Consider the following 576716-nt stretch of genomic DNA (forward strand, 5'->3'; position numbering starts at 1 on the left):
GCAAATGGAATTGTTTACACCGACGGATTGTGTGGTGGGACCACGACCTATTAGTCTAGATGTGAAGATTCATATAATAACCCCTGAGAATGCTGTATGGTTCTGTACTCCAACTTCTCTAATTTTACATCCTCTGTTGATACCAGATGCTCGAGTTCTTGTATTTCAGGTGTCTTTGACGGATACCTGTGCCTTATCTAGAGGAGATAGATAGTATTGGAACAGTGTTACTGGTGTCGCGAACCCAACATCGAATTGAAGTTCAATCTGAAAAAGCGCAAGCCATAGCTCTTCAATCTGTGTGAGCAATTACCCCACATTAGGTTATCAAATCCAGAGTAATATTAGCTGAAGGAGCTGGAGCAACGGCGTATGTATTACTGGAAGGAGACGACACTCCTGTTTTACTCCCTTATCACAGGTTGGCTCGTCATGCTTTGTAGGCATGCCGCAAACACACGCCCTGGCTATGTTTCTGCGAGATCAACATGTAAATACTTGGATTTGGTCGGCCTCTACTGTAACTAACTCATCTTGCTTTTTGTACTGTATTGATTAACAGCCGCAGATCTTTTGACAACGTGTTTTATTGGCGTGCCAACTCCAGTAGCTGTATTACAGAATTATACTATGCTAAATGCTTTTGATATTAATGTTCCTCATTGTTATTCTTTCGAAGTAGGTAATGGCTGTACACCAAGGAACATTACAAAATCAATTGGTGGTAAACTATCTCCTTCTTTGACACCATAAACATTGCTCTGATTTTGAAGGCATGTGTTGTTTCAATATAACTGATGAATCAGCCATCGTAGACGACATTCAACATCTCCAGGATTTAATGCATCAAATGAAACAATCTACTGGTGCTGCCTGGCTGGCTGAGGGGTTTAATTCCCTGACAGTATGGGTGAGACACCCGACTCAAAGCATTATTGTACAGAGAAGTTTATTCCTTTTTCTGTATGTCTTTATTATGTGCCTCTAAATTACCCTGCCTTACACCCTACAGTGGAAGTGGTCCCTTGAGCGAGGGGGTGAAATGCAGGATAAATACAGAAGATTTGGTGAGGAGGGTTATAAACACACTCAAGTGACTTGCAGCTGGGGTGTAGAAAACCACATATATCATATTAATTGTTGTTTATCCTTGTGTGCTTCACAAGTAGACCGTCTGTGTTTAGGTAACATAGGCCTGTGATAGACTTAGAGGCACCCTATCGAACATGCTTGAGGTTCCTACATTGCTGTGGGAAAGATCAAAGCACAGTGGTAAATTACACCTGCGCGAATCCCTGATCAACAGGCGAAAACAGCAGGGTCGGTGATCCTCCAGCACGGACCGAGCTTCACGGTGCGGGCGTCCCTGCATGCGTGCCTCTGCCCGGGTGCTGCTTTGGGGATCCCCCGGTTGGCGAGGTAACGAAAATAAATTTACTCTTTCCATTTCATCTGTGGTTTTGTGGTTGTTCCTGCGTCCTGCCTGTGCTGACTCACATGGTCATTATAACCACCCCAGCTGGCACTTCGTACACCCCCTGCTCAAGGGAGACACGCCAGCCCTGCAGCCTCGCAGCGAGTCAAGTCCAGCATCGCATCTCTCCGCTCTGGTCACAGCAAATCACTCCTGTGTGGAGCCCAGCGGGGCAACAGCATCTCCTGATTTCAAAGGTTGTATTTCACTTCAGGAAGTCCAAGCATTCAGAGTTACCTGGGTACTAACCACATTTAAGAACCAAGCCGGCAGCCCTCTGGCCTGTCCTTCAAAAGGCACGTGCATTTAATGGCTGGAGTGGATGATCTTAAAGGTTTTTTCCAACCTAAACTACGATTCTATGATTTCTGGAGGCAGCACCGCCCTCCTAGGCGCAGCACAGAGTTTATTCAGGCTCGATTCTTCTGGAGCCTGCCCTGTCACAAAGTGCGCAACGACGCCAGAAGTTGACATACCAGTTTTATTTAATCCTGTAGCGTTAGGCAAGCAAAGTGCGTTTCAGCAGCCAGTGGATTTTTAGCTCCAAGCTAATCGTGTATGTGCGAAAGGGGCTTCCAAAAATCCTTCTTGCAACAGCCCTCTTGTGAATGAATGAGCAAATGGGGGGGGGGGAGGGGGGGGGATTAAAAAAAAATCAGCACATAAAATAGCTACGACACACGGTGCATAAAACCCTTCCCCCTGACGCTCCACACGGAAAGAAGACTCGTCCGAAGGGCGGATTGGCACCCGGGGGCCGCCGGGCTGTTCGGTACCGGTTGTACCGGCGGCAGCCCAGGGCGGCGGTGCCCAGCTAGGCCGGGAAAAGAGAAGGGGGGGGAAAAAAGGGTTTTCCCTTTAAATCGCTACCTGGACGCATTTACGGAAGACACGCATATCACGACTGCAGCGCGTTCCCAGTATTTATAGGAAAACGGAGGGAGGGCATGGGGAGGGGGCGGAGCGGGGGAGCGACGGCTCTGCCATCCGCTCGTCGGGCCTGTTGGGCCGGCCTCCGCCGGAGGCGGCAGCGATTGGTTAGGTCTGGGTCCAACATGGCGGCGAACGCCACCACCAACCCGTCTCAGCTCCTGCCGCTCGGTAACCAGCGCCGCCGCCGCCTCTCCGCGCTCTCCCGCCGTCCGGGCGGGTCGGGGCGGGGGGGGATCCCGTATGGTCACCCGCGGGAGCGGGGGAACCCCGTCTTGCGACCCGCGGGTGGGCGGGGAGGGAGGGAGGGAGAGAGAGGCCTTTCGCGGGCGCCTCTGGGTGGCGCGAGCGGCGCCGCCGCCGCTTGGCGGGAAGCTCGAAGGGGAAATGGCGGGCGGGCGGCTCGCCTCAGGCGAGGGTTTCCTCGCCCAGCCCGGGGGTGTGGGTGGGTGTGCGTGGGTATGCCTGTGCGGGTGCGTGAGTGTGGCTGTGCGTGGAGGCTCGGCCGGCGGGGCCGCGGGAGGACAGGCCCCTCGCCTTCGCAGCCGGGTGAGGAGCGCGGCTCTGGAAAATTCTCCAGCGCCCGGGGCTGAGGCGCTGGGGGCGGCGGGGCCCGGACCTGCCTCCCTCCCCTCCCGGCTCGTCAGTCGCCCGTCTGCCGGAGGCCGCGGGGCCTCCCGCTGTTGCGGAGCCGCGCCCGGGCCGGTGACCGGCGCAGTGCCTGCCCGCGGCGGCGGAGAGGCGCTGGGAGGTGCCGGTCTGCGGGACGGGCAGCGAGCGGGGAGGTGGCTCTGGGCCCCGTTTGGGTGCGGAGCAAAGGCCGGCTGGGGACGAGCGTAGGTGCTCGGCCATGGCACGGTGATGGGCTGCACGCCAGCGACACTCAGGTGCCCTCACTGGAGGGGACAAGTTCCTGCAGCGTGCCAGCCTGTTGCCTCAGGAACTTGTTTACGTACTAGCAGCAGTATAGTGTGTGAAGAAACTTTTTTTAAAAATATTTTTTTGTGTGTGTCTTCCCTCCCCCCGCCCCCTTATTTTTGTGCTTTTTACCAGTGTCCGTGGCAATTACTTTCTGGCCATCACAATGCCAGGGGTTTTGTTCTAAGAAATGTATGTTCTGTAAAATAATCTCTTGTACCTTTCAATTTTTCTTTTTTTTTTTTTTCCTTTTTATTTACAGAACTTGTGGACAAATGCATAGGTTCACGCATTCATATTGTGATGAAGAGCGATAAAGAAATTGTTGGAACACTTCTAGGATTTGATGACTTCGTCAGTATCCTTTGTTGGAAATGTTTAAGGCTGTCCACTTTATGCTTTGGCTCAATTCAGTTTTGCTTTTGAGAGGTTGGAGTTCACTGGATAGAACCTTTTTGTATGGATTAATTGTATTATTCTTATATTTTTACTTTACACATAAATCACAGATAAAATCACAGTTCAGTATAAAATTAAAATACCTTTAAATATTTTTATTTTAAAATTCTGGACCTTATTTTCCTTGAAACTGGATTTTCAGATATGGTGTTAGAAGATGTTACGGAATTGTAAGTATTATTTCTGCCTCTTACTGCCATTTGATTTTTGGTTTCCTGAGGGAAAACATTGTGTAAGATCTGTAAGCAAAGTGTTTATATTTTTTGAATACTTGCCAGCTGAATACTTTATACTTTGGACTTAAACTGTAGAGGGTGATCTGTTCAGGACAGCCATATCATAGAGTAGTAGTTGCATGATTTATACTTGTAATCAGGCTGCTAATTTGTAGCCTTAATTTCGCATGGACTGTGTGTTGAACTTTCTGGTAGTTTGTTTGCTTTTACATTTCCTTAAGGTCTAGGCAAGGATTTTAAAAGTTAGCAGACTTAAGGATAAGTATTTATTACTTTGTCATGCCATGCTGCTGTTTGAAACCCATTTTGAATATTGGTGGTATTCAAGAAATTGCCAAGATTTAGAGGGTAAATCTGTATCTTTACGTACTGAACAGGAAAGTACAATTAATCTTTTTAGTTGTCAGGTAGCTTTCTTTACTCAGGTGGTCAATTTTTCAAGATTATGCTGCAGTGTGCCTAGTTATTTCTTAGTTCCAACAAATGCCATCTTCATACAGAGATCTATGTTAGTTTTGTAATCAAAACTGTAGTCATTGTCCCTGGTTACCTGTTCTTACTTACTTTTTCTAATGCTGCTTCAGTGAGATTACACCTGAGGGCAGAAGAATCACAAAGCTAGACCAGATTTTGCTAAATGGAAATAACATAACAATGGTAAGTCATCGTTGTTAAAAGGCTGCAAGGCTGTGTGCAGTTATTTTCTGTACCTGTAAATTGATCAGTAACTGAGCTCAACTACTTCAAGCTGAGCTTTCCAGACAGTTCCATTACATAAGCTATTTTCAAGTAGCTTCTGGTGCACATGTGAGCATGAGTGATGCTGGAAAAGTGATCTTATTGCCTTACTTGGTACATGTTACAGTTTTAAAAAAACAAACAAACAAACAAAAAAACCACCAAAAAACATGAAAAGAGCATGGCCCTGATTTTATTTCGGTGAATGTACCTTTATGTGCTCTGAAAAAAAAATTTGGAGGTCTCTTGGATTATACCAAAACAGAAGCACCATGTTTTTTAGTTTATCATGTGCTGATATATGTAGATCAGTACTGAAACAGTAATTAAATATTGTGGTTATGCATCCCTAAGCTGAGTTCTGCAACTTCCTAAACACCACACAAGCAGACCCACAGTAGTTTTTTTGCTTGTCTGCATAGATGGCTACAAAATCTGGACTTCTTGCATAAGGGCATTCCTAATTTTGTGGGAAGAGAAGAGGAAGACTGACTTGAGTCTAAGCTCTGTGTGAATGAGGAATAATCTCCATTTTGCTGTCTTGCCTACCTTGCACCTCCTCACTATGTGTCTGAGCAAGTGCCATCTTGACTTAATTTCAAAGCCTTTTTCTGCTTTGGTTATTGTTCTGCATACTTAAAGGATAGTGCATCTTCAGACTTCTTGCATGGGGTAAAAATTACTACCATCCAGTTAAGCTGGTGGTATAGTGCTCTTGAAGCAGAAGCTGGTGATTCTTAGAGTGCAAATTTTCAGCGAGACAGAGACATGTTTCTATATTAGATCTTGTGTCTTTTGGGGGCACGTCTTTCCACATCAGGAAGACTATGCTTTAGAGTTTTTCTTACTTCAGTCCCAAAAGCAGCAAAGCTCTTTTATCTTTAGAAGTGCTCAGCTAATTATTAAGACTATATCAGTAAAAGGAATGGTTATGCTCTTTTTTTTTTTCCCTTATTCACATTTTTCCTTTTGTATTTCTTTTCTATTGTTCATTTCTTTACTTTTTTCACAGGAAAATGCTATGGGGACTTATTCCCTGCTGCCTGCTCTTTATTAATTTTTGGGCTCTGCTTAGCAATAGAAGTTGGAAAGAGGAAACCAACTTCCCAGTATAGCAACAGTTTGGGGAAGAATCAGCGACTGGAGAAATGCTTCATGAAAAGAAGCATTTTCTTTGTCCTTTTAAAAATGAGCTGTAGTGTTTCTAGCAAGAATCATCTCCTTGGAGTGAATAACAAAGACAAAACCCCAGATGTGTGTTATCTAGGAACTCCTTTCTGTTTTGTTAAACATTCTTCATATTTCAGAGATTCTTTTTGGCATGTGCTTCTCTGGCAGTAACTGACTTCCTCTGTTGGGAGAGGAAGATGATATTGAATCTAAAAACCACTTTTGTGGTCTACCATGAAGTCTCCATCTGCTAAAGTGTTGTAAAGCAAGAACTGTCACGTATGGGTTTGTAGAACTCAAATCTATGCTACTAACACAAAATTGTCTTATTCTTTTATAGCTGGTTCCTGGAGGAGAAGGACCTGAAGTATAAATTGATACAGTTGTCATCTATGAAGACTTATTATATATATATATATATATAAAAAATTTAAATAGAGCTTTTGGGCTATGGGTGGGTTTTGGTGTGGGTCGTTTGTTTGGGGTTGGTTTTTTTTGTTTACACGCTCTTGCAGTTGACGTTTGATAGAAGACAAGGATTTCCTCTTGAGGAAAGGTGCGTTGCTAATGATAATGCTGACTTTGTAAGTTGAAATAATGACTTTCTTGTAAAGACGCACTAATCTGTTCTGAATAAAAGTCTTTCTTTTTGTTAGTTGTGTTCTGTTATGTAAGTACACATGTAACCAGTTTTATAACTGGTTCATGGAATGGAAAAATAATAGTTATGTTTCAGTTGTTGTCAGTCTTCAGTTTTCCTACATCTGTTGAATTTGTTTGTGGCCCAAGTCTATATAAAACACAAGTCATGAGCTTATGTTGCTATTCTTTGGAGTACAGGCAGATACTAAGCGGATCATTTGTTTAAACACGGCTTCAGGCAGTGTCACCAGAAACCATGTGTTAGAGTGCTATAGAATTCTGAAAGTTCTTCGAAGTGGATACATCTGTTTGATGCTCAGCAGCCTTTGGTTCTGCTGGCCCTGAGGTTCAGCTCTCTTGGACTTCTTTTGCTTGGTAAATATACTTTCTTATAGTAAAGGCACTGTAATGGTATTTGCTGAGTGAGGACAGACAGACCAGACCTAGTTCATGTTCAGAGGGGGGAAAACAAAAGGCTGGTGTTAAAACTTCTCAGTCATGTCAGTGGTGACTTTGCTTTCACCACTAAGTGGTGCTGTGTATACTTAATTAAAGCAGGAGCTGCCCATGGCTGCTTGCATAGTTCTTTTAGAGTAAACGTTCTTTTGGCTGCATCTGCTCCCCTGTGATATAAAAATTTGACAGATATTGGGGGCAACTACTACTTTAGGAGAATTTCTATAAAGTAAGGAATTGCTGTTTTTATTTTGTCATGATGGACAAAAAAATAACTGATTCTAAATCATGTCCGCTGCAGCTTTTGCCTCCATAATGTACTACTTGGGTGATTTCTATGTGTAAATGTCTTCGGAGAAGAATCACAGGTGCCTGCTGTTGCCATAGACAAGCAGGGTAGAGTATGGGCTCACAGCAACAGGACATGCTTTGCCTTCCTGTCACCAGAAGAAGAAAGAAGAGTTGAAGAAGGGGGCTCAGGAGCAAGAGACTGCAAAGAGGTTGCTGTACTAGATCATTTTGCCTTGCATTATCTGACAGAAAAGCTGCCTTCTGCTAGCTGCATCTTAGCCTGAAATACACTGAGAACTTCTTGCTTTAGCCTCTTACAGAGGAAGGAGACTCTCTCCCCTCTCCCAGGGAGCGTGCTACTTTTGACTTGCTTGCTCTGAATATACAATCTACAATTATAATGTTTAGATTGCATGGTGGCAATCTATACCAGTTATCTATAATCTATACCAGACTCCCTGAATGGTTTTTCATTTCTGTCCCTGTTTCCTTCTCCAGCTTTTTTCAAAGCTTCAATTAAAAAAAAACCAAAAACCAACCAAACATTTTTCTTAACTAACATTTGATTGGAACTTCATGTCGGTTTTGGCCCCACATGCTTTATTTCCCAGAAATAAGTTGAGTCTTTTCATCAGAATACTTCAAAGATTTCTAGCCAATGTAGTACTGTTGTGTTGGGTTTTTCTGAATAAGATTCTATACATGTTCCAGTGTGTGCACTTGATTTCTACTTCACTCAGTATTTTGAAAATAGTCTTAAACCAAGAGAGGTTTCATAATTGGGAGAGAAAAAGAGCAGATCTTGACTCAAAAACAACTTTTCAAAGCAAAAGGTAAACTTTTGTTTCTTTTTGGATTTTTATTCTGACAGCACAAACATCTTGTTCTCTCAGGATTTTATCTCTGGAAAAAAACCTTGGTATTTCCTCACTTCCTCCTTCTCTGGTTGTGGCTTTTTTCACTCCCTCCAGAGGAACTGCTAAGACTTATCTTTTAGGAAGACATTTTAATTCATGACTTAGAGGTCTGCAGACATCACTCTGAAGGCAGTTTCTGTGCATCCAAATGTTATTGATCCTTTATAATATGAAAGGAAAGATTTGTAGCTTTGAGCTGAGAATTCAGAATCATAGAATCGTTTAGGTTGGAAAAGACCTTTAAGATCATCCAGTCTAACCATTAACCTAATGCTACCAAGTCCACCACTAAACCAATTAAGGGTAGAGTAATAATTTCATGTCTTGTGGCTTGGTGGCTGGATAATTTTTTAATGAAAATAAAAACAAGGAATCATTAAGATTGGAAAGGACCTCTAAGATCATCAGTCCAATCATCAACCTAACACCACCATGGCTACTGAACCATGTCCCAAAGTGCCACATCTACATGTTTTTTTAACACCTCTAGGGATGGTGACTCCACCACCTCTCTGAGCAGCCTGTTCCAATGCTTGACCACCCTTTCTGTGAAGAAATTTTTCCTAATATCCAATCTAAACCTCCCCTGGTGCAGCTTGAGCCCATTTCCTCTTGTCCTATCGCTAACTACTTGGGAGAAGAGACCAACACCCACCTCACTACAACCTCCTTTCAGGTAGCTGTAGAGAGCGATAAGGTCTCCCCTCAGCCTCCTCTTCTCCAGGCTAAACAACCCCAGTTCCCTCAGCCGCTCCTCATAAGGCCTGTGCTCCAGACCCTTCACCAGCTTCGTTGCCCGCCTCTGGACACACTCCAGCACCTCAATGTCTTTCTTGTAGTGAGGGGCCCAAAACTGGACACAGTATTCCAGGTGCGGCCTCACCAGCGCCGAGTACAGGGTGACAATCACCTCCCTGCTCCTGCTGGCCACACTATTCCTGATACAAGCCAGGATGCTGTTGGCCTTCTTGGCCACCTGGGCACACTGCTGGCTCATGTTCAGCCAGCTGTCTACCAACACCCCCAGGTCCTTTTTGGCCAGGCAGCTTTCCAGCCACTCCTCCCCAAGCCTGTAGCGCTGCATGGGGTTGTTGTGACCCAAGTGCAGGACCTGGCACTTGGCCTTGTTGAACCTCATCCAGCTGGCCTCGGCCCATCGGTCCAGCCTGTCCAGGTCCCTCTGCAGGGCCATCCTACCCTCCAGCAGATCGACACTCCCACCCAGTTTGGTGTCATCTGCAAACTTACTGAGGGTGCACTCAATCCCCTCATCCAGATCATTGATAAAGATATTAAACAAGAGTGGCCCCAAAACAGAGCCCTGGGGAACACTGCTCGTGACCGGCCGCCAACTGGATTCAACTCCATTCACCACAACTCTCTGGGCTTGGCCACCCAGCCAATTTACCCAGTGAGGAGTATGCCCATCCAAGCCATGAGCTGCCAGCTTCCTTAGGAGAATGCTGTGGGAGACGGTGTCAAAGGCTTTACTGAAGTCCAGGTAGATAACATCCAGAGTATTCCAGATGGGTTTAGTTTGCTTTGCATTCAATATTCTTATAGCCTGTTGCTTTGGAAGTGCAGGTAATAAGCTTTTCAATTGTATAAGTGAGTGGTGATACTTTTTGTTTTTTCCTCCCCTAGATCCAGTGCTTAATCATACTGCGCTGTCCTGTAGAAGTTGTGTCCACTGTGGTGTTTTCCAGAATGCTATTTAGGGTACCACTACAAGTAGGTAATTTAAAATAATAACCTCAGGCTTTAAAAATACATAAAAGTTAATGATTCCTAAAGATTAGAGCAGGGTGGTCATCAGGTTAGAGTAACTTCATGCTTATGACATGCACAGTGGTGGTTCCTTTCAATTGTTTGGGTTTGGGTTTGGGTTTGATTTTTTTTTTTTTTTCTTCTTTAAGATGGCACTGATTGCAGTGATCTTTAGTTTTACTACATGGCTAACTCTCTTAGTATGGACATGGTTCCTTTCTGCCTGCTTCAGTTTACTTGCAAACATACTTAAGATAGCTGTTTGGAGTTGTGGAGTGAATATATATATCTGTGTGAGTGTGTATGAAAATAATAAGACCTAAAGTGCCCTCCTCACATCCTTAGTTTTTGCTGACCTGTATTTCAGTGTTATCAAGATTTTAAACTGACCAAATATTGCTGTTGCAAATGTTTCCATATTTGTCTAATTATAGTATTTGCTTAGTAATTTTTGTGAGTAGCTATAAAAATCTTATTTATCAGTTGCCCCTTTTTAAATTAAAATAAAAATTAATGTTAAGTAAGAAATATATTGGAAGTAAATGTTAGGGTCCTACTACTGCTCAATGTTGAGAGATCGTAGGAAAAACAGAATTTGTATTAATAATTATGGACATTTTTCAAGATATTTTTCCAGGTCTGAGGCACACTGAAAGATTTCTTTCATATGGTGGTGTGCTTGGTTTCATTAACTTCAGCAGCATACATTGACTTAAACTGGCTGAGAATCTGATAATAAAATTTTATATTCTACCTAATGTAGTGTTGTGATGACTCATCTTCTGAAATCAAAATTGTATATGATCATCTTAACATGAGGCTGGATCTTTAATCTGGAAATTATACTGATAGTGACATTACAGAATCCATGCTCATAACTTCACTGGTTTCTTGGAGCCCCTCAAGTCTCCATTAAGGACAGTTCAGACCATTCTTTTTTGTTATGGTGCTATCATCAGTGATGGAAGTATTACATTGTCAGTTGTAAGACTGTTTATTGCTGTTGGATTCTGCTTTTATGCCTGAAAAACCTGTTGATTTAAATGGGTTTGCACAGCTTATGCTAATGATATGGCTGGAATGAAACAGGATCTTGTGTAATCTGATGCAAGGACTGTATATGGTCATGGTTTGTAGCTGGGTGGGAGGGATTGGTTAAAGTTACTCCTTATTTGCACAATTTAATATCTTAAATATGAGTGAACAGTATAATTGGAACAGTTTCATTTTTACAAGAGGAAATTTATAGATCAGTTTTATCCTGTATTAGAATTAAGATACATATTTACTGAAGAGAATGAGTCTAGCCCATACACTGAAACACCTCAGTTGGGGTGCACTATTAGAACTTTTGCAAAATTTTGAGTTCATAACAATCTGTCAGTTTATGCTTGAATCTGAGACATTACATGATGCCCTATGAAAAGGTAAATATTGCTAATAATTGATATTTGGGTTGTAGACTATGCCTTTTGTATGCTCTAAAGTCATGTATAAATAGCTTCTATTGTTTCCTTTTTATTTATAAAAGTTCTGTTCATCAAACCATATAAGCACATACCTAAATTCCACTAAATTCAGTGTTAAAATTCCTGAATGGCTCTAAACTATTGTGTTGCTGTAAACTGTTTTGGCTGATAAACCTAAGCAGTCAGCTTTGTATTCCTACATGTATGTGTGATTAATATGCAATAGCTCAGAACAAGTTACCAGGCAACTGCATGCTCCGGCTACATAGGAGGCACAAAGCACCTGGCCTGTTCCTTTTAATCAGTGGAAAAGTACAGATTCTCCTGTGACCTTGGTCACTCTGTCTAACATACAGGTAAGAGTATTTTTATACTCCCCTCACAGTGGGAGAAACGCTGTGTGTGTTTCTGCAGCATGTGAGAGTCACTTTACGGAGATTCCTTTATTGCTAACACTTGAAAAAAAAAAAAAAACCCAAAACAAAACAGAGTTTTAAAACTAATTTAACCCAAGGCAGACTTCAGGATTCTCATTCCCACAAGTTCTTTCACAATTGTGTAACCTTGTAGACCGTACTGCGAATGAGTATCTTGTATGTGACATATTTAAAAGTTTGACTTTTGGTGTCCTAAACACTTCTGCTGATGGTAATGCCTTTGTTTGCTAATGGCAACTGGCAACAGGCAATGCATATTGGTTTCAAGGCACTGTGGACCAGAGAAGGTAGTTTGCCAATGTTGCACCTCCTGTTGCAGACATTGTTTCACTGGATTGCAAGTAACATGTTCCAAGTACCTTCTCCTACCATTGCTGCTTATTTTGTTTTAATCTGGATGAATGTTGCTGTACTTGCCTTCCCCACAGATGCATGTGGATCTAGGTTGCATGCTATTGCAGGGTCCTGGGTCTACCAGTTAACAGATTACTCCGTTCAGTTCTTGTGCATTTATGAATGTGTATCTACCTATATACCTACTAACCTGTAACATTTATTCAGACTAACACGCAACTGCTACAGAAGTCAGCTATTTTGCTAGCCATGGTGTTTGTCCCTGGTTAATTGTTTTACTATCTAATAAGTACCTGATGACAGAGAAGGGGAATGTCATAAAATAGATGAGTTAGGCTTTACACGAAAAATGTTTTTTGTAAGATATAAGAGAACAAAATTTTGGAATGAGGATTGACATACAGCTTATCTGTTGGGCTAATGTTTTGCAAGAAACTTTCAAATGCTGTTTATGTAAATTGGCTTACCTATGAGTAATAACCTTCAACTGTGTGTGACAAAGAAATAAATTTGCATATGTAGACACATGCATATGCATACATAATTGTAGGTGCACAGCTGGGGATGATGCTTGTGTTTGGTGACAGTAGAAATGCACAGAGGGGCAGCAACGGGGAAAGAACCTTTAAAGATAGTCTAGTGTTGCTCTCATTCTAAAGGTGAATGATCAAATTTCTGTATCATTCTTGGCAAATGCTTGTCTAATTTATTCTTTAAAATTTCCTGTAATTATTACTACTGCTGCATAGATTGCTACATACCATAAGTTTCTGAGGCTGTAATTTAAGCTCCATTATTCTGCGTCCTATGTACAGTGGATGTACACAAAATTTTTTCTTTATAGCTACCTTTTTGATATTTAAACATTGTTATTTCTCTTCAGTATTGCCCTTTCCAGGTTAAGCAGTTGGTTTTCAATTTATACTTTGAAGTCAGACTTCTGTAGATCATTGAGCACCCTCCTGGACCTCCTGTAAACTCTCACCAGTTATACTACACCCTTCTTGAAATGCAGTACGTCATCTGGAGGGTTCAACAGTTAATCTGTGCAAATATAACGCCACAAAAATAATGCATGGATGTACTAATTCCACAAGTGTGATGTGTGACGAGGAATCACTGGGCCTTTTAATTAGTGAGTGTCGTGGTTTAGCCCCAGCCAGCAACTAAGCACCACGCAGCCGCTCGCTCACTCCCCCTACCCCAATGGGATGGGGGAGAGAATTGGAGGAGTAAGAGTGAGAAACACTCCTGGGTTGAGATAAGAACAGTTTAATAATTGAAATAAAATAAAGTCAAATAATAATAATAACAATATCATAATAATAGTAATAATACTATACAAAGCAAGTGATGCACAATGCAATTGCTCACCACCCGACAACCGATACCCAGACAGTTCCCGAGCAGCAATTGCGGCTCCCCAGCCAACCCCCCCCAGTTTATATACTGAGCATGACATCATGTGGTATGGAATAGCCCTTTGGTCAGTTTGGATCAACTATTCTGGCTGTGCCCCCTCCCAGTTTCTTATGCACCCAGCAGAGCATGGGAAGCTGAAAAGTCCTTGAGTAGCATAAGCAGTACTCAGCAACAACTAAAAACATCAGCGTGTTATCAACATTCTTCTCCTATTAAATCCAAAACACAGCACTATGCCTGCTACTAGGAAGAAAATTAACTCTATCCCAGCCGAAACCAGGACAGTGAGGAATAGTACATAAAAACTAGGTGACAGAGACAGGACATGAGGCTGGCAACTGGTCTTCAAGCTTGCCGTGCAGCTCCATGGGCTTTGGATGACTGAAGAAAAGCGTGAGGCACAGGAGAGAACTGCTGTTGGATCTTAGTGAAAGATGGTAAATGATGTGGAGAGAAGTTCTCAAAGTCAGAAATTAAAGTCAGATGCCCAGTTCCAAATTGCCTGTGGAATCACTGTGTGCTTCCCTCGCTTGTGTAACTTTGTATATTGTCTAGCAGCTTTTATTTCAAAGTTAACAAAGTTATACTTGTATGATAGGCCATGTAACGATCTCGTAATAATAGGCATAATCCAAGTCATGGAAAATGTCAGCATTTGAAACAGAGCCGTGATAAATTATTAACGACTTATACAACTGTCACGTACCATGCCTTCCATGTTACAGCTGTCTTAATCGTTGATGCCGTTTCCTCAGACTCTGAGCTGTAATATCTGATTTTTGTTTCAAGTATGTTCTGAAGTTGCTGATGGCACCGCCTTAACCCTTTGGCTAAAAAGAATAGCAAATAATTTGTGGATTATCAGTATGAGCAGCAGTCAAACAGCATTCTTTTCAAATCAATAGAGAAGAAAGTTGCACCAGTTTGTCTGGGCTCCCTCATACCAAAGGTCTTTCTCACATGTATTGACCCTTTTGTATTTTCCTCCTTGTTCAGGGTCAGCTGATGACTGGAGTGAACTGTCACATCTTTGCAAACTGCTTGTAACTATGGAAAAAAGATTTGTTGACTTCCTCGTGCGATAAGTAGACATTGAAGACATTGTATGCTGCTCATCTCTAAGTCAGAGATAGGAATTAGATAGGAATGTGTTACTGGACAATAAAATAGGACTGGGTGCTTTGAGACAGAAATGTGTTGATGAAATCATGTAGTAGTATTAGTCAAGACATAGGGGCTGTTCTATCAGCTAACAAACAGATCCTATGCTAAAATAATATTTGTTCCAGGTAATTCTAGTCAGTCTCTCAAAGCAATGGATCTACTTTGCAAATGACAAAATATGGACCTAAATATTGAAACAGTAAGGGATGTTTTTCTTCCCCACTTTTGGCACAGCAGAGTCTATGTAGTTTTCAAAAGGGTAGCAGCTCCTTCACCTACTTGTCAGCATAGAGGGCAGAATCTGTACATCCTCCTTCTGTATGTCTCTTGAAAGAAACTGGGTTGCACTCGTTTACTTGATAAAAAATGGGATGTTGATCAAGTGCAACTGTAGCAAATACTTACTTTGCTTAAACAATGTTGAATTTTCCTGTGTTGATAGTCATTAGAAAAAATCAAGACTTGAAAAAGTTACTTTAAGGATTAAGCTATACGTCTGGTTTCAGGAAAAAAAATAGAATAATAAATGGAACATAGTTTTAGAGAAAGTAATTTTCATAGCACTTTGAAGTGAGGTAAAATAGCTGTCTGTAAGCACAATGTTTAAGTAAAAAATATGTGGTGTCTCTGTGATTCTTTTTGTGGCCTTCTAAATGAAAAGTCTGACTGTGTGAGCCCTAGTTATCTGTGTTTTAGAAAACTGATCTGCTTTGCAAACCGATATTATTCTGAAGCAGTGCAGAGTATGAGACACATGGTCTTAAAAGTTTTGGTTACTATCTTGTGTAATTTAAACATGCCATATAACAGCCAAATCTTTTTGTGATTTAAAAGCTTCATTTAACTGCGTAAAAGATGAACATGCCCCATGAATAGTTTCTTACGTTCATGCACATTGCCAGTGTTTTACTACTGGGGGAATCCTAGCAATTGTAAACAACTAGATAATTCATCAGAACCTTAAACATAAATATATCTCAAATAATTTTTCTATCACAGCTAGTCTAATGCATTAACTTTTTATGTCATGAGCTCTTCCATAATAATGTATTTATCATTTTATGGGATAGACAATGAAAGAATTTCTTGAAATATCTAAAGGGAAACGTTGGATGAGAAAAGTGGAGAGACAGAATGGGTTTTGAAGTGTTGATGCAATATGATAGATTGCATTCCAGTTCACAGAGGAAAAGAGTGCTTTGGTTATGATACAAAAATATTTCTCTTCCACATCTGTAAGCTACACTAATTATTTCACTCTCAGAAACTTAAAAGATCCTGAGAAGTTAATTTTAACTTCTTAATAAAGGCTATTTGGCTAACATGATATTATTTCATCTATGCAGTCTAGATTAACTCATATCTTTCTCAATGACAACTATTGAGCTGAAAGTTTTATTTTCACATGTCCTGAATATCAGAAATGATAGGACTAAGTAATTTGCCAGAGGTTTGAATTTACAAGTCTGCTGAAGCTCTTAAGCACCTGTTTAATGTTTAAGAGCAGAAGAAACCCTACTGAATTGAAGTGGGACGATGTTTTTGTGAAACAGCACATCTGGTTTCAGTACACTCAACACTAGTTTAGAAATGCTGTAACTATGTGATGCAAAGCAGTGAAATAATGCCAAATTGCTCTTCTGATTTGTTTTGTGAATAAATTTCAAATGAGCAATTTGTCCTAGCAGATTCTGTGATGGGTCATGTACTGTTTCCTCCTCCATAAAGCATAAAAACTGTCATAAATATCAGATTGTAGGTTCTGGCTCAATCAAAAGAAATTTGCTCACACCTCATCAAGAGGAAATTCCAACTTCTGGGTGATCCCGCAGTACACAGATCTAATAATAATGAAAATCGAACTACAGCTTCTACACTTTGTTGGACTGAAGCCAGAATGTACAGTACCTTACAGGTGCAAGCTTAGCTGTAGCCAACTGTTTTTACCATACTGTAAGTAATTTTTTTTATCCTATGTTCAGTTTCAAAGTTATTGTGAATATGTGTAAGCTGTGTGTATTGCATAAAGCACTATGTTTAGTAAGTTGAAATGAATGTTTCATAACAACACAAGAACCAAATGACATATGGCATGCCATTATAATTTACCCCAAAACCATGGCAGGAGAATTTTGCCAGGAAGTCCCCATAACAGAAATACATGATACTGCCAAATCGCCTGTTCTCTTCACAAGTAAAGATGTGAGTTTTCAGTAAGATGTAGGTAAATGAAACATGTAAGCAAGGAAGAATCTATTATTGAACACAAAGGAACTAATATTAAACTGAAGTCAAGTTTTCATATTGAATAATTTCATATTCAAATTCCTTGTGTTTATTCTTGAAGTTTCAGATTGCATAAAAAGGGAAGGTATTTGTCACATTAAGTCAACAGGCATTTTCTAAGGTGTGTACTGAAAGAGCATGTACTTCTTGCTCCAAGGTTAAATTAGCAGTTTATGCAAACAGCAGGGACGTCTTTAAAAGTGAAAGCCGTCACTATTTCCTGCTGAAGTCATCAATACTGTTATGCCTTATAAATGCTTTAACTTTGGTGTAAATTTGAACTTAATAGTTTCCTCTTGCAAAGATTTAACTGTACCTTGGGGAAAACTTGCTTCCCTTTGAGATTAAAAGGGAATTACTCCTACAGAGAATAGCTGTATATAATATAAACTTCTCTGCCTTATATGCTAGCTGTAGGACCCATGCTAACCTAAAGAAAAGCAAACAAATTCAGTGAGTTTTCTCTACAGATCAAAATGATGTGAAAGAGTGGTTTTACAAGAATGACATTTCTCGGCTACACATAACAATGTTTTCTGTCTCATGTTAAACATTTTGCGGAAAGTAAGCTATTGTTCTTTGACAAACTCTGGTTGTCCTCTGCACTTACAGTGGGATCGGGGGTAAAAGCTGTCTGGTTCTGGACCCTTGGTCAGAGCTGGGAATGTGAAGCTCTCAGGGAAGAGCTGTTTTAACTTAATCTATGTTTCTGCTTAACAAAGAAGAGATGACACTGGCTGGTTTTTATGTTTCTTTTTCCCTGCCTTTCTCTTTACTTTTCTGACATGCTGGAGTCTCCCAGAGGATGGGATGGTGTCATGAGCACTCAGGCACAGCATATCCACTTTAGTTCAAATAATTGGCATGTGTTTCTTAGACTGCTGCCTAGAAAAAGCATTTTGCTATGGCAATAGTCCCAAGTGACAAAGTGGATGGGTCTGTTGGTTTAATTAAACCTCTCTTTCATTGCTGCTTTCCCCACCCCAGCCCCCATCAACGTTATACAAAAAATCAAGTAACAAGGCAATCTTGAAACTGAAATGTTAGTGGGTTTTAAGGCAAGGGGAACTGTTATTTAGTCTGCACTCTAGTATGCCATAAAAGAGGTTTGTGCCAAGCAACTGCTAAATCAAACTTAGCATGATTGTTGTTTATTATGGTAATGATTAGGGATGAACGAAAAGTACATCATGGCTGTACAAGCGTAAAGAAGTAGCTGAATTTCTGTGGTCTGTTCAGACTGGATACATATTATTCAATGTATATGTATAGCTAATATGCACATACTTAAGTAGCGAATTGTTCTAGCTTGTGTGTACAGAATTTCAAATTACTCAATTTTGGATGCTGTAAATATTTGGAGAAATTGGTTGTCCTGTTTTCAGCTGGGATAGAGTTGATTTTCTTCCTAGTCGCAGGCACAGTGCTGTGTTTTGGATTTAGTAGAAGAATGTTGATAACACACTGATGTTTTAGTTGTTGCTAAGTACTGCTTATGCTAGTCAAGGACTTTTCACCTTCCCATGCTCTGCCAGGTGCACAAGAAACTGGGAGGGGGCACAGCCAGGATAGTTGATCCAAACTGCCCAAAGGGCTATTCCATACCATATGACATCATGCTCAGTATATAAACTGGGTGGGGGTTGGCCGGGGAGCAGCGATTGCTGCTCGGGAACTGTCTGGGTATTGGTCGGCAGGTGGTGAGCAATTACATTGTGCATCACTTGCTTTGTATATTATTATTGTTATTATCATTATTATATTGTTATTATTATCATTACTATTGTACTTTCTTTCAATTATTAAACTGTTCTTATCTCAACCCAGGAGTGTTTCTCACTCTTACTCCTCCGATTCTCTCCCCCATCCCATCGGGGTAGGGGGAGTGAGCGAGCGGCTGCGTGGTGCTTAGTTGCTGGCTGGGGCTAAACCATGACATTAGTGCTGGAATTCTGAACTTGCAGAAGAGAGTCACCACCTTGAAATAGTGTTTTTCTTCAAAGGAAAGACATCCACCAATACCACCAGTGCTGTTTAATCAGAATGTTATGTTATGGCATTTTCTTTTAATATCATAGCGTGAGAATAGGATGATATTTCAGTTTTTCTGCAGATCTTTCTCAGTTCACAAAGAATGGGAAGCTCAGGACGACAAAAGTACAAGAGCTTTTATAATATGAACATCTATAAGAAAGCAGTAGGAAAACATCCAATGACAAAACTATCTTTGCAATGTGTCTTTGCTCCTCTTTGGTTATTTATTCCTTTTCTGTCAGTTCTCCAAAATCTCCCAAGCATTTTAATTGTCTGCTGTGTGTATCGGTTTGTGTGTTCTCTGTCTAAAATTACATGCACAGAACACAGAGCCGTTTTGTCTTATTTGAGGCTCGTGTAGCTAAATGTATAAAGGGGTATCTCAGGTCTAAGAGCTGCAATATAGACAGTTTACTTTATCAGCAAAGATTTATTATTTAACCTATGCAGCAGTGTTCTTAGGGTTTATGAGTCTCTGATCTCATGAGTATCATATGCGTCTAGATAATAGCTCACAGCTATTTGTGTTAGAGGAAATGATGGTTCATTCTTAACGGTTGAGATCACCGTTGCTTCTGTTTTTAATATAACTGTGGAAAATAGAGTAACAGCGGACATATGGATGAGATATTGCAGGACAACAAATAGGCAGAATACAAAAATCATAGTTCACAACCTGCTGCTTTAGAAACTAAGAGTCAGACTGAAGTATCAGAAGATGCCTTTTTAAAAATCCTGTTAATTACCTAACCCCACTTGTTTACTTAAGTGGCTGAAGACTTGTTTTTTTAAATACCCCAGAACTGCCTCAGTTTATTTTGCATGTCTAAATGTTACTCCTGCAAAGAAAGTAATAAGTGAGTCCTACTGCCTTCTCATAGCATCACAGTGAAGGTATCTGAGCACAAGGGAAATGACGAATGGTTGCCCAGAGAGGGGAACAGGGTCTTGGAATGTGGCCTGCATGATCCTGGAAAAGGTCTCCTTAAACTACCCACACCTAAAAAATTCTTGAGCTCAGCTGGGTTTTACCACTGTTAATAAATTCCAGCTTTGGAGATGGAATTAACTTTTCACTCTGAAACTTGTTTTATAGTAGATGAAAGAAGGCCCACAGCTAGCTAAAAATCAGGTATTTTTTAAAAACACTTCAACAGCAACAAACGTTCTAAATAAACATATTTAAACTGCTTGGTCTGGGAGAGCATAAATGTTTGTTGTCTTCCAAATCATTCAGACCTGACAAAGGAATCCTCTAAAATGCCCACCAAAGGCTAGACATCATGATTTCAATAGCTGTCAGTGTAAATGAAATTAAAAGTTAATCCACGTAAACGGATTCCATTCACTGAAAAACTTAGAAGAGTTCATTGCATAACTTGTGAGTGTTAAAAGGCTGTAAGGTGGGAGTGCTACAAAGATGCACAGCCCAGGGAAATGGTGCGGTGGAGAGGATTTGTTTCTGTTAAATAGCATAGTTGTAGGTTTGCAGCTGAGCCTCAAGGTTGGTAAGGGAGGGGGAAAAAAAGATTAGCCTAAGCGTGGAAGATGTGGTTTGTGCTCTTGAGGAGAGAGAAAAGCAGCAGACGGAGCACAAATGCAAGGGCCCTATCCACCCTGTGCTGCGGACCTGGCTTTGCTGCTTGAAAGCCTGTTTAGTCACACGCAGACACTGTGCTACATATACTGTATATGTTCTAGTACTTAGAATCATAGAATCGTTTAGGTTGGAAAACACCTTTAAGATCATCCAGGCCAACCATTAACCTACACTACCAAGTCCACACTAAACCAATCAAGGGTAGACTAGACTAAACCATGTCCCAAAGTGCCACATCTACCTGTTTTTCGAACTCTTCCAGGGATGGGGACTCCACCACCTCTCTGGGCAGCCTGTTCCAATGCTTGACCACCCTTTCCGTGAAGAAATTTTTCCTAATTTCCAACCTAAACCTCCCCTGGCGCAGCTTGAGCCCATTTCCTCTCATCCTATCACTAACTACTTGGGAGAAGAGACCAACACCCACCTCACTACAACCTCCTTTCAGGTAGTTGTATAGAGCGATAAGGTCTCCCCTCAGCCTCCTCTTCTCCAGACTAAACAACCCCAGTTCCCTCAGCCGCTCCTCATAAGGCCTGTGCTCCAGACCCTTCACCAGCCTTGTTGCCCTTCTCTGAACACGCTCCAGCACCTCAATGTCTTTCTTGTATTGAGGGGCCCAAAACTGGACACAGTATTCCAGGTGCGGCCTCACCAGCGCTTCTCCTGATAGCTGTAATTATAATGGTTGGGCTGCTGGTGAAGCAGAATGAGTGCACTTTCTTCTTCCCGCCCATTAGCCTTCCTTTCCCACACTTGTTCTTTGGTTGCTGAGCAATGCTGCTCTTCCCGTCTGTGTATCAGGGGCAGACTTTGGTGTCATGGATCCGCTGATCCTGCTCTGTCTGCCTCCGCCGTGGGTGAAATGTCATAGCTCCTGACAGAAAGCTTGTCACCGTGCCGAGGGCAAGGGCGCCCGTTCGCCGCTCGCATCCCTCCTGCTCTGCTGGCAAATGTTTGTGCTCACGGGCAGGGCACAGCCCTGGCAGCGGCCTGCAGGGAGGCAGCTATCCCTCATGTTAACCGTTCCGTGAACGCATGGAGCCTCATTTCCTGCCAGTTTGGGACCTGAATTTAGAGGCTGATGCCTGATAAGAAATAAGTTAACGTGGCAGTCTTTCCCACAGTGGGGAGGAGTTTTTGTCACTTATTCCTACAAATCTTTACACAAAACTTGCCTTAGCTTTACGTCTTTGAGTGCTCTAGCCTTTTAGATTCAGACAAATCTGATAGAGTTAAACAATTATGAGGAAGTTAGTGATCCTATAACCCTTATTTTCCTTTAGGCTGAAATACAGCAAGAGACTATCATTTCAGGCAGGGCCCAAAAGGAAACTCAGGTCTTGTATTGTGGCAGACCCCAATTTCATCCACTTCACATTTCAGAAAAATAATTGACTTAGCTCTGTAATAGCTGGTCCTGTCATTACATTGGCATTATGACTGTAAGGGAGCTTTTAGCCGGTGATTCGCCAAAACCAAGTATCTGTCATGTACGCTCTGAAAATCCGAGATGGCCGAACTCAGGAACAAATTGTATGTTATTCTTCAGGCTGTGCATGCAGGGCCTGCGTAGTAGGTGTCTGTAGCTGTCTGAAGGAACTGTGTGGAAATCCTGTATTTAGAGCTTGCTCGTGATGCTATGAAAAAACCCACATGCATAGGATCATACTCCATAGGTTAGATGGAGTTATGATGCCTGTGTACAATTTGGCTTCACGTTGGGCTGGCAAGTTTAATTATTGCATTTCTTAAAATTTTGTGCCTGTATTTCATAATTCTGCAATGCTGTATATCATTAATACTTTTACTCCTTCAACTTAAAGTATTAATCTTTTTTAAAATAAATGTTTTAATAAAATGAACTTTCCCTTACCACACACCAAAACTGAGGAAAATGGGGAGAGGGGATTGTTCTAGAAGATAGGCTAATACTTTTTATTTCCAGTGCCATCTTCTCGTGCTTATGGAAAGTTTTTCCTGATCAAGCGACATCCCCAGGGAGCTAGATGTGTTCTCAACCTGACATGCTCCTTTGTGCTGAAGCTGTGTTCCCTGCAAGGAGAATCAAGAAGAAAATACAGGTAGACACATGGAGACAAAAAAGAATTCAACAATTGCAGAGGGTTAAAATGGACAGGCTGCCTGCACCGTTGCTTTCTTGCTTTCTGACACAGTAGTGGCACTGTTTTCGTCCAGGAAAGGAAGACCGCCCTAGCAAAGGAAATTCCCATTCACAGTTTATTACGTCAGCGTTGAGTTGCTTTGGGATCTCACTGTGAGAGCGTAACGAGAGGAGAGCGAAGCAGCCAGCAGCAGTCAGCTCTGAGGAGCTCAACCCCTTGGGAAAGAGGTGGATTCTTTCCAGGCGCGAAAGAGAAGTGGAATAACAAGCTGCAGTTTTTTGACTTCTGTTCTTGCTAGCGATGCAGCTGGTTGTTACTTTTGTGTTGTTAATTGGTATCGCTGAAGGTTTATGTGAAAAAGCAGAGACAATGTGCTCAGAAAACATAGATATGTTCTATTGTAATTTTAAACACCTAAGGAATTATGTATTGCAGTCCCATGTTACAAGGGTACCGAAGTGCCTTTACAACTTGCAGTGCCCTGGTGAAGTTTTATGATATCTATTTTACAGCTACGGAATCAAAGTCAGCTTTGGAAACCTCCGGCAGCTGAGCGCTGCGTTCAGATTGTACGAGAGCTGTGCCAGTGATGCTGTTACAGCTGGTGACTATATCTATAGTGAGCTCTACAGTTACAAGCCGTCCATAGAGTACGGTCGGTGATGCTGTAGCGGTTAATATCGCAAAATCGTTGAGGTTGGAAGGTGCCTCTGGAGACCATCGAGCCCAACCGTGCTGCTAAAGGCGGGGGCAGCTAGAGCGGGGCGCGCAGTGCATAGAATCATAGAATCGTAGAATCGTTTAGGTTGGAAAAGACCTTTAAGATCATCCAGTCCAGCCATTAACCTACACAACCAAGTCCACACTAAACCAATCAAGGGTAGACTGGACTAAACCATGTCCCCAAGTGCCACATCTACCCGGTTTTTGAACTCTTCCAGGGATGGGGACTCCACCACCTCTCTGGGCATGCCACCATGCTTGCCTTTCCCGCTGCCTCTGGCAAGGTCACCCTTTTTCCCCTCCCAGGAGGTAACACCGAGTGACAAATAAGGACATTAAGAAGCAGTAAAAAAGCGTTAACTTTGCCCCCTTAGGAAGAGGGTGAAGAGCAGCCTGGACGTATCTTTACGAACCAGCCGGGGCTGGGGGCGGCTGCAGGGGGGTGTCCCCAAAGTGGGCGCTCTCCCGGGGCGGCGCAGGTCGGGATGCGCTGGAGTTAGCTCTTCCATTCCTGCCCCTCCGCGCTTTTGGCGGGCGGCGGGGGGGTGGGGGGGACGGGACACACGGACGACGTCCCGTCGAGGCGGGGCCCCCGCGGCGGGCTGGGCCGGCGCCGGGAGCGGGGTTTTTTTTTTCCCCTCCCGGAGGGGAGGTGGGGCCGGGGGAGCGGCGCTCCGGCCGCGGCGGGGCCCGCTGCCCGCGCAGAGGCGGGGCGCGGCCGGCGTGGGGCGGCCATGGGCTCCGTCCCCTCGGCCCTGGGCCGGCCGCGGGTGGGCGCCGGGCCCCCCCCCCCCCCCCGCCGCCGCCCCACGCCGGGCCCCGCCGCCGCTGTCCGCCGTGCTGAAGCTCCGCGGGGCGCAGGAGGAGGAGGAGGAGGAGGAAGAGGCGGGGGGTCCGGCGGAGCCCCCGGCGCCCCGCCGCAGCCCCGGCGCCCGTGAGTGTCTGCGGAGCTGGTGGGGGGGGGGGGGCGCGGAACCGGGTTTTGGGCGAGCGGCGGTGCCGCGGAGGGACGGGCAGCCCCGGCGGGGAGGGCGGGGGGGTGCCGGGGGTGCGCAGGGGGAAGGGCCCCCCGTGGGCATCGCCCGCCTGCGCTGCGAGGAGCGGCGGCGGCGGGGGGGGTGTGTGTGGGGGGGTGGCCCCTTTAAGAGCTGAGCCCCCTTTGCGGTGGGGCGTGGGGAGGGGGCCGGGGTGGCTGCGGGGAAGCGGGGCGCTGGAAGCTGTGTGAAGCCTTCCAGTGTCCTTATGCAGCCGCCCGGGTACAGCCTTAGGATGAGGAAGGAGCTTGGTAAGGGTTAGGAGTTTCTTCCTGGGATGCTGGCTGCTTGAAAGTTGCTCCCTCCTGTATCAAAACTTACTCAGCCAACGTTTCGGGTCTTAGCGTGCGTGCCTGCGCAAAACTTTTGCCACTGCTGGCCTCAAAACAGCGCACCATGCTTTTTGGATGATTTAAAAGGATTAGTGTGTTTTGTTCGGTCAGGAGTCTTAAAAGCTGCCTACCGCATTGGTTAAAAAAATCTTTCATATGTTGCAAAGGAAGGCAGGGATGTAATCTCATATGAGAACAAAGTTACCTACTCAGGGAAGTTAATAACCTGCTCTTTCTGTCGCTTAAGGTCAACTTTCTCTTGTTCGTATACTTCCAGTTACATCAGGTGGTAGGCGAGGGTACTTGTTTAATGAGGCTTGCTTCACAGCTCTCGTTTGTTGTATTTGAAAACTATGCTCTAACAAACCTTAAGGGTACTAATCCAACGAAATGCAAAGTCTGGCTCCTCCAATTTTCAATGCAAGATCAATGATTCTATGATTCTGTGATCTCTCGTGAGAAGGCTTGACCATGGTGACCTTTTGATTCATACCATCCCTCCTTTCTTCCTATTTTAGTATCTCCCGTTTATGACATTATATGACTTGGAGCAACTGGTTTTATATCTCATCAATTTTTTATAAGTTACTGACTCATCAGTCTTTTCACTTCAGGTCCTGTAGTTATGTCTTCAGTGTCATGCACTTGATATATGATCAGCCTTATAATGCCAACATTACAAATTCCTCAAAAATTCAGAATAATATGGTCAGATTCTGAGGTGTTGTCATCGATTGGAACAGACGTAACAATAGTGGTTGATACCAATAATTTGCCATTAGGATTTATCTAGTTATGCTTTCTAACTCTTCACTTTACAGGAGAAAAGAGTACGTACAGTGGAATATGCAATCTACTGGGTCTAAGTTTCTTCTTTACACCTGGTCAAGATGCTATTTACCTGGAATTTGAGTTGAAGGAATTCATTTGGCATTAAAGTAGATTTTAGAGCACTCAGCACTTCTTCCCCCCCGCCCCCCGCCCCGAGTAGTTCATAGGTGGTAGGCTTCAAACACTTTAAAAATCTTGCTAAAGTGCATGACTAGTGTTGTAGTAGTTTCAGTTAAGGGTTATTACTGTGCTAAGCCTCGAAGCAATGGTCTGCTGCTGATACCTCCAAATGAATACTTGTTAACAGGGTGTTTGGTGTTGCTTAGCCACACATTCTCGATCTAAATATTTCTCAGGATTGGTATTCTCAGCAATGATATCACCCTTTCTTCCGTTGCAGCCATCTGAAGTGTTTTTTAAGGTATTCTTCTTGCTTATGTCAGGAACATATACAAATATTAGCTAAGAAGTGTCAAATGTAATTGGAAATAGATTTCCTCACTTATGTTGTAACCTATATAATTAAACTTAGGAACAATGCCTTACAGTGGCTGCGAAATTAAACAATTAGACATGATCACGTGTTTTGAGATGGATTCAGATTCACTGCAGGAGACTATAGTCACGAACTATTTGACTTGACTGGATTTTGCCTGCATCCAACTTAGAGGCTCACTTTTAGCCTGGGCTTGAACTTCTGGCAGGGCAGAGGCGCAGTGCTCTTACTGGCGTTCCTGGAGAGACCATTCCTCAAGGGACTTACCTGGTTGTTTCCTGAGCTCCGGGGAGCATGGGAACAGGGATGGCGGGAAACGAAATCCTCTGTTTTGCTCGGTTCCTATCACATGTGTCAAAGAAAGGGCCTGACACAATTCATTCTGAATTGCCACAAGTACCAGCATGTGGCCTTTCCACTTATGAACATTTTCATCCATTTAAGAGCAAAATATATTTCAGTTACAGTCTGTAAAGTGGCTTCCAATGGCTTTATTGATCTTAAGGCCTCGTCTTTAAGTCACGGTAGCATAATGCAATCATATCATATGATTGCGTATGATTGCATTATGATGCTATGATTGCTGGGAGACTATCTCTTTAGAGTGTGGTATATGAATAAGACAAAAGGCATAAATTAACAAAACCTTAATTTCTCTCTAATGATTTTTTGATCATAAGGCCTCAGACAGTAGAGGAAAAAAGTTTATTCTGATAGAGTGCAGTAGCCTGTCTAAATCACGTGAGTTACCAGCCACTTCTGATCACTGTAGGAAAACAGTCAAGCCCTAATTTATTAATTAGTGCTAAAAAATGATGGATTAACTCCTTCATTCTTCCTCTTTTTCAAGCACAGGATGTTTTTTTTACTGAAAACCTGATTCCTATATCATCATCAAAGACTGCTTGGCCTCCAGCTTTGCCCCGCTGATTTCACTGCTGTTTCTGTTCACTTGAACTCCAGTCATGGGTTTCTCTGACACCGTCAGAGCCCTTTCCTGGCCCTCAATCAAGGACCTGAAAAGTCCGCCCGAGGCAGGAATATTCTTTCCCATGGCTAACATGCAAACAAACATCCCATGTTGTCTCCTAGCAACCTAACCATCCTTTATAGAGCCCTCAGATGTTAAATTGCTCTTTCATGTCCAATCACAAACGTTACACCTCCCACCTCCTCCATAAGACGATGAGAACCTGACGCTGTCCGCAATGAGTGTGAAGGGTGAGAGGACTCGGTGAGCTGCTTTGTTTCTCTGCCCAGGTGCCAAACAGTCCCAGTCCTTCCAGTGGGAGAGCACCGTCGTTAGTGAGGCTCTGGTTAGTCACCTGGTGTTTCCTGCAGTCTGGGAGCGCATCAAGGACAGACCTTTCTGCTAGATTAATGAAAAAGGTTATGTAGAAATATTAGTGTTCTTGGGAGTATGTTATCTGTGGTTAGTCCTTGGCTGAAATGCGATACATTTGTTCTAGATACATTTTTGGATTTTTTTTTTTCATCTGTAAAACATTTCATCTAATCTGTGGGACACATTATTAAGCTAGAGTTGTGCATGCATACATTAGAACAATGGGCAACACTTCCAAGTCCTAAAGGCCTAAAGGGCAGTTATAGGAAGGTAGGAGATATAGTCTTAATGTCATGTTTTCACCCGTTGGACTCCGTGACACTATTTGTTAGCTGCATCGTTACCTCTACCAGCTCAAGGAGTGATTTACATCCAATACCACTGGGAAAACAGGAGGGAAAAGGAGAAATGAGTTGGGGGTGGCAGGGCATTTTGACTTTTGGGGGATTTTAGCTGCAAGCGTAAGCATAAAAACAGTTTCCTAACATCGGCAAAAATACTTAGAGGTTTTAATTTGACTTTTAGGGAAACAGCATTCTTTGAGTTGAGAACTTTGAAGCTCTTCCTCTGTTAAGAGACAACATTTTGCCAGACACCTGCCATTCTTTACATGCTCTGTTCTTTCCATGGATTTTTGTTGATTGTTTCCTATTTTAGTCTATTTCTCTACTGTCTCTATTCATGACAATTTTCTAAGACACCCAGAACTGTATCTCATAATGAATGCAAATCTACAGAAAGTGTCTGACTTCTGGCAATATGTGCATACAAAAACAGTTTAAAAATACATCTATATTAATTACTTACGGTGCCTCAGGGCTCTAGTGCTGGCTGTTTATGGAAAAAGGAATAATTTAGGAGGCTAAATTTGTATTAAACAAGTGAGATACATGTCTCTAAATAGGGCTCTTGGGGACTGTTTCAGGGTAAGAGCATGCAGCACTGATAAAACTTGCTAATTACTGCCTAGCAGTGTGGTTACTGCTATGAAATATGAAAGATCAGAATCCATTCCATCTAAACTAACTGAAAATGAGTAAAACCAGTAAAATACTGATTTGATCTGAAGGTTTTTGCTAGATATGTGGCTGAGGTATTGCTGTGAAAAACTAAATGTCTGACATTATTTCAAGGTGGTGATATCTTGCTCTCAGAGTAGTGGTGGCATGTTGCCAAAATGCTAATAAGGGATTTTCAGAAAACATACGATTTAGTCAATGGTTGCTGTGCCCACAGCCTTCTGGTCTAAAGCACAGACCTCTGATATTTCAGCTAATGGAATAATTAATGCAGCAGTACAAGACTTTGTTACCCTTTTGAGCATATAAGGTGCATACTGCCAGTAGTTTGTTAGATTAAAAATTAATATATAACAACGTATTTGACAAGCTTATAGAAGAGATAACAGTGGTTAGCAGGAAGCTCACATTTTATCTTGATGGTAGAAAAGTTTGTGGTTAGAATCATAGCTTGAGAAAGCACGTCATCTAAAAGGCACAATTTAAATAGATTAGTTTTATGTTTAAATATGAAACTCTTCCAGTTCTTCCCAGGGTCTCATTTAAAAATCGCCTGATACTTATAATCCATGTGCATATAGTTATTTTCCTAGTAGTAAAGACTGGGAATGAGAAAGAAATATTGAACACTTTCCAGTGGAGGAGATGGAAGTCACAGTCCAGGGGTTTTCAGGTCAGTGCTGCTTCTCTTTGGACAAAAAATACTTGCATGAGCGAACTTCTCTCCCTTTCTGAAGACGTCTGGATTGGTCCTCATGCTCTGAGGACCTTTGAGACAGCCCTTACAATTTAGCAATCTCAGTGCACAAACCACTCTACGGCACAACTCAACACCCTAGGCAGCCCAAGTATTGCATCCAACGGCAATTGGACAAACCTGGACAAACCTTGTTTCTTGTATCCCTGGCATGGGGGTCTCACCTGTTCAGGTACTGCTCAGAATCACAGAGTGGTTGAGGATGGAAGGGACCTCTGGAGGTCATCCTGTCCAACCTCCCAGCTCAAGCAGGGCCTCCTAGAGCCAGTTGCCCAGGACCATGTCCAGATGGCTTTTGAATACCTCCAAGGAGGGAGACTCCACAATGTCCTTGTGCAACCTGTGCCAGCGTTTGGTCACCCTCACATTGGAAAAGTGTTTCCTAATGTTCAGAGGAAACCTCCTGTGTTTCAGCGTGTGCACATTGCCTCTTGTCCTGTCACTGGGCACCACTGAAAAGACCCTGCCTCTGTCTTCTTCGCACCCTCCCTTCAGGTATTTATATACACTGGTGAGAGCCTTCTCTTCTCTAGGCTGAACAGTCCCAGCTCGCTCAACCTTTCCTCACACCAAATGCTCCAGTCTCTTAATCATCTTTCTGGCCCTTTGCTGGACACTCTCTGTCCATGTCTCTCTTGTACTGGGGAGCCCAGAACTGGACCCAGCATCCCAGCTGTGGGTCCACCAGTGCTGAACAGAGGGGAAGGATCACCTCCCTCAACCTGCTGGCAACACTCCTCCTAACACAGCCCGGGATGCTATTGGCCTTCTTTGCAGCAAGGGTACATTGCTGGCTCATGTTCACTTGGTGTCCACCAGAACCCCAGGTCCTTTTCTGCAAAGCAGCTTTCCAGCTCGTCAGCCCCCAGTATGTACTGGTGCCTGGGGTTGTTCCTCCCCAGGTGCAGTTATGGTCTGTTAAATCACCTGTGTTTAGTGGAAAGATCAACTTTGCTCCAAGTGAATTAAGGAGATAGTACTGGGTGACCAGGAACATTTTGTAAGATGAATGCAACCATTCTTCTTTTTGTACTTTTCTGAGTAATTTTCAGTCTGTACTTTAAAGATATCCCACATTTTCTGAGCACTCAAAACTGACAGGCAGATTTCTTCCAGTTACTCCTGAAAGCTCTGTGAAAAAATATTCCCCGCTTAAGCTTTTCTTGGACGCTGACTTGCCTGTACTTTCTTTAGGAGTGCCACCTTGCAATGCTGATGGTGAAGTGAGAGGGAATTTGGGTTCTTCGCACAAGTTTGCAGGATTTGGAAATGAGGTTGAGCTGTCTGGGCAAGCAAGGGCTTTGCCATTAGTAGGAGGGAGATTTCATGTTATACATGTGGTTTTCGTTCAGCGTACGGTATCCAGTGCCTCTTCTATAAAGTAGGGTTGCCTTCCTCATGGTTAAGTGGGAATATTTACTCCATCTTTTAAAACACTTTTTCTTCTCTGTGGGGAACTTTCAGTGCCAGGGCCTGAGGGCAGTAACAGCCTTAATTACCCTGATCAGCCTCTCCTGGGGTATCCACCCACCCTGCCCACAGCCCAGGAGCTCCATTTAAGCTCTGTGTGGGCTACTGCTTCTTCCCCCTAAGGAGTGCTATAGGAGTATTGGTCTTCATTGCTCCAGACCCCAGCATGTTGGCTGTTTTTCTGTCTGTCTTGTCACTGTGGACTTACCTGGCCGCTGTGGGACTGTGTCTGACCTTGGCTACTCTCACTGGACATGACCCTGACTTAACTTCCTGGCTTGGTACCAGACTTGGGTTGTCATCATGGGCTTGTCTGGTGATCTGGACTTGTAGTCACCTCTGGTGCTTCCCTGCTGCCTTACTGGAGTGGTGAGATATATGTCCTGCTGGTCTAGAGAGCCCCATCCCTTGAGGAGGAGCCAGCTCTTGCTGTGCCTGGACTGGTAAGCAATCTTTCAGCCTGCTTCTAGATCTGTGGCAAAGTAGTTTACATCAGACCTGGTGTGCCAGTATGATGGCAGGAAGTTTTTGGGTTTGTTGGTTTTTTCTTTTGGGGTTTTCTTGTTTATTTGTTTTTGGGTTTGTGTTTTTGGTTTGGTGTTTTGGTTTTGTTTTGTTTTTTTTTTTGAGGGGGGTTGCTTGTTGTTCTTTGTTGAAATCATGTTTTGGAGAATCAAGTTCTCTAGTTCAGCACAAAAATCTGAAAACAGATGTATTGTGAAATGTATTGAAAGTATTGGCATCACCTCACTTGGATAGGTTGGCTGGAGCCTGGGGATAAATACTGTTTAAGGGAAGTCTGTCTTTTGAGTCTTGGGAGGCTTAAGCTGGCTGTGTATGCAGTAATAATTCCAGAACCACGTGTGCTTGGCTAATTATCTTAGGCTGAAAAGATAATACTGGCTGCTGTGCTACCCAAATGCAACTGCACCCTTTTGGATGGAGGCTGGCAGAGTCAGTACAGTGCACAGTCTCACACCATATGCGTTGCCTGGCTTAGGTCACGTTGCATAGACGTGCCCTCAGTTGGGATGGCCAGATATTCCCAGAGGACAGTGTTCCCAGGGCCCAACAGCAGTTCAGGATGCTGTTTCTGTGTTTAATGGCATCTTTTTCCTTTTTTTCCTGTTCTCAGGATACAGTTTTTGGAAACTGCTTGCTGTGAGGGCAGGCTGGGGTGGAGGGGAAGGTGTTCTCTGTCATAGCCATACACCAGGCCATGCAACCCGGCACAGCAGGCTTATCAGCCTGTCACACCGTCCTGTGCTGCAACTGTGACCTCACTTTGGTCCAAAGTAGTGTTTTAAGGAGCAAAATGCCTTTTCCTGTAGTGTCTATGACAGCACGTATCCTAATATTAAGCAATAACTAGATCTTGGAGTACTTTCCAAGGAGAGTAAAAGTCATTATGCCTGTTTAATGGATGAGGAGGTCAAAGTATAGCACCTAGCTGAAAGGGAATGAGGTACTGTGCCTTGAGGAGCTACCATCTGCAGCTGGGCAGTAGCAGATATGCATGTCCTGGGCCTCAGGACTGAAGCAAGTTGGCCAAGGTTTGTGGCAAATGGGCACAGAAATCAGTTCTCCCTTGTCTTATTCATGTGCTGTGCATAGTCCTTTGCGGAATCTGGGATATTATGGCAGATCTGCATATAGATGGCTTGGTGCCCCTGGCCTGCAATGGAAATGCTCTTGAGGTCATTGCTAAGCACTGAGCGGAAGTAGATAGTGAGGGATGTCTATTGATTGCTCATGAGCAATAATTCCAATGCCTTATTTGTAAAATAAAATACACCATTTTTCCTGATGGTGAATTCAAGCTTGCAGAAGCTACCCAGCCACTCCCAGTGACTATTGGCAGCATGTGATAGTGTGGAATTAAGACTGAGCTGTGAGGGTGGCAGGTACTTTAATTACATATTTTGTGATTTATTTACTTTTTTCCTGAGATCTATTTTTAGCTCTTCTGTACATTCTGAACAGACACAGACACCACAAGGCTCACCCAGCTCTCCACTGGCAAAGTTTGGAGGCATCAAAGTCTAATTAAATGTTTGAATTTATTTCTATAATTTAAAAACCCAGAGGAAAGGAATAACAACATCCCTGCCAATGTAATTGTGACAGTTGTGTGTATTTTTTTTTTCTTGTTGGTGAGCCAAAACAACAAACACAAGAGTATTTCACTCTAGTAAATGTGCAAATAACATTTTGCTCATTATCTGTGCAGCAGTTACGTTCTTGGCTTGTTGGGATTCAAATGCTTCCTCTTCTCAAGGCCCAGGGATCACAAAAAGACCTGGCTGGCTGGATGCATAGCGTAGAGCTATCCAAGTTTCAGCAGCTCGAAACCAATGTACATCAAGTTGCTGTGATAGGAAATTTAGCTTTGTTCTGGCTGAGGTTTTGGAGAGCAGGCAGGTCCATAGACTGTGTGTCTAGTGTAAATATAAAAGTAATGCTTGCATCTCTGCATTTTTGTAAGCAAAAGTTTCAGTGTCCTTCCTCAGTAAGGCCTATCCTATTTTATTTAACTTCCGTGATCTGTTTTCAAATTAGTTTCTGGCAGGCAAGAAAAGCACATTGGATATTGGGAAGCTAATCTGAGGAAATGACAGCTGTGCACCTCTGCTGATATTACCCATTTTGGGAGGGCTTTGCTGCTGTTGCAGGTAGTGTGCTGAGCTGAAGGGGTCTTTGGGCTGATTTACTACAGTGGTCCTTGTGTTGTGGCTCAGGGGAATCTTTCTTTTGGTCTGCTGGGGAGGGGAAGCAGGTGATGAACCTGGCTGCCATCAGCACCGTGTACCAACGCAGTTGCCTGTAACTGCGTGGGCTTTCACTATTGGGAATAAGTGTTAGGGGGTGACAGGGTGAGGATGAAGACTTTCTTTCTATGTTGGATTTACAAGTTTCCTTAAAGTGTTCAAGTGGAATTTGTAAAACTGCATGAGGAAGTCTATGGGCATACTTCTGTGTCTACATTTTCTCATCCATTTCTGTTTCCTCGTCTAAATTATGGAGGTCCTTTTGCTCTGCTTGCCCTTGCCACTGCAGAGAGGAACCTGCTTTTTTGTAGTTGCTGTCAACACTTGTGACTCACATTTGCTTATCAAGGATGTAATTATGTGAAAGCCTGACACTGGTATTTTTGCAACATGAGACATGACTAAAGATTATTGTTCTGAGCTATAATTAAGTGCTCATCTTATTGCAGTGGGTCTTGAAGGGAACTTGATAGTTATTATTAACTGTAAGTGTGCATACATATAGCTGCAACAAACAACTGCAGCTGTTGTATCATTGCTAATGTGACATAAAGCTGAATCCTCCCTCAGATTGCTTCCCTCCTAATCCCTGGATACAACTGCATGCTTCAGTGTATGTTGTTCTCCCGTGCCCTGCATATAATCATCCAGATCTTGGTTTCTGATGTCCCTTTTGGGCTGCTCCAACTACCTCGAGGAGAAGCAAAGCTGCTGGAGATGCTCATTTTGCATAGGCCAAGGGATCTCACCCATATGGAGGCTTTTTTTGCCATGTGACCTCTACAGCCACAGTAGCATCATTGTGCAGTATCTAATTCATCATTCAGGGTTTCCTCCGTGCTGTTCTTTCTCAGGCAAAGTCCCCAGGTACTCTCAGACTATGCCTGTACTGCTAAATGAATGAGCTTGGACACTGCTCATCCATTCTTTTGAGTTGTTCCCTCACGTGCTGCTGGCTTGTATGAGTGTCTGGATGTGGCTGGGTGGTAGCACACGAGGGACTGTTCTCACCAGGTGGTAATGCGAGACTGGCTCAGGTTTGGATCAGGTATCCCTTGGGGCCACTGGGTCCTACGGGATATCAGACAGGCCAGCCTGTGCCGCTTGGCCTCAGGACCAGAAACCCATCTGTGGCCCTGTTCTATTTAGCCCTGTAGATGTAGCCTTGAGGGCTGACCACAATTCCTTAATAGTAGCGGTTTGTAGTAATATCCTGGAATGAAGATGAGAATCTGGCTCCTGTTCCCTCTATGAGAGGGTGAAATTTGCTTGCAGCCATAAGACTCCTTTGATTCTCTGTCCCTACTTCAGGACCAGAGCAGTGCATCAGCTCTGAGCTGGCCAATGGAGAAGTTGAATTTTATTCTTGATAAAAGAAATTAAATGAAACTACCAGCTGAAGACAGGTTTTTTTCAGACTAACAGACTTCCTTTCATGTGCAAATTGTGGATGGAACAAAACTATCATCTGCAGAGCCTAGCAGTCTCTTGTTCCTCATACATGTACCGTGTGCTTACATGTTCACTCTTCTTAAATGCTTCCTTATTTGCGTTCAGGATAAAACTCTGCCTATAAGTTAGCAACCTGCTTTGGTGAAGGGGAATGAAATTCAAGACAAACTTCTGAAAGTCTAGTGCTAATGGAAGATGAGAAGTAAATCTGATGTATGGCACTGCTTTTGTTTTGCATATTAGTACCACTAAGTTCTTCGAACTTGATTTGCATGTTATCACAACAGACTAAAATCTTCTGTCTTAATCTAATTTTATTGACTCTATTTGAAGTATGGTGTAAAAGTTGTTGGCAAAAACTTCAGAACAAAATGCCTTGAGGGACTTGAAAAATGAAGTTATAGTTGCACTGAAAATTTTTGATGCTTATAACCAGCCTTCCAAGAAGAAAATAATTTTTCCGCTTTTTCAGTATTCCTGAAAGAAATGCATATAGAGATAAACTAGGATCCACAGGCTTGACTCCAGTGTCTCTAGACAAAGTTTGTGTGTATCAGGAGGTAACTCATAAATGTCCATTTCCATGCAAAACCAATTTCCCTGGTAATCCCTGCCCCTTCTTCTTCTGAGACCATTTTGTGTGACATCTGCCAGTTGTGTCAGATTCTGTGGTAGTTTTATGATGTCTGTGTCCAGTTATTTGTAGACTTCAACATTCAGACAAAACCAAAGTGTGTCAACCATGATCTAGCAAATAATTCTTTTCTCAGAAGGCACAAAAGGGCACTGGAGCTTCACTGAAGTCAGTAAGCGTGCTTTTATTTTTGTAGGGCTGAACACAACATTGAAGGTGGTGTTTATGTGCGGACCAGGGGTTTCTGAAGAAAAAGGAATTGATCTTACGGCTTCTTTTTTCTCTGCTATCCTGGTCCTTTTGGTTTTGACAGATCCAAGCATATACAGCCTTCAAGTATTTGTGTTTCTATTTTAGCGTCTCAGTGGCTGCTGCCTTCTCTTCCATCTGGCAGGTACCTGTTATGTTGCTCTGAGGAGTCTGTTGGATTCAGCAGCCATGGTAGGTGTTAGTGCCTGTAGCTCTTGTTTCCCTTCTGCTGGAGGTTATCATCACATCAACAGCAGCAAACAAATGCTGGCTCCTCAGCTCCTGCAGCTTGAAGCTGGCTAGCACAATCCAGTGTATTAGCGCTGTGAACTTGGGGTAGCTGAAGAAACGTCGCGCAGTTGCTCTTGTTGCCCGTTTTGCTCCTGGTGTTAGTCTGCAGCAAAATGGAAGAGCTGGAGGCAATAAATCTTGCTCCTCTGCCAGAGCCCATGTGACGGCCCTGAGCTGCAGGACCTGTGTTGGGGTGAGATTCAGGCCGCATTGAAGCGGGCAGGAATTTACCTAATAAATTCAGTGGGGTCAGTGTTTTGAGCCTGATGTCTCCGGAGTGTTAGGTGGGTATCTATTGCCAAGGTCATGGACTGAGGACCAACTTTCACTTCAGACCATAAAAAATAGGCACTTATTAAGGTTCCCGTGAAGTTAAAGCAAGATAATCTGCTGTCAAAACATTGAGTCTATCCAGTAAGCTCGGTAGCATTTGTGTACCAAATAAGGGAATTTTGTAGCATACTAACCTTGTACGCATCACTTGACTTGCGTAGGGTTTTTTGAAAATGTTTTCTTTCATGTCTGTGAGCGCACATATGGATTTCCTGGGGGTTGTAATAGTGGGGGGACAGTGAAGGTGAATTTGCAGTGTTCTGACTGAAGACTTGCCATAAAGCCTACAGATATATTAATTGTGTATGATTCTCTTGGCTGTAAGGAGCCAAGGGGAAACAATTCAGAAATGAGCAATTTTATCAATTCTTTACAAAGTGGTCTGTTAACAAGGAAAACATCACTTCTAATTTTAGACGAATGAGGTCCAAAGGAAGTGGAAAACAGTGAACAGCAGTTGGCAAGTGTTTTGTTCTGAAAGGCTGACTGCATATTAAAAACAGTTTCTTTCAGTTTTAATCAAAAATAAAGAGGAAAAGAAAAGTAATAGCTTCTAACTTGTTGTGCATTATGACTGTATGTCCACAACTGTATTATGACATTGATTTGGAAAGATGTAACAGAAGGGTGCCATCAGCACTTCATCTAAACCATTTAAATATGTGGAAGTATGCCACAGTTTTCACTGTATATAGTGTAGGAGCACTCTGGGCACCTGTATATTTAAATGTGAATCCCAAGGTGGAATCCTGATTTTATTTACTTGAGTTTGTGGCTCCTGCAGTTTTGGAACTCTGATCAATGTAAGTGATAGTCAGGCTCTGGCTGCAGTAGAGCCGAGTCAGCTGTTGTGATACAGCAGTCTGTACTCAGCTTCCCCATTTCTATTTAGAATGGAATGTGAAATGTCCTGTTGGATGTTAAGTTTGGCACTTTAAAACAAAAAAACCCCAAATGATTCCTCTAAAGGCTCACATATGCTTTTTTGCATGCAGCTTATTGCTGACTGAAAAATTGCCTTGTTCATCAAAAATGGTTTAGGGTATTGCAGGCATACACACATAGCAGGAACTCAGCAAGGAGCCATGCCTGTGTTGGGACCTGAGGTAATCTGACAATACTTGGGCTGTCTTAAAACTTCGTGGGGCCCTGGGTACTGGTTGTGGGCCTGAACAAATGACTCTAGATTGTGTACTCGAAGAGAACAAGCATTTTGGAGTCTTCTGCACCTAGGCAGACTCCCCAACATGAGCATTGCACCTCCAGAATGGCACTGACAGGAATGTTTTCTCCGTCTAATGTTTTGCCTTATTCTACCACTAACTGCATCTTACTGTTTCTCATAGTTCTCGTGTTGAGGAACTAGATCCAGCCAAGCTGCTGTTAGCCCTGCCACATCTAGAGGAGGCCCTGGGGGGCCTTCCCAAAATCCAGTCAGGGATCATTCTCACAGGGTACTGGGGGAGAATTGGGATTTCTGCCTGAATCTCAAACCTAAGCATACAGCTCTGTGCATGTTGGAGGTGGTGTGGGTGGGTGTTACAAGTATGGAGGAAAATATTATTGAGAGTCACACTTTTTAACCTTTTCTGACTCTGTTAGCTTTTTGTGTTTGTTGTGGGTTAACCCCAGTAGGCAGCTAGGCACCACACAGCTGCTTGCTTGCTTTCCCTGACCCCCAGTGGGATGGAGGAAGAGGAAAGGAAGAGTAAAAGCAAGAATGCTTGTGGGTTGATATAAAAATTGTTTAATAAGTGAAGGAGAAGTGGAAGAAGAGAGATAGTAAGCAAAAGAAGTGACGCAAAGGCAATTGGTCACCACCTCCCATGGGGAGACCGATGCCTAGCCAGTTCCTGAGCAAAAGATGGCTAACCCCCCCCCCCAAAAAAAAATCCCCTCCTTTCCCTTTTTATTGCTGAACATGATGTTATATGGCAGGGAATATCTCTTTGGTCAGTTTGGGCCATCTGCCTGGCTGTGTCCCCTCCCAACCTCTTGTGCACCCCCAAGCTATTCACTGGGCGGGCAGAGTGAGGAAGAGAAGGCCCTGATGCTCTGCAAACACTGCTCAGCCACAGCTAAAACATTAGTGTGGTATCAGTGGTGTTTTGGTCACTAATCTAAAATACGGCACCATACAAACTGCTATGAAGAAAATTAACTCCATCCCAGCCAGACCCAGTGCAATGTTACAAAACTGATGGGACTGATTGCTCTTTTCTAATGAAGAATAAGAAATTCTTCACCTTCAGATGTAGCCCTGCAGCTGGAGCATTAAAAATCTCTGCTGTCACTTGAAGCTAGAATAATACTTACAAATGATTGCCTAAATTTAAATGAGCTTTTGGTACACCATGATTTCTAGCTAATGGGGACATGGCTAGCATATTAGCTGGAGTACTGCTGTTGTTTAGCCATTAAATTGTTTTATTAATACCATTTTATCTTGTTACCACAGAAACAACAGAAGCAGTGAGTTACAATCTTTAAGGGCACTTGAAATACACAGCTGTTTGTGGGTTTTTGAAAGTGTTAGTAATCAGTCATTCAGGCAGGACTACCGGCAGGATTGTGTTCTCCTGTGATGCCTGCCAGCCTGCCCACCTGGCTACGCAGGTTCTGGTTTGGGCAAGGGTCTAAAGTGTTTGGCCTGACACATCTGCCCTCTAAGTGTAATGAGTGTTGTATTACAAACAAACAGAAAACCCCTTCTTGTGATCTGGAGAAGGACAAATATTGACTGAAGCAACACTTTGTGTATGCAAATAAGATTTACATGGATAAAATCTTCTCACTCTCAAACTGTGGGGGCAGTATCTAAAAGGTTGGAGTAACTTTTCTGGCTATCCAAATACATCTTCTAACAGCAAAAATCAGATGTTTAGACTTGACATTTGGAAACAATCAGTAGCAATATGGAAGAAATGTGCATGTGAATTTTTTTTGCTTCAGTTTCTTTTGTTTCACTGAGCCATGTTCAAAACCAAAATGAACCAAATGCTTAGTGTCAGTGACTCAAAGAAAAACAGTCACTCTTCAAAAGAATGCCCAAGCAGCAAATGATGCTGAATTGCTCTTGTTGTTGCTCCCGGGACTGTTAGCAGCTGGGGTACGTACAGAGGTTGCCAGGAAAGGACAGGTGAATGCAGCACACAGTACGCTGCCAGGTTCTGTTACAGAGGTGTCATAGGGGGGAAAAAAAAAAAAACAAACCCAAAATGTAATATTTTTTTTGCAAAATATCAAATATCTTTTTCTCTGCATGCTGAAAACCTCTCAATAGGGTGGGATTTCTTAATGTCACTTCCCTAGAACCCTGTAGATAAATAACAGCGTCTGCCAGTAGAAACAACGCATAATTTCAACAAAACAAGACTTCCCTTACCCTTTGAAGTTCCTGAAGAAGCATCTCTCCCCCCTTTCCTTGTCCTCGCATCCGAGCTGTAGGCTTTTCTTTCTTTTATCTCCATCTAGTGGCCACTGTGCTCAGCTCAGGACCGGAGTCAAACTTGGTCTCCACATGCGTGGTGCCCAGGTTGGTAGGTGTGCCTACAAACACCTATCAGATCACAGGGAGTGGGATGTGGCGGAGAGAAATCCCTGGTTTCTGGACCAAGGTGGCTTTGGAAGTGCTCTAGGAAACGCCGAGGTGAGCCTGTGTTTATTCTGCAGTGTGGTGACGGGCTTCAGAGATGGAGAGCAGCATGGTGTCAGCCAGCTGTGTTACAAGGCACCCTGTTTCTCACTGCTGTGGCAGCTTACTAGAGAGTTTTGGGAATGCAGTTTTAAGATTTTTGACCCCAAATACTTCTATAAACACTCGAGCCCTTTTTAAACCTGGAAACTGTTTCCTGTCAGACTTGAGAAACAGAATCTCCTTTTCCTTTTTTAATAGAAACTGAAAGCAATAGACTGCTTAGTTATAAATAAATCTGAAAAACATAGTACAGGTGACTCTGCTTCAGTTTAAGACTGCTGCAAGCAGAAACTCTGGGAGATGTGAATGCCTGCAAATTCTTCCATAACATCCTGACAGTGGCTTGCAGTAGAGAGCTTGCCTCACCAGAGGGTTCTGCATATAGATGTGTCTTTATCTACCTTGATGAGGTGCACTTGCCCAAGCAGATGCACTCCAGCTGCTGGGTAAATGAGTGCTCCTCCTCCTGCCACTGCCTGTGGCTTTTTTCCTAGAAAGTGGTGGTGATTTCTTGCTCCACCTGGGAGGAGAAGAAATCTTTTGTTATAGCCACATCAGAGGATGATCCTCAGATGTGGTGAGCACCTAAGGCTCCTCATCAGCTGGGTTAAGTCTTGACCTGAGCTGAGTCATGAATAGGTGTTGTGGTTTAGCTCCAGCCAGCAACTAAGCACCACACAGCTGCTCACTCACTCCTCCTGCCCCCATGGGATGGGGGAGAGGATTGGAGGAGTAAGAGTGAGAAACACTCCTGGGTTGAGATAAGAACAGTTTAATAACTGAAACAAAATCAAGTACAATAGTAGTAGTAATGCTAACAATAATAATAATATACAAAACAAGTGATGCACAATACAGTTGCTCACCACCCGCCAACTGATACCCAGACAGTTCCCGAGCAGTGATCGCTGCCCCCCGGCCAGCTCCCCCCCAGTTTATATACTGAGCATGACATCGTATGGTATGGAATAGCCCTTTGGTCAGTTTGCATCAACTATTCTGGCTGTGACCCCTCCCAGTTTCTTGTGCGCCTGGCAGAGCATGGGAAGCTGAAAAGTCCTTGAGTAGCATAAGCAGTACTTAGCAACAACTAAAACATCAGTGTGTTATCAACATTCTTCTCCTACTAAATCTAAAATGCAGCACTATGCCAGCTACTAGGAAGAAAATTAACTCTATCCCAGCCAAAACCAGGACAATAGGTCAGATAGCTTTACTGGGACATTGCAAACAGGTATGCATCCTTATAGATATATATACTCCAGAAAGCATTTTTAGATTGACACTGAGCTGAGGAGCAGAACAGAAAAAAGCAGAATGCCTAAAAATAGATGCTTATATAGGGGACCCCCTATTTTCTTCTAGAGTTTTGTATTGCATTGACTGTGTAAAGGGCTGGAGAGCCATTAGCAGGGTCTTCCAAGCTTACTTTTCTTTCCTATAGTGTGTGACAGAAGGTGAGGGTGTAGCAGGGCATTATATGCTCTGGTTATTTTCTCCTGCTGTATTGAATCTTTAAGGTCATTGCTAAATCTCTTCATTCCTTTATTGGAGGCTTCCTTTTCCCCTCCAATCTTGCATGCTTTTCTGTTGTTGCTACTGTTTTGTATAAATGATTCTAAGATGAATCTTGTTCAAAATGTTACCTGAACTACTTTTCTTGGCAGACTTCAATCCAGTAACACAGTTTCATAAGGACTTTAAAATCTTAAATAACAAATTCTGTATTGTATATCACTAAGGCAAAACATCAGGAAGGGCATTAGGCAGGCTGAAAAATAAACCTTTGGGCACTTATGTCAAGCAGCTGAGGTATACAGAAGCTTGATGCATACATTAACTGTGAAATAACACATATAAAAGCTGACAGTGAATAAACCCGTCATTCATTGTGTCTTATCCTGGCATATGGAAATAAACAAAAATTGTAGAAGACCCTTGCTGTATAAGACTGACATATTACTTTACTTTTTTTTTTAAGAGGGGCTGAGTGTGGGAGGAAAGGCCACATCTGAGTCATGACTTGGAAAAACAGATGTTTTGGGGAACACAAAATGCCAGAGGTGGTTCTTCACTCAACTACTTTCCTCCTCTTGTTGCTTGACAACAGGACTTCTGAGTCATTTGCTTCCCTATCAAACAGCAGATGATTCCAGAGTTCATTAGTAAATTCATTCCTTGCTCTTGCAGACCTGGTCATGGCAGGATTTTGCACATTTGACTTCTCCCTTGTGCTACCCTGAGGTTGGGAGCATCTGTTGAATCACCAGACTCTTTCTGGCACCCTGGAGGGAGGCGGTGGATGCAGGCACTCAGCAGGGCTGTCAACCTGCCAAGTGGGTCCACTTGTGGTATTAGTTTGGCAGAGGAGGGAGAAGAGAGGTCTGAAGCCATCTACCCAGCCTGACTCTCCAGTGTTTAACACAATGGTTCAAGTCACCAGTTGCAGTTGCCCAATTGCAGGGCAGACTTCAATGCAAATTTATGCATTAAAAAATACGAGGGCAATTTTGGTCAGTGTTTATCTGATATGCTATGCATAGGAATAACAAAGCTTTAAATTGGATGAAAGTGCTTCTGCTCTCTTAAAATTTTTTTTTCCTCCCATTGAGCTTTGCTATACTCTCTCTGCTCTGTCATTGATAATGATGCTGAGTGATAAAATGCCTCTTGCCTTTGAAGTCAGGTCTAATAACATTAATTTTAAAAACAGTTTGAACTCTTTTGTGGAAGAAGATAGGAAAATGATAGGGCAATCATTGGTTTCTTTTTCCCCCTAATCTGGTATAATGTGTCTTATTGTGGCCTTTGATAACTGTAACCATGGCAACAAATAGTGATGGATATATTGCATTAGGGTCTCATCTCAGTAATAATATTCTGCATCCAGATGCCTTACAGGTCACAAAGTAAATTAATATTCAACAGCAATATATCAAGGTGCTGCATGAAATTCCCTCCTCCCTTTCAGAGAGACTATCCAGGTTGTTACAGGCCTTTGAGTAGTAGATGAGTTTTCCAAAGTCCAACAGTATCCCAACTTGACAGTTACTGAGCAGGCTGCTGTGTAAAGGTTAATGAAGTTGTCTGTCCAGATGAGTTGGAGGGGCTGTACAGGAATCAACAGGAGGAATTAAATGCAACAAACGCCAGCAGAAGAGGAAGAGCTGGAAAGCAGCTTAAGGGGATGGCGGTGTATTGAAGCTTTGGTAGTAGGGCACTCCCTGTTGTAGGGTGGAGTTTTTCTTAAACCAAAAGCCTTTTAAAGTCAAAAAGTTTACATTAGTTATATTTCTTTGTTCCCCTCCCCAACATCTTGTAGGAAAGACTGAAAACAGCAGCAGAAATCTTGTACTGAATGCAGTGGAGCACAGCTGTACCTTATGTGAAAAACATACACACTTGATCCTTATTTGAAGGGTTGTTAAATTACTTTTGGTCTCTCCGAAATGAGAAAGGTAAATGTGTCCAGTTAAATTTCACACTTGCTGTGTACATAAACAAATTTACAAAAGTCAATTTTTGCCCAGCCACAGGATGTCCTGAGATCAGTAGAAGTGGTGTAAACTGCTTCTGAGGTGTGTCTGTCACTTCCTAAAGAAGTTGAAAAGGCACATCAACTTCTACATGTCTAAAGTCAGAAGAGATCTCAGCCCTACAGGGAGATTTTTGTAAAGCATTTAAGAGGATGAAATGGAAGAGTGGTTAAACTGATCAGTTGGGTTACCTACTAAAATTGCATTTGGGCGTGTTGTTAAATCTCTTGGGCATTTCAGAAAATAATACCATTCTCAAAAGGTACAAAGCAAAATAGACTTCGAGATACTGATGCCACATAAGGATGTAATACTTATAAAGAGAAACAGAATTTTCTTTTACTCTATGCAACAAATTTGCCTATAGCCTATCTACTATTCCTTTACAATTAAAATGAATTTTTCTGAACAGTTCACAAATATGTCAATTTCATAGTTATGGAAACATAGAAAAAATAAACTGTGCTCACAGATATATTAGAAGAAACCAAAAGCATTACACTCAAACCTTAAAAGGTACATCTTGGACACAGCATCTGTATACAACACCACAGCTATGACTGAAAAGAAATACCTGTGAGATTGGTTATTTACTTGGGAATTGATGTCTTGATGTTTTGCTGTTTGTTGATACTACCCTGACACTCTTAGGAGGATGTGGGGAAAAAATTTAATATTTTTGAAAGTCGTTTGTGTTTCTGAAGTACTGATTGATCATGGTTCAAAATATTTGACTTTAAAGTATTCTGAAGTTATGCAGATAGAAATATCCTAGTTCATCTGGTTTTATGAGGGTTGTATCAATGCTCATAACTAGACCACTCAGTGATGGCCTTATGCTTTGCAGCATATACTTTCTAACTCTTCTATTAAAAAGATATAGCCAGTGTCTAGGGATATTCCTTTTCCTGAAAATAATTGCATTAGAATTCATATTTCTACTGTGCTCTATTATGCGTAGAAATAATTAAAGCCAGTAAATGTTAATTTTTCTACTGAAAGGTCTCAGGAAGAAAATATTCCGAACATGCTTTGTCTTGTTTGAAGACGACCTCTATTCTTTTTAAACCTGAGATTGTTATTTTTACTGATGTAGCTCAGTTTTTGTTATAAGCGTGGACAAATTGATACAGATTTCATGTCTGACTGCAGTGATGCTACAGCTGTCGCTCCCGTTCCTGTTTGTGGCTTATGGTGGAGGATGCTGCAAGGGCAGGTTGATCTCACTGTTTTACGTCTGTGCTCTTGGCCAATCTATGCTGCCCAGTGCAGGGATGATCTCTGCTTGAACTGGAAGAAAATGTTGCAACTGGACCATGGTGGTGGTGAAGGAAATAAAAGTAGGACCACCAAAGTGCTTATGCTGATTCAAGTATTTAAAAAAAAGGCAAAAGTAGAAAAGCAAATCTACTGGCAGCATGTGTGGGTTTTTGGGGGGGGCTTCTATAGCTAATTTAGATGCTTGGCTGTTCCATGGTAGTGATTTTCCCATTACATACTTCTAAAGATTGAGAAGATCTGATTAACAAAATAGTCATTATATATTTTTCCATTACCACTGACAGAAATAGTTCTGCAGATGTGCATGAGCCAGCTTCCCCTGCCTGCCCCCCCCCCCCCCCCCAAAAAAAAAAAAAAAACAACCGACTGGGTGTAGACACCCCATCCCCTGCTAGGAAGGAGTCTGTGCCTCCTGCATGCAAGGGAAGCCCGCAGAGGCAGTGCTGGAGCTGACCCCGGGTTGCTGGTGTTCTGTCTCCCTCGGGTGGGTCTGTGCCCCCACCTGCCGGGGGGCCACACGCTCTTCCTGGTGTTTCGGGGATGTGGGAGCAGCAGCCTTCAGGCAGGAGATGATGGCCCGTGCTGCTCCGTGGCCTTTCCCTAATGCCAGCGGAGAAGAGCGTAAGAGCAGGGCGCCTGCTGAGAGGAGCAACCCAACCCTTGTAGCTTTGGAAGATTGGTAGCTCAGGGTCTATAAAATCAGACTGCTTTTCCTCTGTCTGCTTGTTACTAACTGGATTGGTTTTTTTTTTTCTCTGCATGCATGCAAAATGTCTGTTGGTAGAAAACTGGATTTGGCAAAGCTGTAAGTGGGGCCAAACTGTTTGAATTGGCTTAATTCTTGAATTCACTGTCTAACTGAACCATCACTTAGAATGATGTTAGAACCATGAATCTGAGCAGGCATATCTGAATTTGTCTAGCAGATGTAGGCAACTGTCCTGGTTTTGGCTGGGATAGTTAATTTTCTTCCTAGTAGCAGGCATAGTGCTGTGTTTTGGATTTAGGATGAGAAGAATGTTGATAACACACTGATGGTGTAGTTGTTGCTAAGTACTGCTTATGCTAGTCAAGGACTTTCAGCTTCCCATGCTCTGCTGTGTGCATAAGAAACTGGGAGGGGGCACAGCCAGAATAGTTGACCCAAACTGACCAAAGGGCTATTCCATACCATATGATGTCATGCTCAGTATATAAACTGGGGGGGGGTTGGCCGGGGGGCAGCGATCACTGCTTGGGAGCTGTCTGGGTATCGGTCGGCAGGTGGTGAGCAACTGCATTGTGCATCACTTGTGTTGTATGTTATTATTATATTGTTATTACTACTATTTTACTTCAGTTATTAAACTGTTCTTATCTCAACCCAGGAGTGTTTTTTTCACTCTTACTCCTGCAATTCTCTTCCTGCACCCCACTGGGGCAGGAGGAGTGAGTGAGCGGCTGCATGGTGCTTAGCTGCTGGCTGGGGCTAAACCACGACGGTGACTATTCATGCTGTACTGCGTATCTGTCCTGCATCTGCACAAGACAATCATTCAAAATTGTTACATAATTTTGTATGTAAAATAATAAAAAAATAATCCTGAGTTACAAAAACAAGCAGAAGAGACTTTACCTTTGGAAGGATTAATAATTTTAAAGCAGTGGCTGAATTTTCTGCAGTGAATTGTTTTTGAAGCAAAATAAGCTAAAATGGAAAAAGGCACTGCCTTTCTGGAGTAAGCTTACCCATTACTGAGAATTGTTTTACATGATTATAGGAGTATAATTATATTTGTTATTTCCTGGAGTAAACAAGTTCTCAGTATGAATAAAAAAAAAAAGGTAAAGTTAACATTTATATCACTACAGTCTAGTAATGAGTAATAGCCAGGGTATTCCTTTGCTCTGTTGTTAAATGAGTTAATGCTTAGATTCAGTGTTCATTAAAGCAAGTTCCTTGTTAGGCCCTCTGCTTTTCTGGAGTGTTTTAATTTCTAAGAGGGTACTCCTTGTGGAAACAATCAGCTTAATCACAAGTGGACCTGAGAATGGCAGCCAGTTTCAGAATTATTGTGTACAAACAGTTCATAGCAAATAAATGTCATAGAAATTTAGACTGAAAATGTGCATTGTTTTCCATTCTAATGAAGTTTTGTGACATTTGAGTATTTTTGTGATATTTTTTCTCTTCTCTGTTAGATCCTGCAGCACATCTCAGTAGCTTAAACATTTCTGTGGCATCACTCTAGAATGACTTTGCTGTGTATTTCTTTCCATTTCAGGAAAGTCTAAACAGAAATAAGTTATGATCCTTGTTTTGAACACTTAAATTTTGATATTGTTGGTGTGTTGCTTATCAGCCCAGTGACTCTGGGTGTAGCAGAACAAATACACTCTATTAAAACATTCTGTACTGCTGTTTTACTTCCAAGGCAACAGCTCATCCTGCAAAGATCACCCATCCAGAACTACCAGCTGGAGACTTTTGCATTCTGAATATACTTGATATTATTATCTGTTATTCTGGGAAATGACAATTTTTAGAGTGAAGGATTAATTCTGAACCATGAGCATCCTCTGGTGAACTGAGTTACTGGGCTCATTGTTTGACACGAAGAGAACACTTTGTGTGAGACTTGACCAAGTCTCCGTTCGCCTCGCTGAGCACTTCAGAAAGGTCAAATGGAGGAACCTGTCCCTTTGGAAGCAGCGGCCTCTCCCTCTGTGCAGCTCAGGCGGGCGCAGCAGCAGTGATCACATCGCAGTGTGCTCAGGTGCTCTGGACACAACCCCTCGCTCTGCACCGAGTTTTGGTCTCTGCCTGCTCTCAGACCTCAAAACCATTGAGAATCCAAACACTTTGGTGCAGCTGCAGATGGGACAGGAATGCTTCTGCAATCCTCAGCACTGATATTCCCAGTTCTAAGGACCTTGGCTTTTAAGAGGGACTGTTTGCTACGGGGTGTTTTCATGCTATGAAATACATAGTGTCTGACACATAGTGCCTATGTATCCACTGTAGTGTGGATGATGCCACAGTCGCAAATGTGGGAAATCAAGTCCTGACACATGCTTTTGTCAACGGAGCAGCTCTCCAGGCTCCCTGCTGAACGTCACCAACCTGCACTGGAGCCGTGTCACCGCATTTGCGCTGTCACTGTTACTTCTGTCAAATTAACTTGACCACAGAGGTGTATTTTTCTTGGCTTCAGGTGTCCTGTAGCTTTATCCTTCACTGCACTAACTAATTCTATACCCCCAAGTATTTCAGACTTTAGATATTTTTCAAATAAACTTCTTTGGTTAGAAAGTGCATATATACCTTCCCTCATACTATTTAATTATTTAACTGCTGATGTGTACGTAACCTACAAAATGACATCCCTTGGTGCCATCATCCAAATAACTTTGCATTGCTCTTCACTTATTGAAACCGCTGTTTTTTGTAGTTCACAAAACCAGTGCAGGTAGCTGAATTTTTCTGGATGCTTCCCTGCATGGCTCAGTAGGCTGTTACTACACAGCATCTTAGCAGCTAGTGTAATTTCTCATTTGTTTGCTTTCTTATGTGTGCTCATGGTTCCATATGCATATGGAGAAATTGGTGAATATCTGGAGATGTGACTTTTTTTTTTTTTAGAAATAACAAATTTGAGTGGCAAATATCCAGTGGCTCACACTTGTCTTCATAACAGTGAAAGGCTCAGTGTTTGCCTCCTGGGGAGAGGACGATCTTTAAATCTTGAGCACAAAACCCGCAAAGATAAATAGTGGTCTATTTGAGAAATATTTTGAAAGTTATACTAGGTAGTAATTTTGAATGAAATCTCCTTGCTGCCATAAGAAATTGTTTATAGAATAATTGATGCAAGCAGCCATATAGCAGAAAGTGCTAGGTGTGTTCAAGAAGTGTATCTGAAAGCTCTCTTGAGCAGTCAAATTAGAAGTAGTGTAAATGACTTCAAATTACAGTGGCTGGGGCCATGCTTGATTGATAGCAGATCTGATACTTAAATAAACAGTGTTGTGACACCCTTAGATTAAAAGTATGTATTTTTTTGTGGGGTGGGAAAAGAACATCCTTATTCTCCCTGGAAGAAGCAGGGGGGGAAAGCAGGAAATGGGGATATTCTTCCTGGGAAGCTGATTATGAGCTGGGAGTTTCTCACAGGCAACCTGCAAGGGAGGATGATGAAGAGGAAGCTTAGAGATGAGTGATCCTGGTACACTTTCTTATCCGGTCTGAAAGGATCCTCTCATACCCCATGCAATGCACACTGGTAGCTTTTGCAGAATGTTGAAAATTGTCCCTAAACCTACCAAAGTCAGTGGGATCATGGATTGCAGGGAACACTACAGTTCAATGCTTAAATTAATTAAAAGATGATCAGTAATGACCGGAAATATTATTCAGAGAATGTCCTGGGCATGTCTTATCAGGCAACTGCAAGCATATTCAAAGGTTAACATATCTACCAGAGCAGTGTGCACATGTGTATGCGACTATTTTTAGATTGCCAATTGTTGTCAAATATTGCTTTATGCTTTACAGTGCTCTGGAGTTTGGTGTGTTGGAAGAAGCAGACTTCTGCCCATGGGCTTTAGAGACCAAATCATCTCCAAGTGACCTGTAATTAAACACTCTGTAATGGTTTTATGAAGTATTTTAACCTACCTGACTGCTATAAAAACTTTATTTTGCCATGTTGAATAGCTATGGTATGGAACTTCTTGCTACCATATACCACAATGGTTACATATCTGTATGGATGATGAGATCTTCTGTAGTTACGAATGTAAATAAGTATCTGTGATGAACATAACCCCAGAGCCTGAAAAAACAAACAAACAAAAATTGTGGGATATCAAGATGCAGATGGGGAATCAAGAGTTATCAGGGACAAAAATCATCTGGCCTGCTGTTAATATGGATGCTTGTGAACTTCTGTGCTGTGATAAATGCAAGATGATTCAATAAGTGAAGTGTGCAGAGCATACATCGTTATCAAGTACTATCGCAAATGTGGTATCTCTGTACCCTTTAGGCACTTCTTCAACTGTTTGTGCCATTGACTGAGGCCATCAGAAGCACCGTAATGGAAGAACCTAGGAAGAAATCTTCTGTAGGCTTGTCCGTTTTGCTTTGGTATTTTTTTTATTGGTTTGCTTGATAACCTTTCTTTGATACATGCATAACTGCTTAAAACAGGAGACCATCAGTAGACTCTGAGGAACTATTAAGCAATGAGTATGAACTAATCATTTTACAGTGTGCAGCCAGTAACTGTTCTGAGTGAAAGAAATACTTACAACTTGCCAGAAATAACTGTTAGGCTTCAAGTGTGAAACTGCATGTCCTTACTGGTGGCACCTTGTTGAGAAATGCATACATTAAAAGCCACTGCTGGCTCTGTCTGCTTTGCCTTGTTACAGGAATGTAATGGCATCGTGTCTGCTGCAGCAGGATGCTTTCCTCTCTTCCACTCTGTAGACTCATGTGCTGCCTCTTACAGGGGCTGGTAGTAGAAGCATCAATGGAAGAGCGAAACCCTGCCCTGAAGTAACCTATCCCCAGGAATTGTTTCATTGCATTCAGCAGGGCAGTAGCGGTAGCAAAATCTGGGGTTCATGTTTGAGAGTGCTGGTGGTAGGTTCTCACACTTGATTTGGCTTTGGATGACAAACTCATTCTGTGTTGTACAGATTTCTACCAATCTTTGGCAGGTGATGTGTGCCAGAGTTACCAGGAGATCGTTCTCATTGCCTTAATTGTGCTCTTTAACACAGGAAGCATGATGACACAGATCAAAAGCCTCTGAATACAGAAGTTATCAGGAACACACACACCTCTGGGTGTGTGTTTATAGCCGAGTTTGTGCATTGTGAGCATATCTTTGTCATTGAAATGACATATCCATGAACTTTTGTTTCTTTAAGATGGTGTCTCTTGTTCTGCGTAAAATAAAGTGCTCTTGTAAAACTTACATTTCTGTTCTTAATACTTTATTTTTCCTCCTCTTACTTGCATTGCAAAGTGCAGCAACAAACTAAGCAAACTTTTGTATGAAACTTACACTTCAGAATTTCAAATGGGAGCCCACATCTCCTAATTTGTTTTAATCACAAGAAATAGTGCTTATAACAGTTACTATAAATATGTGATAGATGGTAATGCAGCAGAAAAAATATTGCAGTACTGATCACTCTATAAATATGTTTTGACTACTGTAGCCAAGTTGGGGTTTTTTGCTAACTTTTGCCATGCTATAGTTGTTTTGTTTCTAAAGGTGCTGGGGAGAAAAAAGGGAGTGTGAAAGGGAAAACAGGAGAGAAGATGAGTGTAGAATGTGAAAATTCACATACAGGTTAAAAAATGTTTATCCAAGTGCTTTGCATCAAAAACTCTTTAGAAACTTGCTTTATTTGTAAACATCCCCCAGTAGTTCTACAAATACAAAGGCTTCTCAAGAGAAAAGGTACAATGAGTGTTTTCTTCCACTGCTGTGTAAAAGAATAACCCATGACTAACTTTTCCACAGGAATACAAGTAAAATCTGAGTAACTCTGGACTTCAAAAACTTGTAGCAACACGGTAGAGCTGTGAGATGACAGGCCTACCCTACGCTTTTAACACCTCACCCGCCCACAGCCTGCAGGCAGGCAGAGCCAGAGATGGCTAAAAACTCAAGATGGTCCATATAGTGAGACAACTGGGGCACAGATGGAATGAGGTTTTTTTTTCCCACATGCGTTACCTATTTTGAAAAACATAAACAGTTCCCTCCTCCTTAATACTTTCTTTTAACACTGTTTGCTAGCTAGTCACTTGGCCATGTCAAGACAGCTACAACTGTGCTTTTTGGAACAGTTGGAAAGCTACGTTTTCATAATGGAAGATGCTGTCATTTTTGTAAAAACTTGTTGGGTGAAACATTATGACATGTCTCAAGTATTAAAAAAAAAAAAAAATTATCAAAATTACTCTGAGTTCAACCACAGGATTTTCTCAAGCCTGGGCTGAGAACCCCTCAAGCTGGGCCACAGTCTGCTGTTGTCCCTTCTTGCTCTTCACGCAGCAACGCTAACATTGGGCTATGTTGTCAAGTGCATAGCCAGCAGGCTTGAAGGAAGTGTTTACACACATCTCTCCAGCACTTGTGAGGCTGTATTTGTAGCAATGTGTCCAGCTTTGGGCTCCTCAGTACCAGAAAACTATTGACAAACTGGAGTGAGTCCAGCCACTGCAATGATCAGGGCAGGGGAGGATGGGACATAAGAAGAGGCTCTGAGAGCTGGGTTTGCGCAGTCTGAAGAGCAGAAAACTCAAGTGGGATCTGACAGCTGGTTTCAACTACATAATGGGAGCCTGGCTCTGTGTCATCTGTAACCTCTCCTTAGAGTCATGCAGCGATAGGGTGAGAGGCAATGGACAGAAGCTGCAACATGGGAAATCCCAATTAGGTTGTAAGAAACTCTTGCACCATGAGGGAGGTCAAACACTAGAACCAGGGCCTACAGAATTTGTGGTATCTCCATCCCTGCAGGTATTCAAAACTCATCTGGGTAAGTCCATTGCCAACTTTATCTAAATATGAAGTTGGATCTAACATCAGAATTGGTCCAACTTTGAGCAAGGTGAAAGAGGATATTGAAATTGCCTAACCAAATGACCTCCAGAATTCCTTTCCAACCTCAACTAATTCATTATTCTCTTCCACAGGCATGTCATTGCCTGCTGCTGTTACTGAAAACTAACAAGCCCACAATCTTCCACCTTGACTCGCTTCTGGAATCTAGGAGAACAAGTCCGAGTTTGACATTTCTGCTGTTGGTTGCAGACAATGCTGTGGTAAATCCATCTGTGTCCTAAATAGCTGTGATTGTAACAGGGATGTTGTAGCACCACCTTGCCTGGAAGCAGTGACAGCAGCACCTTTGTTGCTTCAGTCTCTTATATGCTGCTCTGTGCAAGTCCCAATGCTATGGTGTCCTAGTATTCTGGAGCAATAACAAACCTATATTGATATGAAGCCATGGGGTTTTTTTTCTGTGCAAAAGCCACTGTGAGGGAACTCCAGGTCACAGCACTCAGAGTAGCTGTGCTGTCTTGAAGAATGAATATTTTTCTTCATCCCCCCATTTTCCAGATCGGCCAGTTGAATCGTGGTGGTCTCTGGTCATGGTTACACTTAACAACTAGGGAAACTGTGAATGTTGAGGTTGAGCCCTTTAGCTTTTTTATTTTTTTTCCATTTCCAAAATCCTTAATTCCTGAACTGAAATGAAATGTGAGTACTTGCATGCTAAAAGGGATTATTTTAATCCAGGTTTTGTGGAGGAGGAAAGGAAGAGGTTCTGAATAGGGATTAAAATAGCACTCAAATAGCCTTTGCTTGCAGTAGAAGGAATTGGATGCTTCAGTCATTTCAAGCTATAGTAATCACCTTAGCAAGCACCACTGTAGAGTATGAGGTGAAGTTACTCCTGTGTAGAATGCTTTTGTTTTATTCACTCTGCATATATAAATAAAGAATATAAAACTGTTCTTAAACCTTTGGTTTTGGGGGGTTACAGAGAAAGATCTGATATGTAATAACCAAATAGATCAGTCTCCCTGGGGACCATTTGCATTAATGAACCATCTGCTACCCTTTACTCTATGAAGCATCATGGACAGCATCATGCTCTTTCTGTCATGCAGTGATAATGGGATATTCAGGTGCCTTTGTAACAGGAGCATGTTTGACACATTTTTGGTTGTTACTCCTCCCTCCCCAGTGACTGCCTCTTGTCTTGGGCAAGCTGGTCCTGTCGGTCATTATAAACGTGACAAGAGATGGAAATAACCAAGAGGTCTCGGGTCTCCTTGGCAATATGGCGATTAATGCAGGCTGTACAATGCTGTGATTCATTCACAGAGGAGGCGAGTGTGTTGTGAATGCTTTGCTTACGTGTCATTGCAGCATCCAGTCATGTACAGCAGGTTGCTGCTACTTGTATTGCCTTAAGCATCTCACTTAAAAAAAAAAAAAAAACAACAACTTCGTTCTTTACTGGTTCTTATAAGGTCTGAGGCATCTGATCATCATGTCATATCAATAGAGAAATATTTACACTAGCTATGCTTAAAGAGGATTTTCCTAATGAATTTGCCTATCTGCAGTTGTGTTATGCTGTCTTCAAACACTGTTTCCCTTTCTGAGCAGGTGAAACAGAAATGAAGGATTCTTACGTGCATTTAAACAGCAGGGAAATTAATTCTGATTTCCATGCAGCTACTTCGGATTTACACCCTACTACTAAGGAGGGAATCGGTCCTAGTCTCACAGAAGTACAGTCACAAAGGGAGGTTATTGGTTGCATCAGGGAAAACTACTTTGTTTAAACACTGCGCTGAAGCTTAAACTCTGTAGCCCTCCTGTGCTTTGGTTTTGTTGGCAGTAGGAGGTGCTTAGTTATCAAGGGAGGTCCTGGCAGGGGAAAAAGGGCCAACCCTTGCATGTCTTCTCTGCATCTTGGCTTGTATGAGTAGAGGCTATGCCTCCTAGTAGTACCAAGTTCAGTTTTTTGTTTTAGGAAAAGTTTAGTTGGGAAGAATATAGCCTTACACAAGCTTTTTGAAATGCACAAGAATGACAGACCTAGATTTTTACTAAACAGAAAATAATTTTGTCTTAAAAAAATGTCTTCTGCTTAAATACACAACTCCTTATTCTACTGACACTACTCTTTCCTGAGGCTCTCCCTCATCCAATTTCGGTAATCAGAATGTCTTTTCCAGAACACTGCTGTTCTATAGTGTCTTGCATCTTGTGGGTGTGGTGGTCTTCAGTCTTTTAAAGTAAAAGCCAAGTCAATTATTAAATTCTTTCCTTTCCCCAGGGCACAAATCCTCACAGCAGGGATTTTGTTTAGAAACAGCTCGCAGGCCAGGTAATAACTGGTAGAAGTCTCTGATCAGCTTGTCACTCATGTCTCAGATGATTTCAAGGGGAAGCTATGACATGAATGATTTAAACTACCATTTTGCTGTTTTTCTTCCCCCACTCCCATTCATTCACTCTTTTTGAAAATACCGATAATCAGATTTATAAACCAAGATAATTAAATCATGAATTCTTTCCCCCCAAACCAGCTGTTCTACTGTTTTTTCTTCCTATTGGTGCTCATAAACAGACAAGACTTCCTGCTGTATTAAATAACCATATTGTTGGCAAAAAGCAAAAATGTTGCAGTTTGCTTCTACCTGAATATATTAGTCATTAATGAAGAAAGTCTGGTAAGTGTTTACAAGAACGCTGGTGCTCTGAATAGTACTACTTGGTAGCAGTTATCCCTTTTCTCTCTCTTGATATTGTGCAAAATGAAGAAGTAATTAAAAGGTTAAAGAAGATTCCTCAGCACTGAGAAGCAATAACTAACACTGCAGGAAACTGAGAACAGAATGGGATAGAAACTGTAAAGTTTCTCCATGCAGCCTTGTCAATGTCTAATCTCCTCCTCTGCCACCCCCTTCCCTGGTTATGTATTTTCTGGAAATATTTGTGTACATAAAGCCTGTTGGTAGACTCCTGATGCTCTGGGGAGATTTGTGCCTGCTTAATACAAGCAGGGCAAGCGTATGGTTTGGCTGGTTCTTGGGGATGAAGCGGGTGCAGGAGGCAGTGCCTGCGCAGGCATATCAGCAACCGTGAGCTGGGGCTGCCCCCGCTCCGTGGGCACGCAGCCGGCAGCTGCTGAGAGGAGGGATGTCTGCACTGGCACCTCGCTGGGGAAAGGAAAATATGTCGGGAAAGTCAGAAGAGACGAGTTAAGGCCTTTTTCTGAGGAGAGAGAATAGCTAAACCTGTGCAATGTGGATGAGAGAGGTCGGGCATTTAAAGGGTGTTCAGACACCTTGCAAAAATTATTCAAGCTTTTTCAGTTAACCTGGCTGGTCTCGGGGAGGTGTGAGGGGTCAGCAGAGTTGAGCATTCAGGCCATGTCCTCTGTAGCACTGAGCAGGGTCTGGTGATTCCTTGTCTGGCTTCAGACACCAACTTTGAACATCCCCCCATCTGTAAATTAATTAGTAATTCCAGTTTGACCTGTCTAAATTTCTTTCTTATAGTGGGCAGTGGTATTTTGGTGTGTTGCAATTTAACAGCTGAAGAGAGAATGGTAAAACTTGAGTGACCTTTGGCTAATGGTCCTCGAGAGTGTTGGAAAGGATTTGTTTGCTTAGACTGTGACTACTCCCTTGTGAGCAGCTTCAACCTATTGAGTTTGAGTTTAATTGGTCTATAGATGCTATTCTCCAGGCTTGCTTTAGTTTGGAGGGAAGACGGTGAGGGAGGGGAGAAGTTAGACAGGCTACTTCCTATCTTTACATGTTCTTGTTTTTTCCCACATATCAGGGTTTTCTGTGTTCTGCAGGGAACATTGGAGTTTAAGAAATGCAAGGACTGAGTAAGAGAACTCTGAAACCGGATTTGGCAGAGATTAAGAGGGAAAGGAAATATGGCTATTGGTTTGTCTATAAATACCTTTTTTTAAACTTACTTATCTTACCTGCTGGGATTGTAGATTGTATTCCAAATGCTCACAGCATTCCACCCCACCAGGAAAGTGTTGTTATCCTTGTTGTACAGGTAAGGGCTATATGTCAGAGTAGACTCTCCAGTCTGTAGTACCCAAGTTTGAATTTTTGCTCTGTTGAGTTGCAGAGCCCTTTCACTTGTGTTTATTCATTTGAAATGCTCTCAAAAGAACACTAACACTTTCAGAATGTCAATTACATGGTTCAAGGCAGAGAAGAATTGGACCCAGAAAGCTTGTCTGGCCAATTCAAAGGTGATTTAAAGGAGCCAGGAAGAGGAGAGGCTGGAGGCTGGGCAGTGGATATTCCTCATTTGGCTATGAGCATGCAGGTGTGGTATGGGGATTTACCATGCTGGTGTGACAAATATGACAAAGCCCTAATTCCTTCTTCGCTGGCTCTGTGTCCAGCTCAGCTGGGGAGAAAACCCAGGGCTCTTGACACCCCATCTTCATACCTTAATACTCCACCCTAGGTGGGAAACCAGGCCTGTTGCTTGTGAAGGGCGGATAGACAGTGTTCATACTGGAAAACTCAGCACTTGGCACCCCTGAGTTAAATTCCCAGCACTGTCCCAAACTCCTCCAGCTGGTTACTCACTACCTTTTGTACCTGTTGAAGGCCCTGTGCAGAGTGAGGCGCTTCTGCTGGGAAGGGAACATAAGCCCTGGGTTCAAGGAAAGGGGTAATGTGAACACTGGAGAACCTAACCTGCTCGCTCTTCTCCAGAGAGGTATAAGATCTTCTAGTAATAGTCCTCTCCTACTGTGATTTTATTTTTTTTTCCTTCTCTTGTTGCCAAGGTTACACCTTAATTCTGTTTAGCAGAAAAAAGCCCCGTATGTAAACTTGACCTTGGGGACTTCTATGTTGATAACAATGGCTTGTTTGTGTGCGTTGTGTTCAGCTTCCACTGTAAGGGATGGGGTCAAAAAATCTGAAGATGGGGGCATGGGAGAGAGGTTCTGCTTCACATTAAAATCTGCATTTTGAGTCAGATCTTTTTGTTCATAAACTTTGTCAGTAAACTCGACAGTCCTTAATACACCGTGAAACTGAAGACCACAGGTTCACTCTGCTGTTCCTGCCTAAAGCCTTACATTTTTTTGTGGGTCATGAGGTAATCTGATACATGCTTATGTTAGATTATTCACATGTTGTATGCTGTTGGAACCTGAAATAACTTTGATTTTATGCATCAAATAAACAATCATGTATTAAAGTTCCTAATCAGATAAAAATCTCCAGTAAACTAAGCAGCAAATATTTATGCCCCTTTTTTTCCTGTTACAAAAACTTATCAACTAAAATGTACCACATTTATGCAACTCACTTTCATAATGACCATTCTTGCTTGGGGTTTGTTCTTGCAAGGTGTTGAGTGCTCTGGCTGTAATCCAGCAAAATTTAAGCATGTAATTTAACTTTAAGGATGTAAGTTGTCCCACTTTATCGAAACCATTTGAGTGATTAAAGGTACGCAGGTGGATAAGTGCTTTGCTGGATGGAAGCCAGGATGCACAGAATCTTCCAAGATCAAATCCTTAATTATTAAATTGATTTAGAGCAGTTCTTGTATCCAAGGCAACAATGACAATGAGATGGTCGAGTACGAAACTCTCTATACATCTAAGACAAATGTAGTTAGTTAAATTACACTCAAATACAGGTGGACATGGTTTACTGTAGTCTGCTCTTCTCAGAGGCAAAATCTGGCTCAATAATTGTGTGTTGATGAATACAAATGGAGTAAATTAATCACACTATGGGTCCTATATGTAAATGCTTATGGGGTCTTTTTGTTTGCTTACTAACTTAACTCAAAACCAGTCTTCATATTACCTCTTCTTCCCTCAATCACTAGGTAATTTGTCCAGATGATTAGCAGGTCTTTTTCATTAGATAGATGTTGCTGACCCTCATATATTATTTGATAGTATTTGGAATATGTATTTCTTTTGTCTCTCTTTCCTGGATATCATTTAAATGGGGAAGAATATTTTCTAGTTCTTATACTCCAAGATTTCATTTACCTGTAATATGCTAAACTATTAGGTAATCCAAAACTCTTAAAGTATTGGAAGAAAAGTAAAAGACCCTCCCCCTCCTTGTTCTATTTATGTTCAAAGAAGCTCCTGATTCTGGAATCTCTCATGATTTCTTTTTTAATAACTAAATCTAGGATATTGCTAACATCATAGTTCAGACAAACCAGTTCAGACTGAATCAGTTCTTCCGTATTTTCGTCCAAGTACTCAATTGCTTTACAACAGCTGAAACATAGTTCATATCAATGGCCTAGGTAGAGAAGAATCCATCCCAGGGTCTTTCATAGGGAAGGAAAGATGGAGAAAAAATTGAGATCCTCCGTGGTCCTGTCTGGTTTTGCATGGTCTTTCCACCTAACCATCAGTAAAATAAAGAATAATCTTGTTTATGGTGAATACATTGTAAGAATTTACTGTATCTTCTGAGGCTGTTGTAGTGTCAATTAATTGCTGATTTATGTCAGTGAGGTGTCATTTGTAATCATACCCTATGATCTGTGTTTATTTCCAGTTTACCTTGATACTGTTTTGTATCTTGTGTGACTACATATGCTGCAGAAATAACAGACTTTTTTTTAAACTACTAGTGAAGAGAGCAATCTGTTTCCAGTAAGACTGCCTTTTTGTGTTGTTCTGGGCTTTTGGGAAACAGGAAAAATGTGAACTTCAGAGTACCCAAATTGTGATGCCACAGGGGAGTTCATGGTTTGAAAAACCTGGACATGAGTTAAAGCAGTGCAGAGAATATCAGACTGTAGGCTTCTGGAAAACTCCGGGTGGTAAAGGTGTGATGAATTCTTCATCATGTGAAGGATAACCACAAAGGTGTAGCTACTTTTTCATGTTTGTGGTCCTATGTCACCCTAATTTCAAATTCATTTTTCGTTTAATGGAAGATACTCCCACAAAATTTCTACAAACTGTCTTCACTTTTGTAGCATTTATTTTGTGAGTAAACCCTGGAGTCCTCATTCTCAGCTGTGTTGTATATGGAGCAATGATTTCTATCACTACAGAGAAAAGGCACTTAACCCGCACTAGTATCGACTTCACCACAGTGACGCTGTTCGGTGTCATGGACAAGGAGGCTGGTTTCCTGCGTCTTGCTGTCTGCATTGGTTCTGCCTGTTTATTGCAAACTTTTACAAGAATTGCCTCCCACTTTGCACTACTGCAAACTTGATTGCACCCAGGTTTCACCAATGAGAGGGGACTATTAGCAAAATTAAGGAGTAGATGCATATAAAGTAGTTTTGCTTGGGGGCTAGTGCCAATACAGTCGAATTATGTGAAGTTGGTGTGTTGTTCTTTATCTTTAGCTAATGTCTTGATTTGGTCTGTGCTTAAAATGTTATGTTAGATTAGCTGTCAGCTGGAAATATGCTAAAAAACAAAACAACCTCCCACATCATTAATGAAGAGAGTTATGTTGTCCTTTTTAAATGGACACAGTTATATTGGAAAAGGGAGCGAAGAAAGATCCATTTAGTATAATCTGGGGAGCTGGCAAAAGAATTACAGGTGTAAATTACACCTGTATAAATGCCTTCTCCCAGTTTGCCAGTAGATTTGACTGGTAAAGCTCAGATGTTTGTCAGTGTAGGGTCTTTCACCGAGTTCTTATCTGATAGAAAACAGCATGTGATCTTTGCCCAGGGTTTTGCAAGCTAGCAGTTTTAGGACCGTTCTGTCCATAATTGTGTGTCTCACACCACAGATCTGTCCGAGGCACTCCTGATATTGCAGGGTGGCAGGATTTTTCTCTTGAAGCACTGCACAGTGGCCGTGCTGCTGATTCTCTGGGAAAGCTTTGCTGATTCTGGCAGCCACCGCTTAGCATCAACCTCAGCCAGTCAACAGCTAGAAACCAGTAGTCAAAATAACAAGGTTGGTTTAGATATGACATTCAAAACCCAGTGGTTCCTTTTGTCTAACTCTTATTTTTTGAGCTTTTGGAGCTTATTTTTCAAGCCTTTATTCAGGCTGGCTCTTGCTGACGGATGTTGTGGCCCAAGGTAAGATACTCAGACTGTGGAGCTGTTCCCATTGTGCATCACTGGGAAGCTCCAAAAATGGAGACTGGTAACAGGAAAAGGAATTGGCCAAAACCTATCTTCTGCTAAGGAAAGTAGTGGATATAGTGAAAGCTGAAGTTACTTTGCTGGTGGAAGTATTAGATAAGCAGCCATTTTATTCTGTTTTTTTAGGTTTTTACACTGTTTATTACTGATTAATAACTAAGCATATTTTCAGGAGTAAATTGTACATCCTACACTCAGGATCCTTGCATTTTTTGTGCTGTTTTCTCTGTACACTATTATTCAGTGTTTAAAAGTCCTTCAAAATTAATAAAAATTAAATGTTTAAAAGAAGAAACAGAAAATCCTTATTTTAAAGCTTCAGAGCTTATTGGAAGAAGGGGGAGTAAAGCAAAACAATGTCCTCTGAATTTGAATTGCTTTGCATGGAACTCTGGCTAAGCTGATGTAAAATGATAAGCATAGAATCTTTAGCTAAGAAAAATGTTAGAGGAAATAGATGATTTGTGTATATCTATCCTACGAGTTTGACCGATAATACCAAAATGGGTAAAAACAACCTGAGATATCAAGCTGGTGATCTAGAAAATAAGCCAAGGATAAGAAATGTCAGACTTCCTTTTCTTCCTCCTCTACCAGGCAAATGGATTGATCATAGATGTCAGTCCCCACTGCTGAAAAGTCACCTATCTTGATGCCAGTAAAAATGATGTAAAAACCAGTGGTCCTAGAGACCTATATGCAAAAGGTGCAGGAGTAATGTTGCCTTCTTGCACTGCCTTGTCCGACAGTACCACAGTCGCTTGCCTTGTGCTTTGCCTTCCTATTGAGTCTCCTTGCCACCGCTGCACCAGCCTGCCCGCTGCTGTTGCATGTTTGTTAGGAAAAGCCGCTTGTCTCTTCCAGGCACTAAAGATCAGCTGCATTGGACTGCTACAAAACTGCAAGTTGTATTGAAACGTAAAGGAGCGATTTATCAGGGAGGAAAAACTGGCAGCATTTATGTAAAAATTGTCAGAACTGGTGGCTGCTGTGTGATACCAGCACTTGAATGGTAGATAATGGTACGTTCTGCTGAGGGCATGTGGTATGGGGGAAAGCATATAACCAGATGTTAGCATTTCTCTGCCAGTAGGTACTTTGACCAGGGAGCAGAAAGCTACTGAAAATTTGAAATTTGGATGCTAGGCATCTCTGACATGTTGCCAAGAGGCTAAGTAGTCTTTATGCCTGTTACTACCCTAAAGCAAAACTCCAGTTACTGGCTGCCAAAAGGTGTTTTCCAGGGACCGATTTCTGTCTGTTCTGCCCACCAGCCCCATGGAGCTAAGCGCATGCCATCACAGCCCCACTGGGCAGCAGTATGACTTTTGTCAGCTTGTTCAGCTGGTTTTGTGTGGTTCTGTTGTTGTGGGCTGGGGAGTGAACTTAAAAAAAAAAAAAATCATCTTTGAAATGGTCTGAAATAAAAGCCAGGGAATCTTCCTGCCTTTCTCCTTTCCTTCCTATCACAAGCAGCTAAACTGGCACAGCTCAGAGGCTGGTAACCTTCACTGAGGGAACAAGGCGGGAGAGAGATGGGGTGGGCAAAGTGGCTGCGAAAAACCTCCTCATAGAGCCCTGCTTTTGGTAAGCCAGCGATTTCTTTCCTAAGAAGAAAGAAGGGTGAGGACGAGGGTGTGCAGGGTGAAGGAGTGAAAGAGGCTCAGAAGAGGGCAGTGCCCAACAGGGCTCCTGGCACAGTGGAAAACAGACAAAACGAGGGAGCATGGGAAGAAAGTAGGTGCTGAGATCCTTCCTGGTGGGATGGGAATAAGGGAATGACAAACCGCTGGTGGGCTGGAGCAAGTAGGGCTGGATGTCTGAGTTAGGGGAGGCACACAGGGAGACTTTTTGCACTCATGTACTCTTCAGCAAAGCTCCTGACTGGTTAATATTATGGAAAGTTAAAACCATTAAGCTTGCAAATAAACAGTTGTTTGAACTGGGTGTTAAGAAATAAGTCACACAAAGTTCCTAGTTTCAGTGAAGCTTTTTCAGTGAAGCTTCTGAATTTGACGTTTGGTGCTGAAAATTAAGATAGTGATGGGGGACTTCTGCTTACAGATACTTTTAAATCACCTTTTCTATTCCTGGCATTTATACCTATATGAGGATAACTCTATAGAATATTTATCTTGTTTTTGAAATGTGTTGCACAACAGGGATACAATAAAACCAACTATATTCCAGGGGAAGATGTTTCTAGATCTCCTTAGCAGGCTTTCTTTCTTCCTACTCCACAAATTATTCCCTCTCCAGACACTACTGACATCAATATCAGTGTAAGGAAGCCTTTAGGTTCTGAAATAGGCAGTAAAAGATCTCTGTATAAAGAGGAGCCAAACTTGCCTGCCATTTGTGGGAGGCAGTGTTTCATAAAAATTACTTGTATTATTCTGGTATTGTGTTAGAAAATCATGTTGCTAAATGTATGAGAGAGAAATTATTGTAATGGAAAGTGTCTTAACGTAGCTTAAATGTCTGACAAGAGCGTTTCAGAACTAAATCATTCATGCTCCCACTTGCTGCCCACTGTAACCTGCTGCTGTTCTCATGATAACATGATGTCCCTGACTTGCAAATCAAACATTAGCCAGTAATGGCATAGGAAATCAGAAAAAAAAAAAAAAAAAATCCATGGAAACAGAGTTGTGACTTTGTATCAGTCATGCAAAGCAATGCCCATTCTGATGAACTGGAAAGCTCTCAATGAATTTTGCCATGAAATTCTTTTGCAGTGAACATTTTCTCCCAGACTGAAACTGCTGGGGAACCCTGAAATCCTGAAAGTCGGGTTCCCTGAATTAATTCTTTGACATCTTTTATCTAAAACTGCAACCAAGTCATCCCAGAAAACTAGTGGAGTGGGCAAGTGTTAGTGGGTACAGGTCTGCAGGCATTAAAACCAGTGACAGCCTCAGAAGAAACCCTGAGCTGCCTCACTCTGGGTAAATATCGTAGATAAACATTGTGTTGCCCATAATATACACAAATGTGTTTGCTGTTTTGTGCACTGACTAAATAATATTTCTATGATAGTACCTGTGTTGTGGGATTAAGATGACTGCAGAGGACAGAGGAAGGGACACTAGAAAACTCTGCTAGATGAGCATACATATATAAAGCATACAAAATTACTGACAACTTATTATGCTTTGCTACCTCACATCAGTGGTTAGTGTTCCTGCTTGCTGATTCATCAAATCAAACAACTCACTACCTGTCCTCTTTGGTGGGAGCTGCATCTTGAGAGACGGCTCTCGAGAGCTACTTTCCCATAATGTTGCTGCTATACTATATATGGAATAACTGCCCTTTTTTCAAGCATACGTTGGCTAACACAGGACTGGCTTTACCTACACACGTATATTCAGCAGAACAGTGAACTCCTCCTAGTTTTAAGTCATCTTGTCCTTATTTCTTGATAAAGTTGCCTCATGAACACAAGTTCTGTTTCAACAAGCTTATATTTAGAAACTCTATACTTTTGTCGTGGTTTAACCCCAGCCAGCAACTAAGCACCACACAGCTGCTTACTCATTCCCCCTACCCTGATGGGATGGGGGAGAGAATTGGAGGAGTAAGAGTGAAAAACACTCCTGGGTTGAGATAAGAACAGTTTAATAATGGACATAAACTAAAATAGTAGTAGTAATAATAACAATGTAATAATAATATACAAAGCAAGTGATGTACAATGCAATTGCTCACCACCTGCTGACTGATACCCAGACAGTTCCTGAGCAGCTATCACTGACCTCTGGCCGCCCCCCCCCCCCCCCCCCCCCCCAGTTTATATACTGACCATGACATCATGTGGTATGGAATAGCCCTTTGGTCAGTTTGGATCAGCTATTCTGGCTGTGCCCCCTCCCAGTTTCTTGTGTACCTGGCAGGGCATGGGAAGCTGAAAAGTCCTTGAGTAGCGTAAGCAGTACTCAGCAACAACTAAACCATCAGTGTGTTATCAACATTCTTCTCATCCTAAATCCAAAACACAGCCCTATGCCAGCAACTAGGAAGAAAATTAACTCTATCCCAGCCAAAACCAGGACAACTTCATACAGCAAGAGATCATCTACAGCTTCCCCTATCAGCAAAATAGAAGTTTAGAAGTTTTTTTGCATGCAAACAATGAGAAAGTCTATGCGTTGGCTTATGCTTAAGCGGTGGCCATGGCAGGTCTGTGCAGGCTAATGGTAAAGCTTTGGCAGTGATACAGCAACATTGACAGTGCTTATAGTTGGGATATCAGTTCAATGCAGAGAAGCCTGGACAAAGGAATTGGGACTTGAGTCCAGCTTTGACTATGTAAGGGGTTTGGACTGAAGTGTATCCAAGGCTGAATCTCTGTCCTAGAAGTGGTCAAAACAGCGAAAGCATTGAGGGTCTGGCATATTGTGGTCTGTTATTCCCCGCAGAAAGTGAAATGGCCACATTCTTCCACCCTGCCCCTGCACCGACGACTATTCTTTTCTCTTTTGAGAATAATGCTTTTTAAAATTGAAAATCAAGTTCTCTGTACTGTGTTTCAAATCTGTTGCATGGTGTTAACTGGAGCCATTACAGCAGAAACTTTACTTGTGGTCAGCAAGGAACCTAATGAGGCTGTGTATCAGGTTTTGTAGGATAAGGTGAATGACTGTGTGTGTGCTGTGTGTCCCCCCTGATCAGAAAATAAATATGGTAGATCAAAGCTGCCTTCAACCTGTTAAGATCCAAATTTTTGAAGCACATTAAATGTTGTGGAAAATGACATACTACTGTGGCATAATAGACAGAGGTGTGAACAGTAGTAAGCAGGTTGGTATCAGTAGGGCTGCAAGCAGATTCTGTACATGGTCATGTCCACATCCTTTTGTTGCAAGAGGGTGGCATCTTCCTTTAATGAACCTTATGCAATACATTGTTAGCAATCTGAGATGGCTAACTCTTTGGGTGCCAGCATATTCCCTTTTTAGTACTTCCATAACAACTAAGGAAGCCTGGTATGTGGTGGCATCTGTTTGCTGCTTCATACACAAGTGTAGCTGCCATTGATGCTAGTGGGAATGACAAGTCTGAACTGAAGGCAGAAGAGTCCCTATTGTTTTCATCAGTTCAACAGTCTTATATAAAAGCTCTGTGGTCCTCATCTAAGGGTTGTTTGTCAACCTCTGGACCACATTCTTCCCTAGGGTATCTTGACTAAATTTGGCTTTCTGTGGCTTCTATCACACAGGTCTTTGTGTAGTTGAGAGAATTACTGTGTTGTTTGTACCTGACACCATTTGTGGCATGACAGATGCATGGAAGGTTAAGTTAGGAAGTCATTGCTTTATTCTTGTGTCATCTACAACAAAGAATAAAGAGCAAGAGAAAGTGGTTATGTTCCGATTGATTTATTTATTTTCTCTCAGGGAAAACATGAACCTGAGCAACTCTGAGATACTTACTCCTACCAGTAGATATTCTCCTCTGTCAGTCAAAGATAATGTTCAGTCACATTTATAGTGTGCACCAAATCACAAGAAACGTAACATCCTTCTTTAAAGTAGTGAAGTGAACGCTTTCTGTGAGATTGGAAGTATCTTTCATTTTATGATCTTTTCAGTTTCGGAAGTTGTAGTAATTCAGTTGTTTGGGCTGTTGCTAGGAACTTTTTTTCCTTATCTGTGACTAATAGATGTAGCTGTTGTCCTGGTTGTGGCTGGGATAGAGTTAAATTTCTTCCTAGTAGCTGGTATAGTGCTGTGTTTTGGATTTAGGATGAGAATAATGCTGATAACACAGGGATGTTTTCGTTACTGCTGAGCAGTGCTTACACAGAGTCAAGGCCTTTTCTGCTTCTCACACCGTCCCACCAGGGAGGAAGCTGGGAGTGCACAAGAAACTGGGGGGACACACGGCTGTGACAGCTGACCGCAACTGGCCAAAGGCATATTCCATGCCATATGAGGTCACGCTTAGTATATATAATCTAGGGGAAAAGCTGGCCAGTGGTCCACTGCTTGGGAGCTGGCTGGGCACCGGTCAGGGGGTGGTGAGCAATTGCATTGTGCATCACTTGTTTTGTATATTCTTTTACCATTATTATTATTTTCCTTTTCTGTCCTATTAAATTGTCTTTATCCTAACCTATGATTTTTACCTTCTCCCCCTCAATTCTCTCCCCCACCCCACCGCGGGGGAGTGAGTAAATGGCTATGTGGTGTTTAGTTGCCTACCGGGTTAAACCACAACAGCTATGAAAGTCAATTGTATAAAACTAGGCACTGTACTTCCATATGCATTGTGTTGCAGAACTGAATGTGAAAGTGATGTCTCAGTTTTGTCAAGGTAATGGAACTGAAGGTCTGTAAACACGTATAGCTTTGCTGGGTCTTGTTCTACTGTTTCTCATTTATTTGTTGTAAGAAACAATTTAACCAGAATATTTGCATGCGTTTCATACACTTCAAGTATATAGCTGTGAAGAAGGGGCTTTTAAAATCTGCGGTTCTCTTTGCAACCCTTGCAGTCACTGTGTGAATAAATTCTGACATAAAATAGGAAATAAAAGATGTTCTTGTTTAAATCTTTTCTTTAACTTCTGTATTAGAATACCACCGATAGCAAAACAGAAGAATGATAAAACATTCAACCCTTAAGGCAGGTTTCTATGCTTAATTACACTTAAAGAAAGAAGTGAAAAATCATGTCAAAAGAATACAAAGCTAGCAAAATCAAGCAAGTAAAACTTGCATGAAACCTTGATTTGTGCATCACACCTTTGTGCCATGTGTGGTGGGTTATCCTTGGCTGGCTGCCAGATGCCCACCCAGCTGCGCTTTCGCTCCCCCTCCTCAACAGGACAGGGGGAGAAAATAAGATTAAAAAAACCTTGTAGTTTGAGATAGAAGCAAAGGCTGTGTGCAGAAGCAAAGCAGAAAAAAAATATATAATTTTATTTTCTACTTCCCACCAGCAGGCAATGTCCAGCCACATTGTGGGAAGTAGAACCTCAGTTATGTGTAGTGGTTGCTTTGAAAGACCAACCCCTTAACAACAAATGCACTACCACATCCTTCTCCTTTCTCTTAGCTTTTATTGCTGAGCATGATGTTGTATGGTATGGGGTATCCCTTTTGTCAGTTTAGGTCAGCTGTCCTGGCTGTGTCCTCTCCCAAACTCTTGCCCATCCCACCCTACTGGCCTTTGGGGGGGGGTGGGGGCAGGCAGGTTGGAGAGGCAGCCTTGATGCTGTGTGAGCGCTGCTCAGTGGTAGCCAAAGCATTGGTGGGTTTATCAACACTGTTTGAGCTACAAAGATGAAGCACAGCGCTATATGGGCTGCTATGGGGAAGTTAACTCCAGCCCAGTTGGACTTAATACAGCATGAGAGGACAGTGCAAAACTATAGCTTAGTTTTACCTTGAAATGGTCTCTGTTGTGACTGTTTTGATGAAGTATCACAGTGGAGAGAAAGCAGATGTGATTTTGATATCACTGCAGCTAGTTAAGGTCAGCTCTTGTTATCCCCTCAGCCAGGGTTTGTGTGGATTAGCTCCAGGTAAGTAAAACTCCAGAGCTTCATGTCTATATTAAAACATTTTTTAGTATTTATACTGTACTAGCTGAGGTGATTTGGGAGCTGTTGGCTGCATAAAAAGAAGTTTGACCAGCAGGTCAGGGGAGGTGACTCTTTCCCTCTATTCTGCTCTTATGAGACCCCACCTGGAGCACTGCATCCAGCTCTGGGGTCTCCAGCACAAGAAAGACCATGGACCTGTTAGAGTAGGTCCAGAGGAGGACCATGAAAATGATCAGAGGGATGGAACACCTCTCCTGCGGAGAGAGGCTGAGAGAGTTGGGGTGGTTCAGCCTGGAGATGAGAAGGCTCCGGGGAGACCTTTTTGAGGCCCTTTCAATACTTAAAGGGAGCTTGTAAGAAGCCTGAGAAAGAGCCTTAAGAAAGACTGAGACAGACTTTTTACTAAGGCCTGTAGTGACAAGACAAGGGGCAATGGTTTTAAACTGAAAGAGGGTAGATTTAGATTGACATAAGGAGGAAATTTTTTGCAATGAGGGTGGTGAGGCACTGGAACAGGTTGCCCAGAGAAGTTGTGGATACCCCATCCCTGGAAGTGTTCAACAGCCAGGTTGGATGGAGCTTTGAGCAACCTGGTCTAGTGGAAGGTGTCCCTGCTCATTGCAGGGGAGTTGGAATAGATGATCTTTAAAAGTTCCTTCCAACCCAAACCATTCTGTGATTGTGTGATTTTCAGAAATAGTTGTTGTAGCAACTTCTTCTATAGTCCCTACCCTTTTTGAGAGAAAAAGGGGATGAGGAGTGGGTTTTAATTTGGCATTTGTAAAAAATCCTGGTTACTGCTATTGCTTGCTGTTACTGCTTCAGGGTCATTCCCTGCAGCCCTGCTCACCCCCTGTTGTGCGAGACCAGCTCTGGACTCCACAGGCTGCCAAAACAGCCCAGCCACCTGCCCTGATGCGAGTAGCTACAAATCTTTTTCATATTATTGTTCCACAGCAAAATCCAGCACAAACATGCTGTAGATGTAGGCAGCTTCTGCAAAATCTTAAAATAAAACTAACATTTAGGATGGGAAAGTTGACGCAGTTATATTTGCTCATGGTATTTTTTCAATAGTCAGTTTTTAAGAGGAGAGATATCCTTCAGTCTTCCCCGCCTCCCCCCCCCTTCCTCTTTTTCTCTTCTTCAAAAACTACTTTAATGTATTTCAGTGTTGTAAAAGCTGGACACAGACCCATCTTTGGAAGAGTGGTGGGAGGTTGTGTGGACTGGGGTTGGGTCAATTTATTGTTCAGGCTTTTAAGTGGAACTGGAGGAAATTGTGAAATTGAGGTTGCAAGGAGAGGTGAGCAATACATTATTTCCTTTCCTTTTTAGATTACCAGTTCAGCTGCAGGGTATAAAAACATTTTGAACAACAACAACAAAAAAAGAGTAACTTAGTTTTTAATGATTTCAGATAATCCTTGCTCTGTATGTGAAGGTAAAATAAAATGCCAATGACTCCTCTGTGTTTAAAAAAAAAAAATTTCTTTAAACCTTAACATTCTCTTATTTGTTTGTTGTAGTTTCCCAAGGCTATTATGTATTAACAATATCTGCATTGTGCAAGTGTTTGCAAATCGTGTTGTTATGCCACACATTCGTGGGACTGGAAGGCCAGCTCAGGTTGCAGTGAGATGTGTTTTCCGTGTGTTCAAGTGATTCTGGAGATAGGGCTTGAAGAATGGTGGGGGAATGGAGCTGTGAAGTGTTTGAACTGTGAGGATGTGAATTAAGTGACAATGAATGTTTAGAACATCCAAACCCCTTTAGGGTTGCATTGGTTAAAGTAATATTGGGTATTTACTTTCAGACAGCTTATATAACAGATTTTGTCAAGCTCGATGTTCATTATCTTATAATGAGAACAGCTTATGGAGGAGGAAAGAGACGCTGCTATGGACCCTTTGGCTTACAAATCTTGGCATGTAAGCTTAAAGCTTAGAATACTGGTATCAACAAGTTTAAGCGTGTATTCATTGTCTGGAGATTTTGGAAAAAATACTGGAAGTTTTCTGGGGAGTAGAGAAGCTGAGACACTTATTTAAAGAAGAAAAAACCCCCAAAACTCCTCCAACTTGTAGGTATTTTCAGTAGATATTCAGTGATAGGCAGAAGAGGTAAGTGTTCAAGTCCTGGAAAAGTTAATGGGAGCTGGATGCTTCAATCTTTTTTATCTCTCAAATTACTTCTTGGGACCCTGTTACCTATCAAAGTGAATTGCATTTGGATTAGTAGGTCCAAAAAATCCCTGAAGCAGTTCTGAAAATCTTATTTCTCTCCTTTGCCCCCCCACCACCCACCCCCCGGATTTTTTTTTTGGGGGGGGGGGGGGGGGGGGCGGCAAGATCATTACAGCCTGCAGCTGAAGTATAAATATAATTTCTTTGCCAGCTTTAAAATACTGTGCACTTCTGGTGGAAGAAACAGTCAGCAAAGCAGACAGCAAGTGAATTTGAAGCTTTGAAGCTGTAGTCTTAAGTATTTCGTGATCACACTGTGTAGATTATTATTTGGCTGGTTGGCTTCAGAACTGCTGGCTTCAGCAGAAGGTAGTTTTGTGATTGAAGGAGAAATTAATTAAAGCATTATAGGAAAGTCTACTGTTCTACAAGCTTCTGCTCACAAGCTGAACTGTGATTTCAGTGTAGCACACTACTGCTTCCACTAGTGTTTGTGGGAGCAGGATCAAGTACAGGCAATTCACAGCCTCTTGAGATAGACTCCCATGGCCATATCTGATAGACCAGTGGAAGAAGTGACCATCCTTCTGACATCTAAGCAATGGTTCCTGCTGTTGGTTTGGTTTGCCTCCCTATTCTATATGCTGGTAGACCTACTGGTAAAATAGATGAGGGACACAGCCCTGACTGACGACTTCTCCATGAAATTTTCTAGCAGCTGGTTTTAATATGGATCACTTCCCTGTTGTGACAAAGCACAACTGTAGGAGGTAGTAAGCTCTGGTACGGAGGTGGGAAAGACCTGTGGGAGTGGAAATACTTTGTGGCCAGAAACCTCAGCTTTTCAGGTCATTCTTAATGGGCATCTTTAACCGTGTGTGGACACTGGAAAGCAGGAGTATACACAGTTTATGACCACAACAATTATCTTCTCTACTGGCTAAGCTGCAGAGTGGACAGCTGAGACTAACCTGCTGCTAGGCTAAGCATTAATGCATTCACTGGCCCAATGCAGGTATGTGATGAGTCTCCGCTGGCTGGGCAGTTGTCAGCGAGGCAGGAAGGTGCTGCCCACTATTGTCTCTTAGAGTGGGCTGATCCTTGATCTTACCAGGTGTCCATCTTCCAACCCTCTGCTTTTCTTTGAGAATTTTATACATCCTGGTGTTGTTCTTTCTGAGTCCTTGAGTGACAGTTTCTGACTCCACAATTTCTTTTTTTGATTTTTTTTTTTCATTTACTTGTCTTGCTGACTTTAGTTTGTGCTCCATTTACAAAAAGATTTTCTGAATAAAGTCAAGCCAAGGTCACAGCCAAGCCTCAGGTCACATTCAGATGAACCTCAAAGGACTGGGCTGTGAGTTAGTTTCCTTCTTTGATGGTTTGATCTCTTTTGATCATCGATGCCATTGCTTTGTTGATATTAGGGTCTGGCATGGATCTGAGACTCCACTTATACACCTCTGCCTAGTGGCCTGCAGCAGGGTTTGGAGTCTTTATGGTAGTGCTCAAATCAAAATCCAGTACCACAGTGTATGCAAACACCAGCCTAATTAATACCCCAAGAGGCTGCCATTCATCTGGTATTTCAGTGTCAAGCCACTGATGTTGAGGTTAAGTGGACATTGCCACATACGGAAAAAATCCAGGTGCAGCAGGAAAAAAGCACTGAGTCATTGGGATGATGGAGAATTTTTCATCCCACGCCACTTGTGTGGTGTTAACCATTTTATATCTGATTAACCCTCTGTATTTGCTGTGAGCTTTTGGAGTGTCCAGCTGTATGAAACCACTGTTTAATTCCTAAAATTATTTCTTTACTATGCTTTCCTTAGTAGACCCTTTATATCAGGTTCTCGTACCAGGAGAATACACTACTGAACCTTTGAAAAGCTTTCATCTCTACAGAAACACTTTTTGATAGGAAGTGTCTTTTATTCCTTTAGTAAAGTTCTATTATGACCTTAAAATGTTTGCCCCTCTTCTTTGTAGGTAATGGACTAATGAAGTATATTTGGACTCTTGTCCTGGATACATCTTTTTCTATTGGCAAAGAGCTCTGTTTTTAATTCGTGTGTGTGCAATGATTAATGCATGTGACAAACACTTATCTACCAACATTTGAGCGAGTGTCTTCTCCTATCCTTTGCCACCATTCTGCAAGAAATGTGGCAAGATCTATGCCATTTACATCATAATTGCGGTATCAGGATGAAATTCAAGTATCTCCTAATATTGCAGTTCTGGTGTAGCTGGATCTCAGGGCTGTGCCTGTGTGCTTCCCTAGTGTAATTAACGATTGATTCCCTGGGCAGGTCAGGAACTCCCCAGCTGGTCTCTGCACAGATGAGATGGACTGATTTGTGACAGTGAACTGACTCGAGACAAGGTGATTGAACTTCTAACTTCAAACCCCAGAGCTCTTGCAAGACTTTTGAAGGCTCCGTGTTTTCTTCCTGAACACTGCTGTCTGCCCAAAGGTGATACACCAGGGGTCTGGGGAGCTGAGTAGCTCTACTTTGTCACTGCAAGGAGCTGCAGTGACTGGCCTGGATCAGGTATTCCCTCATGTTCATCTGCCAGCTCCTACTGCCTAGTCAATTCAGCCACCTCTTGCATGAGGGTACTGGTGGGCACCCCATCCCAAGCAATCATGTTTTTTTCCTTTGATCATTAACATTTTCCAAACGATATTCTGCACATATCTTTTCCACCACTAGTGAAGTCCATGTCTCAAAGCAGTCCACATATCCTGTCCACTACAATACCCTTCCCAGCCTGCCCTTTCAAAGCCTGACCTCTGGCTCCTGCCTTGGCCTGGAGATGATGGTCTTTCCTTGCTGCCCTGTTCATTCCATATGGGTGTCCCATCTGTGCATATGCATCTTCATGGAGTGGCTCCAGAGGTCCCTCTTTCCCTTTCCTTTAGTTTCACTCTTTTGTGCTGCCCTGAAACATGCCCAGCCTGTGTAACCTTATTCTTAGGTCTGGCCCAGCTCAGACACCTGCATGTCTAATGGTCCAAGAATAACTTTGGGTGTTGCATTCTGCCTGGAGGTGTTGCACCTGAGGTACCAAACACCAGCCTTTTGCAACAGAAGCACATTGGTTGAGTCTGTTATTGCTGACTCTGTTCCTTGAACACCTTATTCTTAAATTTAGACTCCTCATTTGCTTTTTCCAGTGTTGCATTTTGCCCCGTATTCTTCTCTTGCTGACTTTAACAGGCCGGTCATACCTGTACTTCTCTAGAAAGTCCCTGTGGCAGTTGCCTAAGCATCTGCTTTAGATAGTTTTGGTTTAGTACTTGACTGCATTATAAATGCCTTTCCTCCTTCTGTCAGTGTATCTTCCCCTCAGAAGATGTACGTCTTTTACCATGGGCAGACACATTGAAAGCAGGACTATACACAGTTTATGAATATGGGGTAATTTGGGTAATGCACAGAGCAAATAGCTGGGAGCAGCATACTACTAGGCTAAGCATGAATGTACTCACCACTCCGGTGAAGGCACACTGTCAGTCTCTGCTGGCCAAGCAGTCCTCAGTAGGCAAGGAAGTGCTGCCGGCCGTTATCTGATGTTGCCAAGTATCCATCTTCTCAATCCCCTTTTCTTGCTGGTATTTTTTTTTTTTTGAGTCCTGGAGTGACTCCACAATTTCTTTGTTTTTACTCTTCTTATCTTGCTGGCTTTAGTTTGTGCTCTCTCCTTTATAGTGCAGCAAAACTTTTTTTTTTTGGTGGGTTTGTTTTTTGTTTGTTTGTTTTTTCTTCAGTAAAGCTGAGCCAAGGTCATGCCACTGCATTTCACACAGCTGGGCCTTAGGTCAGACAGCTGAGCCTGAGAACCGGAATGAGGGTTGCAAGGCTTCGCTGCTGCACTCAGTACTTCATTAAATGACCTCCACTATGAGTTACCGTGGGTCTGCTAACATACACCTACTTCTTTGACCACAGTAAATTGATCACTTAAGATCATGGGAATTTATCTTTAAATCACAGGAGCAGTCCAGAGAATAGGAAATTGGAGGACTCTTAATTGGCACAAAGTTGAACTGCAAAAGCTGTACTGGAGCAGTAGTGCCTGGGCATGGGAAGCAGGATAATGTAGCCATCAACCTGCCTGTTGCTCCTTCTGTGAGAAGATGTTCATGTATGTTTATGTCCATCAGATACCATCATATACTTTTTCTGACTTACAGTCATTTCCTTCTACCTTAAGCTTGTACTGTGTGTAACACGTGTATATATATTTTGCCTGTTGAATCAAATGCTTTTAGGCAGAATCATCTAGGTGTTCACAGAAGTAAAAAATACCCTTCCTCTCCCAACACGACTGTGGCCCCTTTTGCTCCTATCAAATGGTACGCAAACCCAAAAACCTCATTTAAATGTTTTTATAGTACTGGACAAGGTTTTTTTTTAGTTAATTAACACTTGCCTACTTGAAGATCTTTCTGCTGGAAATGGCTATAGTATTAAAACCAGTTCTGTCTGCCAGTGAAATGATAAGAGGTGTTGGAGAGCCATTCAGATGGCCTGTGTAATGTTCATATTCGGTATGTTTGACTATTGTAGGCCTGATTTAGTAAGGCTGTTAGCCAAGGACATCTTTGTAAGAAAAAAAATTAATCATTCACATTCCTGAAAAGATAGAAGTTGTATTCTTGAAGGATCCTTACAGATGAACCGTGCTAGCTTATTATCAAATACTTTGATTTCTCACCTCTCTCCCTTCTCATACTTTGTGCGGAGTCAGTGACTGAGCATCCCTAAATGGAAGAGTCGGAATCAATTTGCCATTCACCTCTCCCTCTCTCAGTGACTCAAAGACCATTTTTCTTTTTAAATCTTCTTATTTGTGATTGCAGTAGATGAATGATTGCAGAATCATTCAATATTCCCCATTTCAGAGCTCTCTGAGAGCTAAACAAGTTGACTTGGCAACAAGGGAGTGCTTCAGGAGGTGGGAGTGGAAGGCACTGGCTGGCAGGGCGTTAGCAATGAGTAATGTTCATACTTCTACAAATCTGTGGCAAACGAGTGCTGCCTGCTCCTTGTTGCATAATGGAGAACACCCCTAAAATTCAAAAGTCTGTGATTGTTCCCCTGGTTCTGAAAGTTGGGTGAAACAAGGTTACTGCTCACTCACCTGCACTTAATTGAATTGACTTCTTCCACCTTCACTTTCACAAAGATGGAGGTCAGTCAATCACTGTCACTCCTCTTCTGCAGATTCTTTTAACTTCCTGAAATTATTTTTGTGAAAAGTTGATTCTTCATACAAAACTATATTTTTATGACGCTATTCATAGAAGGGGAATATTGGTACTATATGGAAGTGAATGCAGCAACATACAATTCTTAAAAAGCGGCATTAGAAAACATACATGAAAGTAAAATAAGTCCTTTTATTCATGTCCAGATGCTAATGATTCATAGTTAAATATTTAAAGCCTTCCCCACTTTGCTAGACTTGGTGACCTGTTGTACATTGTCCTCTTGAAATGACTGCAGATGTGTACTGAAAAAACAAATATGAAATAAATATGCCCTTTCAAACTGAGAGGTTATAAATGACTTTTCTTGGCCCAAATCACCTGCTTTGGCAAAGGTGTGCAAAGGTGCATGAAACTGAAGGAAACGAATTTCTTCCTGCATTACTTTTCATAGTCTGCTGGCTCTGTGTGAGCACTTGGTATTGGTATTCTGCTATCAGGCCGGGACTATCGAAAGAGATTGCTCAAGAGTCTGTCTTCTAATCGCCGATAATATATTCCAAGCACTTATATCAGCATAACAACATAAAAATCTCTCTCTAGCTGATCACCAAGGCTAATTGCCTCATGTATCGCCTCTCTGAAATGTGTACTTAGTTACTATGAATTCTGCTTTTAAGACATAATTTTGTTTGTGAATACTTGCTGTAAACATAGGTACAATTAAACTAACATAACAGTTTCCTAACAATAGTAGAAAAATCTGCTGATTTGTGTTCTGTGTTAAACCCATACCCAGACCTGGGGGTCAGGAAGAATTTTTCCCTTGGGTGAGATCAGCGAGGACCATTGCTGTGCTTGTTTACTTGCCTGCCTGTTCATTTTTTCACCATCCCTTGAAATGTGGAGAGGGGCCTGCTTGCTTGAATCTTCTGGATATTTTCACTTTTCAAAGCTCCTACAGGTGCAGGGACTTAAAGTATTGCTGCTGGCTTGGGTGTCCTGCCCTTGATCTCTGTCACTGTTCTTCTCTGGCACATTGCACATAGCTTAATTTGGGGTGTGAGATTGTCTAGTGACCTGGGGTGTGCAGAGTTAGAGAGGCAGAAGTCTCATGAACTAAATGTCTTCATTTTTGCTGCGTATGACCGTCAGGTTGTGGATCCGATGATCCTTACCAGTTCTCATACTACTGTGCAATTATGTGGTCTGGGTACTCTTAGCACTGAAATTGATCCTGTGGGCAAGAAAAATGGTAAACCATCATTGTATTAAAGATTGAACTGTGATGGGGTTGCATGAAGGAGACTTCCTTATTACGTTCATGAGCAGAATGAAACCAACTTGATTTTTTTTTTTTAATCCACCTACTTCCTTGCTCCTTTGCCCCAAACTCTAGTAGTACCACTGTGTGTTTTTGCATGTGTAGGTACAATGAAGAAACAGTGCTCCTGACACACTGCTCCCTCCACAGCCCAAGGTGTGATTATTGCTTTGCCCATCCACTAGTCTGATTCTCCTTGTCTCTGCTTCTGAAGTCATTCAGCTTATCAGCATGAGGTGTGTGTGCAGGTTATCTGATGGCTTGGTTGCATGTGGGTAAATGCTGCTCTTCTGTGAAGAGTGTTGTGGCGACAATCTCATGGGTTGCAGTTCTGTTCAGCCAGACCTTGGTATCTGCACGGTACTGTCCACAACTGGGAACCTCTTCTAGTTTTTCTGCCATCAGTATGCCCTAACTCAGAGAACAATTTGTATGGCTGAAAGCATTTTCTAGTTTAGGTGGTTTTCAAGCAATATCTGTTCTGCTCTTGGCCCTTCTGAGTGGGCTGGGAACAAGACACCCATAGGAAGTATGTTTATGGGGGCAGCTGTCCACTGGACTTGACATTGCCAGGCTTTGGATGGGCAAGCTACCGGGGGGAGAGCCCTTGCTATGTGGGCATGGACCACCCAAACTCCTACTTGGTCGCTGGGACAGCAATCCTGAAGGAGCCAGCAGAGCGGTGCTCACTATTTCCATCCTGCAAGTGAGTAAATTACTGTGATCTCTCCTGGCACTTAACAATTCAGGGCAGGATTCAGCTCCTCTATGGCCACAGACCCAATTTTTAGGCAAACACATAAGCTAGTCAGCTAGGCTCTTTCTGTATTCAAACTAAAACTAACTTGGTGTAGAATGACCCCAACTCTGGAGGTATCTGTGCCTCTTCCTTGATTATAGGGAGTGTCTACCTGATTAGTTTAGGCTGGGGGGCTGCTTGTCAAATAGCTGGAATTTAAATGAAATTAATTGCTTTCTAGGCTTCCCACTTTCTGCGAAGGTAGTGTGCTAACAGCTCAAGGTCTCAGGATGAAAGCTGCCAGTTGCAGTACAGACATTTAGCCCAGAGTAGGTTAGTAGGAAGTAAAGGCAGATGATGGCCAAATAGAGTAATATTATGTGCTGAGTCTCTTATACTTAAAATAGTATATGACATATCTGAACTAGTTTTGCTGCTTCGGACTTTTTAGGAAGATGTGGCTTTATATATTAAAAAAAAATCTAGCTGGCAATTCTCAGTACACTCACTTCTCATATAATTTTAAAAACTCAGATTAAAGCAGTAAGATAAATCGAAATCTCATAAACATTAGACTTAGACAACAATGGAATTCTAACCATGAAAAAATGCTTGTTGAATCTCTGACTCCTGATTAACAATAAAATATTAATTTACACTGTATATAAATCAAAGGAAGCTTCTTCTTTTCACGAGCATGAGTATGCTGATGATTAAAGTATTCATTATGGGAACCCAGTTTTTAACAATTCAGCAATTTGATCAGAGCAATAGAATTGGTTATGAACTATAAGTAAATCTGCTACGTACATAGTGACGGTAGGTGTGGTACCTGTTGCTTATTCCCTGTGGCATGGCCTCCATCCTGCTGTTAACTGTAGAGGGAACCCAGAGCTCCTGTGTACTTAAATTCACCACTTACTGTTACATGCCTGATGCTGATAGTGCGGAAACCCCTTCTCCTCCTCCCTTCCCTTTCAGAATAGTATTTGATGATTTAATTCTTGTGGGGACAAGGCAGCTTTGAGCTGCCCTTCTCTCAAGAGATAGGGTAGAACAATCATCAATGCATTGCATGTGGTATAAAAAGGTGTTTGTGTGTGTGGGTGTGTGTTGTGTGTACATTTCAAACCACCCTTCTGAGGCTTAATTTCTATTTATTCAAGTGTATCTGTATCAACAAGGAAAACAGCCAGTTCTGCAAATAGGATATAGGCTATGTTTATTTAGCATCAAGGACGCTTTGATCTGGCCAAAAAAGCTTGGGTCTAGGAAATGTGTGGCTGTAGCAGGCAGTCTGTTTTTGGATACCTGCTAAAAGAAGTTGGAGTTGTTGCCTGTTTTACTTCCTTGTGTTGGTACAATTGAAGAAGCAGCAGCTGGCTCGGGGAGGGAGTGGTTTGGAGCACATGTAGGATGTTAGGTTTTCATTTTTACCTGTATGCTTTTTAATTTTTTTAGGTAACTTGAAGAATGCAGCTCTCATGGTAACTTGAACACTTTAATTCAAATTGTGGTCTGGAAAGGATAAAGTGTAAAATCTAGCCAGAAGTAACATATGCAAGTATATACACAATGGATATAAAAATAGGGAAAAGCAATGCTCTAGACTCCTTTGAGAGGGTATGTAATTAATATACTGTTCCCATGTGGAACAATGGTACATTAAAAGCCAAATACTGATATGAGGAGGCTGGTATTCAGGACACTGGCTGATAAGAAGCTGTTCAAGTAACACAGCCCAGTTTCTCCTCCAGGCTGGAGGGGAAGGAGCAGATCTTGATCTTAAGAGCTAGGTCAGCTTTGCTGAATCTGGTGAAGTTGCACTGGTTTGCACCATCAAAAGATCTACTTCCTTGCTCTGTCTATTGTAGCATGCCCTCAAGATTTTCACATCATAGATAAAGCATGTCTGTGGATTCCTTTAGCACGGCAAAATATCTTTAAAACTAACTTTGCAGAAGAGGGAGGAGGGAAGAAGAGAGAAATCCAAGGGGGGAAAAACCCACTAGTGGTACAATGAGTGACTTGGAAAGCAAAATAATGTCTTTCATGAGCTGACTGGCCACAGCCCAAACCATCAGGGAGAACGATGCCAGGGAATCAAATGGGATACAATGATATGGATACATGCACTAACTGGTTGCTGCTGTTCCTCTATAAGGTGACTTTTCAGGAAGGGTAGCGGGAGGGAACGAAGGCAAATCCACCAACAAAGTAAATTATGGTGCAAGTACCATGAGGATCAGAAATCTCTCTCTGACAAGATGGAAAGGAAAATCTTCAGTATCACTTCAATTGCGGGATAGTCCCAGGAATGCTGTTGGAAGCAGAAGTCTGCTGTCATGACATGTATATGGCAGAATGATGTAGCATTAATTCTTTTGCAACCTGTTTTTAACACTGTTACCCCAAGCTTTATTTTGTTGTGTAATAGTATAATTTTTATTGGTTCTGATTTTGGTTTAGTTGCTTTCAAGAATGGCTGCTGTAATATGGACAATCACATTACACTGCAGAATCATACTTCAGTAGTGTGCAAAATGTGACCAAAAAAATCAAGTTAAAACATAAAGACAAATGAAATCCTATCAGCAGCACTGTTTAGACAAGAGTGGAATTAGAGCATTAAAAATGTTTTGCTGTTGAAATTCTGTTATTTGTTTAAAAAAACCCCAAACAAACAAAGAGAAAAATCTCATTTAAAAAGTGGAACCTACACCCAGAGGCAGGGATGCTTTTGGCTTTCATGGTGCTAGGGACTACAGGTTAGTGTGTGAAGGAAATGCATGGGGATAGGTGTATTTACTGGGATCTTTCACAGCCTTCATGTTCTCCTTTCCTGCTACGGCCTCTTTCTAATCATTTAACTTTGTAAATGTCCAGACCAGATGCTCCTTCACCACTTAGTTTTGCCCAATTACAAGTTGCACTGGAAAGCTATATGGTATGGTAGTTTGTTAATATTGCATTTTTCCTGGACACATCACAAAAGATGGGCCTTGCTGCTGTTAGCAAATTGCATCTTGTTGGAAGAGCATCACTATTTACCATGTTACTGTCTGCAGGCAGTCTGGAGAAAGGGTAAGCTATTGCCAAGGATCCTGCTGCTCAACTTTAGTCTCCTCACTAAGCTGCCTCTTCCAGAGTTTAGATGCCTCAGGCTTTCTCGGTCCTCCAAGGAGAGAAAGAGCTGCTCCAGAGAGCGATCCGGATTTTAGGAGCTCTGACTCATGTTTGGGGTTGCCTGCTCACTGCAGGGGGAGCCTCAGGGTTCCTCATTTAGGCACCTCAGCTAGGTGCCTAAAATTAGATGGAATAGATTCCTCCTGTGTTTCTAAAGAAATCAATGCATTTCCTCTGAGTTGCAGAGCTGCTTGAAATAGTTAAGATGAAGTCCAAGCTCAAAATAATGTTACAGTTTCTTTTTTCCTTTCTTGTACCCGGAATTTTTTGGATACATTTGGATTTTCACCCAAGGTGTGAAGTCACTTTAAATAACACAAAATGAGTGTATATTGGGAAATATAAAATAGCATAAACCAAGACAATACTCCAGCACACTGGAGGCTGTTCCTTTTGTCAGTGTTTGGTGAGGGAGAAAATGGTAAAGCTTGAAGTAAGCAGAAAGCACCAGAACAGCCAAGCATTAAAAAGTCATACTGCCTTCTGGCTGTCACGGCTAAAAATAACTTAAATGTAGTGGATATTCCTGACAGTGACAACATCTGATAAAATCGTCATAACATGCAGATGGAGTACTTCTAGGGAACAGTAAAACAAAGAAGCTTTCAGGGAAGAATGCCATCTCTCCATAAACAACCTGCAGTACATAACTGCATTGTTGCTTGTGAGAAACATACCAAGCACGTCAGGGGATTTCAGTTTAATTTCTTCTCTGAAGCTGGAAGACATTTTCTCAAGAGATTCATCAATTCTTGGTGCATCATGCCCAGTCCTGAAAAGTGCTGAGCTCTTCTTTGGCATGTTAAATGTTTTCAAGTGACACCGACACCAGTGATGAGAGAGTCCTCTAAAACTGCTCTGAAAGATATCTGCTTGTAAAATTGATTCAATTGAGGTTTGTGGAAATAAGGCGTTCCAAACAATGTTTTCAAAGGCAGGACCCGCCTGGTGCTTCTGTGGTTCACTCTCACTGGAACCCACAGTCTCAGGAACCCACTAGGAATCCTAGTGCTGGGGACTCCTCTGCTACCCATGTAACTGCTCCTCACCTTTGGATTCATAGCCAGAAGGCTTCAGAATTGATATTGTTATCGAAGTCAGTATTAGGCTAAAGAGCAACCATGTAGTGAGAAGGAGAAAGGTGCAAAACAAACAAAAGCAAGAAGTCTTCATGCAGCATTTAGTTAAGCTGTGGACCTCCCTGCCAAAGGATGCTGAGGGTGCTGGAGGTTTAAGCTGATTGAACAGAAAACTTTTGGTTGTTTATGAACATACAGAAAACACAGCTGGCTCAGGAGGTACCTGAGCTGGTGGTGGTTGGATATCTAGTATCACCACAGCCTGCCTTGTTCTTGATCATTTTTAACATCTTTATCATTTTTGGACAATGATGGCAATATGATACAGAGCTGGATATAGGACACTGGGTTCAATGGACCTCTGGTCTGACCTAGTAAGGCTGCATTTTTTTTCTTAATATTCAAAGTCAAGTTGTCAGTTGATTTAGGATACCTGAGACATTTCTGAAGAGATAAAAATCCAGAGATCCTAACTCTGCTAACTTCAGTGACAGGTACTACAAAAGCATATGGATGCCTGAGGTCTAAATTCATTACTGCTCCTGTGAAACTTGATCGTGTTAGGAACTGAGTCAACAGGAGTACAAGTATGGAAAACCGGGAGGATAGAGCTCCAGTCCTGCTGAAGTGAGTTTTGTCCTTGACTTCCATGGGGCTAGGATTTTACTTAATGCTTTTATCTTCCCTTTCTCACCCTGTAAGAGCCAGAGGATATAGGACTGAAATAACAAGTCATGCCTTTGAGCTGATACACAGAAGTATTCCTCCATGCAATTGATTTTTCAAAGTTTATGCTTGGGAAAGTATTTGGATGTAAACTGCAATTAAAAAACTTTCAGTCTTGCTGAGACAAATTTACATAAATAATATGGCTTTTTATATTGCAGGGCAGAAACAGACTGCCTAGGGATAGAAAGACGGTGTTGCACAGCTGTTTGTTACAGGTGGCTGTTTTTTCACAACTTCCTCTAGCATCTATGTTGGAAGATGGCAGATTGGATGGATATTTGGTTTAATTTGATATGGTCTTTGGTTAAAATAGACTTCCTGAAAACATGCAAGCTCTTCTACACATTGAAATGTAAAGGGAAAATATTAAAGTAACTGCTGCTTTAGGTGTTGACAAATTAAACGTTACCATGGATACCCTGGTCTGTTTACAGCAGTAATAATAAATATTTTCAATTCACACCGTGCTTTCATCTCAAAGGATCCCCAGGTGGTTTACAAATGACATACATGGATTGCTCTACACGGCACTGAACTGCAGCCACAAGAACTGCCTAGCAATCTATATTGGTACCACCTGGCAGTGGAAGGTAGAAAATGTACTGTACCCTGAGCGAATCTGTAGGGATTGTTTGGGAAAGCAGAATGTAAATGGCAGACCTGAAATCTAGCCAAGAGCTGAACAGCAAAATGCAAAGAATTAGATAGGATCAGGTATCGAGTTACTGATACAATTTGGTAATTCTTTGAGCAGCTGGATTAAATTTTCACCAGAGCTGGGAAGAAACTGTTTCTGTCTTGAAAAATTTGCTGATCAAACCCTTTCCCTTTTCACCCTGAGATGAGTACCTCTGCAGTTTTGAAGGGAGAGAACATCCCGCTGCAAACAGCCAGTTTAGGGCCCTCTCCAGGGATGTAGGAGATCTGGCTTCTAGCCTTATTTGATCACTTTGCCCTGCTGAGTGACTGTCTTTACTCTTCTTGGGGGAATTGTTCACTTTCACTTAAATAAGCTTATCAAATTATTACAATTGTTTGAAGTAGTATTAGTTGGGGTTTCAACAAGGTATTGTTGCAAGGTAACTCAGGTGTGCACAGCCGCTGAATGGCTGGGTCATTTTCTCTCTGGTGATCTGTACAAAGTGGCCGAAGCTCCAGTGAAGGAGACCAGAAATGAGCAGCATGGCAGTAGCTTGATGACCTGGATATTCTCCTGAGAAGAGAAATACTAATACAACTCTCCTGCTTGCTACATGAGTACATGGTCTGAGCCCGGGAGCAAGCGAGGCTGTGTCTGCCTGTCTTTTTTTTGGAAGAAAGTTTCTCCTGGAACTAAGAAACTTGACTGAAACTTCATGATCATCACTGCTATCTTCCCACAATTTTTATTTGTGAATCAATGCTTTATGGCTTCAGGAAAAAAATGGTGTCATCAAATAAAATAAACCCGCCCCCAAACCCTGACAGTTTCAATATTTACCTTTCCTTTAGATAACATTTAACTTTGTGCTTTCTAGATATAGCGTGAGTAATTCTCTATGCTTTTGCTTTCTCAGGTAGAGCATTAGTGCTTATATGACCTATATAACCAGTGACAGAGAAAATTATTCCTTAGAAACACTTTATGCTCAGACTGGTTTTGTACATTATTTACGAGAGGCAGCTACATGATGGAGTCCAGTAAACTGCTTGAGAATTCTTCATTGCAGCAGCTGCCTTTATAGCAGCAACTCTTAAATTCCTGAGCTGTGCCTACCCTTCTGAGGTCAAAAATAATTGCAGGTGCAAATGATGGAAATGTTATATCTAAATAGTTATTATTATTTCACACTTCAGTCTTGAAATGGAAAGAAACCTGGAAGACCAGGTCCTTCTTCCTGTAAAAAACCCCCAAACACTCATTACTAACATCTTTTCCTTAATGAACTTGCCTTGTATTATTGAGCATCCAAATAATTTTAAAAATTGTTAACAAAAATGGTCTGCTTGGCTGCGGCTCTTGACTGGGCTAGAACTAAGTGGAATTTAAATTAACTACTGGAGTTCAGTAGTGACTCCCTTCCATCCTTTGAAAAGAGGGGATTTAAAAAGTGCAATATTTCAATCTGACTTAAGCTTTTGTTGAGAAACCAAGGTAGGGTTGAAGTTTATACCTTAAACACAGACCAAGTTTGCTGATATTTTGTAAACCTTTTGGTGTGCGTTGGGCAAGCTTCTAGCAAACTGTGTCTCAGCTATTGTTTTGATGGCAGTCTTCCTGAAACTCAGTGTTTCCATGTGGTTTCTACCTAGAACAATGCAAAACCTGATGAATTTACCTGGAATTTACTTTTATGCTTGGGAACCTGAAAAAATGGAACGCTTTAGTAGCATGTTTCTATATTAGCACACATTACAGAAAAAAGAAAAGGATTGCACAGATTTATGTGAGCTGGGATCATTAAGATATTGAAAGTGTTTTCTTGGATACCTATTTATAAAAGCTTGGCTTGCTGCTAGCCTGCTGTGAAAACTTTGCCAGCCTTGACTCTAAGTTTTGTCTGTTCATAGGACAGGGACGATTTGCCTGCCTTTTTCAGCGGATTGCTGCAAGCGCTCTGAATCACAGTTTTAAACATTGTTGGGTAAAAAAACTGCAGAGAGTTTCCAAACCATGTGATGAACCACTAGGAGGAGGAAGAGCTCAGGAGACTTTTTTTTTGTGTGTGTATGTGTACATTTTGCTCAGTTTATCATCATTACTGCTAAATTACTTTTGTTGTTTTCCCACAGTCACTTACGTTCTTTCTTACTGATAATCTCGTGCATTCTGCTGCCAGTTGCGTTCCTAGAGACTTGCCGATAGTATAAGTAGTAGATGATTGATGGTGTACTGTAATCTTGGGTTGATTCATTATATCTCGAATGATTAAAACACGCTGCTTGTATTTGAAGGGCTGAAACCTGAGCACAATTTGCTGCAAGTCAGAAATCCCCATGAGCACGGGGAGCCACAGAAGCAGGGGCTGCAGCATAGCAGGGAATACAAGGAGCGTCAGTGGGTAGACCACAGCAAAATCTAACCCTTCATCTTTTTTTAATTGTGTGCTGACTCCTACACAGAGATTTGACAGATACAGCTGGCTTATTGCCTCAGTAGGCTTGCACTAATTGACTGCCGGTTTAGATACTGAAGCCTCTAACCAGTTGTTAAACTCTGAGTAGGCATGTCGGTAACATGCCAGCGAGAGTGTTTGGGGGAGGAGAAAGCTTCTGGGTGCATGCCTCTCGGATTCGGCTCCCCGCGCCGGGAGATGTGTGAGGTTGGGTGTGCGTGCTGTCACAGACAGATATTCAAGGGCAGCTAAGAGCAAGCTCGAGCGCTCTGCTTCCACGGGGGGAGAGAAAGGCTGCTGCTGAAAGTACAAGCTGGCAGGATCATGACAGAGCCAAGCAGCAGAAAGGAAGGATTTAAAAAATGCCGGAGTGCTACTTTCAGCATCGATGGCTATAGCTTTACAATTGGTGAGCCTGATTTAATTCCTCTTCTTTCCTTCATTGTCTCTCTTCTCCTTCTTTCTTCTCTTTCTTTGCAGCTCCAGTAAGTGCAGGTAAAAGACAGTTGTTGACAGCTGCCTTTTGTCAATATATGCCTTTAAACTGTATAGATGCCCTGCAACTTTTGTCTGCATTGTTTTTCCATTCCGTCTCCTATATTTTCTTCTGCCCAAGAAACTCGCCTTGATATGCACCCGCTCTAAACCCTTTCTCTGGGTTTTGGCACGAGTTCACCGAGACGTTTGCAGAACTTTTGTTTTGGAACCTTATCTCAGGAAAGCCTGGGCTTCAGGATTGCAGGTTTCCAACTTGCTAGCTGTGTTTCCTTCCAATGAGCCCAGAACATAACCCTTGGGAGCCTTGGCTTTGTTTCCAATATTTCTTTGTTCACTTAGCCAGTGTTTCCAAATTCTGTAACCTTTTGCCATTTCTCCATTTGCACAAAGATATATGTAACAGTTCTTGTTGCCTCTCAAACACAAAAAGCAAAATTGCTGGGGCAGGGAAAGATGTGAGGAGAGATTAGGAATTTTAGGACTGGTTATTGTAGCTGTTTGAAGAGTGCAGTTTATTTTTTGTGTTCACCATCTTAGGGAAAAGTGAGCTTTCGCAAAGCGACAGGTGTCTACGTGTTTTTTCCAAGAGACTTGCTGTGCAAAAGTTAAAATCTGAGGATTCCCTGAGCAGGCTGCTCTGCTAAAACTGCACATCTCACTAGGCTATGTTATATAAATCCCTATAGATCTTGGAAACAAAGCAAGCTTACATCCCATTGTAATTTTTAGATGAAATCCAAGTTAAAATATATGGATAATTTAGTTGTAATAATAAATCGATACAAATGCCATTCCCCTTGAATACCTTTAAGATGACAGAGACTCTGCTTCCTTGCAGTTGTGAAATCAGGAAAGTTTTGCCTGATTTGTACTAGTGTAATTGGGTCACAATTTCATCTAATAATGATGGATACAAGCTTTTTACTGGTGTGGGAGGAGGTACCTGTTTATTCCTCTGTTTTATGGAAAACTTGTTTTGCAATCATTAACATCATGCAAACATTAAACTTGCTGAAAAAATTGGAGATGGAAATGTATGTTTCATTAAAAACATTAAAATTAAACTAACGTCACGTAGTCATTTCTTACTGTGCATACAGCATTTTAAAGGTGAAACTGCTAGTCAAATGCTATTTTTTGAATTGCTTTTTCTAATGGGAAGGTGGTAGGCCCTCCACAGGTTAAGCTGCAACATGCTCACTTTTGAACTCCCTATCTTAAACTCTCCCCCTGTCGGCATCATTACTAACAGTGTTATTTCATCATTTTGTGTCAGTCTGGAGGATAAACATTTCCTTTTTTGAGGCTAGGCACGTTATCTGAAGACACTGAATGTTTATGAGTGTGCCTAATTAATTTTTTTTTGTTCATGACCAAACCAACAGGATTGCTGTATTTGGTGCTCTTCTGTCTTTATTGCTACTTGTGCTCACAAAACTACTAGACTAAATTTTGGATCAAATGACTCAGGTTTAGAATTGCAGCTTCTTCTGCTTCTTAGGACAGTTGTTGCATAGGAGTTCCTGTGCTATTTTCTTCTATTTGGTGCACATAACCAGTGTATTGATTCTGTGATCTGTACATTATATAACATTTATTTTTATGTCTGGGCGAGTGTGCATTGGATTGACTCACATAACTGTGAAAACTTTGTAAACATGCTATCTAGTATTACCAGTGCTGTGTGGTAGACAGACCTGAATGATTCATGTATTTGTTAATCTTTGTACTGAGGAAAATTAATGTATCCAAAAGATCCCACAGCAACATTAGTGTGTCAGGGATGGGCTTAAACTTCTTTTTTCCATCAGATGAGAATTCTTTGTAGGTATCTAGTTTTGGGTACTGCAAATTTTTAAGTTGTTCTTGGGAAATGCTAAGCTGCTGCATCTGCTGTTGAAGTGTCAGCTGGGAGAGAAGGCTGATACTCTTGAGGAACAGAGTAATACCAGGTTGAGAGAAATGAGTTTCCATTTGGGTGCAAAAAAAAATATTTTGCATTGGTTCAACCTTATACTAACTTCTAAAAAAGGATGATCTTCACAGTGTTTTGAAAAATGATCACTTATGATGAGACTTAATGAAAATTTTAATGAAAGACCTGGGCCTAACATCAAACACAAAAGTATGTGGGCATGGGAGAAGGCTGGTGCAAGAAGAGCTCCTTGCTGATAGCTTGCAGTTAGACAGCCTTGTGTCTCTGGAGATGGTCAGCATCCGTTCACAGAGCAGCGCGACCCCAAGCAGCTTCTCCACTGCTGTAATTTTCTCCTTGGTTGCTTACAGCACTGGTGGTGGGACAGGAGAGCTGTGGAAACTCTGTACTTCCCAAGAACTTCACAGATCCCTGCAGAAGAAAGGGATGTGCTGTACCAGAAAGGCAAATGTATGCCAATACTCAATAGCTTTCTTCTGTACAAAGAAACAAGGTAGTTGTAAGTCCCTTTCCTCCAGATACCACCCTTTTGACAGAGACCCTGAGGAGGACTGAGGTGTGCTGCTCTACTCACACTGAGGATTTCTGTGTGGTTTTGGATATTCTGCTTTTATGGACTTTCTACACTGGTAGTGGGATGTAAAGGAGCCATAGTGGAACCACAGCGTGAGCCATTTAGTGGGACCATTCAAGACAGGATTCATGCAATTTAGTAGCTCTAGAAAGTTCGATGTATCTCAGATGAAGGCTTCAAAATCTTTATTTGCCATGGTCTATGTCAGCAAATTTCAGGGTCCATGAAGTTTTGTATACACAAGTTATTGTATTTGAGCTCTTGTTTAACTTTGGCTAAATTTTCCTCCACTAAAAATGAAACAGAATGGCAGCTGAGTTTAAAGGAAAAGAAATTAAGAGTTAAGGTGTTTCTTTTTTTTTTGGTCCTGCGCCTTGTCTCATCACTCCTGTGCAAATGCAAGGCTATTGAATCAGAATGCCAGTGTGTTACTTACTTTGCTGCTGTAATTGACTTACTACAGGTACAAGGCAGAGAAACATCCACTGTCTTTAAACCTGGGAAAATGGTAAACACAGATATTAACAAGAGGATATTTTCTTCTGCATTTATCACCTTCCTATGACCAAGAGCTAACTTCATTAAAGCTCCCACTCTCTGCTTTTCATATCTAGAAGCACCTGGCAACACTGTTTTGTCCCATCCAATGTATCTAATAAATTTATTTTTATAGATTAGAATGAAATGAAGTCATGGGATGTTCTGCCGTAACTCAGGTGTTACTGGAGAGTCGGGATGTGGCACTGAAACACTTAGTCTAGCTCACAGCAGTTGTTTCTAAATCTTGCAGGGAAGTTTATTTAGGAGGACACTGTCTCTATGTCACGTGCAAAAGCTCTCCCTCCAATTATTATGGAAGATCTGAGTTTTGCTTGGTGGTGCTTTTGGGCTCTATTTTGAAATAATTCTTCAAAAATGTAGTCGTCTTAATGTTGCTGGAGTTTCTCATGTTGCAGTTCACTACTTGAAACCCATTTGAACATCCCTTTCAACGTCACAGGTAGAACAGCCAAAGTAGTTCTTGCTGGTCCCTCTGACAGATCACTTCAGAAACGCCTTCTGTGTTTCGGTCAAAGAAAATGTTGCTTGAGGAGGTGCATGCGCTGTGTTGGTCTGAGTTGAGGTGGGGGAAATTGGAAGCAAACTAAATATTGAACTCAGCTTTATTGGGATAAGGAAAAAGACCTTCAGCTGTGTGTCGTGTGCTTAACTTTTAAAGAAAATCCTGCTGTGGATTTTCTGTTACTCTCTCTTGAAAGATTGTCCATTAGGAGTGGAATAGACAGGAATGGGTTTTAAAAATTATTCTAGAAAGAAACCAGAGAAATAAGAGCAATTTAATTTTTTGTACTGTATTTTGGCCAGAGAACGTGTACATCAACTGTTTTGTGTATTGATTTTCAGCCTTATTGGAGTTTGTCATTCATCTGAGGGCAAAGAGGCAGGTTTCAGCAGAAGACACCTGTAGGCCCATACACAGTGCATTTTCATGGAGATTTACTTTAATTCTGCCCTCAGTTGCTTATAATAAAAAATGTCATTCTGACTGAAAGCACACTGCAATTATAAGGTGCTGACAAATCTCTCGCTAATTCTGCATGTGCGTCACTCGTAGCCTTCCTTCAAAGGAGGTCTGGGAGAAATGTCTGTCTGTGGGGTCTGTCCGCTTTCAGGGAGGGGGAAGGTATCTCTGCCTGCACACGAACAGTGTCCCTGGCAAAAAGCTGAAGGGGGAATGCATAGCCACTACTTCTGCTGTGGATTCTAGCCTCTCCTTGTCTTTGCACCTAAACTCTATCATTTTCTTTGTTATGACATAACACAAAAGATTTAAAAACCAAAAATGAAACTGCCCAAACTTTGCTTTTTTTCCCTCCCCCTCTCTCTCCCCTGATAGACTTATGAGAGGATATTTTCTCAGTAAGAGCTGATAGGAAGCACTGATGATTTCTGTGTAAACAATGGAACACTGTCGTCTGAAATCTAGGAACTGGGAAATCTAAGTTTATTAATATACTATAAATACTAAGCTTGCAATAGGACATGAAATTTTTTAAGTCATTTAAGGAAGTCTGATGTAGTTATAATAGACTATAAAGAGTTAAAATCTCTTCCAACATAGTCCTACCCCCAACAAATTCACCTAAAGAAAGCTGTCAGGAAATAGCTTGTGAAATAAAGCTCTAAATTTATGAGAGTTTTTTTCTGCTCCCTTCATTACAAAGTTGTGTTTCAGCTTCAAACCAGTCTGGTCTTTGTCTGCTCTGCCTGAAAACACACCTGAAAGGAATCTGCATAGTTGGCATGCAGTTGGGTGAGATACCCAACTGGCCCTTTGTGTGGGGTGGGTGGTCTCTGCCACAGTAATGGGCAATAGGAATTCCTGCTGTTGGTACTTAACCTGTAGCTGCTTCTATAAAGAGGTGGAGATGGTGATTTCTATGGCATCTACAGGGTCTTGATATTGCACTGACATCTTTGATGTTGCAGGGGTGGACTGCTGTAAGCTAAGTAAATGGTCTTTGAAAAGACTGCAGTGATAGTTCTTGTGTGGCAAAAAGCCTGGCAATGTTTTCATGGAGCTCACCTATTTGCCTCTCTGGATGGTCTACCTTATCACTGCTACCTGCTGTTTACAGCTGTGCTCTGCTGCCTGTATCTTGGCATCCAGAAACACAGGGAGTGTTTGGGGTTGTCCCCTGCTCTGTCAGAGTTGTTTTGAGTGAGAGGTTACCATGCAGGGTTGCACACCGGGTTCATCAGCAGCTCACAAAGGATCAGATTCAGACTGCAGGTCCCTGTGGCAGTGTCGCGTCAAAAGTGCTATTTTCCTCCCTCCTCTTGATTTCATTTCTCAGGGAAGCTGCCAACAGTAAAACCTTTGCATCATGTTTTGGTGTCAGTGAATGGGCATCCCTGTTCTCTGCAGCTGTGTTCCATGCATGGGAAAATAACCTCCAGAGCCCTGGGTGAGGAGAGATGTTAATGGATAAAACCATTGTCATCACTGTCAGGAAGTGTTCCTTTAATTACTTCATGTGATTTCTTTTTTTTTTTTTTTTTAAGGTTGGTTAATTACATATGTCCAGGTCTTGGTGCTTGGTCACCTCTGAATCTAGCTTCAGGACTAATGTCATCAAATGGTCTAAACCCCTCAATGTGTTGGGAATAAGATTCACAAATGGGGAAGTAGCTATGAAAACTGGGCTTGTGGGGCAACAGAGCCCCAAACACAAGGTGCAAATAGGGCAGAAGGTGGAGACACCTGGCTGGAGATGGGGACTCCTGTTCCCTTTGTGCCAGATCCCAGACCCACCTTGCTGTTTGTCCCTCTGCTCATCTTCTGTGAGGGAAGGAAGCACAGTCAGTCCTCTTCTAGAGACAACAAATGATTGTTGCTCCCTACCAGGAGGTGCCCCATCTTGTCATGGTGAGGAGTAGCATTGCCCCTGCTTTTGTTTTCTCTCTGGTCTTTGGCCAGCTACTCCTGCTCCCAATGCTTTCTGAATTGATGCAGTGAGATTAATTACAAATTTCAGTTTTGCTAGAACACCCAAAGTTCAAAACAAATAAACAGGCATGAATGCTTCTGTGCCTTTTGAGCTTGTTTTAGGCCAGCAGGCAGGCTCTGACTGGGAGCAGCCTTCTCTCATTCACATCCCCAGCCAGCTCCCTCTCCCATGTCGAAAGCCAGAGGTCTGCATCCTCCTCTTCATACTACTGCTGTGAAGACCAGAGTCTAGGAGTTTCAAACCTAATTGCCTTTGGAGACTTGCATTTCTGCTGCAGATCCTCTATTTTAAACCTTTCCGTACTAATTAGTCTTTTCTGTAATTAGTCTTTCCAGTAATTTCTGTACTAATTAGTCTATTTTCCTGATGTAGTGTAAATGTGAGCTCATTTTTCCAAGTTCTGTAGCTCTGCATGAGTAAGAAAGCAAAAGGCTCCTGGATGTATCCTGCACTTATTTGTGTACTAGTGCAAATCAAGTCAAGAGGCAGGATCCTGGCCAGTGGTAAATCTGCATCACTCCACTGCAGCTGGGAGAACTGCAAAGATTTAAATGAGCAAAGAATCTGTCCTGGACAGTCCTTTCCAGTTAAAGCGAACACTGCTGTAGGTTAGAGAAGGAGCTGCCCTATGTACAAGGAAGGCAAATCACACAGCTTTTCCACGGCTCGCTTCCAAGACTTCATCAAGATTATGCTGATATGATTTTGCTCCCCACTTCTCCCTGCCTGGTGACAGAGCTTGTATCTAACAACCCTGCTGAAACTTGATCGCAGATTTCTAATAGCTACAGGCTCGAAATTTTCAGGACTGGGAACTTAACCCTCATGACTATATCAGTAGCCTCACGCTACGGCTGTGTGCGAAGTTGGAAGCGTGGTGCAGGGCAAGTTGTAGTAATTACTGAACAGATGCACTTAATGAGGTCTCTACTGGCTTCCCAGCTGGCGAATCAAGCTGTGAGTGGGGACAATGTGACAGCAGTTGCTCGGGTTGTTGTGTGACATCACATCCTCTCCCTTGTTGTCATAGCAGCTGCAATCAGCCCCCTGAACATTTCCCTCAGGAAGACTGCTGCAAACATCATCTCTCCCCATTAAATGGCAGTGCATGGCTCTCAGTCTCTTGCTGCTGCTGCTGCACGACGCTACATCTTATTTCTGTTGATTTAGTGCCTTTTCCGACTCCCCCCCCTTCTCACAGTGATGCAGAGCGATGAGACCTGTTAAATGGTGTGTTACCGGGAAAGGGGAGAGGGTAGACAACATGCTCAGCCTGTACCACTTAACTCAGTTTCTACTCCAAGTGCCTCTTCTACGTTCAGTAGATTTACAGCCAGTTTATGCTTATCGGAGGTGAGGATAAGGAACACTGTTTGGATTCAGGTTGCCTATCCTTTTCTCTTTTAGTATTGACAATGAATGCCTATTAGGAGTGAAAGCTTTCCAAAACCAAATTTTACTAGTTTCTTCCCCATGTGCGCAGGTAGCTGAAGTCCTTGCAGTTCCCCCATGTGGCATGACGAATGCTTTTTATGGACTCACGTTTTCACATTCTTTTTTTTTTTTTCTTTTCCATTTCTGGGTCTCATACTCTTGAACTGCAGTAATGGATCTAGTCCCCAAAATTTCTACTAGTGTTTTCCTCTTTATGCTTTATTCTTTTCCCTCTTCTATTTTGTGCTTCATGAATGCCAGTGTGATTTAGTTTGAATCACGTCAGCTGAAAACTAAGCTTTCTCACCCTAGTCCCACCACACAGCTAAGTACATACAGAAATTTTCTGGGGGTTCCTTTCTATTGCTAGTTCAAGTAGAGCAAGTTATTAAACCACTTTGGAAATAAGCTTGAAGTAAAAATTATCAATATGTTGACTTTCTCTGAAACTACTTACAGCAAAATGTTCCTTTGCTTGGAATACTAAGTTTGAGTTTTGTTTCTTTTATGATCCCTATAGATAAAGATGAATGATTTACACATACCAGGCAGATACCCTTAAGAAAACCTAAAAGGAGATTTTCATTCAGGCCGTGATTCTGCTGTTGGATGTGCACACGAAACCTCACTGAAGTTGCAGAATTTTTCAAACAAGTGATCCTCAGTTAGTTGCAGGCTGAGGAGCTCTGTTGGACAGTGATAAAAGTGCGCTCCATGATTAAATGAGAGCAATTGGTATTTTCACCAAATACCAAGTGGGGACAATCGCAACTGTAACACTCTAGGAATTGAGCAAAGAATAAAAATGCATGGAGAAAAAGGACTCTTTGAAATTTATAGGTGCTACTGTCAGCTGTGCTCCAAATGCAAAGTGTTGTTTTCCTCTCCCATTAAGCCTGGTGTTTCCCAGGATAGGATGTTTATACGCTGCTGTGCGTGACGTGAATAGCAGAATACTAAGCCCATTTAGTTTATATTGATTTCCTCCCCGACTCCCAAAGCTGTGATTATTACCAGAGATATATACTGTTAATAATCACTATTTCCCTTGAAACATACTCTGAAAATGAGATCTTTAGGATGTTCAGACTTCTTTATTTGCCCTTATTTGATGGCACTGTACCACATTTTATTAGTCTACAGGAGGGAGATGGTCTTTTCTTCCAACTGCCGGCCCTTGATTTAAAGACAATCTATGTTCTTTTTGCCTTGAACATTATCATAATTCAGAATGACAAATCTTGCAGGCCAAATTATGTTCTGACTCTTATGCAACCCTGGGAACTCAAAACATAATTTGGCCTGCAGTGTGTATCATTTTTCTTAAAACTGCCGTATGAGCAAATCTAAGAAATCTTTGGCAAAGCTGTGGTTTTCTTCCTTGTCAAAATCCAGAATATTAACATAGAACTTCATAATCAAAGCTTATTTCAATCTGAGTCATAGGGAAGGTGATCTATATTTTACAGTATATGTGGTGTACACTAAAAAAAAAGTGCTGAATGCGTATATAACTGTTATGGAGCACAAGGGACCGTGGTAGATTCTACTGCTGCCCCTAGGAATGTAAATAATTTTTCAGCATTAAGTTACAGAATCTCATTTGATGGCTCCTCAAATAACAAAAGCAGTGGGATTTTCCAGAGCCCCAGCTGTTGGCTAACTCTGCTGTTACAAAAATTGATGGATATCTTTAGAAAGTCCAGAACAGGACACCCTGTGCTACTTTTGAAAGTTCCTTTGCAGATAAAGAGTTAATTTCTTTCTAGTAACCTCAACACTTAAATAGAATTCCAGCAGGAAATACCTAAGACCGAATGACTGCTGCTAACCTTAGCTTTTAGTTGATTGTGTGCTTTTCACAAATTATGCAGCATATATAGATCAACTGATAATAAGCATCTTGTTTCACTTCAATGGAACGAGTTCTGAGTTTTCACAAGCATAATTAAGGGTAGATTTGAGCTGAAAGTGTTTAATGACATTTGGGTGCATGTTTCTCCTGCAAAAATGATTGATTTTTCCACACTGTGAATTTTCGGTTGTGAAAGAGGTGGATATTAAGGAAGTCGTTTTACCTCTTCTCCCTATTAAACATAGATAGAAACAAGTACATGGAAACCTCCTGCCTCACAGTGCAAAGCCACGGCATGCTGATGTGTGTTGGTACCGGAGCCTGGTATACTTGAATGATGATTATCCCAGCACCTGGTTGAACAGGAGCTGTAGCAGCTCCTCTGTGACCACAGTTTGCAGCCCACTTTGCTGCAGAGAGCAGACACTGATTGCTGGTAACTTCATCTGGCTGAATTCATCTGGCTATAAAGTTGAGTCCTTTCCTCTTGGCTGGCCCTGCTGCAGGAGCAACCTCTGGGAGGGACACAGGACAAACAGCTGGAGGAACCCTGACCAAAACACTGCTGTTTAAAATGTCACCTGGGAGTCATCACAGCAGCTGGGGAAATCAGGGGATCCTGGCTGTTAGGCTGTTATTAGTGTGTTGTACATGAGTTTCACTTGGACAGGCTAAAGCTGTGACTTGAATATGGATCCATGTCAGCTGGTGTTAGACCCTGTAACTAAGCAAATGCCTCAACTATCAGTCCAGTCTGCTAACGCTTCCCAGCATTCCTCCATTCCCAAAGTATCAACAGGTTATTATTATTACAGTTGCTATGTCGCTTCATGATATTATTCTTGTCTCCACGGCTAATGCTTAAGGCTTAATTGTTCTTGAGTCAAGGTAAGTGTAAGTACTGAGAATGGCAATTACAGCACTGCCAATAACTTGGATCCACTTGCTCCTGGAAGATGCTCCTGTCAGCTTGACAACATGATCAGAGTAAATTTTCCTTCATGGGATATGTTTATTCTTTAGTGATGTTTGCTGCCTTATGTTCCAGTCTAATGCTTCCTATTAATAAGACTTCATTGTGCCATTTAAGTGAAGTGGCATTTTTGAAGTGAAATTCTGCACGATGACTTGTCATTTACTCTCTGATTGTGATTGCCTACTTGCCCTCTGAAGCAGCAACAGTAATTTGAGCCTTCTGTTTTATTAGCTGTCATTTACAGTAACACTTTACGTGCACAATTATTTTTCTCTAGCTCTGCACTGATACTTAAATGAAACCTCTGGGATGTGTTCCCAGCTGGTTGTGTGTTTATGTGTTGTATTCAGTCACTTGCATTTGATCTCTTATGTTGTTTGTGGCAAGCAAGTTTTGCGTCCTTTTGGGAAGTTTTTAGCTTTGATTATTTCAGTGTTTATTAAGCACTGCTCTGTTCAGATGCTTTGGATAAGCCTTCTCAGAGAATGCCTGTATCTTTAGGTCCCTAAGCCACGAGGCAAAGGAAATTTGGCACTTTGGGAAATTTTGCCTGTGGTCCATAGGTGCAACATAGGTGCTGCTGTAACAGCAGATGTTACAAACATCCTTTTGAACTGGGAAGAAGAGGATGTTTCCATGTTGGTGAAATGAGTGTTATGCTGGAAGGAGGGTGGGAAGATTTTAGACTTGGAGTTGCACATCTTTCCCCAGCCCCATAGTCCTCTCCGCCCTTTGGCAGTAAGGTGCCTGAGCCCTGCCACTTACTGGCACTGCTGCTAACCAAGAAGAGGGACTGGATTTTTTTGGCATTGAGAGTCTTTCAAAGGAAGCTGGGGGAAGAAAGAAGGGAAGACAGGACATGCTTTGCGTGCCAAAATCTCTCTCAATGGCTTTGCTAAGACTAATTTGTGTTTCTAAGGAAAATGATACTGTACCTTATGGACCTTGAACTCCTAAATCCAAATGATGCAAGTTGGAAAATGTATTGGGAATTTGTGAAAAGGAAGGAGAAAATATCCTAATACTTTTGTAATTGCGAAATAGGCTTCTAGGCAAGCTTACTACTCCAGAATGAAGCACAGGGACAACTCTGGACACACAGAAATGAGTCTTACGCCACACAATTATTTTTTAATTTCATTCAACATATTCCTTTTCAATTTCAGGATTAGCTTGCTGTATTTAGTGGATTTATCACATCTAGTAAACTGCCTATGCAGACGGCACATGCCGTGTTTGTCATCATCACTACAAAATAGTTAATTGTTCTCATTTGCAATAAGCTGATTGTTGAAGTCACTGAGCAGTATTCAAATGGATAAGACATTTGTGATTGCTACATGAAGTCACATTTGGTACCTTTTGGGCACTCAAAAAGGAACAAAGAACAGAATCTTTTGAAATAGTGTGTCATTACTGTCACATAATATATGATAGCTAAAAAGAAATAATTTTTGTAATATTTTGAATTTTCTTTTGTCCCACATTGCCTTTCAGCCTATATAAGGTCTGTACTTTAATACATAATTTCATATTTCTGAACCGCTATAAACTGCAGGAGGGATCAGCATTGGAAAATGAAGGCATCTTTTAGTATGGCTGCTGAAGAACAAAACAGCAGCAGTTCCAAAACTTGTTAAAGAAAAATAGCAGTGAGGAGCAGGAATAGTTAAAGAAGATAGGATTAAGGATTTAGCCTATATTTCTTACTCAGTCCAAATCCCTAACGGTATTGGTGATAACAGAAAGGAATGAAAAATGAGGCCCAAGTTATTTAATGTTTGAAAATGAAGCTGGTACTTTGCATAACAATAATGCTTTTTATGAAAGGAGTATTTGCTTTACAGTTCATTGTGGCTGGAGGGCCATATGCCACAATACTTACAGGTGAAGTGTCTCATCTGATAATTTTGCTCCCCCTTGGAATTCGGTGATCTAAAGTGGGCAACAATTGTTGCTGTTATTCTTTCTCTGATCTTGTGCTGATGTAATTCATGCCAATTGAAGGCGTTCTTTGATCACTGAAATTCTGGAACATGGATGAACAAAGTAGTAATTGGAAAATAAATTAGACATAGTTGCAGAAGGTGGCAGATATTCACAGAAGCGTAAGGATAAAGCAGTCAGGATGTGGCATGGGCATTATATGCCACTTAGGTTACAAAACATGCAGTTGGACTTCCGCAGTGAAAGACTTTGTTTAAAAAACAAAAACCAACAAACCCCCCAAAACAAACAAAGAAAAAACCCAAAACAAAACAAAAAAACAACCTGAAAGAGAAAAGTTAGAGATGATACTGCTGAATATTTTTAAAAAGACAGCATGTGGGAAGATTCTTGAAAGCCGCATGGCAGAACCAAAGAAAATCAGTGAAGGCAATAACTAAATGAGAATTATTTTGAGCTCAGTCATGCATTTCTATGTGATCAGTCCCATTACAATAAATGAGAGTACTTACTACTGCAAGAGCTGCCAAATTAGGCTTGTAATGATAACTTTCAAAATATAGAAGATAATTTGCTTCAGGAGCTCAGTCATACAGCTCTTAAGTGCTACGCGCAATGTGTTTACCAAGTAGTGTTTTCCTGTGTTTTGAAAGCACTCTGCTCCCAGTACCTTTCAGTAACAAGGGCAGACGCTTCCATTGAGATATCCACATATTCGTCATGCCTCCTGCCTCTTCCTGGGATACACCCGAGAAAATAAGAAAGCAGTTGTCTCAAAGCTACTCTGTAAAATATAGTCAAACTCCTTCCTGTGAAGATAGCTACTTTTTAAGTAGCTAAGACCTTTTAAAGGAGCAAGGGTTTTACCTCCTCTGTGTTGCATCCACAGCATCACGTGTATTGAGGCAGAAGGCCTTATACTGTTGCCACATAGCTCCTTGAAGGTACTTATACACTTATACCTTCTGCTGTGCACTTGTAGGGCCAGCAGATAGCTCCTGCTGCGCAGACAGACCACAGCTGGTTTGTCCTGATGAGCAGATGACCACTTCCTGACTTCTGAGCACAAAGCCCTGAAGTATATCCCATTTTCAGCCAGAAAACAGCACTTGCTGTGTTGCACAGACAGCGTTCACTGTGGTCTCCTTCCCGCTGGAGCTGCTGAAGTAGCACTGTCTCTATAAAGCGAAGGGATTTTTTTCTATGCAGAATCAGGGATGTGCCTTAAAAACCAAGGTGCCTGTCAGGAGATGTGGGGGAGACGCAGCATGTATTATTGCCTAGTTCAGTCTGCATGGCACCTGCAATGAGGTCACTTACAGTATTAATGATGAAAAAATGAATCACTTTTCACAGGCGTTTCATTTAGCAGCTTTCGGAAGAACAAAACAAACAGAAGTATTTTTCCTTGGCTAATGTTTCAATTTAAAGAGCCATATGTAAATTTTAAACTAGGACTGACATAATAATATATAGTAGCCAGTGTCAGTGTTTTGCTCAGGGCCTTCACCAAGGGTATTTCAAGCACAGTGCGATAAATGGTCTGACTCAGGCCTTGGACCTTTCCTCCTTTTATCACAGGTTGACAGTAACTGGCTGTGAAGTGTGGTAAATATCTTTTAAAGATATTAATTTAAAATTTATGTAGTATTAAGATAAAGCTGTCCTCTTTATAGTGGGAAGACAGCTTTCGGGGAAGAATATATGTTATACTCGTCACTGCTTCTATGGGTATTGGTAGCATATGTGAAGTAATAATGACAATGCTGGCAAACACTCCCAGTAGCATTTTTCCTGTCAGAAGTGCTTAATGGTTTGGCTGTACTTGCTTCGAAGTGGAGATTTAAAAAAAAAGTTTAAAAAAAGTTTTTATTTTAAAACGCACAGCATCTTTGTGTGAGCAAATCCTTTCATGTCATGACTGGAGACTGGTTGCTGCAAAGGCAACTCGGAGAAGAGCCGTCTGCAGGTACTCACCAGCAGATTGCCAATGACAGGGAACTGGGAAGCAGCACGTGGTTTCTATATGCACCAGAAGCTTTAGTTATTGACCTGAATTTCAATTGCTTGAAACAATTATATCGGATGGGATCATGTCACCTGCCCACCTCTGATGCGAGCTGGTAGAAAGCAGACAAGCTGGAAAGGAGAGAGACACATGATGATGCTCCTAACATTTGCACCGGCGGCTCATGAAGTGGTGTAGTGTTACTGTATGGTTGACTTGCTGTGTCGCTTGTTAATGAGAAGTGTATTTACCAGGATTATCTTTCTTAGCTTTTTGCACATGCCGTTCTCTATTTGCGAGGAACCCTTCCTGGCCGTGCCACCTGGCAGGTAGGCCAGAGCAGCGTTAGGTTTTGCTAATTAAAGATCTGGCTTGATTTCACGAGTTGAAGGAGACAAATCCTGCCCTGCTCTTGGCCTGCTCTCTGAAGCACAGGCACATAATAAGCACAGGGTCTTTTCGTACTGTGGGTTTAAGATTATGCAGTGCAGGGTGCTTTATTGTTGCAGGGCAGTATTTCTTAGCCAGCCACTCAGGATGGAGTCCTTAAATAGGTCTAATAGATCCCATGCTGCTTGTAAAGTAAATAAATAAAAAGCGTGTGCACTGGTGCCAAAGTGTACATGGGGGAACCCTGTGGCACCTCAGCAACACCTGCAAAGTGACCACGAATGAAGGAAGCTAGAAACATAGTGCACTTCCATTAGTGGACCACTTTTGCAATATTTCTAGAGCCATTCTGCACAGTGTTGTAACTGAAATAAAACTTTAAATATTTATTTTCGTCTTGTAACTCACAAGTAATGTACTTTAAATTAGGCTTGCTTTGAGCAAGGATTGGACCTCATGACCCTTGAAGGTTGTTCCCAACCAAAGTTGTTCAGTGATTCTATATGTGAATTAAAAGTTTCTCTAGATTAAGATAAGGTAAAAAAGAAAATCATACTTTTAAAAATTATTTTTTCTTTCAGTTTCTACTTCCTTTCTTATTTTTTGCTGTCCTGGTTTTGGCTGAGATAGAGATAATTTTCTTCCTAGTAGCTGGCATAGTGCTGTGTTTTGGATTTAGTAGGAGAAGAATGTTGATAACACACTGACGTTTTTAGTTGTTGCTGAGTACTGCTTATGCTACTCAAGGACTTTTCAGCTTCCCATGCTCTGCCAGGCGCACAAGAAACTGGGAGGGGGCACAGCCAGAATAGTTGACCCAAACTGACCAAAGGGCTATTCCATACCATATGACGTCATGCTCAGTATATAAACTGGGGGAGTTGGCCGGGGAGCAGCGATTGCTGCTTGGGAACTGTCTGGGTATCGGTTGGCGGGTGGTGAGCAATTGCATTGTGCATCACTTGCTTTGAATATTATTATTACTATTATTATTATATTGTTATTATTATTATTATTTTACTTTATTTTATTTCAATTATTAAACTGTTCTTTTCTCAACCCAGGATTGTTTCTTGCTCTTACTCCTCCGATTCTCTCCTCCATCCCATCGGGGTAGGGGGAGTGAGCGAGCGGCTGCGTGGTGCTTAGTTGCTGGCTGGGGCTAAACCACGACATTTGCATATCATATAAGGATTTTATTCTCCCATTGAAAAGAATGGCAAAAAAGTTCTGCTAATTTCAGTTGGATCGAGGCTTAGATTTGCAGACAGAAATTCTGTCTGAAGAATATAGAATTCTATAATGCTTCCCCTTAACTGTTCAGCAACTCAGTTTTAGTCATCGAAGAGGCCTCCCTTCTTCTTCTGTGTACTGTCTCAGGAGCAGGAGGCTGAATGCAAACAGCAGACCGCTCAGGCTGCCCTGGTGCCATGCAGCTATTGTCACTTGTCCTTTGTCACAGCCTTCCTGCTACTTGTAGGGAAGAGACGTACGCTGCACAAACTTTGCCCATTGCTCACGATACTTTCCAAAGGCTCTGTAAGAGAAGCTTCAAAGCCTTTTCAAAAAAGGGCATGTAATGCTCCTCTCGTATGCAGGATGGGCAGACAAGGATGAGTCTTTCATGGCCTGCTGCCTGTGCAAACTGGCTAGTGTTAGTAGACAAAAAAGCAGTAAAGTGCAGGGCGTTTCCAGTCAGAACTGCCACTGTTGTACTTGAGCTGTGAATCCACTCTGCTGTGTGGCACATGCAGTGGTCATCTGTCCAGTGATTAAAAGAGCTAGCAGTTCTCTCTGCCTCTGCTTGTCTTTCTGTCAGCATGCAGCTGAAGTGCTGATGTTTTGGGGTAAGAAAGGAATTTCCAACGCCTCATTTTAAATAGGCATCTGTGTATTTGTGTGAATTTATGGAAGCAGGGATGGGTAAAGGAACTGCGCAGCAATTGTACACAAATTTAGCAGAGGTGTAAAAGGCCAAAGGTATAAAGCAGTGAGGACCTGGGATTTGAGGAAGCTCCAAATAGAAGAGAGGGTTACTTGAAAAGGCGTCATTTACACTTAGTTGCCTTCCTTACTACACTCGTTTGGCCCCTTGGCTTTTTGGGTTTCATGGGGAAACATTAGAAGTAACATGTAGGGAAAGAGGAATGGGGCAAATTACGTGTTAGTAAGTAGATGTAAGTCTCCAAGGGAAAGGTGGGACAAGGTGTGGGCTTCCTAGCATATGCTTCATTGAGTGCTGTCTAGGTATGCTCTGGATCACCTCTGGGCTTGGATGATGCCTGAGGTCCCTGCCTGTCAGGGGAGGGAAGGAGAGCAGGTGTCCAAGGAGCTTCCTCAGGAGTCCCACTCACAGCCAGAGGGCTAAACCTGGATCCCCCTGGGATTACAGACTGAAATAGAAGGGTGAAGGAAATGGTGTATAATTAGTCCCTTTTGAAAACAATGGGATTGTTGCCTTGTAAAACCAAATATTTTGTGAATGAAGCTTCCAGACACTGCAAGTTTTCGAGTTCCTTTAAAGTGAACTCTCCTAGGAGCTGGTAACCAAGCCAGAATCCACAGCATGTTTCTATTCTCTGCTGACTATGACCTGTCCATGCAGGATATCTGATGGAACCTGAGTGGACGGAGTGATGATCCCAGGGGTGCATACAGCTTAAAATGAAAATAGGATGCTGGAAAGGAAAAGATGCAAAACACAGAAAATAGTGAGCTCATCTCTTGAGAAAGAAAAATGAGAAATGTCTATTTGCTCTCCCAGCCATCTCTTGGTTTGTCTCATATAAGCTCAACTGAAATCAGAGTCAATGGGTCCTCTTTTCTATTTGGCTTTTGGAATAGAGCCAGTGAGAGAAAATGTGAGCTGAGCCTACTGCTAAAAATGCTGGTTTGACCTACAATTAACTATCTCAGCCATGCTTCCATGCTTCCCAGTACCCAAAAGTCCTTTATGTGTGGTCCAAGCTAATGACTGTCATTTTTAGCCCTAATTAATAGGAATAGTAGCTCAGCATTTACTCACTGTGTTCATTATAGCACAGAATGCTTTTATTGACTCCATCTTTAATTATATCTGGCTAAAGGCATAAAAAATATTCAGCTATGTCAGCCATTTTTGTTATTGCATAGCATCTTTGTTAGTAAACAGACTAGCCTGAAATGTTTTTTTACTTTAGGGACTGCCACAGAAAGCAGTCCAGTCTGTGGAGTATTGCAATCTTTGCACAGGGTGAGGATGAAACATGATATATGTCGCAAAATTATGTCCTAACCACCTCCTATATCTAGAAGAAACACAAGAGGAAGATCACAAAAGCCTTCTATGCTCTGAGCTCCCAGGAAGGCCTGTCTGCTCAGTGCAGGTTGCAGATGTGTCAAAAGGTGAAAGCACATAGAATCACAGAGTGGTTGGTGTTGGAAGGGACCTCTGGAGGTCATCCTGTCCAATCCCCCTGTTCAAACATGGCCACCTACACCCAGGATTGCCTAGGACCATGTCCAGATGGCTTTTGAATATCTCTAAGGATGGAGGCTCCACAACCTGCCTGAGCAGCCTGTGCCAGTGCCTGGTCACCCTCACACTAAAAAAGTGTTTCCTGATGTTCAGAGGGAACCTCCTGTGCATGTCCTGTCACTGGGCACCACTGAAAAGATCCTGGCTCTGTCCTCTTTGCACCCCTTCAGGTATTTCTACACACTTACAAGATCCCCCTGAGCCTTCTCTTCTCCAGGCTGCACAGTCCCAACTCTCTCAGCCTTTCCATATATATGAGATGCTCCAATCCCTTAATCATCCTTCTTGGCTTTTGCTGGACTCTCTCCAGTATGTCCATGTTTCTCTTGTACTGGGAAGCCCAGGACTAGACCCAGCACTCCAGGTGTGGCCTGACCAGTGCTGTATAGAGGGGAAGGATCACCTCACTTTACCTGCTGGCAACACTCCTCCTGATGAAGCCCAGGATACCGTTAGCTGCCTTCAAGTTGCTGGCTCTCACCCATCTGCGAGGCCAGGTCTTGCACTTGGGCATGATGCTGCTGTGACATCTCCCCTCCTTCATGAACCTCTGTGCCAGGGAACAGCCAGGACCACGAACCACAAGAGAGAAATCATGGCACTGCGCAGTGTACTAGCCCACCTCACTCCAAGCATCGTAGCTGGAAAATGTATTTTTAGGCTGTGCTCCAGTGCTGTAGCTCCTCTCCAGCCATGAAACCTACCATTAGCATTGGGTACGCATTGGAAACGGGGTTGCTGGACAGAAGGTGTGCACATGTGGGCTATAATTGCTGTTGAGGAAATCAATCTAACACTGCATGACCTCTTATGTTCTGTCTTGTGGCATATATTGGGCAGTATCTGTACAGGGGTTTATTATGGGGCAGTTGAAAACAATACGGGGCAATGAGGAGTAAAAGGCAAATGCAAAGTACTGTGGTTCTTGTTTTTTTTTTTCCTTTGAATGTTCCTGTCACTACCACAGTAGCCTAAGATACTATGGATATTTGCTATGGATACAAAGGCTCTAGCTCTCTTAATTCTTCAGGAGCAACTTGTTTACTGCCTGACTGCATTAAGACCCTAAAGAGGTGTGCTGTTGTTGATAGCTATCAGAAAAGTACCTCTCTGTCTTTGTAAGGAATGACATTTGCAAAAGCTCCTAACGATGTGGGAGCTGAGGCTCTGCTTTCAGGTGTGACACACTTAAGGACCTACATCTCAGTGATCTTCAAAAGTAGGACTTGCGCTCCCAAAGCGTTACTTGCTTTTGTATCTTGGTACTGATGTAGAGCAATGGCTGCATCAATCTTGTGCTTCCAGGTAACAGAAGTGCCTGTCTGGCTGAGCGCGGATGCCATTGTATCACCATAAATTTAAGTACCTGTTGATAAAGTGCTCTGGAGCTTCTGCATTTCCCCCATGCTAGAGAATCATTTGATTTGCTGCATCACACAGTTTTATGACCAAGCTGTCGTATCAGAGCTGGCAGGTACATGTGGCTGAGACGGTTTGTTGCTCTGTGATCATTATGGATTCAGTTATTTTTAAAGCCAGTTCCTTTGGTGAACAGGAAAACACAAACCTCACCTGTATCAGAGGCTGAACTTATGGTCTGGCATTCCTTTAGCTGTGCACAGCTCAGTGATTTTCTTTTTGATTTTTTTTTTTTTAAGATCATTCTATTTCATCCCTGTGTGGAACAGCAGCATACATTCTTTCCTTTTTTTGGTGTTCAGCAAGGGAATAAAGGTGCCTGTGAGAAATTTGCAGGAGGCCTCATTTACTAGTATTACAAAATTCAAATCCAAAGGGTCACACCCACAAGAGCTAATTGTCAAACTGTGCTCTACCAATGGAAAAAAAATGTTTCCATGGTAACTTTCCAATGAGTCTGCTTGAAAACCTTTCTGAGAAGAACTTTTTTCCAGCGGATTAGACATTTGTGAGGTCAAGTGGCTCCTATGCCGTAGGTATAACCTCACACAATATTACTGGTGGTTTTTACACAGCCCAATTATTTTCAAGGAGAGAGCCTCAAACACAATCTGTACAAGCAGCACATGAAACTAGGTCAGGGCAGGATTTCACCTAATTTAAGGCATCCTTATCTCAGGTAATCATGTTGGCTTCCTATATAATCAATGTAGAGAAATAGATTCTTGTTAGGGTGTTGTTCATCTGACCTATTTTAGACATCAATCTCAGCCTGAGCTGAATCATACCCTAGAAGTGATATTTTCTTTCTATTGACTATAAAGGGAGCCTGGATGACTATATCATTGCACTTGTCAATATCTAGATTTGAGGATATGCCCCCCTCACTCCCCAGATGCTTTTGCGATCTAGAGGTCTAGAAAATATGCTTTTAGGAAAAAAGGCAGAATAGGTAATTATATAGTCTGGGAAAGGTAGAATGGGGGAGATGCATGTAACATTTTTCAAATACATAAGTCATTTGAAAAGAAAGGAAAAGTGATTGAACTACAAAAAAGGAGTGGGTTAAAAACTTGTAATGATAAGGATAGTAAGATACTGATGTTTGACTGAGAAGTACCGATTATCTAATTTTTGTGGAAGCATTCCACAATTCGTTTCACTTCCCAGCACTCCGCAAGTTCCAGCCTTCTACTTTAACAGAAAGGTACTTACTGACACACTTTTTTCCTGTTGTCAAGACAACACATAGTTGTATATCCTCCTTTTGTTTCTCAAGGATGTATTAAAAAAAAAAAAAGGCAAACAGTTTGTTCTTTTTCTTTTCTTTTTTTTTTTTCTTCCTTGTAAAGGGATTTTTTTGAGCAAGTTTTTTTATGGCTTTGGGTAGGGGGGATGCCAAAGAGTGTTGGCTGCCTAGAGTACAAGAAGTGTCATACAGTATTTGAATGGAAATAAAATCTGAAGAATATAGTCAAAATATCAGAAAAGCAATAAAAATTTCATACTTAATATCTATAAACTAAGTGCTTCATGGGACATCAGGGGGAGATTTCATATAGTTCAAAACAATAAGCAATGGTGCTTTAAAAAAAAAAAAAAGGTTAAAAACTTCTCTCTCATTCCTCTAGTTTACCTATTGTAGTAACAGCAATATTTGGCAGTGAGATCCTTCGGAATGTGACAGTGGATGTTCTTGCTATGTGTATTGCTTTTCTTCCCCTCTCTACTGGTAGAAGTCAGCCAGTCAGACCAAATCTTCCTGAGCTGTTCAAGGCATTTCAAGCCACTGGTACCACTGAAAGAAGTAGTTCTGCCATTTCCCTCCAACTAGCTACATGTTTCTGCATCCTCATCACCTTCAGCCACTGCAGGTGGTGCTGCATCTGGGCAAAGCACCAGAGCTAGGAATAGACCCTGGGTAAAATCAGTGTCTTTTCTTTTCTCCCAGTGTCAGGAAGAGCTTGGTGCAGGTTTGGAAATAAATGGAAGATGAAAGAACTGCTTCTTTTGATCACAGTGCTAACTTAAAGTGTTGGTGAAAGCAGGAATCCAGCTGTGTGGTGTTTCCTTGTTTTGACTGCTTTGTGATACTTCCTTGGTCAGTAGTTGGCATCTTTTAGGAACTTTGCTAAGGGTGAAGTTTAAATACCATTCTTCCAATTAGAAAGTATAATCTAGGGAGCAAATGGTGCTATAACAAGAAAGTGCATTTTGATCTTGCTTTGTTTTCATTAAGGTATCACGTGGAAACCAAGGACATTTGTCATTCTTTTAACTATTTTAGAGTGTGGTGGGGAGTCTGGACCCAATTCCTGTGAAATCGTTGAAAATAATCCAACTAATTTGTGTGGGATTGATGTCTCTTTTCTTCCATGCACTCATAGATGAAATGGTTAGTATTTAGATTCATTGCAGTGACCACCTGTTATTTGCAGAGCAAGCTATTTGCTAGTGGACTCACTGAAAGGAAATTTAGCAACTGGGATGACAAACATGGATGCTATCACTCTGCTGTGTAAGGAGCTACTTCAACCTGTAGTTTTTAGCCTTGCAAATACAGCTGATTTTCATCTAGGAAGAAAAGAAAAAAAATGTTTTCCTATTTAGAAAAGTGTAAGTTATAAATCCTACCAGAACTACTGTTTTTGACAGCTGAGTTCAGACATTGTGTCTCTAAAGCTTTATTTTCCAGTATGCTTTCCTAAATGGAAGTAGCTATGTTCAAAACTGTGAAAATGTCATTTCAGGTTTGGTCATTGTCCTCTGTAATTTTTCTGTTTGACCCAGAATTCAGTTGCACAACTTGGTCACGATGATGACATGCGTAACAGATTTCTGCCCATTTCTGCAATACTTAAGTTTGCTCAGAGGTTAATGTCTCTGCCTTCTGGATTGCTAGCTCAAAACATATTGTGAGTTGGCGTAAGTTTTGGTCAATGTGACATAGGTTTTTTTTCTTAAAGTGTTTAAGCCCTTAAACTCCTTTTTCTATTCAGGAGTGTTCAGAGCCCAAGTTGAGAGCAGAAGAGGGCAAGTACAAAATCCAGTAGCATATGTTCTGAAATATTTTGAAATTTAAACTACATAATTTGAGACTTCCTGGGCTTCACCCTTCCTGGGTACTTTTCTTGCCTCACAAGTTTTATATTCTCTAAAACTTCACAGCTACTATGCATCAGCATTTAGAACATCAGACCGAGCAAAGCTTTACACTCTGGATCCTCCTTGCAGAGGAAACAAAGTGGGAAAGGAAGGGAACCACTGAAATCACTACCACGTTTTAAAACCTCAGAACAGTGAACGCATGGGAACTTTGAAACTGCTTCCTCAAACAGGGGCCCAGAAACTTCTTGTTCTTTACCAGTGAATGACGAGATGCTAGTGAAATTTGAGGAAAAACGGATCTGTGCGGTAGATTTGCTTCTGGGACTGTAGCACAGCTTGGTGCGTTGCAAACAGAAATGCTTTATGTGCTAAAGGCTGGAATGCTGACTATGGATGCTGCAGATTAGCGGCAGGCTGGGAGTTTTGGAGAGGACTAGTGGAGTTATACAGGCACCTTCTGTGGGTGGCCGGTAGACTTAGTGAATGTCTATAAAGTTGCATGCACACTTACTCAAGCTGGCTCTGAAGTGGATGGACCGCAGCGGGCTTCAAGCGGGAAGGTATCTTCTAGTTATGTTACCACCCTGTTGTACCCAGACTAATAAAGCCTTCTGAAAGCTTGCTAGTTTTATAAATGTATTTCTTACAGTAGGATTTTTTAAACTTTAATTAAATGGTGCTGTTTTGAAAGTGACAAAAGCACTCTAAAGACTAATACTGTGGGGTTTAGCTATTTTGATTCCAAGCTAAACCTGTTCAATGTGTACGTTAGTGTTCATATACATGCACAGACCAAAGTAAATCCAGGTTGCAGCATGCTTCAATGAGGTTCATGATTTCTAATGACTTTGCTTGTACAAATGTCACCATCTGGAACTAGCTCATGTGACTTTTTATATTGAAGGAACAGACTGATTATATTTAGAAATCTGAGACTCTAGATTTTCTTGTGATATTATGTTATGCTGTCATGTCAAATTTCAATAAGGGGGGATTTGTGCAGTTTCCATCTAAAACAAACAGCTACAAAATACACAATGATTACCCAATAAGGTTGTGTCACTTGTTTCTTTCACAAGAAATCAAAAGAAAGAAAAAAATTATTTGCTTCTGTTGTACAGATTAAGTTCTTCAGCTTTTCTTATTCAGCTCTGCTGAAACCTCTGCATCTTAAGGTGCATTTGAAAAGGTACTTATTAAAGCTGAGTACATTAGAAACTTCTCACTTGAGACTGAAAGGACACTGCAAGTTCATGTATTCAGATAATAATCAACTATACCTGCAGTTCTAGTCTGGCAGACTGAATCCTACTGTGGCTGATTATATCTGCAGCCAAAACTGGTGATAGTTCAAGAAATCGTGATACGGACAGTTAGAAATTGCTCTCTGAAAGTTCATAAGGGTTTAATATTTTAAGACTTTAGATTTCCTTCTGAATTATTGTGCCTATGTCCTGGCCTGAATATAGGGATACTGCTTATGCCACAAATACGTTTCTTCAGAAAAGCCTCAAGAGATTAAAAGTCAAACCTTCTTTTACAGACTTGAAAAATGGTTATTCTTATCCTCCCCTTAACCGTTTTCTTGGGAAGAATGTGACCTGAGGAAACACAGAGGGTTAGGTGGGTGGGAAAGGCCTGCCACTTCCTGGGCTGTGTTGTGGGTGCAGTGAGGCTGTTGCTGCAGGCATAGTGGGTTTTATATTTTTTTTTCAGCCCAGGATGCGAGAGACCTTGAAAGATCATCTGGTCCAACCTTTTGTGGGAAAGGGAGCCTAGATGAGATTATCGAGCACCTCGTTCAATCGCACCTTGAACACCTCCAGTGATGGGGACTATACCATGTCCCTGGGGAGGTTGTTCCAGTGATTGATTGTTCTTACTGTAAAAAATTTCTTATATCGAGATGAAACCTCTCCTGGTGCAACTTGTACGTGTTGTCCCTTGTCTGCCCCATGTGGCTCCTTGTGAAAAGAGAGCCTCCATCCTCTTTGTAGCTGCCCTTTAAGCACTGGAATACTGTGATGAGGTCCCCCTGAGCCTTCTCTTCTCCAGGGAGAAAAGACCTAACTCCTTCAGTCTTTCCTCATACAGCAGATTCTCCAGCCCTTTAATCATCTTCATAGCCCTCCTCTGGACCCTCTCCAGTCTGTCTGCATTTCTGAATTGCAGGGACCAGAGCTGGACATGGTACTCCAGGTGCAGCCTGATGAGCACTGAGTGAGATGATTTTGTCCCTATCTCTGCTAGTAATGTCCCTGCAGATGCAGCCCAGGATCAGATTTGCCTTTGTTGCTGCAGCAGCGCACTGCTGACTCATGTTCAGCTTGTCCACCAGAACCCCCAGGTCCCTTTCAGCAAGGCTGCTCCCCAGCCACACAGATCCTAGCCTGTACCAGGCTCTTTGGTTATGACGGCCCAGGTGCAGGACTTTGCTAAATTTCATACAGTTCTTGCTAGCCCACTTTTCCAGCCTGTCCATGTCTCTCTGTAAGATGGCTCTTCCTTCAAACGTGTCCACCTCGCCACCCGGTTTAGTGTCATCAGCAAACTTGGTGTGGGTGCTTTCAATCCCATCATACAGATCATTTATGAAGATGTTGAACAGCGTGCGGCCTGGTATTGATGCCTGGGGGACCTCACTTGTGACGGGCTGCTAGCCTGAGTAAAAACCATTGATCACCACCCTCTGAGTGTGGCCTGTGAGCCCATTTCCTTCGTGTCTCGCAGACCACCCATCCAGTCTGTATCTTGCCAGTTTGGCCAGGAAGAAGGCTGTGGGAAACAGCATTGAACACTCTGCTGAAGACCAGGTGAACAACACGCGCTGCTCCCATCATGTAACACAAAATATGATTTTGTTGTAGAAGGTGATCAGGTTAGTCTGGCATGATTTGTCTTTGCCAAACCTGTGCTCACTTTTCCCAATCACCTGATTCATTTGGTTTGTAATAGTTTCTAGGAGGACTTGTAATAGTTTCTAGGAGGACTTGTTCCATTACTTTCCCAGGGAGTGAATTAAGACTAATGGGCCAGTAGTTTCCTTGGGCCTCTTTTGGGCCCTTCTTGTAGATGGGTATGACCCTCTTCCAGGCATCAAGGATATTCCCCGATCTCCACAATTTTTCAAATATTCTAGATGGTGTCCTTGCAACAGCGACGGCCACTTGTCTTACCACCCTGGGGTGGATTCCCTCCTGGCCCATAGATTTTGGCTACTGGGGAGCCAACACCTGTTGTTGTAGCTACTTGATCCTGTGATCTGTGGTCTACCTAAGCTGGTAAAGACAGAGGCAAAGAAGGTATGGAGATCCTCTGCCTTGTCAACATTATTAGTAACTAGTTACCTTGCCCTGTTTAGCAAAGGGCCTATGTCTTCCCTGTGCTTCTGCTTACCGTTCATGTATCTGAAGACCTCTTCAGCCTCCACCCCTATCTCTGACTGGCAAGACAGAGGGGAAGATCACTTGGGTACCTGTCCCTTTCACTTGTGCCCCCACGGCTCTGAAGTCCTGCTTGATCTTGCCCAGGTTTTGCTTTACCATATCATGGTGCCCACATGGAAAAGGAGCAGGGGATAGCAGTCTGTGCTTTTAACCAGCATGGCAGCCTCCCTGTAGCATCCCAGAGCAGTCCTGGAAGGTCAGCGCTATGGAGCCCTGGTATTTCTTCTTGCAAAGTCTCAAATGCTACACTATTGCTTGTTCCTCCTCCCACATATAGCGTAGCCTGCTGGCTGCTGCCTTCTTCCTCCTGCAGCTCCTCCACCCGCTGCATGGGTGACTCTACCAGAGCATACCTTGGGCAGGTGCAGACTCAGGAGGGGAGGCGCGGGCTTTGCAGCCTTGCACCTGGGCAGCAGCGTCCCGGGTAGGAAGATCCGTCAGGGTGCTCGCCCCCAGCTAGCCTGGTCAGGTAGCTGCAGAGCACAGCCCTTGCCTGCTCCCTGCCGCCACGCTTCTGCCAACGCCAAAGCGCTGTCTAACAAGCCCTCCTAATTCTCTGGAGACCTGGGGCTACCGGGCAGGCTTGCATGGCCACCAGCTAGCTTGGGGTGGGCCATCGGGGCTGCAGCCAGAGGCGGCGGGCGAGCAGAGGGGCTGGCATGGCGTGCTGCCCTTCCCGCCCCAAGTGGCCGACGCTCCTCAGGGCCCGCTTCTTCGCGCCTCCACGCCCCATGTGAGCGACTGTCGGGGAACGCCGGCACCCCCCGGCTCTCGCCTGCCCCTTTTGTGGGACCTGACGCCCGCCGGCCTGTCCCCCCACACGCACAGACAGCCCGGGGGGCCCCAAACCCCCCCGGGCAGCCGGTGGGGACCTCACAAGCCCTCGCCCTCCTCCCGCCGGCGGCGGCTGCCATCTGCAGAGGTAGGGGACACTGCTGCCTCTCGCCTGCTCGGCTGAGGGGTGGATTGGGGCCTCCCTGCACCCCCGTGCCTGGGCAGGAGCTGCAGGCAGCGCTGCCTGTGGGGGGGCACCTGGGGCCGGAGTGTCAGGGCCAAGTGCCTGGAAATAGGGGGGAATAGGACGGTTGTCCCCAGGCTTTTTTCCAGAGGGAACACAGTTCTCCTAGGTCAGCTTCTCTGGTCAGTTACAACATTTATTTCCCCTGTTGTGCGTGTTTTTGTTTTTTTTTTTTTCTTGTCCTTCCTTGTTTTTCCTCTGTTGTACGTGAAACTTTTTGCATTGCTCTACGCATTGCCAAGCGACAGCAGGGGTAAAGAGAGGGGTAAAAGGCGTCCCCGAAGCCATGGAGGGAGGGGGCTGAGCCCTGCGTGGGAGCAGCTGTCGGTCAGAGAGCACCAGGTTGCTGCTGGGGAGGTTTCTCCAAGTGAGGAAATGAGGGGTTTTGCCAGTTGATTCATGCCCTTTAAATTTTTTCCTGGTACAAAAGCCCCATGAATTGTTGCGAAAGTGCTAAGTGTTGTCTCCCAGTATGAAAAGCAGTGATTTCTTTCCTCGTGGTTATTACCACAGCGGATGGCCAGATGTGCAAGTGTAACAAAATCCAGGAATTGCATTTTGAAAACTATGCCCCAGAATGCAAAAAACCACATTGTTTGTATTTAGTTCTTGCTGGAGACATATGCCGTGACAGACAATGTGAAAAACCCCTTTGATTTGTAGAAGGAGCATTATAAAACAGTATTCAAAGGGCTACACAAATTATTTCACACGGGGCTTGCAAATGTTTCTGTGATGACTCTGGTGGCCTTTCCTGGCATCTGCTATGCTGTTACCAACCATGAACTCCAGGAAATCCACAGACATTTTGAAATCTATCTTGGGAATGTAGGAGTCAGGGCATGAAATACCCAGATGTGAATATTCTTGAACTTTAGAGGAGTTAAGGTCTGGAGGCCCACGATGTGACGCCATCCCTTTCCTTAATGACCTGACAACCCACATCTGCACACTCCTGGTACATGTCAAGCTGTGGGCATACATTTCAGTGGGGGATCCTCATGAGTTTGTGGTATTGCAGGAGGTACTTTTGAATCTGGATACACCTAGAATATATTTTTGTGTGTTCAAAGAAACAAACAAAACCTCATGGGCTGGTAGTGGAGTGATGAAACTGAACAGGTTCTCTCTCTTCTTCTTGAGGGTTTGGGTTTTTTTCCCCCTATATGATGGAATACAGAAAAGTGGGCTCGAGCCGTGACCTGAGCTCTCAGCAATGATGCCACTCTTCCCTCTGAATAGAACTGGCTTATTGATGCCCAGAAAATTAGCAAAGCAGTGGGACTGCAATTAAGAAGCAGCAGTGCTAAAGGTGTGTGTGACTTCTGTGGTAGAAAAGATGCTCCTTTTCTAGGTGATGTAAAGCAAATTCTGCTTTCCCTGACTCCCACGTGGCCCCTTTGTTTTCAGCAGGCTTCCCACCAGCACCTCTGAAAGCCTGTTCTTAGGTGCAACCGAAAGCAGAATTTTCTTTTTATTATTCCCACACCTAAGAGGCAATTCTGCTTTCACTGAACTGAATGGAAGTTCGTGGGTAAGGATGATGTTTAGATTCCTCTTCAGTGCCATGGTAGGGTTCATGCGGCCCTGCCCATCTTCAATAAATGTCAGCTTTGTGGTGTGGTTTTCACTAAAGGGATATCTACTGAATTGGAGAAGACCCGTGGAAGAAAATAAACTGATGACAGAAATTTTGAACAATGGGCTTGGGAACAATAGACGTGCATCTTTATAGAGTACGTCTCTTTCAATCTCCTAAGAGGATTTTTTCCTTTCATAGCTTGAGTAGGATGGAAATCTTTTCTGTCTGGTGGATTTGATATTTTTAACTTCACTTTTTATTGTGTTGTGGAAAAAAAATGAACACAATGTTCTCATTTACGTCCCACAGTGTTATGAGCTGGTCCAAAATGTCTGAGGCTTTCAGATCTATTCCACACCTCCGCTAACATTGTGCCAAGCCTTGACCTGGCTGAATGAGTGCTGCTACCATGAATAATGTTATCGACTTCCCCATCTCCTCACTCTGGCTTTCCTCTGTTTCTCAGGGGTGCTTTCTAGAGACTGCATATAAGGGAGACAGATTACTAGACTCCTTTCTTATTCCTAAAGGCATCTGAAAATACTGTTAGGAGTGACTTGCTGTAAAATTATCTCCTGAAGTCATCACAGAAATATTTAAGGTTTTGTAGAAATTCTTTTGAGGCTCAGAAAGGTACAATCCTTTTCTTATGCTCAGTTTAACAAAAGTCTCTGTAGCCTTCATCTCACCTTCTTTAACGTTACATTTGAGGATTACTGGTTCTCCCAAGCAGGCTGCCCTGCTGTTGAATTAGCCAGGCTCAACACAGAGCCCTTGGTCTGGCCATGGTGAATACATTTTTGGATAGACTCGGACTGGCGTGGTGAGTTTATGTTATTTCAAGGATTTGCCACAATGTCTGTGGCATTTTTGACCCAATACTGCAAACCTTTTAAAGCCATGTACTTCTCCCTGGCCCAGTGAACCAGTCTGAGACTCTATAGAGCACAGGATTGTTGCATTATAACATAAGGTATTAACATAGCAGCAAAGCAGTCTTCCTTGCTGCTTTCCTCCTACCACAATAACATCGTTTCATAACGTGTGTACTGGAATGAAAATGCTAATAAATGCAACATGAATATTTGTTAACTGCAGGTATTTTTACAGTGCTGATCCCTTTAATATCAGATGTGATGATAGTCATCTGTGTACTTCTGTGAGTCTGTGCTATGCTTAGTTTGTTAATGGAGTGGAGAGTGATTTCTGATTATGATTCATGCATTATTAGAAAGGGAAAAAGTGGATGCGGAAATGACAGGAGAGACTGGGAGCTTAAGTTTATAAATAATCATAGCATCTGACAGTTGATCCAGTCTCAGTGGAAACTCTTTGGGAACAGTGCTAAGCACTGGATCTTGGTGAATGGTCAGAGTAAGGTGGGAGAAGGAACTATGGCTTTAATCAGATCTTCCCTCCACTTGACTTAAGTAAAGTGGGCGAAAACCCTCTTGTAAAGAAACACTTTTGAATCTTCTTCCAGAGTTTGGGGGTTTTTGCCTTTTTATTTATACTAATGTACACTCTTTAAAATATTTTCCCCTGAAAAAGTATATCGACCTATGTGTTTCTTACCTATTGAAGTGTGTTAACTATTACATAAAGAAGGTCTATTATATTAGAACCGCTAGACGAATATTGTTACAGAACTGTATGTAAGTGGTGGTATAATTTAACTATGATTGCTCAGACATCACAGCAGGTTATTTTTATCAAAAAAATTGGTACTGACTTGGAATTGGTAACACTTATGCCAGTTCATTTTATGAAGCATAAGAGCATGGGTAAAACAGGTGTCTTAAAGGTGATGGTAGGATGGGATTCAATCTGACCCTTACAAGCCAGGTGAGATTTCTTAAATCAGACAACCAAGTAGATAGCTTCCTTGTGAACTGGTATTCTTATGGGATTAACGTAGGGACTAATGCCATTGCACAGTTATGGCCTGATTGTACATTTTCCTTAAAGGCATTTTTAAATAGGAAGCTGAGTTTTCAGCTTAATTTGTACAAGTCCCTGTTTCCTCTGAGAAATACTAAGTTTTCATTGTAAAACTGAAAGGTGCCTGACCTGAAAGAGCCTTAGCTTTCAAACAAAAATCAGTACTTTCCATGGGAAACATCCATAGACTCTTTAAAAAATATTTTTGTAGAGCCCTTCACACATCCTCCTCAAAACCCCTCCTTTTTTCTAAACAGCTCTGTTGGCAGTGCAATTTCTGTGACTGCCAAAACACCCTTTTGAAATACACTTGCTAAACTGCTGTGCAACTTTGGTCAAGGCATCTTTAATTTACTTTCTGTCAAATTCCAACAAAGTGGGAAAAACTGCTTCTTTTTCTCTGTTCACATTCTTAATTAGAATAGCATAATTCAGCTGGAAGGGACCTACAACGACAGTCTAGTCAAACTGCCTGACCAATTCAGGGCTGACCAAAAGTTCAAGCATGGCATTAAGGGCATTGCCAAAAGCCTCTTAAACACTGACAGGCTTGGGGCATCAACCACCTCTCCAGGAAACCTGTCCCAGGGTTTGACCACCCTCTCAGTAAAGAAATGTTTCCTGATGTCAAGTCTGAACCTCCCCTGATGGACGCAGCTTTGAGCCATTTCCACGTGTCCTGGCACTGGGTACCAGGGAGCAGAGATCAGCACCTCCCTCTCCACGTCCCCTCCTCAGGAAGCTGGGGAGAGCAGTAAGGTCACCCCTCAGCCTCCTTCTCTCCAACCTAGACAAACCCCGTGTCCTCAGTCCCTCCTCAGAGGACATGCCTTCCAGCCCCTTCACCACCTTTGGTGCCCTCCTCTGGACACATTCAAGTACTTTTAACATCCTTTTTAAATGGTGGGGCCCAATTGATGGGATTGCATCTCCCACAGCATGGGAATGCAATTAGTACAGCTTTAGCTAGATATTTCAGGATGTGCTATGTCAGCACGCATTTGTCTTGTGTGGCCCTTAGCAGAGAGGAAAGCATGGTCTTAAAATGCACTGGCTACCCATTTGTTTTCAAGTGTAGCTCAAAGAATAGGTTTTAGCTCATCAATCCCATGTTGTTTGAAATCCTTGCTACTTAAAGACTGTCTTTTTCCTCAAAGCCCTCTAGACAGGGGACTGTCATGGTAAGGGGATTGATCTCTAGCCTTGCTCTGCCTGCTGATCTCTCAGACCCACTTTTGGACACATGCAAGGGCCTGTCTCATCACACTGAGCTTGCATCAAAATGTTGAGTTTCTTTGACTGAACAGACATAGTCTGGCAGGTTTCTGCACTCAGTGCACCAGTTTTGCAAACTCATTACCATGTGTGTGCTAGAAGATTGTTTTTCGTAGTTTCTTTAATTAATTAAAAAGGAAGTTCCTTTGTATCTGAATAACGTCATCAGTAATTTCATCACACTAACATTGGCAGGTGGCTTCAGGTGAGCGTATAAAAAGCAAAATCTTCAGTCTTTCTTTGCAGCTATCATCCAGGTGCATAGGGCCTCTTAAAGAGAGGCAGTTGCCTTCTAGTGTTGGATGGCCACCTGGCCAGGCACCTCCTTACCCATATCAGCATTACCAGCAACAACCTTCCTCTTCACTAAATGCCTGCAGAATTCATTTAAAAAAATCATCAGCAACCTTTACTCACACTCCTGGAGAGCAAAGCGTATCCCCACAGACAGCACTGCCACGAACTGCATCGCACTGACCCACCAGTGTTTCGTCTCTTGTAGCTTTTTCAGCATCTGGGCTGATTTGGCACTTTCTCCCATCAAACTTTCAGAATGGAAGCTCAGTTAATGCCAGCTGTGGATATTTTCTTCCCTAGGAGGCAGACATCCATTTTGAAAGTGACTGGCCTGACACCACTAGCTTCATGTTCAGAGCCCAGCCCTTGCCCAGCCGGCCACTGGAGGGCTGAATCTGCTGGTCGTGACTGTGTGGAGCTGGACTCCATCAGGCTACTGGCGGGTGAGCGTCCCTTTAACACGTCTTTCAGGCTCCGCCCTTCATGCTTTCCTGTCATCAGATGTATGAAACAGTGAAGTTCATGGTGTGGTCTTTTGAATTTAGATTGCAGAAAAGCATCGTTCAAGAAATGTAGGTTTCCTTGTCCACATCATATTCTGGATTTCATGGCATCCATGAGGCAGAAAAAGCTCTACAGCTCCCTACCAGCTGAAGCTGTGACAGAAGAGAAATCCCCTACGTCAATAAACCCTGCGTGAAGAACTGCAGGGTGGAAATATGTAACACAACATCAGGTGGAGCACCATGAGTTTCTGCTACAGTTTGGAAACACTGGAATAGGCAGATGTTCTTGGACGCATGAGTAGATCACGGGGTGACTGTGAGCCACAAATGTGATACAGGCAAATGCATTCTTGTGCGTCAGGCAAGATATTGCCGTAGGAAAGGCAAGCATTGTGCAAAGCCCTGGTGAGAACTCACCTGTACCGCTATGGACATTTCTCTTTCCTCAGGTTCAGGAAAGACAAATCCCATCTGGGATGAAGGCAGACAAAGACTAAGCAGCTGATTAGGAGCATGGAAAGCCTACAGGAGAAGATGACGACTAGAAGGAGGAAGACAAAGGCTGAGAGAGCTGCTGTCACTTTCAAGAAAGGTATTAAGGTTGAAGGCCAAAGAAGGAAAAGAGCTATCGAAATGCGAAGAAAACTATGGCAAAACAATTCAGGAATTCTTTCCAAGAAGAAGACCTCACCTTGAACAGTGTAGTAGCAAATGTCCCTTGGGGCATTGGTAAGGAATGGTGAGGAAATCATGCATGCTTTCTACATCTCTGCAAAGTTCATGCAGAGGGAACCAAACCTCTTTCTTTCGCCTCTGGCATCACCACAACTAAATTTATGTCTATGGTATAAATGCCCTTATTTATGTAGTCTGAAGCAATTTTGGCACCAATGTACAAAATTACAAGAATAGTACTGTCCTTTCTTTCTCAGTACTCCAAATACTAAATCCTAAAGGAAAAGGAGACTTGCCAGGGTTTTAGATGAGATCTGAACATCTTCCTACAAATCGAGGTAGGCAAATAACTCTTGGAAAGGTTAAAGTCACAAATGAGCTCTGAAAGTTTTACCCCATGGCTGAAGTGTGTTCTGTATCCCATATAAACATGGACAAAGGGTGTGTTTAACAGAGGAGCAGTGCAGCTGGGTTTCAGTAGGACAAGGGGATGTGATGGCGATAGCAGCACTGGGCTATTCTTGACGTTTGGAAGAGTTGGAGTTTGCCTGGCTGTGCTTTGGGCATGGATCCAAACGTTCTAGGTATGCAAATGACCAGCCTTTCCACCACACCAGTGTCACCTCTTGTCACTTGTTTGTCAAAGCCTGTCTTATTTCCACGGCAGTCTGTGGGCACCATCCATCCCAATGTATGGCTCTGGTTACACTTTGGCTTTCCTCTAGGCTGTGGCTGCCAAAATCACCCCCTGCTATATGCAGGAAAAGGGTTTGTGCCCAGCCAGATCAAGTCCTCAGTCCTCCTCACTGCAGGGCCTCACAGACGTTAGTTCTGGCGCAGAGAGGGGATGGCTATAGGGGTGGTCTCTGGGCTGCAGGGCTGGCTTCTGCCATGGCCTGAGGGAAGAGTAACAGCACGAGGTTTGTCCCTGGGAGCCGTGGCAGAGGACATGTCCAGGATGCCCAGCAGCTGTGCCCAGTGCACGGCCACCAAGGGCAGGGACAGCCCCCTGGGCCTCCTGGGCACAGGGACTGCCTCGGGGCCAGCACCCCAAAGGCCTTCCTCCAAAGGATGTTGGGTGAGGGGTGGAGGGCGGGGCTGTGCATGGGGGGCCCTGTCACCCCCATGTCACAAGGCCACCACCCGGCAACGCAGCAGTCACAATGCCCCGGGGCAGGATAAAAGGCAGCATCCTCCTGTGTCCCACTGCCAGAGATGGCCCGGGGGCAGCCTGAAGACATCTGAGAGGAAGTCCTTGAGGAGTCGGTGGAATTACTTGGTGGGGGCTGAAGAAGGAAGACCGGAGTCTTGGATGAAGCTGCTGGAGATGAGAAGAACCACCAGCCCCTGGAGGTGCCTGAAGCTATCAAGCTTTTTCAGCTGGATAGCAGTGGCCAGACCAAGGGAATGCCTTCTTGAGGAGCACTGCAGAGCTCGCCATCATCATCCCCTGCAGAGCCAGGGGCAGCAGCCGTAAGAAATGGGATGCAGAGATGTTGCAAGGGGTCCCAGCGCTTTGGAGCACCCACTGGTGCCCTGCCAGGCACAGGAAGGATTCTTGGCCCCAAGGTCGATCAGGCCAGGGGCACTGGGCCACTCTCACCAGCCCCTGAGATGGCTCCAGGTTAAGGGAGAATAGGGTTTGGGCATCTCTTGGGAGGCGTGACCAGCCTGTGGGACGAGGAGGCAGGTCTTGCTCACATGCTCAGGGAACAGCCGATCGCCAGCACTGGGGTCAGGAAGGAATTTTCCCCCGGGGCAGATTGGCCCTGGTCCCCGGGGGTTTTTTGCCTTCCTCTGCAGCATTGAGCATGACCACTTGTCAGGGCTCCTCTCGTCCATTTTGGCTAGGTTACTGCCTGCTGCTCATGCACCACGAAGATGGCCTCTCGTGCCCTGCAGCTGGGGGGAGGAAGGCTTTTTTTTCCCCCCACAGTGGGCTAGCAAATGTCTCTGGGGGTTTTTTGCCTTCCTCTGCAGCACTGAGCACACGGCCCCTTGCCAGGGCTCCTTTGGGCCATTTTGGCAAGGTGCCTGCTGCTCCTGCTCCACGAAGGTGGCCCTCGTGCCCCGCATCCGGGGGGAGGAAGCTTTCTAGACTCCCCAGGTGGGCCCCCAGGGTGGCCTCCGGGGCTGCTTCTTGTCCTCTGTAGCATTGAGCACAGCCCCTTGTCAGGGCTCCTCTGAGCCCTTTGGGCTCGGTTCTTGCCTGCTGCTCTTGCACCTCCAAGGCAGCACTCGTGCCCTGGCTCTTTCTGGCTCTCTTGCCCATTGCAAGTTTGGAGCAGAAGTGAGCTCTGCTCTTCCCTTGGCTCCATTTCCCCAGGGGTTCTTGCTTGTGCAAAGCAGCCTGGGCTTGGAAGAGCTCGAGGCTTGCTGCACCACCAGGATCTGCCACTTTCCAGCTCTCCCTGTGTGCAATACAAGCGCAGGGCAGGCATGAGAGCGCTTTTCATGCATCACTGGCCAAGAAGCACAGCGGTGGAGCAAGTTTTGGAATGCAACAATTATGCTTATCATCAATACGTGTCATAGTTTGGAAAATACGCCACGGTACCACACACCTCCTCTTCTTCTTTTGTGTGTGGTTGGTTGTGATCCTCATTCTTCACGTTCTCACTCTTCAGGAGACAGGGACTGCTTGGCTTGTATTTCTGCTGCTACTTGCTGTAGCTCTGTGACTTGCCTTTGCGAGACTGCAAGGGATGTTTTTTCAAGCTAAACTGAAGAATGCATCAGCCTGTTCTGGCTACACATGGCTATTGTGTTAATGCTTGTGAGCATCGGCTCTGAAATGGATTCAGAAAAGTAACATAAAATAACATAAAAGAACATGAAATAGCATAAAATAAAATCCTGTTTCCACTTTTAACCTTTGTGTTATGTGTCCTTGAAAGTGTTTTTTGAGCTGAAAACCCCCTGGCATTTCAGGCGAGTAACGGTCCCGTGATTTGACTCATGGTGAGCGCAGGGGACAGGAATAGAATAGACTAGAACAGAACAGCAGAGTTGTGCTATGCTATGCCTAGCGTTATGCCTGACAAGCCATGACCTAGGCCTGAGGGCTCCACCCAGGAGAGCAGCTCTCTGCAGTGCCGGTCCCAGGCCCAGCCAGCAGACAGGGGCAGAGACGGGCACACCTACAACGTGGCTCGGGCAGGGACTGAAGGCCCCAGGCTGAGCTGAGACATGTCCCCTAGAAGAACAGCGTAGAATAGAACATGCTAGAAGAATAGCATAGCATAGCATAGCATAGTGCAGCTGGAAGGGCCCTACAGCGATCATCTACTCTAACTGCCTCACCACTTCAGGGCTGACCAAAAGTTCAAGCATGTTAAGGACATTGTCCAAATAAATGCCTCTTAAACACTGACAGGCTTGGGGCACTGACCTCCTCTCCAAGAAGCTTGTCCCAGGGTTTGAGCACCCTCTTGGTAAAGAAGTATTTCCTCATGTCAAGTCTGAATGTCCCCTGATGCAGCTTTGAACCTTTAATTAAATAGCTCTACTGTGAGTCACTTGAAATTTGTCCTTTTGTTTAGACATCATCCTATTATCTAGAGCTATGAAACGGATAGTGACTTGGCGGTGTCACAGGGGTGTACAGGCAGCTGTCTCTGTTCTGTTACTTGATCAGTGTTTGAAGTCAACGCCTCAAGTTGTGAGCTTGGTTCAGTAAAGTGTATGCTGCTTCCTCAGGACTTGAGACGGTGTCCATGAGGAAAATAGATCATTTCTGCTGACTTGCAAAGGACTTGAAATGAGGACTGTTATGCTTTTAGGGTCCAGCTGCATAAGTGAGCTAGTTTTAGAGTGGTATGACTTGATGTGTAACCACATCACAATGGGTGACTATATATAAGGGCTATACCTGAGTGACAAGCCAGTATTTAAAAAACACAAGAGCTGCTGAACTGAGCCAGACTAAGGCATGTACAGTCCAGTGGTCTGCCTCAGGTGGTGGCCAGAAGTACAGGGTGATCAGCTTATTTTTTAGAGCTTTACGATGGGGGCTGTGCCTCTTCGATTAGATGATCAAGGCCAGGGCCAGATGTTTCCCATTCTTCTGCTGGGAAGAGATAACTTTTCCAGGCTCAAAAAGAACAGAGAGTGGAGAGAAAAAGATACTGGTGTCTCAAGAAAAGTACTGAAGTAAGAAGCTATTGCAGATTTTCGCTTGGATTTCCTCCATATTCCAATCTGCTCTAGTCAGACTGGGGTATCTGGGCATCCTATGACAGCAGTTGCTTATGGAGTAATACAGGAAATGGCACAAACACTCAATTTTTGTTCTGCATCTTTGTTTCTAGATGGGGAGAGTGGCCTCTCAGCTATGCAGGAATGTGCCTGGGTCTTTGTACAGGGGAAATATAATTAAAAAACAGCTTGCGGTGGAAAAGTCTTACATGTGTATATAGTTCCTCTTCTATCGTATTCTGGTTCACAACTTTTCTGGTAGCCATTTTCAGGCTCTTAGCAAGCCTTTATGGGTCCATCACACACTGTTGGTGACTGGGTGTGCCAGGGGCATATGTATGTCTGTATGGCCAGTGAGGCAAAGTGGCTGTGCTCTCTGTACTCTGATGTCTGGCATGGTAGAGGTTGGGAATGAGAGCAGCCTGGAGCTTGTGTGACCAGAGCCATTTGTTCAGTGAACTTGGAGAGCTGGGGATATTCAGTCGACAGAACATATGTTAATAGTTTGAACAGACCACACAAGATTCTGTCTTGGTTTTGAGGTTAGGAAAATGTTTAACATAAGCCCTGGTGCAAGGAAGGTGGTTTTTGTCCAGGCAGTTGCTGGTGTTTGCTCTTAGTTTCCTTCATCTCCAGAACCCAACATCAGGGCCCCTCCAGTCTTTAGGTGCCAATAGGGCCAGAGTTTGCAAGTTCTGTGTGTATCTGCCTCTAAATAAAATTTGGCTGATGTTCAGTAGAGTGTTGAATTGTTTTGCTTCTTTTCACACAGATATTTTGCACCTATTTCTCTGTTACAGTTCCCCTGGGTACACCTTGCCCTTCTGAAAGCATTTCTGTGGCTGGCAATAAGACACAGAAGCTCTGAAATCTGTGCATGGAGTCAGAGTCCCTTCAGAGTGAGGCAGCAACTGTCTTCAGTTGTCTGAGGGAACAAAGTGTTTTCCACTGCAGAAGCAGCTTTCCCATCAGAGATGAAAATAACCTACAGTGTAAGGATCCTTTCATAAGGAAAATGAATCATCAGTTGTGTATGGCGTTCCTCTCCCAGTTAATGAAGAAGGACAATGTTTGGTGTACAGTGTTGTTGCCAGGCAAACAGCAGCAACAAAAATCCATTAGGAGTTATTTCAGGAAATGCCTGGTGGCGTATGCCTCTTGGTTATTACTTGTAAGTGAAGATTGCCATTTCCTGCTTTCCAGAAGTATTTTGAAACATAGCTCTTGTTTCGAATGTGTTTTGTGATCTTCAGATTATATCCAAGAGACACATATTGTGCCTTTTCCATGCGTGTAGTTGATTTATTACTTAATTGTAGTAACTAATTAGAATCTTGAGTCCAGAGATACAGGCAGGCCATCCAATATTTTTTTTATCAGCAAAAGGTTGCTGCATTATTCGTGTAACTTTGTGACCCTACCGATTTGTTTTGTAGTGTGTGTTTATATTGCCTGTACTGTTGATGTTTACAGCACGAGCATTTCAGATCGTATTAAGTTGCTGGCGTTTCCTGCGTGGTACTGCAATTCAACACTCTAGAAAACTCTTTGGGTGACTGACTCTGGAGGGGCCTGAATAATCTCTGGCTCGGTAATGAGTGCACTGGCTGCACGGTTCCTGTGCTTGCAATTTACGTAGTGCTGGATAAAAACTCTCAGAAGCAGAACTTGCCTTGTTATGAGGCATTATTTGCAGAGTCTGAGACTTTTCTGATCTCCGTTGTTGGACTCAAAATTCGCCAAGAATAGGTTTTCTTAAGAGAAACCTTAGCTTCTAAATGGGTCAGAAAGCCACCAGGAAAGCCTTCCTTTGGTACTATTGTGCTTCAGATCCCTGTGTGGGATTGATCTCATGTAGGATTTTTGTTAATGACTGTGACACAGAAAAAAGGAAAGTGCTGATAATTGCTGCTGACGACACAAAGAGTTGCCAGTACAGGGGAGGATCTGAATATCTCACAGGAAGATCTATGTGACCTAGAGGATGAGGCTAACAACAAGGGCTGAAATTAAGTTGTATGGAGTGAAAGATCATGCAGATGAGGACTTAATAACAAAAATTTCTGCTGTGATCTGAGAGTCTGTTAATTGTATGAGGAGGGTATCACAGCACACAACTAATGTGTGACCAGGCAAGAATAAGGCCTCTTAATGTTTGCGTATGGTACCTGTGAGAAAATGAATTGACACTGAAGATGTTCGATAAAGACAGGGAGGGGATATGAAGATACCTATTCTGTAAGGCAAAACTAGATGATCATGGTGTGTTTAGTCCAAAAAATGATGGTGGAATGGGGAATTTAGTCTTTCTGTGCCCAAGTCAGAAGAGCATTAAGCACCAGAAAAAAGAAATACTTCAGCTTAAGGAGATTGCTGCTGCAAGAGCAAATTGATATAAATTGACACAAATTAAATGGTAGGTCATAACTGACACTGCAGTCAGGTTCTGGCAAAGTCTCATAATATAAGATGGGTAAGCATATAAAACAAGCTACTTTTAAGATGGAGCTTGATAAGTTTATGAAACGTCTAATGGCATTATAGTCTTTGAGAGCAGAAACCGCTGGAGTTTCCAGAGATGATTTTACTTTGATTTGCCTGTAAAAAATAGACAGACACAGTTGTCTCGGCAGTCGCAGTACTGTCTTTTATTCTCCTGAGTTTTAAAGGAAAAGATTACCAGGAGATGATACGTTAGGGCAATCCAAAGATTTTTTTTTACAGGCATGCTGTTCAAAATATGTGGCATTGAAGGGGAAAAGAAAAGAAAAAGAAAAATCCTGGAGAAGTGTTTATTCAGATTGTGTGTTCAATGCAAATTTATCTACATATCTCTATTCTCACTGTTATCTAATCTACTTTTCCTTTTCCTAACACTGACAGATTTACTAGCAGCGTGAAATATATAGTTAAGCTCATCTGCCCTTTGACTGATTAAAAAAAGATGTGTACTTGAAAGAATGTGTTTACTGGTGGGTAAAAAATACCTGACTTTCCTTTTTCAGCCTCTCAGCTGCTTAATGGCAAAATACAGATGATGCGCTCTTGTCTGTCAGTCTTGATGAGTCAATACTATGAAGTGGTGTGTTTTTCTTTGCATTGTACTACAAGTTTGACAAAGGATCTTTGAAAGCTAAATTGGCTGAGGGGGCGTACTGGTGAAATTGATACCTTCTGTAGAAAAAGGTGGTAAGCTGTAGGGAATAGTTTAACAGGGCAGACGTTAAAGAATGAAGCCTGCCCATGAAGTGGGCACGCAGTGAACTTGTGTATGAGTGATCCACGTTAATCAAAGAACCGATCATGCCTCTGAAGATATTTTTATAATTGCAGTGAGAGGCTCTTGAGATTTCTAGGCAGTTATGATACAACCTAATACTTTTGAAATGGAAGAAATTTGGTTAGGTCTGGTATTTTGTTGTGTACTTGACAAGAGAGCGCAGACAGCATGTGAATGTTTTGCTCTAACGGGGTGATTACAGGACGATGTCTCCTGCCTGTCACAGCTGTCTTTCTGAAGGAACAGATGTTACTTACAAGCTCTCTGCACGTTGCTATACCTTTCATCAAGATTTATTTGCTTCTAGGTTAGAATGGAAAATAACTTCAAATGTGCATGGTTTAGTATAAAAAAAAATCAAAAATGGTGGGATGGAAACTGAAGAAGGTGCCAGCCACTTAGGAGAATGAAGTAAGTATCTGCAGTTTTCATGCTTATAGTGTCATCTAATCAGAGATGAAAATCAGCCTAGACTTCTGCATACAAGGGTAGTGTGGCTGGAGAATAAGCATATCTGAAGAGACAGCAGCACAGAAAATGTTTGGAAATACCAGAAATGATCCTTGCTGTGGGTTGTGACTTGGTCTCTCAAAGATTCAGCTTCTTTCTCCAGCTTCATTAATTCATGCCTGCTTTCTCCCAAAAGCTTATTACTATTAATAAACTTGAATAAACATAGGGTGAAGAAGATTTCAGGCCATCTGGAGAAAAAGTCTTTTCTCATTTACATGTATCACATACATAGGTCTGTTAGTTCTTCATGTCTCCAAAGACTCCTGTAAGACAATCGTAGGCTATAGATGCAGAATTTCCACAGTAAAAACTGCATCAAGGACAAACTGCATCAAGTAAGATCTTAGACGATTTTCGCACAGACCAAATGCAGAAATGCTCTTTGCCTCTGAAGCCTTCCCCTTTTGATTGCAGGGCTAAACAAACCTGAGGTCTCACCTGCACACACACCTTATTGGTCCCAGACAATTCCCAGCTCCCTTGTACCAGGAATCTTGCTAGTAATGCAGGTTCAGCATCCACAGTGCTTTCTGTCCTGCTCATTGCTTTGCTGTTCTACCTGTACCTTTGCTCCACATGGCTCTATGCCAGATGGAAGGGCATTACTCTATGTATGACACCGTCTGATGTTTGGAAACACTGACAACTGAAAACAAACCGATGCAGCCTGGAATTGGAAAATGCTTATTTTTGAGGGGGTTAACGACACCTGTTGTGTTGGATGCTGTGAGTCTGGGAGCTGAGCTGCCGAAACACAGGTGCTGCGTGGAGTGCTCTGAAACTCTTGTTGCAACAGCCAGCTGGAGGGTGGCACAAGAGACCTTGTGTGCACCTGAAGCCCCTGGTGACCAGGGAGTGCCATCTGCCACCAGTGGGGGAAATACTCTAAAGCAGATAACAGTGCAGTTAAAAGGCCCTCAGCAGGCTCTTTCCTCATTGACCTAATAGTTCTCTTGATGTTCCAACTTAGACATCAGTGCATGTTATGAATTTGCACGGGCTTTGCTGCGAGATGGAGAGATACCTAGGACCCGAGAAGGGACCAGTCTGGCAGGCGATCTCTCAGCCTTCCTGGTGCAAGCCATCGTCACTGAGTTAAAGACAAAGCCTGGTTGCTTGACCTTTGCATACTGGCTATAGCAGTGTTTTCTGGCACGGTTTTTGATCTCACTGGGTCCAACTGTTTTGATCTCTGCCCCATGGAGGATGCTGCTGCCTCTCCTTCACCATGCCATCACCTCAAGCAGAGCCAGATTTGACTCTGAAACTACGAACTGCTCTGGACCTGCCTAACTCTGTGCAGTCACTCCAGTGTCTCTGCACGCAATGTCTCGGGAGGGCTTATTTGGTTGGGGTTTGTGCTGCGGCTACCTGTGATGGACTCAAGCTAAGGAAGGGTGTCTTGTAGGACCTGGCAGACCTCAGGCCCCCCCGCTCCTGTTAGCCTGGCCGGTTCCCCAGGCTGATAGAGAGGCACCAGTGTTTTAAGGGCACCATCTACTGGCTAATGGGAGCAAAATGAGGCAGTGATTTGTTAAAAGAGTCCTTCTGTTCACTACAATGAGTGCTGGCGCCACCTTAATCAACTGGTAAAGATTGGAGAGCAAGTAGGGAAAGCTGGGGTGATACTGGATATGGGTCTTAGATAAAACCAAACTTAAACTGACAACCTTAAACACGTCAGAAGAATTAAATTTCACCAAAAGTCTTTTCTGGCTTCAAAAAATCCATTCCAGTTTAGTTGACATCTGGCTAGGAACCTGTGAGTCTCAGTTCTGGTCATATTTTGCATCCTTTTGTGGGGTTTCTTAGCTTGGTTGGTCTTGTCTCTAGAAAACAACATTTTTAAAGAAAGCAAAGAATTGACAAGGTTTCTGTGTGCCCATTAGTGCTGTTCCTCATGATTATTCTAGGTACCAAAAAAAAAAAAAAAGTAATGGGTGATAATTCCTCTCAACAACTCTCCTCTTTTTTCAACTGTAGTTTAATATTGTGAGAACCCCAAAGAGTCATTTATGCTCTTGACTAACTTCCTACCAGCTGGGCCACAGAAATGTTGAGAGCTATGCCAGTATGAATCTGAGGCAGAAAAAAGTAGGATTTGTATGGGGTTGTTTTTATCCTATCTATATGCAGTTCCAAATGTCAGCAGATTCCTTTGCACAGATCCTTAAATTTAATTTAATTTGCTATTAAATGATCCTCTGGGCTTCCAAAATTGCTAATGCATTTCCTTATACAGGTGGAATAATCTTACTTTTTTCTTACCATACTCATTAATGCAAACGGGGAAAATGACATTTTGTTTAGGACTTGGAAAAATGTCCAATATAAAACAGAGTTTTGTCGTGGTTTAACCCTGGCCGGCAACTAAGCGCTACACAGCCGCTCGCTCACTCCCCCCAAGTAGGATGGGGAAAAGAATCAGAAGAGTCAGTTGATCAGCTGGGGTCAGCTGTCCCTGCTGTGTTGCCTCCTAACTTCTTGTGCACCCCCCAGCCTACTCGCTGGTGGGGCGGTGTGAGAAGCAGCAAAGGCCTGGAAGCTGTGTAAGCACTGCTCGACAATAACGAAAACATCCCTTTGTTATCAACACTGTTTTCAGCACAAATCCAAAACATAGCCCCATACTAGCTACCATGAAGAAAATGAACTCTATTCCCAGCCAAAACCGGCACAAATTTGTAAAAAAAGTATTTTGTAAAAAAGTATTATATATCTATGTGTATATAACCAACTGCTGTTTCTGTGAACCGTCTTCTCTCCCTTATATGCATGAGAATTGCTATTATCATTAATTTTAATGTAACGTTTAAATTTGAATGCTTTTTATTTCTCTGTTTTCTCCTTTCAGTTGCAAATGAGACAGGTGACAAAAATGCACGACCACTTTCACGATTTGCCCGTAAGTAGCCTTTTTTATTTTAACTGGTTGATATCTATATCTACTTGTTGTGGTTTAACCCCAGCCAGCAATTAAGCACCATGCAGCCACTCACTCATTCCCCCTGCCCCGGTGGGATGGGGAAGAGAATCGGAAGAGTAAGAGTGAGAAAAACTCCTGGGTTGAGATAAGAACAGTTTAATAATGGAAATAAAATAAAGTACAATAGTAGTAGTAATAATAACAATATAATAATAATAGTAATAATAATATACAGAGCAAGTGATGCACAATGCAATTGCTCACCACCTGCTGACCAATACCCAGAGAGTTTCTGAGCAGTGATCACTGCCCCCGGCCAACTCCCCGCAGCTTATATACTGAGCATGATGTCATATGGTATGGAATAGCCCTTTGGTCAGTTTGGATCAACCATTCTGGCTGTGCCCCCTCCCAGTTTCTTCTGCACCTGGCAGAGCATGGGAAGCTGAAAAGTCCTTGAGTAGCATAAGCAGTACCTAGCATCAGTGTGTTATCAGCATTCTTCTCATACTAAATTTAAAACACAGCCCTATGCCAGCTACTAGGAAGAAAATTAACTCTATCCCAGCCAAAACCAGGACACTACTGTAGAAATAAACACATTTAGTAAGCCTTTTAATCTCATATTATGTCCACCCTGTTATTGCAGTTCATTTAAAGTACTAAACTGAGGAACCATAGTACTTAGCTGGAAAAGTCACTCACAGAAATTCAGTCTCGTTGAACAGAATTGATTCAATTTTAAAAGAATGGAAGGCTTTGTGGCCTTACTATTGTTTCAAGCATAAAAGGTTATAACAATATAAGTGTCACAAAGCCAGCTGAAGTTGACTACAGAGACTACAAAGAGATTTGGGTTAAGCCTTAAAAATAGCGTACGAAAAATGTAATTAAATCTTATTGATAGCTCCTCCATCACCTTTTGCTTCACACAGCAAGGTTAGGAAGTAAAGGTATGGCTTGGGATTTGAAATAAGTGACCCAAGTTTGAACAGAACAAAGGGATGCATCTAGTAATGTAGCACCAACTGACCATGACTTTGACCATATGAATTATTAAAAACATATGTGACAAAGTATGTAGGAATGAGGAGGAAGATAGGAAATCCTGTTCATAATGCATGCAGTTTCATGATGATTTGTGATCACTTTGCAGGGAAAAATCACCCTCTCATCATTAAAAGGGGGCATTTGCCATCATCATGGGTGGTGCAGATCAAAACATCAAAAGAATTTACATCTATGGTGCAGTATTTCACACAGTCACAGGATGGCACTCTGAGCATGCCATACCTCACATAGGTAGCTAAGGTGCATAATGTAGAAGGAACTGCTGTGGCTATGAAATCTGTTGCGTGTAGTGGCTTAGAAGATGATGGACCAGATTGAACAGGACTGAGAGAACATTGTACTGGCATTTCCTTCACACTGTAGACAGTAAAGCTTAAAAAAGGGTTCTGTTAATCAGTCCTGGCTGGTTCAACCCTGAAAATGCATGTGGTAAAGGAAGTTACGAAGGAGAGAAATGTAAATGTAAATGAAAATATTTTCAAGTTCTTTATCACTCTGCTTTTTGTCCATTATGGTTCCTGAATACTAAGTACAGAGTTGGAAGATGCAGCCCAACTACTGTTTATTCCTGGATATTTGGGTTATGAGGACTTCATGCTGCAATATTGCCCGACAAGTAGGTAAAGCATAATGTCATGACATTTGGAATGGAGCTGGCATTTCAGTTCTGATTCTGACATTCACAAGAACTTGATTTTTGGTAATGTGTATAGGGTGTGGGTCTGAGAAGCAGGTTCTGTTGCTTTAATCTTGTCTCTCAACCAGGCAGCCAAGCCTTATTTGCAGAGTTAGGGGTGAGTGGCTTTACATGGAAGAGAACAGACCAGTGGATGGCTATCAGCTGAATGAAAGCACAGGGTACCCCCTTATAAGGCCTCACTGTATGATCTGGTGCTGCATGGGATTAAGTGTGGAGGTGAGATCAAGGCCATAGGCTATTTGACACTAACAGAAATGCAATGCAGAGAGGAACACTTAGATAAGTCTGGTTGAGAAATAGTCACAGAGGTATAATACAGGGACAAAGGGAGATAATTCAAAGTGTAAATCAGACCTTCACTGTTAGGAGTTAAATTTAGTGATCTGGGAGTCAGGCTGAGGATTTAATGATCCAGCTAGCTTCTCGTAGGGTATCATTAATGATGACTGTGTGGCCATGAGCAGTGTAAGGTCACAAGTCTATGGGACTGGGAAGGAAAATTAGAATGGGAACTGTGTTACGGAAAGGGGGGCAATGTCTGAGGCATGTGCTGTGCTAACATGAGTTAAATGGGTGATGCACAAATTTATGCTGAGAGTACTATAACCTATTCTGCCATACCATGTTTCATTGAACAAACAGTGGAGTGCAGATCAAACATTCAAAAACATCCTGACTGAATGGCAGAAAAAGCTGCAGCATTTGAGGACAAGGATTCAAGCAATAACTGAAGTCATAGAGGATTATCATTGTTATCCTTGTGTCTGAGTCATAAACCAGAGACTGGGTATCTTCCTGGACTGTGCCTTTCACATTCACTTGAATGATGAATTCAAAGTCTATTACTGACTTCACAACAGAGAACAGGATGTCTATTAACAGCTGCCCATTTGAGGTCAACAGTAAAACCTTCAGAGATTTCACTGGGATCACAGTTGAGCTGTCATTGAACATTTAACAAACCATACCCATTTTGGCTGACCTTATTTACCTGATCTAACTTTCTGTGCACAAAACCAAACACGAGGTGACCTACAGAAACCCAGATGAGCCTTGTCCATCTTGACTGTTGTCCGCAGCTCTCTGGAGTATGTAGCTGTTTCCCCTTTAGTTCAGGAACAAAGAAGAGGGAAAGGCTGCTGGTGTTGTTAAGTGAGGCAATGGGAATGATAGTTGTGTGGTTATTGGTGATCCAGGTAGCTAGACTTGCAGTGTAACAATATTTTCAGGCTATATTAAAGTATTTGAACACCCACCCACAGATTCTTTAAGCAGAGTTCTACTTTTTATATTATAACATCTAAATCTAGTTTGCTTTTGCCTCTAGCTCAGCTCTAATCATCTTTGACAGGGTACAATAAAATGAGGGAGAAGCATTTTGCAAATGTTTACACTTATTCACAAGGATTTGAAATTAAAATTAAGTGTTACTCATTCCAATGCTAGGGCTACCCAATCTCCTGTACTCTTAAATGTCAAATTCCAGTCAATTTAGGAGACTTTGAATTTAAGAAGTTACTACTTCCTTTAGCAGCAGTTAATATGCCTGGTATCTCACTATGCCATCTTGCTACAAGTACCACTGTGCCATCAGTCTTTGAACAGTTGTGGCTGTGGGAATTTCAGTTCATCAGGCTTCCAGCATTTCAGGCAGCTGGAAGCTCCTGGCTGGTGTCTGTTCAGGCAGGTCTGTTAAATAAAAAAATAATTTGCCAAATGCCCTTCACCTGAGTAAAGCTGTGGGCAGGCTGGACACTGATTAGGACAGGTGGACATTTAATTGCTGTAGTGAAGGTGGTTACTTCACATCAGGTGGCTGATTTGCCAATATTGATCTTCAGAAGAGCCAAGTAGATCTGGGTCTGCAGCCTAGATCTAATCATAGGGGAAAGCTGCATGGGATGGGTATCCACACTGGAGGAAAAGGTATAAGTGTATGTGCAGAGAACAGAAGGGGGGAAAAAAAATATACTGAAACAAGTACTTGGGGTTTTTTTTTTCACTGTTTTTGTTTAAAGAAAAGGAGAGAAAGAAAAAAAAATGGTTTGATTTGAGTGATTATATGGTTTTCAGTGACAGTTAGTTAACCTGTCACCGTTGGCTTTCATTGGTAGCATAACCAACAAGCTACCTGTAAGTGCAGAGAAAGGCTAATATGTCCTTTTCCTGGACCATGGAGTTGTCCTGCTCCTGACAAGCTGGAGGGCTTGTGGAATAAAAGAAAGGGTAGAGCTGAGGAAATAGGGAGAAAATGGTGGTTTGGGAAATTCAGCAGATTCCTTGGAGTAATTGCAGGGGGAAAACCTCAAAATTATAAAAGTGGCTTCAGAGAGCCTCTTTTCTAACTCAAGAAGAGTACAGGGATCTTGTTAGGTCATGCACAGAAAAAATTAGAAAGGCAAAAGCCCAGCTAGAACTCAATCTGGCCACTGTTATAAGAGATAATAAAAATGTTTTTATAAATACATTAACAACAAAAAGAGAGTGAAGGAGAATCTCCATCCTTTGTTGGATGTGGGGGGGAACATTGCCACCAAGGATGAGGAAAAGGCTGAGGTACTTAACGCCTTCTTTGCCTCTGTCTTTAATAGCCAGACCGGTCATGCCCAGGGTATTCAGCCCCCTGAGCTGGAAGACAGCGATGGGGAGCAGAATGGAGCCCCCATAATCCAGGGGGAAGCAGTTAATGGCCTGCCACGCCACCTGGACACTCACAAGTCTATGGGGCTGGATGGGATCCACCCAAGAGTACTGAGGGAGCTGGCAGAGGAGGCTGCCAAGCCACTCTCCATCGTTTATCAGCAGCCCTGGTTAACAGGGGAGGTCCCTGATGACTGGAGGCTTGCCAATGTGACGCCCATCTACAAGAAGGGCCAGAGGGAGGACCCAGGGAACTACAGGCCTGTCAGCCTGACCTCGGTACTGGGGAAGTTTATGGAGCGGTTCACCTTGAGTATGCTCGATAGGCATGTGCAGGTCAACCAGGGGATCAGGCCCAGCCAGCATGGGTTCTTGAAAGGCAGGTCTTGCTTGACTAACCTGATCTCCTAGGACCACGTGACCTGCCAAGTGGATGATGGAAAGGTTGTGGGTGTCATCTACATGGGCTTTAGTAAAACCTTTGACACTGTTTTCCACAGCATTCTCCTAGAGAAGCTGGCAGCTCATGGTTTAGGCAGGTGTACTCTTTGCTAGGTAAAAAACTGGCTGGGTAGCCGAGCCCAGAGAGTTGTGGTGAATGGAGTTAAATCCAACTGGCGACCAATCATGAGCGGTGTTCCCCAGGGCTCTGTTTTGGGGCCAGTCTTGTTTAATATCTTTATCAACAATCTGGATGAAAGGATTGAGTGCACCCTCAGTAAGTTTGCAGATGACACCAAATTGAGCAGGAGTGTCAATCTGCTCAAGGGCAGGAAGGCCCTGCAGAGGGATCTGGACAGGCTAAATTGATGGGCCAAGGTCAGTTCTATGAGGTTTAACAAGGCCGAATGCTGGGTCCTACACTTCAGTCACAACAACCCCATGCAACGTTACAGGCTTGGGGAAGAGCAGCTGGAAAGCTGCCTGGCCAAAAAGGACCTGGGGGTGTTGGTTGACAGCCGGCTGAACATGAGCCAGCAGTGTGCCCAGGTGGCCAAGAAGGCCAACAGCATCCTGGCTTGTATCAGGAATAGTGTGGCCAGCAGGAGCAGGGAGGTGATTGTCCCACTGTACTCGGCACTGGTGAGGCCGCACCTGGAATACTGTGTCCAGTTTTGGGCCCCTCAATACAAGAAAGACATTGAGGTGCTGGAGCATGTCCAGAGAAGGGCAACAAGGCTGGTGAAGGGTCTGGAGCACAGGCCTTATGAGGAGCGGCTGAGGGAACTGGGGTTGTTTAGTGTGGAGAAGAGGAAGCTGAGGGGAGACCTTATTGCTCTCTACAGCTACCTGAAAGGTTGTAGCAGGGTGGGTGTTGGTCTCTTCTCCCAAGTAGTTAGCAATAGGACGAGAGGAAATGGTCTCAAGTTGTGTTAGGAAAGGTTTGGATTGGATATTAGGAAAAATTTCTTCACAGAAAGGGTGGTCAAGCATTGGAATAGGCTGCCCGGAGAGGTTGTGGAATTACCATCCCTGGAGGTGTTAAAAAAACATGTAGATGTGGCACTTTGGGACATGGTTTAGTAGCCATGGTGGTGTTGGGTTGACAGTTTGACTGGATGATCTTAAAGGTCTTTTCCAACCTTAATGATTTTATTCTATTCCACAAAATATGATATTAATAGTGCACAGCAGCTTTTTCTGCAAGTGTTGATGTCCTGCTCTCCTTAGTGTGCAGCATGTGTGGCTGGATGGCAACTTATTTTTCTTTGTTTATTGTATCTTAACAGAGATTTAAACTTCTGGTTCCAGCTGTGCTGAGTATGCCATACTTTTGCAAAAGAAATTGTCCTCTCAATGTACCACAGGGAGTCACAATATTTTTGGCTCTATCACAGGTGGTCGGTATGGTCAGATAATTTAAAACTCTTACATCCTTTATATTACCCCTTACAGAATGGGAAAACAAATCCTTACTTATTCAAGTAAAATTAAGACATTTTTGGAAATTTGCATGGCAGTCTAAAGAACGGAAACAGTGGTATTAGCATAACATTGCAAGTCCTTGAATGATAAAGATGTATGGATGTTGCATTTATTTCTGCATCTGTTGTGTAGACATTAGTTTGGACCACCTGGTGTGAGGAGTAATTTTTCTAGCTATTGTAGCACAGAACTCAGCACAGGATGACAAGGCTACCTCTAAATCTGGGTAAATATGGCCCTTGCACATTAAATAGCTGCTGACAGTTAAGAGCAGAGAAGCCTGCAAGTATGAAGCTTTCCTAATTAGCTGGGAAATACTTGGAAAATTACTTTGGAATGGGGAAGATAGTAGAGGATTCTTGCAGATCTGTCTTTGCACCATTTAGGCAGTGTGAAAACAAGACACTGAATAAAACCAACAAAATAAGGCTGCCATCACCTGTCTGTAGCGGCAGATATTGCTGTTTCTGACAGGGTAGCTTCTCATGATATATTCCCAGGAGACATGAGATAACAGCTCTTCTATTTGGTTTCCTCTTATGTACTTAGTGCGTACTGCAACAAAAAGTCAACCTTAATCTATGTGTGTGAGGTCCACTATTTGTTTCTTAATTGTCTCTGCTGGACAATTAAGTCTGAATGCCAGGAAAACATTCGAAAATACCTATACAGTCTCTTACAAAAATCAGTTCCTGACTTTAGAAATATCCCATTTGTCAGAATATATTTGTTTTCATTTTGCATATTGATAAAAAGCCCATGGAGAATGACTACCAGCAGAGGTGGTACATCTTATTACTTTGGAATCCAGTAAGATTGATGCTTGCTGCACCTCTGTTGTGGGAAGTCTCTTAACTGAAATAATTAGTATTTCAGTACTTAACTGCTCTTCTTGGGATCTGCTAACTCACTCATGTATATTCTATAATAATTGAAAGTTAGAACGTGACACAGGTATTCAGTATAGGAGTATCACTGGGATTTTCAGAAATGCCTAATTTATTCAGAAGCCATTTGGAAATTTTTGAAAATATGAAACACGTACTTAAACTTTATGAAATGTAAATCACGTATTCTCTTCTCCAGAGGCAGGGAGGAGATCTGACTGAAGGATGTTAATTGTTCTTTGTCAGTGGAACTAGACTTACAGATGAGGATGGGTTCTCTGAATGACAAGCAAGAGGCACCTGGTGACACTTCTAAATAAATGTAAAAAGATCATCCATATAAATATTTTGGCATTTGAAAGTCTACTGAGAAAAGCTGAAGTTTCAACAGAAAAGAAGTATGTTTTCTGATACTAGTCCTTCAGCAATATCTTTAATCTATAATTTAACCACTATTAACTTTAGTCCAAGAAAGTCAATGCTTAATATTGTATTGATTTGGTACTTTGTTTTTTGGTTAGCTCTTTGGCTTAAAATACAGCCACATCAATACATGCTAAGCTATAATCTAAGTATAATGTGGAGAGGATGGTTTTTATCGAGATGTGGAAACTCCATGTTCTGTAATCGAATCTTTTATGGGAAGCATTGCAGTCTTGGATTTGGAATGACCTGAACATTAGTGCTTATTTCCTCTTTGAGCTTTATTTTAGGTTTTCAGGCTTAATCCCAAACTGTGGTGATGCAAAGGTAAAAAGATAACAGACCATCTTCATTTTCCAGACCTCCGAGAGACTGGATGATAGACCTATGAGTTTATTTTCCTTCTCACTCTCTGTTTTTGCAGGGTCTAAATCACAAAACTGCTTGTGGAACACCATTATCGGCGGGCTGACCGGCAACCTCAAGGAAAGGCCAAAGCCAACCATCATCAGTGACCCTAGACCTCCTGAAGAAATCTTAGCAGATGAACTACCACCAGTGGACAGTCCTGAGGCGCTGGTGAAAACATCTTTCAGGTCTGACAGATATGCGTTTACTTTGTTTATCCTTGAAAGGATATCTTTTTAAGACTAAGTCTGCAGTGTGGGTTTGGTGGGAGAATCGATACTGAAGGATTCAGCAATGCTGCGTACCTTTGTACTGAACAGGAGTGAAAAGAGGTCCATAAATAATACTGACTGGACTCGTCTTTCACTTCTCAGCCTTATTAGCCTTCTTAAAAGATTATGGACTAGACAGATACAAATTCTATAACTAGTCAAAATGGTCAACAAAGCTCATTATATGAGGATGTCTTTGAAGGTCGGTATTGTTTTATTGGGAAGTGGTTTAGTGATCAAGACTTGCACTTTAGGTCAGATGATGTGCTTTATTGATGCAAGGGAGAGCTAAACCTTTTTCTGTTGATGTAATGTCTTGAGAACTGTCTAGCATTAATTTATTTTGTCAAGGAGAAGGATTCTGGCCAGGGGCTTGCAAGCAAGCAATTGCTGCTGTTGTAAAGTGTGTGATCTATCTATTGTTGGGTTTTCCCCACTTTTATTTAATCATGTGGATGTACAGTTGTCAAATGTTTCTTGGAGGCATTGTTTCTGAAAATAATTTTCTCAAAATGAGGTAAAATAGAGAAGCCGTGTGCATGCAGTGGATCTTTGACCAAAATGTGAATATTGGTGTGCCCAGCAAAAGTGAAGTGAGTGTCAGAATTGATTTTTCAAAGTGTGTTTTAAGCTTTTTTTTTTTTTCATTGTTGTTGAAAAACTATGGTCTACTTTTATATTAAATGCACATGTGTGCAAGCATAAAATGGTTTTTTGCTTTGGACAAATTTCTCTGCCTACAGTGATTTTGCTTATACCTTGGTCTGTCAAACTTATTTCAGTCTTCATATATTCATTATTTTGAAGGTACTTATTTAAGTCATTATATTAGGTAGTAATTTCAGATATCTTGTTTATACTGCTTGACATTTAAAAACTTATTACCATAAAGTGAGTTTATGTCAGTCTATATAAATAAATCCTGTAATTCCATAGCACATTTTCATTCTTTAATATTTTCATTGAAATGATTCAGGACAAGTGTTCCAGAACGTGGATCCTCCTTTTATGATGACCTGTGGCATTTAGTGGCTTTTAAACACTTTGTGCCTCTGATATTTAAAGTCTATAATTTCAAGAGATCTAACTCTTTTTCAGCTTTCACTTCTCATAACAAATTCTGGGTAGCAGCAATCCTTACATTGCCATCGTCAAGATAATTTCAACCATTTTATATGACAAAATAATGTCACAGCATTTCAAATGGCATGATTTGATTATGAGAGTAGAGGTGACTCTTGGAAGAAGTGAGCTTGTATATAGCATAATAAGGACTGATGAGTTGGAAAATGTAATTTAGCAAAAAAAGCTAATGCAGGTTAAATGGCTTTATAAACATTACAGAACCTTTGTATTTCATCAGTATAGAAATTACTGTAGAATGTGGCATTTTGGAGGGCTTTTATAGATGGAAATCCAAACAAATTGTTGTTACAAAATAAATTGTAACTGTCTAATTTTATAAAGAAAGGAAGACCCATGTGTGTTTAAGAGCTATGCTCTTAAGACGAATGGAAGATAAGAGAGTACGTTGCGATTACTGTCTAAAAACATGAGAAAATAAAAACACTATGGTGTTTTTATTAATTTTGGGATCTTGTTGATATTATGGTGCAAACTGGGGCTTAGGAGGCAGTAGCATCTTTTGTATGATGGGTTGCAAGTTTGATTCATTAGGTTCTTCTGTGGGTAGTGATCTTCAAGTGCTTCCTTGACAGAGTTTCACTGGTGTGTCTGAGTGCCAGTGATTGCCTGCCAAGTATGGGCTTTCCTTGTTTTGTGTTTACTAGACACTAGTGGAAGATCTTGCTATCCTGTTGCCTTTTGGGGAATGAAATGGTCCAGTCCAGCATGTCTGAATTAGGAATCTGGTGGCTGAATCTCAGGGTGTGTGGGGGGCAATGTCGGGCTTGTAAGAACTGATTTTACAGAGAGAAGAACCAGGCCTTGCTTTCAAACGTGACTGTTGCAAACCGTAAAATGCAGCGACTCCCTTACTACTTCTGATTCACTGCTGTTAGAGCAGTGTATGGCAATCCCTTTCATGCATAGTTAAAAAGAAAATGTCTCTCCAGTGTCAAATGAGTCACACTTCCTTGTGATTCCATATCTTTTTATGTGAATACATATAAGCAGCATGAAATCCCAGTTGCCACCTCTTGTATTAGATCTTGTTTTCTACTGTGCAGTACTCACTGTTCTGTAGCTTGGAAAATTAGGAAGAGATCTATATTTGATTTTGTTCAACATCTAGATATGAGCTTGAAACACATTTAAACATAAAAGGAGGAATGTGATTATTTCAATCATTTCAGTGATACTTTTCCTGGAGTAATAATCTATCCTTAGATGTAAAGCAAAAGACAAATGAAACCAACCCCCTCTCTATACCACAAATAAGTGTAGTACCTGATCTCTCCATAATTAAAAAGTGTTCTGATTGTCTTGATTTTCTTACACAATTTTTTTACTATCTCTTTTCTGAAGATACCTAGAACAAGCACCAGATTGGTCTAAACAAGGTTGAATACTAAATTTCTAGAGAGAATTGAAAGAGTTTGTAGTATCTTCTTGTTTGCAGTATTGCACCGAGTGAGCAGGTATAAGTAATTTTGTCTTGTCTAGTTATACTACTGCAGTGCTTAAAATATAGATTAAAAATCCATTTTCCCTGGCATTTAATCTATTTGCATAGTAAAGGCAGGAGAGGCCCCAATTTGAATTACATTTGAAAATACAGTGGAATATGGAGAATGGCGGATTATCCCCTTTTGACAAGGAAAAAAAATATAATTGGACAGACATTTGCTTCTTGGCCCACACTTTATGCAACAAAACTGATACATCCACTATCTTTCTTTGCACAAATATGTAAGGTCACAATTACAGGAGCTGCAATCACTGTCATTTTTAATAGCTGTGCATGTGTCAGCATCCATGCATGTACAATCACTGGCAGTCACTGGGAATTGATGCCCTTGAATATTAGATTATGGGTGTATGGCCTCATCAGGGCTACGTGATCTGGACGTTGGCTGGAGATGTCAGTGGTTGCTGACACTGAAGTCTGTAACTCAAACTCTCTTCCTAGATCTGCTTTTTGATCTGCTAGGTCCCTGTAATGAGCAGTGGTGCTATCAGTATTGGTAAGAATTAACAGTGGTAATTAATGAGCTCTTAAGGAGACTGTGTAACAACTTTACAGCCTGCTTTAGCTTCTGTGTGCTGCTCCCTGGCAGCACTTACCCAAGCAGGCATTTTGATAATGCCGGGCTGGCACCCACCAGGGGGAGCAGAGACACAAGGGACAGGTTTGGGTGCTGTTCTCCAAACACCACCTGGAAGTTTGTGGAAGCGCTTTACGTTGGAGGGTACAAGAGAAACTGCTGCATTTGTCTCCAGACTGCCGCCTGGAGTGAACCAAATCACCAGCGTGGTGCTGCTCCCGCTGAAAATATTATGTGTCCAAGATGTCATGATTTCTCCCAGACTCATTTTGGTTTTTGATGTATGGGAGAGATGGAGCATTATTTTGAGTCCAGAGACCTGGAACACTCTACTGGGGTATATGACTGTGGTGGTGCTTATGGGACCTAGTGGTGGTGCTGGATCTTGTGGCAGGAGAGATGCCATGGTACAAGGTGACTGAGACATCCAGGGAAGAAGCAGATGAGCATCTCCAGACAAAACATTCAGTGCAACCTCCCACCCTGGTCCAGCACCTGTGTGACAGCTAAAGTTGGTCTGGAATCACGGAGTAGTCCAGCTGGCTCTATCTGGTGTGTGGGGGCTTGGGGTGGGAGTGTTTCCAAAGTGAGAAGTCAGGGTAGCATGCAGCTGAACAGTCAGCAGATGAGGCAAAGACCCTCCGTCCTGTACCAGACAAGCCTTACTGGATACCTGTGTAGCTATGGTGAACTAGGAAGTGATACATATCATCCTGGGAACCAGAAAGGCAGATTCAGTTCCTTCGAGGTCAGAGTGTTTTTAAGCTCAAAGCTTGCATGGGTTCTTGATTTCTGTCACCTTTCAAAATATTTCCAGCTTTTAGCTTGAGGCTAGTAACATCCCTGCTTACCTTAATAGCTGCTTTTCCTATCTCAGCTGCAAAGTTTCTTTATCTTCCCAAGGACAGTTTGCTTTGCTTTCTTTATCTGCTTCTGGTCTGCTTTGGGAATCTTAAATCACACTGGCAGCTAATCTTCTTGTATTTCTGGTTTGGTCATGGGTGATGTAAACTCTTGCTCATGCCAGCTACTGGCCACTTGCTCTGCAGGATAAAGGTGATACTGCAGTGCTCCAAATGCAAAAACTTCAGTCACAGCACCATGTGCTGGGAGTCAGCCCACAAGCCTCAATTGTGTGGGTCAAGGTGGCATTAATGGGGATATGGGGTAGGAGGCTTCCTTCCCTCTGCCTTGCCCGAGTCCTAGCAAGAGCCTATCTCCAGTCACATGGTGGAGAGGGACCTGCAGGACTCCTCCTTTACCACCTCTCATGTTTTGACACTCTCTGGGCAGCGCCAAAGCTCAGCTGTAGCTACCTAAGCTAGTATGCGAGGTCTGAAAATCAGAGAGGGAGGTGGTGCTGTGCAGGAGTGCTGTGATCATGACTGCAGAAGAACAGGAGTTGAGGGCTAGTCGTGGGGTAGAATAAAGCCCTCCCTCCCTCCCAGGTCTCAGTATTTGTTTATTGCCTTTTTTATTTGGATTTTCTTCTTGTTTTTTAAAAAACACCAACCACAAAAATGAGAGATGGGTCTCACTTGCCCTAACTTGTTTAAAAAAAAAAAAAAAAAAAAAGACTGCACAAGGCTGGAAACATGAAAGACACTTTCTCATTGGTTTTTATACCCATCTACAGCACATCCAGGTCTCACTAAGCATTAAAATGTAAGCAGTGTCTCTGAAAAACACCCCTCTCAACATCGTTCTTAATCCAGACTTATTATAAGGCACTTTACTTGCATTAAACTTAAATCCATCTATGTTCTATTCAAACCCGTTGCTTATTCCTGTTATTTATTGATACTCATTACGATGAATAAGAAGTGTTCTGTTCATTAAGGAAATGGCTCCTATATCATTTGTCTCTCTTCTTTTAATTGTGCCTCCTTTCTAGGTGCATGTTATGCTTTGTGAGAGCTATGCACTCATTTCTTGGTCGATTGAGATTTATGAGTCAGAGGGGGAATGATCAGAGGAGAAAGATTTATACCAGTTACTGCTCAAAGGCTGCATTCTCTCTCTCTCTTTGTGTATATCCACACAGGTCCAAGAGGAAGGTGTTTTTTCAGGCAGTTGAAAGAGAAATGGACTTATGTCTTTTTTTTTTTTTTTTTTATATCACAGTCTTTTTGTTCTTCACAGGATAGATGTATTATTGATGACAAGCAAAGCCAGCGATTCTGTCCCTGTAAATATCAGACACATCAAAAGACCGAAGTTGAGAAATTCACATAGACTATGGGTGTCCTAACAGATCTGTGGCTCTGAAAGGCAGGGAACAAATCCACTTCCAAAAAGGGAACGAGAGTTTGAGCTGAAGCTACATGGATAAACAAAGTCCTAGTGGTAAAGAAGTCCTGCTTTGAGGACTGACCAATGCCTGTCCTTGACCACACTTCTCTGCCTGATGTACATCACCTGAATCTTGTGCCGTAATAAACTCTGGGCATTTGTTTTGCAGCTGTGTAAGGCTTCCAGTTCTGGCTTTGTAAGCATACAGATCACCCCCAGTCCTTGACATGGACTACACTAGCCTCCACCACACACAGAGGACGGATGTATTTTTAAATCTCGATGTGGTATACCTGTACAATGTGAGCCTCAAATGTCTGTGCGGCACTCATGTGGGTATACAAGGCTGTTCCAGGGGCTGTGATTAATTGCTTGGCTTACTGAACTTGCCAGTCCAGTCTTCCTTGCAGATTTACAGAAGAAACTGTATATGGGCAGGGAGTTGTATATAGGAAAATACATGAATTTAAAGATAGTGTTTATCCTGATAAGTAAGTGTTTAATAATGCACTGTTTAGTTATCTCCACCATGAGAGACTAATACCAGACTCAGATGCCTTGCAATTTCCATTGACATAATTTTTAGCCTGGTTTCCTAAGGAAAACTGGCTATCCTTTTCCTAAGCAAATTACTGTATGTCTCTCAGTCAACCTTCCCATTAACTTCTTAAACATTGCTGAACTCGATCAGTAGCTTAACAGGATGGTAGACAACTCAAATGTACTTAGTTCCTACCTATTTTATGAAAACTGATGGTAGGATAAAAAAGGGTCCCACTGAAGGAATGGATAGGAGAGAGAAAAGCTGACTTCTGAGAGTTGCTCTCTGGCTGACCAGCCCTAACATGCTCTCTAGCCAGTCAGCACATGTGTAGCTGTGAACCAGGCGCCACGTGTGACCACGCAGGCAGGGCGACACTTGGAGGAGAGCAGAGCAGCAGGAGACACAGCAGGTCACAGAATGTGTTGCTATGGGGAAGGTAGGAAAGATGTAAAGCGCAAGTGCGTAAGAAACCAGCCATAGCTTGTGCTGCAGCTTTGAGTACTATAATTGACGCTAATGAAAAGTGTTATTGCCACTGCTATTATGCTATAAATGATGCCTAATCATGCTGCTGGAGTGGACCACATACCTTATTCTGGTAGATTAAGTGAATTATATACCATGACCCCCTTCCCCCCTGCAATGTGGTTACACCCAGCGTGGTCTTTCTGTGCATGTGCAGAGGTCCAGGGCTTCCTGACTCTCATGGAGTGTCACCTAATGGGGAGGAGCAGCTGGGCTTTCAGGCAAAATAGCACTGGAAAGGGGCTGGTGGCCACCTGGCCTATTCCTCCAGCCTGCAGTTTGCACTTGACAGGCACTTGAGAGGAAGGGATGCGGGCTCTGGAACAGATTTATTGTCCTGGCAGTCTGTGCATGTCCTGTGGGCTGTCAGTTGCTCACCCTGTTATTAAATTAATTAAGACTGTCATGGTATATATTTCATTCCCAATCAGAAAACGGGACAGTGGCTTTCTTACTCTTGGCAGTCAGAGAGAGTGTGATGATCTGGGGTAAAAGTCTTTGACTAATGAATTGCTGAAGCTTTGTCTCGAGTTCTTTACTTTGAAATACTAAAGAAATACTAAAAAGGGGCTCAAAGGAAATTCCTATGCAGTTTCATCTGCTTTTAAATGGCTGGCTGATGGCAATGAAGTTAAGTAGTATGTTATACTGTGCTGTTTTCCTAAAGGTTGTGGTAAAACATCCTCCAGACAGATCCAATCCAATCAGGGACAGATTTGGTTTGGTTTTGAGACCACAAAACCTGCAAGCAAGAGTTCAGAAAGTGAATAACAATAGCAATCATGAAATCACCCAAAATAATCTTAAGGCTGATGGATAAGAGCTTAATCTTCACTAATGTCCTGCATTTCTTCTTAATGTGAAGAGCTTTGAAGGAGGAGGGAAAAGGGATACTTAGCTCCAGTTAATTGAGTATGACAGTCAGATCTGGAGAGAAAACTGTATTCTGTCTTGGGAAAATACTAACCATTTATGCATTGAAATACAAATTTGAGATTTATGGGTTTTTTCATGAAACCCAAGAGAGAACCTACACTAAACATTTACTTGGAACATACTGGAAATCCCCATACCTGTTGTAGATGTCACCCATCCAATGGATCGAATTGTTGATTCCCACTGGAATGCTATTAATACCAGGCTACGGGTTGCTAGGAGTCACCGGTTTGCACCCCCTGCTCTGTGTGTCTCTGTTTTAACTCTGTGGTTTCTGACGAAGGTTTTGTCCGGTTTGCCTCCCCATGCAAAATGATTTTTGGTAACTGCCATATTTTGCTGGAAATTCTTTTGCCAGAAATTCGCAGACCAGCCTACCAGTGACTTTACAGACATATAGCAGCATCTAGGTAAGCAAAGCTGCTGTGAACTGTCAACACCCCTTACCCACATAACTTGCTAATGGCTGTTCTTTATCTGGTTTTTGCATGTTAAGCTGCCTGCTGCCAATTTCTAGAAACTATTTTATGTAATAGAAAGGTCTCATTTGGAAATTATCACACTATCCATCTGAGTACTCAGCACTTGCTGATGTCAGAGCCACGGTGCTGTAGTTTGCAGATTGGGACATTTATTTTTAGTTCCAGTAATTTTTGGATCTGAATCTACTGAAGTGTTCACAGCAAGACTGCTAAAACTATCATGTGTTACTTGGTTTCCATCTGAACTTTGTAAATTGATCTAAACTTTATAAATTGACTCAGGTTGTTTTGAAACCAGGCCTATAGTCTGAATTTGCTGTCAGTGCTGCTCTTACTCTGGCAAAAAGCAATCTTGTATCTTCTTTTGGTGGAAAGGCCTTCATTTTGAGGTGTGGAAATTGACCCAGGAATAAGGGCTTTGGGTTCCCATTTGTGCCCAGTGATTCCTTCTGTTATGTATCTACCTTTGATCTGTCTCCTCTTTTATGTGAGCACTTACAGTTCCTTGTCAGAGCAAATTTTCTCTCAGCTCAGCTGAAAAAAGACCAGACCTGAAATTCTGTTTCTTTTAAATAACAGTTACTGAAGAGCATTTATTGTAAAAAGGAAAACCATCAGCAGCTTATTTTCCTTCCTCCTAAATGATGTGCGTGAGCATCATTCACATCAGTGTGGGCATCTGTAGTTGCAGTCTCTAAGATGAAGATAACATTTCTATTCCTAGTACTTAGAACCTCAAGATTGATTTTTGTCGTATAATTGTCACTGATAGTATCTGCTCCTGATCAAAAATATGCTTGTTGTCCTACCAGCTTCCTGTAGCAGTTATAATTAAGTCTGCCCTAATTCCGAACAGTGTTATTCGTAATAAAGTAATATTCAGATTCATTCTGAAGATGAGATGTTGAGAAAATTCGATTCCTCTTATGGCACTGTACCTCCTTTTGAGGGCTTCTTCACTTCCTAAATTGTTTTAAAGTTGCTCATAATATAATTATACGCAATGTCAGCAGTACTTGAGTGAAAGAATTACAGAGTGTAGTAGTGTAAATACAGTGGGCCAAATTGCGTGTAAATTGGCATAAAACTTAGTTGACATCCATGGACTTATACTGATTTACTGCAGCCGAGTATGTGGCTTAATATTTTGAAACAGGGCATGTACATGGAGATTTGCATATTTGTTGATTAATGTTATAAATCTGATAAACTTGGCAGAGTGTTTTTGCTGAATCATGAGTGATGCTGTTGAATAATATGTTAATCAAGTGGCCTGGGCTGGATACAGCAAATTCCCATCTGAAGAATGCCCTCTGGCTTTCACAAAAACTCTGTGAAGTTTGCAGACTTTGAATCAGTACAGCCTTTAACTGTTTACCTTTTTTTCTCCACTGCTTTAATGCTGATTCTAATGTAGCCAAGGCACTTTCTGGGCATCTGAGGATGGTGTTGGCAAGCCGTGACCTGAAATGTAGGTTTTCTTTGTGTTGCTTGGGCTTTACGTATTTGCTCATTGCGTTGGTTCTCAGAAAAAAAATATACTCGGCACTTTTTTGCTTTATAATTTATTATATAATATAAATAATTGTGTTACCCTGACATATCAGCTGTTGTGCTAGCAAAACTGCCCTAATTTCTTACAAAAATTACTTATTGGTATCAACAGAATACAGGCTCCTTAGCTTTGTGCTGCAGCAGAATATCAGCCGTATTACTGCCTTTTTTTAAACTCATTTCATTTTTTTCTGAATTGAAGTGAGGTTAAACTCAGATTTGTCATACTCTATATGTCATTGTTTTTGAAGCAGTTGGACAATAATTAATGGAAAAGTTTATAATGACACAAATTAATTCAATATATTTTACAAAGATTGATTTCTCCCCCCACACCCCCCAGCATGGCTGTGTTATGGCTTATACAACAGTGATTTATGCTGTTTAACGTTAATGACCTGGATGATGGGGCACGGTGCATCCTCAGCAAGTTTGTAGATTAAAAAAACCCACCAAAACAGGGGGAGTGGTTGGTAGACCAGGTGGGTGCGCTGCCATCCAGAGGGACTTCCGCAGGCTGGAGAATTGGGCTGACAAGAACATCATGCGGTTCAACAAGGGAAGTACAAAGTCCTGCACCGTGGCGGGGAGCAATGCTATGCACCAGTACACACTGGGTGCTGACTGGCTGGAAAGCAGCTTTGCTCAGAAGAACCTTGGGGTCCTGGTGGACAACAACTTAGACCATGAGCCAGCAACGTGACTTTGCAGCAAAGGCGGCCAACAGCATCCTGGTTGGCGTTAGGAAGAGCGTCATCAGCAGGTCAAGCTTCCCCTCTGCTCAGCACTGGTGAGGCCACATGTGAAGTGTTAGGTCCAGTTCTGGGTTCCCTGGTACAAGGGAGGCAGGGGCATCCTGGAAAGAGTCCAGCAAAGGACCATGAAGATGATTAAGAGGCTGGAGCATCTGACATAGAAGTGGAGGCCAGGAGAGCTGGGACTGTTCAGCCTGGAGGAGAGAAGGCCTGGGGGGAGCTTATCAGTATAAATACCTGATGGGAGGGAACACACAGGATGGGGCCAGACTCTTCTCAGTAGTGCCCAGTGACAGGACAAGAGGCAGAGGGCAAAACCTGAAATACAGGAAATACTATTCAAGCATAAGAAAAAGCTTCCCCCACTCGCCGCCCCCGTAGGGGGTTGGACACTGGCACAGGTCAACCAGAGAAGCTGCAGAGTCTCCATCCTTGGAGATATTCAAAACACGACTGGACACAGTCTTAGGCAACCTGCTGTACCTAACACTGCTTTAAGCAAGGGGGTTGGACTAGATGATCTCCAGAAGCCCCCTTCTTCAGCCTCAGCATTTCTGTGACTCTGTGGTGGGAATGGTGAAGCTGAATTATCACCCTGTGAGTAAAATCCTAGTGTCTGATCTGCATTGCGGATCTGTTATCTGCATTGCAGATTTTTATTGCATCGTCTGCACACATCTGCTGCATGGAACTCCCTCTGACGTCAGTATGAAGCAGAGATCTGCAGTGCAGATTCACGACTGGGATTTTTCTCTGGAGAGTTTCCTCATCTGTGTTTGAGACAAACCAGAATAACATGTTTTAACTTTTTTCCTGTGTAAACTGAGTATTTTGTGAATTGAGTCTCCCATAGAGAAGTTTATTAAAATGCAAGCTTCATCTCCCAGTCATCAAAAGAAAGTGGCACTGAGTTCACAGCTCACATAGATGATAGGAAAGAAGAAACTCATGTAATGAGATACTAATACAGATCCTCAAATGTAATTTAAGTTTGTCTGAACAAGTTTTTTCTAAGAGGGGAGGGGAAGTGCAAATGACAGAGGCAACTTCCATAAAGAACTGGTGAAAACTTTTTCATCAGTTCATCATGAGTTAGCTAATGGTCTTAGTGAAATGGTTTGCCACCTTAGAAATCATTAGTTCATTACCAGGGTCAGCCTAACACTTTGATCTGTCTTGAATCGAAGCCTAGTAACAGAGGTTACTGCTTGTTGCTTCTCCAGAAGCATTTCTGGGGGTCCTGCTGAGCTTTCTCCAGGTCTTGAAAAATATTGGTTAAATATTTATCTTCACAGACATACTAGACTAAGGTGTCATCTATTTTTAACCAGTACTCTTTATTAATGTTGATTTCAATAGAGAACTTGGCCTAAAATACTACATGGGAAATTTTCTAATGTATTTCCTCTGGCACTGAGATAAGATGTAGTGATAGAAAAGCAAAAAAACATATTCTCTCATTAACCTTTCAGTTGCTGAATTTGTGTGTCTATTGATGGGCAAAATGTCATTATACTTTTTTTTGGTCTTGTCAAAGGTAAAGTCATCTTAATCACACTCATCTCTTCCCAGACACTGTAGCAGGAACTACCTGTTAAATGCTTTCAGTAGCTGGCTTCTAAAATTCTCTCTTTGTTTTGTTTTGCTGGCCCAGGCATGGCCTCAAATGTGAGACCAGATTCTCTGCCAGTTTTATCCATGCAGTTTTATTAGAGTACCTGACTTTAGGAGAGCTGTACCAGTGTATGCCTAAGGCAACTAAGGCTTCGCAAGCTGAATGACATTAACTAATTGAATGCAATTCAGATGGAGAGAAAGGTAATCAATCAACCATTCCTCTGTACTCTTCTGAGTGTCTTCATACTTCTGTGGGAATTTCAGGGAATCTGGTGATAGAAACAAAGCACCAAAAGCTAACTTCACTCAAAATTTCAGACAGGTAGCATGAACAATGACTATCACTGTCTTTTTTTGGAACAAGAGATTTTCTGGGGAGAGAGTGAAAGAAACAGGCTTGCTGTGTGACCACATATAAACACTGGCTTTGCTGAACAATTTTTTTGAGACAAAATGCTGGCTTTTAAGGGCCAAGTATGTGCAGGGTTTTGGGGTTTTTTTTTGAGACAAAATGCTGGCTTTTAAGGGCCAAGTATGCACTGCCTTGCTGCAGCCTAGGCAGTGTGGACATATGGCCAACTTAGTCTGCAAAGTGGCTTTGACAAGATAGTCTCAATATAACCAATGGAGAGGTTAGAGAGGATCGCTGAGTTCATTTTATATACATTTCCTGAAATTTCTTCTTCTCAGCTTTACTCTTCTTGGTCATATATTCTTAAAATAAAACTCTTCTTTAAGAAAAAATAAAAAATTCGGGCTCTATAGTTTCCAGGCAGCATGGACTATAAAATGAAGTAACCCAACTGTATATTTAGAAGCATGAAAGTAAATGTCTCGTAGCTAAACTTATTATAAAGGTACAGCTAATTGAAAGTAATAAGTTAACACTGAGAATAATGCTGTACTTGTTTCCCATTTCAAAATGTAGAAAATATACTTCAGTTAAATGAAATTACAATGCAAATCATTATTATTTTGTTGCATTTCTGAGGAAGAAATTAAATATTGGAAATTTCTTAGATTATTTTGGAGCTTTTTTCTACAGTGAGTGTTCTTTCAAATTTAAAACATTTTCATCAGAGTTTTTTGATGCCTCTAAATATAATACTGTAGGAGATCAGCAACATTAGATAAACAATTGCCAATTAAATCAATCTATTAGAACAAGATATGAAAATGCATACTGCAAAGCAGCATGAAAAATATGCATAGAAAAATAGTAATGCATGACTTCCAGAATAATTTGCTTTGTGGTTTTTACATCCCTGTTTAGTGGTTTGTCATAATCCTTACCAAACAGTAATGTAAGGAACCAGCTTTGCAAAGGACCTTCTTTTCAACAGTCTTCTCGGGACACCTGGTTTGTGACAGCAGAAATGGGGATACTGTGGAAAGGAAAATGGAGAATGAGAGCAGATGGGTAGTATTCTGTGGGTGTGCATGCATAGGCAGGGAGAGCCCTGGGCCGTTTCATGAATGTCAGACCAGGATCCTGATCAGAGATGCCAGTGGTCCTCCAGGATAACTCACCCCCAGATTGTCCTCCCTCTTCAAGTGCTCTCTCTGTGAGAAACCTTAAAAAAGGTGGCATATCTTGGAAAAGTAGGGGGTGTGGTACCAAGTACCTGATTTTTTCACTCTGATAGGAGAAGAGGAATTCTGACCTGTCACAGACTGAAACCTGCTTTCCTCTCTGGTGTCAGCAAGTGGAAATTTTGCTCCTTTCAGGGCAACATCATAGGTTGACATGAACACAGTGCAGCAACTCAGCCAGGTGGGAAGCCTGGAAACGTACTGAGGGACATAACTTAGCTGCTAAAAGAAGCATTAGAATTTGTCATGAACAGGTCCAGTGAGGGACCAGATATGTTGTGCTCAACTCTGAGAAGATGCAAAATACACAGCTGAATATTAAGCTAAAAGGGGAGGGGGAGGGGAATGAAGCATAGTTTGGAGGAAGGCATGTATTTTTCACTCTCATGTAGAGTACAGGAACTTGGTTTCAAATGTTTTGTTGTTGTCATTACCATTTTGGTACGAGTGTATTCATGCCACTACAGGAGAAACACGATTAAAACTGATGATGGTGTCAGGGTAGTGTCCACGGTAGGAGGCAGTGCATTCCCATATCTCTGTGTTGGCTTGCAGAGCCTCACGCCTCACTGAGGGAGGTGGGCTGCCACACTGCTTTGAGCAGGGAGGCGGGTGATTTTGACGCTGAAGGTCATGCCCAGCTCCTCTTTCATGTGCCACATGTCTGTGACTAGCTGATGAGTGTAGCTGCACATTATGTATATGCAACGGGAGATAAGAGGACTGTTCTGCTGTGGCTCTACAAAAGCTGTGGACAAGAGGACCCGATGACAGAGCAGTGATAGCTCTGATAAGCCAGACCTTTACGCGGTGTCTAATTTTAGTGTTTATCTGACCAGTGGGTAACTGGAAGTGTTGTCAAATGACAGATAAAACCCTAAAAACATGCACTCTGACCATCCTTTTATCATTAGTGGCAAGTAACCATGGGGATGGGGATCTAAGAGGTCTGTTTTTTTTCCCTGTTGTTCAAGAGTGAAATCAGGAAAAACTTTAAGTGAGAATCAAATGGACTGCAGGCCTGTAGATGAAAATAAGTTCAGGGACAGAGACTCTGACCTTGTCTATCCACAAAAATAGCAGTGATTTAGAGATCAGTTTATTAACTTAGTACTTGCATTTATTTAATTGAATTCAGTAACTGATGCATGCAGTGTTCCCTTTCTAGCACACCTGCATGGAGAAAGATGTTATCATGCCAATTCAGGTACTCATGCAGCAGCAGGAAGTCATGAATACAATGTCTGTTGTTTTCTTCCTTCACTTCCTGTAGACGAACACGTGAAATAAGGCAGAGGAGCATCTTTCCACACTGTCATTCTCTGTATTTCCCTTTCTTCAGCCTGTTTCTGTTGCACTTTAATTTTGTGCAGAAGTGATGGCTTGCCCACAACACCTGACTGATAGTTGTTCTCTTATTTGGCCCTTGTCATCGCAGGAGCAGGCTTACTGTGATTGCTTTAGTCGCCACGTTAGGCTATCAGCTAGCATTTGTTGATCATTTATGTGCTTGCAGATTTGCAGTTGTCATTCTTTCCATTTGCCCCAGTTCTCCTTTTTAAAGCTTCTGGCACAGGACACAGCACTCACTATACTTTAAGTAATCATTTCTGAACCCTTCCCTAAATTCGTCATGGCTATTATTCAAGAAAGCAAAGAAAGGGTCAATGAACAACACTGAGACAGAAAGAATTAAGTCCTGTCAGTTTATATTTAATGGATGGCATTTGTTTTGATTCAGAATGAAATACCCAAGCCTTTTCTAATTTCAGTTCTTGGAAATAGTTTTGCTGCAGCCCAGACAATCTGAATTTATTGTTCTCAGGCAAGAGAGGAGCCCTGTTGGTGGGAGAATTGTGTGGGTGGTGTAACACATCCAGCCTCCAGCTCACCTTCCCGTTATTTATATGGCAGAATCTGTGATCAGTTGTGAAACACAAAGAGAGGCAACTTTGCTGTATACATTTTTGTGGCACTTCAAAGGTACTTATTGCTATGTATTACTCTCTTAAATTTTGCCACCCATGTGAGATTGCTACTGAGCTGATTTGTCCTTGTGGAGAGTGAAGTCAGATATGTACAAAGTTAATTATTTGGCATGTGCTTGACTTACTACATTAACTTTTTATGATGTTGTGAGTCAAATTCAGTGTGTTTGTCCTTATCTTCAGTGATCTGGACTTGGATGTAGTTCAAGCTGCAAATGAAGGCTGTGGTCAACAGTCTTCTGAACAGTGGAGCTTTTTCTACAAATCTATTCAGAAAATGGAAATACTTCTAGCTTTCAAGATTTTTCTGCATTTTCATGGAAGTTTACAATTTGGAACAAAAATATGTGTGCAAGCATAACTCAGTTGAAATCTAAGAGTGACTCCTAGGCAAACAATAACACGGAGAAGTTTGACAGAAACTGGTCCAAATTCATGCAAACATTTGGATCAGTTAGCACCTTTCTTTTTTTTTTTTAAACAAACTTCTGGAAATTTTCTTGGCCTTGTTAAGGTATCTTTCAAGGTTTTCTGTTCCTGCAGCAGAAAGTTTCTGTAGTCATCCTGAGACCTTTTAAGCATGGGATGCTTGGCTGAGCAATATTTATTGAGGAGTGAGGAGTTTTCGGATTCTACTAGTACTAGACGTGTACTAATAAGGTGATTCAGGAGAATTTAATATTATATGAAGTTTGGGGGGGAAAAAGGTGCAAGAGGGGGAGATATTCCTCAGATGGATAATTTTGATTTAGATAAATTGTTCTCATTCTGCCTACCAAAATGCATAGTGTGCAGATTAAATATTCGGAACGAGTAACTGCAAAGTAATGGACAAAACATGACATCCACCTGCTGTGTCGTTTCTACCTCTTAATGAACAGTAAATGATGCAGCTGCTTTGCCATGCTGGGTGTATTTAGCTACAGAAATGGGGAGATGGCAATAGAGAGCTGTGATGAGGCTGTGGTAGGTTCTCATTTTTAACAAAGGCTGCCAAATGTCAGTGTATAATTTGTGATCATTTCAATAAAGGCTGCTTTTAGATTGAATACAGAGGGGAAACAGGTATGTCATGAGTGGCAGATTTATGCCTAAAATCCTCTGCTTTAAAGAATATAAGTGAAATTTGAGAACAAGTAATTCTTAAACCATATTTTACTCTGTCCACTCTAAGTTAGGAATAAGTAGGTGTGTGTCAGACTGATAAAAGAGAAGTCCGATCCTGCTACCTGATTTTACTGAATGGTAAAATGAACCTAATCTATAGTACCTCCCTTGGTTCTCCTAGAGACAATATACCTCTCCCTTTTCTTCTCTGCATCAAGATGTTGCATTTTTTTTTTCCCTGATGGCAATTGTATTGCTGAATTGACAGCTTAAGAAAATTTCTTCTCTAAGAGAATTACCTGCAGTTTGCCAAGAGCAGGACTGAGGTTTGTGTGGGAAACCATCTTAATAGTTGTTCATTGTTGATTTTTTTTGGTGTTAGGGATCTTTGCTGTGCTGGAGGTCTCAGTTTCAGGACAGAGTGGCATGGCAATTAGAGTAGTCAAAAATTCTCTCCTTCTTTTGAGGTTCTCTGCATGTTGATGCAGCTCCCCAAACCTTTTCCAGAGGCAGCCAGCTACATAATTTGCCAGAAAAGCAATAAGGTAGCCGTCAATGTACTTTCTGCATTGCTTGTCTTCTCATATCTCTGAAAAGGGATTTGATTGTGCGGAAAAGAAAGTGGACTAGAAGCAGAGAGTATGTGTAATTTTTGTATAGCTTATCTCAATACCACAGTTCTATAACAGGACAGGATGGTGTGTCAAAGCCAGGGCAGATAAAATGTTAGTACACAAACTTTTCTTTACTTCCTATACAAATAAGCCAGTAGTTTATAATGCAATAACACAGTTAATATTGATGAATGATAAAACCTTGTAGTATGGAGGCAGCAGTGTTTTGTGATTACTGTATTCCCCAGTGGATATCTGCAAGTGCTGCAAAAGGAAAAATCAACACAGAGAAAATGTAGGATGTGACTGGTGTGCGGTTACCCCAATGTGCTGCAGAGCAGGGGCAGACTGTGTCCAGAGGGACTCCTTATTAAGGAGATACTGTATGATTTTTTTGTGCATCCTTCACGTGTCTCGGATTACATGGCTTTGCATGCTCACAGCAGTGTAATTCCTCTGGGAATGTCCACCGGAGCAGAAGCGATGTGGATGTGTAGAGCTCTGAGGTGTCCTGGGAGTTGTGGAGTGGTAGGGCTGCAAGGCAGCAGGAGCATTTCTTTCTTCCAGCATAATGCAGAGGCTGCATGCAGTCATTTCAGAAACTTAATACCAAATTATAGATCTTCATGGGTAATGGGGCGTCTGTCCCAAGCAGTATGCAAAATCTGCCCCTTGTCCTTTTAGACATGGTGGGGCGGGAGGAACAGATCTCCATAACTGTACCTGCTCTGTGGGTTTTCCTTGTGGGCAATGAAAGGATGTGCCTTGCATTTTTTAAATCAGCATTTTCTACTTGTGTGTTTTTCCATCCACCCTGAATTTTCAGTCATGTTAAAGCATCTTTTTAACTTCCCTGGCAACATAAAGGATTTTACATGGGTGCATATTGCTTTGTACCCACCTCAGGAACATTGAGCTTGGTGTAAGAGTGAAAGACCTGTGATGTAAACGAACATCAGACTGGCAGATTTACAGGTGAGGGATGTTTTGGAGTTGCACATACAACTGGACTGCGATAAAACTTAGAGATGTTTTAAAACTGAAAAAAAAGTTTTTAAAATCTGAAATTAGTGGTTTGATTTGACCAGGCCCACGTTTAGAGATGGAAAGAGTGAGTACAGTGTAAAACAGTTGGAATTACAGAAATGAAGGATCTCACCCAACTGGCTTACCAGTGGTAGAGATGTAAGGATAAAAATAAAACAAGTTGCAAATTAACCTATTAGCACTTTGTTGTATGTGTGAAGAAGACAAATCACTGATCTACCCATGCTGATTCACATTTCTCTCCTATTCATGTACAAAATCTCACACTCTCCAGAGTGTGTAAAAGATGGTCAGCCTTTCAAGCCATATCACAGTATAATCTTTGCATTAATCACAGAGCAATAACTTGAAATAACATTCTGGGTAGGTGAAAGCAGCATTAGAATCTAATATTTCTGTTGTCATCTTTCCCTCTGGAAATAAACTAAAAATACAAGGTGTGTTGCGGTGAAACTTAACACGCAGTTGAGTGAGTAGGTGTATGCTTGTTTTCTCACATTTAGATATGTTTCTTCAGTTATGAAATAAATAACTGATCATTTGAGATGAAGACATGTATATGTATTATACAATCTGAGATACATAGTTGCATGTTTTGGTGGATAGTAGTATAATGATAGTATACAGCAAGTTTTTCCAATAGCTTAGCTAACTGTGACTAGAAAACTTGCTTCCAACAATTATAATCTGAGATTCAGAAGGAAGAAAGCCATCAGTACAGTGTGAAGTATTTTCAACACTAAATTGTGTGCATGCCTTTTTCCTTGGAGGCAGGGCTACAAACAATACAAAAACATGCAAACAAACTTTGAAGAGCTGTTGGCATTTACTACCTTCTGATAACTTCTTCTGGAAAAACAAACAAACAAACAAAACCTCAACCAAGCCAAAACACACCCTAAAGGGCAATACACTTGTGCTGTATTTGTCAAATATGTACAAGTGGAGAAGGGCTGTTAAGTACTTGGCTAAAAAGAAGAGTCAGTCCTCTTAGCTGCAGATTTGAAAACAGTTAATAAAAGTAGCAGTTCTTGCTCTTGAAAAGAGTACTGTCCAGTTTCAGAAGGCAAATCCTCTTCCCTTTTCTCCCTTCTCATGCAGTAAATCCACTGTATCACATAAATCTTACTCCCATGTTTGTCTGCGCTGTGGATAGAGGATGCAGCATCCATCTTGGATGCACCAAATGAGACTGATGTTTTACCCACCTCATTAGCCTTTGCACAGGCATTGTCTCACAAATGCCAGATTCTGTATATGCAGGTACCTATGGGAATCATGTGCATACGTACGGGTTGACCAGTTGATGTTGGCAATGAGACAGTATTCAAAGAAAGCTGTAATGAAAATAGCTCTAATAAGATAAGTTGCTTCAAATGAGCATGCATATATGAACAAGTGAGTGAATATTGATAAGCAATGCAGGTAATTAAGAAAGTGTATAACAAAGGTCTATACGTATAGAATTTCTTGCACATGATGCACGTTAGGCATCTATACATCGGGTAATGTTAGCAGAGCTTGAGTTAAGCAGACTTCTTTTTTTTTAAACCACAAAGATTTATTTTTGTTAATACATCTGCCAAGATTTTGATTAATTTTAGAAGTTATGATCTCTAAATTGCATAGTTTTTCAAGCTAAAGAGAACAAGCTAATCTATGACTATTTACCTTCAGCAACCTGGTAATACTTTCTACATCAGGTTTTATGGTATCCAATTTGATTATGGAACAGCTGTGATGTAGGCTGCATAACATCTTGACTTAAAATCAGTTTTACATAAACAGGACAACTTTAGGAATACTGATGCTGATATGTAGAGCATATCAATGATGTTTTTGCTAACTGAAGGGGACATGCAAGAGATGCTGTGAAATACATTCACAAAGATATTTCTTAAGTGTACTATGGCGAAGTAGTACTGTACTCTGTGAGCAACCTCAAGTAGTACCCATGGGTCTGGTCAGAGGCAGAGGGGCAAAAATGTATGATATGTGTGAAAGTGATAAAATCTTACCCCAGGTAGTTATAAATAATAGGGCTGTTTGGTTAGTTGGTGTAAACAGTGAATATTGGCAAACATAACTGCAATACTGTTTCTTGGGAAATGGAGAATAAAAATGGCTCTGCTGTTATTTCATTGCAAGTTTCTTTGACCTGTGAATCAGCCTCTTGAACCACAAGACAGCTCTGGAGTAAATTGTTGGAATTAAGCTTTTTTGGTTTTTCCCTGGTCCTGTTTAGAGCAGAAGGGATGATATATATATATATATGTTACAGTTTTTATGAAATGTGTTTAACTCTTGAGTCTGTTGAAAGATTTGGTCTTGTGGGGAGCAAAGCTTGGGTCAGTTAATGGGTTCTTGTGTCAGACAATGTCTGTCTGGCACTTGATAACATTACTTGAAAACAAAATGCATGATTTATTTACCCACTTTAGAGGAAGAGACATATAGGAACATAGGAAGGCCAAGAATTACATGGACTCTGAAGCATTTTATTTGGGCTTTTGTCCAAAAAAAAAAAAAAAAAAAAAAAAAGCCTTTTCAGTAAATTGATAAGATGTAAGGGCTCACAAATCATCCGCAGAGTAAGTCAACCAGACTGAGTGGAATTACACCAAAGATGCATTCTGTGGTAATTCTAGTAATACAAGAGGTAGTTGTATCCATTCAGCAGTGCTATTTTTATTTCTTTAAAAAGATGCTGTTGCCTCATAATGGGTGAAATCCAAGTCCCATAATGGCCCAACATTTTGAAACTCATGTGGGAAAGATCTGCTAGTGCAAATAATTAATCTACAAGCAGTACCTGGTGAGAACATGTTGGTACAGCTGGTGGAGAGTGCTCTCTGTGTGCAGTGCATGGTTTCAGCAGTACCCGCTTCTTTGGAGGCAGAGAATTACGCTGTCAGTCTTGGCATCTGTTTTGTCCAGGACATTTTTAGAGAAAACATGTTTCAAAGTGTACCGCTGTGCTTGCATACGCTGGAGAGGTGGCTTATGGCTCTTCCTTCCTTTGTAAGGAGGAAGAGGAGGCAGCAGCACAGGTCACAGGGCTGTGCGTGGGGTGGGTGGGTAAGCACGGGGTGAGCTGGCGGTGGGGCCCCTGCTTGCATACTCCACCCCAAAGTGGAGCCCTGGCCACGGGTGTCCAGATGCAAGTGTGGGGGTGCAGGATGGAGGGAGAGCCCTCACCCCCATTGCCGCGAGATGCTGACATACTACTGCTCCACTGCTTGCTCAGAGCCCCTCTGCAAACCCCACATCTCCCCAGCATTCTCTCCCAGACTGCTTCCCACAGGGGAAATCTTCCCGCTCCGCTCCTCCCAGAAGGCGGAAGGGGAGTGAGTTACAGGAGCTAATATAGACTGGCCCAGTGAGTCATCATTGCATGCATCTTCGCGCCTCCCCCTGTTTGGCACCCCCTCGCCACAGAGCCCCTCGCCTTGCTGCAGAGCCCCTCTTCTGCCCCCTCCCAGGCTCCCACGCCTTCCAGCTCAAAACTCCCATCTTCTCTCCCAGCCCTAGTTCCTGGCACAGTTTTTCCAACGCTCGTCTACCAGCTGTGTACTTACAAAAATTTCATTCAGAAAAGAGCCCCGGCAGCTTAAAAAACAGACGACAAAGCTGAGAAAGACTGACCCCTTGTAGGCTTTCTCAGGTCCTTTATTTATCCTGTGGTTAAGGTTGGGGTGATAGAGGTGTGAAACTCTGCAGAGGAACATTGCTGCTGTGGAAGAAGGTGCTTCGGAGACGATATGTAGGAGGCAGCTGGACCCTGCATACAGAGCTTTTGGAGGGGCCTGAGGGGAAAGCTGCTGGAGGAAGGAGGATCTGTTTCTGCACATGGTTACCTCTCTGAGGTTGTGTTTGTTATCACAGGGTCGTTTACTGTTTTGTTTCCAGAATGGGGTCTTCATGCTTTTAGTAGGTTAGGAAACCAGTGGTACCTTAGCTTACATTTCACCTCTTGTTTTTCCTTTTATACCACCTGAACAAAGAAGGTGCAGTCTGGATCTAAACTGGGGCTGTTGTTTTCTCCTCGAGATTGGTGAAACTCTCCTTGAATAGAGAGCAAAAGGAATTTGTTGCAGCTTTTGCAATAGCGGTGATGTGTCAAGATTAGAAAAAGAGTAACCATGCACCTGGTTCCAGGGTCTGACAGTATGGGAGAAAAGGTTTGACTGAAAATCAAGATTCCTCTCTACAGTGCAGGAGTCCATTTGCCTTTTGACTGTTGTGGGTAATGCAAAACCAGGAACTGGCCTGGCAGTAAACTGATTTTGGGCTTCATTTCTTCACCCTTACACTGAGCACACTATTTCAGAGGGCCTGTTTGTGAAGCCAGCAGTACTGCTCGCGGAGGAGGATGCTGTTCTGTTCAGTAGAGGGGGCAGAGCCATCCCCTCTGGGGCTCCTTGAGTTGTTGCTTCATTTGTAAAGAAGCACAGCAACCTTAATTCCCATCTGCTATTTTCTTTGTGGGATTTATTTATTAAAAGTGAACCGAAGGATGTGCTGTGAAAACCAGATTCACACAGATATGCAAACGAAGGCCCCTGGTATTTGATAATTTACTGAGTGAGTGTGATTGCCTGGTCACCAGCTGTTAGAGTGAATCCTGGCTCAGAACAGGCAAAGGGGAAAGTCATCACTAGATTAAATAAGAAAAAAGCAAATAAAAACATCAATAACTCCCTAACAAAATATTTAGCTTCCTGTCATCCTCAGGAATCCATTTCGTGTAGTAGTGCAATTCATCATTTTCTCTGGCTGAAGAAATGGTATCATTATATGTAAAAAAAAAAAAAAAATGCTGAAAGAATATATCCATTAAATAAAATTTACATAGAATATCTTCAGATGTCATGTTTTTTACCCAGGAATATCAAAGCTACCTTCTTAAAACAGCATGGTTGTAGTTTACTTCATTTATTCCTAAATACAGCTAAGTAAGCTTTCAACTTAAAGATTTGTCTACGTTAATAGCATTTCTGTTAAATATAACCTTTAATGTTAGCATAAATGAACATAAAGAGATAAAGAACACTGTGCTCAATTGAAATTATAGGGTTGTTTTTCACATAGGTGGGCTGAATTTGCTAAAATTAGAAATATGCCTGCATACCTGAGTTAGCATCTTCCTTTTTACTTCTGTGTCACTTGCTACACTAACTATAAGTGTTTTCTGCCTTTGGGATATGAATGCTGGAAGAATCCTAAGGCTTCTGGATCCATTCCTGAGATTACTGTACAAAAAGCACTTGCCTAAATTTATGCTTTTAAACCCAAAGAGTCTGGGTTTTGAAGAATACCTTGTGGTACAGTCTGAGAAGTGTAATAGTGGTTAAAATGCAAGAAAGGAAAACTTTACTTCCTTAAGCACTGTTTAATGACATTTTGTTACTTTGTAAGAAATGAACTCAGAACGTAGTTCTAGTATAGCTGGTCAAAGCTATACCAAGAGTCACAGGTACCCCCTTTTCTGTGTCTTTTCTGTGCCTTTCTGTGAGTTCATGATGGTATAATATAACACAGAGCTGTTCTATGTCAGTGGAATCATCCCTAGCCAAGATGCCCAAATAACACAGCAAACACGTGGTCTGAGGCATCACATGTTTGCTTGAGATTCCTCCAGTACTTACACAAGCCAGGAGGACATTTGAAGGACACGCTGATGTTTCTAACTCTGAATTTTTGGCTTGGCATTATTTACAATTCAATATAAAAAAATGCCTAGAGGCTGCCATGCATAAAAAAAATGTTTGTACAATTTCAAAATACAGGGAATGACCAGAGGGCAGAGCAGAAATTTCAGTTCACCGGTATGACTTCCTTGATGACTTCCTTTAATGAAGTTCAAAGCACCTAAAAGGCTGGGATGAACAAATAATCTGCTGAACCTCTTCCTGTGCATTAAATTCTAAAGGTCTGAGGACACTGTATGAGATGCAAACTACTTGTTAGCTCTTGTCCCAAGCCTCAGCTGCTTTTCACTGAAAGAACCTGCAGCAAGGCTGCATGAGACTGCAGCACTGGCAACATTAGGTGAATTCCTGTGGAGGATGCACAAACCCAGCAGAAACATCTGCAGGATGAAGGGGGCTAAAAACCTCCTGGAGTTCTGCCTCATTCTCAGTGGTAAGGGATACGTAAGCAAGTCCAGCCTTCTCCCACCACTTTTTTTGTGTCACACACTCATTGTAGGCATCTGCTTAGGGTCTTCAGTTAGGTACCTACCTCAGAGACTAGTTATTCCTTCCCTTGTGATGAGGTACCTTGTGTCTTACCTTTTCCATCTTTTGTAATGAAATTATAGCTTGCCTTATTGCTTCCTGCCCTGGTGACAGTGCTTTGGCAGTGGAGGGACTGTTGTGAAAAGGGCACCCAGATACCGCAATAGGGAGCCTCATGTAAACACCTCAGGAGATTAGACGGGAATGCCATGCGTGACCGTGGTGTTCGCTCCGCCTGACCAGAGCCTCGGGCAGGCCAGTACATCTGCACGAGGCTGGCAGGCTCTGCAGGGACGCTGTGTCCCTTTCCACTGGATGAGCCCTACAGCAGCTGTAATTGAAGAGCCCCTCCCCTGTTTCTAGAAAATGACTGGAGTTATGTCTGTTTGGCATAAATAGTTACAAATGGGAAAATGTAGTGAGACTGTCTTAGAGTAGAGATGCCACAGTCAGCATGCAGCAGAGCTGATGTTAGTCCCTCACCTGTAATAGGCATGTATAAGCTTATGAGAAGTCCAACTTCAAAATACCATGCTTTAGAAAAGAGTATGCATTAAGTGTAAGGAATAGGGAGACAGCAGGAGAGGCTTATACTGGAGAAAGGTTGAACATTATAAGTTTCTGCAGGGAAAAAAGGATGAAAACCAAAGACAGAGCCTGGTTTACATTTCCTTTGTACCTGAAACAATGGCAGATGTTCCAGGTTAGCATGGTCTGGTTGTATTACACTGGTTTGCTTTGCCTCCTTATTGGATGCAGCTACCCAGGGATGCTGTAGGACTGTTGCTGTTCAGAGGAAACAGGCTTGTTTTCACAATTTTAATACATTTACCAACCACTATGGTTACTGGGGGGCAAGGGACTGGTGCAGCACTAACACCCAGACCCCCATGGCAAATCATCTGCTACCCCATCTGTCTGCCCAAGACTTAGTGACACATTACAGTCCTGGGGCCTTGTGGCTGCATTTCAGACTTCAAAGCTTATTAACGTGGCAATTAATGGAAAATGGTTTGGTAACTAGCAGCACCTGCCTGGTATATTCTGGGCTGGGATTTGGGGTTTGTTTTCAAAGGAGTCTACCTGAGGATTAGGCAACTATGTCTCCACTTGGATACCGCGGTTAACTAGCTTTGTTTTCAGTTGAGATCAGTTGCACAATCTATATGAAATTTGTAGTACCATTGACAATATCGTCTCTCACTTTGAAAAGTGACACAAGTCTTGCAAGGAAGGATATGTGGTGATGGCAATTGGGGGAGAAGAGAGAGGGGAAAAAATGCTCAGGCTCAAGATACTGATAGGCTGGATATTGAGGTGACCAGTTCAATTTCAAGCTCCTGTTCTGCCTGCCTTTCACACTGCATGTAAGCACCAGGCTACTCTGATTTAAGGTACTGTTGCAGAAAAAATATTAGATCACCTTCTGAGGCATCTCTAAATTTTGTTTCCACCTGTTACTTTCAGGAACGTAAACAGGCGAAAACAATAGTCTGCAAATTTGTACATGGCTTTGTCTTGTGTCCTTTTTTGTTGCTGCTTAGAGTCAGTATGCAAGGGGTGATCTTCCCCCCCCCCCAAATGTTTAATTTCTGCTATATAATATCTATTACATTATACATAGTTTAATATTTTCCTGGTTTTACAGAATGCATTTTTTTCCCTTTCTGTCTCCTTACCATGTAACAGATTAGAAGACATTTAGGACTGGCAAATCATATCTCATATAACTATAAAGTGACACAGAACTGAAAGCATCTCAAAATTCATGAGAAAATGATTGCTTCAAGAAGTGCATCAAATCCAAGATTACTGGTACAATACATTTGCGGGAAAGCTACATTTCTGATAAAGAGAGAAATTTAACCTTACCAAGGTGTCAGTTATAAACTCATTGGTAAAGTGGCGAGAGCAATCTGTGCTTTGCTTTATACTACTGGGAAGTACAGTTTGGCTTACTTGACAGGTAAGGAAACTGAGGAAAAATGATAAAATCCATTGAAGTGAATGCAGTGTTATTTTACTACCACTTGTGGAATTGTCCATCTGCTCTTTTTTCCTCAAAGATGCCTGTATGATTAAAAAAGGCCATATAGGAACTTTATGTCAGAGTTGGGATTAAATTTCAGGATGAAGACTGAACAGATTTTTTGGGGTGAACAACCTGCCCTTAGATGCAGACTTTGTTAGTCTGGTTTTGAATCTCATCAAACTGTTTGGGAAAATATGTACAAGGAAAAGCAAAGAGGAAGCAAGCATTTAATAAATGTTGATATCACCTGATTCTTCCCCATTTCCTTACCCAGCTCCACCCTCTCAACCTCCCTAATTTCATTCTATGCATCCAGATTAGCCAAACCAGCCAGGCAGATGTAACAGTCTGCAGTAAGACGAGGGAGAATGTGTCTTCGTGCTGGTGGTTGGGGCACATCCCTGGGATGGAGCCACCTGGCTTTTGGGCCCTGCTCCAAGGATTATTCAAGTATTTCTCACAAAGCAGTGTAACTGCAATGGGAGAGGCTGAGGGAAAAGATACTTGCAGTATCAACTACAGTGGTAGTCACTGAAGGCATGAGAGCTCTCTCGAGGTGCTAGGCTTTCTTCGAGTCCCTCTTGGGAGTGAGGAAGGACAAATAGCAAATAGATCTTCCACATCACACGAAATAAGCATCTGCCCCCGCCCAGCAGCAAGGTTGAAAGGCAAGGAGAGAGCATAGGGTAATAGCACCCCTTCCTTCCTTGTTTTGCAGTCTTCACATTCGCTTCAATTACAAATTCCCCTGATTGGTTTTCCAACTGAGCAAAACTTCTATAACCTTAGACAAGTGATCTTGATCTTCAGGGGGGATAAAAATCCACCAAAATATCAAGGCCATCTGCTTCATCTGCTAATAATGCTTTCTTTTTGAAAGTCACCTCCTTCCTCTGAGTTTTTATGTTTACTTCTTCTTGACAGTAGATGCAGAGTGTTTCACATACTCTTGAAAAATACAGGTGTCACCCAAATTTTTTTTCTCTTAATATTATTGCAGATAGAGGATATAAGCTTCTCAGTTTTCCAAATTTTAACACCCCGACATAGCAAAAGGATGAAATATGAGTACTCCTGATTTGAACTGAAACTTGGAAAGAAACAAACAAAATCCTCTCCATGATTGTAGAGGTCCTTTTGCTAGCCCTGGTTTAGATGAGGCAGAGGTAACTTGCAGCAATATCTGATTACTGCAGGAAATACAGGTCATTTTATTTAATGATCTGGAGCTGGACATGTATTGCAGCTTCCATCTGTCACTTGCGATTAGTACAGAGCACTGAACTGGACTGGAAATGAAGTTAAAGAATGATAGGATCGTGGAGAGCCAGGCTGGGGGGAAGGACATCTGGGGCAAGGGAGGTATCGGGAGGAGCTGCTGCCGCCCACCATGGTCACTGTGAATGCGGCAGGATAGCTTGGCACTGCTTCCTCAGCAGGCTGGGTTGGAGTTATGTTGAAGTGTAGCACTAAAACAGCCTTCTACTCCAGCTCCTGGAAACAAAATGTGGATGTAAGCGAGTGCACTCCCTCATCTGCCATGCCTCACATGGGTTCCCTGGCCTCAGGACCCCAGTAGGCTGTTTTCAAGAGTTCAGTTTTATTTCTTAAAACAAGACTGATTAATGCAAGTTTGATATACCATTCATGTTGTTCTCCCTTATTCTGGTTTCTAAACCAGCCTATTTATACTGTGAATTTACACTCCCACCTAGTTTTCTATTTGCAAGATTAGACTCCACAAGCCACCTCCCTGAGAACTGGAAGTTAATTATGATCCAGGAATTCCAGTAGGAGCTGTGCTGTTTCCTAAAGCTCTTACTACCCACTAAGGTCTGGATACTTAAAGATATTTAGGTACCTATTTGTCCCTTGAAACGTCTAGATCTTCTACCTTGGTACACTGACATGCTCAAGACCACTTTTCAGTAGCTGTGCATTAATTGAGGGAGCTGAAGAGTGGCAGGAGAGTGCTAGAGGTCATTTCATTCCAGGAACATTGCTGTATTGGAACAGAAACTAGAGATTTGTGGCACTGCAATGAAACCTCCCTGTACCAGTCATCACTGGAAGCCAGCATTTACCCACTGTGTCATGCTAGGGTTAGATACATTTTCAGTGTTTTTGGCTTAGCTGTGTTTTTCATGTCTGTCCAGAACTTGTACCATAAGGGCCTGATGCCAGGGGCCAGTGTTTTTTCACAGTAATGTTGCAATTTTTAGTAGGAATTCTAGAAGATATTCAACAGATAGTGATACTTTAGTTTGATTCTTACAGATTTTTGGCAACTCCTGCATCTCTTCAGACCTTGGAGGTGTTGAGCAGGCATCAGCAGAAGGGGCCTTTCTTTGTCATGCTAGAGTAGCAAAAACAACTGAAAATGAACAGGAAATTTTGAAACTTTTAAAATGTTGTTGCCCTTACATTGCATTTTGTTTTAATGCTTTGTATTCCTCTTATGTTATTTCTTTTGCTTACACAGGAAAAATTAATCCCTATTTGTAAATTTCCACTTTGTGTCACAGCTGATCATATTTCTTAAGGATGAGTCCTGAGAATATCTAATGCAAGTGGGGTCAAAGACAGAGGCTAGAGGCAGGGCTCTTGAGAGAGACTTGCTCCATAGACAAACGCATATAACCTTAAAGCATTTGAAGGTGGTATGAAAATGCTAACTCATTCTATACATCTTTCTGACACCTGTGATGGGCTGTACCAGAGGTGAAATCATTACATGCAATCCTTTTTTCCAATAAGTAAAGAAACTGTATCTCAGTGCATCTTGTATAATGTAATTTTTATGCCCACAAGGGCTAAAAATAACTGCCTCTAAAAATCTACAAAAGGGAAAAGATAAGTCTGGGCTTAGCTCTGAGTCTCTTAAATATTTTTGTTGCCGGTGTCTTCAGTCTAAAATGCTTTGCTAAGGAAGTTTTGCTGGAAGTAAAATATTTATCTATGTCCAACTTGTAGCAGGCTGCAACCCAGCCCTGGATAGGGTGAAGAATAAGACAGCAGTAGGCTACTCAAGCCCCATTCATGTCTTGGTATTGAGTTATGGCTGTGACGCTTAGGTTTGCGACATAAGAAGCTAACAGATCACTATGACGCCTTTAAGACCTATTCATAAAGTGCTGTTTATGTTCCATTGTCCTTTGGCCTTCTTCCCCTTTGCACCTGGTGGTCCTCTATCACACAAACAGCTCCACTAAGTTCATCACAAGGGGCTTTTCTCTTGTAAGCTCCTTGAAGGCAGGGCTTGCCTTAGCTCACCAGAGTACACAGAGGACTACCTGACCAAGCAACCTGATGATGGTGAGAGCTCTATACTGGGCTACTCTCTCCCCAGTTTGTGAACACAATGCTTAATGTTAATAACAGCAGAAAGTTAAAACAGCTATGCAAGATGAAAAAGACAGCTGCAACCCCCCTGGTGTTACAGATACCTGCAGAAATACAGTCTTCCTTCTTGCTTCTTCCATCCTGGAGAATAATTGTCAAGGCAGCTGGATTGAAGTCCTTCTGACCACTGTCTGGTTACTAGTGGTATAATTCTGTAGAACACAGAGGAGGCAAGTCAACTGCTATAAGCAAATCTGACAGAGCAATGCTTGGAGCAGGAGATGAAAAAGCTCTTAGTAAACTGCTAGACTTAGTGAGCTATGACACTGATGTAGCACAAGAGACAAAAGAAAATGTGTTACTGAATTTATGGTTTGGGATTTGGGCTGTGTTTTTAAAGGTGCATTAGTTTGCACTGATTGACAACTGAATTCCTTTTTGAAATGCATGTGGCAGGCACATGAAGGCAAAATTAATGGCAATAAGCATTTCTGTTGTGAATATGAATCCAGTTAATAAAAATTAATTCTGTTGCATGTCTCAAGGTGATGGACAGGACTGGGCATTTTACAAACAGGCACACTGCCCCACTCAAGTGGATGAGAGATGCTTTCCAGCTCGTAGTCTAGTAACCGCTTTGCTGGGCCATCCCTGAGACAGCTCTTAGATTAGGCTTGGAGATGCAGCATCACACGACTCTTGATTAACCACAAGCTGTGGACTCTTCAGATCTTCCTGTTAAAAAAAAAAAAAATTCTAAACCTTCAGCAAAACAGATTTGACATCAGTTTGTACAGTGCTTGGTGCATAATATGTTGCATTCCCTTTGCTACTTTGCAACAAAAAGAAAAATAGTCATCTTTCAGCAATCAGTGTTCTTACTTCCCTCTTTTGCCATGACAACTAAGTAACATGGATTACAGTCCCGCCCTACCATTCCCACCAAAATCTGGGAAGGAATAAAAACCCCAATATCCTTCTGAAGTTTAAATAAAGCAGGTTCCACCATACAATATTCATCAAGACAATGAATTATGACTCCCTGTAAAAATCATGGGAGAAAGTGTTCATCCCAACAGCATCCTGGCTTGTATCAGGAATAGTGTGACCAGCAGGAGCAGGGAGGTGATTGTTCCCCTGTACTTGGCACTGGTGAGGCCGCACCTGGAATACTGTGTCCAGTTTTGGGCCCCTCAATACAAGAAAGACATTGAGGTGCTGGAGCGTGTCCAGAGAAGGGCAACAAAGCTGCTGAAGGGTATGGAGCATAAGTCTTATGAGGAGCGGCTGAGGGAACTGGGATTGTTTAGTGTGGAGAAGAGGAGGCTGAGGGGAGACCTTATCGCTCTCTACAACTACCTGAAAGGAGGTTGTAGTGAGGTGGGTGTTGGTCTCTGCTCCCAAGTAGTTAGCAATAGGATGAGAGGAAATGGACTCAGACTGCACCAGGGGAGGTTTAGATTGGATATTAGGAAAAATTTCTTCACAGAAAGGGTGGTCAAGCATTGGAACAGGCTGCTCAGAGAGGTGGTGGAGTCACCATCCCTAGAGGTGTTCAGAAAACATGTGGATGTGGCACTCTGGGACATGGTTTAGTAGCCATGGTGGTGTTGGGTTGATGGTTGGACTGATGATCTTAGAGGTCCTTTCCAACCTTAGTGATTCCTAGTTTTACTTTCATTAACAAATAATCCAGCTACCAAGCCAGGAAACATGAAATTAATTATTATTCTACCCTTAATTGGTTTAGTGGTGGACTTGACAGTGTTAGGTTAACGGTGTTGATGGGAGATGTCACCAGCCTCAGGCGTGTTTTGTTGAAGTATTTGTGTGGTGAGGCACAGGGGGTGGGTGCTGTCTGTGAGCAAGCATGGTTGCGCTGGAGGAAAAGAGCTTAGGTGTTTGAAAGTGTGGGGTCTGCTCTCATCTGTATCAGCAAGCCACACACAAGGAGGAATATCCTACCATGGAGGACCATGTTATCCTGAAGTGTCTAAATTCCTTTGTTCTGCACTTGCACAGCAGATAAGTGTCCTGGGCTATCAGTGACATTCCTGGATGCTATGTTAAAAGAAATAGTAATAAAAATAATATGGCTGTTACTGTCAGGGTTGTGTGGGCAACTTGTTTTATTCTAAATACACAGTCTATTCTCTTTAAGATTTGTCATCAGTTCAAACAATGGAAGCAAGCTGCTCTAGAAAGTCGTTCCTGAAATCTGGAAACAGTGAATGGAAAGCTGCACAGTATTTTTCACTGTGATTCTGTTCTACGAGACCATCTACATGCCCCAAAAAAACATGAATGCAGGTGCTGAAAGGATATACATCAAAGGCACTTACATTTTAACACATTTCATTTTACAGGCTTATTTAGGTGACCGAGGCTTATCTGTCAGCTATTGGAATGCATTTTTTCTGCTTCACATATTCTAAACCACTCTAATTTTGTATCACTTAAACTTTTGAGAACTCATCCAATTTTGCCATGGGGTCAGGAGGAATTAAGTATCTTTTCAGTATGAAAGAAAATTTTGCTTGAATTTCTGAATTTTCTGCTAAGAAACTGGATGTGTTGTAACAGAATTCTCTGTGAAAATGAGTCAAAAGTCATATTCAAGATGACAGAACTTGTGTTCTTGATTTCTGAAATACCATTTGCCCTCTGAAGTAAAGCTGGTGTTGAATCCCTTTTCATCCTTTACGTTCTCATAGCTTTACTTTCCTCTTCTACTACAAAAATAATGTTATGCCAGTATATTGTTTGACAAAATGATAAACTAAACCCAAGAAGAAGCCCTGTCTCAAACGGCACCCTAGTTTTAACAATGAACGGTAACACTAAAAATCCAGCTTTATGAACTTGGATCACTTTTTTCCCTAAGCCTCTAGCGTTCTGCAAGGTGAAAGCTGAGCCATTCTCACAGAAAAGCCATTTTGTGTATTATTCTAGTCATTAAGGAGACTCACCAGTGAGTAATTCTTCATTTTATTGAAAAATTTCCTAACCTTTGTTGCCAGGATCCTTTTCTGTTAGCTGTCACTTCAAATTTGGCAAAGAGTAAGCATTGTGAAAATAGCCATTCTGTAGTCAGCTGTAACTCTGAACTTGCTGCTAGCAGGGTTAAAATACTTAGCTTTTATTCTGTTTCTTCTGGATTTTCTTCTTTTTTTTTTTTTTTTTTTTTTCCCCTTGTAAGAATATTCAAATTTTTCACCTTTTTATCAGTTTCCTTTGTCACTGCAAATAAAAATATCCAGGACATCTTCTCTGTCTGCTGTATGAGAACACCTGATAGGCCTGACATTTCAAATACGAAATTAATACTCTATACTGTTATCTGTATCTGTAAACATACATACATGTATGCATGCAGTACTACACAATTCAATGGTGGAATGAAGAGGTAAGAAGGGAACGGGATGGTGAAGTATTCTTAAAACATCAGAGGAGAAGCCTTTGTTGTAAACACTTGCAAAGAGGGTGCAGAAAGCTCTTTTCTCTGACACCGCTTAAGTCTTGTCCAGATACAGAGCAAAAGGAGAGACATTTTGTGCATGTTCCCAGCTTGCTGATAAAAGCCCTTGGAAAACAATTTTGCTTTATAGATAAAATAGTCCAAAATTATGGATGACCTAACTCTCTGGAAGCAAGTAGGACAAGTTATAGCAGTGCTGGTTCTTGGGGCTCTGTGGAAGAGGACAGGCTCATGCAGGATAGAGTTTGAACCAGTCTCTTTAATGTGAAGCTGTGGGAAGGGGGGAGTTTTGGCTGCGTGGGATTGTTGATCAACACTGATGCATTCCTGTCTAATTGGTTACCATTAATAGTGTTACAGAGCTTGTGGTGCTTTCTGCTCTGAGCACATTTCAGTTGTAAAACTCTGAGGTGCCTTCCCTGCCCCATGAAGGGCAGGAGAAGGTGGGTAATTACATGTCTTTGTCTAAAAAGAGAGGGGAAGAGCTGGGAGGGCCTGGAGACAAGGCGTCATGCACAGTGGTATGGAATCTGACTGCTGAGACCAGCACAGTCCTCCAACATGCTCAGTAAGAGAGCCAAGTATTTATCAATATTTGTTTTCTGAGATTAATTCTATTTTTGCATATAAAATAAATGAAGGTCTTAGCTGCATAATAAGCAGCATATTTCATTTGGTTTAATTAATGAATGTGGAGCAGATCCTCAGCTAACAGAAACTGGCATAGTTGCATGTGAGTATGTGGCCAGATTTGCAGCTTTATTCCTTCCAGTGGATCTTCTAGTACACAATGAACTTTTGCTTTGCTTTATTTGAGGAAACTGTCCTTCAGCATTTAAAAAGACATAAAGCTGAAAGCCTGCAACGTTAATTCACATTCAGGTTATAAATATGTGGATTCATACTTTCTTGTTTAAAAAAAATTGGAGTGACAGGAGAATAAAGTGACATCAATTAATTCAGAAGTACTGCAATGAGAGGAATGATCTCTAGTGGTTATCTGAGACAGACAACTCAGCCTTAAAGAACATCATCTGTCAGCAGGCAGATACAGATGAAGACAAGACTGTGCAGAGGTCTAAAGGTACTTGTACTGCTAGAGTGTCAGTGTCTTAGCAGAATGAAAACATAAATCTGTTCAGCTAACTGGAGTATTGATGCTTGGCAAGACTCAAAGTGAAAGATTTTAAGCTAAGGGGAACCCTTTGCCCCTTTTTCTGCAACACTCCTCTGATTTTACTGAGCCCAGCACTTTGCAGGCCAGCAAACATTCAGAAACCTACTCATGTCAAATCTTGCAATATTTTTGCAAACCAGTTTTATTTTTTGCATTTCTAATATTGTTAGTTCTAGACAGTTTTAGCAGCAGACATTTACTCCTTTCTTTTATTCTTTGTTCTTATTGTGCTATCTGACAATAGCTAATCTTTTTTTTGCTGAAAAATTGTCAACCAAGCTCTTCTTTGGAGGAGGCAGATATCTGTTCAAGACCAACCAGCAGTATGGAATTGCGTTATTGCATTGAATATTACAGTAAAGTATATTATTTTGGACAGGTTAAATTAAAGAAGAAAACTTTTGTATTTATCCATTGTTCTACTGTACCTCTGCAAAGAAGTCTGAGTCCACCTGTCCAAAGTAAAATAAAAGTTTCCCTGCTGAATTTAATGGAAACAGGATCCTGTTCCATTTTCATGCCATTCTACATCTATCACTTGAATCACCCACAGTTTGTGCCATTTTGTTAGTATATTGACTTACAGCCCCACAGAGAAAATACATTTCTTTGTTTTTCCACCAAAATCCATCTCAATTTCTCAACTGATTTCACTGAAATTAGAAACAGAATGAGTTCGCATCGAGATATGGCATGAGGGAGAACATGAGTGCACTTTACACAGTTGTGTTGGTGAGAGAAGAAATGGCTGGACAGGAATCCAAGATTGTAAATTCAAGAGGCGAGGGGGAGAGGCTACAAAGAGAAACCATCTCAGCCTAGAAGAACAGTTTGAAGGAGCCTGGCACATGCTTAAATGTAAAACTTATGGAAAATGAGTCACTGTACCAACTAAGGTGCTTTCTCTTTTGCTCCCAACTTTCTGAAACACAGGATTATTGTTAAATAGACCAAGACCACATCCACTCAGTAATGTCACACAATTATCAAAGTGTTCTTATGAATGAAGAAATAATACTGGTAACTCAGTGACCTGTCATGGTGAAAAAAAAAAAATCCTTTAAAAAGAGTATTAGGTCCATTATATGAATTCGATTCATTTACATTAATTCAAGGCCTTGAGCAGGCGGTGCACAGTCAAATCTCAAAGTCTGCAGATGATGCTGGTAGTCGAGTGCCACCCCAAGAGCAATGCGCTCCAGAAGCACCTCACTAAACTGAGTGCATGGGCAAAAAAGTGGCAGGTGAGCTTCAGTGCAAGCAACCGTAAAGTTGTGCACGCAGGGAAAAGCAGTCTAAGACATGTTTGTATAATGTTGAGTGTGACACTGATGGTTACAGCTCAGGAGAGCCATCTTGGAGTAATTGTTGACAGGTGTCTGCAATTATTAGCTTAAAGTGCAGAGGCAGCCAAAAAAGCCACGAAAATCTTGGGCATCATCAGGAAGGGTTACTGGGGACAAGACCAGAGGACACCATTTTGCCACTGTTTAAAACTTTGGTACACCCACATCTTGAGCCCTTTGTGCAGTTCTGGTCCCTGTATCTCAAGAAAGGTGTAGTGGAGTTAAATATATTTGTGTGTGTTTATATATAAACCAAAAATGATCTAAGGGCTGGAGCATCTGCTCTACAAGGACAGATTAAAAGGCAAGGACTCTTAACTTTGGAGAGCAGAAAGCTGTGAAGGGATATGAGCAAAGGTGTACCATATCGTTAAGGGAATAGTGTAAATGCAGAGCTGATATTCACCAAGTTCAGCAATACCAGAATGAGGGAGTGCTCACTGAAACTAGTAGGAGACCAGTTTAAAATAGACAAAGTATTTTTGACCACAGTAGGTAATAAACTTCTCAACTTTATTTCTACAGGAGGTTGCGGAGACAAGTAATATGAGTGAGTACAAAAGGGGTTAGATGAATTCTTGGGCAACAGGTCTGTGAAGAGGAATGAAAGGAAAAAGGCAGGGCTGTAGGCTCCACATCCCTAACACAACAGTGTGGGTGCTGGGGAATTACAAGAAGAGTGGCCTGTAAGGGAATACCCAGATTCATGTGCTGTCCCAAAATGTCATCTCTTATTGCTGCTGGTAGACATCACTGTTTTGTCGGAGATGGACCATTTGTCTGACCCAGAATGGCATTTCTTATGTTCACAAGATTTCTCCCATTTCTTCAAAGAAACTCTCAGTATTTTCATGTTTGCTAAGCAGTTGAAAACAATCTTCTAAACACCTATTTTTCTGTAAATAAGTATCCTCTAAAACTAAGGAGAAGCCTGAAAAATATAAACGAAAGTAGATTTAGATGCCTTGTCTTGTTTTGCTTCATAAGAGTGAATGCCTGGGGGCACATTTAGTGCAGACCTCCCAAAGGTCTGTGACTCACCCAGAGCACTGCCCACGCAGATTACGTTGGACTGAAATGCTACTGACCCTCTGACAAGTTATGAAGTATCCTGAGTTTCACACGTTGTGAGTGGATGCTCTGATTGCTAAGGTGTTGGATAAAAGGCAGGGAGACCCGGATGGTGATACTGCTACTCCTGTTAAAACCCATTTTACCATACAAAAGTGCACGGTGAACATAGGCCATGTGTGTGCCCAGGATCAGGATGATTGTAACTTAATTTTTTGGCAGGCATATCATTCGGTCAAAACCTTTAAGTTACCTCTAAGTGGAATTCTTAATATATATGATTTATCTCACTGGACAAACAGGAAGGAAACATGACTAGTCTCTCCCTACGTTTAACTCTGTAAATAAAGCCACAGGCTCAGAGATCTGGATTCAGATTAATCTTCAGTTATTGTTTTGCTCCCTCTCAAGGGAAGCAGCTGCATAGCTCAAGGGAAAATTGAGCCCACCTCAAGATCTTCCACTGACAACTATCCAGGCAGCATAGGATGATTAAGTCCTAACTTTGGCACTGCAGTGCCTGAAGTCAGTTGGGATTAATTCAGGTTCTTGCCCTTTTTCCAGGTTCTTTTTGTTGGAAAAGTCACTGGAATTTTTTTTAGCTGAAAGTACTTGAACTGCAGTCAGTCTTCGGAGGCGATTGCTGGACATGTAAAGGGATCATTTAAGATGAGTCTTGTTTTAGGCTCCATGTTTGATGTGTGGTGGAGTAGGGAACTATGTTCTCTAGCATTTATTTATTTTGCCAGCAATTCTCCACTTTATGATTCCTGTTGATTTGTTAGTGTGACAAACTGGCATGCAGTGGTAGCTGCAATGTCCTGGGGATGCACATTCTCCCTTCAATGCATACATGCAACTCTCCTTCACAATATAAAATTTTAGAGAGATATAAAAGTTATTCTCATTCCTCTTCTATATTTTTGAGACCTGATGCACACTGTTACTTACATTGTACATATAAAAGGATCCATAGTTGAAATGCTGCATTGAAAGCACTTCTGTTAGCTGGGTTCCCTTTAAATGAGCTGGCAACAGTGCTCAGGAAGAAGAAATAAATTTTCTGTAGCTACAAATTTTAGTGGAAGCTCACACAGATAGGACCGCTCTCCTTTTATTTTAAGAGTACAAACCATGATACCATTTTGACAGTAGCAAAAAATGATGAAGATGGGAACTTCTAGATCATTAGTTCTGCTGGACATGCAGGGTTGCAGAGGACCCTGAAATTCTTCAAAGGTCCATGAACTTTATATTAAGGTAAATCCTTTACTTAGTGTATATTAATCTCCCATATGGAGGCAATACAAGGCTGTTCTGTATCTTATATTTCAGTATCTCTGTGCAATGACCATTAGTATGTCTTTCCCTTCACATTACATTTATCAGTAGCTTCCCAGCCAGTGATTCTTCACCTTTGTTAAGGTTCATTATTTGTCTTCATATTATCCTCTGTGGTCACTGTACATGATAGGAGCCTTTGGTTGATGAGGACCATGTGGTACCTGCACGTACCAAAGCCCTGGAGCCTTCTGGACAGAATTGTGCTCAGTTCTGGGATGAGCAACTCTCTTCTAAATGCTGTGCTTCTGCCACCCCATCAACAATGTTGGTCAGTCATGCAAAGCATGAGGTGGGTTTTTTGCGTAATGTGCACTTCTTGCAGAAAAAACAAACTTATATTTGGCTGTAGTGAGAGGTAGGAAGGCAGCAACAAATTGCAGGCATCTGGACAGACGTTATTTCCTACAAGAAACCTTTGCCTGACTTATGCCTGTTGCTTGCAAAGCACAGTAACACGTGGGTGTAACAGGTGATAATGGTGGAGTAAATAAATGTGAAGTAGGAAATATGGTTTGTGACGTTATTGGGACCCGCCAGAACGGTGCTGAGTGATGCTCACAACTCTTTTAAATGAAAGTATAAAAGATTTGCTCTTCATTTTCTTTATGTTTGTATGCTATTGAGAATACTACTAGTAAAACTGGTTCTTCCTGAATATCATTTGCCTGTGAAGAACCATTTCCTATCTAAAGATCACATCTCCATCCGCCTCTACTGCTCTGCCTCCAAACACTGCATGATGTCAAAATCATTATATAGATTATTCCTCTAACTGTTTAATTTAATGTAAGTGATGTTATGCAGTGCTGTGCTGGTTTTGGCTGGGGTAGAGTTAATTTTCTTCATGGTAGCTAGTATGGGGCTATGTTTTGGATTTGTGCTGAAAACAGTGTGGATAACACAGGGATGTTTTCGTTATTGCTGAGCAGTGCTTACACAGCTTTGAGACCTTGGCTGCTCTCACGCCAGCCCACCAGCGAGTAGGCTGGGGGTGCACAAGAAGCTGGGAGGGGAGACAGCAGGGACAGCTGACTCCAGCTGACCAAAGGGATATTCCACACCATATGACGTCATGCTCAGCGTATAAAGCTGGGGGAAGTAGAAGGAATGGGGTGACATTCGGAGTGATGGCGTTTGTCTTCCCAAGTAACCGTTGCATGTGATGGAGCCCTGCTTTCCTGTGGATGGCTGAACACCTGCCTGCTGATGGGAAGTAGTGAATGAATACCCTGTTTTGCTTTGCTTGTGTGCACAGCTTTTGCTTTACCTATTAAACTGTCTTTATCTCAACCCATGAGTTTTCTCACTTTTACTTTTCTGATTCTCTTCCCCATCCCGCCGGGGGGGAGTGAGCGAGTGTCTGTGTACTTCTTAGTTGCCAGTGGGGGTTAAACCATGACAAGTGGGAATACATGTTCCAGAAGATAGCTTGTGATCTGGAAAAAATATTGCCACCCTAAAGAAAAGAAATCCACGTATCTCTGAACAAAAGCGTTTAGTGTTCCTCTTTACCATCCCTGTGCACTGTAGATCCTTTAATCTTTTCATGCTTGGACCATTCCAGCTCCTCTCGGTGTAATATCAAGATCCAGCTGTTCGCACTCTGGGATACACAGGCTGTTCACAGGAATGTTACTGTAGCATCCATTTTTAAAATTTACTCCGTCTTATGTGCTTCAGGATCAAGTATAAATTTTCCTGTGTGCTTTCTGCTTCTCCCTGCTTGAGGTCCCCATTAGTCGTGGGTGATGTACCAATATCACCCCAACAATGGGACTTTAAACTCAAGGCTTGACGTGATACCAAAACTCCCAAGGGTGAATGCTAAGCTTTGTGTCCTATTCCCTGTACTATCTCGTGTACCCAATTTGTTCTGCACCCACTGTTTTTGGCATGCATCTACCTCACCTCTGCCTTGCAGCCCTTTGCTCATCTGGAAGCAGGGAGGGGAAAAGTTGGGGAGAGTTTGGGCTTCACTTTCCCACCCACCTCTGTTCCTTGTCTCCTCCCTGGGGATGTGCTAGGGGAGAGAGCTGCTGTGCCACAGCCTGCGATCCTTCATCTGGGATTGTGCTAGGCGGGTCAGGGACAAGATGGGGGGTCTTGGTGCTGCTCTGCATTCATAAGCTGGCCTCCCCATGGAGGGACTGCTCCCTTCCTCTCCAGTGAGACCAGACGAGTCCTTGCCCACAGATTGCAAAGCCCCGGTGAGCTATTCCCAGGCTTTTGGTAATAGTGTACACAGTGGCACTGTGATACTTTTTTTGACAGAAAAGTGTGAGAGGCCAATATTACTGCTCTTCACAGGTCTTTGTCCATTTGCTGGAACAAGTGGGAGCATTGCATGTAATATTAACATTTCCTCCCTTAAAAAAAAAAAAAAGCAGTAAAGAAAATACTACAGATTTACAGAGGAAGAGATGGGGACTTGTTAATTTAATTGTTTTCCATTTTGTCTCTAAATTGTTTAGTTCTTTTTTCTTCTGACCAAGTTGATATGGTTCTGCATTTGCCTGAGTGCCTCAAGGGATTTAGGTTGCTTCATTGCTCTGCTCTTTCCCCACACCACACTCCATGATTGGACTACTTATTCCCCTGATGGAGTATGTCAATGCTTGTCAGTGTAACGGTGGAGTTGAGAGTCCTATAGTTTTGATCCTCCAAACACTTGAAATACTTGAATTAATGAACGTAGGCATGGCTAAAGTTAGTGGTGAACATTGTTATCAGGATTAGGGGCTATATCGGAAATAAATGTATTGATTAATTCATAATTTCACCCTCAAATCTTGCTATGATTTTGCTTTGTTAATGGCAATGTGTTTTCACCTGGAGTTGTAACTGATGTTTGAGGTTTATAAATTTTGCAACTTTCTTGCTTGAAGCAAAGGTTAGAAATTCTTTAAGGACAACTCTGAATTTCAACTCCTGCACCTGGTTTCTTTATGTTTCCCCTTAGAATTAAATTGACATAGAGAAATCTCTGCTGTGTGTCTACTCACTGAATTTAGGAAAGTCCTGACATTTAGCCCATCTATTAGACCATGTGATAACTGTAAAAATTCATGGAATAGGGGTCTACTAGTAAGGTTACCAGTGTGAACGCCAGCCTTCAGCTTGCTGGGGACTTCAAATGACTCTTTGTGGATGAAAAATCATACATTTTGACTTCATTTCTGTAGCTGGCCTTTTAAGTTTGCTACACTTGACTTAGGAGTGGAGTAGTTTTTGAAATAAGAAAGGAATCCTCTAGGAACACATCTGATGTGACCTTGAAAGCTGGAGACCTGTTGATTGCTTTCATATCCAGTTGCTTTCAACAATGTGCTGTCTCAAATGACTGATTTTTGACCAAAAGCATGTAACAATACTCTTCTTGAAAGCACTGTGGTCAGATGGGATGACATGGAATTATTTGTGGTAACTGAAGAGGAACGCTTAAAAACCACCTGTTTATGTCTTGGTGTTTTGTGCAAGACAGTAGATGACGACTAGCAGCAGGTGTGATCATTTTTCTCTAAAGGCTCTACTGATATTTGTGACACATTTCTGATATCTTAAAAGGTAAAATTAATATCCTTAATGCCATTTTTCTTGCTTTAGCAAATTTTATGTGTAACACCTGTCCCAAACTCTAAAGGCATCTATTTAATCAATTTTGTAGTAGGCTTGCTTCTTGCTGAGCTGAGCTTTCAGTTGGGTGATTTTAATTTCCTGTATTAAAGCTTGCGTGCATGGTTCACTCTACTGCTGTTTTTTCATTAACCTGTTTAAAGTATGTGTCTATTATAAGTGCTTTGCTGAAGGGCATACAAATATAAGATGATGAGTTTGAGTGCCTCATCCTACCAGATATAGAAGTATATGAGCATCTGGACTTACTTGACTACCTCCAGTTAAGTAAATGAATAGGTGAGTTAGTGCATGGACGCAGACAGTTTTCTCAGCCAGAATTCTTTGCAAAGAACAGTGCATTTTTCAAGGTATGTAGAAGCTCATGTTGTGAAATTGTAGTTGCACACTGCAAAAGTGAGAACAAAAGCCAAATGCTCATGTCAGAAACTGCTTGATAGACTCAGGGTAGCTGTTGTTATCATTGAAAGCTCTAAAGTTAATTTTGTTTAAATTAGCATTTTTAACACATTCATACTAGTAGCAAGCAAGTCACACCTTTAGGGGATTATACAGCACTGTCCCTTGGAGAGGAGTTTGTGGCCCTCTCAGCTGGGCTTTGTAGCCTCCTTTCAAGGTATCACAAGTGATGGCCAGCTACACTTCTGCACTGGCAGTTTTGCTAGGAGGGGTTCGGAACCACACCTTGAAATGAACTTTAACTCCTTCCATCTTCAATTAAAGAAAAGAATAGAAAAGGAATTTATGTTTTAAAAGAGTTCCAGTCCACATGTCCAAGTATTTGCTTCTTGAGCTGGGCTTGCAGCTAGTTTTATTTTTCCTTTCCTTTATTAACAATTTATTTATCCCTTACTAGTCTGTAGTCTGCATGTATCACTTTTCTGTTGTTCCTGCTTGTTGGTGGGTTATTTTTATTAACCTTTGTTCAAAGCATGCCTATGTATTGCAGATGCATCACAGATGCTTGAGGTTTTATTATGTTACCTCATTTTATGTCACATACTTTGGGTATAGATATGATTCTGCTGGCAGTCTGCACACGTCAGTGGTTCACAAGTGAAATCTTCCTGCATAGGAAGATTATTAGAGTCAGGAAGCCTTAAGTATTATTTCACTACTATGGTGACATGGGTGATTTTTTTTTAAATATTCCTATTTTATTTGGTTCAGAATAAGAATTCTTTAATATTTTTTTCTGTGCCTTTTTAAGTTCCTACGGAAAGTGGCATTTTATAATTTAATACCTGAGGGCTCCATATTAATACTGCTGAGGAGAAAATATTCAAGAGAAGCCAGCACCAAAAGAACGGTACACGCTAGACAACTGGCTGGAGATGCAGGCACGTGACTTCTTCCAACTGAATCCCAGAGTCTTGTCTTCCTGCCATGGTGGTGGTTCATTCCTTTTTTGGAAGAGAAATGCTTCATGCTTCTAAGGAGACACTGCACATCCAGCAACACTGGGCTCAAATAGACAGCTGTTCAGGTTAAAACAGTATTTACAACAGCTTTACCCAGCATTGCTACTGCTGAGAACAACTCTGAATCAAGTTCCTGTAGGGTACTGCAAGTATCTTTCGAGTAACAAGTTTAGATAGTTTCTGAGCAGACTTGTCTGTTTGGACAGTGTATGGATCTCAAGTGTGTGCTTAGTTATCTGACATCAGGAGGAACCTTTCTATGAACTGAGCCAACTGTGTCAGCTACTGGTGTTTGGAAATGAAACACACACAGTGGACACTTACTTGAAGCTTAAGCTTTAAGACTAATTCCAGGATGCTCATTGAATAAGTGTTTCCAGAGAAAGGCTTTCTGATACAGTTAGTACCTGCTGCTGTGTGCCTTTGTATGAAACCACTAACGCACTGCACTAGCTCCTAAATATTAAACAGTTTTGCATATTCTACTTCAGATAGACTTCAGGGAGATGGAAACTTGTTTACAGATACATGCAGGCAGGCTTGCTTTTCCTTTGAACTCCTAGGTATTATTTTCAGGTTTTTCAGTATATAATTAGAGACTGTCGTCCTGTTAAAATAAGACTTTGTAGAGTATTACAAGATGTGCCCAGAAAGCCAGCTGTATCCTGGGCTGCATCAAAAGAAGCATGGCCAGAAGGTCAAGGGAGGTGATTCCGCCCCTCTGCTCTGCTCTGGTGAGACCCCACCTGAAGTACTGTGTTCAGCTCTGGAGCCCTCAGCACAGGAAAGACATGGACCTGTTGGAGTGGGTCCAGAGGAGGGCCATGAAAATGATTCAGAAGGATGGAGCACCTCTCCTATGAAGAAAGGCTGAAAGAGTTGGTGTTGTTCAGCCTGGAGAAGAGAAGGCTCCGGGGAGACCTTATTGTGGCCTTTCAGTACTTAAGGGGGGCTTATAAGGAAGATGGGGACAGACTTCTCAGTAGGGCCTGTTGCGATAGGACAAGGGGTAATGGTTCTAAACTAAAAGACGGTAGATTTAGACTGGAAATAAGGAAGAAATTTTTTACAATGAGGGTGGTGAAACACTGGCACAGGTTGCCCAGAGAGGTGGTAGATGCCCCATCCCCGGAAACATTCAAGGTCAGGTTGGACAGGGCTCTGAGCAGCCTGATCTAGTTGAAGATGTTCCTGCTCAGTGCAGGGGAACGGGCTAGATGACCTTCAAAGGTCCCTTCCAACCCAAACTATTCTGTGATTCTATCATTTCATAAGAGAGAATTGGGGGAGCTGAGGAGGGTTAAAACTGGGGAAACAGCACTTCTGATCTGCTTCTGTGTGGTTCATTTGAAGAGTCAGCTTGTGCACTACAGTTTCTCAGCTCTAGTCTGGAATGCATTAAAAATACAATACAAGGAGTAGTCAGCTTTGGCGCTGTAAACAAGGCTTTAATGGACTAAGATGTGGCTTGTAGGAGTCAGGTTATATTCCAACCGAGCAGCAAGTAAAATGTCCTGCATGCCTTGTTGATCACACCGTTATTTTCAACCCCAAGAGATTTTGCTTTGCTGCCACTGAATTTTCACACCTGCCATCAGCATGCCCATTTAAAAAAAAAAAAAAACAGTAAACAACAATAGACCTAAAGTACTTCAGGGGTGAAATTTAAATATCTCACAGATGTAAGGCAGTCCAGTATACTAGTATAGGAGGTCTGCATGGTTTTGTCTTCAAAACTTGCCTCTGGAGGGTTGTCCGGGGCAGGGGGGGCACATCTGCCCTCTTTCCCAAGGAGCAGGACCTCTGCAAGTTATTGCCTCTGAACCTCAGGAGCATCGTTGGAGGCTTCCCCATTCCCTCTCCTTTTGAGGCAAGAGTACTGGCAAAGATTTTCCCTGTTGCAAGCCAGCTGCTGAGGCTGTTAGTTATGCAAGTCAGCTGAATCCCCATGTTGTAAGCAAAGTTTTCTGTCATAGTGGTGGTGGAATTGACCCAGCAGAGGAGTGGGAGCTGTGATTTGAGCAAGCAGCTGTGGCTTTTCCTGGCCATGTGCTGAAGTTCTTCAGCAGATGAAAGTCAATAGGCCTCTTGAGTTCATGTTTAAATGACGTTGTTTTTTATTGCTCTCCAATACAAGTAAGTAGAATGGAATCCCTCCAAGAGCTCTCTGTGTCCAAAGATGATCAATCTTAGCTGAAAAGTAGGATTAAAACTAATAGGCAAAAAAATGCAAAGGGTAAACCAAAGATTAAGTTAAATAATTTTGTTGCCTTCTTTTGTATTAACATAGTTGTATAATTAAAATCAGAGGGACTTTACAGCTTACAAAACTGGGCTCCCTGGTACAATTTCAAGCCCATTAATACACAGAAAAAATGCCTATTTGTTTGGCCCAACATAAGTAAATAACCAGCCCAATCCTACTAGAAATGCTCGCTTTGGTAGCAGTCTTACACTGGCATGTGAAAATGCAGTCAAATATATATTGGGAAATGACACCTGCAAATTTTATTGTTTAAGACTTAACTGAAATGTAGTACATTACATTTCTTGAACTAATCACTGGAATATTTGCAAATAAACCAAAAATGTATTAACTCTCTCATGTTTCTGCAGAAACTGGGAGGGTTTTTTGGTGCGAGGTGTGGCATGTCCTACCATTTATTATTTTGGGTTCACAAAGTGCTTTGTGCTTCCTTCCCTTCTTTCCTTCCCTCCTTCCCTGCCTCTAAGCCATAACTTTTGATCTCTACAGTTTATTCAGACACTAATCTCGGAATAAATCAGAACAGCAGATACCATAAATTCTAATAATTTTTTGTACACAATTCGTTCTCTGCGAGCTTAGGTAACCTATTTCCAGTTGAAAGCAGAAAAGGCCTTCCCCTTCCTCTGTTCTTCTTAACACGCTTGCAAGATGAAATGTTGCAGCAAAATGTTGTTTCTTGGCTCTGATTAAAAGCATGAGTCACAATTTGTCAGGTCGCTTGGGTTAGAATTGCTCAGACTCTCTTGCTGCATCCATTTCAGGACACATTATAATGGAGTGTGGAGCTGCTAGAATGAAGGCAGTGCTGGCGAAAAGAGGGAATTTCCTCTTCTTTCTGGCCAAACATATAGACAATAAATGACATTTAGGAGCCTTTGGATAGCTATAAGTCAATGTCATGAGTCACTGGAGAAGGTACTGCTTTGAAATGAGTGACAACAACTGATACCAACTGTATGTCTGAGCCACTTCATGGGTTTGCAGTGCATTCATTGGGCTTTCAGTAGATTAGGGCAATCTAATTGTGAATAAAGGTTTTTAAATACTTCACGGAATTTGTTCAACACTTACATATAGACTGAGATTTCATGCAACATGAAATTATGTTGAAGCCAGTTTCTGCCAAGATCCACAAGGAGGTTTATTAATATTTCGTGTTTTTACAGTAGATACATTACAGACAGCCAAATCTAAGCACTGTTTTATTGGCACAACAGACCCCAAATCATACTTGCATACTGAGGGGTGGCAGTTCCCTTATAGCAGCATATTTATCACTTATCATTAAAATGCAACATTTGCAGAGTCTGTGTGTAATATGCTCCCAATACCCTGTTCAGAACACACATAGCTAAAAAATATCAACACAAAGACAATTTGAGCAAAATACAGGAGAATAATACTGCTTCATACCAGTGCTGGAGACAGAAGTGCCTCATGGTAGAGGGAACAATAATGAAAATGGGATGCCGCATGAAAAAGAAATGCCATTTCCAACTTCCCTCCTTCCTGATATCAGTATCACGTGTGCAAGACTGAATGTGTGGAAATTAAACCAAATCATTATTTTAAGACTTCATTTCCAGGCCTTGTACCACTATAGACCTTATCTGCTCTGGTTGCTAAGCTGAGCGGTCCAGTGTGAAAAGAGATGAACATCCCTGGAGAGTCCATAGGGAAACACTTCAGTGTGCAGTGCAGGGTCTGTATGGTGCAGTACGGAAATGGATATAATCACATAGCTAAGAGTTTTCTCAAATTGTTGGCATGTAACAGAGTTGCTTAGGGCTGTCTGCACTCTTTATACTGGCTCTTTTTAAACTTTTAGTGCTTGCCTTTTTTACCTTAACATTCTTGTGTCTAGTCTCACGCTTGTACTCACACACACATATGCATGCACACAGATATAATTTTAGCTTCTGTGCAGATGGTCACAACTGACATATAGAAAAATGATAATTCGAGACTGGATAAACATTTAAAGCCATGGGAATCCAAAAGCAATAATAATCCTTTTAGGAAGTGCTGAGGACTGAGTTATTATGGTGGCAGATGCTTCATACATATAAATCAAATATTTACTGACGAATGAACTGATTGCTGCTGAGCATATCTTTTAAAAATCAAGGTAGCAGGTGAGAAGAAAGCACATTAAAGCATGAATGAAAGTAGCAGATACTTCCTTGGTCTGCGCAGGTTGTATTAAGATGCAGTTTGATGGATTTATGACACTGCATTATATTTATCTGAAGAAGGGCATATCACCCACTGCTCTGGCAAAGGCAAATCTGTTCCTAAAGGACAATAGTGTGATAGCTTCTTGATTCCAAAGTGACTTAATTGTAGTCATCTCTATTATTAAAATGCCTCTCCAGGGTAATTTGTTTTATGCTGTGGCATGTATAATACGCTGTTTAAATTTCTCTCAGGTGTGACCTAGGTAAGTAATTCCACAAGCCACTTGTGGAAAGTTCCAAAATCATTTTGTATCAGAGACGTAGTAATTGAGAGCCTTTCAAAACATGGCCTGCCATTTTTTCCCTTTATATAAGTTCACCCCTTCCTGCTACCTCGCAGACATAACTCTTCATCAATATGTGAAAGTACACTGATTTTCATGAGGTGGACCAGTGTGATGAAGCTGAAGCTGACACATCTGTAGAGGACATTCATAGTTGCTGTTTTGGAGTTTCTTGCATAGGATTTGGCTGAGATGTTTCTATATATTTTCTACTGCTTTGGACATGCAGGTGAAGAGTGGCACAGATACTGAAAGTGAGCAAAAATGGCTGAGCCCAGGCCTGTAAGGAAGGAGTCTGGGCAGTACCCTTTGCCAAATCAAAATTTACCAACAAGCCATGAGAGGGAGATGAGTGATGGTGATTCCCTTGGGGGTTTGCTCCCTCATCCTTCCCAGGCACCAGTCAAATGCCGTATGTGGGAGCCATTATGGCAATCATTTCACTGACTTCCTGCACTGCTGTTGTCTGCCTTCAGTACTTCAGTTTATTCTTTAAATCCATCCACTGGTGGCCAAGGTTGCGGTAATGTGCAGTGGAAATGCGGAACAGGTTAGATGAGAGTGTGAACAAGATGTTGCTGAAGTCTGATCAATGGATCTAATTTAAATGAGAATTGCAGGAATTAGCTTAAATGAGGATTTTAGGAATATCACTTGTTCTTCTAGTGCAGGATTTATCTTGGAATATCGCTTAGCAGATTTTTAGCTATTGATAACTTTTGGTGTTGCCAGTGAAATGCCACAAGGCAGTGGTGAACGCTAAGGGCAAAGTGTAGGTTGAAAACTCTTTGTGATCTTCTAGCCGTGCTTTGGAAAGTCAGTTTGAAAAACAGTCCTTGTAGATGCAGGAGGAACACTACGTTATTAGTGGATTTTTAGCTAAAATGCTGCACACTTTAAAACATCTGTTGAAAGTGTAGCAGTGTAAGGATTCGATCTTCAAGTCACTGGGTTTCTTTTCAGAATGCGGACTGCAAGATTGAGAGGATGGCAAATGAAAGGGAAAAAGGATACTGTAAATCCCTTGCTAACAAGAAAGTTTTTTTCTTTTTCTTTCCTGTTATTGTAATTTGCAGTGTTCAGGGTTTCATATGTATTCATATGTTCTTTGCAATACCTGTGTTAGTTGGTCTGTTTCAGGATAGTTTTCTGTACAACATGGTAACGAAGAGAGGCAACAGCAGTACCAAACCCTGTGCAACCTTTCTGAGTACACTCTGGCAGGGATGATCAAATTCTACCTGAATGGGCACATGACTGTGAAACCTGGTCAAAGGAGCCACCATCCCCTGCTCTTCCAGCAGACAAGGAGGATTTAGTTTTGCAGCTGCAGGAGAGAGGGTATGAGCTGCCTTTGACCCTTCTACCCTGTGCATCCTGAGGTGTGGATGCCTGTTACCTGCCTAGGGAAGGGGGCCACCTCAAACCTTCCTTGTGACAAGCCATTCTGCAATACTGTTTCCCTGTTGTGGTGAACCTCTTTATTTGGGAAGACTCTGGTGTCTGCAGAGCTACATCCATATAGATACGTTTTCTTGCTATGACATTTTTCTGTAATTGTTGTGTTTATTATAAACATTACTGGCTTTAAGCATGGTAAGAATCAATCATGGCAGAAAGGCTAATTGCAGCTACAGAGGATGGGGAGCATGTCATTGCAGTGAATCATAGAATCGTTTAGGTTGGAAAAGACCTTTAAGATCATCAAGTCCAACCACTAACCTAACACTACCAAGTGCACCACTAAACCAATTAAGGGTAGAATAATAATTAATTTCATGTTTCCTGGCTTGTTCGTTGGATTATTTGTTAATGAAAGTAAAACTAAAAGTAAAACTAGAATAGAATCATTAAGGTTGGAAAAGACCTCTAAGATCATCAGTCCAACCATCAACCCAACACCACCAGGCCCACTAAACCATGTTCCAGAGTGCCACGTCTACATGTTTTTTGAACACCTCCAGGGATGGTGACTCCACCACCTCTCTGGGCAGCCTGTTCCAATGCTTGACCAAAAGTGAGGTGCCTGAACCTACCTGCAGGCTCACAAAACTCTTATTTTTGTCACAGGGTATTTCAGGTTTTGAGGGCAGGCCTTTCCTCTTTCTAGCAGAAGACAACTTATGAGAAGGGAGGAAGCCCCAAAGCCCTTAAGCTGTTCAATGGAGCTCAGCTGTTGGAGCTGAGAAAAAGAGTGGTCTTTGAGGAACACCTTTTAAACCTTTGGAGCCGCCTCTCTTGTGAAGTAGAGCGCCATTTGTACTGAGTAACAATATACTGATTTCTTGCCTCTCCTCCTCCCAGAGGAAACCCCTGTTACCTTTTTTTTTTCCTCTCTGGAGAGTGGGTTGCCCTGAGCTGGTTGTCCTCCCCTGTGGGTGTCAGCCCAAGATCTCTCTGTGCAGAAGCAGGAACATCTGTAAGGCACAGGACTCAGCATAGGTCGCTGGGTCCAGCCTGCTGTGTTGCATATAACCCCTGCATAAGCTGGGGAACCTTCATCTTCAAATCAGTGAGGTGGGATTTTTCATTCGTGCTGCACCATTTGGGAGGCTTTTCCAGAGGCTCAGTGCTCTGGTGGTTAGAAATCTTCCAGCTTCCAAGTTGTATTCGGGGCCAATTTATTTCCATTTGCTCTTGCAGCAAGATTGTTCCTTTAAAAGTTTGTTGGGTTTTTTTTCCTGGTGTTTACCTCTGATAACTACAGAGAACTATTTCAATCTTTTTCAGCCTTCCTTTTGCTCTATTGAAGCAGCTGATCCCTTAGGGTTTGCATGAGCAAGGACAACTAGGGAAGAAAGGCCAACTGTGGCAGTGGAGAGTCTTGTGAAGGCTAATTTACCCCACATCCTTGGCTTGCTTTTAGTCATGTCCCTGCTCACATTGCGATTCTCTGTTCCAGTGCCTGTTTTTTTCATAACATTGAAACTGAGGCCTTTGTAAACTCCAAATATGTTAGATCTACCACATTTGTGTGATCGCAGGAAGTGGATTCAGAGAGAGACCAGGTTAATCACCCATGGTCCAATGTGATAAATAGATGTTGCTTTTTATTCTGCTTCCCTTTTCTTTAATTATTCTTTCCTCTGAGCTCTGATGCTGGGCACACTGCTGAGATCAGACTAACAAGCTTCTACTTGGTGAATCACTTCAGCAAAAGGTCCCTGTACGTTGTACATCCCTGCTACCAGGCAGGCATTTCTCTGATGATGATGGACTCCCTGTTTTCAGAGCAGTGTGGTTTTGCATTTTGCTTCCACTTTCTGCTTGCACCTGTGTCCGATGCGTGTTATCCGTGGAAAAATGTGGGAAATATTAATATAATTGGGGGATTTGGGGTGGAAAGGGATCTATATAAGGTCCCAAAGCTAACATTTGTCACTTGGACTGCAGTCTGCCAGAGTTGGTTAGTTAGATAGCCCTGACTTGGCTATGTCTGCTGGCAAAGGCAAGTGGAGCAATCAGAGGTGCCTCCCCCAGGAGACAGCAGATGAGGAGAAGGGAAGGAATAGCACTTGGGCTCCCTGGCATCAAAAAGCAGTGGTAGTCCTAAAAAGCAACTGGGCATCTTCCCTCTGTACAGCAGCTGGGCAGATTTTAATCTAAAAAAGGGGGGAAAAGTGGAGCTCTGGTGTATAAATGACTTCCATACTCTTTTAAGTCAATAAAATTCAATGGTATATACACAGATATTCCATGATAGTCATAGATTTGTTTCCTGACTCCGGAAGGGATAATACATGATGCACAATAATTTCTGTCCTCATTCTTTGTAATTTGTATATATTGAATATAGGATAAAATGTAGCACTTTAACGGTACAGGGGGCAGCATTGGCCTGTGTAAAAAAATGTACTTTGTGTATGAGAGAGAGACAAACGAAAAACCTCCCACTTCTGCCTCTCAAACATATAAGTAGTGATTGAAAAACCCTTTGAGACAACTTTATTCTTGTTTTGAATAAACTTCAGTATTTATTCAATCCTTTTGCACCTGCAGATGTGAAGGATGACCTGAAGCAGGAAACTCTGCAAAGTTATATAGAGGCTTCAGGTCCTCAAAATGGTCCACTTTGACCTCATTGGATGTTTACTGGTGAAAAAGGAAAAGACTAGAAAGCCAATTCTTGTTTAATACTCTAATTAGATATTGCTTTTAAGTAATTAATTGCTTGGACTACTCACATCTTACCTGCTTTTGCCAAGACTTTTCATTGCTGAGTTTTCAAGCTCTCCTCATTCTTTTTTGCAAAGCATTTTATAAAGTTCCTCTTCCCTTAACCATCACTCCTCTCTCATGCCTCCTTCCTAAACTGTCGTGTATAGTAATATAGGTTTTAAGGCTTCCTAGGGCTGTCGAGGTCATTAAAGAAAAACAGACTTTTAAAAATGCCCTTCAAGAGTGACAGTGCTTTTGTCAAAGTTGCAGTGCCCTGAGTGAGCGCAATAGGGATTTTTATGGAGCAATTGAAATGCTGTGTTTTAAATAACTTCACGTGTCATCAGCATGGAAATTTTCTCATTTTGGTAAACGTCCCAAGATGAAGAAGGTTTCTGTAAGTTTTCTTAAATCTGTTTCTGTAAGTTTTCTTAAATTCCACAGAAACTGAGCAACTCTGGGTCAAAAAGGACAGACCGCAAAAGAGGTATGCACTTATCTTAGTGGCAATATTCGTTGATAGTTTTTGACAGAAAAATTCTTACCAGTCACTAGAGCTTTTAATCAAAACTGTCAGCTTGATTCAGTTGACTCAAGAAAAGTTTAAATGAACAGCACCTTTTTGACCAACTTCATCAGTTGCATTTTTTTTGTGCTGATGATTTTACTGTCACTTTTGTAAACTTTTTTGGTTTATTTTCTTAGATGGAAAGCTAAAATTTGCCTTCCCTAAAACTCCTACTTGAAATTCTCTGTAGTATGCCTAGTCCTGGTGGCAGTCTGAGATTGAACACACCGTTAGGATGCAGGGAGTGCAGCAGTGGGCTTCATATAGAGATTAGATAGTTCACTGTTTTTGAAACTTTTTGAAAGTGCAGCATTCGCTTGGCCAGCTGCATCAGTGCTCCTTCCCGACTGAGAAGCTAAAACTATCCCTAACTACTGGATGCAGCAGAAATCACAATTCCCCACCCCTGAGGGAACTAGGTGATTGCTTGCAATTAAAGGCAGTTAGTGGTTCCTTAGATTGCTACACCTTGGTTAGCTTTAACCCTTGCAGCCTTGTCTTACAGCCCTCACTTAAGGTGGTATTAATGGCTCCACAACTATGGCATGAGTCAGGTACGATCAAGCCCTAAAATCTAATCTTAGGCAGAAAAAAGAGATTAAATTTCACTTGCAAACTACAGTTTGAGAAGTACTTGATCTAGTTTAATAAAACTAGAAAGTGGAATTGCAACAAAAATCTGAAACCAATGTACCTCATTCATATCAGTGTAATTCCAGATGCTAACAGATACATTGCTTGTTCACGCTGGAATAATATATGGTTGAATTATGACTCTCTAGAGCAGATTCACTAGGCTTAGGACCTTATAATGTTCTTAACTAAACGGGACGGAGGCATCTACACTTTGATGACAGTTTCTTGCTATGAAAAATGCTTAATATTTAGGTGAATATTAATGCTTTTTCAGCAGCCAAAAGCTGAATAGGTACAAGTAATTCTGTTCGCTACCATCTATTTTGTAGTGAAGTGTGACAGAGTTAATTATGCTATTAGGTGAATTGTCTGATTTATTCGCTTTCTGAGTCTCATGATTTTTTTATTAACTCTTCATACATTTAGCACAGTGGTTACTTTTCTCAGAGTTCAACCTTCTGAAGTTATGTTTTGCTCAGGACAGAGTGCTGTAATTCTGATTTTTTTCAAAAATGCATACAAGTCAGCTGCAATGTCTAAATTTTTCCCAATCATTCTCTTATATTTCAACATGAAGAATAAATAGGATAAATGCAATTCAGTGGTACAGCTGATCCCCTCTCCCTCCTCCTAAGCCTCTCCCAAACAACAACAAAAAATTGCTCTTAACTGAAAACAAGCAAGAAACTTTTTTCCTGCTAGGATAAAGGCTGAGCAAAATCTGCCCAGTTTACTTTGGCATTAGCAGAATTAGCAGAAATGTCAGTGTTTTACAAACTGTTTGAATATAGTATTAGCATAATATTTTGGAATATGGTACTGGCAGACTCATCGCAGTGTTTGCCATAACTGAAGTTCAGAGATCCAGACTCAGACATGCAGTAATGAAAGCAAAGAGAAATATTCTGCTGCAGTTTTGGTTGGAGGCATTAGTGGTAAGAGAATAAAATATATTCTGGATTATTTATACATGGACAGACATGAATACATTGTAATCGTACTAATTATAGACCTTGTTATAATGCTTGAAGCTTTCATTCTGTCAAATCAGATTAATTGATGGGAGAAAATGCGTGTTCACACAGGAGATACGTAGGAATAGCAATAGGCAACATTTCAGCATGCCTCCAGCGTCCCGCGCTACCCCTTCAGCACGGGGTAGCTTAGCTGTTTTTGGTGCAGTCCAGCAAAGACTTAGAAATCTTGCTGTTTGAAATCATCATTCCAGTTTGCTTGTGCCCACTGAAGTGCTGTTTCCGTCAGACACGCTGCTGCCTTGGAAGGATTTTTGGATGCATTTCAGTGGGCCTTTTAAATGTTATTGCTATCCCAGCTTAGCTCTGGTGAAGTCTACAGGGAGGGCTCTGAACTTTCCCATTCATTTTCTAGTCTTTATTTAAAAAAGGAAAGAAAGGAACTGTAGATGCCTTTAAGGGAAGTTTTTTTGGGGGAGTTTTATCCAAGGACAGAGCCTAGTTTACAGCCACATGGTATGTCAGAGGTGGCTCTGACCATTCTGCCTTGGACTTGTTGTTTTGTGTATGAAATACCTGTACCACCATCCTGAGAAAGGCAGACCTACTCCTGCATGCCCAGGTATTTTGTCTGTTTTGCAGAGATGCCTGCCCTCACGGAGATGCACTGTGGACGCTAGTCTCCTCAGCTGCCTTTTAACACCTCTCTGCTGGATGTTGGCAGCATCTTCCTGCATCAGCAGTCCTACAGAATAGTGCATTTAATTACAGCTACTTCTTCTTCCTTATTAAGATCCTTCCTGCACAGGGCTCAATCAGGAGATATTTAACATGAATGCAAGTATGGTCCTGCACTGAGGAAGGGGAGGCAAAGAGGGTGAAGCTCCCATTTGCCCAAATCTATGTGCTGTGATCAAGGAGGAGACTGGTATAGTGCTTGTTTGGCCTGGGACTGCCGCATTGCTCTTCATAGTTCGCTGTCACTGACAGAGCTGATGTAGTGCCCTAGGAAGGGAACAGGTGAATGCTGTCCGGGACGGGTGTCCCGGCTCCTCTCCCACAGATGAGTGGAGGAGGCAAGGCAGCTGCTTCCAGGGCTCAAGAAGGAGTCCTCTTGCCCTGGACCCCATGCCAGGTAACAGAGCAGCAGGGGGAAATCCAGTCTTTCCCGTGGGCTAGACCTTGTTTGAAGGCAGCAGTGGTGTCCTGGATCCCTCTCGCATCTCCTGAGGGACAGCTTGGGGAGGTGCTTGGATGCAGCACAGTGCGTTAAAGTTTGTGCAGTGCTGCTCCGGCTGTAGGGGCGTGCAGCGCTGCATACACAGCCCTGCCTGTGCTCCCAGCACGGCCTTCACCCGCTGGAGGCCGGGCAGTGGATGCCTCTGACAGGCACGTGGGGTTTTGCGTACCTGAGCTCTCCTCTGCTTTGAAGATGTGGCTAATCCATCGGGAGGTAGCTTACTGATGCATCTGTCAAATGACAGTCATGATAGTCAAGCACTTTAAATGGAGTGAACCACGTGGTGCAATTCCTGCCTTTTGGAGCTGGAGCCTGAGACCTGTCGCCTCTATGCAGCAATGTCAGTACGAGAGCTGAAGCAGTGCTGTTTGCTCAGCCTATAAGCTTCATCCTTTTGGAAGCTACCCTCGCTCACCATGAGGTGAGCCATCAGGTTAAGGACAAGGCAAGCAAGATTACATGTATTCATGGTAGATACCTATGGGACAAGTTCATAACATTTTACAGCCACAGCCATTGTCCTGGTGTTTGCTATCTTGCTGGCACCTGTCACAAAATCAGATCAACAGGAGAGCAACTTTCTTAAGCAAGCGAAGGAATCCCAAACTTGAGCTCAAACATGGTGATATCAATACCCTGCATTTCTGTTTTGCCCTGTGTTACTCCCAATGTACCTTAAAATCAAATGGGCATGAAGAGAGACATCGTGTTTTGTAATGGCTTTACTCACCACTGAAAGGCAGTGACATGTGCAACATGCTAGCTGTTCAGCGGTGGGCATCAGAGTAATGGGAAGCAATACAGGCAGTGAAGAATAACTTTATATTCCATCGACACTTGCACGAGGAGTGTAAGCAGACAGCATGCTCCAAGCTGGTACGGGCATCTTTGCTCTTGTCAGAAAACTGATTACTTACTATGGCTGCTTGCACAGTTTTTTGTCATTCAAAAGGGGTTCCTAGAGTAAACATACTGGGTTGTCCTTAGTAATGCACAAGAGGAAAGAGGACCATCTGGGGAATTATTCATGCTTTTACCCCTCATAACTTGTCTCTTTTCCTTGAATGTGTCCCAGCCTGACTCAGCTGCTTGCTGGGTATATTTGAGGATTTCGCTTGATAGCAGAGAACTGAAGACGGTTCAGCATATATATATATGGGTAACTCCTTAACAACTGCTCCTAGGAAAGGATTCAAACTGCTTGGAGCTGATGGCTGATACAATTTAGCACCTAGCAATGGGAAGGATAACATTCATTAAACAACCAGCTTTCTGAAAATCAATGTCAAGTACCTCAGAGACCCTCCCTGGACCTAGTGTTGCAGGCATGTGGTTGAACGTCATCGCAAGGATGAGGTGACCTTCTCCAGGGCACAAGTGACTGGACTGCCTGAGGTGCTAAGTGTCTGTGATGCAACAGACCCAGGTAGGTAGGTAGGATCCTCCTGCTGCTTCGGCTGCTAGGAATTTCTCATTGCTTCTAATTAATTTTTGGAGTTTCTGTTATCATGGGAGGAAAAAAAGAGTTACTGTACTGTACTGTAAAATTTTGTTAATGAAGGAAGGAAATTTTATTGATAGGAAGTCTCAAATGACTTTTTTCCTAGTCATCTTCTATACAAAATCAAATGGAGAGGTAACAGAGGCTGAAGGGGAGAGACTCTTGCTAATAGCTTCTTTTATTTTGTTACTACGGTGGTGCTGTTGTGTGGGATCTCATTAGGGACCTCCCTCCTACCAGCCCCAAACTGCATCACAACATGAAATCAAATGGGGCTGGAAGCCACCTTGTGTCTTCAGTGACTCGTCAGTGCCATCTCCACCTGCATTGAGCGGATAAACTGGCGTCTTTGTCTCAACTTCCTTCAGCTAAGTGTCACAACTGTAAAAATGTTTGCCTTTGGCAGAAGCAGCATCCTCAGACATGTTCCCAATTCCTCTGTTGCTGCCTTTAGACTTTCCATTTGCTTCCACAGGCTCCAACACTGGTGTCACTCTTGCCGGTGCTTTCTTCTCCCAGTTCATGTTTTGCATATCATCTTGTTTCCTGCAAAGACTGCAAGCCCTCTCTCTGCCCACAATTCCTGTGAATATCATTGCTGCGACATCATATCGGTCCAGCCCTCAGTTTCCTCAACAGTTGAGTGCAATGGCATTTTTGTCTGCATACTCCTGATTTGGCCCCTGTCTCAACTTCCCAGTTTTATTTGTTTTTACAATTGGCTATCAGAATGCACAGTCCTTGTATTCGGTAGCTTATGATCTCAAAAGCTCTTGGAGGTCAAAATACAATGAAACAAAAGGCTGTGCACCACTCAAGGCCGGGAGGATATCTAGCTTCTCCTGTATCCCCTTTTTAACAGGATTCACTCAATGTTAGTTTAGTTCTTCAGATCTGTGGAGGTGTCCTAGCCTGGCACAGAATCTCATCGTTCTCTTTTTTCTTCTCTCCACCCTGCTATCTTTGTCTGCCCAATATCTCTTCCTTGCATGTCTGTCTTCATAGCTATGACACTAGTTCATAATTGTTCTGATATTTCTGCAGTGTATAGTAACTTTCCTTTAATTCTTAGCTCATGCCTCTCTATTTGCTTTTAGATATCAGCTGAAAATAATTTTTTTTCTTTACTTCATAACTTTTTCTTGTGTGTCATTATGTATGTATTCTTTCTGGCATTATCTGGTATTTTAAATGCAGAATTTGCATAGTAAATAATAACATGGTGAAGGTGAAAAATACCTGGGTTCTGGTACTGGTTTGAGTGGCTGATTATTGCTGAGGAAAAGAATGAGTTACTGGTTAAACAGAATAACATATGGGTAAGGTACAGACATACAGGTTACACCAGCATCAGGTTGCTGTTGACTTATATTTTAGTCTTGAGCTGGAGCTGATATGTTTATTGTTTCAAGGGAAAATGTTATTTAAAAAGTGTATGGGCTGTGGTATTTTGGTAATACATCTCTGTTCCAATGATGATTCCTGATAACAAATGAAACTTCATGGAAAATGCTCCTGACTAAAGCTGAGCAAGAAAAATGCAATTCTGTGCATCCAGCAATACAACTGAAAGAGGTATACAGGAAAAAATGAAATGTAAATGGGGATTTAAAGAGGTATACAGGAAAAAATGAAATGTAAATGGGGATTTTTGTTATGCTGGCCACTTTATGTAACTGTGGTAGGCAACGCGTCCGTGGGGTTGAATACCTGCCTCTGTTTTTCACGTGAGGTGGGGTTTTTTTAAACATCCGAAACCCGTAGGAGCTAAGGGTGAGAGAGCTTTGCCTCCTACAGCAAAATAGAAATCTCAGCATCTTTGCGTTGATCTGTGTGAACACTAAAAGCTACAAAGGGTTTCCTTAAATGGGATGGGTTGCATTTGGAAAGTCTAATATCAAATGCATATTGTATGCATGTTGGCAAAATGATGCAGAAATAATGAAGGATGATAATGTATTGCTCTTACAGTCCTCTCCTCATCAGTGGAACTCGGTGTCCTTCCCGTAGGTAGGTGGTAACGCTGTGCTGGTTCTCAGACAGAGACACTGAGATAAGGAGTAAGGAAATGATTACCTGTCACCTATGAAACATGTGGCTGAGCTTCTGGGTCTTACTGATGAATCAGTAAGACTGGGTTGTCTTACTGACAAGGTCAAAAGTGCCACAAAGTTGGTAAAACTCTAATAATGTAAGCTTTAATTCAGTATAGGCTGTTCTCTTTCTGTCAATATGATACAACTTTTTATGGAGCTATGTCTAATCTCACTAGAATTAAAATGAACCCTGGCACTTTTTCTACTTTGGAAGAAAAGTTTAAAGATTTGCAGTTTTACCTCGAAACTTTTTTTAACTCTTCTCCCTCCCCGGTGAAAACTGCCTTTTACATTAATGGATGCAAGGCTTCTAGCTTTCCTGTGTATGAAAAGCACTCTTGAAAATGCAGAAACAAGAGAGTGAATTGGCAAATTGTTGCACAAACTCAGCAGCACAATTTCAGAGCCTGAGCCCAGTTACATGCTCTCTTGCACACAACAGATCCCAAAGCAGAAACCCCACTGATTTTGTACAGATGTATAAGTCTGCATTTTTTTTTTTTTTTTTTTCCCATGGGGTAGGAGAACCTCTGTGCTGGCAGGATGGTATGTTTTCACTTTGCCTGGCTAGATTTTGAAGTAGTCAAGTTACATGACTAAGAACTGATTTAAGTCCTTTAAACAGGGGCTTGCTTGATTAGGCTGTATTTATTAGGATGTATTCTTCACATTTGCACAAGCTACTCAGATTGTCAGTGTGTGGACTTGCACAAATGAAGTTGGAAGTCATCACCAGCGAGCATATTTTCACCGGAGCCTGTCTTCCCTCACATGGCAAACTCCTCTGTTGCAGGTGCTGCTTCTCAAGAGGCAACTTTTGCAATACGTGACAAAACGTGTTAAGGCTAGGACAGCGTTGGGACAGTTATTTTTCCTCTGCTCTAGTGGCTTCAGCTGAAAGCACCACATCAATAACTTTAATTAAAGAGATGTGTGCAAGGGATCTTGGCAGAGTTTGAGAGGTGATTGGTTGGCTTGGTGCAATGAAGGAAATCCCTGTCCTTCCTCTTGCCCAGAGCAGGAACCCCGCAGGTGTAGAGAGGGATGCCCTGTATCTTTGTCACTGCTGTGCCTGGGGTCAGTACGTGGGTGCCTCAGGGGACCCGGAGGCAGGAGTCCTATTGCAGAACTGGCTTTTAAGCTTCCCTGTGTAAACCTCTTGAGTTTGATCCATAGGTTCTGCTTCAAGCCTCATGCATTATGAATAACGTGTTCTCTTTAAACGTATTGTTTGTGGTTCTTGTTGAAAGGCATCTATATATCCGTGACTAACGTGTTGGGCTTGATCTCTCTTCAATGTACGGACTAACCCTGCTGTGTTTTGGGGTGCTTTAGGCAATGGTGCTTTACTGATTTATTTACTTTAGAAGTGGGTTTTGCCCCAGTTGAAGCCTTACAGCCCATGCTGCGCGTCGCGCTCTCAGGAAAGCAGGCTGACTGCAATGAAGCAGATGGCTGTTTGCCAGGAGTGAGTCGCTCACTTTCTGTAATTTACCCTTCCTTTTTTTTTTTTTTTTTAAAATGGTTTGGCTTGGTTGGGTTTTTAATCAGAGCCAGCCTTTCTCCAATAGCCTGTTCTCTCACGCGCGCCTGTGTTTGTGTGTGTGCGGGAGAGAGGGAGGCAGAGAGAGAAGCTGTGCCTGGGCTATGCTGACAGACGACTTTTTCCTCAGTTGTCGGGTTTCGAGCCTGTCGGCAGTGCTGCTGGTAAGTGGAGAAAAAATAATGCCATGGCGGGGGGAGCAAGCCCGGGGGGACCGCGGGCTGCCACTTGCATGGCGGTGGCAGTGGGCAGCCTCGTAGGCAGCGCGCAGCCCTGGGACCCGTGCAGCCGCCTGACTCCCCAGCTGCCCGTGCAGACAGCTCAGTTGTCAGCAAGGGATTTTCCTCCCCTCCTCCCTTGATAAAGATCCCTCAGCTGGTATTACTGATTGTAGTCTTGGCTTATTGTAGGGGGGGGTGTGTGGAAAAAAACCAACCCAACAAAAAAGGGGGAAAAAGAAAAAAATCCGTGTGGGTTTGCAATCTGGAGATGAGCCTCTAATCCCCTTGGTCAGCCTGAGGATGGTGGCATGCTGGCGCAGCTGCCCCCCGTGTACACCTGAGCGCTCAAGGGCTGCCCACGCAGCCCCGCTGGCAGGGAGGGGGGAGAAGTGGCTGCCAAAAATGTTGGCTGCTCCCAGGCAGCGTTAAAGGTGGAGCGTGTGTATGTGTGGGGGGCAGCATCCGTCCTCGCCGAGCGTTAACCAAAGCGGTAACCTGCAGCTATGGAGTCACCGACTAAGGAAATCGAAGAATTTGAGAGCAACTCTCTGAAATACCTACAGCCAGAGCAAATAGAGAAAATCTGGCTTCGTCTCCGAGGCTTGTAAGTAGCACTTTTTTTCATATCCTTCTCCCGTTTCCTCCTATTGTCAAAATTATTGTAGCACTTTCTTTTTCCTTTCTTGCTGGTACCTTCAGAATCTCCCAGGAGTTTCCACACCTGTTCTCCATAAATACAGTGACTTAACCTTACCAAAAGACCCATGTGCTTCCTTAAATTGAACTGCTTGTTACATTGAACAAACATTTTCCAGTGGGAATGTAGAAATGTCATTAATGAGGCATTGCAAGATATAAGCAGTTACTGAGATGCTAATCACTTTAGCTGCTATACTAGAAAAGTTTTGTTATAGCCTGAATGGTACTTAATTGGATCCTCTGTTTTCAGTAATCTTACCCTTGGATGCAACATACAGAAGACTTTTTTTTCCCCTGTAAATGTACACCATTTCTGTCGCTGACATGGTTAATAAGGACAAAATAGGCAGAGAAGGCACACTTGGAAAACATTTCTAACAGCATTTGTAATGGCAGCAAATTCATGTTCCACGGATCGGATTGTACTTACTAATTTATACATTAAGCCTGACTTGCCATGAAATGATGGGACACTGCCTCCAGAGTAGAAAAACAAGTACCTGTGCTTAAAGAAGAACTTGGCACTGCAGAAAAGTAAAAGTTCATAGGCTGTAGAGTTTGCGTAGCTTATTTAGAGTCAATGTCTGGCGTCTTGTTCAGATTCTCAGTATGTAAAATACTGTCTACCAGCAATAAGATCCTTTACTGGCAGCAAAGCATTTATTTGCCCATCAGTTTTTGGCCAAGGCAAAGAGGAGCATTACCATGCTAAGCTGCATCCCTCCCTCTGTTCAGAACTGTTTGTTTTTTTTTTTCTTTCTTCAGCCTCACATGTTAGAGTTATTAAAATTTCAGCCCTCAAGGGAAAGGGGGGAGGGAAGGGAGCAAGGAGGCTAGGAAACAGCAAAAGCAAGAAAAACGTAGAAAGAGTGGGCTAATAACTGAAAACAAATGGGTCCAAGTTAAGCTTGAGTTGATCTTTGAGGGTTATTTTGTGTGAGCAGCGATGGCATATTTTGTAAAGCATATCCAAAACTCCTGTAGGACTCCAAGCAGTCTAAGAGATGTGCATGAATATGTATTTCTTTCAAGGCGTCACTCCAGGAAGCCTGTTTTGTGAAGGAACTTAATCAAAGTAGATGACAGCTGTCTTGTAAGCCTTCCAAATAGAACAGCCATACAAAACAAACCCTCTTATTTTCAAGTCTGTGCCATGCTGTAGTATTAGGAGTCCTTGAATTTCTGTCTAATACGGAGTTTAGGAGCATGCTGATTCGGATTCCACTTGAAGTTCATAGATAATTCTTCAGCAGCATTGTAGTTCAGGATCTTTCCAGCTGTTAGTACAAGGCAGTGTCTGCATATTATACATCAAGCTCTGGTCTCTTGTACCTTTTGGAAATTTGGCAAAACTATAAGACTTATCCTAGATGTGTAATAACTAAACCTCAGGCTGTTTTTCAGTATAGCCCTCTCTGTTGGCAGTATGTGTGAGCGTAACAAACACATCCTTTCTCCTTCTGAGTTTCAGGATTTCTTTGCCTAAGGAGGAGATAGATTTTCTCTAGAATTCTTGATCACAAGATGAAAAGTGAAATGTGTTCTGCTCTAATTAAAGACCGTAGAAGATTTTCCATTCCCAGTCATTTTACGGAGGCTTTTAGTGCATGCATACACACACACACACTCACACACACACACACACAAACTGGTTGCAAACTGAGGTTTGGTGTCATGTTTCATGGTTTTTCTTGTCCATTTTTATGCATGGCTATATGTGTAAGAAGAATGATTAGATGTGCACAGCCGTCTTTATTAACTCTTAAATAAGATGCTTCATCCTGGAGAGATCAAATACTACTTAAGAAGATGCCTCTCTCCCCTGCCCATGGTACACCGACAGCTGTCTCACACAGGCATTAGTTACAAGGCACAACAGTGCTACCCGAACAATGTTATACAGGTAGCAAGAGAGAGCACACAGTGCTGACTGAAGCTGCCCAGGGAGTTGTGGTCTGGAGCAGGCAGATACCCAGTAGGTAGTTTGATCCTGAGATCGCTTCTTAGACGAGCAGGGCTGTGATGATTTAAACAGTCTCAGGTGCTCAGTTTTGAGTTGGACATCTCCTTGGTGGGACTTCACCCATGGCAACTCTGGTACCTTCCTCCCCCTCTTCTCACACCCAGTGCCAGCTGGTGTGTTTACTCATCGTGACGCAGTGGACAAACCAATATGCATCACCTCTTGCAATACCTGGCTTTTCCAGGGGGTGGGGAAGGGGGTTCTTTTAATTTTTACCCCATCTCAGCCTGCTTGGTTTGAAGGGAATGGAAACCCGAAGGCTGCAAAGGGGTCGTTAAGCTGAGGCTTTCTTCAGACTCCCCTAATGTACTGTGTTTTCTGGTGAGGACTTTTTTTGCCATGTGCCTGGTACAGTTCCATCCCACAGGGTGGTTGGCCTTTGGAGGTTTAGGCACGGGGTGTGTATTTTCAAGGAATAGGGAGGTCTTTTGGACAGCGTGCAAAGGGCAGGTTTTTGTGAGGCTGAAGCCAAGTGTCTGTTGCAACATGAGTCATATGTTGCTGTAAGAGCCAGACAAGATATTGAATTTGCCTGTGGAGTGGAAGGATTTCCTTCTCCTTTCCCTTACGTATCTCTCCAAGACGTGGTTTCTTGGTCAGGACAGCCTGGTTGCTTTGTAAGCATAGCAGTATGAAGCGATGGTCCTTAGGCCATATACAGCTTCCTTTTGCTTTTACTGTTTAAGAATGAGCTAAAATACCAATGCAGTAACATTACTGAAATGTTTTTACTTGACATATACATATTCATGGCTTAATGATTCTGTGCAGCAATTTATAAGTGAATCAGGTCAGTGGACCTATAGTGTTTTCTCAGGTTTAAGGGAGCGTGATAAATTGCCTCACTGGACAGTAAGTCATCTGTGGCAAAATATTTGGGTGTCTTGAACAGGGGATCTATGAAATAAACATCTTTTATACATGAGTTATTAGGGATTAATTTAGGTTTAATCACAGCTTAGAAAAGAATCTTTTAGTGGTTTATTATTAATAAACTTTCAGGAAAGGTTTCTGAATAAGCTGTTTCCTGTGCAAAGGTACCATTAGAGGTATATGAAACTCTCTGGGGAAAATCTTGGAAGTTGAGAACTGACAATTTTGCCCTTTTTCCTTATGTTGTGCTAGAATGTCAGGGAGAGGTTTACTCCACATTTCTCCTTGTAGGAGCTCACTCCAGCAAAACTGCTGCATGCACCGGACATGCAGCCATCAGGGTCCTGTCTTCCCTGGAAAGGAACACACCAGCTTTCCCGGCAGCAGGGACCTCCCAGAAACAGATCCGCTTCTGAGTTTCATCGTCATCATAAATGAATCAGACTGGAGCAGCTTTACATCCCTTCAGGGATATCTCAAATCAGGCTTTCTGTCTTGGCTGCTGGAGGGCTGCCTGCCTCCCAGGGGTGCTGCTGGGTGCAAGTGGTGTCTCCCCACCACCCCGTGCCTCCCCATCCCCAAAAGCACACATGCGCTCTCACTCCCTGGCTGCTGGTGAGCTGCCAGCTACCTCTGCCCACCACTGGTGTATACATGCACTCCTGCTGAGTGTGTGTTTAATTCAGGAGCAGATCTCCTCTGTTCCTCGGCTGCTGCTGGGCTGCGGGGATGTCCATTTGTTTCCTCATGTGGGGCTTGCCTTTGAACAGTTGCCTCATTCCCAAGCAGTGCTCACCCATGAAGGCTGACAAGCTCAGCCTGCAAGAAACTGTTTCTTAAGGATGTGTTGATTGTTTGGTTATGGCTCTCAATAACTGCTGCTTCCAGAAAAAGGGTCTTGAGTCTCTTGCTCTGTTCTGCCTTCCTTGTCCCACGGTTCCTGTCCAGAAGGCAGTCTTTTATTCAGACTTGCCTTATTCAGCTCTGGGCGTGGACAGTGTATACACAAGAGTTACATATAAGTCTGCCCTTCACTCTCCTACGATTGCTAATAGCTCACTCTGTTCAGCTTGGGACCTTCTGCTCTGCAAAACATACTGGTTAAGATTGGGTGGGATCCATTACAGCGCACTGTTAGCAGCAGAGCTTGGAGACCTGATTTCAAAATATGACTGCACGGTTGCTTTTCAAGCTGACGGTTTCTCTAGGGAGGTATGAGCAGTGGTGGCTGTGTTGGGGTATTCTTGTTTTAGCACTTCGACCCCTTAGCTGTGGGACTGTGAAGTCCCATCTGCTAGTTAGGACTTGTAAAGCTTCCTGAAGTGGCTTCAGTTACCTCCTGATTTCTCAAGAACAGAGAAAGCACTGAAGCCCTTTTCAACACTAGAATTAGGTGTTATGTCTGATGGCATTGAAGAATGCAGAGGCATATATACAAAGAGCTTTGCTAGTTTCAGTAGAGATGTGCTAGTTTATGGTAGCTGAAGACCCAGCCTGGAGATATTTTCGGTTTGATTTTGGTTGCTTTTATGCAGAAAAATAAAACCTTGGTGTCCAGCTATTACTAGCATTATCACTAGCATCTGCTGGTGCCCCTGCAATGCTTTAAGCATTGCAGAAGGAGAGGATAGAAAATGGACTTTAACCTTCTTCCCCATAGATGGGATTATAGTGTTAAATTGCTAAATATGTAATAAATCCCTTCTTTGTCAATGTAGTACTTCCTCATGCTGCCGAAGATGACATTACAAACAGCAGCAATCTCTTGAACTGTGACTCAAATGGATACTTGACTCTGAAATAATTTTTTGGACTCTCCTGCTCAAACCTGTCAGTGTGGAATTGGTCTAAGAAATCTGATGGAGAAAGAAGATTGAAACACATGTAAATCAGTGTCTTTGAAAACTTCATGGTTTTGCTGAAGGTCTGGAACAGTATTTCAGTACTTAGGGCATACCCTCACCTTCCTCTGCAAAGCACTGTGCATCCTATTGACAGTGAAGAGGTCCCAATGCAAACATTTGTGTAAGATCCAGATTGGTTCTTGAAGTAAATGGTGAAGCAGCAACTGATTTCAGTGGGAAAACATGGAGCCTTGGTGACTGAAGATGATCTGGCAAGTGTTAGAGTGTCACCGCTCAGTTATCTGTTTCCCTGTCTTATCTGTATGTGCTCCACGATATTTTTAGGTTTACTTAGTTGAAAAATGTCACATACAGAACAGCTGGTTCTGCCAGTGACAGTATCCTGATCTGCTTCATTTTCATTTATGTGGCCATCGTAAACAGGAAAACAGAGAGCTCCCTTCAATTCCAGAGGCACGCTCTACACAGTGGGCTTTGTCCCCAAATATTTTAGCTGGCAGCAGATGGTAGAGGTTAAAAAAGCCCCTCAGAAAGCACCACTTTGTTAGGAAAGGTGTAAATTAGTCAGTTTTCAAGTGGAAAATATGAATATTCTAATTCATTTCCGGAGGTGAGAGAGGCACTCCGGCTGTCTTTGGTCTTGGTTTCAATCTTCCTGAAGCTGCTGAGGGTCTAGGTTTAAACTGAAGCCCTGTTCGCCCTGGGAGCAGAACTGAGTACCTTCTACTGTGTTTAAATACAGCTGCTGCCACCCTGTTTCTTGTTTGGCTTTCCTAGTGAGCATAGACAGGGATTATATGTCAGAGAATCACGTCAAGAAACCTCTCTGTAGTCCTCTTAGTTCTGAATTTCACTTTTCCTGTGGTTGTCACGATTCCTAGAAGGATTAAGAAGGTCTCATTGGTTAGCGAGTGGGTGCTGGGTACGTGCTGGAGGTGGCAACACTCCAGCATGGCCTAGAGATTCTTAGTTTGGGTGAGCTGCTGTGTGGGTATGAATGACTCAACTAGTTTTCAGATTTGTCGGGGTCTGGTTGATCCATAATGTTGTTCTCCCTGTAGTGTGAAGAAGGGCTGAATTTTACCATTAGACTAACCCGTAACACCTTGTTTTATACTGCCTGCAGTACAGACTTTGAAGCAGCAAGGGGAAATGGAGAAGTGCTGCCAGCTGCTAATCTCATGCCTGACAAATGGACAGAGGAGAAAATATGTTCTAATAAATAGCAAAACAGCAAATTCAGAAAAAGTTAATTACAAAGTACAGTGTTTGGAGGTGTAGTAATTCAGTAAACTGATACTTTTTGCCATAGTCCTTCGTTACTTTGTTCCACGCAGTGACTTTTATTTGAATCTTAAATCAATAGATGAATCCTGTAGGTAACAAAAGAGAGAAGACTTCATGTTTAATACTAAAATGTTGACTAAGAAATAATATACACTCTCTGGTTTTTGCCATAATCATAAAAAAGCTTTTATTCTTCTGGAGGTAGTATAAATGAATCATACCTGCAGCCCAAAAAGCAATTATTTATTTCAGCAGTCATAAAAAGAAGACCACAGTCTGTCGTAGAAGAAAGGGGCTCCCTTTGTAATATTAAATTCACTGTTTTTCAAATATCACTGCTATAAAGCTTTCAATCCTGCATAGGAAACAAAGATATGAAAAAAAGTTATTTGGGGAAGATGAATTTAAACCTTGGGTCAAAGGGAAATTAAGAGTCTCTTTCTAGAATTCTTTTTTAAAACTGTCTTGGTGGGATAGGAGTCCATACAGAAAGAAATACAACCTGATGGAAGACAGCACTGAAAAATCCTCTGTGTGTGTGTGTGTGCGTGTTTTAAAGGCTGTGAGGCCAGCTCATCTCCTAATCTGCCAGCTTTTGGTGGATTCAAACACTATATTAAACCCAACTCAGCCCTTGAAAGGATTTTTATTTAGTATGTTTCTTTTTCTTCCTGCAATTGATGTGAGATTTTTTTGTTCCATTCTCTCTTGTCTTGTTCCATCAAAAAAATCACTTCAGCCCCTTCAAAATACCAGAAATGGTCTGACCCTGATCCTGACTGGTAGATGAGGGAAGATTGAGGTTCACATATTAGGGCTGACCCATTAAAACACTATAGCAGCTGTGAAACATACCTCTACAGATGCAAATTGCTCTCAAAACACTGGGGATTTGGATAAAGCGGAGGTTTTCTAGCAGGGTGTGTTTGGATTCATAAGGCTGGTTTTGATCTCCTGAACTGTGCTGTAAATACTGGAAAGAATGACCTCATTGATACCAATGTGTTTGTGGGGGTGAAATTAGAATCCAGTTCCTGGTCTTTGGAGCGTTTATTTGTTTGTTTTTCTTTAAAAAGCTAGGTTTTCCAGGTAATTGATGGCTTAAGAAAAGTTATTTAGCCCTGTGATGGTGCAAAATTTTCTCTGACAGTGTCAAGCCCAACTTTGTGCTTAAATTTGAATTGTAGCTGAGCAATAGTCCTTCCTCCAGCAGACTCAGTACTGCTCCAGGCCTCTGCCAAAATTTGTCTGCAGTTGTCTTGGATATTTGAAAAGCAGATTCATTTTGAAGGTGTGATTATAAATAGAAAGAAACCAGAATTAAAATTTTGCAGTAGAGTGCAGCTCAAACTCTGGTGAAACTGGTTGCAATAAACTCAGCTGGTTGACTTCAGTGGAATCAGGATTCCTCTATAAAACTGGTGATGTCCATGTTGGGGATTTTTGAATTTTCCTGGCCAAGAAGGGGGGTGCAGAGCTCTCAGAGAGCCAAGAAGAGGTTTGAAAGGTTGTGTCTCTGCCAAGGAGTCCAGTTCATGTCACAGCAGACTTCCTTGCCTTCTTTGAGAGGACCTCCACACCTAGCAATTGGTGACGACATTGTGTGGAGAAGTCCATGTGAGCTCAGGCATGCAGCAGGAGAGGATTGTCATAATCTTTCTCGGAGAGAGAGATGTAGGAGACAATTTAGTTCTTAAGATGCATATAGACATGTATGAGAAGTTCCATGCTTTTCTTCCATATCTGTCAAGCTGTGGAGTCATTTTGTTATTAATGTGACACTTTGAATGGCTATTAGTAGGTCTGCGTCATCACTTTAGGAGTGATTTCTTACACTCCTAGGGACAGATACTATTCATGCACAAAACTCCTAGCCAAGACAGAAATTTGCACAATATCCATCTGTAGCACGAATCCCAGCTTGGCGCAAATCTCATTTCAACACCAAGACTAGCACAAGTTAAACACAAGATCTGTGCAATTTTTAACAGCTAGGACTGTACAGAGCCCTTGAGCTACAGCTGTGGCATGCAGGGAGTCCCTGCAGAGTGCATGGCATAAGCTACAGCAAGCATCCAAGGGCAAAGGAGCAGAAGTAGAGCATAACCCCCCTTGCAAGGCTGAGCAGTTCAGATGGTTGCTGTAAGTGATGCTCAGATCACACTTCCTCCCATGCCTCCTGTGGAGCAGCTGGTTTCTGGGTTTCACTAGCAGTAAGCAGTTACTGGTGTCTGCTAAGCAAAGAGTCTGAATACACAATTTAAATATGCTCCTGTACACATATTGATGCAGCAGGGACAGCTACAGTCAGATGGGAGATCTCTCTTTTTTCAGACTGGCTTGCAAAGTGAAAGGAGAGGAAGCTGTGGGGGTTGAGGCTGAGAGGGGAGAATTGGGAGATCACCTACAAAAGAGCATACTGACTCATAAAAAGGGTGGAGAGGAGAACCAGAGAGAGCTTTTTTTTAAAAAAAAAAATGGTGGTGGGGAAAGAGATAGTCCTGTGAAATCCCTACATGTAAACATTTCTTAGATTTGTTTACTTCCAGATTAAAATAGCTCATAGCACAACACATATGTAAGTCATTTAGGAGGTTGAGTTTTGCTGAAAATCACAGGGACAAGGGCTGCCTTTAAGGGCATCTGAAAATGCTGCCCAATCTGTAGTGCAGTATTTTTTGCTTCACTCAGATTCTAATGGGGAGACCTTGAAGGAAAGCCTGGATGCTGCAAGAACACCCCTGGTAATAAATGCCGCACAAAACACTGCTTCTGTGTCACCTTCTGAGCATATCTTTGTTCAGGTAAATGAGGGTCTTTTCTTCAGGAGGCCATTGCTTTGCTGCTTTAGAGGTGAGAGAACTTTCTTTGGTATCTTGGTCACATTCTTCTTGTAACACCAGTCAAAATTCTCCCTCCCAGTGTTCCCATTAGCGTTGTCTGGGCAATCATCTTTCCTTTCCCTCTTTGCACTAGTGTTCCAGGTGCAGAGAGCCTACGGATTTGGATGCAGTTTGACTGGATGTGTAGATGAAGTCATTCCTGTCGTACAGAGAGCTTCTCGAAAGTTCTTTGCAGAGAAAGGCTTTTGTGTACATGCTCAGCGATCTCTAGAAGACCCGTTTCTAATAAGCTAGACTGCAGTGAAGATATCTTCTTGCAAACGGAGAAGAATGAAATTCCTGAGTTATGCAAATTTGCTGAATAACTTGGAGTGAATTATCATAATGATCCCACCTGGCCTCACAGTCTATGAAACATCTAATTGCATTTTGAATTACCTATTTACCTTATGGAGTAAGGATCTGCTCCTCTTCTGGGCCAGAGGCAGGGCACTTGGCTCCTCCCTTACAGCAACCAAACTTCTAAGAACTAGAGCCGCTGTCACAACCGCGGCACCTGGTATGTGGAAAGGACAGGACCTGCTTATTTAAATACATCTTTATATCTGAGGCTTCTGAAGACACCCTCCCCCCTCATGGTTGCTGCGGCATCTAGATGCTTGTGAGACAGCTGGCGACAGCATGGAGTAGGGCCTTAAGGAACAGAAATCTCGCACAGCCTCCTCCATTCTCTGTATGCATGCTCAACGCCTGTTCCCGTCCACCCACCTGTCCACTCCAGTTCCCTCTCCCGAAGTTTCCCCCTGTGTGGTGAGGAATTCCCACGCCAAGACTGCAGGGCAGCATTTCCAAGCTGCAGACGGTGGCGGATGCCACCTCTCTCCCTCTCCTCCTTCCTCTCTTCCTTCGCTCTGCCCTCATGCCTAAGTCGGTGGAGCCAGCTGTGAGGCATCACACCTGTGTCATTCATGCCTGGCAGGGTGGAGGAAGGAAAGATGGGCAACCTTCTTTACCCTCTGCAGAGACTAATGTTGTAGTGATACAGAAACAGTGTTGACAAGCGTAGCAGGCAGTCTGCTGAAGGTGCCGAGCCCTGCTACAACCAGCAATTTTGAGGATAGGAGCCTCCATAAAACCACTTTTCCTCTGCAAACAGGCTTGCACGGGCTATCCCAGAGGCCAGTTGTTGTTCAGATGACTTTCCTCTGTTACGTCCCTGCTCCTGGAGAAACACAGAGTGCTGGGAAGCCCAGAAAAAGAGCACTGGCTCTTCACAAGAAGTTTAAACGTTGCCTTTTTCTAGAGTGACATTTAATAATTGGTTTGTTAATGAGGAGGCACTGTCAGGACAATAGCAGTCCTGACTTGCTACACAAAGTAGCGTCACTAAAAGGCTTGAATAATTTTTAAAAACTATCAGCGTGCTGAAGGAAGGGGTGGTTGGGAGGTGGGGATGGGGAAATGAACCTTCTTTTGGAAAGGGAACACTGCATCTTTGTGCAGCAATTTTTTCGCCCCATGTTTAGGCTTGTTCAACAGTAATCTGAGTGTTTCAGCCTGTAACCCAGAGACAGGAGAGGGCCTGGCACGAAACCATGAGATTTAAAATTCTGCGTCACACCAGCTGTCTACTAGCAGACAGAGGGGGTGGGTTGTGTGCGGGGGGAGGAAGTTTGGAGGGGGAAACAATAACAAACAACAGTCTGATAGATTTGCTAGATCTTAGGGCAAGATGCAGATTTGTTTAGTAAGTTCACACATGTGGCTTGGCTGGTCTGGTCTGATATAATTCCAGTCCATGTTTCCTGTCTTGATATTTCATCCAGGGTGTGAAGAATGATTCCCCCCCTCTCCATCATCATGGATGCTGTAACTAATCATAGAGCCACCCTGCATGAAACAAACTGGGCAGCTGCCTGTTTGGCTCCTGCAGAATCTGAATATGTTCGTTTTACATAGTAGCAGTGATTAAGATAAGTTTGTAATCTGTGTGTGCTTGCTTCTTCCAGGGTCTAACAGCTTTTTGCCACTGGGGGAATGGAATTCCAGCTTAGCAGTATTATGTGCTTCCAATGTACACGGTACATCAATATTGCCCCTCGGTGTTCTCTGCAAAATTCTGCTTTACCTTATTCCAAGAGGAACTGTTTTTCCCTTTTACACTCCTTGTTGATATGCCTCATTTTCACAAGCTCTTTTCTTAGGGAAATGAACAGGATACAACTAAAGAACGCACAGGAAAGGTTGCGTATGTGCTCCCTTTTTTGAGACATTGTAATAGCAAGGAAGTGGCATCCCATTTACAGAGGTCGGTGTTACCGTGTAAACACACTGTGAAGCACATCTATGCTCAGAGCAGCGGGGAGTTACTCTTCCCTCCCGGCCCCTCTGATCCCATTGTGCAGTAAGTGCCACAACCTCTTCCAGTGGGAGAGGCTACAGAACAGACTTGTTGAAGTACCACCCATCCTGTACTTTGCAGGTCATCACCTTTATTAATTTCAGAGCCAAATATTCCATAACTCATCTGGAGTGGCCAGCTAGAAAGCAACTCGGTCAGACTAAGTATATGTGTATTTTTCAAATAGTAAATATGCAAAGGTCATACACTATGGTAATTTGAAAATCTTTTTTTTTTTTTTTTTAAGCATGAATACTGAGAACTGCACTGTATTCTTTTCAGACTTCCATTTTCCTGAAATGTACTTTCCTGTAACTGGATTTTTATGAGCATGCACTTTTCTTGAGAATGTGATGTGTGTAAAGCACAAGACAATTTGCTTGTTGTGTACTAAGAAAAAGCAGAACAAGCAGTAGACCGTATTCTTTGCAAAGGGTTAGATTTTCAGAAACAGACCCATTTTACTTTTTACTTCATATTTTTCCTTAGCTAAATTCACACCAACTGCAATGGCAGGGTTTTTTTGTTGCTGTTTTTGTTTATGGTTTTGGTTGGTTTATTTTTTTACATGAGGAGTGATGGAAAATGGGTAAATATAGAGGAAGAACCTGAAGATTTCAGTAATTGTACTGGCTCTGTACAAAATCTACATGAATGAAATCATATTTTTAGAAATTTTTAGAACAACATTTGCTGACATTTTTTGTAGTTAACGTGCCAACACATTAAAATCCCAGTCCAGTCTATTGCCCAGTACAGCGCAGTTCCAGTACTGAATTTGAGTTTGCCTTTCTGATTTGGCCTTACTGAAAACGTCTTTGGTGATGAAGCTGTCCCCACAGGGTTTCCAGTGCTCCCTGCAGATCTGTCTTGCTCAAAACCTTCCTGTACATACAGTATTCAATGGAGACCAATTAAGTAAACTTTTTCTGTGCTGCTTTTTCTCCTCATTTGCTATACACACTGTGCCGTGGAAAGACACACAGCAGTTACCTTGCCTCTTCTGATAGCCAGTGGTGTTTATCAAAGTTTGAGCAAGCCATGGTTGCCATTTGTTGAAATGGAGCTAAACAAAATCATGACAATTGATCATAGATCATCTTTATGCCAGTGGAAAATAAAATACCTTTAACTAATACACTTCTCATGCTACTGCTTGATAGGGTCCTGCCTAACCCTCCTGCCCAAGAGCAACAGGTGGCTGCATTTACACTAGCCTTGGGAGATGAGATCAAGCCATGGATCGAGTTTGTAGTGCCAAGTAGGTCAAGTCAGTTGTATCCTCATTATCTGCAGGAGCAAATCTCGAGAACAACTCCCTTGTTACAACCTCCTTTTCCCTGTTCCTCCTTCCCCCTCCCCATACTTGAATCCCTGCTTTGCTAGGGAATTGGTGCCCAGCACTCTGGCTGTGTGAACAATGAAGGAAGTTGGATTCGAGTGCAATTTAAGGTCATCAGCTCTCATGAGAGCATATAGTATAATAGCGTGTTAACATCAGTCCGCTCAGATCATATCCATAACACCCATTCTGTAACACCTCCAGGCTCTGTCCACTCTTTACTAAATGGGTGGAGAAGGGATTGCAGCTACCTTGAGCTGTACTGCAGAAGAAATTCCTCACTGCCTGTGCTGTCACAGAGGCTTTTCTGTAAGGAGAATTTGAACACATTGCCTCTCCAGCTATGCTTCACGTGGACTCGGTAAATGCATTAGACCCCAAATGACCAAGCAGGAAACTGGTTGTTAAGCCACAGGTAAGAGCCCTATCATGGCAAAAGGTCACAGCAAAGCAGAGGCAACACAAGAGACATTAATTGATCGTTCATATGTCCTAATGAGAGCAATTAATTTTGGAGGTGAAGCTGTAAGCTTCTTTTTTACCCAGTTGTTTAGAAAACTCAGTACCTAGACTGGTGAAATCAAATGGTCAGCTAGATCAGCTAAACTTTATCAAAATACCATTTTCCTTGAGCAAAATCAGTGAGGATGTTTTCTGACCTTGAATTATTTACATACATGATTTACTGCTTGCGAGTTGAGCGCAAGCTTCATTTCAACTTTGTAGCAGTACTTCTTGTTTCCAAGGTGCGAATGTTTTCCCCTCCTTTTCTGGCTGTAAATCTGTTGTGCCTCTCAACTGTCTTGTCTCCGTTTCTACTGAAATCATTGTACCTGTTTCAAGTTGTGAACATTTCTTGTCTTTGTATGCCTGCGCCACACATGCCAATGCTTCAGAGCACACAGACTCTTCTAATCTACTTAAAATGAGACAAGTGACTGCCTCATCCTCTCATGATTTCACTATGTCCCCATGTAGTTCAGGGTCCAATTTAAAATGACTCCTTTTTGTTTTTAAAAATCCCACATGAACCCTCCATCAAATTCCAAGTACCAGCTGAAACCTTTTCTTCTTTCCTCACCCACTTCTTAGCATTTCTTCTCCTCTGCTGTCCCTAGTCTCTGTGATTGTATTGTTTTTAACTTACCACACTATTCTGGTAAATAGCCCATGTGTAAGAAAAAATAAATAACTTTCTTTTTTTTTAATTGACTAGAGAGTGAGTAAAGCAAGGAAGCTGGTCTTTCTGTTTCTGTTAAGGAATTAAAAACCCAGCAGGAGTTGATGGCATCATACACTTTGAAGTCTGGTGATCTCAATATATTTCTGAGTTCTGGTCAGGGCTCCCATGGGATCCTGAGCTTTGACAGATGCTGGTCCGCAGTCTGTGCTGTGAGATTGGGTTTTGTGAATTGATTTATACATGGTTATTAATATAGGCTTTGGTAACGTAACATAAATGCATCACTAATCCTGTGATGAAGATGATTAACTGGTAATGCACTGCATGATTCAGAATATCGAGCTGCTGGGAGAGATTTTCTATTTATTTAAGTGATCCCATCAGTCAGAAAATCTAGCTTGATCTGAGCCCCCAGCCGCCTCTCCCTGGGAGTGATGCACAGGGGGACAGCATCTACCCCCACTACGAACCCTACGCCACCTTGATATGGCCAGAGAGGGCACCTGGGCTCGGGAGGAGGGAAATGCTCTTGATCCTTCTGCTAGACATGGCCATAGAGGAGAAATCTTGGGGATTCTGCACCGATGAGCTGGAAGGATTTGGTGACAAAAGCAGTAAACGTGAATTGTGGTTGGCTCTTAGACAAAAAGGAAGGGGAGGGATATCATTCAGTAAAACCATAGATTCACTGATGGGTAACAAAAGAGCAGGAAGAATCTTCCAGATTTGACCTGTAGACAGACTTGTGTCTCTTTTGCCAGATGTCATTGTTTGTCTCACTGTTTGTTTGCTAAACTATGAAACAGGCTTTTAGTAGTGTTATCTTAACACCTATTGTAACGCCAGAAGCCCAGCTCTGGCTGGAAAGGAAAGAAAAAAAAAGAAAAGAAAAGGACCTGCAAGAATGTGCATGTTATGAAGTGGATGTTTCATCACGGTAAAGTGGCTTTGTCTCTCTGTGCCTTCCGAATGAGCTGGTGACAGGAGCCCTGCAGGGAAGCAGAGATGAATAGCCCTGGCTTGCGTGAGCTAGGGATGTGGTGGATCTCCAGTACTGAAGGACAGACGTTGTTGGGTGCTTTTGTTCACGGATGATTAAGCTCCCACTCACATCTTAAACGTGCTAATTATAAAGCTTCTAAATATAGAAGAGGAAAAGTCCCTCTTTCCCCTCAAGCCTATGAATAACTCATTTTAAATATTTGCTTGCGGCAACTGTTTTCTTTAACAATTGTGGTTCCTCTGAAGGAGCAGCTTTTGTAAAATGTTCCTCTTCAGGCGGGAGTTTCCTTTCTCTGCGGATAGCTCTGATCATGTTTACCAATGTCAGCAACAAAAATAAGGGTATGGCAGGCAAGCTCTGGTGAGGCTTCCTGCATCAGCTGGAGCAGTTAACATCCTAGTAGTTTCTTTTGCCTCTCTGCCTCTACCATGGAGCAGGCAGTAAGGAGCATGCCTCGGCTGCAGCGGTACGAAACCCAGTGTCTTTGCTTAAAGCCACCGTTGTTGGTTTAAGACAAAAGGGTGAACTTTGCACTGACGCAGCTGATGCCCAGGGATGCACTCGCGTCCGCCAGCCGTGCTGCGAGGGTGCTGACCCGTGGCAGGGTGCTGCACATGAGGAGGCTGGGGGCAATATCTTTTTAAGCTGCTGCAGCAGATTCACTTTAGCTAGTCTCTCAGTGCCCTAAAAAGTCGTTGACCTTTCTCACGACGAAGCGTGGATCCATCCTGAAAGCAGACACTGCATTAGATCCAGGCTTGTATCCTGTCAGCTGACGAAGGGGAGAGCACAGGCCACCAAGTTTTAAGGACTTCAAAAGATCTATCTGGCTTGCTAAACTGCTTTAATCAGCTGTGTGTGCCCTCCAAACCCATTGCAATGGCAGAGCAAAACAAAACACATTAGATTAAGCCACTGTGAGTGCCTATTCTGAGCTTCAGCCCGAAAATTGAGTCACTTGACCATCTCAGCAGGCTAAGGACATGCTTGTGGCACTTGGCATTCCTGAGCTGGGAAGCACTAACTCACTGAAAAGTGTCACCTGCACTCACCTGTGTGTACCTCAGGTCATCGTCCGTCAGCTGGTGGCCTAAGGCTGATCACCACACTGAAGTTACGAGCCTGCAGAGTCCTTACCAAGGGCAGATGTAACCCTTAGTCTCTAGCAGCAGTGTGTGAGGAGAGTGTGATGCTCATTAACTTTCAGCTTTTAGTATAAATTTCCAGGGATGAAGTTAGGCAAAGATCCTCCTATTTCTTCTGCAGCACCCACAGTTTTACTCCATATACTGAAAAGATGACATTAATACCAAACCCTGTGGAATAAATGTGGAATAACACCATGTTAACCAAGCCACTATTATGAGTGAAAGAATTTAAGTGGTTTAGGTAATTCGTCGGAGGCTGTGTAGGAGTGAAAGAGCAATTAATCTAGCTAGTTGATATTCTGAGTTGTATGATTATGGGGCAAAAACAGAGCAGTTGGCAGAGTTACTTAATTCCCCCAACCCCTCCGCCCTCATTCCTCTCCATACCTACTCAGTCGCATTAACTCACTCACCTCTCTCTCAAAAAAAAGGCCTGAGAACATCATTAGACACAGTTTCAGACACAGTTTTTGTGTGTTCCTATTAAATTCTCTTAATCTCTATGTTTCTAGGTGCACAGGAAGGGTGGGAGCTTTTTGCAACAACTCAAAAGTAGTGTTATCTGGGCTCCAGTTATGCCTTGCTGTCATAAATGGATGTGCAAAACCCCATATAGCTAAAGTCACAACCTTGAAGAGCTAACAAACTAATGGAAAGGGTCTGAAAGGGAAATATAGGAAGAAAACAATTTGCCTGAGGGGGCACTGAAATTAAATGGCAGAGGTAGAAACATAACCCTGGGAACAGATACTTAGCCTTAAAGAAATTGGCAGGCATTGAAGCACAGAGTGAAATTTTGCATGTCTATTTATTTCAATGGGAGTTGAGTGCCCGTATAGCTGTAGCTAGCTACATCTTATTGGCGCTTAAATACCTTCAAAAGTCTGTCCTAATTTTATGTTGGGCCAGTATATTGTGGTGTTCCTCTGGCCACACGAAGAATTCATTCATCCCTGAAAGAGCAGATACTGAAATAGTGGGCTCAACTCTCTTGTTGACTTCATCTCATTTGAGTCAGAAATTTTCTCCTACCCACCACTTTGTTTAGTTTTGATTGTTACAAAATACCTATTTTTAAAACTCTTACAGGGTTTATTTTCATTAGGCTCCAACAGCCTTCTTGTACTAGGTCTGACTCACTTCATACTACACTCGTGCAGGTGTAATTGCATTAAGTTGAGTGAAGTTATTTCTAGGTTACACTAGTAATATAGGGCCTACCTAGTGTGAGTCACCTGCTAATTCTTTTCAGCATGAAAAAAAATCTATCTTGTTCTAATTTATTTTTTTAATGTAAGCTAAATATAGACCTATGAGTAATAAATTCCACAGCAGGTAACAGGAGTTGAATGGATGTGGCAGTTCTTCTGGCATGGCACATGTGCAGCAGGAAAAAGAAACTGAACTTACACAGATTTGGTAATATCAATAAGCCTCTTGCAGATATGAACACAGGACAGCCCACAGGCATGGGAAGCTGTAACACCACTTCATTTAGGTGTGTCTCATTCTTTTGCTCCTGGCAAAGAGGGGTAGCTTGGGTTTGTTCAGAAAATCACATGTCCCTTGAGCCTGCCTGGAAGACGTGTCTGTTTCCAGGTTTATCCCAGGGCATCTGCTAAAGGCAATTCAGCAGCCAGTTCCTCTCTACCTAGACTTCTCCTGGGGAGATAAACCAGGATAGCTTGTCCCACATCTTTTTTTAAAATAACCAACCAACCTAGAAAAAACACCCTGAACAAAAACCCACAAAAAAACCACCAACCAAGCAAAACCAAATCCCCACCCTCCAGTTTCCTCTTGTTAATTCACATGTGGTTGCTGATTATAGCTAACCACTGATGCTGCCAGTGGTATTAAAAGAGGCACCTTCTGATTTCCTCATTTGTAATGATCTCATTTAATGGAAGGCAGGTGTAAATGGTGGTTTGTAAGCATAAAGCAGGTAGATGTTAACTTTGTCTGTGTTTCCAAAAGTATGCTGAAGGCTATGCTTGGAAATAGCTTTTTCTTACTAACACCATCTTTTTATAATGTTCGTGAGTAGCATTCTCAGACCTTGTTTTTGAAATGCTGGAAGTTCAGGCATGTGGGAACTTTTTTTGCTGGATATTGGAAGCTGCTAGTGGTGTTTCCTTGAAGGCAAGTGCCTGTAGTAGTGATACTGAATCTATAAACAAGGGTTCCTTTAGTTATAGTCTCTTCAACTGTAACATGCAAATTCAGTGCCAGTAAATGCAGTCTCTAACTTGGTACATGTAAACCTTGACTGTAATTGGACTGCAGGTGTGGAAACAATAAACAACAACAAAAAAAGTATATGTGTTTTTTAAAACTCCTGTAACTAGAAAAATTCTCTTTTCCTAGTACTGTTATCTGTGATAGTACATGGTTTTCTAACGCAGTAAAAATATTCTTGAGTAAAAGCATTAAAGGTGTAACTGGTCAGCAAAGTGATGTTATTACTCAAATGCAAAGAGCACCCTAAGGCTGGGTTACCTCTTTAAAATATACAATGAAATTTTAGCTAATCATGAGTTAATGAATGGTATCTTTGCTCAAATGTGAAACTTGGCTGAAAGAGACACACTTTATAAAATGATATGAAAGTCACTAACTAATAAAGGGAAAAATAGTTCTGACAGTCCTGGAATGCACCATCAGACACTTTCAGGGAAAAGAATTAACTTGAAAATAACTTCACTTGAAAATTTAAAAAGGTATATAACCAAAATAAAAAAATAATCAAATCTGGATTTCTTGGGAATAAGATATTTTAATCAACCTGGGTTGGAATGGCCAGTTAGGGGGGGGTGGGTGTGTGTTCAGCATTTTCTTTTTGCAAGAAAACTTAGTGAAGTTCTGTATTTGTCGGAATACAAACTTCCAAATCTAAACTCTTCAAAATGAAATATCTGCTTTTCACCCTTCTGAAATTAAAATGAAAAATTCCCTTAGAATCAGATGTGTCCAAGTGGGTTTCTGCTTGTATGTGTCAGCATCCTGAATGCCAGTAAGCTAGAATCTTGATACTGCTATGAATGTTTGCTTTTTTACTCCTTTGCATCTGTTCAAGCTTAAATAAGTAATTCTTCACACAGTGAAGTGTAAATGAAATATTTTTAAATCCTTTTAAAGTAAATATCTGGGATTTTTATGATTCTAGCATGGTCAGAATACAGAAGCAGGTACAAGCACAAGTATGCTTTCTAAAAGTAATATTGGATGAAACATTTGACAGCCAGGAGATGTTATTCAAGTACAAAATAGCACTACATTCCTTTTTTGCCGTGTTTCTTCTCATTTTTAAGAAACAGTGCCCATTGTTTGGGTGTTCTGGGCCTGACTTAGCAATATTTTTCCATGTGCAGTAGTATCAGAGACGAAAAAGCAGAACTTGATGCTTACAGCAGTACACCTGTACTGTATATTACCTATATATTGAAAAGGTGTTGTGTCTGTTAGTGTATGTCTGAACAACAGGGTGTTGATCTTGCATTCCTCATCACAGTCCACACTAAGACTTGTTCCCATCGCTACTTGTTAAGTTTAGAGATTACTAGGTTTACTTTAAAACACAAAAGTAGAGCTGAGCTCAAGTGCGATCGATGCCCTGTTTTGCCAGGCACTGTGCAAAGCTATTGGAAAAGGCTGTTGTAGGATCACAAGTTCACAGACAACATACAGTGCCAATACACCTCTGCAGATAGCTGTATAGCCACATAGGTAACTGTGCAGGAGGGCTCATGATTATTGCCTTACTCTGAGCATTGGCAGCTTGTGCCATTGCCTGCTGTAGAAGACAAAATCCACCATGCTAAGAAGAGTAAGCGGTTTACAGCCTTTGTTGCAGTTGATGTGGTGTAAGGGTTGGGGATGAGAAGAGGTGCTGTCAGTATGCTTATCTGCTCTTCCATTCCTAGTCCTGGCCTCAGGTCAATTAAGTCCCAAGATACGTGCAATAAAGTGAAGTTCTGTGGTGTGGTATCTGGGATTTGGTGGAGTAGAGAACTTCCTAGGGTCTAGACTTTCTTTTTAGAGCAAGGCTGCTGTAAAACCGCTGGGGTTTTCCACTGAGTGACCACAGCCAATGTGGTTGGTTGCATCACATCACCACCACTACATCTTAGTGGGCTCTCCACAGATAAGGCCATACTTATCTGCTGGATAGAGACGTAAAAACCTACTTTACTGCTAGTAAGTAGAAGTAAGTTTCTGCCACTTGGACTTCCTCTTAAGTCATTTAGAGTAGTAACTCATACTTTCCTAGCTGTAGCAATGCTGTCTTACAAGAAAAGGGCACGATGTACATACAGGCAGGTATATGCCTTTTTCAGTTGAGGTTAGCAGCAATTGCCACTGAGGTTAGCAGAAGGGAATGGCTACGCCAGGTTTGGGTCAATCTCATGGCAGAAGTGGCTTCACCTAATTGCTCCTGATTTCTGACCCTCTCCTTTTCTCCTTCTCACCAGTGGAGCCTTCTTATCTCAGTTGTATTTTGTTCTTTTCCTGCAGGAGAAAATACAAGAAAACATCACAGAGGTAAGAGTAAATCGCAGAGGACTGGAAGGTATTTGTGAATCGTCTGTCTCTTTCTGTTAGGGGTTTTGTAGGAGGATTTTCCTGTTACCAGGTTGGTTTTGTTCTCAGGGAAATGCCATTCTACTGATTGTTTCCCCCTTTGAAGGTCCCTCTTGCACTGCTGCTGTTCCAAATCCCCTGTACTGCTAGTGATAGTCCTCCCTTCTGATGTTAGTGGTAGTTCTCCCTGAGTGAGGACAGAAATATTTATCCTTGAAGGTCAAACCCTAATAAATGCCACTCTGTTCCTTCTGCAAGATCTGCTGGTTCTAACTCCTATCACTTACTCATGCTGTAATAACAAAATGGATTGTGGGCTTGTAGTGTTGCTAATGATCTGTGCCTTTGCAGGAGACTGAAGGAAAATGGGGATCCTGTTGATTAACAGGCCCTATTACAGCTACCTGATCTAGTTATCTTACTGCCTCCTTGCAGGAGGGAGGCCCGGTGGGGGTCTTTGACAGATTCATTTTTTTTTCTTTGGAGCCCTTGCGCTTGGTTGCTTCAGATCACCCGCTTTGCAGTACAAAGTTTTTTGGTGCTGAGCTGACTCCCCTTCCCCTGCACATGGAGTATTAATTGGTGACGTAATCTCATGGCGTGCTGAGCATCTTTAGTTCATGTTGACTTTAACTGGATTTGAGACTCCTGCAGAGTGCTTCCTAAAGACTAAACCCTGCAGCTCTGATGAATGTGCCCTTTAATGTTGTGTGATGATGGAGGGAGCTGACAGATAAGCCAACATGATGATGTGATGGGCTAAGACATCACAGCCACCCCTCCTGTTTGCTATCTCCCTGTGCCGAAGATGATCACTCCAATGCAGCATTGGCAGGACAGGCTACCTGTGTGCTTGTGTGTCACATCCACAAGAGACTGAAGTGTGGTGAACTGAGTTAAGAATGAGGTGGGTTTGAGCTATGACAGTTTAATGGAAAATACTGATTTGGAGATTTCTGTGTTGAACTGTGCAGGTGGGCATTGCATAGTGTGAGACACAAGAACAGGGAGAACGTAAATATGCTCCCAGTTGTTTTCCTAAATACGGAGCTGACAATGTAGTTCTGTTTGCAACTCTATTTTTCCCCCCATTTCCCTTGCTGCTGCCATGATTGTTAATTACTTATGAACATGTCTCTGGCCAGAGGTCTTGAGTTGCTGCAAGAGGATTTGTTTTGGGATTGCAATGGTTTCCAGAGTGAATGATCGCTGTGTGTGTGTGTGTGTGTGTGTGTGTCTCCCCTGCATGGCTCATGTTGTCCTGAGTACTGTGTCTTTTTTGGGTGTGTTTTCTGTGTACATAACCATGGCATCAGAGAGGTTTGTGTTCAGCATCTCTTCTGGACAGGAGAGTTTCTGTATGGGAGAGTTTCTCTAAGCCTCAGAAGAGAGATGAAATAAGTTAAAGCTCCTACAAGCCCAATACACAGTTGTATCAGTGACATACAGAGAATTGAATATGTCAGTCAGAAAGTTACCATTACAGGGTTAGGTTTTGTGCCCCATGGCATTTTGACCTTTCTTTTTTTTTTTTCTCTTGCCGTTACCTGTGCCTGCTGCCTGACTGATGGTGTGTGCCCTTGCAGCAGTTGGGTAGACAGGCTTCGTTGCCCTCTCATGCCTAAGAACTGGTATGAGCTTTGCGGAGGCAAGAGGCTGCTCCAGGGACTGGCACAGAGCAATTGCCGAGCAGCTACTCCTGATAACCTTGCTTAGCGGGTGTTGGCCACCGGCCGGCAGGCTGTGTAGTGCAGCAGGGTAGCTGCTGTGGCTGGGAACCATGCTTTGCCAGCGCCTAGGGCAAATTAGCTGGCTAGTAAGCTTCTGACTTGAATTTGCCACATGCTGTGTGCTTAAGGTATGATGCTAAATGGGAAATTGCACATACTGTCACCTGATACAGAAGTGTAACATCCAGCAAAAGGAATTGATAGGACAGCAGTTCATTTGAAGGCTGGTTTTAAATAGCATCTCTCTGTTGAGTTGGTAATTCTAACAATGAACATAAACTGATGACTTGGCTCAGATCTCCACCTTAGCTTCCCACATTTATCTGTTGTGGGGTTTTCTTCTTTTTCCTTTGTTACATTTTTTTCCAAAATATCTCGGCAGTTCCTGTGTTACCGGGCTCTGGAGGGTGACTGGCAGGTAAACTGAAACAATCTCTTGCTTGATTTTGCATCTTCTTCCTTTTGTTTCTCTTTGGGGAGTGTTATCACGTAAGAATGGCTAGGTGATAGTAAGCAGCACTTAGCTATGTAGGAGAAACACCGCTGTCCTCCGTACCTTGCAGTGTAAAGAAACAGTTTCCCCTGAGTGGCAGACCTGTTGGGAAGGAAGATGAGGTAAGTGCAAGAAAACTTGAGAAAGCATCGGGGTAAAATCTGAGCCATTCTAAAATTCTAATTGGAAATGACAGACACTGACTCTTGCATTGATCATTCTGTTAACTGAGTTGACTCAAATACTTTTGTAACAATAATATATTGATACGATTTTCCTCACAAATTTGGAAGTTTCACAGCTGTCTAGACAACCCTAATTTCATTAGTCCCAACCTAGTAATTGCATCTGAACCGCTGAACTGTGATGTAGATTAATCACAGCAATACCAGAGAAACGGGATATTTAATCAGAACATGGGTCATCTATCATTCTCCCATCTAGCTCCCCTTGGGTAAGTGAATAGTAGATAGTTTATTAAATAGTGACTGGAGAGTTAGTCAGCAAGAGGGAGAACCAGACAGGAAGCCAAAGCTCTGTTGAACTTCCAGGTCCTGAGTTGTTTTTGCTTTTTCTGGAGCACCTGACACCTCAGTCATGTTTGATTTTACTGTTGAGACTCCCATTTATCATGAAGACACCCAGCTGTGGGCTGCCCATGTTTTCCTGAGAGATACTGGGCACCTTCAGCTCCCTGGGAGATTAAAAGGGAAATGAAGTGTTCAAGTAGCCTTTGGCAATCCCCTCCTAGATTAGGTTCATCTGCTTGGGTGACATTCAGCTGGTGCAGTCAGTTTTGCACTTCTAAGGACTCACTAAAGTTCTATTTATCTTCTCAGAATTTGTCAGATGAATAATCTGTGTTAGCTTACATGACATACATTTTCCTCCGTTATGATCCACAGTCATGCATTTTTACTCCGCTGGTAACACAGAATTGCGTGTGTTGCTGTTTTAGTTTAGCTACATATTTGTTAATTGTACAGTTTAATTTTCTATTAGAATGGAAATGCTTCTTTTACAGTGATCTCATTTTAGATAAAGGTCAAGTAAAAAGGGTCTCGATATTTTATCCATCCATTGTGGATGGTTGGATTTTTTTCCCCTAAGTACCTGTTAATGCTATACAGGAAGTACAAAGTAGAAAAGGAAATGTAACCAAAGTGACTTTGAAATATGGCTGTGACCCTGAAAGAAGCATCCTGACGGGCCCTGGAAAATACTAACGTGATTTCTTTAAAAAATATTGTACTCTAATTAAAAAAGGTTGACATCTGATACAAACCACATGGGTGGAAAAATCAAGCCTTCCCTAATTTTCGTAACGGTTTTGTTGTTTCTACTTCAGATGATCAGGCAGGAAACTCATAAGCAGAGATATTCTTTTCTACCCCTTTCCCACACTTTCTTATTCTTTCTCATAGTCTGTGCTTCTGAATTCCAGTTTGGTCCAGCATTTAGTTAATGTACTCCTGGAGGAAAATGTGAATGTGAACACATTTTTCCTTAAAAAACTCCAGTGATGTATTTATATTAGTGTGTGGCACAAGAGGTGAAACCATACATGCACAAATGGTGTTACATACAGAATAAGTGGAGAAGTGGGGGTTTTTATACAACTTTAGATGATAGTCATCTTCAGGGTTACTCAGCTGATACCTCTTTAGATTAAAATAATCCACTGTCTCTTTGGGATTATTTAAAATGCATGTAAATTTATAGCCTTGCAAGTCTCATTCTAGGTAATCTTTAAGTTGTACAGATAGTTACTCAGGACCAGATCCTGTGAGGAGAACTCTGTGCTGGCATTAATCTTGTCCTTTAGTACTGTTAGGACACACTAAAGAGATCGTTGTTGGAATGAAGCATCAGCGCTCTCTCAAAGCTGATTCTCTGAGTAAGGGCATTATATATGGTGGTAGCTGTCACTGCCATTGATAGAATAATGTAGACTGAAAGGGACCTCTGGAGGTTGTCTCTTCCAGCTCTTGGTTCTTGAGAACATCACTATGGCCCTGATTAACTCTTGGCATTCATCAACTTACTTAATTTGACAATCTGCTTAGTCCTTAGTTCTGATACCATTTCATTTCCACAGCTTAACTATTGACCTTGCAAGGTTATCTTAATTAGAAATAATAAAAATACCCCTAATTCCTTAAGCTGTGGAAGTAATTATAATACAGTTTAGCTCAAGTTTTTCTTTATGTAGTATCCAAGCAACTCCAGCAATATAGGATACATTAAAGGTTGATATCCTATTCAGTAGCATGCATACACAATACATTATTTGATGTGTCAAAATTCTTTGTAAAGTGTGGTCTTTTGGGTGCTGAGACCTCCTCGGCTCCCCGCAACTTCAATAGGACTTCTTGAAATTCTGTGTTTCAGGGAAACTGATGTTAAATTTTCAGTTCAAGGCTGCTGGGCATTGTGCAAAAAGAGATCTGCTGACTTATTTCCATAATATTACAAGTGGAGCTGGTTCTTTTAAATGTAATGAACACTTAATTTCAGTAAAAAGGGTATTGATTTGCTGAGTCGTCTGTATTCATTGCACTGCAGAATCATAGGTGCTTTGGGAAAAAATTGAACATGGTCATGTAAGTAAAACTTATAATTAATCTGTATGTGAAAGGGGCAAATTAAAGTGACATTGGCAACCATTATTTGGTATTTCCTAGCTTTCTGGGTGCTTGACTTTGCAACCTGAGTGATCTTCTAATGTAGTTTAAGTGCAATCAGATACTGGCAGCATTACACAGCCCTGAAAAAGAGGCTGCGGTTCAAGTTAACAAAGCTAAGTGGAGTCTGTGCTTTAATTCACAGACGAAGTTTATATTACTTGGCTATGTGTAGGGAAACTTCATGTTGAGAGGAGAGGAGGAAACCTACCTCCTAAAAAATCCCAGTTTATGTTCTTCTAACACTTTCTATAAGAGGAAAACATTGGAAATGACAGAGGCTTTTACATACCATCCTGCTTTCTGTCCTTCTCCTATTTCCCTCTGTTTATGAGAGCTGGAAGATGCAGTGAGATTGGACTCCATGCAAATACACACGTTATTTTTTTCCTGCTTTTGAAACCTTGCTCAGTTTTTCTACCCCAAAAGGAGGCAGACGTTTCTTAATATCATGGCTCCATAGTGAAAGGTAGAAATTTTGGATTCCTGACGTGAGTAATGGGACTTATCTTCTTTATCCAGAGCAGGAGTAAGTTCAAACTAATTAGGAAACATGATTAAATAGTGACCAAATCTTTCTTACTGATGCATATTCCTATTATTTTACTAAAATTAATTATATTCCATATACTATATAGTGCTGAATAATTATCAATAAATTCAAGTCCTTAATGGTTAAGGACTATTAAAATATCAAATATATTGAGCATCATTTTTCAGCTGATTTACAATACCTAATACATTACTGGTTGCGCAGAATTCATTCTAACATCTTTCTTGATAAGGAATGGACTTTGACAGATTTGAAAATGGAAAAAGTGGTTTGTGCTACTCAAATACTGTGACAAGTGTCCTTACCTATCAAAAGAAAGTTATGGTTAGGTTTTTCCTAAATGTGTTCATGTTTAGGTGAAATTCAGCCATAAACTTCATATCATTTCAGCAGAACTGATAACACACTCCTGCTTTTGCATTGGTCCTTCATCTGTACATGACACTGGTTTTCAAACTGTAATCGTGATATCATCTAGATTCAGATTTTACCAATACTGTTTGTATCAATTTGTTAGAAGTTATTTGTAGCTCTTAGATTTCATTCCCTGTTTACTCAAGAAAGATTGGTGTGAAATGAAAATTAAGTTCAAAAGTCATAGACTTTAAGGAAGATAAACTGGTATCAAACATTGTTTGGTATCAGACTTTAAAACTAAAATGACTTTGCGAAATATAGATGCTTTCTTTTTTAAAATTCTTACTGCCTAACAAGTTTTCCTGATCCCAGTCTTGGGGAAAGGGCAGAGCAGAAGGAGTCTTGTGCCTTCTACTACTTTTCTAGGCTTTGTTGTGAAAAGTTGTCTGGAAAAAAGCTGCTGGAGAATAGTTTTTTCACTAACTATGCACCCAGGTGATTAACACTCTAAAAACAGGTGATACCAACTAGATACACTATAGCTTTGTGATATTTTGGCACTTCTGTTTCCACCTGGAACCAAACAAAATAGTGCACATATGAATCTGGAAAGCTGCATGGAGAATAAACTCAGTCTCCAGACACCTTCCCATTGGGTTAGTTGGGCTTCTTTCAGTGACATCCAATGCTCTTACTGACTTATTTTTAACTGAATTGAAGTGGCTTGCTTTTTTCAATGGCATTTTACAGTTTTCATTCCTTACATGTATGGAATATAACTCTGCTTGTGGGTGCACAGGTACTAGTAAGTGTTCATTTCCATTTTAGTTAATCTCAGATACTTTACTGAAGCATGTTTGGAGAATTAGATTAGGATTTGGTAGGGGCATGTAACAGGGAGTTCTTCTCCCATGATTTACACATCATTTGTATAAGAAGGATAATAAAACTTAATGAAGAATACAGTTAAGCCCTATATTACTGCCTATTAGACATGATCTTCCTGTAAAATACTATTGATTTTTTAAATTTTTTTTTGTTTTGCCCCTGAGAAGTGAATTACTGGGATTCAATGCATGCAACCTAGTGAAACTTTGTAAGTGAAAATGACATTAACTTTGATGGTCATGTTGGTAGAGAGAGGAAGCTAAGATGGTTGCTACTCATGCAATCTCTCTATGGGCAATCAGGCTGCTCATTTCCCAAGTCTGGATGAAAACAGCTTACGTTGCTCGCAAGGGGCCTTCTTTTCTTGGAGCTTAATGTAACTGTTAGCAAAGACAAAGGCTGCTCTATAGAACTTCTTTTTTTTGTCCTTTTCCTCTTATTTGCACTGCAATTTCTTTATAATCTCTTAATGTTCACAGAAGATCTGCATAAGTATAGAATCATAGAATCGTTTAGGTTGGAAAAGACCTTTAAGATCATCCAGTCCAACCATTAACCTAACATTAGCAAGTCCACACTAAACCAATTAAGGGTAGACTAGACTAAACCATGTCCCAAAGTGCCACATCTACCCATTTTTTGAACACTTCCAGGGATGGTAATTCCACAACCTGTCTGGGCAGCCTGTTCCAATGCTTGACCACCCTTTCCATGAAGAAATTTTTCCTAATATCCAATCTAAACCTCCCCTGGTGCAGCTTGGGCCCATTTCCTCTCATCCTATCACTAACTACATGGGAGAAGAGACCAACACCCACCTCACTACAACCTCCTTTCAGGTAGGTGTAGAGAGCGATAAGGTCTCCCCTCAGCCTCCTCTTCTCTAGGCTAAACAACCCCAGATCCCTCAGCTGCTCCTCATAAGACCTGTGCTCCAGACCCTTCACCAGCCTTGTTGCCCTTCTCTGAACACGCTCCAGCACCTCAATGTCTTTCTTGTATTGAGGGGCCCAAAACTGGACACAGTATTCCAGGTGCGGCCTCACCAGCGCCAAGTACAGGAGGACAATCACCTCCCTGCTCCTGCTGGCCACACTATTCCTGATACAAGCCAGGATGCTGTTGGCCTTCTTGGCCACCTGGGCACACTGCTGGCTCATGTTCAGCCGGCTGTCAACCAACACCCCCAGGTCCTTTTTGGCCAGGCAGCTTTCCAGTCGCTCTTCCCCAAGCCTGTAACGCTGCATGGGATAGTTGTGACCGAAGTGTAGGACCTGGCACTTGGCCTTGTTAAACCTCATCCAGTTGGCCTTGGCCCATCGATCCAGCCTGTCCAGGTCCCTCTGCAGGGCCACCCTACCCTCGAGCAGATTGACACTCCCACCTAGTTTGGTGTCATCTGCAAACTTACTGAGGGTGCACTCAATCCCCTCATCTAAATCACTGATAAAGATATTAAACAAAGCTGGCCCCAGTACTGAGCCCTGGGGAACACCGCTCATGACCGGCCGCCAAGTGGACTTAACTCCATTCACCACAACTCTATGGGCTCGGCCACCCAGCCAGATTTTTACCTAGCAAAGAGTACGCCCGTCCAAGCCGTGAAAAATCTGAAAAAAATTCTGGTTTTATTTCCTGAAAATAAGTGGTAACACAAATGTTGACATCTGTCTCCAGTCCTTCCTTCCCCAGCTCACATTTCCCATTTGCTTGTTCCTCCTCATCCCTCTTTCCTAACTGTATGTGAATTTTTCTAACCCACAGCATAATGAAGAGAAGTGTTAGTCTTGACTTTCTGTATCCCATCGGTCTTCCACTGACACACGCAACACAGAAGCACAGAGTCTTGTCTGTTGAAAAGCTTTCCCTCCAAGGGAAAGCTCAAGAAACAAGTGGGAAACCGTAAGATTTGGGATTCCACTGCCACTTGCTGCTCCTAGGCTGTATCACTCTACCCGTCAGCTGAGCATCCAGAAGCTCCTGGGGAATAAAATGCCAAAAGAAGGAAGAAAACAAAATAACTTAAATGGATTTCTATATTTTTTTTAACTGAATGCTAAATTGTATCTGGTCAAACCAATAATGCCAACAGCTGCTAATGAGTTGACCCCTCTGAACCGGTGCTTCAAGTAGTGGGTAGGTAGTCCATTGATTTTTCCCATCAAGCATTTATAATGTATGAGCTATAGCAACTTCTAGGCAATTTTCAGTACACTGGGTAATTACAAAAAGCTGGTCATTTAAATTACCCTAAGATGCAGCATTTCCATGACTAATGCAGAACTCCTATGTCTTAGCTGTGTCTCAAATTCAATTTGAATTGATAATGAGTTGTTTTAATCCCTCTCTTTGATTTAGCAAGTCAGACCAAAGGACAACATTTTTTAGGGGGGTAAGAAGGAGAGAGGGAGAAAGAAAAAAAATTGTTAGTAATTGATATTATTTTGGCAGTTAATGCGGGAATGAGTTTTTACTTGGGGGATCTCCTCTGGGGGAGGGCAATATAATTGAAGTCCTATATAAGCTTCCAGCCTTCAAAATCTCTCACTTTCTAAATGTGTGTCTCCCTTGCAAATGATGAAAAGGAAATCCTAAGGCATTTTGTTAAAAATCTATCAAATGCAAGGGATGAGGCATCCTTGCTGAGATAATTTGCCCAAGGAGAGAATCAGCTATCTCCTGGCAGTGTGACTTTTTCTCAAGAGAAATTTCTCACTTTTAATGTGGATTACACTGGAGTCACTAACAAGTCTTATCAAATTTGGGAAGGCTATGAACCCTCTTTCCTCACTGCCACATCAGAGAGTCCCTTTTTTGATTTCTACTGATTAAGTTCTGTGTTTGCTTTAGCACATTCTCAATAGACTATCCAAGTATTACGAATAATTTTTTCCCCCAACAAATGCATTTTGTTTGCCCTGTTGTCCTGCCTATTTTGAGATGATAACTTGGGGATGGCATTTAACTTTAATTAGATGACAGGTGAAGAAGTCCTCGAGATCTTTATGCCACATCTACATGGACACTGCACTCTCTCTGGGCCAAAGGATTTATTGCCCATTAAGGTGAAAACATCTACAAGAGTCTCTTGTGAAAACATTGGCAGCTCCTTGCTGACTGCCATGCCGTCTCCACAGGCACAGGGGAGCGTGGCTAGTAATGTATTTTAACAGGCTGGCTTCCAAATGTTAACACCAAAAATGGAAAATAAGCCTTAAGTAGAAGCAAAGGACTTGGGCTTCCTTTGTGTGTGCATTAGTTTAAAAAGGAATCATACATTAATATGTTTTAATACATGTTTCCATGAGCACTGAGAAGATTAAGAAGAAATTTACTGTAGTTCTTGGCTGGTGTATCTCCTTCCCTCAATCCCATCCATATACTGATTATTTGGAAGAGATGCAGACCCTGTTACAAAATTTCATGTGTACTTTTCCAGGGTTTGAGGTAATGTTATGCTCCGTGGATGATGATGTTAGATTGTCATCATGCAGAAGAACAGTTATTCTCCTGCTGAGGAGGAGGTTCTCAAGTAGAAACATCCAGTTGTTATGAACTTAGCCTGCACATACTATGCTTCACAAGGGCTTCCTAAAAATTTCTGAGGTATTTATATTCTGGATTTTTTGTTTGACCATACTTGGACATACTAACATGCCTGGCTGCACAGATGTATGAGCCAGTGCGTGCACAATAGGCACATTTGATTATAAGATCCATCCCAAGCTCTCAAGAGTAATGTTTAGCACGATCATTTCCAAAGATGTGTTCTGGGTTTGTTGTGTTGTGTTGATTTTGGTTTTGTGGTTTGTTGTTTTTTTTCTTAGCCAGATTTTGGCAACAATTATAATCAAAGTGCTCTGTTTCCTCACAAGATGTATGGGCAGGACTTGGGACATCTGGGCCTCCAATGCCTGGTCAGAAAACCTTTTTTAAGTTTATGGGTTTTTTCAGTGTATCTGCTTATTCCTAATCATCATTCTGATTCATAGAGTACTTAAACCCACGTTCCCTCTCACCTAGCTACAACCATACCTTCAGAGAGAAGAAATAACAATTGTCTGAACATAATAGAAGTGCTATAGTTAAATCATGATTTCTTTCTGAGGTTATTACTTTTAGCATGCACAAGTATCTTATTTCTGTGCTCCTGTGCAACACATTCAGATTTAGTGGTGCGTGTAATTAAGGTTCATAGCTTTGGAACCTTTCTTGACTAATATTTACATAAAACATGTTTTCAGCTTATGTTTAATTACTTTCTTGTTTAGGACCATCTATTTTGAAAAAGGGGAAAAAAGAAATTCTGTTCTCTTATGTTTGTTGTCAGAAACAATACTTGATGCAGTGCAGAAAGTGCTCTCTGCACTTGCTGATCAGTGATACGCAGTTATTCTAGGCTTGTAGACCATTGTCTCATTGGGTTGCTTTTCAGAGTCTGGGACGTTAATAGTAATGAGTGGATAGGATGGAAGTGGTTCTTGGGTTCTTCCTTGTTCTTTCTGGGAAAACTTGCAGCAGATAGCACTTTTTTTTGTTTGTGTTTTGTTTTGTTTTGATCAAAAAAGTAGCATTTTAAAAAAGTAAGAGATGCTGACAACATTTCAAGTGAACGAGTTCTGTACATGGAATCCATTTATTCTGATTTCTTTGTCTGCTAAAAGATGGTTTTAAATTCTAGCATTTTTTTCTGCTGTTTCTGTCAAAACAGATACTACTATAACTGAGTTATACGTGAACTGGTAACTTCCCTATTGGAGGGCTTTTTCACCTAATAACATTTTGACAAATTCCACCAGTGAATTCCACTTAGTGAATACGGACTAAGGACTACTTCTTCAGTTTTGTCTTGTAGTCAAGACAGAAATATTTATCCACTATCCACTGCAGGAGCTGGTGGGATCCACGCTCCAGAACGTCATGAGTTTGCATCTCATGGTTTTGTGAAATAAGTTATTGGCATTGGAGTGTCTGGTTAAGTCCCTACAAAGTGAAACAACATGTTGATTCTCATGAGAATGTTCAAGGAATGAGCAGGGAGAGAGACTAAGGTACTGTCCAACTGCTGCTGATCCGTGCTCGTGTAGGTCAGGATTAAAGCACAGCGATGAAATAAAAATTTGGCCTATGAATGCTAACTGTGTTGCGTATGGATAAATAAGTGAGTGTGATCTTCTAGGCAGTCAGTCCAGCCTTTTGCCAGCAGAAGAGAAAACCAAGACTATTGTAACAGTATGTGGTTCACCCTCTGAAAAGGAATCATCTTGTTCCTACTTTTTCTTTAGACTGGCTAAGCTGTAGGAATGGTTGTACTTCAGCTTTCTTCACAGATTGCAGTTGTGATTTTTTTTTTAGTTTTTGGTTTTTCTTCCCCTGGCAATAATGTGAATGTTTTCAGATTGTGATGACAAACGCTCCTTCTGGGAGTTTCTGCACTAATAAACAATGGTGACAACAACTTGCTGTATTTCATGTTATAGCTTCAATTTTGATGGCTCATGAGGCACAACGAACTTAAGCACCGATCTGTTTATTGACAGAGCTTAAAGACACCAACGACTGAAGTGACAGTAGGTATCATTAATCAGCAACCTTGTTGCTATCTCAAGCAACACTGTGTTTTGATGTCTGTTTTAAAGAAAAGTGTAAAAGCTGGACCAGATGAATTCATCTCCAGTCTTGTCCTAAAGCTTGCCAAGGTGAGGGGCTGGAAGGCTGACAAGCACTGCAGGTTCCAGAGGTGAGAGTTTTATCTCCAGAGCCTGAAGGACTCTGCCCTCAGCACGCACAGCAGTTGCCTAGAGGAGGGCAGTGCTGGAGATCGTTCAAGGTCAGGGTCTGCAAGGATTGTCACAGCTACCTCACATTGCACACCTGGAAACAGTGAATATCGGTGTGGAGATACAAGGATACATGGAATAGATGTGGCTGTCCTGTTTTTAAAGTGAGATGTGAATTAGCTGGAGGCCCCAACAGTTTCTAGCAGAGCATTCATGTGAGGAAAATCCTAAATACCTGAAGGTTTTGACTCTTTTGGGACCAAACCCGAAGAAGTTTGGTGATGGCAGAAACAACCTCTCCCAAATCTCTCAGGATCTTTCTGAATGACCATTCCCAATGCATGGGATTTAGTTCAGCTTCATTTCACCCCAGTTCTCAGCTGGATGGTCTGAACAGTGGGAGTGCAGCGTCCCAGTTATTCTGTCTATGGGACCCTATGGGCAGGCTGTTGTTATGCTTTTTGTCAGTGTCCTTGAGAAACAGGGAGAGACCAGTGGCAATCAACATCAACTCTCACCTTTTTTATCTCTAGAAAGCAATGTTCAGCCTTTACTTATCTGCATAGCCTTGGCACTGTGCTCTCATCTGAATTCAGAACTGAAACATCTTGGAAGGAAAATATCATTAAAGCTCAATTTGCTTCATCATCACTTGTCCAGTAACCTTCGCTTGGGAGGAATTTAAAAAGTAGATGTAAAGATATTTCTGAATTGCAGCTTTATTATCCTTTAATGCTTCAGTTAATACTAACACCTTTTAATAAGAGTTGTGGAGTGGTTGGACTTGGAGTTGGGGCTCCTGTCTCAGGTGGTTTGGGGCTAATTCAGGACAGTTAAAAAAAATTACAGAAGGTGGTACAGAATCTCACAGATGTTTGAAACCTGCAGGGAGTTTGTCACATCACTAGCAAAAGCAATTTTGTCTGCCATGTGCAGCTGGAAGGCTGTGGGTTGCTCATTAATCCAGTGGTGGAAACATGGATGGTTCTGAGAAACCTTGCACACTGTCTACAGACATGCACATAGAGGAGTTGTGGCTGCAAAAGGTGTAGGTGGAAGAAAAGTTGACAAATTTCTTCAGTCCCCTCATCTGAAAGGAGGTCTTAGAAGTTGAGAGAGAAGCAGAATTAGAAATAACATAAACTAAACCTTATTAAACTGTCTTGTCCTCTAGCATAACACCTCAATAGGGCTGTGATTAACATCTGGATTGCTCTATATTGAGAGTGGATGGGGGACTGACTTTGTGAATCAACTGGGAAAGTTTGATGTGCTGAAGAAAATGGAGCAAACAGGGTAAACAAAGACGTGGCTGGCTTTTTCTGATGCAGACCTTGTGATGTTTGCATATATGTAACTGTCCATTGTCAATTTGGAAAACTGTTTTGTCGTAATAAGGGCAGACTTTACAGCATTCACCTTATTCTTCCAGCTGTTTGTTTAAAGGATATAATTAGAAGAGCATGTTTCTTCAAAGCATTATATGCACGCGGACTCAGCAAAAGCTTTCAATCTGAATTAAGAATGTGCTACCCAGGCATCAGGTTTTATGAGCATATGACAGGTTTGTCTCTGTGGAAGGATCTCAGCTTGAGGGACAGACATAGAACATTAAGGAAAGCATGAACTCAATGGGAAACACAAAAATGCAATATTTTTGCTTTGAACTGAAATAATTAATGTTTAGAAATGACATGCGTTTTCATTGGGTTAATAAATGACATCCATATTTTGGTCAGGAATACACAGAGGAGTCTTTCAATTGCTGCTAGATTTGTATCCAGGCAAAACAAAGACACCAAATGAAGTTAAACTACACTGTTAGGCATTACTCTTCTGTAAGAAAGATGTCTAACAAACCTTTTAAATAAGAAGGCACTTGAACAGCCATAACTATGTAATACAGCTTTTAATAAATTTGTATTTCAGTTCAGCAGTGTTTCCCCATCCAAGGAGTATTTCTCTTGAATGAATATAGGTTACTAGTGTTCTTCTGAAATTGAGTTTGAGCTCAGCTCACTGAAAAGTAGAAAGCTTGTTATTTGATTGGAAAAATTAGGTGTTACAGTCATTAAGTGTTAGCTGTCTCTCAGATCTGAAGAAGAATTTGTACATCTGGAAGCATGTCTTCTAGGTCTATCAGTTAAACTCCCACAGATTTAATCTCAGGAGGACTTAACTGCTGACACATAGACATGCTATGTTGTTTCACAAAACCGCGTGGCCTCTGGCTTCAAAAGGGCGTGGGTCTTCCATATGTCTTGTGTGCCAACCCACTGCAGATGCTTTGGATGCTGAGGACACTTCAAATGTCCTGACATAGGTTTGTTTATCATCACCCTTGTCACTGTGTAAACTCAGGCTGAAATACAGTTGCAAACTGGGTTTTGCTGAACAATCAAACTTCTTCTAGGTGCTATGTTTTAGAGATGTCTTAGGTCAGTATCAGGACAAAGGTATTGTTTAAATGTTTTCCTGTTACTGTAGTATCAGAATAATACATAATATTGGAAAAGTAATAGTAATAGGAAATGTGATGTGTGTGTGAGCACGTATTTGTAGGCAAAGAAGGGAAGGAGGAAATGAGTGGGCAGTAATGGGAAAGAAAGAGTGGATTATAGGGCTGTTCTGCTTTGTTGCATGATACGAAAACCAGTGCAGGTTGCAGGCAAGGCTGCTAAGTGGTTTATAGGTAATCAGTTTGATGACTTAAGTGGTTTTCCTGAACATACCCATATCCCACAAGCAGTACCAAGCTATGATGCCTAGTCTAGATGAGAAAAAGATGGGTTTAATGCATCATATACCTCATCTTAGCGGGTGTGTTTAAAAGTCTTTAAGAGGACTCTTCAATGCAAGGAGGAGAAACACACAGTTCTCTTGGCTGGCTAACTCGTGGACACTCAGTGTGCTCTGTCTGCTCCAGTGGTTTAAAATTTGTTAGCTAATATATATGTAACTTCATTCTGTTATTTGAAACCTGTTTTATCCCAAATTATATATAGCATTACTGTCTGGTTTTAGGCTATGTTGGACATAGATTTCAACACAGGCTCTTCCAAGATAGCACGAGGAGACACTGGCACAAAATTTTCTGGGAAAGGCAAGAAACTTTCATCTCCAGGAATACCTCTTAGGCAATTATAATGACCACCACCTCCTCACAAAGTGAAAGAATTCAATAAGTGAATGCTGATTTAACACTATTCTGGCTGGGAGTGATTAATTTTTAAAAGCTGATGTTTTTGAAGCAGAGCTTTTAGGAGGAGAATTGTACAGTAGATAATTGCTCAGATCTAAATGCAGCTTTCTGACTGTATTGATGCACAGAGATCACGCGGCAGTTTCCTCACACACCAAGCATGTGCACGGTGAGAAAGCTTCCGGGAGATCATCTTCTCAGAAACGTTCTCATTACACATTTACGGTCATGAGTAAAACTAATGGTTGTGACTGAAGATACCATAAAGCTGTTTTGCCTCTTTCCCTTTGAAAAAGTTAACTGTCTGCCTTCATACTGGCTGTTTCTAAGACACGCTAAAGCACGCTTTGTAGACAGCACACAGCTTGTTTTGTACTATGTGGATACAGCTCGGTGACTACTCAAAACCTGTAACTGATTAAAATTATCCGTGGTGAGAAGTGGAAAGAACCCATGCAAAGACTCTGTCCTATGCAGCATTTTTCCCCTCCCTGTGAACTACTTACTCTTGCATGGGACTGCAGCACCTCGTTCTGTCACTTACTGAGAACAGTGGTGACGTATTATTTTTCGCAGTACGGAGAGATAAAATAATCTCATTGTGGTGAGTTAGCTTGAATTGTCACTTCATGTTGCCATTCCTGAGACATTTGTTCAGCGTCTGTTTACTGCCTCAGTCTTATCAACACTTCCCAAGCTGTACTGTTTGGAAACCTTATGCTTGAAACTTTGCCAGCACTGCTGAATAGTTCCAATAATATCTTTTATTACCTGCTTTTTGACTTAATGTATGCCACAGGCCACGTGGAGAGTCTTATAAGGGTTCAGTAGTATGAGCCAGTATCCTAGCCAAAGGATACAGTTGTAATAAAGGGGAAAAACAACCTAGGCAGCTGGGTAGATTATCAAATAGAGCAACTGTATAGGTCCTCAAAGGATCAAACAGCTCATTGGCTTACCTCATCAACTTAGTGTCCTGAATGGAAACATGTACTTGTCTTAAAGTTGCACTGGTTCTGTTTTTCAAATAGGAATGTTACTGTGCAGTGTGAATCATCGCAGAGAATAATAAGCTACAGACCTTGCAGAAGGGAAGTTATGTTTGCCCTTTCTGGAAAAATTTGCATGCAAGTATTGCGGTTTAGGTAGCATGACCTTGCATAAAAGTCATGTTTCCCCTTTGCTTTGTGTGATATGTTTAACATTCCAGTCCTCTTATTTGTTAGTTTGGGGATAATCAGCAGCGAGTTTGCAGACCTGTGGGAGCTTTTTCAAATGACCTGAGGTTCACTTTTAGTGTTAGCTCAGAGTATCTCTAAACCTTAGCTAAGCGGTTTATTAAATTTGATAGGTCACTTTTTACCACTAACTTTTATTTATTTTTAATCATTAAAATTATTTAATTAATCTTTCCTCATCTGATATTGAAAAAACATTTTTTTAAAATCCCCTGTATCTACTGCTAATCTAGTAAAATGTCCTAAGAATTGGTCTGCCGGATGTTTTCCACTTACTCACCTGTTACATTATAAACTAATGTTACATAACAGAAATAAATTAGAGAAGAAATATTTTGTCGTTTGGCACTCCTCAGATTATAAAACAATGTTTACTTCACTTAAAATACTGAATCCATTCCAGGCATGAATAAAAGTTTGAAAGGTATTACTTATGGAAAGAAATAGTAGTCTTCCTTCATATTTTAAAGAAGGGTTTTGCAAATGTTAAGGGTCATCAGTCAAACCCTCAGTGAAACTTCACGAGGGGCTTAAAAGACTTTGTTCATTTCTTCCCCTGTACAAATGCACAAGGACATGAAACAGTCAGCATTCAACTTGTTAAGTGTTACATCTTGTATCTTGAAAAGTACAACATATGCTGTTCTAGCCTTTATAAAAGCATTCAGAGTTCAGGCTCTTTTCTCACTCTACAGAAAGGTACCATGATAAATACTGGAGAGCTGACGGACTTTCTTTATTTCAGGAGCTTGTTATGGGAAACAGTCATCACATTTGAGCGACTCCACAGTCTGATAATTCACATACGGTCAGTCACTGTGTGCGTGTGTGGGTGTGGAGTGTAGTGGGCCAGGCAAAGGCAGGATGGCAAAACTTTTGCTTAGGTTTTTGAGAAGAGCCTGTTTATGTGCCTTTGCAGAGAAGGAAATAGACAGGGTGAAACTGGATCTTAAAAAAATTTCTATTTATTTCAGTTTGAGCAACATTTCCTGTTTCGGCTTTTGAGCTGATTGCTAAATGCCTAATTCACATTAAATGTGTGCAATCAGCCCTCTTAGGCTAGGCTTTCGGAGACTGGAGGTCTCTTCTCATCTCTTTCCTTCTGTCCTCCCCCTGGCCCCCACCTCCCATAGGCCATAATTAGGACTGGATGGGATGACTGTAACAACATCTTAAGCTCCCATACCATGTACCTGACAACTCAAATGCTAAGACGCTCAGTGAGAAAAATTGTGTCTTAGGCCCTCATTCTGGCCTCATGCTGGATCCTGGTTGCAAAATAAACCTCCAGATAAAAGGATGGTTTACATCTGGATCACAAAACAGAGGTGGAAATGAAGGCTGGGGAACTGAGGTGTGGGGATGGAGCCAAGGCTGGAGTTGGGGTTGAGCTGGGAGACTAACACCAAAGCCTGCCTGTCTTAGAAATACTGCCTTTGGTTATTCTCACAGTCTCAATGCTTCTGCGCACAGCCTGTCTCACACTTCAGATGTCTTCTCTCTCTGTTTTCTGTTAACTTGGTATATGCACCAAGTTAATTATCTCACAGAGATAATTGCTGAAAGGTAGAGTGGCTTTCAGGGTGGAGTTATACGCAACTAATACAGGTGTTTGAGATTAAACGGTGGCACAAGTGCTGGGTTAGGTAAGTAATATGAACAGTCCCCAGCCCTGAAGAGAATTAACAGTGTAAACAAGACAGGTCTAAACCAGCAAGTCACACTGGGAAACCCTGAGGAATAAATGAGAGGAATTGGAAGAATTACTGCTTGCTATGCACTTGCTATGAGTTCAGTAACAGCCTGTTTAATATTATTAGGGACAGTTGTTTTCACCACAGTGTTTGGCTTTAAGTGCTTAGTTGATTTTGTTAACAGCTCTTGTTAAGTGTGGAATTCATCTTGCCTAATTGTTTTTGTCTGCCAAGGGGAGATTTATTGGAAGGTGACTTCTGCAAGTGACTGTAGTGGGAGCTTAAGGAGAAAACCTTGGAGAAAAGAGTAAATATCTATTTAGATGGCCAGTGTTAGGTGATGTGACTCCAGCCCTGCTTTGCCCTGCTCAGTCTACAGGCATATATATATGTAAAAGAAAAGAAAGTAACACAGGCTGTTGGGTCAGGACTATGAACCTGAGCCTTATATCTCATAAGGCATGTTGTACAATTACTAGGGAACTTTTTAGTGGAGGAACTTAAGTGTAGGAGTGTTATCCTAGTTTAGTTGATGGTAGATTATCTGGAGTTTACTTTTGTGCTTATTTGTCTTAAATACAAGCCTCTTTAACACCTCTGTCTCATGTAAATGCATATAATTTTTACTAAAAAGGAAAACCATATGTAATTGCATGCACATGGACAAATTTTTCTACCTCTGACTACCACCTTTTGCTTGTAGAAAGATCTGTGAGTGCCACTGGATTAGAGGATTTTTTCCCAGAGTCCCTCAGGTTGGAAGGGACCTGAGGAGGTCCTTGCTCCAGTCTCCTGCTCAAGACAGGCTCAGCAGTGAGCTCAGACCAGGTTGCCTGGGGATGTGTCCAGATGGGTCTGGAAAATCTCCAAGGATGGATCCTGCACAAACCCCCTGTTTTGCTGCCTCTGGCTGTCCTCAGGGAGAAAAAGTTCTTCACCCCTGGTTGGCCCATTAGTGCTCAAATCAGGAAGTTATCCTTGACACCACCCAGAAATATCCTGGATGGCCTGAGTCCAGCCATGTTGCCATTTGACCTGTTTCTTCAAATAAAAGGCCAACCTTGCCTGCCTTTCCTGAAAAGTGCATACACCTGTCCATCACAGTATGCCAGTTGTGCAAGCCATCCCACCATGTCTGTTATTCCAACCATCCTGCAGTTCTGTGACTGCATGTGGAGCTTTAGTTCTTCCTGTTTGTTTATGATGGATGAGCAGTGGGGGGTAATAGTCTGAGGACTGGAAAAGACTCAACAATTCCTTCATCATATCCCAGACAAGCAGCAAACCTGAGACAACAGGTCAGACCAAGAGAAGGATTCCTCTCTCCCTTGCAGGAAGGAGTCTCCAACAGCTATCACTCCCATTTTCTTCTTTATGCAGACACTTGGTTGAGGCTTAGCTGGCTTTGATGACTTCCCTGATGCAAGGTGACCTTTCTCCCCTGTTTCCAGAACTAGAAGTGGAAAAGAAGCCCCAGTTGTGTTGCTAGAAATGACAAGTTTCAGTCTTCCCCAGTCTTGGGAGTTTTGATCCATTGAGGGTAGTCTCTAGATTTCCCTTCTGCCTTGCAATGCAGGTTTTGGATTCTTAGCTCTGCAGGGTCTCTACAAAGACCATATTGATCTCCTGTTCATCATCCCTGATGGTGTGCATGCTCACCTCTTGTCACAGGTCCTTCACCTGGCAATCGAGTGCCACAACCACAGCATACTTCCCACAAGAGAAGCCACTCTTCCCAAACTCAGGGAGGGGCTCCAGGCACTTCTTGCAGCCTCATACCCGAACAGTGGCATCCTTGCTCAGTAGTGCTGTTTGGGTCAAGGCCCCCAATGTGCCAAGGCCACTTGCTCCAGCCGGTGTTGGAGACCACATGGCACATCACCACTGGTAGTGCACAGTCCTCAGCAGAGGTTCTGGGCCCCTTTGCAATCCTGCTGCAACAACTGCTGGGACACCGTTAGCAGCACTTTGCCTATTGGTCATACAGCTCCTGCCAGGCAGGGGTTGCAATAGGTGCGTGGGCAGTCCTTGATCAGCATCAGTTGTAGACAAAAGCTATGGGTACTCCCAAGTCAGAAAGCAGCCAACAAAGGCTGACTGTTGGAACAGTTAGAGGCAAAAAGCATATAGCAGACTGCAGAAGTTAACCGTCAACAACAGCAACAAGTCACCAGATGTTTCCTGAAGAGTTTTGCTGAAGAAGTAGCCTGGAAATTGCTACAGGTCTGTTAGCTGCCTCTCTGCACGTTTGCAAATATTCTGTTCTCTTCTATCTTGAAAACTATCTTGAATGCAAAAATAAGTAGCTAAGTAGGTGTAAAAAGTAGAATCTCCTAAAAAAAATCCCCCTAGTCTTGATGCTTATGTCAAAAGCTATTTATAATGAGCCCTACTGTATTATCACTGGTAAGTAGTGAAGAGATGATACAGTTTTGTGATTAGTGTATTTCAAGATGATGGATACAAAGAGGAAGTGTGCATATAGTACTCATGGTGGGGTATTTCCATATTTCATATCAGAGACCTTGATTTTCTCACTGCATTGAGCAATGAAGTCTCTTACTGCCTTTGGCTTGACCAATTGGGACTTTCAGCTTTGGTCCATTATAATTTTTGCTGCGGTTAATCTGCTTTAATGTTATTTAACTGTGGTTGCTCCTGTGGTGTTACAAAAGTGAACAGATATTGCAGCGTGCAGCACTTCTCACTGTATGCCTTTGGCAGGAAGGAGTGGATCTGATGTATTGTGTATTAATAGATCTTCCTCCAAAAGTTAGCAAATCAAGGAGAGGCAGACTGCCCATGCTCTTTAGAATTAACATCCCTATACGGCTTTTATAGTACAGGAGATTTATAGTATTTTTTGAGTTTCAAGTTCATCCCGTTCTAGGATAGTATAGATTCTTCCCTACTCCTGAATTCTTGCAAATGTCATTATTAATACCTTTGAAGTAAGCTGTGGTATGTGTGAATGCATATTTATCATTTTTGCAGTACTCCACCACCATTCAGAACAACCTTGCAGCAGCAGAAACGACGCAGAATGTTGTTTTCAAAAGTTTCCTCCCACTTCAGCTACAGCCTGTTTCTAGCTTACTGCCTCTGACTAGACTGATTGAGTACTTGAAAATTTCTCTTAAATGATACAGAATTGTTTTCTAGAATCATATTGGTTAAAATGGAACTTCTGTCAGTAAAAAAAAAAACAAACCCAAACCTGGTTTGGGACAGCCCTGTGAAGGGGATAGAGGAAAGGTAAGTTGGAGGATACTGACTGGGTGGTTAAGTTACTCAGCTGACATACAAGAAACTCAGGTTCAAGCATCTGCACTAGGTTGACATTTTTCTTTCACAACACGTTGAAGAGAGCTTGATTTCATTCCTTGTTGGCATTAGAAGTAAACTTCTGAAGCCTCAATTTTCTTTTTTGTTTTTCTTTCATGAGTCAGTAGTCTTGTTTTCCAAAAAGCTCGGTCCATGATAAGCTACTAGATAAGCTACTAGATGAGCTTTTCTAGTTTGGTACAAAATGGTTGCATCATGTATGTATCAGTCTGAGATACGGACTATTCTTCAGAACATTCTTCAGAAGTGTGCAGGGTAATTTATTCTAGAGCGCAGTGGCAGTAACAGGCATATAATGGAGGCAATAAGTATCAAAACCACCTGGATATCCACTTGCACTGGCAGAAACAATGGAGTCACTTTTGCAAGGACTTTTTCAAATCACTAGCCAGTAAATTCTTTTTAATGATTGCTCTAGGCTTTCCCAGGCACCTAGTATCAAGGATACATTGTGGCGGTGCCTGGCCAGGCTTTTGCCAGGTACCGATGCCAATAAATGAGGTGAAATAGCCTCTTTGGATTGGCATTAGACCTGTATATATCTTGCAAGTAGTTCATAGGTTAAAGGCCTCTTAACTGGTGCCTTGCCTTTTGTCCCCTTTTGCATGGGGATGCTGACTGGACAGAATTCCTGGAAAAACAAGCTCTACTTAGTGTGCAAAGGTAGTCAGAAAGCAAATGGATGATGGGACATAATATTCAAAAGATTGAAGAACACTTTTGGGAAATGATGGGCCTCCTGGCCTGTGAACATTTCATTTCATAGTAACTCTCTGTGATACAAAAAGTAGAGCAGACAGAAGAAGATTCTACAGCCTGGTTGCAAAAATGATGAAGCGTCCACGTGATGAAAGATTAGGAAGATGGAGACAGTTTTATTTAAAGATGAGATAAATCAGAATGGCTATTTTCATGTTCTAGAAACAGCTACTGAGATAAAGCAGGCATTAGCTCTGTCCTGTAGTATAACAACCAGAGGAGAGGAAAGTAATTGAGGCAATTCTTTCAATTTGATAAATATAACTGCGTCCTATCAAGCTGTGTATTTGTAAGGCAAAAAGTTCATTAGGATTCACAGTGGTGCTTGTTGCTTCTACAAAGAATATTTGCAGCTAGTTTATATATAAGCAGTCTTTTCAGAAGGCCATAAAGTCTGTCCATACTGATGAGCTCTGCACTTTGCTTTATGAGCAGTTTTTGCCACGGTTTGTAGATATGCTCCTATCTGAAGGGCAAGATGTGCCAAGTGAGAGACACAACTAAGTAGTTCAGCAGTCGAATGTTCTTCTTAAATCTGTGTCTGAAAGTGCAATGAGAAAGCCAAGTTAGTAGTGAAGTGAATGAGGAACAACAAGATTATATTGTACCAGTGTTAATTTTACATTAAGGTATCCAGAACTGCAGCGTGAGAATTCAACCCTAGGGATTGTTAAAACCTTTTAAGATGATGATGGAAACTCCATTAATATTCTGCACAATTTTTTCAGAGCATATTTCTTTTATTTTCTTTTTTAAATCTGTCTGTTAGAGTAAAAGACATTTTTCGTATTTTTTTTTTTTTCCTTTTCAGTATACAGGATGATTAGAGAAAATGAACTCCTCTTCAATAACTGTGTAATTGTTCGTTGTCATTCAGATATGAATTTGATTCAGCCGAGTGATTTTTAAAGAACACATGTGTGAATTCCAAAGTGAAATTTATTTCTGCAGACTGAACTAAAAAATACTCTTATTTTTTTAATTGGAGAAAGGGAGAAAAAGTGATGAGAAAAAAGGCTGGCAGCTTGCCGAAAATCACAAGTGATCCTACACTATTTTGATTTAATTGTAGTGCCTGCAAACTTATTTCATTAAAACTTTTTTGAAATAAAGTAGCAGTCTCAAAGAGTTGAATGCCTTGTGTATCTCATTAGCTAATACTGGATGGCAGAAGGATGAAATGAAAAGAGAGCAAACTGAGACCAAGGGAAGAAGAGGTTTTAGGCAACAAGAAAAGGAAAAGTGCATGTGTTTGAATGTTTAGCTCTTTTATTTTCTGATGGGCAGTAGATTTCTGGACACTTAGATGAATTACTCAATTTAAGGTTGATTGGATTGTATTGCAAAATGCTCTGAAATTTCAAAGCTAGTCACTCTTTCCAGAAAATGATCATGGAAATCACTTGTTATGTTTCTAATACATTTTGGCTTTGAGTCAGACTGACTTCCTCTCATTCAGGCTCCGGGGCACCTTACTACTTGTGTAGTCCTAATGCTAGAAAGGGAGCTTCACGTGAAGTGGGGCACTATGCATCTACAGCAGAATGGCAGAACCTGGCCCTTGCCTTTTACTAAAACATGCACTGACTTCTGTATAGGGTTTTGGTATGTAATTTCCTAACGGGCTCTTTGCCTCCAATCTGAATTATGTCATGGCACAGGCCTGGGGAAGAGAAGGGCAATTGTTGTTCAACCTACTTTTGGGATAAACTGTCATTAGATGCTTGTAATCAGATTGCATTAGCTTTGAAAGGAGGCTTATGAAGAGGAATTTTGCACAGTGAATGGATGATGGGTATGCAGATGGTCTATTAATTTCCTGCTTTGGGATGTATCAAATGAAATATTTACGTGACAGACAGTCCCAATGTGTTGAAGAGAGGTTACTGCTAAACTAGAAGTCAAGTCTTTAAGTGATACTTCATTGTACTGATCTAGACAGAATACCATATGTGATTGCAATATTAATGGCCCGTGCAGTAACAGGCCGAGTCTGGGGGGAGGGGTAGTATATTTTATTGGACCAAAATGTGACAGAAAACTAAGAAGCCTTTAGACAAACAAGCCTGCCTTCAGGCACGTATCTCTACACGGCTCTACCTCTTCCTCCATCTATCACAGCTGCAAAAACATTACTTCCAATGTAGAGTAATAAGGTAATATAGAGGGGTAGACCACTTCTTTTTGGCATGGAAATAGTTACTGGCTAGAGCAGCAGAGGTCGGAGCAGCTGATTAATCTCTCCAGCTCACGTTATTAATGTTGCAAATGTCACTCCTTATTCGCGTCACCCACTTGAGTCTGTCACGTCCTTTTGTGCCGACGGTTCTGAGATCAAGTTTGACATACAGCGTGCGATAACAGATGGACAGCTGAAGGAGCAGGCTGGGAAAACATTTCAGCCTTCTTCGAGGGACACGGATTCTTTATCTCCAAACATTGTTTTCTTTTTCCATGGTTGCCCACATGTTATAAGGAACCCATCTAAATTAAGCTGTCTAGGGAAGGGCTGCGCATGTTTGAGAGGATTGGATGCAGGGCTGGGATTTTCAGCTTGTAACTCTATGAAAAGCTCATCTGTCACCTATGAACTGAACCCATTCTGCTGTGCTTGTCTCCTTCTGAAAATTGGAGATGAGTTGTTGCTAATTAAACTCAATGTTTGCTTGTTGGGAATGACCTATTGGGACCCATGTGGGGCACAGACCTGTATGTGCAATTTTCACTCTTCCACTCAAGAACTTGTCAGGCTAAGTCTGATTTTTTTTTTTTCCCCCTCAAATGCTGAAATTTTTTAATAAGTTAACTTTTAAATGTTTCAAAAGAAAAAAAGTTTAAAATGTCTGTTTTCATGTATGTACTCTACAAGATGAATTTTTTTAACTCCCATAAATTTTATGGGGAGAAAATAAGAGCATGTTGGGGAGAGAAAGGGATAAGGAAATAAATAAGTTTTCCTCTCTTAAGTCAGTTTTACAAAACGTGCATGGGACTCATTTTAGGGTTGACTGAAGCCTCTATGCTCAGCTTCCAGATTGTGCTCTGTTGTGCTAGAGGCTGTTTCAAAATGGTGTTCTAAAGCCTGTCCAGCTTGTCCAGCAATGCCATGGCTGGGCAAGACAAATGAGAGAGTGGCTGAGGAAAAGGAGAGGAAAAGAGTGGCTCCCTGTATGCAGTTTTCAGGCTGCTCAGTGAGCCTGCCATGTATACATGTGTTGCAATTTCATGTTAATGCTCAGTGAGGTGAAATCTGGAGACAGTCATTGTTCTTCAGAGTTTGATGTCTTGACTGGACATAAATTGATTTGTGAGGGCTGAAGAGTAGTGTTTTATGGCATAAATATCCATTAAGGGAGTTTTATACGTGCGGACATCTGCTATTGACTACCTTTGAAGAGAGATTTTGGGTAGATTTGGACGTTGACCTGTATTAGGATGGCAGTTCTTATTTTTCTTTGTAGCAACTGGAGAGAGGCAATTCTGGTGCAATACAAAAGCAAACTGGGTGAGTGAGGACTTCTTTTATACCAACAAGAAACTGTAGTTTATAATGAGTTGTAAAGGGAAAGTTTAAGTCTTCTCATGCAATAAAATAGTTCTTATTTGCTTAGGATCAGTTAGGAGATAAAAGGTGATGCTTAGAATAGATGTTTTTATCAAAAGGCCCAGCATTACTTTGGTAGTGAGAAACCCTGTGAATTAATATCACACGGATCCACACAACATATTATTTTTTTCATATTTATAGAAAATCTCTTAGTGCTGTTATCTTGCACTTGACTTTCCCTCTTTTTAGATGCTTGACTAGTCAATTGGCCAAGCAAACGCTCAACTTGGAAATAACCATTTACATTGAAAACAAATCTCCCAAATGGCAAAGGTTAACTAAAAAAAAAAAAAAAATTATAATTACTTTTTTTAAAAAAAAAAAAAAAAGTGTTTCCTCTCCATGGAGAATTTGATTTGAAACAGAGTAATAAAAAGGTAGAGTGTGCATTTAAAAACTTTTCTCTTCCCATGGATGTACCAATTCTCTCTTGCAGTTAGCTACGTTAAGGGTTTAAGCTACTGCTTATGGCCAGTATAGAGAAGTGTAAGGACAGATCAAAGCTACTTATGATGACATATCCATAGTCCTATGTATCTTGTGAAGTTTGCACATTTTGCAAATTGCCACCAATACATATTTAAGTTGCCTCCATTATTTTAAAGGTGGTTTATAGACACATCTTTTAGTCTTACAACTTCTGTTGAGATGTCAGTCTTCTACTTTTAATATTCTTCCTTTGTTATCAATAGTAATGTAAGGGTAGGGCTAGCTGAATTTCATGTTTTAATCTATTTTTCAATAGAAATCTGGATTTGGGGCTAGACATATTTTCACAAAAATGTCAATTTACTGCGGAAATTAAAAACCAAAAAACCCCCCAAAAAACAAACAACAAAGGAAAAGAACAAGTGCCTAAAGATTTAGGCCAAAATATTCTTTCAAGTTGATAACAGAGATTTCCAGATTTGGATTATTTTTCAATATTGCTAGAGCTGGTCTTTGTTGTTTTTAACTTAGAAGTGCCTGCGGGTCTCAATTAAAATCAGGGATTTGCAGTGCCAAAACTGCAGTAATGTGTACCAATGTGTACTTTTCCTTTCCTGATGAGTTTACAATGCAGTCTCATCATACAAAACCAGCTTTCCAGCTTTCCTCCTCTCTCCTTTGTCAGCATTGTACCTCATGAAAAAAAAAAAATCATTTTTGAAAGCCTGTATGCCATAAATGTTGAACATACTTGTCCTAGGCGGAGCTTAAAAAAACCCCAAATAAACAAACTTTATAAAGTTTTATTTAGAACACAACACTTAATTTCTGTGAATTCCCTTTACTCCTACTTCTACCTTACTCTTACTTCCTACTTGAAGATAGACTTCCACAAGTGTTATTTGATAAGCAATCCAGCTATAATAAAGTTGCAGAGCCATCAATTCATTGCATTATCAAAAGGCCAATTGCTTAATGTACTTGAATTGGAACTTGCTGCAAGCATAGCAAGGAAGCAACTAACTCTGTGATGAATGGCACTTAGAGTTAAAATTGAATAGACTGCTCTGGAAAGGTATATTGGCATTTGCTTTTTGCTTTAACTGCAGAATTGTTTCATTTAAAAAGAAAAGATTGAGAGGCTAATAACAATTGGCTTTGCTTTGCATAATATTGTCTTATACTTGCTATAAATCTTTGCCAATATCAGATTCACAGGACAAAAAGCTCACAAACTCCTCAAAGCTCATTTGTGAAAATACCAAGCTTTGAGCTTCTGAAATGAGGCTGGCATTAAAAGGTGCTAAATAAGCTGCTTCATTTTTGATATTGTTGCAGCATACTTTCCTGTCTCTACCCACTCTCTTTAGGGATCATGCATACAGAAGGTATAGTTGCAAGATGTATTGGAAAATGAATATAGTTTATTTTCAGGCGTTTCTTCACAGATGAATAAAATATGTTATTTTCTTGGGGGCAAGGTGGCCAGGTGAATAAGGTATAGAGCTAAGAGCCACAACATCTGGGTTTCACTGCTCTACCCTCAAATCTGTTCTTGGTTTGTGGCAAGACCCTAAAGATCGATACTAACAGAACCCTAATATTTGTCATCTAAATATTTATATATATAAATGAACTTCCTTTAATTATTATTTTTTATTGATTTGAGCAATAGAGCATATACTCATGTGAGCACTGTGTTTTAAGGCCCTACAGTTGAAAAACATTGAGGGCAGCACCTTTCACCTAGGAACCTCAAAGAACACCATATGCCCCATCTGACTGAGCCCCAGAATCCTCTTTATGGGACACTGGTGGAGGAGCGTCATTGTGAAGGCAAGGAGACTGCTCTACGGGAGAGCCACATGACTTTGTTGCATTCACCTAATGAGTTAGTATAGGAGACTCGAGAATGCACAAGTCCTGGTTACTAGTCAACTAGTCTAACTATTAAGCACATGCTGTCAGTCCAACTTTGGAGTTTATAGGAACCACCATAAACCCAGCAGAACTTATTTTTATGAACTGACAGGCTCATGCTGCCCACTCTGTGTGAATTCACATTGCTGCTTGTGAAATTTGCCTACAGAAAATCACAGGGCTTGCTAGTAGTAAAATTAACAAAGGCTTCACTCACAGAAAACTGGGGAATAATTTTTTCTACCTTCAATAAAATGAAAATGCCTTACTTAATAACAGAACAAAACCCCACAATCTTTCCTATCCACCTATATTGAAAAAATATTCATTATTGCTTATTGTGTAACAAGAAGAAATAAAATCAGTAATATTATTAATCGTTTGAGTTAATTATGTAATACTGTGTTTAAGACCAAAGTGCCTTATCCATGCACTGAAACTGATTTGTTTTTTATGTTAAAACTGTATATACTGCTAATGTAGCTAAAGTCCTGATACAGCTTCTATCAGGATTTTTTTATGGTCCTGAATTGTAACACATCCAAATGTGCCATCTTTGTTGAATTTCTGAACTTTTGTTTTCTATTTTAAAAAAAACAAAACAAAACCCCCAAACCTACAAAAGCAGGTGATTTGCTTTTTTATGTCTGGCTTCATTCTGGAATAGTAAAATTTTGTGGGGTTTTTTTTTTTTTTTCTTGATAGTTTTGTATTCAGACAGGCACATTCTTGATAGTTCTTTATATAAAGGCCATGTTGACCCTCAGGGGCTTGAGAATGCTCTCTGCCTCCTAGATTTGGATGTGCACTGCAGCTGAGTCCTGTTCCATGTAAAGATCAGACTTGCATGCCATCCTTCCCCTCGTGCCTGGGATTCCATGCAAAGGGCACTCTGGTGTGGACCACAAGGTGTTTTCTAGCAGCTATGGTATGCATCAGTCTGGCAGTATGTGAGAACTCGTAACTCTTCTAGTCTGAGGTTCTCCTGCTGATTAGATCCACATGGTCTGTGTTATTTCTCTTCATCCTGCTCTTGACTTTTGGGGCATGGGCTGTTGCACACATTATTAAAACCAAGACCAGCAAAAAGGTACTGAAACAGGTCAGTAGTAACTTCATAATTTATTTCACTCCTTCAAATATTAGCTGTCACATGCACCACAAGAAAAGCATGTCTTCAGATCTAGGAACACTTCTGTAACTTTTCAGTCATCTAGTTTAACTACCATTTATGGATAGTGTTTGGTATGCTTACATGTATATGTAGGCAAATTTCTGCTTTCCAATGTTGGAGAAGTAACTCCTGTAAGATATGTAGTGAGTATGTGTGATGAGTAGCTTGTTCACTGCAGCTCAGAGCCCTTCTTACTAATAACTGCTGATGAGCAGTTTGATTTGTTTAGAATCGCTGGCTGTGTAAAATCATTCTTGAAGTATATATGCATAACTCTTTGTGAGGTAAATGTTCATAGACTGTATAATACGTACATTTGATATCATCATTGATTATACACTCATGTTTCTTGTTGGAACTTTCAAAAGAATTGTTTGTCCCAAAATTCCAGCCACCTTGGTGATGTGGTTATGAGAGAAATCTCTGAGAAAGACAGAGATTTTAGCACCTGTTTGTGGGGGAAAAAAGAAAAAAACCAACAAAACAAAAAAAACCAATAAAATGCAAGTCTCAAAAAGCTTAAAACCTAAAGCAAAGGTTTGAAAAAGCAGTCAGAATTTTAATGATAAAAAGCAATGGCTGGTGCCATAAAGCACACTCATGATTTCTGGAGGGTGGAAAGGCTTCCAGACAGTTGGTCTCATTTGGATCCTGGCCATATAAGGGTGATTTTGGGTGGAAAGGGCTTTAGGCATGGTTAGCATGGAGGTCCCTGGCTGCAGGTTTAGAAAAGCCTCTATGTCAGAGAGGGGCAAGTGGGAGGCTGTCTGCTCCCTTGTGTCTCGCATTTCCATGGGAGGGTCTCTGAGCTGCTGGCCCACCGGACTGCTTTGTCCTGCAGAGGTGCTAGAGGGGCAGCTTTCTTCATTGGTGACCCTTTTTTCCTCCTATGTCTTTCAAGCTGGCTGGCTGGTGTTACCAGTCTTCTCCGCACCTGTACAGAGAATTATGTCCTCTCTGGAAAAAGGGCAGAGTGAGTTTCTACCTTTCATCACCTTTGACAGGGTGTGCAGAGCAATCCTTTAAGGATGCAGTGTGAGCTTGGTTGCTGCTTGTTTCACTGCAGGATTACAGGAGCAAAGGGTCCAGGTATAAAAACTACACCTCATTTTTTGTTTTCGTGCAGCTGGCTGACAAATCAAATTTCCACCTCTATTAATGATGCCTTCCCTCCCCCACACCCTGGCCAGCAGGCTTGGAGGTGAACAGAAAGGAAAGTAGGTACTAAGAACAGCTACAAATGATCCTCATGGTTTATTTAAGAGCCCTGTCCTGAAGGAGTGACACAGTCACCTTGGCTGTGACCTTCCTCGTTGCTGCTGGCTGTTACACAGAGCATTTCTAGAATTAATCTGGTGCTCTGACTCAGCGGTGCTGACGTGGTAGACCTTGCTTTAATCAGTGGAGGAAATTCGCACTCACTTGCAAGCTGGTGTGTAGGTTTTCCTTTTTTAATAATGTGTTCTGAAATGTGTCTCTTCTTAGCTTCTTCCCTAGTAGAAGAAAAAAGCTCGAGGATTTTCCCCGCTAGGACCACTCAGCAGACCCTAAATACAGAGGAGTCTAATACTGTTAATTATACCCAGTTGTAGTGGCATCATTTAAATCAAAGAAACTGCTCTGCGTTTAGTAGTTACATGTGTAAGCACTGGCAGGACTGTGGCAGGTGAGTCTGGAGGTACACCTGGGTTCCTTTTATTTTAGTCCTCCAGGATTACTGCACAGTTCACTCGCATGACAACAGTATGCAGAACTGTGCATGTAAATATTGGTAAATATGGCACATTTGCACATCAACTGCATCTTGATTGCAGAGTGGCTATGAGCTAAATATGACATCATTTTTCTTAGGTTCATTTGGCAGATGTGGTTTGCCTGGGCAACACCAAAAGAAAAGTGGAATGCTACTTGGCATTCCCATGAAGTCCTGCTTTTAGGTGTTTAGTCCTGATATACAGTTTATGGCTTCTCACCTTCCAGCACAGACCGTGTCTTGAAGAAGAATCAGGAGTGAAAAAATGAATGGTTATTTTTCTAAAGCTTATGAAGGGCTGTTAGGGAACCATCAAAACAACCTCCTCCATGTGAACTGAACCAGATTTAAGTTGGCAGAAACCAAATGACAATCCATAATTTACTCAGCTCCCTCACCCATCCTTTCCTCCGCACTTACAAAAACCTTAATCAAAATATTTGAAGGTAGTTGACAGAGCTGAAAGTGAGTAGCTTCAGTCAAACAAGAAGAAATTGGTGTGATGTTCCAGATCCTTTGCTTCTATAAATGGACAAAATATCTCAGTAAACTCCAATGGAGTTTAGCCATTTTAGATTGGCTGAGAATTTAGTCTCAGACATTTTACATTGTACTAATTATGCATTAGGCACTGCCTTATGGCTATTCCAGCTTTTTGATGGAAATAGGTTTAGAATTTTGGTTTTGAGAGTGCAAAACACTGCAGATAAAACTGCCACTAAACTCAGGCACTGTTTGCTAGGAAAAGGGAATTGGCTGCTACTAGGAATAGCTGCATACCACCTAAAGGCTTGAAATATTGGAAGGAGTTGTGTCTACCAGAGGAGTTTACGTTTAGAGGCTGATCTGCATGTTCTAATAAGACACATGAAGGACCCTTCTGGCCACACCTCTAACTTGTGAACCCAGCCAGAGCCCAGGCCTGAGAACGACCTTTTTTTCACTCAGTAAATATCAGTATGACTTATGTCTGCTAGTTTTAATTAAGTTGAAGAAATTATTATTAATCTAGTAGAATGGTTACAGTTTGTCTGATTTACACAAGCTATAGTGGTAAACTTTTTCATTCATAGCTGTGAAGCTGCTTGGCTTTTTTCTACCTTGTGCCATTTGTTTCTTATTTTACTGTTACGCTTTTATTCTAGTTACCCATTTCAGATGGCAAACGTTGAGTCGGGGGTGACGTGTTTATGATTTATTTCATGGATATAAAACCAATGCTAATGCAATAATCATCAGATGTAACAAATATTTATCAAAGTCATATCACTATACCTTTTCAGTTAAGGTAAAAGTCAAGCATGCTCACTGACAGAAGTATGGCTTTTTAATTTCTCCCTCAAAACATGTAATCATTACAATTAGGTGACAGAAAAATCTCATGTGATCCCTAAAACAGTATCTACCAAATAAAGAAGAAAAAAATCAGTTCCTTCCCCTTAAAAATGTTCAACAAAAACCCATCAAGTTTCTCATAGATCTTCTGTCCTACCGCTTCTGATGGGAAATATCTTCAGTTATGGATGTCAAAATAGAGATGCAACCAGTGCTACTGGGTATGCTCTGAAGGCACAATAATGGTATGTTACTGAGATGACAGATTCATGATTATTTTTCACCGTCCTTTGTAATATGATGTGTGCGTTTTTAATGGACACATATGGTTTATTTTCATCCTCGCTTTCTATCCAAGTGCATCAAACATTTGGTCTGAAAATTTCCTGTATTCATGACATATTTTTCCTTGGGCAGCAGGTAATATCTAGTGAATGACAAATGACCACATCATGGACAAAGCAGGCAGGTGGCTTTTTCTTATATGAAGCTGTTCTTTTTATATCCCCTCTATCTTTCCACTGACAAAACATAAATATGTATGTGCAGAACTAATGCAGGCTCAAGCTACCTGAGTCAGGGGGTGAGGTGCACCGACGTCTGTGGATACGCAGTTCCTGGACAGAACGGTTTTCTCTCTTGAAGGATTCTTTGTCACAGTGAAGCACTGAAGCTTTTGGCTTGTCATTGGCAGGGAGACAAGGATCCCTCTTGCCAAAAATGGTCAACGTGCAGGCAATACTGTTTGTCCGGTCCCAAATATGGTAGGAGTGAATAGGTTTTTTTCTTGTGTGAAATCCTTGAAACTCTTGTCTGATTTGTATTTACCAAAGTCCTGTTTCTGAATGCAGCTGCAAAAAGCTCTGTACTGAGCAGAGGAAGTCCTTTCATCAGGTAAGAGCAAGGGAAAGCTAGTTGGGGAGGGGTGGATGTCCTCAGAGAGAGCTTGAGTTCCTTCTGTCCCCACTGGGTGAGGGACGGCCCATATATAAAAAAGGCTGAACTCCAGAATCTCTCACCAAATCCTAGAAAATATATTTCACCTTTATCTAGAGATTTAAAATAAGCATCCAAAAGGTCTGGAGGAAGGCAGATGTGTTGGTTTTGGCTCTCATGGGTTTTAGGAAGATATCTGGTGGTATGGGGAAAATAAAGTGACATCCTAAGATCAGAAAGCTGGTCAGGAGACCCCAGGCCTCTCTTGACTTCATGCCAGCACCCCATGCATTGGCTGTGCATGTGCCAGTAGGTGCACGGTATAAAGTATAAGTAGACATATGGCACTGCAGATCTGGTGCAGAGCAGGAGCGTTGTGCAGAGCAGACGTCACTGGGAAGGTTAGGACCGCAGCCCACTGTTCCCTCCTTGGCATTGGCCTTATGTGCCCAGAATCCTCCTGTCATGCCTGATGGTAGCATGGCCTTCTGACAGATGGGCGTAAATGCATGCAGCTTGGAAACCTAGCTGAGCATCAGTCACATTTATTCAAGAGTAGCCCTGCTGACTGGGAAGCGGGGGGAAAGTTGCTCTGTCACGAAGGTCTCTTTTGCCTACAGTTTACCTAAATGGTTGTCATCTTGGTGCGTCTTCACCCCCTGGTCTCTAGTATTGCACAAAGCACTTGAGGTAGTTGGCTGTCATTTGGGTAGCTTAACCATGGATAATAGAAGTTGTTGCAGCTGGGGAAATAACTACAACAGGGCTTGTAGCCAGAAGTAGCACTGCAGACTTGCTAGGTGCTTTCCAGTGCGGATCCTGCCCTAGAGACCCGAAGAGAGGAGGGAAAGGGACCGCCTTGGATCAGAGTGGTGGCAGGCTCACATCACCTTAGGTACACAATTTTCCTTCCATAATTTAATCCTCTACCTTTCTCAGTTTTGCTTTCAGACAAGAATGCATATTCATTATTCATGCAATGAATTAGCAATACTGGTAAGCAGAGGGCTTAATAGATAGTGTTTTCTGGGGTTGTAAAAATAATGCTTCCTGAAGAAAAAAGATAATAGTTTTGAAGATGGGCTTAGTCCTTCTGCATTCTGAATCATCATGCAAAGCAATATATGCTGTTGTTCTAAACTTGCTTGCCTGTCTATATTGTTTTGTGAAAAAATAGGATGTTGAAGAGCCTCTGCATACGCTTAGCATGTATTCTGCATTACACATTCAAATGGCATATTTCTATTGTAGCAGGGTTGAATCCATGCTTTTTCCTCTTTTCTCTTTCTTTTCTCTTAGCTCCTGGAACGTGATCTAGCAAATGAAACAGATTTTTTTTGACAAATTGTTTGTAAATTGTACAGTACAGTATATCCTGCAAATTAACATGTATTTACTTTAGGTGGTTTGTTTATATAATGCTTTGTCAACGCTGTGTCACATTCTTCTGTGCTGTATTCAGACTAGATGATTTTACATTAGTCTCTTAGCATATTTCACTACAGCAATCGTTTCTCTTAAATTTATTTCTTATTATTTTCTGAGCAACAAATATGCTCTGGGAGGATGCACTGCAGCATAGAACTCCAACAGATCAACAATGCTTTCGCTGAGTTACATTTATTACATTTCTTGAACCCTCCTTTCTCCCAGTAAAACAGTATTTTGACTACAGATCTGTTTCTCCACCTTCACAGGCTGTGTTGCTGTTGCTCACCTCTTCTTAACTATCCGTACCAAATAGTCTAACAGCGGCTGCGAAAGATTAAAGTGTTCCTACTGAATAAATGTTGTGCAGCTGTGGACAATTCATGCCCAGAAGAGTCCTAAGGCTTGCTATTTAGACAAATGATATTCTGAAAGCTATCACTGCTACTCTTTGCCAACACCCAGTTCTGGGAGGTAACAAATAGCACTTTGATGCTGCCGGGATCGGCCTTTATGGTGCCATATGCCAGCCAATTATCTCAGTGTCATTAGGCACAGAACTAGTGTTTCCCACATGCCCAGATCATGCAATTAGTGTACTTATGTGAAATGGGATTGCACCATAGCAAAGAAGAGTCAGAGGGTAGACATAGCTTGTCCAGCCAACTTTCAGTTTGCCAGGAAAAAAGCAGCTATGCTGATGGTGGCTACCACAACCAGAAGCAGAGGCTCTTAACTCTGTGTTGGTCTATGTGTCCTAGAATCATAGAAAAATTTAGGTTGAAAGGGACATCTGCAAACCATGTATTCCAAGCCTCTGCTGTATCTCCTGGTCCCCCAAATTTGATGTAATCCACAAACTTAGAAAGGATGCATTGCATCTAATCTTCCAAGTCACTGATGATGATCTTCACTAGCATCACCACCACCACGCTCTTGGTGCCTTGGGTCTAGCCATGTCTATGCAGCACTCAGAGTGGTCTAATTTCTCCTACCTTTTGAGTGAATTTATAGCCTGTTTTGGGAGAAGTGTATTGTTGCAGCTGGACTCTTACCAGTACCCAAATTTAAAGGCAGTTCAGGTAGATCTGCAGCAGTATGAACACAGCCAGAGGGAGTTGAGGGCTGATGCACAGCAACTAGAAAAACATGGTGCTTTCCTGAGACATGCTGGTATTTTTCTGAGCCATTCCTGTTTGTATTCATTCTCCTTCTGAGTTACTTTTTCCTCATCCCCCCTTGGATACCACCTGGTTTTAAGGAGATGAAGTTATTTGTATTTGTATTTGTATTCATAGGAGGAGGGAGAGGATCTAGGGGAAGTCTGGGGATTTCTGGCTGCTCTAATGTTACAGGGGAGGAATCCAGGTTAGGTGAAAGCTGTAGCTGAATGACTGAGGTGCAGGAAGAGAAAAATGGAAACATTGGTTAGGGATGCAATCTGTGAAATGCAATATCCATTAGTGGACCCTAGGTCTCACCTAACCCAGCAGACTCAGCCTTATGATCGCAGAGTTTTGTGCTGAAAAGGGTTTCTGGCAGAAGAAATTGCTGAACTTGTTTTGATCTTCGCTTGCCTCCATGTTCAGAGTGTGGTTATTGAGGAACTTTTTCTGTGATTCACTTAAAAGTTGCGGCAAAATTTAGTCTGAAATGAAATAAAAATCTGAAGCTATTATGAACTGCTTGGTGAATTATGAAGGACAGGCAAGTCTTTCTGGTCTCCATCTAAAATCAGCGGGGGGAAAAGAGAGAGGGGAGGTCTTATAGAGGATGCTTTGAAGAGCTACATTAAGTTTCTCCTCCTGCTCTGATATGCCCTCCAGAAGAACCTTCTCCTTCCCGCTGATTATGGGTGATTATGCTCATTACACCAAAGCTATCCTTTGTGAGTCCTCCCCCAGCCTTCGTGAAGGACAATTACCGCAGTTCTGTTATCGGACCAGCTGGGTTGCAGCAAGAGAAGGCATGGGCTCCTTGGTCCTCCAGTGGATCTGCTGTTTGTCAGGCCATGTTGATTTTTGCTTTTCTCTGAGCTGTTTGCTTCTTACTTAAATGTTTGATAATTGAAGGCTGTTGTGTATAAATGAGCGGTTGTATTATGATTATTTATTGCGTAAAGCCCCATTTATTCCCACGTTCCCAAAGAACATCTTAATTTCCTGTTACGCTTCTGCATCTGTTGCTCATTATAGTGTTTTCTAGTCAGATGTTTCTGTTCTTGGAAATGTGCGCCCTGAGTACATCTATCTCTTTGTGCATGGGCAAGGTGCACAAACAAAATCCTCTGGGGTTTTGAAGATGTAGTACGTCAAGTTGGGTGTTCCTGTGAGCATTTCTAACACCATGTAACTACTGACCTTTCTGACCATCTCTTTCAATGATAGCTGTCAGACACAACAGCCTTTTAATGGGGCCAGTACAAATGTCTTCTCTGCAATGTTTGAAAGTAACCTTTTCTGAAAGTGGTGATATTTTAGGAGTTGCTTGACAGAGATGATTTTTTCAGGAGCTTACTCATGCAAGTAACCTGAGTGCTGTCAATAAAGGTAGGTCTCTGAGACAGCTTTGGCCTGTGGAGCTGCTACTACTACTCTAATGACTGCAAACAAAAATGAGGCTTTCCTAGAAGCTGAAGCTTACATGAGTGATCTCATAGTGTTTGAGAAGTTAGATGCAGCCCTGTAACAATGGAAGATGTTATTCCCCTCCCCTTTACATAGTTCATTCTCTCCATTTACATATTTCTAGGGAATGGTTATTATTTAAATATCTTTCTGCTCTTCTAATCGTGCCTTACTAGGAAAATAGCACTCATTAGCGCTTGTTCACTTGTTGTAAGGATTGGACTTGAGATCATTACAGAATTACTCCTCTACTTTACCAGAGATGTCAAACGAGTATTTCTCTCACCATTACACAGTGAGAAGCTTTTGAAAGCTGGTCTTGTCAAGCTGTGAGAACAATTTTAAAACTAACAGGAATGTAAATTATGTAAAACATTTCTCATTTGTCCTGTCCACGAAAAGCCAGCATGCATTCATATGTGCTGTGGACCTGTTTTCGAATCTCTTGTTCCGTCACCTAGGCAATATAATTATTTCCTTTTGAGCATAATCTTTTGAATAACTTAGTGTAAATAAGAATATTTAAGTCTGAATGATAGGCTTTCATGTCTTTAGTAAATAATTTGGTCATTATGTGCTACACATACAGGGGAGACCACTAAATGTCACAGACTCTAACCTGACAACAAGTACAAAGCAGAAGTAAACAAAGTATTGGCAAAGGAATATGACTTTCTAATAAGATGATGTGAATTATGGCAAAGCTAGCTCTTCACATTAATTCCACATCTCCGCCCCTCCTTATTGCTTTGAATTCATTGCTCTCATCTTCTGCTGCTGACACATTTGCAATCCTTTCTTTCTGGTTAAAAGTTGTGTGAATAATTAGGTTATTTTTGTTTTGCTTTTTTAATTCCATTGCTGAAGAGAAATATTTTTTGGGAAAATTATTTGTGGTGCCAAATGAAACATTTTGCTTAACTTGAAAACAAACACTTTGCTTCTGGACCTGTTTTGCTTTTCCAAAAATAGAGTGGATTTTTTTTTTTTAACGGACATGAAAATGTTTTGCTTTAGAAATCAGATGGTTTTGACTTGTCAGAAATTTTTGCTTATATTTTGGCATGTGTCAAATTGACTGGAATTTCATATCAGTTTTCTTGCTCTGGAGCAGCAATTTTTAAGTGAATTAATTCTCTGTTCAAAGGGGTTTCCCTGCTCTTCTAATAGTTAACCCACAGACTTCTTATAAAGCCTTCTCCTCACCTGTTTCCCCTACTCGGTTGCTTTCTTCACAATGTCTCCTTACAAGGAGCTACTCAGACCACTCTTGGTCCATCCTTTTATTTTTTTTTTGTAGCGTGAAGATGAAAAGCTTGACAGATGCAGAAAGTCTCCTCTCTCTCACCAACAGGCTGAGTAGAGATGTGTGGTGATGGTGCAAGGCTTCCCACACGGCACCATCCCTGGTTCAGGCTGACCTGGGGTGGGCAGTCATCCCCAGTGGGGAGAGGGCGTTCGGCTCCATCCTGGACCAGCCTGCGCTTTGCTGCACCTAACTTCACTGCACCTAACTTCTTGAGCTTCTGTCCTCTGGAGCCTGGGCTGAGGTCCTTGGACCTGTTTCACCTGAAGGTGAATAAGGAAAGCATTCTCCAGTGAAGCACTGATGACTCCTGGCAAACTAAGACCTGTTTCTGCAAGCTGTTAACAGAGAATTCCCACTGGAGTCATTACATGTGCTGCACCAGGGTTTGCTCTCATGTCCTGATATTTTTCCTTATTGAGGCATGCAATTCTCCAAAGTAGTTTTCTCCTTTTAACATCTTCCTTTCTTTCTTCTAGCTTCCTTCTTTTTATGTTACTGAGCAGTCTTTCTAACTAGACCCATTTTAATATATTGGTGTATTTAACTGAGAAAGCAAATTTATAGATCTTTCTAATGTTATGGTAACCTGTCATTTCAGCTCTTAGTCGGGTATTGATTTAGTGACCTCTTTCTTTTTTATTAACCAAGCCATAATCTAGCTTTTTCCATCACTTTAGTCATAAATCTTATTGTTTGGAACTAAATAGAAAAATTTCTTCCTTTCTCATCTTGTGTTAGCTCCCTAATAGTTTCTGGGCATTTATTACTTACTTATTCCATTTTCTAATTTAATTACTTTGCTTTCTAATTTTCCATGATGTGCTCCCTCTTTTTAATTTGGCTGAGTAAATTATACAGTGCTCTGTGAGGACAATGCGTAATAAGAGCTTATGATCAGGAAAGGGACTCTCTGAAATGACATAAGATTTTCCTTATTTGTTCCCTCTCAGTGTCTTCGCTAGCAAAACCATTCCATGTATATGCTAGAAGATTTTCTGTAAATCAAACGGTGTTGTTTTGGCCTTCTGCTGTCTGTCTTACTGTCCCCAGAGTAAGCTGGTGCAAAGACTTAGCTGTTGAGATTTTAGGCACACAAATATACAAGATAGTTTGTTGTTGGACACCTTCAGTTTTCCTGTACCTCTGGGGGCCAGCAAGTAACTCTGTAAGCGAGCAAGAGGAAAGTGGATGGATTCATGAAAAGTCAGCAAATAATAACAGGCTTTGAAGAATAAGCATGTTCTTACATCCATCCACATTCAAGTGAACACTTAGGCATAGATCAGTGAGATGCAAATCGAAAAAATGAGTGTGAGGAACATCGGCTTTAACACCTTGCTGAATTATTGCCTTTAGTACCCCAGGTGTATCTGGATTTAAGCCAGCTGCCTAAGAATGGAGAGGAGAGTCACAGCAAGATGTAGTTCATGCCAAACGTAGGGACTGTTGGAAGCCTTAAAAGTGGGAGCTGGGAACATTTCAGCCCCTGTTTCCATGACTGGGCTTTTTCCATGTTAAGCCCTGATCTAAAGCAGGCGCCTCTGCTCGTGGCAGAGGTGGGGCTGCTCCCAGGATGCCCAAAGTGGGGCATACTGCTGTGCACAGTGCAAGGGCCTGAAAGCCAGGGCAGTGAGGCAGATGAGGCTGGCGTCTGAAAAACTGCCAGCTGCAGGTCATGTCTTCTCAACATGCTTGCCTGACTTTTGAGGACATTCAGCCAACCCATAAGGCTTTGATGGGGGTTGTCTCATGTGACAAAATGTCTTGCTTTGATTCTGATGAAAGGTACCACCCTAGCCCCATGATAGGTATGCATAGTCGCTGGTTATTCTGCCATTCCTTATGTACATAAGTACATCTGCCTTCTCAGAAATATGGGGTGTTAACAAAACCAGAAAGGTGGTAGCTATCGCTTCAAGTCTGTTTTATCTACCACTTCAAAAAGCAGTTAGCTAAAATGGCACATACTTGATGCTAGAAAATTCTCAAATAGTTGTAGCTTCTGATGTGGAGAGGGTAAGTGCAGAAATGAGGTGTGTCTTCCACTCCAAGTCTTTCCAATATCTTTTCAAGTAAAAGGCATCTGAAGGCTAGGAATGGAGGAGAAGATGGATTAACCTCAGTGTGTTTAATGTGGTAAAGATCTGATGTAAATGTAAAAGTAAAAAACACCATTGTGTGTATTTCTGGCAGAGTATGCTGAATTCCTGCCACAAAATACCTGTTAACTTTGCATACCTCCATAAGGAGGTATCTCAGCTCTGCTATTCCCTTTGTGACTGTCATTTGTAATGTTACATTATTGTACTGTCTAACGAAGTGTTTGTGGAATCTCTTACTGGGGAAAGATCAGAAGCAGAATCATGACACTTCTATTGAAGTCTGCTTCCTCAAATATCACACTAAAAAAGGAACAGACTTTCTTTAGATAGGTGAGCGATGTGGGAGAGCTGAGAGAGATGTTAACCATGCATGTGCTGGAATGGGGACCAGTGCAGGGCACCTGCTAAAGACTTGCCATGCTCTGTGGTGCTCCTATGGCTTTTAGAGGCATCTCTAACTTCACCAAACCTCACTTGGCTCCTCAGAGAGTCGTGTCTATAACTCATGAATAAGCAGAGTGATCCCTTCATTTAGGGGTGTGTTGTGCTGCTAAACTTTCTGCAAGGAATGATGGTTCTGTCTTGCTGTTCATGTAAATTTGTCTCACCAGGAGCTCTTTGGTTTCTAGGAGGTGTGTTAGTGGTGTAATAAAACCCAGGAGATGACTAGAACTGGAAGTGGGAATTGCCGATTTGAAGTTAAATATGTGTTGCAGGACTCCTGAAAGCTCTGCAGGAGCTTGGGATGGAGGTGGGGCTGGACGGGCAACCACATAACCATCCCAGGGGATGGTGGAAGCTCTGCTTGGTTGGCATCAAAAAGCATGCCTCCACTCACCTTTCTTGTGTGGTATCTTCCTGTCGTTTATCTTTTCAGCACAGATAAGGCTGAGTTAGGTTTTAAGGCTATTTTATTTCAGCTTCTCCATTATATACAAATGAACTGACAAAACCACTACTTTTGAACTATAATTTACTGCATAATTCTAAAAAGGTACAAATGGTTTTGCATTTCTGATTAACTTATTTTTGTTTGCTTCAAGAATATATTGAGATAAAAAGAGAAGGAATTCTACACACAATTTTTTTTTTTTTTTTAATGAGACATCCTCCATTTATAATTTGACAGTAATCCATTGTACCCCTTAACTGTATTTTAAACATTTGGTATTTTGTACAATATAAAGCTTGGTATCTAGATCAATAGCTTTGTCCATTTTATAGAGTAACCAAACTGACTTACTGAAATCAAACTAGGTATTGGTCTTATTCTATCTTGCCTCTTTTTTAGGTTCGCTGAAGGAAAGAATACTAGGCTAGAGGCAAACAGGAGAGAGAATAAGACAAGACAGCAGGCCAAAAAAGAACATAAAGAATGGAGAGGAAAAGAGTTGAGAAGGTCTGCTTGAGGCAGTCAGGGTTAGCGGAAACATCTGTCCTTTCTCCAGATGTTTATGGGCATTTTTCCAAGACCTCTGGGCATTTATATCACAACGTGCAGCTCCTGCAGGGCTGGCGAGTCTATACTCCACCGACTTCTCCAGGACTGGGCTTTTTTTTTTGGGGGGGGGGTGGGGGGGGGGGGTGGGTGGGGCAGGGTGGGGTGGGGTGGGGTGGGGGGGGTCTCACTTCCGTAACACCAGTGTTGAACAACTGCTCTCCTGAACTCAACAGTGCTTTTTTTCCCCTTCCCTATATTTATCCCATTCTGATTTAGCACCCATCAAGCTTAAAAATAGATGGCTAGTTTTGAGTAGAGCTCCATTTGATAAAAAAAAGTGCTTTCTGCCTGCAAGTTCTGTCAGAACAACTGAACGTGGGGACGTACACAGAGAATAAATTATATCGAGAGCTTCTGTCATTGCAGAATTTTATTAGGAGTGTTGCTGGAGACTGGAGTTACCTTAGATTTCGTTAAATTCTCTGTACTTCCTTGAAGTGTTTCTGCGTTTAAATTACTCACCAACAAGTAAAAAACAAGAACAACAGAAGTCTAAAACCATTGTCTTCGTCAGATAGATGGCTTAGTCTTGTGTTTGTCTAATATCCCAGGTCGGATCTCCTCTGTCTGTGCAGCTGAACAGAGTCAAGATGTTACCTCAGTCCTTGGGCTTGCAGGGCTCAACATGGAGAGGAAAACCCAGAACCCTCTCCACCACAGCAAACCAGCAGGGCATGTCTACAGCTGCATGCTTGCTGTTTGCTTATTATCAACATGACATGAATCAACTCTGAAAAGGAAGGTGCATAGCTTAGCATAGTCCTACATGTCACTGGTAGATTATATCATCAAGCCTGTATGGCTTCCAGTCTGCTCAGAGGGGCTGATCTCTGAGCAGTAGGGCTGCTTCGTGCATCGTTTCCTTGAGTTAGGCATAACTCTATTGGTAGAAGGGCCCGTTACAATCTGTGGGACAATGTCCTCTGGTTCTTGATGTGAGTTGTTTCTTGGGGTTCTTGCCCCAGAGTTTGCATGTTTCAGATGCTGTTACTGAGGAGGACCCTGCCATCCCTTTCTGAATTGTGAGAGTCCCTCAGGGTACACGCCTTTGCCCAAAAGGAGCACACATTTTCCTTAGGAACATTATTCTGTTCTTTCAGAAATCAAAGATATAGCATAAAAACATTTTCTGAAAAGAATCCTGGCAGTCAATTGTGCTGTTAACTCTGCAAGACTATTTTGTGAAAGTATCGATTCATATAATTAATGGGGTGAATATTTAAATGTATTTGTTTTCTCTCTGTATTTCCATTGCAATTGCAGTGAAGCCATCAATAAATTTGTTTGCTGTAATAGAAAATATTATTCAGCCCTTTATGCCATCCATTATTTAGCAGCCATCATTAAAAAAATCCTGTAGTCATTAATAATCTTGAAAGGGCTTGTTATGCTGAAATGTACGGCATTAGAATACACATTACAGTTACCTTGAAGTCCCCGGCACCAATATCAATCACTCGGTATCCTGTCATTACTCAGCAATGGCATAATTTTGTATGTTGACTTGTCATTCCTGCCAGAGAGTGGGTGCATGTGGAAAAATATTTTAATTGCATTTCCAGCATGTGGCAGAGTTGAAATGACGACTGATCAGATGAAGAAAGGAGGAACCTTTGTCTACGCTGCAATTAAAACCAGCCTTTGTTTGTACTTTATATAAAGAAAGCTTAGTCTTGGAGAGGCTCCAAGTATTCAAAGGGTTTTTGACTGACAGTGTTTCTACCTCAGTCCCAGGAACACTTAAAGAAAAGCAAATTAATAAAATATGTGATTTAGAAACATTTTACTGAAGTCGAACGCAAACATTCAAGACTCTCTTTATGCGATCGTAACTGCATCCCAATGCTTAGGCCCTGCTTTTCCTGTGACTTTGCTGTTGGCACTATAAATGATGAGCCCTAGTGCTGCAAACACACAAACGTGTCCAGAGTTTTGCTCACCTGCAAGACCTAGCATTTGCTTGTTGGGAATCCCAAGTTCAGTGCTGTGTGCTGGAGAAGGAGTGTTGCCCTTCTCTTCTGATCCTTCCAGCCCTGGTGGTGTGCTCACATACACAAGCTCTAGCATGTGTGCCCCTTTTCTTCTAAACTTTTGCCACTTTTGGCAAATGTTAAAGCCACAGAAAATAGTTATTCAGTTATACTTGTTGTTCATGGTCTAGCTTATCATAGTTTTGATTCCAAAGGTTTAGCCTGATTCTGTTAATTCAAAGCAGGATGAACTCTGTTGATATGTAATGCAAAATTATCTTTATATCAGGGTAAGGATATTTGTACAGTTTTGTACCATTTTACAGGTTGTAGAGATAGTCTGCACCTTAAACACAGAGATGAGAAGTAACAGTAGTTTTGTTATTGACTTCTCCCCAAACCTCTGAATTGCCCAAATAAACTTCTTTATTTAGCTGGCGAAGCCAATGCTATGGCAGAAGAACAAGGTGTGAGTGCTCACACAAATGGAATTTTAATGCTTTCATCTAAACAGCAGCGTGCCCTAAGGTCAAGCATAGTTAGGCTTTGCTTAGAGATTTAAAAAAAAAATACAAAACCGTTCTTTATCTGTATAAATAAAAGAGGATTGGGACTGCTGTACAGTGAAGAGGGCGTTGCAGAAAATCTGAGCCTGGCCCCTAGATTATGTTGAGACTTTACCTTACATTTCATAAGGGTTATGGTGTAGGTGAACAATAAACTTTATTTTCTACGGTAGCAAGCCACTGCTCTGGTGGGTCAAATGATTGTGCATGCATGTGAAGCATTGGTTATTTCAGTGTGCACATAACTGGCAATGTCTGGGGCCGACAAGATTTACTGACCTAGCCCATGCAGTGTTTTCTTTCCCTCGCCATTTGAGGAGCCAGAGAGAAGCACAGCTGGAAGACATTTTCTTTGTCGTCTGGCCCACAGTTTTTCCTTTTCCATGGCTGTGAAGCCCTCTGGGGAAGGATGGCCAGGAGAGGTTCATGAACTTCAGGTTCATGTCCATGTAAGTTAAAGCTTGAACATAGGCTGTGGGTTTTAGGTTGGAGGGCAGAGTGAAAAAGCAGAACTAGGAAAGAAGGTATGAAATGGGAAATTATCTCTACCAGTGAGATACCAAAATGAATTTAATCTGCTCAGTTTGAACTTAATCCACTTGGTTCGCAGAGACTGGATATTTTCCATATCAAAATACTTGGAAAATTGAAATTCTGACTCTGTTTTCAGAAAGCTGAAATTCCAAATTCAATGACAGATTTATGATCGTGCTGCTGTATTAGGGCAGAATTCTGCAGTTGGGTTATTTATAGTGTACAGTGTATCTGTATTTGAAAAAAGGGTAAAAATAACCTACAGAAATGAATACTTATTTGGTTTTGGAAATGTACAGGCTTTAGAATTACTTTTGGAAGAAAGAATAGTTGAAGACACAGAGGTAAATGACAGAAACGGATGGAATTCAGTATGCATTTACCAGTGGTGGACTCAATCAGACTACGTGGCAGTTTTCTTGGCTACATAACTAATATTTTAGAAGAATAAAGAATGGAAGTTTTAATCCAGTTAGACTTCATGAAATCATGGTGTTATGTAAGAGATTATTTTTTTAACCTGGAGGAGATGGGAACCAAAAGTAGAAAAGGAAGATGGCTAATGGAGATGCAACAACAGGATGTGAGGAAGGTTGAGTTATGGAGGGTTTCTACAGGAGTTCCTCATGTTCGTGGGGCTGATATTATTGGTGAATTTGGCAGATAGAGTAGGAAGAACAAAAAAATAATAATTACAAACATTCAGAAATTCCTATCAGTGCAGAGGAGTGTAGGACAATATAGGAAAAACTCTTAAAGATTGAGGGATGGAGTAACTACAGAGGGATGAAATTTAGCAATGTAAGTGCAAAGTTGGATATCTGTATGCTTAATAACAAGAAAATATTTTATAATGTGGCAGTGACAGACAAAGAGAAAGTCTTAGACCTGCAGTTTATTCACATGAAATGAGTAGTAGTGAAAAAGTGTCATTACCATCCTAGGATGTGTCAGGCAAGACATTTTAGAGGCAAGATTTTGAAGAAGGCATTGCTCAAGTCCCCATGTAGAGTACTACACCATTCGTATTCAAGAAATTTGAACAAAGGCAGAGAAGAATAGGTAGATTGAGTGGTAACTAGAAGATCTAGGCTCACTATCCCAAAATGAAAGCTTAGAGTGAATGTGATTGCTGCCAGTAAATATATCAGAGAAGTAAATGCAAGAGAAGAGCCATTTGAGGTGATGAACAGTGTTGCTGAAATAAAAGGTTTTACCTGGCCAGTTTTGACTGGAGAAAAGATGGTTGTTCAGGAAATGATTTCTCAGAAGGTAATGGAGGGACAGTTTTCAGATGGGCTTGACATGTTTGAGAGAGGTGATCTGGTGTCTGGTTTGATATTTGAGAAGTGATACGATTGCTTTTGCCAGTGGCTGACTGTTTTCAGCTCAGTGACTTCTTTCTGTTCTATGTATACACTGATGTATCTGATTTAGAAAGTGGTTAAGAAGTGGGAAAGCACTCTCACATCCACTGATGCTACTTCACTGCTGTAAAAATATTTTTACAACCTAATGATGATTTCATAATTCCCCAGTTGGGGGATGAAGTGGAGACAGAGTGGTTTTGTGTACTGTCATCTCCTCATTTTGGGAATACAATAGTAATGACTAAGGCGAAGGAAAATGTGTTTGACGTTCTTCATTATGGCCACAACATTTTCAGTGATGGGAGATAAATGAATGATTTACACCTGCTGGAATATGTGTGGGCAGAGATAGTTTCGAAATCATGTCTGTCATGCATTTATAGTGTCAGTATCCTTGGGTATATCATACAGGCTTTCGCCCTCTGAAGTGGATGCTGTTGCTTCCAGCATGCTTTCCCACTGTTAGGAAGAAGTGCCATTCTCAGCTTAATCTTTAAGTTTTTGTACAAGAGCATTATACTATAAAATCCTTTCTTTGCTGTAGCGGCTGTCATCTTGCAATTTAAAACTTCAGAAGACAATGAAATAGGGCTATTTCAATAAACTTCATAATCTCTGAGGCATCACAGTCAGAAATTAATGACTCATTTGAGAGAACTTCAACAGAACACGTCATCACTAACCAATTTCCAGTTAAATACCATTTGAATTGGTGCTGTGACTTCAGCTACACAAAATTTCTGTTCCCATGAGAAAACTCATGTTTTTTACTGGGTTCTGTGTTTAAGCATCTGTCTGTACAGCCAGATTACAAATTCTCTGACAGGCTTAACAGGTAACTGTGTGTTCTTTGACCATAGCTGTGTTTGCATAATCCTATTATGAGTACAGTGGAGTTAAGCCTACGTATCAAGAAGAGAATGTATCCCTTACTGCATCATATTAAAAATACAATAAATGAGAGCAAATTGTGTGCTGTCTATAGGTCTTGTTCTAATGCATGTTCTTGGTTTGAAATTGGCCTCACTTGGTAACATGCTCCCTTTGTGTTTTATGTTGCTGGTAATGTTTAAAGATGGGAGTACAGAACCAAGGGTTTTCCTGCACAAATGCTACCATCTCTCTGAGGTTACAGATTGTGATTTCACACCAGCTGGCGAAATAAATAGCAGCCACTTGAGGCATTATATTTCCTTACAAAAATACTTTGACTAGAGAACATTAAAACCTAGTTTTTCAAAATTGGAGTACTTCCATTCAGTAATCCCTGTGTAATCTCTCTATCTGGAAGCCACAGGATTGCTCTGAGTCTGAGGGCAGGCAGCTTTGTCCGTACAGTGAAATGGAAGAACGTAGGTTCTCTTAAAAACCCGTACTATTTACAGGAGAGTTGCATGTGCAGCATCCCTCCTAGTGCTCTCATTAGTTTTTTATTGTGAGGCGTGATTGTTTGATTAGTCATTTCTATTGGAGTTGCCAAGTTCCTTGCAGTTTCTTGGGTGGTTATGAGAGCTCTGTGACAAATTGACTTTTGTGATTCAATGGATGGACCAAAGGAAAGAGGAGGAAGGTAAAATGTGTTCACCTGAAAGGAAAATTTTGTTACAATTAACGATTTCATTCTGAGAAAGTTGAAAGGAAATTTTTCCCCCATTATTTCTCCCTCCCCATTTTTTTTTGACTGCAAGTATAATTTGACAGAAATCCATGGAAGATCGAGAAGAATGAATTGAAGTTGGTGAAGAAAAAGGCCATAGGACAGCAGAGGGTGGAGCATCTGTCATGTAAGAGGAGAAGAGAAGACTGACATTTTTAAGTGTAAAGAATGAAGATTGAGATCAGATGCAACCGAAGGCTATTAGGGATGTAAAACCAAGTGAGAGTAAAACAATTAAGCTAAAAAAGAGCTGGCATAAGTACAAATAAGAATAAGGAAACCATGAATAGATTTAGGCTGGAATTTAGAGAGTGGTCTGTAACTCCCAAAAGAATGAATGTCAGAATCGGCTTTTCCGATCAGAGCAATAGAGACAAAATAAAAAATAAGATAAATTTTAAGATGAATGCTATAAATTTCTATGCAGGATTATATGATGAACTTGCCTACGATAGCAGAGGAGTAAGCTATGTGACTGAACCTTCCTTGCTAGTCCCATCTTGCCATAAACAATTTTGATTTGAATGGCCATTTTGGAAAAAGAATCTATCTGAAAAATCTACCTAGTTCTAGTGGTGACTGTCACAGATGATGTAGTGCTGAGTGATTAGGTAAGTCAGTGACAAAGTGCCCACAGGGTTGGGATGTGAAGATCGGAAAACTTAACTGTGTGGTGTAACGTAAGGAATCTGGAGAATTTAAATCTTTGGGCTAAATAGATGGTACTTGGCACACTTGGTTATGGGATGCTGAAGAGGAACTGGGATACAGGAATTTATTATCTGAGCAGCAAATGAATGATGACTGGGGAGAGGCTGCCTGCCTTATGGTTGAAGGTGGTTGATTAGTTGGGAAGGATGAGCCTGCATTACTACATTGTGATAGACAATAATTTGCTGATAAGGCTCTATGGTGGGACTAGAGGACAGTTCTAGGCAGGTCCTCAATATGGTAAATCATTTAATCTTCAACGCAAAATAATGTAGTCACAGAGCCAAATGGAGGAGTGGGCAAGCTTTTTGGCTTGTACGGTAGTGGTTTCAGGTGCAGAAGAGGCTAACGTATGTTTGCAGTGAGAAGGTTCAGGAAGAGGAGGGGAAGGGAATGGAGAGAAGAAAGTGGGTCTGCAGGAGACTGAAAGGAGGAATGTTGAGGAACTGGGCAAGCAGAGGAGCCAGAGGAAGATAGCAGAGGTCAACTGTTACCTTATGTGGCCGGGTAGAATGATGGGAGAGTTGGGGGGAGGGAGATGGATGCCAATGAAGGGACAGATCATTTTGAACGTATTCTTTCTGGGGAAGCCGCTGAAATCTGTGGAAATGCTACTGGAGCAAGAGGAGAAGATGACTGAAAGAGAGAGGTAGTGAAAAGCGTAGCTGAGGTTACGGGCCTGGAGTTCAATTACACTGGTGAAATGGAGTTATTTACTGTAGAAGATGGCAGGCCAGAAGGAGGAGATGGCCAGTGTTCGCTGGAAGAAGTTGTTCTGCTCTGAGATTTCCCTGAAGGATGCTGGGTATATCCAAGAGCTGAAGTGGAGGACATGGATGTGGGGGGAATAAGTAAGGACCAGTGACTGGTGGGATGGGCACTGTAGAAGGATAGAGACATCCTATCTGGTGTGAAGAGACTTTGCAGAGCTTTGTTTTCCAGGATATAATCATTCTAGATGGATGTATCCTGGTGACAGATAGTGTCTGCACATACTGCAGGTACCGGTGTCACACACTGTCACTCTTGTTTACCATGAGTAAATTAACATTATTTTCTGAGTTTTTTTTTTTTATTGCCAGTTACCATGAGAAAGAATAGCTGAATTTCACCATTTTACCTTGCATGTTGTTAAGTTACGATTAATGTTATACTTGAGATATCTTCTCTAAACCTTTAATTTCATGAATGGCACTTCTCTTTCCTTTATTCTGAAGCATGAAAGGGAATCATAAACCCTCTGATCACTCCCTAGCCTACAAAATGCAAGTGGAACTTTATGAGATCTCTTCAGAGCATTGATTTGATCTTCTCTGTGGACCCATTGGCATCTGACTTGCCAAAAAGAGATTCTTTTGCTATTTAACTTTCTCCAAGGAATATTTTTAACCTTATTTTCTGCAATGCCTTTACATGCACTCTTTTTGCAAAGTGACTTTTACTCTCCAAAGGAGATGGGCTGTTGCCAGTTTTCACAATTTTTTTCATGAGTTTCTTTTTCTATTTTAAGAAAGAAGCAAAAATTTGAGATTTTTAGTCCTCATAGATATAGAAGACTTGATTATCTGGGGATCTCAGGAGTCAAAAGGCAATTAAAATGAATTACACATTTTATTTTCTGTTTTTTTAGTTTCCTGAATGTATTTTGGTCATGCACATGGCTATTTTTTTGGTGGGAGGAAGCCGAGTGGTCCTTATTTTCAAATACTTTGAGTAATCAATACTTGAATCAGTTCAGAAAGCACCATCTGTGCACATAGAGCAGCTATGCAAGTAAATGTTAGCTTCACATGTTGTGAGACCACAAGTAAAACACTAAGGAAAATAAATCTCTAAATCCCATTCTTCAGTATGTTTATGCAGAATGAGGAGATTTGTCCTGACAAGAAATCCAAAAAATTCTTGTCAGGGTTCTGGAAAATAGTCAGAGTTGACAGATGGTGTACCTAGCTTCAGATGTGGATATAGACAAAGGGAATCCACTTTATCATAGGGAGGGGGAAGCAAATGAGATTAAAGAGCTACTCAGAAACAAAATCTGTTTTTCGTGAAATGGAGTGATTCATTTTCTTTAATATACTTTTTTATTTGTGTGTTCTTCAAATGTCTGCTCAAGCAGAAGCAGAAAATCAAAAGGCCCTGAGACAGACAGTTCTGCCTGGGTTGTCTTGGCTCAATTAAAACCAGAAACTCTGAAGAAAAACTCTCCAGTCCAGAGCTGCAGCATTCGTGGTTGCCAGCTATCCTTATCTGGGCCATTTTCTCCTTTCTCAGTGCCCCTCTCAACTTTCCACTCCACACTTTTTCTGCTCCAGTGTTGCTTATTGTTAGCCAGTCTTGAAAACAGTTTTAGTTGACTACTTTTTTTAAAGCATGATGCTGCTCACTAATGAGGGATTGTGATAAAAAGGGAAATGGTGTATCTTCTGGAAATGAATCAAAGTAACTGACCCACATAATGTTGATGAAATATTAGCTGGTCACTCTGATGTTAATGACATTGCAAGACGAGTCCTGACGTCTCTGACATCTTCGTGTTTGTCAAAATATTTTAGTTGTTATTCCATCTGCATTGCTATACTGTCTAATTTCTTCTTATTAATGAAAAGTTAAATAGAAACCTGTATTTCTCACATTCGCTTCTGTCCCTATGGAGATTTCTTTTGAATGTCACTCAGAAAAAAGCATCAGCATCGAAGTTTAATGAAAATGAATAAGCAAAAAAAAAAAATACTCATTACTTTTGTGATACTTAATAACACAGATGTCTTCTCTTTATCACATTTATTTAGTATAATTACATTGACTACTTGAGATTTCAAGCTTCTGTTACAGTTTTATTCATAAGAATACAAAGATTTGATACTTGCAGGTCCTAATACCCATGATGTGACTATACGGTGGAGACTACAATTTTCCCTTGTTCTGACAAAAGAGCACTTGGCTTATGTACTGGATTTAAATGAACTGAAGATTTATCCATATAGCACATTTATGTGACAAATACTTGAAGACTTGACTCCCCCCGTTGGTACCTGTTTAGGAAAAGCTTTTCTCAAACAAGATCCTCTTCAGATCTGAAGACATACATTCCTTGTGTATTTATTTATTTATTGCAGGGGTGAAAGAGATAGAGAATGGAAATTGTTTCTGTTTCAGATTTTCATAATGATTACACCATGCACTCCCTTTTGGGTATATAATAAAAGAGATGAGGCTTTGAGAGGCACTCAGTGTTTTTAGCTCCTGCTGTACTCCACAGAAACAGCAATAGTTTCTGTCGTGTATAGGGCCATTTCATCTGGGTCCTCTGAAGAGGACTCCCAGTCTTCAGAAGTATGTGATAATGAAAGTATATGTTTTAATATAACAGATTTGAGAAATAAAGGCATCTCTTGTCATTTCTGTTCTAGTCACTTCGTGCTTCCATGCTTCCCCCTCCCCTTTTTTTTTTTGTGCTGAATGTGATGTGGTGTTTACTTCCTTGCATTGTTACTGCCACTGCTTGTTTTCTATACTTTACTAGCATTGCAGAATATCAAGGTTGGGGGAAGGGGAAGAGAGTTTTTTTCTATGGCCATTAAATACACCCTTGGCATTCCTCCTGGGAAAATTCACTTTACTCATTCTGGTTTCATTTCACTATTTTTCTCATAAGTCTTTTGATATTTTTTTTTAGTTTTCTTCAGGTTTCCTATATAGTCAGTCCCATCCTTATTTTTTACTATTCTGCCCAATTCTTCCTCTCAAAATTGTACTATAATGGTATATTTGCTTCACTCTCGACTTGCTTTGTTTATTTCTTTTTATTAATGATTTTCTACAGATCCTTGCAACGTGTTCATTTGTAAACCGCAGGTTTAAAACCTGGAGTCTTCTTGAGATATTATATCTGGATCACTGGATGGGTGGGGAACTTCCTTTGCTTTCCTTCAGCTGACTCTTTCTTCCTGTTTCCTTGCCACTGTGACTGGGAGACAATTTGGGATCCAAACCAGCCAGACTCTGGAGTACCTTAAAATAAACAACTTGGTTAGCAAAATGAAAAAAAGGGCAAGAGATACACAATGATACTTGTGCTTCTCGATAAAATTTCGTATTTCAGCCCATGTGTTTGAATGGTTACTCTTCCATAATGCTCTGAAAAAAATCTGTAATTGAAATTAAAATGCAAGACCTGAGAAAGAGCTTCTAAAATTGTATGGGTCTCTTTCTACTTATTTGATTTCCACTACTGTGATATCCAGGCTCTCTGCAGTCTTGTCTTTGGTGCATATTCCAGAGAAGCAGGTGTTATTGCTAGGAGGTAGGTGTTTTCATTCCTATTTTACACATAGTTACTGAGAATAAAGCAATTTAGGTGGCAGAAGCTGCAAAAATATTTAAATGACCTTCAAATTCTAGCCTACAGTGACACAGAAAAAAATGTGTCAGAACAAGGATTAAATCTCAGGTTTTGTGTGTTTGGGTTAAAGACTAAGGTGTTGGATTATCTTTTTTGTTGTGATGAAATAGCACCATTATATTTGTGCTGTTACTTTCACTTTACTCAGATGATGTATTAGAGAGGAAGGTGGGATATGAAAGTAACATGGTAATGGGTAGACTCAATGTGAACCAGAAAAAAAACCAACCAACCAAACAACCCAGCGCTTAATTTCCAGTCAGGGTTGTTAAAACAATATGAGATTACTTTTTACTCACAAAAAATTTGGTCTTGAAGTTATGTGAATTTGATCTGAGCCAACTTTGTTGAACGATGTGCTGGAAAGGACATTGAAGCCTTGACCTGAGAATTTGGGCACTTCCTTCTGGTTGTCAGGCTGAAAACACCACATGAAGAGCTGTCCTTACAACCCTCTGTCCATTTTCTTTAAATGCAAAACTAAGGGGGAAAGGGTGAAAAGTTAGCAGTTGTTCATTTTGGGTTTTGTTTTGTTTTGGTTTGGTTTGTTTTTAAACTTGGTTAGGCTTTGTGTAATCATTTAGGTCAAAATTTAAATGGTTCGTATGCTTTGCGTGATCTCTGCTTTGTGTCAGTGATATTCCATCTGATCCTGATCTTATTCCCATAGAAGAAGCTGTCTGCTTGCTCTTTGTGCTCCTGGCTCGAGCCACCTTGATCAATTGTACTGGAAATTACTTCTGGGGGAATAGGGGAAAGGGTCTACTTGTAAAAGTCTGTTGTGCTTCTGTTGTATTTTGCTATTTTATTACTGTGCTTAACCTTATATAGGTCCCTTTATAGTCAATACAATTACATTTATTCTAGCTTTAACAAGATTATAGATTCAGAGATATTTCCTCTATTTAGAACAAGGGAAGCCTCTAGAATCAGACTTAGATTTTTTGAGTGGGTCTGTTGTACCTGCCAGTAAAAGTAAAGGCTGACCCACCGTAGATGTCTTAGCAATGGTATATATGCAAGTACAAGCATGTCTACTGTTGAACACAGCATAGATACTTTTGCAAGACTGAGCTAGTTTTTTCACAAAATGGAACAATTGTGGTGAGAAATACGGAGAAAGGAAAATATTACAACACTTCAAAAATGCAGACAGTAAGAGAGTTTTTTCTTTTCCTTGCTAAATAAATTTTTAAGCTGAGTTTATGCTGCCTCTTGCTTGTCAGCACAAGGTCATGTCAAGATGAAGAGATGTATCAATGAATTGAGCATAGGTACAGAGATGGGTATTCATCTAGTCTCCAGCCTGTGACAAGACACATACATTTGCAAGAAACCGTGATTCCTAAATCAGATAGGAGTGGGACTGTATGTACTCTGTCTTCCAAGTTACTGAATTACAGAACTTTGTACATGAGTGGCTCTAGGGGCTAAGTTGGGGTTGTTGGCTAGAATAATTAAAAGGCCAGACAAGTTGAAATGAAGCAAACTGAAAGCTTGTCTAGAGGCAGTAACAGTGAGAAGAACTTAGGAAAGTTGTCAGAACCCAGGTTGTGCAATTTTGTTGGCTATCATAATTAATAAAATAGTGAAAAGATAAATTTTGAGGAAGAAGGTGGGCTCATCTTAGCAATGATTCTGTGAAGAGTGAATTAAAAATACTATTTTATCTTGTGTTCACTTACATGTCTGACTTCTGATGTGATGGACATCTGTAAGTCTAGATGGAGGGTTCAGGAGTGAAATTCAGCTTATTCAGCTTAATACAGGCATCCTCTCTAGTCTGTTTTCAGAAGGTTAATGTTCTAGTGGTTAGATTAGGTGGGAAAAATGCTCTCTTGGACAACATGTGCTGGCCTTCTTTACATTGCTGTATAACAGGTCGACTCGGATATGTAGGCGTGGGGGAATCACCTCCCTCCCCTTTTTAGGGCTCTTATTTATGACAGTCAGGGGTCTTAAAATGCCACTCAGTTGATGGACCACAGGGAGGGGCCATGCTGCCCCTGAGGGGGTCACACTGCTGGTCTCCTGCTGTCCTTGGTCCAACTGGAGGTAGGACCTAGCCATGGAGTTGAAGTGCACCATACTCTATGTGTGGACGTGTAGTCTATTTTCCATTCAGGTTGCTCCAAGGCAGGCCCCAGTGGAGGTGGAGAGGGGAGGACACAGCAATACCAAAACACTAGCCGTGGGGGCCCCAGTGTGTTTCCAGCCCCATGTTGCTGCTGTGACAAGAACAGGGAGAAGCAAGCAGCATCTGCTGTTGCGGAGGTGGAAATAAAGCAGAGGACAACAGTTCTTAGGAGATAATTTATTAGATGTCTTTGACCCTTTTTCTCCTGGTTCTTGAATGGTTAGTGAACAGAGTGTGATTAATGCCTGTTTGTTCATTATTTATAATAATTAGTTGAATGGTTTGTATGAGGATACCAGTCTGGGGATTTGCTTCTGAATGACTCACCAGAATTACTGCTTGGAGAGGTGTTCACTGCTAATAACATGCTATTTCTTCTGGCTCACCAAGGCCATGGTGGTGTTTTTCATTCCTGGACTGGAGGATTTCCGCATTGCTCCAGGTGATGCTCTTCTCTTCTCAGCATCTCATATTCAAATACTCATGTGCCCATACTGTCACATCAGTGCTTTTCCCTTTATTTCCCTTTTTTTTCCCCAAATATCCTACTGAACAAGCACTTTTTTCCTCATAGACATGTATCAGAACAGAAAAGAGTTCAGAAAAGTTATCTGTTTCAGCAACGGTTCAGGATTTCTTTAAAAAAAACCTTCTTTGCTTTTGCAGTGCTTGCCTTGTGCTAGTAAGTTATTACCAAACAGCATTTCATGCAAGGAGTAAATGGTACTTCACAGATAGCTCCTCTGGGGGTGGAGGATGGGAGGCTATTTTGATCCATTTATCAAATAGCTTGTAGCTTTCATTTCAAGGCAAAGACAAATTACTGGGAAAAGAAAGCACATTCTCACATAGAGATCTATTTAGCAAATAAAAATGGGGGGGGGGGGGGAATTCTACAGGCTTGATGCTTCTGCCTGCTCTTGTTGACAAGGATTACTTTCCTGTTACCAAGCAATTATTAGATAGATAAACATATTCTTTTGCTGTTTGAGAAGATCTGTCAAAGTCTATTCCTTTATTCTTATATTCACAGGAATATTTCTGTGGATTTTTCTGATAAACTTCCTTTCTATTTCTTCTGTCACTAGAAACAACAGCAAATAGCACTTTTTACATCTTCCTTAGATACTAATTGTCTGTTTCTTTCCTCAAATTAGTTTTACGTACTTCATTGACATCTGCAAAAGTATTTCTGATTTACACAATTATGAGGGAGATGTGAATTAGAGCCTAAGGAAATACATTTTTGAAGCTGGCGAGAGTTGTGATACAGCAATTAAATTCAGTAATTTAAAATTTTAATTAAAATGTTGACTTTTATATTATTCATTGTCTTGGCTACTTCACAAGTCACTTAATTTCCATGTGTCATCACCCCCCCCATTTTTATAATCATAGGAATGTTCCTAATATGTCCACTTACCTTATAGAAACATTGTCAAGATTAATTTTTCTAGAGCAATTATATTAATTAATTTCTAAGTCCTTTTTTTAAGAGGTTGTCCTGGTTTTGGCTGGGATAAAGTTAATTTTCTTCCTAGTAGCTGGCATAGTGCTGTGTTTTGGATTTAGGATGAGAGGAATATTGATAACACACTGATGCTTTAGTTGTTGCTAAGTACTGCTTATGCTACTCAAGGACTTTTCAGCTTCCCATGCTCTGCCAGGTGCACAAGAAACTGGGAGGGGGCACAGCCAGAATAGTTGATCCAAACTGACCAAAGGGTTATTCCATACCATATGACGTCACGCTCAGTATATAAACTGGGGGGGGTTGGCTGGGGGCAGCGATCGCTGCTCGGGAACTGTCTGGGTATTGTTTGGCGGGTGGTGAGCAATTGCATTGTGCATCGCTTGCTTTGTATATTATTATTGTTATTATCATTATTATATTGTTATTATTATCATTACTATTGTACTTTCTTTCAATTATTAAACTGTTCTTATCTCAACCCAGGAGTTCTTCTCACTCTTACTCCTCTGATTCTCTCCGCCATCCCATCAGGGTAGGGGGAGTGAGCGAGCGGCTGCGTGGTGCTTAGTTGCTGGCTGGGGCTAAGCCACAACAGAGGCACTATGCCTCCTTCCCTTTATTTCATTTTTCTTGGGGTTATCATTGGAAATAGAGTGTCAGAAACAGGTTACCGTTGAGCAAAAGGCACTACATTTTCATCACTGTAATATATCTGCTTCTATTAGGCCACTACTCACAGGTTACCAATGCATCACTTCTCACTGTGCCATGGGTCAGGTAGTTTTAGTGATTTCTCTGGCCCTTTTGTTGAGCATTCCTGGGGATTTCTCTTTAGGCCGTCCTTTACAGCTGGTGCTGTGAAATCTCAGAGATTGCTCTAGTATCCTGAAGGATGGACCTGTGGGATTATAATTAGATTTTACTTGGTGATTTTGTTTCACTGAATATATAAATAAAAAAGCACAAGCAATTGCTTTGCTAAAAGCCCAAAGGCATTGACCAATATGCAATGGTATAGCTGACTGCTCATTAGCTGATGTGTATGCTTCATGCAGTGCCAGTCATCATGCTATTAAGCGAGCTTTGAAAATGAAAGTGTCTTTTATTTCCACTAGTCCCTGCAAGCTGCAATTAATCAGGGGCTGTTCTGAAAATGCTAAAAGCTTTGCTCTTGCAGTTTTACTTTTGCACTTCCCACTTCTCCCTCTCCCTTCTTCCCTGGCTCCCAGCAGCTCCACAGGGAATGAGGTCTGCTGAGAAGTGGTGAGTCATTTCTCTCAGCAAGTTAAATATGCCTCCCATTTCTCCCAGTCTTCTGCTGAAGGATTTATTTTCTGTTTCAACAGGCATCTGCTGAACTTGAGAGCCTTTGGTTTCCAACTGATGCAGGGGTCTAGAAAGGCTCACCACAGTGTAAACTCGAGTATGGCAGGGCTTTAAAAAGTGATCTCGAAGGAGGCTGCTGAAGTTAAAATGATAAAATTTCCTTTTTTACAGGCAGGGAAAACTGCAAATCCAAAACCTGCCTTTGGCTGCAGCTTTAATCTAGTAAATATCACTCAAAGCAGCATTTCCTATTTTGCATCAGAGGGAGACTCAGGTGAAAAAGAATGAACTTTTTCCATGCCAACTTTCATGCCACCAGAGGAAGGCTCTTCCTCAGTCTCAGTGGTCCCAGCTAGCTGGGGGAAGAGGACAGGGAGTAGCCAAGGGAAGTGGCACAGGTCTGAACAGCTGCTGGTCTCTCACCCTTCCTGCCCGCGGGTGGTGGGAATGGCAGTCTTGTGTCTTTGGGGACAGAGAGTCCAAGAGGTCTCAGCTCCTGATGCTTTTAGGGAAAAAGATAAACCTAGGCAGAGTGTAAAACTTCACTGCTCTATTTCACTCTTTAGTGGTGTGCAAGAGCCTTGAATTTGTGTGAGTGAGGGGTCTTGTGAGGAGTCAATTGACTGTGAGGAAGAGGGATTTGGGCAGGGTGGTGTTTTATGCACCAGTGGCCAGTGAACTTCAATGGTATGAACTAGAGGAGAACTGGCTGAAAAATGTGGGATTTTGATAACTGTGGTGACTGTCAGAGATACTTGAAGCCGTAGATTTCTTTCTGTCATATGACATTCGCATGGTGTTACGCAGTAGCCATGCCTCTCCTCCACCTGGGGATCTGAGTGATACAAGGAGTTCAAGAAGGAAACCTTGAAGTTTCAAGCACAATGCCAAACCTGCCATCCTTGTACTGACATGATCAATGATCCAGGTGTTTTACTAGTAGGAGTTCTAGGGGAACAGGCACATATAGCCGACTGTGAAAACAGTGGGCGGTGTAGATCCCAGTGTAGAAATTGCACTAGCTCTGCATCTAATTATATAAAGGGAGAGATTTTTGAGCTCCAATCAGTTGCTTACGAAACACATTAGTTACACCTTTTGTAATCAGTTCTTGTGTATTTTCATAATTAATTCTTACTCGTTGCTGAAGAGCTTGTTAGGTTGGTTTGTTCTGATTTCCCTTCGAGAAGGATCAAAGTTGTGGAATGTGTTGTATTTCTGAAAATAAAAGGGGCATGAAGATATTTCCAAATGTCCAAAACTCAGAGCCTGCTCTTCCTCTCTGGCTGCTTTTTTGAAGACTTTTAGACAAGCTTGTTGTTCCCTCTGCACTGTCAGGTTGGTCCATCAGGTATCATCCTCTAAGTTGCCAGTCAACAGAAAACATGCTGACTTGTCCATGGACTGGACCATCAACTGACTGGAGCTACAGGTATTGGAGGGGTTTCAACTCTCAATAACTGACCAGCTTTATTCTATACAGCTCACAAAGTTCAAGGCAAGGAACCCTCGGGTTAGTAATATCAGTGTTTTACATCTCACTGCAGTCATCTCTGTGTAATAAATCTTTTTGGAAGTAAAGACAGAGTCATGGTGTCAAACAGAGTCAGTGTTCAATATCACAGTGGAGGGAAATCATTCTTCCAAGAGCTAATGAACTTGGCATCAGTGATGATGGCTTTTGTATTACAACTGCCTTGTCACTGGGGATTGCAGTTTGAGCCACATATATCCTACTGTTCACCTGATGTGAAATTTATGTCCAGTAATTTTCGAGAAAGCATAGGTTACTGGAGTGTATAGTAAGAGTTAGGTAGTATGAGCTACGTAAGTAAGGATTTACACTTAATGGTTGCTGGTGCTGTCACAGGCTAGATTACCACTCAACTTCAGCTCAAGCACTTTTTTTATTAAAAAGCCCAACGAAGCAAAACCAACACAAACCTCAAGCATAGCAAGGAGTTAATACCATCACCCTGAGACAGCTAATTCTTAGTAATGCTCATAAAGTCTGGTCTCTCTGCAGCTGAGGGGATGAGGACCTGGATCCCCATTCTGTATTTCTAAGATGATTAAAATCACCTTTGTACTGCATTTTTCTGTCATGTTCCCTGCTTAGGGAGGTGCAGAGATTTCTTTTAAAATACAAGAGCTTCATAGTTTTTTTGCTTGTTTTCATTAATATATTTCCTAATTTCTTTGCTAAAAAGTCTCTGAAAGAGGTGAAAAGATTTATTTTGGGGTTTGTTTTTAATCCTGGGACCTGCTCCTTGACCCAGGAAAGCCACTTGCATACCCTCCACTCTATGGAAGACTGACTCACCAGTACCATCTCATTGAGGTCAATGGCTGCATCATGTTTCCATGCTGATGCACCCTCCTGGATCGGGATCAGCAGGGGACCAAGTAGCCTTGCAAGGTGGAAGGATTCATTCATCAGCCAAGGGAATTGCAACAGGAAGCAACTGGGGGCCAGTTAGTTGTAAGTCTGCTCTATTGCATGATCAAAAGTACTAAGCTATTGGCTTGACATAAAACACATCTAACAGCAGTGTCTATGGAGAAGACTTTTTTCCACCTTTCTTTTACTTTTCCCTTTTTTTTAAATGAATTGTTGATTTTTGTCCAACACTTCAAAACTGAATGGGAAATATGAAAACAGGTATCTCTCTAAAGGAGATATGTCTATGGAATTTAGAGAAAGAAAAAGAAATGTTAGGTTAAATCTGTGCTCACACTTGCCTTAATCCGGTGATTTCAGTGGTGTCCTTCTGTTCTCTGATGATTTGTGGAATAAACAGTGTTTCATGTTGTGGATAACTCGAGCTCAAAGCTGGGACATGCTGGTTTTAATAAAATGCATCTAATCCTTAGAGCCATTTAACATCTGGAAAGCAAGTTGTTAAAAACATAAAGCACATCTAATCCTGTGAGCTGCTCAGAGCCTAGAAGAGGAGCTTTTTCTTTATGGAGTGCTTTAAAGCCACAGCTAGGACATGAACTGCTGAGACATTTAGTCTGGTGTGCTATTCAGGCTGTCAGGGTTGTCTACCAGGTGTTGGCTGAAAAATTATGATAGCATTGCCTATCATGTTCTTCATCTAACATATGCATAACTAATATATATTTAGAGACAGAGAGCAACAATGAGAGCAAGAATATGTAAGCATTCTGTTTAAGAATACATAAATATAAAATGCAAGAATATGTGAATATGTACAATAAAGATTTTCCCTGTATGTATATTATTTCCCTGCTTAATGAAAAGGACCTTGGTCTTCTCAGCCAGATATTGGTAATTTGTGGATTCAAGAAAACTGACCCATTAGTTGGGTAGCATGACATTTTTTATTCTTACTCTAGCAAAGCACTAAAAATACAAAGCCCTTTGATTTGGCTTTATTAAGCTGCAAAACCAATAGATTGTTGGGGTTTTTTCTTCCTTAAATAACATTAAGTAGAAGTGAAATAACATTTTGTTATATCACTAGCCTGTACGTATACATATGTTGTTGTATTGGGCTGGTATTTCTCTGAAATGTATGTATGAGAACCAGAATGACGTGAAATACTTGCTTTTAGAAAGCTGTATTAGTGAAACCAAAATGTTTTCGTGAACTCAAACTCCTTCAAGCTACTTACAGACCAATTGGTAAGCTTGAATACATAAGTCCTATCCCTAGCTTTTGCAAGGTGTCTGTGGGTTTGTATTATCACCTCATTAAATCTTTACAACAGAAGCTGCCATATTCAGACTTCTGAGTATGTTCACACAGAACTAGCTGGTGTGATTTTAATGCAGTACAGAGATATTTGAACCATTTCTCACCAGGCTTCAAATCCAAAGAAACTGAACAAATGTTTGGGCAGGTTTTCCAGTACCTTTTAAAAGAGGAGCTCTCTGTCACTGTGGTTAAAGGGACACGGATGTCAGGACTAGATTGTGCAGGCATCACCCTACCTTATTGTAGCCACAGCAGCAATGCCAGCGTGGCTGATCTGAGTTTTGTTGTCTACCCAATGGCAGAGGGTCGAGGATGTCTTGACAGCTAATGAAGAGAGGCACTTGTAGTGGTGACTTCTCAGTCCTATTTCAGCTACACAAAATGCTCCATGGGCTTAAAATCTTTCTCCATTGCTTAGAGAAGGAGTGTTAAAGTAACCAGGCCACAATTTAGGAGACTCTGCAATGTCCCTGAAGTTAGGTGGAAGGAATACAGCCCATAGAGATGAGTGAAGTGGCATCAGCCACATCAAATGCAGCAGGCTTAACTTACTTAGAGACCACTGGATAATTACAAATAACTCCTCTTTCCCGTGCTCTTTCTATTTTCTTCTTTCCAGTGGGAATTTTTCCTTACTTCTTTGGGACCTTGAATTTACCATGTTTTCATCTCTGCTGGCAGTGGTATTGATGGGATTAGAAAGTACATTAAGGGTTGTTTCATTAGGCTGTGCAAATAAGAGATTTAATAATGTGCTCTATACAGCCTAGTTATTAGCAAAAGCTTGCTGTAGTTACTAATTTAATAAAATCTGTTAGGAATCCGTGTTCTTGTTTGTCTAAACAGTCTCAGACAATCTGGCCAGAAAGTCAATTAATGAGCATTTGCTCCATTATAAGAGAGCCTTTCTTCACTTTCAAAAATCAAAATCAATTTGTGTCAGATTTGTTTCTGAAATGTGATAGTGATAATGGAGTTTTTTAGAATGGGAAACTAGAGGAGGGAATATCCAGAGCTTGATGTCAGTTTTGCCATTGATTTGCTAGGTGAACCTTAAGCAAGTTGCTTTTCTCTGGGAAGTATCTTTAAAAACAGTGCTGTCAAATCTATGGTTGCCTCAAAGATTTAGGTACCATATGTCCTATCAAATAGAGAAAGTAGTTTATCTGCCAATCCTGGAAAGTCAACCTTGGTTCGGAAATTCAAGCGGGGTCTGAGTTGTTGCTGGTAGTTAAGCTTCTGCAAGATGATTTAAACCCTTATTTGCACCACTGCGACCACACCATTTGCAGAGTTTTGTGTACAGGGAATGACTGTAAGTGTCAAACATAACAGAGAGGAGAGAAGGACTGGATGTCTTTTCTCCTTCACTTTTCTCTGTCACTTTTTTGACTCTGTAGAAATTACAGGAAAACTGTAACTACATGTGTATGTGGAAAACTATGGGTTGCATTCTGCCCTGACCAAAGTCAATGCAAGTGTTGCTGTTGCTGTTATTCATATCCTAGATCTGTGAAGACACACTATCATGGAGATGGTTCAGAGGGAAGATGATTTTTATCCCATCCAACTTCAGTGCTGAAGCACATCTTCAATTTACCTGCTCCTTAGCTTTGTCAGTGGTGAGATGATTCTAAGACTATCTGAGAGTGTTTTAAGCTCAGTATTTGGAAATGTGTTATGTGTTTAAAGGTTGTGTGAAGTTTTAAGCTTAATATTTGGAAATATGTTTTGTGTTTGAAGGTTGTGTGAAGTTTTGTGTGGTGCTGAAGAGCACAAGCTTGAGACATGTCAGTGGGCAACAAAGTGCACAGCAAGGTGTATGGAGCTGATGAAACCTCTCTGGAAAGGTGCAGTTTTGCAGATACACTGAAACCAAGACGCCTGAAATTTCCTGTGTCTTTATAAAATAAAGGGACCCCTTATTAGTTAGAATTGTAGTTAAAGCTTTTTATCCAAATTTAAATGTATGGTGACTTCATTGTGGGTAAGTGTTAGTTGTTAATTGTATGTAAGAACTGATTGTTAATGCTATTGTGAGGTTAAGAAATCAAGAAGCCATAAGCTTGATGCTATCCAAAAAAAATGATTATCCACTTATCTCAATAACGAAAACATCCACAGTTGTATTAGGGAGGATTAAAAGATGCAGAAGACATAAAACTCTTGGTGAATGGAGTTAAGAAGCAACTTCTCTCACATGCACTTTATTCTCTAATTCTCAGTGAAAGCATTGATTATACATGTTTCTATATTATAACTGTCTTGGTTAGTATGGAAGTAGTTATATAGTCTTAAAAGCTTGTTCACCTTCTGCACTTGCACAAGTGGACATGTTTGCTTTCCAGAGAGTCACAGAATGGTTGAGGTTTGAAGGGACTTCTGGAGATCATCTGGTCCAACCCCCTGCTCAAGCAGAGCCATCTAGAGCAGGCTGCCCAGGACTATGTCCATACAGCTTTTGAATATCTTCAAGGATGGAGATTTTTTTAATTAATTTTACAAGTACCAGTGAAATTACAGCATGAAAGGCATGAGAACTACTTGTGTTAGCTGTGAAACATCTAGCTACAGCCAAAGATGGTGGCCAGAGCACAGATTTATTATGGCAGTCCCTCTGTTGCTGCAAAAATCAGGGCGTTCAGAAGTAGAAATTTCTATAATACTGTTAAATAGACCCTTCTGATCTTTGCTTTCTAGGAAACATTTAAAAACACACACCAAACTAGAGGAGTGATATAACTTCGCATGGCAGTGGATAAAAAGTTGTTATTACATTGAAAATAGAAGGCATGGATATATCCATAAGAAGGTGAACACTGAATATAACACCATAGCTTATACTGCTGTCTACAACATGATTTGCAAAATCTCCTTGTATAGCAATTTAGCCATAGAGTTCACAAAATGCTCCACACAAAGGATGCTTCTCTCTGTTAAATGACTGGAGAAGCTTTATAGCCATGTCCAGACACCTTGGGAATATTCAATGTGCTGTGTAGTCCTCTCTCACTCCTAAGTGGAGCAGGAATAACTTCATGGCAGTCACTGAAATGACACAAATAAAGCTCGTGATGGAAAGAGGAGAACCAGGCCTATTTTAGTGTGATTTTATGCATCTCATTAAAAACAGTAATGCTGTAATGCTGGCATCAAAAGTTGTTACCTTTTCTAATATTTCATGTAGGAGGCAAGGGAATTTATCAGTGAATCCCAAAGCTTTCGTACTGAAGGATCCTTCCAGGTTGAGAGTAACGTTTCTGGTTATGTTTTCAATACAGACCTGGTTTAGGCCTCTACACTTGAAAGTAATCTAAGATTTTGTGTCATAGAACAATTCTGTGATCATTTATTATAATCACTGGAGAAGCTGACACTTTTCTGGTTTGTGGAAAAACTTTGTTATCAACTATGGATTGTTCCTGAGATCCAGAAATGGCCTTTTCTTTGTCACAGAAAAGTCTGACCTGCTTCTGTGCCCGGAAAAAAAAAGTATTCTACTTCTCTCTCACTTGTGTTTTTCAAGAAAAAATGCTGGAATAATATGAAGACCCATAAATTCTCCTGAGAGGTCATCCCTGGCCATCAGATATACAGAATTGGGATCATCTAGGGGGTCTGACCACAGAGAATGTAAAATAAAGGAATAAAAGGAGGCTTCATACTTGGTCTCATCAGCATATGTCAGAATCAGCACTTCACTAAATCTTCTCTTCACCCTTCTCAAGGAAACATGTAGGCTGGAGTTCTCCAAAATTGTTTCAGAAGAGAAGGGAGAGAAAAGATATTGCACGGAAGAGAGTTTGTTTTCAGCTTTGGTATTTTAAGGCAAAAAAAGTCTAGGACAATCCATAGAACCATATTACTGAAAGTCTTGTTGTAGAGCCAAGCACTGAGAAGTTAGGAATGCCAGCTACATTTTCTATGCAATTTTATTTTTTGCATTCTTGTATGTGCCCATTATTATTTTCAACTGCATGCTGACAAGAACTTAAAATCTTTTTGTCATAGTCCTCCCTTATTCTGTAAACAGGTGGTATAGCTGAATTTGAAATGAAAACTTTCAATTATTCTATCATTTCCTTTTTGTGGGTAGGATAAAATTAGGAGTTTATATAAAACTATATCCTAAACATAAAAAAGAAAAGGAATTCCTCTGATATTAAGGCCTAATTTCCACTTATTATTAAAAGATAAATATTGAATTAGCATAGAAAGAAGCTGCTGTGTACTGGAAAACCAGAAAGAATTAATGAGATTTTTGGCTTTGTTTTGGCTAAATTTCTTTATCCTATCCTTAGCCTGACATCTTTCATCTGAATATCTGCAAGCATATGTAGGTGTTGTGGTTTAACCCCAGCCAGCAACTAAGCACCACGCAGCTGCTCGCTCACTCCCCCTGCCCTGGCAGGGTGGGGGAGAGAATCAGAGGAGTAAGAGTGAGAAAACTCCTGGGTTGAGATAAGAACAGTTTAATAATTGAAATAAAGTAAAATAGTAATGACAATAATAATAATATAATAACAGTAAGAATAATATACAAAGCAAGTGATGCACAATGCAATTGCTTACCACACGCCAACCGATACCCAGACAGTTCCTGAGCAGCGATCGCTGCCCCCCAGCCAACACCCCCCCCCCGCCCCCAGTTTATATACTGAGCATGATGTCATACGGTATGGAATAGCCCTTTGGCCAGTTTGGATCAACTATTCTGGCTGTGCCCCCTCCCAGTTTCTTGTGCACCTGGCAGAGCATGGGAAGCTGAAAACTCCTTGACTAATGGAAGCAGTACTTAGCAACAACTGAAACATCCCTGTGTTATCAACATTCTTCTCCTACTAAATCCAAAACAGAGCACTATGCCAGCTACTAGGAAGAAAATTAACTCTGTCCCACCAGAAACCAGGACAGCAGGTTTTATGATAGGACTCCTACCTTATCCTGATTTCAGCTGGGTCTTAGATAAAAATGTTCTCACTTCTTCAATTAGTCTCACCATGCACTATGAATTGGCGATTAAATGACTGATCTTATGAGAGGAAGGATCACAAATTTACTTCCAGAGACAGTCTTTTATTAGTGTATGGCATACTAGCTGCCTGCAAGTCAGTTTAATTCTTTCTGCTCATACTGTACATGTTCTATGTATAAACATGAACTGCCAGTTTCCAGGTCTTCCTGCATAGTAACTTTGGCTTTGATCTAAACTCAAATGTAACAAAAGCAAGGAGGGCATAATGGCACTCACATGGCCATTTTTAATATATATTGCTCTAAGTCGGGAATTTCCTTGAAGGAATAACTTACCCTGCTTCCTCTGGCAAATGCTGATATATTGCATGCCTGCAGTGAAATATTGTGCTCAATTACCCAGCCTAGAGGCATCTGGAAATTGCACTAGAAAAAGTGATAGGCAGAATCAAACTGAAATGCGTTTTCTTTGGGTGGTGTAAGCATGTCCTTTAGCAGCTGCATTGATGAGAATTCTACTCTGCAAAAACACTGACTCTCTGCTACAGCAGTGATTAAATTGAGTAGATTTTTTTAGCCCAGATGAAGAGTATTATTTCTTCCTCTAGAAGTGATTAGCCTCAGGTTTTGTGCCAGAGGGCTTAAAGGGATCTCCCAATTAGAACGTTCAGCACCCTGTCCTTTCAAAGCCCGAGCACTTTATTGGTTAAACCCTCCAAAAAGTGGAGGCACTCAAAATCCTAATCCCTTTCTGACAATGAGATTATCTTTTGTTTTATATACTGGGATTTTTAAAAATGTGGGCAACTTGCTTAGAAGGAACAAAGCTTTTGTATGGAAGTTTTTAGGGAGTCCTGGAAAACTGGAAATAAACAAGCAACCCAACAGTTGGCTTCAGTGGATTAATTCCAGAAGTGAAGTTTTGAAAGAAGATGTACACATTCTTTTTTCATCTTCTTCAGTCAACACTGGTTTGTTATTTGTTTTTTTCCACCCCTCTCCCACACTTACAGGTGCAGTGGAAGTGCTGTAGAGGAAGATGAGCAAAAATCCTAAAAGGGATGAAGTATTTCAGTGTAGCAAAAACATATTAACCTGTTTTCCTGAGAAACCAGGAATTACATGGTAATTCTCTAAGCCTCCCTTTACATCTGTCAGTCAGTTGATGAGTCAGTCCCACCAAGCAAATGTTTGAATTTGAAAGAAAATTCCAGTCACATTTAATATATTTGGTTGCTACAACACGTGGCCTGGGGAGTGTGCAAAGGCCCCAGCACCATTTCCTTGAGCTGCCATCAGGCATTTGGCCAGAAGCTAACAGCCAAGCCCCGGTGAGGCAGTTTCCTCTGCGTGTATTCTGCCATAGCAGAATAAATCCCTTCCCTGGCTAGCGTGCCAAACTGAAGGAGGCATAGTACATGGTCAAACAAAGGGTATTTACAGTGGACTTGCCTTCAACAGGCAACATAGGCAAAACAAAATTAGTAGATATGACTTTATAAGAGCCAGCACTTGGGTTTACTGGATTTCCTTGCGGGGTGTAGAGGAGACTGATTAAAGTGTGTGCTTCTGGAGGTGTTACATCTTACCGTCATTGCAGAAGAGAGGCCAATATGATAAGTGTTGAGTGGTTTCCGGTGGCCATGTTTTGTGGACATTATCAGGAATGGGTGACAGAATAACGTGAGTTTTGTATGAGGAGAGGCTACAACATTATGGCAGTGCAAACCAGTGTTTCAAATAAAAAAATCTCTTTCTTTTCTTTTTTCAATTTTGGAATCACAGGGGTGTGTCACAAACTTACTTGTTCTCTAAAGAGAGTAACTTTCCACAGGTTTCTAGTTGCTCTTCCTCAAGGTACTCCAAAACCATCTGAAATGGCTTGGTGTGCACTACTCACAGTGAAGGCTAAAAGCAAGCTAAGACGTGATTTTGGTTTCAAACTGGAGGAATTCTGTTTCAAAGAGGCTGGAGGAGCAAGAGTGTGCTGGGAAGAGGGAGGCAAAGGTCTTCATATAATTTTTTCATTGTATTGAAGCTTTTATGGAATGAGAGACAACACCTGTTCCCTGGGCCTTGTAAAGGAGTTAGAGTTTACGTGTGCATACCGTAAGGGAACAGTTTATAACAGTTTTCCCTGTGTGATGATGTCCCTAAGGGAACCGTGTGATATGAAAAGCAGGCAGGAGTTTCTTTCTCCCAGTTTTTAATTTTATTCAGCAGGGTCAGTCCTCAGAGGACCATGACAATCGTGGGGATTAAGAGCAGATTTCCCCTGGCCCACAGTCACATTAGATTTCTGTACCCACAGAATTACTTTTTCCATGTCCATGCTGACATGCTTTGCTCTCAGTGCTTCAGCGTGTGTTCAGCTTCATAAGACAGCTTCTGGCAAAAATTTCTGAACAACCAATTTGTTCTCCTGGCGGGGACATAGGGAAATCTTAAGGACATCAGGTGAAAAATGTAAACAATAATAATGTGGCATGGTAAATATGTGATCTAGTATTCAAACCCAAATCAGCAACTTATAACCCTAGACCATTTAGAAGTAGGTATGTTAGAGAGGGGTGTGTGCACTGCTTCAGTTTTGACAACCAGTAGTTTGGAAGTGTGATCAGCCTAATGAATAAGGCCTGGAGTGATGACAACTCTGTTCAATTCCCATTTCATCCAGGGTTTTCCTCCTTCGTGCAGACCAAGACAGTCAGTCTGGTCTTGAATCTCAGCTCTCTGTATTTAAAATGAGTTTAATGACCTTATCATAGCATAGAAATAAAAAAATCCTGCAATATTTGTTTGAGGTGCTCATATCTAATGGCCATGAAGGCTTTTGAAGGGCTTGGATAAAAGAAAGTTTGTATAAGCTGTGCATTTTAATACCTCTAGGTAGTGTATTTTTTGGGGGCAGAATGTCTGTAATCAGTTTATGTTCCAGTCAAGGCAAAATACCTCATAGGTTTTTGTAGTTGCCCTCTTAAACTGGTTACTCATGGCTGAATTTTTCAAACTTATGCCAACGCTGTAGATAACTTCAGTGTTAGAAAAGCCACAGGCACAAATGTGTTTAACTCTGTTCCTTCTTCCCACCTCGGATAGACACATACCCATTTTAGTCAGAAATTTCTTTTCATGTAGTGCGGCTGATTGCATTTAGGTGGATAAACAATGTTTTGTCTGCCAAAAATTATGTGTGGATTTTCTTGAACAATCATTTTCTCTTGTGCTCTGGAAAATAAAATGTTTCCATTGTTAGATCAAGTTGAGAGTTACCGCCAGTTCCTATAAACGCTGCCAGACACTGAGTCTAGAGTGTCATGTGACTGAACCATGGCTCCACCAGAAACAAAAATTCTCCCTCCCATCATTGGACCAGCTTCTAGCATTTTTATGTAGACCAATTTCTGATGTTGTAGGCCAACCCAAACAGTAAATGAAAAGTCTTTAATTCATAGTCTGTTTGGGTAAAAACTAGACTGAGAGCAACCCTGTTTCATCGTCTCTTGGCCTAAAACCAGCTTCTTGTTCTGAACTGTTATCACTGATGGCAGGCAGATTTACTAGTCCCCTCCAACCCCATTTGACAAAATTAATAATCAAACAACTTCAAGTGCTTTCTTGATCTAAAGAATGATGAGTATATAGTAAGTAAAAATCCTTTTCACCAAATTGTTTTGATTGAGTATTTATACAAATATGTCAGGCTTAGGAAAAAAAAAAAGTTCATTAATATAACCATAATGATGAGCTCATTTGCATTAAGCAATCAAGACTGGCTCTAATGGATCATATTTTGTTGTTTTTTCTTTTTCCAAACCCTCTTGCTTTCCATGAAATCATTGTGATTATTTTTAAAACAATGCAATTAGGCCTTTAGATATGGTATTTGAATATTTATTCTGTTGATCTGAATTATTAAAAGCATCCTTTCTCTGAAGCATAATTTTTAATTATCTTCAGTGGTGGTGTATCTTTAATAAGTGCTCTAGCTGAGACATGCAATTATCCCATACAATAGTTGCAATGAAGGTTTGGTTGTTAGAGATGCCTTGTTAAAACTGTTTGGCTGACTGTTACATTGCATCTGCAGGCTGCTTTGTCTTAAGATTCAGAAAAATAATTCGTGCTAGGCTAAAATGTACACAGATAAACTGGTAAACTGAGCCAAAATGTTTATTTTGGGACTGAAGGCTAGAGTGTTCAGCCAAATGTGTGGTTAGTTAGGGTGGGCCATAAGTAGTAGCTCTGGAAAAGGGAGAGAGCAGAGGTGAGATGTTTCACTCCATGCTACCTTTTGGCCTGGAGTTTACATGCTTAGTTGTCTAATTGCAGCACAGTTGGGGTGGTCCGACCATAAAATCCCTTTGTGGCGATTCTGCACAGTTCTGATCTGATTGTATCGACATTTGGATGTTATGAGATCAGGGCAGACACATCTGAAAATGCTGATTATTTTAACAACTTGTTCTAGCAGTGTGGTAAATTTATTCTCAGAAATGCAGTACATGGTGATTCATTAGTTTATTGTAAAAACTTGGCCTAATCAATACAGTGTGAAGTTTCCCCCAAGCATCCCATCTCTTGTTTACCAATTTATCATCATGCACCGGTGTCAAGCATTTCGGGCCCTCAGTCCTACCTCTGCTCCCTGTCAGCTGAAACGGCTCCTTGCATGGCCTCGTGCCTTCAGCTCGCTTCCTTGAGTGACGACTCCTGATGAGTTTTCAGGAGAGCTGCAAAGGAACCTGTTGAGCAGAGCAGTGACTTCTCTTCCCAGGCTCATCGGTATTTGCCCTGTTGCATGTGGTGGACATGAATCAGATCTCATAAAGTTTATGCATCGACAGGCTTATGGCGTCATTGTGTAAGCTTCCAGATTAAATGCCTAAATCCCTCACATAAAATGCAGTAATCTAAGGTAATATTACTTACATTTTTTTTTCTTGTCTTGATTTACCAATCATTTGATTTTCCTTCAGATTTTGAGATGGTATATTGGGTTCTTATAACAGTGATTTAGGTTTAATGGTCTTTTTGATTTAGCTGCAGTACGCTTTGATTCTGGAGCATTCAGCTATTGAAGTCTTCCTAGGTGGAGTTAAATGTGATGCGTTTGATGCGGAGATGCCCAAATATGCACATGGGTGCGTGCGCGCGCGCACACACACTCTAACACTTCTGGAAATGAGAGGCAAGATGTAATTTCCCAGTGATGAAACTGATATGGTTCTGTAAAACTTGTTCTATGAAAATTAAAACGTATGTGATTAACTAGTTCGTAACTTTTTACTATTAGCTGTAGCACAGCTGTGTGATTATCTATTGTACACCAACAAGCTACCATCAAGAAGCTGTCAGTTCCTGCTCAGTTCTGATAAAAAAGGATAATCGTGTAATGAAAAAATAATTCAGTCTGGAAGGGACCTCCGGGGTCAGTTTGTCCATCGTCCTGCTGAGCACAGGGCTAACTTCAGAGTTAGGCCAGCTTGCTCAGGGTCCTGCGCTGCTGGCTTTCACAAGTCTCCAAAAAATGACATTCCACAACTGATCAAGGGCTTAATCACTGTCACTGTAAACAGTTTGCCCGTTGGTTGGAACAAGAACAGTGCATATAAACTGGTCATGAATAAATTTAGATAGAAAATCAGATGACTTCAGTGATATTCTGGAACAATGCTCTGATAGGATTTGTGGTAGGAGAAAGCATCCCCTTGAGCCCATGATGCATAATTTGCTTGATTGTAAAAGTGATGATATGATGTAACTGTCTCTGATAGCAAAGGACTTGACTCAGTGACCCATTTCAGATTTGAAACCTTGATGCTTTTACCCGTGATGGGTATTGAACTTGTTGCTTGCACTTGAAATGGTCACTTTTCTGCTGCTTCCTTCTGTTTATATAGAATTGTAAATGTCATACATTTCTTTATTGTGCTCTCCTCTTGTCAGAGACTGAAAGAGTTAATGTCTCAAACATTGTGGTGAGGCAAGTTAAGGTCTGCACAGAGACAAGTTAAGGTCTCCACATCGATAAATTAGGGCCTGCATGGCACCGATTGGTCAGAGGTTATGCAGTTCCACCTTCTGATGGCCAGAGGTCATGTGGAGTTCATTTGAGGAAGGGCCCCATGACCACGCGAAAGACCCCTCGCAACCACCCCTCACCCCCAAAACACACAGTCGCGCCTGTGAAGAAGATGAAGAACATTCTGGAAGAACATTCTGGAACAAGGGTCAAGGGGGGCGAGACTAGAGGCAGGGACTGGCCTATCAAAGACACAACTTCGAGGAGCCATGTGCACACCCCCACCCCCGGGGGACCCCATGCCGCTGCTGCCAGCGCACCCGCCGCCAGAGGACTGCTGCATTTACCATCGACATCAACCAAGGGTGGTGATATCTCTGTCTCTCTCTCCTCTTTCTTCCTTTCCCTGTCCTCTTATAAGTTTTTGAATTAGAACCCACTTTGCCTATCGTTGTGCTTTCCTGGTTCAGGTTGCCTATCGTTATGCTTTCCAAGTTTAGGCTGGTGTTTACCATCGATAAAATGTTTAATTGATCATTTGGTGTCGTTTCATCGTAATTTAGCCCAAGGGAATCGCAGAACAGCCACGATCCTCTCTGGGCAGCCTAGTTTGGGTTATGACACCACTGGTTATATTTCTGTAGGGAATAGGAGCAATCTTTCTCCTTGAATTAATGAAGATAAGTCTCTCCTGAGAAATTCAAGAACAGACTGGGCACAGTAATAGAGCTTATTATCTAATTTACCAGAGGAGCAATATTATGCACAGTTACTCATTTTGTCCTTTCTTTGGGTAGAGAGGACACCTCATACTCCAGGTCTGTTAGTGCAATAGCTTTTTCAGCCAATTAATTCTCAGGCACACATACATAATGAAGTCAATATTTTACTTCAGTCACCATTTTTTTTCTGTATTTATCAAACGATCTTTCTTTTCTGCTACCTTGCACCATTGCATGAATGAAAAAGTCACTACTGAAGTCCACCTGTGGCTTTTTTTCTGAACGCTGATCTAAGGTGGAAGTGTAAGAAGGCATTTGGATCATGAAAGGTTTTTCTCTTGTCCTCTAGCAGTGACAAGACCAGGTGGGCTGTGAGGGAGTGGACTGAAGCACCATGTCCATTCTGTGAAGCTTGCGGAATTGTGTGAATTTATGGAGATGTTTACTGGGGGAGAGGAGCAGAGTGGAAAGGGCAGCAGCCCCTGTGTTAACATCGCTCTCAGTCTGTTCCGCTGCGGCACCTTGCCCATGTCTGCACCCGTTGCAGAGTGTCTGGCTCTGCAGTTATGCATATGTGTATGCATAGTATAAAATTACCTTTTACTCAAAGGCCCATTCTCTGAAGGGAAGACAGTGAATTACTGCTTTAGGTCCCAGGTAATATGTAGTGATTTAATGACCTTGTAAGAAACACTAGCTCTAGTATGAAGCAGAAATGTCTGTTCTCTCCATTATGATCAAACATGCATTATATTTTAAATAGAGTTGTTAGAGGGAAAGGATTATTTGCTTGTGTTGTCGGAAATGTAAAATTGCATCTAATGAGCTTGCTTGCAATTTTTAGTAATGTGTATTGCCATCAAAATCAATGATTTTAAATATTAAACATAGTAATTACACTTCGGATTGCATTTCATTTAACATTTGTATGATGGAATAATTTTTCTTGCAGAGTGTCAAATTGCCATCAATTCACTTTCTAAATAGGTTATTGAGTTTTAGGAGACATATATGCCTGAATAAAGTTATGAGCTGTTTATAATACGAGTATACTACTACAAACTATTCCTCAGAAATTAGTTTAAAAATTATGTGATATGTAGTCAATTTGCTTTTTACTGCATCTTTAAAAGGGTAGTGTATTTGAGAATATACTTTACCAGAAGAGCTGCTTTGGTTGTGTAAGAAGTTAGGGAGCAAGACAGATGATATGTCTTGAAAATTAGATGATAAACTTAGGCTTTCTAACCAAGTTGTCCAAGCACTGAGGATTCAGCTGTTCTCAGGGAATTTAAAAATTCATAGTAGGTGCTAATACTTTGGAAAAGTAAGTCACTTAAGGGTTTCAGAGCCTTAGTTAGACACTTCCTGAAACTATTCTTGTCTTTATAGACTCTTATAAAGCCCTTCAACAAAAATATCTAAATGCTTTCCAGCAGCATATTAAATGACATCACTAACATTTTGAAAAGTTCCAAATAATTATACCAGAACTATAATGACCTCTAATCCTTTTTATGTAATGCAAAGGCAACAATGAACCAACATTGTAGCAGTGGTTGAATCTGAGCCAGAAATAATGTTTTTTGGTATGGACTTTAAAGCAGTTACAAATGTGTAGAAGTGTGTTCAACCAAGTTGCTCATCGGGAGAGTTTCATGACATGTAGGTCTGACCTGGCAGGGTAGGAAAATTTATTATTTTTTCTGAATCTTTGACTCTGGAAATATGCTAGAGAAAATAAAGGAAAGATTACTTAGAAGAAATATTGGTTTGGTCAGTTTACTATGGAAAATACCTTTTGAGTTCTCTTCTATTTTGCTCTTGTCTTTTCTGTTCAAGGAAACAAGAAATCTTTTTTCTCAGTCACTGATAATGAAATATATCTTGGGACGGGGTTTTCTTCAACCTATACAAAATGGGTCTTTTCTAACTCAAAGTCATCAGTCTTTCTATATGTAATAGAAAAGAAAATTTATGTCCACTGGGAAAAGTCAAACATTAGTTCAGGGAAGGTTAACTATTAGCTATGGGTGTGTTACTGTTTTAACTTGCAGGCTTTGTCAGCAGGAGGGGAGGCTGGAGACAAAGTGCAATTGTAAATATCCCACGTCAGGGGTGCCAGCTGAGTGATGGCTCAGTTTACTCCTGTCTCTAACCCCCGCTTCTCTTTAGTGACAATTAACCATAACCTTGGGCTTCAGATGTTACAAAGGCATAAAAGGCATTGTAACGACTGCCTGTCATTGTCTTCTTTGTCAGTCCCAGTGTCTGTACCATATGCTCAGCCCCAGGGATTTAAGTAGAAACTGGGTGCTAAAGGGAACTTCAATGGCTTTTAGACTCATTTCAGTAGAAAGAGAAGTGTTTGACATTTGGAGTTTTTTCTGCCAAGCATTCATATTTCATGGCTAAAACTATTCAGAATTTTTATTTTGGCTTTTCATGAGGAGTTTATCCTGGTTTTGACCAACTCTACTACTTGCCTTCTCAAATCATAAAAACAGGCTGTTAAAATGGCTGAAAGAAAGAGATCTGCTCACAGGATGAAAGAACAAGTGTAGTGTTAGGAATGATGCTGGGAAGATGCAGTGATAAAGGCCTCATGTTTGGGAGTACAACAACAACCCGATACCCACTCTTAGTGGCACAGTACAAAGGAGAACATAATTTTTTAAAAACTGTGTGAAGGTAACTGGGTAAAAATGCCAACAGAAAGAGCATATGTAAAGAACACATAATGCAACTGGATTGGGAAGCTTCTATCCCTTTTTGCTAATGTAATTCCTGAGTCAACTGAATGCCCCTTTGCCACCAAGGGATGTCTTTGAGATTGCAGCAGGTTACTGCTGTTGCCTTTCCAGTAGTAAACGGGTATGATGATGAATGTTACACCCAATAAAGACTGGTTTCATGTGGTTTTGTGGCCTGTTATTAGACAGATATGGCATCCAAAAACATGCAAGCTTTTTTATGTCTTTGGAGCATGCACAGTGTAACCCCTACTTGGAATCCCTGAGGTCTAGTAAAGGTCGTGCTTGTACGGACACCTCTCTCTCAGTCTCTCTCTCTCTATACAGCTACTACTCAAAACTTAGTATAATAAAGATTCCAACTTGGTTAAATTGTCTAATTGTTTGAAAAGTTATTCAGGGGGATGATCATATATCACCTGTGTATGAGCACCCATGTTTTAAAAGGAAAAGATCTTTAATAGGCCATTTGGAGAAAAGGCAGAACATTTGAGAACTGAGTCTTTTTTAAGGTTAACAGCATACCTTTCTTTTTCTTCAGCTCTTCTAGGTGATCCAATAAAATATGCTTCCTCTCACTATGAGCTTTGTGTTTTGTAGCCTTAAAGCCTCATGTCTGCAGCAGCAGTGATTACACTCGGATTGGTGTAGGAAAATGAATAAATAACATAAAACCATTTTCCAGGACAAAAAGGAGTAAAATTGTTTGCTGGTGAGTGTCCTTCCCTCTGCTTACAGAGGCCTTCTTGGCATCTAATTGCTCTGCTAACCAGTATGTGAGGCATTCCCTGTGTGGCTCGGAAGAAATACATCCCTTCAATAGGTACATTTCTTTGTTCTGCCTCTCCAATCTGTCATTACGCTAGCTTACCTTCTTCCTTGATCTTTCTCATGCTGATTCTTCTACACAAAATTTGTATCAGTTTTGATGATTAAACCTCATAGCTATCTGTAATGACAGTTTCTGTCAACATTGCCCTTCAGATTCCTTGACTGTGCATTAATAAGTTAAGAACATGTTTAAAATTAGACACACGCTCTGCTCACACGTAGCTGATTATCTTTGTCTATTGCATTCATCCTTCTTGATGACTCTAGCAGTAACTTAATGTTTTGTCCATACTGACTTCTACTTTTTCAATGTGTATCATGCCCTAAAGTATGAACAATATTTGCTATGCGTTCTTATTCTTCTGGGAGGAAAGTCAGAGTGTTGAATTTCAGAAGAAATTGGCATCACCAAGTGGAAAATGTTAACCTTGAGAGGGGACTAGAGAGTCCTGCTACTGCTGTCCTTCACAGAAGTGCCCTGCCTTTTGCTTGTGTTAGGTTTCACTAGCAGAGTAATTTCTGCTCACTGATGTTAATGCCTTATGTTAATGCGTATGTTCTTAGACCATGTGACAACCCGTGTGATAGTGAAAGAGGCTTGCGCTTGTGATGCTGAAATAGAAAGCCAGATGGATCAAAGGGACGTTCTTCCCAAAAGCTGACCATTTTAAAGATTGTTTTCTTAATCATACAGGTATCGCTTAGACTTTCTTAGCATTGTTTTTACACTGTAGCACAGAAAATTACAGTTGTGTTTTATGTCTATTCACTTACACTAGTAATCTAGAGTGTAGGCCGTGTAGGCACTGCTAATCTCTAGGCAGAGAAATGGGCTCTTTGTTAGTATTTGCAGAATACATGCTTATTCTTTTCTTTCTCTGGTATTATTTGAAGGCCTAATTTGTGTAGCTACATCTTTTACACCTGGCATTAAATGGTTAGGATAGATTCACTGCTTTTGAACATGTACCCTTTAGTATTGAAAGAAAAGGAACCAATGGCAAACAAGAATCCATCCAGCTAAGTCTCAGTTTGAACCTGACCCTTTTTGACTTGTTTTACAAAATTAAGTCCAACTTCTACCTTGAGTCAGCACTAGTAGCAGAAGTCTGAGAGTAGGTAGGGGTCAGGCATGTTGCAGCTTTCATGCTAGGCTGATGGGCTGGGCTCTAATACACTATCTATATTTTTCTGAAGTCAGAGAAAAGTTGTCTTCCCTGGTGGCAGAATTAGGCCAGCTCTGAGCATGGCAAAAATGTTTTTCCCTTTTTGGGGAAGGTAGAACTAAGACTCAGAATATCACGTGGGAGATGACACTCAGGTTTGCCTGGTGCTCTGAGCAGTCTAGCAGTGTGCTTTTGCATCTTTGGCCAATTCCAAAACTTTTGTTTCTTCTTCCTGAAACAAATCATAATTTTTATTATACAAAGCAAATAGCCTTCTAGCTGAAGTCTCAAGTATTTTAATGAACCATAACACTATCTAATGTAACTGCATGATCAATTAATTTTTCACGTAATTGTTCCTATATCACACTGCTTATAAAATGTTAATAGCATGGTTGAAAAATGTTCAGTGAACAAGGCAGGGTTGGAGATTCTTTTCTGAAGACATATGAAAGGGTTTTTTTGCAGTTTGCTGATACATTGAAATGTGCTGGAGCTATCAAATCAAAATCGTGCAGATTCCTTCAGGATGTGCACACAACATATTGTAATACAGAGAGGCCTGTGGCCCCTCCAGGAATGCATTAGGTATAGATGGGGTAGTACATGGTCCAGAACCATGTCGCTTATCCAGGGTAAATGGTCAAATCCCTTGCTTCTAGCTATTCCGTATTTGAGAGGGTGGAGCACAAAGTTTGCCACATCTTCTCTCAAATCCCTCCCAAATTTCAGAAACTTTGCAAGAATAAGTGGGGTCTATTGTTTTATTTTAAATTGTTCACACAGTTTAAAGTCAATGAGAGCAAAAGTGTCTCATATTTAAATGCAATTTAAATCAGAGTTATTGTGCACAAGTTTTTTAGTAGGCTTGTTTATGGAGCCAGAACATTGCCATGTATTCTGTGAAGTTGTCTATTATCATTTGATTTGAAACATTATGCTTATGGACTCATAAGTCTGATTAATTTACTTTTATATTGACGTTAATTTGTTTTAAAGAGAATAAAACCATCTGCAGTCATAACTGTGATCAAAGGTTGCAGAAGTATCCTGAATTGCTTAAGAAAAAAAATGAATGCCTGCCTCCAGAAGGACTATCACTTATGTCTGGAGGAAGAGATTTGCCCGTAATAGTAACATAAGGAATGTATATGTTGGTTTTAATCCACTGACCTTTAGCAGGAGTGACCTAACTCTCATATAGTTTACAGAAGACCTAAAAAACCTAACAAAAAAATTCGAATGAAAGATATGCAGGTTTGGTTGAAATTGGTGGAGCATATGCCCCAAGGTAAAATACAGCAGCTCAAAATCACTGGAGTGAATCCCAATTTAATTCTCAGCTGTGCTTGGGGAATGAGCAGAGAAAGGAGCGCACATAGCCGCTGCAGTGGCAAAGTGAGTAAGACTGTAAGGTTGGGTCACCACATTTCTCCTCGTTCAGGAACCCCAGGAGGTTAGGTTTGTGGAGAGCTTACCTAGTGACATCAAGCTGCCGTGCCTCCTACAAGTTGGTGGGATAGGTGTGCGGGAAAACATAAGACACACACCTTCATCAAACCTATGGTTCAGATTGCTTACGGGAATAAATGTTGCAGGGTTTGACCAATGCAATGCAGTACATCCCTACAGGCAGTTAATCTCTGAGACACTGATTATCATGAGTGAGCATCTCTGAAATATAGTCACCCCTGCTGCGAGATTTCTGTACGATCAATGCTTAGGTATTGGTCTTTGCCCTATATTTGGGCCCTGGCCCAAGTCAAGGCCCTTCAGCTGGCAACCAGGTTTGTCTCTCATAAAGGTAATAAAATGGGAAAAGTTAGTAAAGTAATTAGAAGCTGCGTGTGAGAGTGCGGTTAATTCCTTCAAATTGGGCTGTTTTGTTGAGCTGTATGACAGTTTGGAGGTTGTTTTGAAGGACTTAGGAGACATATGACAGCAGTTTAAAGATCTAGATCTACACCTTTCCTTTGCTGGTATTTGTGTACATCCAATACATTTTTATATGAGGGTGTGCAGAAGGAAAGCAGGTGGGTTATATCATCTGGGGCTGTTATGCAGGAAGTAGGTCAAATTTTAAGAAGATGTCACTAACTGCTCTGATATTTATTAAAAAAGGGTTACGGTGCTGATATGCCTTCAGAAATCTATATGCAGAGAAACATTAATACTTTCAACTGTGTATAAATATAGCCCTCCGTCTTCCTTTTTATTCTTTTAAATCCAGTACTACCTGAACAGTAGCTTCCAATTAAACTAACTGTTCTACAGTCCTAGTGATGTTCCCCCTAAGGGAATGTGTTTTAGTGTGCTTGCCTAGGTATTGATTTTCTTACCATTTCATTTTATTCTAAAGAATAAGGAAACTCAGTGCTTGATTTAATTTTTAAAAAATATTAAATACTAGCTGCCAGAGATACATCAGTTTTTTCAAACCTATATAGATATATAATATTCATCCTGTTCTTTAAGATTTGCTGCCAACAACTATAACATTTCTGTTAAAAAACATACATTTCCTTAAAATAATTCCATGAAGTCATACATTTTTAAGTATGAAATGGGGCAGAAGGCTGTCTTTTTCAGTCCTCTTGTGTCTTTGAGCCATATAAAACTGGTTTATCAGGCTGCAGAGATGTTTAATGTCAAGATTATTTACATTGCTGAATATTATAATTGGAGTGCTTAAAAGTCATTAAAGCATGAAAATGCTTGGTGAACTGTTGTCAGTGTTTTAAAGTGTGTCAGTCATTATTTTATGCAGTTCTAGCTCAACAGTGCAGAACACAAGTTCTTATGTTTCAGGGATGTAAAAGAAGAGTAAAAAGCAACTTTATATGAATGAATCAATGTATGGAAATTTAAAATACAAAATAAGATTAAAAAGAAGGAACAGTATCCCAGACGCAACAATGAATACACATGGGTCCAGATCTCTAAATCTGTGCATAAGCATTGCTTGGAAGACTGTTTTTTCTCTTTTAAGTTTTTCTTCCCAAAGTTACCAGTCACCAAGCACAGGAAGAATAAGCTTTATCCTTCATGGAAAAAAGAACTAAAGCACTAAAGCCAGTTCATCATGGCCCTATGCAGTTAAAAATGTGACATTTTTTTCACTCACTGAAGAGATGGTCACTTTATTAGTGCTTATGCTAATTACCAACCCTAAAAGGGCTTGAGTTATTGGACTATGACAGTGTGGTATTTTTAGATGTGGACAAGTTATTTTTAGGAATTTTAATAGCTCCTTCTGCTCTGCAAAATTAATCTCAAGGCACTTTTACAGAACATCTACTAGAAATCATCCCAATAAATTAATTTAAAGCTCCTGTAGCTGAAGCAGCTTCTCTGTTTTCTCATGGCATAGCCAGCACATTTCATCATACAGTGTATTAAGGCTGTAGGAACCAGCAAGTCAGGCACCACAGTGCCTAGCTGCCAGAAGCCTGGCTCCTAGCTGGTGACCAGCATATGGAGGTAAGTCCATGGGGTGTCATTACTCTTGAGGCTTTTTTAGAGGGAAAGTTCCTGTAACATCCAAAGAACTCAGCACTCTACTTTTAAAAAAAAAAAATAAATTTGCTTCCTATTTACATTGTGACCTAGTAGTTAGAGCACTGGCATAGGCAATGCAAGACTTTGGCTGCAAGGCCCTCCTCCTCAAAAGGGGATTTACATCAAGTTGCCAGGAGAGTGCATTGACCTCCACTTCCCAGGCTAACTGAGGTGGCAGGGTTGGGAGGTCTCCAACCCAAAGAAATGTCAGATTTGTGAGGCCATATGGAAGGAAAGCAAGAGGAAATCCTAGTGGTTAGTGTTGAAAGGAGGACTTCTGGATGCCAAGTCCCAGCTTCACACTTACCATATACATTTTACCCACCTCTTCAGGAAAACAGTAATCTTTTGCAACAAGGCTGGACAAAGCTGTACTTTTGCAGCTGTGTCAACCAACAGATAGTTCTGCACTTCATTTTTTAACCTGTAATCTAAAGTTGCCAGTCAAAATATCCAGTCTAGTTTCAGGGACACTTAAAAGCAGGAATTTGAGGAACTAAGTGTGAATTGGCTCTTCTGGGGAATGAAGTAATCCACAATGGATGAAGTTATCATATTGCATTGGCTTAGAAGTGGGATGGAAAGCAAGCAGAGAGATCTTGACTGTGGCATTCCAGTCAAGTCACCTGCCTGGCAGGGCACTGATCTTAAACTTCTCATCACTGTCTAGGACCTCAGGGAGGATTAGGCTTCCAGGTTTGGAAACATGGGGTCAAAGGGATTAGTGCTGAGTTAATAAAAACTTGAATTCAATATGTGAATTCTCTTGGGGTGCCTGATCCTGTGAAATACTGCAGCTTCCCTTAAATTAATGTGTACTAAAGGTCATCTTGATTTGGGGGATCAACACAAAACTTGTCTTTCTTTTGTCCAACCTCTATTCATCTTAAAAAACTCGTATTACAAGGTAGGGTTACAGGAAAAGGGAGGGAAAGGGACCAGAATGAGACATTTTAACTATAATTGATTTTCAAATCAAACTCTATGCCCATGAACACAGCAAGCTCTAGCTAAAGTGTGTGCCTGTGCTGTTGATAGACTCAGTGTAGTCAGAGCCCACCCGATTCAGATGGGTCTTGTGCAAGGAGGATTGATGTGAACTTATACAGCTGAATTCCATAATATCATTCATCACAGCATTGTGAAGAAGGACAGAAAAAGTCTTGGAAAAGATACTTATTCACAAAGAATCAGTCAGATTTTTCCCAGCTCTTCCCTGTTAAAAAAAAAAAAAAAGGAAGAAACAGTTTTCAGTGGATGTGTTTTAAGAATATTATTGCTTACATTTGGACTCTGGAAGCAGATACAAATGAGGCCATGTATTTCTATGATTCAGAAATAATTTTTGTCCTATGAAAATAATAGTTGAAATCTGCCTCTGCACTGTCAGATTCTGGAAAATGGTCGATCAAAGCTGTGGGGTCCCTCTTTGTGCTTTTTTCCTTCACAAATACACTGCAATCTAAAGATGGGAAGGGATTGCCCTGAAGCGGTCAGGCAGTTGGACTAGATGACTGTTGTAAGTCCCTTCCAACTGAAGTATTCTATTCTGTTCTAAAAAAAAAAACCAAGATGGAAGCCCATGTAAACAGCAGAAATGAGGTACTTGTTCGTGTTGAACAAGTAAAATGGGGTATACTTGTTATTAATATTCATTAAGGAATTAATATTGCCTGCAGCCTTCCACTGAGGCTAATAGAATCATGTACCCATTGTACCGGTCTCTCTCCAAACAGAAGGCATTTGCAGTTTTGTGGCTCCCTCTTCTCATCACGCACACACACTACAGATGTGGCTGTCTGCTTTTAGGACATTTGGAAACCATATTCAAAGAGTTCCAGACCTCTGACATGGGTCAAACATCTATTCAGTCTCTGTTTTGTTCTTAATGGGAAGGATTTAATTCAATTGTATTGTGCAAATTTGGGGAAGACCACTTCATTTAAATCTAACTTTTTGTGAGATTGTTTGACTGAGGCAATCTAAACTTTGAGAGTATATTTGTCTTTAAAACCTCTTAAATAATTTCTAGTGGTTGCTTGTGGTTGTTTACTTAGTTGTGCCCAGAGTTGTATAAACACTGCGTAGAAATTCAGTTTAGACTCTTTGACCCAGATAAATAGATATAAATGATTTAAAAAATAACCTTTCCTCATATATCTAACATTCAGAAATGTCTGACTGGTTTTGTAGATATTTATCAGTATATGCTTTTACCTTTAATAAACCACAGTGCTATTGCGTCACTGAAAATACCTCAGACTGGTTGACTATTGATACACCTCAAGCCTTTAGAGTCGTTGTACTAATTTAAGCCTTATAGGCTCTGTGTAGGCAGACTTATTCAACCTTAACTCTCCTCTAGTTTAGGAAATAGTATGCATATAGAAAAGCAAAAACGGGAATGAAGTTGTGTTGCAGGAGACATTATATTTTCAGTACTTTATTCACTGAGCTGTTTTGGTTGATGAGTGTTTTCTATAATATGCATATACTCCACTGTACCACCTCACACTTCCTTTATTTATGGGTGAATAAGATCTACAGTTTGTGTTGTGATATGAAGGAGAACTCCTGAAAGATCAAGCCTGTTTTCAGAACGAGCTAGGGGACATCTGCAACCAGGAGAAGTGGTAAGATCTCTGAACGTGCTTTCCGTATAGTGGTGATCTCAGCAGCACTGAGGTGGAGGACGCACCTTATGCAGCCCACTGATGATCATTTCTAGCTTCCAGAAATCAGTGTGTTGTGGTGTTTTGAAAAAAAGCTGTATGTAACCTCATTTAGGGTAGGATTGCCATCTGTCTTTCAGATCAGTGGAAAAGTGGAAGTATCTAGTGACACTCAGTTTGGAGAACACCTGGGTCCTGCCTTCATTAGAAGTGCTACAGTGCTAATGAGCATGCTGTAACGGTCTGTGGAGGCATTTTAACATGGTAAAGTAGGTGTAAAATAAGCCAGGGTTTCCCAGCGGTAGCTAGCTAAATTGAGGTAATAAGTATCACAGTGCACAAGGTGAGGAGAAAGGTGCAGGTCAGATGATTTGTGTTAGCTATTTTCCTTAGACATATTCACTGTAATTGAATACATGGAAGTACATTCTAGATTAAGCTACACAACAATGTAGCTAGACTACTGAATTTTCACTAGAAAGTATTACACTGTGAATTGTTACTAAATTAGTTGTACTTACATCTAAGGTATCCAATAACTAGAATATTTTGTCATCTCTCCCATTTTTTGGCTTCCTTAAGTGCACTTTCCCCCTCAATACTGTAGACTACTTTTCACCTTTGAAACAATTGGGTTGGTTGTGCATATGATACCCACTTAACAACTACAGGGAGTTCTTTTTTGGCCCAGATAAAAAGTGCTCAGGTTTGAAATTGAACACTTTCTTTTTAGATTGATTGTACCACATAGGACCTTTCCTTGCTTTGACTGTTTAAACCAGGAAAAACAAAAACAGTTTGTTGGTAGATGGAAATGCTGCCTACCCTGTTCTTGCTGGGATGTCAGCCTACACAGTATCTTTTTAAGGTAATGTCCTGGTTTCGGCTGGGATAGAGTTAGTTCTCTTCCTAGTAGCTGGCATAGTGCTGTGTTTTGGATTTAGTAGGAGAAGAATGTTGATAACACACTGATGGTTTAGTTGTTGCTAAGTACTGCTTATGCTACTCAAGGGCTTTTCAGCTTCCCATGCTCTGCCAGGTGCACAAGAAACTGGGAGGGGGCACAGCCAGAATAGCTGATCCAAACTGACCAAAGGGCTATTCCATACCATATGATGTCATGCTCAGTATATAAACTGGGGAAGGGGGGGGGTTGGCCAGGGGGCAGCGATCGCTGCTTGGGACCTGTCTGGGTATTGTTTGGCGGGTGGTGAGCAATTGCATTGTGCATCACTTGCTTTGTATATTATTATTATTATCATCATTATTATATTGTTATTATTATTGTTACTACTGTACTTTCTTTCAATTATTAAACTGTTCTTATCTCAACCCAGGAGTTCTTCTCACTCTTACTCCTCTGATTCTCTCCGCCATCCCATCAGGGTAGGGGGAGTGAGCGAGCGGCTGCGTGGTGCTTAGTTGCTGGCTGGGGCTAAACCATGACAGGTAGCTAAATAAGATCCAGACACTTTGCAGCATATAGAAATTGGTACATGAACACGAACAATGGATGAATACCATGACCTGGAAATTCCCAAACTGTGCAAACTTCCCTAAGTCTAGACTTAAGTGTATAGAGATGTTTCTGCTTCTCATTGTACATTCAGTGATTATTGAAGAAAGAGAATTTGAGACATTATTACACTTCCTTTGTAAAGATGATGGGAAAATATATCAACTATTTTTATTGCCACAATAATTGCAAAATCAATCACATTACGTATTACTGTTATCTCTTCAGCTTTTACATTTGTAAGACAGAGCAACACCACAAAGTTAATACGGCAAACATTCATCAATGCAAGCTTTCATTCTTATGACAGTTTATTTCCTGGAAATGAGAAGGGGAAAACAAACAACTCACAAGCCCTAGAAAAGCTGGAGAAAAGATCACCCACAAGTTCCACAGCTGTATCAGAAGCTTCTTGCCTTAATGCCCCTTTTTTTCCCTCCTTATAGTCAATACTTTCAGTGGTACTTTTCTCTTTCCTTTTCAACCTGGTATTTTCTCAGTTCTGTGCATTGCTGTGTCCCAGTATTCCTAAGTGTCTGGTGTACGTATGTTTGGATGAGGAATTTGGAGAAGTGAAACTTGCACCTTGCCAACTGCCAAAGGTGGAAGACAATGACTCAAAATACTGAACCAGCAAAAATACTTCATGACCACAGGCCACAGATTCAGAGGGTTGGCATTGGCAGTGGGGAAGAATTGAGTCCAGGTAGCTGCTCATGCCCACCTTTGCCTTTGTCCTCTCTTTGTAGACTAGTGTTGGGACTTTTTTGGCCTGTAGACCCAAGTACAGTTGTGTTGAGGCACTGCTGACTTGAGTCATACAGCCAGTCCCCAGGCTATGTTGTAGATCTCTCTTTAAGCACAGGAACACTCAGCATTTGGAAGAAATGTTTGGCCCTGTCCTGAGGCATTTTGGTCTACTGGCAGAATGTGCTGGCACACTGAAACAGTGACAGCACCAGGAAGCTCCCACAGGATGGTGCATGCACTCTGGTTTTCACGTTTCTCTCCATCAAAGGCCCCTTGGCCTCATGTTTGGCTCATACTTCTTAAGTGTACGCTGTAGGAGACAAACAGGGCATATGGACTATTGGACTTCTGGTCATTTCTGCTGCACTGACTATATAAAGCAGATGATATGGAGGGAGAGGTAAACAACAGCGGAACTAGAGAGGAGGTGAAGTCTGAGAAGAGAAATTACAGCATCCCAGTCTAGGTGCAGTGCCTCAAGGCTATTGATTCAGGTGGCAACAACTAGTGGAAAAGACCAGCAGGAAGCTCACTTATCCTCAAGCTGAAGACAATGCACTTGTAATGAATCAATTGGAGAAAAGAGGCATTTGTACTTCTTTAGGCAGTGCAGTGTTTTGAAATTACATCTTTACATCAAGATGTAAAGCTTTATGCTTAAAGCTTTGCCAGATTGCTGCCTATCCCCTCCTAGGTTTACCATACAGAATATGTATCTTCATGGTTCTTTACCTTCTGCAGTGTCCCTTCAGCTACATTGAACCTCATATCTGAAGCAATTTTATGTTGCCTGAACTCCCAGAAGAGGCAGCTACCCTGCAGCTTCCATCTCTGCCTATTTTGTTTGTGGCATTCCCTGAATCAATACCTCTGACCTCTGTTTAAAAACCCGTGCTTCTTCCCAGAATTTGTGCATTTCAAAAATGACCTCTAACATTGCTTTTACCAACCCACCTTTGAGGAAGCAGATGGTGTGCTCTGAGGGCTCAACAGAGTCCATGTACAGCTGAACCCATCTGGCACTGGAGAATGTTATCCTGTATTGTTTACTATGGGTAGTTAGCAAGCAGACTTTCTGGGTGTATCACCAACAAATGTTTCCCCTCTTTCTTAATTTTCTTTATGTTTCCAGTGCATTCAAACTCTATACAATCAATGCAGCAAGATGATGTTCAAAACAAATTCCCTGCCCAGTGATGCATAGAAAGGAAGCATGCCCTGATGAAAAAGTCAGTATTGCAGTAGGGCCCACAGTGGCACAAAAATACAAAAGAAAGCATCCTGGAATATAATTTCGCAAAGGTTCTGTTCATAATTCAGAATTCGGAACATTACCTTACCATGCTTCATGCTGCTCCCTACTGGACTGCACACGATTAACTTAAATATTTATTAGCAGCTGGTGATTCTCTGAGCCTGTAGCCATTAGGCTGAGATGAGATACATAATCTGCCTGTGCTAGTACCTACACAGGAGCCTCTATTTTGTGTTTTTCAGTACCATTGCAGTCCTGGCAAGAAAAAAGGGAGTTTTTCACTAAAGATGATCAGGTTACACTAACTTAACATGGGAAATAAAGGCAAGGGTTGCATCCCTGTGCATTTTGGAAAAGTAAGTCCTGGTTTTGCTGAGCAGAACCCAACACTTTCTCCCTTGAAAATTCTTGGTTTATGTCCAGGGAAAAAGTTATCCTGAGTATAATTCGTAAGTCAATGGGACAACACTGACAGTGAGCCTGAATCCCAAGGAAGCTGTGTTGCAAGTATCACAGGTGCTTATGTAACAATGTCAGCTAATGCCCTATGCAAATTCAGCAGTCCCACAAGGGCCTTTGGAAAATTGAAGTAAAATATTGTAGCTGGACTTTTCCACGTGTAAGAACCAGTTATGAAACAGCTCGTCCAAAGGGATGCCAGAGCTAGGGGAGAAAAGTCTTTCCAGAGTGCTTTTTGTAAGTAAAGGAACTGGGATTTGTGTCTAGCTTGTAATTTCATCAATTAATTCTGGGCTTCCACACATAGTTTTGCTGCCCCTTTTCAAATTGTTCTGGGAAGAGCACAAATATGGTTTTAGCCTCTTCCTTCGCAACAACACCTGAGAGAGGCCTCTTCAGGCCTCTTCCTTTGAATCTAATGTGAAGTTTTCTCATGTGCTCACTTTTCACACACCCCTGATGCTGACAACAGTGTAAGGCTAAGTATTTACAAAGAAGAGCTTTTTCTTGACTAGTTATCATCTGTTGTGTTTTAACCCCAGCTGGCAACTAAGCACCACACAGCTGCTCACTCACTCTCTCCCGCCCCGACTGGGATGGGGGAATCAGAAGGGTAAAAGTAAGGAAACTCATGGGTTGAGATAAGAAGAGTTTAATAATTGAAATAAAATAAAATAATAAAAATAGTAGTAATAATAATAAAAAGAAAAATAAAAAAAAATGGTGAAAAGGAAAACAACAAGAAGAGGAATAAAACCCAGGAAAAACAAGTGATGCAACTGTTCACCACCCACCAATCGATACCCAGCCAGTCCCTGAGCAGTGACTGCTGACCTCTGGCCAACTCCCCGCAGCTTATATACTGAGCATGACGTCATATGGTATGGAATAGCCCTTTGGTCAGTTTGGATCAATTATCCTGGCTGTGCCCCCTCCCAGTTTCTTGTGCACCTGGCAGAGCACGGGAGGCTGAAAAGTCCTTGAGTAGCATAAGCAGTACTTAGCAACAACTAAACCATCAGTGTGTTATCAACATTCTTCTCATCCTAAATCCAAAACACAGCACTATGCCAGCTACTAGGAAGAAAATTAACTCTATCCAAGTTGAAACCAGAACACTCCTAAAACTTTAACAGTTGTTTATTTTACACAAGTTGTTCAACATTGCAAAGGGTAAAGAAATATTACAAGTCTGTTTAAATTTGCTAAAGTTTGTTTCTTTGTTTTTATTCACTTTTTTCCTTTTTTTTCTCCTCAACAGTTATCTAATGTAAATGATTATGAGAATAGCTCTCTTTCTGCTTCAGTGTTTGAATTCCTCTGTGTCTCTTCTTATGCAATTTGAGACGAAGTGTCAAAGACAGGAAAACATTGCAAAAGTAACTTTGTACTTTTATAAGTTGACAAATGAGCAATGTTTACATAGGAAAGAAACTACAGGAGCTTGTACTGTTCATTTAGTGTTGGTTGAAGCTGAGGAATACCATACGAAATTGAATATTTTTGGTGTACTTTTCAGAGCATCAGTGATGACTAGACCTGTGTAAATCCCAAATCAAAACAACACAATATTCAAAATCAGATTTCACACACACACCACTTCACTTCTAATCCATGAACCTGAATTTTGTAGGCAATTTTTCTGACAGGGGAACTTTTGTTGGCATCTTATGAGTTTTTCCACCTTTTCTGCTTGTCAATGGCAATTTTAGAGGTAGCTTTTCAAAGCAAATTTCCAAATATGGGGGAAAGTTATTTGCCGTTCCTTTTTTTTCTTTTTTCAAATGGTTGAATCTGTCATATACGTTCACCTGGGTAGTCTAGTTTTACTCAGTTGCAGAGAGGGGAGGAGGGGCTGACTATACTATACTCTCACTGAACCTTTTAACATTGCAAGTGTGCACTCATGAAGCCTGGTTTCTTCTGTGTCAGAGCTGAGGCTCTCTTTAGATTCTGTGTTGTCTAATACCAGTGGAGAGGTTACGCTGCTGTGATTTGCTCAGTGGGTGTTCAGTCACGTACATTGGCCATTTATTGTCATGCGATGTGTACAAACAATGTTTTAGAAAACTCTTTGACATAATTTGAAATTGACTGGTAGTTTCATTGGTCTCTAGACGTGGACAGACAGTTTGAATTGGCCTCATTTTCCTAAACAACAATGTTTAAAAGGTATCATTTAGGCTAAAATTAATAATGTTTTTTGCTTTATTGTTATTCTTCCCTCGAAAGGTCTTTGATTATTGTGTGAATTCACTATTTAGTCAGAATTTCTGTCTCAAGGGGAGATCAAACAAGAATGGGGTTTTGGGGTCCTTTTGGATCCAGTTAATTCCATATAAGAATTATTACTCTGCTGTTAAGGTTAACGATTTTTGAGGGATGAGTGAAGTCTGCTGGGAAACATGAGGGTTTTCATACCCCAAACCTACAAAGTCTTCCTGTTCTGGTCAGAGACCAGCATCTTCTCCTGACAGTACTGCTACAGTCTAGAATCCAGCTCATGTTAACTCATGGTTGCAAAAATGCCTTTGTAGGCTGAAAGCCATGTGATAATGATGTGTGTTTCCCCCACTTGCCATTCCAGGTTCAAAATGCATATTTAAGTTCTTAAAACTTGAGTTTTAACTTTTCTTAAGTTCTTTTCTTGGCATCTTAGAGTAACTCTTCACTTGCAGTGATTCATATCAGTATCACTGCATTTAACCAGTACTTGACTAAACTATTTCATCCTCACTGAGATAAATGGTGGCTTGATTACAGTGTGGTGCATTATATTTTGCCACAAATGTAGATGAGATTTTCAGTGTTCACATTAAATTGGATGAGTTTGTTGTGTAAAACAAAAACAGACGGACTCTACGTAGCTTGAGCTCTAGCTTTGTTTATGGGTTTTACAGTGGGACAGGATGTGTAAACATCATTCTAGATGCTCATCCAAACCTTACTGAAAAACCATAAGAGCATGGATCCTGTTCAGATCTGCCATTGCCACCTCTAGCTTGAGGCATTTATGAGTTGGTGTGCTTAGCATGTGGTGTGGCAGGGGAGGTTGGAATGATGACCACTGGCAGCATATATTGGACAAAACTGGGAAAAGGCAGGCTGGTCACGCCTTCAAAATTTCTGGTCTATTAGATGAAGATTAAAATGATCTTTGATAGTTCAGCAACTTGCACAAATTTGTTATTCACCGTAATGCTCAGCATGATTGTTTGGAAACAACTGGCTGTCACAATACACATCCCTTACCTTTCTTCTGATGCTACCACTCTGTTGCCATTTGACACAGTATTTGTGAAGCATTCCCTCTTCATTATTGGACGGAAGGTCCTCAGAAGCTTTTTCGCTAGAGTGGACCTCCCAGTGTCCATGTTGTGGCAATCTAAGTCCTATATCATCTAAGAAAGTGGATGGCAAGATACACCAGCTTTGGACAGCTTCAGTATCTGTTTGTCCCATTTTGCATTATTGATGTTGTTGTGCAATTTTATTGACATAATGCACAAATAGGCTTCAGGAAGGTCAAGCAAAGCAAATCACTGATATGCTGCTAGTGAATTTTCAACTAGTCATTGTGGAGCCGAAACTGAGGGTAAAGGAGGAAAATAGGAAGAAAAGGGAAGGATAGGCAGAAACAAGATAGTATTGGTGCCAAGACTTCAAGCTAATCCATATTTATTGTGCCTGGTTAGCAATATTTGAGGAATGAAAATTTACCAAGAAAAATATGAAAACATTTCTCTGCAAAAGGATCATTGGGGATCTAATACTACTTTCAGTCAGAGCTTGAGGCAGGAGGGTATTTGGGTATTGCAGTACTGAGTACAGCTGAAGTGTTCAGTGCTTCTACAGCAGGAAAGCAACGCTAATTGGTCTGCAGATGTCTGCAAACCAATGACACTCCTGCATGGCACATGGAATCCAACAGTGCATGCAGGGAATGGAGATGGGAGATATATGCCCTTGTAAACACGATAACAATATGCATAAGAAGTTTATTTTAATAAACGATCTTTAAACGTTTCCTGTTGTTCTTCGTTGCATCTTTTTCTTATTATCACTATTCAAAGACATTTTTAGTGCTGCTCCTCTTTCTAACCTTGGGTTATTTCAAACAGATGTTTTTGAAGTGCTTTGTTTGTGTTCCATTGAATGCGTGCAGGAAATCTCAGTCGATTTTTTTTTTTCCCCTTCTTACATGACCAGTCATGAATGAAAAGTGTTTCCTACAATTTACTATTTTGTCAGCTGCACACAATTTTCTTTTCACAATTTTTAGTGCAAACTTTTCATTGTTTCATTTCTAACTGCTAATCTATTTCATAGTACAATGAACAAGCCATCGATTTCAGAAGTTTCTTTTGCCCCAAGAGGTCATTTCTCAATCATGCTCTCCAAATTTGGCTAATTGCTCTTTTGACCCATCAGGTTGCTGAATATGTGTTTCATGGAATCTTGAGGTTTTTCCGTAACATTTGCGGTTGGTAATTTGTACCAGCTGTAGCAGCCATTCTAACTCTTTTTTTATGGCTCAGTAAAGGAGAGGTGAGTTACTGCAATTAAAACAAGGAGGTAAGATTCTACCAAGCAAAAGTGCATGATATATTCATAGGATGGACTTCTTGTGATGCTTGCATAGCCTTTTCGAGTTCATCTCTAAATAAGACATGTAGTCTTGGAGAAATGAGCATGGCTCAGAAATTTGCTTTCACCTGAACATAATTTAACCATCAGTGCTGCAGTGGCCAGACTGTGGATTTGGGATAACTCTAGTTCCTGTGCATATTAGCAAACATACAGGTTTGAAAGGCTAGTAGTGGTTAGCCACAGTACACCTGGATCTATTAGCCAGGCTGCTAATTGAAGTAGACAAGGAAGCAGTCTGCAGTGCAAAGACCAAACTACTGGGTTATCAATAAAGACCACTGTGTGGAGAACTATTGTGAATCATTTGCATTCCAAAAAAACATGGCTAGGACCCTATCTCAACTATTTTTTATTACAATTTGTGGCTTGACAACGTCCAGCTTTCATTTTGTAATTGCCTCCTCTTGCCATTTCTCTCCAAAGACTACGGTTCTTCTGATAGTGCCCAGGTTGTTAAAAATTCCTGGCATGGCAAATATCCAGCTCAACACCTTCCTTATGTGCAGCTGAAAGTTGGCAATGGCCTTGGTTTTCCAGCTTTTAGCAAAAGACAAGGGAATGTTTACTGCTCACTTTAGGAATGCTTCCCTCTAAATAAAGATAATTAAGGGTAGCAAGAATGGGCTTGCTTTGTAGAAGTATAGACTGGCCAACTTGCAGCCACTAAGAGGGGAAATGACTTTGCAGTTTAATGCAAACTTTGTGGGCTTTAGGAGAACAACAGCTTGCTTTTAACAATATTTGTTAAAAGGGTAAAGTGTATATTGAGGAAAGGCATATTAAGTATCTGAGCAAACAAATGCACATGCTAGTGTTACCAGAGAAGTGTGGTGAACTCCTAAACTTTCAGAGTGATTTCTTCAGGCTACAAAAAGTGCATAGCAGAGCTTTAATATGGTGATAAGTAAAACTTCAGTACTGACTCCGCTAATTTTTCTGATTTTTAGACCAGCAAATCAGCTGGGTAAATAACGTCAATCAATTAGCTCTGTAATATTCCTGGTAAGTATGTTGTCTGGAATGGAAATCAGAGGCAGAAAAGTGAGGATCCACATCTTAAATGTGTCTAAAAGCCTCAGTGCCTGGGTATCCAAAATCTACTAAGGAAGGCTGTAAGCCTTTAAATATAATGGCAATGGTTGAAGTTTTTAACCAGAAATCTGAATGTTTGCCATTTATGCCAATTTAGAATAAAACAAAATCTAAAATGTTTTATCAATGAGTTACTTCTGATCACAGCAAAAATTAAAGTTAGCAGCTGTGTAAAATATATTGTTCATGAGAAAATGCTTTATAAATCCAGATTTATAAATAGCACAAAACCTTTGGCTAATATCAGCTGGCCTGTGTCTAATGGGGTCAGTAATGATGACTTCAAGAGCATGCAGCTGCCTTGGGAATCTAGAGGAGCTTAGGGGTCCATCAGAGTAAGAAGTTTGCCAAACCCAGCAAAGAGCATTGAGGTCATACGGGAATTTGCCATTGATCTGTGCCTGTCTCTTGCCATAGCTGATGGGATATCAATGAGATGTAGTCTTCTTCTGAGTCTTGGGAAGTGCTGATGGCTGAAAGGAAGCAGCCTGGGAACCAATTCTCCTGCCTTTGCTTACTGGGCATTTCTGAAGACCGGGTAGGGTCATATTCCTGCCTGAACTTCACACTGCATGTGGACTCTGATCTGCACTTGCCTAACTGCCCTATGGGTTCCTAAAAGCTGCTCTGGAAAGTAACTGATTTTAGGAATTGGAAAGAATGAGATAATCACGGACTTTCTGCCCATGGACATTTTAATGGTAACAGATGGGGAAGAACTATGGTTACCATGAAATATTTTGAAATTATCTGTTGAACTTCTCTCTGATCTCTGCAGTGAGCATTAAGTAGAGAGTCAGTGTGGAGTGCTGACATTCAGATCTTCGCAAAGCAATCTGCTTGCATCATGTGGAAGAATGACCTTGTTCAAGGACCCAGAAATGTGATAATTGTGGTTTCAAAGAAAAAGATTCCATCTGTATAAAACAAAGGAGAACGCATCATTGGATGCATCAACACTAAACTGACAATATGTGTCAGTTGCCTCAAATGCAAATTTAGGTGGTTCATTTCAGGTACCTATTTTTAAAGATTCAAATTAAAAATTGTTAGATTTGTGGCTGACGTTATAACTGAGGTTGCTTTTTATAAAAGGCACCAGTGATTTGGAATGGCTTAATTCTGGGAGACTTCACTTGCTGTCTTTGGATCTTATTTTCAACAAATTCAGTGATCCTACCGTTTCCCAAAAAAACTAATTCATGCTGGCGTCCCAAAAAGTAGTCTGCCAAAAGGAAAGCTTACTTTGGGAAACACCAGTTAGAAGATGGCTAGTTGTGAAAACAGAATATAGCAGCCTTTCTTTCTCTCCCACATCTGAAATTTACCCTTGCTCAGCTCCCAATTTATTCAGTGGAAAGAGTCATCTCACCTCATCTCAGCTGTCTGAAACGACAATGACTGCCTAAGCTCATCTTTTAGCTTATTTCTGTCATTAGTGGGGGAAGGAACACACATCAAAAAAGCAGTGCACCCTTTCCTGAGGCAATGTATGACAGGCAGCTTTTGAAGGTGACTCCTCCTGGTTATCCATCTCCAGTGACTTCCATGAGCATCTGTGTGCCTGATTTCTCTAAAAGGTTAGTGCTAGGTGAGGTGATTGACTTGAATGAAAAAGGACTCATGAGCAAGACTTCTAATGACCTCACCGCCAAAGACTCTGACATTAAAATTTTACCCACATTAAAGCTTTTTACTACTTAGATATTCTAACTCAGTTCCCAAAGTTCAGAACCTGAGAATGGCGAGGGTGTTTGCACATAAGAAAAGAGTACGCCCTTTAGAAGTTTTCAGTAGCAGGAGATGGAGACAAGTAATTCAAAGGACTTGGTGCTGAGGAACTGCTTAGGCTGTTGTTTTATTGAAAATCCTCCAGTAAGACAAAGTTTGCTAATGTTTTGGGCACAGGAGTTCTCTTCCTGTAATAGGCATGAAGGAATTCATGACTGTGAAATGAAATTATAAACTGTATACAATTTCACTTATAGTTGGCTAATGTGGTCAAAAGTTTATTTGAGTTAAAGTGAGGTGAAAAAAGCTGTTCACCATCCTGCTAAGGCCACTGAACTTATTGTTGCATTTTTGTGCTTCTAAATAATACAAAATTAATTGATTACTTCATTTTTAAAATTTTTTTGTTGTTGTTCAAAGGAAGAAGGATATTTCAGGAAACATGAGGAAGGCAAAACAATTAGTCAGGAAATTGCTTGTAATTTCTTCTGATGAAAAATGCCAGTGTAGCAATGCTCTGTGTTTCAGTGATTGCTCCTCACAAATACATGTTTTTTCTTCCTCTGGATGTTGTCATTTGCGTTTTTCTATACAAAAGCAGTGACAGAAGGTAACTGTCCAGCCTAATACAAATCCAGTGGGTCACAGGCTACCAGCTAGTCTATCTTTGGTTGTGTTTTGAGGGTTACTGCTGGAGCTGACTTTCTGGGTTGTGTCTTTTCCTCAGTGGTTCACACATGCTATATATGCAGAGCCTTAGACTAAGATGTGGCAGACTGTGGAATGAATCATACCTGCTGACTGTTGTGAAAAGACATGGTGAGCTCCTGGATTGCTTTCTGTGTGTGCTGTCCCCCTCCCACCAACCCACTATTTGAATGGAGCATCAAAGGGTCTGCTATGCAAACTGTGGAGGCATCTGTCCACCCAGCTGACTTAAACTACTGCACACGTGCATTATGCCGCATAACCGTGTGCAGTCTGCTCTGGATACTTTGGGGCACAGTTAAATATGCTGTGCGTTTGCTTTGCAGTTTCTTTATGCCCTAGCAGGCAGTCGGATACTGTCATGGGGCATCTGACAGACCTTCTATGTGCTCGCTGCTTAGCTGGTCTGCACATGCTCTCTAACTCTGATATGTCCTCAGAATATCAGATTTATTGAGTTTGTACATTATAGAGAGATAGCAGATGCACACCTATTTCTGTGTTGAAATTGAAATAGTTCACTGCACAGTGAACATCTGTTTCTCAAACTTATTAATGAATTTCCTACCAGTAATTATGGTGGTTTTTCAGAGAAGGGTAAGGAATGTACTGTAGATCAGAAGGCAGGGTTTTGTCTTTCAGTTCAGCAGATGTTTGTCTTTCCAGCCTGTAGAAGTGACCCTTGGTCGTCTTCTGTGTGTAAACTGAAGCTGGCATTTATGCAGTCAGGTCTACTTCTGATTATTATTTTGTTAATTTCTAATGCATGTGGTTGATTTTTATTTTTTTTTTTTTAAAAAAAAAAGCAATTCGAGCTGGCTATCAAATGTTATCACAAATGACTTGTCTTTGAAATCATTCTCTTGGGTTTTCACTACATAAGGGTAATTTGACTAACAGAAGCCACATAAACACAGATTGATAGCAGAAGGTGCCTCTTATTCATGCCCCCAGAGTCAGAGTGACAAGGATTTGCTGAAGCTGAAAGTGTTCCTCACTAAGTGTGTAATTGTAATGACATTCTTTTTGTCTGCAAAAGGCTCATGAAGGACCTTATTGTAACTGTTGTGTGCCAGTTTTTGCTCATGAACCTCTGTGATGAACAGGACTGTGACTAGAGTGTCCTGTACTGAAGTTAATGGTGACAATATTTTGGGCAAAATTTTGTGTATCTAAGCATTAATCATGTCAAGATTATTAGAAATGGTTTCTTATATGGATGTAGTAGCTTGCATTCTTATCCAATATGCAATTGCAACACCTTTTACAAGTACACCCAGTTCCATTGAAAGTTGGTGAAATTTGAGACTGAAGGAAATGCCTGAACAGCACAAAGTACCTTCACAGGAATAGGGAGAGGCCATGAAAGCAGAGCTGATTTCTTACAGAATGTGTTCCAGGATCCTTTTTGTTTACAGAGAACCCCCAAACTGTTTGCTCATGGAGTGCAGTGTCAGAATTACACTGAATGTAATGGGCTATTGTCTGCTTAAGGAAACTTTGATGTAAATTTTGGAAGGTAATTCCAAAGCTTTGTAAACTTGAGGAATAGCAAGAACAGATTCTCTCCTGGGATGTGAAACCAGCATTCAGGATATGAAACCTGATGTTTCATTGCTACAAACACCTGTTTTCATCAGGTGTCCATAAAATTTGGTTCTCTGTACAAAACTTTCTTGTACCATATGCTCTTGGTCCATCAGTAAAACCTGGTACATCAGTAAAACTCTCACAAAAGAGTTCAGAAGGGGCATTCTCATGTACAGCTGTAGCTGTGGAATGATTCAGTGTTATGAAAAGATTTTCTCTATTTGTGTGTATGAACTACGTACATCTTTGAAAAGAAGTAAGAATGACACATCTTTTCTGGGGTTATTGCAGTAGGAAGCCAGTAACTCATTTTAGCTAGTTGTGTCACTATTAGCGAGGGTGGGAGGAGTTCTAATGTTGCTCAAATCTCTTAAGTTTTCCAGAACATTTTCATATTTTGCAGAAAGATAAATCAAAAGCCTTTTTGTGGTGTGGTGTGGATGATATCTACCTTCCACTCCTCCTCCTCAGACAGGAGACAGGAAGCTGAATAATTTCTTCCAACCCGTATCTGGAGCAAACTTTCAAAATCACAACCCAGGCATATAATCCACTCATGAGGATTTTCTGGTCTAGGGTATAAGTCCTTTCTCCCACCAAGCTGTCTTTAGGACTGAGCTATCAAAGATGATTCCCTCAGTCTATCACCTGAGCTCTGGGATCTCCAATTTCAGTATCTGTTAAAAAGGACCAAGTGGCAATCACTTCAGCCCAGGGTTCCCCTCTCTGGTGAGGGCCTTTTGCTACGTGGACAGGGCTTAGTTTTGATAAGAAATTCCACTGCAGGCTTTCTTAATGAAACTTGTATCAGACTTAGCAGAGGCTTTTGATTAGCTTTTGATCTTAGATAATTAGTGACAATTGATGAAAGAACATTGTCTCAAGAGAGTGCTTAACCAGCTCTAGCAATGCTGTGTTCAATAGCTTGCCCTCTTCCCAGCTATAATAAAAAATCTCTCTGCTTTCTACAAACCTCACCTGTCAGGTAGTAGGCTATCATGGTTGAAACAACATGCTAATCAGGTTCAGCTGTCCATGTCAAACTGTTTAGCCATTACTATCAAGAGTAAACCAGGGATAAATATTCCATCCTTGGTAATCTGTAAAGATACTAGAATTTTTTTTTTAATTTATTTTTAATGTGCATTCCAAGTAGTTTTTTCCTCAGCCAGCCCAATGGTATGAGAATGGTCCTCGGAGGAAAAGAGTTGTACTGTTGAAAACGTGTGGTGAATCACAGTCAATAAAGCTTTGAAAATAAATGCGGAGACTAACCACGCAGCTTTGCAGACTTTACACTGGTTGGAAGAGCTTGCCCCAAGTATTCAGACGATACGTGTGCTTTGCATGTTGATTGAAGCTGACTGGTATCCAGACTGCAGTGGTGTTAATCTTCTCTGCAGTGATATGTAATGCTATTTTTAAAAAAAATCGACAGCATAAAAGAAAGCCCTCTAGCTAGGAGATAAATATTTGTACACAGATACTGTTTTATTTATAACAGAGAGGAGAATGCTTGGAGCAGTTACTCAGAAATTTTACATTTCAAGAACACGCTGAAAACAGCTTCACTTTTTCCTGTTATTCAGTTTGCATCTTGAGTGGCTTTGGGTCTTTGAGCTGTGTAACTTTCATGGACTGAGTTCACTTGGCAGTTTCTAGTCATTTGCTTTCTATCTCCCTAAATCTTATGATAGCCACTACTTCAGGGAAACTTTAAAAGGAGTGGAAGTGGGGCTGTGGAACAGCGTACGCTCTGGGTGACCTCTCACCTTCACTGAGAACTCAGCCCACCTGTTTTACACAAATGTATTGCTCTGCTGAATTCAGTGGGATTATTTGCAGATACTCTCAGGGGTTTTTATGGGGGTTGCATACACATATTTTTCTTGGAAGGGCAGTGTGGGGGGCCACATTCTGGAATTGGCCCTTTCCAAGACTTTACACCTACTTGAGCTCCCTGTGTGGTCAGTGGAAGTTAAAATGCATAGCATTGCTCAGGACTAAGCTTTTCCTTTGGGCAGTTAAGGGATTATTCCGAGGACTAAAACGTGAAATAACTGTGCGTAGAACAAAGGTTCTCAGACTTTTTCCATAATATTTGGCACGCTCACAGAGAATTTGCAGACTGGAGGAATAGCTTCCCTTGGAAATCTCATGAAGAAAAGCATTAGCTGTATCTTAATATAATTAAACAACTAGATTTAGAGCTAATAATGTGTGACCAATCAGTTCTTTGTAACTGCTGTGCTGATGACCACAATCTGAAAAACTTCTGGCTGACATAGGTCAGCCTGGCTCACCTGTGGCATATGCCATGGTCTTAAGATAGCTTAATATTAGAAATGGTTAACACTTCCCTTCTGGCCTGCGATCTCCTTACGCACAGGAGTTGGCTGCTTCTACAGCTGGCTCCATGGGCTTCAGTGGAACTAGGTCTGGTAGACCTGTGCAAAGTTTTACTTCTGAACTTGAAAGGAAAAGGAAGGAGAAAAAAGAAACAGTGAAAATTTAGGTTTTGATCAGTCTATAATGAGCTTTTAAAAACAGAACAGAACCAAACATGCTTTGGTTGAAAAAAGCATTTTGTTCAGACAAAACAGACAGTTACAATAAAAGCAAAGTAAATGATGAACTGGGTTCCTTAAATAGATTGTGGTAATTATATCAGTATGTTTCTTTCAGTCAGTAGCCTGACAGACTCAGCATTTTCCTGTGAAACAGTAATGTGACTGAACCCTACTCACTTGCTGCAATGACTATTCTGAGGGGTAAAGATAGGAAGTCAGCATCTTGCCCTCTGCTTCCATTGCTTTAATACAAGCTCCTAAAAATAAAACATGTTAAAAGTTTGAGGTAATGTTCTTTATTTCAGTCAAAATGGTTTGGTGAATTTGATTGAATTCTGGAATTACTTCAGCCACGGTGAAACAGAATTTTTCAGCTAATAAATTTGCCTGGATGCCCTTCAGTGGGACAGCCTGGCCTTAACTTTATGATTGCATTTAGCACTATTTCAAAAAAATACATGGAATGCAATAAAGACAAACTATCACTGGGCTCTTATTTAGTAAAGGTAACCGGCAGCAGCTGCTGTGACTCAATGAATCAGAAATAGTTATAGATAATGGATGGTAAGACAAAGACAATGTAATTTTTTTTCACGAGAGCGCCTGATCGTGTGACAAGGTTTTATTATAACAACTGTACTTCTGTTTTTCCAAATGATTGATGCACGTGGTACTCTGCATAATCTTCTTTGATGATGAATGTTGGTGCCATGAAGCAACCATTATTCACTGCGCTATTATTGAACATGAATTTTGAATGACTTGTGGCATAGAGCTGCCGGGTACTTAAATCAATAAAATAAAAGTCAGGAAGAGCCAAAGATAATGTTCCTCCTGCAATATTAACTCCTGTGGCTTGTGTACAAACAATGTTTCTGGTAACTAGTTAAGAGCTCACATTCTGGATTCCCCATACATGGGATGAAGGAAGGAGGTGGCATATGAACCAATGCTTACTGTTTGGACATGGAAGTTGCTTTGTTTTTTTCTCTTCCTCCCCTCCTGCATTGGCAAGAAAAGCTGGGAATGGGTAGGAGCGATCAATGGTTTGGCTCTAGGGAGGAGGCGAATTCATCTTCCATGTGTGCTGCCCAAGGCTGGAATTGACCTGAAAGGTGGGTGAGCACCTTTCCTGGCTCTGTTCATCAAACACAACGTGTTGCTGCTCACACCTGGTGATGCAGTTACACAGAAGAGGGGTATGGGAGCACCGAGCAGTGTTTCTTCTTCCATGGGGCTGAGGTTGCTCCATGGATTCCCTGAGCTGGGTTCTAGGATTGGAAGGAAATGTGCTGGCACAGTTGAATGCTCTCCACCTGGCTTATGGAGAAGAGTTGTGTTCAGTGTATTTGTACATTACTGACCTTCCCATCTCCATTCTCACGGCAGGAATGAAGTATTGAACAATACTTTTGTTTTTCGACCACCGACAAGCGGATGAGTTAATCCTCCTGGAGATGGAGGGTCCACCTCTTGCTCAAGGTTCTTTGTAATGCTAAATATGTAGCTGTGTGTCAGCAGTACCACTGTCAGTAGGAGTGGTATTTATGTGACCTAGCCAGAGGAACAATATTTTTTATTATTTTTATTCTCCAGAGCCTCACTGTTTATGTGGGGAAAGGCGGGGGGAAGGAAAGCCATCTGAAAAGATCTGTTTGTGCAGTGCACATAGGCAGACTGACTGCTCCTCAGCTCTGCCATGAAATACAGCCCCATGGAGACTTGATTTCTCCTGAAAGCACTGATGCCACAGGGGCATTATGATAGCAAGGGAATACAGATACTCACTTAATTTTAAGAACTTCATGTACATGCCTACTGTAGGAGGTTGGGCTCCCACTACAGTTAAAGTGAGAGCAGGCACCTATATGGGGCTCTAGCTCTGAATTACCTTGTGGAAAAGGTTATTTTTCTCCATGGACTATAGAAAAAGCTGAGGAAGAGTAGTCCCCTGAGTAGAAGACAGATTTTAGATTACGTGACTACTCTTCTATATTTTTGCATCTTGAACAGGACAAATTAACAACTTGTGATTTCTGCTACACTGTTAAATGTATATTGAATGTTTATTTTAATGCTGTTTAACAAGGATGAAGATATTCACAAAAATGTTTTCACATGTCAAATCTTTATCCCATTGTCCTTTTAAAGGAATGATAATTTTCTTCTTATAATTGTAAGCATGTATATTCTTGGATTGTTTAAAATATTTACTTTTTACTCTTGACTTCTACATTTTCTTCTCCACTTTCTTCCCTTTTTTGTTTTTCTAATTTGCCACAGAAAGTAGAGTGAAGGAGAGGAAAAGACAAAAGAAAATTGCACAAATACATTAAGTGTCTTTGACACAGGAGACCTTTTCTGCACAAAGTTTTGTTTTCAGAAAGTCTGTCCCATCCCCCAATAATAATAATAACTGATAAAAAAACTTCCATGAGTTCTGTTTAATATAGATAGGATAGTCTAAGGGTGACCTCTTGATCTAATGAAAATCATAGCATTTCCTAACCTTGTATAGTATTTCTGTAATAGTATTTCTACATATACTCTAATACAATTTTGCATAAGTGTACACCAATCATCATAAATGGCTGACATTTGTCGATAGAGACCACTCACTTCCTTTCTTACGGCCAGAATGAAATTGCACTCTCTTAGATCCGGTGTTAAATTCCAAGTGATTTCTATTTTAACTTATTTCAGGATGAGTAGGGGACAGTCATAACTGTCTGACTTCCTTGAGCCTAAATATGGTGTGATGGTTGCCTGGCATCATTGTGACGGATCTCTGAAAAGTGTTTTTTGTTAATTTCTTGTATTTGGCTTAAGGAACCTTGTAGACTTCCAAAAGTTTTCACCTGACATTCATGTATGCTAGGTCTCATGCTGGATCCAGTTTTAAACTTACACTCTCAAACCTGTTTCTCCTTGTACTAATTAAATTTCTGTTTTCCTTTTCTCTAGGTTGAGGTCTTTGGTAAAGCAGTTAGAGAGAGGGGAAGCTTCAGTTGTAGACCTAAAGAAGAATTTGGAATATGCTGCGACTGTTCTTGAGTCAGTATATATTGACGAAACTAGGTGAGTTAACTACAGACATCAGCACTCTTCTTATATCTAGTACCGATGACACAAAATTGTAATTTACACGTCAGTTGGGAAATTTGTTCTAGCCAAGATTTATTACTCACAGACAATATGTCTTTAATCATTAAAATATTGTAGTCTGTGTAGAGCAGATCTTCAGTCCTTGGTCAAAATGCTGCTTTAAGTTTCCTGGGGCAGGGGAGGAGATCAAAAGCAATCATAAATTTAATATATATTCTCTTGGAGAAGTTTTTTCATAATAATTGTGTCCCACTTTTTCTGAAAGTTTCTAAATTCCTTCTCCTCTATTCTTTTTGAATAGTGTTAAATCTTCTCACTTGTATCAAGTCTTTGAAATTAAAAAAATTTTTACTCTGGGTCATGATAGAGGTAGACTGGTAAGACATTGCAGAAGAGTTTCCCGCCCTGTTATATGCCATTTCTCCAGTGCTAAATGTACTTGTAGAGTCACCTCAGATGACCAGAATAGGAGAAGACTGTATGATACTAACTGGGAAGTTAGACATGACCATAAATAAGCTCTGAAGGGCAGAAAGGTCAGGAATATCGATGAGCTGAAGATGATAAGTCAGTGGATGATTAAGTAGTTGTGCTTCAGAAGGCTGATACTTCTTGTTTGTTGGCCTAGTAGTGAGTTTCACAATCTGACATTTAACTATACAAGAGAATAAACAATCTGTTGAAGACTTGTTCAATTATGTTCCATTAGGGCTGATGAACCAAAGACTTTTAACAACTGCTTTAACTAGAATATATGTGAGTTTCTTTTTTGTTAATAATGTTGCAGTGCTTCTCCATGGAAGTCTGTGTACCCATCTTTTTCCTCCCACTTCTAGGCGTCTACTGGACACAGAAGATGAACTCAGTGACATCCAGTCTGACTCTGTGCCCTCGGAGGTCCGGGACTGGTTGGCTTCTACCTTCACGCGACAAATGGGGATGATGCTCAAAAGGACGGAGGAAAAACCCCGGTTCAGGAGCATAGTCCATGCAGTACAAGCTGGGATATTTGTGGAAAGGTAAAGGCGCATGTAATTGCTTTGTTCTAGCAGCTACCCAGGTACCGCAAATTGCACCTGCAGTATTGAATGAAGAATACTTAAATTATGCTTCTAATGATGTTTATACACAGATCTGGAAAGCACCTCGAAAGCTGAGATTAAGTAATAGATTGCAACCTGAAACAGCACATATTGATCTTTTCTTAGCTTAATACAGATGTATCAGCACAGTGGGAATAATTTTGAAAGAGAATATGTACCTCTGCATAACCCTAGGTCAAGAGTCACAGCTTTTAAAATTCAGTCAGCCCAGACCAAGCCCTGCCTTGCCTCTGTTTATCCCTGTTGTCTAGTATTTTTTATGAAGAACTGCTAAGAAACAGAAGAAAATCCTGTATGATAGAATTACAGCAATGAACTATAGACCAAGACTGATGTGAAAACTTTGGAGCTCAGGGAGGATTTTAAAAAAACCCCATTGAGTCCCCTCAGCCTTCTCTGTTGTGTTTTGCATCAGAACTTACTTCTAAAACTGATTTCACTCTCTGAACCCTGTAAAATGTTTAGTCATTTCAATTTGGACTCACTTCCAATCTTACCTTTTCTTACTGAGTACGCACTCTTCACTGACATTCTTTCTTCAAGCTAGAAGGAAGGCTGGCACATGTGAAACCATCAACAGACTTTAGGCAACATGAAAGTCAGCAGGTTCCAGGTCTCTACAGTAAAACTCAAGTCAGGAATGGAAGAGCAGAGTGCCTTTCACTGTTCATCATAATCACAGTGACAGCCTACTAGCCCTCTGTGCAGGAGGTTGGGCGTATCAGACAGTGGACCACAAGCCACACAGACACTTCCTCCAGCATGTCTATAGCCGATTTTTTTATCTGTATACCAAAGTTACTGTATGAGTGGCAGCAAATTGTGGTAAGACTAAACCTGTAATTTCTTCTTGGAACAGGTTTCTCCTAAGTTTGACAGGCTATTTGTGAATTAACCCTCACTCTCAGTGAGGAATTTGCTCAGCAAGGAGGTTAAATGAACTGCAGAGAGCTGGCTGCAGGAGACTGTTTTCCAGCTGATCTGAATCACTGTGGCCCAAAGGAGGAAGTATTCAAATATGATATGGCACCAGAGGAGGGTTGTGGCTCTCCTGAGCTGAGGGAGAGGGACTCTGCCTGAATTGTCACTTACGAGAAGACTATGGGGCTTCTGACTGGAGGGAGGAGGGGGTAAGAAATTCTGTAATTTGGGGCATGAGTGAATTTAGTTCTCCAAAGGGAGCTGACTTTTTTCAGTCTGAGTGCAGAACATGAAAAAGAAAAAGGAAAGTGAAAGAAGACTTCACATGGGATCATTTCAGATGGGAGACGAGAGCTTTCCATCATATCCTTTTAGTCCTACATTACTTAAGTGCAAAAAAAGGTGACCTGCAGAAACACATTTTAGCTGTGACAGTGTTTCTACATTCACCACGCCTGTTAAACACAGTGTGGCCTGGAAACAAGTTTAAAATCTAGTACATACTTCAGTGCTTTGTTTAGTATGGTTGTACATGTTGGTTATTGCCTTAGTCTTTCTCTCTCTCCTTCAAACACACACAGAGCTAACACCCAAAAGATTTTATACCAATCCTAAAAAAATGCAGACAAAAGTAACAGCTGTACTGAACTGGAGTTGATTCATTGCAGACAACAAATGATTTCTGTAGTATGTTCAAAATTAGCTTGCATGTGGACCAGCAAGGACTAAGGGAACTGAAAGAGCAATATGGTCATCTGCAGTGGAAAATGAGGAACATCTTGTTTATTTGAGTGTAGCCTTTCCCTCTGATGAAGACCTGATATTGGCAGATTCTCTGTGATGTCCTGCCAGGTAACCAAGCTATGAGATACTGGGGAATGTATAGTTTCAAGTTAGGCTGTGCAATAGCAATGGTATAGAGAATATTGTGCAAGTTAGGAACAAGAAGGAAGAAAAAAAACAAACTTCAGTTCGGGTTTCCTGGACTATATAAGGTCTCCTGTAATGGTCTGTTGCTTTATGGTTTTTGTTTGTTTGTTTTGTTTTAATTCTATTTATGTGTTGCCTATTTTATCTTGGTAGAATGTACAGACGGACTTCAAATATGGTTGGCTTGAGCTACCCACCAGCTGTAATTGGAGTGCTAAAGGTAATACCAATAAAAAGGTGTTGGGGGGGTTCTGTACAAAGCATCAAGATAACCCTGCAATATTTGACTTGGTAAGGGGGTCTTAGTACTTGCCCTTTCCTTCTCTCTGACATTTAGTTTAGTTCACATACATTAATCATTTACTGGCCTAGGGGAATATCCTTTCAATAAAGGAAAGAACAGTTCAAGGCTGTGGCCATTTTCAGGTTGTGAAAGTTACAGCTCTGTTCTAGATTACGGTGATTAAACTGAGGACTTAGTGGCATGCTGGAATCAATCACAGCCTCCCACAGGGAAGAATGAAAACACAGATGGAGAGAGGTGGAGAAGGAAAAGGATCCATTGCTGTGAGAGAAGGGAATTTCTTGCATTGCTCAGCTTCTGGTCTTCAAGGTGACAATCAGTTTAGGAATAATGACCCTTTTAGGAGTTTTGAGGTTTCAGAGGAAAACTGGTTAGTCAGAAGTAGTCTGAAAAAAATAAGGTTCAATTCATGGGACAATTGCAAGATTCTTGACTTAGGCAGGAATTATCAAGACTACAAACACAAGTTAGCAACAAACTGCCTATACAGCAGCTTTGCAGGTTACGTTGCATGTGGTTCAATCATGCCATGCAATGGTGAGAAAATGTGATACAGTGGGGCAATACACAGAGACATTATGTGTAAAGCTTCTTTATCTGCTCTGCTCTTCCTTCTGCTCTGCTCCACACTGGAAAGACCTACAGTTAGAGTACTGAATCCTTTTTGGTTTGGATAGTACAACTCATCAAAAGATGTGAAGGAATTGCAGAAGGTCCATTGAATGCAAGAAGAATGATCAAACATGCCTTTCATGTACAGAATCAAAGCATCCATCCACACCTTTTTCCAACAGCAGGTTGATAAGTGTTAGCTTCACTCCTGCAAATGGGATCTAAAGTCTTTGTTCTTTTAGAACTACACCCCATAGCCAGCTTATGAGGGAACACATCTGTAATGGTACCTCTTCTCCCGAGTTCCTCAGCAGTAACAAGACAATCCAAGACCCATCAGCTACTCTCAACTGACTTAAACCTTACAGAATCCCTTTCCTCTTTCTATGTTTTTAAATGATTAAGGGTCATTAAGAGAACTGGTCATGCTAGAGTAAGTTAAAACACATCAGTAACAACAAAGGCATTGACTAATTTTGCTCAGGGTGAAGTAACGCCCGCTTGCCCACCGTGCACTCTAGGATGTATTTTTTTCCAAAACTATTTAGAGAACATGTCTTTGTCTGGATGGCCTTGGGGTTGGTAGTGGATGTGATTGAAATGGGAGTTACTTGTTTTGAAGAAGTCTTCTGTCTTTGAAATAATACTTCATCTTAAATTTCTCAGTCCCATCTCTTTAATGGAAAATGGTACATTTTGTTTCTTGCTTCAGTCCAGTAAAGCCAAGTAAAAAAAACTTACAACTACCTGACTGCTTGGTGTGCTCTATAAAATGAGCTGATGCTTTAAGCATGCAAAAGAGCGTAGGACTGTACCACACATCTCTTTAGCTGTTCTGGTTTACATAATCAACATTCCCCTCAGAGTCATGGTAATAGGGACAAGGATTGAGATGACACAGAGTTAAAACTAGCTTATTTTTCAACTGTGTGCTCTCCTTTTTGCTGCCATGGCCAACAGGACATCTGCATGGAGTAATCCAAAGTTGTGGAATCAGCTTGGCAAAATGAGGTTGGTTTTAATAAAACAATGAAATACTGCAGCTTCTGCAAAAAATGCAGATGGAGTGTCAGCAGTGCAAGTCCTAGGTGTATAATCTCTCTCACTTTTTCAATGGATGAGAAGTTAGGCAATTTTTTTAATTGATTGCGCAGCATCTCTCTATATATATTGGATACTGATTTTTCTGCTGTAGTAGCCTGTTGCCTTTCTGCATGACATGGGCATGATGATGTAAGACCTGTTGCCACAAAAGGGATAATCAGCCTTGTCTCTCATTCGAATAGTGGCCATACATGCCACTCATACAGACATGTTTGGATAAGTATGTTAACTTACCCAGTAAGTTGTGGTGATCTGCGGTTCAGCAGTGTAGTGCTAGAGACAGAACTTCACATTTAGGTGCTGAAGTAGTTACCCTGCTTTAGAAGTGAATTTTTCAGCCTTTTCTAATGCCCATGCTGTCACAACGATATTTTCTGAGCTAGCTAATATACAGGTAATGAACACAGAATCTGTAGTCACAATGTCTGCAGTATGGACTTCTGCTTGTCTGTGGCTACAGAAATGTCAGGCCTTCCAGTAACGCTGAGCAGAATAACATATATCCCTGAATCTGCTTGTTGGCTTATAAAACAAATCAAGTCTCTGAGGTTAAGGACAGACAGAAAGGCAGGAAACTGAACATTTAGGAAGAACTAGCTTTTCACTTCATCTCTAGGTTCCCTCAAGCAGTGGAGCAATGACCAAGTAATGAGGACACAGGACTGAGAAGTAAGACACCTTAGATGTATTTGCAGTTACACCACAGTGGGTATATGTGACATTAGAGCAGCTTATGACACTTCAGCTGAGGCTACAGGGCCAGTGACTTAGAGACATGTGTAGCACTGAAAGTTTCCCATCCCTTGCTTCGACTGCTCTCCTTAGGGAGAAGAAACACTTTTTCTCCTCCATCTCAAACACTCTGTGAAGTTCTGCCTCCCTTTAGATCTCTCCCCAATATAGGGGTCACTTCTGTGTTAAATTTTTTTTAAGGTCATAAAATCCACTAATTTTCATAAGCGTAACTGGTGTTGCTGCAAACCTCTAAGCCATCTGCGACACTTTCATGCTTCTGTTAAGAGGATTTTTCCCCCTAGTTATTCAGCGTAAAATGCTGCTGTCATTATTGTCAATAGCAAAACTTCTGTTGACTTGACAAGAGCAAGGATTTCTCCCTCAGTAAAATCTAAATAGCTCTACTGTGAAGCTTATCATCTATATGGTTAACCATTATTTTGTGCAAAAAAACAATTCTGATGTACTGTTCTGCAGTTTCACAATTTGGTAAATTTTATCTGCTGCAAGAACACAACTTTAACTACAGGAAAAATATAGAAAGGAACAAACCCCTTTTATTTCTACAGGCTAAGATTGCCTTACAGCAAATTAAATTTCAGCATAGTTGAGACGTTATTTTCAATGCCATAGGACCCAAAAGTAAACCATTATATATATGCAAGTGTTAAATTAATTTGCTTCATTGACTGAGATAAGTGATTACAAAATAAAAACACTAAAAAAAAACAGGAAAATACTTAAAATTGACTGAGTGGATGCTTTGGGCATTATTTTTCTTGCCTATTTTCTAGGTTTGTTCAAGGTCTTCAAAACATGTTTTCTTGGTGGTACTTTTTCTTCTCATGGTTGTTTTTCCTCTCCAACGCCTACTGAAAGTGTTGAAAAGCTGCAATTTATGATTACTCTTCTGTGACTTGGGCCACAAATCATCTCTGGAGAAGCTTGACCCTACCTTCAATGTGTGGGCCCCGCACAGCTTGTAAAATCAACTGCTTGGCAAAGCAAGTTATTTACTGGGATGGGTGAAAGCAGAGCTGAATCTTCAGTGTCTCTTCACTCACTAATTAGCCTCTACGTGGACTGTACTTCCACAAGAGGCACACTCAGCTCTGTGTAATCAACACTATGCAAGTAGCAGGGTTGTCAGGATCAGCCCATGCTGGAGAGAGCCGATACCAAAATACGTTGGTCTCGTTTAGAACATAAGAAGTCCTGTAGATATGCTGATGTATGGGTGGCCGACCACAAGGTGGTTAAAGGTCACTGTCCTTTGCATTTGACTTGAAGTTAGGACCTTACCTGCAACATGACCATGACAACAAACAACAAAGGTGGACTGAGCTTTAAGAGCTTGGTAGATAATTGTAATTTAGCATTTTTACTATTGCTAAAAAAGATGGCAGATTTTTAGACGGACTCTAATCCTTAACAGTACTCAACATTATGTCTAGCCACCCTCATTTCTTGCTCTGAGAGCAGATGTGCACGTGCATGTGTGAAACGTAGTCATCTTTCTTGCTGAAAGTGCCACAAGGAAATGGGAGTTTGAAAGTGGAGGGAAACTTCAGTGTACAGATGTCTATCTTTAATATGTGACTTAAGGAGAGTCATTTGGATAAATCCCTGTGGAAAGTACATCAAAGTTCTCAGCAGGCAAGAGAGATTGAGAGCTGGTCCTGTGCCAGACGCAGCTGCGTGGCTGATATGTATATCATTCTTCTAGCTATAACTCCTTCCTCACCTGTCGTCTTTGTTGCTACGAGGAGGAGAGAAAGGTTCATAGGTTTTTCAGGAACATCCAATTCTGAGATCAAGGAGCTTTATCTTGCTAGATAATGAGCGCTGTCAGCTCCAACAGCCTTTCCTGAGAGTTGAGATTTGAACTCAACCTTCTGCAAGAAGGTTTATACCTTATACTTTAGCTTTATGATCTGGGAAGTGAACTTTCCCTCCTCAGTCTCTTGAAGGACCACCCTGCAGCATTAATATATCATTTACAGCTGACTGGAACTTTCCCAACTGGAATTAGATATTTACTCTTCTGATACTTACTCTTCTGTTTTAAAGGTTGTTTTTTATATCCTTGTTAGCACTTAGTGTAACAATACTGTGATTTTCTCCTGGTCTGTAGTTTCCTGAACATTGAGTCCCAGTGGACTCACTTATCTTAAAGAAAAAAAATATAGGGTCATGCTGTCTTTGGCCAATTTAAGCTGCAATAATCATAATTCAGGATTAATACTAAAATCAGAAGGAAGGAAGTTGTTCTTTGGGTCTAGCAAGATAGTTCTTCTAGTTAGTTATTATTTTGGTTGATTGAACGGTAAGTGGTAAAAATATGACCACAGGTGCCTGTATTTTTTTTACCATGAAAAACATATCACCTTATTCTGTTTTAAGCATGAGTGAAGCACTGGAGCGCTTTGCTCACAGTACAAAGTCATAAGAACTCTGTAGGGACAGCAAAATCCAGAGGCTTTAATATCATTAAGAAGCGTATCTTTGTTATTGCTGTTTCCTTCAAAGTTAGTATTATTTTTCATAGACATAGCACATGGCTAGGGGACAGAGAAGGGTAAATACAGCCACAATAGGGCCATCCCAACGTTTCAGGTACTAAAGCAAACCAGGATTCTCATCTTTTTGGATTCAGTCTTTGCTGATTAAATTCTGGTGTGGAGAATTGAAATGTTTAGAATAAACAAACATCATGCGTGTTTGTAATGGAAGTTTCTTAAAAGCGAGTCATACAATACTGATGAGTAAATAAGATTCTGCATTGGTTAAATGGAATTGAAAAAGTTAAAAAAAACTCCAACTTATACACTTACATTGCCACTTTAATTCTCCATTTGTACATGTAAAGTGATAGAAATTGAACTATCATTGTAAAAGGGATGACCATATTAACTGTCTTTTCTACTCACTCTTGCAGAATGTAGACAAGTGGTCCTTCGATGTATTTGCACTAAATGATGCCAGTGGGGATCATGCACTGAAATTTATTTTCTATGAACTTCTCACACGCTATGATCTGATCAACCGTTTCAAGGTCAGTAGTTAGAAGATGGGTCTCTTCTTCCATCTTGGGTTTTGTTGAACTTCCCTCTCATCCTGCTTTGTTCCATTCAAAATGCAATTTTAGTGCTATTTGAAGTGCTGCACTTTCCCTAGTAAGCAAGACCGAATGTTATTTAAGTAGTACTTTAAATTGTGATGGGACACCATGAAATAGGTGGGTTTCCAAACAGGCTTCCCCATGAAATCCATGGGAAATATTAAATTTGATCCTGTGGGAATGATGGTGTCATTCTCCTGAGATTCATAGGACTCTCAAGCATGCAGGTAAAAAAGGAGAGCTTGAATTCAAATTCATCAAAAGAAGCATGGCCAGCACCTCCCAGTTGAGGGAGGTGATTCTCCCCTTCTACTCCACTCTGGTGAGACCCCACCTGGAGTACTGCATCGAGCTCTGGAGCCCGCAACACAGGAAATACATGGACCTGTGGGAGCTGGTCCAGAGGAGGGCCACGAAAATTATTGAAGGGCTGGAGCACCTCTCCTATGAAGAAAGGCTGAGAGCATTGGGGTTGTTCAGCCTGGAGAAGAGAAGGCTCCAGGGAGACCTTATTGTGGCCTTTCAGTACTTAAAGGGGCCTTGTAAGAAAGATGGGGACAAATTTTTTAGTAGGGCCTGTTGCGATAGGACAAGAGGTAATAGTTTGTCCTGGTTTTGGCTGGGATGGAGTTAATTTTCTTCCTAGTAGCTGGCATAGTGCTGTGTTTTGGATTTAGTAGGAGAAGAATGCTGATAACGTTGATGTTTTAGTTGTTGCTAAGTACTGCTTATGCTAGGTCAAGGACTTTTTCAGCTTCTCATGCTCTGCCAGGTGCACAAAAAGACTGGGAGGGGGCACAGGCAGGACAGCTGATCCAAACTGACCAAAGGGCTATTCCATAGTATATGACGTCATGCTCAGTATATAAACTGGGGGGAGTTGGCCGGGGAGCAGTGATCGCTGCTCGGGAACTGGCTGGGTATCCGTTGGTGCGTGGTAAGCAGTTGCATTGTGCATCGCTTGCTTTGTATATTCCTTTATCATTATTATTAGTAGTATTTTATCTTCCTCTGCTGTCCTATTAAACTGCCTTTATCTCAACCCATAGGTTTTACTTTTGTCTTTTCCTGATTCTCTCCCCCATCCCACCAGGGCAGGAGAGAGTGAGTGAGCAGCTGTGTGGTGCTTAGTTGCCAACTGGAGTTAAACCACGACATGGTTTTAAACTAAAAGACTGTAGATTTAGACTAGATGTAAGGAAGAAATTTTTCACGATGAGGGTGCTGAAACACTGGAACAGGTTGCCCAGAGAGCTGGTAGATGCCCCATCCCTGGAAATATTCAAGGTCAGGTTGGATGGGGCTCTGAGCAACCTGATCTAGTTGAAGCTGTCCCTGCTCATTGCAGGGGGGTTGGGCTTGATGACCTCTAAAGGTGCCTTCCAACCCAGACTATTCTGTGATTCTATGATTGTTACAGAGGTTTGCAGATGCAAATGCTACGTATCTTTCCTCCAGCTTTGAACAGACTTAAATTTGGATGGCAGAAACGTTGCTGTCAGATCCTGACCATTCTTCCCACCCAAATACTCCTCTGTCCCTTCCTCCATTGACACTTCCACTCCCTGGGGGTCCCCACTCACTTTGGCTGGAAAGCGTTTACAGATCTCTGGCTCCTGTACTTCAGGACCTGCTCATGCCCAATGAGAAAAGTTTGAAGAAGGTAACTGGTCAGAACTACATCCTCCCCTGATGTGTACCCAAGAGGAGAACAACAGTGCTCCTCTAACTGTGGAAATACAAGTGTTTAGGGTATTTGCTGTTTGAGCAGATGAAACTGGAGAACCCGTGTTGCCAGTTGCATATGTTGCAGCTGACACCACCTGCGTAATTTCCTCTCTATAAAATCCCCTGAGCTGCATTTTCTCAAGTGTGCACAGTTCTACTCTTGGAGTCAGAAAAGCATGGCAAGCCCATAGGATGGTCAGGCTGGATTTCGTCATGAAAAGCCAGACATCTGATAAATGATACTCCTCTTAGAGTATCTCAGACTTACTATATGATGTGTTTAATTAGAAAATCTTGAATGTGAATAGTAAAGCAGAGATACATTCCAGTGGGTTGTGAGGGGTACAGAGAGAGGCTTGTGGCCTAATTAGAAGTATATCTCCAGGGGCAATCAGTGAAGTGCTCTCTCTTACTTTTCATACTGCATGTGTCTTCCAGATGGCATTCTGTAGTATGCTTACTTGTGTGTGTTTATCTGTGGGAATGATTTATCCATAATGTAATCAGGGATGGGAAAGGCAGTTTGAGGAAGTAACCTGGATTCACTCTCTCTTGAGTGCCTGTTTCAGATATTTTAGCATGTTATTTATTTGTGAAGTACAAACTGCTCTTCAGGACCTCTTATCAAAATGCTCCCCTCCAAACGCTAGCCAGTAAAGGTGATTATTTTTTTTGTAATTCTGTGCTGTTTTCCTCAGATCCCCATTTCTGCCCTGGTGTCCTTTGTGGAAGCTCTGGAGGTTGGCTACAGTAAACACAAAAATCCTTATCACAACCTAATGCACGCCGCAGATGTGACACAGACGGTCCATTACCTCCTTTTCAAGACAGGCGTAGCGGTAAGTACAGGAGCTGGCATCCTGAATACATAATGAGATTACAACAATTTTGGCTTATTAAGCAGATTATGATTATCCACAGTAGAACCCATTTGCACTGTAGACAAACTTCATTTGATATGGCTGTAGTAATGAAAGTACAGATTAGGGATTATTTAGAAATAGAAGGTAGGTGAAGATATGGATAACTCTTTTAACAGTGATCTAGAAGAGGATGAATGAGAAACCCAAGCTCAGTTTTTCACTCTGCCACAGATCCCCTGGGTGATTCTGCTAACTCACTTTTCTGGGAATTCATTTCACCTAATGTGAAGAAGCAAATTGTCTAAGCTTTCTTCTTCCTTAAGGGAGCAAGGCAGTACGTCCAAAGGACAATTCATTCCACTTATCTGAGAATCACAAGAGCCATGCTCTGGAGATGCTGATCTCCATCCAGTCTCTCCAGCAAACTGGATGAACTGGCTTACATAGAAAGCTACAGACAGCTAAAGTCTGAGAGTAGTGACAGGAATGGATAGAAGGCTTGAACAAAAATACTTGGCATACTATATGTTCCCACAGTGGTTGTCAGAACAAACAACAGAAATATCTTTGAAAATGGGCTGGAGAAATTGAAGGCAGACAGATTCCAGGGTGGTGATCAGCCATTGCAGTCTGGGTTCAGCTGGGGCTTCAGAACATTGCTGGCCCCCTCAATGAGGAGAATAAATGGAAGGGAATATCTCATTCTCTTCCTCTTCTTACTCCTGGTTACTGCCACAGACAGAAAATGGAATGAAATTACTTTTAGTCCAATCCTGTGTGGCACCACTGTTCCACCTATTGTTCACTTCACCTTTTCCCAGCATCTAATTTGCCCTTGGCCCTTGCATCAGCAGAAGCATAGAGGCAAAGGTATCAGTGAAAGGGAGGTTCATCTGTTCAAGATTTTGCAGTATTCTCTCTTGTTACACCATGGCCATTCACTGGTTGCTCTCTTTGTCACTGGTACTTGAATACATGCAATGCTATTATATTGTGCTTCATTTCACTGAGTCCCTTCACTGACAGCCGTGCAGAAGCAGCCAAGGTAAGGACTTCCAGGTGCAGGGGGTCTTTGCAGTGCAGAGCACACACATGAACCCAGATCAGCAGAGGCTGAGGCTCTTAGTGCAGCTCCTGCCTTCTTGAACGCTCCCAGATCGTTCCAAGCTCCGTAACTGGGAGCTGTTAGAGAAAAGGATGAGGGAAACGCGTGGCTGCATGTGAGTCAGCCCAGCCAAATTCCACCACTGTTTCCGATGCCACGAGTACCTTAGATGGGCTGTACAAAATCACCGAAAAGTTGGCAGTCAACATGACTCATGGCAATGCTTGTGTCTCGGGCTGTATGTTGATGCTGCCTTTTTCTGTGCAGCTCAGTGGGAAACGTGCAGAAATGCAGCCGCCAGCATGTAGTGTGTGACGGAGCGTAGGACAGAGAGGTGCAAGCTACCAAGGCGTAGCGCAGCTCCTGCTATGCCTTTTAGGCCAGTTTCAACAACTGTAGAGCTGTTTACGCTGGGGAACAACCTTTTGTGCCTAGGGTCTGCTGTTCTGCAGTCCCCTAATTGCCAGAGTAATGTTGCTTTCAATTCTGAGGCCAGGCCTGGATGCTCTTCCCTGAGGAGTAACATGCTCCAGTGCCTCCTGGGAAGAAGCCCCGAGTCTGCTGTGTTGCATGTAGAGTGCACCTGTGAAACTGCCATGTAAAGACATATTTGGAAGGAGTCAGGCCCTGTGTGTCTCAAGACCTGATGCAGCCTGCGTGATTCTGGTGGAAGTTGTGTCGGTTGCTCCCGATTGTGTCTGAAGTGAACAGAAATTAGGTCAGATTTGCAACTAACACAGATGCATACTCAGCGCCTCCCGTGAGACCCTAAGTTGGTCAGTGCTGCTTTGAGGGCCATTAGTGAATGCAAAAGCACTGGAGGCTGTAGTGAGTAGGACTAGTACAACGTTGAGTAATGTGCATTGCGTTACAGTGGTGAGCAAATAGCTCCCCCTTTTCTCCTCAAGCCGTTGAAGGAGGGCAGTTTTCACTTGGGACTGCTGTGCTCGGAGAAGTGACTGGATGGAAATGGCTGCCCAAGTGCAGCAGCCCTCCTGGCCATGTCGGTTCAGAAGGGCCTTTTTCCAGCTTGCTGCTTCTCGGTCTGTTAGCAGTTTAGCTGCAAATCATCTGTGAATGAACGAGTGCTATTTCCTTCTAGCCCAAGTTGCCACGGTGCTGCATGGGGTTTCCTATTCTGTCTGTGAGCACCATAAAGCTAGGCAGGCGTTAAAAAAAGGGAGAACTGGAAGGACATGAAAATGCATGAGTAAGCGATGGGATAGTTTGGATTTTTTTTCTCTAAGAGGGAGAGGGATGATGTAGGGGGTAAAAAGGAAGAAACCACCCAAAATAAAGCCCCATAAACCAACCGAAACCAAAAAGCCCCAGTGTTTTTACTTACGTACAGAGCAAACTTGCTATGAAGTGCGTGAGGGGCACCAAGACTGTCAGTTGAGTGTGTTCCCTGGTTTGTTGCCAGCCCTGGGCTCCAGTAACCTGTGCTGGAAACGTGCCAGCGCGCTCCGTGGCTCCACGTGGGAGCAAAGGGAGTAGTGCTGTTGGTTAGAAACCAAGGTGTAAAAAGAGAGTTGCCACCATGGCCCGCTCCCTCCTGGCTGTGGGGTTCAAGACCTTAAATCCAGAGGAGCTCAGGGGCTCAGAGAAGTATTTTTTTCTGTAGAACCAGTTTGCAAGGCTCCGCTTCCATGTTTTATTCCTACCATTAAGATGAAGCTTTTTTCTCACACATCTCATGAACTAGAGATGCGATGCTGCTTCCGTGCACATTGGCAAAGAACACTCACGTTTGAATGCTCTCACACTTTGTCTTTGATCGGTAAGAGCCAGGAAGCAGGTAGGAGAGATGAGCCCATGGCTTGTATCCTCCCAAAAGGACTAGGGATGCAAGCTGGGGGAACTGACGCTCGCTCTCTCTTTTTTTTTTTTTCCCCTATAAGGCCATTGGTGTTCTGGATACCAGAAGTAGCACTAGTGAAGTGCGTGTGGGAGATAAAGAGGATGATTTTGTGCATGGTATTGGGTCAGGAAACCCATTTCCGTGTTCTGGAAGAGCAGCAGTGAGATCGAGCCCTGCGCCTTCTCTTCTGCCAGCTGCACGGGAGCAGTTCCCTCAGCCTGCCCGTGGGTGCCATGTGCCCCGGCCCCTCACCATCTGGAAGGCGCTGGTCTGGGCCCGCACCGCGTATGTCGGTGTTTCTCCTGTCCCGGGAGAGCAGAATGGGATGCAGGAGTCCGCACGCAACCTCAAAAGTACCAAATGAGAGAGGAGAGCAGTTTTTGTGTTTTAAATGGGGTTTCCATATTTTTATTGTTTTTTTCTTGTTTTTTGAATTGGTTTTTTATTGGTTTTTTGCATTGTTTCTTGGCCAATGTTGCCAAACTTCTTCCTGTCAGAACTGGAGTCTTGTGCTTGTGCAAAGGAAGAGCTGTCTGTCCATCTTGAATGTTTCCGGGGATGCTGCATCTGCCTTCTTTGCCGATCTCTTGCTTTTCTCCTGGATCGCCAGGCACTGTGTGAATGCTGCTTCATCCTTTACTAATTAGAGACTAAGAGCAGCTTTTTTTCTCCACTTTTACCTGAAATGATAAGGGTGTTTCCATACTCTTTGAGCAAGGAGAGACTTTTGAAAAGAGTTCCAAGAAGAAGTTGCAACAAAATGGTGTTAACTCAGCCAATGAACTTGCATTAAGCGTGCTTGCGCAGGGGTTTGTGTGTCCAGATCCTCAAAAGTGCATGGTACCAGACGGTATCGTGGCCAAAGCCAGTGGGTTCTGTAAATTGTAAAACCAAGTATGTAAGTGGTCTTGAGATTGCATTTAAGAAATCGAGAGTTGTAAGACGGGGTCCTTCTCGTGCTCGTGGCCGAGAGGCGCCTTTCTTGCTGGCAATAAGAAGGGGGTTTAGCTAGCGCGTACTTGTGCTACCTTTTCATTCCCGGTACCAGCGCACAAAGGAGAATCAAAACACAAGGCAATCCATTTTGGTAACACCAGGATGGCTAAATAAGCTTGCCGTTTCCCTTCCCTTCCGTTGCCTTCTGTTTGTTGCAGGAGAAGAGTCAAAGACCGCTGCGATAGAGCTGTGATCTAGAAGTTAGTTTCTTGAGTTTTAACGAGTAAATTTAGGAATGTTAAATAATAAGCACAGATGGATTGGTGGTCAATCCTCTACTATTTACTCCACTGAAAGCTCGTATGGGACACAAAGATTATGGCTTAAGCTTCCTATATGTATCTTAAATGTTACATGCATGCAGGAAATGTCACTTACCGACCCGTCGATGTCTGGTGTCAGGTACAGGATCTCTCAGGCTCAGGCAATAGCATTAACTTTGTTTAGGCCTACTTGCAGAGCATCTGCCTGGACCAAAGTGCAGTTAGTTCAAACAGCAGGAGTGCATCCCTCACACCCTTCCCCTTCCCTTCCCTCCCTTGCCCTTGCCCTTGCCCTTCCCCTTGCCCTTGTCCTTGCCCTTGCCCTTCCGCTTCCCTGTCCCTTTCCCTTCCCCATTTCCTTCCCCATTTCCTTCCCCTTTTCCTTCCCCTTCCTCTGTCCCTTTTCCCCTTTCCCCTGCCTCTTTCCCCCTGCCCTTTCCCTTTCCCTTCCCCTTCCCCTTTCCCTTCCCTTCTCCCTCCCTTCCCCTTCCCTTTCTCCTTTCTCCTTTCCCCTTTCCCCTTCCCCTTCCCCTTCCCCTTCCCCTTCCCCTTCCCCTTTTCCCCTTCCCCTTCTCCTTCCCCTTCCTCTTCCCCTTCTCTTTCCCCTTCCCCTTCGCCAGCCTTCCCCCCTTCACAGGAGTCTGCATGCAGCCTCAAATGTGCCAAATGAGAGAGGAGAGCAGGTTTTGCATTTTAAGCTGGTTTTTCTTGGTTTATTGATTGGGTTTTACTGGCGTTTGAATTGGGGTGTATTGTTTTTCTTTTTTTGTTGCATTGTTTCTTGGCCGATCTTGCCCAAGCTTCCTCCTGTCAGAACTGGAGTCCTGTGCTTCTCCAAAGGAAGAGCTGTCTGTCCATCGTGAATGTTGCCAGGGATGGAGCATGCACCTTCTTTGATGATGCGTTGCTATTCTGTGCTTGCACCCGAGGCAGGTCTGGCTTCATCTTTATGCAGCCATTGGGTAGCTGAGGCGAGAGCTAGCTGAGGAGAGCCACCCCCCCACACTGGCTTTCTCACCCTCAGACTGAAAAGATGTAACCTCCCAGCCCCACTAACCTCGGTGGCAATCCAGGGGAGTGCAATAGGCTCTGGTGGTGTCCGGTGGTCTCCATCATTCTCCGGTGGTCTCCAGCGATGTCCGGTGGTCTGTGATGGTCTGCGGCGGTGTCCAGTGATGTCCGGTGGTCTCCAGCGATGTCCGGTGGTCTGTGATGGTCTGCGGCGGTGTCCAGCGATGTCCGGTGGTGTCCGGTGGTCTCCAGCGATGTCCGGTGGTCTCCAGCGATGTCCAGCAGTGTCCAGCGGTGTGCAGCGGTCTCCGATGGTGTCCATCGGGCTCCAGGGGACTCTTCCTGGTGCTGTGGTGCTGCCAGGCAGATGATGGCAGCCCCTCTCCTCGGCCCTTCCCCCGGTCTGAGGAGAGGAGAGGAGAGGAGATGCCCCCCTTCATGAGGGGCGGGGGGTGGGGAGCGGGAAAGCAGGGCTCACGTGCAGCTTGACAGCTGGGTGATCTTCCTGCTGAGCCTGCCGGCTGTAGGTGTGGATGGTTCCCTGAGGGCTAGCGCTGGCTGCGGGGGTGTCACCGCTTGTTGGAAGCTGGCTGGGTGGAGGGTCCATGAGAGCCCCCGGGGGTCCCGCGTCGCTTTGTGCACCACGGTGTTGGAGGCAGCTGGGCCGTGGTGGGGTGGTGCCCCATGAGCGCTGTGGGAGCTGGGTCCACCTCCATGGGCTCGTCGGCCTCTGCAGGTGGATCCACGTCCATGGGCTCGTCGGCCTGTGGCGGTGGATCCACCTCCATGGGCTCGTCGGCCCCTGCAGGTGGATCCACCTCCATGGGCTCGTCGGCCTGTGGCAGTGGATCCACCTCCATGGGCTCGTCGGCCCCTGCAGGTGGATCCACCTCCATGGGCTCGTGGCTGTTGTGGGCCGGGTGAGGCTGCATGGGCTGGCCTGGCCTGCCAGAGGTGCTGCTCCTCCTGTCGGGCTGCTTGTGTTTGCCGGGCTGCGGAGGCATCCTCAGCGGTCGCAAGGCGCTCTTGTCGCTCGCCCCAGTCAGTGTGGGCCCTCTGCTCGCTTCTGCGGCTCCTCGTGTAGCAAGCACGCCTGTTGTCAGAGTGTGGGGCTGCTCAGGGAGCCGTGGGCCAGCCGCAGGGGTGGCTGCTTGCCTAACGGCAGGCTGGTGACGTCACCAACGGCCGCTGCACTGGCTGGGACGGTGGCCCACGAGGCCATGCAGGCCCCATGGCGGGGGGCCATTTTGCTCGCCAGAGAGAAAGGCTGCCCCTTGGGCAGCGGGCCTGCCCTCCAGCTGCCCTTGTGTGCCCTGGGCTGCGGCCCCCTGCTCGTGCCGGGCTGGGGTCCCCTCAAGGGTCCGGCGGCCGCAGTGTCCCGGGAGGGTGGGGGAGCCTGCGTGAGCCTCGAGCCGCTGGGCTCCCTGCAAGTGGCATGGTCCCCACAGGCGGGGGTGGCAGAGAGGGGCCGAGGGGAGGAGAGGGCCTGGCGTCCTGCGGGCTGCTGCGCAGGGGCGACGGAGGGGAGGAGTCCATTGTAGGGCCACAGAGGTCCTTGGGGCCTGGAGGTGGGGTTTCCTGAGGAGTGTGAGGAGGGGCAGGCCCGTGGGGGCTTGCTGTCCCCGGCTAGGTCTTGCCTCAGCTACCGAAGGAGTGGTTGAAGGCGAAGCCAGACGCGGCGTGGCCTTGCACCGAGAATGGCTGCGGGTCGGCCGTGAGTCTAGGCAAGCACGCAGGCCCGATTTGATCTTGGCTCCAGGCTCTGGAGGGGAGTGCTCAGGGTGGAGGGTGTGCAGGTACTTCTACTTAATGGTCAGAGGGCAGATTGTCTCTAGGATGTTTCCTTGGCCTGAGTTGATAGGTGAGTTCTCTGTATTGGAGAACGTTGTGATGTGAGCCTGCTTGTGAATACTTAGCCCGGTGCAACCGTGAGTCTCTGGGGGAGATTGACAGAAGGGCATGTCTGCCTCTCTCAGCTTGATATAGCTGATAGATTGTAGAGGTATGATCGTCCTTCCTTTTTCATCAGATTGCATTATTTCTTCTTTTGTTGGGTACCATTTTAGGTTTTCAAGACTTGGCTAATTTTTCTGGAGTCAAGTTACTTAATAAATCATTCGGGACAGTTGCTATTGGAGTGAATTCACTGTGGTTCTTCAAGAACTTCTTCCTGAATATAAAACTGGGTTTGAGTCATTGGGAATACAGGAGAAGAAGAAGATATTGCACAAGTACCAGGGGGATCTCTGACTTTCTAATCCCACTGGTAACCCTGGAAGTGAGAGCTGAATTTGCCTGCCTCTTCACCATATGTCAATAATAATATTAATATTTATAAAGCCTATGTATTCAGTGCTATGCTTTAGCACAGTTTCACAGCAACGTGTAGACGTTTGAAAGCAGCGCAGCCTCTTCTCTTACCTCATTTCTTCTTTGAGATTGTAAGCTGTATTTTCTTAGATGTAAAGAAGAGGAAACTATTTCAGTTGATTTGCTTTTCCTCTGCTTTTATATACCCTGTGTCTTTGATAGAAAGGTGTTAGCCCATATGAAAGATAGTTCGCTCTGAAGGTGTGTCATGTAAAGCCTTAACAGGTTTTTGTGCAGTATTAGCAGCATTAAATATAGTCCAGTGATCCCTCAGTGGAAACTCTTCTTGCCAACAGTTTCTGGGGACTACTTAGCCAGGTGTGCTGGTTTTGGCTGGGATAGAATTAATTTTCTTCACAGTAGCTAGCGTGGGGCTACGTTTTGGATTTCTGCTGAAATCGGTGCTATGCAGCATGCAGACCGCAGCACCATAACACGTTGTGTAGACTTCGAAGCCAACTGCAGAAACAAAGTGCGAAAACTGGTCAGAGCAAAAAGTAACAGATGTGTGTATCCCAGGCTCCAATCTGCCTGAGAAGCAAAACCCAGAAATGGATAAGTATCTATCTTCAGTTCTGTCTGTAACGTGTTTCAGCCTTGTCTCAACCTGGCAGCGAATACACATACCTGCCATCCTCTAGCGTAATGTCTTCTGAGATTTTCTCTCGTGCATTACGTATGTCCAGTCCTATTGTCTCTGTCCGTGCGCCTTTCCAAGTCACCTGCTAATCGCGCTGCCTGATGTTTGAAGTGACACACAAGAACTCTCCAGTATTAAAATGCTTTCTTTTTTAATGTCTCTGAAGTATTTTTCGTCTCTGTTTCAGAGGCAAGAATGTTCTGAAACATGTGCAGAGGTCAGAGAATGTGCATATTCCAGATTCACATCTATAAAGGGAAGGTAGAATTTGTGTGCTTGTGAGCGCACTTATGTGCTGGCACTGAAGTCAGCGACTCATTCGCCTGAGCTGAGCCCTTTGCTTTTGTATTCCTACTGTAATAAGCCACGCAGAAAGTATCCCGTACAGATCGTTATGATGGAGTTGCACTCCAGAGGATGTAGTGAAGTGTCTGCTGTTTCCCAGGAATAGTCCCAAACACTAATTGTTTCCACAGGCAAATGGTATGTGGCATTTGGTTTAGGATCTAATGTAGCACAATAAGAAACCACTGTTGTGCTACCAGGAAGAAGGGAGTCGTAACACTGTGTGCCAACAGTGGCATTTCAGCTTTCCTTCCCTTATTAGAATGCTTTTTTTGACTTTGTTTTTTCTTTTTTTTCAAATTTTTCTGTTTCCACCCTGCCTCCCCTGAAAGATACAGTGCATCTCAATGTGCATAGATTAATGTAGTTTGAAAATGAGCTCTAGAGGTCATCGATTGTAACCTCCTGCTCGCAGCAGGGATAGCTTCTAATATGCATAGTATGTTCACAAATGGTAAAGAAAGGTAGGGGACATTTTCCTGTTTCCAGAATTTGCTCCCATCAATATCTGATCCTTACTCTAGCATGCATAGTTGTTCAGTTCATCACTTTCACAATATTTATGCGAGGAACTTGGACATGCTGGAAGGTAAGACTTTGGTTTCAGAAGGCACGTTGGGGCCATTGGTTTAATTATTTACTGGGATGAAGACAAAGACTTGTGAAAAAATCATACAATAAAATAGAAAAAAACCCTAAATTATCTTGTTAACTAGTTATTTGCAATGTGGAAAAAGTACTTGTTTTCAAATTCACGTAGTCTGTTTAGTGGTAATTTGTTCTAGCCTCAAAGGGAAGAAACAACTCTCTGATTTATCATTACATGGTTCATTTGCCTTTGTCATGCTCCCTGTTATTTACAAGCTCTCTCAACAGTTTTGTTCCAGGCTTATTTTTTCTTCTATTTTCTTTTCAATTAAAAAAATGTTCTTTCCCTCTAATCATACTCAGTGCCTGAAATCTCTTTAGTTTTCCTGTTACTTTCTTCCTCAGGATCATGCCTGGGAATGAATTCATTATACTTTACGGTATGAACTAGAATATTTTGGGTTCTGTCATAGACATAACGTTGAAGGAGAATTTGGAATTACTCTGATGTTTATCTCTTAGAGGATTGGTATACAAGCATGATGTGTAGGAACAACATCCAAAAGCTGACACGCTTCTTGCTCATTTCATTCTTTCCTTTATTTAACTGTGTTGTTCAGCTGTGATTATTGCTTTATTCGGTATCATTTTTTGGTGTGATTTGTTTGTGAATCCAGACAATACGGTGCAAAAGGTAAAGCTTAAGAGTTCTTTCTCTGATAGTGTCAAGAAGTACAGGAGAATATGTTCTACAGCAGACCTGTAAAACTGCAGAAGTGCAGGACTTGTGTCACATTTATTTGTACCAAAGGGAAGTCAGATCCTCCTCTCCTCTAGACTATTGTGACTGATAAGCAGATCATCCTGAGTTCTGAAAATGATAACTACTATAGAATAAAAGACCCTAAACTCTAGGGAAGGAAACAAGCTAATTATTGCTGTCTTTGCTTTGTAGCATTTTCTTGGAAATGCATCCATTTGTTGTGTTAGCTTTGGAAACACTGCTCTTTCCTCTTCCTTTTCCTTTCTGTATGCATCAGTCCTTTTGTTTACATGCCAATGACTTGCCTTAGTAGCTAATTCTTCATATTTCTTGTATGTTTGTAAGAGGCAATCATGCCTCCTTACCCTTTTTTTGTTTCTGCTCTGGAAGCCAATACTTGTTCTTTCATGCCTTCTTCCCTGGCCATCCCCCACCCCCTATCACTGCAGAAAGTTTGGAGGTTTTGTTCTGGATTGTTTTTGTCAACCCTTTAGTAATGAAAAACATTCACATTTCCTCGCTCTTTTCACCTGCAACAGTGTCCTGCTGGTTTCTCAATAGTTCTTGATGGCTTTGTTCTTTAAAACTAGCTCTCTGCTCCCAAGATGAAGTCCATCACTGACTAGTGAAAGGTAATACCACCGCTTAGATGGAGATTGCATCCATTCTCTGCAGGCTCTTTGCCATCCTGTTTGCTTTTCCTTGCAAGGTTGTAGCCGAAAAAAGGGACTAAAAGGTTCCAATTACTTACCTGCTATTTCCCTCCTGTTACTCACAAGCCTATTTTGACTTTGTGCTACTTACACTGATTTATTTATTACCCACAGTGCACAACTGTAATCCAGTCTGTATTCTGAGTGGTCTTCCTCAAATGCTGTTAGGTTATTTAATACCTCTCCTCAGGTGTATTACCTACATTACTCAAACTTGTTGAACAAGTGATAGTTTGATAGGGCATGCAAGTTTGCACTTTTCCAGTATGTGTCTTAAGAGATGAGGTAGGAGACCTCAAGCACAGAGCTCATTGCCTTAGTGATGTTTTATGACTTGGGTCATAAGATCCTGTTGGAGCGGCACTTGTTGGATGATGCCCAGAAGGTCTGAAGTGGATGCATTAGACTAACTGGGCATGTCCCACAGTAGTTCTGCATGCATAATGTAGGCTTGCTCTGCCTGTTCTTGAGTGCTCGTGCCTGATTTTTTTCTATCCTTTGCAATCTCTTCTTTTGGGGAATGGCAAAACATGATTGAGGAATTGAAGTCCAGATCTAGACATGTAGCCTGGAAACCGTAGTTCCTTTTTTCCCCATTGCAGTTGCCAGAAGTTGTTGCTTGAAAGTTGAAATCATGTTCTTCATCAGCTGTACAGCATTCCTTATTCACAAGTCACACCTGGAAACAGAAACGTCACAGATTTCTCCACCATCAGTGCTGTCCATTCCTGTCCTGGACCAATTGTGTAGAAATGAGAAAATAGTTTAGTTTCTGTGTCTGCTCATTTCTTGATCTCTTCCCCCTCCTCTCTCTCTCTCTCTCCCCCCAACAAAAACAACAAAAAATGAAGAGCTACCTTGATTATGGTCAGTGGCATCGTGCAAAATGTCTTTAGCCACTATTTTCATACTGCATCTTTAATGTAAGGAGATGTTTAATACTGAGACTTGCTTCATTCTTCATTGGTTATGCAGAGATGGCTGTGAAAGACAGGAGAAGAACTGGACAGGTCACTGTGTGCAGAGCCTCACAGGTATCCATGCTTCCCCTGCACGTGGTTAACAGACCAGCGGTGGCCCCTGAGCTATAGTAGATGTCTAGAATAGCTTTATGAAACCATACTGCCTTTACTGGGCTTTGAATTAAAAGGCAGTTCATACATGAACGTCTGTCAAAACATTTGCAGGTTGACTGTGAGCTGTTACAAAAATATTTGGCGACCACTGCGGTAAAGGTTTTCTCTAAATGTAATACATTTAAGCATTTCATACCAATATTTACAGCATCTAGAGCCTTTGTCTCTGATGCTCTTGATGTTAACAGCGCTCCTTGTGTGCTACCAGTGGAAAACCAGACATAAAGTGATTGATTGACTCGGAGGAAAATTATTAGAAGCATCTGAGTCATTTGGAAATTTAAGTCAAAAGTGACTTAAGCATTGAAAAAAATAAGGCTTCGACTAGGCAATTAGGAAAAAAAAAACCAACCTCAGAGCTTTCTTAAATGTTTCTACAAATAATAAATAAACAACAAGACGTACATCTTGTGAGGTTGTGTTCCCTGTTCTCATGGTTCAGTGATTGACAAAGACTTTTAGTTACTGGAAATGAGTGACATTCTTCTGTATTTGAGGCTCTGGTACCCAGGTCAGCTGAGCTGAAAATACATACCCTGGTGGTATGTGCATGCCTGCACATGTGTCATCAAATTTGACTTGAAGAACCTTGATTTTCTTGAGGTTTCCCTCTCTCTCTTCCTCACACATTGCTCTTTAAGGAGGGCACGTTTCCCCTTGCTCTGCCTTAAGCCTTATTAGCTCCTGAAACTATTTTGCTGAAGTTCAATTTATTTAGATGAAGCTTCAGGAAAAACACTGGTTCAGCTTTTGTGTATCACCCAAAGAAGTTTGCTTTAAAACAGCTGGCAGGCTGCAGTGGAAAGGCAATGATGTGCAGTGCTGACTGTCAGCAGGGGATAACTTGCCTTAAAAGACAAAAGCCTTAATGCCTGGGAAAATGGCAGCTTATCTGATTACTCTGTAATCTCTTTTCAGCACTGGCTGACAGAGCTGGAGATCTTCGCTATGATCTTCGCAGCTGCCATCCATGACTATGAACACACTGGAACCACCAACAACTTTCACATCCAGACACGGTGAGGCCACTGTAGATCATGATGAAGGGCTGGGAAATTGAGGGGGAAACCTTTGGAGAATAACAGCACAGCCACCTAGAAAAGTGCAGGAGCTTTTGCTTTCCTCCTTTCAAGGAGGAAAGTTCACTTCCTTAGGTTGCATTTAATTTTCTCTTGCTCAACCGTTTACAAAGAAATGCATGTATTCTAGCTTCCTAAGCATTGTTTCATATTAATAATCAGGAAAAAGGAAGGTCCCAAAATATTTCTTTGTAAAGTTGCCAAAGACAAACTGCTGTACAGAGTGATGTATTTTGATGAAGCTATAGGTTTGGAGGAGATACTATAATTAAACAGTATTTTTCTCCTTGTTAAATTTGAAGAATCAAACATTAACTGCCTGAATCAAGACTTGAACAATATCTGTATTCATCAGTGAACACCAACACTACACCTACTATTTTTACTTTAGTGCAAAACCACACCTGCAGCAAGGGGATATGGTTACTATTACCTGTTCAGTGATATCATTTTTAAAAGCTTTGTAAATTGCTAGACAGTAATTAGCCAAACTGGACTGGACCGGCATATTTTTTGAACTCAGAATCTTCTCTAAGACTTTTGGGTTGGTGGAAGAGAGAAGGAGAAGGTGATGATGATGTCAGCAAAATTCAGAAGCATGCAAAGATTGTGAAGTCTCTAGTTAGAGTGCTAACTGGGCATCTAACGCCTGTGTATTATTTTGATCATGGGAGGGTACTGGTAGCAATGCCAAAGTGTCGAGATGTCCTCGACTGACACTGCACACTTGGGCATTTCTAAAATGCATTGCATCTTACCCTAAATTAGATGTCTGGAGTACGTTAGGTGAATCATGCTGTGTATCACAGATATATAAAGGTTGCTAGTATAAATCACACACATGCTCAGGAAAGCTTGGGAACGTAGATGGAAGTTTCTGTCTCTGTTCTGGGCCAAGCCACACTCCACTTCTTACCGCTTCATGCATGCAAGAATTAGGGATCTGGTGTATTTCTCAAATACTTGCAGAAGAATTCAAGGAAGGACAGTTGTAGTTTCATTTCTGTAACACTGAACATCAGAGGGTGTAAAGTGTCAGGGGAGAAAAATATATACTGCTCTCTGGGAAGCAGAACTGAGTGGGGACTGTAAGAAATCATACTCACTCTCTGTTACCATCGACTTCCAGCAAGAACTTTGTCTTCAGAGCAGTTTAGCAATTCATGAATCTCAGATCTATGCCCTGGAGCTTTTAATAAGGCGTGAAGTACCTTTGATCTTACTCTACTGGCAATTGCCCTTCTGGACAGCATAGTCTAGCGCACAGATGACAGAAAGCAGTTCAGTTATATCTTGCTTACAGCCAGTTTGCTGTTCTGGAAACAATATTGGGACACATCTTGCATTTGCCTACTTGGGTACAGTCAGGCTTTAGTATGAGAGCAACATACACAAGAGCTGGAAAAGAGCCTCATGATTCAACTCTAAATTTATGTGTATCTCAGAGCTCTCAGCATTTTTTTTAAGTGTGTAACAAAAAGACTAGGTGAGTCTCGGCTGATGAAATAGATTTTGTGGTGAATTTTGATCTTTAGTTTTATTTTCCTGAATAACAGCAATGAACAAAGTCTTGCAAGTGCTCTTCAAATGCTCGTATCTGTGCTATAGAGCTAATCTCTGTAGCTGATCAAAGGAAAACTTCTGAATGTGAGACTCTTCAGACAGGGAAGAAACATAACCTTTCCTATGTTTTCTTTTAAATGCTAGGTCAGACTCAGCCATTCTGTATAATGACCGGTCTGTGCTTGAAAATCACCACGTTAGTGCGGCGTATCGTCTTTTGCAAGATGATGAAGAGATGAATATTTTATCTAATCTCTCAAAGGATGACTGGAGGTAAAAATGAACATGGTGGCTGCCTAGGAACATTGCAGCATCACCATAGACTGTCATTACCTTGTTTGAATGGCAATATACATTACTGTATATTGCATATGAGTATTTCTATTGCTACTAGAAAAAGATCTTTTAAAGGTGTTTGTCTTGTTTATTTCTGCTTTTGGTTCTCACCTCTGGTAGTGAGACTAGACTTCATGACAATGGATTAGAATATACAGATTGGCTTCCATCTAATTTCTAAGTCTTACAGATACACCCTTTATACACATCCATTTGTAATTGAGTGCGGAGGTAACCTGCTATTTCTTCATCCTAAAGCATAAACATAACCTTTATCTTCTTTGACACTGCCTGCCTAGAAATTATAAATGAGACTTAATGCAAAAAAGAATCCAGTCCAAGGAGCATAAATCAGTGTACTACATATTCCAAGGTGATGTAAGAAGCTGTAATTTAAAATAAGCTTCATGAAACATATGATTTGTGTGCCAAAATCAACCCATGATTTGCTTTCTAATAGCAGACAGTTCACAATGATGAGGGCTGTCTGGTTTTATGGGGTTTTTTGAACTCCAAGGGGTGGTACTTTAGAAATAGCCCAGTGTGCTAGATAGAGAGAATCCTGCTCCATGGTCTTTCTCATGGGATGGGACACAACTTGTAGGATCTTACAGGATGCACAGTGCCTCCTGCGTACACTTAAATGTGGTATAGTGCTGAGCAGTCATTTCATCTTATTTTAATATAAACGTGGGGAAATGAGCCCTTCTCTGGGGCCTGGCTTCTAGCAAGCTGGTGAGTAAAGGCTTTGCTTGCTAATCTGTTTAGCCTGAATTTCTGATTTATTTCAAGTTGTGGACAGTGATGTGATCCTATAGCTGAACACCAGGAATAAAACTCAGGAACTTAAAGTGGCTGATTCCAATCAATGTGAGTGTTGTGGAGGAGTGGCCTGAGAAATCCTATCCCCCAATACAGAAAATAGTCTCATGGTGGGCAGCAAGCAGGAACTTAAAAAAAAAAAAACTGCATTGAGGTGTCAAAAATCTAATTTTTTTTTTTTTTTAGCTACAGCTGGTAATGCCTTGTCAAATATTGGCAGCAAATTACTGCTTCCTTTTATGTTGCTGGGGGAAACACAAGAAACTAACTCACTAGAAACAGCAGCCTTAGAGCCACTGTCTGCAAGGAACAGTGGAGCAGCTAGCTAAGTATGCTTCATTGCATAGATACTGTCTTTAGGAAAATGGTCTGCTTTGGAGCTTTAAACTGGTTTTGCTTGAATCAAAGCTAGCTTCAGATACCTCTCATTGATTCTGTAGTGTCAACATGTGTGTTCTGTTGAGGCAATATGTTTAGACCCAAAGTTTCAAAGATTAACCCATCTCTTAAGAAATACTGTAACTGCCTGGGCAAAAATATTGAGTGGTTTGGATTGCTTATTTGTCCTCTCTCAAGTGGGGCTTTATTATTTTGTAGCTGCTGATCAAGCAGCAGCTGCAGAATAAAGGCCATTATCTGGATGTGCTCTAATACCAAAACATTGTGATTTGTGTGTGCTTTTGCTTTTGACTGCCAGTTTGAAATCTCATAGGCAAACATTTGGGAAGCACTGGAAACATCATCTGACTTCACCAGGATCTGAGGTGTTGAGAAAAAAAGCAGGAAGCTCAGAGTTCCCCAAGCTGGCACGCAAAAATAGGCCCCTCAGTATTGAAGGATGTTTTAGGAAACTATTCAAGTGTGTCCAAATTTAACTTTATTTTTGTAGACAGACCTGATAAATCTCTCTCAGCAAAAGGCCCAAGTGATGGTTTTTGGAAAGCAAATTCTTAAGTGTCTTTCTGAGCTGAGCTCTCACTCCTTTTTTCACATTACTAGTAAGAGAAAATCTGATGGTCAGTGGATTTTGCAACCCTAGATGTCTATGTGGATTTTATCACTTTTGTGGTATTCAGTCATCTAGTTAGGGAATGTATTTTCAAGAAAGAAATGTAGAAAACTAGAGCTACATTTTACTGTTGGAAAATTAATGAGCACAGGTTTTGTATGGATGAGGCTGAAAGAGATCTTTTGGGCTATGGTCAAGGAGAAAACAGTTGAATGCTCCCTAGGACTTAAACTACACTTTTTTTTCCTCCATTTAAAAAAACCTCTGGTGCTTGTTAAATATTTGAAAATCAGTTGAGTTGCCTCATTTCATGAATCCCATTTGTGCAAGTCATCAACAAGTAAATGAAGAAAGTACAACAAAACCAGATCACAGTGAATTGAGAAAATAAACTGCAAAGTGAAGAGATGCTTTCCAAGATACTGTTATAGATGTCTTTTCTGGCACTGTATTTCATTGTTAATAATTTCCATGTGCTTTATTGAAACAGAGTATGTTTAGCGCAAGCCCTTTACTGTCAAGTACAGGATTAAAAAGGCATCTGGAAAATGTTTAGCTCCTTAACTCTGTATTGGAGTACAGCTTTGGGAAGTAACCTTTAAGCAGCAATACTGACTTTGTCAGTAAAGCTGCTTGGGGTTTTGTCCCTCAGATAATTCTGAGCCCTCCTTGTCAATCTGTGTTATTCTTTTTGAGATTGCAGTGAGAAACCTTGAATGTTTTTTGACTGAAGACAACTTTGGTCAGAGCCTTCTTTTGTACATAATAGCGTGCTCATGGTTGCATAATCACACTCTTCTCTTGTAAAAGTTTGTTTCTATGCATTCAGGATGGGCACATGCATATTCTGAGTGTTATAGCCTTAGTGAGAATCAGCCATTGAAAATGTTGCCTTGAATGTAGGGGATTTCCTATTCATTTCCATGAGAATAAAGGACTGAGACTTCAGCTGGACAAAATGAGCAAAATACCTCACTTGAGGAGATCTTACTGTTGGTTTCTAGCATAGGGATTAAGTGACCTAAAATGGCCTTTTTTCTGTCCCTTTCCCATGAGTGCAAGGGAATGTGAGTCCTTCACTAGGATACAGCTCTAAGGTGGACACTGATATGGAACAAAGACACATCCAACAAAGTATCCAACAAAATGATGTAATGTTCTGTGAGGCAGGAAAGGTAAAACGATGAAGTAGGTATTCTAAAGAGGAAATGAAGCTATTTGCCAGATGGATCAATGCAAGGCTTGGAAGTATTGAGACGTAAAGTCAGCCAGAGTCTCTCTGGGCACTGAGTAGTAAGGATGCTGTAAACCTGTGCTTGCTCATGGGACTGTGCCAGGTACCATGTTTACACGGGAATCATCTGCAGGACATGAGTTAGCAAACAAAAAATCCAAGCTGTGACATTGGCCACAGGATGAAATATTATTCAGCATATGACAGCAGTAAAGCAGGAAATTAACTTGAGGTTTCCCTCTTCTCCAATTGCTTTTCCTGACGCTGTTCCCTGACAGCCTGCTCTCTCGACCAAATTGTTCCTTTCCCTAATTGTGCAGGGGTTATTCAAAGGCGAGTTCTCTTAGAATTTGTTTTCAAATTTGGTAACTTGTAACTTTTTCTCCGTGGTAGGTGATCGGTGGGAGAATGGGACGTCTGCCTGGCTCCTGGCGTCTGGCCTTAGGGAAACGTAGCATGAGAGAAGACACCTGCAAGTGTAATGGGAAATCTTAAAATCGCTAGTTAGTCAGCCAAGCAGCACAGCCAGGTCTATGAAAAGACTCTGAGGCCACAAGGGATCTTCAGTTGAGGGGACCTGCAAGAGAAACCATTCCCAAGTCCTAGCAGAGCTGTGACACTCTCGGTAGCGACCACTTTCACGTGACTAGGTTTTTGTTGTCACAAAGAGTGATCTGAAAGAGCATGAATGAGAAACCCAGGCTGAGTTTTTCACTCTGCCGCAGATCTCCTGGGTGATTCTGCTACCTCACTTTTCTGGGAATTCATTTCACCTAATGCGAAGCAGCAAATTGTCTAAGCTTTCTTCTTCCTTAAGGGAGCAAGGCAGTACTTCCAAAGGACAATTCCTTCCACTTCTCTGAGGATCCCAAGAGCCACCTGGAGCCTCAGATGGAGATGCTCCTGTGGATCAGCCTCTGGAGATGCTGATCTCCATGCGGTCTCTAGAGCGAGCCAGGTGAAGTGGCCTACCTAGAAAGCTACAGACAGCTAAAGTCTGAGAGTAGTGACAGGAATGGATAGAAGGCTTAAACAAAACTACTTAGCAGGCAGCATGTTCCCACAGTGGCTGTCAGAAGAAACAACAGAAAGGTCTTTGAAGATGGACTGGAGCAATTGAAGGCAGACAGATTCCAGGGTGGTGATCAGCCTTTGCATTTTGGGTTCAGCTGGGGCTTCAGAAAGTTGTTTGAGGCTCTTAGTGCGGCTCCTGCCTTCTTGAACACCCCCTGACCATTCCAAGCTCTGTAACTGGGAGCTGTTAGAGAAAAGGATGAGGGAAACGCGTGGTTGCATGTGAGTCAGCCCAGCCAAATTCCACCACTGTTTCCGATGCCATGAGCACCTTAGATGGGCTGTACAAAATCACCGAAAAGTTGGCAGTCAACATGACTCATGGCAATGCTTGTGTCTCCCGCTGTATGTTGATGCTGCCTTTTTCTGTGCAGCTCAGTGGGAAACGTGCAGAAATGCAGCCGCCAGCATGTAGTGTGTGACGGAGCGTAGGACAGAGAGGTGCAAGCTACCAAGGCGTAGCGCAGCTCCTGCTATGCCTTTTAGGCCAGTTTCAACAACTGTAGAGCTGTTTACGCTGGGGAACAACCTTTTGTGCCTAGGGTCTGCTGTTCTGCAGTCCCCTAATTGCCAGAGTAATGTTGCTTTCAATTCTGAGGCCAGGCCTGGATGCTCTTCCCTGAGGAGTAACATGCTCCAGTGCCTCCTGGGAAGACGCCCCGAGTCTGCTGTGTTGCATGTAGAGTGCACCTGTGAAACTGCCATGTAAAGACATATTTGGAAGGAGTCAGGCCCTGTGTGTCTCAAGACCTGATGCAGCCTGCGTGATTCTGGTGGAAGTTGTGTCGGTTGCTCCCGATTGTGTCTGAAGTGAACAGGAATTAGGTCAGATTTGCAACTAACACAGATGCATACTCAGCGCCTCCCGTGAGACCCTAAGTTGGTCAGTGCTGCTTTGAGGGCCATTAGTGAATGCAAAAGCACTGGAGGCTGTAGTGAGTAGGACTAGTACAACGTTGAGTAATGTGCATTGCGTTACAGTGGTGAGCAAATAGCTCCCCCTTTTCTCCTCAAGCCGTTGAAGGAGGGCAGTTTTCACTTGGGACTGCTGTGCTCGGAGAAGTGACTGGATGGAAATGGCTGCCCAAGTGCAGCAGCCCTCCTGGCCATGTCGGTTCAGAAGGGCCTTTTTCCAGCTTGCTGCTTCTCGGTCTGTTAGCAGTTTAGCTGCAAATCATCTGTGAATGAACGAGTGCTATTTCCTTCTAGCCCAAGTTGCCACGGTGCTGCATGGGGTTTCCTATTCTGTCTGTGAGCACCATAAAGCTAGGCAGGCGTTAAAAAAAGGGAGAACTGGAAGGACATGAAAATGCATGAGTAAGCGATGGGATAGTTTGGATTTTTTTTCTCTAAGAGGGAGAGGGATGATGTAGGGGGTAAAAAGGAAGAAACCACCCAAAATAAAGCCCCATAAACCAACCGAAACCAAAAAGCCCCAGTGTTTTTACTTACGTACAGAGCAAACTTGCTATGAAGTGCGTGAGGGGCACCAAGACTGTCAGTTGAGTGTGTTCCCTGGTTTGTTGCCAGCCCTGGGCTCCAGTAACCTGTGCTGGAAACGTGCCAGCGCGCTCCGTGGCTCCACGTGGGAGCAAAGGGAGTAGTGCTGTTGGTTAGAAACCAAGGTGTAAAAAGAGAGTTGCCACCATGGCCCGCTCCCTCCTGGCTGTGGGGTTCAAGACCTTAAATCCAGAGGAGCTCAGGGGCTCAGAGAAGTATTTTTTTCTGTAGAACCAGTTTGCAAGGCTCCGCTTCCATGTTTTATTCCTACCATTAAGATGAAGCTTTTTTCTCACACATCTCATGAACTAGAGATGCGATGCTGCTTCCGTGCACATTGGCAAAGAACACTCACGTTTGAATGCTCTCACACTTTGTCTTTGATCGGTAAGAGCCAGGAAGCAGGTAGGAGAGATGAGCCCATGGCTTGTATCCTCCCAAAAGGACTAGGGATGCAAGCTGGGGGAACTGACGCTCGCTCTCTCTTTTTTTTTTTTTCCCCTATAAGGCCATTGGTGTTCTGGATACCAGAAGTAGCACTAGTGAAGTGCGTGTGGGAGATAAAGAGGATGATTTTGTGCATGGTATTGGGTCAGGAAACCCATTTCCGTGTTCTGGAAGAGCAGCAGTGAGATCGAGCCCTGCGCCTTCTCTTCTGCCAGCTGCACGGGAGCAGTTCCCTCAGCCTGCCCGTGGGTGCCATGTGCCCCGGCCCCTCACCATGTGGAAGGCGCTGGTCTGGGCCCGCACCGCGTATGTCGGTGTTTCTCCTGTCCCGGGGAGAGCAGAATGGGACGCAGGAGTCCGCACGCAACCTCAAAAGTACCAAATGAGAGAGGAGAGCAGTTTTTGTGTTTTAAATGGGGTTTCCATATTTTTATTGTTTTTTTCTTGTTTTTTGAATTGGTTTTTTATTGGTTTTTTGCATTGTTTCTTGGCCAATGTTGCCAAACTTCTTCCTGTCAGAACTGGAGTCTTGTGCTTGTGCAAAGGAAGAGCTGTCTGTCCATCTTGAATGTTTCCGGGGATGCTGCATCTGCCTTCTTTGCCGATCTCTTGCTTTTCTCCTGGATCGCCAGGCACTGTGTGAATGCTGCTTCATCCTTTACTAATTAGAGACTAAGAGCAGCTTTTTTTCTCCACTTTTACCTGAAATGATAAGGGTGTTTCCATACTCTTTGAGCAAGGAGAGACTTTTGAAAAGAGTTCCAAGAAGAAGTTGCAACAAAATGGTGTTAACTCAGCCAATGAACTTGCATTAAGCGTGCTTGCGCAGGGGTTTGTGTGTCCAGATCCTCAAAAGTGCATGGTACCAGACGGTATCGTGGCCAAAGCCAGTGGGTTCTGTAAATTGTAAAACCAAGTATGTAAGTGGTCTTGAGATTGCATTTAAGAAATCGAGAGTTGTAAGACGGGGTCCTTCTCGTGCTCGTGGCCGAGAGGCGCCTTTCTTGCTGGCAATAAGAAGGGGGTTTAGCTAGCGCGTACTTGTGCTACCTTTTCATTCCCGGTACCAGCGCACAAAGGAGAATCAAAACACAAGGCAATCCATTTTGGTAACACCAGGATGGCTAAATAAGCTTGCCGTTTCCCTTCCCTTCCGTTGCCTTCTGTTTGTTGCAGGAGAAGAGTCAAAGACCGCTGCGATAGAGCTGTGATCTAGAAGTTAGTTTCTTGAGTTTTAACGAGTAAATTTAGGAATGTTAAATAATAAGCACAGATGGATTGGTGGTCAATCCTCTACTATTTACTCCACTGAAAGCTCGTATGGGACACAAAGATTATGGCTTAAGCTTCCTATATGTATCTTAAATGTTACATGCATGCAGGAAATGTCACTTACCGACCCGTCGATGTCTGGTGTCAGGTACAGGATCTCTCAGGCTCAGGCAATAGCATTAACTTTGTTTAGGCCTACTTGCAGAGCATCTGCCTGGACCAAAGTGCAGTTAGTTCAAACAGCAGGAGTGCATCCCTCACACCCTTCCCCTTCCCTTCCCTCCCTTGCCCTTGCCCTTGCCCTTCCCCTTGCCCTTGTCCTTGCCCTTGCCCTTCCGCTTCCCTGTCCCTTTCCCTTCCCCATTTCCTTCCCCATTTCCTTCCCCTTTTCCTTCCCCTTCCTCTGTCCCTTTTCCCCTTTCCCCTGCCTCTTTCCCCCTGCCCTTTCCCTTTCCCTTCCCCTTCCCCTTTCCCTTCCCTTCTCCCTCCCTTCCCCTTCCCTTTCTCCTTTCCCCTTCCCCTTCCCCTTCCGCTTTTCCCCTTCCCCTTCCCGTTCCCCTTTTCCCCTTCCCCTTCTCCTTCCCCTTCCTCTTCCCCTTCCCTTTCCCCTTCCCCTTCGCCAGCCTTCCCCCCTTCACAGGGGTCTGCATGCAGCCTCAAATGTGCCAAATGAGAGAGGAGAGCAGGTTTTGCATTTTAAGCTGGTTTTTCTTGGTTTATTGATTGGGTTTTACTGGCGTTTGAATTGGGGTGTATTGTTTTTCTTTTTTTGTTGCATTGTTTCTTGGCCGATCTTGCCCAAGCTTCCTCCTGTCAGAACTGGAGTCCTGTGCTTCTCCAAAGGAAGAGCTGTCTGTCCATCGTGAATGTTGCCAGGGATGGAGCATGCACCTTCTTTGATGATGCGTTGCTATTCTGTGCTTGCACCCGAGGCAGGTCTGGCTTCATCTTTATGCAGCCATTGGGTAGCTGAGGCGAGAGCTAGCTGAGGAGAGCCACCCCCCCACACTGGCTTTCTCACCCTCAGACTGAAAAGATGTAACCCCCCAGCCCCACTAACCTCGGTGGCGATCCAGGGGAGTGCAATAGGCTCTGGTGGTGTCCGGTGGTCTCCATCATTCTCCGGTGGTCTCCAGCGATGTCCGGTGGTCTGTGATGGTCTGCGGCGGTGTCCAGCGATGTCCGGTGGTCTCCAGCGATGTCCGGTGGTGTCCAGTGGTGTCCAGCGATGTCCGGTGGTCTCCAGCGATGTCCAGCAGTGTCCAGCGGTGTGCAGCGGTCTCTGATGGTGTCCATCGGGCTCCAGGGGACTCTTCCTGGTGCTGTGGTGCTGCCAGGCAGATGATGGCAGCCCCTTTCCTCGGCCCTTCCCCCGGTCTGAGGAGAGGAGAGGAGAGGAGATGCCCCCCTTCATGAGGGGCGGAGGGTGGGGAGCGGGAAAGCAGGGCTCACGTGCAGCTTGACAGCTGGGTGATCTTCCTGCTGAGCCTGCCGGCTGTAGGTGTGGATGGTTCCCTGAGGGCTAGCGCTGGCTGCGGGGGTGTCACCGCTTGTTGGAAGCTGGCTGGGTGGAGGGTCCGTGAGAGCCCCTGGGGGTCCCGCGTCGCTTTGTGCACCACGGTGTTGGAGGCAGCTGGGCCGTGGTGGGGTGGTGCCCCATGAGCGCTGTGGGAGCTGGGTCCACCTCCATGGGCTCGTCGGCCTCTGCAGGTGGATCCACGTCCATGGGCTCGTCGGCCTGTGGCGGTGGATCCACCTCCATGGGCTCGTCGGCCCCTGCAGGTGGATCCACCTCCATGGGCTCGTGGCTGTTGTGGGCCGGGTGAGGCTGCATGGGCTGGCCTGGCCTGCCAGAGGTGCTGCTCCTCCCGTCGGGCTGCTTGCGTTTGCCGGGCTGCGGAGGCATCCTCAGCAGTCGCAAGGCGCTCTTGTCGCTCGCCCCAGTCAGTGTGGGCCCTCTGCTCGCTTCTGCGGCTCCTCGTGTAGCAAGCACGCCTGTTGTCAGAGCGTGGGGCTGCTCAGGGAGCCGTGGGCCAGCCGCAGGGGTGGCTGCTTGCCTAACGGCAGGCTGGTGACGTCACCAACGGCCGCTGCACTGGCTGGGACGGTGGCCCACGAGGCCATGCAGGCCCCATGGCGGGGGGCCATTTTGCTCGCCCTTGTGTGCCCTGGGCTGCAGCCCCCTGCTCATGCCGGGCTGGGGTCCCCTCAAGGGTCTGGCGGCCGCAGTGTCCCGGGAGGGTGGGGGAGCCTGCGTGAGCCTCGAGCCGCTGGGCTCCCTGCAAGTGGCATGGTCCCCACAGGCGGGGGTGGCAGAGAGGGGCCGAGGGGAGGAGAGGGCCTGGCGTCCTGCGGGCTGCTGCGCAGGGGTGACGGAGGGGAGGAGTCCATTGTAGGGCCGCAGAGGTCCTTGGGGCCTGGAGGTGGGGTTTCCTGAGGAGTGTGAGGAGGGGCAGGCCCGTGGGGGCTTGCTGTCCCCGGCTAGGTCTTGCCTCAGCTACCGAAGGAGTGGTTGAAGGCGAAGCCAGACGCGGCGTGGCCTTGCACCGAGAATGGCTGCAGGTGGGTCGTGAGTCTAGGCAAGCACGCAGGCCCGGTTTGATCTTGGCTCCAGGCTCTGGAGGGGAGTGCTCAGGGTGGAGGGTGTGCAGGTACTTCTACTTAATGGTCAGAGGGCAGATTGTCTCTAGGATGTTTCCTTGGCCTGAGTTGATAGGTGAGTTCTCTGTATTGGAGAACGTTGTGATGTGAGCCTGCTTGTGAATACTTAGCCCGGTGCAACCGTGAGTCTCTGGGGGAGATTGACAGAAGGGCATGTCTGCCTCTCTCAGCTTGATATAGCTGATAGATTGTAGAGGTATGATCGTCCTTCCTTTTTCATCAGATTGCATTATTTCTTCTTTTGTTGGGTACCATTTTAGGTTTTCAAGACTTGGCTAATTTTTCTGGAGTCAAGTTACTTAATAAATCATTCGGGACAGTTGCTATTGGAGTGAATTCACTGTGGTTCTTCAAGAACTTCTTCCTGAATATAAAACTGGGTTTGAGTCATTGGGAATACAGGAGAAGAAGAAGATATTGCACAAGTACCAGGGGGATCTCTGACTTTCTAATCCCACTGGTAACCCTGGAAGTGAGAGCTGAATTTGCCTGCCTCTTCACCATATGTCAATAATAATATTAATATTTATAAAGCCTATGTATTCAGTGCTATGCTTTAGCACAGTTTCACAGCAACGTGTAGACGTTTGAAAGCAGCGCAGCCTCTTCTCTTACCTCATTTCTTCTTTGAGATTGTAAGCTGTATTTTCTTAGATGTAAAGAAGAGGAAACTATTTCAGTTGATTTGCTTTTCCTCTGCTTTTATAGACTCTGCGTCTCTTCAGTTCTGTCTGTAATGTGTTTCAGCCTTATCTCAACCTGGCAACGAATACACATACCTGCCATCCTCTAGCGTAATGTCTTCTGAGATTTTCTCTCGTGCATTACCTATGTCCAGTAAATTGTCTATGTCCGTGCGCCTTTCCAAGTCACCTGCTAATCGCGCTGCCTGATGTTTGAAGTGACACACAAGAACTCTCCAGTATTAAAATGCTTTCTTTTTTAATGTCTCTGAAGTATTTTTCGTCTCTGTTTCAGAGGCAAGAATGTTCTGAAACATGTGCAGAGGTCAGAGAATGTGCATATTCCAGATTCACATCTATAAAGGGAAGGTAGAATTTGTGTGCTTGTGAGCGCACTTATGTGCTGGCACTGAAGTCAGCGACTCATTCACCTGAGCTGAGCCCTTTGCTTTTGTATTCCTACTGTAATAAGCCACACAGAAAGTATCCCGTGCAGACCGTTATGATGGAGTTGCACTCCAGAGGATGTAGTGAAGTGTCTGCTGTTTCCCAGGAATAGTCCCAAACACTAATTGTTCCCACAGCATAATCACATCCTTTTCTGTAAAAGTTTGTTTCTATGCATTCAGATTCTCCTTCCCTGCTTCTCTTGCTTGTATTGTGAGAGGTGTTTGTGCTGCTGGGAATGAACCAGACAAAGGAACTGACCAGGAGTGGTGAAAAAGAGAGATCCAAAATAATTAAAAATAAGTTTGTTTTCAGCCACCATGTCAGCATTTTGAATGCTGTTTGCTGTGCAACCAATTGTACATGAGTGTGGGGAGGAGGAGGTGGTTATACTGGGGGAAGAGTAAGGCCAGCTGATGCCATCTTTACATGCCACCCATGGGATGGGTAAGCACAGCAGGCTTGGGTCTCTACACAGCGGTGGCCTGGGGCTGGAACTTGAGCACAGCCAGCAGAGGCAAAAGAGACATGCTCAAAATAGACCATGTCCTTCATGAAACATTCATGAAAAGAAGAATGGTAACTTTTATTTTTAAATGAAAGCTGACCCATTTCTGAATCTCTGGTACTAGCTGTTATGCTAACCTTGGACTGTTCTTCCTCTGTTAACCTGTGGATAGCTGAACTGAGAGAAACAGAAAAAAATTTGTATTGTGTGCTAGATCAGAATGTTCTGATATTTTAAAATCCCTAGGATATCCATATTATCGTCCAAGGAGTTTCAGCTGGATCCTACACAAGTTTGCTTAAATGAAAATTCATAGAGGAATAGTTTGAATGAATAATATCATGGAAGTAATTCAGGTTCTCAAAGGTCTTGACTGCGTATATGCATCATATATACTAGGAGGTTTTTTTAACATGCTGTTTTTCCTTTAATAATATGACTAAACTTTCAACATAGATATCGACCAGTTTTAGTCAGCTGGATAGAGGTTCAGGTTCAAAAGTTTACCTGATTCATGCCAAGGCTTTAAACAGTCTTTTTACTTCCTTCTAAGAATGGCCTATAAAAGAAATCCATTTAAGAAGTTTGTGCTTAATTGAAAAAGGAGTACTAATACTAACACGCTCTTCAAAAAACATCTAAGATTTCTCGTAGCAAGGATTAGCCACCTGGCTTAATTTGCAGCCCTCCCACTCCTGTGTTTGTGTAGAAAATCACTCAACCTCTTCCCCGTCCCTCAAAGAGGGATAATGGAAAAAGTGACATACAAAGGCAGAAGTACTGTTAATAATTTGCAAATAGACAACAAAAGAAACTGGAGGGTGTCTGATGCTGATTTTTTGTGTTTCTCTTTCCTTGCTCCTCTCATCGTGATGCCATCCAAAAGAGAATTCAGAGCTCTAGTGATTGAAATGGTGTTGGCCACTGATATGTCCTGTCACTTCCAGCAAATCAAAGCCATGAAGAATGCTTTGCAGCAGCCAGAAGGGTGAGTCACTTCACAACACTGTGCAGTGAGGGGCTGCATTTCAGCTGGTGCTTTGCCATTGTGTTTGACTTCAAAAGCACCTCTCCAGAGGCCCTCACTCTCTTTGATGTCCACATTGATTCTCTTTCTGCTGTTGAATTTTGAGTGAATTCACTTAGGAGTAGACTGGCACCCCCCTATACGCACATCTCTATTCTGTGCTGGTGGACAAAAGCTTGCAAAGGTCACCATGTTGGGATAAGGCTCCCTTGGCATTTCCCTTCACATATCAGGGTAACATCAAGGACATGATCCAGCTGAGTGACCTCTACAGCTTGAGCATGACTCAAGGTTATAAGATCTGCAGAACACAACTTACGCATTGCCCTTCTGCAGATGGTATCAGCTGCCACCTCTACAAGGGGCCTACTCCATAACCAGAGGACAGATGAAAACAACTTGAGATCCACTGAGGGAAGGACTAGAAGACAACAGATGGAGCAGTATGGGGAAGGCCCTTTCTTCTTCCCAGTACACCACTGGGAGCTGTAATATTTTGTCCATGGCTCTTCCCCATAAAATTCCTTTTATACTGCAGAAAGCTCTGGGTGATGGTCATTTTTTTCACCCTGGACACAGGTCTGTCCAGATCCTCCCAGTATTATACCTGAATCAGACCAGAGCGTGGCAAGCCGCTTGGTCTTCTCAGAAGCTACAACTCTTCCAGCTATTTCAGACAGTCAAAAGCTGGAATTAAAAAACAAGGCTACCCATCCCAAGAAAGCATTATTTACTGGGGTTTTGGGCTAGCCTCTCAGGTTATGGTTTTAAGAAATTGCCAGCATTTTTTGTTCTGTGGAACTCAATGCGAGGATCACCTTCTGACCTCACACTAGTTTTCTAACAGTGAAACTTTTATCAGTTACTGTAGACTCATCAGTGCCCCTGAGATTGTATCCTAACTGTATACTCTACAGCAAGATGGTAGGGACCAGCTTCTCTTTTGAGAAGCATAAAATGCAGCCCAGCTGAAATGGGGAACACAGCAGCTCATCAAGCCTGCTTGTGCAGACAAGCAAGCCTGGAAAGGAGCTCAGCAAGGCTGACCAAAGTTTCTTTTTCCACTTCCTAATGTCCCTGTTACAGCAGGAATAGTGTATATTGGAGAAATTAGACAATCTTTCATAGTTGTCTGATTTTATGAACACAGAAATCATTCCTTTAGTATCCTGGCCAAAGATTCTAATGACTGCATTTCGCTGCTTAGGTGAGATTTTTGTCATTCTCCACTGCAAGAGCAGACAATTAATTTGTTTGATCCTTTGGGTTTTCAGAATTGACAAGCCGAAAGCCTTATCACTGTTGTTGCATACAGCAGATATCAGTCATCCAGCCAAGGCGTGGGATCTCCATCATCGGTGGACCATGTCTCTGCTAGAGGAGTTCTTCAGACAGGTAAAGCTAGGGAACTTCCTCTGCATTTCTGCAGCACAGCGGGAGTGTGTAGGATTGGGCAAGGAAGTAGGAATATATGAACATAGATCTTTTCCTTCTTCTCTGATTTTTCTCAGGAACCTTCTAAATGTTATGAAGCTTTCTCATCTGGCACCAGTAGCACTGGCTATTATGACTCTTAGGAAATTAGTGTCTGATACACTGCCTATAGATGTTATCTACATAGTAGAAATTCTAATTTCTGAAGCTAATACATGTTTCAAATTAGCAAAATGTAGAATATGTGATGTTCTCCTTAGGTGTAGAATAACAGAAAACAGATTTTGGTAGCTGTACTTTATAGAACTGTACTTATATTGTTGGGGTAGATGTGGAAAATGCATTACCCTTACTTTAGATGAAGTGAACTGATCTAGTTTATAGCTCACAGTGGACTGCCTGTTGACAGACCAACAAATCTAGACAAATCATTAAGCTCTGTGTGGTAACTATAAGCTCCCCAAGTGACTAATTAAAAGCATTTAAAGAGCTGCCTTAAAAAAAAAAAAAAGTTAAAGTAAACAGAGCACTTCGGATTGTTTAGGATACTTTTCACCAATATGAATTACTAAACTAAGCAGAAAACTAAGTGCTTAATTTCCCTCCAAAGTTCAATATCTTGATGTTTTATAGTAAATCTGAATACAAAAGAAGAAAAATATATGACAATTTTTAAAATGTTCTAACATTTTTTTTAAATGGCATTTGTTTTTAGAGGCATTGTGGGAATCCCTTCTTAATAAGGACATTACAAGAATTTGCTTTGAAATAAATTCTTTAATTTGTTTTTCAAACCAAGAATGGGTTTACTAGGTGGAAGCAGGTCGATCATATCTGGAGCTTTCTCTGTGTTGCCACACAGGAGGCTCATGCAAGTAGGATGATTTTCACGTACATTTTAGGGAAAACTGTGCATGTTTATGCTTCTCTAGCTCAAAATTATACTAGATGTGTTAAAATACACCACTGCAGAGTACCCTAAAGAATGGTGAGGGAGTTAAGATTAGCTAGATATGAAACCACAAAAAGCCCAAGTTTTGATCTCTTTTACACATGCAATGAAAACAACTTTATTATTTTATGTTTGCATAAGAATATTCATTTCAGCCAACAAATCCTCCTTTAGTTTTGAATGACAAATGCCTCCACTTCTAGATAAAGCTTTATATAAAACTTGTATTCTTGTTCCAAATTCAGATGCATTATTAATTCCCTCTTCAGGAAAACCCTTAAACTTACCAGGAAGTATAGACTTGTGTTCATTGAAGTTATTTAGTACTAGATCAATAAATACATCTGTACCTGACAGCAGAACAACACCACACTCTTCTCACAAGCTGAGAAGTACCATGAGCCAGAGGGGACCATTGTGATAAGAAACTGGGCTGGCCTCAGAATAGGTGTTTATTTCCTTATGCTCTTCACCTGCAGACCCTCTCCTGCCCTTTCTGTTAAGTGCTCTGCAGAAACATAAAGCCTGATTTAACTTATATCAGTAGAGGTCTCCAGCCCTATTGGTTTCCAAGTATTTTGTGATGTGACGCAGGTCTTCCTACACCAAGTAACCATGCTGTAGGTGTGAATGATGGTTCTGAGTACAATACTGGGGTTTTTTTTACATTTGGCAGCTATGGTGAGCATCTCTTAAAGCATGAATTAATTTATTTTACTAATGCACTTTAGCTAGACATGAAGGAGCTGCCCAAACAGCTTAGAAGTTGTCAACTATCTTTCTGAGCAGTCAGAAAGGCAGTTAGGGGTTCTTTCCTAGAGAGAATTAGGTACTGGGGTTTTTAAGAGGCATAAAGAGTAAGAGAAGAATGATGATTAAGTAAGAGCTGGCATCAAGAGATGTTTTTCCTGAGAGATACAGCAGACGCAGTAAAGGAACGTTACTCTGAAATATTTCTGTGTTTGGTTTCTGTTTTACCCTGATATTCGTATGTCAGACTCCGAACATAGAGCAGAATTGTTCTGCAATGGAAGAATACTATTGCTTGTTGTTCCACTCAACACTCTAACAGGACTTCTGCCCCAATTTCATGTATGTTAGAAGAAGAATTCAGCTCTTCTTATGTCTACAGAAGTTTTTCTCTGATTAGTTTGCTGGCTATTTCAGCTTCCATTTGACATCAGTCAGAACACTGGCAAGAAGTTCAGCACAGTTAAAGTGAGCTGCTGATTTAAGGAATTGATCCTATAGTATAGTTAACAGGCTATTTAAATTTGAATGCTCAGTGGGGAGTATTGTAACTATTATATTATCCTATATATCTTCTCAGCATAAGGCAATATGTTATAGAATGACTGAATCAAGTTAAAGGGCTTTTTGAGAATATGCAGCTTGAAAGACTGGAAAAAGTGGGGCTATAACACTTGATCTTCTGTACCATCTTGTGATGTTAGAAAAGGACTTGCAGTTCTGAGGGCTGGAAAGCATGTTTGGACTTTTGTACTTAAGCACTTATGTAAAATGTTGACAATGTCAGTGTTTCCTTTTGGAAGAAAAAAGTAATCTGCATCTGGCCACCCGTGACCTATGAATTCCTTACCTGAAAGACTAAAAAAAACATGCAAAGAAGTGCAAGCCCTGAAAATCAGTCCTGACACTGATGTTTTCTCTTCAAAGGTTTGCTCTGAGAACTGAGTTCTGCTGGGTTCCCTGGAGAACTTCAGCGAGAAGCATTCTTGTGCTCAAGTGGGTTTTCAGTTGGTGCATAGAAGTACCAAGCAGGCAGGGAAAGCTCTGAGGAAAGATTCACTGCAGTCAAGATGCTTAATTTACCAACTTCTGCTTGGACTGCAACTTTTGCAGCCACACTCAAATTCTCCACAATTTGTGTTAAAAAAACCCAAACCAAACAAAAAAAAAAAAAAACCCCAAATCAAAACTTAATTAAAGAAAGTAAAATGAGAAGCCTTTACAGTCATGACCTAAGATATCGAAGTGCAGTGTGTCTTGTCTTTTTCTAATTTCTTCTCAATTTTGTTTCTCCAGGGTGACAAAGAAGCAGAACTAGGGCTTCCCTTCTCTCCCCTGTGTGATCGCAAGTCTACTATGGTTGCTCAGTCTCAAATAGGTATGTCCCTTTTGGTACATGTGAAGTAGCATCTTAAAAGCAAAACATACTCCCCCCTGTGGGTCAAGATCATGGTGATCTCTCATCATTTGGAACTATGTTAAAGAGAGGAAATAAAGCACAATGGCGTTATTATCCCCAGATCAACAAATCAAAGCAAAGGAGCCATTAAATTTATGGTGGTGGTTCCATGCAGTAACCTCTGATAGTTACCACTGTTGTGTCTGCAGAGATGACTACAGTGCCTGGTTATGACACTACTCCATGGTGTTCTGAGCTGTGGAGATGAGACACACATGGCAACGTGTTGTGATATGAGTATCATGGGTGGATATGAAAATGTAATGTCAGTCCCTTCAATGACCTGGGCAAAACCTATTGTGTATTTTTCCATTTATTCTTCCCATCCTTTCCCTTCCAGTGCTTCAAGCCAACCAATATTTTTCACTGAAGCCAAGCAAATTGCAACCCTTTTTCTGCTCCATCCATTCAGAAACACAGATCTTTTTACAGACTCACCAACAGCGCTTTCTCTACCTCTCCTCCACTTATTGAGTGAAAAAGTAGGAGAAGGGTAAGGCAACAAGCCTGGTATTTGGTGAGAAAACAAGAGGGGCTAAGTGAAGTAAAACTGTTCAGGAGGCTGGGAGCAAAAAAGGACAATGAGAAAGGTGGATTTGTGGGTGGATTTTTATACCTAGAAAGCAAGTGAAGTAGACGGAATAATGTGATCTAACCTCAAGTGGAGAATAGGGTGCCAAAAGGAATAACAAAGAAAGATAACTTGGACCCTAAAAATGAGGGAATTGAGTCCAGAAGCAGAAAGAGAGAGAAGGCATTAAAGGAAATCAAACAAAATTTTGAAGTATGAAATTTGTCTCGAAGAACAAGACAAAGATAACCCTGAATGTAGGAAAGTTCAGATTCATATCTGTTGTTAATAGCAGTTTCTGTTTAAAATTATTTCATTGTTCCTGTTAGGCAAGCCATTCTCTGAGGGACCCCATCCCAGATTTTTCTGGCCTTGGAAGTTTAGACAATTCAGCCAAGAATCTGAACTTAAGAAGGTCTGTGCAAGCCTGACCTGGTTGCCAGACTTGTAGCATTTACTGTTCTGCAGTGGTAACCCAGAAGAGTGGGAATGTGTGTAGAGCACAGTGCAACTCCAGAGGACATTTGTGTTCTGCCAGTAGCTCAGTGGAGGGAAGTAGCAGCAAACTTGAAGTGCTGCACTCTCAGCTAAAACCCATGTTGAGGACTCCTGGGCAGACTACACCTACCGCTGTGCAAGAAGATAAACTCACTCTCTCTCTGGCTGGTGTGGAGGAGAGCGCATGTAGAGACTTCTCTTTCACATCCCTTCTATCAGCTTCCAGTTATGTCCCTCACTTCTTACCAGGAAGAGGAGTTGTGCTTCCCATGGGATCCCTCTATGTAGTGTTGTGTGTGCTTGGAAACCGATTTTCCTTGCCCTCCTCTTTTGTGCTCCTTTGCTCAGAAAAGCCAGGAGAGCCAAGAGACTTCTGCACCGATGCCCCTTGTATCAAGCCACTGCAAAATTAATCATGAGTTAAACCATCACCAACACAATTCCACCTCATAAAAGAGGCACTTGTCAGTATGCAAAGGCAGCCTTATTTAGTCATATAGTATTTGTCATTACATTCAATTTGTGCAGTTTAGTAATCCATTAACATTAATAAGATACTCGCTATAAATCTTACCTTCTAACACTGTAAAATTTTCATTTCTCAGTCTGCTGCACATATTGGCAGTGTCTTTCTGTAACATCTCCTTTGTTAAATCAAAACCTCTTTTATCTTCTGGCTATCTGCTGAGGTAAGGCTTTCAAAGTTGTAGGCTAGATTCTCAGACAAATAATCTGTTCCCATTCATTTATTTATGTGATTAATAGCCTTAACAAACTGTGCCCTGGAATAGTAATTACTACATTTATTTGCAAAAGGAAGTTCTTATTGAATTCCAAATTGTGCTATTATCTGCAGCAAGCAGCCATCGGGTCCCACAAATGAAAAACCTCTGTCCTTTGTGAAATAAAATTGTGCTCTTGGTTCTGTCAGGGACAGAGCCTAGAAATCCTGTTCTGGTGACTCAACTTGTTTGTAGTTCTTGGTTTGCTGCTCTAAGGTCACCGCAGATGCAATAGCAGTGGCCAAGCATTTTTACAAATGAAAGATTTTCACAAATGCAGACTGCATTTTTTGCAGTGCAGACTTTTTCCATGGAAATGAAGCAATCTAACAGCAACACTTCCTCAAAAGAGAGAATGTGTCTCTCTCCTGTTGCTTCAGTTTGTGAAGAAATTGTTCAAGGTTTAAATTAATAATTAAAAAAGCCTGAATATCAAATAATAAACCTGGGTTTTAAAACCTATTCATGTTAATCCTAATGACCAGTTTATCATCCTTTTTCTTCTTCAACTGAATGAGTGTGGTAAATATTTCTGTACAGAAATCAGGAGAGATTCATGTCCAGAAATCAAGTTGCTTATCAGAGTGGGGGATACAAACAAACTGCAAAGAAAACCAGGCCAAGACTTGTATTTCCCAACAAGAATATCAGGAGTTAAAGCTTCTCTGTCTGTCTCAGACTGTAGGAAGCTTGTTTGACCAGAGATCAGCCTTTGTTGTCATTGTCATCTTTTGCAGCTAATAAATGTAGCAGCATCCTTTTATTTTTGTCCTTTGGCTGGCAAGAAAGAAAATTACAGCTTCAGAAATCATTGGATAAAGTCTGATGGGTGCATGCGAATGATTCTTTGATTCTTTTTTCTTTTTTTTTTTTTTTTTTTTTTTTAGTGGGCTTTAGGGAAACTGACCTCTAGCCAGTGTTTGCTGTGGTGACATTCTCAGGTGGAATGAATGAACACTAGGAATATGCCTGGAACCCACCCTCAGCATGCAGTGTTAATCAGTAAAATCATCTTAGTCACTGGGCTATAGAAATATTTCCCACACTCATTCTATTGAAGCAGAAAAAGGATGAGAAAATGGTCATTAGCATTAATAGGTTTTAAAACCCAGGTTCATTATTTGATATTTGGGGTTTTTATTTAGCAACCGAAATCACCATATTTAAATCACAGTGTCTTTAGGTAAGAAGAGAGAGAACACAGGAGGGGGGAGGCACTTGTGAATATGGCATAAGTTACATAATTATTAGTAAAGTCCTAAGTTTTGGTTCTACGATAGAAGGTTATGTTTCCCAACATTATTATAACATTTTATATATATATATAACCATTATATATATATATATATAACCATTTTAACATAACATAGTTGAATAACTTATTCACGTTATATGGAATAGAGGAAAAAATACCACTTATCAAAGAAAAGTTATCCTAGGTCTTTGAGTTTGTTTACCTGTTGTCCCTTGTGCCACCTCTGCTTGTCTTTTTTGATGAGATGCAAGACTTCTCCCAGGGAAAACTTGTTTCTTAGGTGCTTATGACTGGACCTTGTCTTTATGTGCAAATGTTGAGTATCTCAGGAAGTGGATCCCACCACTGCAGTGCTGAGTTTAGTGACACAGTCATGCATCTGATATCAGATATTTACATGTCTCAGGGTTGTTAGTGGTGATAGAGCATATGGCAGTGGTATTACTTGCTGTGTTGGTTTTGGTTGGGGTGGACTTTATTTTTTTATAGTAGCTAGTGTACCTATGTTTTGGATTTGTGCTGAAAACAGTGTCGATAACACAGGGATGTTTTAGGTATTGCTGAGCAGTGCTTACATGGAGTCAAGGCCTTTGCTGCTTCTCACCCCACCCCACCAGAGAGTAGGCTGGGGGTGCACAAGAAGTTGGGAGGGGTCACAGCTGGGACAGCTGACCCCAACTGACCAAAGGGATATTCTGTACCATATGACATCATGCTCAGCAATAAAACTAAGGGGAATGGTGGGGGGGCTGCTGCTCGGGGACTGGCTGGGCATCAGTCAGTTGATGGTGAGCAATTGTTTTCATTTTCATCACTTGTCCGTCTTGGGGTTTCTTTCTCTCTCTTTGTTATTTTCCTTTTCATTACAATTTATTAATTTTTTTTTTCAATTATTAAACTGTTCTTATCTCAACCCACGAGTTTTCTCACTTTTACCCTCCCAATTCTCTTCTGCCCATCCTGCTGCGGGGGGGAGTGAGCGAGTGGCTGCGTGGTGCTTAGTTGCTGGCTGGGGTTAAACAATGACAGTTCTTTTTGGCGCCCAACAGGGGGCACGAAGGGTTTGAGATAATAAGAGATTGACCAGAGCGTATTAGAAGGGATTTATATCTGTTAACAGTTGTGGGTCATGATATTGATTCATCTGTTCTCAGTTTATCTGATCTGCGCCATGCTCTTTTTTTGCTGTACATGTTAAAGAATGGTGTTGGCTTTTGCAGTTTGCTGTGCTCTGTAGTGATTAGTGATGTTTTGCCTGGGAGATTTGTTATTAAAACACTGACCTTGAGCTTAATCTGGTATTTGGGCTCTGTACTGAAGCCATTACTGTACTTTGGGTACCACCTCACAGAGAAAATTAACAATTAAACCTCTTCCTCTGAGAGGTTTTTTTGTGGTGGAAATACAGAATGGTACCTTCACTACCTTCTTCTGTGATGTTTTCTCCCTCGTTACAAAAACTTCTCGGTATCTTGAACATCCTTGGGTAGTTATAATACTTCTATTGGTATTTCTTAGGAATATTGCTTCGGTTTTGTCTAAGGTTAACCAGCAATTTAGGAATATGACCCAGGCTCTGTGAGAGTATGGTCATGTGGGAGAATGTGGGCAGGTATCTAGAGAACTTCTCACTTCCAATGGTCTGGAACTTCACTCCTGAACAACTGCAGGATCCTGATGAAGTGATTGAGTGCTTGAAAAAAAATGCCATGGCTCTTCCAAAGAAGTGCAACTTACCACACTGTGCTGAGCCCTGGCCAGATCTACCAAACACTGCTTGATATTATGCAGCGCCATCAGGGAGAAGAGAAGGAAAACATACCAACAGACGCTATGGCTAAACCAGACACTACATCAGTCACCCCAATAACTAAAAAGAAACAATGGAAGCGGAAGTCAGCTTGTTTAGTAAGGGATGAAGAAGCTTCTCCTAAGAGGGAGCAGGAGAAAGCATCAGAAGAGGCAGCCTGCTCTGCAGCAGAGTGGTCACAAGAACAGGAAGAGGAAGAGCCTGAAATCATAAATGAGACACCACTCCGTCCCTATGCCTAAGTGAGCTTTGAGATATGTGAAAAGATTTTAGCCGTCAACCAGGTGAGCTAATTCTCAGCTGGTTGCTCCGATGCTGGGATATTGGGGCCAGTAGTCAGGAATTAGAGGGTAAGGAAGCCCAGCAGCAAGGATCACTTGCTAAGGCCATTGACAAAGGGATTGGAAAAAAAGGCAGGAGTCCGCAGTCTTTGGCAGCAACTCCTGTCAAGTGGGGTTAAACCACAACACTTCGCAAGCAGAATTGACAAGGTACCATGGCTTGGGTTTCTTTGGTCATTACGAGGTAAAAATTTTTTTGAGTGAAGGGGAACAGAAGAGACTATAATAGACAGACAGACACATACACATATATAAATCAAGTTCTCATTATCCTCAGGATTCCTGTGGCGCACTTAACAGTGTTCTCAGTCAGTACAATTTCCAGCATTTTAAAAAATTGTCTAAAGTTTGCTGGGATTATCTGGGTTATGATCTAGCACACGATTTCCTGTCATGGCTTTGTACTGCATACATTTCTGCTTAACTCCCTGGGAGGAAGGGAGTTCTTTTTTCCCTAAATTTGAATAGATAAGACTGTCTCAGTGTTATGGAGGCACATGATTCAGATGTTCAGATAAGGCTGAATGCATATTTTTTCTAGATTTACAGAATGTTAGTATGAAATTCTGAGAACTTGCAAGTAATGTTTTTAATTTGGCTAGGCATGAAAATACACTTAATTACCCATCCTTTCAGAAATCTAGCAAAAATCAGGGGAGCAAAATGGAACTAGAAGGATGCTTAACTGCTTTGCACTCAAGATGTGGATCAAAGCATCTGTAAATTCAGGTGCCTGGCCCGTGTAACCTCTCCTCCTTTTATTGTTTTGTTATCATCTAGAATCGCCAGGGTCTGTTATAGAAACATATCATAACCCAGTCAGAGAAATTATAATATTATGAATATATAATTAATAGTTGATAATTACCAAATCTTTAACAATTGTAACAGTAGGGAAAGACCTGAATCCCAATGTCCCTTAGGACATCATTGTTTTCTTGGCTAACTGCAACACTAAGACATTTGCTAAGTGAAGTGCCAAAATGAACATAAGAAATAGCGCTTGCCCCAGGTGAGAATTTAGGACAAGGTGTCAGGTACTGTAAGCTCCTGACTCTCACATTTTTTCCATGCAACTTGGATTTTCCTTCATCTCATGAGCTCATGGCCACAGGGCCCTTCAGTTTGCCCTTCCCAACACTCAGATCGATCAGAGTCATATTCATCTCTGCCAAGCTGTATACTGAAGTAGAAATAATTGGCCCTTCATTTTTCCCTTTCCTTATAATTAAAGAAATGGGGGGAAAAGCATCTAAATCTGTTTTATTATCAACAAGAACAAGCTGGCTGAGCACTGAGGAGAGAATATTTACAGCAACCCACTGATATGCAGTAAGGGGGTTTGCATGTAACTCCACACCAGCAAAGCTTACCAGTATTATTACTGTTATATTAATTTTCTGCTTTTAGAGAGTTCATCTTTGAAACTGGGTTTTATCCAAATCCGCTAGGAATTTGGCTTAAATATCACGCTCCTCTTATAAAACAAGTTCTGATGCATCTGTTTATGTTCTGATTTGCCACAGTTTCTTTCCAGTGTTTAAGTAGGTACCTTTTATTGCATGCTATATCCAGGCTCTTGGGTCAGGGATTAATGTGTAACTCCATTTTCCCTTTCTAGTATATGCTGATCCCTCTTTCAAGGTATAATTTTTTTACTCTGTCTTTTACAGTGTAGTTGTCTGTGATCACTGAAGCAGTGACTCTGCATCAATCCTCCTCTTGCCTGCTTGACTCTGCTTGTGTTTCTGCTCAGGTTTCATTGATTTCATCGTGGAACCCACTTTTACTGTGCTGACCGACATGACTGAGAAGATTGTGACTCCACTCATCGATGAAGCTTCCCGCTCTGGCATGTCCGGGTTCAGGCGTTCCAGGTGAATAACCATGTGCCCTTTCCCTTCACTCTGCACATGCTGCCATTGCACTCAACTCCCCCTGTTTCCCCCACACAGTATATGTCTTCTGTGTGGCTTAAAGCCCCATACCTGCATTGCCAACACCGCAGCTCAGGTTGTGACCTGACTTTGTTGCAAGGAAACTCCAGCCTGGGGAGGGCAAAGAGGGAGGCTGGCATGAACCTGAGCCATCCCTCCAAAGGCAGTGAGCACAAATGGTTGTAGCCATGCAATCAGGTGAACTTTAGTGCTTTCTCAGTCACTAATGTCAAAGACAAGGTAGCGGGAGTTGTTGGGAGGCACTCATTTCTTCATGTCTAGAAGTATAAATGGGATTGAAATACAAAAGAGGACTGGGAAGCATAAGCAAGCTTTAGTGACAATATTTAGGGTTACGCAAATGTGTGAAATACCAACAGAATTCACCTGGAGTTCGGATGTAAGGAGTCTTCGCCCATTCAACCTGCTCTGCTGTTGTAGGGAAACTATTCTCTTAACAGTTTCATGGACAGGGCACATCTTGGGATTCAATGCCATGTGGCTAGCGGTCCCTAGAAAGGGCTACCAAGTCAGGATTCCCTCTCCCAAGTGACTTAATTACTCTTGGGCTGTTATGCAAAGAGCAAGCCCTAATATCTTTCTGTCAGTTACCTTACTGCCTTTATTAAAATGTGCACAATGAAGTGTCCATCCTTGAAAGACAACTGTAGGGTCTGTAACTCAAATGAGTGCCTGATTTCAACCTCAGCTGAGGTCACCAAGGCCTGGACAAAGGTTGGCCTCCTGTTCTGTGCCTGATGGCTCCCACTGGTGAATTTTAGGAGGCTCCTCCTTTGACATACTTGATTTCTAGAATTGTCTGACTCTCCAATGAATATCTAGGGAGTGAAGATGCACAACAAAGGTAATGGCAACACTTCGAGTGATTCTGTTTCTTAGGGACTGTGGATACTGAAAAATAAGCAGGGAAAAGCTGCCCTTTATTTCTAATACTGGCTCAGGTTGTGCTGTTTGCTTTAACATTGGTTGCCCTGGTGTGGGAGGGAAGGAGAGGAGGATGAGGGATTCAAGCTTAGTTTTTGTTTTTCCTGGTTGACTCTCTTAAATTATCTCATTATTTCTTCTTAGCTGTATTTGGGTGTATGGGATACTGATTTCTTCTGTATTTTGTGATCTTGTGTCCCAGTCTGAATAGCATTAGTCCCTCCGAAGTTAAAAGATCAAGTGTCAAGAGCACTGGGTCCGAAGGAAGTGCCTCACTCAACTGCTCCATACTCACTGTGGACTTCAAATGTTTTAAAGCCACCTGGACTGAGGTGGTGCAGCAGAACCGGGAGAAATGGAAAGCGCAAGCCACCAAAGGTAACAGCCAGGCTTCTTGGTGAAAGAATAAAAACTCTATTGACCTCTTCTTCTTCAAGCTCTTCCTCAATCAAATTATTCTTCAAGTAAGCGCTATTAGTTTGAAAGAATCTGCTTTTCAAGGTCAACAACCTACACTGAATTTGGAAAGATAGGGATATTGTGACTCATCTGGGCCTTATATCTTCATAAGTGGTGTAAGTGTACGTAATGAAGAGGATGTGGACAATGGAAGGAAAAAAAATAATTGTAAGGGAGGTCCCCTAAGGTTACGAGTCAGACTCAGGGTGGGTTCCAGAAATAGCTGGAACAATATTTGTAGAGATAGGTTATCAGTTGTTCACTGTTAAGATTGAAAGAGTTATGGATGATAGTTCAGGGGAGAAGGACAGGTTATTCTGGTTTCACAGCTGTTTTCATATTTCAGTGATGACTTGGATAATGAATTGGGAACTATGCTGCAAATGGTCATGATGTCATCAGTCTGGGAGGGACTGCAAATATTTCAGAAGAATATGAGGGCTGTGTTGGTTGCAAGTTGACCAGAGTTCAATATTGTCATGTTATTGAGAAAAAAAACAAACCCCAAACCTAAAAAAACCCCCCAAACAGACCTTGCTTCTAAGACCCCTCTGGTATTCTTCCTGTCTTGCCAGCAGTAACAAGGCCACCACAGCAGTGCTATGTCCAGTTTTGGCCACTGCAGTTCAGGAAACATATGGACCAGTTGCAGACAATACAGAGTACAGCAATGCAAATTATGATAACTGTTATTTATAGCCGAGAAGGTTTATAGCTGAAAGCAGTTTTCTGAAGAGTACTGCAGCTTGAAAATAAGGGAGCTATTTTTTTATTCAAATACCCTGGGTTGTTAGGAGGAGAAAAAATTGACAGGTGATTATAACCTGATTGATTTCTGAAATCCAACAAATTTCTGTTGTTGGAGATCTTTGGGAACTAATGAGAGCCATCTGTTGAGAGCAACTTAAGTATAACTGCCCTTGCCTCCAGGGGCTGGATGATTGCCCAAGGTCTCCTTGAGCCGTGGGGTGATTTAGACAAGCTCTGAAACAAAAAAAGGAGGAATGTATCACTGATTAATTTTTTTCCTTCATGAAACTGTTTGTGATACAATTTCTTCCCTGAGCTGGATGCTTGTTACTCAAACACTTATTTGATGGAGTAGTTGTATTTAAGGTAAATGTAAGGAGTTCAATTTTAATGTATTATGTGGCCTTGGCTTCAGGGTTGATGGAAGATTTGGCATAGTTCTCCTACGTGCCAGAGGAGATTGTTCCTTTCCAACTAAAAGGCCTATCTGAAGGTGCAGGAAAGGATGCATTATTATTCAAATTAAATTTTCCTTTGTGATTAAAACTTGCCATTCAAGAAAAGCCTTTCTAGGCATTCCAAGAAAATGAAAACGAAAACATAATTCAAAATCTGCTTATTTGCCAGGGGCTTTTTTTAGCTTTTTTTTTTTTTTTTTAATTGGTATTTACTATTTTATGGTTCTTTGTGGACCAAACAAATTAAAGCTAACCAAACAAGCAAAGAATTTAATAAGGTCAGTGTCTCACAGTATAGGAATGTTGAGTGAATGAAGCTAATACATTTAACTAGTTTTAAGGATTTCATTTCAACATGTACTATACACATCTGCTTGTCTACTAGGGATCTACTAGATAAAAATCCTACATGCAAGAGAGACCTGTGGGGAAATAAACAAAACATCTTACATTTCACCTAAAACAAACATATAGAGTAGATCAGAATAGATTCTGGCTATTTAACTTTTAAATATGCTTTGTACCCACTTGCAGTGACTGGTTTGCATAAAAACTTTTTTCTAAATGTGCACACGTAAATGTCAAGTTATGATTCAAGTGGATGTGCACACATTGCTTAACTAGTGCTGCTACTGGTAGTATGTATTGATGCAGTATTTCATAGAATCATATAGAATCGTTTCGGTTGGAAAAGACCTTTAAGATCATCCAGTCCAACCATTAACCCAACACCACCAAGTCCACACCAAACCAATTAAGGGTAAACTAGGCTTAACCATGTCCCAAAGTGCTGCATCTACCTGTTTTTTGAACGCCTCCAGGGATGGTGACTCCACTACCTCTCTGGGCAGCCTGTTCCAATTCTTGACCACTCTTTCCGTGAAGAAATTTTTCCTAATGTCCAATCTAAACCTCCCCTGGTGCAGCTTGAGCCCATTTCCTCTTGTCCTACCGCTAACTACTTGGGAGCAGAGACCAACACCCACCTCACTACAACCTCCTTTCAGGTAGGTGTAGAGAGCGATAAGGTCTCCCCTCAGCCTCCTCTTCTCCACACTAAACAACCCCAGTTCCCTCAGCCGCTCCTCATAAGGCCTGTGCTCCAGACCCTTCACCAGCTTCGTTGCCCTTCTCTGAACACGCTCCAGCACCTCAATGTCTTTCTTGTATTGAGGGGCCCAAAACTGGACACAGTATTCCAGGTGCGGCCTCACCAGTGCCGAGTACAGGGGGACAATCACTTCCCTGCTCCTGCTGGCCACACTATTCCTGATACAAGCCAGGATGCTGTTGGCCTTCTTGGCCACCTGGGCACACTGCTGGCTCATGTTCAGCCAGCTGTCAACCAGGACCCCCAGGTCCTTTTCTGCCAGGCAGCTTTCCAGCCACTCTTCCCCAAGCCTGTAGCGCTGCATGGTGGTGTTGTGACCCAAGACCCAGCACTTGGCCTTGTTAAACCTCATACAGTTGGCCTCAGCCCATCAGTCCATCATATCCATTCTTTACAGAGTATCCTGATGATAAGTGTTTGATTATTAATACTTTAGCTGGATAGGAAAATGTTTTATTTTTAATTGCCTCATAAAAATATTCTTCTAGCAGCTCCTGAGGGTAATGTATGGAAGATTTAGGTGATCACTTGAAAGCAGAGAGCTCACCAGTCTGCATTATTAGACATGGGAGCCCGTGAGTAGGTCATTTTATCTTTAGCTTTCTGACAATCTTTAGCCCTGAATAGTTGATTTACTTTATGTTTTTGCCAAACTTCATCACCGATAACTTGGATCAGGGCCCCTGTTTAAGGGTCAAAGATTCAGAAAGCAGTCTCAGCTTCTGTTCATCTGAATTCATTAACTTTCACATAATTTCTGTGTTTCTGGGTACATTTAGCAGTACAAGCATGCATATTTTTTTATCCTGAAAGATTTATACAAACGTATGGCTCATCATACCTTTGTATGGGTTGGGGACTAAGGAACTTTCTTGGACTCCAGAGCCCTCGCATCAAAACCTTTGCTCAGCTGCTGTCTTGCAGCAAGTCTCTGCACCTCCCTCCATCTGCCTTGCCTGTCTTAGCCATATGCAGCACGGCCTGCTGCACAGCAGGAGTTTAAATTGCCCTCCCCTGTCAAACCAGTGTCTTGCAATGCATTAAGATCCTCTGCCAATAAAAATAAGAATTATTAAGAGAAGACAGATAAAGCATTTCACTGTTGATTGACAACAAATAACAACTGGGGATCAGAAGGGAAGGAAACCCATCTATTATTATGATTACTATTACCATTATTATTATTATTAAATGATGTGTAGAATACTATATACCTTTTGGCATTGTCCCTAGAAGTATCAGTGAGCTGTTTTTATCCCGAGTGTGGTATTTATAGAAAATTTCTCGGACTGTGTGGTCAAAGGTCTCTTTTTGCTTAAAGGATCATCATTAAATAGCTACAAATGAAAAAACAGAATAAACAAACACCCTGATGTGCAAAACACCATTTAGGTAAAGTATTTTCTGACACTAATTTTGACAAGAGGCACTCGTCCAACGGTGCTGTAGCAAGCCCGAGTCTCCTGAGCCGAATCTCTCTCCTGTGGTTCAGGTGCAAAATGCAGCATTTTTTTTCAGATGCCCAAATGAGAGGAATCCTTCTGTATACCACGAGACTCCAGGGAAGATATCAACATGCACAGCTGAGCTATCTATGGAAGCTACCATAGATTTCAGGAATGATTAATAAAGTGAGGGAGGCTCATATCTAATTTAATTATATTTTCGTGTGAGCCATAATTTATTCATTTATAAATTAATTAACTTTACTTAGCTGCTGGCAAGGAAATATAGATTGGCATTTCTTATAAAGACGGCTTTCCGCCTTTCTCTCTTGTATCCCATTGGTACATTTTTCTCAAAACTGGTTCTGAGTCACTCATAAGAAGTATTTGACGAGACACTTAGGAATTCTTTTGTAATTTTTTCTCACTGGCAAAGACCCTGCTCCTGTAAGGAGCAAAATATCTTCCCTATAGGTGTCAAGAATGCTTCCATAGGACCAAGGTAGACTTTATTCAGTGTTTTGTAGGATCTCTTTGTCTGCTTATCAGCTTACACAGTCTCTCAGAAACCAGGAGATACATCTATTTGTGATTTCTATCACAATTAAAGTGCAATTGGTTGTCCGTGATGGGGTGATGGGTGGGCTGGAATATTGCAGACCTGGAAATCTTGAATACAGGCATAGGGCAGTCACATCTGAATGCTTAGACTCAGTATGGATATATACATGCTCTGAAGCTGAGTAAGCTTACAGGTTCCAAACTGAGTGTGTGATGAGCTACTCAGCTGCTTTTGCAGATTAATTCTCTATTGATCATGGGAAAGGGGAGGAAATTATGGAGTCTCTGCCTATAGTCTGTGTGCACCCAGCTGAGTTTATTAGCTTGAGGACCACACTGAGGGGCTGTGATTGTGTTATGCTTTCCAGTGTGATGCAGGAAGCCACAAAGAGCCTTTGCAGTGAGTCTGTGGGGGTGTGCTGTACCCGACCTGGGCTAGAAATGTGGTGGTCTCAACACCTGGAGCCAAAGTAATTTGCAGCCTGTGTTATAAGTGTTGCATCAGGACCCAAGGTTTGGATAAAAACAAGAGCAGTATCTTGAATGGGGGAAACTGGCTTCTCTGTGATTTTTTTTTTTTTTTTAATTGAATGACAATATTTTGGGATGCTGCTGTTGTTCAACACTCACTTTTGAATGCATACCTTTGCATACTTGTGATTGACTGTAAGACTTTTTGGGATGGACGGGCAAGTACTAGTAGCAATATATTAGTCTGCCAAGAAAGGACAGAGCCATAAAGAAAGGATACCAGTAAGTGGAAAGGAAGAGATTAGGAAGCTGGCATTGGAAGCAACCTGGAACAAGAGGGGAAAAAAGTAGATATCAAAGAACCAGGACTTTTTATGTGCTTAGAGTTACATGGTATGGTAGAAGATAAACTGAATGTCATTTGACTGATTGTTGTGTGTGAAAATTGAAATTAACCTTGGCACCCCTAGAGCCTTCAACAGCTAATATCTCTTTTTAATTTGCCTTTTAAGAATTTTGAGGAACTGCATTTTCAAAGGTGAACCTTATACGGTAAAAAAAGGACATGCACACAATATATACATTTAGGCCAACATGGGGTGGTTTTTTCAGAATGCTTTCTTAAATGTTCTCCTGTGCTCTTTTTGCCTTGTCAATTCAATTCCTACATTTATCTAAGTAAAATCTGTTTGCATGTAAAAAGCTGAAGTAGATTTAGATGTGTGAGTTGTATCATTCTTGTCAAATTGACTGATAATCGTGATTTCTTTCCTCATTTTGCTTCTCTCTTTGCTGAGGATGCAGAAGAAAAAGCTAAGAAAGAAGCAGAGGAAAATGCTCATCAGGGAACAGATGAAAAGAAAACAGATGAAAAGGATGAGAAGAAGCCAGTTGAAGATGCCACAGCAGCAAAGACAGAGAACAGCAAAGAACCAAATCCTGGGGAGAACAAAAGCACAGATTCCAGTAAGAATCATGTAAATGGGACTCAGCAAACTGTGATGAACAAACATGAAGCCTCTCAAGGGAAAAACACACCTAGGACAGATAAGGGAACAGACTCTCATCATGCAGTGGGAGAAGAGAAACAGCACGTCCAGAATGGTGAGTTCTCTCCTTCCACTGAAAACTGAATCCAACCTTAAACCCAGTATCTTATGTCAGTGATGGGGGCACCTGATGTCCTGAAAAAGGATGTCCTAGGCCCAGAGTCTCTTCTTGGTCATTGGCATAGTCACCTGCATATGGAAATTGGAATCTGTACATTAACTCCCAAGTCGTGTTCTTCCATAAAAGATGGGGTTGATAATACCTGCTTGAGCACTTTTGGAGGAAAGGAAAAAATTACTTTTCTCATGGAAATGAAGCAGCCTGTTACAATACACACTTAAAAGCTGAAAAAAGTATTCTTGGTTCAATGAACAGCTTCATTGCTTGGGTAACTGACAGAGGAGAAGCTAAAGTTGGCTTATAAACTCTTTTTTAAGGCCAATTAAAGGTATTTTTGAACTGAGTCTCAGATATAAATGTATTTTGGGACAGAGGATTTTTCCCCCTTTCTGTTTTTAAGAGTTATTTTATTTATGGTTCTTTTGCTCAGTTTTTTATCAGGGCAGTCACAAGATTTTTTTTGGAGATATTTTTTTTGGTCAGAAATTTTATTCCAGTGTTTTAACTTGCTATAGAACTGAGTTAAAGTAAGAATCACATTTTGCACTCAAAAAAAGCTGGAAAAATGTTTGAAATTTGTATTAAACATTAAAAAAAAGTTACAGACCCATGAGAACAGATCAGTGGTCTCTTGGCCACTTCACTGTCTTTCCCTCTCCAGCTCCTGCTCCCTGAAGCCATTATCAAAAAATGGCAGTACAGCCACATGTGACTTGTCACAAAGTTGGCTAGTATCAGCCAGTCCAAAACCAGCAAAAAAATTCAGACTCAGAAGCATCCTCTTAGAAAAAGCCTGAGTGAGCATACAGGTTTTGAAAGTCCCAGGCTCAGGCAGTGAGTTTAGATGGCAGTAGAGGCAGAAATTCTGTTTAAAACATTCCTGATATGATTCTTATGTATTTGACTTGGCTGCTGGCCTTTCCCAGCAATCCGTTCATCATTAGTTTTTTTTATAGATTGGAAGGACTATGGGGATCCAAGCTGTCATGCTCTGTTACATGTAGGATTTTTCTTCAGACAGTGTTACGTGGTTTAATAGGAATGGGCCGCCCAAGGAGACAAAAAGGTTGGGGACATATGAAATCCCAGTTAGACTGCACCAGTCTTTTCTTCTGAAATCCTTTGTTTTACATGCTTCTAACAATACAGGGGTTAAGTGTGCTCTAGTGATTTTGACAGTACCTTTTTCTGCAATGTCTCTCTGCTGCAGGTGTCAAAAATGCTTTGAAAGGAATTATAATGATTTCTGAAAATTAGTGTCTTCCTCAGGAAAAATTGTGCTCCTTAATTTATGGGAAAAGGCCTTTATGAGGTACAATCACTGCAGAGTCTTTGGAGACTGATGAAATCTTAACATTCATATCTCTGGGATCACCACAGCTTCCTTTACGCCTATATGTTAATACCTCATCGTAAAGTATTTGCCTTATTATTTCTATGCCTTTGTAATCCCTTTCAAAAAGATCATTATGATCATCGTTCTGCTCTGCTGCTGGCAGTATGGCAGGGTAGATATTACAATACTCAAAAGTCCCCTATTCATAATAAGTTATATTCAATGAAAGTTCAGAAATTATGTTGTTAGATGAGTTGGAAGTCTCTCTCAGTCACTCGCTGCCCGTGTGCTTTCTCAGAGAGATCAGACTGTGAAATAACGTGTGTGTGGGTGTTCATCATCTTTTCCTGTGTGCACTTAGGGTCAAGTAACTGCTTTATGCAATGGTCAAATAAAGCATTATTAGCTCATCATTACCATCAGCCGTATGATGGCAGAGGAAATGCGAGAAGACTTCTGTGCTTTGCTAAATACATTTTCATTTAATTTCCTGAAGACAGTGTCCTTCTTTTAGAGGCTGCCTTCATCAAGCAGACATCTCAGCCCTGCTTGAAGCTGCTCATACCTCTCTGTTCAAGGAGCCCAAGTCAGTGGCAGTGTGGTCAGTTGAGGAGGTTGCTGCTTGTCCTGTATCATCTTGCTTTCATTTTTCTCTCACCCACACAGTGAGCCTAGGAAGAAAAACATGAAAAGTTTTGGCTCTGAATGAGAACTGAACAGGACATGTTTTTCCCATCTTGTTAAATATTTTAAGATTTGAAAACCATTCCTCTTTTATACTATGATGAAACTTAATTGGAGAGAGAGATCAATCCGCTGTCATCCAAGAATAACAAATATTCTAGTGGTTAGGGCACGATGTGGAAGAGGGAGACTTTGCTTCTCTACAATTTTCTTTTTTTTGAGCTGTTCCAAAAATAAGTATCCACTGGCCATGACTATTTTGAAGGCAGATCAGATCCTTTTTAACACATAATACCTATAATGTTGATCCAGAGGCTGTGAAATCGTTATAGTAACAAAAATAGTAATACAAATGGAATAAACATTACTTTAATACAGCCCTGTAACATACTTAACATTTACAAAATTCTGAAGTGAGACTTTTACAGGTTTTTGTGTTGAGGTGTGAGTCACAAATTCACTGCTACTCCTCCAGGGGGAAAGGACAAGCTGCCTGCTCCCATCTGGGCAGGCCGCTGTTGCTTCTCTGGACATCTGAAGGAAGAACACCTTCTTTGCTGCTGTTTGGACACTGCAGCTGAAAGAGCCCTGTTCTGCTAGAGCTCTCCCTATTTTATTTTTTCATTTGATCTTGCTTTTGGCATTCTCATCCAATGAAGGGATGGTCTGGGAAGGTCTGATGTGCTCTGCTGTATGACTAATAAAGGACAGAAGGGATGGTCTGGGAAGGTCTGATGTGCTCTGCTGTATGACTAATAAAGGACAGAAAATGGAAATGACTCTGGTTAACCTTCCTGGCTTCATAAAATACACCCCAGCTCAAGTTGCCGTTTTCATTCTGCATCAACCATTGCTCTGCCAAAGGCCTTGCTTTCCTGGTTTGCTATAAAGACTCTCAAGCCAGTGATCAATGCTAGGATGATTGTTTGTTCCCTGATACCGTCATCAAAGGACCAACCCAAATGAATCTGTGGATAAAGGAAACTGGTAAGAGAAAGTAAGACAAAATTATATAGGACTGTTTGGGATATCTAAGGTGGTTCTTTAATGCAGATGCTTATGATGAACTCTTGCAGGATCTTAGTTCTTTAAAAGCATAAATGTTTCAGAGTCCTGATTTTGAAACGAAGGCCGTGCTGAGGTTTTTAATGGCCAACATACAACCAGAGGGAGTATGAGTTTGCATGTGCACTTAAAAAGGTGTTAACAAATAGAATAAATTTAAAAGTAGATTGTAAAGCTTGATTATCTGTTGGAGTTGGATAAATTTTGTCTGGTGCTGTATTTTATGAAAATGTGTTAATCCAGTTCCTTGTGAATTCAGACCTTTTCTCCTAAGGAACATCTCCTTTGGATGTTGCAATTTGATTGAGTTACAGGCATTAATAAACTGCAGTCTGCATTAAAATGCTTATAGTGTTTCTTATTGCTTCTTTCTAGGTGAATTAAAGGAAGACAATAAGTTGGACAAAAAAGATCAGTCTAGTGTGGGGGATGAATCAAAGAAAACAGATGGTAAGGACAACATTTTATTACATTTTGTCATCCATTTTTATATGCAATCTATTGTTTCTAAACATCCGCAGTTTATTCTAAAACCAAAAAATTGTGTGGTAACCAGTAACAGACTTAACAGAAACAGTCATTAGACTTGACAAAAGCCATTGGGGCATTCTGGGGGGAAAATCACCCCTTTCACATAATGCCTAGCACCACTTAGTTGTTCTGTTTGTAAGCCTTATCCATCAATTTTTGTGCAGTGCCTGCAAGAAAAATCCTGGATTATTAGAGTTGCTTAGCAGGAAACGTGGATTTGCGAGTTACTATCCTTCTGGCTTTCTTTGGGCCATATTTTGCCCTCTGTTAGGACAGGCTGCATGGGAGATGCAAAAAACAGAGCTAAGAAAAAACCTGCACAAGGTGTCCCTGTTTTTCATGATTGCATGTTATACTACGCCAATACAAACACAAAGCTATCTTGACTTAATTGTCTGAGGGGGAATTTACCAAGCACTCTTGAACCACAGGTGTGGGAAGGGAGCAGGAGTGAGCACATCGGCATAGAGGTCCCATTAAGGATTCTGTATGAAAGGGATGTTGCTGAAACATTGTTGAACAGAAGCAATCCTAAGCCATAGGATGGTTTCTTGGCCATCTGGGAATAATCTCAAACAAGTCTGAGCCTAGTGTAGGGGTCCACAGATGTTTTAGTAGCCTCAGCAAAGTGGAAAAACAGCTGTAAGGTCTATGGCATGTTTACTCTTTTGCACCTCCTCAGCTGTGTACTACAGGGCTCTGAGATAGTATATGAACCCATGTTGCTCCAAAAGCAATTGCTAAAGTATTAGGTAGCAAAATAAATGGAAACAAATGTTAGAGCTCACATTTTCTTTGTGTATGTCTCAGTGAAATCCACTGACACACAGCTATTCCTAAATGTAAATAATACAGTACTTTGTTTTGATGGTCAGGAAAGACAACCTCATAGTAAGCACTGCAGTTTAGAATGATACTGTTTTCTTTTACTGATTCTTTTTAAATTCCTATTGCTCTAGCAAAGTGATAAATAAGAAGAAAACATGATACCTCAACCAAAAATGTAGAAAAATTCATCTAGAAGCAAGAGTTGATCTCAGACACATAAATATGTACTTTTTTAAAAGAGGCCCCTTAACAGCAATTGTTTAGGAAAATTCAATTATTTTGTTAAGAGGTCATATTATTTACACACTTGAGTTAAGTGTCTGTCAGGAAAACAGTCTTGAACAAGTACCATTGACAACTTTTTCTGCAGTCATGCAGAAATTAAGCACAAATACATAAATAACATGTGACTCTTCAGATGTTCATGAATATGTGCAGTGCTGTATGTAACTATCAAGGCCCCAGAAGAATTAATGGGCAGAATGGCTACTGCCCCCACTGCAGTGGGTGATGGCTGAGGAGCAGCTGTGCTGGAAGGCTGCAGCCCTGGCAGGACCAGATGGATGCAGAAAGACTGGGGCTTTTTTACAAGGACTCAGGAGCATCAGCCCAGCCAAGAGAATAGACCTGGGAATCCCTAACTTTGAGGATCAGGTTACATTTGAAGGCCTGCACTCTCAAGGTCTCAGGAAGATTAGGGGCACCTAGTTGGGCTGGCAGACCAAGGAGTGAATATTTCATGCTGATTTGAAGAGTGAGGGTGTGAATTTAGTTCCCTGCAAGTTGCTAGTCTTTGTGTGGTGTTAGTTATTTAATGTCTGTTTGTTGTCCTGTAAGAAAATGTTCTGCTCATACCCTTAGGGAAAAGACCAATACCGTGGGACCAGTTAATTATAGTGAATAAGCAATGTAACCATGCAAGGACAATTTGTAGACTGAATGTTTTTCATTCAGATGCTGTAGCGGCAGATTATAGCTAATGATCTCATTGGTAGAAATCAGGAGAAAAATTGTGAATGATGCGCCTTAGAAAGGAAAGTGTTAGGGTGGCACTTCTGTTTTGACAAATACTGTGCAACCTGTTCTGTCCATTGCTCACTCCAGAGCACATCTCCTTACCAACCATGTGAGGGATGTGAAGAAAGGAACATTATCCATGGATAATACATAGGTGTTTCTAGACTACTGAAATGTTTACCCAAACATACGCTTTCTCACATGCCACTACATGGTCATTCACATACTGGGAAAAAAGATTAAGTGGGGGAGTTTGAAAGATTGATGTTACAGCTGTAATGCACTCACCACATGTAGTTTGCTGGCGAGTGAAAGTCAGCCTGGACTTTTTGCAGGGTCAAGGGTCCTTTTGTACAGCCTCTGTTCAGTCTGTAGCTGGGCTGTATTTGTATTAAACAGGTGCCCATTCATATAGATTTACCATGAGGGCTTTGGCTTTCTCGGCACCACCCATTTTAGAATCATAGAATCGTCTAGGTTGGAAAAGACCTTTAAGATCATCCAGTCCAACCATTAACCTAACATTACCAAGTCCACCTAAACCAATCAAGGGCAGACTAGACTAAATCATATCCCAAAGTGCCACATCTACCCGTTTTTTGAACACTTCCAGGGATGGGGACTCCACCACCTCTCTGGGCAGCCTGTTCCAATGCTTGACCACCCTTTCCGTAAAGAAATTTTTCCTAATTTCCAGTCTAAACCTCCCCTGGTGCAGCTTGAGCCCATTTCCTCTCAGGTAGAGCCCTGCACCCAGCTGAGGTCAGTCTGCTACCCTGTCCTACTGCGCAGGCATCCTGCACCCGGAGAAGAAAGCCGCAGAGTATATGTTGCATAAATCTTTGCAGGATCTGTGTCCAAGTTGCTTTTTAAGCATATACAGAGGAAGTTATTGTATTATCTTGTTATTGGAATGCATACATGCCAAAATGTTTCTAGTACATTTGTCCTACTAAATTGGGAACCCAGTGGCCAGGGGCACACGGAATAACTATCCCACGTGGACATGAAGACATTGAAGCTGCATGTCTACACTGTAGTCACAGGTGTGAAATGTAGCTTCTGTGTCAGAGTTACCTTGAAGCTACCCAAAAATAATTACGTGGGCATGCCTCCAGAAACAGGGATCAGGCTCACTGAGACAGTGAGGAACTATGTATGCATCTAGCCAGAGCTTCATACAACTGAGTCTATCTGTACCAAAGCCAACTACTTTAAAGCTAGCTTGAGGATGGCTATGTAAGCTGCAGTCATGCCTTAGATTTTGGTTTTCACTGCTTCAAAATCCTGTGCAAGTCTCTCAATCGTAGGCTAGTCTCCTTCTCATGTTAATCTAATCTTTGTGTTATTGGCTGTTTTCTGTTGGAGATACTGCTTGTTACTCAGTACCTCCCTTTTTTTCAGTTCCAAGAAAAGAGATATGGTGCTGCCGTTTCCCATGTAGACACAGCCCTATCAGAGACATCATCATCACAAGTACTTCATCAGATATTTCCTATGGGATAGAACATTATTAAATCATTTTGGAAAAACTGATTTTCCCATGTGAAATAGTTGCTTTTCAACACTTTGAATGGGAAATTGTAAGCAGTCATATGGAAATAATTTTTATGTATATTCACAAACTTTCTTTTCTGCAATTTTTTTCTGCTCACAAAACTGACAACAAATGAGAAAATTATTCCTCCCCATTACCACTTTCATAGATTATCTCTACCACCTCCTTATTTTTTTCCTACTGGGAGAAGGTTCTGCAGTGTTAATACAAAGTTTTCAACTCTTTGTTCCAGGGACCAGAACACAGTTTATTCAAATATTCTTTTCTCAGCTAGCAATTACAGACAAGTAAAAGGTTATTTTTTGTGTTTGTCTTGGGAACTTATTATTCTACTGGTAACATGCACGTTTGCAGGTTATAGCATAGAAATATATGAGACATTTGTGTTTTGAACAGCTAGTACATATAGACAAAGTCTAATGTGCCCTGGGTATGTGTGATGAGCAATGCTCCCACCTCGTGGTCAAATCATAACCCTGCGTTTTGACAGGTCATAGTTTCAACGATACATTCCTCTATGCAGTGCAACAGCATATAATATAATTTAATACGATATGTAGCCTTTTAAATATACAGACTCTGTGAAGAGTTCATAACAGGCTTACCAGAAATTTAGTTTTTAGCTTGCTTTATTTTGATTTTGTTAAGCTATACTGTTGCTTAATAGTAGTTAAAAGCCTTTCCTATATGTTCTATACATCGCCCATGCCAACATGTAAAATTGGCTTTTGGTCTTAATTTTTCTTGCCAATCATTCCTTGATCAGCAAGTGGAAAAGTCCCTTATTATAAAGTACAGGGGCTTAATTTATTTCCGTCCCAGTTGTCCCCAAAAATCAAGTGGCAGAGTAGCTGGCATGGAATGTTGTTATCTGAGAATGCCTTTGGTATAGAAACATGGTTGTGTGAAGGAGCCATGATGATGGCTCCACAATTACCCCAGAGATAGTTGAATTAATAAGATTCTTCCCAGCTTCATTTAAGGAGAATGCATCTTTTTGCAAAGCTGTTCAACCATTTAAGCCACCTGCAGATATGGTTTTCATTTGTGTCGATCTAGCCAAGACCACTACATAGCAATGAACACTAAGTAGACTTCTTCTGACAAAACCCAGCTCATGTAATCTGCATAATGCCAATGTTGCTTTAAAAGAGGTTACTCAAGCGTATAAATGAAAAGCATTTGTCTGTCTCTTCTTGAGACAGGTAAAAAGGTAAATTTCAGGTCATATAAATAATGGTGCCATTTCCATTTCTATTCCAAAGGATAGGCTGATTTCACCATTATTGTCGGAAGCAAAAAGCCCATTTCAGTTTGTAAGTCAAACACATTGGATTCCTCCTTGCTTCTTGATAGTGCTCTTGATATCATATGTCAGAATCCAGCAGCAGTGGTAAATTGGAATTACAATAGTCTAAGACTACTTCTCAAGAAAATTTCCTTCCTTTTCTTACTTGTTTTTATGGCCTGTTATTTGAATTACATTAGAGGTTATTGCCCCAAGTTAGAAATTGGAAAGCGCTGTACTGATACCTTTTGGAAAAGCTTGCTTGAAAGCGTGAGGGTATTTTGCTATCCAAAAAGACATATTTTACCATAACTCACCTCCACTGAACAATTGCTCCATAGTAGTGCAATATAGAATAACTGGAGGGGGAAAAAGCTTCTGTGCTTTTAAAAATCCTTTCTGTGCTCTTTTTAAAAAAATGAGTGTGTCTACTTTAGCAAGTGGCACCTGAGGCAAGCTGGAATTTGCATAGAGGGATGTACTCTGAAGAAGGTTTTATGCAGTTTTAATATCAAATAGAAGATGAACATGATGTGATGTGATCTTTAGAGCTAAATGCAAAATACATTGTTATCATCCTGACCTCGGGAACATTGCATCACCATGGCATACATGCTTGATGAGAATATGGGGAATACGTAGAAAGGTACCTTGTATAATTATGCAGATGATTTTGCAGCTTGTCTGTTTTGTGAGTGTGTGTGTGTAAATCTTATGGAAAGCACCTGGTTTTCCTTTAAGACTTTCATGTATCTCTTTTTTAGCCTGCTTTCTGTCGTTCAGGCCATGCCAGGTAGTTAGAAAGTCCTCAGGATGCCTGACTGCTTTTTGCTTCTGCTTTACATGAAGTCACAGATGTATGTGACAAGTTTGAAAATTGGGAATAGCATTTGGCTTGATTTCAGATTTAAGTGAATATTTGGAATAATCATTCCAGATGCATGGTGAAAAAACATTCACTGTAGGTACTTAAGTGGGTTTTTTGAGTAGTTAACTTTATAGAGAACATTTTTTCAGGTTATCTTTGGTCCTGTAAATATAGTTCGGCTCAGAGATAGCATATGGCTGCATTGCTCCTCGGAGGTAACGTCCATGGTCCTAAAGGCATGGAGGAATGTATAACTTACACAGTACATTGCAGAAATTCCTGCTTGATTTTGCACCATCAGCCACTTTATAGCACCAGTCAGGGAGTGGAGCTGTGACCTTGCTTCTGTTACAGTCCTCCTTACCCCATTTAGGATAATTTGCCTGTGCAAAGATGTATAGAAATTCTCTGCTTCAGCAAAAGTCTTCCTTGCTCTCCCCCCTCCATGAATTTATGTTCAATCCAGTGACAGTCAGGCCTCCATTTCCCTGTGCAACACTTAGCCCTGAAAGAGAAACAAGATCATGTCCGAAGGGAATGACTGAAAGGGAGGAAGAATATGAAATGGCTCCTCAAAAGAGGTCAGTGACCTTTAGCTTTCGTCTTGTCCCTTCCCCATGGAACAACTAGCTTCCAATTTGAGCATACCGGCTGTAGGTATCTTACTAGATGGGGACTCTGACAAGGTAGTTTAAGTAGAAGTGTTAAGAAGGAAGAAATATAAGAGTCAGCTGTATGGGAATGCAAATGTAAAGAGTGCACTCTACAAACTGCCAGCTGGGTGCTTGGTGGGTACCTTTATGCCCTTTGCTTTGTGTGCTGGACCTGCTGCCTAGTCTCTCCCTGGGGCAGAGGCAAATGGACATCAGTCCCCTCAGGCTGCTCAGTCTGCAATTCTGTACCATTCAGTCCACAGAAGCTGGACAAAGAGAAGAGGGAGTCAATTTACAGGTTAGTTTCCTGAAACTCATACCCTAATAGTAATCTTTACCACTTACTACCATTAATCGGTCCATCACTAGGCAGTTCATTCTTTTCTCTGCTTCTGAACTGCTGCTTTGCTATTCTTAATGTCAAAACCTGGGACTTGGAGGCAATAATAAATGTAGAAGAAAACCAGTAAGTGATATTAGTTGAAAAGTACTATTTTGAATCAGGCTAAAGTATTTAGGAATTTAAGTCTAATTCAAAACAAGTCATTGTCAAAAACTGAAAAAAATCCAAATGAGAATTTTTGGTTTGAAGTAATGTCTCGCATTTTTAGCCAGCTTTAAGTAAATGGTAAAAAAAAGAAGTTTTGTTTGAGTTAGATGAAAAGTTCAGCTTGATCTTTCATTTCCTCTCCAACCCCCTCCCACCAAAAAACCCACTCCTCAACAATCATTTTTGCCATGAGACAAAGAAAGCAATTACTTGTGTCTGACCCAGAGCTAAGTATTATCCTAATTTTTCAGTTTAGTCACTCAATCAAAGAAGCAATTATTGCCCAGTGCTAATTACAAAATTCTGATTCATATATTTGGCTGAAAACTTTGTTGGCTTCAATTCTTCTGCCTATGGCAGCTCGTCCCTTTTGTGCCTTGAAAAGCACTGGGGTTTTCGTTTCCATCCACGACAGAACAGCTCTTTATGAAAACTATGATCTAGCTTTTACCTCAAACATGTTCAGAGCTTTGAATTACATTTGATTATCAAATATAGAATAAGCTTTCGCACTTACTCCTGTAGGTCGCTTTGCATAATAAGTATCTAATTTCTTTCGTACATGCTTTGTTCAGGAAACTCAAACGATATTTGGCGTAACCAAACTTTTGCCAATGTATTCATTGTGTTTTTCTCTGCTGTTATGTATTTCCATAATGTGCTGGTAAGCAAACAATATATATTAAAACAAAACTGATCTCTTTCTTCCATCACTGATGTGATCTCAGGTCAAGTGTAATACAAGCTGTCAAGCAAACATAAAACTCAACATCAGTGTGAACAGGACTAGAAATTGTTTGACATCATGAAAGATTTAGGGATAATTATGTGCCAAAGCTCAAAAATCAGAGTACCTTCTATGCTAATGTCATTTCTCCTCCTAGCAAAATGAATGGTAAGCACTTGGGTCATCTGCTAAATTAGAATGATGGTATTTAAATTAAATTACAAAACAAGTATTCAAAACTTTTTCCCAACAGCATTTATTCTTGGTTTCCCTTGCTCTAAACAGGACGCAGGCACCTTCGAGTAACATTCTGTTTTCTTTGGAAAAAATAATCACTCTAAAATTTCTCATCCATTAAAAAGACAGATAATGGAGATGAATTAACTTATAACACATATTTCTTCTTTATTTCACTGATCATCTGAACTTTGTTTCTTAGGCCTCATTCATCTCTGGTGCAACAGAAGCAAGAGAATAGCGTAAATGTGCAGAATTTATTTCTTCATGGTCCTAATTTTCTTTGAAAAAGGTTTCCAGATGGCTTTAATAGGAGACAGGATCATCCAGTGCTCAGTTCTGAGCACTGAGATTTTTGACATCTTCATTTCATTCTGAGCACTGGGAGCAGCTTTAACAGTGCTTTTCAGGTGGGGACATGTTACAACTGAGCACACTTTAGCACTTAGGGGAGACAAGAAATACACAGGCTTTTGGGAATAAGCTTACAAAATTAAGGAGTCACTCCTGCAAGATGCTGAGTGAGTTCCCAAAAGGAATTAAAAGTGGCAGTTTCAGTGATCTGCCCCACCAGCTGCAAATGCTTCCATGTAGTAGGAAGGATGACTACCTTTTGGATTATGGGGTGTCTGAGACACATTTACTCAGACTATTATTTCCCCTCACTGTGCACTGCATCAGTAGTAATCATTTCATGATATCAATTACCATACAACAATTTGTCATTTCTGTTGTCATTTCACCTGGTGCCTGGATGGAGCAGGGTGCTGGGGGAGAGCAGAGTTTGGAATAGTCTTATCCTAAAAAGCCTAGACTTTTAATAAATGAGGGTAGAGACTGCTTTCAAACACCATGTCAACTTTCCTAGGAACGTTTAAACAACTACACTGGGTCAGACCAAAAGTCCTTTTAGCTCTCCATCACCTACCTGACATTTCATAGCAGAGATCTTAATGAACAAAGAACAAAACCAGAGCAATGCCTCCCCCCTACACCTTTCTGTCTTCCAGGGAGCTAAGGCAGAGGTCAAATCTCTGACTTGAATAGCCTCTGATGTTTTTTTCTTCCATTACTTTGTCTAATTATCTTTAGAGCCCTGATACTCTTTTGTGTACTGAGAACCGAAGCAACACAATTCAAAATCTACTTAGACATTATGTGAAAAATCACATCTTTTTATTGGTTTCAAATTTACTGCTTGATAATTTCATTTTGGTAACCCCTTTCTTGGACTGTGAGAAACAGTGAGTAATTGTTCCCTATTCACATTCTTAGCAACACTCATTATTTCATTTACCTTTTATTAGATTCTCCACACAACTCTTCCTTTTCAGGCTAAAGAGTCATAGCATGCATAAACTTTGTGTATTCAACTTCCCTTCAAGTGCAACCCTTTTGATATCTGCTGTTTATGTTAGTACATAACACTGACAGTCTGTGTTACACACATGGTTACTGGGATGTGACAAGAGAATCTGATTTTAATAGAAATGAGAAAACCTGTAGGATTCATTTTTTTCCCCTAAATTTTCAATAATAAAATATAAAAATGTTCATTTTAATGTAATTGTATGCTGGTTTTTTTGGTTGATATCTTTATGATGTTACATCATAAAAGCATGAAAAGGTATCACCGTAGGGAGCTCAATAAGGGAGGTAATGAATGAATATGGTTAACTGAGGCTCTCTTCTTTTGCTTTTTCTGTGTATTAAAACTCTAACTCAAAAATATCTTGGGTTAGTTGTACCTCAAGGACAACGTTACTTGGTGGTGTGGTGGAGTTGTCCCATCCTGTAGAAGTGCTCATGCAGAACACTAAGATGATGAGATTTGTTCATGCTAAGTGCTACTTTTGCACAAGTCAACTGCAAGGTTACCACAGCCTGCTTAGAAAGGTGTGTAATCCTGGATAATTGTGGTGTCATCTTGCACTTCCTTCATAATGAAGTATGGTTATACGCTGATGGAATGCATATTTGAGCAAAGGAAACAGGGACCATGCAATAACCTCACAAACACTTCGATCAACAGGGACTGCCAAGCAAGCTAAGTAGTTCATGAAAAAAACCCTGCCCATGAAATCCTGATTGTGCACCACACTGTTTGGCAGCCTGCATTCAGCATTTACTTTTTAGGAGAGAAAATAGCAGAGTTTTCTTTTAAATGCAATTTGAAAACCATAGGGCTCGGTCTTGTCCTGACAGCCTGGCCCGGCACTGGAGGCCGTGGGGAGGTGTCCTGAGCCCTCTCCAGTTGGTGGCTGGGGAGGAAGGGATGCAGGGAAAGGGCAGGCATTTGGCTGGAGCCGCAAAGCTGGCCACATTCAGAAGTGGTGCTGGGAGAGGTCAGCTCCCCACTTCCAGCTGGTACAACCAGCATTGTGCCTGTGATTTATGCTCAGTGAGGAGCATGAGTCATTACAGAACAGGTGTAGTTTTTGAGTCAGTCTAAACTCTCACCTCAGTCTAAATGCCTCTGGGGCTCTGTTCCTGTTCTCCAACTGGGTAGCAGATTGAGAAAGTTTGCATTAGACAGGCATAATAAATGCCAACTGTTAAAACGGGTAGTTCTTGTAAGACCTTGGACTCCAAAGCATTTGTTTTATCACAAAAAGGGAGGCAAATGTGTGAGATTAATCACTGATTGTGCAAAACTGACAGCCAGCTTCCTTGCTGTATGGATACAGTCGTACGCTAAGTAATTCGATGTGAAGGAAAAGACAAACCACAGTGCATTTTCACTTCAGTATGTCAGACATAGTACATATATATATTCATATGACATAGTAAATATATTCAGTAACATAGTAAATTAATATATTCATAGTCCAGCGAGCATAAGTTAAAAATACCTTAATATAAACTGCAAGCTGATAGCAGAAATGAACTTAATCTCCTCACAGTGGGTGCTGGTATCACATGAAGAGCTGTAGAATTCACTGGTATTTGCATCAGTGATCAAGGGGAGGGCCAATACTCGACCTTGACAAACAATATAAGCTCATCAGCGACACTGAAGGACTTAGATGTGCATTCAGACGAGGCTATTTCAGCTAATGAAATTCAGTATATGCCAGGTGAACTACTTGAAGTCTTCCTGTGTACTGAGCGCTGTATATTCATTCTTTTTCCTCTTTCAGTTACCTCTGTTGATATGTACTAATAATTGCACTGGATCTATTGTGCTGAAATGCGAAAGAGGCTCAATCACATCCAAGGTTAAGGTAGTTGTAGGGAAGCTGTATTGTATCCAAAGGGAAATTCACTAGGAAACCAACACATCTGCTCCACCAAGTAGAAAAACAATTTAAAGCAAATGCTGTACTGGAATGTTCTCATTGGAGCTGATGATGTGGCTAACAGAAGCAAAAAGCAATACATGACTCAGTTCTCTGCAGGGAACTTCCAGAGTCTGGGAAAAAACATTGCATTTTCCCTTGTTTCACTAACAGGGATGGGAGGAGTTAAAAGTCCTGTGAGAATGGATGGCATAGGAAGGGGAGATCATGTTGGGGGATACTTCGAGCTCTGTTTCAGATTCCCGGTGTGCTTCAGCATATCATTTAAGAGATTCAGAAATAATGACTGCTGAAAGATGTCATTTAGTCCAGTTAATGGATGTGTCCCAAATGATTACCTTTCCTTCTGGGTCAGTATTTTCTCTTTAAAATGTGGCTGGCTAATGATACATCTCACAGGATTGTTATGATCCTGCTAATGACAATAAATCAGGCTGAACTTTTTAGATAGGAGACATCAAGGAAGTGTAGTACTATTGTTAATGCCTCTTACTATTGCCCATTGTAGATTATGCTGTCAGTAGTTCTGGGAATGTGACAATTCAGTCTAAATAAATCCAATGAAATGCTGAAAGCCTAATTCTTTACAACAGCATCTTAGAATTGCATCAGTGAACAAGATATTGTAGCAATTTACAGGGGACCATCCTGAAAGGAAAAGTCCCCCTGCTAACTACACAGTAGAAGAAAATGATGCCAAGTCACTAACAGATCTGTGCAGCCACTGCTATGCATTCATCAGAGATAATGCAATCCAGTAGCAAAGCCTTAGATCTTTGTTTTGCCAGTCCTTTTTTTAACTTTTCCCAAAAACTACTTTAAAAAAAAAAAAAAGGCAATATATTGCTGAAGGCAAAAGAAACTGGTTTTCTGAAGGGACCCAAAGAGATTCTGATGTAATCACCCCTTCTGAGGCATGCCCAGCCTTACAGGTAAATTCATCTCTTCTTGGGCTGCATCTCCTTGGTTGAGAGATCCTTTCAAATGCACTTTCAAACTCTGCTGACATAAGCTTTGTCAGAATAACAGTAGTTAAGCAGAATGCCAAGTGTATTCAGATAACTGGTTGGGATGGACAATATAGAGTAAAATATTCATGTTCCTGTTTGAATCTTTTCCAGAGGGTTTCTGGAGGAGGGTCTGAGGAGGGTTGGATAGAGTGTCCTCTTTCACTAGAAATAAAGAAAAAGGTTTTGTGCCTACATTTCTTCCTCAAGGAGATCTGTTCATTCTGAAGATTCACTTGTAGTATAACTACATAGAAAACAGTTATGTTTGTACATTCAGGGTAATGTTAGTCAAAAGTAGCCTAATTTTGAGGCCAAGGGATTATAAATATTTGACAGAGGAGTCAAGCAGATTGGAAAATGCACATATTTTGTTAGATCTCAGGCACCTATCCATACGTAAGTCTGTGCTTTTCATTGCAAGCTCTTTGGGAGAGAGGAGCTTTTAAAAGGTGGCGCTCTTTTGTGTTTGGAGCATTTTCTCTTCTTCACCTCAAATCACATGTACAATATTGTTGCTTGCATGAGCAAAAAGGTACTGGAAGAGCTAGTGAGCAAGGGTGATCAGAGAGCCCTACTGCAAAGAAACCTAATGGGATCTCTTGATCTAAGCTTGCTGGATTCTCTTACATGATCCCATTGATGCCAAAGGTTGAATTCCCACTGGATTAGCCAGAGAGCAATTGATTTCACTTTGTGTAGGCAGAATGATATTTCCAGTTGAGCCAATAAGAGGTATTGCTTTGGTGCATCTCACCTTGCAGCCTTTCAACAGTTAAGCAAAGCTGCACTGCTTGGAGGAAATGAGGCTGTCTAAACTGATACCCTTCTTTTTCTTTCCCAGATTACCTGCTCCTTGGACAAAGGGGAGAAAGGCAGCTTTTGACACTTTTCTTTCTCTTTTTTTTTTTCCAGATGTGGAAGAGTAAAAATATATAAAAAAAGAGACTGCAAATTTCTTTCATCATTTTAGCTGAGCTTCTTCATTCCTGTTCTCCTCCTCCTTCCGCAAAGAGCAGTTTCTGGGGAAGGTGTTAAACAACTTTCAAAACACTCCTCCTCCCACTGGCTACTTCACAGCTAATGACTCTGGGTTCTAGGGTGGGGGTCTTGGCTTTTTGGGTCAGTTTTATTTTTGTTTGTTCGTTCATGTATGTGTGCATTTTTTGTTGTTTTGGGAAGTTTTTTGTTAAAATAAGTGGTGATTTCCTGATGCAAATGGTTCCATTTTTCTGGACAGGTTGAGCAAATAGACGAGAGTCATCTTCAAAAGCCGGTATTGCTGAGGAGCTTGTGAAACCAACATTAGGATGATGCAAAAGAATATAACAACAACAACAAAAAAAACAACTTGATAATACTTCACTTTTACTCTTTTTCTTTTCCCTGAGAGTCTTTTCCACTTGCTGGTAGACAGAATTTGACATCAGTTTTTCCCTCGCCGTAGAAGATTTTATTAATAAGAATGGTTAATTTTTAGAGTCATTTGACCATTTGTTAGGATTTGATGTCTTTGTCAGATGATGCAATGATAGCAAAATGTTTTTGTTTCTAAACAGCAGGCAGACTCACTCGACCCTTGATTTTGTTCTGGTTTTGCAGTTAGTAATAGGAAAGGAATAATCAATGAAAGCGATATTCTCTTGGGGCAAATTTTGTTGTCAGACTATGAGAGCATGCACTAATGTACTGCTTGACGTGCCTGCCTTAACTTGCGATTACAGATAATGAGCGGTTTCCCACATTTGTTCACGAGCTACTAGTAACCTCTCGTTGTCTGACCTGAAGATCTAAGAGAAGAAGGGCAGCAGGGAATCACATGGATCAATTCTTACTTTCATCTCAGTGTGGTCTTTCTTTCATTAATGACTGAAAGGACAGGCCAAAGAAAAGGAAAAATGTTGCTGCAGAAGTACAGACAGACAAAACCAAAATGAAAAAGTGTGTCCTAAATACACTGCTGGAGTTGGTGGATAAAACCATCTCATCCAGTGGAGTTAGACACATGGAAAGTAGCCATCATTTTGGCCCATTTTAAAGAAGAAATGTTAAAAAACTAACTTGCTCAGGCCTTGATTCAGAAAGGTATCTTTGTATGAGAAAAGTCAAACATGTATGTAAGTGCTTTTCTGCATTATCTACAAGATCCAGTGGTAGGGATCCAGTAATTTTACCTGTCTGTGTGGAAATCAAGACACATACATACACACACGACTGTTTTCTTGCCTCACTCCTCTTTGTTCGGATGAGGTCTTGCTGTGTTAGTCGTATATGTATTTTACAAGGAATCAGACTGCTGTTATGTCTTTTTGCTATGTAGAGAACATACAAAACATTGGCTTAGGAGGGTAAATCTTTGATGTTTCCTTTTCATGTTCAAAAGCACAGGACTTTACCGCCAGCCTATATTAGAGCTTGGGTCTCTGTTCCTGCTTAAACTGTGCATGTACAGGGATGAGCTTCCCACAACACTAGCAAAAATCACAGCAGTGAGCTTAGCCTAAATCTGCATTTAAACATGAATACCTTCTCACTCAGGAGTGTTTGTATCTGGGATTTTGATTATCGAGGCTAGAGACATTTTGAGTTCTTTTTTTGGACACCAGAGTTTGAGTTTGTTCAAAGCCAGACATTTAGATTAGGTTCATGCTGTGAAAAGGTTGTGCTTCAGTCACATGTTTTCAGAAGGAAGTAGTAAAAAATAACTCTTGCAGTTCTTAGAACTTGCAGTTGGCTTTACTGAACCAGCTCATTTAAATAAAATAAATATAAGGGCACGTAGTGTTCCCATTTGTGAGCTCTGGTTCAGTGGTAGCTCTGGGGTAGATTTTCTGAGGAAGGCGGGGTGCTGGGAGGACAGTGGCCCCACAGTCAGTGCTGAGCACACTCCACGTCGTGTGACAGGCAGAGGGCTGTGTTGCCACGTAGCACTTCCCGACTTTCCCACCTCCCCTTTTCCCCTCTCCATCAGCATTCAGCCCTGATAGGAGTGGTAGAATATGACTTTCAGCCCTGACCAGGCTCTTTGAAGGCACATTGATGAAATATCAGTAATGCAGAACTAAATACTGCAGCAGTGACTCAGTCCCTGCTTAGTCAGACTTCTCCCTGAAGTCAGGGGGAACATACCCTCACCAAGTGTTTGGTCAGAGGTACAGGATGATTTAATCAATATTTTCTAAGTTACCCTTACCTAATGTACAGTGACTAAAGATGCCTTAGATTATGCACAGTAGAATAATAATAATAATTAAAAAACCTAAATATTTTTCTTCATCTGCTTCTGATATATATTTTCTTTCTTTCTGGGAGTGACCTCTTTCAGACAGTGAAGCCAGACTGCGTAATTCATGGCTGGTCAGTTCTTGTTTCTCATGCACTGGCACAAAGGTGTGAAATCAGGCTGGAAAATGTTTTTCCTTGATTGTTAGGGTTATTCACCACCAGCAGGAGCTCATAAGGGAAGTGGTGGACTTGCCATCTCTTGGGGACTACAGATCAGAGCTGCAATTCTAGAAGAGATGCCATAGTCAAAGTTACTGATCTCAGCACACAGGTATGCAGCAAAATGTTTTGCAATACACAGGCAGTCAGGGATAGCTCTAACATTCTCCTGCTCTTTTAAAATCATTTGAATAAGCTACAGTGGATTATTAGCATTTTATAGATTTTTTTTTGTTGTCATGTAAAAAAAATCCCCATGAAATCTATTAGCTTGGAATTATATAAAGTGAAGTCTAGAAATTGAAATCCTACAAAGAGACTAGGCCAGATGACAGCATCTGTCATGGGGTCCCCTCCCAGGATCACACCTACATTCCCCTACTCTGCATCCCCCACCTCCCTGGAACACTCTGCAGCATTGTGCTAGTGCATTGTGAGCCAAGGAATGGTATGTTTAGATACCTCCCAGTTAAACTAGAGATGAGCCACTGTGCAATTGTGTAAAAAAATAATAAAAATTTAAAAAAAAATACAGAACTGCTTTCTCTTATTTTATTCCACAAAAGGAAACAAAAAAGAAAAGTGGAAAAGGATTAGGTGTTCATCAGCTAATGGCCTATGTTTATAAAGAGTGAGAAAGGATTTCTGTTTTTACATCCTTACCTAACTTTCCCCAGATGTATAGAAATTATGTTTTCAGATGCCTTCCTTTTCCATCCTCAGTAAGACTATACAAGCAAAGAATAAGCCAGAAATTCCAGAAATATAGGGCCCATACCATTGGCCTCACACTGAAATTCTACAGAATTATTTGGGAGCACCCACCAGTAGGCACAAAGGGGTCGTCTGGTGCCAGAGTGCTTCTTACGGAGGGCGGCACAGGCTGGGAAGCTGTGTGATAAAAACGGCACTCTTCTGCCTCTGCGCAGGGACCGAAGGTGCTCTCAGAAAGCTCTGCCTTGCTGGAAAAGCACCAGGCGTCTTCTGCTTCCCAGAAACTCTTGTGTAACTTGAGATGGAGAATCCCGGCACTTTACCCCCTTAAAATAGGGAGGGAGGGATACCGTTGCAAGTATCCCTGTCAGTGTTTTTTCCTTTAGCTGGGACTGGTGTTTGGGGAATTAGCAGACCTTTTGATTCATGGTGACATAGTGCTTGAACTCCTGGACACACTATAATTTTAAAAAAAGAGAAAAGCAAGCAATATGTTTTTAATCTCTTCATTATTTAAATGGCTCAAAGGGTGACAGTTCTCTGGGCTGCACTCAATCAGTGATTTGAACCCTGCGTTTCTGTGACAACATGCAAGTGTTCACACATGAAAGAAGGGATTTGTTTATTTTTTAAATGTAAAAACCTGTGATGCACCCTCTCAAAATGCTGAAGTCAACCAGCTTTCCTTACAAACTACACAATATTTTTTTTCAGTTATATGGTCAGATTTCTATGCTTAATTATAAAAAGATGATGGATGTCACTAATGTTTTCCATGTTTGAGAAAAAAGATAGATGCCAGAAGCCAACTTTTTTTTTTTGCTGATGATAAAATAGGTGGTGGATTTAAAAAAAGAAATTTTGCAATTTTTGACTGAAAACGTATTTCAGAGTAGTCAATCTAGGCAGACTGATGCTTATCTAAAAGTGCAGCCTTTTGTATAGCTCCAGCTGGTGTAAACACACTGTGAATTAATACAGAGGATGTTTAGCATCAGAATGAATCTGGAATTTGGGAGCCTGGTTCCTGATGGGTGAATGGAGGCAAATTCCTTTTTCTCGATGTTTCTTTCTTCATGCATAAATTTTTTTGGTTGGAGAGAAACTTTCCAAAATTTTAGCTGGTTATGCCAGAGAAGAATGGTATATGGTGGTGTTTTTGCAAACTACTCTTTGAATATGCAAATGTTTGCATATGTATTCCAAAGTCTTACAAGCTCAGTCTGGAAGCAAAAATGTTTCAAACTAGACAGCTGATAGTGCTGTGCTGCTTGTAATCAGAAGGTCTGTGAGCTCACCTAGCTAAAGGCAAATACTTCTGCTGTTGGTCCTTGCAAATTTTACAGTGGGTCCCAAATGTGATTTTTAATTAAAAAGCACAATAATCTATTCAAATTAGAAATGATGGAACCTGAAAAGGACAGTACCTTTTTTGCTTCAACCAGAATAAACTAGTCTATCTCCACGAACTGGTGAGATGATCTTAAATATTTCTTATTGGCTCCTTTTTCCTCACATTTCATTTTATAATAATGAAACTCATGATCCTCTCATGATCTATACCATATGTTAGCCATTTATACTCAGCAAATGACAGCATAATCCAGTCCTTTTCTCTTACTCTTTTTTAATCCATCACCTCACCCAATAATTAAAAACAACAGAACAATCCTGTGCTTTCACATGTGTTGAACTGGTGCTGATCTCAGAGCTGTGCTGGCACAGTGTCTGAACATCAGCATTCAAAAGCAGGAACGCGCTGGCCGAGGATGAGAAGGAGCCCTTGCAGCACGGACTCCATGCAAATTGCTCCGGGGAGCAGGCATCAGTGCTGGCCAGGTAGAAAGGAGGGAAAAAAACATGCTTTCACATTTTAAAGGCATAAATTCAGCTCCCTCTGAAGTGGGTATAGAGGTTTTTCGACTTGTGTTACCCACAACATGAGCAGGTCTGCTCCAGTCTCGGTTTAGTGTCAGGTGTGCATCCTAGTGTGGTGCTCCCCCTGCTTCCACAGGCAGGCAAGTTTTGTGATCCCAGACAACACTTTCCCTATCTGATTACTGTGATCAAAGCAGGAGCAGGGCAGGTGACCACTGCCAATGCCATTATTTTCTGTTAAAATGAAATGCTGGCCATGCATTTCCACTTGCTGAGACTGCCCTCTCGTTGCTGCAATGTCCCTTTTGGTCCCCAGCAAGCGCAGAGTGTTCTGATCTGTACCCACGTAGGACTGGGACACATGCCTGTCTTCGAGGCATCAGCTCTCCCTGCTCTGGTGATTTGACCACCAGGTAGAAGAAAATGGAGCTAATTCCAGGCAAGCTGGCTGAGGACCTGAAGCTTGGTTTTAGTGAATTTATTTACCCTCATACCTTAGCGCACCACAGCACTCACTCACAAGCCTCACAGCACACTCAGCATTTTGTATTTTTTCGATTTCTTCTAAGTGCGTATGTATCGACTGCTGTGTACTCATAACACCCTGGTTTTAGAAGCTATCCAGTGGTAGGAGGAATATATGTAATCCCGTTGTCTCTGCCAGTGGTCATAGGAGTGCATCTATCAAACTGAATTACTTATGGCCATTGGGTTTTCTAGTGACAAAACCTAGCAGTGGAATGACAGAGTGAGCGTTTTCCTTTTCTTCTTGCTTGGATGATATTTTTATACACTTTTATATGCAATTTTTTTAGATATTTGCTATTTTTATTGTAGGGTTCTGGTTAGGTTTTTACCAGACCTTCTGGTTGTCTACAGGCCCAGATTCTCACAGGAATATTTCCCTTCCCTTTTCTCCTCCCCCCATCCTTCCCTGATAGACAAAAGCCATTGCATTTGCAACATCAGCTTAGAGCGAAATTAACACCTAGGGCCTGAACACTCTTTTAGTTGCACTGAAATCAAAGGAAGTTGCATGCACAGTCCTGCTGGTCCCACCACAGCGCCTGGGGCCAAAGATTAAATAACCGAAACACATAGAGCTAATTACGCGCAGGGCGGTCTGTGTAAAGCCGATGCATCAGAGAGGCGCTGTCTTCCTTTGCTGTGGTAGGAGCTACCTCCTCCGCGTGTGTTTAAATAAGACTGTATGTCTCGTTGTTCTGATGATTCTACTTCTCGTAGGCACTTCAATCAAAGTCATACCCTAGTGCACTGACTACCTTCAGCAGGGAGGACGGGTGGACTTTGTGGCTTATCTGTGGCAGTAGATTTCACTGCCTTTGTGGTCAACCCTACAGTGACAGGTCCTAAATAAAGTTAAGAAACATTAAACCTATTGGTAGGAAGGATAAGGGGAAATTAACCAAATTCAAGGATCTCGGTCTTGTAAAATAACCTTTTCTCAGCTGGCATTCTGCAGGGAATTCTATGTATGAAGTTGAACATAAACTTTAGAGTATGTTTATATTAGCAGAACTGATAATGGAGATGTCTTTCTTGAACTGAACTGAAATAAATAACAGACACCTGTTCTCTAACATTTTTCAAGGAAGAAAGAGGCAGGTCGTTATGCTATTTTGCACCAGGGAGTAGAAAACAAGTTAAAATACATGCTGAAAGCAAAACTCAATGCAAGTTTGCTCCTGGGACTGGGTGGGTAGGGTAATGAAAAAAACCCTATTTGGTTTGTTAAGACTCATAAGGAAAAAAAATGCAAAACAGAAATGAATGATGCCATGTAATGCCAAGTATTCTCAACTGTTCTGAGAATAATTTTAAACAATATGTATTTATTGTTAGCTCCTTATTTGAAAGAAGAGGCTTTGTGGTCTCTAAATGTATAAAACATTTTTCAACATTCCAGTTTTTCTGTAACTGAGTCCATGTATGTTCATCCTATTACCAAATAAAAACAATAAGGTCTCCGCTCCATTTGAATTAAAGTTGTAGAAGGGTTCATTTCGTTCTGGTGCTTTCTACATCTGATCCAGGCATGGCACTTGCCATTTGCTTTCCAGTGCCCAGCTCCCCACAGAATACTAGTAAGAATCAGCTTCTTTTTTAAGCGTAGTGGGAACGTTGCTTGGACAGCAGTCATTGCTCACCGCTTGCCCCTGTGAGCAGGCATTAGTGGCATTACCTAATTTCTAAAGACAGGGAAATTGAGGTAGAGAATTCAAATAGCTTATCTAAGGACCTTGAGGTAAATCTCTACCTGTTTGGGGATTAGACATGTCAGCCTCACCTTTCCCCTTTTCTGTTTTGACTGAAGACACAGCCCATAAGAGCATCTAAACCAACAACAGCACACCACACTCACGCCCACTGAAACACTTGCTCGTGTGATTTTTTTTTCCTGTGCCACTTGGAGCATGAATATTGATCCCACAGGGCTAGTGTCCCATGCTGCAGTATTGCTTATAGACCTCCTTTCACAGCCTTTCATCTACATCTCTACATGCCACCTTCTACAAAGTGTCTCATTCCACAGGTAGATTCAGATGGTGTCTGTGCAGTAGTCATCACACCACACAAGTAATGACCAGAATTTTCCCGTACCGCTACTGTTTTTCTATTTGATCTTTTCCTTAAAGAAGCTAAAAAATGTGATAAAGAGTGGCAGAGACCAAACCATTCTGTCTAAGGAGGATGTAAAGTTCAGAGATGAAAGGCTTTGTGCATTGCTTTTTGCCTGAAATTCCAATTTTAATTCATTCCTTTCCTCTCTGGGAGGTTCACTGGTATTGATTTCCGGAAGAACATGCAATGTGCTGACCACTGTACCTGCTTGTATTCTTATACCTTACTGGCTTGGTTTGCATGTACCTCCAGTCCAGTACAAGTAGAGATGAAGCCAAGCTGCCAATTTCTGTTAGACATCGAGGGTGTTGATGTAGTTGACTGCGATCTTCAAATCAAAAATACTGACTGCCACATAAGCAAGAAAGGAGAAAAGATGGTTTGGAAAAGGCATCTAATGATTTGGGTGATTCACCTCCACTTGCAAATACAGTATCAGAGTCCTTTCTCTGGTGCATGTAGCCAATGATATAAATGTCCGGAGCCGTTACCAACCAGTGGTTCCCAATGTGATGCCAGCTGCTTGCTGAACCGCCACAGATGCAAGGTAAGTGCTGTGTAACTGCCTTCAGAGCCGGGCAATAAAACTAGCAGTTGCCAGTTCTGTGAGGACACGGAGATAGCTGAAGGGAAAGTTGTCTGAGATCTGGCAACAGTTCATAGGTCCAAAACTTAAGAATGTGAAACTTCCAGAATCAGTAACTCGGGTATCTCCACCCAAATCCAGTAAGTGATAAAAAAAAGAAAGATTTGTTTGATATTGACTCCTTTAGATGGAAAGGTCCCCAGAAGTGAGGTGACTTTCCCAGTTAGCCTCATCTAAAACCGTGGATAAGAAATGGCAGAAAGAAGACAACAAACACCTTGTCGTGGTAGCAGCACTACAAAAAACATTTTGATGGCTGGTGGGACTACCATTCATCCGTTTCTGCTGAAACTACTCTTTCTTTTTAAAGGTCCAGTGCAACTTTCAGCTGACTTACCAGGCTCAGGTTCCTCGGCAAACCACCTTACATTGCCAGGTCAGTCAGTACCACCTCACTTTTATTTCCTTGTATGTGCAGCTTTAGAAATAGGCACTCACAGTGCCTAATGTTTGGGAGATGGACATAAACAGATGACTTCTCCAGATATGGCATGACTTTTACACATCACATTAACAAACTTAAACCCATTCACTGGGGTTGAACAAATGAACTGTTGTTTTTAATGGTCTTTACCACATTTCAGCTTTTAAAAAAAATACCTTATGTTTTGTGGCTTGCAGTGCAGGCTTCTTCACAGGCTATTTTAATTCAATTGGCAAATCAATTTGGGCCTTTTATCACATGGACATAGATGCTGAAGAGAAAAAATAAGGCTGTTTTGTGGACCCAAGCGTAGGGGGGTTTTGTGCCCTTCCCATCTACCAAATCCTGCTGTCTCTATTTCACCACAATAACCATTTTCTTAATCCCTTCATCTTTGTCCCACACGACTGTCAGAAGAAGGAAGGGTAATATGAAGCAGTTACACAAAATAATGGCTTATTGTGAACAAGATACTATCTTGCATGTGCATATGCAACGCAACGGCATTCACAGTAGGTGAAAGAAAAGAGTAAGTCTGCAGGAAGACAACAAGAAATCACCAAGAAAACCCCCCCAACTTCAAGCAAAGTAGTTAAAAAGTTTCACTACAGATGTTTTCATCAGTGGTTGCCGTGCCAGCAGATGTGGTATGGTGTGGCTCCACATAGAGATGCCAATGTGCAGTAGCATGTTTCTGTGCCGTTTCGGTTCTCCAAGCTGTTCATGGCGTGGTGCTCTTTCACAGCTGCCACCTTAGCAGATTGTTTCCCCAGGCACAGCTGCAGCCACCACTTGGGTGTAAGTAAGAAAAAGAACAAACAGGAATGTGAAAGAGTTCAAAACACTGTATTCCCTTAGTAAAACAATGTGCTCCATGGGTTACTGTCCTGCTCGAGAACAAGAATGGACAATCACTGGAAGTAAAATTTAAACCTCTGAGCAGCATGCTCACATGAGGACTCCCAAGTATCTAACCCAAGACATTTTTTAGATAGAAAGCATGGAACAGGAAATATCGTAAATACATACATCCTCTTAACTTCTGAAGTTTTCTTTCCTCATCATTGGCAGTGACAATAAGTATTACCTGTATATATTGCCTGTTTCTCATAGGGTCCCACCAGTTGTTGAATTCTTATCTTTATATTCATAGGGCAGGCTACTACTTGGATGATTTCACCCAGGATTTTCTTGCAGGTGGCATTTAGAGGTCTTGCTCTTTGGAGAGATTTTGGAAAGGTCTCGCTTTTTGGAGAAAAAAAAAAAAGTTTTGTTTTAAGGAAGAACTGTGGAATGAAACATTCATATCACACTACAGCCGTAACTCTCATCAAATATAAATAGATCTAATTTCAAAACTAGCTTACTTTCTATGCATTTTGGCATGTTTGCATTGGTCCCTGATTTATTTTTAACAAGCAATGCTTACACAGGGTTTTTCATCCATTTCTCCAATCCTATACCACTTTTAACCCATCGATCCATTAATGAGTATCTGCAAACAACAAATCCCACATCCCTTCTTATCCTTGTTCTGAGCCTGCAGACCATCATTATGATAAGAAGGTAGAGAATATAAATGTGGAAGAGAAGGTTTTGGCATAAGCTGCCAGGTACAGTTCTTTTACTATTGCTGACTTGCTAAATGACCTTGCTCAAATCCTTCTTGTTTCCCCAGTTTCCTCATCTGTTTGGGAATGATAAAATTTACTCCGCTTTAAAACTACCCAATCTAGGGATCTGTTAACTGTTATGATTAGAAAAAGAGCAGTAAGGAGGATCACCTTCAAGAGAGGGAGCGATCAACCTAATAGTCTCCCTTTTTGCAAAAAGACACTGTGGATTTGTTGCCAGTCCAGCCTTACTTCCAGTAGCAATACTCACTGTGATGATCTCTCATTGAATTACAGGAAGGTGCCTTCTGTCTGGCACTTACAGAAATGACTAGCTGTGTTTTGACTCTCTCTTCATTAGACACCTCCTACCTCAGTGTATGTTTTGGCACCAACTGGTTTAGGGACCCAGTGGGTTTTCTCTATTTGGCTGTTTAACACTGGTACCTTCCTACCCGTGCCCCGTTACCGTGGCTTACACAGCAAACTGTTTGCTCTGGTACGGTTTGCAAATCAGCCCTTCCTATGCAGCTATTTACTGTATGTGATGAGGAGTAAATAACAGTGCAATATTTTCCATGTATATAGTCCAGTGACACATTTTGTTTACAGCCATTATGGTGTTGTTTCTTTATGCTCTATATAGATCATGTTTCAGGGGGGTTGCTTTTGCTGGAAGCAGCCACTAATTAACGTGTGGTTACGAAACAGTCTGCTGTAAACACACACACAATTTTCTAATTGAGAAAATGTTATTGTCTTGCTGTTTTTTCTGTGAATCGCATGTGGCATCTTGAATAAAAAGGGGAAGCTTTGTCACGTGGGGTCTAGTCTCACTTCTGAAGGAGCGAGGCTGATGAGAACAAGCACATGTGCGCGTGATCCCATCCGTCTCTTGGCTGGCAGGTTGGGCAGTCCTCCTCATTGCTAACTTTTGAATCCGTGCCTTGTTAATGTAAAGTGCACGAGAGGAAGAAACACCCAAGAAGTCACAAAGCTGGGGAAGTTTTACGAGGTTAGGCGGCTGCGCGCAGGAGAGAGCCCTGGCAGTGCTCCCAGCTGGGCTTGACCATTGGTGAAAATGGAGTCCCCCAGCAGCTCAGCCACATCTCGCAGTGCCTCAGGGTTGCTCTCACAGTGCCGGCTGCTGTGGGCATGTCTGCTGCCTCCTGGAATGACTCCTTTTTCTCAGTGCAAGTAGGATGAACCAACCATTTCTCCAAGGAGACTGCACTTTGTATGGTGAGGAAGCACAGCCTACTGATGTACCCGGAAGTGTTATTTACAATCACTGAGTGACCACATTTTTCTTTACGTGGCTTGGAAGCATTTGGAAGGCTACTTCTGCCAGGGTCCTGGGGGTGCTCATAGGCCTCAGTGGCTGGGACCGGCCTCTCCCCTGGGACCGCCACCCCCACCGCCTCCTGCCAAGGGCCCCGGGGGACGTGTCTCAGCTCAGCCCGGGGCCTTCAGTCCCTGCCCGAGCCACGTTGTAGGTGTGCCCGTCTCTGCCCCTGTCTGCTGGCTGGGCCTGGGACCGGCACTGCAGAGAGCTGCTCTCCTGGGTGGAGCCCTCAGGCCTAGGTCACGGCTTGTCAGGCAGAACTCAAGGCATAACATAGCATAACTATTCTATTCTATTCTATTCTATTCGATTCGATTCGATTCGATTCGATTCGATTCAATTCAATTCAATTCAATTCAGTACACTCACAATGAGTTGAATAACGATGATACTATTTGCCTGAAATGCCAGGGGTTTTTCAGCTCTAAAAATGCTTTCAAGGACACATAACACAAAGGTTACAAGTGGAAACAGGATTTTATTTTATGCTATTTCATGTCTTTTATGTTATGGTACTTTTCTGAATCCATTTCAGAGCTCACAAGCATTAACACAATAGCCATGTGTAGCCAGGAACAGGCTGATGCATTCTTCAGTTTAGCTTGAAAAAACATTGCTTGTAGTCCGGCAAACAGAGCTACAGCAAGTAGCAGCAGGAATACAGGCCAAGCAGTCCCTGTCTCCTGAAGAGTGAGAACGTGAAGAATGAGGATCACAACCAACCACACACAAAAGAAGAAGAGGAGGTGTGTGGTACTGTAGGGTATTTTCCAAAGTATGACATGTATTGATGATATGCATAATTGTTGCATTCCAAAACTTGCTCTTTCGCTGTGCTTCTTGGCCAGTGATGCATGAAAAGCGCTCTCATGCCTGCCCTGCGCTTGTATTGCACACAGGGAGAGCTGGAAAGTGGCAGATCCTGGTGGTGCAGCAAGCCTGGAGCCCTTCCAAGCCCAGGCTGCTTTGCACGAGCAAGAACCCCTGGGGAAATGGAGCCAAGGGAAGAGCAGAGCTCGCTCCTGCTCCAAACTTGCAATGGGCAAGAGAGCCAGAAAGAGCCAGGGCACGAGTGCTGCCTTGGAGGTGCAAGAGCAGCAGGCAAGAACCGAGCCCAAAGGGCTCAGAGGAGCCCTGACAAGGGGCTGTGCTCAATGCTACAGAGGACAAGAAGCAGCCCCGGGGGCCACCCTGGGGGCCCACCTGGGGAGTCTAGAAAGCTTCCTCCCCCCGGATGCGGGGCACGAGGGCCACCTTCGTGGAGCAGGAGCAGCAGGCACCTTGCCAAAATGGCCCAAAGGAGCCCTGGCAAGGGGCCGTGTGCTCAGTGCTGCAAAGGAAGGCAAAAAACCCCCAGAGACACTTGCTAGCCCACTGTGGGGGGAAAAAAAAGCCTTCCTCCCCCCAGCTGCAGGGCACGAGAGGCCATCTTCGTGGTGCATGAGCAGCAGGCAGTAACCTAGCCAAAATGGATGAGAGGAGCCCTGACAAGTGGTCATGCTCAATGCTGCAGAGGAAGGCAAAAAACCCCCGGGGACCAGGGCCAATCTGCCCCGGGGGAAAATTCCTTCCTGACCCCAGTGCTGGCGATCGGCTGTTCCCTGAGCATGTGAGCAAGACCTGCCTCCTCGTCCCACAGGCTGGTCACGCCTCCCAAGAGATGCCCAAACCCTATTCTCCCTTAACCTGGAGCCATCTCAGGGGCTGGTGAGAGTGGCCCAGTGCCCCTGGCCTGATCGACCTTGGGGCCAAGAATCCTTCCTGTGCCTGGCAGGGCACCAGTGGGTGCTCCAAAGCGCTGGGACCCCTTGCAACATCTCTGCATCCCATTTCTTACGGCTGCTGCCCCTGGCTCCATGGAGGATGAGGACAGCGAGCTCTGCAGTGCTCCTCAAGAAGGCATTCCCTTGGTCTGGCCACTGCTATCCAGCTGAAAAAGCTTGATAGCTTCAGGCACCTCCAGGGGCTGGTGGTTCTTCTCATCTCCAGCAGCTTCATCTGAGACTTCTGACTTCCTTCTTCAGCCCCCACCAAGTAATTCCACCGACTCCTCAAGGACTTCCTCTCAGATGTCTTCAGGCTGCCCCTGGGCCAACTCTGGCAGCGGGGCACAGGAGACGCTGCCTTTTATCCTGCCCCGGGGCATTGTGACTGCTGCGTTGCCGGGTGGTGGCACTGTGACATGGGGGTGACAGGGCCCCCATGCACAGCCCCGCCCTCCACCCCTCACCTAACATCCTTTGGAGGAAGGCCTTTGGGGTGCTGGCCCCGAGGCAGTCCCTGTGCCCAGGAGGCCCAGGGGGCTGTCCCTGCCCTTGGTGGCCGTGCACTGGGCACAGCTGCTGGGCGTCCTGGACATGTCCTCTGCCACTCGGCTCCCAAGGACAAACCTCGTGCTGTTACTCTTCCCTCAGGCCATGGCAGAAGCCAGCCCTGCAGCCCAGAGACCACCCCTATAGCCATCCCCTCTCTGCGCCAGAGCTAACGTCTGTGAGGCCCTGCAGTGAGGAGGACTGGGGACTTGATCTGGCTGGGTACAAACCCTTTTCCTGCATATAGCAGGGGTGGATTTCGGCAGCTGCAGCCTGGAGGAAAGCCAGTGGAACCCGAGCTATACATTGGGATGGATGTTGCCCACAGATTGCCATGGAAATAAGACAGGCTTTGACAAACAAGTGACAAGAGGTGACACTGGTGTGGTGGAAAGGCTGGTCATTTGCATACCTAGAACGTTTGGATCCATGCCCAAAGCACAGCCAGGCAAACTCCAACTCTTCTGAACATCAAGAATAGCCCAGTGCTGCTATCGCCATCACATCCCCTTTTCCCACTGAAACCCAGCTGCACTGCTCCTCTGTTAAACACACCCTTTGTCCATGTTTATATGGGATACAGAACACGCTTCAGCCACAGGGTAAAACTTTCAGAGCTCATTTGTGATTTTAATCTTTCCAAGACTTATTTGCCTACCTCGATTTGTAGGAAGATGTTCAGATCTCATCTAAAACCCTGGCAAGTCTCCTTTTCCTTTAGGATTCATTTATTTGGAGTATTGAAAGAGTAAGGAAAGTACTGTTCTTGTCATTTTGTACACTGGTGCTAGAATTAGTATGTACCTTCAGACTACATAAATAAGGGCATTTATATCATAGACATTCATTTGGTTGTGGTGATGCCAGAGGCGAAAGAAAGAGGTTTGGTTCCCTCTGCATGAACTTTGCAGAGATGTAGAAAACATGCATGATTTCCTCACCATTCCTTACCAATGCCCCAAGGGACATTTGCTACTACACTGTCAGGGGAAGTTCGGACTTGACATGAGGAAACATTTCTTTACTGAGAGGGTGGTCAGATTCTGGGACAGGCTTCCTGGAGAGGTGGTCAATAGCCCAAGACTGTCAGTGTTTAAGAGGCATTTGGACAATGCCCTTAATACCATGCTTTTAACTTTTGGTCAGCCCTGAAGTGGTCAGGTAGTTGGACTAGATGATCATTGTAGGTTCCTTCCAGTTCAACTATTCTATTCTATTCTATTCTATTCTATTCTATTCTATTCTATTCTATTCTATTCTATTCTATTCTATTCTATTCTATTCTATTCTATTCTATATCTAATCTAATCTAATCTAATCTAATCTAATCTAAATATTCCTGGTGATATCCATGAACACAGTTTGCTACAAGCTGTAGTACATCTTCATATTCCTGAAAGTTGGATCTTGTGCAATGTTATGGAGCAGGGACTTGCAGAGTTCAGGTTGTCACATAGGGCTAGATCTAATGATTCTCCCCAAGTTTAGAACAAATGAGTGTCTCTAGTGAAACACAGTCTTGGTTCTCCTGCTCCTTTGTCCTGCAGATCTTCCTGATAATTACAGTAGAAAACCTCCTTTGTTGGCAAAGGCGGCAAAAGGGAGAAAGAAGAATCCCTCCTGGATATGCTCCCTTGATTTAACAGCAGAATACTGAATTAGGAGCACGAGTATCCCTAGCTTTCCTGTGTCATCTCCCAGTAAAAATGCCCAATGAAATAGTTCCCTTACCTCACTGGTGAATTTTTTACTTAGATCAGGAGATCAACTTTACTGATCATAAAAACCTTTCATCTTTCCTGTTGTCCTTCTCCTAGGATTTTCTTTATCCTGCCTGCATAGTAGTTGAAGGTAAAAGTTGCGTAGCTCTGCAGGGGCCGAGGGGCGAGGAGAGGTGGCAGAAGGTCTGTCTTCAGGATGTCCCCACAGGCCACTAGCCACAGCTGGTTTGGCAAGGGAACACATTAATGCCTTGTCCATGGCATGCCAGGGGCGCTTAGTGCTTGCATGAGTGTCTGGAGAGGGGTAAGAAGTACTTCTGTCTGGACCAAGCTGTGTCCCAGACACTATTTCCACCCTGGTGCCTCTGCAAAGTGACAGCATCCCCTTGCAAGGAAAGGACAGCTGGGAGAGACAGCAGTCTTCATCCTCATCCACACTCACCTCCATTGCCTTGTAGTGCTGAGGCCAAACTGGCCTCCTCCAGCGCCAGTGCTGCCCCGTTAACCAGGCGTGTTTCACTGCTGGACCTCCCTCTGTGCAACGGTTGTGGGGAGCCATGGCTGGGTCCCATGCTGGGTGGCAGCAGCACGGCAGGGGACTGCCACCAGCTTGGGGCAGATGTGAAACCTGAGCCGCCTGTATGGTGTTTCCCCCTTCCAGTTTCCTGCATTCTTTCCTCGCGCCTTTTTCTTTCCCTCCAGTACTAAGTGCCAGCAGTGACCACTCAAATCCCATCTGCAGATGTGGCTGCTCATCTGACTGTGTTCTTAATTTCTATCAGAGGCACATTGTTTCCCAACAGGTGTTCATGAGTAAAAACTGTGCTATTCACTCAGTGACTGTAGTGATGACATTAAAGAAAATGACATTTCAGTGGCTTTTTTGAAGGGATGTGGCTTTTGAATGAATAGAAATGTTTATATCTATCTGCTTTAAAATGCTTGAAAAAGAAAAGGTTATCAGTGTTTTGCCTTGTCTTGTTCTGTTTTCTGATCAGAGTGGAATTGCTACGTAACAAGAGTGTTTGTTGCTATAACAACTTCTAGTAGTTTGAAATACTCAAGGTGACTATATAGTATTTTTGTCAGTAAGCATCGTTAGCAGTAATTTCCTTCTTATTGCAATGGGCAAAAAATTACTGCAAATCAGTATATGTCTAGGGAAGACAGTGGAACCAGGAAAATTCCAGCTAAAATTTTGACTATAGTGTACAATAATTCTTGTGGACTGTGGTGATGCATCCCCTGGCTTCAAGCTCATGTGAAATGTCCATCATGCTCAACTAACTGAGGGCAGACTCCTCAGTAAACATATTTGTCCTGTTCAGATTATCCATGAGATTGAAGCTCTTGGTATTGTCTGGACTGTGATCAGCGATCTTCTGCAAAATAATTGGGTTTTGGTGGGCTGTCTTGTTGACCTCACCCAGTGGATGCATGGCACATCTTGGGATCAGTGTAAAGGGCAGAACTTGTGGCAGTATTTGATACTCCTGTAGTTTCTTGACTCATGGATGAATGGTTTAAACTGTGGCAAATCCATCATGTTTGTTCACCTGCCCTTCTGTATATGTGTCTCCACTTCCAAACCAGTCTCTCGTGCATTATCTATGTCTGCTTATAGGAGCATCCATCACTGCTAATACAAAATAATAGCTTCTGGTGTAGTGCCTCAAGCTATTAATCTAGTTGGAGTTGCCTGGAGTGTAGTAGGCTGCTTTTGCGTTACACATGGCAGGGGCAAGAGAGATGGGGAAATGAACAATTCTTGTTCCTTCATATAAGCATTGTACAAGTTGCATTGTTCTCTGTTAGTTGGTCTGCTGTAAATGTGTTTGCAGATATCCTCAAATACTGCCCCACTTTGACACAATATCTGTACTTTAACCAAAAACCTAGAAGCAGATTACAAGCTTTACACTCCCTTCTGCTTAGCAGAACTCTTTGAAAATACAGACATCAGTTAAAGGTGTGTGTCCCTCAGGAAGGGCATAGGTTGGTATGGGGTTGGCAGCCCTTAACTGTGGTGCTGCAAGCAAAACCTGAGGACTAGTGCTGGGTGAGACCTTCTTGGCAGTCTACACTCATTTTTCACTTGCAGTTGTCTACTAATCAGCAGCTCTAGCATTCATTCTTTCACCTGTGATGACCATTATATCTTAAGCAAATCAAGGCATAATGTTGATGTAGGGCATGTATTTATACCAAGCAGCTAGAGGGAGTCCTGACCTCTCTCAAGAATCAAAAGAAGAGTTGTATCAAAGAAAGGATAAGAGAGAAACTGGGTGGATGCTGTCGTAGCCAAATCTGAGGTTTGCACAGCTGCTGTTCTGTAAGATGCTGGGTTGCACATCCTGCTGGCCAGAGCAAACAGAGCGGCTAATGCACTCTTAGCCTCCTTGCTAAATCAGTGTCTGAATGACACACAGTCTCTCTGCATGATGCTACTTGTGTAACTATTCTAGTCTATGCTGGCACTGTCCAAATACCTGTTCTTTGTTTTCATTGCCTTGATGATAGCCATGATCTTAAAAAAGAATTATTTATTTTCCCTAAATTAAAAAAAAAGAAGAAATTCATGCCTTAGCGGCATCAAGATTAGAAACTTGTAATACTTATATCACTCCATGCATGAAGCTCCTGAGAATCATAACCTACTGAAGCCCACAAAAACCCTGTGAGGTAAGTATTCTCATTTTTATTCCCATGTTTGTAATGAGAGTGTTACCATGGGGTGAATGTTATAGTCCAGGTCACACAAGAAGTCAGTGAGAAATCTGGGAACAGAACTCTAGAGTCTTGAGAGAGAGTCTTCTCCCCATTACTCTGAGTCACTAAAGTGTGAAGAAATTAAATGTCATGGATCCCCTTTATCAACTCCTGTATGAGGATGATAAACAACACTGTCAGTGTTCTGGATAAACCCCCTTAAACCTATTAGCCAAGTCATCTCTGCTGGCAACAACTCCAGTAAAATTCCAGTTAACAATAAACATTACCCCATGCTGAGCAATGGAAAATCCAATAACAGTTTGGCTGAATCCATGCTGAGTACAGAAAATGGAATTAATCTGAAAAGTGAATGTGCCTCAAAGAACAGTAAGTCACCTGGATATTTTTCAAGCTTTTAATGAATGTCAATCTAGTCTAGTTGAGAACAGGAAATACTATGACAATGCAGAAATCTGGATGTGTATTTGTAAAGTTAATGTTATCCCTAGTTTTTTTGTTTCCCAAGACATTTTAGAGTACAATTAATCATTCAAGGAGTTTAACAAGATGAGAGTGTGACTGTTCTAGCATTTGATGTTAGCTAGCTCACACAGGGGAATCTTTTTCGCTTAAGATTCATGCTGGGAGCAGTGACTTTTCTTTTAAAGTGCTTATCATGCTAATTATTGACTTATTACTTGGTTATTTTGCAAGTCATAACTAAGCATAAGATGAATACATCTTCATCAAAGCCATGTTTAATATTTTATTCTACCTATGTAAAGATGTAAGAAAGCAAGACATAGATTCAAATAAACAGAGTCAAGAAGTTGAGAGTAGTCAGATTCATATGTAGCCCACTTGTGACTTTCATGATTGACCTGCATTTTACTGGAAAACCATACAAAACCCCTCAGATCCACCTATTCCTGAATTCTGGAAAACACAATCTCAATCTGGATTTATTGCCTTAAAATGACCTTGTCCAATGATATTTTGAAAACAGTGAGGTGTTTAGCTATCTACATGTTGATAGGTAAGTATAAAGTTGCTTTCTTCATTTAGACTTCTGGCACTTTCATCTACTGTCTGAACAGTTGTTTCCTAACCTTGAGAATGTTCCTTGGGCTTCACTTGTGTTGGTGTAGTCTTCTGGGGTGTCCGAATAGGGGCATGATTTCAAGATCAAGTATTCCTAAGTGCTTAATTGCCCAAATTTCAATTTTTAGGATGTCTGTGTTTCATTCTAGAGTTTTGCATCTATGTTTATGATTTATATTTTCACATCTTTTTTTCCTGAACCTTTTCCTAACCCTCTGTAACTATGCATTAACCCAAAGGCGTCCTGGCTTTCAGGCTGAGAAACACTCCTTTGCACAGACAGGCTGTGCTGAGTGGGATGGATGCAGCTTCTGAGGAATTCTTGTCCACCAGCGAGTGAATGCTAGGCATGGTAACTGTCCTTGTTCTTCCTTTGTCACCGCCAGCCATCAAACCTCAGCTGCATCACCTCAGGAGGCCCACTCACAGCTCAGGAGACCATTTCCCAGCCTTCCATAAGAAATCACAGGAACATCTGGAGAGATGTAAGCTGCTTGACCAGAGGGGAAGGATGAAGAAGATCCAACATATTTCCCAGAGTTGGAATAGGAAATAGCAGAAGAGATAAAGAGGCATGTTCTAGAATGATGCTCCTCACAGGCAGATGGTGGACATTGTGTAACCTTTTCACAGGCCATACTGTGTTGGACAGCAGCTGCAATTCTAGATAAAAGAAAGTGTATGATTTAGCTAAGCAATGTAATGGACATCTTGTTAGAAATGTTCTCAGTAGCCTTATTATTATTGCAGCATATGCCTACTTCGTACTAAAATATTGGGCTGTTACCTTAAAAGAAGTAATTGTATACCACTATCTCCTGTCAAATTAAAGAAGCCAATGCTTTCCTAGATTGTTGGGCTCCTTATGGTGTTCTCAATGTGACCTTCTGCCTACCACAGGTAAGACAACAATTCCTATTTCAGACAGCACAGGAAAGTTTTTTCTTGCCTAGCTGTACTGAGAATAAATGTCCTCCTGTCGTAGTGCAATAGGTATTCAGGAGGAGGAAGGCTGGAATACAAAGAGTCCTCTCACTCCACCCATTGGAAAAAGAAGACATAGCACAGCATTAAAATTGTTCTTTGCACGAACTCTGATGAATGTTAAATAACACTGATTGTCTTTTGTGGCATTAATTTAGTTGAGTTTGATCCCATGTGTTCTTTTGGTGCACAGAGTGTCCCATGGGCCTGAGTTTCACAGCTGAACATGCCCCGTCTGAAAAAGTTCCTCTTGCTGCCAGATTTTACACTGTGACAAACAGTGGCAAATAACTCTCTGGCCTCTTTCTCCAGGCCCCTGGTGATTTACGTACCACCTCAGCTCTCCCTTTCCTGGCCAGTGAACTCTGTCCTGTTTGTACTCTCCTCACAAGCAAACCTACTCTACTTTTTATCTTCCTTGCTGCTCTTCTCTATATCTTTTTTTTTTTAAAATCTCTTTTTTGAAAGGAGAGGATGAGAACTGCACACAGTACTCAAGATGCAGGTATACCAGAAATTTACAAAATACTGTAATGACACTTTCTGTTTCATCTTCCATGCCTTTCTGAATAGTTTTTAAAGTTGTACTTTCCTTTTCAAACCTCCTTGAGCACTGAATAGTAGTTTCTGTAGAATTATCTATAATAAATCCTAATTAATTTATAGCCCAAACACATATATGGAGTTGGGGAGTTGGGGTTGCCTCTCCCTATATGCATTGTTCTGCACTTACCAACACTGAATTGGTGGTTTTGCCAATTACACTGAAGTAAGCTGCTGCTGCTGCTTCTTCTCCTCCTTCTTCTTTTTCTTCTCCTCCTCCTCCTTCTCCTCCTTCTTCTTCTTGGTAGTGGGTTTTTCTGTTTGGTTGTTTTGTTTTGGTTTTTTTTTTTAACCTTATATCCTTCATTGCTGTTCCCTGCTTGTTTTCTTCTTCCATCAACACCTTTTCCAAATCACATCTTCTGGATAAGCATGTTGAATAGCAGAGAGGACAGTCCTTTACTATGAATGCTGACAATTGCATCCCACTTTTTCTCTTTTTTTTTTCCTTTCCCCCATTGTTAACCAGTTATTTACCCATCTTAAGATCTTCTTTCAATCCATGACAGATCAGCAGCTTTGACAACTTTTGGAGCAGGACCCTGTCAAAATGGAGAACTGCAAACCATTATTGGTTCCTCCAAGGAAGTCTCAAGGATTTGTGAGGCAAAATTACTTGTATAAAAATTAGGCTGACCCCTCGCTGTTATAAGTATCCCTGCTACCTACTAATTCTATTATTTATATTCTCTAAAAGTTCACTCACTGTGAATTCGCATTCTGTTATACACTACAGGTTTGTAACTATGTCCAACAACAAAACTGCACCAGCCAGCGTATATAGCACTGCTATGTGAGTCACATTAAAGTCATGGCTGGTTGTTGCATGAAAAGAGCCAGGGTGTTTTTCCAGTGTTATAGATGCCCCTCGCTCCCTTAGAGAGGATCATTGCAATTCTGGGCACACTCGCCCTAAGGTCTGACACCTTTCCACAGTGTTTTGCTAGACATCTCCACTGCCTGAGTGCTCTGATGTCACCTTGTTTCAGTTATTTTCATTTGATTTATCCTGTGCTTCATGTTTGTGGTGTTGACCTCAACCACCACCAGAACTTGTGACTCCAGCAGCTGGGCTGGGTCACTGCCTAAACCAAATGCAAAGAGGAATGCACTTTAAAGCCTCCTGCTTATGAAAAGTGATTTATCTCTAGGAATTCCCCGAGAACTGTATTTTGCTTATAGAATACTCTGAAATGTTTTACACGAATATGCTGTATAGAAATGCAAAATTGTACTATCCTTCCAAACACGTTTTCTGCCTGTGTTCCTTCCCTTTAGAATAACTTTGGTTAACACTTTACCTAACAGAGTCCTACCTGACTGTTCTCTGGACAAGTGGACAGCACTGGGTCACTTGCAGAAGTTAAAAGGAGACCCTCTTTTTTTTTTTTTTTCCTTTCATTGTTACCGACAGTTTATTGGGGTTATTGTTTTTGTGTCACTAGCATCTCAAAAAGGGAGTGATTTTTGTCTTTGCTCTCCTGGTCCACACTCTCTCCTTTGCCATGAAGCAGAGATAAGTTGCCTTCTTGAATTTACTGCTGTGTAGTCAAGGCACAGTGAATTGAAATGACCTACCTGAGGTGTCATGGGGAGAGTATATGGCTCCTACAAATTTATTGTAGTTCTGATCAAGTTCCTTTTTGCTCTCACTTTTCTCCAGCCAAGTCCATGCTGTGCCAAGTTGCTGTCTAATTATTAGAGTCCCCTCTAGAAAGTGTCTGGTCACCCTAGTGGTTTAGAGGAGTTTTATTTTTCCTGGAGCTGAGGAAGGTGAAGAATGCCGGCAGATACTCATTGGTATTGGAAAGTTCTCTCACAATGTCTCTTCTCTCGTCCAAAGCCTGGGACTTTTGGCCTAAATGAAATACTGTGAAGTCGGGGAGAGAGGATGTTTGTGCAGGCTGATCCTTGTAAATATTGGGTGCTTCACAAAAATAATTGCTGAGCAAAACTAGTTGCACTGATGGCATCCAGACTGATGTGCAGAGCTGTGTGGTAGAGTGGATGGGCTCATCCTCTCAGTCCAACCCTGACATCTAGTGTACATCAAAGGGAAATTTTCCGAGTGTGAAGTTCAAAAATGAAATCTGTGTTATTTGGGGGAGGTCTGGCTTTGCAATGCACTCAACCTTTTTCTGCATTGATGATTTCTGAGATAACCGCTTGCTGCCAGCATAAAAATAAGTCTGAGTAATCTGTCCTTCTTGGAAAGTCTTCTGATCTCAGACTTATGATGCCATTTATATTTGTTATGAATTACTTGTTGCAACTATCAATGCTTGCAAATTTAGCCTTTTTTCTGTTTAGCTCATTTGTGAACTGAGTAATCACTGGATCACTTTGCTATGGCAAGAAAGTTTTGTGTTCTGTTTTTTGAGAGGGAGTAGTTTATTTTTTTAGAAAATTATTAAAGTCTGAATTAAAATCTGAATGTTAAAATCCACATTGAGTGAGGCATAGAGAGATTCTTGAGTGTTCATTCCTTATATTTTGTGTATTTCTATGTCTACACAAACAGGGATTGCAAAGGAAGATTGGCTCCAATGTCCTCAAGGGCAATTGCAGCAGCCAGAGCAAAGACAGAGGAGGAAGGGGAGTAGGAGGCAGAAAGAGTTGTGGCTCAGCAGCTTAAATGGGCCTTTCCAATTCTTTAGGTCATGAGGCAGACAGTTGGGTTTGTAGGGCAAATTTGGTTCTGGACTGGTCATGTCCCCATCTCCTTTCTCCTTGTTGAGGTCTGTTCTTCACTTCTGTTGCTCAGGTATCTGGCCAGCACAAGTCCTGGCCAATCCCTCACTATCCTTTTCCATGTACTCCTCCCCTTACCCCAGACTTCTCTCCTGATCTCTCACAGACCTGCTAAGCATCACCAAGCAGCTCCCTTGGTATGGGTCCTGGGCTACAGTCACAAAATCACTGAGGCTGCATGGCACATCTGAAGTTGGCCAGTCCAAATATGGTCCACTGGAGCAGGCTAGTCAGGGCTGTGTCCAGTTTGGTTTTGAAAAATCTTCAAGGATGAAGACTCCACAACCTTGCTGTGGTCAGTTTTACTACTGAGCCACTGCTCAGTAGTAAAAACATGTTTTCTTACTTGTAAGTGGTGTTTCATGTATCTCAGTTTGTGCCCACTGCCTCTTGTCCTGTCAGTGGGTACCACTGGTAAGAGCCTGGCTCCCTCTTCTTTGCTCCCTCCCATCAGACATTTATATACATTGATAAGATCCTTTTAAGCTTTCTCTTCTCCAAGCTAAACAGAATATGGAAAAACAAACCTGGGTTTGGTATAACTTTGTCTCAGACCCTAAGACCACTGGGGGGCCTAAAACCTACATTGAAGGTTGGAAAAGACTTGACAGCTTGGAAAAATCCAAAACTCATGGCAATGTGTCTCACAGTTATAAATACACAGCTTGCATTTTAGAGGATCATTGCACCTGTAAGAATATGCACAAATGGTCCATCAAAAGTAGTTCTTCTGGCATATGCTACCTAATTTTGCTGCTGCTTGTCTGTCTGTCCAGTCCATGTCTTTTCAGGATTCTTCAGGATGTGAGGTATAAGGATGGATTAAGCTTCCCTTCACAGCTCCTGGGTCCAACAGACTGACATGGGTTCCTCCCACAGGACCAGGAGCCAGTATCATGCAGTGGAAACTGGCTTTTAAAGTTCACTCTTTCTATTTGTAGAACTACATTTCCAGAATACTGCTACTTCTGTTTGCACTACCTCACTCTAAGAGGCCCATGGGTTTTGGGGGGATGTAAGGAACAGAATAATATGTGTTTATGAACTTATGTAAATACAAGTGAGAAGCCAAAATTTCTAATCTGCTTCACTGACAGGCACTTTTGATTTTTGCTTGTAGATGCAATTGCTGGGCAGTCTCTCTGCGTACAAGAATACTGTAAGGTCATGTGTACAAAATGTAATCTCAAAAGGTAGGAATGGCATAGGACATGCAGGAAGATAATCTGTTATGATCACTAAACACATCTATTAATTTAAGTGGTCAAAGCATTGTACAATTATCAATTTATTAACCAGTAAGACAAAATTTCAACCAGAGGAAATTTCAGTGTAAGTGTTGCTCAACTCAATGCACGCAAATACTGCTTTATCTGTGGATACACTGTGAGTTAGTGATAACACCATGAATGTTGCTTTGGATTTGTTTCTGCTGCAGGTTAGCTGGGCAAATCACTTAACCTATGGACCTCATGTTTAGCACTACAAAAATCCTCATTGCATCCACTTCAGATGGGTGATGGGCCTTCTGCAATCCTTAGCTGCTAAAGCGCAAGGCTGTTAAATCCCTTTGTCCTAGGTCTATTGTAAATGGAGACCTGTGCCTTAGTTTCTAGGTAGAGGTTAATTCAGAATTCTCTCAAAAAATATTAGCCATAACACCCTCCCGACTGCAGTCAGTCTTTTATTCACTGTCTGAAGCACTTCATTCCCCCTGAGGCCTCGGACTGGTTGTTCTGCCCAGTGCAAGATTCTGGGATGAGATGCAGTTCCAGCTAAATATCTGAATGCAAGCCAGCTACTAAGGCCCTAAAGCAGTCAATGCCTATGTGCAGACAGTGTAAGCAACTTCAGTCTGGAGCATCCCAGTCCTAACAGTGTTACGGAAAGGCTTAGCCTGTTTCTGTGCTTTCCATTTCCTTCCATTTTTGCTGTAATGGCCATGGGGGACCTTGGGGGACACCGGGTACAAAAGCATTTCCGCCCCAGAGCTCACCAACTCCAGCCATTTGCCTAGGAGAGCAATCTGTGCAGTTTTAGCACTATCTGGTCTTAAAGGGAGAGTTCAGAGCCTGAAGGATGATAAATAAACCAAATAAACCACATTCATGCCGTTGTACAATCCACACAGGATTCTGAAACACCTAACAGCTTTGTTTTGGGGGGAGGTGCAGTGTTTATCTGCTTTGAAAAAAATTCCTATCTTATTCCCAAATAAAGTAACATTTAACACTTTGGCTGAGTGCAATGAGGCAGGTGAAAGCTTTAAGAAACGATTCATCGCACTGCTTCCCAGGAACATTGCAACAACTCCTATTTACTTAATTGATCAAGTGAAAAATTACTTTTTAGTTGCTCACGTTGCTCCTGGGTGGAAAAATGGTAAATGCTGAATTACCAGGCTATGAATATGCAATTTTAAATGAACTGCAGCAGATGATGTATGTTGCGGCATTTTTATGGCTGGTCTTCAAGTTGATCTATACAGGGATGGTAAATTAGGCTGCTGTGCTGTCAGAGATGTCACTGGGACTGTAACTCCTCTTTGGCGAAGAATGTATAGTGCTAGGTTTAAAGGATGCTCTTTTTGGTTTTTTTCATATTAAACTGTGTCAGCATTCCCCAGGCTTGGAAACAAATCCTTTTCAGAGCAGTGAAGCCAGTCACATCCTATTTGTGCTCCTGCCTTGTGTTGTTAGGGGCCTTCATGTCTAAACATGTACATTTTCAGAGCTGATGCATTGCTGATGTCCATTTGAATCTTTTCATGACTCCCCGCTCTCACTCTGGCTGTATTGTGCGCTGAAAATATTCACCAACTTCACTGGTAAAGCTAGACTCGAATCACACGTATTTCTTGTCCCGTACTTGCTGTGACATGCTTTACTGTGTACCTTACATGAATGTTGTTATATGAACTATTGATTGATTATATTTTACATATCTCATCTCACTGATAGATTAAGAGGATAAAAAAAGTACACCTTCTAGGTATCAGGCATCCCATTAATAATATAGCTGGCCGCTTGTACACTTTAATACACGATTATTTATTATAAGCTTGTTGATTACATCTTGAAGCTGAATATCTGCGAATGGAGTGGATTCTCATGAACGATGCTGGGTCAGTCACTGTGGCAAATGAAGTCTAAACTAGTGTGTTCCTCAGCTGTCTGCCTAAGGGTGTTAAAAAGATAACTGAATTCAGTCTGCCAGGCTAGATAATCTTTAACCGCTGGCAGTGCTGTTCCATCTAGCGCACGGAGCTATTAAGGTAAGCACAAAACTACCCAGTTCTACCTATTTCGTATAATATTCTACCAAGTACCCGTCTCTGTTTGTACAAATGCTGAAGGCTGTAGCTGGCTGTGAAAACAATTCTTGATTGAATCAATGAGGTAAACTATCAAAAAAAAAGCATGGTGCTGTTCCACCTTGCAGTATGTGTATGCCACTGAGTAACACTATTCTTTTTACTCCATTTTTGCTCTCCCACTGTGATTTTTAGTCTTTACAGCCCCTCCTAACTGACAACCTAGGACTCAGTTTCAAAAACAGATGTCAAAAGAAAAAATATGGAGCAAAAGGATCAACTATCAAACTAGTTTATCTTTCACCAAACCAGGAATAAAACCTTTGAAAGAAAAGAAAAATCAACAGTCTACCCTGGTGTAACAAGCAGGCGCTGCACTTCCCGTATGTTTCTCTTCCGAGAGCTCTGCCCTCCATCCTGTTTGATGTGTCAGTGTTGACAGCCCTTAGCTGTAAGTTTTCATACTACAGTAAATCTGCCTTTCTCTCCTCACAAATACAAGTCATGAGCCAATACAGGCAGTGGAAGCGTCGCATTTCAGGGACTCGAGAGTTGATTCCTGCCCTCCCACTCTCTCCATCTATCCCATCAGCTCTGCACATGGGAATTTGCACTGTGGTCAGTGTTATTCCAGCAGAGGAAATCTGGACAAATGAGGTGAAATGTCAGGAGAAAAATGCAATTTGAATCATTAGCTGATGTTTTACAGCCCTGTGCTACCAGCCACTCTGGTATTTAGTGCCACATACAGTGTATTGGTGGTGTCCTTTGTGGTAACCCTTATCACCACGCTGCACAAAGCTAAATCTGATCTGAGGTGGATTCCTCATTGACAAAAATCCTGGGAAGCTGCTTTCTCTTTTTCAAAGAGAATCCTTCCAACCCCATGTGTAAGTGAAATTTCTGTCATCATCTCCTATGATGCTTGCTGGGATTTCATGAGATGCAGATAAGCACTTGAAGATAATTTAAATTCAAGTGCATGCTTGAGAAAATTATTATTTATAAAAATGAAAGGACTGTTTTTTTCTATGTGCTGCCACTTCGAATGACCCAGAATTATTTACACTGCATTATTGGAAATATCACTGTAATCTTAACTGGGGATTGTGTCTCCATCCTTTTCTTCATCTTCCATAATCGCTGTTTGCTTTTCTTCTGTAAACAGCTTAGTGCCTTAAAAACAGAAGGAGACACACACAGACACACACAGACACACACAGACACACACAGACAAAAAAAAAAAAAAAAAGGAGTCAGAGAAAAAGAAAGGAGTTGATTTAAAATATTACTTCTTTAGAAAATAGCAGGATAAGAAGACTTTTTCAGTCCTCTCTCATTTCTCGATCCTAACATTGTTTTCCAACATCATGGGAGTTACTCATTTATTTTTGGTACATCAGTCTCCTGGTATTTAGTGAACTAGAACTGGATCACTTCATTTTTAGCTAAATTTATCAGGCACTCTTAAATCCAATGTATTTCTGCTACCTGTGAAAAAAGACACTGAACCTTCATCTGGGAACCTGTTTGTTAAAAGGGTTTGAGAAGCTAAAACAGGGAAAGAGCTTGCATGATGAAATAAATACTGTGACTGATCTTTTTGACTGAGTCAGTTCATATGAACATGTGTATGCATGCTTGTTTTCTATATGTGTACAGCAATATTGCTTAGATTCTGCAAATGCAGATGCCAAAAGACACAAATGTTAGAATACCCACACATGCCAAGTGCCATCCCCAGTGAAGTTATATAGTATCAATAAATTGCAGAAGCAACCGGATTAAGATCAATGTTAAAACACTCAGGTATGTTACTGAAGACTTTGAGCCAGTATATGACTTACTGAGGTTTGGGATCTTAACAAGCTTTGAAGTCTAGCCATCCTAGAAGAAAAATAAAGCTTCATCCCTATCATGAAAGCATCGAAGAACAATATCGCATGATATTGAAAGGAATTTGATTTCACAGTTTGAGCACACCATGGGGATTCCAGAAACCTTTTCATCAGCTGTAGATATGCTATGTGAAGTATGTTTCTATGTATAAGTGTTTCCTTCCTCCAAAGTCCTTCCTTCTTATATAGATAGTTTGTGGATCATAGCTTCCACAAATATCTGCCTCTCCCCCCTTCTCTGTCTCTCTCTTTCTCTCTCTCAAACTTAAAACGGTAAGTCCACCCCTTATGGGTCTTGGGGCTTTTTTGTGATATCAAGATACTACAATTACTGTAACTGTTCTCTTTATTAGAAATTAAATTAATTGAGTGAGGAGAGGACAATGTGTTAGATAGAAAATGTTCTTGATCCCTATTTTAACAGATTGTGTTGGGTTTGCCTGTTCCCAGTAAAAAGCAAGTGACCTGTAAGATACATTTTATGCCCACATTCCTTGGTGTGGACGTTAACATAGTCTAAAAACAGGATGAGGGTTACCATTGTGTCAAGACCAATGAAATCTCTCCCTAATTCAGTCTCCCGCTGTTTGCTCTCAGTCTGTGCTAACCAGCTGAGTTGTTCTGTCAAACCAACCTGTTTTGCTTCTTTCTGCGTCGAAAGCCCTCTCACAGAGAAGGCTTTCAGTCTTGATGAGCTCTGAAAATAGAGCAGTACCACACAGGAAGATTTTCTTCAACTTTGGAGTCTTTTTAAGAGGTGATGAATTAATGAAAATATTAACCTATACTGCCCTTCATTTAAGGTAGCTCCTGCTTCATTTATATGCAGTTCTTGTGAACTAGCTTGTTTCAGCAGGACCATAAGATAAACTGAAAGGCATGAATGAATATTATTTCAAAACACAAAGGACTTAATTTGTTCAAGCAGCAGTTGAGTCACCACAATTGTTAACTGCAAAGATTTATGCCATTTTATGGAGATGAATGTAAATGTTCCCCACCCAGACTTCTATTCATATAGACAACTTAGACAAGTACAGGCATTTTTTTTTTTCTGTTGTCTTTATGGTTTGGGTTGTGGGTTTTTTTAGGGGAGGGTGGGGTTTTGCTGTTGTTTTCTCTTCATGGAGCATTTGAGGAATGAGGAAAACATAACTAAAATACACTTAAAATGTGAAGCTACAATGGATCATTTGATGACAGCTAACCTATATTTTGGGTAAACTCAGGAGTAAGAGATCAGGAATGTAAGCTAAATAAAGCTGTGCTGTGCTTTATGATCATGTCCACTCTCTTATTTGAATTACGAAGTGAGGAAGGAAAAGTATGTTTATGTAATTCTGATGGCCTGGTTATAGCGCATGAACTAGCTTTTTTAGAGCAGATGCTAGAGACAGCAGGAAAGTAGGAGCCAAGCAGAGGTCCCCAGCTCTCAGCTGGACCCACATCAGTAGCGTACCAGACGCTTACCACAATCAATAGCAAGATGATGCATCATGATCATGGAATGGTGAGTGATGAACTCCAAAAGTTTCCAGTAGAGTTCAGGATTCAAGGCTCAGAGGAGGATGTAGCCTAGAGCTGCAGGTTATTAACTTTCAAGACCGTGGGCCACCAGCAACTTCAAGGTCTAACTATGTGCCTTTACAATCAGCCTTTTAATGCAAAACAGAAGAAAGAGGATACAAATGGGGTGTCTTAGCTAGAATTATTTCTATAACACAGGGAAAGGATTTTTGTCTTTGGTATGATGCCACTGATCACTTGTGTATAAAGTGTGCTTTACTGAATGTGGTTTAAAGGAGTGAGCAGGATGTCGGAGTTGGGGAACATTCGTAAGTCAGTGTTTCTCTGTTTACTGTTTAAGTAAATCACTTAGCCTCCCTGTCTCTGTTTTCCCAGCTGTGTGTACTATGAAACACAGCTCATCCTGTAGATCTGTTTTAAGGATTGGTAGGTTGTTCTGTTAATATCTGCCAAGGGATCTGACTAAAGAAAACAGCATAGAAATACAATGTAGCCATATTTTCCTGACAGAACTTGGAACTACTTGCAATTTTTAGCTAGAGACTAGGACCTCAAAGGCTCACAGAGACATGCGAGCTTCTGTTTAGGAAGCTCAAACATAGGCAGAAGAAGTTGGCTTACATCAATCATTTGCCAGGTGCCACCGAGATCTAAACCACTCCTTCTGGGTTGTAAATCAGAAAACCACCAAGATGGCACCAGTTCCACTTGACTGCCTACGGACAACTCCTGCAGCTGGGTTGGAAGAGTATTGGAGAGCTCCAGTCACATTCCTTGCACTGGAAAAGGGCAAGAGGTGACATTAAACTGCTGTACTTCTCCTGCATCACTCAGAGATTTTTTCACTGGGATGTTGATGTTATCATAAAGGAGCTACCTTAACTAGTTTAGGGCATGAGGGAGAATGAGGGTTTGAAACTGTGGTTTTACTAGTTATCTCTGATCTGATTAAGAAACCCTAAGTAGCCACATTTCAGGAACCATGTTCCCATATTTACACATGTATTTGCATTCTTGCTCAAACCCACAGGCCTGAAGAGTTCTCAGAAATCCTTCAGTTAACTGAATATATTGCTAAGTGGGGATGGCAATAGAGTGTCCAGAGCTGAGCACGGGCTTTGGATCAGATTCAAATCATTTATTATCACGTGAGAAGAAAAAAAAAAAAAACCAAACATTAGATTTGTGATTATATTTTGTCTTCTGGTGTAATGCCTTCAGAAAACCAAAGTGTTGGGTGACTGAAGTAGAGCTGGCCACTGGAGGAGACCTCTGCTCATGGCTCATTTGTACACAGGTAGCACAACACTATTTGTGCCATTTCAGTAGGAGTTTGAAGGCTGAATAGCTTTAGAAGTCAGACCCTTGTAGGGGAGGGTTTTATGATGCCCAGACTTAGACATTTAAGCTGGCTATGGACTGATTTCCTTCGTCTCCCTCTGCAGACAACGGGTAGCCATGGGTTCCTGCAGACGGTAACATTCAGATCCTAATTTAGCAGCCCCCTTGGGTGTTTGCAAGGCATAAAACTGATTCTACTTCTCACTTGAATCACATGCCATCCAGTAGATACATTGATTTTCATCACTTTGTATGGTCTGTTTGACTTGCTTTTATTTGCAATAGAAAATCTCTCTGGCCACCCAAGAAGGAGAGGGACAGTCCTAGAGTGCTCATAACCAGCTGGTCAAAATGGAGAGAGATAACACTGCTGCCATTTTTATCTACATTTACAATGAAGCTGTTTGTGTGGACAGCTGCTTAAAAAGGTAATCTAGTAATTAAACTCTGTTACTACAAACAATTAAGTGGAGTTTTTTTTTTAATTGGCATCTGGAAGTGGCGTTTGGGAGGGATCTGAAGGGGAAATGTTAGAAATGGGGACAGTCCTCATTAACAGGTCGCAAGGGATACATGCGGCACTGAGTGTGCTGCTTAGTGCAGCAATGCCAATAACAGGGAGATAGGGACAGAAAGGCCTGTCTATATTTATTTAGTGCACGTAGCCCTGCCAGGGCTTCTCAGGTCTCCGAGTCTATAATTCAGGCTCTATTTTACACAGCAGTTCCGCAAGAGCTCCATTTGTTTGTGCTCTGTCTGCTACCTGATGGAATAACCCTGAAAGTAAACAAGTAGTAAATATTGGACCAGCCCTCAGCCACAATGAGTCACTTTTTCATAGCCAGTCATGGAGCCACCACCGGCAAATTTCAACCAGCCGAATGCGGTATGTTGGTAAGTATCTTGAAAAGAAAATATACATCCTTAGAGTAGAGAGGGAATGAAATTCAGGCATTCAAACACATAGGCTGCTTTGCCCCTGATACAGGCACAAGTCTGCCACAGGTGGTCAATCACTAGAAAATGGACCCAGAATACAGGATCTGTAAAAGCTGTCTGCAGGGAGAGGCAGCATCTAGCAGGCTGCTTTGAATCCATGCTGAGTGCTGGATGGTGGCTTCACCAGTAGGCGAGAAAGTGTCATTGGACGTATATTGAAAACAACTGAAAAATGCATTAATTTCTATCGTTTACCCAAAAGCAAATGCACACAGTTTGAATTTTGTCACACATTTGAAGGTTACTGCACTTTTCTTTTTTGTGTTCTTCCCTTTGGAGTTTTTTGATTACTAAATCATTTTGGGATTATAACATGTTTTTGTTACCATATAACTTGTATTAGCTTCTTTTCACTTTGAAAATTGTTAAAAGTTAAAGTCTTCATGGGAGACAGGACGTTAAGACCCTCACAATGATTCTTACTTCTCTTTTAAGTGCCTACTTGAGCTAGTTAAAGCTAGGATAGACACATGAAGTAATTAGTGACTAGATGTTATCCAACAGGAGCCTTGTTGAGACAGGTGAAGTAAAAAATGCACCCTTGCTGCATCATCTTAGCTAGCAATTACATTTAAACCAAATAAGAGTCAAACCTCTAGGCTTCACTGTCACACATTTCGTCTTTGATTTCTATCAAATGTGTTTCACTTTCAGATTCTCCTTCTCTGCGTATACCCTGAAGTGCAAAGGACATGCAGCATCTTCAGAGGTGCTACAAATGGCCAAAGGCAACTTTTCTTGGGAGCGTTTTTGAACTGACAAAAACAATGTCTCATGTCTCCTCCAAGGTCCACGGGAAGGGTAGGCTTCAAGTATAATACGCAGGACTAATATTTATTACAAATGGTTTGATAAATTTTGCCTCTGCTTCTGTTTCTGAATCAATCCCTGGAAGACTATGATTTTTTCCCATCTAATTTATTTGTCATGTGGAATTCCAGGTAATTTGCTGGGTAATTTCCTCCAGCAATTACATGAGCAGTTCATTATCAGTGCTCTATATTCAATATTTCAAAGTGGAGCATTTGCATTTGGGCTCAGAAGTTGTATGATAGATTTCATTTCCCCCAGCATAGGATTGGACCGGGTTTCCAGTGACTCACTCACAGCTTCTCTGAAGCTGCAAGACATTGGGATGCTTGAGTTCAATGAACAAATAAAAAATGTATTTTCCTTAGGCAGATCAATATGCAAGGCACTAGTATTCACCATGCTGGCTGCCATGATCCTGCAAACCTAGTCACACTGCTCTCTGCTTTTGGGATCCTCATATTGACTGAATGAAAATAATCCTTACATGTGTTTAAGCCAGTTACAAAGGCTCAGATTCACAGGGAAAGGAGATGTCTACCAATACAGGTGCCTATGTGGCTTGATGAAGCCATTTGCACATGTCATAATTATTAGGTGTACAGGAGATTCCATTCAAAGTGGACCTGAAACTCAGGTGCTTGATGTACTGAGCTGTTGCTTAGTCACTCAGGGCTAAAGTAACTGTCTCAGGACCTCTTCATTCAGTGTGTCTCACTGTTCAGTAGTGCCAGCCCGCAGCAGAACTGGTTCATACAAGAGTTTCCTAAGAGAACAGTGTTTTCCAGTTTTGGCACTAATTTTGTTTGGTTGGTTTTTGCTCATTCATTTGTTGATTAGTGCATTCATTTTTTTGCTCCATCCTGTGATTTGGAAAGGGCTAGTGCATAGCATACAAACTTGCACTGCTTCCTGCATCCCTAGCTAGCACTAGTAATTAACATTTACACAGTGATTTACATCTTCAAAGACCTTCAGAAATATTGATGAATTGAGGCTCCTCTGATAGAGGAATATGGGAAATGCAACCAACAAAGGATCTTAGGACCAAAACGTGGCTGGCTGACTTCATACGGTCACCAAGCAAATTAGCTGCTGCACTGTGTATTATGCTAGAAGCACAGAACTGTCTTTAAGGTACTGTTAATGAGAAGTTCATCATAGCTTGGTTTCCTCAGTGCATGTTAGGGACTGTGGAGTTAAGAGGAGGTTAATCAGGACAGTTTTGCTCTAGGTTGTTTGAGGCAGTTAGCACTGGTGACCTAAAAATTTGCATGTGCTCAATTTGAAAAGCAGGGCAGTAGTTGGCCTTTCGCAAAAGTAGGATTATGTTTGCAAGAGATAATCAAGTGACCTAACATCTTCTCTGACTCTCCTTCCTTTCTATCCCAAAAGCAATGAGCAGGGAATACAGAAAAGACTTTCCATGAGCCACCACTGCTATTGCTACTTTGACCAAATAGGTCCAGTTCGGCAGGAACTGCTAAGTACACAACAACCTCCTTCCAGCCTCCTCCCAAGCGTACCTCTGACAATAGCCACTTCCCCTTTGGAGCACCTTTACCTAAGTACATTTCTTACCTATTATCAAGGGTGGGATGTGTATTGCAGGTGTATCTTTTCTCCTGGGCTTTTTCTGCTCCAGTTCGGTGATCTGAGAGCCTGGACTCACTCTCTCTCTCTGTGGCTTCTCTGTGATACCGTATCTTTTCAGGAGATTATCAGAAAAGTCTGAAAGTATGCCTGCAGGCAAGGAAAAAAAAAAAAGAAAATGCGACTTCAGCCTTGTTCACATTGAAGAAATTTGCACCTGTGTAACTTTCCCAATGACTGCTCTGAAGTAAGGCTGCGTGAGTGGATGATCTGTTCTGCATGGTGTACCTACTCTTCAGGTTTTGCAGTGGTATACATTTCCTCCAAGTCAATTATATCCCATAGGCTATAGACAGGGATACTCTCAGGCCACCTGATTTCTGGTTGTGCTTAATGGACTAACCTGCAGCCCACCAGAAATCATGGTAAAGATGAGTGCAGTCTTCTGTTCCAGAAGCTTAGACATCTTACCAAAGTAGTTTAACCATACAGATGTTCAAGCCTCTGCTTGGGGGCAATGTGACCACACAGAAATGGCCTATTTTAACTGGTGAAGCTCTGTTTTCTTTATGATATGGCTACTGTGGGCAGAAAATGGACCTCTCCATCCTCTGAGCCACTCTTCCCTAAAAGAGAATTGCTGAGGGGCAGATACATGTGAGAGCTGAACAGTCAAACATGCTGAGTTCAATATCTGGATTACAAATACTGGAAAATCCTAGCTGCGTGGTTTTGACTTGGTGAATTGTTGCGGGTACACAGGGGACCGTGCAAGTAGTTACTGGCTAACTCCTCTGTGTATGTGCAGCATGGGAAGAAGAACTCAATACAGTGGATAAAAGAGCACAACTCTCTCCCCGGAGAGCACAAGGAGTGCTTGTTAGCAGGGAGAAGCGACAAACATTTATTCCCTCTGCAGGTCTTGGAAGATCGTCAGGTTTCAGTGGCAGTCTCCTGCTCATTCTTCCCTGCCCCAGGTTGGTGGCATTTGGCTCTTGAACTTCAGAAGTCTGTAGATGCACAGCAGCAGGGAGCATCCTACAAAGAGCCCCTTTGTTGCTGCGGTGGTTTCTGGCTTCCCAAAAAAACCCACCCTTTGCCAGAGTCCTATAAGCACAAGAGCCCTGCGATTTCCAGGAGGAGCAACCAGCAGCCGGCTTGTGTGCCTCCCCCGTCTCCCCCCAGCCTTACTCCCGTTTAGCCTCCCCTTGAGGGAGTGCTAGGTATGAGTTGCACAAGAAAGTGCAGGGGCTAAACTGGATCATTTTTGATTTTGGACCGGATCAAATCTGGGCACCTAGCATGGCTCAGCAGCTAGAGATAAGCATGCATAATTTATCATGTAAAGGCAGTAAGACTATGAGCTCCAAGGGAGTGTGTTTTTCAGGAGCATGCACCCACTCACCTTGGTATTCCCAGACCCTGTGAGAAAACCTTTCACCTTACAGGGAATGCCTTTGAGAAAGCCAGCCTCTCTGTTTGCCTGCCTTCCCAGGTGCACATGGCATGGAGCTGCATTCTTGCCTACCTCCAAGGGGGCATAAGTGAACGAGGGGGTCTCTGGACCTTTGCCCAGATTCAGGCCCCTCAGCTGAATTGGGATTTCAAAGTCAAGAGATGTATTGCTCACCTGTTAGGGGTGGTGGGGTGTGTAAAGCTGGTGTATCTTTTCTCCTTGGCTTTTTTTGCTCCTGTTCAGTGTTTTGGGAAGCCTGGATGGTTTTACCTTTTCTTGGTTTCTTTTTGAGGTCACAGCTCTTAATCAGCTGCTCTGAAAGATCCTCTGTTGGGGGGGGAAAAAAAAAGATGAATAGAAATTGAAACTGAGGGGAAATAATAAACCAGATGGTGGAAAGAAAGGCTTTAATAATACTGCTTTCATGCAAGTAGATTAAAATGCCTGTGGAGAAATATCTCTTAAATAGAAAGTCAGTACAAGAGGCCTCTGTGCCATACTATGTGGGAGTCAAGTGACTTAGGTGGTCCTTCTGCTTTGTAGATGGTAGACATAAAGCAGAGGGAGAGAGTTGTGGGCAGCTGTGTGTTGCATGGCAGGGGGAAGGCTGCACCATTGTGTGCAGAGGTTCCATGGCCATCCCTGTTTCGTCCAGCACTAGCTGTGCGGGCTGTCTTCTGGAGTTACAAGGGCACTTTTGTGAAGGAAAGATTTATGTGTGTGGGGTCAGCCTGAGGTATTGGTAAACCGAGCCGGTATATTGTTCCCTTCAAGAGCTCGCTTTATTTCCAGAGCCGCTGAGCAGTTAGTATTCGCTTTTGATTTACATAACATTACACTGGATTTTTGGTTTTCTTTTAAAGCAAGCCTTGACTCAGATGACTCAGATGGTCAGCACAGTTCTTCTGCAAGGATCTGCATTTCTGTGCGCTTATGCAAGCTGAAAATATTGAATCTAGCCTGTCATTAGTATCATCACACAAACCAATGCTTTGATTTCTTAAATGTTGCTTGTTTGGTTTCAGCAGGGTCCCCTACCCCCCACCCAACCCCTGACTGCAGGCTTGGGTGCAACAGGACTTTTTTCCAGGCTCTCTCACACTAGCTGAGGCAGCCATATGTTTGCGAGCCTGCGGGTAGACATGGGAAGGATGGCAAGTCCCTGGAAGATGTGGGGTCTTTTTCTGGCCCTCAAAGACTTCCTGGATGGTCATAATGAGCTCATTTAACCTCCCACTGCCTCAGTTTCCTGACAGTAGAATGGGACTTGTTCTGTACTTTTATTTAAATAAGTAATTTTATGGAACAATTATGTTTGGTATGCCAGCAGTTGTAAAAGTGGTGCCTTTGGCTAGAAATGCTGTGTGGCAGAGGCAGAACAAGGATACCTTCCTTGCAGGCCAGATAAACAAAGTTTATAAAAATTGCGCTTGCCTGCAGTGAGACACCTTTTTTTGACAAGCAAGTGAAATTGCATTTGAGTTTCGTTATTGTCATCACGAGGGTAACAACGAGCAAATAGACTTTTGTTTCTGGGTTGCTAAATCTTCATGACAATTTTGCAAAGCAGGAGTGAAGTAATAGCATTTGAAGCAGAGGCAAAGACCATGAATATGCAAAAAGCACATCTATCAAGTATGAAGTATGGTATTTAGGAGTGTGGTGGAGCAAAGATGCCTCTGGTACTCTCAGTGCAAAAGTTATGTATGAAATAGGTTCAAGAGAGGAAACAGATTGACTGTGAAGGAGAAAAAGTATTTAGAAAACCACACCAGTAGAGGCAGAAGGGGTGTCTGGAATCTTTTACCAAAATTGCATATGAAAAATGTGTTCAGGGAAGGCTCAGCAATATCCTAGCCTTCAGTTTATTGTGGTACAAATGAAGAAACTGCTCTACTTTTTCTACCAGGGGAAAAAACAATGACTCCTTTTCCTTTCTTCTCTTTAATTAACTTTGCTCTAGAGCTTCAGCTAATATTTATATGCAGGAAAAACACTTTTTGCCTTTCCATCTGGCATCAGAAGTGTCAGCAGAAGGTGTAATCTATCGGGTTTCATGAGGGCTCAGTTGTGTTGCTGGAGGGGAAATATGGGCACTGGACAGGACCTAATGATGTGAAGACAACACCTCTCTAATTACTGCAATGACATCATCTAATAACACTTACCTAAATGGTTACAGTGTGAATCTCTCTTGTCCAGTCTGTCTTCTGGGATATCAAGTGGCTGAACACATTCTGTTGACATCATTGAAATGGGCTTTTTTCTCCTGTTTTGAAGCTACCACACCAAAAAAAAAAAAAAAAAAAAAAGCAGCATGACATAGAACAAAAGTATCAGTGTTACATATCCACTTGCTAGCCAGATCGTGAGAAGTTCTTGTCTTCCAGCTGCTCTCTGTCATGCAGTCTGCTGGCCTGATTTTGCTCACGTGTGCTGAGATGCATTTATTCACTGCCTTGGTAACACAGGCAATATCCCACTTTTCCACCTATCTTGCTGTAAGCAACCCACACTAGCATGGGAAATCCGTTGGCTCTACAGAAAAATACTGACTTTGATCGTATAGAAGGTGCTATCACATACACAAAGTAAATGCTAGGAAAAAGGATGTTTTGTTCTGGTTTTCTTCATTTTTTCTCAACTGTAAACGAAGGATCATATTTGGTGTTTATCATACAATCTAACTTTAATTACAATTGCTGTTGAGTTAATCTTACAAGTCCAGCTCCTCTAAGAGAGCTTGGATACCCCTGAAGACCCAGGTGTGAGTGCTGCCTCTGAAAGATGGCCAGTGCCCACAGACCTCAAAGCCAGCATGAAGTAGACTTACTCATCACCTTGGTAAGAGCATGGGAACCCATTTCACAAAGCTGTTTAAGCACCCATGCTCTGTAGATCTCACTGGATTGCTGTTTTGGCTGTTTTATCCCCCTTTACTCAAAATTGCAGGGGTTCCTGGAGCCCAGCCTCCTACCTGAGCTCCCCCAGCATCCCTCAAGCTGAGATTTGATCCTGAACTCGCTCACTCTGGGATTGCCCCAGATGTCATCACAGGAAGAAGGAAATCAGATCATTTTTTTACTGCTCATCATTTCTATGGTTTCTTAGCAGAAACCTGTCAGAATAACAGAGCGATGTTAAAGGAAAAAACTTTGACCTGAAGGTGCAGTCTGAGTGATCTGGGTATCTCCCTTCAGCCAGCAACAGCTGTGGTATTTTCTTACTTACCACCTCTGTTCTCCATTTTCGGGGAATAAGAGCAGACTGAGACTTCCTTGTAGGGAGGAGGGAGGCAACAAAGAGGAAAAAACAGGAGACAACATGAATAGTAGAAGAAAGACAGAAGAAATTTGGAAAAAAAAAACGGAGGAAGGAAGGGGAGGTGGAGAAGGAAAGGTAAATAAAAGATAAAGGTGAAAGAAAAGGCAGTTGGAGACAAATGGTGAAAAGGAGGATGGGAAAATAGGAAACTGTACTATGGGAGTTTGTTTTTATCTTGCTGAAGGTAAAGAAATTGCCTATATTATTTCTCTGTAAATTGCAGTGTTTGTCAACAAGAAACAGAACAGTAGGGGAGTTAACCTCATTTCTGTGACTAAACTTGTGTCTATATAAAGAACAATTAATCCTTAAGCAAAATCCAGTCACATAAATATTTGCCAAACAAAACATGAAAGGTCGCACTGAGAATTGTGCACTGAGCTAATTCTTCAGGGGATGGAAAAACATGTCCTAAGCTCCAGTGACTTCAAAGTAAGTGGAGCAACACTGGCTGACAGTAATAAAGGTCAGGAACATTGACTCATAATGTACGTATGGGATTAAGTCCCATACCCTTCAGTATTCAAAAGTCACAAAAATTTGTAAAATTCTACAAATTCTTAAATATCCTACTGAACCAGGCCTGGATAAGGGGTTCGACCTCTGGCTGTTCACTGCAGAACTGTCCCAGTCCAGCCTCACATCTGTACTAATGGATTATACTGCCTGGAGACTTCATTTGCATTTACAGAAAAAATAATCTTCCACTTGGGAAGACCCTGCATAAAGAAATCTTTGAATGCACCTTAGCATGGCATGGTTGCTCTGTTTATCCACTGTATAAATAAGCTACAGCTATGGCTTAAAATGAAGCAGTCATAATTTTATTTAAAACAAAAACTTCTTATCTGGCCATATGAAGGCTCAAACTTCATTTTGTGATTTGAAGGAAGTTTTTTTTCTTCAATGCCATTTGACTTTATTTGGATTTTATTAGGGCACACTGGCTAAATATTATGATTGTAGGGAAAAATGTTCTTTTCTGAAGGGTACTCTGTTTAGAAAGTTTTCAGTAAAATCAGGGATAGCATTTCAGACAATATGGACTTTTTTTGAACAGGATAGATAGTAAAATTTAAATGTAAAGTTGGTAGTAAATTATACTGACTGGAAATGCCTTATAAAATATGATTAACTTTGGTTTGATTTCACTAAGTTGTTTTATTGAATTGTTTCACCTAATAAAAACCAGGCTTTGTAAAGAGACTTAATGTAGGATTTGGTATATGCAGATTATGAGAGACTACCTTAATTATTTTTTCTTAATACAGTAGTTTGAAAAACAGTATTCTAAAATAAATCTCTTAGATCTGTCTTCACAATTTCATCGTCACAGATGGCAAGCCCTTGGCATTTTCAGTGCTTCAAAATATGGTTTTACAGCCTAACTTCTGACACCCCCCTTTTTTTTTGTTGAAGTTTGCCCTGCAGCCAACATTTCCTTGCTTATAAAAGTGTTTCCACACTGCACATTGTGACGGTCTGTGTGACAAAAGAATAAAAAGAGAAAGATTACCAAAATGTATCATGAGTTTTGGAATCTTGGGTGTATATTATGTACCTCACATATGACATGCAAATCTGTGAGTGCTGTTACAGCCTGCCACTGTGCATTACACACAGAGCTGTCATTCAGAGGAGGGGTGATGTATACGAGCATTGTAATGGTGCTTTCCCAAACCACTAAAATCAATTCTTGCCGCTGAAGAAACAGATTCCCCAGTAACGTTTCGCGTGGGAAGGAAGACTGCTATGGGGACTGCATAAAGTCATTAATCTGCCTTTGCAAATGGAAGCACTTTCTTGGATTTTTCGTGTAAGTGCAAATCTTTTCCTAGCAGCCTTCATGCTAGCCCGGTTGGCACTCTCTGCTGCCGTCAGTCACCTGGGTAGGTAACGCTTGCTATTTATGTGATGGACTAACGTTGGGTTTTTTTCTTGCACTCTGTTATCTCTCTTGACATAATGATCCACATTCACCCTTTGTGCAACTGTAATGGTTACAGTGGAGCTCTAAATCACACTCAGCAGGAGACACTTCCTGAAATGCGTATAGATTTTTCCATATGAATTAGGATTCAATAGTCATTTACCCTGAGACTTTGGTACAATGCAGCTAGGCTGTACCATCCCGCTGCAGAGATATGTGCCTAAAGGAGTCATCTCGAGTCTCTTACTTTTGGGAAAAGACAGAGCTGATAGAGACACCTTAAATACTTCCCTAAAGGTTGAGACAAGTCCTAGCTTTGCCTACACAGTTTTGCTCCTTGTAAAAGCATTTGGCATTCAATAGGACTGGCTCTACTTACAGGTGGAGAAGAGCAGGGGATGATAAGGCAGAATGAAGAGTGCAGGTGTGAGTAAAAGCTACTTCAGCCTCATGTGGACAAGCTCTCATGCTGAGTCACTGCCATATAACACCAGGACTCCTTTGGGCATACACATTTGCAAGAGATGGTGGTTCAGATGACAAATACCTGAACTTTTCGCTTTCTAGATATCAGCTTTGGATTTCCAGGTAGCTTGTAGCACACTCTAAAATTTTTTTCAGAGTCCTCAGTTGCTGTATATGCTTGATTAAAGTGCCGAAATAAAGCTATCCAGAGAAAGGAGATGTACAGCTCCTACCACTCACTAAGTCTTAAAACACAAAAATGCATGCAAATAATAGGATTCCTTTCTTTGCTTAAACTGTGGGTCTCCATCAAAAAGTCCACCAAGGCAATCAGTTCCAGCCTCCAATTAGGTAAAAATATTTTTCCTAGAGACAGACAAAGAAACCAGTTTTGGTTTACTGTTTTAATGCACAGTTGGTTTAACATAGATATTTGTTGCAAGTAATCAGGCTAGAGCTTAGGGAATACTCAGAAAACCTACTCTCACATATTTCTACCAAAATGATGTAAATCTTTTGAGGGCATCTGACCATATGACATTCAAACCAATTTGAAATGAAATCTCAGGAGAAAAACCTACCTTGTAAGACAGAAAACTAAAGCTTTGTGACAAACCTAAAAAGTTGGACTTCTTTTCATTTGATCCTGAACTAGGCACAGAAATGGCTTTCGATAGGGGAAAGTTGAATATCCATTTCTTGTCTTCTCCTAGGATTTGAATGGTTGTAGGTGCTATGCAGCTACATGGAAATTAGGTACCTATGGATATTTGTATCCAGTCTCAAGGGACAATGCAATTCTCAAATGAGTCATCAGTAGGTGATCATTCTTAAGATGGAGAAATTAGTTTCTGATCTGCAATTCTTATCAAAGTTTACAGGGGCTAAATAGGCGTTGATGTCAATAGTCCTCACCATTGTACATTAAGGGCATAACTTGTTATGCCTGCATGTCATTTTCTTGTATGTTGAATACTTAGAATTTCTGAACTGACCCTTTGTAAGTTCTTCACTAACTGTGCTTCTGAGGACTTCAGTAGACCACATGGTGTTGTCCACAGGTATGTGGATTTTTCTTTTTTCTTTTTTTTTTTTTTTTTTTTTGTTCAGGGGAATGTTTTGTTTCCAGAATTGACAAGATCCCCAAGAAAAAACATGCAGTAGTTTTCAGGACATGCATAATCTTTAAATAAACTATTGGCATGTTGACATGGATGCTACACAAATAAAAATAGTCTTCATGGCATCCTTGTTGGGTGGCAGCAGGCAATCTGAATTTACTGAGTATTTATTTTGGTAAGTTGATAATAATGTTGCCACAGAAGCCTGTATGACACTAGGTAGCTATCTTGTCCTGGACCCAGAGCACTTCATAAGAACATATTTTTGCCATGAGCTGAGAGAAGGCGAGTTCAAGAGCAGAAATGGAGGCAACTGGGGCCCAGGGGTGGGACAGCATGCACACAAACTTGTCCACTTTCCTGTAGGCAGGGCCTGGCCTTGCTGCCACTGATGCACTCAACAGTTGGAAATGGGAACAAGTGGGAATATCTTACAGTGAGCTCCCCCATGCAGACACGAGGCAGAGGCTGGACTGCAACAGCTACAGTCCAGCCTGCACCAAGGGCAGCGTTTCGCTACACTGCCCGAAGAGCTGCTCAGCCATCAGGGTTTGCCCTTTAAGACTGGTGCGTCTCTTCCCACCATGCACACACTTATGGTCTCCTGACAGGTTTTGATTATTACATTATTTTTAATGGCTTCGCCCCTCTGTCTGGTTGCAAAGAGCATGTGAGTAAGGAGGGACAGGGAGGCTGCCAGCCTCCTTACCTGCTCTTCTCTTCCCTCCCTAAACCTACATAGGAGGCAAAGACAAACCTGTCCTTCCTCCTGTCGCATGTCCTCTGCAGGGTCCTATAGTGTGAGTAGGCTCCTTATTTGCACAAAGTCATATGTAAAGAAGAAATAAGATACTATCACCTGGATGTAGTCATCTTGCACCCACCTTCCCAACACACAGCTCAGGGGCCAAGGGGAACGGTCCCACGCTTGGCTGCATTTGGCTCCTTCCGCCTGCAGTCAGCAGGCAGCCTTGGCTTCTTTACCAGCAAACATGTACCTTCACCCATCTGAGCCCCGTTACAACTGCTTCCCAGGCAAATCTTGTGAATAAAGCAAGGCAACCAGTCTACTGCAGCCAGAGTAGAAAATAGATGCCCTAAAAGTAGAAAGTCTGGGTGTTCCTGCTTTGTGTTCCGAACTTTTCATTACGAGTTTTACTGTATGTTTAATGTTACTCTATTGGAGCGATGTCTTCCTGGGCTCAGAAGACAGCCTCATGCTACTGCACAGAGTTTCTTCTTCAGTTATTTGGGCACTAGGCATTCTTGTCAGATTAGTCTGATTTTGATTTTTCTAAAGCATATTTAAAACTTCTTAGGAAACACTTAAGTATTTGAAAGCCTGATCCTGGTGTCTCCCTCCACCCAATACTTTTGCTACTAATAATTGCATGGACACAGAAATCCCACAGAATTGTCTGGGAGCAGTTTCCTCTCACAGACAGTGCACTTCTGGGGGCTAGTTCAAAAACCAAGTTGGGCTGTGGACTGGCTCCTACTACCTCCCATAAACTTGTAAAAAAAGAAAGAATGCCAGTAGTTAAAGTTTGGTCAATTAAAAAAAAAAAAAAAAATCCCCACAAGATACTTTTGCACAGGTTCTGATCAGGAAGTTTTTGTCTTTGGAGATAAGAAAAAACACAAAGTCTTCCTTAATTATTTCCTTGAGGTACAAAATAAGCCTTGCACATGCTGATCCTTTGTAGTTGGATAAGAAGTCCCGATACTGGTTCCCACTCTGCTGGCTTGCATTACCCACTTGTGAACTGTCCCAGTAATTAGTTGAAGCTGTTGTCTCTAAAGCCCTCTCCTCCCCATGACTCCATCCCACCCATTCCAGCCTCAGTGAGGTCTCACCCCAGCTTTTCCCACATGGGCCCATCCCTAGCCTGCTCCTGGCAGAGTGGGGATCCTGGGCTTTCCTGCTAGTCCCCATGGATGACACGGGTGATTTGCCTTGCTGGTGGTGGCTGCTAAAGGGGAAAAAAAAAAAAAAAAATGGAAAAGAAAAGAGCAAAGCAAGAAGCCACCCAGGTGGGAGGGAAGCATGTGGATGAAGTACTTACGAAGCGGTGCAAGGCGGTGAGGAGGGTGCGATTGGGTGTCGGGGCTCGCTGGAGCAGGACTTTCCTGGGCTGGGGCTGCAGCTGATGCTCCTGCCCGCCTTATCTAGGGAGCAGCGGGAGCCGTCACTATGGCAACGCCGGGCTCAGGCGTCCTCCGGGAGGCTGGGGAACAGCATCACCGCTCCCCTGCCCCGCCAGCCGATTTTAGCCGTGTTGCCTTCTTCTTCGGTGAGTTGCTGAGGCCAAAGGAGAGGGAACAGGATGGGGGACACAGGCAGCGCCTCAAGGAGAAGGCATCTTTCCTGCCAGACAGCCAAGAGCCGCAGGCGCTGCTGCTATCAGGGAAGCAAGGGAGGATGCAGAAGCTTCAGCAAAGAGAGCCAAAAGGCGAGCTGCAGCCGCCGAGTCAAGAGGCGCAAGGAAAATGGCAAGGGGAGGGAGCGAGGCTGATGCCGTCTGGGACCCAGGGGAGAGCTGAGGATAGAAGTGGAACAAGGAAGCAGGGCACGTGTCTAGGAGCAGCACCATAAGCACTAAAAGTGATGGACACCGTCTCCAGTGCTGAGGCTCAGCAATGACTGTGGTGTTTGTGCATGTATTTGCCCACAACGAGTTATACAAGCGTGGCATTTATGGGGCCAGGCAGGGAGTCTTCTGCGGCTGCCAGTTGTTTGCCTGTAGAGACTGGTCTCTCCTGTTTTAGCCCATGCCTTTGGATGGAGCTGTTATTTCAACTGAGGGAAAAATATATAAACATGCCTGACATTGGAAAAGCTCTGGGAGGAACACTCTGCTCAGTGGCGGGACTGTGAACTGCCCCACTCTTAGTATTCATTTGCAACAAAAATGCCTTTGTCTATGCCCTTTTATTAAAACATCTTTAAAAGCTGTGACTGCTCACAGCTGCAGCTATCTCCTCCTTCTCTTTTCCCTGACTCAACGACTGCAATTCAACAGCACCAGCGTGCGCTGCATACTTTAAATTAGTCAGGGTTTCTTTTGTAAATAGTATATTGTACCGAAGGCCCAAAGGGGCAAAGTGCTAATTCCCAGCCCTGCAGACTGTGCAGCACCCTCAGATTCTGCATGTTTCAGGTGCGGTTCTGCAAGGTGCCAAGCATGTTAAATGCTCTAAAGGCACCACCTGGAAGCACTGTGAGCTTTCCCCATCCATGTCTGGGAGAGACAAGCACATTCATTATCTCACAGAGTGCAAGTCTTGTGTGTTTAGGTGTCTCAGAGAACCCTTTTTAAAAGCAAGCCCGTAAATGCTTAAATCGCTCCTGAAAAAATAGAGCATAGGCTCCTAAGTAAAGTACAGTACAAAGTTTTTGGCAAGATTAAGATTTCTAACTGAAAAGAAAAAAAAAAAAAAAAACCTAACCCAAAACTCCTCCAAACCACACAAGCCCCAAACTGCTCATAAAAAAAATTGTTTTTTATGAGCTGCCCATTTCCACATAACTTTGATTTTACTTTCCACATTGTCAAGACCTCCCTGTTGCAGTGAGTTTTAAATTAAAAAAACCTCTATTTTTACACTGAAATGCCTTTTACTTAGAAACACAAGTTATTTCATATTTTCCTATGAACTCAGAATAATCAGAATGAGATCACTGAAAAATAGGTTCATGAAACAAAATGCTCAAATCAGAAATGTATTGTGAAACTCAGCTCAAGATTGTCTTTTTACATTTTCATTAGCCTGATTGAAAAAGTCAGTCAGTCAATTATAGCACTGGAAGAATTCCCCAAGGATGAGAAAATCATTTCCTGTTCTAGCCAACAGATCCCAAGGATGCTTTGGGAATATTACAGGATAGCTTTAATCATGAGGGAAGTAGCTTATCACACTCAGCAAGATCACACATCCAGCCCCAGTCACCTCTTACATTTGTCAGGTACTGCATGATGCCACGAAGCATTTTACTGCTGCAGAACATTTATCCCAGTCTTTCCAGAGGGGCTGTCACGTTACCAGTGTGGTGGAGGATTTACTCCCAAATCTGATCTTTTAAATGTTTACAGTTGTTGTCCTGCTTGTAAGAGGGTTGGGACTCCTGCCAGTTTTCTAATCCTTCCTGTTCAGTTATTTCACAAACACAGCCTGGAAAATAGGCTGAGTCTGTAATAAATCTGCACTTTAACCCTCTTCCCCGTACGCGAGTATTCCCATCAGCACTTGGGGAACTACTCATGTAATTAAAGATAAGCACATGTCTAAAAGTTTCCAGGCTAGTGCTTTAGAAGACAGGCGATGCAGCTTTGACAGATGGGAAAGGAGGAGACGATCTAATAGAAACCAGATAAATACACAAACACATATACACACACACACGAGTACATATATGCATATATAACTATTACCTACCTATGGATTTGTTATTTTTATATTTGCTTCTGGCTTGGTTTGTAATTCAAGGATCAAATTTACAAATGTACAAAGGACAGTGAGAATTTGGCCTTCCTTTGATACTTTTTTCCTCTTAGAACTTTCCTTTTCTATACCGAAAAGTTGGCTTACTGAAGCTTTTCAGCACAGCATGAGAAAGTGATTTCCTGAAAGATGCATGGTGCCCCTGGATGTTATGCTTGCTGGTCAATAGTAGGTCTACGGTTGGTTTTGCAATGCATGCACAGCTGGCTTTTCAACACTGCGGTAACTAGTAAAGATTATTTTCCAGCTGTAATTTTGCTCGCAGTGAACTTGCTTTGAATCTGTCCAAACTGAAGACCAAAATCAGACCTCTCTCATGGCAATGCAAGTCCAGTATGAACCAGTTAAAACAGCGGATTTATAGAAGGGGAAGCCAGATAAAGCTCTGTTCTTTACAGATTACTGGTGCCATGCTCATTCTGGCATAAGTGAGCCTACAGTTTTGGCCAGATCATATGTGATACATGAAACAGGACTGGTGTGATGGTTTTGGAGGGTTGGTTTTTGAGGAAGCCCTCATAGAACAAGACTAGCATTATGCCTTGATTCAAAATACATGGGGGGGTTGGTTGTTTGTTTAGAAGTCTTACATTAAATAAAAATCCCACTTTTGGGATGGGAGGGGAATTACTCCAGGTAAATCGCTCAGCTTGGCTGAGCACTGAGGCTAGCAAACCTCAGACTCCATGGAGCTTTCTCCTTTTATGCTCTCTTGTGTACCATCATTAAAATAGTTCTACTGTGATGGATTTCTATGCCTGTCCTCTTTAAAAACCACTGTCTTTTTAATAAATATTATAGTCTGGAAAAAATGCCAAATAAGCAAAGGAGGCTGCCTACAAGGCATGGGTGTGGAGCAGAGCAGCTGATGCTGCCTGGAGAGGCAAGGATGAGTCTGCTGGGAAGGAGGTGAGTGCTGCATAGGAGAGAAACAAGACACTGGAGAGCATCAGGTGAGTAATATCACAGTACATTCCCATGCAAAACCCTCTCTCTAAAGAGGTGAGGGTAAACAGGATTATCAGTACCAGGAGGCCCATTGTCCTAAAGATGACATAGTTGTCACCTCTGCATATTCCATATCTACTGCAGAAGACCATGAAAGGCATTAAACACTGGTATACAGTACATGTGGAGATGTTTCACTGTGGTTCTGTGGGGTTTTGTATTCAACTGCTTGCATTATGGTTTGTTCAGATATGACTTTCAACCCCTGGCACTATTTTCAGATGAAATAAGAAGTGCTGATAAGGTGGAAGTGAAGGGTGATTTCATTTTAACAGGTCTTAGACATCTGAAAGCTGTTAATGATCCAGCCTCAAGCGGCTTCTCTATGCAGTAATATGTGGTTACATCCAAGATATTACTCCCTCCAGATAAGCAAACTCAGGGCTCACACTATCCTGATGTGCTTAAGCCCAGCTTCAGCCTGTGCTGCTTATTTCTGTGGAAAGTGTACTGCACCGTACAGAAAGTTTGGTCCAGGTTTATGCTAACTCTTAAGCCACTGCATGCATGTGCATGCCCAAAATAACTTTATACATGGAGAATCAAGGAACTGTATCTTGTAAGGACCAATTTATTCATTTAGTCACTTTATAAATGTTGTCATAGGTATAAAACAGACTATGGTTGATTAAATAAGTTACTTTGCAGTTGGAGCTGTTTGATCAATAGATCAATGTGCAGTGTTGTTTCTTTATCAAACAGATTGCTTGATGTACAGTCAACACTTGTCTTTGGTGGTTTCCCTTTAAGTTGTGGAGGTTAAAAGTGCAATAGATTGAAACCTGCACCCAATGAGCCTAGCTTTTCTGACAAATGATTATAGACATTTACGTTTCCCTTATATATAAAAGAATATGTTTAAAGGGGCATAAGTTGCATTTATCACAGACCCAAACATATATGTAGCCTACATTTTTTTTAAACAGAAGGCTTACTTGAAGAAAATCACTGCCACGTCCTGAAAGGCAGCACATTTGTCCCGGGTCCAAGAGGGAAACCATCTGTGTTTGTTGTACTGCTGAGTGAAGCCTTCGAGGCTGGAGCAGTCTCTAAGGCTCAGAGGAGTCTGGGATTTGTATCTACCCTGACAGATGGCTCTCATGCAAACGTCCTTCCTGCTGCCCCTGCAAAGGTTAGGGGATTATGAAGGAGACCTAAAAGGCTGGAAGAGAATAATCCCATTTAGGGTGGCAAAGGGAGTTTCCATGTCAAAAGTCAGAGTGTCACACCAGGGCTCTTTGTGTAAACCCAAGGGAAAAAATTTTCATGCTTAGTTGACATGAAAATGCTTGTACACTAACCTGTGTTTTCACATTTAGAGAGATAATTCAGCATTTTCTGATGTATCTAGTCTGTAACCAAGTCTTCCTGCTTACTTCAGGAGTAAGCCAGGAGAAAACAAGGAAAGAAAAAGATGTCACTTTAAATGAGGGAGAAGTTTTCAAGTTTGGTGCTCCTAAAGACTCAGATCCACGGTTCTCATCAATCCTTATGTCAAGGGGCTTTTGGGAGGTTACTTTTAGGGAAAGACAGATGTAAAAATCCAGCAAATGGCAGATGGTAGTGGAAAACTATATTCCAGGGAGACTTGGGACAAAGCGGTAGCAGATGACCTCTTGCCCATGTAACTTGTGCTTCTCCTTAAATGCATTGCTCTTACGCAGCATGGAGCAAGGTGGGAGCTGGGGTGGGGTGAAAGCTGCCATTTATCTCTGAGAGAAGTCTCTCTCGTTCCCTTTCCAGGGGCATTAGATCTGCCATGTTGCTCCTTTTTCTAGAGCACCTGCTGCCATTCCTCACCGTACCCTCTAACTTCTTGCTCTAGTTAATTAGGTGCTGAACCAGTGTCTTCCCTTGCATTGACACACAGGGTCTTTCTGCTAAAACACTATGGACTTGACAAGATTACAGCATTTCAAACTATGCATCCAAGCATTATATTTTCACATTTAGATGATATCACAGCCCTCCTGCACTTATAGCTTAAAATATTAAACAGCTTCTAAAACACCACCGTGTTTGCTCTTCTCTCTAACACCCTCCACGCTGGTTGCTTTGTTTTACTAGGCTGCAAACCTGGGAAGAAGACTTCTCTGACTGGAAATTACATGCATGGGTCTGAGAAATGCCAGTGTCTGCAACATGTGCTTATCTCTCAGACTAGAGACAGAAACTCATTAGCAAACTCAGGCTGTCCCTGGGCCTGTCTGTGCCTCGCAGCAGGATGGCAAAGAGTTGTAGATATCTGAGATGATGTCTGTGAACTTTCATGACAAAGGATATTTCAGCATGTGTTATCCAGTAAATGCTTTATTAAAAGAGGAATAAACTAGGCTTGATTGAAACCAGACCAAAAGTCTTTCAACCCAGGGCATGAAACAAAGAAGTAAGGAGCAGACCGATCCGCATGGGAGGGTTTTCAAAGAAATTCAGGGAAGGTGAATACTGCCTCCTCTCAACTTCCCTGAGAATTCCCAGTTTGCTGCAAGCATCTTGAAAAATCCTGCTCATCGTTTATTCTTCGCGTTATAGCAGCACCACAAGCTCTTGGCTAGTCACTGTTCTGCTGTGCAATGAGAGCGCATTGCTCTGCTGATGAACTTCCAGTTTGTGGCTGGCTTGGGTCTTGAGAGGGGACCCAGGCAGAGATGGTGACTTGTCCAGCATTGCTCAAGCAGTGGCAAGCTGTGAGTTGTATCTCTGGCACTGCATTTCTCAGCACCTCCCCTCTGTAGGAAGAGATAAGAACATATCTTTCCATATCGTTAGTGTTTTGGGTTTTTTTTTTTCTATTTTGAATTTACAAAGGAAAATAAACCTAATTTTCAGTACTTACAGTCCTGAAGAATTCAGTAGATGAGAAACCATAATGGATTAATTGATGCTGGCTAGAGAACACAGAAGATGAGAGCTCAAGGAAGCCATTTTCTACATGCCATGTCTTTGCTACTTCATTCTGGGTGTCATCATTGACTAATGTCTAATGTAAGTCCTTAGCTGGTTAACTGGATGGCCCAGTCAGAGCCCTGATGGCCACCATTTGATGATGGCAGGCTGAGGACTGCAGTTTTCTTATCAGGGTATGCTTTTGAAGAAAGCAGTTAGTTTTGTGGGTGTATATATATATATACACACACACAGAGAATATATATACGTTGTGAATATTATAATTTGTAATTCTGGGGATTCTGAGAAAACATTTTTACTTGCACAATTAAGGAGCTATAATAAAGATGCTAAAGAGCCCCATATTGTGTTGGCCAATGAAGCAAATCAAAAGATCTCCCAGTCCACTTATGGGCAGCTTATTTGAACGCCTCTGTCCTTAACAGGTTGCTCAAAAGATCCCGACAAAGCATTTCTGTGCTGTGTTGCTGAGAGAAGGTGTCAGAGTGAGAACACTCCAGCCTCCTGCAGTGTACAAGGATCTTTTGCAGACCACTGACAGCTGCCTAGTTTGTAGCCCTGCCTCCTGCGGAGTGAAGCTGTGCTAAGGACTGAGGGGAAACAAGGGGATGTTGCATCCTGTGGTGGATCCTGAGAAATCCCAGATTGCCCAGAGGATAGCAGTAGTGCTGCACCAGTGGCAGCAGTTGTGCAGGGCTTTCACCATTGTCTTCATCCCACATCCCTCAACTTTCAGATTGCCAATCCATCCCATACAGCAAAATGAAGGGAAGGAGGAAAGAAGTGTGCTGATGGTCCTTGTTTGGTTCCTATCGCTAAGCAGCTTACTGCCTGATATTCAGAGCAGGATGGTGTCCTCTGTCTGGGACGATCTCTTCCATTACAGCTGATGGTACAAAGGAGATAGCACAAAATATTTCAAAGGGAGAAAAGAAAGAAAAATCCCCTCTCCCCCATGCTGGGTGGAATTTGTATAAGCAGGTCTGCTTCTGTTGAAACCAAGTCTAAAATTCCCCTTAATTTCAGTGCCTGCATTTCAAGCTTGCAATTCTAATACCAAAAAGGTGTGTTAGTCGTTAGCATTTTATCCGTTCTTCCTATAACATCAATAGAGCTGAGCCCGGCTGAAGGTTTGGCAGCAAGCTGCTGAACACTGAGCTCAGCATGGGCACATTACATTGCATTCATTAGAGACATATAAGCTTTACTTCATGTGGGATTTGTGTAAATACTTGCACAGATTCCTTATCTGCAGAAGCTTGCTCCTAGCAAGTTGTTAAGCTCATTAATAGGGCAGAAGGAAGATTGTGCTCCTATAATTTCCAGTTCAATTATTATAGAGTGCACAACATCCTAATTCTACTGCAGTCCAAGGCAAAACTCCCACTGGTTTAATGGGGCCAAGATGGCACAAAGTTAATTTCCCAACACAACATAAAAACTGGAAACTCTCCCAGAAGAGTGACTTCAATGGAGTCTGGACCTCAGGAGATGAAACTCTCCGTTGTCTCAGAAAGGCAAATTTTGTACCTTACCAGAAAGATGTTTCTAATGAGGCAGCCATTAGAATAAGGAACATTGCCATGGTACACAGAAAATGTGCTCAATTAATCAGCTAATGCAATATAATTTCTGTTGTGCACATAGAGTTTTGACATCACCAGAATGAACTGGGCAACATTTCTTCCCCTGAGGGCAATCACACACATATTCACTTTCAGCATTATTATTTCGGCCCACAAGGCATTGGGGAAGCATCTTTTCAGAAGTAATATCACAGTGAAAAGAGACCATTTGGGTTATGTGAAGAGAACAATGCCAGGGTAATGTCATAGAGAGGAACATTTGTGAAGCTGATATGCAGTGGTCAGTATCTATTTCAGTTACATTAATAAAGACTGCTTCAATTCAAGCAGTGTCCAACCATCAAGTGCCTCTTTGCCTGTAGTTTAATTAAATTCCCATTCTTTGGTAGGTTTCCTACTTATCAGTGATGAAACATCAGAACAATAATTGCTAATACCAGGAAAGTTTTCAGAGGCAGGTGAGAGCTGCCTCTCTTTTTTAATGGTCCAGTGAGACCACAGAGGGCTTATTTTTGTTCAGGAGGGCCAGGAAATTATTTATCATAAAACATGACAGAAGAGGCGGACAGATCTTCCAGCAAGCAGGTTTTGCAAAACCGGTTGAACTGAATCCTCTTTTCATTACATCAACTCTCATCCACCAAAGGTATGACGCATGTTTAAACCAAACACCATGAGTTTCCAGCCACAAGCAAACCTCCATGAGGATCTTGTGGAAGAATAATAGCGGGGTGCCCACTTTCTACAGCCACTGTCACAAATGCTCCCATACATGTGGAAGACGGACCAAACAGAGACCTTGTGAAAGCAGCGCTGTGAGTCCCTGCTGAAGGTGCTCCGGTGATAGTAAGTCCAGCCTTCCACTTGAACCTCTGGATGCACTTACAACCCAAAATAAAAGCCGCAGATTCATGCCTGAAAAGCCAGGAAAGAGGAGAAGAGCCTCCTCTTCTCCCTGCTCCCTCTCCAAGTCACCTTCCTCAGGAACAGTATTTTTATGGCTTCCTTGTTAGAGCAGCAGGGAGAGGAGATGATGGTGGTAGGAAGATCCAGGGAGGGAAGGGTGGGCATAGTCCAGTCTGCGTTCCAATTAATTTCTCATTATTTACGTCAAGAGGAACAGCTCCATCCATCCAGACAGCTTGCATCCATCCAGACCCTGTGATACACCACACTTCTGTCCATAAAATATACCCAAACTTGGTTCAGGATTAACTGGAAATGGTGTGCATGGGATGGAGATTGAACCTTGTTTTACTAACCTTTCCAGGGGCCCCCAGGCACAAAAAGAGATGACTGCATCTCTCTTCTCTCCACATTTTTTAAAAAAATTATTATTTTTAATGATCTACCACAGACCTCAGAGCCAGGCTTTGTGAATGCAAATGCTAAGCAGGCAGGGCTGACCACCAGTTTCTGAGCAGCAGGACCTGTTCCCCCTCCTCAGCCAGCACAGGCATTGCTCCACTGGATAACCCCTTCCTTAACCAGCATGGGGGGACCTGGTAAATCAACCCCATGAGGCAAGTTGTCTGCTGTGGATCTTCTGCATCCAACGTCAGCCTTTTGTTGCCACTTGGGCCAGCATACAGGTAGCTACTAGGAGCTTTGTAAATAGCTGTGCACAGGATTGGACAAAACAGACTGGGAAGTAGCTTCTTGCTCTAACTTAGCTGTGTTGACTTCTGCTAGCAGTAGTAGAAAAAGCCACCAAACTGATTTTAGTTGAAAAAGCCAAGAGCCTGTCTGTGCTTCTGCAGGGAGCACATCTATGGACTAAGAAGGTCAATGCTAATGGGGACCCTATAAAGGCAGAAATTAATACTGAGGCCTTTGGAGAATTTTGCAAATCAATTTCTCCCCTTACTAAGTCTTTTTTATTCATATACACACAAAATTTACAGTAGTCTTGCATGATATTTCAGCACTGGAAAGGTACTAGCCATCCCTTATTTTATATAGAAGGACTTAATTTTAGCCAGAAAAGGAATGGGGGATTATTTTTGCTAATTAATTCTGAAAATGATTCATTTTAGACAAGTCACTCTCTCTTTTGGGAATCAATGGGCAGTGTGAAAGTGGTGCTACATCATGCTTCTTGGGCCCCTACAGGATTCAGAAGGGCCCAGATAAGAAAATTCAGCCGGCTGCATCCATGTCATGGCTGGCCTGGTTATGGGCACCTCTTATTTATACTTCAGCAAGGTATAAATAACAATGTAATGATTGAAAACATCAGGGCTTCCCCATCTCATAAAATCGGGAAGAGGGAATAGTTTTGTATAGTTATTGATATCCAGCTGCTTAATTAGTGTTTACAATATCTCTCCTTGAAAATAGCCATGTGCATTTCATTCCCTACTTGCTTGTTTAATTTAATCTAATCAATTGTTACACACCTGTTTCCACTTACTTAAAACAAGCATTATCTGAGCATAACAAATATGTAGCAACATTAAAAGTAATTAATCTTTATCCTTGAAATGTTTCTCTTGGAGTGGTGTAATTAAGAATCCAAGCTATAAAAATAATCAGATACCAAGTTTATACCTTAAAACACCAAGAGACACATAACTTTCTTTTGAACAGTACAGGCAGATTTGAACATACATGCACAGAAAGGAGAAGTAAGAAAACCCCTAGAACATGTCATAGGAGCCGAAACGTGATGTTCTATTCATGAATGCTGGTCAGAGACAGCTTCAGAGGACAGCAAGCAGGTATTTCTTAAGCTATACCAATGAGAGATAGATACATTCCTCTTTGATTTTACCATGGACCTTATGCCCAAGCACATATAATACTGTATGCTGCTTACTTTCCTAATAAGATACAGAGTGATACACCCAGCTAAGTTCCTAGACCTCCTGCTTATCGGGAAAGTCTTGAATGAGGCTCAAAACCATAAGGCAATTAAAAAAATACCACACACATGCCTCTTTTGTGGTTTTGGTTTTTTTTTTTTCTTTCATGAGGTCTTGCTGGTGCCAAGCATGCCATCCAGAAGTCAGGCAGAGCCAAGGTGCTGGCCCCAACCACCATCTACCTTCTGCTGCCCTGGGCTGTAGCACAGCTCTCCCACAACCCTCTCAGAGGGGATGGTGGGCTCATCCCCCAGCATCTTTAAAAACCAACTTATAGACTCTCCTTTCCCCTCTGGAAAGCTTAACCTCTAACAAACATTAAGAAGCAACATTAGCCAGTTTCACATACATGCTGTTAGCTGATAAACTAAATCAGCAGTATGGGATTAGTGCCTGAGAAGCCCTGTGTTTCACATAGCCTCTGAGTCTCTCCAGCTGTCTTAGACTTTTGGGGTTCCTACCTGTCTTCCTCTGAGACCTTTATCTTCTTTCCTTGTATGATCTAAAGAGAGTAATTAATTTATTCCTCCAAAGTGCTTCATTGACTGAGACACCAATTTCACATGGTTCATATGAGTACCCTGCTTGATCATCACTTCCCCCTGTGGACCCAGAGAACAAAAGGATAAAGTCCTAAAGACCCCAAATTAAGGTGAGGATTTAAAAAAAAAAGTTATTTTCTTTTTCTTCCAAATTTGCTCTCCTTATTTCTTTCTTTCAATGTCTGGAAATCCCCAGTGAGTCTGACATAAGTCCCTAACTCGTCTGGTTTCTGCAGAACAGAGCGTTGCCAGATGACGGCTCACGCTTCACTGACGATGTTCTGTCATCTATCGGTGCTAACTATGGATCAGTGTCTGTCTCTACAGCCTTTTTAATAGGTACTTTATTATTTTGACACATTTCCTTCCCTCTTGTTAATCTAGGGATTAGCAGTGACATGTCTAAATTCATGCTTAACTGTGTTAACATTATCCCTCTTGTATTGAATTTGCTGTGATCTCACAGTGCTAGCTGCCTAGCAGAAGACCAACACATCCTCATGCTTAAGTATTCCCACCGAGACTCTCTGAGGTTGTCTTTGTGGACTCTAAAGCTTTACCTGACAGGTTGGCTGCAATACAGAGCACAACAAAAGACTGAATCTGAGAGGATATGATTAAAAAAAAAAAAAAAATCAGCAGAGCTCCCATAGCAGAAGTAAAGAATAAAGAAAAAGAGTAAAGAAGGAGTAAAACTATAAACTAAGGGGAAAATAGTAACAGAAAAGTGTCTGCACAGTCATAGAGCACATGGGGAGAATAATTTATCCACCTGCCAGTCCTAGCCAGGATCTGCAAACTCCTTCTGACCAGATGTTTTGCTGATTTCTGTCCCTGGTTTTTCTTCACCATGGAAAAGTACCTACTGTCCAGGAACTGCATCAGGTGGACAAGTAGTGTCTGTGACCATCCCTGCCTTCCTTGTGGGTTTCCAGGAAAGACAGAACACCCTTTCCCAACAGCCATTCTGGCACACAAGCAGAACCCCTAGCACAGGGACACAGGCTTCCCACTTTTCCTGTTTGCAGCCACCTGTAACTTAGACTCTGTGTTCCTCTTTCTGCTTTTCTCCTCAGTCCTTTCTCTTCCCCCGTCTTCATTCTAGTCCCATATCTTCTGTCAACCCTATGTCTCCTCCTTCTTCCATGTATTTATTTTTTGATTTTGATAAGGAAAAGAGACTGTACATTTTCCATAACACTTCCAGTGATGATAGAGGAATACTTACAATTGAGTAAAGGCTTGGATTTGGCAAGGTTTGAACTTTGACAAAAGACTCAGAAGAGAGAAAAGAGCTTGAGGCAGAGCATTTGTTTGCAGGCTATGATGATTCTGCTCAAAATTCATAAGGACTCTTGCCTCTCTTATAGGATATTTCTGATTGAAGAGGGCAACAGCTTCAGACAGTGCTTTCCAGTGAGATTGCAGAATGGCAGCAGAAATGAATAGCTATAATAAAGCTGACTTTGTAAATTGGACCAGAGGAGAAAATTCCCTGGAATTTCTAGCAACTTCAGAAAGAAATATACAAAGTTGAAAATCTGGAAAACTCTTGTTGGCATCCAGCTAGATTTGGGTGGAAAAGATTAAGGGGATGGAGGAACTGCCTGGAGAAAAAAGACAAAAGGGGCTGGGACTTTTTGGTTTGGAGATGCTAGGCTCCTCAGGGTTATAGAATTAGGAAAGTGGTGAAGGTGAATGCAGACCACTCTTGCACCAAATCCTACAGTTCTAGATCTAGAGGCTATTCATCAAAAGTAGGAGATCAGTTTGAAACTGATAAAACAAAAGAGTTCACATAGCAAGTAGCAAATTTCTAGACTTTGTTTCCACAGAAAGTAGTGGGAGCTCATGGTAGGAGGGTACAAGAAGGAATAGACATGTTAATGGGAACAAAGGTAGGCTAGTCCCTCTTTGAGTGGGATGTTGGATTAGATGATCTCAAGAGGTCCTTCTCAACCTGTCTTCCTGTGATTTTTTAACATTAACAGATGATAACAGGGACAGGCAGAAACATACACTCTAATGTCCCTTATCCAACCGTTTTGGGGGCTGGGGACATATGAGAAGAGCAGCCTGCAAAAAAAGCAGTCAGACTCTCCCTGAAAAACATTTCCTAGTTTCTCTGTCAAAGATATCATCCTGTCACAGGTGGTCTGGCCCTGTAGCTTGTTTCTTACGTTCTTAACCACTGGGTGCTACATCGAGGACTTGGATAGCCTTAAACTGACTGTTCTTCCATGCTTTGTCTTAATCTGATTGTGGTCCTTAATCCTTTTGCTAGTCTGAGATCCTGAAGTGCTCATAAGTGTCCTTGGGAAGAGCAACAAGTGAATTTATTTCCCCAGATTTCTGATTGAGGGCTAAGTCAGCTTACTCATTTCATTGAAGGAACTCTACGTATGGGACTTATATCTCTGGGCTACCTTTAAACAGATGAATCCACACATAGATGAATTTCTGCTTCATCCCTCCTTTGTCTAGTTTCAGGTCTCATTTCAGGTCTCTTGTTTTCATTATACCTGCTCAACTGTCGCTCTTTCTCCATTTCTTTCTATGTCTTCCCCTTGTTTTCAGATTCTCCTGTCCCATCCACAGCTACAACATTTCCCCTGTGCTTCTCACAAACCCCTCCTGCCTGGGCGGTAGTCAGCCCAGCTGCTGCATGCTTTGGCAGGAATTGCTTCCCGGTGCCCGTCTCTGAGGATGGGCTTGCTAGGCAACAGCTGGATACAACATGCTGACACCATGAGGCTATTGCATCGCTCCCAGAATGAGATTTCTTTGGCACCAGCTGCTCCAAATTTCCCTGGACACCTCACTCCAGCTCCCTTCCACCCTCATCCACACACGCACACTCCTCCATGGTTTAGCTCAGCAGGAAACCCAGTCCTGAGAAAGGCGTCTCTCACATTTGCCTCACCTAGTTTGGGATGGCTCAGGTGCCCTTGCTTCCACTTCTCTATTTGTTAAATGGGACAAGGATGCAAGGACTCGAGGCTAGCCCACTTCCAACACGCTCTGCCCTGATTAGAGCAACCCTAGATCTGGAACAGCTCTCCTGATGTAACAAAGAGTCACATTTTCTCATTATTGCTATTCCTTGTAGATCAAAAATTAAGGGCAGTGGAGCCCTTATGCAGGACATTACAGAAGTGTCACTGATACAATAGACCCTAGTTTTCAAGTAATAAGGTTTTTCATTTTTTTTTCCTAAGTGACTGTAACTATTTCCTACTCCCCATAATTTCTCTCTCTGTTGGTAGCTTAAAAAAACCTCTGGAAAGTCCAGGCAACCCTTAAAAAGCTAATTCACCATCAAGATAATACTTAACTACAGAATGTTCTCCCTGCCACATGCCTTGTTTCACAGTAGGTCTACAATAGCTTGACTTGAGTTGTCTGTTGGAAAGGAGGCTCTACTTGTTGCAAGGTGTATCTTACTATATCTTCACAGACTGGGAATTGACCTAAAGCAATTTCCCAAAAGTGTGTACAGTGAAATTGAAATGGGATGGAGTATGGGAACATCGAGGCTAGCGCCAGTTTTCTTCACCACCCAAGACCTTTGTTCTGCTCCTTTTTGTGACCCCTGGCAGCCTGCCACCCTTGGCAGATGCTTGCTTTACCTAAAGTCCCTCTAATAAATACTTATGCAGCCATTCCTGGAGGCAGCTGGCTAAGCAGCAAGCACAGAAGAGCAGGAATATTTTACCTGTCTGTGTATATACAGAAGCCTTTTGCAGGTGACAGGGCCAGAGCTTGCCAGTGACATGCAAGGGATACATGTGTTAGCATATTTGGGTGAGGCCCCAGGGAGCCATCACAGTCTCTTAGGATAAAAGGTGGAGAAAAAAAGCCTTCTTCGCTCCTGACTTTTGGTCTCTCCTACTTCTTGCCTCCTCACTACTTCTGTGACTGTCATTAACTATAAGTTCTAATGTCTTAACAGGAGGCTTTTGTATTTTAATGGGGGGGGCAGGGGGAGCAGGGAGGGAATCAGGAAGGCTGCCTGTGTTCTGCATTATTTGTCATGGTAATAAATGTATCTCATATTAAGGTTGAATAGCCTCAATGGGACACACCTGTGTCCCTCTTACTAGCTGCGATCTGTGCTAATTGAGTGAGTGATGCACCCATTGAAAGACAATGGAAAAGAATGAAATGAAGATGGATGAATTCAAATGCACCTCTCCAGCGAGGTGAGAACAGTGTTTCACATTCCTTTTAATTCCTGGAAGTCTCAGATGTTCTGTTCAAAATTGGCTTTTTGTTCATGCTTCAGCCTCTTTTAGCTATATCCATTTCTACAGGGAAGATCAAAATGTTGTTTCTGGAGCAGAGGGAGTTAAAACAGTCAACAGCCTTTTATAAAGTGACACTGCAGCTGTTTCTTAAGTAGCAATGGATCTTAATGAAAGGCTGCTCATAAAATTATTATCGCAGCAGCAAGTAGAGGTCCCAACTGATATTAGGCCCCTATTGTGCCAGGCACCGTATGAACACATTAGGAGAGAATAACTTCTCTGCGAGGAATTTAAAACCTCATTAGATACGACAGAAAGAAGCTGTGCCAGGAATAAGGGTCCCCACCGGGTAAAGAAAAAGTCCCTGGTCACAGGGAAAACACATGGTAGAGCCCCGAATAAGATGCTGGGTTCTTGCCCCCCAGGCTTGCTGGTAGCCCTAGAGGAGAAAGTCGTTCATATCTAGCAGCTCAGGACCAGTTTATTCCTATTGCTTGAGGCCAAGATTTGAGACTTTTTTTTTTTTTTTTCCAAACACAGATTCCAGTCCTGCACAGGGAAAGCTCTGGGCCTGACCTGGGGCACCTCATCACCATGCACTGGGATGCAATACGGAGGCAGCGTGCCTGGACTGTGTGGAGATGGGCCGTAGAGCTGGGCTGTGCATCCAGCAGGAGGTCAGCACAGCGTTTAAAGCAGCCATGCCCATGTTATTTGGCTGTCACACCCCCTCTCCCGAGCCCTGCCTTCTTCTAAGCCAGTGTCAAATCTTCTCTGGACTTGAAGTTGGAAGGGGCTGAACTCCCAAGATAGTACTTTTCTTGGATTCTGTTGGAAGCATTGACAATTAGGCAACTGATGCATTAACATGCCAGAGAGGCTCTGATGTTTATTTATGTGCTGCTCTCGAGGGTTTAGTGAATTGATGCCTGGTAAAGCAGCTAATGGGAGCCCTTGGCAGGGTACCTTAGATGGATTTCCTTATTATCTCTCTAGATTTTATACTCTCTAGCAAAATCAATATTCAAGCTGGTGCACAATGCAGCCTCTTATAGCTTCAGGGTTTAAAGATTTATGGGGCATCAGGGAAAACAAATGAAGGCAAAAGACAATGACAAAAGAAGTAAAATCCAAGTGGCACAAATTGCTACTGAACTAGGGTGGGCAAAAGCAGTCATTATTTTTTGAATTTTCTATCTTTGTTAGGGAACCATTTTTTAACTGAGTTCCGCTGCCGCCCCCCTCCTTTTGTGCCTCCTGCTTTGGTGAGGCTGCATGTTGCCCTTGCGCTCCAGAAATTGTGACCAGGGCAAACAAATTGCTGAGCATTTAACAGGGAGGATTTCGGGTGGCTGTTTTAGGTTTCTGCAGGCAAGACATGCCGAAAGAGCACTGGAGAGCAGGGAGAAGAACAACCACTGTAACAATACCTACACCTTATGCAACTTACCCTTTTCCATAGCAGGTCTGAGCTATATTGCATGGCCCTTTGTGGGGCCTCAAGAGTCATGTGAAACAGAGCCAATGGTGCTACCTATTTCAGTTTTGGAGAGGTGGAATACAGAGGAAAACAGTCTTTAGCTCTTTAGCTCAAATACTTCCATTTCTCCACCTACGCTTTTTCCTTTTTTTTTAATTTTCCCTTTTTTTTTCTTTTTTTTTCTTTTTTCAGAAGTCCTGCGGTGTCACAGGGCCAGTTTTCTTCAGATTGCAAACTTGCAAACTGCCTAGCACTAATGCTTTTCACAAGTAATGTAACCCCCTCCCCACCTCAAGATATGACCCACTGCATTGCAAGCCTGCAAGCTAATTTGTATGGTTCTAGCTAGCTAGAGCAACTATGATACTCAATCAGATATGTTATTATTTCATTAATTCTGTGGAGTTATCATTAAGATTCCCACCATATTTGCTTATGACTGCCCTAAAGGGAAATAAAGGATAGATTTTAAAATGTTGGTAACACTGCGAGGTTAAGTGGGTACACAGCTGGCTCCTGCACTCACCATGCTACCCCCGGACTTTCCTGATCACAAAATTACTGCATGTTTTCTTTTCTCTCCCATCTTCAACAGTAGCATTATGAGGCTTAGTCCAGCCATCTTTGTAACATGCTTGGAGGAGTTATGAAGTGAAATATCGCTTGTTATGCTCTAGGATAAGTCAGAAGATTTTTTCCTTTTCCCAATGCTTGGTATGTTTTTTATTGCTACAAGGTTACAGTTTAACTGTTAAAACAACATTGAGGGCTTGAAAGGGTATCTAGCTATAAATGCAAACAAGTTCAAGGTAACAGCATTTGTGGGTGTCTAAGTGTTGTATATGGGGGAACCCTAGCTTGTCCATAGTTTGCACAAGATTATTTTATCATTAAATCGAAATAAGGAATGGGATTGCACATACCAATCATCTAGAGATTATTCAAACAGGAAAGTTTTGTTAGTAGGAGTCAGATTCAGTCCTGGTTGAGAATACAAACGGTAGAATTCAAATAGCACCAGAGGTCCCACATGATCTTCTTTCTAATCAAGAAGAGCTGCCACCTGCCAATGCAGTCTTCTGTACACATGGACATAAGACAGGCAGACAATGGTTGTAGCATCACATACCTACGGAGCTTTTATGCATCATGCCGCAGTGACACTTGCAAAAAAAAAATCTTGCTTCATGGGAGGAATCACAGCCCTGGTGCAGCTGAGGTAAGGAAGCTTCTTAGCCATCTTCTCTTCCAGGAGACCTTCAGCACTGCCATCATTGTACATCGTTTACCAAGCTCTTTATTTGCCTTCCTCCACAAACTGAGGTACAACATCTGCAAGTGCAGTTCATAAGCCAGCGGAGAGAGAAAAAACTAAGCCAAATTTATTGCTTGTTCCACCAAAACTTAGGTGAAGGATGCTTTGGTCCTGTTTGCATCCTGCCTGTAGATACTGTAACAATCACAAATCTTGACATATAAACTCTTAAACACTTGATAGTGTGGAAGTGGTGTACAAATCCCATGCGGGGTCTCAAGAAAGGGGCAAATTTCAACCAGTAAAATTCATGGCCCAGCAAGCTGTGGAGGATCTTGTCAGTTCCTATGTTATGTACTTCTCTCCCCCAATCATTTTATTACCCTGAACATCTGTGGAAACGTGGAGGTGCAGGGAGCCTCGAGGCTGCTCAGCATGTTTGACTCCATTTTCTCCTTAAACATGTGCAAATGCTACTTCTATTTGCACCTTCGCAGAGCTGTGATTTGCAACACCAAAGCCTAAATGACACCTAAGATCCCTCCAGAGCATTAAACAAACAAGCCAGTAGGACATCTCATAGTGTGGGAAGTGCTAAATTGAAAGCAGTAGTACAAACTGCACTGCTTTGAAAATGAACCAGTTGAATTTCTTTGCTGTAATCCAAACCTGAGAGGTCCTTTCTCATGGCTTTTTCTGCATGAATCCAGGCTCTGCACAATCCCCAGAATACTGAACCAGGATTCTGATTCAAGGTTTATAATGTAGAAAGTATTGTGTTTCTAATCTTATTTTGGTTTTAATTGGACTTATATGCAGTAAATATGAAAGGAAGAGGACAGCCAGGAGACTATCCACACTAATAGTTTGACAGAGTGGGTATTTAACATTTTATACACTGTCAGTAAGCTTCTGGTTTGATACTGACAGTAGCTACAAGCCTCATAAAACTAGTCAGAGGCAAGTTAGTAGCAAGGTAAAAGCTAGAAAGTGGCTAGGACTATACAAGGTAGTTTGGGTTGAGAATTAATGTTGGTTGAAGGACGGTGTTAAAATAACTGGTTATAAAGGAGAATACCTTCTAGTGGTATCTCCTGGGCTGTCTGCAAGTTCTTAAGTTTCTTCTCAAAGATAATCCCTCTCCTCTTCCTTTTAAATGACTTTGCAAAGAACAGCCCTATCCCATGTGATTGCCAATAGGAGCGTACTAAGTTTTGGAATCGCAGAATAGCAAAATACATAGCCCCTCTCTTTGAAACATCCTTTAAAAATGCCTGCTTTTCTGGCCAGTCATCTCATTGCAAATGAAACTGCTGTGATCAGAACCTTCTATAATGCAATGTTGTGTTCATTTCTGTGATATGCCATGCATTTCAGGAAAAAGGCCATGATTATTCAAAACAAAATCCATCAGTCTGTCCTCCATCAGTCTTTTCCTTCTGCTGAATCATTACCTAAAGAATTTCGGAAAGATTTCTTCAACTGGAAAAAAAAAGGGGGAAAAAGTGTTATTTTCTTTGTATCTTGAGAGAATGACCAAGACTAGTCTTAAAAGGAAATGGGTGCAAAAGATGAAAAAAGATGATCTCAAATATTTCAATTCCTTGTTCCTCAATGCCTATGGTTTTCATTCTTTGATTTGTGTGCTAAAGAACCTGATTCTGCTTGATAATATCAGTGGTAATATCAACATAAATCAAGAAACTACTGTAAAGAGCATTCCCTCCCATAGTGTTTACATGAAGTTTATGCAGAATTTAACCCTAGTTGTTCATTTAAGCAAATGATCAGTCCTTTAAAAATTGGGACATATGCTTAGGTGGAAGAGACCATTAAATGATACGGCAGCTATCTGAGAGATTTTCTAGGAATATTTTATACTTGGAAAGGCAGGCAAACAATTTTTTATGGTTACATTGTAAGATCAGATCAGTCAGAAATGCTGACTTCTGATTTCTTCAGAAAAACAACAAACCTTCCAGTTCACTGACTTGACTGCCCTTGTAAAGCTGGATAATTGTCTCTGCAAATTGAAGCCATAAATTACTAATTTCACACCGTGGGAGAGGGTTGAATATACTAATTAGTCAAACAGTTGCATTCAATGTTCAAGCAAGCCAGGCAAATACCATCCATGTATTTATACGTTCTTCACTCTGGAGCATCTAGATCATTGCTACAGCTTACTGAGAAATATCAAGGCAGGTCCAGTCCTAGTTCTACCTGTGTTGTCTATATAGACTGCAAGTGCCCTGAAACACAGGCTCCATCCCTTTGGCTTAGTAGGAAAAGGTCCTGACCTAGGCTGTGGCAATGAGACACAGAATAGTAAAACTGCATTGCAGATCAGCAATCCCTTCCACTTAGAACCTTGAGGATGAGACTGAAACATGTCCTTACATTGTGTAAAAATGCCTTAAAGCCCGTTTTTGCTTGGGGAGGTCCTTTTATTTCCTTTTTATTGGTGGAGATCTCCTGTGTATCAGACTCTGTTGAATTTAGCTTGGGTATTGTCCTGGTAGGAAACTGCGTTGGGGGTGCCCCCAACTGCAGGGCAGAGAGTAACCCTGTTGCTGTGGTGTTTTTGCTAGGAGCTCTTTGGAACACCATTTTTGAGCACCCGCTTCGAGGATGCACAGTGTCAGCAGCACCTGGAAATGCGTGTTTATTCTGGGTTTTTCTTTCACCCTTCCAATCACAGAGTCCGAGCTCGGAAAACAGATGGGATTGTTCTACTAGTAATTGGTCCAGCTGCTGCAGAGAAAATAGAAGGAAAAGCATATTGCAGTAATAAAAATATAATAAAAGGAATCAAGCAGGATACACAAGAGTATATGAAGCATGCCTGCTTCTTCTGCTTGGTCTGAAGAAGACATGCAATATCTGGCAAAGGAGATGTTGCTATAAAAAGGAGGAAAAAGGCCTAAAGGACATTTTGTTCCAACAGATAGATCTAACTGCCTAATGGAAAATCTCCAAATGGACTTCAATCTGTGACCATTGCAGTTTTCACCCTCTAACCCAAGTTTGTCAGGGAAGAATCAAAGACAAGTAACCAATCCCTTGATCATGTATTCTTTACCTTTCCTTACCAAATGGAGAGCTGTTCTAGAAAAGAACCAGACCAGTAACCATTTATCCGTAACTCTGTAGGCTGACTGCCTGTCTCTTTATTCTGAAAATCACGGGACCTTTATAGAGGAGAGGAGAGTACAGTCACTTCTGTAAGTATTGGCACTTTTCCTGGGTGGTTGAGCTCAAGCAGCATAGTCAAAGAGAAAGAGAGTCAAAGATGTAAATTGTAAGTCTCTTACCAGAAATCCTCCTATTCTTGGCACTGAAAGGTTTATTCAGCTGTACCTCAGAGTTAACACTTCGAACACTGAATAGCAGGACAGACTTTAAACTCTCCCTACATGACCCAGAGCAGTGGCTTGTGCAACGTACCGTAAGGATGCCCTCCCTGACCTGGCAAGCTTGATCATTCAGATGAAATTCCAGCTCCGCAACCTCCTGCCGAACAGCTCGCCGTAAGAGTTGCAGGTGTCTGCCTTCCTCCCTGTAGAGACAGCATTAAAAGCACACTTGAGTGAGCAGTGAACACCCTCCTCTTCCTCAGCCCCAGCATAATTCCTGTATCTCCCTCTGTAAAGGTCTTGTTTTTACCCATGATCACAGGATGCCTTACAAAATAATAAACAACAGCCCTTGTGTCCTGGTTTCGGCTGGGATAGAGTTAATTTTCTTCCTAGTAGCAGGCACAGTGCTGTGTTTTGGATTTAGTAGGAGAAGAATGTTGATAACATGCTGATGTTTTTAGTTGTTGCTGAGTACTGCTTATGCTAGTCAAGGACTTTTTCAGCTTCCCATGCTCTGCCAGGCGCACAAGAAACTGGGAGGGGGCACAGCCAGAATAGTTGATCCAAACTGACCAAAGGGCTATTCCATACCATATGACGTCATGCTCAGTATATATACTGGGGGGGGTTGGCCGGGGAGCAGCGATCGCTGCTCGGGAACTGTCTGGGTATCGGTCGGCGGGTGGTGAGCAATTGCATTGTGCATCACTTGCTTCGTGTATCATTATTATTATTATCATTATTATACTGTTACTATTAGCATTACTATTTTACTTTATTTCAATTATTAAACTGTTCTTATCTCAACCCAGGAGTGTTTCTCACTCTTACTCCTCCGATTCTCTCCCCCATCCCATCGGGGTAGGGGGAGTGAGCGAGCGGCTGCGTGGTGCTTAGTTGCTGGCTGGGGCTAAACCACGACACCTTGTCTGCTTGACTCTCATTTCTTTGATTATCCTAGATGCAAGATCAAACATGTTGCAGTTGCAGAGCCAGCTTGAGTCTGGGCAGGTTTATCACTTCTGATTTATTGCCAACACAAAGACTGTGTAAATGCCGTACTTTCAGGCAGCTCAAGACAAGAAGCCCCCTGTAACTTTTTGTGAGCTTGAGGCTTCTCAGTAATACCTGTGAACTTGGGCTGAGTCCATGATCAGCTAGTTCAGTTTTTCCTGTATCATCACCCCATTGATCATGAGCACTAAGTACATGGCCTAAGTGGACTGATTTGTCAGAGATCACTTGCACCTCCTTCCCTGAACCCAGCATTGACCTGGGACACCAAGCTCCAGCTGACTGACATCTGTTCCTGTGTTCCTATTACTATTAAAACATAGTAGTTGCACACTAAAAATCTAGCCTGCATCTATGAAGCAATCATCCCTCTCAAAATGCTTATGTTTAAGAGCCTTGGCCAGTGTGGAGAGAAGCTGGACTTTCCTCTGAGCAAAAATCACATCACAATACATTTCTCCTCCACTTGCGGGATGTCCACAGCTGCACCTCACCAACCAGAAGTGCTGTGGTAACACAAGTGACTAGACATGTTGCATGTGCCCACGGGCTGTTGTTGATGCTAGCTTTGGATTTAGGTAAGTGTGTTGGGCTGCCATTACCTTTCTTCATCTGGCATCGTGCTGGAAAACAACACCTGCTGTTCAGTCAGGTGCTGTTCAATCTCATCCAGCTTCTCCTGGAAGTGCTGGCAGGAGCTCTTCATCACTTCTATTTCATGGAGGGTAAACTACACAGAAAAGCAAGAAGACATCCCACTTTACTACTTTTCTTTGAGCACTTCCATGTCAAATGTGTTTGAAGCTGACAGCCTGAACAACATGGGTCCTCCTCTTACCCGCACAACAGGGACTCTATGAGCAGCTGCCGTGAAAGTCCAGATGGCACTTCAAGTGAGTTTGCACTGGGTGCATCAGTTGCATCTCAGTCACCACCTTTTCTCCTAAAGTACGTAGGATTAAGTGCTGGCACTACTCGAGCCAGTGAGAATTTAATTTTTGCCATTGAAGAGGAAACAGACTTTGATCAAAGACCTGGCACAATGTGCCAAATTCTGATGTTATTGCACTGTTGTCAGACATTATATTTGAGTAGGGTGAGTTGCTATGGGTTAATGATAGGTTAAATTACTGTCCACTGGAAGTTAGAAACTGTTTTGAAAAGGAGAAAGAAGGAGAGAAGGAAGATATATAAGAACTATGAGAAGGAAAAGTATCTTTCCTGATGGTTTCTGCTAAGTGTTACATGATAATTTCTCATCTATTACCAGTTAGAAACATAGAATTGGATTTATCTAGCCAAATGCAGATATTTACTGCACCAGATGTACATGCAACTACTTCAACAGAGCAATGTTCTGATCCGAAAGCAGACATCTGTAATAGTGAGAGAATGTATGCCATAACTGTGACCATTACTCTTTGCTGAGAGAGGTATCCAGTATGACTGATCATTGTGGACTTGGCAGTGTTAGGTTAATGGTTGGACTCAATGATCTGAAAGGTCTTTTCCAACCTAAATGATTCTACAATCTACATCTGCCCTGATGTAGCCACCTACACCAGGAATGTCTCAAGGCAGGGGAGATGAACGAACAGGAATGGTACATCAAAATTATAAGAAGATTTGCAAGTTACTACTTTGTAGCACAGGACTAACACAATGGCAGACCACTAGTGACATCAAAATGTCTAAGTTTCTAGCCACATTAAAGACTTTTCCTTGACTTTTCACACCTCATTCAGGGCAGCAATGCAGACAGCATCATCCAAGTGATTTTAGAGACAGTACCGTCTGCCTTCTGAAAGCATGCTCCCCTATTATGCTGAAACTGCTCCGAGTGCAAGAAGGTGTTTGGCACATTCCTATCTTGGCAGATTTTGGTGTCTTGTTAGCCATGGGAAGACAGTGTAGAAACCTGCACTCCACTGCTGACCACTGTAACTGATAGGGAACAAGAGGCATGTTTGCAAAGCCTGGAAATGTCCCATCTCTTTGGACTCCTGCAATCATGTCCTTTGATGATGTCTTCATGTTTGTGTGCTTGAATGTGTCCCTCAGTCCCAGCAAGGCCTGAAACATGAGGAAACCCTCCCTGCTGGGGGATCAGCCTCAGCTAGAGGGCAAAAGATGCTCCCCATGCATTCGAAAAACCTCATTCTCAATCCCCATTTCAATGCAGCTACTATGTCAGGCACACTTCTGATGTGTGTGACCCAGGGAGAAACCATCCCATAGCAGTAAATTTAAAAATCTAGCTCTAACAGCCATGGGATTGCACCAGAAAGGGCTAATTAGAGACTAATAGTGGTTTGATAGGGCCAGTCCTGTGACTGCAGTGGAGGTGAGCTCTCCTAAGTGTCCATGTGGAGCTCAGCTGGTGCTCTTGATGCTGTGGGTCAGGGCAGCAATTTCACCCCACTGAGGCAGTCAGATGTATTATGAGCACCTTCAGATTAAGTGTTAGCTGATTGCTCATTTGCCCTCAACCCCAAACTATAGTCTTGATTCTCAGACAGTTTGCTTGTTCCTAGATGGGAGTGTGTGGGGTGCAAGTGAGCAGTGCCCACATAGTAATCATTATTTCTTCTACCCACTGCCACATCTGAGCAGAGTGAGGACTGCTAGCCATCAAAACAGCATGCCCAAATTAACTTGAAGAGCTCCTGTCATTCAGGTCACTAGGGAGAAGCCAATGGGCCACAGACAAATTTCTAGTGGGTTCCTCAAGGCTAACAAAAATCTAGAAAGGAGTATACATAAGACACAAGAGGCACAATGTGGGTAGGTTTGGCAAAAAGTCGTGTCAGCCCTTATAGATAAGGTATGGGCAGCTCCCCTGGCACTGACTCTTTGAGCATATCACAGAGCACAAGTTCACATAGACTTATTCAGAGTTCAGGCTCAGCAAGGATGGAGGGGGGACTAACTGTTCCAGGACTACTACTGATGCAAGACCTTGTTTAAGGTAAGATGCATGTAAACAGGGTAAATTTACTGTCTAACAGTTGCTCTGTGGTGCATGCCCTTGGTAAATGAGACGTAACCTGAGCGAGCTTCTCTCAGTAAAAGATGTACAAACTATCTTACCTTTAATGCAAAGTACAAAGTAGGCACTGTTGTAATCTCTGCAGAGTGGCTAATACTCAGTAAATCCTGCACAGTGACTTGGGTGTGCAACCATATCCCTAAGAACAGATCTCAGATAACAGTACGCTGCAAAGTCTGTTCCTCCCACATTCCCTGTCCACAGACTAAAGCCGACAAATCACCATTATCCCCCGTTAGAAGAGTGATAAAATACTAGTCCATCAACGAAAAAAGGCTTCCCAGTCCAGCATAAGGTACTGATTCACTGCCATCTTGTGGCAACAGCAAGATCACTGACAAAAAGCGTATTTTCCAATACACTGTTCAAAGACAAGACATTACAGATCTATATATTCAGTGATGTGTCAGCATAAAACTCACCAGTTTCACTTTTTGGAACTTTTACCTAATAATTTTCTTCCCCAATTTGTGCAACAGTTCAAGTTTCATTTCCTTATGAAGGGCAAAGAGAGGAGGAAAAATGGAAACACTGGCAAGCCAGCAGGAGGTATGCTGCTCCTTCCACATCTTTCTTAGGACGCAAAAGCCACTCCTGACTCCCTTCAGTGCTTTCTTCCCCAATGCACCCCGAGTCTTTCACAACTTTTGGGAACTCTCAGCAATTCTGAATGAAGAAATAAAAACCTGGTGGCTTTTTACTATCAGTATTTTTATTGCAAACATTCATCTTAGCGGGACTTTAGATTTAAGGCAAACTTCTTATTCTACCATGGTAAAATGGCTTGAGGCTCTGCGAAGTTGCAATTCACTTTGATTTAGAGCAGTTTGGCTTATGGTATGTAACTGGGTGTTCACAGTTAGTCTTTAAAAAACACTCAATAATATAAACCTAGATGAGTTCTCAGTAAAAGAGGATTGCACTAAATCATATAACCTTGCATTTTCTGCAGTCCAGTAAGTTACTCGGTTACTGTAACTCAGCTGATTCACAGGAACTCACTGAAACTCATTCTCATCTCTTCATTTGACCTGTAAACTTTATCACGTAGTTTGCAGTAACCATTTTAAGACTGAACTGATGTACATAAGTTAATAAAAGAAGCAGCCCAACAAAACTGAAGGCACACAGATATGTTTGCCTTTTTTTGTCCAGAATGGAATGCTTCTTTCCCCATCCATTTCCTCAGTTACATTCCCAAGATATGTCTCTCTAAAGAAGCAAGCATGGCAGGATAGAAAAGGAAAAGGCAGCTTATGCGTTTAGCTCATAAGTGTGTCAGCTGTCCATGTATATGAAGAAACCTACTCACCGGAGCAAGATTACCTATTGCAGTGTCCTGTAGGAGTATCAGCGTTTTCAAGAGCTGCAGCTCGGTGGAGGCATGGTTTGAGCAGCAGCCCACAGGGTGATGGGGAGAGACACCCACAGGGAAGGTCCATAGGCAACAGCCATAGCAGCAGCAGCAGTGACAGCAGTGACTGCCCTGCACACCCCCAGCACCAGAGGCTTCACCCCAGTAGTGTGACTTGTTTTTGCCACAAAGCATGGTGTCAAGAGAGGCTGATTTTTTCAGGTGACTGTGGGGTGGATGAAGCAGTAGTGGCCACCTGGGTTTCCTGGCATGGATGTCAGTTTGGCTGGAGGCTTCAGTGGTCTGCTTCACACTACCCTTCAAAGCCCCTGGGTCTGACCGTATGAGAGGACCACTCTCAAAGAAGTCCACAAGATCTTCCCTGGCAAGGCTCTCACTGACAAGAACATTTTGCCCTGTGCACTTCACCCTTGAAGTAAACTCCAGCCCTGAAGACATCTGAACAGTAACAGATTTCAGAGGAGTGGAAGCCATTTCACCATTTTGGACAGTGTCTCCCTGTTCTGATTTGTTGGCACCTAACGTCTCCCCTATGCTACCAGTCTCTTGACCTTCAGATGAACTTAATCCAGGCCCTTCCACTAGGCGGGAGGGACGCCTCTGAGATACTTGCAGAGAACATCTTGAAGTGGCACTGCCCCCACTTCGCACTGCTGAGCCCCGCCGCGGAGTTTCTGGGAGCCCCATTTTGGGGAAGCATTTTGTATTGTTTGAATCACCATCCATTTTGCAGAACTGCTGCCCATTTGTCACCTCATTCACTGCAAGCAGGGTACCATCTTTGCTGACCACTTCTGCTCCCCACCAAGGTCCTTTAACACATCCTGTATGACCTTGATGGGCACTTTCATGACATGCAACTCCAATGTCCTTTTCAATCAGGCGCCTCTCAACTTCATGTTTGCCTCTGATTTTGCTCTCACTGATGACTGCAGGGTTTATATCGCTCAGTTCAATGAAGGTTACATTCACCTTTTTGTGTTCTGTACTAAAATATAAATGACGATCAAATTTCGAGGAGCTAGGATCTCCTTCACCCTGAGTATCACCCTGAAAACAAGGACTATGCTCTTTTATGTAGTCCTCTTTTTCCAGTTGCTTCCTTCCAGTTTTATCCTCTTTCTTGTCTATGTCACATAACATTTCTTGTACAAAAGTCTGTGGCTCAGCATTATAGGCCTGATACTTGCCATTTTCTGCAGTCAGCAGCAGATGAGTCTCTTCTCCCTGCTCACTGCATGCTTTTGTTGATCTAGGTACCGTCAAAATGCTTCCAGAAGCTGCGATGAAGACCTTATCAACAGAATCATCTGGCTTTTGTTGAAAATCTTGATTTAACATAGGAAAAAACATCCTGTGTGACAGAGCTGTTTCTTGATTGTGGCTATCAGAAATAAAATTAATCTTTCCTGACAAAGATGCATTCTGAAGGGGGAAAAAAAAAAAAAAAAAAAAAAAAAAAGAGGAATTGAAATACTACATCTGTTCTATCACACTAGTTTGCCCACCACTATTTTGCCCTGGGCACCCCCAGAACATCTTTAAATACATCTGTAAATACCCAATGAACCAAAGAATCAAAGATTCTTGTAATATTTCTTCCCTAATGCCTGTAAACTTGCACAAATCTTGCATTAGTGTGGTGGAAGAGTTGCACAAAGTTCTGAGAAAGCTTCTCACCTTCTGAAGTTTTCTAGGAGGATGAATTTGTTTTCATGAAGCTTTCAGAACTCCATGATTTTTTTATGTTACTTGTGCCAGGGTTAGAGTTTTCATAGACCTACTGATGACTATTGATCATTTCTTACTTGCAAAACTACAGGTTCTGGCAGCTCCTCCATGAACCCACTGCTGTCTGACTGGAAGCTGCTTGTTCTTGTCACCATCACCTCTGCTGGGGAAAACAAAAGGATAAGAAAAATTAGAAAGACAGACAGAAAGCAGTACCCAGCCAAAATTAACACAGAGCTAAGCAGGGGCACATTAAGTGTACATTTCTAGAAATATTCTTGATCCTGGCCAGAAATCTTCAATATTGCTACAACCAGAAAAAAATAACAAAATGTGCTCAGGATAGCTACTGTTGATGTTAATAAGTGTTGACTTATTCACCAGTGTAATCATCAACTGCAGATTTCAGATTTTTATGTATTCACACAACATATACAATGTAAATAACCTATAAAGCAGCCAACCACTTGTTTTCCATTGCTAAAATTTGTTAGATTTGGCTAGATTGTTAGAACTGGCTCAGACCAAGTCTCATTCATACCTGTGTAGTTTCAATGGCTTCAACCAGGTAAATTCTGCAGGGAAAGGGAGCTGCCCTAACCTCTCCCTAGACCAGTTTGTCTCTACTTTGAGGCACCATGTATCATCTTTGTTGTTTTTTGGTCTGAGGACAGGAAATCACAGTAACAAGTAGAGATGACGTAGGGTTGCATGGCAAGACATAAAGGCAAGAGGAAGATATTCTAGATTTACTCCAGAGAAGGTTTCTAATCTAGCAGCCACATCATCTGGCTAAATCAATTAGTACCCCAACTTTTGCAATTAAATAAATTATACACCATTAACTAGCTGATTTAACGAATAAAAGCCAAGCCTCTTTAAAAGTACAAATGCCTGAAAGTAAACCCTCAGTTATCCTGTACATCCCAGTACCTCTCAGCCCTTGGATAACTTGCACTTTTGGATAACCTTCATCCTCAGATAACACCCTCATTCTCAGATAGCTAGCACAAAACCAGAGTTAGGGGAGCATGCTGAGGGAGTCTGCTGGGGAAGGGAAGGGATGGAGACTGAGACACTCTGGATAGAATTCCTCTCTTGTTCCTTGCATACATAACCACTACTGAATCCTAGGGCTTTTTATCTTCTGATTACATCCATGAAAATATGACAATTCACCTAGCAGTTCTGAATCCTGAGTTATTAATTTTGATTTGTGTGAATTGGAAAATGAAAAAAAAAAAAAAGGGTCTACAAATTATGTTTTCACACATTAACAGACTATGGGCTTTATTAAATGTATCTTGGGCATCAATTAATGAAAATCACACAATCTATTTGTAGGCAGCAACTGTAAAATCAAAACCAAATATCATTTTATGGTTTTTAAATTAATTACTTGCATTGCCAATCCTGGTATCATCAGCAGCACATCAGTCAGTCAGTCACTTTCCTATTTCAGATGAGAAATATGTGTTTCCCATCTCACACATTACAAAATCTGCAGCGATGTTGCTGAAAATTGTCTGGTTTGTGGGTGGTCTCAAAACTCATCCTTGCAGTTTCCCACAACCAACATCATGGTTCAGCTTCTCCCCCAGGGAGACTGCTCTACAGCTTCTCTAAACTTTTTTTAAAGCTGTTTCAATTACCCTTTGCATCTTTGCCAGATGTTGCTTCCGGTGTTTCAGTCTGGCCTATAGTTTTCCATACATAAAAATGAAGAAAGGCAGGCTTAGGAAAAATTTTTAAAAGCTGAAATGTTTCAGCTGCTGTACATCCAACTCAAATTATTTGAGTCTCAAATACTCAATTGTATCCTACAATAGTAAAAACTGACATTCAGGCTTTAAAGTTTGCAGAATAGAAGACCACATTATCTGCTTACCTAGTGCTTTAAGGTGCCTGTTTTTCTCCTGAGACATGCAGGACACCAAAGTAGCTGGCATGCTACTAGAAATTATATACACGGAAAGACCCTCTAACTTTTAATGAAAGTGTAAGTACAGTTAGAATTCATCTTCTGACCTGGTTAAAACCAAGTGGCTGTAGCCAGGTTTGACCCATTTATTACAATAAATGTGATGCATCTGTTCCCACAACAGTGAATTGGGTTTGCGTATTGCAACCACACAGCCTTCCCACCCACATTTACATTCATGCACTAGCTAGGGAACTACCCAAAACATGTGACGGTGGACTCTGGGCTGATCTTTAGGCACAAGGTGAGACGTTTGGATGAAATGTCTGCAGACCAAGTTAATATCACTACAGTTAGGCTACAGAAAGATCTCCATGTGTCTCCCTGGGCTTGCCCTGGAAGGAGGTGTGATGTGTGCTCTGCTATCAAGGCTGTCATTGATTAAACATGCAAGGTGTGTACACAAATCAAAGCTCAAACCACTCTGAAAGGCTGGCTGTGTATGAATTTAAAATGGTAATATAATAGGACCTAATGACCATTCTGAGCATAGATCCAGTTTCTACAGTTTTTATGTTAGCAAAATAGAAACTTAAAAATGAGAAGAAAAGTGTAGAAGGAAAACCATGTTAAGTGCAGTTCACTGGTGCTTGTTACTGTGATTTCATGTCCTCAGACCAAGTAATCACCTTCACCTGAGTTAGTCATCTAATTTGCACCTACCTACATATTAGATGTGTAATGAACTAATACCCCTAGAGTAAAGGCTTAAATTCCCCATATAGCAAGCGCAAAGAGATGTCTCTGAGGGTCTGAGCTGCAGTTCTTTTCCAACTACATTCAGATGCCTAATTTAATCATTACATCCCACACTGACTTGCAAGATCCTACCCAGTGTGCCAGGCCCTGAGGAAGATAGGCAGGTGAAGATAAGGAGTTTTTAAAAGATGAGATGTTTTTCTGACTCTGTAACACTTTATGCAAAGCCAGTCAAAATTCTCTTGATTTCAGTGGAAGTCTGAATTTAAAAAAACACTTAGTAGAAATGAATATGGGTCTCCAATTCAAGGTGAGGTAAAAAAGCTATGAAGAGATTTTCAATGTGCTTCCACAAGGACTTCAAGCTGAACAACACGCTCCCAGGAGAAACAAGGAGCAGGGCTGCATTAGGAAGGCAGGTCGCACTGCAGGCTGGGGCTGTGCCGAAACTAGATCAAACATGATAGCCTTTTCAATTTGAGGCAGCTCAGTGTAACCTATGTAAATATATTTTGGTTTAATGTCTGTATACCAAAGCCAGGTAACGTTTGCATAATGGCGGGTAGCATTTGCATACTGGGGAAACTGTTTTGGGTGAGGGGTGGGCCAATTTATCCCTTCATTTCCTCTTAGTGTCCCAAATAGGGATTAAGTGAGACTGCAAATTAGACCATGCCTGATGCTGTCCTGAGAAGGAATAGAGTTTCCCTCTTTGTGAAATTTTCAGTGATGTTAATAGCTTGCCAATGGTAACAGTACAGTTTTTTCTTGGCAGGATTTAATACTCAGCAAGGATACCCATAGCCCAAGCTTCTTCTAGGCGACTGACTCTTTGCAGGGGTCCAAAGCAGGTCTTTGCTTGGTCTCCTAGGACAAATTCCTCTATCTACCAGGTTTCTGAAAATGTCCAGGCTGGATGCTGGGTGGTGGTTTGTCTCAGAATGGACTAGCTTCTAAAGCCCTTTCAGCAGTGGACAAGGTCACCCTAGGGACACCACTTCTTCACAGCAATAACTCCTTATATTGAAATGAAGTAAAGTATTTTAGCATCTGGAAGATTGTCTTTAGGAGGGATGCAAGTTGGCCAAAATTTACATAGTTTATTTTGACATTTTTAAAATGCTCTTGCCTTTCTCTTTCAAATGTGCTTCCTTTCTTTTCTAAAAGCAACCACATTTTTTAATTTGAAAAAGAAAGGCACAAAAAATGTGTTAAATAACCTGAACATTAAGCAAAACTTGTTTTCCTTTCAAGTCTACCCAAACTGCATTTTTCCCTGATCATTTGGTTCAGCCACTGAACCAAAATATCCATTATTCATGTAGCTCTACTCAGTTCTCCTAGTGTGTGGAGACACCCAAACCTGTAGAGATTCTGCAAATAAATGCAGAGCATCACACCAAGGAAAGATAAAGTATGTTTGGAGAAGAAGTAGAGACTCAGACCAGTATTCAACTATGAACTAAAAATTACAACTCTGGGCCCTGTGTGGAGAATACATCTGGCTATGCTGGAAAGAGGAAACCTGAGAATCACCCCTGAAGACCTTGGTGAGGAAAACCTTGGCTCTTTGCCTTTCTGTGCTAATTGAACTGGGAGAGTTTAGCTCCTGCATCCCATTTCTGTTCTGTCTGAATTTTAAATAAAAATAGGCAAGAGGAACTTACTAATCAGGTTTCTGCTTCATTTTGTATCGTATAAGAAAGTACATGCCTTCCAAATCCCAAAGGTCCCACAGCTTTCCAGCCCTTTACTTGATCAATCCAATTTCATTAAGAGACTTTTTCCTCTCCCCTTATTTGCATGCAGAGACAGTGGCTTCCATTTTCAGCAACCGTCAGTGCAGGAACTCTCTGAAACTATCGGGCTCCTAGGTTCAACATTAATGAAGGAATATTCCCTAATTACTAAAAAAAAAAAAGTGCTGGAGTACAGTTCTGAGTTCCTCTGAAGACTCTGCAGCTGGTTTTCTGTGGACTTGGCTGCAAATAACACAACCTCTTGCTAGTTTCCAGCCTAGAGAATACTTGCAAACTGCAAAAGATGCCATAAGACCTACTGCACTGCTTGTAAATAATAGCACATTATTTGCATGCCTTTTGAATCACATTAACATTGATGAATGTACTTCAATATTTGTTTTTCTACATCATTTGAGTACGTGGGGAAGCACAGGCACAAAAACTTCAAATGCAAGAACATTTGTGCAAATTTGAATTTTAAATTCACAAATTAAAATCTGGACTGCTCATCCTGTCATAGGAAAAAAGCAGAATGGCCAATTGCAGCCTAGCAATGCTGTTCAAATTGTAGATTTTTTTGTAGCTATTTAAATGTTGCTGGATATTAATGTGGATAAATATTTCTAAAACTATCTGCTACATACACAGGACTACATAATGCACAGAAGCCACAATTTAGTCAGATATTTTTTAAAAGAAAAAGAAGCCTGAAGGAGTTAGAATAAGACTTTTCCACTTCACTGTATAAGCAAAGGCATTTTGCAGTCTCTCACACAAAACTCAAGGCTTTAACTTAATTGCAGCTTAAACACTCAGGCTAAATTCAGCAGGGAAACTAGATTCAGGCTTAAGTCTATGCATAATATTCCCACACCCAGAGTTAAATGGACACACAAATATCTCACTGATTAGTCCTTAAGAAGCACATCCATTCAACAATAGTTGAATTCAACAGTAATCGAATGCAATAAGAGATGGGGTGAATGAAGGTGACACCATGTCCACAGAAGTGCCAGAACTGAATAGATATTTTATTACATTCTGGATGTTTTGTGTTTTGCTTCTCAAACACAAGCATCAAGTATTCAGAAGTACTCAGTCCACCAAAGCTGCCCAGCACTACAGCTCTAATGGCAGTGTGTGGAAGGTGTGAAGGTTCTGGTTCTCCAAAATCTTGCAACACACAAGGCAAAAAAAATCAAGAATTTCTGTCCTACATGACAAAAATGGACTTTCAAAAATACATTTTCAAACAGTGCTTTCAAAATAGAAACAGGTTCATTTTGAGCAGTTACTGGATCCTTCCCATTTAGGCATTTCACACTACCTGCTCTGCAAATTGGTAAATCCGTATGTTATCCTTAACAGCACTGCCCTGCTTATGGCATCGCACAAAATGATGTTGCAAGATGAGCTGGCTATGAGCTGGAGGAATGCATCAGCTGCATGGCACAATTAGAGATGGTCCAGTCCTGTGATGGGAGAACTGCTGCAGCTTAACTCCCCTCTCCTGCTACTCAGAGAGGACAGCCACCACCAATTTTAAGTATCACACTCTACTAGGTGGCTATTAAGAGCTAATAGAACTCCCCTGAAAACATGTATTCTGCATAAGCCACAAAGAACCCCTTTTTTTAGTGATGTTACCCAGAACAGTGGACTTTCTGAAGCTCACTCAACCTTGGTGTACCAGAAGAAATTATTTTGCACAACTTTCAGCATTCCAGGAACAGAAACGTTGTTATTCATATCAGTTCCCATGTATGTGGCAAAACTTGATCCTACAGTAACATTCCATAAAATCTGCTCTTTTTCCAGTACACTGTGTCCTCTTTCCTTAGTCTAAGAAGTAGGTCCCCCATAGGCAACTGCACTGATTACTGGCTGTTGACTATGAACTTAAACATTTCATGTAGTGCCACTGAAATCCCAAAGGAAACGTCTATTCATAGTCTTTCTTTTAATGTTCCTGCACAAGTTCTGTAACACTGATTCACTTTCTACGTTGCAGAAATGGTGATGAACAAGCAAACTGAGGTGAGAAAGATCTGGTTTATATTTATTTTCTAGCCAAACGTAATACATAGTTCTACAACTTGCCCGTAAGAGAGATCGGGTACAGAACTGCTTGTCACTGGAGCAGGGCTGCGGCGCTGACCCCTTTCACTACAGCTGCATCTGTTTTGTGCTGCATTTCAGGAGAACAATCACCAGATGGCGGCAGCACATAAACCACAAATTGTGTTTCCAAAGGCCAGCACAAACCAGAGTTTTTATCGATGTCCTTCTGCAAATTATATTTTTCCATGACATTATAGCAGAAATTAGATAAACTATCTTATCAGAATAGTCATATTACTTGAAAGCAAATAATACAACCCAAAATGCACCAGATGCAGCAAAAGCTCCTATTCCAAAACAAGTGTAGGTAAGAAATTTCTCTATCCCTTTCTCCCTTTGAATTGAAGGGGAATTTCATGCCAAGCATCTAACACAGTGTGACTGGGTGAAAATACATTAAGAAAAAAGCTCTACATAAAGCAATTTCTATTATTAATTCTGCCCCACCATGCTGGTAGGTGCCGTATGAATGGAACAAAACAATCTATGCTCAGAAGAGCTTGCAAGGTGAACAAAACCTGCCTTCTCTGAGGTACTGTCTTCTGTTTGCCAAAGCCCAGTTACCCCAGCCCTCACCCAGTCTGCAACGTTCTTCTCCCCACTACTTTGCGTACCACTGGCACAGGGAGGACTTCAAGTATACTTTTCTTTTTGTGGGGGTGAAGCCAGACTCATTGTGAACAAGGGGGAAAAGCCCTGCAGCCCGCACAACTGCAAAGACCTCGCGAGGGACGCAAGCGCACGTATGCTGCACCCCGAGGAGGTGAGACAGGGCCAGGGGGGCGAAAGATGGCAGGCGCATATGTCATGTGACAGCTACTGATATTTTGCTTCCTCTCCACGTTCATCCTTGCAGTTCTTTACAGGGTTATCTACAGGGTCTGGCTGTCACAGCCGTGGTTAGCAGGAGACACGTGCATAGCTGCAGGGGCACTGGGAGCGCACACACTGTGCTTCAGGTCCTCCCGCGCAGCCGCCCGCTCCTCGCCCAGGGCCCGGCTCCCTGCAGAGCTCTGGGTGCCCATGTCCCCCTGGGAGGACATTGGCCTAGATGCTCTCCAGATATGAGCCACGAGCACTTGAGGGAACCAGGTCACAGAGCATTATAGACACAAACTGTGCGGGCCCAGAGCGTGACAGAAATAGCTAGGTAGCAAATCTGCATCTATCGTCAGAGCTTTCAGCTTCAGTCCTCTTCCAAATCACCGGAGGACAAAAGCAGTTTTGCACCAACTTCCAGCCAAGTTTTTGGCTTAAGATTCAGTGTATAGTATGGTTATGTCTAGCATGCTCGTGGCACAGCACAGCCGGCAGGCAGAGCGCAGCAGCCTGGAGCGCTGCCCAGGTTGCAAAACCTGTCTGAAAAGCAGGGTGAGAGGGTGCGCTGTCACCTCCCTGATGCTGTGGCTAGACAGCCACTGGTACCTGCACTAGATGCTAGCATGCTTTAAAGCTGGTGCACATATTTACTGATTTAAAACTAGCTTCAGTACATCTGCTGCACGCTACAGTCAGCGCCGCAACAGCAGGTATAAATATACTCCTTTGTGAAATGCCTGGGGCTGGTGGGTGGGTGGGTTGGCTCTTTCACTCTTGCACATTACAGGTTGTCCTGAGCTTGTGTGTAGAAGGAAGCTTTGGAGAAGAACTGAATTAGCTGATAATATTCTGTTAATCTACTCATTAAAGAAAAATGAAACCATTTTAATTTTTTTTTCTTTTTTCTTTTCAAATGTTCCATTTCCCCTCCTCCCTACCCAAATCAGAGATGAATATGGGTGAGGGAAGAAGGATGCTCTCTCCCTCATACATCACTGAAAAGGATGTAATTTCCTGCACTAGTGAACCATCCTGTGCCTCTCTAGAGAGGGTCAGAACTGACACCTGTGGGCTTTGGTGACAGAGGTTCACTATCGAGAAGTCTCCACCTTTGAACCTGTCAAGAATATCCCCAGGACAATTTGGTCCATGACTCTGGAAACGCCCTTTAAATAGGTTGGCTGGAGCTACAGAAAGTATTTGAAGTAGCTGGGGACAAAGGTCATATCAGGTTTGGTAATACAGACCGACATCATGAATCTCCCACGCTGTTGCTGAGAGCGAAGGACGCACCCCTGCAAACTGCCATGCTCAAGAGCAAGGTGGCTGCCTTCCCTGTGAGTCAGAGCTTCCTGTCGTCTCCTGCCTGTCCTACACAAGAACACACTGCCCTAGAAATGGTAAAAGTATAAATGAGTAATCTAAGAGCTGAATTTGACAGGAAAAGAGAGAACACTGTAGGCAGTTCTCTGTGATAAATGATGTTTCTGCAGTCTGGGAGGTTATAGGAGTAGTGATGAATCTAGTCAAAACCTGAAATTGCAGTCGCTTTGACAATGGTCTTTTATATTCCCTCAGCTGATGAAACAGCTTCAAACTTTGCCAGATCCTCCTCCTACTTTTCCTTGAGAGTCAGTATCACTTCCATCTTATTTCAACTGAGCTTCAGCCAACTGTCATTAATTCAGATTCGTGCCGCTGCCAAATGTCGGGAGAGACGGGTGATGGTTGTGTCTGCTTCTGATGAAAATGAGAGGTAGAGCTGAATGTCATCAGCCTACACTGTAGATCACGTTACATCACAACTTCTCCCTGTAGCAGCTGCACAGAGATAATGAATAAAAAATAAGTGATTGCAGGGAGCCTCGTAGGGCTCTCTGCGACTGAGAGCACCTCACAAAAGGGAGGATGGCTTCCAGCAACCCTTACAGAGACCTTTGAGAAAAATGAGTGAAAAGCCCCTATGTTTTTTGCTAGGTCCTGCAACTTCTGCCTGGTCAGCAGTGCCCAAAGCAATTGGGAGGCCAGAACAGGTATCTGGCTTTTGCGTGTTGCTTTGTAGAGATCAACAGTCAATTGTAATAGCTCTATTTCCATGGTAGTAGCCATTAAACTGTGTTCAGGGGGTCTAAGAGCATCAGACTTAGTAAGCTTACCTCTCTTTGTCAGTGATATTTTCCCGAGGACAAATGCTAACTATCAGCCAGTAGTTGACAAGTATGTAGAAGATCTATGGAATAGGAATCATGTTTCTCATCCATAAAGAAATCAGAGTTCTTTAAAGCATAAAAATACACCCAGGATAATACCAAAGGTCCCCTTCTCACAGGTGTCACTGACAGCGAGGGGAATAAACAGTCTCATAGCAGCCACAGCAAAGCAATGTGGTGCCAGAAAAAGTATGTAGGTTCTCACAAAGCTGCCTCGAAGCCTGAGCTGGACGTGGAGTTGGGATTTTGAATTTTGCATCAAGGTTCAAAGGGTAAGGCTGTCAACTGGAACAATTAGTATAGCAACATGGAGGTCCATGACTGCACAGGTAAGGCTCTGATCCTCCTATGCTCTGTTACAGGTGTAGGAAGAAAAGGCAGAGGAGGAAATATTAGAAAAGACCTTTCAAGATCTCAGCACAACTAGATTTCATTTCAGAAGTTTTCTTGTTTAAAAGGCTATCACTGTTAATCCAAACCAATGTCTCTTAATTATTTGGTTGTCCTCCTGGATACCTATAGTATTTTATGATTTTTTCCCCCCTAAGATTTAAGCAACAGCAGGTTTTATAACTTTCACTGGGCCATCTGCCTTAAGTATGAGGTGTGCGCATCTCCTTTCCCACTAGGATGAATCAGCCTGCTGCAGTAGGAGCCAAAATATGACACATACATGCAATGAAATGTTCTAAATGTGCAATGACTTTTAGGAATGTACTCACTGAAAATCATACAACCCTCCAAAGCTCCTGGGATGGCTGCTTAGGCCTGAGGACTGCGGGTAGGGTGTCCTGACACCACTGGTGGGTGGCATGACCTCCCAGAAGCCATTTCAAAAGTCTGCCATGCTTCCTTTCTTTGCTGCCCATCCAGTTTCTATGCTGGTTAACATGGTGTCACCACCTCCTGGGTCTTTATATCCATTGCTGAACTCAGACATACGCATGTGCGTGAGATACGTCAAGGACGACTGTGGCAAAGCAAAGCAGCCAGCGTATAACCAATGCCAAAGTTTAACATAAATGTCAGGCAGTATCAACACAAGAGTAGTTGTAGGACATTTTTAAGTTCAGCTCCTGATTTTGATTGCAGCTTAACAAGTGTTCCCTTTGGACATCTCTTTGCCTTTCCCTTTCCTTTAGCCTGTACTTAAAGCTAAAAGTCGCTGTGTTATATGTACCAGTATTATGTAGGCATTACAGCAAATAAGAAATATGAAATAGCTGTCCATTTCTTCATACTGAAACTAGAGAAAGGTACATAGAAAATCCTGTACTCTCTGAAGCATAGGAAATAAACGTGTCTTTTCTTCTCGCATTTTTGAAGACATTGCTCCTTCAACTGCAGGCAGACGTTACAATGGATAATGGATAATAAACAGCATTCACGTTCTTGGCACTCAGTCAAGTAAAAGAAATACCAATTGCATTCTGCAAATATTCCCATGGTGCCAAACCATCAGAGGAGTTGGTGAGTAGGAGGAGTGAAGGTGTGATAATTGAAAGAATTGCTACTTGATAAGTCACAGGAGCTAATGTGTTAGCTCAGCATGTGGGGAAGCTAGGACATTCCCAGCTGCTGCAAAAACTGGGTGTATGCGATCCCTGGCACCACTCGTTGGGACAAGATGAATCACAAGCGCCTCGGTAGCGAGCTACCATGTCACAGGGAGCCAGATGGAGGTGGTTACTTCCCTGATTGATTGCCTCGTGGGCTACCAAGGGCTTTTCCAGCAGGCTAATGCCTTTCTGTTGGCACTTGAGCGCCCGGGAGCAGTGTGTCCGCTTGGGTCAGCACCATGTAGGAATTCCAGCCTTTCAGGTGCAGGGCCGCCCCACAGAAGGAGAGGGAAGTAAATAAGGAACAAGGGGGAGCGGGTGACTGCAGCATGCACCAAAATAACACTGACTTCTGATGCCTCCCTAATAGATGTTGCTGTTAATGAATTTTCAGGCACGTGCTGAGTTAACGGGGGTGAGCAACATTGAAACATCCTTTAGTTAAACCCAGTGCTTTACAAAGGCTAATTGAAAAAGGAAGGAGCAGCAGGGGTGTGGGGGGGAGAACAAGGCGGAAGAGGGGGTGGAGGGGGAGAACAGCTCTATTTTTCAAGTGCTGAATATGAAATCCCTGCAACAGATGAGTTTACATGCAAGCCTGCACCTCATCAGGGCAAAGATACAGTGAGTGGAGTCAAGTAATTTTCCTCTGCACACAGCATCCCCAGCCCCTTACCCTGCCCAGCCAGCTTTCTCAACTGTGAGCTTTAGAATATAAACAGCCAATAAGTAAGGACAATAACTGTAGTTCCTGCTGAGAGCTAACTCTGCCTGTCATGCATTTGCTGGGTCCTAATACAGGACAGTGAATAAAGCTTCATTACAGAACAATGGAGTTAGCTGCCAGAGCCTACAGATTTGAATAAACAACAAATAAGCAACATCTGCTCCAGCATATGTGTATGGTAAAAAAAAAGTCACAAAATAAAAGAATTTGTAAATGCCAAAAGCAACACTAAACTGCCAGTGCTACTGTAGAGTGAATTTTTAATTGCACATGCATACAGGCAGGCTGTGGGTATTAGTCTCACATATGTCTGGTTGCTGCCAACCTGGGAGTATAGATGAATTTAATTAAATAAGGATTATCCCTTCTCCCCAGTACAATTACTTATTTATAACAATGATAAAATTGCCTAATAAAAAAGATTGTAATATTTTTTAAAACAGAGCTAGAAAACACTCTGCTTTCCCTGTAAGTCATTCAGGGATGTTTGGGGGGTTTGAGCGTCTTTTAAAATTAAGTCTTAGCATTCTGCCAAGAGAGAGGGAAAAAAAGCCTTATCATAAAGCTTACTGCAGTTAAACAGCCAGAACCTACATTATGGAGAAATATAAAGAAGACACACAGCAGCCGGGGAATTGGCTTTCATGGGGAGTGTAGAAAATTAAGCAATTGGACTAAAATTGAGGCCAGGCTACAGAGCCAAGGGACAATACCACCGGGACAAGTACTTCTATAAGTCACCCGTCTCTAATATGCTCCATCTAGGCAAACCAGTCTGTTCCTATCTATCTCTATTTCTCCTCATAGTAGGCACCTCGCACTTTCCCACTCAGGTGAGCTCCCATTTCAGCAGGGTCATGTCAGGCTCTCACATCTTCATCATCACTCACACCCTTTCCAACAGAGCCCACAACCAAGTAAGAGTGGGCCCTTATGGTATCAGGCACTGCATGAGTCTTGAAAAATAGGCAGCCTGCACCCCAGGGAATGTGGAGGCCAAATCTAAATTCAGGCATGCTATCCTGGGAGCTGAGGTTTTCCTCGTGTAGGCTCCTGATGGACTCTTATTTCCTACTCGGTCCTATTTTGGGGACCCCTGCTTATGGGTCTGAGCCACGTTCTGCTGAATTTGGTAGGAAACTTCTGAAGAGCTAGGTATTATTCAGTCCTAACAATATTACGTTCACAACCGGCAATTTTTAGACTGTTTCCATGACGCACAGCAAGTTGAAATCGCAACAAAACTCCCATGGGTATGGAGGGGTACACCATTTAAGAGCAGTGGGAAAAAGAGAAAGAATATGAAAAAAGCCTGTAAAAAAAAGCCGGAAATCTCCACTTTAAATTTAGGCCAAGCATCAATGACACTAAAACAACAGAGAGAGAGAGAGATTCCAGTGTTTAAACAAAACTCTGAAATAGTAATGTGGTTCTTCAAAGGCATAAATCAAGTTCAGTTTACCTGTATGAGTTTGATTGATCACCTAACTGGATGACAGTTTTACCAGAATTAAAAACAAATAATACTTTCTGTGTTTTCTGTCATGAAATTACTACTAAATACATGCTTATTCCTATGTCTTAAAAGAGTATTCAGGGCATACAGTTATTTTTTTTCCCGTTACACTGTGATTGATATACCTATACAATCTGCTAAATCCTTTAACTAATGCCCTTCATCATTAAATAGCACACTCATTTTTTAGAGATGGACAAAGAAAGGAAAAAAGCATTTGTGGGTATGTTATTACATTTTTAATTTTTTCCCCACTAGGCTATGTCCACATTCTCTTTTTTTAATTTCTCATTGAATATTTGTCCAAATGGTGTTTTTCACTGCACCCGTCCTGGGGAATTGCTATTCTTTGTTATAGATACTGCTATGAGCAAGACTACCAGTATGGGGGCTCGTCTTTGTTCATGAAGATCAAGCCATCCATCAGAAAACAAAATCAAAGTAATCTCATGTAGCTCAGGTGACATATCATACAGTCTGAATAGCAACAAGGACCTGACGTTAAGCCCCAAAAGTCACTGGAGCCACACATTGACAAACTGGATGCATACAACCCTGCCAGAAGACGTGGCAAGAGCATTTGTATGCAATCTATCACACAGTTAAAAAAAACCCTAGCAAAACAGCAAATGTATGCTTACAGATCATTTGAAAACAAAAATAAACTCTCCAGAACTGAGGAATTCATGCTATACTCAAACACCTTTACTCAGCTCTAGCATTTAGCAAGAAAACCCCACACACTTGATGAAAACACTGGCCTCACTGAAGTCAGCGGGACTTATGCCACTGCCTTCAATAGGCTCATGAGTTCACTCCTGCAAATCCAGCTGTCACTCCAGCCAATGGCATCAGTGAATGACCAGCACCAGTGGATATCTGAATTTTTTTTTAGATACCTGTGTATGAACTTGGGTTGCTTAATTATTCGTGCTGGCTCCCCAAAAGTGGTATAACATAGTCCTCAAAAGGCAAGGGCTCACCAAGCTTTCAGCTTTGTCCTTTGCTATCTGCTTCTTGTTACTTATTAGTTCTTTCACATTAAATTTCTGTCCCATTTGGAAAAAAAAAAAAACAAAAAAAAACCCCAACAACCAAACACCTGCCAGTCCTGCTTTAAGCACTGGTTAGCAAGGGTCCCTAGAGAGCAAGGCCAAGTGCTTCCTGCTCTGGAGGCTGAAAAGCCGTTTCCCCAAAACCACAACCCCTGACAGCAAACGCTGTCCAAACTCAGATTGCCCCGAATGACAGCATAACATCTGGTCTAACAGCTTTGCTTTTAATCCTTTCATAGACTCGTCAAATAACTTATTTTCTAACACATGATTCAATGCTATGTCAGCTCATGTGGTGATAGTCTATGTGATACAGGAGATTCAGATGATGGGGTAGAGGCCATGCTGCCAACAGAATGTCCTGGTTGTACAGTCCTGCTTGAGTTGGGTAGAGAGTGGCTGTAGAGCCACTATCTCCAGTCTCCTGGTTGACTTATCTCCTAGGGATCTGAGAGCTGGCAGATAAGGGGTCGTCTGAGTCTGGCAAATAATTCACTGAGCAGGAACAAAGCTTTGGTGTCACTTGGAAGAGTAGAGAGGTCTGCTTAAAGCATCAGACAGGGACCCCACACACTCAAAGCTGTGCACGTGAGCTACCCTTTTCATGTGCACTCATTGTGTCTTCCTGACAAGCTCAGTATATTTTACAGCCCTGATTTATCATGTCATATCACCTAGACTGCTATGTCTAGAATAACGCATCCAAATGCCAGAGGTGATGGGAGCAGAGAGGGAAAATATATTGTTAGGATAAGCTTCAAAAGCACCTACATTGGAACAATGTTTTAAAAACAAAACTGGCCAGATTGTCTGTTTCTTAACACTCACCTGAAGTGGTGTCAGGAGCATTTCCACATAGAGTTTCATCCTCAAAACTCTGAATCTGAACAGAAAAGGAAGAGAGGAAGAAAAATTCTTATTGGTGGTAATGACTATGAGTGTATGCCTTATTATGAGGGGGGTTAGGAGTAAAAACAAAACAAAACAAAAACATTCTGGACATTTCAAAGTGAAAACATGAAATCTTTCAGATGGTTCCTTTTTGGTTGTCTCCTCTTTAAAATGTTTGTCATAAAATGTCTTGTCATAAACCAGGCTCTAGTCTCAGAACCTTACCAAGCCTTGCTCAAAGTACATAAAGGTTCCCAACACGTAAATACACTAACAATCTGAACAGCCTCAGAGAAATGTCCCTAGACATGACTTAGTAGAAGAAACCCAAGGAAAAGCAACCAGATGGAGGCAAATTCTTGCTAAAAAGCATATGTAGGGTCAGAACGTTTTTTTCTCTAGGAATAAAGACCGATTTGACTTTTTCATATTATCAAGGTGAACATCATGTCATGGTGCGGCACAAACTCCTTCAGAAAAAAACTTAATAGAAAAGGGGATCTATTAGATACAAGTAACACATGAAGATGCATGTTGGGTGTGTCCTCCATGCAGTCTGTAGCTCAGGAGATCTCTAAACCCCTCATTGTCAAAGGTTAGAAGAATACAAGAGAAAGATTGCTCTATATATGCCTGTGATTCTGTTCCCCATATGTCTGCTACTGGCTGTTGCCAGGTTAACAATTTAGGCGGCCTGATGGTTTCAGCCAGTACATGGTTCTTACAGCCTTAATTTAATGATGTGGTAGAGAATACTCAGAAGTTAAACAATATATACCCTATCTAATTTGAGCTTACAGCATTCACCAAATTGTCTTAGACATCAAACTGGGGAGCTTACGATCATCTGCATTTACTGCTCTGTCAATGCCCTCACTTCTGTGTAAGCCTTTAGTCACAGAGCTGCAAGTCCAGCATGCTAAGTGCTTTACAAAGATATATGGGCTGCTTTGGGACTATAAATCTGCTGTGCTGGAGATCTCTGAAAGACACCCTCTTCCCCACTAAGGTTGATAATCAGGCCCAGGCTCTGATTCTTGAGTCAGCTCTGCTGACACAAAGGCTGCACCAAACCTTTCACAGAAAAATACACCTTTGGAAGGACTTGAAAAGGTAAATATCCTTTCCTCAAGAAGAATGCCACCACCTTAAGCTGACCTTTTCCAATGCTTTAAAAAAATGGATAACTCTTTTAAGCCTCCCACCTTTTCCAGCCACTCGCTGTTCCCTCCCTTCCTTCCCTCCCTCCCATGCTCCATATGTTTTCAGAGGGCTGCCAACCACCCCATTTCTCCTCCTTTCTTTGATTCTTACAGTAGAGTCTGATTTTTGGACTCCTTCCTTTTCCTCATTCTTGAAGGATGGCTGGGAAGGGAAGAGTATTCCTGTTGGCACCTCAGTGGAGTCTGTATGATTGGAGAGTATCCTACCATAGCCCTTTTTCTGCAGTAGTGCGGCCAAAAAAACTGCTGCTCACAAAAAAACTCTAGATATAAGAAAGAGACTGGCAGGTATTCTGGTCTCTGCTACCTCATGTTGAACCCCCACTGACATCCCACTGTTGCTAAAACACAGAGAATTGGGTATCATGGACTTCGCAGACTGGATGTGAGAACAAGCTGCTGTTCTGAGTTATTCTGGTTTTAGGATGCTCAGCTTACAAAGCGATAAAATATTTCAAACACTGCTATAAAACCAAGGCTAATTTTGTGATGCAACTTTCTGAAAAAGCACACCAGAAAATGAGCTTAGGGGAAAAAAAAAGATAGGGGAAAAAACCCAACACTGGTTAATGACTGGATCTGTAAAAATATCCCTTACCATATGTATTAGTGTTCCTGCAACTTCCTTCTATAAAAAAAACCCCAACCTAGCGCTGCATGGAACACATTGACATCTTACACTATCATACCAGTTGAATGAATCCTACCTCAGTAACTTCAGTGCCAACTTCTTTGACAGTATCCTAACACAAAAACAATTTAAAAAAATAAAAACCCCAATGAGTAGTGTAAATCCTACTGTTTTCCCCATAATGCTGTTGCATGGTGTTTGTTGAAATAATTTACTCTAGCTTTCATCCTGAAAAAGAGAATCCAAACTTATACCATAAATATGGGTGGAGATACATTGCTAGCACAATACAGAAAAATCCCCCTCACCTCTTCCATTTCAAATGAGTCTGGCAGCTTGCAGTTCAGGTCGGCCACTTTTTTGAGTGTGTGGGCCACAAGCAAGGGTAGCTCCTTTCTTGGCCTGTCTTTGGCAGGCACATCACATGCAGGAGAAAGGTGGGGCTGTTTTGCAACTAGGTGCGATGAAGCCCAGGCTTTCGCTGGTGGAGTCTGTGGACGCTGAGACGTGGGATATGCCAAAGCACCTTTGTCTCTGGGGGTTTGCTCCTTGGTCAGACAGCCCAATGTAACACGTGCAGAAAAGCCTGCCTGGACTGTTCCCCTCTCAGCAATATCTGCACAAGAACAGGGTTGCTCTTTCCTGCTCGATAAGTTGGCTTCCCCAGGTGCCAGCAAGCCCTGTTTCAACAGCACTGTCTGCTGAGAAGCCCTTTTCAGGAGCTGACCTATTCTTCTCCGCTTCGCTCGTGTGACTGCAGGTCTGCTTTTCGCAGCATCCAGGAGACCAGTCGCATCCCCGCTGGCATCATGTGCTTTGGTCTGTTGGGTGTTGACATCAGTCAGCAAAGATGAGAGGGCACTGGTTACGTGGTCAAGTACTTCCAGCTGTCGAAAACGTTCTTAAGTTTGGCAGAATAGAAGGCAACATGGTTATTAAAAAATATAATTTGAAATAATCAGGTACAATGATTATTCAAACTTGTCATTGCCAAGAAACATATACTAAGTACCTCATTCAAAAGTGGCTAAATTTTTCCATTTGCTTCCAGAGGATCAATTCAGGCTACATACAGATGTCATTGTGTAGTTCATTATATTAGACAAACACTTACGCAACGTTGAATTTGTTGGGTCAAGTGCAGCTGCATACTGCTGTGTGTGAATAAAGGTTACAGAATCCAGCCTGAAATTCTCCGGTTGGCTGGGCCAGACTTGGATGCCATTTTTGAGGACTTATTAAAATTCATGTGAATAAAGTTATTAAAATCTGATCTCAAATGTTTACAGTTGGCAGCTGTCCAGGATAACTGCAAAATGCATATAGCCATTGAGTGATAAAAATTGACCACAGAAACTATGTTCTTCTTTTCATAGCAGCACAAAGCAAAACACTTATCCCCTAGAAACTCATAGCTGATGTCGTATAAAGGTTCCCAGTTTATTTTCATTGTACTAACATCCTGTAATTTCTGGATCATTTTTTCCATGGCATAGTATCTAAAGAGAAGCGAATACTGTTTTCTCCGAGGGATCCTGGAGATATCCATCACTACTACACTATGAAGTTATTTATACAAAGAAACACAACACATTTGCTTGCATGTTGTGTCTGTACCTATCCTCAGGCAATTAACATGTCACCAGGACTCCTCCTTCCTTGAGAGATTCATTGAGGACAGTAGATGGCAAAATGCTAACCTTCTTGGCTGCCATTGCTCTTAGAGAGCAGCCAAATTTACTTCATGCAGTCTGCATGCAGGTTGTTGGTAATGCTGCTTCACTGACAATTAGACAACAAGGGGATATCTAACATGGATCTGAGTTGGTCCTTTGCATTGGGGACCAATACCATGAGATATAATTCCTGATAGTTACTATATCTCAAGAATACTCCTTTTTTTCTTTGCCCCAGCTATTGCCTGACTTTTAACACTGGAGGAAAACATTGCCAATGGTGCCACTTTTTAAGACATGGTCAAGGTTTCACCTGGTGTTGTTTAAAGGAGTTATCTGATCTGTCAGTACACACGTTACACAGTGTTGTATAGTTTCTACTTGCATAAGTTCGGGGTGTCAGAGTAAATAATTTTTGGTTTTGTACATCCATTGTGCTACCACATGCTCTCCATGTAAAGCATATTTTATCTTCCATATTTCATCTGTCTCCCACTATGTCAGGCCATAGAAATGCCAAGTGCTAATCTCCTTTGACTGGCAGTGGCACAGCAGTCCAGTTTTTCTTTTGATTTGAACCAGAACCAAACTTGCTGCAATTTGAAATAGTTTTTACACACTGCTTAGCTTTTCTAAATTATTTCAAAGACCCTGGGACACCTAAGGAACAAATCGAACAACAGGAGAAGTGACAAATGAACAACATAAAAAATCTACTCCTCATGTGCAATGTAATAAATACACAGGTCATGAAGAAAGTACACCAGGAACAGCCTTGCTTCATGGACTATTTCTCTCCAGGCAAGCAGTCCCTTCAGTTTCTAGGTGTGTTCCCCAAAGATTACACCTCAAATAGGCAAGAGGCTGATAAGATCCCTTTAGTCCCTGCAGCCTGCTGCAAAATAGTCTAAAACTGTAGCACAGATGAGATATTAAAGGACATAAACATGGATTCATTTTCATTCGAAACTTCAGCCAAAACAGCAAACGGCTGTGCTGTAAAGAAGATCAATGAATTTTCAATAGAATCTGTATCTTTTATAGGGCTTCTAATGACTTTATGATCAACCATTTTATAATTTAGTAGGGGCAGCTCACCATTTTGTTCCTCCTTCCTTAAACCTGGTATTACATAGGCTGACATAGTTACCTACTATGACTTTCCAAAGATTTGGAAAGTCTTCAGTAGGCCCACAGTGGAATGAAGGAACACAGAACGTTTCCAGAGCAAGCAAGAAGTTTTCAATGAACATCTTTTTTTCACAACAAATAGCATAATTTGGGGGAAAAAAAAAAATTCAGTGGGAAAATCAAGACATCTGAAATTGGTCAGTTTTTCTCAAGAAAAGTAAAAATGAAATTTCAGCATTACCTACTTTGTCATATATTAAAATATTTTCCTTTCTTTAGATTGTTTCAACTTGAGTCTTGGCAATACTGCCTTTGCTTGAATCAAAGCTATACTTCAGAGAATGCATTTAGCAATTTACATTTCATTTCTCTTCTGTGGGTGGATTTAATGGCTGACATATATCTCCTCTCTTCTAGCTGACCTGTGGTGGTCACAGGACAACCATGTATCATGGGAAATGTTGTCTGCCTAATACACTCATTTCACAGAGGGTAGTGAGACTTGAACTACAGCTCCAGTGAGGGGCTTGCAGCAGCTGAGACAGACAGAAATGAGTGGTAAAAATCCACAGAAACAAGACACCAAACCCCGCGTAGATTTAGATACGGCAGTATAGAAGGGTGGTACTGAAATGTGGTGGGTTTTTTTTATTATTAAGCATCAGATTGAAACATTTCAAAACTTCTGAACTGAGGTGTTCAGAAACTTGAAGTTTTCAAAGAATTTGGGGATCAGGATATTCAGAAATATAATTACTTTTCACTTAAGATAACTTCTGCTTGTCAAGTGACTTTATTTCTTCAGTTATGAAGTCAAGTATCACTTCTAATGAGGTCAGTAAAATTTTCTCCACTGGCGAGTGATGGGGATAACCTTTTCTTTTGGATCTGGCTAAGAAACTGAAAGGGTGACTGACATTTTTTAAAATCCACGCCATTTTTGTGACTGAACCTTTTGAAAACTCTCTCTGACAATGCTCGGGAAAAGCCACCAAGTGAGGGGACAATTAATAAGTAACTCTGTAACAATCCACATGTATTTTAAAAGGTCTAATCAGCAGTGAAGGAGGCCTACAAAACTATATTCATCACAAGCAGAGAAGAGCCAGACAGAAACAGAAAAGGAAGTACTAGGAAATGAATGGAATATGACAGTGGAGAAGGATCACTCTGTTATGGAAGTCTTTGGTGTCTCTCACATCCCTCTCCTTCTTTTTTCCTCCATGTTTCTTGTCTTCCAAATGGTACCTATAATTTTTTTCCTTATCTCTCACTTTCTCAGATTAACACATGTTGTACTAAATCAATTAACTTTCTCTGCTGATTCAGAGAATAGGAGAAAGTAAATTGACAATGAATAACCTCTCAGGCATTCACTAAATCAGATGAAACAATTTCTTCTTTTTCCATGGCTAGAGACAAATGAGAGGGATTCAGACTGTATTTGCATTGAAATGGTTCAGTGATAATAAACCAAACAGGGTGACAATAACTGAATTCATCCAGCACATCTCTGGGAACAGTGATTCAAAACAGTCTTGAAATCTCTAGAGGTGGCACATGGTCTGCCTCATTTTGGCACTTTCATTTCAATGCCCTTGTGAAGCAGTCCTCTGACAGTAAGGAGTCTGGAGTTCCCTGAATTGTTAATGGAGAGGTAAATGCTGCGGAATATCTCTAGACCTCAACCTTCTACGTAATTTACAGAGAAGGGTCTTTTTCTGGGTCATCTTCTGGAGGCCTTCAAAAGCACCTATTCTCATTGCCATTACAGGGAATGTAGGTTTCTGCTTTAGAAGAGCTGGCTCATTAGATGCCTGAAAATTTAGGTGCAGCATGAGTACTGAAGGCAGACAGATTAGGTTCCACTCTAGAGATGCAATCCATTTTTAAAATCTAATAAACATGAATTTGCCACTTCTTCTTGCTATACCTCACTGCAAAATCATTAGACAACCTAAGGTTGGCAAGATTGGAAAAAACAGTTTGCAAACAAAGGCCATTTGAGGATATTCCTCAAGTGTTTGTATGCTAAACCTGATACATCCCTTTTTAGCTGTAAGTCCTCTCCTGGAACACCAGCTGTAGGAAGGTACTTGTGCAAGATTATCTACATGGTCACTGAGACAGATATGCTTCTGAGAGCACTTAAAAAAGTGGTGGCTGGATGATCACCCGCAGGTGTTGCCTGACTCTCTCCACTTGCTATGGAGATAGGAAGACTCTACAGTGATTAAGCTCCTTGAGATGGTGCTTCAGCTAAATGCCTGTAATTTGGTGCAGTGAACCAGGCTGAGGTTAATCACCGCATATATGGAAACATGTAGTCAGTGAAAAGAGAAGAGGTAAGTATCTCTGAAGAATGAATCCCACCTCTCTCAATTAAATGTTCCCAGCCCAGGCACGTACTTAGGAGGCCTAAGCAGATGGTGTGAAAACCCCCTCCCAAACTGTCAAAAGCAAGATAATATGTTTTGATGGACATCACACCCACCGAAGCAGAAATTCAAATCTTATCTTACTTCACAGCAACTCCCCCGTACAGATAAGCCATTAACATGTACTAAGAGTTCTCCCATTGAGGATGACTGCAGGACGAGTCAGTAAATTCACACCTTGGCTTACCACTGCCTGCCTTCACTGTGCAAACTCCTTCCCTCAGAGGCTCTTTCTCGACTCTCATTCCCTTCTAGTTCTCTACCTTCTTCCCTGAGGTCTCCATCCACCATCCACTCATACTGATTATCTCTGATCCCTCTCTCCCTCTCTCTCAGAGGAGTTACAGAGAGAGAAGAAAGAGAGAGCTGAGAAACCTGTTTGATGTGTCAGTTTGCTGTAAATATTGAAATGTGTGCACAGGGCTTGCTATAAAAAAGAGAGAGAGAGAAAGAGAGAAACACATTTTCCACAATGCTCTGACATTTCTGTTTCAATTCTCATTCCATCCATACTGCTTCCTTAGTGTAATTCTAAATGGGAATGCATGGACTATGTGAGAGATTCTGCTTCGCTGAGCATCTTAAGTAAACAGAAGATTTCAAGAGCCATCTGGCTATCCTGTGCAGCAAACATGAGGGGAAATGATGTCAAAATTGGACTTTTCAGATGGGTGGTATACCAGCAAATTAACAATGCTATTTTAATGCAGATATATCTTTAGGGTGAGGACCTTGTATTCATTTCTGAGCTGCAAAATACACAAAACGAGAACTAAAACCATCTAAATGAATAAAAATCAAGACTGTCTGCTTTAAATGGTGCAATTTTATTGTACTTAAAATACAATCCTCATCTACATCTTAGGGCATAGTTGAACCACAAAACTGTTAGGTTCTAGTTAGGGATTTGTGGGTCTGATGCACAAGCTCTGGCAGCTCTAGTCATGGGAAGTTAAGATCTTGTCATCTGCTCAGCACATTTCCCTGTGAGAGGGATCCTGTGCCCACCAAGGGGAAAAGGGAATGTGAGCCCACATCTGGCCTGGCTGAATTCAAAATCCTCGATATTGGCTTACACCAGCAATGATGGTGGGGACATAGTAACATGCTGCCTGTGAAGTGGCTGAGGCAATGGACCCGCGTTCAATTCTGCAGCCTCTGCGACACCAACAACAATCTCTGGGGGGGGGGGTTGGCCTTACAGGGGATGGGCAGTTATGTTTTAAAATGCCACAAGCTGGTAGCTTCAGCACATAAATCCAAGTCCGCAGCTGAGGAGAGCTACACGGTATTTCAGTCACATTAGGAAGTATCATTGCCACAAAGGGCAACCGGAGGGTACAGGAGGATCCTCGATGTCTCCTGAATAACATGTCCCTTTTTCACTAATTTTCTTTCATAAGCCTCTTCTTCCCTACCCTCTCAGTCTTCATGCTATTTATGGCTAAAACGTCTCCTCTGGTCAAAATGTCTCTCCTTACCATACGGGTTCGTCCTCTCAATGTCCATCCGCTGCTTCTGAGCTTCCAAAAAAACTCGGATGTTGATCCCTTTTGCTACAGAAGCACCACTGAGGAACCGAGGAGGGATTTTAGTGCAGACATCAGGTTCTTCCGTACCAAACCCCAAATCAAGCAGAATCTCCACTGGATCCTTTTCCCAGAGCGCAAGCCATTCAGTGATGCTGTGGTGAAAACATCAGAATTATTTACACCACTGTCTTCGTATCACTTTCCTCTTGCAGTAGCTATCATTTGGTTTTGTTTTTATTAAATAATTCTCTTCCCGTCTCCCCTCTTGTGGAGACTACTGCTTAAGTGAAAGTAGTCATTTTCGGTCACATTGCTAAGAGATAAATACATGTTTGTCCCCCCAGAGGAATTTGGTGGCATTCGATCTAGATAGCTTAGCAAGAAGAACATTAATAAAAGATGTAGGTTCACAGCTCTGCAGGCACACTTCTCTCCAGACACAGTACAGATAAGGCATACTGCAGCTGCCATAAGACCTCACAGCCTTTTACCTTCCAGTAGATTCAAAACCTACTGCAGTTTCAGGTAGGTTTTGGTTTTTTGCTGGTACAAGTGCATTTGAGATCAAACACCTGTTATTAAGAAGGTTATTTTGATCTTGTTAAAATAAATTAGGACATGCCTTTTACAAACTAAGACCTTGACTACATATTCAAAATTGTACTCATATTTGTTGATCCCTAGCTGGAAATACATGGAAATAACTAACCTCTGGGGTGCACCAGTGAGCGAGTGGGAAGAGCTGAGACGCTTGCATCTTGACATAACGGGACTTTCTGAAAACTCTTGCAGGGACCTGGTTGGAAAAAAGCAACAATGAAATGTGTTTACTCATGTGCTCCTCTGGGATGTCATTATGATTTTTTCCTAGAGTAAACATTTGCATTTTGTCTTGGATTATAATGATACATAATAGCAATGCCTTAGAAGAAGAGTCGGCATGAGAGTGTGGCAATACGCTTATTCTCAAGAACAGTATGTTACAGTAGGTGTGAGAATGTAGGTGTGAGGTACCAGTAAATGCTAATTATAAAGGTGGCAGAATGGCTCACTTTTGACAGATGGTGAATCTTTGGGGAACCTTTAGGGAGCACAGTTTCTCTAGCCACCTACTTCAAAAGATATAATTGCTCTTAACATCAAAAGATATAATTGCTCTTAACAAAGTTTTGGAGAGACAAGGCACAATGAGTTGCAGCAGCAGGAGTGGCACCTGAGAACAATACTGTGCTTTGCTTCTCATTGTGTTTGTATCCGCTAATCTGCAGAAAAATAACTCCTCTTCAGAGCCTGCTCACTGCAAAAGGAATATCCTGCAGCATGGTAGTCTTTCTCAATAGGTAAGATGGCATGGTTTTGTTACACCCAGGTTTCACTTTACCTACACATACCTATCAATATCAGTAGTAAATGTATATATACAGTGGAAGCATTGCATTGATATTTTTTTTTATCATCGCAGGTTATCCAGCTCACATCTTAAGCAGGCCTAGAGGGATATGTAGATTTTTGAACTAACACCATTGCTATCAGCTTGAGAAAAGGGGAAAAAGAAAAAGAAACTAAAATTCCTCATTCTGTCAAAAAGAAAAGGAAGAAAAAATAATTTAAAACAGATCTCTGCAGTGTCTGACACCTACCTCCTGTGGCTTTGCACAGTCATTTGTACCATTTCTGGTACTGATAAGGAAACTGCAAATAAGAAGAAAGAAAAAGAATTTATTTTCTTACTTTTTTTCCCCCTTCAAAACAGAAATGTGTCAAACTAGAGAAAAGACCAAAAGACTGTTTGCATTATATAAGGCAACATTTTAGCAGAACAATACCATTGTAGGAAGCTCAGATCACAGTGTGTGTTAGTCATAGGTAAATGCAACACATGACAATAAGAAAGGGAAAATAGGTGCCTTTACATTTCATAAACCAGTAGCAGTACACTCTAAGCACCTGCTATTTACAAGTAAGGACTATGAGTTGGATTCCACTGTCTGTTGCAGAGCCATTGAAGATATACACAGAGCAAATATAATGAAAATCACTTTTAATCACTTTTTAATTAGTAAAAAAATACAATTAAAATATATAATTCTAAATTCTTATTCCAGCACATGCTGGTACAACTTTTTTGTGTATAACAGTTTTTGAAGTGTAATTCACTGAAATCTTTTGACTATTTTTGAATATTGATTTCTCTGGGCTTTGCATCATGCTCTAAATGTGTTTAAGAGAAGTGAGACAATTGCAGGTCACTTGCAAGAGTTTCTGGAGGAGAAAATACTTGTCCAAGAATTGATAACATTGTTTACTGGACTCTAACTGTGCTATACCTATGAGCTGTAAGGTGCATGTTTCATCATTTCATGATGATGAAATGGGAATAAATCAGATGCAAATATGCAGTGCCTGTAGTTGTTGCTTCCCCTCCTAACTGAAATAACACACTTGTAGATCCTCTGAAAGCTGGGGTGCATTTGCCTAGGAGCAACAGAAGATATCCTTCTGCATTCCACAAGATGAATACCTTTTCTCTAGCTTTTAAAGTTTTCTTTTCTATTTAACAAAATTGTGTCAATAAAGAAGGAGAAAACATCCTTTCACATTCTCTACTGGATTATTCTTCCGCTCATAAATTCTAACGTAAGTTCTTTCTGGCTTACTCAGTGCAAGGATATCCATCCAAACTGATAACATAAAGGTTACTGGCAACCTGTAATTTGCTGTGGTAACATAAACGAGACTTTCTAGCAGCAAACTGAGCATAATTTGAATAAGAATCAGCTACTTGTTGTATACCATTTCCTCCTCATGTGCCAACAGAAGCTGTAGATTCACTATAAAAATGCTTAGGAATGTAAAAAATAAGATCTGAAAGTAAGAGTTAACACAATTTTTCCCTAGCAGCACGTAGGCACTCCTCCCTGTAGCAGAACATTATACCACAAACTGGCTGCTGCTGTGATTTCCTCAATATCTTACATTGTCAGGACTGAATGAACACAAGTGCTGCCAAATTAAAAACCTAGCACTGTGAAACACTGGCCAGGGTGTTATGTAAATAATTTAATTATGAGAAACCTCGTGTTTGTAGGTGGTGTAGGAAGTAGCAGGTCACCAAAAAATCAAATAGTCAGAACTCGATAGGTTACAAGTTAGGTAAGAGGCAATAGCTGGTATGGCTGTACTCTCAAACCAGGCAGACACAGGGTCTGACACCTTAACTATCTTTTGTTGTAGGCTAAAGTAAGTTGTATTGTCCTGTATTGCTCTGGGTCAAGAACATGCCGATGTACTGCTACCAAGGCTAAGCCATCCAACCTGTTAAGTAGTAGTAAACTACTCAGGTGTCTGTGTCCATCTTGTGATTTGGACAACCTTTGCACCTTCAGGTAGTGCAACATGGACCATTTCACCTGTGGTTAGAGTCTCCACTTCCTTCTCTAATGAGAAGACTCTCATGAGAAATTCCTCATTAGAGAGCTTGACATTTTGAAATATTAGCGTTTCTTTTCTCCATATTTAAGAGGTCACAGAAATAGTAATGGGGAGGGTACGGTATTTACATTTCCTGATCTGTGTAAGTATTTTGTTCCTGACACAAGAAACACTGAATCTCATTACCAAACTGGAAGATACTTTGGGGGAAATAATGCCCTTTAGAAATCTGTCAGAAAACCTTATGAAAACAAACAAACAAAAAATACTTTGTAAACCAACTGTGGTGCTAATTGGTGCTCTGTTTACTGCACATCTAAGTATATCTTTGCTTATGAATAATATATTTTGCTAAGCAAAATGTGGCCTCTGATACTTGAGGGAAGATAAGGCATTTTAGCCTCAGTAATCTCTGATTAACAGGAGACAAGATAAAATGACATATTGATGAACTGCATCTTCTACTTGTGAACCCATTAAACAAAAAGTCTAGATATGGAAGCACTGATAAATAACATTTTGGGCTTCCAAAAGCACTAAAAATGTGGACATTTTCAGGAATATATGAGGAGCTGTGAGGTGATTTGGGCTCCTTGCTCCTTTCCTAAAAAAAACAATAGTCTCTGAATTCACTACATTCATCAGATCAGGAAAGTAGGTGAGAACAAGTGAGAAGTTCTGCATTCAGGTCAGGCAGAATTTCAGTCATCTGAAACTCTTGTACCATAACATCCAGACTACTGTGCAAAACTGTCCTAGAAACCTCCACTCCTTCAGTAGAAGAAGGAGAGTGGAGAAGGTGAGCCTAAGATTTTTCTCTTGAAGCCCTCATGAGAGAGTCTTCTCATTATGACTCCAAATGGAGGAAAAAATATACAGCTTATGCATGAATATCACATTTTCCCAGTAGCCCCCCACCCTGAGGTCTGTGGTGCTTGATATTTTATTGTTAAGCAGTCCTTACTAGAAATGACGAATGATGTTCTGTCTTACCTGACTGCTCTTGGCCTTGCAGCTTATCCTCACTTGTGGGTAGACTGTAAGACAAAAAAATGTTAAAAAAGACAAAGGAATTAAACGCCCCAAAAGAACGGCTGCTCTTTTCTGAGAAAAGACGAGGTCAGGGAGCCAGTCTGATGGGCAGGCACAGCACAGGGCATGGACGAGCTGAGTGGGCATGGCTGGTAGAAAAAAAGAGCCGTCAGCTCATCTTCTTTCCTGTCTGTGAACATCATCTACTTTCCCCTCAACATACGTCAGCCTCTGTTAAGTGTTGAGATTCAAATCTTGAGTTTATGCTGAAGGCAAAGACCATGAAAACTTAGCATTCTGCATGAGTAAAGTCGGTCACTTCTGAAATTAAATTTTACTAAGAATCTAATTAAATCAGCTTATCCGGGCCATGAGTGAGAAGAATGGAAGCAGAAGCTTTTCTGTGCATGACATAAGAGGCAACTGTATGATAGCTCTCAGATCTGTGTCTGCATGGTGACATGGTAATTATTAATGACACTGGTAATAACAGCCAGCCCTGCAATGCATGAGTTTTTGTCTGACTTGGCCTTACCCTGCTACTGGAAAATGCTGCTACGACTGTTACTTAAGATTACTGCTATTTTTTTGCTCTTCACCATACTTCCAAACATCATTCCTAAGGCTGTGTCTTTTTTCTTTTGCTTCTCTGGCACAACACTGCCTCTAACCAAGTACACTTCAGCTGCATTTGCTTAAGCAGTGAATGCGTGAAATCATACTGAAAAGTTCATGGGAAATACCAGTATTTCAGACTTTATTTTTATCCTGAAGAAGGACAAAAAGTTAAAGAAATCAGAATTTTGGTGAACAAAATACATTCAAGTTTAAATAAGTTCAAGGTTAAACTATATTTCCTCATATTAGTACATTACCTCACGGAGCTTTAGGTATGTGTAACCACAGTTTGTGCCATAAATCATGGTTGTGCAGCAGGCTACACCTCTCTTGGGGTACACAGCATTGTGAAATTCCCACGATGTAGCGGATAGCTTGATCAGAAAGCTATCCAGACACATGATGGGAAACACAATCCTTTGAAGAATATCCTGGAAATGAACAGAGCACGGAGATACATTTCTCATGAAGCACTGGGTCATAAGCAAGACATGTCATTTCAGACTGAATACTTGTGAAAGAATATCAACAAAATAAAAAGCTCATTCTTTGGCTGAAACCAGATAAAGCAAAATATTCTGTTCTGAATTTTCAGGGGTCACAATTTTCCTACTGGAAACTTCAATATTGCAGAACTTATTTTCCTATCAGAGAAATCAGGCAACAAATAATTAAGTAATAATGTGACCCAAACTTAAAAAAAACAAGATTTCAACAAGTAATGAATATTTTCTTCTATACAGTCTTCTAAAAATAAAAGTAGAGCTCTTAGGTAAAGTATTGTCAGATGAGTTTATAACAACTAACCACCCTATTGTACGGCTTCATTTTTGGTGAATCCTGGAATGCACGAGAAATATTGGGAGAAGGGTCTAGTAATTTTCTTTAGTAATCTGAGGGCTTTTTTTAACCAAATTTGGAAAACAAAATAAAATCCTGTATTGTTCATTTGCCTCTGTTATCTGCCAGTCATCCATGTTCTGGAAGTATCTAGCAGTCCTAATGAAAATGGAAAACTAGCTTTTCTGATTCTGCATGAATGCATCCTGATGCAGTTCCTGCATAGCTTGAAATGGGGGAGACAGTCCACGCTTGTGTGGAGGGAGGATTACCTCCTCCTTTTTACCAAGCATGCAAGAAGCCTCCAGTGGAGCCAGGAACAGATCCCAGCTCTCCTGCCTTTCTGTTCAGGTTTTCAACCCAAAGGTAAGCAAAGATGGCTCAGAAGTATTTAACTCATTGCTGACAAATGCTACAGGCAGGCTTCTTTCCCCACAGGTTCAACCAAAGCCACTGAGACCATCAGTTTAAGGAGCACCCTTGCTCTCCATGACAGAGGAGGGAGGGAAGTGCTGATCTGGAACATGGTTCAGTCACACAGAACGTAAAGCAGGAGGTGGTTTCATTGCATTATCACCTTCTGGATTCAATGGTGCAACTCTCATTAACACAGTGAAAAGACATGGAAAGACTGCAGCAATCAGAAGTCTTTACACTCAAGTCTTTGGAGATCTAATTTTGATGTGTAGAATACAGTATATATGGATTTTCAAGGTTACTCTGATTTTTGTTAAACTACAGAGCAACAGAGCTGTTTTAAGGCTGTCAACCTCTGCCTAGCTGTAACCCTGAAAGCTCATTAGTGGTGCACTGAAGATTAAGATCTCTCAGTAAGCCAGCATGTTCTCTCCAAAGCAGTCTTTTAGGTTCCCTTTATGGTCAATACAAAGAGTAAGGCCCCTCCACGGCAGTTCACCTGCATAAGGAGGAAGAGACAAGGAGCTGTTTTGGAGGTCCTTTTCTCCACTGATGAAAGAAGCAGCCTAGCCTTGGACTAAAAAAAGAGCTCTGAGATGGCTAGTGAGATGATCCCACATGTTAGGTGATGTACCCGGACAAGTGGCATATTCACCCAGGCAGAAGTGAGAACAGTAGAACAAATATGATGTTTTGATGAAAACAAGATAAGATTTTGCAATACATGGTGATTTTTCCCCATCCAGCGAAGAGAAAGGAGGTAAACTACAACCACAAGTGTTACACTGAGTATCTGGTACTTACAAACAGTCCTGGGGAAACAATAGATTTGTGCATATTTAACATTTCAATAGGAAATACAAACAAGTGCACAGATTCCACCAGAACCTCTGTGGGCAAGCACAGAAGATTGAGAATAAAGATGAAGATGGAGTTAGTGACTAAGAGCAAAGAGCGAATGCTTGTCACCAGTACAAGCACACCAGAACAGAAAAAGAACCCTGACATTGTCCTCAGTCACCACGGGATGCTGAGAATCTGCAGAATCCTTTTTTCCAGTCTCACCAAGAAGTGGCATAGAAAAAGGATGGTCTACCACTTTTAACAGTGGAGATTCTTCATCTAGGTAAGTCTATGATGCTCTGCTGCACCTTCCCTTGTTCATCTCAAAGCTATGGCTGATCTATTGGTCTGGATCTGATGTCATCTCACAAAGCAAGTCTGAAAACTAAAGAAAAAGATCCCCTGCACTTATGTATCGTAAAGTATCAGCAGTGGATTTAGAGCTTATCAGTCAATAGAGAGTTCTATTGTTGCTCATATGATGGGATGTTATTTTTTGAGACTGAATCCCTAGGCTGGTACTCTGGAAACATGGGTTCCTTCTTGAATGGGCAAGTCTCCTCTTTCTTTTGCACCTCATTTTCCTGTGTGCATTGCAAATATAATAATATTGCGTCTTTCCAATTGTATCCATTTGAATTGTAAGATTTTTGGCCAACAGGACCTTGTACCCTGATCAGTATAACGTGCTGTTTTTCTTCTTTTCAGTACCACTGTAACAGAAATTTTAAAGTCCTCTGCAATGACTAGGGCTGGGACATCTTGTTCCCTATCAATTCCTATATCTTTCAGAAATTAACCTTTTCCCACACGTTAGATGCATTTGCAACAAAAAGTGAGCTTGGTATGATGCCACTGACATAGCTATCCAGCTGCTACCCCTCAGACTGTGAAAACTGCTCCAGCAAACCAGTAAGGCAATGTTCTCACAGCCATCAATGCAATTATTGATCACATCAAGGTGGGATTGCTCCTGAGATGGTGAGAAGGGATGGGGAGAAGAGGGTGCATACGATGAGAGATATAAAACAGGCTTGTGTCAAAGACATTCAGAAAGAAAATGGATTAAGTCTCACAAGAGCAGCTTTTAAGTAGTTCAGTATCAGTGGACATGGCATTGAAAGGGAACACCTATTAAATGCTGTTTTATTTTGTGAATTTCTTAGGCCTTTTGTCTGACCCTGAGGGTGTTGGTTCAAGGAAGGCACAGCTCAGCAGCCACTGAAGAGATGTCTCTGCTTAGCTTTGCTGAGATGCTTGATCTGCATCACCTGGGACAATGCCACCACTTCCTGAGCAAAATGCCCATCCACCAAGGTGAATTCCAACTAAGAGAAGTGGTTTTATGACTCTCTTGGCTTGAAAATCCAAAGGAGCAATGTCTAGGTCTGCCATAGTCACATACAACAGCCCAGATATGACACCAGAGACAAAAAATTTTGCAAAGCCAACAACCAGTGATCGGAGTGGGAAAAAAATTGCTTTCCTGTCACTTTTGTGAATGTTCTTGGGACAAATAAACCAGGATACTCGACATTCACTTCAATTTTTAGCTGTAGTTAGTCATTTGTCATTGGGTTGGTACACCCACTGATTTCTTTTCTATTATTACCTTTTAGGAGACCATAAGACTAACAAAAAGCCATGAGTGAAAGACTGAAAGAATGGACTAGCAATCTCCTTTGTGCAGATGGTGGGATATACAGCACGAACTGTGTTTCCAAGTCCTTTGGCAGAGGAAGTTGAGAGTCTCATCTATTTGCTGTGGCCTCTCAAAGTCCTTGCAGTTGGAGCATTGCAGTTACACAAGAATGGTAAGAAAATATCTGTCACTGCATTTGGTCAAAGAAAAAAACTGCAAGGAAATGGAGCCTCCCATCTGTCAGAGAAGTTGCCAGGAGAAATGCCTGTGCAGCAGAAAGAGGTCAAAGAAAGGACAGTAGCGTTTTGGGGGAGTAAAGGGGGAGAGTGAGGTGGAAGGACCATTTTTTCATATTAGGATGACTCACAGCAGAGGAGATGCAGTGACACCTTCTTAGGATTAGAAGTCAAAGTTTAGAGCTAGCCTAATTGAAATTAGCTCATTTCCTAGCTGAGTAATCCACCAGCCTGGTTCTCCATTGCCTAACAACTTGCATAGCCATTTACAGCAGGGCACAATGAGGGTAAGATGCTACAATGGGACTGAACTGTAAATGACACAACATGAAGGGCAATAAAGAGTTTGGCCCCAGATGTGGGAAGTACAGAGGTAACTTCCATTACATTTAATTAGTGCTATCACCATTAATTTCCTGTGCATAGACAGCAGAAGACATCCTTTTGATTTCAAATTAATTAACACATAATGATTAATCTGATAGGGTACATCTTTTCAGACAAGAGTGTCCTCTTGATCACAGTTTGGGTGCCAGCACCACTCATCATCTGTGTGTTTTAATTTCTAACTGCTCTCCAGTAGCAAATTTAGCTCTGCAAATCTGTTGATGGAATGAATGACTGGCTGGTTTCCATGTTCTGTATGTTTTGTTCATTTGATAACACACTGAGAACATCTTGGAAATCTCTCTTCCTCCCCCCTCCCCGCCCTTCCCCTCCTCTCCCAACGAGGTTTCAAGGTAGAAATTGAGGACTCTGCATCAGTGAGAAATTTATACCAGATCTTTACTACAGAATGCAAGAAATGAAAAGTTTCTTAAAATTGAAAAACGCATAAACAGTTTATGGCAGGTTCCCAGACAGATTTGTCTCACTTCGGTTGCCAGCATTTAACAGAACCACTCTCCTTGCCACCAACTACAGTAAAGTGTGTTTGTTTCACTGAAACAGGATCTTGAACTTCATCAGCTTCATACCATATTCCTCACACTGTATGATACCCACTGGATAGAGCTGTTAATATTACTCTTCCCTTTCCATTTGTCAAGTGATTACTCAATCACACTTGGTTAATATTTATCCACTTTCTTTACATGTTTATGAATGCAAACATCTCCATATCCAGGTGCACCAATACTTGAGTAGACAGCACACAGTTAATTTTAATATTGAGAAATATGCAACTAAACTTGTAGTTATACGGATATGAATTAGGAGGTAGCAGCAAGTCTCAGATAGTTTGACTTAAGAAGGCCGTTAAGTTCCCAAGACATTCGAATTCCATACAGAAAAATATTTGAGCATATTTATGGTGACCAGGCTGTTTTGACATGACAGCAGAACACTAAGTATGTTTTTGCAATACAGAATGGAGAAAAAAAAATTGCTTTTTTCAGATCCCATAATTAGGATGAGAAGATTTTCTATTATCAGCCCTATGAACTCATATATATATATATATAGTTTCTGAATCAATCACTGCATTTAGGTAACCATTAAAAAAAGAAAAGAATGCAAGAAAAACAACAAAGAAGATCCTTCATACTATTACTTCAGAGTCATTTGTGTGACACAGTTGTGTTTGGCATTCTGGCTTAGCTACTCTTTTTATGGCAGCTCCATCAGGGAGAAAGCTCCTGGTATCTATCTACCCTTCTCTGCTCCAGTAAACAAGAAGAAAGATGCAGCTAGCACAATGCCCTCAAGCAGGAACAATCATAGTTTCTGGTCTGTAATATTCGTTCTTTTCAGTTGCCATTTACTGGGACAAACCACTGCTTGAAGACTGAGGACTCTTGTTTTCTCTCTGCCTTACTAGAAACAAAAGGAGATGACAAAAACCTTTTCAGTCTTCAATTTTAGTCCCTGACTTTGGGCAGCTAAATGGAGTTGAGGTCCCCTTTCCCTGCCCATCAACCTGCGAGTGGTTAAGGACACTGAAATCCTAGCTACTGTAGGAAGACACTCATTTATTTTGTCTCTTCAGCATGCCTGCTATTTGCATTGAAAGTAATAAAGGACACTCGGTTTGATATTCAAAGCACCCCTGGAACATCCATGTGAAAACTCACAAGTGAAGTGACTCCAGGGAATGAAGCTTTTCTGGAAGCACGCCAGGTGGTGAAAGCTTGTAATAACACTTCAAGCCTTCTCATATGTTGGTAAATATAAATTTGGGCAGGTTTCTGTCTCTGTGAAGCCTTTTGTAAAATTCCTGCTCAGAGACCACAATATCAGTTTGTCCTGCTCTTTTCAAAGTAGAAGTCCTAGGGTTGGTTGAGACAATCAGTGTTGCTCACTGTGAATAACCAAAATGGAAGCTGATGGTATCATCATGCTGTGTTTTAATCACTACATGAGCTCCCTCTTAATTGAGAAGAAACGTAACTGATAATGCTAAGTAACAATAGGCTAAAGATGTTTCCATTTGAAACAGCATAATACCAGGCTGAAAAGGGAGTGAAAGAGTTGTATTTTAAGCCTCCCAGATACATAAGGGAAAGTGCATAAATCCAGTGCACAGGTTGTCACAAGCAAGGAAATAAAACAACAACAGTGAAAACAGTAACAACAACAATAATTTTGAGATATGCTCAGTTTGAGCATGGTCTTTTTGCTGAAAAACATCCCCTGGCTGGTCAAGAGACAGTCTATGAAGCTATGAAAAAATCAAAGCTCTTTAAATCTGGAATTAAGCTCTTTTAAGTGGAATTAAAACCAGAAATAATAATAATAAAAAAATAGATTATTGTTTCTCACATTATATCACACAGATCAGAAGAGAAAAAAAAGGCTTTCTAAAATTTTTAACATCTACAATGAAAAACAACTGATAAGGTCCAACCTGTATGGCTTGATCCAGCTGGTAATATAATGGAATAGTTGCAGGCTGGTGCGTCTGTGCCTCTGCTCTGTGACAGACCCAAAGTCTGAAAGACTGGAGGACAAGAACTGGTGTTCTTGGCTCAGCTTTCCACCCCCATTATTTTTTTTTTTCCAAAGGTACCGGGAAAGGCAAAGAAAGGCTGTTTGCCAAGAAGTGGTGTTTAAGTTGACAGTTCAGAGGGATGGTTATTTGCTTAGCCTCTGGGCAAAGGGAAAGCAGAAATCAGGACTAGTCTAGTTTTTAACAATGAGAATGCTAGAAAACGACAGGATGGGATAGAGAGGGTGGAGGAGTGATGGCAGCGATAATTGAAACAGGGAAAAAATAAAGGAAAAAAAAAAAGCCAGAAGTTGCTTTGGTTGCTTCCATTTCCAAGAAATATCTTGCTGTCCCTTTAACTCCGTATGCTTCTTTGGCACATGTACCAGGGGAAGGATTACACTTTACTAAGGAAGTAATGCAAACTTGTCTTCATTTGGTTACCATGGATATGGCACTATGTGAGACAAAGCCTCCCATTTGCATTGCAAACAACCAGGAGCAGTGAAGGACACCCAACTTGATATTCTGGCCACAGTGTGTCCCAGGTTCTTCCTCGTGACTGATCACAAGTAAAACAACCACCAGCTTTGGGTCTGCGCTTGGTACCAAGAGAACAAGGGTAAGGGATGTTGCATTTCAGATGAAGAAGGAAGAGGCAGAATCATGCACATCTGCAGGACAAATGGCATTTCTTGTGCTACCTAGTGTGAAATAGCTAACAGATAAGTATGGCGATCATTTAGCTTTCCAGCTTTTTCCCCCTGGGATACTAGATCTGAATCAGTATGTTGGTAATCTGGAATAAATTATTTCCACAAACACTGGAATGGAATAGGAAGCGGCTAAATCTTATGATTGCTGGGCTTTTATGCAACAGTTTTTATCTAGCTGAGTGTCCTCTTCATTGTGCAGAAGTACTATATAAAGTGCCTTAATTTTATACAAAATCCAGTTAAATGAGCAAGATGAACAGTACCCTAAGCAGACCTAGTGGGAACAAGCACAGTACAGTTAATAGCGAAGAGGGAAATTGTCTTGTTTCCCTAAAACAAATTGCAGATGATTGTTTGTCTATTAGATTGCTAGACTGTCAGTAATTCTTTTTTATTGTTTTAAGCTCTGCCAGATATATAGTCACACATCATTTTTGTTTCAACTGACATGGAATACAAATGGTATGACCCTGCTCCTATGGATAGAAATGGCCAAATTGCCATCGGTTTGAGTGAAAAAAGAATTGGATCCACATAGTTAGCCCACATCTATAAATCAGGGGTTTTCTTTCCAAGGGATCTTGGGCACTGATTAACCAGAACAGTAGATCAGACACTTGGCAAAAACATTGTTTCCTCCCTTAGCACTGGACTAGGCCCATACCTGATGGGGCCAGGGCAATTACATAATTCCAGGATACTCTTCTTGTCTCCCCACTTCAGGACAGTGCCCCACAGCTGGTGGCAGGGCACCAGCACCATCTAAGTAGCTTTCCTTTGATAGGGAAGGTGCAGCCAGATCTCCCTCTGTCCTTACACCACCGTTCTCTGTGGGTACAGGGGGATAATTAGGACCACAGCCCTTCCATTGCCCACCAAAGTGTCCACGAAATAGTAGCTTTGCACCGGTACAATCCCACTCACATCAGTGGATTTGTTTCCAACTGGTGTCTGCGAGTGAGAGAAGCGTCAGCCCCAGATGTGTTTACCTTTTCCCTTTCTTCTAAAGCAAGCTGCTTGCGCCATGCCTAGCCCTGAACGTGTTTTCTAACACTGTGCTCATGGGGTGCTCAAGCCCACTACGGTCGTGTCCCTGAGCAAACACCGTGAGCAAAGAACAGGGAGCTTTGCAAAAGGTTAAGTTACTTCTTTGCTCTGCTGTCCCACCTCAGCACATTCCTTGAACTCAGACCCCGTAGCGGCGCAGTAATATACACCCTTGAGACTAGTTTTAGAGGCACACAGCAACATCAGCAGACCAAGGTCTTCACATACCCTGAGGATTATTTCAGGCATTTCCAGTAGCTCTAATGCTAAGTTAACTACCGATGGGACAGAATCTGCCAGGTCCTTCAGTGAACGTGCTGCTGGGGAGAGGGACAGGGAAGGGGCCAAGTGTTAAACAAAGAATACTGCCCCAGCCTCTTGGTGCTTGTGTAAGCACCACTGAACTTTATACACATGTGCTTCAGTCTTTTCCTACCCTCTCAGAGTGCCCGGCAATGAAATACAGCCCCGGGTCTACTCTTTCCTCCTCCCTCTCTGCACCAGCACACAAAGCAGGTCAAGAAGGGAGAGGGAGGACGGTGGGACTTGAAATGGGAGCAAATACCTGGATGGACAGCTCTCTCCGCATGCCTCCAACAGCTCTCCAGGGCTTCCCAGTCCTCAGTCTCCCCTTGCAGTGGTGCAGAGTGGGGGCGCATCGCCCATGGGCTGCTCTTAGTGCTCTTTCAGATGCACCCTGCAGCAGCAACAGGGAAGTGTAGAAAATGCCGGTCCCAGCCTGTCTTGTCAGACCAAAGCAAACATAAATCCTGACCATACGTAGGTCTCCTCAAAAACTGAACTCAGCATTTAGCTTACTTTTAGACCCATCCTCCTGCCCTGTAGGATCCTTTCCTTCCTCTGCAACAAAATTGATTAGGAATCAGTTTTCTTGGCATTTCTTCAAACATTAGTACACCGGCCAGTAAAGATGTAGTGGGGCAGGCAGGATGGTAAGTCTCTTAAATGACAAAATGCCTTGGAGTGAATAATCTATGAAAAGCACTGTTTTCTTTAATGTCTGAAAATAAGTTTGGGCTCAGTCCTCCAACCAATAGGTCTGTTCCCTCTGTGTGTTCAGTCCTCTGTTTACTTTAGTAAAAACCATTTTGTTGCTTTAATTCTATTAATCCTGCACAACCACAGGAGGGATGGGAAAAACAACATTCCCTTCCTCCTTACATCAGCCTGACCTCAAATTCTATATGGTAATGCTGAATCTATAAATGGTAGATATCCTGCTCTTTCCACTGGTTTCAAGGGAGTAACAGAGAGATATTCCGGAAGAGGTAAATGGCCTGCTATTTTTATTTTTAGCATTGTCAGAGCCAGGAATAACTCACCCTTACTCTTACGGACAAGGCTAAATTTGCACAACTGCAGTTTAGAACATTTTTTTCTTCTTCTCGATAAAACTAGGACCTTTAAGTCACAAAGGATACAGCAATAGTTAAGTATATTGTCCCTTGCAATGTCATTCTTACAGGGCTCATTTCAAAGTATAGCAACTGTGCAAACTATTTTTACATTTGTTGCTACTTATAGCAATACAGTTCAAGTGGAATCTGGTTCTCACCAACCTTTATAACCCTACCCCACCCTTACATATGAGCTCAGCCTTCTTATTTGATGATAACAGTTCAAAAAGCCAGTATGGGATGGGGATGCATTTCACTAATATCTCAGTAACATCCTAACACAGAGAAGCAAACACTGATTCTGCTTGCTTGCAGATAGTCATACCTGATTTTGCCATGATTTTGGAACAGATTCGGACAGCTTTAGGTCAGTTCACAGGCAGCCTGGCTGACTTCAGTCAGAAGCCAGCATGCTTGCTATGTGTCAGCAAGTAAGGAAAGAAATCAGATGAGGCTGACGTCCTATCTTGGGTTAGAGATACTATATGTTAAACAGAATTGCTCTGACAAGTGTTTAACCATAAATACTCCTTTCTTTCTCTCTTCAGTACAAAGTTTCGACTGACTTTTCTTTCATATGGAAGTAGACAGGTTTAGCCCAAAATTACTCCCGATTGTGACTGAGAGTCACTTCAGGTCTAGTTCTAGGACTACAAAAGTCAACTGAAAAATACCCACTGAGAATTTAGTTCAGGGTTCATCCACACTAGACTCTGCTAGCCATCACAAACATTAATCTCCCCCATTTGTGAAGTGGCACAGGGAACCCTGAGGGCAAACATTTTACTTTTCTGTGTTGATAAGTGTATGCTTTGCATACCAGGGGTGGGTGGCAGGGAGGACTGTAAGTATATGTAATCTTTTGTGTTGTAGGCCAGATTTTATGTCCCTTAGTCAGAGATGTCATTTAAACAACTGCTAATCCTATCTCTATTTCTGAGAAAACAAAGTGTATAGCTGATAAATCAATAACTTAATCTGACTTTATATGGACCAATAAAACTACATGGCTCACTATCTTAGGTAGTGTTATCATCAGACACAAAATTTAATTACATGGTGACATAAGCTTCAAGCTTTAGTCGCTGGTAATGGCATTGTCCCATGCACATGGAATAATATAGTACGAGACACAATCGTGCTGTGTTAGACACACTTTCCCTCTCTATTAGATGCGTTTGCATGCAGTGGAACAGCAGAAAAGGAATTTTGTCCTCCAAAGGTACTCCCCTTGGCATCACCCTTCTGCCAGCAGTGCTTGTCCAGGGTAGGCTGACAGTACAAATGCAGCTTCAATCAAGAATAAGGGAAAGTAAACAAGGCTTACCTGGGCCAGCACAGGTACTGCAGAGCATGCTCCTTCAGAAACCAGAGGAGGGACAGGTGAGAGTCTCCAGCAGGTCTCCCATCTCAGCCTAGCTGTGAAAATCTCTTGCAGCTTTCCCATGCCTAAAGGAGAGAGGACAAATATTTGCCTAACCTGGGCTGACATTTTCATAATCCCCACCCATTCACACCAAAAAGAAACCTATTTTTCAAATACATTTTGTCTACTCTGTGTCACATAAGTGTTTTCAAGAACAGACATGTTCAGGAAGTTTTGTACTACTGAGTTTTTTCTTAAAGTGGTGCAGGAAGTTGATGTGGCACAGATTTTAGGGCCAGTGAGACCTGTTGTGAGGGCTGCTGCCCTGTCAATGCCACAAGCCAACCTCTCTGTGCACAGAGTCACATGTGAATGCAACACGCTCTGGGCAACACTGCGGGGTGAGGCAGACACAGGCTGGAAGAGGTCCCAATGACGTCCAAACTGGACTGCCTTAATGTGGTCAGTCCACACCATCTTCTACAGGTGTGTAGGCCCAGATGTCCACAAGAAGGCAGCCTGCCCAATTGTTATTCAGGTGCCCAGGGGTGGCGGTGACCGCAGAGTTCATCAGAACAATAAAAATTCCTGGTGCCTTCACAACTCATGCAAATGGCACAAAGCACTCTCAAACATCAATCCCAAGAACAAACAAGACTTTTAAAACAAACAGGTGAGCTAACAAAAACAAACTCAGCACTTGAAAACTAATGAAAATAACACCACAGCCAAAGCCTACAAAGCTGCTCTCATCAGACTTGAAAAAAATAAATAAACAGCCTGACAAACAACAAATCCAACCTTGTAAAGCTACTCTCAGCAGCACAATATTCCCAAACATGCAACTGCTGCAGGGTGTGCCATTTCAGCCAGGGGCAAGGACACTTTCAATAGCCCCAGTACACCAGAGATATTGAGCAGACCAGCTAGCATGGATATCATCTGGGGCAAATCTCATATTCCTAGCTGGCTCAGCCTCTGACTTTCACTAAGTATTTTGGGCAAGTAATTTGACTTTGACTTCTCTGTCTCTACACTGCACCACTTAAGGATTCTAGCAACCTGGCACATGTATAATATTAAGGTATGCATACCACTTTACACATTAATATTATATATTCCCTATGGCCATCAAAAGTCAGTTCTCACTGGGGATGAAACATCTCCTCTGCAAGTACATGCTGCAAACTTGGAAAGCAACACCTGTGAGGGAAAGGATGCCCTCGAGCAGCCCTTTGACCAGGAGTCCTGACCAGAAAAGTCTTCATAATGTCTCCCTCCATGTGTATTGAAAGCTCAAAGTTCATACTGGATGGCCTTCATGAAATAACCAGATCATGAAACTGTAGTCAAGTAGGTTAACTAAACCACTACTGAGACTAGAAAAAACAAGATCAAGGAAAAACCTAGGAATCGAATCTGGGTCTTTGTAAGAGCTCCTGGAGGGGAGCTACTTATCATCCGTGAATACACAGAAATAACACATGATTTCATTAAGTGTAATTTATCCTTCCCCCTTTCTTCCTCCCAGTCTTCTACACTTCTTGGCTTCCCACCTCGTCAGTGAGGAAGTCCAAAATACAAATTACTGGTTTCACTTCAGTTGATTTGCTATCCCTCCTCACTCGTGCTTGAGGATAGATGTACAAAACTGGAAATAATGTAAGCACAACAGAGCTGCACTCAGCTCCATCAAACTCTTGGTGTACAGCGCTAACTAGTTACCCCTATTGCATGGCATTTTACCAGAGAGAAAGAAGTTTAACATCACTAGCTGATATTGCTGCAAGATGCAGCAAGATGCCCAGCAGAGCCTGCAGGGGCGTCTCTAAACACAAAGTTGTGTTGCATGACGTTTGTATAGCAAACTCACCCTCACAAAATTATGCTATTTGCCCCAGCGAAATCCCAGCCTCTTTAAGAGGGAAAACGTCACTCAGCCTGGATTAGTAATTTATCTGCATGTGTCCTCCCTTTATTTTTAGAGCACTCGGTGGACCATTGTACTAAAGAGGTGAAGTGAGAAAAATCAAAGAGGCCAACAGAAATAAACCAGCTTCTTTTCCACAGCTTTTTAATCAAGTCAGACGCTGTATACCGATGTCTTTGTGACAGCCAGTATGACGTAATTTATCATTACCATGAACACAATTTATTGAACATACAAAAAAATCCTATCATGATGATTTTCATCAGGACTCAGAAACTGGGTTTCAAAGACAACGTCTCACCCTCCAGTATGTACTCTCAGTTTTCTCTCTAAACTTTCCCCATACACAAAATCCTTTAATTTTGTTTAGATTTCTGATCTTTCCACCATTCTTATTTAATATTTTCTGCCTTTTTCCCAAAAAGTACCAATTGAAATTTTACAAACCCTTTCAAACCCATTAAATGTTTCTATGTTAGTAATATCAAACCAACTAATTTTATTTTTATAATTTAATTTGAAAAAATGTATTTTAATAAACAGAAAACCCCTTTGGACTGGAAAGAAAAAAAAATCTTGTGATGAAAATGCTATAATGGCACATTTTGAACAAGTCCAGAAGAAAGGCTATCCTAAACAGTTTCAGGTCAAGAGTGGGTCAAGATGAACTATTTCTATAAACAGTTCTTATTTTGGCAGGTCAACATTTTTAATGAGGAAAATGTCAAAAAAGTATTCTAGCCACCTTTATCACTAATTCCTTTCCCTGCTCCTCCCTCAATCTCAAATTACTTTGAGGAGAGCCATGTCCTGTTAAAAGACATGTCTGTCTTTCAGGAACAAATGTTGTAGGTTTCTGAGAGATGCAATGTGATGAATATGACTGCCAGGCAGTGCTAACCTGCTCCTTAGGTTTGCAGGGAAATGTTCTGCATTTGGCGGGAAACCGCAGCACGTTCACGTCCTTCTCTCCATGTAGTCTTTCACTTTCTGTAAAGAAAGCCTTGGCTGGGACTTCAGAGAGGATATACTTTGTTGTGGCCCCCTAGTAGAGGAGGAAAGGCACATACTTGTCACCTAACCTCCATACAAGCCACAAGAGGGGACTATCCCAAAGACCAGGTACTAAAATATTACTCATTCATTACCGGGCCAATTCAGTCTTGCCCACTGCAAAGCTTGGGGGATTGCACTGACAAATCAGTAGACAGAGATTTGAAATTTTTTTATATTTTCAGTAGACAGAGTGGATTTGCACAAACACCCCAATGGCCAAATTTCCCTCCTTATCTCAGTGTGACCCCACTGAATCCAGAGAAACTGGACAGAGTTTAGGCTTGGAAGCAGTAAAGTGTGTGCTTAGAATAAAGCACAGCTTCCACTATTTTGCTGATAAAGACAGACTTAATGCTTGAAATGAAGCAAGCTGTATTTAGCCCTTCAGTGGTAGATTTTCTGTCAACTCTTCTGTAATACTATTTTAAATTTTCCTTTCCCATCTTCTGTAAAAAACCAACCAACCAAACAAAATCAAATAGTTCAGCTTCTTCCTCAGAGATTTAAAGCCACAGATGCCTTCTGTACAAATAAAACCTAAAAGTTTGGTTGATGACCTGTGACACTGAAGTAAAACTATTCCTCTCAGAACCTATTTCCAGAATACTAGGCAAAAAAAGAGAACATTTCTCAACAGGACAGTCATTAAGAAAGAGCTATTTGCATGTGTGCATGTGTCTGCCTTTCTATGGGTGCATACGGGGAGTGTACAAAATTAGAAGAAAGTGCTGAAAGTATTTTTTTCCAGCATCCTCTGTGAAGCTAGCCAGAAACATGACAAAGAACAAATCTGGATGGGGAAACAACTAATATGTGTTCTCTTGCAACTCACGGCACAAAGAGGTCATTCTGGGCTCTTGCCATGTCTTTTCTGCCCCCTTTTTGTCACACGGGAGACTCCAAGTCAGAGTGCTAAAGACAATTTGGGAAAACAGCATATAAATGACAGGGCCTGCCCTGTCCTGTGACTGCATGATCCCTAGAGACGTCTGGTTGGAAAGTTTATGAAGAAATTTCTTTCCCCAGTGAAAAATGGGGTTGTGTTGAAATTAAGATTCTTATGAGAATGAAGCTTTCACAAGCTAGGATTTTTTTTTTCATGTGGGTTTTTTTAAATCGTTTTTAAACAAACACGTTTAGAAGGACACTCCTGTGTTTTCACATCCCATTTTCCCACTCTACTACTGTGTTACAACTGGCAAACATTGCTCAGCAACTACAAAAAGTGGGTAAAAACACCCTTTTTTTCTTGATTACCTTCAGATATTTGTCAATAACAAAAGTGTGTGGACATTGGCATAGAAAATAGTAAGCTGGTGTCTAGGAAATTGTACTGTGACTTTAGATAACATTTTCAAAACTGACATAATCTAGGAAATCTATATGGCCATAATTTTCTATTTCTCCATGCCTGCATACGGATTAATACCACTGTCTGTGCAAAGTTTGTTGGTTATCATTCACTAAGTGCTCTTTATAGGAGGAGATAGAAAAGGAGATAGAAAATTACATACACTGAGAAAGCAGGGTAACAGCATTTGGACACAAATGTTTATGAAAAGACCTGGATAATACTTTATTAATTAAACAGACGTGCAAATTTCCACCAGCAGAGGTCATTTTCACTCTAGAATGAGTTAGGGAGCTCATAAAAAGCCCTGTCTTTTTATCTAAGGGAATCTCTTAAAAAACAGTCCCACTTCCTGGGGTGTTCTTCAAAGCAAGTAATCTGGGGTGGGATATAAAGAATGTTAAAAATCTTAAGCAAATGCTCTTAATTTGATCAAACAAATTCAGTCTGTGCTGTGAAATATCAACAAAACTCCTGCTTTCACATTTCTTGTGCATATGGGATTGGTCAGTTTAAGCAACCCTGATGGCCTAAATGTTTTTCCTGAGCAATTATATTTGTCTGGGAAAAACTTGCCTATGCAACACTAAAACTTCATATAAATCTCAGTAAAAATGCAGTGGGAAAATGGGAGCCATCTGTTTTCTCCCTTTTCTTGTGTCTACCAGCATCATCTGTGACTCCCTTCCCAGAAGGCCAAATCCCACCCTCACATAAACTGCCTCGGTTGCACGGCTGTCATTGAGGGGTATCTCCGACAAACGGACTGTGTTCACAAGGGTATACACATGCATACCATTCACTTGAAGATCAAACTATGAACTAAAACATACTGACATTTGAGTTTTAGGAAGGGGGTATATTTTAGGTTCTTAGCTTTAGCAAAGGTAAGAGCTGTTATATAGAAAAGGAATCTGGGATTAAAAAAAGAAGAAAAAAAAAGTTAAAAATTAAGAAATATCTGTTAAGCACAGCTATGGCATGAACCTGAGAAAGCATTAAACTGTTGTACTGTAACAAATTAAAAATAGAAACAAAGGGAAATGGGAAATTTGTTAAAATGTGCAATTGTCCAAAATGAACATTGAGAGTAACACAATGATTCAGACAATGAGTAGACGTGTGTGAGAGGAGAGTTGGTAGTAACTAACTGTCACACAATCATATTGGGAAACACACCTATGCTAGATTCCACGGAGTTTATCTTTTTGGTTGTCTTATGGGTGACAAGATGCTTGAAATAATATTTCCCTCTACATTGTCTCACTGCCATTAAAACACCTGTGCTCACTGGCCAAACACCTCTCTACTATTTAAATTTTTTCTTTACTGAAATTACAAGTTTCCACTATGGAGATACTGTGCTATCTCTGAAGAAACACAGTACAAACCCAGTATTGTTTAGCATTCCCACATAGCTTATCATCTGTAACATCACATGAGTTTTTCCCCACCCCAACAGGGGTGAGGATGCCACTGCACTAGACACTGTGTAAATGCTATAAGCATGTAGTATCTTCTAAATGATGTATAGAAATAATTTTTAAATTGTTACAATGCAAGGAACATATTTTATAGTTCATTTGGCGTTCTAGAACATTCTTCTAGCAAGTTACTTTAATTTCTTGAACCGACAGATCAGTTGTCCCTGTCTTTCACACTCAGCATTTTGGTGAACTTCCTACCCCAAAACTTACTGTGGGACTAGATGATGCATGTGAAACTGTGGAGAACCTTGTTTTGAGAAGGCCAATATATATTGACTTGTTATAAAGCAGTCCAGGATAGACAGTCAGTTCCAAATTGGACTGTGGACAGGCTGGTATCTTGCACAATAACACGCTTAGCAAAGATGGCTTGAGTTTGATCCAAAGCACCTGAAAGACAATGGGAATTAGGCTCAGTGACAAAGGCAGTGAGAGACAGGGTTTGTTTATAAATGGCATGAAGATTGTTATTGGGGGCAACAGGAAAGAGGGAGGAAAGGATATGAAATATTCCTTCTAAGTCTGAAAACACTGCTCGGCAATGACTATATAGGAATTAATGCTTGGCAAAGAAATAATATCCCTATTTCTCCCTGTTTTACACCAAGGACCGAAAGGGGAGTTGAAGGAGATTAATTACTTTGCCTGCTAATCAATGCAAAGACATATTTTTCTGCTCCTCCATCTCATAATTTTTATTTCATCTAGTTTGGGTTTTTTTAGGGTTGCCAGATGTCCCAGTTTCAGTGGGACAATCCTGGTTTTTGAAGGTACATCCCATCTGCTCTTGAAAATATTTCTGTTCACTGCTCTCTTGTTGATTGTGTGCTTTTAGAGCAGCCAGCAAGCAAAGGACTGCAGGAGAGAGGCTGATAAATTATTATCGAACTATAAGAAGCTGCCCATATTTCTCCAATGCTGAAAATTAATTCTGTAGGGAGACTTTTTTCACAAAATGTAAATGGTCACTGTAGTACACAGGAAATTATGGTACACAAGAAGTCCCACCGCTGCTCAGAGATCACCCCTTAATGCACACACATTTCAAACTGGAAGCGGTACTTCTGCCCTTCCTAGGCTGCCTGAGCTCCCATCACAGAGGAAGCCCTGGACTTTTTGATTGTACAGCCAAGAAAAGAGATCCTATAAAACCAGTGTGGGGGAGGACATTGCAGGAAAACCTCAAACCAAGAGCTGGAGTTGGATGCAGCCGCAGTGCAGGTGACTGGTGAGGAGACTATGCTGCCTCCCTGACCCAGGAAAGTCTCCCAAGGAGGTACCAAGGGAAGGAGGCTACAGCTCCATTAGCCCAAAGTATCTAGAGAAAGTGGAAACTCACTCCTACACTTTCAGCTCCAGATCTACGTCACAGCTGCTAGCTCCCATTAATATATCACAATTATAATGAACGTATCATGATATTTTTCCTAAAGCTCCAGCTACTGGAGTGATATGAATCTTTAAGAATCAAAGTTGTTCATTAAGAACAGAAAGTGAGTTTGTGGTCCTCCTACAAAAAAAGCTTGCAAAATCAACTATGAAAGGACAAATGAAAAGCCTGCCAAGTCAGTTATTTTCCATTCCTTTTCATGGTGTTCTTCCAAGGCTTGACTCATGGTTTCTGAATGCTTGGGGAGAACAGGAGAAGATCAAGAAAAAGAGAAAGTGATGTTACCTCAAATGGGAGGTCATCTTCCTCCAATCTGGTGCCACGTTTATAAACAAATGCCATCACAGTATCTCCTGTGCATTCCCTCTGACTTAACAAATTTCACACAACTACCGCATGTCGTTCCAGCAAATGTCTCATTAAAAACTACCTTTGTCACAAAAACTGCAAGGGACTTGACATCATCTACACTGCAGGTTGTGCTGAAAGTAGAGTCATAAAACTTCCAAAAGTTAAGAAACATAACTGCTTGCCTTTTCTTCACCAAAGTGTGGGGAATTAGAGGGGAAATAAAGATCTATAGTTTTCACTCATCCATCAATACAAAAAAATATTTGAGTTCTTTAAGAATTAGAAATATTGTAAATATATTTCAGCTAGTACATATAAAGTGCTGATAGAATATTTATAAACTAAATCAGTACAAACCTTTTCTTGCAAATAACAGCATATGGGAGTAGCAAGTTTCTGATGGGAGAGAGGGTTTACTAGTGGTAGAGTTCAAAAATGGAAAGAGTGGAATACCAAAAATAAAACCCACCAATCTTGCTTACATGAAATCTAAAAGGAAGATTACATCCACAAAACTTAGACATCTAGAATGGGATTCATTTGTCTAAATGACTGACTGCAAAGGGAGCCAGGCTCACTAGCTCAGGCACAGAAATTTGCACTCCAGACAGCTGGAGTGTGATGGGATGCATCCCACTCCTAATGTTCTCATACAGATAGAGGAACATCTGTTTTTAAGGAGTTTGGAAAGCCACCATAGCTGCCCAATACTTATTCAATGTAACAAACCCAGATATTAAGTACTAACAACATATTTACCTTAAAGCACACCGGAATCATAAGGGACTAATACTGTCTAGAACCAGTAACTTCACCTGAAATACTTATTTGGTACAGAAACCATTTTGAAGTATGGCAATAAGAGTATGATTCTCTTGTTTTCTTCTGGGATAAAAAAAATCTAGTGGGAGAACAACTTTATTCTTTTCCCCTGCATTTCTATGATGGGAGGAAACTAGGAATGCTCATCCTGCCTTTCCACCTCTGCCTGCAACAATTAGCTGTTTCACCAGCCAATGTGGTCCTTCTGCTTCCTCTTCCTCAGGATAAATATGTTGCCTCCAACCACAAGCTCATTGGAGCAGAAAATTTCTTTTTTCTTGCATTTCAAGGTCCAACTTACAAGCAGGTGCTTTGATAACTGTCCCCATCCTGCTGCAAGACTCTTCTAAGTACAGCCTGTGGCACGTCCACATCTCCTATGGCACTGTAGTGACCCATCCTGGCCAGGTCCGAGCTTGTTCACAGCTGCAGCATGACCCACACATCATCCTCTGGGAGGAGGTCTGGGGAAGAAAGTTCCCATCTTGTCCTAAATGAGGTACCTGTTACAGCATCACTTCATCAATGTGCGGTCCTTGCAGGATGCTGTGCTTTTAGGGCAGCACACAACAGGCTGGTTGCAAGCTCATGGATCACAAACCACTGAACTTAGATAAAAAAATGAAGCACATTGGTTGGCAAACATGAGTGCCAGCAGTTTCTGACAAGTGAACTCAAATTCTGCAGCTGCCTGAACTTGTTCTGTTCACTCCAATGGCGTAACTAGGACATAGATTTAACTGGTAGCAGACAGTAAGGAAGGCAATGACTGGTACATTATGAGAGAAGGTTTTGAGATCATGATTCCCTAATACTAAGGCAGACATTTCATATTGGCATACTTTTTAAAACTAAAACCCCACCTGTAAAATATACCTTTTTTTATGCAAGGTACTATTTGCAGAGGTGGAGAGATATACCTCAAAGGTCACAAGACAGGCAATTACTCCTTGGTATCTTAAAGGAGAGATATACCTCAAAGGTCACAAGACAGGTAATTACTCCTTAGTGTCTTAATTTACCCAGTCTGTGAATTCAGCTGACCACAGTACTTGCTTGTATTGTGTGTATAATATTAGACCTATATCATCTGCAATATATGGAAGTTATAAAGTTTGTTGCCAAATGCCTGTAAAGGAGTCAAAACATCTCTACCACTTACCAGCAAGCATCTCAATAATTCATATAGTAATGCCAGCAATAGCAGTGCTACCATTTACACAAAAGATTTGCAGAAACTCTTTCCGGCTGCTACGTCGTATGTTTTCAGTAAGGATGCCAGTCGTTTGTCATTTGACATTTGTTCTATTCTATCTGAGTTAAAAAGTTGTTAAATTAAAATTTAAAGCTGCACAAATACACTTCTAGGTGTATGGAGTGGAGCAGCACAAACAAAGCCTCTTGTCATTTTTCACTTGTCTCCACATGGTGATTTTGTTGCTTGCATCAAAGACAGGAAAGGCACTTTCGCTCAATAAACAATCTCTGGTGTCACCTTTAAGCAGTTAAATTCTCTGCAAACAAAAAACCTACACATGGTGTTTACATAAAGCTACTCTGGTTTTGGGGTCCCTCAGACCTGTCTTCTCCTGCTGGGTGAAATACAATTTTTGGTCCTAATATGTGCCTGGCAAAGAGCAATGAGCAACTATGGATAAATCTTATAGTCCAGGTATACTGAATCTGTCACTTCCAGGATACATCTGATTCACACAGTGTTTACCACAAAGACTGTCTGCATACATGCAACATATCCGATGTTCCCCAAATACTGTCCGCTTACTGGGCAGCGTGTGTGCAAGTATTTCTGTCTAGGAAACATGCTAGGCTCACTCTTGTTATAGAATGCCGTTCTCACAGTTTGATTAGTTTCCTTTATGCCCCATGTCAGTTCAGCACTTCACTGCATGGTTAGACACAGAATTTAAATACCAAAGTAAATGCATTTTTTTTATCAGAACCATTGTCATCGCTTAGTTCAACCTGGATACAGAGAGATCAAGCAAAGTGTGAACACTCATTAATTCCAGAGACCAAAGAAGTTAAACTCACTAGACCTCTAAACTACAGACAACTGTTCAAAAAACCAGCGCATCACTAGAGTATTGTATGTTCTATGAGTGGGTTAAAAAGCAATCAAGAAAGATCCAGAGACAATTCTGCCTCTAGGATGAATTAATTCAGAGAAGGGAAAACAATGCTGTTAAATAAGAAATGACACAAACTTTTATTTGAACTTGCAACAAATCAGATCATAGACCTTTGGGGAAGTGTAAAAGATTGCATTTGATTGTTTTCTATTTCTTACCCTTATTTCCTCTAATTGTGATCAAGACAGGAAGGGCCAGCACTGAAATACAAAAGAAGAAAACATTATTAAAAGTGTTCTGACTGTGACAGGCTAAAGCATCAAAAACATTGTGAAATGCCTTTATTAAATATGTAAAGTTACTGTAAATATACACTTAAGTGCTTTACTGGTCTTGAAATGCAGTCTTTTATTTCTCAGACAAGATGAAACAGAATAAAGAAAGAAAGAAAGAGGAGTTGCTTTAAGTCCTATGTTGCACATCTGGTACTACAGAAGCCTTACAGCAAGGGGTTTTGGCAGACCCAAGCAGCAGGCCTGGCTGCTGGCGGTCCCACATGCAGAAACCCAGCATGGCAGAGTAAAGGGAGATAAGGTGACCATCAGCCCAGCTTGGACCTCCTGCTTTCCACACCCAAATAATTCAGCAGGCTAGGAGGCAGGGAAAAAGGCAAAGCAGCCATTGCAGTGCTTGACTGTGCCCTTCCTTCCTTGCTCTCTAAAAAATGCTGATGACGGTCGTGTTACTGGTCTCACAGAAGTTTCACCCTCTGGGAAGAACAGGAGCCCACTAGAAGGGCTTTCTCAGGTTGCCTGCTTTGAGTCAGCCTTTGCCATTGGGGTCCCATGCTTTCACATGGCCCTACGTGGCATGGAGACACTTCTGACACTGCTCAGCCACTGCCATTTGTTCCTGCTACAGGAACAAATCACCCATGTCCTTTTTGTCTTTTGCAAAACAACCTCAGCTGGGAGCCTGAGCACAGAATGATATTTGATGACTGCCCCCAAATGTTTGCTGGGAAGATGCTTATCTAGATCCACCGAGTCGATTACCTACTTGGTTATCTGGTATGCCCCTATTCAGCTAGGGTAATGTCTACATGCAGGGAAATTTTGTGTCTCAGCAGAATGATACTGTATTTTGTCTCACAGATAAGATTACATATGGGATTTCCAAAATTGTTATAGATTGGTATTTTAAGTGATTGCACAGCAGCTCCATGTCTGCTATGTGCCTCACTAGCAGATAGGATACTTCCTAGTCCTAAATGCAAAACAAATCTCCTGTGTTTTAATTCAAGAAGCGTGGAGAGGCAGTGAAGTCTTAAAGCCTGCACGTGTAGATAGACCCACTGGCACCTATTTGCTTCAGAAATAGGACAAGAAATCTTTATGCAAAGTTAAGCTACTTACTTGAAGGGTGTGGAGATTATGCATAACCCTTGGCCAGTTGCAGTTACTTCTGCAATAGTTTTAATACACATCACCTCCATTATAACAGCTTCTGAGCACCCCACAACCTCTAATGGATTTATCTTTATGCACTATATTTTTCTTGGGTGGGTGCACAACAAAGTCTCAGAGAAGATAAATGCCCTGCTTCAGACCACCTGGGAAGTCTGGAGCAGGGCAAGACTCTGCACATTGTCCTTCTCAGGCCCATCATCTTCCTTTCCTCTCTGAAGAATAGAGAGTCTATCTTCAGAGGATCAGAAGTAAAACCTATACAAGAGCAAATCACCTGGAGCTGACCATCCCAGATATGAATATTTGCATGAAAATTTTTGCATAACATGTTCCTGTTCTGGCAGGATATTGCACGCCTTCATTTCCTCTCTGCTTCAGGTTCCGAATATTTAGCATTGCTGAAAATCTGGGGCATTTCTGTCTGCAAATTAGGTTTTACATGTGCACATCACCAGGTGCTACTGACAGTATGTGAGCCCCCTCATCATTGCTGTGGACAGAAGAGGCTGTGCATGCTTTGGCATTACACACATACACCACTTGTTTAGTACAAATTGGATATATTTTCTCCAAAGCAAATAAAACCATTTCAGCCTCTGCCTATGACTTCACTGGAGATTTGAAGAATCAAGCAAACTCATTAAGGCAATTAAACGATCTTTAAAAAGTGAATCAGCTCAGCTCTCATTTCCTGGATTTTAAGGGAGGGAGGCAACAACAGAATTCTCTAATCTAATCATGACTTGAAAGTAAATAACATGAGAGAAACTGAAATAGTTGCTGACTCTCACAAGACGAGACATGGGAACAGTGACAGATAAGTACTGTGTCACTTCAGGGACAGAAGGATTATGTTTCTCTACTTCCACATAATTGTCTCTACCTGGACAGATTTCCAATTGTGTTGTCCACGCCAAGGGGAGCATTACTGGGTTAATTACTGTAGTCTACAAGGCAGTCAGTGACCATAGTATCTAAACATATTCAGCATGGAGTATGACATTTAAATCAGGGAGGGAAGAACCTGTAAGACTTTGAGGGCTGCAAGTCTCTTCAGATATTTTGGAAGTACAACAGGGTACTAGCTTTTATACCATCTTTCTCCTGTATATCACACCCTCACATTCTTCCTAATAAACAGTCCTTCAAATATACATACCCCTGTAACAGAGCTAACCAGGGACTACTTGTTGCAACCGTTTTTATCTAGGAAAAACAAATCTGTGAATATTGTGCATCTAATGGTCCAAAAAGCTTTAGGAAGGTTCCTGAAGTCTGTGGTATCAAGGCACTTCAGAATGAAGATGTTCTGGCATTTTCAGTTGAATTTTAAAAATTCAACATACAATATCTAATAGCTCTCCTGCTTTCCTAAATTTCCCTAAAGATTATTTGTATTCTTATAATGCAAAAAAAAATGCTCTGAGTAAAATAATACAGCTTTGCAAAACCAAGGCTATTTTAATCTAAAATAAGTTTTTGTATAACAGCAAGTTTGACTTTCCTTCTTTTTCTGTCTTGCTTTTAAGAGTTCAGAAAACTCCAGCCAAACTTACCATTTTCATTCCAGTCAAAAAGCAGTTGCTTATGAAAAGGCATTTCCAAAGAAGATATTTCTGTGACCCCTCACACTGATACTACATCACTGCATTGCACAGAGCTCTGCACCTTTTATTTTTAACTCGTAAAAGATTGTGGTGCTGACAACAGAGGTCAGACCCACTGATAAAGGAAGCAGCTGGTATAACAATAACAGGATCTGGGACTAGCAAAGCGCTTCTCATTTTTTGAGAGTGACAGTGTGCTTTTTTAGCAGTAATTAATCTAACCTTTACAGGTAAAGCAGAATATACTGACAAAAGCCCAATTCCATTAGCATAAAATACCATCAGCTACCCCTTGTATAGCTACATATGTCATAAATCACTCCTTGCCCTGCATATACATGGCAGTTACACCTCTGCTAATAAAAATGTGCGGTATTGACTGACACTGCCCAAGTCATTGACATTCATTGACATGATCAGACAATTTTGCCTACTGAGAGATAACTAGCTGGAGACAGCAGCACTTGGGAAGGTGCAGACAATGCAGATTATGCATTACCTGCCCACCTGCAAGCAGCCTCCCTGAAATAGGTGAGGATGTGGAGACATGTTTCAGAGTTAGCACCCTGTGGAGAGGAAGGGGCTGCTGCTGATCAAGCTGCCACACATTTCTGAAGACAAGGGAAGAAATGGCCCCAAATAGGATTGATTGCCAGCTGAGGTGATCTAGCTGCAAACGCCACACACCTGCTTGCTCTCAGGGATCCCTCTGGAGGAAAACTGCAAGTCAGGCTGCAGCCTGGGCTCAGTGGCCTCGCTAGCTAAGCCCCACATGTGAACATGAATGCAACAACAGTGGTCCAAGAAGCCCTTCAGGCTCAATTTAAATTTTAACACAGCCATAAGTTAGAAACATCATTTGCTTTAATCAAAATAATTTCCAGAGTGCAAGTGTGCAGCCACAGTTGAGTAATGCTGGTGTGAAACATGCAGTGTAGGAGATAGAGGATCCCGCAAAACACTTCACTAACACTAGCCAATGCCTTGTGTGCTGCACTTTTCTTTTCAGAAGAATTTTTCTTCCTAGTCTTCACAACTGTTTTTTATGGTTTCCCAAGAAAGAAGAGGGACCAAGTCAATGTTTTGAATCATGAAACCCAGTTTCAGGACTCTTATAAATGGGCAGCAGTGATACTAACAGAGTTACATCTGGTTTTACCAGTTCGGAATCTGAGAAGCAATCTTAAGTTCAAAAGCCATTTCCCCATTCTTCATATAGTCATAAAGACATTTAAATTCTGGAACCAGCTTACTTTCCTTTTTGCACAGCCATTAATACATTTTTTTTCTTTTTTGTTTCATAGCTGCCAAGTCTTGCACAGCTCCATGTGTGAATTTATGCAAATTTTAGAATGCGCTAATTCACATATTTGCAAATTGGCAAGTGATTGGCAAAGATGTAAATGAGCTCATTTAGTCATTTTCCTCTTCCCTTAAACTTCAATTTGGGATCAGTACACCCTTCCCTAAGTTATGGCAATAAGGGGAAGTTAATGCAACTGCCCCAAACTTGGCAGGTCTAGTGGGGGTTTGGGCTAGTGTGCCCATGTGCCTGGCTGAGTATGGGAAGGATGTTAGCAAACAGCATAGGTTGCTAGTGCACCAAGAAGATCTCCAGATGTGGTAGGAAGGTGTTAGGGGAGTACCCAGCACAGCTGCAGAAGTATCAGCAGTAAATGGGCGCAGATATGGTCATGTTTAACATGGTGAGGCCAGGGGTGGGAGCTGAGGTGTCTGACTATGTGAAGCAACACTGTCTTTGAGGGGAGCTAAAGAGCTGGTTTCATTGCAGAGGACAGCAGTTTGGAACATAGTCTAGTGTCCCTGGATGAGGGAGAGTGGTTTGACAGAAGAAGGTTGTGGGACCAGGAGGTATGGTGAATAAAGTCATCTCTTGACTCTTCTGGTAGAGCCTAAGATTTTCCTGTAAAATGGGCAATCGGGATGTGGAGCTGGAATGGAGATATCCCAGCTCCCAGGCTTGCACTGGCTGGAGTTGCTCTTCCCCCTTCAGGCTATGCAGCCCCACGGGCAGCCATCACAAGAGCTCCCAGCAGCAGCTCCTGACGTACCTGCAAACCACTGCTCACAGTGAGGTATGACATAGCTGCTGCATAGGGGCGAGCTATGCCAGATGCAGGGTGGTAGGCAGGCCTCTTGTTTTTTCCTTCTCACCAAGAGCAGCTTGCTGCTTTTGCGTGAAGGGCAATGGCTCACAGAGAAAATAAATATTACTCTCCAGTTTTGCCATTGCTTGCAGCCCAGCAGGGTTGGGTACGGGGTATGTCCTGCTGAGCTATGTTATGACAGCATTTCAAGGTTTAGGGCAACCTCTGATCTTCTCCCTTTATTTACCTGAGCCAGAACTTATTAGAAGCCCTATCACACTACCTGCTATATCATACTTTAGACCTGAGGAGTTCCCAATGTCTGCTTATTCCAGCCAGGACGTTGTGCTGGTTCTCCTCAAAAGGAAGATATTTGTGGTAAGCTGCATCACTTCTAAAAATGACAAATACCTTGTAAAGCAACTGTAGTTTTGGGTGACAAAATTAGCAGAGTAATCTCAAAAGGTTAAACAAACCAGGGTTGAGAAACTCAGGTAAACCAAAAGGAAAAAAAAAAAGGGGGGCCAGAGAAAACCTACAATTCATCTTCAAGTCATCTAGGACAGCTTGCCTTAGAATTAGCTTAATTAGTTTCATTACCTTGTTTCATATGGAAATATTGTAGGAACAGTATTCTTTCCTTGGCACTCAGGTAGTTAAATCCACACAATTTGCTTTTTGAAGCTTGGATTCTGCTGACTTTATTTCAAGCAATCAAAAGTATCTAATTTGCATTCACATTCACATTAGTGGTCCATATGTTAGCCCTGTTTAAAAGCTATATGCTGCATTCATTATGAAATACTTGGCTTCCTAGCTTTATCCTTTTACTTTGAAATTATTGTGATAATATTGCAACTCTTCTATTTAGGCTATTCTCAAATACAAGGGGTTTTGTGTGATTTGATTATTTTTCAAAGTCTTCTGAGGGTCTTCTGACTGTTTACAGTGTTATGGGAACTTGCAAATTGGTGGAATAACTCACTACCATCATTTAATATGACAGTGTATTATTCCTCATACCTAAAGCCTCATTAAAATATCAGGATTTCAATCTGCCTTTGCATAAGATTTCAGACCACACACAGCGTCATGAAGTAGATGCCCTTCAGAGTTCATCATGCTACTCACTGAACTGAGTCAGCCTCTTAAAATTATAGAATTTGGTTATGTTACGTTATTGTTCTTCAAGTTTCTTTTTCATTGTAGAGCACAGAGTAAGGCATTTCCTTCTTACAGAGTTCATAATCCAAATGAAACATGAAATAAATTGACAGAATTTAAAAAAAAGTGTCACCATCAGATGAAATGTCCTGTCCATGGTCACATAAAAGGACTGTGACAGAGCCAAGAATTAAATCAAGGTCTTCCAGGATGGCCTCCTCTGCCTGGGACAGAAGACCACCTGCCATTTATTATTACCTACTTCATCAGGTCATCACTTTGTCAGTACTTGCTATAATGCATGCATTAAAGCCATCTCCAAAGTATTCCAGAATTTAGTGTATACCCCAGTTTGCTACTATTCACTGGCTTGTGCATCTAGTGCTCATAGTTTGGGAAAAGAATCATATTTCTTCCCACAGAAAACACTGATAAGTGATTCTCCCTTTGAGACTGATTCTCATACCCCTGAAAACTTGAAAGAGAAACTCCTTTCTCACCTGCACATTCACTGCAGCTTCTGACATTTGGAAAATCCTTTCCCATGTCAGTCTTTGGAAGCTCTCTGGACGTACTAGAGACTGAGGAATAATGAGGTGTCTGCTATGAAATGAACATCACAAAAGAGTATCTGCTGAGTACGAGACAAATACCCTGAGGTAAACACATCAAAAAAAACCCCAAAAACCCAAACCAAAAAACCAAACCCAAACAACCCAAGCCAGAAAAACTCCATGAAAAACCCAGTGATCAGGGGAAAAAAAAAAAATCCTTCATTGGTCTTAAATTTTTACATGAAATATGTTTAAACACAAGTTTCTTGGATGGGTGTAAGAGAAATGGAAGGTTTATCAGATGGATTGTTTCTGAGGTGTGGAGTTTTAAATTATTAGGTTTGTTTTTTGGAGACATCTCAACCTGACTCCATTAGCAAATTTACATGCTACCCCTGAGAATGAATAGTCGTTAATTGTCAAAGAGTTCATTTACAATTAATTCCCCAGTGCAGGAGCTACGTCTTTCATAACAAGGATTGTGTATGGGACGAGTGTGAACAGAAGCCATTGGGCTTATGATGGCACCCAGCATGAAATAAGAAATTCAAAGAATAAGCTCCAAATCCCATCTGGTTATTAAGAATTTTAAGAAGAGACCCTGAGTATCCTATTCTGATCACATGGGGAAGGGTAAGGGTAAGGGTAAGGGTAAGGGTAAGGGTAAGGGTAAGGGTAAGGGTAAGGGTAAGGGTAAGGGTAAGGGTAAGGGTAAGGGTAAGGGTAAGGGAAAGGGAAAGGGAAAGGGGAGGGGAAAGGGAAAGGGAAAGGGAAAGGGAAAGGGAAAGGGAAAGGGAAAGGGAAAGGGAAAGGGAAAGGGAAAGGGAAAGGGAAAGGGAAAGGGAAAGGGAAAGGGGAGGGGAGGGGAGGGGAGGGGAGGGGAGGGGAGGGGAGGGGAGAGGAGAGGAGAGGAGAGGAGAGGAGAGGAGAGGAGAGGAGAGGAGAGGAGAGGAGAGGAGAGGAGAGGAGAGGAGAGGAGAGGAGAGGAGAGGAGAGGAGAGGAGAGGAGAGGAGAGGAGAGGAGAGGAGAGGAGAGGAGAGGAGAGGAGAGGAGAGGAGAGGAGAGGAGAGGAGAGGAGAGGAGAGGAGAGAGGAGAGGAGAGGAGAAAAAAGAAAATTCAGTCATGAAATGTATGATATCCAAGCATGAAACCTGTGGTGCATTAAGGAATACAAAATCACTGCAGAGCATTTCTGATCATTGGGGACATGTCTCTGGCACATAACTGTTTGAACTAAATAGGAAATACTGCCTTTTATTGGTGGACTACTTTTCTGCATTTTTTTAAAAAATGGAGCTCTTTACAACACCTGAGGAGTATAATAACACATGGTAAATTGCAGCTTGCTTTCTAGAGGACCCTGAGTGAGGTAATAACAAATAATGATGCACAACTCACAAGTGAGTTTTTCAACAATTCTTTCTGTTGTATTAGTTTAAGCACAACATGCCAAGCTTTATGTAGAGTCAAAAAGGATAGGAAAAACTCAATGTGCATAATAAATAGATTGACTTTTTCTTAAGTCCAAGAGAATTCAGATCAGCACTTAGTATTGCTAGACATTGTGTTGAACCATCCCCTCCCCTCAAAAGCCCAACAGTTTAGAGAGTATAGGCAGAAAGCCAGAACTTTAGCATTAAAATCAAACAAGTTTCTTGAGTCAAAGGCTATTAACCCTGAAGTTGTTCCAGAAGAGCAACATGCCAGGAAATGTGAACATAACCATACACTGGTGTGGCAAAAAGTTACCCTATCTGCACTTCATTTCCACCTATATAACCCCCTTGGGTTAAAGCTATGCTATCCATACCACATGAGATCACTCTTGAGAGTCAGTCCCTTCAAAGCAACAAGAGGTGTTTCAATAACACACATGAAAAAGCACAGATACACCCTGTTCAAGATGCTTCCCACTGCACTGACTCACTGGCAGAAGTGCAGCTCTGAACATCTTGAAATAATTTATCCATAAAAGAGTGGGGCCACATCCTCAGTTGTGGTAAGTCACAGAACGCAATGACTGTAGCTGCTATAGGTCCCCTGAAGATAGCAAAGCAACACTGATGCAGTCCAGCTGCGGTTCTGGGTCAATTGATCCAGTTTTCTGGACAGGGGTAAGTGAGACCTGGTAACAAAATTGATAGGACTGAATATTTGCTATGTTTGGGATCATGCTTTTCTCTTAGCATGTGCTTACAACTCCCATACGAAATAAAAAATGAAACCTTAACGTCTGGGGGGAAAAAAACCCAGTAAGCTGAAAGCTTCTTCTCTCCACCCTACACACTCATTGGCTCTATGCAGTTGTCTTAGCCAGAGGCAATGTCAATGTGCAGGGAAAAGAAATGAATATTTAGGTTAGGGGAACCATTCACACACACTAAGAAATTTTTTTTCAGAGACAGGTGTAATGGGGGGAAAAAAAGATAAGCATATGCAAATCAGCATGTAAATTAATCTTCACTAACAATGAAGCCATGCCTGGATCCAAACTTCCAGTGTTTCATTTGTGTGGCAACTGGAATATCCCAGTTACGGACATCAAAACAGCTCAGGTCATAAAAAAACTGACAATAACTTTCAACGAAATCCTTATTTAGCTTTCCCTGAGCCTTGAAAAAAATTCATGTAGTCATTTAATTCTCTGTGCGCCTGTGAGTACATACTGCTTTACTCCCTTGAAGTGTAAATACTAATGATTTTTTTTCTCTTCTGTGGTAATTCCAGTTTAGAAGAAACCAAAAAGAACAGGTTGCTGGCTAAAATGCTGTTTAGCATGAAAATAAGGTGAATACTCCAAGTTTGTGCTATCTCAAAGAAGTTCCTGCCCGAGTCTTTAAATTTTTCTTGCCATTTTAAGCCACTAAATTAGCATCACAGTTGTTAGGACCTGACTGTATGTTGGGAAAGTGCTTTGGATAGTACAGAGTTTTCTGTGGTTGACCGAGTATCTTCATGACCTCAATAAATATAATTTTTTGAGGTGTAACTTCCATATCATGTATGCGATCCTCTGCTGCCTTGAGATACATTTCATCAGAACAACACAAATATCTGCATCTGCCTTGGGTATAATGTAAAGGGTACCCATCAAGTGGGACCCTCTGCATTCACAGTCCTTAAGCTAGGATTGTGCTACTTTCTCCTATACGTCCCTCAGTGAATTTCAGTAGATAACAGCACATCCCCCATTATATTCTTTTATCTTATGAATCAAGCTGTATGGTTCTCCACTGCTCAATGAACACATCAGATGAATCACTTTGTTGTTGCCAGTTGGCAGGTAATAAATATGCAGGTTAGGAGTGTTAATGATTTAGAAGTTTGAGTCCTGCTCCTGTTGCTAGGAACCTCTTCCCAATGAAACAGAGCTAAAACTGACTGTGAAAAGCTAGATTGTGTGGTAGCTCCTGCCATTTTCTACTAGAAATTTCCTGTAGCTTCATACTGTGCCAGAGTTTCAAATGTTCTCCTCCCTTATTCTTTTCTAACCAGTGTGAAGAGCATGCAGCATGCTACTGCTCTCATTGAAAAGTCTGTAGCTGTAAAGACAGACAAATCTGGCCCATATGTTTTAAATGCTGACAGGACAGTATGGGAGAGCTAGTTCCATGTTGTAATGGTTCTTTTCTCCATAAAGCAATGAGACTTCAAAGAAAAAAACCCAAAGAAATGGCATATATATGTATGTATCACCACATGATGTCAGAATTTACCTGCAGTACCTCTTTGGTTCAGGACTAAGCCACATGCCAGCAGGGTACTCAGCAGCATCAGAGTGTAGGGAGCTCATACAGAAACCAAACTGAGTCCCATAAACTCTGAGGACTAATGATCCAACATAACTCTTTCATGTAAGCACAGAGCACACCAAGTATGGGACCACAGTTAGTCTGTTTCCAGGAATGGCGTGTATACCCATTTTCCACTGGAAGTGTGCATCTTGTACATGCTTTATTGTAGGTATGGCTCATTTTTCCTCATTATCTGTGATGATTCTTGTGTTTCTATTGACAACTTTTGAATCAGTTTAAGCCACCAAGTCAAACTGTCATTGTTATGAAGCTGGGGAACCGGTGATCCTGTCAACCACTATCACAGGAATCAGGAAGGAAGCAAACTTATCTACTGGTAACTGGCTAGGTCAAATGAAGCCAGGCAACTTAAAACAGCCTTCAGTGTGCACCAACTCTATGACTAAGGAAGTTCAAATGTGGCTTAAAATCAGCTTCACAAGCTTCAGCATGAACTCTTTTAGACAAAGTGCAGAGTCTGGTTTCTGATGCCAACAGACGACTAATGTCAAAGTCTAGAGTAGATGCCAACAGAGGACTAATGTCAAAGTCTAGAGTAGATTCTCCACAGTATTGGATGCATTGGTTGAGTGGATTGACTCATTGATTTTCTGCCTGGCCTGCAGTTGTGGTAAAATATGTCAACTGGCAAACATCCTTTAGGAACCACCCACTAGCTGCAATGTGCCCTGGTGTCATGGTTTAACCCCAGCCAGCAACTAAGCACCACACAGCTGCTCGCTCACTTCCCCCCTGGCCCCGAGCAGGATGGAGGGAAGAGAATTAGGCTTACCTCAGCCTCCAACACAGACGGTTCTTGCGATCCTCCCGTTACTCCAGAAATACAGATGGATTCTGTCCTTTTTTAATCTGATGGTATTAGACTACGTTGTACACCGGTGTCCACTAGAGCTTTTTACTCCTGTGGGGCTGATGTGCCAGGCCATTGAATCCACACAGTCCAGTAAATCCAGTTGTCCCTTTCCTTCACCTGGACAAAGGTGAAGTCATGTTTTGAGTCTTCATGACTTGATTTTTGTAACTGCAAAACAGAATTCCCTTCATCAGGATCAAAAGTATAATCAGCCCTTCTACTCTGCCCAACAGACACTGGAGCAGTAATTTATGTGGATGGATGCTTTTTGGCTGTTGTTTTTCCTTGCAGTTCCTGTATCCAAGCTTCTAGTCTCCAGGTAGGCTCGGCATCCCACTTCCTCATGTCCTCCCCCTGGTCATGCAGGAAGAACCACAGGGTTGCAAATGGTGTGCGCCACCGGTACCCTTTTGCTTGAACAGAAAAAGGCTGACTCTTAATAGCTGAGGCTTTGGTTGGAGTGCATGAGGAATAGCTATCCTTCTCAGCTTGCCTGGACATTTTTTGGGTCAGTCTGTCCACAGCTGAGACACAGACCCACATGGAGCAAGCAAGATTACCTTCATATTTTTTGAGTTGTCTGGCCAGTTCATCTGTAGTTGGTGCCTCCATGTTTGTCCAGCTCATTATTGCCAGGGTGTGGGTGTTTGACGTCGGTGCATTTCACACAAACTTTTGACACATGGACCGCATGCACTGGATTTTGCCCAGGTCTTTGGATGCCTGGTTGTCGTCCAGGTTATTATAGATCACTTCCAACACAGCTAATTCCCTCAGATACTGGATACCTCCCTCAGTATTGGTCCATTTTCTTCAGGAATTTGCAAGTTCTTCCTTGAAGGGATACCTGTCCTTCATACATGACAGGAGTTGTTGCCAAAGACTGAGGACTCCTGCCTTTTTTCCAATCCCTTTGTCAATGGCCTTAGCCTTAGCAAGTGATCCTTGCTGCTGGGCTTCCTTACCCTCTAATTCCTGACTACTGGCCCCAATATCCCAGCATCAGAGTAACCAGCTGAGAATTAGCTCACCTGGTTGATGGCTAAAATCTTTTCACACATCTCGAAACTCACTTAGGCATAGGGATTGAGTGGGGTTTCTGTCTCATTTATGATTTCAGGCTCGTCCTGTTTTTGTGACTGCTCTTCTGTAGAGCAGGCTGCCTCTTCTGATGCTTTCTCCTGCTCCCTCTTAAGAGAAACATCTTCAACCCTTTCTAAACAAGCTGACTTCTGCTTCCATTGTTTCTTTTTAGTTATTGGGGTGACTGATGTAGTGTCTGGTTTAGCCATAGCGTCTGTTGGTATGTTTTCCTTCTCTTCTCCCTGATGGTGCTGCATAATATTGAGCAGTGTTTGGTAGATCTGGCCAGGGCTCAGCACAGTGTGGTAAGTTGCGCTTCTTTGGAAGAGCCATGGCATTTTTTTTTCAAGCACTCTATCACTTCATCAGGATCCTGCAGTTGTTCAGGAGTGAAGTTCCAGACTATTGGAAGTGAGAAGTTCTCTAGACACCTGCCCACATTCTCCCACATGTCATGCCACCCATGACCATACTCTCACAGAGCCTGGGTCATATTCCTAAATTGCTGGCTAACCTTAGACAAAACCGAAGCAATATTCCTAAGAAATACCAATAGAAGTATTTTAAGTACCCAACGATGTTCAAGATACTGAGAAGTTTTTGTAACGAGGGAGAAAACATCACAGAAGAAGGTAGTGAAGGTACCATTCTGTATTTCCTCCACAAAAAACCTCTCAGAGGAAGAGGTTTAATTGTTAATTTTCTCTGTGAGGTGGTACCCGAAGTACAGTAATGGCTTCAGTACAGAGCCCAAATACCAGATTAAGCTCAAGGTCAGTGTTTTAATAACAAATCTCCCAGGCAAAACATCACTAATCACTACAGAGCACAGCAAACTGCAAAAGCCAACACCAATCTTAAACATGTAGAGCAAAAAAAGAGCATGGCGCAGATCAGATAAACTAATACTGAGAACAGATGAATCAATATCTTGACCCACAACTGTTAACAGATATAAATCCCTTCTAATACGCTCTGGTCAACCTGTTATTATCTCAAACCCTTCATGCCCCACATTGGGCACCAAAACGGACTGTCATTGTTTAACCCCAGCAAGCAACTAAGCACCACGCAATCGCTCACTCACTCCCCCTGCAGCAGGATGGGCAGAAGAGAATTGGGAGGGTAAAAGTGACAAAACTGGTGGGTTGAGATAAGAACAGTTTAATAATTGAAATAAAATATAATAATAATTTATAAATTGTAATGAAAAGGAAAGTAACAAAGAGAGAGAAATAAAACCCAAGACAGACAAGTGATGCAAATGAAAACAATTGTTCACCAACAACTGACTGATGCCCAGCCAGTCCCCGAGCAGCAGCCCACCCACCATTCTCCCTGGGTTTATTGCTGAGCATGATGTCATATGATACAGAATATCCCTTTGGTCAGTTGGGGTCAGCTGTCCTGGCCGTGTCGCCTCCCAACTTTTTGTGCACCCCCAGCCTACTCGCTGGGGTGGTGTGAGAAGCAGCAAAGGCATTGAGTCTACGTAAGCACTGCTCAGCAATACCTAAAACATCCCTGTGTTATCAACACTGTTTCCAGCACAAATGAAAAACATAGCCCCATAGTAGCTACTGTGAAGAAAAATTAACTGTACCCCAGGCAAAACCAGCACACCTAGGTCCTTCCCAAGTCCCCTCCATCTATAGCACCTTCCCTGGAGAACGGCCTAGGTGAGCTCTGAGGGACTCCAGCGGCCAGGGTCACTCTCCAAGCAGTTGGGACTAGATGTTTCGTATGGGACAGGAGAGGTGTAAGGTGGGGTGGTGGATGTAAAGTCAGAACTCTTAACTTTTGCAGATCCTTACTTGATCTTTTAACTGTGTACATAGATTTGCATCCTTTAGATACTTATAGTATAAATCAATTCATTCTGTCGTCACATCAACTTGTATAATATATGTATATTATAATATACAATCCTCAGCTCACATTCAAATAAATAAACATTGACTTAATATAAATTGTTCTCTTACCATATCAGAACATTGTGTAATTAAATCATCTCACTGGTACTGTGTACAGATGGCTTAATTTTCTGTAATACCCACTAAAGCTCAATTGACTTAAAGGGGACTACTAATCTATTTAAAGTTAAACCCACAACGGATAAATTTGTAGCTCAAAAAGGATTTGTCTCTCTAGTAGACCACCATTTCCTTAAATGTTTGGGGAGAACAGAAGAATTTGCTATTTAGAATTACTAGTCACTTTAAAAAAAAAAAAAAGAAAAATATTAAATAAAGAAAATCCCAATGCTGTGACCATTAACAAAGTACTAAGGCTCTCTCCCTCTTGATAATCTTTCACAGTGAAATATTTCTATCAGACTGGAACCCAGCACTGAGAGCAAAAGGCAAAGCTTAGTCTTCTTTCAGACACTGCTGCATATTTCTACACTTCCATATGAAAACAGAAGGAAAAAAGAAAAGAAAAAAAATATATAACCAACTGAAGTGAATTACAAGCCAACACGTTGGATGAAGGTTTACAGCTTTTTGGTAAAGTGAAATTTAACATCTCCAGAACCTGTGCACTAAGTTCGTTTTCTATTTTTATTGTGTTGCAGCTTTAAAAAATTGCCAATTAAGTCAAATTAAGCTGTTGTGCAGTCAGCTTCTATAATTACTAGCAATAGTTTATGGTAGGTTCAAGCAAACAGAGGGTGTTTGGTTTTTTGGTTTTTGTTTTGTTCCCCCCCCCCCTTTTTTTTTTTTTTTTTTTTTTTTTTTGCCAGAGTAGTAGTTTCTTTTTGTAGAAACAATTATCATGGTAGTGCTTCCCAGCAAAGAAAAACATAGCCTGCAGCCATCCTATATTTCATTTTCAGTCCAGCAGTTTTAGAGAGGCTTTTTGCTTTTCTAGCGAATGTACAATTAGAGGAAAACAATCCAAGGTGACGAATAAAATGTGGGGCATCATAAAGCAGGCAGAGAGGCAAACGAGGAAGAATGGAGAGGAAGCTGTGTTGGTCTGGATGGCTCCTTCCTCTCATGCTCAGACTTACAGTGGTGGTAAGTGTTCTATCACACAGTGATAGGACTCTTACATACCCCCAGCCACTGTAACAATGTTATTGCCACACCTGAAATAATTGCAATGCAAATCTATGAATGACAGACTTGTCACAGAGGACAAGAGAAGAATAGATTTAGACTAGACATTAGAAAGAAGTTTTTTACGATGAGGGTGGTGAAGCACTGGAACAGGTTGCCCAGAGAGGTGGTAGAGGTCCCATCCCTGGCAACATTCAAGGTCAGGTTGGATGGGGCTGTGAGCAACCTGATCTGGTTAAAGCTGTCCCTGCTCACTGCAGGGGGGTTGGGCTAGATGACCTCTAAAGGTCCCTTCCAACCCAAAGCATTCTATGATTCTATGACAAACCAAAGACACATGTATAGCATTTTATGTATCCAGAATGTGCTGGTCCTATGCATGTTGTTTGCAACTCCTGTCCCTCCTCCTTTAAAAGAATATGGTGGAACTGAAAAGGTAAAGCTAACAGTGGCAAGGATGGTCAAGAGTAGGATGCAGCTTTTGTATGACACACTTTTTTGTAAGATGAATGACTAAATAGACTATGACTCTTCCACCTTGCCATGGGATGATGGTGTGGGTATCTAAAGAAATCTATAAAACCATGAGTGATGCTGTGATACAGAGAATGATCTAAAACTGAATGAAATGAAATAAAACTAGCAATGGCCAGTTCCAAATTAACTGAAAGAAATACTTCACACAGGATGCGGTTAGGCTGTGGATCTCTGTGTCAAGAGGTGTTGGAGATCCTGAGAGTCTTCCTGAGTTCAAAAAGGGAATGGAAATATTCAGAGAAGTAAAAAAAAAAAACCCACCACATTAGGATCAGTAATCTATATGACTTTGATGGAGTTGAGACAGGGGAATGACTGCCCTAGCCTTCTCTTCAGAGCCCTGGCATCTCCACTCCTATGTCCACTCTGCCTTTTACTCCAGCACTGACCACCCTTGTCTAGCCTACCATATCAAGGTGAAATAGTTACTATATTAGGGACAAAAGTACATGAGCCTCAACATTGTTAACAGAGCAGAGAGTAGTACAAAACTGTATTTTACATAAGGCACAAGTTAAATGCAAACACTCTGGTAGCAAGTCATTGGTAACACGTAACAGCTAGCCCAGCACAAGTTCATGGTGCTTAACAAACCTTCACAGAGTCTCCCAACACCTTCTGTGTTGGCGTTAAGATATTATTACACAGGCCAGCACCGTAGAAAACTCTGACATCCACGAGTAGAGAGATTAGCCTTCTTTTACAGAAGGAGAAAGCAGAATACACAGATGTTAAGTACCTAGCCCAAAGTGATCTATCAGCATAGCCAAGACAGTAACCATCCCAGCTACCTCCCAGTCCTATGCTTAAGCCTCTTGACTGATCTGCTCTCCAGCTGATAAGCTCTACACGGATCTCCGCACCACACTTCCAAGTAGCGCCTGCTAAGTGGCATATCTATTACCACCAAAGAGGTGCAGGGCGGGAATGTAGCATCAGAGTCAGTGGCTGCTTCGAATCCAGCTCCGAGCAGCCTGTTCATCGTGCACCTTACAGATTTTCCCCACTATAAAGAATGAATAATTTGTTCAAGCACCGAATGCAAAAGCCAGTGCCAGATCAGTCAGTGCCAAGTTAGGGGCTATTTCAATGAATGTAGGTAGCCCGATTCCTCTACAAAGCATGGGGTGCTGCGAGGACCTGTAGAATAGTCATTGCTCTGTCTCCTTGGGAGGTGACCTAAAGGAAATTGCCTCTGCCCCACAGTCCTACTGCTGGCCAGGAGGATGCTTTGGCTCACACCAGTATGCAATGTCCACCACAATTTGGCCTTGATGCATTGAAAAATTTACCAGAGGATTATGAGGGTTTTTTCCCTCCCTCCAGGACTTTTTTTTAAACTATCCTAAGAAATGCGTAACTCCAGATTAATTGCAAGGGGGAAGGGAGAGGAACAAGAAGAAGTCCATTTTTATTCTCCTCGAATTAGAAACATGAATTTTCTTCCCCTCCCACTGATTCACCGCTCAGCATTCAGCTAAGATGATCACCGAAAAAGGAAAAGCAAATGAACAGTGATGTTTCTTAGGGTATGAAATACTTTACAATTAAATAAGGTGCTGCGGAGTATTGCGCTGATCACCAGTGATTGGTAGCTCTCTGCTAAGCTGCAAATGAATTCAGCACAGGACAGCATTCCAAATTGCTCTTACAAGCTTTCCTTTATTATTTTTATTTGGTTATGCTCTGACTCTCATCCAGAATTGTACTTAATGCCTTCGTCTGAAGTTGTCGAAATGGCACCCCATGGCATAGTGTGACAGTGAAAGGATATTGCCGTTGGAAGCTGCTAATGGTCCATGAAAAGAAAACAGCAGAAAACGGGAGAACAGTTGTTCCAAAATAATAAGAACAAAAATCTTTACATTTTTAGCTCATCGTCTTCCCATTGTCAGAGGGTTGAGAATGGGCAGAATGTAGTTCGCAGCTAGTGAGGAGATGCAGATCCAGATGGGTTGCAAGTCAAAGATACAAGTAATGAAAAAATAGTGCATTATATGTAACAAAATAATTCAAAATTTTTAATCTTCCACTTGCCACTTGACATTATTGTTTGCTATATAACATTATCCAGAAGGTATCATTATCCTCTGGGGTGGGAGAGATGGTCTGATAGTGTCATTAGAAATGAGCAGCAAAGGTTGCAAAGGTCAGGCCAAGCTACAACAGCTTCAGTCCTGGTAACTCTGTCCTAGACAAAGATACTACAGTGACCCTCAAGCACAAGACCTCACTGATGACAAAAGGAGCTCTCTGCCTCAAATTTTTTAAACTTAGGAGTACAAAACACAGCTGGGAAGGCCTAATTCCCCAGTGACTTTACTCCAGACTTACCTGCAAGGTGTTCCAGCAGGAGTATTGCAGAGGTGAAGCAATAATCACTTGAATAAAACAATGCCAACAGGCAAGCTATAAGCATATCTGTGTTTTAACAAACCCGTTAGTCCTAATTCCCCCAAACTGATACATTCCCTTACTGTTGAACACACTTGTACAAGCAAAAACAAAGAAAAGAAATTAAAGGTAACAATAATGGTGGCTCATTCCTTCAACAACTCTCTCCCTACTCACAAGAGCTTTCCCTCCACTCTTAGACTGTTTCTACAGTCATTACTGCCTTAGCATAAGCTCTGGCACCTGCCTCTGCATCCCACAGACCACAACAGGAATAAGACACTAACTGGATCCTTTCACTTCCTATACCAGTCTACCAACTTACTGTGCTGCTCTAGGAAAAACAAGGAGATACCAACCTCTTTACCCCGGCACAGCAACATCAAATTGGAGTCCGTGTGTCCTAAGTTACTGTAACAACTGTCTAGCTTACAGTGTATTTCACCCCAAAGTAAAGCACTGCATTTTTTCAATATAACCTTTATTTAAATGACTTACTACCATAAAATTTGCCATTATTTTCTTCCCCTCTCCAAACAACAATATGATAAAATAATAATAATAATAATTAGAAGGAAAAAACATCGCCTTAAGAGACAGTTATGTTTACTGTGTAGTGATTTCCCAATAGAAATTAATTCAAAACAAATTTACGTTCTACATTTAAAGAAGATATAAATAATTCATGTTCTCATATCATGAGCACTCTGCATGTCATACACCGGGGTACCTGCAATTTTTCAGTTTATCCATTTAAAATTTTCATTCAGGAACTCATTGTCATGTTTTTTTGTGCTTCTATTCCACTGTGGTAATTTAATAGTCTTCAATAGAATTATGTTCAATTAAAATATATTCAGTTTTACCATTCCAAATCTTTTTAGCTTTTAATTTAATTGCTCTAGGCTTCAATTTTACTTATGTACTATTAACTCACCTTGTTACTGATTCTGCTCTCAGAAATATGAAAAGACTAAGCCTGTAAAGGATGCTAACTGGGGTTTCATTCCTCTTAAGCCACTTCTGCATAAATGTCACTCCATCTCTTTCAGGCCAGAGATTCACATAATCTCTGAGAGCAGAGTCAGGCCCCATTGCTTCATTTTTTAGCAACCATTCTTCTTCCATGTAAACACAGTGAATTCCCTTGCCTGCTAGTGCACCCCATTGTCTTCTGACAGACTGTTCCCACACCAGCAGAGGTCCTACGAGTTTCTGCTTGCTCAGCTTCTGCCCAGGATTATAAGGCATATGAGTTCCTGCAAGAATTCCCAAGTCACTGATGTGCTCAAAGCTGAGCAGGTAAGTAGATGCTTTGCTGGAGATAGCAGGAAAATGCTCCGCTTCTTGTAGGATAAATGACATAGCATGGAAATGGACTTCCTTCCAGTCACTGGAGGTTTGGTATCTCAAAATAAAGGAATGAGTGGCCCATGGAAAAGTAGAAAATGGTAATTCAGGCTTCTGGATTTATACAACTTTGTACCCCCACAGGCATGGAAATGGTAGACCAGGAAGAACCGCATCAGTTTCTGAGTCTCTGCTGCCAGAAGCAGGTTTCCTAAGCTATACTGACATACAAGCACTGGATTTTTATGAATGTAACACAAGATTTGTCTGGGGGAAAAAAAAAAAAAAGGAGAGAAAAATAGCTCTGCATCTTCTGTATTTGCCTTTCTCTGATCCTATGTTACAGGTGATGACACACCACTGATCCATACAGAGACATTATCAGGTTCGCACTGTTCTGTAACTGTAACCGATTGACATAGTTTTATAGCCCAGCTTTTACAGGTGCTAACATTTTGTTTATTTTTGAGCTACTATTACAGACTGACTAGTTCTAACTGACCTGTGTTGAGTGGTATCAGTACTGAAGTTAACTTATAACCTCAAAAAAGCATGGGCTATTTCAAATTCTACCTTCATTATCCCGAGATAAATGACTTACATTTATCAACTTCCAGTTTCCTCTGCCATTGTACTAGGTCCTGTTGTGTCCTTCTCAATTTCCTTATGACCCTTGACTGGCTTAAATGACTACAAATTCTTCTACCTGAGAGTTTATTTTCCTGTTCCCAAATGCCAGTCAGTACTTCTCTAACTGCAAAAACTTTGACTGATCCTTTGCTCCTATACTAAAAGAATTAAAACTTTTCCTTATTTCTATCAAAAGGAACCTTTTCCATAGGCATCTCATAGACATAGATATTTTTGTCAAATAAACACCAGCTCTTTAATTTTTTATGCACAAAGACATTTCAAAGGGTGACTATAAATAAAATTAGGAGAAAATTTTTCTTAGAAAACACTTCCCAGTCATCTGAAAATACTAAATTTACAGTAAAGATAGTGGAAAAGCATGCTCCAAAAATAGCTTGAAATCAATCAGGTACAGAATTAACTGGAAAAAAAAGGCCAGGTAGATACATATTGTCCAACTTCGTAACCTTGCTGCACAGGTACTTCTTGGCCCTAGGTATGCAAGATGTACTAGACTCTATCTTTATGTATCCTCAGGTTACCGTAGGCTTGATTCTCTTCTTCCATGTGTTTGTGTACATTGTTCATCAAAACATTAAAAATCTACCCAAATCTAACTGGCCAATCAGATTATTATGACCAGCTTTCTGCGGTCAGTGACATGGGAACAGGCAAAGTGCTCGGCAACACCCTTGGCTTGCTTCAGAAACCATTTACATGTAAATAACCATAGATGAAATATTCGTTAAGGTCTACAGCAGAGTCTAGATTCACACCATTGGCACTGTATCAAAACTGTTCAACCCCTGTGTTCATTCAGCTGTTGAGAAGAGACAACAACTCATGCTTGCATCAGACCAAATGTCCAGCTAGCTGACACCCCTGTCTCCAACAAGGGTCAGCCATGGAGGATGTGTCATGGCCCCTCCACAAGTGGTGAGAGACTTTCATTTAGGAAGGGCAACACAGGCAAAAACCTATCAAAAAACCCTATTTTTTTCTTTGTGTGCAGTGATATATGTATGTCTGTCTAGAACTCATTTGGCCTATGATACAGGTTTTTTCTGCAGTCAGCAGTAATGAATTCCTGTTACAAATTAACACCAGCCACATTTCATTTTTAATATTAGAAAGACATTGAGCTCTTCAATCACTCCACAAAGAAATGATACAAGGAACTACCAGGTGTAGTGTCCCAAAGCAACTTGAACATGGGAAAGCAAAGTTTTGTGTTTTAAGTTTCAAGCAGCACTGAAGTTTAGCTAAGATTTTGCATGCCAAGTTTCAGCTTGAAGGGATTTTTTTTGGCTACAGTATAAGCCCTGGAGAGTAGGAAGCATTCTAGAGGAAGCATCAAATCACACTTAACTACTGTATGGCAGAGCAAGTGGCTGTGTTACAACACAATCACTCAATAAGATAATTTCTTATGTTAGCATTTTAATTAAAATAAAGAATACTTGCCTCCATCTTACACTCTACAATTCTCTTTTCAAATTACACAGACAGAGAAAATGTACAAAGCAAACAGAAAATAGGATCACAAATCCTAGCAGACTTGAAGGCATGACTCAGAAGCTTTGTGAGAAATATGGCAAATAAAACCAGAGTTAATGATTCCATAAACATTTATTTCGAGGAAATATTAACAGCAGTCCCTAAAATGTTTCTGAGCAATAAAGGATAAATAACACCTATTATTAATGTAATGGTAAAAAATGTCACTTACCACACATTTGCAGTACTCTAGTTAAATACATTATTAAACAGCATACCAGTATGGATTAACACTGAACAGAAGCTCCAGATGTAGAGATGTTTCCCTGTGGTTTTATCAGCAGCAACATGGTTGGTGCTAGCCCAATCCTGATCCCAGTGTGGACAGGGCCTTTGGCTTGCTCTGTTTGTTTTTTGGATGAATGATAACACTTGTGCCGACTTCGCACTGGGCTTGGTGCTTTGATCAAAGCACTTTCCAGTAGGCACAAAATCTGCCTCTAATGTTTGCACCTAAGCTTTCATTTTAAAGTAAATCACTGGGGTGAGACCCTGTCAATCCAGCCTTGCATACCGCTCTCACCAGCCAATCAGTTGCACAGATTGTCCCCTACAGGGTCTTGCACCAAGAGAAAAACAGGTCTTCTCCCACCCGTGCCAACAAATGGTTCAGGAACCTTCTCTGCACCTCCTTCCCTCACTGGCTTCCCCTGAGCAGCATCTTTGCTCAGCCCAAAGGCAGCAGTGGGGGAATAGACAGTTATTGGGCAGCATATGACAGGAGCTGATAATGTGTGCCAGTCCACTTCTGACAAAAAACTCCTGAGGAGAGAGAGGGCTTTCTGCAGTGACCTTCCACTTCTCCACCCAGCAATGTTGCTCTGGGGCGAGAAATGGTGTCTTACCCAGCACGCTTCTTGAGAAAGAAAAGCAACGTGGCACAGACGAGCACTGGCTGAAGGTGTGGTTAAAGCCTTTTCTGCTCACTTCAGTTAAAGGTGATCTTCTCACTGGAACCCAGATCAGATGTGTTTTACAGAAAGGCATTGCTGATGCTATCCTGGAGGATCAGGCAGGTCCATGAAGGCTTCTTTCACGCTCTCTAATCCCCACAGCCCCCAGATGCTTAACAAATCAGCAGCCTTTCACTTGGGCAGTAACACTCCAGCCTGGTTGACATCTGCCTCTCCGCAATGGGAATTTTTATCATTGATCTCTTCGTGGTGGTAGACATGCTCTAGGTTACACGAGATCATGTCTCCCTCTAGTGACTAAATGTCTGTATTTTTGAAAGTCGTGACCCCAACTTTAAAGACAATTTTTAAAGGGGCTGTAAAGTACACATCTACCTATCTATCCATAGACTAAACTCTTTTCTTTCACCAAGGTATGTGCACCAAGGTATGAATTGGGTTTTGCTTAAAACTATCCAATTATCAACAGAGTTATAGGCTGCCTCAGTAGGCATTGTGTCTCCATTATTCTGGGCTTTTAAACAAAAAAGGCAGTATCTGACCAGGAGGAACGATAGATCTTGATTAAACATCCATGCTATTTATTTTGTACTGGCAGCTAATCTTTGTCCAAACATTTAAATCCGGACAGTGATATTTAACAGCAACTCTACTAAAACTATCACTTGTGCTTGCTACAGATAGGAGGATCACTCTTTCTTATTTGGCAAGCTAGAAGACATCTACTTATCCCCACCAACAAAACAGTAGCCCAGTTTGTTTTTAAAAGACATAGAAAACAAAGGGAAAACCATGTACAAAGTTTCATCAGCTGGAGATAAGAGTGGAGAGATGATCATCAGAGAAGAGAAGCTTGAAGCTCCACAAAAGGCCTGCCATGCTGGTTTCTTCTCTGGCTTACCCCGCAGGCAATAATACACTTCACATTGGTAATAAAAAGCAACAACACACAAAGCATCAGACAGGGAAGATGTCCCGAGGTGTAGAAAAGTAGAATCTTTTTATCTTTAGCCCTGGTAATATGAGGCATATACAAAGCATGGTATGTACACATCAACAAATGGAAGTGGAACATTGAGTATAAGAGAGACCAAATAATAGTGCCATGGCACATACCAAGGATGACCACTAGAAAACAAGGAAAAGCAACACAAAATCTCATGAGAGGTATGTCACATTCCTCACACAAGGACAGAAGGAAACAGTAAAGAAAAATAACAACGTACCTAAGCTATGCTGGAAAAAAACATTGCAAAACAATTTTTAAAATTCTGCTGCAAGCAGTTAAAAAAGCAACATAGGACAAAGCCAACTTCAGACTCACATTTCCACTCAAAATTTGTAAGCAATTATATATCATAAATATAATTGAAATAGGAGGTGAAATCAATATTTTTCTATATGTTTGCTTTATTAAATGAGTTTCCCACACATAAAATCAATTTAATTTTACATCTGGCATCACTTTTGTTCTCATGTTTAGTGGCAGTGAGCTTGCCTAAATCCACATGTAACCTGTGGGAACACTCAGAACTCAACAATTTCAGTATTTCTCCTGAATAGGAAACCAGGGCCTGGTTCTGCTACTGCCAATATGTTTGGCCTCAAATCTTCAACCGGTCCCATGAAGCAGGAGCAGGAAACCTCTCTACCAACTCTTATCATGATCTGAGTTTCATGTTATCCTGCTTGATCCCCTAGATCTTTGACAGAAAAGAGGATAAGACAATGTGATTTAAAATCTACAGAAACTGATAAAGTTTGGAAGTGGGAATAGTACCCAGGGCTAGATGCCAAGCCTGTTGGGTTCCTTAAACTATTCCTACCTAACTGCCAAAGAGAGCAATTATACCAGTATTTTATATGGTCTGAAATATTTTAATTTTTTTTTCTAATAGTAAGAACAATCATAATAGGACTGCAAAGCTGGAGTAGAGCCCTTGAAGCTTTTCTTTAAAATTCACTGTGTCCCTAGTCTGGTTTCAAGGATGGTTTTGTTTTTCCTTCTTAGTCAACTTTAGTTCAGCTTCTTCTCTCAGCTCTATTCTGGTCCTGCTGCAAAGAAGTAACTAAACCTAAGTGCATGCCCCTCTTCTCAGGATGTTTCTAGCTTCCTTTAGCTACAGTGTAAAAATGTGAAATAATAAGTTGTTCTTTTTTTTTTTCCCCCCTGAAGGAAACCATTTTGTAGAATAGTTCCCTTTCAATCATCTACATTCCCCAATTTACTTCCGCAGCTTCAAGTCACCAGCTAGAGCAATAGTATGTCTATACTAGAAAAACCTGGAAAGGATAAAGAAATACAATCCGTTTACATACCTTGCAAATAGTACAAACCACCACCCCTGTCGCCAAAATCTAGAATCTATTCTGGTGCTCCTCATCAGCAAAGCAGACCACAGCTCCACCGGTTATTTTTCTTCTACCTATAGGTGGCACTAGTTATGTTTGTTAACATCTCAGCCCATACTTGCCGTTATTTCTGCGGACCTTGACTGTAGCTTCTTGTGTGATTTCTCCCTTGCTGTCGGTAGAGGTGTTAATCGCAAACTTTAAATACATTCAGAAGCAGCTTCAGACAAGCTAAGCATGCATTTACAAAGTAAGAAGCAAACTCTCCTGATGTCTGCCAGTTTACGCACCTCCACCACCTGGGCATACATCTGTGCCTTCTGGGTGTCCTCAAATGTTAAGGCCAAATGGTGGCAAATACCGGTCTGAATCATACTTCTCAGGAAAGGTAGTTTTATAAATGTTAGGGCATATTTAACATTGTTCTCCCACACCAGCCTCTAGTGAAGAGAAGCAGCAAACCCACCAGGCTCCCATGGGAAGCAGCATGAACACACAGTTCACTGAAGTTCACCCAAAATTTGACAGTGCAAGATTGACTGTTATCTGAGCCACAGACCTTTCTAGATTTTAACCATTAAGCTAAGCCACAAAGCTTTTTCCTGTCACATGAGAAATTTCAGAATTTTGGTAAAAAGCCAAAAACCTGAAAAATTATGCTGTTCAAGAAGACAAATGAATAGAAATCCCTAAGATTAAATTGTTAAAATATTTCATTTAAATAAGACTCTTAGCTTTTTTATTTTTTTGTCAATTTTTAACACTTTAAACTATAAATTACCTAAAATACAGTGATGAAAACATTGGTTTGAATTATAAAACAGTAAACTCTTCTTGAAAATATCAAAAGGGAACATTTCAATAAAACATTTTTTCCCCCCAGAAATGTTTCAGATTAGATCAGAACAATCAAAACTGATCCTTTCTAACAAGCAGGTTTTATTGTTATTTCAATGAAACTACATTTTCCAAAGGAGAAAACAAAGAATTAAAATCAAAATGTCAGACTTATTTTGTGTCCTATTTCTTTTTCTTGTGATCTGCTAATTTGTACTCTTCTGTTGCCTTTCCTTTTGTGCTTGAGTTCTTTTTCTGTTTTTTTTTTTTCCTTTCTTTAATTCTGAGAACCAAAATGTTGGAGAATAGATATATAACTAGATTTCCCCCCAGCCCCTAAACTCTGGTGTTTGATCCTGGCCTTTAGAAAAGGAGGTTATCCTTAACACCCTGCTCCATCCAGAGAGAACTACAAGGAAGACCTTACTCCAGACACATGCAAAACTTCTTCAAACAGCCTGGGAACTGCCTCAGCTTGCCCTGTTCAGCTGTATGCCCAGCACACAAGAAGAAGAGAAAAGAGGGATCAGTCTTATAATACCTATTGAGGGACGGACTCATTTCACCCAACTTTAACAATCTAAACTGGAGATATCCAGTTGAAATCACCCATGTAGGGTCTCTCAATACTCAGTAGAGAGTGATGATCCATCTCAGCCTGAAGCAGTTTCCCATAGGATGAGTTACCCTCCAGAAACGTCTTTCAAGTGCCTTCTGAAGCAGCCTGCAGAACTAGTTTATACTGGGCGTGTCAAATTTAGCTGGGGTGGTTGACCTAAGGGCAAAGACCCCATGCACGTACCCTGAACGCAAAGGCTGCTTTTGGGAACAGAGCAAGCAGAGGCGGCTGCATGTCTCCTTCCCCCCTGCTCTCACCAGCCAGTCACCATCTGCATTGCCAGGTTTTTAAACTTCGCGCCATTGTTTGGGTGGCTTGTTAGGTGCTGCACTGCCCTGCCCTTTACTCTTCTCCTTAGCCTCCAGAGCAAAGATAAATATTATGTACTGCAATTACCAGGCTTTTCTTTATTAAAACAGGCCAAGAAATATTCTGAATATAAAACATTATATTATACCCTAACACACTCACAGAAGCTAAAGAATTATAATTCATTCCTATTGCAACATTATTTTATTCCAGTTTCCAGTTGTTTTATTTAAATTATTATTGTGCAACTTACTTTTAAAAAAAAGAAAAAAAAAAGATATGTTTTAACACATCTTGGCTCTGTTAAACTACCTTTTACACATGAATTAGTGTGAATTTTATTGCTGTATTTTCCCAACTTATTAAAAGGGCTGTACTTTACAAATAAAACTGCAGGATGGATTTATTATTTACAGTCCTAGTCCTAGCCTTCATATCTACTTAATATGTGTAAAGTGTTTAGTTTTCCAATGTAGTCCAGCTGCATCACTGGAATCAAACTTGTAATTGCCTCTTTGGGATTTAAAACCATTATAGTTGTGCTTTTATGTTCTCTTTTGTTTTGCTTGAATCACTTTTTCAGGTCTATGAAGTACAGCTGGCACAATAAAAGTTTGATCAATGCATAACCAATGCAGTGTATATTTCTTCCAGATATATAAAACCCAGGTGAAAAATGTTAATCTATGAAAATTATCTTTGTCAGCTACTTATTCTTGGAATTTAAATCGGTTTCAATCTTGAGGTATATGGTTTGGCCTGGGGTTTTCCAGTCTGGGTTTTTCAACAGTTTCTTGTAATGTGTACATTTGACATATTAAAATGAATGATTGCCTGATGTAAAGTTTCAATTACCAGGGCAGATTTTTTTCTCATACTGTGATACTTGAATAAAATTATCCTGGTACCACAGGAGTTAGCGCTGGAAAAAGCCTACAGAAGCAGCCTTTATTTCCTTACCAATTTAGGATCCTCTCACGCATCATTGACATTGATGTTATTGGATCATCTACTCAAATCCTTTAGGCCTCAAAGTCATGCTTTGGGCGTACGGGAAATCACCAAATCCCTGCCAAGAAACTGAAAAATTAAACCATTCGGTTTTGGCAACATGAACTGGTCTTCACGTTGTGGAGTACATTAACCTGGTAGGCAATTAATTCTCGTTCCCTCACACTGATTTAGTGGCCTTCTCCACCTAAAGCCTGACTTCTCTGGAATTGCTGGTGGAGCAAAGCATACTTCAGTATGAGCCAGGAATTCAGACCCTGGCCTTCAGATAATGTGTATTACACTATACTCTTTTAAAGTCAAATGTAAAGTAAAGTAGCAAACAGGTAAAATGTCAGTATGTAAGTTTTCATCATAGGTTTTCTAAATAATGGTATATAAAAACATTGTAGGTGTATTGACATAAAACTGCAGAGCCAGCTTAAAGGTGGTGTTGCCAGAGCTTATGCTTTCAGCAAGTTTCACAATATTTGATGTTTGTCTCTGAAAGCTCAGTTTCGGGATTTAAATGATTACATTAGGCTCAGAAGCAAGACCATAAATAAAATGGACTAGATTTGTAAATAAATTTTAAAGCCAACTTCATAGTAAGAATGCTGTTAGCAACTTAGACTCCAGACTCCTCTGTTCTCTTCATGTCATATGTAGTACATAACATAACCCTTTGTGGCTCCAGAACATGACTGACTTTGTCATTAGGCATGATCAGGCGTGTAAGCTGTCCATGCACCCTAACAGAAAGCCTCTCACAGCCACACTAATGTATTAAGGAATAAGCCTGATTTATAAAGGTGTCACAGCTTGAGTGGTAAGCAAGTCTGGACTTCCTACACTGCCTAGGCAGTAGGTCTGGTCCAATTGCATGTGCAAGACGGTTTCTTTGTGAAGGCATGCATAAAGACAGTCTCTAGTAGTTACAAGAAGGCTCTCCTAGACACTCTTCAGATAGGTATTATAAACATATCTATAGGAACAGAACTTGCATCAAAACATAAATGTGATTTGACTGAAAGTGTGAGGGGAAACAGCTACTTCTACAGTAGACCTGACTAGTCTGATTACAGTGGAGACTCTCACACCATCCAGAACAAGAGAGATTTTCTAGACAATATTCAAATTTCTTCTTCCTGTCTAAATAAAGCTACTCATGAGACTTAGGTTTCTGGAGCTTATAGTCATATTTATAAATTCAAGACTCACATTCTGTGAATGTATTGAAATAAATAGTTAAAATCCATAGGAATGCCAAGCCTCCCTCACTGTACCTTTTGCCATACAATGAAGATACTTTGCATATGCAAACATAGTCATATAAATTTCAATTAATACTCACTAGAATGATTTTGTAGTTCTCTTGTACTCTGTCTTCAGAAATGGGTGTAGCAAGAACATATTCACATGTGCATCTATTTTCTAGAGGAAAAAATATGCACAAGGTAACCACACTCATCATTCAAGTGAAGATGCCCTTTACTAATGCCACTAAACTAAGAGAAAGCCCCCAGATATGTTCTGAGATATTCACTCTCAATATATATTGAATAGACAGCTTTTTCTATACTGCCCCACAGACATTTCTGACAATTTTTCTATACTATATATTGTGTGGAACTCTTCTAGATTGTCCCTTGAATTAAGACTTTCACTGTGTTCAGATAACTCTGGAAGACCTGACTCTACCACAAATATCTCCAAGAAAACAGCCATGTGATTGTGATTAAGTTCTGAGGAAGATCTTCTTCTTCTTCTTCTTCCCTTTAATCATCACCTGTTTGTCACCTATGTCCCCACTTGTGTGGTGTTCTCCTGCCTCTTCTGCTCATTCCTCATCTGTTCTTTGGTTCAGTCACTAGTAGTAACTTTCCCAAAAACTTCAGTGATTGAAAAAGCAGCTCTGGCATGATTTGTCAGATCTCATGAAGCTTTCCAAAAACCACCTAATTTCTTGACTTTTGCTGATTTGAAACACAGCTAATTGCAGAGGATCATGTTCTGACCACCCTCTCTGGATGGCCAGCTTAGGCATGGTTGCTCCTGCTCTCAAATGACTGTATACACAGCTCAGATCTGGCAACTTCAAATGGCAAATGCCCTGGATTGCTTATCCGTTTCTAGCATGTAGTCTGTAATAGTTCACCTCAAAACAGTCCCCAGACATTTTTTAAAGTCCCATGGGGGGTCTTCTTGCATCATTTTCTACCTAGATAGTGAAAAAAAAAAAAAGATTTCTTGTTAAAAAAACCTCTCCCTTCTTGAAAGTCAGTGGGCCTTAGGGTCCTATTTTGCTGCCGATATTGAAAGTGGGACTTGGGATTTTGAAAGTGCAGGTCCATGCTATGAATCCTTCTCTATCAGACCAGGCTGAAGAAGAGGTTTCCTACACCATCCCTAGAACTTCCCATGCCAGCTGCTTCCCTGTCAAAGATTACCGCCTCTCCATTGTGACAATGCTTGTGTGTTTCTATTCAAGACCACCTTCTTTTTTTTTTCAATTTCCTTTTTAAAAAAAAAGATTGTTTCACATAAATGAAAGAATGGTAGCGAAGAACTGGAGCCAGGATAGAAAGGAAATTTCCTAAAATGATTTTTCAGACAAATATTTTATAAAGTAACATTTAAAACTAAATTATTTAAGGCCTTGTAGGTTCAGTGACCAGCAATGTGGGCTTCCCCATCCTCAGACCTCATACTACCATCACATCCCAGCATGGGAGAATGGGAATTAGAGAATCAAATGCTGTTGCTACTCTGACATATATCAAAACTGTGCTATTTTAAAGTAAATTATTTTTCTTTCTTAGCATAATAATTGTTAACTGTGAATATGTGCAGTGACTACAGGGGTATGCATAAGAGGCAGAGGAACAGAAGACTTGTTAATTTATTTTACCAGTGGGATATAATGGTTCCTCGGCACCTCTCTTCTTCTCTCCTAGAAGAAAAAGGCATGAGGAAAAGATGTACTGTACATCTTTCAAACTCTTGCTTTCTGTCATCATTGAAATTAGATATTTATATAAAGACTTAGAGCATCATTTGTAACATTGCACTCTCTAGAACTGTTGCTTTAATCACATGTCATATAGGTAACAATATGTATGAAGCAGGAAGGAAAATACATGTTCAACCATACTTGGCCTGATATCTCTTGACTCTCATGAGAAAGGCCAGAGTAGCAGGCTCTGGAGGCTGAAAGTCAAATGCTGTCAAATGAGAAATGCTGTATGGACATTCACGTTCCATATATCTTCCCATCTAAACCACCATAAAGCTTTCCCCACTCACAGTCATCATCAAAAAGGAGAAGAGAGTACAACTTCTATTCTCATTTCTATCTAAACATCTGTGCTGAAGCAACCACAAAAGAAGATCTTTAAAGCCAGTGGTGGCCATAATTACCTTCTTGTTTGGCCAGATCTTCCACTAACTAGGAACTCAGCTCCCATAGAATGCCAAACCACTACCAGATGGTTCTCTGAAACCCTTTTTCCCAAGCTCACAGTGCAATTTGGATTAAGTTGCAAACCTTGTGTTAGAAAGCCTCTTTGTGCCACCACCAGTATTTCTAGACCCCTCAAGCTTTTTATCTCCAGCATTTGCTATCCATGCATGGGAAATGCAGCTCTGGCATGCTCAGCCATGGCAACACCTGCCTGTTAGAACAACCTGGAGAGAAAGTGTACTTCCAGCCCGTGCTTCTTGAAATGACACCCCTGTACCCATATTTTGCCATGGTTTCTCCTTCCCACAGAGACTCCATATACCATGTCTTCTTGGTAGATGATGGATCAGGAGGGAAACCACAAGGCTGTACTGCGTATGCATGGGAACAAGACCTAGTTGTGAGAGAACGAGAGGCGGAAGTTGATTGTGTAAGACCTGCACTAAACGGATGAGCCTTGACTACTTGTGCTCTTCTCTGTGAGCCTGTCTTTGCATTCAGATGCCTTCCTTCTCTCACGAACCACAGCGGTGTTTGGTACTGTGGCTGAAAGGAAATTTCTTGGGGTTTCCCCTTCGCTGGAAGTCCCCTGGTTAAGGCTGTTGTTGCTGGGGAACTCTGTGCAGACTTTCCTCTGGTCAAGGGCTTTAATTAGCTTTCCCTTGACCCCTCCACAAGGCATGCCATTGGAAGGCTTCTCCCTGGGGTGAGGAAGACACCTGCTTGCGTAAGTAAGACATTTTGATGAATCTCTTTAGAAGTGCTCAGGCCGAGAGAGCTGCCAGGACCTGCAGAGTACCCTGTCTCGGCTTCACGATAATGGGGTTTTCTGCAGACTACTGTGGAGTGGCCACCATTTAAGGTCATTTCAGCTTTACCCCTTTTGTCTCACTGACATTGCCTGGGTTCAGGCTATTCCCAGCCACGAAGATTTTACACAAGACAGAAGAAAATGAGAAGGGCTCATTTAATGAGGTTTTTCACAAGCAGACGCCTTGCTCTCTGCAACACAGCTAAGCAACCACATGCAAGGAGCCTGTCCTTCTGTTAATGGGACATCAGCTGTCTCACTGGCATAGACATCAAGCATTCCCCATCAAGAAGTCAAAGAAGTTTGGCGACATTGTTACTTCAGTTCAGTTTGAGCTGGAAACTCCTCCAGCATCTGGAGCAAGTATTGCTTTCTGAATGAAAAGACATATTAAGAAGAGTCATTGCAACATCTACCACGAGGCAGCTTCCTACAGAGCACCCACCACAGAGCTGGACTCCCCAGGTCTTTCCATGGTCAGCAATGGGAAACAGGTACCATCAGAGAAAGACATAGTTCAGGACCCTAATGCAAGCACTCAGACTGCCCTCTAAAAAAGTTTCTCTCTCTCTCTTCATTGACTATAGATGATACCTGGGAAGATGAGGCTGTAGTTTGGCAGTTACAGAAAGCTGGGTGGCTGAATACACACTGGCAGTGTCATCGACTGATCATGATTACAGGGGTTATAATTGTATTCTCCCTTTCCTCTTCTTGCTGGGCTTTTGTGATTGCTGCAAGTAACGTGACTCACAGTTTCTGCATTGCAGCCTGAGTTTTCATTATCAGAAGCAGTTGCAGTAATATTAGCAATTCCCTGGAGCCTGCAGCTTCACTTCAATAACTACTTTTTCTAACTGAATGTTTTGCATTTCACCTGGGTGACTACCACAACAGCCTAATACTGTCCAATAGGGTTTTCCTCTGTTAGAAAGGAGGTTTTCTTCCACCTTACAGTCTTTAGTCATAGGAGGATTTTCTCCTCCTTCCTCCAGCCAGGAAGTTGTATTAATCTGCTGAGCATCGGACCATGAAGTGGGCAACACCTTCATAGCTGGTGTCAGGGGAAAACCTCATCAGGTATATTGAAGTCACTCAGACGTCTGAGGAAACGGTCTGGCTCCTCTTCAGTCACCCGGGCTAGCCGCCCGTGGGACGGTGTGGCATGCAAACCATTAGTTGTTTGTGCATCAGACACCCACCGAAATCTTCAAGATTCTTCAGGCAAAATTTCTTCTCTGCTTTCTGGAATTACTTTGGTGGTGATACAGTTTCTATTGGCCTTGCTTTTCTTGAAGGGGCCTCAAAAAAATTCTGTTGTCTTCATTCACCATCAGATCATTTTTCCTCCGTGTCAGAGGAGACCAGCTGCTGCCTCACTGTTCTAGGTCCAACATGTGCTCTCAAAGGTTCCGTGCAGCAACAGCCCTGCCATATGGAGCAAGCCCAGTATTTTGTGCATTAGCATGGGGCTATCAGTGCACAAATGTTGAACTGGAAGGATATGTCTCCAAACCGTATTTTGGATAGTGCTATATGAAGGTGTCTGCTGGGAATATTTTCTGGGGCTTTGGCCACAGCTTCTTTGGACTCAACTTGTTACACTTTCCACAATTCACTGCATTTTCTCTGTGGAGCAAAAGGAACTTATTCTTGTACAGACCCTCTTGACATGATCCCTTCTTTCAGAAGAGTGATTACATCGTCACTTTCAGTTTCTTTCCTGGTAAGTGCTGCTGCAGCACACACGGCTGCTCCTTTAATTCTTCCTCCCCTTTTGCAACATGCTGCCTGACACAACTGCAGTCAAGAAAAACCTTCTAAAGGAATTTTTCTTCTGGGCTTGCACTGTGCTTTCAAGGAGCACCTTCACAGCTTAAAAGTGTTGCAATGATGTCTTGGCGACACAGATGCTAGAGGTTTGTCAGGAATGTCCTCTGGGGGCCTGTGATCTGTTTCAGTGGTAGCAGCACAGCTATATATGTGCTGATTAAGTTCCCAGTACCCAGGGACAACAGCAATAATCCAATTTTTCCATCGGAACATTATTTTGTTCTGTTGACATCTGTGCTTTCAACCCTTTCACTGTGGAGCTTCTTCTTGCACTAGTGATGTTCCAACCACAGCTTGTTAAGCACTTTCTTGTGGTGGCACTTCCCTTGTTTTCATAAAGTGTTTTGTTTCTTCCCCAAGGCAAGTGTCCTTCGTGTTCCAGATCGCTGTCCCATCCCAGCTGTTATGGAGGCCCTGTGACTTCTGCCGATCTTGGTACCCAGTATTAATCGGTAAGTAGTTACTCAACACATGTCTTCCAGTTTCTCAGAAGAGGTTGGTTTATGGCATTCAGTTCTTTCATGGTGTCTGAAGTCCTTCATTTGCTATGCAGTGATTTACATTCTGCTGTCATCCAGGTTTAGTTTATGCTTCCCAAATTTTGGCTGAGTGGTGGTATTCCCTCTTGTTTTGGTCGCATACCTCTATGTTGTCATGTGCGTTTTCACCTCCTGTCAACATTCATACTTCCTGCACCCTTTTCCCAGGAAATCTTATGTGCTGATAACAGGCCAGCAGGTGTTTCTTACCAAATGTTGTGGCCGCTCATCTCTTCTTCCAGTCTCACCTGCCTTGCCCAGGACAGACAGGTTATATTCAGAATATGCTGCAGAGTCTTGATAAATAATAGCCTATAGCCTCCCTGAAATACTGAGTTGTTTTTCTGCAGTGATTGGTACGTATCCAGACTGTCACTTTCTTCCTCATGGTACCCATTTTAGATGTTTGGCCACTTTAATTCATACTCTTGTGTCAGACATTGAGGATCCTTTACCTCTTTGCACCTTATTTGTGGAAGTGGCTGCTGAAATACCTGAGCTGTCAGTAACAAGACCTTGGGAGGTGAATTATTTTTGCAGTTTTCAGGATATAGCCCATGTTTGCAGGCAAAAAAATCTTAGCTGTTAGAAAAATCCCATTGTACTTGTCTCTGCTATGAAATGGATTGCACAGGTATCAAGTTTTTTATCAAGTGAAACCATTTTCTGTCTTGGGACTGATTTGCCAGCTTGTCAACCACATAGAAAGAGATTCTGACCTTTCCCTTTGCATCTATATTCAATGTGTATTTCTCCAACATTTGGGGTGGAAGACCTCCATATTTCGCTAGTCCTACTGATGCAGGCGATGTTAGAGTCCAAATGGAAGCTGGCTTTTGCCCATCTTCTGTCTCATGAATACAAATTACTTTTTCCCCAGTTATCAGTTTTGAATGTCACAGGTTTTCCTTTGGCCCTGTACAGCTAATTAGACCTAGGAAGCTAGCTGCATTGTGATCCTTCTCTTTGTACTGTACCGTAGCCAAGAAGGGTGCTGTGTCACTGCTGCCGCTTGAGTCTTTTTGGAGGTGCTCTCCAACTGCAGGCACTGTACGCCCTGTACTTTTCTGTTTGCTTATGCGTCATGCTTCTGCAAAATGGTTTACTTTGTGGTTGGAATCAAACAGCCTTATCAAAATGCAACTCTTCAATAAAGCTGAAATGAAACATTTGGACCTCACAAAAACAGAATGTTTTGCTATTTTGCACGGGGGAGTTTAGGAAGAAGGTGAACAGCTTCTCAGTTGTTGACTCAGCATTGGGGGGAGTGGGGCGAGGTGAGGGGGGAAAGGATCTCCCTAAATGGCCAGAGCATTATTTTCTTTTATCACAGTTTTGACAGTCAGAATTGGAGACAATGTCAGAACACAAAGCTGCAAATATGGGAAGATGATATTTCAATCTAGATTCAAAAGCAAATTCACAGCTGTCTGTAAATTAAAACAAAGAACAGCTCAGTGACTTGGGAGCTTGCAGACATGTAAAGCTATGCATCTGCCCCCACTTGAGGCTGACGGGCTACCAAGCAATCCTAAGCCTCCAGGAGGATAGTTCTCTGTGTGTGGTGCTGCGTCCCAATAATAAACCTGGCTAACAGGCAGCATGTCTTACACCAGGGTCAACACCTACATAACACAGTGCCGTGGCTCCCAGGCTAGGGCTGCCTCATATCCATACATACATCCATGCCCAAAATGACTCTCACCTGCCTACAGATTTTTAGAGTGCCAAAGGATGTGGATAGAGAACTCGACGAGAGTTGGGCACTGAAAACAGCACTGGGAACCAATCTGCCTCTATAGGTCCCGAATGTGTTTGGAATCTGGTTACATTTCAACCATAATAATGACGTTGGTCAAAAGTAAGTTTGGTTACGTGGTCCTACAGATAATTTCTACCTGAGATGACATTCATGAAGGACAAATTTCATTTTTGCTCATATTTGCTCCTAATTGTTTCTGATGCAATTGAATATGACAGAATTTGTGAAAAATGTTTTTATTAGAAGAACGACTGTAAAACCTATATCTTCACCTGTAGTGGTAAAAAGATTCTTTTAAGTAACATTCTTTATCTGTATTAGTTCTTTCTTCCTCAAATGTTTATTCACAAATTCTTTCTTACTAGTACTGGATTTCATAATTGAAACAAATAATATTTCAGAAATAATATTAATAGAAAATAATATTTGCTCATCTTGTAATTATTTTCAAATACTGATGTAATTTATTAATTTTTTGTGGTAAATGTAGAAATAAAATTTACGGATTGGCAGGGCGAAAAAAAAGTAATTTTGCTCATAATCCCTACACATACATTATAATAACAAATTTTCGTATCTGGGTGTAGGTGTATAAAGGAAAAATAGAGGCTTCTTATTTCATAGGGATGATTACGTTTTGAATTATCTTGCACACATCTAATATGCCGGGGCATCTTGGGAGCTAATCAACACCTGCAAATCTCACATAAATTAATGGATCCAAGTTTATAAGATATTCCTGTTGATTTAGGCCCAGTTTGCACTTAGATTTTACAAGCTAACGAAGGTATACCAGAGGGGACAGAGTTTATACCTGCAAAGTGTACATTAGCTTAAACTCATTCCTTGAACGGAATAGAAATAGACTTTATTGAAAGTATAACTGCATCTATAGTACGGCTCTAACTGCTGTAGCTAAATTTTAAGCTTAGTAGAAAAAAAAAAAAAAAGAACCAAAGTGACTTGCTGTGATACAGCAAAGGAGCTAGAGGAAGTTGCTACAAGTCTTGAACTCCATCGTGCTGTAAATGCATGGTGACAGCAAGCGATGGGAAATGCCCATTTGAATCTTCCGCAACACCCACACAAGTGTTAAAATGGCACCAACAGCTAAAATTGGATCAAAGCTTTTGGACAAGGACCTAGAGAGCTTTCAGAGGACTGTTTGGGGGCCAGATCCTGCTCATCTCCCATTTTCAGTCACACTAATCTTGAAGAGAATCATAGAATCATTTAGGTTGGAAAAGACCTTTAAGATTATCCAGTCCAACCATTAACCTAATATTACAAAGTCCACACTAAACCAATTAAGGGTAGACTAGACTAAACCATGTCCCAAAGTGCCACGTCTACCCATTTTTTGAACGCTTCCAGGGATGGGGACTCCACCACCTCTCTGGGCAGCCTGTTCCAATGCTTGACTACCTTTTCCGTGAAGACATTTTTCCTAATATCCGATCTAAACCTCCCCTGGCACAACTTGAGCCTGTAATAAAAAAAAGAGGAGACGATCAGTCTCGCTTGGGGAGGACTGGAGATTTCTCCCAGCCTTAAAGTGACCTGAGAGGCACCAGGACTTCCTCCTCTGAGCCCCATGAAAGCCAGCACTGCTTCTGGCACCCTGAGAGGAGCATTAGTAATCACCATGCAGACATTATGGCATCTGGATATATTACCTGATGGATAGACATGTCTTTCTTCAGTGTTCTCTCAAACCTCACTAAAACTTGGGACAACAGCTATCCAGGCATACCAAGTTCAGGTACGCAGAGCAGAAGGACTGTTTAGATGTATACAAAGAGGCACACCTACAAGGGTGTCCAAGGAGGAAAAGACGACAGCACAGCAACCTGGAAAGCTAATCACTTATCACGGGCTTTTATGGGCTCTGCTGAGTTTGACCTCTCCGCATTAGCAATTGGTTAGACAATGTAACTAGGAAGAGGGGAAATATCCCTGTCCCATCTATCACACAGCAAAGAGGCTCCTTACAGCTCCCCTTCGGCACCTAAATCAGGAGATCTGCAGCAGCTACCCTCCCTTAAAGATTTCACTGTTCAGAAGCATCGATGGGTTTCATGGTTGCAGTGGCTCATTGCAGGAAGTAAGTTAATGGGAAAAACAGCTGAAGAGGTGATTAAAAAGAGAAAAAAAAAAATTAGCAGTCTTAGTATCTTAGACCACATATTTGCACTTCATTCTTCTAACAAAAGACATGATGAGCTTGCGCGCGCGCACACACGCACACGCTCATGCTTATTCTATGCTTTTTCGCCTCATCTGGCAGCCGCTTTCCGGTCCAGCAGACACTAACATCTAATGAGTCAAACTTCCCATTTTCAGACTAATCAGTCGGCTGCACTAATTGCAAATGCAAATATGCAAATTTATATTAATTAATTACTCTGCTAATTAGTTCTGCGGTCTTTTTGGGGTAATAAATCATTGTGCAGTGGAAGGGAAACACGTCCTGTCCCATTTCACTCCACATAAAAATTTAATGTACTCATTGAAGAAAATATATAAAAAAAACCCCTATCCTGATAGCTCTGCTTCTACTGATGAGTCCCCTACAGAAAGGTATGATTGTAAGAAGGCTTTCACATCTCCAGCAAATGCCATCACTAAGGTGCCTGTTAGCAATTTAATTATCACATTATGAGCTCCACGAAAAGCCAGTTTGCTGTGCTGCAGGCTGTGACTCTGAGCTCCATAGTTCACACATTTTGCAGCAAATGCTGTTTATACATACATGAAAGATAATCTGGAGGAAAGCATTGGGTTTGCTCTACCTGAATAGACTGCTAAAGCTTGCATTCAAATCCCAGGAAGCTGGAGCTGCTAAAACCATCATGACTATATATGCTTTAGTCCTGCAGCTTCACTAGATGTCATTTGAATGGGTTGTCAGGAAAAATGAAGAGTAGCTGAAGAAGAAATTGCTTGCAGAGTCCTTCCCTGGCCTTGAATTTTACTTTGGCTCTGATTCATTTCAACAGGGAACCTTTGATTCCCAGCCAGTGCCACTGCTCCCTCACACCCTTCACTCCCCCGTGTGCCCTGGGAATAGCAAGGGTCACTCCATCGCCCCCTTGCTGGTGGTCTGCCCAGCCTCATGGGATCTGCAGTCTTCCTTCCCCACAGTGACGCCTGGAAGATGCAGTGAGTTCCCCACACTGACTTCATGCCCCAGCAACAGCGCGCAGGGCGGCGCGCTGTTGGAGTCTCAGGTACCAAAGCCTGTCAGCACGTGGATGTCAGTGTGTCGGGTGGCTCAGCTTATTCTACGTCTTCCTCCTTTTAGGACAGGAGAAAAACATCCCCGTAGCATAACAAACCCAGTGGCACCTGGCAGTGAAAAGAGAGTCACTGAGTCCCCACATCATACGGAGCTACACCAACTCAGCAATGCTGTGGTGCACAGTTCATCACAGGCATCCTGGGAGGCAAAGGCTTTAGGCTAAGAGGTTTGGAGAGGTGTTAAGCAAAGTGCAACCTCTTATCTCACACAAGTTAAGGCTAACTAGAAATGCAGAATCTCCCACAGCTCTCAAAAGGTTTCTTCATCCACCACTTGCTTACTTTTCACTGTTACATACGATCATTTCAATACATGTGAAATGGTCACAGAGCATTTTCTTGGGAGTTTGAATGTGATCAAGTGCGTTAATCTGCCTTATAGAAGTAGGCTGAAAACCACATAAAGATGTTATAAAAGTCAACAGAGCTCTGCTTGTATCTCTGAGATTCAGGCACCTCACATGTAAAAGGTCTTCTGATAGTAAAAAAGAAAAAAAAAAAAGGCATTAGCAAATGTTTTGCTCTATGCTTTAAATTATTGGGTTTAAATTGAAACAATAAATGAGGTTTACAGGTAATTAAATTCCAAGAGCCTTTATCATGCTAGGTTTAACCAGAACTCGAGCTGCATATTTTTCTCATAGTTTGGAACCCTAGGATAGCTTGTTTGTTATTTATTTATCTTTCCTACCCAAACACTGGAATAAAATAATGTTGAACTGATAATCTGAAGTCTTGTGACTTAGGTTCTGGGAAACAGAGGAAACTAAAAAAACTGAAACAACTTAAATTGACCAGGTAATTCATGGAACAGCAAAAGATAAAATTTATTTTTAATAAGTTGATGCCTTTGCTTGAAATACTAATATGCAATGATGGCTATGCTATTTAACATCATGTAAATGAAAATATTTATTTAAAAGCAAAACAGCTTTGTGATCTTTCTAGGTTTGCAGGATCCTGGAGTCACATGGGATCCAAATTGTTTGTTATAGAGTACAGTCCTTCCCACCTGCTGTGTGTTTTGCCTGATACTTAAAAAACAGCTGCTTTTTAGAATTTTTTTCTTTTAAACCCTACTAGTTTTCAGAGATTAATATGTAAAGATTTTGACAAAACTCCACAGGTAACTCTTTAATAATGAGTAGGTACAAGACAGTTATGGGACTTCGTTCTGGTTGTCTGTAGTGTTTGGGACTTTGTTCTGGTTGTCTGTAGTGTTCTTTAAAGAGTTACATTTAAAACGTAATTGTACTGGGATGTGAGATATAACTTAAGACATTTGACAAAGTCTCTAGACCCTTTGATGGGTTAGCTTCAATTAGAAAGCTTCAACAGCACATGTATATTTTGCAAACTGCAGTAGGCTTCCTCACGGCAGGCACTGTGAACAAAATGATCTTTTTTTTCCTTTTTTGATTGTGTTCATAAAATAGCTAAGAAAGTTTTGTCAATACTTATTCCTGCAGAATATTCTCTTGATTCAGAATACTTACTTATAGTCAGAAAAAAAGTGGTGCTAATAAAAATTCCATCATGATAGTCTATGTTTATTCCCTTTCAATTACTTCTGGCTGATATTTATTCTCCTGTCAGGGCTGTGAAATTAAGACTTTTCTTAACATATAGGACAGCAAGACCCATTTGGCATCCAAGATGAAACCCAGATGAGTGTTAAGATTGACAGTGTTTTCACCCTTATAATTAGCTATTCACACAAATGGGGTTTTAGTTTGCACTTATGCTTGGAACATGGCACTTCTTCATACAGAGAGCAGCATTCACATGTTAACATTTTCACTTTTGTTTTTTGTTGGCAAGTAAACCAGCGTACTTGCTATTGACTTCTGTTAGCGTTTTGCTATATATTCTGCACCATTTATTAGTGCCCTATTTAAAAAGAATTTAACGTGAGCAAAGCACGAACAAGAACTACAGTGAAGCCCCTTTCCTTTGCCCTGCTCTGGAGGAGGACAGCACCTGCCTAGAGTCACTCTGCTGTTTCCACGTGAATGCTTTCCCCATGCATAGAGCCAGGGCACCGCTTTCCAGCGTCTTTTTTTTTTTAAGGGTTAAAGACCCCCCTCCCTTGCTGAGGGAAGGATGGGTGGCTCCAGTGCAACAGAACGCTTACCATGCTGAGCTAATTTGCAGCCTTGTCCTCGGTTGCACACTGACTCAGTGAAGTCTGGAGGAAGGGCACAGAAGTTGGAAACCTTATGGCAGTACAGCAATCATTGCCAGAAATTCATCAAGGATTGTGATGGGTTCTGTACAAGGTCCTGTTCATTCTAAATCGAGGAATAAAAGGCTCAGTGATGGAAAAGAAGGCAAAAGGATGGCTAAAACGTTACTGTTTTGCTCGATCTGAGATGCAACGGATTTGCTCATACACATTAGGAGTTTTAAACAGAGAAAAAAAATAAAGCATCCTAAATGGACTGCACTCAATGTGTACTTAGGCTAGAGAGCTCACTGCCACAAGTGGATTTCAGAAATGTATGTTTGCAAAAAGGAATTGATATGCATATCAGAGTTACCATAATTAATTACAATAACGTTTTTGGGTCATGCTTCAGGGCTCACAGAATTCAGCAACTGTTAGAGAATGGGCTGAGACTTAACAAGGGTAATCTCTTTTTAACCTTCATGTACACACTTTAGGGGTCTCCCTTTGGCAATGGCTATTGCCAGAAAATAAATACGAGATGAGACTGATCTTAGGTCTAAACAAACAAGAAGAATTCCTGTGTTCCTAGCTGTGGACTTTATCCCTACATGGTCCTTCCTCTTATGGGAGTGGATGGCTTTTGGCAGTTGATTTAGCCTCTTTCCTAATTTTTATAAGGCTAGAATAAAAATGGAATGAAAAAAAGAAAGGGAAAACTCAATCACTTGAGCAAAAGAAGTGGCATAATACACGAGATCTTTTGCACCAAACAAATTAATTGATATTTTACATCTCTTTAGAAACAATTGCAGCTACAATGGACAAGAGGACAACTATCAGGCTAGATTAAAATGAAGATTACATATAAAATCACTGGGGGAAAAAAAGGAGAAAAGACTAATGGTGGAGAAAAGGCACAGAGAAGCCCTAAAGGCAAACAATAGAATGAATAAGTATGGTAACTGCAGACCACCTAAGCAAAAAATAAAAATAATGATTGGGGAAATAGCAGTAAAATGGGAAATCATTTGTCTATACCAAAGCTCCACAACTGCAGCTCTTTGCCTCCAGGCGCTCCAAGCACAAGGGTGCCTTCTCACCCAAGTGGTAAGATATCTGGAGAAGCAAACCAAGACTGCCATTCGTCTCCCTTAGAGGAGCAGAGAGATGCCTCCCTCTCTACTCCTACATCCATGCAGCACCACCACCACAGCTCAGAGAGGGCAGCTGCATGGGGAAACAGACTGCAGGCCAGGCAGAGGGTATATAGCCACAGCGGGAGCCCAGGGCTTGGACGCTGTGGTTGCAGCTGCCCAGGAAGGCAGCAGCAACAAGCATCTCTGATGCAAATCAAGGTGTGAAGCAGGTCAGTGCTTCAGGGCTGGGGACTTCCACTGGTGCAGGTCAGAAAAGTGGAACTGAACCGCCACATCCCTACCGGAGATGAAAAGGTCTTGCTTATTCTCTTTTATTGTACTTTGAAGTCCTTTGCTCACCTTTATTGGGGGATACTTCACTGTACTACGCTGAGGCAGAAACACTGAGCCTGCTATGTGACAGGTTAAAATGGAGTTGTGGCTGCAAGACACCTTGAGATAGTTAAAGCTAAACCAAAATCAGAGTATTCCTCCAGTGAGTTAACCCAAAATTTCCGTGTTTGTTTTCAGTCCCAGCCATGATGAAATGTTGCACTATTTGGTTATACTCCCTAACAGTACTTTCAACTGAAAAACTACAGTTAAATTTTGGAAGCTGAACCTTTTCAGGTTTGACATACAAGGTAGGAAAAAATAGTTCATTGCCAGACACTTAAAACAGAGACACACCTATTTCTCCAATGACACTTGGTGTCCTGGGAGTTTTCCTCAGGAGCAAGTGTCCTCTGCAAGCCCGGCTTCCTGCCCCTGCTGCACAATGTGGCACAGAGGGGTCGTTGTTCAGAGGCAGGATTGCACTGCACCCTGGAAAACACATGGCCACAGAACAAAAGCCATAAAGAAGAATTGGGGGCCACACCGCAGCTCCCATGACCCGGTGTGTCTTCTAGGACAGGACACATTGACATTTAACTGACTAGAGTAACATACATTTTGGGACAGCCCAATGAACAGATTATTCCTGTTGGGACTAATTGACCCCACAAAGGACTGGTTTTGCTTTTCTGAGCAGATAGTCAACAGACTTCACTAATGATGAAACATGCCCAAGAAAATTCTGATTTGTGAGAACAGCTTTATCATGAGGAAATTGTTCTGGCAAAGGATTTCCAAACAGCTTAGTACTGACCTGCAAGGACTTACAGTGAAATTCGATTTAGCTAACATCAGCCACCAAAAAAATTGTCTGTTCTAAGCAGGTTGTCTAACACACACACACAGAGTTAGTGGGAAGTAGTGGAAGGTGATTCATTGCACTTAGTTTAAACACCCCAGGAGAACATGGTGCCTCCTCTTCCAATTCTCTAAAAGCAAGCTTAGACAGGCTGCTTTTACTCAGGCAGCTGCTGAGCAGTAAGCTGGGGGTATGCGAGTCCTTGCACAATCTCATGTGTACATGCAGGGTTGTTATTCGTTGCCCATCTAACATGATGCTGGTGCTGAGGGAAGTCCACCTGGAGCTGAGCTTAGTGAAAAGCCCATACCCTCACTGTCATCCTTAGCATCACCGTGGTTCCACGTGTCTGCCTGGACAAAATGGAAATAATAACGTTTCAGGCTCTGTAATATTAAGTGGCGAAGACCTGAAGCTATGGCATGAAATATGTGGCTGAGAGCAAAGGTTGCAGCAGCCTTAGATGACAGGAACCTCTTTTCATTTCCTAATTGGAAAAACTGTCACTGAAAATGGGACTGAAGGATTTGGAATAAACTTTTGAGGGGATTTTAAATGTCCTAGTAGTCCTAAGTTGACTTGACCACTTTGCCTACAGTGTTTAGGCAGCTCAAAACCAAAGCTTTGAAATGAGTGTACTAGTACTTAAAGAAAAAAAGACACATGGTCAATAAAAATCCCTAAAAAAAAAAAAAAATCAACTAGGATTTTGGGAGGATTCTTACATGTTTAAAAAGGTTTGCTTTGGGAGAAAAGGGGTTTTTTTGTTGTTGTTAACTAATTACTAATTTTTAGTTCCTCTTTTAATTTCATGTTTAAATTACCCTCTAATGCAAAGAGCAGAGAGCAAAATGGGTTTGTATATAGTTCTTTAACATTCACTACCTAGCTTACTTAGTGAAAAACTGAATTAAAATGCTGGTTTTCAGTTAAATCATTTTTTCATCAGTTAATGTATTTTACTGTATCTTAATTAATTTTCATTTTCAGTGTTTTACTTATCCAGGATCAGATGTTAGCTTTGAGCAATAACACAATAGGAGCTACGAAGGTTAAGTTTGTAGCTGATTCTTAAATCCCTTTCCCTACATAAAGCATGTAAATTCACACCTTTTTTTTTTGCAAGAGCAAAGACACACTTGTCATATTCAACTATAGCTTTACATAAACAGAGGTTAAATAAAGGGCTGGTGTACAAGATGCCATTTGACCAAGGCAAAGGCTTCTTGACCATACACTTACAAGATGCAATTTAAACATCTGACTTCCTTGAAAATGAATTATTCAATTTGCCTGGAATAGAAGAGGCAGCACAGTCGGGTCTGGATGGATTTTATCAGACTGTGAACGAGCCGTGCTGTAAAGAGAGAAATACTTGAGCTAGATCAGGCTGCAGAGGAACAGAAAAATGTTTACGCTGTGCTGCGTTACCAATAGGACATCTGTGTGCGCCATAGATGGCAGTGTCACTGACCTTTCTTTTTTCCGCTCTGGCCTCAGTCTATCCTCTCCTAGCTCACACCACCATTGCTCCAGATAAATAATAATCAGTACCACCGTTCTTGCCTCAATCTATCACAGGTAAGAGATTTCAGAAGGCAATCAGCCCAGCTGGAGAAAACCTCAAAGTGGAAAATGTATTTGTGCCTAGGAAACATTATGTTTGTACTTGGGACTTGGACACATCCGGCTCTCGTGTGCTTCTCTAGCCACCTGAGCTCCTTTTTTTCCTAATCACTTGCAGATATAAATTGGGCTCTATGCGCATGGTAGCGGCATACATGGAATTCACAGCAATATTCACAGCATCCACCTCTGGGAACTTGACCCTTATGATTTCAGTCAGGAACAGATGTTTTAAGTATGTAGTTTGAATAGAAGTTTCTTTATTTTCCTTTGAGGTTGAAAAATAAAATTGTTTCACTCCACAATCTTCTCATCAGTTAAAAGTTAGAATTAGGTCAATGGGAAGGGCATATGTGCACGTGGGTTAGATCTGAAAGTTGCTGAGATCTCAGTCTATTTCCCGCTGTATTTCTGCTCACCATGGGAACTTGAGAGATAGCTCCTCTGTCTATGAAACACTGATACGAACTCACTGAATCAGCAGGCGCTGAAGCTTAATTTCAGTATGTATGGTGCTGCGAGATCTTTATTTGCCATGTGCCGTAAGAAGTGCAAAGTAACTTTCACAGTACCAAAAGTAAAAGCAAGTAAAGTGGATTTCTCTTGCACATTTCTGATAAGAAGTCCTCGGTGCTTTGAGTATCTTTTTTTAGCCACTGATGGGGTTTTGCCATTTTAATAGTAGCGCACAAAAAAAATGTCCAAGTTTTTATTCCGCAATGCTGCTTTCGTGCATAAACAGTTATTAACTTTGCATCAATGTCTCCATGGATTAAACAGTCCCTAAGTACACATTGACAGCACGGATCGTTATGGTTATGGACCCTTAACATTTAAAATGGGAGGGGAGGGAGGTTGCATGTGTGCGTATTCATCTCCTTGCTCCCTCTCTTTCACAAACTATAAGGTTTAATAGCGATTAACACTAGACCACAGCACTTCTAAATTAACGATAGCCCTGCCAATTCTAATTGGTATTCTAATTAGTCTGACAATTCTACTAATTAAGAACATTAAACTTTTTAACAAAGGCTATCTTTTTCGTGTTTGGCAAAATGGAATTGAGCATATAGGGGAGCCTGAACTACTACTTCAGAGAATTGCTGATGATTAAAGAAAAAAAAAAAAAAAGATTTGGGGAGCATGTAGAAACATTTATATAAGGTAGTTAAATAACAAGAATAGGCTATCTGAATTACAGGATATAATACATGATAGAGAAATGGATTAATAAAGTGAAAACTGCAAATCCAGAGTACATGGCTGAAAGAGGTTTGTCTTTTGGAAACACTCATTTAGCCCAGGTGCTATAGGGATTTTGGTACAGTAGGCAAACTGAGACATTCCTTTGTTTGGAGAAAGCTCAAATTTCTAAATTTGCTTTCCTTCAGATATGAAACAAAAGGAAAGGAGAAAAAATGTGTTCCACTGCAAATTTTTCAGTAATTATTTGTTTCATATCGATTGATATGTCTCATTTTGGAAAAAAAAAAAATTGCTCTGGTTTTGATTTTATGTATTATATGTGATTTTGAAAAGAAGTATCCTTTTGAATCCCTTTAAAATTAATTAAAGACCTTACTTTTCCTAAACATCTTATCCTCAGAATGAAATTTCATTAGAATGCACTTAATACACAAAGTTTTATGCCGAAAAGAATATGAAATCTTCTCAAAGAAAACATGTTCCATTTTCTGCCACTTTACATTACAAGGTCAAACTGCAAATATCTTATTCATAATCAAGATTTCTGTTTCCACGGGAGTCAGAGCATTTGCACAGAGTCTTTGCAAAAAACTCATTGATGTTAGTTGGTGCTGCGAGAAACGAATGAATAACAGACTGAATGGAAAGCATGGAAAGCAATATTTACTCCAAACCCCACCAACCTGAACCTCGCAGATTTTACTCTTCCAACACCCAGGCTTCAAGGCAGAGTGCAGGAGCTCTGAATCTCTCAGGATTTGGCCCCATGCTGTAACGCCGAGTGTATTTCCTCCATCACTTCACCAAATCACTATTGCACTGCCTGTATTCACACTGTTGGAGGGCTTAAAGGTACGGGGAGAGACGGCTATTCCAGTCACCATCTGCTGGTGACAGCAAATGTTCTCCACGTGGCTGTCTTCAAAATTCATAGCAAAGTACCCTTTGGAGATAAATTTTACCTAGATGGCTTTACATAGCGAGATGCCTTACAGGTCCAAATGCAGAATACAGAAGCCAGCACGCCTCTCTAGGCAGAACGTGCACTTCAAATTTCAACCCAAGCCACACATAAAACTCCTGAACACAAGAATGAGGCCCTGAACATACTATAATACACTCTTCAGAATGCATATCTTTGAATACTTTGTAAAGTGCATATTTTTTCTCTCCTGGTCACATTGCAGTAATAATGAATCGAACTGCAATAAGTATTTTTCCAAAAATAGCAACTGAATTAAAGATGATCATGAATAAACCAAAATAAGGCCAAATACATACTGGCTGACACTATGAACAATACTGGTGGGGGAAGGGGGAGGATTCTTAACTTGCAAAAATATATGCATATTCAGTCCTGTTTCTGCTGACCACTGACTGGTTTAGCATTTTGCAAGCTATATCTTCTATGACCTTTTCCCATTTCTTCAAGAACTTAAAGGGTCATGCCCGCAGTAAGGCCAGACAAGCCAGGTAGAAAGTCAGCTTACACAGCAACTAGCACAACAGAGGGGAACTGCAAGCAGGATTCAGGCTCCCTTCTTCGAAAAGGGAATTTGGCCAGAAAAAAGGGCTTTTTGCCAGACTTCCAGGTGCATTCTGGCCATGGTTGCTTTAAACTATTCTGGGATTCAAACCAGTCCTCAGCCAGCCCAAGGACTGAAAGGAAAACTCCAGGCTGCCAAAAGATACTACTCTATTTCCTTTGCACACCCTGTAAGGTGAGACCACTTTGCAGAGCAGTTACCTCCAAAAACAACACTGTGTGCTCAAGGCTGTGGCATGAAGCACTGATTTTCATGATGCCTGGTGGCTGAGGAAGCTGGCAAGCTGTAGGGCTTACACAACTCCTTAGAGATTATGCAGGCATAAGAGATGGAAAGAGATGGAAATTACTGAAACTACTGTTTACTTCAGCTTGTACTTAAATATATGACAACCTCACCTCTCTTTATGGCAGATCACAACTTCGTGTTGATTTTGGCAAATTTTATTGACTGTTGTTAGACAATGATGCTTCCTAGAGGATGTCCACAGATCTTACCAAAAACATCTATGCTGGTATAAGCAAAAATCCTCTCATGAGCTCTACTTCTTTCAGTTGTGTACTTGAATAGACAGGAACCGTTGCTCTTTTCTTAATCTTTTCTTCTTTACTCTGTCTTAGGAAAATTATGAGGCTTGTAATGGGAATCTAAGGTGTTTACAGCTTACAACATCAGTGTGTCCTCTTGCCCAGGAAATTTGGTGAAAAAGACATTAAAATAGGTTTTTATAAAGATGAGAAACATCAGTTACTCTAAAAGTAGACCTGCAGCTAGAAGTAATAGGACTGTTCATTCATCACTGGAAAAAATGTTCTTTAAACATCAATTTTCCAAAATTTTTTTTGGAAAAAGATCATTACAGCCCAATCTGAATTCAGCAGCATTTTACAGCTGAGCTGAAATTGGCTGTGCCTTTCACTTTCTCAGAAGCTTGGGGATTGAATCCAGAAACAGTTTTATAAAATCCTGTTCTATTTGCGGTCACCGAATCTCCAGTACTATCAGGGGAAAATTGATCCTGTGGGTAAAACACCTCAAATGACCCAGCTTCCACTCTCAGCTATGACAAACTTTCTGTGTCTTGAGGTAAAATACGATGGTCAAGATCCTACAAGGTATATTACTGTCCATCTTCCACTGCCTTCAAACCACTGAAGATATGTATAATTTTGCATAACGGGAAAAAGCAGGAAGGCTAGAGGATCTGGTGACTTGACACTTCATCTAATCTACTTCTGAAAAATAATTTCTGGAGTGTTTATCAAATAGACATTAGGTTCTTGATTACTCCTAACATTTGCATCAGCCATTTTAATTCAGTGGAACAAGTTCAGGATCTGTGCTGTAAGATCCTTGTGTTTCCCTTTTCCTTCTAGAAAGTAGCATTTCCCTGCTTCATAGGAGTGTTA

General features: G+C 41.7%; 4 protein-coding genes across 5 annotated transcripts; 2 read left to right on the top strand and 2 right to left on the bottom strand.

Moving 5' to 3' along the window:
• Positions 1 to 2529: 2529 nt before the first annotated feature.
• LSM5 (LSM5 homolog, U6 small nuclear RNA and mRNA degradation associated) lies at positions 2530 to 6359 on the top strand. The gene is made up of 5 exons (XM_075705893.1): positions 2530 to 2575; positions 3585 to 3680; positions 3924 to 3951; positions 4602 to 4674; positions 6266 to 6359. Exons 1-5 carry the CDS (start codon positions 2530 to 2532, stop codon positions 6296 to 6298), a joined length of 276 nt encoding a protein of 91 aa, XP_075562008.1. The 3' UTR covers positions 6299 to 6359.
• A 79903-nt stretch (positions 6360 to 86262) lies between these two features.
• PDE1C (phosphodiesterase 1C) lies at positions 86263 to 426049 on the top strand. Of its 2 annotated transcripts, XM_075704881.1 has the most exons (20): positions 86263 to 86347; positions 130697 to 130747; positions 138840 to 139011; positions 221369 to 221395; positions 326140 to 326253; positions 327117 to 327299; positions 329388 to 329454; positions 334928 to 335044; positions 337537 to 337677; positions 350411 to 350511; positions 352279 to 352407; positions 365014 to 365115; positions 366429 to 366549; positions 369587 to 369668; positions 376763 to 376883; positions 378091 to 378266; positions 383948 to 384247; positions 387774 to 387848; positions 420901 to 420999; positions 425973 to 426049. In XM_075704881.1, the coding sequence occupies exons 1-20, from the start codon at positions 86263 to 86265 to the stop codon at positions 426047 to 426049; spliced, it is 2340 nt and encodes a 779-aa protein (XP_075560996.1). The 2 variants fall into 2 exon arrangements, with proteins under 2 accessions (XP_075560996.1, XP_075560995.1); XM_075704880.1 differs by lacking the exons at positions 221369 to 221395; positions 425973 to 426049 and adding an exon at positions 409597 to 409662 and having other exon boundaries at positions 420901 to 421070.
• Positions 426050 to 429261: 3212 nt separating this feature from the next.
• On the bottom strand, positions 429262 to 440039 carry PPP1R17 (protein phosphatase 1 regulatory subunit 17). The gene is made up of 4 exons (XM_009490731.2): positions 439958 to 440039; positions 437964 to 438116; positions 436322 to 436483; positions 429262 to 429341 (listed from the first exon to the last, which is right to left on the bottom strand). The coding sequence occupies exons 1-4, from the start codon at positions 440037 to 440039 to the stop codon at positions 429262 to 429264; spliced, it is 477 nt and encodes a 158-aa protein (XP_009489006.1).
• A 27345-nt stretch (positions 440040 to 467384) lies between these two features.
• ITPRID1 (ITPR interacting domain containing 1) lies at positions 467385 to 501172 on the bottom strand. Its single transcript, XM_075704543.1, is given in 11 exon segments — positions 467385 to 467414; positions 467416 to 467775; positions 468469 to 468580; positions 469997 to 470124; positions 473756 to 475243; positions 475627 to 475712; positions 490807 to 490861; positions 493032 to 493624; positions 499450 to 499652; positions 500210 to 500296; positions 501141 to 501172. Coding segments are annotated over 11 exon segments (3174 nt in total).
• Between the last annotated feature and the right edge of the window lie 75544 nt (positions 501173 to 576716).

This window comes from Pelecanus crispus, chromosome 2 (assembly GCF_030463565.1).
Source record: "Pelecanus crispus isolate bPelCri1 chromosome 2, bPelCri1.pri, whole genome shotgun sequence".
NCBI lineage: Eukaryota > Metazoa > Chordata > Aves > Pelecaniformes > Pelecanidae > Pelecanus > Pelecanus crispus.

Coding starts and splice junctions, on each gene's coding strand:
- LSM5 (XM_075705893.1), top strand. CDS start 2,530: ATGGCGGCGAACGCCACCACCAACCCGTCTCAGCTCCTGCCGCTCG. Junction 2,576..3,584: donor GTCTCAGCTCCTGCCGCTCG/GTAACCAGCGCC, acceptor TTTTATTTACAG/AACTTGTGGACAAATGCATA. Junction 3,681..3,923: donor AGGATTTGATGACTTCGTCA/GTATCCTTTGTT, acceptor CTGGATTTTCAG/ATATGGTGTTAGAAGATGTT.
- PDE1C (XM_075704880.1), top strand. CDS start 86,263: ATGACAGAGCCAAGCAGCAGAAAGGAAGGATTTAAAAAATGCCGGAGT. Junction 86,348..130,696: donor TGGCTATAGCTTTACAATTG/GTGAGCCTGATT, acceptor TTCTCCTTTCAG/TTGCAAATGAGACAGGTGAC. Junction 326,254..327,116: donor GTATATATTGACGAAACTAG/GTGAGTTAACTA, acceptor TCCCACTTCTAG/GCGTCTACTGGACACAGAAG.
- PPP1R17 (XM_009490731.2), bottom strand. CDS start 440,039: ATGATGTCAACAGAATGTGTTCAGCCACTTGATATCCCAGAAGACAGA. Junction 438,117..439,957: donor TTCACACTGTAACCATTTAG/GTAAGTGTTATT, acceptor CCCCCCCAACAG/AGGATCTTTCAGAGCAGCTG. Junction 436,484..437,963: donor CACCCCACCACCCCTAACAG/GTGAGCAATACA, acceptor CCTTGCCTGCAG/GCATACTTTCAGACTTTTCT.